General features: G+C 41.0%; 1 protein-coding gene, 3 long non-coding RNA genes, 1 other non-coding gene and 2 pseudogenes across 17 annotated transcripts; 4 read left to right on the top strand and 3 right to left on the bottom strand.

Annotated features, from left to right (window-relative positions):
* Positions 1 to 42,627: 42,627 nt before the first annotated feature.
* Positions 42,628 to 42,935, top strand: LOC147364301 (small ribosomal subunit protein uS14 pseudogene; annotated as a pseudogene).
* Positions 42,936 to 79,631: 36,696 nt separating this feature from the next.
* On the top strand, positions 79,632 to 166,930 carry LOC147364300 (uncharacterized). The gene is made up of 3 exons (XR_015134343.1): positions 79,632 to 82,681; positions 162,752 to 162,882; positions 166,441 to 166,930. It is a non-coding gene; the product is annotated as an uncharacterized LOC147364300 (long non-coding RNA).
* A 46,155-nt stretch (positions 166,931 to 213,085) lies between these two features.
* Positions 213,086 to 412,882, top strand: PELI2 (pellino E3 ubiquitin protein ligase family member 2). Of its 7 annotated transcripts, none has more exons than XM_086320541.1 (6): positions 213,086 to 213,636; positions 267,719 to 267,848; positions 386,063 to 386,164; positions 393,168 to 393,365; positions 394,928 to 395,116; positions 408,152 to 412,882. In XM_086320541.1, the coding sequence occupies exons 1-6, from the start codon at positions 213,560 to 213,562 to the stop codon at positions 408,716 to 408,718; spliced, it is 1,263 nt and encodes a 420-aa protein (XP_086176667.1). In that variant the 5' UTR covers positions 213,086 to 213,559; the 3' UTR covers positions 408,719 to 412,882. The 7 variants fall into 7 exon arrangements, with proteins under 7 accessions (XP_086176667.1, XP_086176671.1, XP_086176672.1 ...); XM_086320545.1 differs by having other exon boundaries at positions 213,236 to 213,294; XM_086320546.1 differs by lacking the exon at positions 408,152 to 412,882 and adding an exon at positions 407,592 to 407,927 and having other exon boundaries at positions 213,247 to 213,636.
* TRNAC-ACA (transfer RNA cysteine (anticodon ACA)) lies at positions 257,479 to 257,550 on the bottom strand. Its single transcript has one exon. It is a non-coding gene; the product is annotated as a tRNA-Cys (tRNA).
* LOC147364298 (ribosomal biogenesis factor pseudogene) lies at positions 395,125 to 406,910 on the top strand (annotated as a pseudogene). Its single transcript, XR_015134339.1, has one exon. The product of XR_015134339.1 is annotated as a ribosomal biogenesis factor pseudogene (transcript).
* On the bottom strand, positions 407,647 to 459,265 carry LOC147364296 (uncharacterized). 3 transcript variants are annotated; one of them, XR_015134342.1, is made up of 3 exons: positions 458,716 to 459,265; positions 457,824 to 458,116; positions 407,647 to 407,778 (listed from the first exon to the last, which is right to left on the bottom strand). It is a non-coding gene; the product is annotated as an uncharacterized LOC147364296 (long non-coding RNA). The 3 variants fall into 3 exon arrangements; XR_015134340.1 differs by lacking the exon at positions 407,647 to 407,778 and adding an exon at positions 410,390 to 410,480 and having other exon boundaries at positions 458,716 to 459,257; XR_015134341.1 differs by lacking the exon at positions 407,647 to 407,778 and adding an exon at positions 410,390 to 410,480 and having other exon boundaries at positions 457,824 to 458,077; positions 458,716 to 459,249.
* Positions 459,266 to 526,598: 67,333 nt separating this feature from the next.
* LOC147364295 (uncharacterized) lies at positions 526,599 to 541,638 on the bottom strand. 4 transcript variants are annotated; one of them, XR_015134334.1, is made up of 4 exons: positions 541,232 to 541,486; positions 533,808 to 533,939; positions 533,632 to 533,691; positions 527,090 to 529,353 (listed from the first exon to the last, which is right to left on the bottom strand). It is a non-coding gene; the product is annotated as an uncharacterized LOC147364295 (long non-coding RNA). The 4 variants fall into 4 exon arrangements; XR_015134336.1 differs by lacking the exons at positions 527,090 to 529,353; positions 533,632 to 533,691 and adding an exon at positions 526,599 to 526,957 and having other exon boundaries at positions 541,232 to 541,485; XR_015134335.1 differs by lacking the exon at positions 533,632 to 533,691 and having other exon boundaries at positions 527,090 to 529,380; positions 541,232 to 541,638.
* Between the last annotated feature and the right edge of the window lie 30,572 nt (positions 541,639 to 572,210).

Below are 572,210 nucleotides of genomic sequence, written 5' to 3'. Positions count from 1 at the left end.
GAATAAAGGGTGGACTGGATAGAATTCCCTCCTTGGGAGAGGCCTCGTACTGTTTGTGAGTGAGCCAGGCCTCTGTGGTTTCCTGGGGCGTGAGTTCTGCAGGGGACGCCTTGTGGCTGGAGGTAGCCTCTTGACTGTCCTGGAGGGTCACTTACCTGTCTGGAACCACTGCCGGTGTCCTCTAGGTTTTGCACAGCCTGTTCCTCACTCTGCTCATCTTTACTCAGAGCTGTTTACATTCCGGCTCGGGTGTCTCTACCCATCAGGACTGCCAGCCCCTTCCCGCAGGTGGAAGTGGGAGTTGAGGCCATTTGGCCTAGGAGAACAGACTTGGGGTCACAGGTGCCCACCTAGGAGGCGACCCCCAGGCTCAGGCCTCAAAGTACATGTCCTGGAGAGCAGGAGGAAGTGAGGAAGCTCTGGAAAATGTGCCCAGGGCCAGGGTAAACCCACTTGTTAAGGAGCATACTTTCTTGGAGGGCGCTGGGAAATCTCAGGCTGAGTAAGCAGAGGGAGCACGGGTGAAGGGGGCTGCATTCGAGCTGGAGCTGGACGTGGGCTGGGGCAGGCTACACCAGGCTGCCAAGAGACTGTTGATGCGTTCTGCCTGCCCCCAGCCTGCACTCCATAACAACCAATAGCTGACTCACCCCATCGCCCTCTCCTTTTGTACGCAGAAGCACCTCACAGGTTACAATCAGATGTTCCAAAAAATGCCCCCCAAAGCATAATCTCCCACAGCAAAAACAATCCCCACCTCAAGTCCTAGGCAGAAAACTTGCACTTCATTCTTTCCAAATAGACTTGCCCACTGTAGTGTTTTTCAGAATTTTCAGATTTCATCCCAGTGAATTCAGGATAACTACCTCCACACATCCTCTTCCCCCTCATGGGGACCTAAGTGCCCTGGCCCTACAGCATGTCAGGGATTGGGGATGTGATGATGGATGGGGTGCTGGTTTGGCCCTTGGCTGGTGTCTACTGGGTTCACTTCCTCTTGTCTGGTTTTTGATGGCTGGCCTCTGTCCCATCAGTGACTCCTGAATGTCACATCTCATTTGGTTTTGGTCAATAGGCTCTCGCAGGTCACTTGACTATTATAATCACTATTAAAAAAAAAAAAATATATATATATATTACATACATACATATATAGATCACTTAACTATTATGATGATGATTATTATTTTGGAGCTGTGAAAGAGAAATGGGAATTCAGAGATCCATTGCCTGTCTAGTTCCTATTTTTTAAAAAGCCTTCTTCCATTCTTTGCCTGGCCAACTCGTGCCCATTCTTCAAGCTTTACCTGAAATGTTATCTCCTTCAACCTAAACTAGATGTTTCCCCCCCTGAGAACCATGTGCTTTCCTTTCATAGTATTTATCAAAGTCTATAAACCTGTATGTACACACATCATTCTCTGTTTCAAGTCTCTTTCCACACCTCCAACCTGCTACATCAATCCCACCATAAAGGTAGGATTTCCTAAAAAATCTGTTCTGTTTGTTCCTGAGTTCTCAGCACCTTGACAAATACTTGGCATGTAGAAGTCACCAAAAAAAGAAAAAGAAAAAAATGAAACTGGGCTTGCCCATGATCCTATCGCGAATTAGTAGAACAGCTGCACTTGAACCCAAGCCTCTGGTGGCCCATAACAGGGCTCCTTCCAGTGTGCCATGCTGAGTGAGGTTGCTTTTGACAAAGTGTTAAAAATCCAGCTAATTCCTTTCAGATTCAAAAGCCTCTGTTTTTAATTAAGAAATGATAGAGTGTGAGGTTGTGGTGTGAAAAGGGTGCCCAGTGACTACTTGGAATCCCACTCTTGCCTAGCAGAGCTCCCCTAGAATTCTAAATATGGTCCCTGCTCTGGGACCTGCTGAGGTCAAGGAGCCAAAAGAAACAAATGGGGAAGTTCAGGCCTCTCTGCACGGACCTGGTGGAGAAGGCTTGTCCTGTCTGCACCCTTGGACAAGCGCTCTCAGTCTCCCTGGAGGAGGGCCAAAGTCAGAGGCAGCTGGGAGGGCTGATGCCAGGAGAGAGGGCTGTCTGAGTGAGGAAGTGACTGCCCTGAGCCCTGCTTGACCCAGTGGAAGTCAAGGCTGGGTGGAGGTGGGGGATGCAACCTCTGGCCTTGTCTTCCTATCATCCTGGGGATAGGGATGATTCTTGTCCTGGGGTTTGAGTGAGATGTGCATGGACATCTTGATGGGTTGGGAGGGGCAGAGAGGAACTTGTTTTCCTCACTAAATGAAGCTCCTCCCCTCTTCCAAGCTTGATCCTGGCTCTGAGTGGATTTGTCACCAGCTTCCTAAGAAGGCAAACTGGAGCCGGGTTGTTAACCGTGAGGGTTGTTTGCTTGATGCTAACTTGGGTCATGTAGCTTGAATCTGATCCTGTCTAGTCCACGTTGTGGAGCCTGAGGATCCTGGTGCTGAATTTAGGCCTGGAGCAAAGCAATTAAACAACAAGACCAAGAAGAACATCAGCTACTTGGGTATTTGAACTTCAGGTCATGCAATCAAACTTCAACCCAACATTTATCTGACATCTGCTGATGCCACTGCCTTGCATTTGTCAAGGCTAGAATAGTGTTGGGAATGGGAAGAGCTGATGTTTAGTTTATTAGCACACTCACGGAAACTATAGGTCTCTCTCAAGCTTTAACTGCTGATATGAATATTACAGTTAACTCCTGATCATTCGATATTATAGCTAACTCCTAATTATTTAACGTGTTGGCAAGGATTAGGTTTTGTCATAACAGAGACCTGAATACAGTAGCTTAAGTACATAGTGGCTTAGATTATTTCACTTAAAAGAAGTCTGGAAGAAAGCAGCCCAGTGTTCATATGGCAGCTTCATGAGGTAGTTAAAGAGACTTGCTCTTCCCTCATCAGCTCATAATTTTTATCACCAAGGTCTTCTTAGAAGAAAAAGGCTGCTGAACCTGTAGTCATCACGTCTGTGTCCCTGGCAGCAGGAAGGAGAGGCGGGTCAAAGGGCTGTTTTCCCAGCCCTCTCAGATAACTGTGCTCAGTCATCTTCGACTCTTTGCCACCCCTTGGACTGTAACAGCCCTCCAGACTCCTCTGTCCATAGAATTTTCCAGGCAATAATACTGGAGTGGGTTGCCATTTCCTTCCAGGTAACTTTAAATCCCTTTAAACAGCCTTCTTGGAAGTCCTATTAGATATTGCTAAATATGTCTTACTGCCTAGAACTTGGTCATGTGGCTGCAGCTAACTGCAAAGCAGGTTGGGAAATGTCTTTCAGCTGTGTGTACTGCTGGACCAAATAAAATCAAGGTTCTGTTACGAAGGAACAAGAGAAGAGTGGCTATACTGAAGGCATGTAACAGTTTCTGCCACATCCCATTTAGATTTCTTGAGGCTCTGTTTTTCTGTCTTCTTGCTTTGGGGACTTTTCAAGGAGAAAAAGAAAGACTGAAAGTCTTTTAACTGAAAGTCAAACTAAACCTTTTTTTTTTTTTTTTTTACTTACTATTAGATCTTTAAAAAAAAATCTGGGAAAGAGATCAGAACCCCCATTTCTATCTGCATTAGACTGTAGACTTTTCCATATATTCCTGTTATACATGTTCTTTCCCACTCACAGGTCTGGAGGGGATAGATGCTAAGTTAAGCTATGGCAGATAGACACGCGGTTCTAGAGCTGAAGGGAAGGGTAAAGACTGAATATGCAGACGGGGGTGGAAGGCCGAGCAGGCAATTGATGACTATGAAAAACAAGGAAAAGGAGGGCACTAAAGAACCCAGAGCAACTGCAACATATATTCCTTTCGATTATTTACCCCCCACTTTTAAAATGTTTTTGGTCATCCATCCCCATTGGAGAGTTTCTATGGCAACCATGGGGGAAAATGTCAATGACGTGTTTAAACTTGCCAGAAATCAGGCATTGGGCCAGCACCGAGTGTTGGTATGAACTTCTGGCCAAACTTCAAGAGATTCTCAGAGAGCACATGTTATTTTCCTTGAAATACTCATTTTTTCCATGAGTAATTTCATCTCTAATCCCTCAGCTTCACACATCAACAGATTTACTTGACAGTGTCCTGAAGAAAGAGGACAATCTTGACTTTCAAGTGAGAAGAGCTAATAACAATAGGTTTTATTTTGGTGAAAATCAGGGTTCCAGTGTGTGTGTGGAGTGATAAATTATGAAACCTTTTCTCAGCACTCCTGCCTCAATGCTTCTTCCCTCTACTTCATTAAATCTGCTATGAACTTGCATGAACTGAAGTCACTGGTAGCACAGCAGATTTTTAAATAAACATCAGTATCTCCCTACTCCTGCAGCCTCCTCCTCCAACTCTGTGCTCTCTCTTCCTGCCGGACAGCACCAACTTGAAATTTGTCTGCTTCAATGTCTGTTTGTCCCACTGGACTGTAAACTCTAATTTTGGCATCCTCAGCATCTAGGACAGTGCCTAGTAATTATTGGATAATTAAATATTTGTTAAATGAATGAACAATAATAATGAAAAAAAACCCCTCCAAACAGTTGTAAACACTGAAAACACTTCCAGTAACACACCAAGATTAACTGGCAAGATTTCATACAGGACTAGGTTGATGAGACATATTTTTTTTTAGAAAAAAATTTTTATTGCAGTATAGTTGAATTACAATGTTGTTTTAATTACTGTTTTACAGCAATGTGACTCAGTTATATATACATTAGTATATATACTTTTTTCATATTCTTTTCCATTATGGTTTATCACAGAATATTGAATATAGTTCCCTATGCTGTAAAGTAGGACCTTTTTGTTTATCCATTCTATACATACCAGCTTGCATCTCCTAATCCCAAACTCCCAATCCATCCCTCTCCTACCATCTCCCCCTTGGCATAATATTTTATTTGACTTCTGACATACTCCTGTGGTGAAGAATGCTAGGTATGGGTCAAGACACTTGGCCAAAAGGAAAAAAAAGGAAAAGCTTGTGGCTTCTTAGTTCTATGGATGTGGAAACCTAGGGATGCACTTTATCTGTTCACCTCCTTTGACACTCCCCACTTATCCTTTGTTAAATGATCTTTGTTAAAGAATCCTTGCCAAGCAGACCAGCCTTGCTAGCACCAAGCCCCATTTTCTTTAGATATAACTTTGGTCATCTGAGCTCTGTCTTAGCCATACTTGTTACCCAACCAAGTTTGTTTTGCCCTATGCACAGCAAGCCAAGATACTGAGACCCCAGAGGTTTAACAGAAAAGAGAGGGCTCAGTGACAAGGCAGCCAAGAGAGGAGACAAGACTCAGTTTAGCTTCCTCAAAGGCAATGGGCATGGGGTTTTTATGGATAAAGCAGCTGGGCCATTTGAAGCATGATGGTGTGGGAAGCGTGGGGAAAGGTGATTGGAAAAATGTGCAGTAATCACCGTTCTGTGCAGCTATAACTAACTACAGGCCTCTGCAGTTTAAAGGTGGAAGCATGCAATATAATCAGAGGGTGGTTTTCAGCCCTCTGACGTCAAAAGGTCATAGGGTACACGCGCATGCCCAGTTGGAGGGTCAGAGGTCTTATCCCGTCTTAACCAGCTCAGTTCCAATTAGACACAGCTGACTCCAAGTTCCTGGAAAATGACTCCGGCAAACATCTTACTGTTTAGCCTACGTGCTGGAGGACCTGTAAGTCTTCTATAACAATGATTAAAATAACCTTGATCGGTTAGGGCAGGTTACAGGTGTGATGGATCTAACTGATGGTTATTTGTGGTTTCATGAAAAGGCCAATCTGTGGAGTTCTTTCATGACCTTCCATTTGGTGGTATCTTTCTTCAGGTCACGGAGAAGGCAATGGCACCCCACTCCAGTACTCTTGCCTGGAAAATCCCATGGATGGAGGAGCCTGAAGGGCTGCAGTCCATGGGGTCGCTGAGGGTCGGACACGACTGAGCAAATTCCCTTTCACTTTTCACTTTCCTGCATTGGAGAAGGAAATGGCAACCCACTCCAGTGTTCTTGCCTGGAGAATCCCAGGGACGGGGGAGCCTGGTGGGCTGCTGTCTCTGGGGTCGCACAGAGTCGGACATGACTGAAGTGACTTAGCATAGCATAGCATAGCATTCTTCAGGTCATAATCATAGGTTCTTGCTTCAGACATCACTGGCATCAACTTTAGCTCATGCCTGACTCCTTAATGAGATAAAAAATTGGGTTTTGAAATGAGTAAGGATGGAGACTGTGAGAGAGGCCTTCATGGCTGCCTAGAACTTTCATGCAGGAGAGGCTTCCATTAGCAGTGTTTCTTGAAGTGGCTGAATCTTGTCTTGAAACTACATTCAAAGTAGTAAATGTACTGTTTGACTTAGAATGTGTGAAACTGAATAAGAGCCCAAACTGAAAACGAAATGTTTATCGACAGATGAACAAACCAATTGTGGTCCATCTGTACAATGGACATTGACTCAGCAATAAAAAGGAATAAACTAGTGATATGTGCAACCACAAGGATAAATTTCACAGACACTGTGATGAGCAGGAAGAGTCAGACACAGAAGAATTCACACTCCTTGATTGTATTTGTAAAAAAAAGTCCAGAAATACATTGTAGTCTCTCGCGACAGAAAGAAGATCCGTTATTGCTCCGGTCTGGGGATGTGGGGTGAGGACTGCCCGAGAAAGACCGTAGAAGGGAATTTTGGGGTTGATGGAAATGTTCTGTGCATATTTCTGAGAGAGGGTTGTAGTTTTCATCATATTTTCAAAGGCATTCTGGACCTACAAACCAGGTAGCTGAAGATTAAAATCCAAAATTCTAGGTAAGGACGGTCTGTGCCTTTGGCTGACCTGGAGAAAGGTCTTGGAAGAAAGGCCCAAATGGATGTTGGCATTTTGAAGGAGATATTTTAGGTACTAGACTCACTGTACTGCCTATGTGTAAGATGTACACATGAGGGACTTTCTTGCCAGTCCTCTGGTTAAGATTCCATGCTCCCAGTGCAGGAGGCGCAGCTTTGATCCCTGATCGGGGAACTAAGATCGCGCATTCTGCATGGTGCAGCCAAAAGACAGGCAAAACAAAACAAAAACAATGTACACATTTTTAAAAGAGAAACTAAAAGGGATTTCTTTTAAAAAATAAATTATAAATGTCAGTTCATATTTATTCATCTCTAAGGTAAAAGCATTTGTGGGAGATTTTTCTAGGCAAGATGCGTAAGCCTGATTCTTGACTCCAGCTTTAGAACTGAAAAAGACACACGGACCTGAACACAGGCAAGAACGTTGCCCAGAGGGAATTTCTGTGAGGAGCAGCAGCTGCTGAGATGACTGGTTTTGCAAGTGCAGGAATCAAGGTCTGAGATCTCTGCAGGTTCTGCGGCCCACATGGCCTGCTGAGGAGAGACCAAGTTACGCACCTTGCCTAGGCCTTTGCTGTTGCGAAGTATATGTCGTTACATACACTGCAAGCAAGCGTGTGCCTCCCTCCTGGCTTTGATTCATGTTGACAAGAGTTACTTGGTAAGCAGGTGAGTAAGAACCATTCTCCCAGCAGGAAAAGGTTGCCTCTGCTGCTTTCCGACCAGCTATCCTGTGATAACGAGCTTCATCCTGTGCCATGGCAAAAGCTGTTGTTGCCTTTGGAAGCAGCCATGTTAGAGAGCTAATGCATTCACAGTGAGCTCTGTAGGGATAAGGGGCAGGGGCGAGATGGTCTCTGTGTGTGTGTATACATTCAGAGCAGAGTCTGGTAGATCGTTATTAAAAGGTGATGCTACCCACTAATTAATCTAATTAATTTTGTCCTCTCTAATGACCACAGGTTTATTGCTGATGGTTTGAGTTTCATCTGGGGTCTAGTTTCCTCCTTTCCAAATAGAGAATGTTGCACAAATGTGATAATGTCACTTCTGCTTAATACCTCCATTAACTCCCCATTTCGTACAGCCACAGAACCCTGGGGTTTACATCCGGGCACTAGTAAGGTTTACAAGAAAGAAAGGGTCTTAGGCACGCCTCTCTCCAGTCAGGGCAGTTCTGCTTTTATCTATTTTATATATTGGCTTTTCATAAAATCTCATTTGATGGAAGGGTCCACTAAAAATGAAAAATATTTCAAAAAGTAGAGTATGAAAACTGTTGGTTCAAAAAAAAAAAAAAGAAAACTGTTGGTTCAGACACAAAGTGTGATAAAGGGTGGGCTAAAACCCAGGAGCTACCAAGGAGGTCCATCTCTGAGTTATTAAAATGGTGTCAAACAGCTCAGATTTCCACACTCAAGAGCTTACTAAGTCAGTTAAACATTAACTAATAGATAAGTCATAATTGTGGCAGGCTTTTAAAGATATGAATGTCTAGGTAGAATCGGGTAGTTTTCCTACTAATCATCTAAGTTCACTCTTTAGTATGTTACGTGTACAATAGAGAACACATAATGTGTGTATTTGTATATACAATTTTAATAAATATATGATTATAAGTAGGTTTATGAGATTTATAATAAAATTGACCTGTGTAATCACTCAGAATAAAAATTACTAGTATGATATCTGTAACTCTGTTTATCCCTACTTCTCTCTCTGTCCCATGAAGAACTTATCCTCTGCTGAGTTTTGGATTTATCCTTCTTTTGTTTTTGTTTTTACCACATTTGTATTCATCCTTTCAAATATATTATTTAGTGTTTTACTTTTACATAGCTGGAATTGTACTAAGTATATTCCTGTGTCCTGTTTATTTCATCCCAAGCTGTGTTGAAAAGTGTAGCTGTTGCTCACTCATTTTAACTCTAGAATAGCTTTCCATTTTATGGATTTTCCAAATTTATTCCTTTCTCTGATGATGGATATTTGATGTATTACCAGTTTTAGGCTATTATGAATTATGCTGCTATAAACTGGAGAAGGCAATGGCACCCCACTCCAGTACTCTTGCCTGGAAAATCCCACGGATGGAGGAGCCTGGTGGGCTGCAGTCCATGAGGTTGCGAAGAGTCAGACACGACTGAGCAACTTCACTTTCACTTTTCACTTTCATGCATTGGAGAAGGAAATGGCAACCCACTCCAGTGTTTTTGCCTGGAGAATCCCAGGGACGGTGGAGCCTGGTGGGCTGCCATCTATGGGGTCCCACAGAGTCGGACATGACTTAAGTGACTTAGCAGCAGCAGCAGCTGCTATAAACATTCTTGTTTCTATCTCTTTGTGTGAGCATTACCATCCCAGCTGTGTTCCAGAGAGTGGAAGGAGGACAGGGAAGAAAGAACTTGTGCCCTCCCTTCAGTGCACATATATTGCTTCTGCTTGTATCCTATTGGCCAACATGTAGTCAGGTGGCCACATCTACTTTCAGAGGAAGCTGGGAAGTGCAGTTCCTTATTTGGAATGGCCATATCCCCAGGAAAAAATTTCAGAAGAAAGAGAGAATGGTTATTGAGAGTCTTCTGCCTGTCTCTGCCTGTGTTCCATGTGTTTTTGGAAAAATGTGGAAAGAGTCTAATTGTTGAGTACTGTGTTCTGATTATCTTCATTAGGTCAAGCTTTTCACTGTTTAAATCTTCAAGTTTTTTGGTCTATACATTACTGAGAAAATATGACATTTTCCGCTATGATGGTGAACTAAGATATTTCTCTCAGTAGTTCTATCAAGTTGATTTACTTATTTTGAGGCTATCTGATTAGGAACACACAAGTATGTAATTGTATTTTCCTGCCAAATTGAACATTTATTCATATACAGTGACCCTCTTTGTCTCTAGTGATTACTTTTTTTTCCTGGAAATCTGTTTTGTCTATATGCATAGCTACTCCAGATTTTGTCATTACTTACCTTGAATATAATTCTTCATTTAAAAATTTTAAAAATTATTGTATTTTATTTTTTTGTATCTTCACATAGGTAGGTTTTATTCCAGTCTGACCATCTTTTTAATTTAAACTTAGGGAAGTTAGTCTGTATACAGTGAGTAAATTTAATGCTGTATTTGGATTAATTTTGACAATATTTTATGCTTCCTAGTTTCAACTTTTTCTGTGTATCTCCTTTTTTCTCTTTGTTGCCTTATTTTACTAAGGTTTATATCCCATTGATATTTTTTGTGTTTGCCCTAGAAATTTTAATATTCATACTAACTCAATAAAGTCTCAGTTATCAATGTTTTCCCCCTTCTCTAGAAAAAATGAGCGTGATAACTCCTATCACACTTTCCACCTTGTATGTAGCTTCCTGGTATATTTGGTCTCTTGTAAGTTACAAATTAGACGTTATTGTTAACAGAAATCTAAGTTGACAGTTAATTTTTCTCAGCCTTTGAATATATTATTCCATTTTTTTCTGTCTTCTTTGTTGTTTCTGAGAGCTCAGGTGTCAGATCAGTCTAACTATTGTTCTTTTATAAGTAATCTGCTGTTTTTCCTCAACTGATTAAAATACATCATGATATAAGAGCCTCTGTTTGACATGGGTGTTCTGAAGTTTAAGAACAATACATCTAGGTTTTTTTATTTTGTCTCTTAATTTACCTTGTTTGGGATTCACAGGGCTTCTTTAATATTGAGATATATATCATTTGTTATTTCTGAGCAATTCTTATCTTTTTTAAAAAAAATATCATCTCTTCCTTATTCTCCTTGTTATCTTCTTCAGGAACCCTCATTATACTTTTTCACTTTATCCTTCATCTGTCTGAACCTCTTCCTAAATTTTTCATCTCTTTATTTTACTGGGCTGATTCTTGTGTAATCTTTTTTCAGGTTTATATTGCAATTCCTAAATTCTCACTTTTACCGTGTCTAACCTGCTTTCAAAATCACCAAGTTTCTAATGTTAATTATGTTTCTTGTGTTTCTGGCAGCTGTATTTTTTTAATTTCACCTAATCAACTATAATAATCTTATTCCTAAGCATCATTTTGAATTATTTTTTCCAGCTTTAAACATTTTAAATGTATTTATTTTGCACTCTATATCTTACAATTTCTGTATCTGCTGTCTTTTTCATGTCTATATTTGCAGTTTCTGGGTTTGTTTGTTTCTGCAAACTCTAGCTCACACTGGCTTGTTTCCCTGTGTGTTCTGTGATTTTGTTTTGTTTATGATTACTGTGAGCACATTCAAGCTTTGTGGGAATTATTTGAAGCTTGAATTTAAATACATTCCTTCTGAAAGGATTAGGACAATTTCTACCAAAGGCTTGGAATAGCTATATCCCAAGATAATTTTAACCTAAATTTTCAACCTGAGATATTTTTGGAAGTGTAAATGCAAATTCTTGCCCCAAATCTTTGTGAGGGATGCTTGTGTGGTTAGGAATTCTCAGGGGAAAGCTCCCCCCACCTCCAGCCCCATATGTTTTTCTCTACTAATAGTCAAGGCCAAAACAAATAATCATGTCTATCATCTCCCTGTGAAAGATGATTCCTCCCTGCCAGTTTACTACTGAGGGTCTGGTCTTTTCAATGTTTTGGCTTTACTGGGTGGAGAAGGTGGGCTCCAATCCAACCTCCCACCATGCTGGGAGGATCCCTGCCCACACCCATTAAAACCCAAGTTTCAGGCCATTGGGCATTAACAGATGCCACAGACAAGTGCTTCAGTGCTCTCTTGCCTCTTAGAATTGTGTATTCTTATTTTGATTCAAATGTATGAGGATTTCTCTTGCACTTTTTTATAGGCTCAGCCATGACCTTAAAATAATTTTTCAGGTATTTATATACTATGTCTTAGATGTTCTGTACTGGATACCTTGTCTACCATATTGCTGAATATGCAAGTCTTCCATATTATTCTTTAGTTTGAATACTTAGAATTTAATTAGAATGCTCCTTTGTAACAAAACAAAAATTATTAGAGTTATAGTCTCCCAGGAATGGCTTAACATGACCTTCAAATGCTTTTAAGGGGTCTGGTTCAACTGGTCATTGCTTCCCCTTGTAGGTAATCTAACTGCCTAAATCAAGAAAGGTAAAACTGTGCTCTCTCTCTCCAGATAACTTTGAAATATTGGTGTTAGGGACAGTGTAAGGTAACCCTCTGCTGCTGCTGCTGCATCGCTTTAGTCGTGTCCGACTCCGTGCGACCCCATAGACAACAGCCCACCAGGCTTCCCCGTCCCTGGGATTCTCCAGGCAAGAACACCGGAGTGGGTTGCCATTTCCTTCTCCAATGCATGAAAGTGAAAAGTGAAAGTGAAGTCGCTCAGTCGTGTCCGACTCTTCGAAACCTCATGGACTGCAGCCCACCAGGCTCCTCTGTCCATGGGATTTTCTAGGCAAAAGTACTGGAGTGGGGTGCCATTGTCTTCTCCGAGGTAACCCTCATGTACCTTCAAATATCCACGTTGTGGTATTCCCATCTTTGTGTAATCCTCTTCTATTGAATGTGGACAGGATATATGACTTGCTTCTTACCAGCAGTATACAGCAGGTGACAAGCTGTACCCAGTTACATTAAACTGGAATGGCTGTTTTGGAAGACTCATTTCCTTGTTGGCTTTGAAGAAGCAAGCTGCCATGTTGTGAGCTGCCTAGGGAAAGGGCCGTGTGGCAGAAGTTGAGATAAGCATCTAGCCAACAACCAACCAGAAACAGAGGCTCTCAGCCTGGCATCTAGTTGGCCCTCAGCATCCTGGCAGGAATTAGATGCTGCCAACAACCACATGAGTGTAGAAGTAAATCCTCCTCCAGCCCTTGCTGAGATGAGATCCAGTCCTGGCTGACACTTGGATTGCAGCTCTGTGAAAGATCTTGAAACAGAGAATCCAGCTAAACCATGCTCAGAAGCCTGACCTTCAGAAACTGTGAGATAATGTGTTTTGTTTTGAACTGTGCAGTTTGTTCAAATTTGCTAGGCAGCAATAGATAACTAATAGAATTGGTGACGGAGAAGGCGATGGCACCCCACTCCAGTATTCTTGCCTGGAAAATCCCATGGACGGAGGAGCCTGGTAGGCTGCAGTCTATGAGGTCGCTAAGAGTCGGACTTTCACTTTTCACTTTCATGCATTGGAGAAGGAAATGGCAACCCACTCCAGTATTCTTGCCTGGAGAATCCAAGGGACAGAGGAGCCTAGTGGGCTGCCATCTATGGGGTCGCACAGAGTCGGACACGACTGAAGCAACTTAGCAGCAGCAGCAGAATTGGTGATGTGTGTGTTAAGTTGCATTAGTCATGTCCAACTCTATGCAACCCTACAGACTGTAGTCCGCCAGGCTCTTCTGTCCATGGGATTCTTCAGGCAAAAATACTGGAGTGGCTTGCCAGGCTCTCCTCCAGAGGATCTTCCCAACTCAGGGATCGAACCTGGGTCTCTTAACGTCTCCTGCATTGGCAGGCATATTCCTTACCACTGACACCACCTGGAAAGCCCAATTGGTAATGGCCATCTTGAAAAATATTCTAGAGCTGAGTTTAGTATTACCAGGAGAGAGTATATTAATCAATTGGTGATGTGGGCTGGGATGAAAAAAATCAAGAAGACAACATTTGTCAAGTTGGCCTAAGCTATTGAAGGTATATACAGAGTGATTTTAGTTTCCCTTCCAAGCAGTTCAGATCACCAGCACCTTGGGGATCCAACGTGGCCTACAGGCCACAATTCATTAGCCAGAATTTCCTAAAACTTCTTTAGCTAACACAAATCCAGTAGGGACCCCACTTGGCTGTGACAACCATAACTCTCACCAGATATCGTGTTAGCAGTAACCATAATTAAAGCTGAATGTAATTAATTATATCATTCTGACCTGATTTTAATTAATCTACATTGGGGCAAATAAAAGATGACAGACAAAAATAATTTGAAATAAAGACTCTGTGTAGATTTAATTAATATTTGAGCTACATCCAATATGCACATCAAATGAGGATCCTCTTGACTCATGATTGTTATTAGTTGAAAAAGCATTGAAACCCTCAAATGTGGACTTTTAAGCAGGAACATGTGAATTTTTAAAAGGTAGATGCACCTGACTTGAAGACCCATGGCATTATCTCTTTCTTACCACCTCTCTTTTGTGTATCAGTGGCAAAAAGAAAGAAACACAGTTTCCCCTTTGTTAAGAAGATAGCTTTTTCAAGACTGTATCCTCTCTAATCAGAAGATAGTGTTTTCTGAGGTACTCAGTCAGAGGGAGCTGTTGCTCATTAATAGTTATCAAGCTGAGAGCTGGTATTACCAAGATGTCTTTTGGTGACCTTTCTATGATTATTGCTCACCTGCAACTTTTATAAAATGCCTCTGCCACTTCTGGAAACTTTTTCAAAGTGAATATTTCTTAATGTGGGATATTTTAAAATAGGGCTTAAACAAAATACCAACTGCTTAGCACATAACAGGTGTTTAAAATGTTTAAAAACAATTATTGAGTGATGATGAAAGAAAGAACTTAAGTTAGTCTTGTACTGGCGATTGAGCACTTTCAGCATTTGGGGTACCATGTTAAGATACACACACAGACACATTTTTTCCCCCTTTACACGTTCACTTTATTCCTGCCAGCTATTTATTTTCCTCCTTATTATAAATGAATAAACAAGCTTAAGTAACTTGTCCTAATTTTGCAGCAGGGATATGAACTGAAATGATTTGACCATAAAACCTGTTCTATTTCCATTAAGGCACATTGTCCCCCAGAAATTAACCTAAAAAGTATTTTCATAACTCAAATGCTTTCAGTTATCTGCCTGCATCCTTGCTGACACATTAACATAGCTAATAAGGAATAGACTGTTCCTGCTAACTCTGACATTGATAAAGAACCTGCCTGCCAATGAAGGTTAGACGTCAGAGATGCCAGTTCAATCCCAGGATCAGGAAGATCCGCTGGAGGAGAGGATGGCAGCCCACTCTGGTATTCTAGCCCAGAGAAGCCCATGGACAGAGAAGATTGGCAGGCTGCATTCCAAGGGATCACAGAGCCTGACATGACTGAAGCAACTTAGCACCTGCTTACGCCAACTCTGACAGTAGATGACACAGGGCAGAAATACTTCTATCTCATATCTGTCCCTTTGGTCCTGGTCGCAACTTGGCCCTGATGGACATTCCTATTTGGAGCATCAGTTGCAGAGGGCCCAGTGCTTAGAAACCAGGCCTCCTTGCTTTTGCTCAAGAATACCAAATTACCTATGCCTGGAGATTTGCTCCCAGAAGTGGGGACTGGTCAGCTGTGTGATTGCCTTACTAGGTTGGCCCTTAACCTACAGTGATCAAAGGAAAGAAACCTGGTGCCACATCTGTAGAGCTTAGGAGATGAAACATACATACTACTTATTTCTTCATTCAATGGCTGTCTATTGAGTACCTATTAAATGCAAGGAACTGTGGTTAGGTGCTCAGGAGAGAAGAGATGAATAAAACAGAATGAATGAGAGTCTGTTTGAAGTCAGTTGTCTTCTAGGAAGAAGTCAGTTGAGCTGTGTGATGACTTGTAGACAGGAAAGGCCTGAAAGACCCTCCAGTGCCTGAGCCACACTCATCCAGGGCAAGTATGGTGGTCCTGTCGCTTGGGGTGAAGGTAAGAGAAGACGCCTAACAGCCAAGAGGCAGGGCAGTGAAGGTCTAGGAGCTGCATCCCAGTTTGCCACCATCTTGCCATATGATGCTGGACAAGTCCCCTCACCCATCTGGTCTCCAGTCCTTCTGCGTTCTCAGTGACAATCTACAGTCCTTTTCCCTTCTGTCTGGCAGAGATCCCAAATCTGGGGCCTACTTCTGGCCCTACTGGCCACTGGCCCAGCTTTTGTGCCCACTTCTGCATGCAGGGCTGGGCCAAATATAGGGGCGTGGCTGAATGTTTGGTCTAATGAAAAGCAGCTGATGGTGAGCAGAGCACTAAGACTGGCTCATTCCCTTTCAAGTCATGTCAAGTGAAAAAGCTCATGCTCAGGAAACTTCAGAGTAGTTTCATGGCATACCAAAGAGTGCTTGGAGATGGCTGAAGAAAGCTGGGGATAGCTTACCATGTCTGGCTGCCAGGTGCCAGCTGCCAAGACTAGAGTTTCACATCTGAGCTGGATTGCCTGAGCTTGGCTGTGGGTCCTGGTGTGGAAGACTGTCTCCGTGCCTAGGAGGAGCTGTGTACAAACAATGGATCAGTGTCATGGTAGTTGGCAGGAGGGAGCAGGGCCACCTCCAAGGAGAATACCAACAAGCTGGCACAAATGGGCCTAACCCACAGTCAAGAAAAGCTTTGAAAATCAGAGGGTTAAGAGATCAGAGAAGGGAACTTTGAATTGTGTCCCAGTTTCAACTTCCATTTAATTCAACAAATAGTTTTTGACAATCAGCTATATGCCAGAACTTTTACAGGCATGTGGGATTTGTCAGTAGAGAAAACAAAGATTCCTGCCCTGTGGAAGTTTACATTCCATAGGAAGAGATAAGTGACAATAAACATAATAAATAAAGAGCTTTTATAGTATATCAGAAGATAAGTACTTTAGAAATCAAGAAAGGTAAGTGTAGTTGCTAGCAGTATTATCCTTTCTTGACTTTCCTTTTGTAACCAGTGGTTACTTCCAAATGGTGTCTTTCAGGAAGCTTAAACACTTAAGACATGGAATTTGGAGTGGGACCCAGTACAGTGTGCAAATTTATGCAGGGCACATCCAGAACATTCAAAAAAATGTTGAGGATCACACCAAGGTAGAGGCTTGTCTTCAGTCAGTTCAGTTGCTCAGTTGTGTCCAACTCTTTGCGACATGGACTGCAGCATGCCAGGCTTGTCTTCAGAAATCTCCCCAAACGTATTTGCTGAAGCTTGATCCACCATTGCCTGCAAAGCTGGGTCTTAGCCACTGTACCAACACACCCCCTCCTAGGACTTGGGAGAACTGAGGGTGATGGTGATGGGTAACCACAATTGTCATGTGAGTCAGGGCTGTTTTAGAGACAGACTTCCAAATTTTCCTCATTCTTCTAGCTTTCTGAGTTAGGGAGCTATCTGCAGAGTTTTCTGTCTTGTGAACTGCAGGGAAGTAAACATGAAGCCATCCGTTTGATTACCTTCCTATGAGAAAAGGAGATGGAGATTTTTTAAACTGATAGTTCCTAAGACTGGTATTGCAAACACTTATTTGAAGAACATAAAACTCAAATTTGAAAGACAGTCTTAAATTCTAGTATTGAATTTGCACTTCAAATCTCAGATGCATTGCCCCTGGGGATGCCTCACAGAGTCCTACAGAAAAATCTTGAAGACGAAGATTTAAATAAAATAAATGGTTTATAATGGTGGGTTGGTGAGGGATGAGGGTGGGGAGATTCTTAGGCAGCAGACCTCCAGGCACAGAAAGGTCATTGTTCTGAAGGCCCCTCCCCAGCCTGCCCATCCTGTTGCGGTCCTGCTGTAGTGCTGCCTCACCGGTAGCCGAGTGCAGGGAACGATGGTAGTGATGTGGTGCCCGCCTTGTGGATGGTGAGGAAGATCCAGATCCTGCAGAAGAGGAATGATGGAGACGGTTGGGGGTGAAGTAGGAAGAAATGGAGGTCTCACTGTGGTGATGGCGATAGGAACCAGAGGTAGGAGCCATGCATCTCGTTTCTGTTAACCTGTTGATCCTTCAAAAAAGAAAAGAACCATGGATGTCTGAAAAGTTAGAAGCAAATCTTTCCTGAACAGAAAGAAAGAATAAAAACAGAATTGTAACATCAAGCAAAAAAAAGTCAACAACGTGGATGAGAGAGTGTCCGAGCCTAGCATGGCACAGATCTGTTAGTAGCCTGTGTCCAGCACTAAGAAGGTCTGGCTGCTGAGGACAAAAGCCTGGTCTTGAGAGAGAGGTGAAAAAGCATGGGGTCAGGGTCACAAAAGAGTCAGACATGACTTAGCCACAAAACGACCACCAAACAGGAAAGTCAGAGCCCTTTCTGCCATAGCTGGCACCTTCAGTCAGGGACGCTGAGCAAGAAAAGTCTGAAGTCAGAGTCTTAGAAAGCCAAGTCCCGGGGCCCGAAAACCAGCAGGCCCAGAAGCTTCTCACCGGAACCACACCCAGTATTCATCATGGAGGGTTTTCACTCACTCAAGTAGATGGAAAAGAATCCAGGCCCCTCCTCAATGTAACTACATCTACAGGACAGAGGGTTTAAGTGATGGGAAGGGCTTAGGTAGTCAGCCAGGCCCCAGGCTTGTCCCCTTGAGAGATTTGTTCTCAGCAGCTGCTCTAGTTTAGGTTTCTAGGAGAAGTCTTTATTTTTGATTAATGAAAAGGGAAACTCCTGGTCAAAAGAGTCTCGAGCCTCGTGTAGCAAGTCCCACTCTCCATCAGGGTTCTATGGGCGGTCACTGTTCCAAGGAGATGAAACAGCAGAATTTTGGCCCCGTCCTCCTGCAGCAGGAGTGGTGACAGCTGGGAGGAGGGCCATGGTGCTGGTAGGCTGAATGGTAGCCTGACAGATAACTTTATAGACAGTAGCCAGCTTTGGCTTGCGGTCTAGGGCAGAAAATTTGGACAGTGAGGCAGCCCAACCTGGCCACAAATGCTGGCTCTGTCGTTTCCTTGCTTTTCACTCCCACTTTTTTGTTTTCTTGTTGAAAGTATTTTGATTACCACTGAGGAGTTAGGAAGTTAAAGTTTTACCTGTACACCTGCTTCCCAGTGGAAAACACTACTGAAATTTGGTGTTTATCTTTTCCTATGGCAATGTCAGTTACTATGACTCCAGCTGTCTATACGGATTATGTAGATCATAATTTTGAGCTTTTACACACAAATGGAAGCTTTCTATGAAGACTGCCTGAGATTCTCTTTTGTTGTGTGTATCCCTCCATGCCCCTACGTATAGAAATATCTCCTTTGGAAAACTGTGTTGTGTTCCATGCTGAGTGCAGATCATAATACATTTGGTAAGATCTCTACTAATGGTTATTTTAGTATTTCCTTTTTCTCTTTTTGCTGTTAAACACCATGCTGCAAAAAATCCTTCTCTCTCTCTCTGTATATATGTATCTACATCTGCTGAGTATTTCTATAAGATACATTCCTAGAAGTAGACTTGCTGTGTTAATGATTACGCACACTTAAAATGATGATTATATTGGCAAATTTCTCTGAGTGAAAGTTGGACCAATTGGTATTGCCACTAATAAAGAACAAGTGGCCTTTGCCATACACCTTCCCCTGTATTTTACTGTAGCTATTCACGCTATGTGGCAAATATGCAGCCCACACTCGGTGCTGATTAGATATGAGCACTCGGTGTGCTCGTTACCCTTGGCACAGGAACTTCCTGTCACTTCAGCTCACTGTTGCAACAGCTTTAGATCCACAACCATCCAGAACATTCTGCCTCAATGGTAACCATTATGTGCAAAGCCTGAGGCTGCACTTTTTCACAGGACAGCTGCTATTGCATAATTTTACACCCCAATTTTATGCCAGAGAAAATATAGGCAATATAATTTTTCCTCATTATCTACGGTAATGCCTGATAACTATCTTGGAAACTTTTTCTTTTCTTGTTTGTCTCCAGGTGTGGCCAACATTGCAAGATCCTCTTTATAATGCAACAGTTAACATTTACATTTTTCTTGGACAAGACAGAAGGCTAGTGATTAGAGGCAAGAGTTTGCTAGCTCAGATCTCTCTGAGTTGCCCTCAGGAATGGGGCAAGGATTTAAGCAGAGGTTGCATGTGCCTACCATTTCTCTTTCATAATGAAGAAGGTTACAGGGGCCTCTCTCCCATCCCTAGGAATGAAAAGAAGACTAGCTGGACCTTTTCCATCTGAATGGATAAAGGAGAGCCCAGTGCCCCTCCCCCATCTCCTCTTCAACATATGCAGCATTCTTTTATCTATGATGTATTGGTTTACAATTAAGATTTACTTTTTCAGAAAATGTTCCAATGATTTAAGTTTTTTAAAAAAATGATTGGTGGAACATGAAAAAGAAGCCAGCCTTCAGCCTTGCTCCCTGTTTCAGCTCTAGCCCATCTTAGGTCTGGTCCGACATGACATTGGGGGCTTTGACTCCACCAGCTACTTTTCTCTGGAAATTATCTTCAGTGCTCACTACAGTAACCTGGCCATCGACCTGCCCTTCAGCCTTTCAGTGTTGCTCTCAGAAACTCCTATGGAGGCCTACTGGCCTACTCCTACATATCTGGAGGGTTCTCCTCCCCTGTTTGGCACCTCACTTCTCTGTCCAGCCTCCCTCTTTACTCTTAGCATGTCATGTCATTGTATGGCTTACTTAAACCCTGTCTTGGCAATTGATGCTACCACTAATTCTTCCCCTCTTTGGATCCTAGTTTGTGTCCCCAGAGTTCTGGGAGTTGCTCTGGGCCTTGAACCAGTCCAGTCTGTTGGCCCCATAGCCAGCTCACCTCTTTAACTTGACTGACATTTGAAGAATTCCATTCTCCCTACATGACAAGGCTGTCATTTTTACTAAGATATGAAGGGAAACCCCAGAAGTAAAGAAATGAATGAGCTTCCAGAAAACAAACTTCCGATTCTGTCTTTAATCCAGCCACAGACTAATTTAGCTAGCATAGCTTAAAAGGTATTCATACCCAGTGTCTAATTCAGGAAGGGCTTACATACATACATACATACATACATACATATATATATATATATGTATGTATCTCAAGAAATCTAAAGTGCTATGGTGGGTCACCAACAATTTCACTGAGAGTCTCAAGTTCTTAAAGTCAATGAGAACAGTATTTGTTTTTGTTTTTGGTAAATATTTAAAATGATTTCTGAGTGTGGAACAGACCAGACTACTTATAGTTATTTGGTTTTAAAATATTCAATTTGTTAAATTTGCAAAGTTAAAACAGATATCCTCCCCGCCGCCTCAGGTCTTTGAGTTCAGCCTACAAATCTTGTTATCTTGTTTTTAAATTTGGTAATAACAACCAGTTTCATTTTTTCTTTGATTAATGTTTGAAGAGCTCAAATTATACAAATTAAACTGCTTTACACAATTGATGCCATATACAAGTTCAGTTAATTAAATTATCTTAAACATTTAAACTCATTTGTACATTTTCTATGTTTGATTGTATTGGAAGCAGGATCTTTTAATGTATATACTAACAAACAGGAGCTTTCCAAGAATTTGAATACTTCTGGAAAATCTAATTGCCAAATTCTCTTAAATTTTCAATACTATTCACAAGCTTAATTTTCTTTTATGTTTAAACTTAAAATCACAAGCCTAAAATGTCAAGAACCTTTCAAACATTGCATGTTAAGTTACAGCACAGAGATTATTCCTAAACCAAATGATAGGTTTGATTTATCATTTTAATTTAATTTTAAACCCTGCTGGAGCATGTTTTCATTTCAGGCAGGCTGAGGTTACTAAGGCACTTGTGAATTTGCATAAATTTATAGCTGAAGGAATTTGTGGGCTACATGTGTCCAGGATGATTCTATTCAAGCCACGGACAACATGTTGGACCCATTTTATAGCTGCTGTATCAACAAAGGACTCAAAGTCCACACCTCTTACACGAGGATTTCCCTTGTGGCTCAGCTGGTAAAGAATCCGCCTGCAATGTGGGTACACCTGGGTTCAGTTCCTGGATTGGGAAGATCCCCTGGAGAAGGGAAAGGCTACCCACTCCAGTATTCTGGCCTGGAAAATTTCATGGACTGTATAGTCCATGGGATCACAAAAAGTTGGACACGACTGAGTGACTTTCACTTTCACTTACACTAAATTGGTTTCAAAACCAGCCTTCCATGGGCTCACGTTATAATCTTAACTAGTTCAGTCATAACCTCTTTGAACTTTTATCATCTAATTTAAATAGATGTTTTCTATACCTGGCTTATTCCCTGGTGGCTCAGAGGTTAAAACGTCTGCCTGAAATGCAGGAGACGTGGGTTCGATCCCTGGGTTGGGAAGATCCCCTGGAGAAGAAAATGGCAACCCATTCCAGTGTTCTTGCCTGGAGAATCCCATGGACAGAGGAGCCTGGCGGGCTACAGTCCACGGGGTCGCAAAGAGTCGGACACAACTGAGCGACTTCACTTCACTTCACTTCATACCTGGTCTCAGATTGCAATTAATTCTCTTGACTGTTGGATTGGATTCTGCATTCCTTCATATTGAATTTGCTTTGAATTCCTTCAATACTTTTGCCTGACTCTCTGGTTACAGCAGGTAAATAACATTTAGCTTGACTTACAGGGGCTTGCACACCCTGGCATCTCTTCACCTCTCTGAGCTCCTTCCATACCACTCACTTCACTGGCACCACACAGACATATCAACCTTCTTTTAGATTCTTGAATAGCCTCATTCAGTATTTTCACATATGTTGGCACCTCTACCTAGAGAAATTTCTATACCCTCTTCCCTTGTCTAACTCTTCCCATCCTCCCCTTCTCAGCTTCAACATGTCTTCCTTGGGAAAACCATCCTTGCCAAGACTAGGTCCTCCTTACTCCTCATTCCTAGCATCTAGTCTCAGGATAGCTTTGACTGAATCTTACCTGATGACCAAATCTGCCAAGCTTTGAAAATAGTTATTCACATGAGCGTTTCTCTGATGGCTAGCTCTCCTAGTTCTCTCTAAGAACCAGGAGGGCTGTTTGGTTCATCACTGACACCCAATAAAGTGCTTGGTACATAGTAAGCTCTTAATAAGTCAATAGTTTAATGAATGGCTGAGCCTAGGAATGAATGACTGGATTAATAAATGAGCTTTGGGGGGAAAAAACAAGGATGCTAATATTTGTCAGACACAGGGTCATAGAATTAAATTCTCAAATAAAAAGTGGGCAAGACACACCATAGTCTATCAGATATATTGAGGTATGTGGGATATATACTCAGAGAGGGAGAAGGAACACTGGTGAAAGTTTGCATGACTGTTGTTTATTAGGCTTTGTGTGGGGTCTTTACACGGGTGAGCTCCCTCTTTATGACAGATTTGTAAGATGTATATATAATGAAGAAACTGAGTTTCTGGAAGGCTAGGACAAACCACTTGTCCCTGGTTTCACTGCTAGTGAAGGAAAAAGGAGCTATTCAAATTAAGATTCATATGATGCTCTTTTCTCAATTATATATATATATATATATATATATATATATATATATACACCTTAATATTGGAATTAATTTGTTTCTTCAACTAACATCCAATATTTGTTTCATGTTAGGCCAGTGTTAGACATTGAAAGTGTATTTGCCTTTTTAGAAACTCACTTTTCCTAGGGAAAATTAATATAGAAATAATGAGTAACTATGTCATCACTCATTCACTCATTTATTCATTTATTCAATAAGATATTTATCCAGCATCTAGTTTAGGGTCAGACACTGGAGAAACAACCAAACAGACATGCTACCTGTCCTCATGGAACTTATGGGCTAATGGAAGAAACAGCTTCACCAGAAGTATTATAAGACCACAGTTGTGAAAGAGCTCTGAAGTTGGCATACATGATGTTTCATGAGCATATGGTGAGGGGATTTGCCCTAGTTAGGTATGTCAAGGAAAAGGGAATAACACCTGCGATAATCTGGTGAAAAGATGAAGGAAGAGATTCTAAGTAAGGTTTGCAAAAGGAGGTCTAGTGGTTAGGAATTGGAGCTTTCACTGCTGGGGCTCAGGTTCAACCCCTGGACAGAGAATTAATACCCCACAACCCACGCAGTGTGCCCCGCCCTCCCCCCCCCCAAAAAAAAAAAAAACACACACAAATGTCTGGAGTAGAAAGAAAAATAACAAATTCAAGAAACAGAAATGGCTAGAGCAGATAGTATGGAACCAGCAAGATAAGGTTGGACCTGTGGGTGGTAGCTTGACTATGGAGTCCTCACTGTCTTTTTCCTTAAGATGGGAAGCCATGGAAGCCATTGAAGCAGAAGGGTGACATGATTAGATCTGTGTTTTGAAAAAAATTACTCTGATAAATGGTATGGTAAGAGAGGGTGAGAGGGATTGAGCTAAGAATGGGATTACAGAAAGAGAAGTGAGAAGATAAGAAGTGAGGTTAGGTTGAACCAGGATGGTGGCTGTTGTTGTGATAAAGATGGAAATAAGGAAGCAAACTCAAGAAATATTTAAGACAACGCTACTAATGGGACTTGGTGATGGATCAGATACAGAGCATGAGTAAAATGAGATGTCAGTGATAACTCAGAGTTTGTAACTTGAGTCATTGCATGAAAAGTGATACCATTTCCTGAGTTAAGGAGTGCTGGAAGAGGTTGAAAGAGGAAAGATCATGAGTTTACCTTTGGACCTGTAGAGTTTGGGGTCTCTTTGAGATATGCCAGGGGCAAGGTCTGTTAGGCAATCAGATCAACATTCTGGAGCTCAGAGAAGTCTGGATTGGTGGTAAGATGTGGAAAGTACAATAAAGTAGGATTGTACAGGTATCATGAGAGGAAATCTTATTATGGGAGGACATCATGCATGCTCAGTGTGCAGACAAGGGGATTTTCATCATTTGTAGTATATCCCTTTATAATGATATAATGCTTTGTGATTTATCAGCCTTTTAAGATCAATGATATAATTGGAATATCATGACCCCTCACTGAGAACTGTTATCCACATCTTAAATTGAGGAAACTGATGCTCAGGCTCTCATGTTTGAGAGCCCATGTCTGAAGATACTTTATTTCTCACCAATTCATTCTTTCCTCTGTGCTACCCAAATGGCTATAGAAATTAAAAGTATATCTGAATATATATGCTATAATGCCACTTAACAAAATCCTATCCAAAAGATGTGAAGTTATAAAAGAGTATATTTGCCTTTTGAGTGAAACATGTTTGTATGGTACCTCTATGCTATGAAGATGTTTCCCCTTGGGGCAACATTATAGCACAGAAGACAGGACAGGGAAGATACCACTTAGGTTTATCTCACCCAATTGTTCTAATAGCTTGCATTATTTTTTCTACTATCTGAGTTTTTAAAGTCCTGAAACTGCTTGTTCTCACCCTATGTTGTATTTTCGGGTCCTGCAAAACCCAGGAGATGGCATATGATCATATAAAAGCTTTCCATGAGGATAAGGATATGGGGAGGGGGTAGTGCATCTTTATTTGTCAGAAAGTCCTTGCCAAGAAGTCCTTCAGAAGCTGAAGTTTCTCAAGTGATACTGACTCCAAAAGAGAGAGAAAAAAGAATTTTGTAAAGAGTAATTTCTATTTATAAAGGAAGGAAAAAAGTATAGAAACCAAGAAGCCAGTCACTTCTCCTTATCTAAAAGCAAAGGAGTAATGACCACAGCTAATGTGCTATATCCTCTCATCCATGATCTCTTCTATAACATCTGTATTTTAAAACTCAAGTTGTTGCTCCTCAGGCAGATAAAGTGACTTCCCTGTGATCCCAGGACTTGGTAATAACGGCATCAGAGCTGGACTGAGCGACTTCACTTTCACTTTTCACTTTCCTGCATTGGAGAAGGAAATGGCAACCCACTCCAGTGTTCTTGCCTGGAGAATCCCAAGGACAGGGGAGCCTGGTGCGCTGCCGTCTATGGGGTCGCACAGAGTCAGACGACTGAAGCGACTTAGCAGCAGCAGCAGCAGCATGAAACCTCACCATGTAGGTAGAAGCAGAATTTTCTGTGGCAACCTGGAGGGTTGTTTTGCATTTTGCTCTAGTCTTCAGAAAAGATGACATTTACATTTGTTCCTATGTATTAGCACCTATGGCTCAGAGGTTAAAGCGTCTGCCTCCAATGCGGGAGACCTGGGTTCGATCCCTGGGTTGGGAAGATCCCATGGCGAAGGAAATGCAAACCCACTCCAGTATTCTTGCCTGGAGAATTCCATGGACAGAGAAGCCTGGTAGGCTACAGTCCACGGGGTCGCAAAAAGTCGGACACGACTGAGCGACTTCACTATACTATACACTATTAGCATCTGTATAGTTTTGTTAACTATTTCTATTAAAATATCTAACAGGAAACTTTGTTCCTATTTAACCATCCCTAACCCCACTCCAGCACTCTTGCCTGGAAAATCCCATGGACGGAGGAGCCTGGTAGGCTGCAGTCCATGGGGTCGCTAAGAGTCGGACACGACTGAGTGACTTCACTTTCACTTTCCACTTTAATGCATTGGAGAAGGAAACGGCAACCCACTCCAGTGTTCTTGCCTGGAGAATCCCAGGGACGGGGGAGCCTGGTGGGCTGCGGTCTATGGGGTCGCACAGAGTCGGACACGACTGAAGCGACTTAGCAGCAGTAGCATATCCGGAGAAGGCAATGGCACCCCGCTCCAGTACTCTTGCCTGGAAACTCCCATGGACGGAGGAGCCTGGTAGGCTGCAGTCCATGGGGTCGCTAAGAGTCGAACATGACTGAGCGACTTCACTTTCACTTTTCACTTTCATGCATTGGAGAAGGACATGGCAACCCACTCCAGTGTTCTTGCCTGGAGAATCCCAGGGATGGGGGAGCCTGGTGGGCTGCCGTCTATGGGGTCGCACAGAGTTGAACACGACTGAAGTGACTTAGCAGCAGCAGCAGCAGCATATCCAGGAAAGTCCTTATATCCAGGGAACTGGCAGTATTCCTTTTCACTCTTCCAGATAAAGGAAGAGTGTCTTTTGAAATTAAACCTAGAAACTGGTAAAGCATAATGTTAACATAAAGTATCCAAATTGCATTTTCCCCAAGCAATTATTTTTATAACCATTCATAATCTAGTCAGTTTCTTCAAAACTGTACATTTTTGTACTATATCTGTGTCTATATTTAGATTTGTATTCCTATCCATCTCTGTATCTATGTAGTTGGATAGAATGATCTCTAGAAGAATAGATACCAATATGCTTCCCGGATGGCTCAGTGGTAAAGAATCCACCTGCCAGTGCAGAGACTTGGGAGACACGGGTTTGACTCCTAGGTCGGGAACATCCACTGGAGGAAGAAATGGAAACCCACTCCAGTAGTCTCACCTGGAAAATCTCATGGGCAGAAGAGCTTGGCAGACTACAGTCCGTAGGGTCACTAAGAGTCAGACATGACTGAGGGACTGAGCATCAACCTGCTAACAGCTACTGTTACTTGCAGGTGAAATTATGGGTAACTTTATTGTTTTCTATATTTTATATTTTTTCCACAATATAACAGTATTAGCTATATAATAAAAAGATTTTATAGTTTTTTCCAATCTACCAGTGTGGAGTATTAAGTAAATTTCAGGCCTGCATGAGAGATTATGGGAATAATCGTAGTCACGTGCTCAATAATCTTGTTTAGCTAAGGAAGTGAGCAAAAACTAGCAAGTAAGATGAAAATCAAGTACCAACTAATGCAGCACCAACCTAGTCATCTACCTTCTAAAACAAAGACCAAGAGGAATTTGCTGGGGAAGTTTCTTGAGGGGAGCTGTTTTCAGACATGGGCTGAAATGTAGGATTGATGTGATGGTCAAAGCGGAAGAAAGAGGATGCAAGGATGGCCAAGCATGGGGTCGCTGGTGAGATCCCAGTGCATCGTGGATAAAGGACAGCTAGTTGGCCGGCTTTGTGGAACAGAAGCTGAGCTGAGACTATGGCACTGATCATATGTACACAGGTTTACTCTTTAGGAAGGAGTCCACACGAACATTCTGTCATAAGTACAAGTATTGTATATTCATGTCCATACTTCTTATGGTTGCACATGGTTGACTAAAGCAGTCCCAGTTGGGTTAATATTGCTTGCTTGTGAAAGGTATATATATTCCTTCTTCTCTGTACAGAAAACTCACCAGTGAACATGACCCATGAAAGTGAACACAGGTCTGAAGTTAGACAATACTGTTCTCCTGGGACTTGTTTCAAGTCTCGTTTTACTAGATGTACGAAGTGGTGGCCAGTATGCAAGGTAAAGGAAACTAATCATAGTACCAAAGTTCTCATGCTTTTATCAAAATTCTTATGTTCTTATCAAAATTTTAATGTTTGTATCAGAACATAGAATGGCAGTGATAATGCCAATGTTCTTAAGATGTTTGATTGAGAGGGAATTGGATTCTGCCACTCCCGTCAGGCACCAAGATGCTATTGACCTTGTGCAAACTAGCATAGGAAAGTTCCACCTGCCTAAATGTGTGGGGAAATCTATTCATGAGCACTAGTTCCCAACTTCCCACCGGAACTTACTGGTTCTCATGGAACTTACAAAATACCTTTTAGGAGTTCAAAAAATTTTTAGCTCAAAATATGAACAATAAAATCTAGATACTATATCAAAATATTATAAAGCAGTTATGCTTATGTGCTAGCTAAGATGCTTTGGTCTTCTCCGACTCTTTGTGACCCTATGGACTGTAGTCTGCTAGGCTCCTCTGTCCATAGGATTCTCCAGGCAAGAATACTGGAGTGGGTAGCCACACCTTCCTCCAGGGGATCTTGGGTAGGTGCAAAATATTTATGGGAGTCAGAATAAACCAATTTAGTCAGAGTTTGCTTGTTCTGGAGAAAAGAAACATAAATTACTAGAAATTTACATGAGAATATTTATCAAATTGATTTGATAGTGATGAACCACAAGGGACAAAGCTTGTTAAACTACAGGAGATTGATTTATGTCAATATTTTCACAGAAAAGATATAGTTTAAATACACAGACATTAAATATTTATGTATTTTGTATATTTAATGGATACATAATACATTTCAATGGATATAATCAGAACAAACAGAACAAAAGAATCACAAAAGTTGTATATGTTCATCGAGAGTGTGTTTATAGACAATTTAGAGACATGTTAGTACACTGGTAACTTCTTAAAATTTTGCAACCATAATTAAAGGTTATGAGTGAAATTGTTATTAAAATCCCTTTGTGTTTAGTTTGAACAAACACTATGTGCATTTTTATGAACCTTCACTTAACAAATGTATGTTCTGATAGAGTTCTGCTTCCAGTATGGTAGATTAAGTTTCTAACCTAACATCCTGACTTTCTGACATAACAGTTATAGAGTCTGAACAATAACAAAAGAAGTCACTGTAGGGGCTCTGGAGATTGTAGCAAAGCAAAAAGAGAGTCAAAATTTAGAAGTGACTGCCAGTGACCTACACCAGTTTTACCCTACGGGCAATCATGGTGTTGGCAAAAGGGTTAGAAACTGCGGTAGAAAGCCTGTGCCTCTCTGGCAAGGGAATTTAGAAGGAGGAGCCTTGAGCAACCAGGACCACTGGAGGATGATGGGGGAGCCCTAGAAACAAGAGAAGCAGAGAAGGGAATGTTAAGATCTATATACATGCTTTGCCCAAGACCCTGGCAGACATTGACCCTTACATGCAGAATCACCACCAGGGCAGGCAGGCTTCCATTTTGCATTTTGAGTTAAAACAATTGAGGGCTTTCTAAAGAAAAAAAGAAGAGGATACTTTTTGAAGGAATATAGCAGAATTGAGAGTCTCCCATGGCATAGTGTTAGCATGCCAAAGACAGAACCCAAAATTATTTAACATATATAAAATCAGGAAAATATATCTAATGGAAAGAACAATCAACAGATGCCAACTTCTGGATAATATAGACATTGGGACTGTCAGAAAAGAACATGGAACTATTATAACTATGCTTAATCAGATAAAAGAAAACATTCTTGTAACAAATGAAAAAGTAGGCAATCATGGCAGAGAGTTAGAAAATCCTGATTTTTAGAAATTAGGGGAAGAGGTGAAGTTATAACAAGTGTGTGAAAAGTTTTGCATAATCCTTGATGTGCAATGGTGGTGTGATAGCCACCTGTCATGGGTGTTCTGAGTCACAAAGAAATGGGAACTGCTGTATTAAACAGTAAAAGACTACTGAGTTTTTTCTTGGTTGGTTGTTTGGTTTTGTTTTTAGGAAGAGATGGTCACATTCAAGACTGTGACTTAAAAAAAAAAGCATTCTAAAAGACACATAGATGATTGAAGAAAAGGTAGATCTAATGGAGTGCCAAAAAAAGAAAAGACAAGAAATGTTTATAGCAAATATAATAAAATTTTAATATTGTTAATATGTAAAGTACCATAAAATTGATATATAGCAAGATATCAAAGAATAATAGACAAACGACATAGACTTATATTTCCTTAGCAATTACTATTCTTTCCTTTAGGAATTATAGCCAAAAAGCTGGTCTTCCTGTTACTCAGATCAGATCAGATCAGTCGCTCAGTCGTGTCCGACTCTTTGCGACCCCATGAATCGCAGCACGCCAGGCCTCCCTGTCCATCACCAACTCCCGGAGTTCACTGAGACTCACGTCCATTGAGTCAGTGATGCCATCCAGCCATCTCATCCTCGGAAATGCAAATTGAAATAATGATATCACTTTGCCAATTAGGAAAACTTTGATGATAATATTTAGTTTGAGTTGAGGGCATAGGAAAGTTATATATTCATATATTATAAACAAAACTGTATATAAAATAGTATAACTGATTTGAAAAATAATTGACAATATATATCAAGAGCTATAAGAATTTTAATATAATTAGTTTTAGCAATACCAATTTTGGATACTTAGGAAATAGCCTCAAACTTCCAAAAGCACATAGATGAAGTTGTTCATTCATCAGCAAGTAAATTATAATAGCAAAAAATAAATAAAAAGGTAATTACACACTGCTATATAAAAAATAGATAATCAACAAGGACCTGTTGCATAGTACAGAACACTCTATTCAATACTCTGTAATAACCTATATGGGAGAAGAGTCTGAGAAAGAATGGATGTATGCATGTATATAACTGAATCACTTTGCTGTACACCTAAAATTAACACAATTGTAAATCAGTTATACTCCAATATAAGATAAAATTTAAATTAAAAATTTAAAATCAGTAATAATAAAGAAATTGTTACATAAATTAGGATACATGCATGGATGGAAAGTTGCACAGTCATTAAAATGTTATCATTATGAAGAGTAGGTAGCAAAATTGAAAAGTATTATGAGTGAAGAAAGCTGTCAGTGATATGTATAATAAAATAATTCTTTTAAAAAATACATTAAAATAAACCAAATTGAGTGTAATTGTGTGAGGGTAGTGGGGTTTTGGGGTTATAATTTTCTCCTCTAGTTTTCAACCATGTATGTGCTTAAAATTATAAGTTTAAAAGCAGTCTAGGCAAGGGTGTATAAGGCTTGGGAACTGGAATAGTGAGAATGGCATGGATTAAAAGGTGAGGAGGAGGTCAGATAGAGAGCTTTTGACACCTTGATTGTGTGTGGGCTGTGGGAGAAGGTGGTGTCAAAGGTATTCAGAGACATTAATCTTGAGTGATTAGGAGAAGCTGATTCCAGGGTCAAAAATAGGGAACACAAGAGCAAATACAAAAGGGAAAAGACTAGATCCTCTCTCAGGTGTGTTAAGTCTGAGGTTGGACATCTTAATCCATAGGCACTTGGAAATGGGAGAAGTCAAACAGAGAAGGCATGACACCTCAGTCTAGTTCAGTTGCTCAGTCATGTCTGACTCTTCGTGATCCCATGGACTGTAGCACTCCAGGCCTCGCTGTCCATCACCAACTCCCAGAGTTTACTCAAACTCATGTCCATTGAGTCAGTGATGCCATCCAACCATCTCATCCTCTGTCATCCCCTTCTCCTCCTGACTTCAATCTTTCCCATCATCAGGGTCTTTTCAAATGAGTCAGCTTTTCTCATCAGGTGGTCAAAGTATTGGAGTTTCAGCTTTAACATCAGTCCTTCCAATGAATATTCAGGACTGATTTCCTTTAGGACTGATTGGTTGGATCTCCTTGCAGTCCAAGGGACTCTCAAGAGTCTTCTCCAACACCACAGTTCAAAAGCATCAATTCTTCTGTGCTCAGCTTTCTTTATAGTCCAACTCTCACATACATACATGACTACTGGAAAAACCATAGCTTTGACTAGACAGACCTTTGTTGGCAAAGTAATGTCTCTGCTTTTTAATATGCTGTCTAGGCTGATCATAACCTTTCTTCCAAGGAGCAAGTGTCTTAATTTCATGGCTGCAGTCACCATCTGCAGTGATTTTGGAGCCCCCCAAAATGAAGTCTGTCACTGTTCCCATTGTTTCCCCATCTATTTGCCATGAAGTGATGGGACTGGATGCCATGATCTTGGATTTCTGAATGTTGAGTTTTAAGCCAACTTTTTCACTCTCCTCTTTCACTTTCATCAAAAGGCTCTTTAATCCTTCTTTGCTTTCTGCCGTAAGTGTGGCATGATACCTATCCCCATGGATTAAGCTGCTGAATTCCTGAAATGGGATGAGGTTACCAAAAAAGAGTTGTGAGAAAGAGGTAGAGGACAGAACCTGAGCTTGGGGTAAGAATAACAACAAGGAAGAACAGTAGAACAAAAACAAGATTCACTAAACTTAGGGTTAAAGAACCGGTCCAAGTCCCAGAGTCATCAGTGGGACAAGTGCAGTGGCTGGTTATATTTATGGTCCCTGATGAGTCTTGCTTCCCTTCCTCTAGAGCATGGTATGGATCTGTGACCTGCTCTAGTGAATGAAATATGGTGCAAGTAACATCGCACCAGTTTTGGACTGAAACCTTAAGAAGTCTTTTGCTCTTTGGAGAGCTCCCACCACCATGTAAGAAATCCAGTTACTCTTTTGAGAACCCATAGAGAGAATAGCCTTGAAACTACTTGGGGAATGAGGGACCCAGATATTTCAGCATTCCAGCTGAGGCCACCCTGCCCCCAGCCAGGTGCCAGACATGCAAGCGAGCCATCTAAGACATTCCATTCCCCATCTGATGCAGCTTCATAAGAAATCCCAGGAGAAGCCAAAGCAAAACAAAATTGTCCAGCTGAGCCCCTATCCACCCACATAACTGTTTGAAATAATAAATTGGTTGTTTCAAACCACCACATTTGAAGTGGTTTGATATGTGGCACTAAATAACTGAAACCACAAGTTAATCAAAACTCTTAGATTAACTTGGCTTTCTTATCTACGCTTGGCTTTCTTACCTGCAAAACCAGTTAATAACTCTTATCATTCTCATGATAAGTTTGCCATAATGATCAAAAGAGATAGTGTCTTCAGGTGGCCAAAGTATTGGAGCTTCAGCTTCAGCTTCAGCATCCATCAACCAACCTGTTGCTCCCCTGCATTCCACCAACCAACTCGGGTTTGATTCTTGCCTTTAGGAGTGTCAAGGAAACTTTTAAACTTTTCAGTTCAAAACTTTGCACCATCTTTCTGGAATTAGAAATATATTGCCTCCATCAGTATGTCTCTGATGGCAATAAGTAGGGCAGGTCAGATAAAACAAATAAGAGAGAGATGATCCTGTGTTGTGTTGGGTCCCTGCCCCTGAGCCTCTTGCCCCTGAGCAGGTGGTAGAAATTTCCAACATGAGGACAAGAGGAAGCCTGACCCAGCCTAGCATCTGCCCACTGTCAGGGCTCTGATTTGTCTGGGCATGACTGGCATCCTGCAAGATGACAAGGCAGCAACTTCTGTGCCTGTGAGCTAGGGAGCCCTCTTGGAGAGAATTTATCCAAAGGGAAGAGGGAGTCAGGCATGCTGAGCTGACCCAGTAACAGAGCTTTCGTCCTGGGGGAGTGCAGTGACTCTAAGTACTGTATTTATTGTCCATTGCTGGATTCTGATGCCCCTGGAACCTAAGCAAAGAGAGAATAGTTGGTAAGAACTGGAACTATTCTGTTAAACCTATAAATGCTCAGATATCAGGAAGTGCGGCTTTAGCAAATGTTACTAAAATGGGAGGGGAAATTGTCTACTTCAATTTGCCATAAACCACCCAAGAGTCCAACACTACAGTTCAAAAGTATGAATGTGTGTTGGAGAAGACTCTTGAGAGTCCCTTGGACTGCAGGGAGATCAAACCAGTCAATCCTAAAAGAAATCAATCCTGAATATTTATTGGAAAGACTGATGCTGAAGCTGAAACTCCAATACTTTGGCCACTTGATGGGAAGAGCCAATTCATTGGAAAAGACCCTGATGCTGGGAAAAGATTGAAGGCAGAAGGAGAAAGGGATGACAGAGGATAAGATGGTTGGATGGTATCATCAACTCAATGGACGTGAGTTTGAGCAAGCTCTGGGAGATGATGAAGGACAGGGAGGCCTGTGTGCTGCAGTCCATGAGATCATAAAGAGACATGACTGAGTGACTGAACAACAACAACAACCCAAGAGCCAGGCATCATGGTGGGTTGTGGTCCTGGTGCAGTGAATGGTGGCAGCAACAGACTCTGTGGAGTCCAGCTCTGAGCAGAGGAAGTGCAGGGCCAGCAGGAGGGAGCTCGTTAGTGAGCACAGAGCAGCCCATCCCCGGGGACTCTTAGCGGCACTTGGGGGCTCTCTGCAGGGGAGAATAGACTGTGACACGTGATACATCACTATTTCTATGACCCCAGCTCTACCCGGAGGTGCTTTCAGATGGGGTAGGTCAGGTCACATAGGACCCATTGCTTGCATCTGGTAATGGAGTCTTCTGTTACATAAAGCTTAGACTGCCAACCAAGGACCAGAGACATCAACTTGTTCATCATAATTCTTGTGCTCAAATACTTTGTCAATCCCATCGTCCTCTGTATTTGTAGATATGGTTCAGCTAAGTGCCACCCTGTCCTGGGTATACATTTACTATAAACTTGTTCTTTTTGACCATGGAAATTGAGTCACAGCCACTTCCACTTTATTCTGCAGGTTGACTACATTCTGGTGACTTTAAATGTTCCTGTATTGTTCTTCCAAGTTTCTTGCTTTTTATTAATATATTTGTAATAACAGAGTATTATAAACATATCATTGGGTATCACTCTGCTCTGTGAAAGCCAATGCATCAATGATGCTCCTATGAACTGCTATAACAAATATTGGCATTAAATGGCTTGATGCCAGCAGGTGAGTAGGCAGGCAGGGAAGGAAAAGGTATTATCACCATACGTAGAAAGAGCTCATCATACCTTTCAGCTTGGCATCTATGAAAAAGCATCAATTCTTTCCCCTTGTTGCAATGTATTCTCGCCTTACGTGTAAGAAATTATTCAAAGATGGCAACAGATTTCTCACATGACCTTTACAGCTGCTGGTTTGAAATGACTTTGGGCTGCTTGCTGGAAAAAAAAAGATTTCAGAGATGAATTGTCAGACATTAGCACCTCTTTGAAGCAGCTTTAGGAACATTCTGTACTTGATATATGTGAGTGTGTAATACTGAAGACGTACAGTGTGAATATGCAGGAAAAAGAAATACACTTTGCTGGCTGCCATAGCTCAAGGCTGCTCTCACTGGTCATAATGATCGGGGAGCAGTTTCCTAACCCCTCAGACTCAGAGATCACCCTGCAAAGAACACAACTGGGGAAGATTTTCTCTGATGATGTTTTTCCATAATAAGGAGTTACATGTTTCCCAGAAGGGCAGCACATCTGAAGACTTCCTGAAAGGGACCTATGGCTGCTCTCTCTTCTCTGAGCTCCTGGGAACTGGGGGCTCTACTGGGGAGCTAGTCCTCCTCTCATCCATCCAGGGACCTTGGCCCTTTGGTTCTAGAAGAGCAGGGCAGTGAGGGTAGAACAAAAACAGTGCTAAATGTTCACAGGAAAGAAGCTCTTTTGAGATAAGAGCTTTCAGGTTATTACAGATCGTGGGGGAGTAAAGGTATGGTGACCAGAAGCTACTGAATTCCAAGTACTTCATGAAGCCGGAACTTCCTCAGAGACTCAGACAAGCGTAAAACCTAAATAAGATAATGTGTTGTTTAGAATGGAAGGGCGTGATGACTTCTCCTAGCTCACACAGGAAAGGAGTCTATCACTACTGGGTCTTTTGTAAAAAGAGATCGTTCTAGAGAGAGAGTTCATAATTGGCCAGATTTTGGTGTTAAAAAAAAAAGAAGCCTGACAGTGACACTGATCCTGGTTTGCAGAGAAACCAGAAATTCTATCTGCATTCTTTTCAGTGAGAGAGGAAATGCTTAACTGCCTACATAACTCTCTTTCACAGGAAAATGTTAAAGTTGAGCAAATAAACAGTGATCTCTTTTATTATTATTTACAGAGGAGAATATGGCCACCAGGAAGCATGTCTGCTAATGGCTTTGGCCAAGTTCTCCATAGAGACAGTGATTAATGGAAGAAATGAGTGGAAAATTAGTATACACAAATAGCTGTTCAAAAATGAGAAATGCTAATGCAGTGACCTTTAAATCTTCATTTTTCTTTATTTCTCTGAATGCTAATTAATGGACGTGTTCGGCAACAGGAGGATTTTGCGTCCAAGTCCATATCCCTGCTAAGTGGCATTCTGAGAATTTCTGGAGCTGATTCTCGGAGAAGAGCCGACCCCGAGGAGGCTGCCCTCCCTGCTACCACATTGTGGCTTTTCCTCTGAGAGCAAAAAATACCATCGTCCAGCAGCTCATTAGCATGGTTGAACAGCCTCTGCAGTTAGCAAGGTAGTTAGTTCCAGAGGTAAGTGGAGGTTGGGGAGGTTGGCGGCACAGCATGTTTATTGACTGCTGTCCCTGGACAACAAAACCACTGCCTGCTTGTTAAGGAGGCCCGAATTACTGCCTACCCTGAGCGCTAGTTCCATAGGAAGAAACAATGTGGTAATTGGGGCCTTCCTTGAACCAAAGGGCAAAGGTAAATTTGTTATTCAGGCAATAACCTTTACAGTGATGCCAAGGGATGCTTTCTGGGAAACACCACTGTCGTGCAGGGAGGGCAATAGACTACAAGTGCATGCTGAGTTTGGGGTAGGAATTCCTACCATCTCGGAGGAAGAAGAAATAACTCAGACTGACTGAAAATGAACTGGAGTTGTTAGGGAGGAAAATCTTTGAGATGAACTTTTATAAAGTGAAGTGAAAGTGTTAGTCAGTCGTGTCTGACTTTGTGACCTCCTGGACTATAGCCCGCCAGGCTCTGCTGTCCATGGAATTCTCCAGGCAAGGATACTGGAGTGGGTTGCCATTCCCTTCTCCAGAGGATCTTCCCAACCCAGGGATTGAACCCAGGTCTCCTGCATTACAGGCAGATTCTTGACCATGTGAACCACCAGGGAAGTCTGGTGAACTTTTATAAGGAGAAGTTTAAATTCCTACAGGTGTAGCCTTTCCATGGTGGAACTGTCAGGTAATAGAAGATGAAGCAGTGGTTGGATGGTCATCTGTGCCTCTCTTTGTCATTAGTTTTCCTCATCTGTCACATTGAAGATTAAATAATATGATAAAACACATATTAAACTCTACCTAAGTCTTTGACATTATTATCACCATTACTACTTATCTATAAAGGAGATGCTAGAAGGTTTGGGTAGGGTATTGAACTAAATGACCTCAAGATACCCCCAGCTCGTGGGTCCTAGGACTCAGTGGTTTAGTAATAGAAGTATTTTATACCCCACATGTCGCTTAGGTGAGTGTTAATCTAGGCCACACTAATCTAATAGATGAGTCCCAGTGGGTGTCTTTAGAAGAGTGATGAACTTTCTATATGACTCTCTTGATCTATTTAGAGTGATATGTGCATATTTTGTATTCATTTATACCCTACTTTGTTCCTAAAAGATTTTAGGCAAGACATTCAAAGTAACTTTGAAAATGCTTTGGAAGATATACTGAACTTTCTAGACTTGTCTCTTGTTAAAGCATAGCTTTAAAAAAAGTATTTAAAACCATCAAGTAAATTGGTAGATTGTGAAGACTAAATCTAATATTTTTAAAAGCATACCATATGGATGCACTGGAGACAGAGAGTGGAATAGGAGAAGAGGGGAGTAGGAAGAGAAGGACACCAAAAATGTGACTTATGGTAGTTTCAAATTATAAAAGAAAACAAAGGTCAAAGGCAAGTGTCCAGTGGACACAGGTTACACAAGAGTCCAAATGTGCCATTTGATTATTTTGTGTCCAGGCATGGGTCTTCTGATCAGAGTCTTATTATTCTCCATTGGAGCCATCAAATGCTACCATATGGACGGCATTTAAAAGATGACAGAGCTCATGATGGAGAGGATGACAAAGAGAAGGCCTGCTGTGTGCCAGATGCTTTATAAACACCATCTATTTTAATCTTCACTGGAATCCTGATGAGAAAAGGAAGATTCATAAAGATAAAGCAACTTGCCCAAAATCTAATTCATAAGTGAAGGATTTGGAATCCCCTTCTAGGAATGCTTAACTTTAAAACCCATGTGCTTTCTAATACCCTTTTCCTCTGATATAGACCTGTGAACAACCAGGATCTAGTATTACTGAAACTTTGGAGACAGAATGCTCCTCCATGTCTGTAATACTTGAATTTGTGTACCACTTAATTTTTAACCCTCTCTCAACTCTCATATTAGAGAAGGAAATGGCAACCCACTCCAGTGTTCTTGCCTCGAGAATCCCAGGGACGGGGGAGCCTGGTGGGCTGCCGTCTCTGGGGTCGCACAGAGTCGGACACGACTGAAGCGACTTAAACAACAGCAACTCTCATATAATCCAGGACATTTAAGTAAACCTGATCATATAGTTTCCATCTCTGGATCCAGAAACCTGTTGTTGAGGGTGTTTTACATTTGAGAGGAAATTGCTTTAACTTGATATCAAAAACTGGGAATGGATCTTCTTTTCTGATAAGGAGATCTCCAAAAGTCAAACCCTTCATAGTCAAACCCTAAATCTTTAAGAAATAATTTTATCACTAATGCAAACCTTGTAGAAAACAATCTTTTTCTCAAAAAGCCTAGGATGGGATCTGGGATCACTTTGGAAATCAAGTTGCTAGCTAACATTACTAAGACTTTTTCTATCCAATGTACTACTAATTTCTAGTGTGACATCAATCTCTGAACTGAGTTATTTAAAACACATCTTGAGGAGTGAAAAACCTCGGATGCCAGCCTACTATTCCAAATACCCCAATGATACTAGGCTGTCAAAATTCTTCTGGTGTTAGGCCATTTTTCCTAATTTCTGCCTGATTCCAGAGGGAGATTTAATAGGACAGTAAGATTCTTTGACTATCCTTAGCAACAGTGATAAAGACAGATATAGATAATTAGTGAAGAACACTTTGCACTAGCCAAGCAGTGACTGTGGTGGCATCTGAAAGTGGGTGGTATTATTGTCAAACTCATGTCTGTACTCCACAGAAATTTCATTTACTTGTCCAGAAGACTCACCACCCACCCGCTGCCCTCCCCATCCCCCACCTTGATAAGCTATCCCTCTTCTCTGTTGATTGCTTCCTTCAGCATCTCATTCATCTACTTCCTGGAGTCATCAGATGATATTACCAGCACTAGCAGCACTGGAGACCAGCCCAGAAAGGGGCCTTCCAGATGGGTGCTTTGTGACAGCTCTCCCCAGTCAGATATAGAAGGGAAAGAAGTAAGCAATCCCTTATACCATCCCATATAACAACAAAGGGTCATTAGCCATTTGTCTCTGCCAGTTTCTACCAGAGATGATATTCTAGATTCCTTACAGATTTCACTTTGTTTTGTGTTTTGCCCTGACCTTTTCCTGATGCTTGAACTTTTTTTGTTCCAAAAGGAAGAAGTAAAGATATCTCTTTTACAGACAAATGATCATGTATATAGAAGCTTCTTAAAAACAGCTACTAGAATAATTAGAAAATTTAGGAAGGATATGAGATTGCAGAATGTGAGATTAACTCAAAAATACCCATGTATTTTTGGATACTGTCATTGAAAAAAGCTGAAAATGAAATTAAAGAAATAATTCCATTCAAAATAGCATCAGAAACAGAATAAATTTAGCAAAAGAATCCAAAAACTCCATAGCATTTACAATGTCCAGAATACCATCTAAATTTATTTGACATATAAAGTGTGGTCCAGTCTCAAGAAAAAAGACAATCAGTGGAAGATGGCTTAGATGTTGGAATTCTCAGTCAGGGAACTATTGTAGCTATACACTAAAAGGTAATGGAAAATTTACTTATAATAAATGAGACAGGAAAATTCAGCAAAGAGAAATATTTTTTTTAATGTTATTTTATTTTTAAACTTTACAATATTGTATTAGTTTTGCCAAATATCGAAATGGATCTGCCACAGGTATACATGTGTTCCCCATCCTGAACCCTCCTCCCCCCTCCCTTTAACAAGTGGTGCTGGGAAATCTGGTCAACCACTTGTAAAAGAATGAAACTAGAACACTTTCTAACACCATACACAAAAATAAACTCAAAATGGATTAAAGATCTAAACGTAAGACCAGAAACTATAAAACTCCTAGAGGAGAACATAGGCAAAACACTCTCCCACATACATCACAGCAGGATCCTCTATGACCCACCTCCCAGAATATTGGAAATAAAAGCAAAAACAAACAAATGGGACCTAATTAAACTTAAAAGCTTCTGCACATCAAAGGAAACTATTAGCAAGGTGAAAAGGCAGCCTTCAGAATGGGAGAAAATAATAGAGAAATATTTTTTAAAATAAAATTCTAGAATAATATGATAACTAAAACAAGCAAAAGAAATACTGGATGGATTTAAGAGCAGAATAGATACAATGGAAAAGGGTCAATTAATTTGAAAATAGATGAAGAGAGAGAAAAAAGATTGAAAGCACTAATAGAACCTTGGAAATGTGGATTAATAGCAAAGGGTCTAACATATGTGAAATTGGAGTTTCAGAAGGAGAGAGAAAAAACAAGGCAGAAAAAAATGTTTGACGAAATAATAGACAAAAACTTTTCAGAATTGGTTTAAAAAAAAAAAAACACCTAAATTTACAAGAAACTCAGTAATCCCCAAGCAAGATATGTTGTTTGTTGATGTTTACTTGCTAAATTGTGTCTGACTCTTTGCAACCTCATGGACTGTAGCCCACCAGGCTCTTCTGTCCATGGGATTTCCCAGGCAAGAATACTGGAGTGGGTTGCCATTTCCTTCTCCTAGGATATTCCCAGTGCAAGAATTGAACCCACATCTCCCTCTCAGCAGGTGAATCTTTTTACCACTGAGCCAACTGGGAAGACCCCCCCAAGGAGGATATAGATTAAAAAATCATGCTTAGATACATCTTAGTAAAACAAGGCAGCCAGGGAAAACTGATACATTATACATCAGTTCAGTTCAGTCGCTCAGTCCTGTCCTTGGGACTGTCCATGGGACTCTTTGAGACCCCATGAATCGCAACACACTAGGCCTCCCTGTCCATCACCAACTCCTGGAGTTTACTCAAACTCTTGTCCATCGAGTCGGTGATGCCATCCAGCCATCTCATCCTCTGTCGTCCCCTTTTCCTCCTGCCCCCAGTCCCTCCCAGCATCAGGGTCTTTTCCAATGAGTCAACTCTTTACATGAGGTGGCCAAAGTATTGGAGTTTCAGCTTTAGCATCAGTCCTTCCAATGAACACCTAGGACTGATCTCCTTTAGAATGGACTGGTTGGATCTCCTTGCAGTCCATGGGACTCTCAAGAGTCTTCTCCAACACCACAGTTCAAAAGCATCAATTCTTCAGTGCTCAGCTTTCTTCATACTCCAACTCTCATATATAGGAGATCAATAATTTAAATGACTGCATACTACCAAGATCAGAAGACTGCATAGCAACATCTTTACTATACTTAAAAAGCAAAAATTAAAACCTATCAACTCTGAATTTTACATCCAGCAAAAATAGTCTTCTAAAATAAATATACATTAAAGATTTTGGGGGATAAAAGAAAACTAAGAGAGTTCATCATAAGCAGTCCTGCACTACAAAAAATGATAAAGGAAGTTCTCCCTTGATAGAAGAAAATGATACTGGAGAGAAACTTGAAACCGGAGGGAACTTGAATCTGCAGGAAGCAATGAAGAATGCTTAAGACAGTAAATATATAGGTAGACAAAAAATACTAATTTGCCTTTTAATTTGTTTAAAGCAAAGAGAACTTTAAAAAAACATAATGTTTACTGTAGGGTATATGATATATGTAGATAGAAATCACATTACAATTATAGAATGAAAACAATAGAATATAGAAGAGAATGAAAAGGGATTAGGGGGGCTATGTTCCAAGATCTCCAGTTAGTTAAGTCACTCAGTCGTGTCCGACTCTTTGCGATCCCATGAACTGTAGCCCATCAGGCTCCTCCATCCATAGGATTCTCCAGGCAAGAATACTGGAATGGGTTGCCATTTCCTTCTCCAGGGGATCTTCCCGACCCAGGGATTGAACCCAGGTCTCCCACATTGCAGGCAGACGCTTTAACCTCTGAGCCACCAGGGAAGCCCAAATACACAAACAACCCAAATAAAAAAGTGGGCCAAAGGCCTTAACAGACACCACATCAAAGAAGACAAGCAGATGGGAAATAAGCATATGAAAAGATGTTCCGTGTCACATGTCATCAGGGAAAAAGACGCCTTTACACACCTATTAGAATGCCCCAATCTAAGAACATCAACAACATCAAATGCTAGTGAAGCAAGCAGAGCAAGAGCAAGAGATCTCCAGTGGGTGCCTGAAACTGAAGATTGTACCTTTGTATAACTATGTTTTGTATACTATGGAAAAAACTATGTTTATTCCTATCCAGACATCCCCATGATAAAGTTAAATATATAAATTAGGCATAGTAAAAGATTAACAACTAATAATAGAGAAATTATAACAATGAAAGTGAAAGTGAAGTCGCTCAGTCGTGTCCGACCCTTTGCGACCCTGTGGACTGTAGCCCACCAGGCTCCTCAGTCCGTGGGATTCTCCAGGCAAGAATACTGGAGTGGCCTTTTACCTCGTTGCAGCCGAGAAGGCAACATGGGTCACCAGCAGCTCTACTGGAGCCATCCGAGAAAATTCGGCCAGGGTTCTCGCTCTTGCCAGGTCTGCTTCAACCGGCACGGTCTGATCCGGAAATACAGCCTTAATATGTGCCGCCAGTGTTTCCGCCAGTATGCGAAGGACATCGGCTTCATTAAGTTGGACTAACCAAACTTCCTTAGATGGCTCATCCAGCACATCAACCTTAGGCGGAAACAATACTAGCTCTTTGTATATAAAATAAAAGTTTACAAAACTTGAAAAAAAAAAAAAAAGAATACTGGAGTGGGTTGCCATTTCCTTCTCCAGGGGATCTTCCCCATCCAGGGATTGAACCCAGGTCTCCCACATTGCAGGCAGATGCTTTAACCTCTGAGCCACCAGGGAAGCCAATATACTGTATAAAAATAATGTGAATGTGAGCTCTCTGTCTTTCAGAATATCTTATTTACTGTACTCTTGGGAGATGTGAGATGATACAATGTCTACCTGATGGATGAAATGAGGTGAATGACACAGGTACTATGACATAGCATTCGGTTATTCACCTTTTTGCTTAAAGAAAGCACTTTATGGCTTCTATTTGGCATATGTGAATTGCCAGCATCATTACTCTTATGCTTGGAGGCCATTGTTAAGTAAAACAGAGTTGGAAAGAAAGTGAAAGTGTTAGTCTCTCCGTAGTGTCTGACTCTTTGTGACCCCATGGGGTGTAATCCACCAGGTTCTCTGTCCATGGAATTCTCCAGGCAAGAATACTGGAGTGGGTAGCTATTCCCTTCTCCAGGGAAGCTGAACATCAGCAGTGCAATACCATGACAGTTGATCTGATAGCCGAGATAACTCTGTAGTGACTGTTGGACAGGTAGCACATAGAGCACGCATACGCTAGACAAAAAGATGACTCATGTCCCTGGTGGGACTGAGCAGGGTGGCACAAAATTTCAACACACTACTCGGAATGGTGTGTAATTTAAAACTTATGAATTGTTTAAAGGCATATCTCAGAGAACTGTGGATTTGGTTCCAGACCACCATAATAATCACAATCAAGTGAGTTACATGACATTTTTGATTTACCAGTGCTTATAAAATGTATGTTTGCACTATACTATAGTAAGTATGCAATAGCATTGCTATCATCTGAGCCTTTTAGCAAGTTGTAATCTCTTTTGCAATAGTGACATCAAAGATCACAGATTACTGTAACAAATATAAAAATAATGAAAAACTTTGAACTGTTGCAAGGATTGTCAAAATGTGAGACAGTGACATGAAAGAAGTGAAGGCTATTGTAAAAATGATGCCGATACACTTGCTCTATGTAGGGTTGCCACAAAGTTTCATTTTGTAAAATATGCAGTATTTGAGAAGTGCAGTAAATCAAAGCACAATAAAACGAGGTATGCCTGCATTTCTGGAATTTTCCATTTAATGGTTTTGAGCCATGATTGACCTTGGGTAATGGAAATAGTGGAAAGCAAAACCATGGATACTGATGGGGGGAGGGTGCAGCTACTGTAGTTAAATAAATAGAGCTACTAGAGTTGTATGATTCTTATGTTTTAGGTAAAGTGGTATAATAACAACTCTAACTAGAATGAAAAGTTAGAGATGGGTATTAGAATCACTACAGCAAACATTAATGAACAATGTAAAAGAGTACAGCTAAAGTACCAATAAATGGAATTCTAAAACATGTTAAGATAATTCCAAAGAAGTTAGGGGAGAGAGCACAGAAAAATGAGAACAACAGATGATGTAAACAAGAAACACATAATGAAAACAGTAAGCCTAAATCAAAACATATGTGTAACTATGTTACATATTAATGAATTAAACGGTCTATTTCCAAGGCAGAGGTTATCAATATGGATTTTAAAAAGCAAGATCATATTTTGAAAACATGGATTTATAAATGCTGTCTATAATAGTTGCACTTTAAAAGTAAGACATGTATAGGTTGAGAGTAAAATACTGGAAAACAAGATACACCATGCAAATAGGAAACACAGGAAGGCTGGAATGGCTACATTCATATCAGAAAAAGTAGATTAAAAGGGACATTTCCGAATGATAATAGGGTCAGATCATCAGGAAGACATAGCCATAAAAGTATACATGCCAAATAAGAGGGCTTCAAAATATGTGAAGCAAAAAAGGGGCAGAATTAACTGGATAAATGTCATTATATAGCATTACAGCATTATGTACATAGGTTTTGACTCCCTGATTACAATTCAGGTTAGAAAACATTTATATTAATGCTTACTGTATATTGGCTTTAGGGAACATAGAATAATATGACAGGGTCTGTATTTCAGTGAGTTTACAATCTTACTGGGACATGATATCTGTGCTTAGAATACAATGAAAGAATAGGAAGTTTTAGAAATAGGAAAATAAGACTTTGTCTTCTGTTCCCTTTGTATTGATACATGGCACAAAATAGCTACATCGATACATTGATAACAAATAGTCACTTTGATGAAGGTGACAACAATTACCAACAAAACACAGATCTAGGATCTGGATCTTACTAAAACTAAAACAGAGCATAATAGATATTGAGTTGACTGCCCAGTCAGTCATTCCTTTCCACTTCTAACGAAATGCCACTTTTTTGTCAGATGGCATTGACACCAACCCCAGTTTCAGAACACGGTGTGGTTTGTCGCTAAGTGTAACCTCATTGCCATTGCTACAGCAGTGGATTTGAGGTGACTACTGTTTGATGTGTGCTAAGTCACTTCAGTTCAGTTCAGTTCAGTTCAGTTCAGTCTCTCAGTCGCGTCCAACTTTTTGTGACCCCATGAACTGCAGCACGCCAGGCCTCCCTGTCCATCACCAACTCCTGGAATTCACTCAGACTCATGTCCATCGAGTCAGTGATGCCATCCAGCCATCTCATCCTCTGTCATCCCCTTCTCCTCCTGCTCCCAATCCCTCCCAGCATCAGAGTCTTTTCCAATGAGTCAACTCTTTGCATGAGGTGGCCAAAGTACTTGAGTTTCAGCTTTAGCATCTTTCCTTCCAAAGAAATCCCAGGGCTGATCTCCTTCAGAATGGACTGGTTGGATCTCCTTGCAGTCCAAGTGACTCTCAAGAGTCTTCTCCAACACCACAGTTCACTTCAGTCATGTCTAATTCTTTGCAACCCCATGAACTGTAGCCTGCCAGGCTTCTATGTCCATGGGATTCTCCAGGCAAGAATACTGGAGTAGGTTGCCATTTCTTCCTCCAAGGGATCTTCCCAACCCAGGGATGGAACCCACATTTCTTATGTCCTGTGCACTGGCAGACAGCTACTTTACTGCTAGAGCCGCCTGGGAAGCCACTGTTCGGTGGTGGCAGGGAAAAACTTTTATTTCCTGCTGCCTGTGGTCAAGGGATTGTGCAATTCTAATTGCTTTTAGTTTCCAGTTTACCTCTGAATGAAACCTAGTAAACACATTTAAAGCATTTCAAGCAGTTCCTAGTTTAAATAGTACAAAGTAAATGTTTAACACCTTATCTATTTATTACTGTTGCTGTGTGCATGTTAATTTTCATGGAAGACTGAACTGAGAGAAAAAAAATCACCAAATTCTGGTGACATGGTTGATTCTCTGGATTAAACCAGTCTTAAAACCCTTCCAAACTCTAACCAGTTAGAGGAAGGCTTGTTTTATTTATTTATAATTGGAGAATAGTTATTGACAATGTTGTGTTTCAGGTGTACAGCCAAGTGAATCAGTTATACATATATCCCCTCTTTTTTAGATTCTTTTTCCTAGAGTTAGGTTTCTTGATGTTTTTTTCCACTTGAGAGTTCCTGACTGTTACTTAGTCAGTGTGATTTAACTCCATGTGAAGGACAGTTTTAAAGGGATAATCCCCAGCATCCCCATGGTGATTGAATTTAGTCTCCACATAATTGTATATACAAAATGAAATTACAGGCTATACAGGATAGGTGACTTTCCCCAACTTCCACCATCCTTTATCTTTTGCTAATTGGTATTGCAATAGGCGCCTAACCAAATTCTCTGGCTCCAGGCTTGTCCTCTCCCTTCTAATCCATCCTTCACACAGCTGCCAGAGCTATCTTTAAAATACAAATCTGATCATTTTACACATTTACAGGCACTCACATCTATGCATTATCTGCTCAACGTCTTTCTGTAGTTCCTGAATACCTATTGGATTTTGTTCAGATATCTTAGCATGGTCCACATGGTCCAAAATTTTCAGCCTCCATTTTCAGCTTTATCTCCCAGGACTCTCTCTCATAAACTTAGTGGTCACTATATCATGAACACAGGATGCTCTTGAATGTCTTCAAGTCTTTGTATGTGCTATTTTCCATGCCTGCAAGGTCTTTTTCCTGCTCTTTTTATTGGAGAACTCTCCTTTATCTTTGAAGACCCTCAACTCAAATATCATCTGAGTAAGGATCATTTCTTGATACCCCTGACAGAACCATTAGAATATGATTTATCATGGAAATTTAGACTTTAAACAATGTGGAAGCCAGTTGATTGATGAAACAGCCTATGGGTGGTTTCACATCAGCCTTGGGTAGGCAGTTGGAACAGGAAGATAGGGAAGAAGGACAAGTTGGAACCTGAATGGGACCTATGAGGGTGAATGGGAACCTCTGTTGTTGGTCTTTTGCCACCTCGAGGCCTCCAACTTTGATGCTGTGAGTGTCCACCGCAAGTGAAGCCACTCCTCTTTATCGTGATTCTTGATACGTACTGAACAAGGAGCCAGAGATCCGAAGGAGGATACAGCAGGAGTTGGACCTGCTATGAGCCCAGCTGCTGCCTGTTCCCCATCCCTGACCAGGTAAACCAGCAAAATAAGCAGCCATATATGTGAGATAGGTCAGCACCCTTTGCCCTGCTCCAAAACTCTGAGTGTAATAAGAACATGGCTGTTTCATTTTTCTGTCTTCCAAATTTCCCATAAAACAGCTCTCAAGGTCCACACTAACCTGGAAGTCTAGAGTGAAGGGAATTCTGAGAAACATGTATCCAGCAAAACTTAGCTGACACAGTACAAATTCATTATACTCTCATATTTTCCTTTTATAAGAGTAATGGTTTTTTGCAGATCTATTTCTACTATCAACATCTAAATTAGTTTGAGCAAGGAACATGTCTTATTTATATTTGAATCTGAAGCTCCTACCTTAAATGGAAGGTACTTAATGTTCAGTAAAATAAGTAATAATAATGTATTCTTAAACATAACAACTTAATACTGAGTAAAATGCTTAGTTAATTAATATTATTTTTATGTATTTCTTCCACATTGGTTGAGAAACCAGTGTTTGGCATTTGTATAACCACCTGAGTAATGTTCTGGAAAAGGGAGATTTTTTAAATATCCATGCTGGAACTGAATTCTGGAGGGGAATAAACCTACTTCATTGGTAAATTTTGGTAGGGTGCTGACTGCTTCAAAGGATGTCAGAGTAAAAAGTATTCCCTTTGGAATGCATTGCCAAGTTTTCCAAACAGGTGGGAAAGGTTAATTATTTTAAGCATTTGGAACTTGGCAACAAGTAGGATGGAACAAACATACTGACTAGACATATGCTATAGAATATTCCATAAAGCTCCCTCTCATCTGTAGTGGTTTACACAGAGAGCAGAACGTATGGCAGGATTTGTTTGGCTTTTTCTCTGGAATTATCTGTCAGGACATGAGCTGCCACCTAATTACCCACTCACATTACACTCTGCTTTTCCATTTTTGGTCTGATTTCTCAAAGCCTTCAGACACTGATTTTTTCATTTTTTAAAAATTAATTTTATCTGACCTACTAAAGAGTTGTGTGCATTTCTGGGAGACATTTTTAGAGTTTCGAAATGTGGACTCCATCTCCTGGCTCTTTGACTCTACAGCCTATCAAGGCAACTGTATCTTAGAAATGTATGATTGATCACCCTACTAAAGGGCAAAGGGCTTGGAGGGAATGGTGGGAACTACTAGAATCAAACTTTTATGTTTTCTTGAGCACCTCCTGTGTGTAGGCATGTCTCTCAGTGAAGCAGTACTTCTCTAAGTTCTTAAGGGTGAGGTGAGAACCAATTCAAAAATTGGTTTTTGAAAGATACAAATCTTTCTTTGGGATCATATATGTAAGTAATGCATAAATTTATATTTTCATTTTTACTTACAACAAATGACCACTGTCTGGTATTCCATAAAACAAATTATTACGGCTTATTGAAAATTGATATTTATAAATTGACATATTAGGGAACCTGACTTGGCATAATAGATATTCTACTAAAATGTGTTGATTATTTTGAAAAGTTTTTATTGATCATATACCCTATAGATAATTAGAATTATTGAAAATTTTGAGAAAGAATACATCTTTATCAGTATAGAATGAATGTTGCTTTGGTAGAGTCATGGCTTTCCTTTGCTATTCTAGTAGTAATCAACTCACATCTATAACTCTTACTTCTGCTATAAGCTTATTTGTGTGTGTGTAAATATTGCACAATTAATTTTTTGGTTTCTATTTATCTTCTCTCCAATTCATGTGATCATTCAGTTCTTACTCTACTGAAAAGTAGGAATAGGCAGTGTTGGTGACCTGCACAGAGTTCTGTTCTGCTTAAGGAGATTTCACTCAGGTAAATTAGTTGTCTGCTGGTACAGAGAGACACCAACATTACAGAATAATCAAAGGATAGAGAGTGGAGACTTGGCACTTTCGTTTACTTTCACGGTAATCATCTGTGCTGATGCTTTCCCATCTAGTAATTACTTTTAAAACTAACATTGGTAATAAAATCAGCAGCATTCAGCATCCACACTCATGCTCTGAGGGAAGCAGGGAACGGACTGGCCTTCAGTGTCTTGTTTAACACCAGCAGCGAGAGCTGAGTGTATGGCCCAGAGTAATAAATGCTCTGTCACGCCTTGCTGCTTAAATTTTTTATAACTTTTAAGCTCTATTAAAGGAAGTGATGTCAAGAGTATTTAGTGGAGATAGCTTCTAGCAATGGCTTTTTATTAAGAAAGATGACACCAATCATGCAACTGATGATGGAGTGAGAAAAGATATTACCCTGCTGCAGATGGGCTTATTATCTCCATCCTGGAATGGTTGACTGCTGTTAGAAATGGTTGAGCAAAAGAGCGCAAAAGAATTGACTGGCATGACTCAATCAAAATGTTTGTGTCTGGATTTCCTTAGCGGAGAGGCATGAACTTAGGAAATGATCTGTGACTAATTCAGTTTTTATTTTAATAAATGCTCATCTTTGCCATGTATAAAGTGGATCCACTACTCAGAGAACAAAGTGCATTCTCTGCTCTCTCTCTCCAGCTATTTTGTGTACCAGCTAGGAGTGCGAAAGTCTTCATGATTTTTCAGTCTCCTTTCCATGATTGCATTCCATGCCTCCCATCCATCATATGCAGGACTGCCTTCTGGGCCCGTAAGACTTTTAGGGCCCAAGAAAATTTTTTCATTTCTTTTCATATCAGAAGGGAAAAAAATGAACTTTTGGGTCAAAGAAAATGTTTTAATGTATAATAATATATTCTTCTTTATACCAACACAGTTGTTAAGTATAATTTTTTAAATAATATTTAATGAAGGAGTAGACCCACAAAGACATAATGTTTGGGACTCCACCCATGCCCCACGAAAGTCACAAGGCAGTCCTAAGTGGGCATGCTGTAAATATACTAATTAATTGAAAAATAATGTTTGGATGCTCCACTGTATCTCTTTGAGGACTCAATTATGTTCATGCCACCTGTAGGAAGGTTGATGCAACAGAAGAGTACAGACAGTGATCCAGGAAATCTAAGTTTGAGACTTACCTCTACAACATCTGTTTTTTGTTTTATTTTTCACTTTACAATATTGTATTGGTTTTGCCATACATCAACATGAATCCGCCACAGGTTTACACGTGTTCCCCATCCTGAACCCCCTTCCCTCCTCCTCCCTGTACCATCCCTCTGGGTCATCCCAGAAAGTCACTTAGGAATTTGGACTCCTTTTCCTTACTTACCCTTAAAAAAGAGTTTGGATTCAATTTCTAGAATCTCTCTAGTTTAGAAGTTCTGTTATGCTAATCTAAAACAGGTTGCTAAAGTTCCTTCATGAAAAATTCTAGGCAGATGGTAAAAATCACATTTTCTGGTTATTTCCTGAGCTCATAGTAGGTGCTCAATAAACAGAGGTTGAATTAAAGACTTTGATGCTGCTGGGTTCCTACAAAAACATCTGCCCTCTCCATCTCTGACCACAGGGTAGATATGTAATTGTCTAGAAGAGATGTGGAAGATGATGATCAGGCCGTGCATTTTCTGATGCTCCTTTCCAAACCTGTCATTCTTTCTTGTTGAGGAAACTCAAGCTGGTATTTCCTGGCCAGGCTTAAAGATATCTCTAAAATGACAGCATGTGTCTTTGGATTCAGAACTGAATTGGCAACAGGATAGACTGTCCAAGAGCCCCCTGGTTCAGATTGGCCACCCACTGGTGACAATTTCCAAAGTATAGGTGCTCACCTGCTCATCTCACTCTCTCTTTGGCCACATTTGCTTGAAAACCTGAGTCCCAGTAAGCCTTTTGCTTCTGGGAGTTGTGGCCTGGGTAGGGCTGAAGTTCAGCTAATCCCCTGAAGACAAGACAGCTGCAGTGAGTGACAGATACTCCCCTACCCCCAACAGCCCCCTCACCGCCTTTGCCACCCACTGAAGCTGTAAAAGATGAGTGCCCTTCCTTCCACATTCCTAAAAATGAATCTTAAAGAACCGAAGAACAAGCAGTAGTTGTTAAATTATTAACTAGCAATGGTGAGTGAAATGGACATAGACCCTGCTCTCTAAGACCATAAAAAACCCAAAGGAAAACACCAACAAGGAAAGAAAGCTAATAAGCACTATTTTTTAAATATTGTTCTCATGTTGTCTTAGAAGAAAGTAACAGCATGGAAACTTTGGTTCTTCTTTAGAAAACATACTGCAGAGTTAACACTCATGTGGGCTAAGCCCCAAGGCATGCTGGAACCTCAAAGGGGAGAAAACAAGTAATGAACCTGTAAGTAGTGAACCTGGAATGGGGTGACCCCTGGGCTAAAGACAGATTCAAGAGCTTTTATCTCCAGGTAGGGTTGCCTAATTGTTTCAGTTCAGTTCAGTTGCTCAGTCGTGTCTGACTCTTTGTGACCCTATGAACTGCAGCATGACAGGCCTCCCTGTCCATCACCAACCCCTGGAGATTACCCAAACCCATGTCCATTGAGTCCATGATGCCATCCAACCATCTCATCCTCAGTTGTCCCCTTCTCGTCCTGCCCTCAATCTTTCCCAGCATCAGGGTCTTTTCAAATGAGGCAGCTCTTCATATAAGGTGATCAAAGTATTGGAGTTTCAGCTTCAACATCAGTCCTTGCAATGAAAGCACAGGACTGATCTCCTTCAGGATGGACTGGTTGGATCTCCTTGCAGTCCAAGGAACTCTCAAGAGTCTCCTCCAACAGCACAGTTCAAAAGCATCAATTTTAAAAAATATGCTCAGCTTTCTTTATACTCCAATTCTCACATCCATATATGACTACTGGAAAAACCATAGCCTTGACTAAATGGATCTTTGTTGTCAAAGTAATATGTCTGCTTTTTAATATGGTGTCCAGGTTGGTCATAATTTTGCTTCCAGGGAGTAAGCATCTTTTAATTTCATGGCTGCAGTCACTATCTGCAGTGATTTTGGAGCCCCCAAAAATCAAGTCAGCCACTGTTTCCCCATCATTTGCCATGAATGATGGGACTGGATACATTGATCTTAGTTTTCTGAATGTTGTGCTTTAAGCCAAGTTTCTCACTCTCCTCTTTCACTTTAATGAAGAGGCTCTTAGCTCTTCTTCACTTTCTGCCATAAGAGTGGTGTCATCTGCATATCTGAGGTTATTGATATTTTCCTGGCTATCTTGATTCCAGCTTGTGCTTCATCCAGCCCAGCATTTCTCATGATGTACTCTGCATATAAGTTAAATAAGCAGGATGACAATATATAGCCTTGACGTACTCCTTATCCTATTTGGAACCAGTCTATTGTTCCATATACAATTCTAACTGTTGCTTCCTGACCTGCATACAGATTTCTCAGGAGGCAGGTCAGGTGGTCTGGTATTCCCATCTCTTTCAGACTTTTCCACAGTTTATTGTGATCCACACACTCAAAGGCTTTGGCCTAGTCAATAAAGCAGAAATAGATGTTTTTCTTGAACTCTTGCTTTTTCCATGATCCAGCGGATGTTGGCAATTTGATCTCTGGTTCCTCTGCCTTTTCTAAAACAAGCTTGAACATCTGGAATTTCACGGTTCATGTATTGTTGAAGCCTGGCTTGGAGAATTTTGAGCATTACTTTACTAGTGTGTGAGATGAGTGCAATTGTGTGGTAGTTTGAGCATTCTTTGGCATTGCCTTTCTTTGGGATTGGAATGAAAACTGACCTTTTCCAGTCCTGTGGCCACTGCTGAGTTTTCCAAATTTGCTGGTATATTGAGTGCAGTACTTTCACAGCATCATCTTTCAGGATTTGAAATAGCTCAACTAGAATTCCATCACCTCCACTAGCTTTGTTCATAGTGATGCTTCCTAAGGCCCACTTGACTTTGCATTCCAGGATGTGGCTCTGGGTGAGTGATCACACCATCATGATTATTTGGGTCGTGAAGATCTTTTTTGTAGAGTTCTTCTGTGTATTCTTGCCACGTCTTCTTAATGTCGTCTGCTTTGTTAGGTCCCTACCATTTCTGTCCTTTATCGAGCCCATCTTTGCATGAAGTGTTCCCTTGGTATCTCTAAATTCTTGAAGAGATCTCTAGTCTTCCCATTCTATTGTTTTTCTTTATTTCTTTGCATTGATGGCTGAAGAAGGCTTTCTTATCTCTCCTTGCTATTCTTTGGAACGCTGCATTCAAATGGATATATCTTTCCTTTTCTCCTTTGCTTTTTGCTTCTCTTCTTTCCGCAGCTATTTGTACGGTCTCCTCAGACAGCCATTTTGCTTTTTTGCATTTCTTTTTCTTGGGGATGATCTTGATTCCTGTCTCCTGTACAATGTCATGAACCTCCGTCATAGTTCATCAGGCATTCTGTCTATCAGATCTAGTCCCTTAAATCTATTCCTCAAAAAAAAAAAAAAAAATCTATTTCTCACTTCCACTGTATAATCATAAGGGATTTGATTTAGGTCATACCTGAATGGTCTAGTGGTTTTCCCCACTTTCTTCAATTTAAGTCTGAATTTGGCAATAAGGAGTTCATGATCTGAACCACAAGTCAGCTCCTGGTCTTGTTTTTGCTGACTGTATAGAGCTTCTCCATCTTTGGCTGCAAAGAATATAATAAATCTGATTTTGGTATTGACCATTTGGTGATGTCCATGTGTAGAGTCTTCTCTTGTGTTGTTGGAAGAGGGTGTTTGCTATGACCAGTGTGTTCTCCTGGCAAAACTCTATTAGCCTTCGCCTTGCTTCATTCTGTACTCTAAGGCCAAATTTGCCTGTTACTCCAGGTGTTTCTTGACTTCCTACTTTTGCATTCCAGTTCTCTAAAATAAAAAGGACATCTTTTGGGGGTGTTAGTTATAAAAGGTCTTGTAGGTCTTCACAGAACTGTTCAACGTCAGCTTCTTCAACATTACTGGTCAGGGCATAGTCTTGGATTACCATGATATTGTTTCAGCAACTTTAAAACTATAGTTTATCTTTGAAAGCTACCATTTGTGTGAGAAGAATTCTGGACTATGGATTAGCTTGTATAATCCACATAATTAGACTGTATTCTCTTTATTTTATACAGTAAGGGTGGAGCTGAGGGTCAGACTTCAGTGCACAGAGCTCCAATCTGCTGCTTATAAGAGTGCCTATGTCCAGGTTCGATGCACGATGCTGGATGCTTGGGGCTGGTGCACTGGGATGGCCCAGAGGGAGGGTATGGGGAGGGAGGAGAGAGGAGGGTTCAGGATGGGGAGCACAGGTATACCTGTGGCGGATTCATTTCGATGTTGGGCAAAACTAATACAATGTTGTAAAGTTTAAAAAAAAAAAAAAAAAAGAGTGCCTATGGTCTTGCCTTCTGCTTTATTTATTTATTTTTTTTAATTTTTTTTAAATTTTATTTTATTTTTAAACTTTACATAATTGTATTAGTTTTGCCAAATATCAAAATGAATCCGCCACAGCCTTCTGCTTTAGTATTAGATCTATTTTGACAAGAGCAGATATAGACAAAGGTTGGTCCTCTAAGGAGGGAGATGCCTAGTTCCCAATTCTATACCTTGATTGATTACCCAGAGAAGATTCAGAAAATGCTAGAAGTAACTTGTTTTCCCATCTCAAGGTTGTTCTACATGGAAAATGAATTATCCTGCCTTTCAGAGCACAGAGAGGGAAAACTCATAAATGATGTGTCTGCTTTTCTTTCATGGTCATAATTCTTGTTTTTCTTTTGAGCTTTTTTTTTTAACACCTCTTAATATGGTATAATATAAACAAATGCTTTTGTGTGATCATCTGTTAACAGATATGTTTTTAATTATGTGATCCTGAAAATATAAAGCCGAATTGGAGATTAATGACAGGATGCTAAGCCTTTTTATCCTTGAAAGCAAATATTTTTTAAAATTACTCTTCATTTCTGAACCTTTGCATCTTTAAACTTCCCATTTTTAAACATCTTGCTGTTTCTTTTAAGTCCTGATTGAACACAATGGCTTTCTGACTTCTGAGGTTGTATTCAGTTCGTATTTTTTAATGTTTTCTACTTAATTATCTTCTGTTCTCATAAGATTCTTTAGCTAATGGACAGTTCAGCTTCTTACCAATGATTTCTGTCTGACCCTGATCAAAGCAGAGCTCTTGTTTACTGTTTGTGTTATAATATACAGATCTGCAGAGAGGGCAGAGTAAGAGGAAGCAAGGCATACATGTAACAGGAGATGAAAACAGACCACAGAATAAAATATTACAGCCTTAATAACAGCAACAGCCATACTGGAAATTTATATTATAAATGAGAATACCAAATGGATATGATATCCAAAAAGCATGAAACGTATAAATATTGTCTTATTGCTGTTTTTAGTTCTCCATTCCTCCTTGATCTTTAGTGAATAAGAACACTGGGAATGGGAAGGAGTCAGGATTTATTGATTAAGTGCCACATACTTGTACTGGGCACCTTACTTCCTATATTTTGTCCATTTTCATGATTACCTCAAGAGCCAGGGAGTTTTATTACCATTTTCCAGATATAAAAACAGATTCAGAGATATTAGCTGACTTATTATAGTCAGGTAATCAAGAATTTAAAGGCCTACTTTATCTTTTGCTGAGATTTAAATGATTTATTTTATGTCTTATAATTTATTTTTAATTAGAGGATAATTGCTTTACAATGTTGTGTTGGTTTCTGCCATACATCAACATGAATCAGCCTTCGATATATGCACATATCCCCTCCTTGAGCCTCCCTCCCACCTCCCACCCCATCCCACTCCTGAAGTTTGTCACAGAGCACCAAGCAGAGCTCCCTGCACTATCTGTTTTACACATGTTAATGTATATATTTCATTGCTACTCTCTCAATTCATTGAAAGGACCATTTAAGTTTAATTCAGAAGCCTGGGCTCATTCCCCTCTCTCTGCTGCTTTCAGGAGAGAAATGGGCCAAGATGAGGCCAAGGACAAAAATATGGCTATTCATTCAGTAATGAATGCATTGGCTTCCTGAATTAAAACATTAATACTATTATTATTGTAATTTTATTATAATATATTATGCATTGTGTCGAGTATGATATATTGTATAAATAACATAAATTATAATAATTTTGTTCTTCATTTCAGTTCAGTTCAGTCACTCAGTCTTGTCCGACTCTTTGCGACCCCATGAATTGCAGCACGCCAGGCCTCCCTGTCCATCACCAACTCCAACTCAAACTCATGTCCATCGAGTCGGTGACGCCATCCAGCCATCTCATCCTCTGTCGTCCCCTTCTCCTCCTGCCACTAATCCCTCCCAACATCAGAGTCTTTTCCAATAAGTCAACTCTTCACATGAGGTGGCCAAAGTATTGGAGTTTCAGCTTTAGCATCAGTCCTTCCAAAGAACATCCAGGACTGATCTCCTTTAGAATGGACTGGTTGGATCTCCTTGAAGTCCAAGGGACACTCAAGAGTCTTCTCCAACACCATAATTCAAAAGCATCAATTCTTCAGTGCTCAGCTTTCTTCACAGTCCAACTCTCACATCTGTACATGACCACTGGAAAAACCATAGCCTTGACTAGATGGACCTTTGTTGGCAAAGTAATGTCTCTGCTTTTTAATATGCTATCTAGGTTGGTTATAACTTTCCTTCCAAGGAATAAGTGTCTTTTAATTTCATGGCTGCAATCACCATCTGCAGTTATTTTGGACTTAAAAAACTGCAAATGATAATCTTGAATTAGATTTGTAAACCTCTTTTACTGCTTCACTCAGTTCAGTTCAGTTCAGATGCTCAGTCGTGTCTGACTCTTTGCTACCCCATGAATTGCAGCATGCCAGGCCTCCCTGTCCATCACCAACTCCCAGAGTTCACTCAGACTCACGTCCGTTGAGTCAGTGACGCCATCCAGCCATCTCATCCTCTGTCATCCACTTCTCCTCCTGCCCCCAATCACTCCCAGGATCAGAGTCTTTTCCAATGAGTCAACTCTTCACATGAGGTGACCAAAATACTGTAGTTTCAGCTTTAGCATCATTCCTTCCAAAGAACACCCAGGACTGATCTCCTTTAGAATGAACTGGTTGGATCTCCTTACAGTCCAAGGGATTCTCGAGTCTTCTCCAACACCACACTTCAAAAGCATCAATTCTTTGGCGCTCAGCTTTTTTTACAGTCCAACTCTCACATCCATACATGACCACTGGAAAAACCATAGCCATGACTAGGCGGACCTTTGTTGGCAAAGTAATGTCTCTGGTTTTTAATATGCTATCTAGGTTGGTCGTAACTTTCCTTCCAAGGAGCAAGTGTCTTTTAATTTCATGGCTGAAATCACCATCTGCAGTGATTTTGGAGCCCCCAAAAATAAAGTCTGACACTGTTTCCACTGTTTCCCCATCTATTTGCCATGAAGTGATGGGACCAGATGCCATGATCTTAGTTTTCTGAATGTTGAGCTTTAAGCCAACTTTTTCACTCTCCTCTTTCACTTTCATCAAGAGGCTTTTGAGTTCCTCTTCACTTTCTGCCTTAAGGGTGGTGTCATCTGCATATCTGAGGTTATTGATATTTCTCCCGGCAATCTTGATTCCAGCTTGTGCTTCTTCCAGCCCAGCGTTTCTCATGACAGAACTAGGTGCTAGCAGATGCTAATCTTGCTGAGACTCTTCCTGGACTTACAGGGCATTTCCTCAGTGCAAACGAACAGAGAGAAAACTGGTATCTTTTCTTCTTCATGTAAGGGCACTGATCCATCACAAGAGGAACCCCCCAATGACATAATCTAAACCTAGTCACTTCTCAAAGGCCCCACTTCCAAAAATGCCATCATATTGGGAGTTAGGGCTTTAACATATGAATTTAGAGATCTCTTCAAGAAAATTAGAGATATCAAGAACATTTCATGCAAAGATTGGCATAATAAAGGACAGAAATGGTAGGGACCTAACAGAAGCAGAAGATATTAAGAAGTGGAAAGAATATACAGAAGAACTATACAAAAAAGATCTTCATGACCCAGGCAATCATGATGGTGTGATCACTAACCTAGAGCCAGACATCCTGGAATGTGATGTCAGGTGGGCCTTAGGAAGCATCACTATTAACAAAGCTAGTGGAGGTGATGGAATTCCAGTTGAGCTATTTCAAATCCTGAAAGATGATGCTGTGAAAGTACTGCACTCAATATACCAGCAAATTTGGAAAACTCAGCAGTGGCCACAGGACTGAAAAAGATCAGTTTTCATTCCAATCCCAAAAAAGGCAATGTCAAAGAATGTTCAAACTACCGCACAATTGGACTCAACTCACATGCTAGCAAAGTAATGCTCAAAATTCTCCAAGCCAGGCTTCAACAATATGTGAACTGTGAACTTCAGAGGTTCAAGCTAGATTTAGAGAAGGCATAAGAACCAGAGAGAAAATTGCCAACATCCGTTGTATCATGAAAAAAGCAAGAGAGTTCCAGAAAAACATCTATTTTTGCTTTATTGACTATGCCAAAGCCTTTGACTGTGTGGATCACAACAAACTGTGGAAAATTCTGAAAGAGATGGGAATACCAGGCCACCTGACCTGCATCTTGAGAAATCTGCATGCAGGTCAGGAAGCAACAGTTAGAACTGGACATGGAACAACAGACTGGTTCTAAACAGGGAAAGGAGTATGTCAAGGCTGTAAATTGTCACCTTGCTTATTTAACTTCTATGCAGAGTACATCATGAGAAACTCTGGGCTGGAAGAAGCACAAGCTGGAGTCATGATTGCTGGAAGAAATATCAGTAACCTCAGATATGCAGATGACACCACCCTTATGGCAGAAAACGAAGAAGAACTAAAGAACCTCTTGATGAAAGTGAAAGAAGAGTGTGAGAAAGTTGGTTTAAAGCTCAACATTCAGAAAACGAAGATCATGGCATCTGGTCCCATCACTTCATGGGAAATAGATGAAACAGTGGAAACAGTGAGAGACCTGATTTTGGGGGGCTCCAAAATCACTGCAGATGGTGACTGCAGTCATGAGATTAAAAGACACTTGCTCCTTGGAAGAAAAGTTATGACCAACCTGGACAGCATATTAAAATGCAGAGACATTACTTTGCCAACAAAAGTCCATGTAGTTAAAGCTTTATTTTTTCCAGTGGTCATGTATGGATGTGAGAGTTGGACTATAAAGAAAGCTGAGCACAGAAGAATTGATGCTTTTGAACTGTGGTGTTGGAGAAGACTCTTGAGAGTCCCTTGGACTGCACAGAGATCCAGCCAGTCCATCCTAAAGGAAATCAGTCCTGAATATTCATTGGAAGGACTTATACTGAAGTTGAAACTCCAATACTTTAGGCACCTGATGCGAAGAACTGACTCATTAGAAAAAGCCCTGATGCTGGGAAAGGTTGAAGGTGGGAGGAGAAGGGAATGACAGAGGATGAGATGGTTGGATGGCATCACTGACTCAATGGACATGAGTTTGGGTACACTCTGGGAGTTGGTGATGGACAGGGAGGCCTGGCGTGCTGCAGTCCATGGGGTTGCAAAGAGCTGGACACAACTGAGCGACTGAACTGACTGACTGACTTGGGGAGGATGCAAAAATTAGGCCATGGATACATGTGGGTATTCCCTTAGGTTCCAGGAATACTGCATATGTCATTTCATCTAATTCTTAAAGGACTCTATTGGGTGGTATTGTTTGTTCCATAAGCACATAAGACAAAATTTCAAGCTGAACTGAACAGTTCATTCTCCCCTTGTCCATCCTGACCCTCACTTCCTGCATGTCTGTTCAGATAAATGACCTCATTGTCTATTCTCTTACCTACATCTGGCTCCTGCTCATAATTCTTAACTCTTCTCACTCTGCCCCCCAGCCTCATCAAGATCTGTGGATTATACCCTGTGAACATCTCTGGAACCCACCCAGGCAGACTCTGGCTGCCCCTGACTTGGTCCAGGCCATCACCATCTCTCAGGAACCATTTTAACCACCTAGTTGATCTTATTGCTTTCAGTCTTGCCCAACCCATCACCCCCTCCATCCTCAAGCAATCCATTCTTCACATAGCAGCCAGAGAGATCACTGTGAAATGCATATTTTGGTCACATTCTTTCCTTGACTAAAACCCTGTGAACGGTCTTCATTTTCCTTAGACAAAAGGATTCCTGAACAAAACGTAAGGAATCTTTATGATCTAACCTCTGTTTCCTTCTGCAGCCTCATCTTGGAATATTCTTCCATCCTACACATCCATCCTCCACTCACTCTGAAAGTCTTTCAGCTCCCTGTCCTGCATCTCCTTTTTGACTGCCCCTCTCACTTGACTTCACCAAGGTTGAACTCCCATCTTCAATTCCTCCCATAGGGTGGTCTCTAGAACAGAAAGGACCATGTCTGTGTCTACCAATAAATGTATTTCAAATGGAAAAATTGATCTCTAAATGCTGAGGCTCAATTACTTTCTCAGATTAAAATAGCTGGTTAATGGTAGGGTTAGGGATCTGAAAAAAAGCATTTGTATCCAAACCTAATGCTTTCTTACAGCGTCAAGGTATCTATCATAGGTGGGTGAGTGTGAGGCACTCAGTAACTCGTTTGGGTTGGATCATAGCACGTGCACAAGAGACAAAATGGGAAAAGAAGGCTTTTATCTTGTTGCATATGGCCTTGTGCCATTGGTCAAGGAATTAGGTTCTATTCTGCAGATTTTATTCTATGGGAAATCGTAGATGGGCACCAAAGTAACAAGAACAGAATATTTACATTTTCTTATGCCTTAAAAAAGTGAAAGTGAGGGCAGAGGAACACAAGAAGAATTGGGGGCTTTTTGCCACCATCTTCATGCATAAAATAATAGTATCTGCTTCCTATGACTTTTGTGAAAATGAAAATGAATAATACATGTAGAAATGCTGTGTATACCTCTTTATAAATGTTATTATGGTTTTTTTTTTCTCCTCTTCAAGTTGGTTCAAGGGGCTGTTCAGCTTTGTAGTTACGTCTAGAAAACTCCGAGTAAACTCTCTGAGGAGCCATTCTCTAAAGGTGGTGCTGAGACTGTAAATAAAGTTTTCAAGTTACTGGGAAGTTAGAGACCTATTCCAGGAGGCCGGAGAGGCCACTGACCACGGCAGCTGGAAATTTCTCAGGTGATAAACTGGGGTGGGGCTCAGGAAAGGTGGAAGGTACTGGTGCTGATGAGCGATCCCCCACCAGGAACAGCTGCCAGCACACTGCCAGAAACTCCTGTGAGGAGGAGCAGCTGGAAACCAGCATGGGGAGCAGCATGGGATGTCATAAAGAGGGGGCCTGACTGCTTGAAGGCCTCTGGCTGCGCTGTTTCCCCAGCTTGATTTACCACAAAGAGAGAGGGGAGTGTACTAAGTGAGTGCTCATTACTAAGAGTGCAACTGGAAGTAAGTATTTTGATATAAATGATAATATGACTATAATAATAATTAGTAGCACATTAATTGAAGAGAGAGAAAGACCAAAGTCAGAGTCCAGAAAGTCTGTTTAGGAAACTGCGCCTGGAAAGAGGACTGCTGCTAAGAACAGCTCGTCTGGCCCAGAGTATTGCGTTTGGCTGGTGGTTGTGAGAGTGGACTTGGGAACTGGCCTTCCGAGGAAGGCCCACTGACAGGATTTTTTTCAAGGACTCCTCCTTGGATCCACTGTTTGGAAAAAGGAAGAGTAGAATGGCCCTGGGTAGAAGTTGTTCTAGAAGCTCGAGTGGGCTGGGTTAAGCCTTGGACTTGAGAGAAAGACTTTTAGGATTTCTGTGACCTTGACTTGTTTCCTATTGGCCAACTAAATTGTGTGCCAATTTAGAGAAGCCAACTTCCAGGAACAGAAGATCAGTTTTCTTCTCCTGTATTTCCCTATCACAGGATCGCATTGTGCAAATAGCCGGTGAGCTGGCCAGACCCCCTAAACTGCTTTCTCTATGACTCAGCTCTTCACTGTAGGTCTTCCTGGCACATTAGGCAGGTGAGGTGGGAAGGCACCAGAGTACAAGTCAAATATTCTGAGTTCTATTCCCAGCTCTGCTAAGAATAAACTGACACGAACGATGTCTACGATCAACCGGTTTTCCAGATGGTACCCAGGGATTATTTTTCTAGCATCTTGGCAATGACTATGACTCATCATCTAGTCTAACAGGTCCTCAAGTAAAAGCTGAACATATAATTACGACCAAAACTCTTTTTTTACACAACTTTTAAAGAATGAAGTTTAAACACATTGTCTAAAAGAAAATGTTGTATGTGAGTGTCACAGGCAAGATTTCCCTATGCTGCTTATCAGACGCCAATGCAAATGGAGCTGATTCAAAATTAGTCCCATTAGCAAGTGTCCCAAACCAACATGGGCTTACATGATTACTCCTCTCAGTCAAATTTAACTTCTTTGCAAATACAACTGAGAAAACTGCCCTTTAATTTGAATCTAGTTTATTTAATGAAACCCCTTTCTCAGTTAATTGGACATAAGTTGTAAGAATGAAAAAAAGGGCTTCACATGCCACATAACAGCTTAACAGTGTCTGTGGCAAGCAGCAAAACCAGTCGACGTTCTTGAAGAGACGGATCAGTGGTCTGGTCTCAACCTCAGGCCTGGGAAAACCATTAACCAAACAACTTGAGTTTTATTTTTAATTTGATACACTGTGTTTGATGCAAAATGTATGGGCATTTTGAGAGGCGGTTTGCTCAATTGTGGGGAATGGCTGTAATCCCAGTGGGTTTATCTTGCAGGCTCGGGAGGCCGCTGTTATTTCCTGGTGGGTGTCTCAGGGAGTAGGCAGGAGAATGTGGAGAATCTGCACAAATGAAGCTTTCTGAAGCAGCTCTTTGATTAGGTTAGAACAGGCTTCTTTATCCCCGATGGAGGCTGTGAGTTGGGCTGTGGGTGAAGTGCCAAATAGGCGTCGGCTGCTTTGTGACTATGGGGTCACAGCAGGCCTCTAGGAATTTTAAAGAACAGAATTTTAAAGAACCCTGGCTGGAGGTGGTAAAGTTATGGAAATGCCCCCCTGAGGAAGGGAGAAGAACATAGGTTTTCTGAGGGAAACCCACCTCTTGATGCTCACATGGCCACTTCCATTTTCTTCCTTCATCCAGCAAACAATTCTTGAGTGCCTGCTCTGTACTGAGCGTATGGCTAAGATAAGGTCTCTGGCTTGGAAAAACTCATTTTTGACAGGCATGATTCCCATCCAGATAATTAAGGCACAAATTAAAAATGGTGATGCTTATGGTATGTAGAAAATTCAGTGAGCACATGAAGGACAGAGTGACTAAATAATTGGGAACGTCAATGTAACTCATTGTAGCAAACATATATGGCATGCTTGTGCCGTGCCATGCTCAATGGATTGACCTGGGTCCCAACGAAGGGCAAGACAGAAGCATCTTGTGTGCATGGAGTTTCGTCTAGAGTGTCAGGAAGGATTTTGAGAGATAACTTGGGAAGAAAGAGAGAAGGAGAGATGATATGTACAGACACAGAAAGCTGGAAAAGCGTGGAGTGCTGAGATACAAGAGTGTGTGGGGGGGAAGGGAGGAAAATAGATATTAGTGAGAAAGTTTCAAGAAAAAAGCAGAAATGTCAGGATGTTTGAAGCCATCTTTGAAGTCTCTTGCATGCCACGACATTGAGTTTGGTTTTTATCCTGTAGGCACTGGAAGGCAAAGAAAGATTTAAACAGGAAAGCTTGAGTACGTCCACATTCTAGAATAAGTCCTCCAGTAGTCAGAGAGAAAGGAAGAGGGATCTAACATAAGGCTGCTGTAGCCAGTGGAGGAGAGTGGCCAGGGAGGTGGTATTTCTCCTTGTGAATTGCCCCAGAGAGGTCAAGAAGGACAATGTCTGAAAACAGGCCACTGGATGTGGTCATTAAGAGGTCAGTGAGGACCTTCCACAAGAGTGCTCTGTGTGTAACTGGTTTAAAGAGTAATTTACAGGAAAGCAAAGCGGAGGCTCTAATTGTCCAGAGCACAGTCACTTTTTAGTGGTTGTCGTTCAGACCAGCAAGCGTGGTTTGCTTTGTAAGGAAAACAGCCCAAGGATAAATGAATGCCTGTGGGCTCCAGCAACCATGCCGGTCCCTGCGAGTTGTATCAGATGTGCAGTGGCATTGGTCTGACGTTTGTGCTGTCACTGTGAGGACCCAGGCTGACTCCAAGGCAGACTTTCTTCAGCCCAGCTTGGGTTGCCAGTTCTCTTGAATTTGCAGGGAGTTTCCTGATTTTAGAGTTTTCAGGATACCATTTGCAAATCATTCCTGGTCCCCAGTGACATTTCTCATCCTCGGAGGATGAAGTGGGGAACACCCTCCCTGAGTCCTAGCAGGGCAGGGGAGGGGTTCTAAAGCACTCACTGTACCAGATCCCCGATAATCCACTGGAAAGTCTGTAAAGGTGGAGTTACACCCCAGGGACCCCATCCTGTGATTGCTCCTCTGTTTCCCCACCCAGCGATAGAGCAGGCCTGTTTTTCTGACATTGTGACCCAGCTAGCTTTTTGCCATGATCAATGTTTCCATTCTTTTCCAAAATAAACATGTTGATGGTAATTTTCAAACAGAGAAATGAAAGTTTTCCATTCCTAGGTGCAGTGCATATATTTTTGGAAACAAAAGAATTTAGCAAAGGCTAAATCTAATCTCTGGTTACTTTGTAATTTTTCTGGGGCATTAGACCTTAGAAAGCAATTTTTTTTTCTTTTAGATTTAGTTAAATTCTCTCCCCCCCACCTCCCCACTCCTTCTGGTTTTGTTCAGAATTATCAAGCAGAATAGCTTGAAGAGAATAAGACCTTATTGTATCACATTTCACAAATGAGCCAGGAGGAAACAGGAGCCAAGCCTGGAAATGAGAAAGTCCTTGTAAATGACCAACAGAAAATAGGAGTTAAAATACGTAACTGTTGTTGTGCCAGAAAATTGTCTGCCCTCTCTGAATGAACTGGGAGTGCTGGTTTGCACTTACACAAGGTTTTAAAAATAAATAAATGCCATTCTCTCTGCTCAAATGAAATATAATTTCATAACTGCTTTGAAGATAAGCCTGCCTTTTTGTATCTATAGAAATGAACCGCTTAGTACCCTTGAAAGTCCCAGATATCGTACCTGTTTAATATAAACAAAGTTTGTTTAGTTTGGGTGATTAGTGATTTTTTTTCAGAAAGAAATGACTGATTAAGAGTTATGCAGATGTCATGATCAAACCTTACCTTATTCACTGGGGGTGTCAGAGACAGCCAAGCTGTTTATGTGTCTACTGGGCTAAATTAGTACCATTATCACTTCAGTAAGCCTAGATGTTACTGTGTTCTCTGCTAAAGAAACCAATTATAGTATCTGCTGGATGGTATATTAAATGACACCATTTAATTAAAGCCTAATCTCTCTCTGAATGAACAATATTTTAAATTATTGTACATTATTTCATTCAATTATTGCAAGCCTCTGTCCATTTTTAAGTGCAGAAAAAACTCATTTGGCACCCTGATTGCCGGGAAGAATAATTGCTGTTCTGTGCTGTGTCTGGTGCTCAGTGCCCAGTAACAGTCAATTCAGGACACACATCAGTTCAGAAACTCTTTTGGTTTCAAAATATTTCAGATTTGTTTCTCAGGCCTCCAGGCAGCAGAGAGCCCTATTCTACCATTGCCAGTGGTTCCCTCCAAGGATTGGGGGATAATGGAGACCTCGAGAAAGAATATGTTTAGAGGAATAAAGCCGTTAAAGAAATACAATTCCCATGTCAGGAGCAGAGCTATGTAACTGACAGGATAGCAATTCATTTTGAATGAATACCTCATAAGGGAATGCAAGAATTAAAATGGACTCAACAGTGAACTCAAGAGATAACCTTTAATAGAAAGAAAAATTCACTTGTTAGAAGGAGAGATGAGTTAAAAAGAGGTAACTGTTTTTAAAAATATGGGGCAAACCAAAGTGAATGGATTTTTATTCTGTATAGTCATTAACTATAGGGAAATGTTTGGCACACATTTGGGTAGCATAGATCAAGAGCTGCTAGCCAAGTATCAACAACAGGCTGTTTCTGTAGCTGTATAATGTCAAGGAATATGGTGCATGCATAGTGTATGTTTATCAGCTTACTGGGCCATCAGTAAGATCCCAGGGAAGGAGGATAGCAGTGATGCCTTTCCCCCCTCCAGGGAGATCTCCCAACCCAGGGATCGAACCCAAGTCTCCCACATTGCAGGCGGATTCTTTACCATCTGAGCCACAAGGGAAACCTAAGAATACTGAAGTGGGTAACCTGTTCCCTCTCCAACGGGTCTTCCTGACCCAGGAATTGAACCAGGGTCTCCTGCATAGCAGGCAGATTCTTTACCAACTGAGCTACCAGGGAAGCCAGATACTCTATGTGTGTGCTCCCAAATCCAGACTGTGGGTGGGAAAGTTGGAATTCACCCCAGGGCCTACCATCAGGTCTTGTTCACAGTAAATCCTTTACAGATTTAATTCCCTGAGGTCATAATCCTAATGTGTGAAATTAATGGTCCAAAGCCAAGCTGATCTATGACTTTTATCCACTCCTTGGTAAGCATGTCCTGTCTAAATCCAGATTTTGACCTGAGGAACGGTATTTGTCAAGAGTGATGATAAAGATGACCTGAGTTCAGTGCAGGTTTTCTCCAAGTGTGAATCACTTTGTTCTATTATAGTTTCCCTTGCTATTACTTTTGGTTTTTTAAGAGCAATTTTAAGTTCACAGTAAAACAGAGAGGAAAGTACAAAGATTTCCCATATGCCTCCTGCTCCCACACGTTGATAGGTTCCCCTGTTGTCAACATCCCTCAGCATGGTAGGACATTTGTTACAACTGATGAACCTATACTAACACGTTATTATCACCCAAGTCCATAGTTTACTTTAGGGTTCATTCTTGGTGTTGTACATTATGTGCGTTTGGACAAATGTATAACGACATGTGTCCATCACTATAGTACCATGAAAAGTGGTTTCACTGCTCTAAAAACCCTCTGTATTCTGCCTGTTGCTGCTTCATCTCTCCCCACCCCCAACCTTTGGTGACCACTGGTCTTTTTACTTGTCTGCACGGTTCAGCCTTCTCCAGAACATCATATATGCAGTTGGAACCATACAGCGTATAGCCTTTTCAGATTGACTTCTTCTGCTTGGTAATATGAGTAATATGTATTTAAATTCCTTCATATCTTTTCCTTTCCATGGCTTGATAGCTCGTTTCATTTTACTGAATAATATTCGATTGTCTAGACGTACCACAGTTTACCCATTCTGGTGTTACGTTTTTTTTTTTTTTTAAATGCCTTTAGGCAACTCTTAATTTCATGTAATTGTCAACTGTCTACATCTAGGGAACATATGTAATGTCCAAGGGCTTTGGGTTTATTATCGTGGCTGTAAATTGGTTCAGTATAACATAGTGGGTAAAGATTTGAGTTTTACAGTCCCTCGTTCATGCGCTTATTTACCAAGTATTTACTGATTCCTGATAATAGTCAAGGTAGAAAAGACACCTGACCTGGGAAAAATTGAATTCAAATTTGAGTTTGATCTCCAGCCCACCTTTGCTAACTATATAGTATTAAGCTTGCTACTTAACTTTCTTCACCTGTAATATGAGTCAATGATATACCCCTCATGGAATTTCTGTGAAAATTAAGAGTAATTTCAGTATCTACCATATGATAAATAGTAAATAAATATATAATGATATTGCTTTACATAAGTAGGGGCCACTTCTAAGGATTATAGATTGGCTCAGAGGCTGGAGATACATAAATATAGCAACAACAACTTATCAAAAGAAATACTTAGGAACCAGCAAGAGTTAATGCCAGTTTGTGTAGGACAGTATAGTACACCTTAACCTGTACACACACCCAAATATACAAATATATATATATATATATTTTGGAAAGCATACTTCTGTTGAGGATGGTTCATAATTGGAAATGGCAGTAGGAATGCTCTCTGCATTGGCAGAGTCTCCAGGAGCAGGCCTGGAGTTATTAGATATAATCATCAGGTTGAGTTACTCATACAAAGCCAGTTATTTGCCATCTGCCATTTGGAGAGGTGTCCTTAGGCCCTGCTTGGATGCCAGCCCATTGCTATGCAGCAGGGGAAACGTTTCTGTCCAAATAACTTATCTCTTGGTTTCAAATTCTAATGTGAGAAAGGACTGTCAAGTAGATGCTCTGTCTTAATGATAAAGGGGACAATGGGCATTCATTGTCCTCCTTATGAGCAGAAATAATGGATATGGCATGCATTTTAAGGATTTTAAGATAGTTGGAGAATAAAATATTAGAAAACTTAAACTTGGTTCAAAGACACATTCAGTAGATGCTTGGCCAGGTGGGAGAAGGCTTTCTTTTGAAGGCATGTTTTTGAAATGTTTCCACCCTGAGCCTAGGGTAGTCAGCAATGGGGAGTGTGTGGAGGTTGTAAATTATCGAACAACCTTAACATAATCTGTAAAGTGTGTTATGCAAAAGTCATATTGACTGTGGTCTGGTTGAAATAAACATGGGTGTCAATATGTGGAACCCTGGGCATGCTCCATGGAAAGACTGAGGAGCATTTGGGACTGGGTAGCTAATGGTTCAAAATCGTTTCCAGGCAATGGCATAACTCACAACGACTGATCAGGAAACTGCATGTCCCCATAGGTTATGCAAGAGAAGAGAGCCAACGGTGGACTCTACGCCATAGTCAGTGCCCCTTCTGCTGTCACTCAACTCCAGTGTATGAATCAGGAGACTGAGATCACGGTCCCTTGGCCAGCACATGGGGGAGCTGAAAGGTGTGGTTTTCTCCGATGCTCTATTGCTCTGACAGGTAAGTGGCATTAATCTCATTTTGTGTGCTCCTACTTCTAGGAGGTTGCCTCCCTAATCACGGTCTTTTCTCCCCTGACCCTGACGCAAACTCCCACCTGTTGTTTGAAGATTTCCACTTCATGTCTGTCCAGTGTCACATATGTGGCACGTCTAAGGCAGCTTATTTCCGGCTCCACTCTCCATGCTGCCCTGACTTCCCAGTCAGCGTTCCTTACTCCCACATGCTTACTTCCAATGGCAACCTTTCCTTAGTCTTCCAGCCTCAAAGCTTCATGGACAGTTTTCTTCCTTAACTCATTCCTCTCTGCCTTCTCCAACCAGGTCATCTCTGCTCGCATTTTCTTTTCAGTTCCGTGAATACCTCAGGTCTAGGATGTGTAACCTCATTCTATACAAATACTCCTGTAATGGACTCTAAGCTGGTCCCCACCTTCCCATCTTTTCCTGCTCTGACCCATCCATATGTATTGCTGAATGCCTCTTCCTAAACCACTGCCTTGACTTTGTCACTATCCTGGTTAAAAATCTTCAGTGGCTCCCTAGGGCCCCTGGACCTAAGCCTGGGAGCTTATATTTATCCTTGTTGAATTTCATCTTGTTCGATTTGACCATCATTTCAGTCTGCCTGGAACTGTTCATGTTATTGATCTCTCCCTTTATGAACTTGTACTCCTTATGAATGTACACAACCAGAATAGTTCTGTTACCCAACTAGATTATAAACTCCTTGAGGATAAAGATCTAGTCTCAGAGATGTCTAATTTTCCTCACAGAATAAAACACATACTTACTGATCCATTAGTTATTCAGTTAAGGGATGTGGATGCAATAGCAAGGAAATGTGGCAAAGGGATGAGGCAACTTGGATGGTGAGATTCAGAGATTTTCAGAAAACCCAGAAGACAGAAAGGCATCAGCAAGGAAACATACTAGAGGTTGGAGTTGGAAAGATTCACTATGGACATTGGTTGTTTTGGGCACATGATAGCCATCCTCCCTTCTGTTGGCAACAGAACTGGTCCCACCTGCTCCCCTAAACATTCTCCATCAGAAGCGGTTCTGGGGTCCAAGCCAATGAATGAGCATATTTCCTGCTCTTTTGCATGACTGGGTTCAGATATGAGCATGTCTCACCCTGATTTGGGCCAATAAGAGTCAATCCCAGGACTAAATACCTCTTAAGGAAAATTTTTCTCCTGTGGTCCTAAGATAGGAAGTAGATGGAGAGCTGCTGGCAGCCTTCTTGCCATCAGGAGGACAGGTCTGTCAGAAATGGAGGCAGCAGAGAAGGACCTGGAGCTGAGGGGTTCAGAGAAATGTAGTCCTGATGGCATCACCTTGCCGCTAGACCTAGCCACGGTTGAAGGTAATCTAGATGGGGATTTTTATTTCCATTTTTGAAGTTGATATATTCCCCCTTTCTGCTTAACCCAGTTCATGTTGGATATTCCATTACTTGTAACTGAAAGAGATTTAAGAAACTCAGTATCAAGTCCATTGATTTAAAACAAACAAAAAATAACAATAACAACCTGGTTGAGCTGCCGGGGCCTTGTCTCCTCTCTGGAATTCCCAGTCTCCACACTTTGACATTTTAGATATTCAGGTTTGAATTTAAGATTCCTTGGCTAAACCACCGCCCACCACACCCCGCTGTCAATACTCACTTATTTCAACCCCTTTATTTAACAGATGAGGGAACTCAAGTTCAGAAACATTAAGTGACTTTCTCAAGATCACACAAGTATCTAGTAGAGGAGCTAGGGCTGAAACCAAGTTCTCAAAATTTCTTAGTTCCATACTATTTCTTCTTCAAAACATTAATCTATAAAAGAGTGGATACATGTATATGTTTAAGTTATTCACTTTGCTGTGCACTTGAGACTAACACAACATTGTAAATCAACTATATTCCAGTAAAAATTAATTAATTAAAAAAGGTCCTATATTTGGTAAAACCAATACAATATTGTAAAGTTTAAAAATAAAATAAAATTAAAAAAATAAAAAAGGTCCTTTGCTATATCTTGAGAGCAGCACCCATTGGCCCTTAGACCCATCTCTTCAGGGTTAAGGTAGATGAGTGTACCCTATAGCCTCTGGATGAAGGGAGAAGGGGTCACTAAACACAGGAGGAATGTTCCTTTTTGTCTTGCAGTGTGATTCAGTTTTTCCCTCATTTTGTGTATTCACCTCGCTCAGAGACAAGATGATGCTTGTTGTTTCACAGTATGTTAAAAGGCTTTTGCTGTGGCAGATAACAGAGCACCTTTTTGTATTCTCAAGAAGCTGAATTTCTGAAGCTTTGATCCTTAAGCATTAATTCTAATAAGTTTCCCCAAGGAACTAGTGTAAACAGCTTTTATATCACAGGCCAGATATAAGATTTTGGTGACCTCCTATATGATTTAAAGGCATAATCCACACTGTTTGGGGATTCAGGCATCCCATTTTATTCAGTTTGATTTTATTGAATGCCTCTTCTAACTAAAAGTGATGGATGAAATACATTTGTTTCTTAAAAAATAAGTACATTGAAGTTAATCTGCTTAGACATTTCTGGAGAAAGTGTCCTCTGTCTCTTGAGAAATCTTGAGATAATATTAGACATCTCTCTGTTTCTCTCAGTTAGGATTGAGGGTGGATCCATCTCTAGAAATGTTGGGAGGACTAAATGAGAGAAGGTATTTAGCACAATGCCTCCTGTGTGGTGAGTGGCCAAGAAGTGTGATGATGATGATAATGATGAAAATGAATCAATAGTTTTCATGTAAAGCAAAATTTTCTTCCCTGGACTCCTAAAACAATTCTTATTTAATGTCATTTATGTAAAATTACCTATGAGGAAATCATTGGTCTCTGGTATTTTCTGTGTCCTACTGTGTTCTTATTGTAGTTAAATTATATTAAATTGGATTTCAGTTTCTCACAAAACCTTGGTTGCTGGAAATTTACCCAGTGGCTGAACATGATAGCAGCAAATGCTATGAGAATATCCCTACAGACTATCAGGCAGCAAGATCTCTTAATAAATCTTGAGCCTAGTCTGAAGTTTAATGACTTTGAAGGCAGCCACAGTTGGCCAGTCAACCAAAGACACATCAACTTTATTAATAAGATTTTGTGGAGTCTTATCTATTTATTCATCAGTGGGCATCCTAGCAACCGAACCCTTCTCTGTACTGCCCCTGAACATTTTCAGTTTCCGGTTTCTGTGATACTTTCCAAGTACAGATGGATTTGTGTCCTCACCTGCAGGTGAGCTAAGTGATTTTCATCACTTAGGACTGATATGACTTTCCTTATGAAAAAATAACATTAAATATACTTGACTTTAGACACCTAATAATGTCTTTTCTGGGAAGAAACCGTGAAGTCTTTGAAACAGTTTGATGTGTATCCTAAATTCACCAAATCCATAGCACTAATCTTAGCAACCCAGATGTCAGTGTGCTCTGCATACCTGTGAAAGCTACCTCTGATTCAGAGCAGGAGGCGTGGAGAAGGTGCAGGAGCCAGGGTCCCTCCTATAGTCTTGTACCCACAGCCAACACAGTTTCACACCCTCTGCCCATGAGCCTGTGAGCCCGCTTCACTCAATGCAAGTGCTCTAACTAAAGACCCAGCGATAGATAAATATAGACCTCTGAGTTGTTTCCAAAATCTCAGTTATTTACTTGGGTTAAGGAGAGTAATTTGGTGTTGGGGGAGATAGTTTTCTCAGCAGGTTCATGCAGTTACAAACCAAGAAGCTGCAGAGATTGGTTAAAACCATGGATTTAGGGTCATTAGGACACGAGTTAGTCCTATTAGGACCCTCACTACAACACCTAGCAAGCTACTGAGTCTCTGTGTTCCTAAATTGCTCTGTTTCTAAAGTAGGGTTAATGGTGACAAAGACGGTGATGGTAATTACACCTTGTGCTAAGCACTCACAGTGCTCTGGGAACTGCACTAAGTGCTTCCTGTATACCCCTTCGCTTATCTTCAGGACTCTTTGAGACATATCCCATCACAACAGATCGTCCTCTGTAAGCAGCAGTTACTGTAATGTCCATTACAGATGCCAACACCACTGTTACTCTAGAGAAAATCTTTCATTCCCATCCCCAGACACTGCTGCTAGGATGTGACAGATATTCTCACCTGCCTTCTTGAGGCACTGAAGGCTTTCCTTGTGTGTTCTAATGCTGCATATATCCAAGGTGCACTGTTACAAGGAGGTTCTGTTCCATCCTTCGTTTTTCTGAGAGTCATGTAGTACATGTAATTTCATCTTATGTTTTTTAGGGGTGTTGAGCTGCTCTAGTCCAGGGTTGCTTAATGAAAAGGCTAGATCGAGATTTTTTTCTATAAAGTCAGGCTAGTTTAAACTGATCAAAAACTTTAAAGACATAAACAAAAACAAAAGCATCAGTGATAAAAAGTAATCTTCCTACTAATTCTATGAAAGCCCCTCTGGCTCAGGTATTGAATTTTCTTTGACATTGTCAGGAGATAATGTAATTCAAGCTGTTCTTTATGCAGCAGCCCTTTGTGACTCTAGCTCTATTTTACCAGCACACTGGTCTATTAATGCAGTGCCTGAGGAGCAGCAGTCCTGATCAAGACAAGGCAGCCAGCCTCCAGGAAGGGAAAATTTCTACTGCCAAAGACATTTCTACCTCTGGCTGTAATTTATCGGTAGTGTTTGGGTGGTAATTTAACCCATAATGCATTGCTTCCAAATTACAGTGTGCTAAACATCTCATAAGCTATCTTCCACAATTAAACAGGCTGAAGAAACCCTGGAGTGCTCGTTACTGACAGAGAAGCATTTTATCACAGGTAGTGAGTGTCACGTACGGCATTGCACTCTGAACTCCTGAACCGATCCCGAAAAATGTCACAGACAGAGAATTACTCATCCTGTCCTTAAAGTGGCATATTTATTTTAGTTGAAAACTGTGATTTTCTACAACCTAAAGTTGAGACTTTTTTTTTAAATCAGGCATGGTTGCATGTAAACATATCCCATGCACAACTATGAGAATTTCCATAGAGAGGTGAGCAGAAAAGTAAGTAATCTAACTTCAGAAACTTCAGTGCTGTTAGAATACAGACTCAACTGCAGTATTGCTTGGTTCACGTGGGAGCTTTGGGGGAAGGGAGCTCGTTTGTTCACTTTAGTGAGATTTGGCTATGAGGCCTCCCCTGTTGAGGTCTGTGAGTGGGAAGCCTACTCAAGAGCTTTTCTCAAGGAGAATCTGGAATCTTCTCCTGTGCATTAAGACTAGGCAGAACTCTGAGAACTGATTTGTACCTGGGATTGGCCAGAGGCGGGGGACTGGCCTGCATGACCTTATGTTTCTTTTAGTTTTAATGAAGTCTCTCTGAGAGACTGTGACACCACCACTCACTCCAAAGCCAAGGTTGATAAAAAGAGTGCTGACGGGAGCCATGACTGCAGTATTTTCAGCTATCGCAGTAAAATGGTAACAAGATGATGTGGAAACCTCGTGTAAATCAGAATTATCTGATGCCCATGTTAAACAGTGTGGTGCCTTGGGTCCAGCCTGCAGAGATTTCATTCAGGAGTTTTTTCACAGGACCTGGACCTTGTATTTTTTTGTTTGTTTGGTCAACTTCATTGAGGTATGATTTACAAACAGTAAAGTGGACTCATTTTTAGTACAGTCAATTCTGATGAAAGCATACACCCCTGTAACTACCACCACAATCAAGCTAGAACATTTCCGTCACCCAAAAATGTTTCCTCATGCCCTTTGCACTCAATGCCCATACCCTCCAAACTGCTGGCCTCAGGCATCCTTTGGTCTGCTATCTGTCACTGTAATTACTACCTTTTCTAGAATTTCACAAAAATAGAATCATGCATTGTGTATTACTTTGAGTCTGGTTTATTTTTCTGAGCATGATATTTTGAGATATATCTATTTTGTTGCATATGTCTTTGAATCATTTCTTTTCACTGGTATATAGTATTCCATGTTGTGGCAATGCCACAATTTGTTTATCCATCTACTTTTTTTATAGATAATTGGGTTGTTACAGAGTTTTATTATTGAGAATAAAATTCTGTGAACAATCATGTAAAAGTCTGTGTGTGGAATTGCTGGTCAAATGACAATTTTATGTTTCACTTATAAGAAACTGCCAGATTGTTCTGCGAATGAAACTGTGGGTAGTTATTAGTCAAGTCCATTTTACTTGCCTTCCCTAATCAAGGTGGTTTTAAGACTTGCATGTCCTCCAAGAAGCAAGTCGGAGAAGGCGATGGCACCCCACTCCAGTACTCTTGCCTAGAAAATCCCATGGACAGAGGAGCCTGGTAGGCTGCAGTCCATGGGGTCGCTAGAGTCGGACACAACTGAGCGACTTCACTTTAACTTTTCACTTTTCACTTTCATGCATTGGAGAAGGAAATGGCAACCCACTCCAGTGTTCTTGCCTGGAGAATCCCAGGGACGGGGGAGCCTGGTGGGCTGCCGTCTATGGTGTCACACAGAGTTGGACACGACTGAAGCGACTTAGCAGCAGCAGCAGCAGCAAGAAGCAAGTAGCTTGAACAGTAAGATGTTTGCCTGGGTTGTTTTTAGGAACTTGGAGTCAGCTGTGTCTAGTTGGAGCTGAGTTGGTTAAAACTGGATAGGACCACTGACCCTGGGCATGCGTGAGTGACCTCTCTGTGACCTTTTGATGTCAGAGGGCTGAAAATTCCACCCAATCATGCTAAGCACCCGCAACGTTTGAGGGCAGAGGGCTGTAGCTTAGTTCCACCTGTGTAGAATGAAGATTGTCATTCCTGCATTATTTTCCAATCGCCTTTCCCCACACTGCCCGTGCCCTCCACACCTCAGACCACCCTACTGCTTTGTTCCTTAACCCATAAATACCCCAATACCCCTGCCTTGGGGAGACACATCTGGATTCTCGATTTGAGATTCTTTCCCCTCCCTCCATGCCTAACTTTCTTCACTGCCTTGTGAATATATCTTTACTGCAGACCTTAAGGTCTCAAGAGTTTTGGCTTGCTGTTCTTGGGGCAAAATGACTCTGATTTGATGAAAGCTGCACATTTTTAGACTCTCACCAGCACTGTTTGAGGGCTTCTCAGGTGGCTCAGTGGTAAAGAATCTGCCTGGCAATGCAGGAGATGTGGGTGTGACCCCTGAGTCAGGAAGACCCCTGGAGAAGGAAAAGGCAACCCACTCCAGTATTCTTGCCTGAAAATTTCCATAGACACAGGAGTCTGGTGGGCTACAATCCATGGGGTTGCAAAAGAGTTGAACACGAGGTACCGACTACACAACAGCACTGTTTGAGAGTTCTAGTTAGTCCACGTGCTCACCCATAATAAACAGGATCCTGGGTCTCAGTCTTTTCCATAGCCAGGCTTCCCACCTCTCTGCCACTATCGTCCACTGCCTCTCTAGGTACCACTGCCATGTACTGTCCTTATATCTGCTAGCTGTGTACCTAGTGACCCTGGAACTGAACTGTATTGAATGAGTAGATGTTGCAGGGAGGGGCGTGGTTCACATGGCAGGCAGAGGGACCAGCAAGAACAAAGGTTTGGAGGCATGAAATAGCCTGGCCCATTTGGAAAACTGAAGGTTGTTAAGTGTCCATAGAGGTGGCACTGAAAGGAGGTCTTAGGGAATGACGGTTAAACAAAAACCAGACCACACAGAGGTGTGATGCATGGCCAAGGGTTTGGACTTTTTATCTAGGAGAGGCTGAAACTTGGGGGCATGGAATACTCTCTTCTATGTTTCAGAAAAATTACCCTAGTATCTGCATAGAAAAGAAATTGGCAGGGAGGAAAAAGAAATAGGAACACTAGTTAGAAGACCAGGATTGTACTCCAGATGTGTCCTGGGGACCTGTCCAGTTCTAACTCATTGTAGGAGCCTCATTTTTAAATAAGAGAATGAAAAAAATGAGTCATTTTGCGTCACTCACATCTTTTCCCCTTTTCTCCTGCCCTGCTAAAGGTGGTGGAATATATTGGAGGAGAGGCCACCGGATCCTCCCAGATCTGATCACTCCACTAAGATAAACTCCTACTTTGCCAACCTCTGGGGCAACCCTGTCTTCATTCCAGTTTATTATGACTGTTTCCACCTAGTCCTCATTTGTTCCCCTACTGAATAGTCTTGGAGCATTTCTTACGAGCCAGGCATGAGCAAGGTGTACAGAGAGGAGAAAATACCATGCCTACCCTCAAGGATACTGTATCCTCCCCTCATCTTCAAGCCTTAGGCCAGGGGGTCTGCAAGTTTTTTCTATAAAAGGCCAGATGGTAAATAGTTTGGGTTTTGGAAGCCATGTGGTCTGTTCCAGCTATTCAACTCCTTCACTGTGATGCTAAAGCAGCCATCAGTTCAGTTCAGTTCAGTTCAGTCGCTCAGTCGTGTCCGACTCTTTGCTACCCCATGAATTGCAGCACACCAGGCCTCCCTGTCCATCACCAACTCTTGGAATTTACCCAAACTCATGTCCATCGAGTTGGTGATGCCATCCAGCCATCTTATCCTCTGTTGTCCCCTTCTCCTCCTGCCCCCAATCCCTCCCAGCATCAGGGTCTTTTCCAATGAGTCAACTCTTCACATGAGGTGGCCAAGGTATTGGAGTTTCAGCTTTAGCATCAGTCCTTCCAAAGAACACCCAGGACTGATCTCTAGAATGGACTGATTGGATCTCCTTGCAGTCCAAGGGACTCTCAAGAGTCTTCTCCAACACCACAGTTTAAAAGCATCAATTCTTCAGCGCTCAGCTTTCTTCACAGTCCAACTCTCACATCCATACATGACCACTGGAAAAACCATAGCCTTGACTAGACGGACCTTTGTTGGCAAAGTAATGTCTCTGCTTTTGAATGTGCTATCTAGGTTGGCCATAACTTTCCGTCCAAAGAGTAAGTGTCTTTTAATTTCATGGCTGCAGTCACCATCTGCAGTGATTTTGGAGCCCAAAAAAATAAAGTCTGCCACTGTTTCCACTGTTTCCCCATCTATTTCCCATGAAGGGATGGGACCAGATGCCATGATCTTCGTTTTCTGAATATTGAGTTTTAAGCCAACTTTTTCACTCTCCTCTTTCACTTTCATCAAGAGGCTTTTTAGTTCCTCTTCACTTTCTGCCATAAGGGTGGTGTCATCTGCATATCTGAGGTTGTTGATATTTCTCCCGGCAATCTTCATTCCAGCTTGTTCTTCTTCCAGCCCCGCGTTTCTCATGATGTACTCTGCATAGAAGTTAAATAAACAGCCATAGACATTAGCAAACAAATGGGTATGACTGTGCAACAATAAAACTTTATTTATGAACAAAATTTTAAAGTTCATGTAATTTTCATGGCCACTAAATATTATTCTTCTTTTGACTTTATTCAATCATTTTAAAAAGGTAAAGATTATTGTTAGCTTGAGGCTGAACAAAAATTAGGTAAGGGCCAGGATTTAGCCCACAGGCTATAGTTTGCACACCCTTACCTTAGGCTGTCTCCTCATAACGTATGGACAGAAGCTCTTCTTTAATATTAATTATGGTTACCACCACTTTCTCCTACCAACAATCCCTATTTCATGTTCCTCTTTCACCATGTACATACTCACCCAAGTCCTGCATTTCTGCTCTTTCATTGTAAATAGGATGGACTGAGCCCTCCCTCAGCTCAACACCCGCTGCAGGTGCTCCAGAGCCGTGCATCCCGGCCTCTGGGGCCTAGCTGTCTTGGCTTCTCTGGACCCCTCTTTGCTTTCCCTGTCAGTTTCCTCCCTTGCCTTTTCCCACCTCCAATAACTCGTGTTCCAGCCACTCCAAATCATTGACAATTGCTCTTTCCAGGCTGTGCTCCTTGGCCCATTGGATTTCCCCAGTTTGGAATTCTTAATTTCCTTTCTCACTGGCTAACTCCTGCTCGCTTTTGAGACTCAGCCTTTGCTTCACTTCCCAGTCTCCTTGAGCCACATGCCTGCAGGCAGAATTCACATGCCCCCTCCGGGTTCCCAGCCCTCCGCATGTCCTGGCAAACTTGAAGTACCTTAAGGGTTGTGTCTTGTTCTCTTTCAAGCGTGCACTGCAGTGTGGAGAACGTAGTAGATGCTTTGCGGATGTTTTCATGAATTCTCAAACATCAAGACCCCTTTTTATACATTTTATAAAACTATGGGCGATGTGTGTACACTTTTTACTGGTTTCCTTTTCCTAGTTTCATGTGTTATTGCTACTGTTAAATTTTAAGTTTGTAAGTGCAGACATAGAGTTTTTTTTCTGGAAGTAGACTTCCTTCTAAATATATAAAATAACATTCTGTGGCTCATGGCTTCTCTTCTGGGTAACCGTGGTGGGCTTTCACCAGAGTATCTCTAACCAACTTGCCTTGTAGGGACCACAGAATGTCACTGAGGCCCTGATAGGTATCTTTTTTTGACAGATAAGGAAACTACAAACTCAGAAAGATAAAGCAGCTGACCTGAGGATGCTGGTAAATAACAAAAACAGAACAAGGACTGGAAATCAGGCCTTGGTATCACCAGTATTTGAATTTTTGATGCAGTTTGCAAGGTTAAAGTGTTGAGCTCTGAATGTGGATTTACGATTTATAAGCAAGTAGGTGTGAGGTGGCTGGGGGGAAGAGGGTGTTCCTGGGGAGCTGGGCAGTGGTGACCTTTAGTGCCTTGCTTCTTCTGAATAGGATTCCTTGTTTGCTAGTCCTCACAGCCCCTGTCTTGCTCCTCCAGTGTATCAGTCAGTCATTCCTTTAAAACAGTGACACTCATTATGGCTGGCAAACAAATGGTTGGGAACTAGGCAACTCCAATTATTGAACTCAGCATGCGAAATCATTTAATCAGAGCTCACAGGACTAAGGGGCAGTATTAAAAAGAAATAGGCACCCTGTCTGGTCCCCAGAATGAACTCTTTTCAGAAGAGAAGAGAGCTTATATTATTTATTGTAGCAGAAAGAAGATATACTGTAGTGTATATTAAATGAGAAGAAGGCTAGATGCTCAGGGCTGGGAAACCAAGATGCCACTTGAACTCCATTCCTGATTTCTTTTTTTCAGTTTAATTTTGGAACAATTATTTAATTATTGTGTAACTCAATTTCACCACAATAAAATAGAATCACTGCTATTTGTATCTTTAAAGATCTCTTGTGATGCTGCCCTGTAACCTGGGACAGGGCTCTCTATGTCATCTTGTGCTCATCTAAGTGCTTGCAGTTACTGAAAGGCCAGTAGGACCTCGTTTTAAAGTGGCTTCAGCTGCAAGATGTGTGCCATGGTGCTGGTTGCACTGTGTACACAAATATATTTTTGAATGCTTAAAAGCCTAAGCAGACATTTAAAAAGCAGTTTGTGTTCACCACCATATGCCTTTTTTGTATAGTATAAGCAGCCTTTTGTTAAATGTGAGGTTATAGGGGATAGAACATGGTGCTGGGAAGTATAGTAACTGGAAAATACATTGAAGGCTGATCCAGACAGAGATGCTAAAGGGGCAATTATCCTTCCTTTATATCATTTCCAGCTTCTTTTGGTCACCACTTGGGAAGGAGCTTCCTAGGGCAAAGCAGCAAAGAAACAGGAGCTGCTAGGGGACAGTCAGCCTTCTCACCAACCATCACTTGGAACACATGTACACGTGGTGGATGCACGTGCCCTCTCCCAAGGCATGGAACTTTATCTGGAAAACACTCTCTCTGTTTCCCCTCAAGAATCTTTCATATTCTTTTCTGAGAAAAATTAACACTGTCCTCCTGACTGACAGAATTGAAAGAACAAATGCACAGTCATGGGAAGCAGGATTCTACTTCCAAAGGACCACGTGGAATATGCTTTCCTTGAAACATACAGAGGCATACATCAGGGTTCAGGATGGGGAACACATGTATACCTGTGGCGGATTCATTTTGATATTTGGCAAAACTAATACAATTATGTAAAGTTTAAAAAAAAAAAAAGTCCACAAACAGTAAATGCTGAAGAAGGTGTGGAAGAAACGGAACCCTCCTGCACTGTTGGTGGGAATGTAAATTGATGAAGCCACTGTGGAAAATAGTATGGAGGCTCCTTAAAAAACTAAAAATAGAGTTTTCATATGATCCTGCAATTCCACTCCTGGACATATATTCAGAGAAAACTGTAATCTGAAAAGATACATGCACCCCTGTGTTCATGGTTAATTCTTTATAATAGCCCAGATATGGAAAGAACCTAAATGTCCATCAACAGATGAATGGATAAAGATGTGGTGAAAGATGTCATTCAGTTGTGTCCGACTCTTTGCGACCCCATGGCCTATACAGTCCATGGAATTCTCCAGGCCAGAATACTGGAGGGGTAGCCTTTCCCTTCTCCAGGGGATCTTCCCAAACCCGCAATCGAACCCAGGTCTCCCACATTGCAAGCAGATTCTTTACCAGCTGAGCCACAAGGTACGTGTACACAGTAGAATACTACTCAACCAGAGAAAAGAATGAAATAATGCCATTTGCAGCAACATGGATGGGCCTAGAGAATATACTAAGTGATGTAAGTTGGAGAAAGACAATACTATATAGTATCGCCTATATGTGAAATCTAAAATATGATACAAAACAAACTTATTTACAAAATGGAAACAGACTCATGGACATAGAGAACAAACATGGTTACCAAAGAGGAAAGGGGCAGGGAGGGGAATAAATGAGAAGTTTCGGGATTAACAGGTACAACTACTATATATTAAATAGATAAACGACAAGGTGCTGCTGTATAGCACAGGGAACTATATTAAATATCTTATAATAACCTGTAATGAAAAAGAATACAAAAAGAATTTACATATGTGTATATATATGACTGAACCACCTTGCTGTACATTAGAAACTAACGTCATAAATCAACTATACTACAGCCCCCACCACCAAACCATAGAGAGGCATGGAGTAAAACTTAATAATCCATTAAATAGAATTAATTTCATTTAAACACTGCATATATACATATACCATATACAGATAGGTTTTTTATTGCATTTTTGGGTTTCAGTCCTTATTGTCTTTCAGAGCTGTCCTCCTATCTTAGGTAGCTTTGAGAGGCTACATTCTAGCTACATGTTGCATAGATAGCCAAATGAGTAGTTTGCAATGTGGTTGGTACAGGAATTAGTGGGGACTCAACATGCTTTTTTGGTTCATGCAGCCTTCATGTAGATTAGACTCTGTATCAGGTCTTTTAAATGGGCTTGTTGAGTATTTTACTCTCATTTTAATCTGTATCTCATTTTATTTGAATTGAACTCCCTGGGTTTGATGTCGGTGGAGGAAACTGGATTCATTTGCCCTAAGCAAAACGTCACATTCTTCCTGCTTGAATAGCAAGACCTGGAGGAAAAGGAGGACTCACAGGAGGCCAAGGGTAAGTAGTAAGCAGGCCCGCATTAATCATGTTAATTTGGTGGGTCGTAGAGACAGAATCCTGTCACATTTTTTTAAATCTTCATACACGTTTTTTCCTGATATTTTCTTTCTGTCTCTTTTGTTTTTCAATCTCTCTTTTTTCTTTATTTCCCCCCTAGAAGCAAACAAAATATTCAAAAGGCAGGTTTTGAGAACTCTAATCAAGAAAAGTCATTCCTAGGAGAAAGCATGCTGAACCACAACTTGGTTTGGGGCCTAATGCAGCCAGAAATGATCTTTTAAAATATTCTGATCAGGGGCTTAGAAAACAGAAGATTTAACATTTCAGCTCAGAAGAGTATGATTATCTTGGAGCGGATGCGGTAGTTTCAGCCACGTAATTTTAGACATTCTAATTGGCAGTTTAAAGATAGCAGAGTCCCAGCCTCCTCCCCTGGGCGCTTCCCTTTGTTTTATCCTTGACTGTGCTTTGTATTTGGGCGTCTTCTGATGGCTGGGGCCAGTTTGGGAACCACGCGTCCATGGGTCCTCAGGGACCATCTCCCAGGCCTGCCAGCCTCTGCCCTGAAATACCACGAAGGTAACAAAACTTATATTTTCTTAGGAATGCTCCCAGCTTCCAACTCACAGACATATTCTCCTTCCTTTTCTAATAACTATGTGCTTAAAGGATGTACTTCGGTGATGATATTAAATTAAATCCATCCCTGGGCACCTTAAGCTTCCAGCTGAATGGCATCATTTTCTTTCCAGGTAATAAGTACTTTAGGATGTGATCAAGGAAAGGAAAACACTGATTTCAAATAACCAATGATTTGCCAAATTCTGTGTGAGGCAGTGTCCATATGCTGAAACAAATGTTTGTTCTTTGCTTTGGCAGCGAGATAACACATCAGAGTAGATGCCCACAACAAGCTACATGTTTCCTTTTTGCATTTTCAAGGAGCCCTGAGTCCCCACTGGTTGGACGTGAAGTTGCTCATCCTCACCCAATTTCAGTCTCTGAGTTTCCTTTCTGGGAGACATTGGCTGCATCACAGAGGGAGGATAGGGCGGGGGTGGGGCGGCGGTAAGAATCGACTCGAGCTGTCTTATCCAGGCAGACGGTTTGGGGGGACCTGTGCTGGGAGATTCTCAAACCCTGAGGGAAGTGGTTTATTATCCTCGCTTAAAGTTTTATTAACAGGGAAATCTTGTACTTTCCCAACCAATGAGGCCACAAGAGCATAAACTATATTAAGTCCATAAATCCCAGAGTGCCAAATCTCTGGAGTAGCAAGCATCTGCTGTCTAACCCGCGGTGAGCAATAAATCTCCCTGTCCCTTTGCATGGCGGGCTTTCAGTATAGAGAACGCTGCTGCTCGCCGGGCACCCTTTCTTTCTGCTCTTTCCCCCAACAGGCCTTGAATTCATTGCTCTCTCACACCTTAAGCACTCTTATAATGCACTGTTCTTTAAAAATAGGGGGGGGAAACAAAGTTGTCTTTTCCTGGCTGTTTAGACACAGGAGGTGAAACCTGCTGATATGAGGCTTGTCTTTCATCCTAAACTCTTGGAAACAAATTAGGGACATTAACTGAGGTGTGTGGTATCTTGACACTGGTCAGTGTCTTCTCTAAGCCTTCTCCCGTGGAGCCTGTAAGGAGAGTAACTGTTTACATGAGAACAGAATCCAGCCTCTCTTTTCACTTTTGCCAGGAGTCTTGCTAAGAAAGGCAGCCTCAGTGCCTGGCAGGATGAGCCTGTGCTCTCCTGTCACAGGCCACCCTTCTGAATTTCAGGCATTGGTGAAATTTCACCCTTGTGAAATTCATCCAGGGGAACTTGCAGACACCTCTGGAGGAGAGAGATGGTCTGTACTCTACGAGGTGGTGATGCCTTCTCTCAACATGAAGGAAGGTTAAGAACATGCCCAAATGGTTCCCAGTGGGATGAGACTGGGTGGGGTGGATTAAACCACCAGATCCATTTTCCTTTTATGATATTCCTGGGGTAAAGGCCTAGAACACCAAAGGTCCTGCATCCCTGAAGAACAAAAGTTCAGTGAGGCCTGTTTGCCTGTGGACTCGTGGAACTGAGCCATCTTCTCCTGGTTCCTTATATAGCTACATAGTACAGTCTTCCTTTTGTGCTTTGAAAAGCATCCTTGTTACTCTTCTAGTCCAGTTTCTCTTGCTAACAAGGCCTTCTGCACATTCATAGGTATTAGGTTGTTAGCCATTTTTCCTCTAATTTTTAAAATTTGTAATTTACTTTTTTTTATTTACTAGATTCTATTTTAATTTATTTATTTATTTTAATTTTATTTAATTTAACTTTACAATATTGTATTGGTTTTGCCATATATCAAAATGAATCTGCCACAGGTATACATGTGTTCCCCATCCTGAACCCTCCTCCCTCCTCCCTCCCCATACCATCGCTCTGGGTCATCCCAGTGCACCAGCCCCAAGCATCCAGTATCGTGCATCGAACCTGGACTGGCGACTCATTTCATATATGATATTATACATATTTCAATGCCATTCTTCCAAATCATCCCACCCTCTCTGTCTCCCACAGAGTCCAAAAGACTGTTCTATACATCAGTGTCTCTTTTGCTGTCTCGTACACAGGGTTATTGTTACCATCTTTCTAAATTCCATATATATGAGTTAGTATACTGTATTGGTGTTTTTCTTTCTGGCTTACTTCACTCTGTATAATAGGCTCCAGTTTCATCCACCTCATTAGAACTGATTCAAATGTATTCTTTTTAATGGCTGAGTAATACTCCATTGTGTGTATGTACCACATTTTTAGAACATATTTTAGTTTATAGAAAAATGAGCAGATAGTACAGAGTTCCCATATACTCCCTCACTCCCCCAGTCCCCCCTATTATTACTACCTTTTACTTTTAATTAACATTATGAACAACAGTACCAGAGGACAATCATTTTTTGTGAAAAGGAAGGACTTTCACCTACATCATCTCACTTAACAGAGACTGTTCAGGAAGCCAGAGTGTCCCATGATGGCCGATTGTGGACATGGACCTCTGGGCATGAGTGAAGTGAAGTTAGTGAAGGGGGTGATGGTGCAACAGCTGGGAAACCACAGCTGGGAAACAGCTGGGTCTTGTTCTCAGTGACCTAACCCACATCTGGGGAGTGCATTCCAGGAGTGAGGATCAAGTTGGGGCTCCCAGGGCAGAAGAAGGAAATGAGACTGTTTCCTATGACTGCTACAAGAATCACCACAAACCTGGCAACTTAAAACAGGGGGCAAGTTCATTATCTTTTTGAATTTCTAAATGTCAGAAGTTTGAAGTGGGTCTGAATGAAAATTAAGGTGTCAACAGAGTTGTGTTCCTCCTAAAAGCTCTAAGGAAGACTGTGTGTCTTTGCTTTTTCTATTTCCTAGAGGCTGCCCTCACTCCTTGGCTCGTGCTCTCCCTTTCTGTCCGCAAAGCTGGCAGTGGCTGGTGGAGTCTTTCTCACACTGCATCTCTCTGATGCTGACTCTCCTCCATCTTTCATTGGTAAGGACTTTGGTAGCTACATAAGGCCCACCTGGATAAACCAGCATACTCTCTCCATTTCAAGATCAGCTGATTAGCAATCTCAATTTCCCTTTGCCAGGGAAAGTAACATATTCACAAGTTCTGGAGGTTGGGAAGTGGACATCTTCAGGGGTCATTATTTTGCCAACCACACAGGGTATTGTCCTGGAGAAGTAGAGCCTGGGATCAAAGTCACCAGTGAATCATGTTCTCATCCTTCTCAGGAGTAATTAGAAACAGGGCCCAACCTCCTCATTTAGCTCAAATGCCACTTTTTCCAGAAAGCCTTCTGTATCTGCTGACCGATACAGGAGATACTAGACCCACGTAACATCTAAAGAGTGACTAGTCTGAACTGAAATGTGTTCTGGGTATAAAACATGCACCAGATTTCAAAGACTTAGTGCAAAAAAAGAATGTAAAATATTTTTACAGTCATGATTTTAAAAATATCAGTTATCCTTTGAAATGATAATATTTTAGTACATTATGAAATTAATTTCTCCATATTTTTTACTTCATAAATTTGGCTTCAAGAATCTCTAAAATAGCATATCAGGCTTGAACGATATTTTTTTCTGGACAGTGTGACTCTGTAATAGCTCTAGACTGAGCCCAGTTCTTCCTCTGTGTGCACTTTCCCTTATTCGGACCTTAACATTTACCTACAGCATAATTATCAATACACGTGACTTTCTTTCTCCCACCACACAGTGAGTTGCTAAAGGATGGGGGCTGTGTGTTACCAATCACTGTATCTCTAGTGCTGGTATAGTGCCTGGAATGTCAGAAGAATAATCATTATCATAATCAGCACTTACATTGTACTAACTGTATGCATGCTCAGTTGCTAAGTCATGTCCAGCTGTTTTGTGACCCCATGGACTGTAGCCCGTCAGGTTTCTCTGTCCATGGGATTTTCCAGGCAAGAATACTGAAGTGGTTTGCCATTTCCTTCTCCAGGGGATCTTACTGACCCAGGGATCGAACCCAAGTCTCCTGTGTCTCCTGCATTGGCAGGTGGATTCTTTACCACTGTGCCAGCTGGGAGATTTGTTCCAAATGCCTTACACATTAGCTCAATCTATCCTTACAACACTCTCTAGGTGAATGAGTTTAGGGAAGTTACTTTTAACATTTTATATCTCAGTTTCTTCATAATATGGGGCTAGTTATAGTACCTATAGTACCTATCTCAAAGCTAGTAATTATGTGAGGATTAACTAGTTATTTTATATATACGTATTTTTGAGGCTTACCCAGTGGCTCAGCAGTGAAGAATCTGCCTGCAATGCAAGAGACACAGGAGACTCAGGTTAGATCCCTGAGTTGGGAAGATCCCCTGGGGGAAGGCATGGCAACCCACTCCAGTATTCTTGCCTGGAAAATGCCATGGACAGAGGAGCCTGGAGGGCTACAGTCCATAGGGCCGCAAAGAGGTGGACATGACTGAAGTGACTATGCATGCACACATACATATTGCTGGGGATAACTTTGACCTCAGGCAAAACCTCAAAGGTGGAGATTTCTTTGGCTTAAAGTCAGATGTACTCAGAGAACAGACTGCAACTGGCTACTGCTGGGAATGTTCTAAGCCACCTAGAGTACAGGCTGCAGACTTGGGTAAGAGGGGATTACTGCTCCTATTTCCGGGCCTTGAGTAGCCCTTGCTTAGGTAGAAGCTCCCCATTCACTCTGCTGTCCCTCACCTGATATACTGATTCTAGAAAATCAAGGATAATGGGGGCACCTGCAAAGCAGCCCAGGGTCTTCTGCACGTGACTTGCCAAGGGCACATAGAAGGATTTGGTGGTGAGACAGGGATTTTGCTAACCATTTCTCCCTGAACGTACCAGCTTTACACATCAAGTTACTCAGTTTCTGAAGCTTAGTCTATATGTTACAAATCAAGGCAAAGCATATATGTTACAAATCATTATTTTAAAAAGAAAAACTCATTTAAGATGACTTCAAATGACCATGACTCCATAACCAGGAGTCCACATAGTCACCTCGAGAAGTTTATCAGAGCCACCAAAATATTGCTCATTTGTAGCATCTGGTGTGAGGGTCTTCTCTAGATGCAGCTGGGTCTGTCCTGGAGACCTGCAGCCCTGATGAATCCTGCTTGCAGTCTCTCTGGTTCCTTTTCAAGCTATTAAAAAGTGGAGGTCGTGCTGCAAGGCTTGGCCTGTAAATTTCAAACTCCCAGCCTAAATGTGCACAAAGGATGTGAGTAGGTCTCCAGCAGGTTTCACTGCCGCAGGAGGTGAGGGAATCAAAGGCAGGGGCTTGGTCTCCAAAAGGCCTGGAGAAATTTATGACTCAATTTAAAACCACTTGTAGTTTATCAAAGCAAAGGAAATGGAATCTCGAGCTTCGGGGCAGGAGTAGATTTTCTGTAAGAGTGAAAGAGGAGCCTGTCCTTCTAGCCAGTCTGCCATGACAGCCGAATCTTTTCCCAAATCCCACAAATTTGGCAACAAACAATCTCTTTTTGACATGACCAGTGATATAACAGAATTTATAAATGTCAAGACTGCCTCTCTAATCCTTGACTAACTAGGGAGGCCAAAAGTCTCCTGGGCTGGCTCAGTGATGACACACAGCAGTAGAAATACAGAGCATAGGTGGACCTAAATCTGTGGGTTTGGTCTCAAACGTGACCATAGACCTGCGTGACCTTTGCCAAGACAACTAACTGCTTCGCCCGAGAGGACTGAAATGTAGAAGATCCCGCAGTCGAGTGTTCATTTGTTCTTTGATGTTGTTTAGGATTCCAGTTTGTCAGGCACACTTGTAAGTACGTTGAAGCGCATTGCCGATTTCTCTGTGTATAACCTAGGCCCTGGGAGATAGATGTTGCACATTTGCTATTAGGTGGTACCTGCTAGGAACAGAGACCTGGCTAAGGAGGCTTGCACGTGCAGTTGCCACGCAGAAAGTTATTTCTCCCATGTATTAAAAAGTCTGGAGGTAAGTAGAGACTGTCCTTAGTTCAATGGAACAAAGATATCAGATCTAAAGGCATCTCTAATTTGTTTGGCTACTGGAGCTCCAGCTATCACTTCTGATTCTCAGGCAATAGAAAGAGCAGAAGGAGAAACAAGGGCTTTATTGAAAGCCTCAACCAATACTGCTGACATCACACACTTAAATGTAAAGAAATTTCAAGTTTCTCCCCATAGTGAGCACTTTTTTGTTTCCATTTAAATAGGGAAGAGAGAGGGTAAGGGTAGATCTTGGGTAGGAAACTAGAAGTTACTTTCTAAATTTATAGCCAGTAAATCCGTAGTGCGGGAAGATAGGAATCCAGTCTCCAGGCTCATGTGAACTGAAGTTGTGTGTGGTCTGACCAAACTCTTCTCGGTGCACATGCATTTGTTACCTACTCCTCTTCTCTCTTTCTTTATATTATCTATTTATAAAGTGTTTTTGCTCTCCTTAAAAGGTCAGGGGTTAGAGTCAGGGTTGCTTTCTTATTTGGTCCAAGAGGTACTAAGAGAGATATTTATTGAGTTGGATTGTTTGATGAATAGGGTTTGAATTGGATGCTGGCAGGTAGAAATATTTACACAAATACTGTGTAAAACAATCTTTGATGTATTCAATAGTTTTAAGGCTGACAAAAAATTACTAGAGAAATATGTCTTCTGTTTTTTGTTCAAGGAGTTTAGATATTAAGAGTGAAAAGAAACATTTGAAGTTTTTTCCCCTCAACCTTCTTGAGAAATAATTGACAAGTATAATTGTACATATTTAAAGCATACAACATGATGATTTGATATACATCTACATTGTAGAATAATTACCAAGATCAAGATAATTAACACATGCATCATTTCATGTAGTTAACTGTTTGGTATGTGGTGAGAATGTTTAAGAGCTCCTCTTAGCAACTTTTAACTACATAATACCTTATTATTAATTATAGACACCAAGTTGTACACATCTCCCATTTCCTTCTCTTCCCAGCTTTTGGCAAGCACTGTTCAATTCCGTTTCTGTGAAACTGGATTTGTAAGAAAAATACTATATATAAATGCTACTATATACGTATATAAATGTATAAATAAATACGTAGTATTTGTCTTTCTGTCTGACTTATTTTGTTTAGCACAGTGCCCTCAAGATCCATCCATGTTGTTGCAAATGGCAAGATTTTCTTTTTTAAGGCTGAATGATATTCCATTATGTGTGTGTGTGTATACCACATTTTCTTTATCCATTCATCCATTGAAAGACCATTGAAAGAGTGTTCCATCCACTGAAAGATTGTTTCAGTATCTTGGCTATTGTGAATAATGCTGCAGTGAATATGGGCAGTGTAGATATTCCTATGAGATACTGATTTTGTTTCCTTCAGCTATTTACCCAGGAGTGGGATTGCTGGATTATATAGCAGTTCTACTTTTAATTTTTTGAGGAACCACCATACTGTTTTCCAAAATGGTTATACCTAGGAGTAATGTCTTCTTTAATACTTCCGCAAGATGTATTACCCATAGGACTGAGCTTGAATGGGGAATAAAACACCAGCTTCATAAGCATTCTTCCCTACCCATATGAATTCTCTATTATTTTTCTATAGAACTTCTCCTCCCTCTTTTATCTGAAAAGAGATTACTTGGTCAGTCAACAATAGCATCTACAACATACCATGCAAGTCAAGGAAAGGGATCTACCAGTGATTCTTCTGGCTGCAAATCAGAATTACCTGGGCAACTTTTAAAATCCAGATTCCCAGGGTTTCATCCAGAGATTCTGATTCAGAAAGTATGGGGTGGTGTTCCCAATCTGTAACTTTACAGGGTGCTCCAGATAATTCTGATGTGCCATGATGTGTAGAAATCGTGGGGGCAGAGCCCTTCCTTCTTTGTACCACTGCCGTGTCTTTCCTGGAGAGCATTTATAGGGTGCTACCACAGCTTGTTCATGTGTCTAATTCTGCACCAAACTCCTAAGGTGGGGACTATCTTTTCTCTTAGCATTCCTTCTGAGCTCTGTGTTTGAGTGTCTAAGTCATAGTTTTGTTTGTTTGTTTAGTCACTAAGTCATATCTGACTCTTTGAGACTCCATGGACTGTAGCCCACCAAGTTCCTCTGTCCAGGGGATTTCCCAGGCAAGAATACTGGAGTGGGTTGCCATTTCCTTCTCCCTTAGTGCATAGTACATGTTCCATAATCATCTGTTATATTGTTTAAGCAAACGGAACATGTAATAATTCACCTCCACAGAGTGCTGCTGAGAAAAGTGTTGGTCAGTCAGTTGTGTCTGACTCTTTGCAACTCCATGGACTATAACCCATCAGCCCCTCTGTCCATGGAATTCTTCAGGTCCGAATACTGGAGTGAGTAGCCATTCCCTTCTCCAGGGGATCTTTCCCATCCAGGAATCGAACCCAGGTCTCTCGCATTGCAGGCAGATTCTGTACCGTCTGAGCCACCAGAGCTCCTGAGAACACTAGCACAAAGAGGCTTGTCTTGTTACTGAGCAACCTGGCTTAACTTAACACTCAAGGACAGAACGAGCTATGGAAGAGGCCAAGAAGGGATTTCTAATGAACTGGGTGGTAAGTTACCTTGACAGTCTTGAGATTCTTGACTTTTAAAAAAAACAAAATATCATATTTACAAATAATTGTGGTGCCAGTGACCTATGGTGGATATCAAGTTTATTTGAAAGAATTCATGCAAAGTGCTTAGCACAGTGCCGAGAGCAAAATAATGAATGTTACATGATGATAATGAAACAACAATTATAATAGATAAGTCTTCTTAAAAACTTAGAACAGATTGCAAAACATAAGAACAAAACCAAAAATTTACTGTTAATCTTGCCAGCAGGATCAGTAGCCTTGTATTTACGATTTTTTTTTCAGTTTCTCTCCCAAGCATCTGTATTAACATGTACTTTAAAATATATAAAGTAAATGTTAAAAGTGTATATTATATGTTTTTGAATGGCCAGTAAGCACATGCAAAGAGAGGAAAGTTGACGAGGGAGAGGATATGTGTGTACATATAGCTAATTCACTTTATTATACATCAGAAACTGCAACTAACACATCATTGTAAAGCAATTATACTCCAAGCAATTACACGCCAATAAAATAAATAAAATTCAAGAAGAAAAGAGGTTCAACATCACTAATCATTAGGGAAATGTAAATCAAAATCACAATCAGTTACCACCTCACACACATTACTATGACTACTATCAAAAAACCAGAAAACCACAAGTGTTAATGAGGATATGGGGAAATTGGAATCTTTGTGTACTGTTGGTGGGGGTGGAAAGTGGTGGAAAACAGCATGGCAGTTCCTCAAAAAAAGTTGAAAATGCAATTACTATATAACCAGAAATCCTGCTTCTGGGAGTATACCCAAAATAATTGTAAGCAGGGTCTTTGAAATTAAAATAATTGAAAGAGGCGTTTGCATAGTGCTATGTACTAAATTATGTCACCTCAAAATTTATCTGCTGAAGCCCTAACCCCCTATAAGATGATATTTAGAGGTGAGACCTTTGGGAAATAATTAAGGTTTTTCTAAAAAAAAATTTCTATTGTAATATAATTGATTAGCAATGTTGTATTAGTTTCAGGTATACAGCAAAGTGATTCACTTATACATACACAGGCATCTGTTTTTTTTTTTTTTTTTGTCAAATTCTTTTCCCAGTTAGGTTATTCCAGAATATTGAGCAGAATTTCTTGTGCTGTACAGTAAGTTCTTGCTGGTTATCTGTTTATAGCAGTGTATATATGTTCATCCTAAACTCCCAATTTATCCTTCTGTCCCATTGTTCCCTCCTGGTAATCATAAGTTCTCTAAGTCTGTGAGTTTATTTCCATCTTATAAATAAGTTCATTTGCATCATTTTTAAAAAGATTTAACATGTAAGTGATTATGTGATATTTGTCTTTCTCTATCTGATACTAATAAGTATGATACTTATCACATACTTTGCTTAGTATGATAATTTCCAGGGAAATAATTAGGTTGAGATAAGGTTCTGAGAGCGGGGCCCTCATAATAGGTTCAGTGCTCTTGTAAGAAGAGACATCATTGTAAGAAGATACAACTTACATGAAGTAACTAGAGTAGTAGTCAACATCATAAAGACAGAAAGTAAAATGGTAGCTGCCCTGGGCTTGGCAGAAAGGGAAATACAGAGTTGTTATTTAGTGGGTACAGAGTTTTAGTTTGCAAGATGGAAAGGATTCTGGAGGTGGGTGGTGGTGACGGTTACGCAGCAATATAGATGTACTAATACTTCTTACCATTGAGCCGCACACTGAAAAATGGTTGCTGCTAAGTCACTTCAGTCGTGTCTGACTCTGTGCGACCCCAGAGACGGCAGCCCACCAAGCTCCCCCGTCCCTGGGATTCTTCAGGCAAGAACACTGGAGTGGGTTCCTGTTTCCTTCTCCAATGCAGAAAAGTGAAAAGTGAAAAGTGAAAGTGAAGTCGCTCAGTTGTGTCTGACTCTTCTCGACCCCATGGACTGCAGCCTGCCAGGCTCCTCCATCCATGGGATTTTCCAGGCAAGAGTACTGGAGTGGGGTGCCATTGCCTTCTCCATAAAAATGGTTAAGACAATAAATTTTATGTCAGGTGTATTTTAACATAATAAAACTTGTTGGAAAAGACCCTGATGCTGGGAAAGATTGAAGGCAAAAGGAGACGAGGGCGACAGAGGATGAGATGGTTAGATAGCATCACTGACTCAATGGACATGAACTTGAGCAAACTCTGGGAGATAGTGAAGGACAGGGAAGCCTGGTATGTTGCAGTCAGTGGGATTGCAAAGAGTCAGACACAACTTAGTGGCTGAACAACAACAGTGTGTTTTAATATATTTTAATATTTTATTTTAAACATATTAGTTTAAATGTATAAAATAATATCATTGAAATATATCTTATGTTAACATAATATAAATAAAAACTTAGAAATAAGCATTTCTAACTTTGAATCAAGTAGCACTGTTTCTTGAGAAAGCTCTTTTATGTCCCCACTTTGCACCTGCTTCATTGATCTGGGGTCCTTTGGCCACAATTCTCTGTTCCACTGTGTAGAGAACCTGGCCTGCTACTCTGCACAGGCCGGACTGGTGTGGCAAGCCTGAACTGCTCTCATAGGAATGGTAAATTGGTGTGACCAGCAGCCTGAACGCCTGATCCTCTCGTTGGGCTCTGCTGAGCTCTAGGTCACCATGTTGTCAACAAGGGGAGCTTTCTCCCCCTGAAGCTGTCAGCATGTTCATTATCAGCTCTCCCTTCTGCTGCCAATTGGAAAGATGACATGTGGCCGTCTCCTGGTTGCCACACGTTAAGCCTCCTCTCACAATGGGGACTTGGTTTGGAGCTATCCCGAACATTTGAAAGTGACATTGCTGTTTCCTACAAGCTGAGACCCATGAATCATTCCAGCCAAAGGTAAAAATTTACATTTCAATGATCAGCAAGTTTTAGTACATTTAAGAAACTGGCCAGAATTGCTCAGCCCCCATACACAGGTTTTGTTAATGAATTTGGCAGTGGGGAGTTGCATTCCTAGGCTAAAGTATTAGAACAAAAAGGATCTGTTTTCCCATGTAATGAATTGCTGAGAAATTATTCAAAATGTGACTTAAAAAGCCTCTTGCCAGCAAGCTCAATTCTCTTGAGTCATGAATTAGATAATGGGCTTTTATAAACCCACAGAGGGAAACCCTCTGAGGATTTATGTGGGTGAGGAGAGAATGTCTGTGCAGAGCTGCCACCTTCTCCCAAGTGCTCCTGCACAATGCAGAGGCCCAGGGACCTTGTCTTCAAATGCCAAGGCCAACTGGACCACTGTCAAGGGTGTAATCAGCAGTGCTCACCCTGAACACTTGCCCAGCTGGCAGCTGCCAGTCTCACTGGACACAGCAGAGTGCTGCCCTGGCCCTACTTCTGGAAACAGAGGTCGCCTGGGGAAGAATAGTTGGGTGGGCAAGGAAGGCCTCCTCCCCAGCTCCGTCACTTTCCCGAGGATGTGGTCCTGGATCCCAGCCCCAACCCATATTCAGTTAAGACCTGAGTCTCCCATGCAACTGAGACTTAACAGCCCCTCAGTGTATAAAGAGGGATCCTTTGAAGGTAATTCGTTAGAAACTAAACTCCACGTAACAGGAACATAGCACCTTTCACAAACAACCTCCAAGAATGAAGGAGATAATCTCCAATCAAGAGGGTCTCAGACTGTAACAATAAACTTCATGATGTCCTCTAACCAGGCTTTCCCTAAGGTCAAGGGCCCCTATGAGGACACAGAGCTATTCGGTGTATGTTTTAACCCGCTTTAAGGTTCTCTGCTATAAGGGACACAAAATATTTCTATCCCCAAGGCGAGGGAACCTTTCCTTGTGTAACTTTGATTACCTCTCAGGCTAGCTATCTGCCTTGACCTGAGTATAGGGCAGATTTGATCATGCCTCCTGTTCGTTGTCCACTGGGCTGTGTGTACCCTTGGACTACCAGCTTGGAGCTCTGGCCTGGCTCCCAGTCATGACCTGGGCATGAGGACCACCTGGATGAGACATCTGTCAGACCAATGATGGCCAAGATAATCTGGCAACACCTACTTTTTGTGATTCTTGAGAGGTTCCCAAGACTATTTAGCAGTCTCGTGTAACCAGTGGCCATAGAAGCCATGAAGAATTTTCTCTGTAACCTTTCCATGCTGTTTGAGAAGGATTTTCCTTATACTGGAACTGGAAAGATACAGTGGATGTATGTGTGCTAAGTTGCCTCAGTCGTGTCCAACTGTTTGCGACCCTATTGACTATAGCCTGCCAGGCTCCTCTGTCCATGGAATTCTTCAGGCTAGAGTACTGGAGTGTGTTGCCATGCCCTCCTCCAGGGGATCTTCCTGACCCAGGGATCAAACCTGTGTCTCTTATGAGTACTTTACCACTAGCACTAGAGTGAGAATGCCCTAGTGCATTCTCACTGGGCCTGAAAATGTCATTATTCCGGGGGTGACAACTCTCATTTCTGCTTCCCAGTGGCTTTCACTGCTCTCTCTCCAAAAACTTCAATGAACTGTAGACCTGGGAACTCACATCAACTCCTGGAGCTAAAAGGGCATGCTGATATGAATGAGTTTTGGTGGATTCTGGATGTTTATTGGCCTGTGTGGTTAGGACACTGCAGCAAGCAGACCACATTCACATAGCCTGGTGGCTTAGCCGGCATTCTTCCCATCTGTGGCTGTACCTGTCACCCTGAGTTCTATGTGTGGTCGTGGTCACACTGGGATGACAAGTGTGTGTTTTTGCCATTGCCCTTTTAATTCAGTAATTCAGCATTGAGTGCAATGCCCAGCATTGTAGTTAGTGCTTCAGGATACAGAAAGAAGTGTAATTATAAGTTAGTTGAGAATTTCCTCAAATTTGTCTTTTTTTCTCAGCTGATAACTCAGCCCTGAGTTCTCAGCCATTGTGATTTGAGTCAAACTATGTTAGCAGCTGTAGACCTTCTAGAGGTTATAATCTGGGATTTGTCTGTCAATGGCATGCCCCAGATCAAAGCCAGCACTCTGGTCTTCATGAGTGAGCTCTGATTGCCTTTGTTTTTGTTAATTAAGTTTAATTTTTTAAAAATTGGAGAATGTTGTGTTGGTTTCTGCTGTACAACATGAATCAGCCATATGTATACATATATCCCCCCACTTAGGCCTCCCTCCACACACCCGCATCCCGCCTCTCTAGATCATCACACAGCATGAAGCTGAGCTCCCTGTGCTGCATCACAGCTTCCCACTAGTATCCCTTTCACACACTAGTATCTAAAGTGTGTGTATGTCCATGCTACTCTGTTTGTCTCACCCTGTCCTTCCTGCCCTGTGTTGATAGATGAGTGAATAAAGAAGACATGGTAAATATATGCAGTGAAATATTACTCAGCCATAAAAAGGAATGGAACTGGGTCCTCTGTGGTGACGTGGGTGAACCTAGAGTCTGTCATACAGAGTGAAATAAGTCAGAAATAAAAAACAAATATTGTATATTAATGCATATATATGAAATCCAATTGCCTTTGTTTCTTGATTGATGCCTGAGGTTCCCATAGGATGGGAACTTTGCCAGTATGTGTTTTAGAGGGAGGAATATGGATTTGTCAGTAACCAGCATTGCTGTGTGGACCCCTGTACCACACTCAGGACTGTGAGGTGGTCACCCCTTGACTTGCATATTGTCTACTATCTAATACCACTTACCACACAAGGATCACATGGCTTTGATGCCATTTGGTCAAAGCCAGGGGCACCATTTGTTTCTGAAGAATGGTTAACAATCTTTTTCGATCTACCCTTGGTTCTATTATGTTCGGGCCTTCTCCTCCTGCTTGGCTTACACTGAGATCCTTGTATGAACTGGAGGTGAAATTCCTCAGATACAAAAACCTGTGATAGGTAAATTCTACCATCCCATTTATGCCAGTTGTCATGACTGTGCCTTTCCCATGTAGCTAGCACCCAGTACATTATCTCTCAAAGCACTTCCTAAATGAGTGGTACCTCATTACCTCTACCTCATTATCCCCCCAATTTCTTAAACCCAACAAGTTTAAAGTAAAGAATTTTAAGTTCCCATTTCTAAAGAGCCTTGGTCTTCTCAATTATGCACTTCTAGATGGAAAAGCCATAAGTTTAGAAGGGAAGTTAGAGGAGTGAGAATCCATATAAACAATAAGTATTAGCTGAGCTACAAGTGAATTAGTGGTAAAATATAATGAACTGTAAAATATAGTAAGGTGAAAAGCCTTTAAAGATGTTGAAAATAACATGTGATTTGTCCTTATTTTTAAAGTTCTTGAATTGCCCTTTGGTGGACATCTGCTGTCTTTTCTTGCTGTGTATGCTCTTTTCTGTGGATAAAAATCCCTCTCTCTCTCTTTTTTTTTTTTCCCGTTCCCTTCTCATGCAGTACCTCTGGCTGGGCAGCACAAGGGCAGCATGTAGGCCAGTCTTGATAATCAGAAAATGCCACCCTTAGCTATGGGATTTGGTCAGGGTGAGCACATATCTTAAGCCAGACAAATGACAGGCAGCCCATTTGGGGGCAGTAATGCTAATATTAAAGACCGGGGGTGGGGGGAAGGAAAAAAAAACCCTCTGGAAACCTTTAATTGCTAGGAATGATTTTGTTTACCATGTGGAGAAATCGTGCCACCACAGAAGAGATACAGGCCTTAGAAGGTAATGAAATAGATTGATGATACCATTTGACTAAGCCAAGCCAGAAGCCAGGAGACCTACGTCCCGTGGATTATTCAGCGGCATGAACAAATAAATGATGCTTTAATTATGTTAGCATGACTGAAATTTCTCTCATTTTAAATCAAAACATTTCTGACAAGTATCTGCCTTATCTTTAGGATGATGAGGATTTAGCCTGGGATACAGTGAAAATTGGAGTAGGCGATGGCACCCTACTCCAGTACTCTTGCCTGGAGAATCCCATGGACGGAGGAGCCTGGTAGGCTCCAGTCCATGGGGTCGCTAAGAGTCGGGCACAACTGAGTGACTTCACTTTCACGCATTGGAAAAGGAAATGGCAACCCACTCCAGTATTCTTGCCTGGAGAATCCCAGGGACAGAGGAGTCTAGTGGGCTGCCATCTGTGGGGTCGCACAGAGTCGGACACAATTGAAGCGACTTAGCAGCAGCAGCAGCACAGTGAAAATTAAGATGAACCAAGTGGTGGGTGTCAGTACAACTAATACATTGAGAACACACTTATAGAAAGGAACACCTAAGGCAATATCACAGCAATTAACAGGGGCTGACATTTAAAAAGCATTTCTTCTCTTTCATAGGGACTTTGACATTTGAAAATGAAGAGATTTATTTTACTGTAGAGGCCCAGATAGTTATGACATGAAAATCACAGTTTTCAAACATGTTGGCTAAGGTCATTGGAAAGCGCAGCATGATCAAGCAAACTTGAGGGAAACCCAACTGTTTTTCAAGTGTTTGGAGCTAGAGTGGAATGAATCAAATGACAAATCTCTTTGCCCTTTCACTTTGTCATAAAAATACTAAGTGCCGAGTCTTATCATCAAAATGAACGTGTCATGATACATAATTTATTTTGGCAATGGAATAATTTGCAACCTTTATGAATTGGTTACACAAGGCAGAAAAAGAAAAATAGCAGTGGCTTGAACAGGACAGGAGCTTATGTCTATTTCAAATGAATGACATCTAAGAGCAAAGAGACTGGAGGTGCTCTGGGGGCTCCACTAAGTTAGCAGAGACCCAGGTCCCTCTCAGCTCTCTGCTCTGCACCCCCCTCATGTTATGAAATGGCTTCTTGAGCTCTAAGCATCAAATCCTTGCTCCAGGCAGCCACATGAATGTAGGGACAGAACATTAAAGATATTCCCTTAAAGATACTGCCCAGAAGTCACATGGAACTCTATGGCCAAAATTTGGTCACATGGTCTCTCTGCACTACTTGTATAGTCTGGTAAATACAGTCTTTCAGTTGGGTGGCAATCTGCCCAGCTGCAGAGCAAGGATTATATTACTCAGAAAAGGGAGAGAATGGATATTTGGGAGGAGGGCACATGACAGGATAAGGTAGGAATTCAGAATCTAGGATAGGAATACTGAATTTTTTAAGATTAAAGGATGTCAAGGCTTCTTAAATTCAGTATATTTGAAAGGAAGCTATTGAATTGTTCATAAAGATCAATATTTGGGCTCTAACTTCTGTGAAAATTTTCATGTTCCAGTTTTATTTTGTCTTTCACAAAAATCAAGTCTCTAAAATACACACACAAACTAGACATTTCCATTACCCATGGCTTTTAATTCATTGCACAAGCTAGGCTATTCATATGTTTGCTCATAATGGGTATAAATCGAGATCTTAAGATAAAAATAAAATATGAATATGTTATTTCCTCCCTTACTCTGCATATTTTCTAGTTCTTCCCTCTTTGCCAAATGAAAACAAACCAATCATAGCTCTTAGACTCAATAAGATTTAATTTGGTTTAAACATTTGGATGATGGCAGAAAGAGGAATAATGCCATTTAGAGAAGGCAGACTTAATGTTTTGTCTCAATCATTCATTGTTTATCAACCTACCACCACCACCTCCCTCCCTCTCTATAGCTTTCTAAACTCTAAAAGGCACTTTATGGGAAGAAAAAGTCTCTGCCTGGAACTCTGAGATGATTCTGGTATTTGGCTGTTTGACTGGCTGACTGCTTGGTAAGAGAAAGAAAGATCAAAGACTTATAAAGACCTCCAGTCAAGATGTCAAAATAGGTTCATGCTTTGATGTATCCAAGTGTGAAATGTAGCAAAATGGCTTTATTAATATGAACCATATAAAATTGCTAATATGTGACCATTTGCCAACCAATTGGAAATTTCATATAATTCAGTCAAATATTATTAAAAGAGAGAGAGGAAAAAAAAAATCAAAATGGCATAAGCCAAGATCAAAAATAAGATAAACATGGGTTTTTTAAGACCAGATTTGGAAAAGAATTGCAGAGTAATGAAAGGGGCTGAAATCACTAGCCTCTTTGAGCTCCTGGATTCATACAGTGATGTATAGGAGTTTAGCTCTTGTAGGGTAATGAAGACTTAAGTGTTTCATGCATGATCCCTAAAGCATTCCTTGATCCTCAGAGGAATCTGAAAAAAGCTACTTTCAATTGCTGTTTAGGGCAACGGCTCTTGATAAGCTGTAGGTCTAGAAAGATGGGAAGACCCAGAGACAGTCTCCCAACCTGGAGCCAAACTAAGCCACTGACTAGCTAAGTAAATCTGCCCATTGTCAATATCATGTCAGGGCAGGAATACTGAATTGTTATCATATGACCAGATCTAGGATCTGAGTAATGATACCCACAAAACCACTGGACATGGAAAACTGAGCACAGAAAGAGAAAGAGAAAGACAATCACTGAAAATTGACTTGCAAAGTCAAATTCCAAAATACATAAAGAAATTTAATGCTAACAAAGATAGCCAACCTTAAAATCTTTAACGTGAAGTTATTTTAGAGGAAATTGATCTTTTAAATAAAAATTTGATCAAAGACTTCAAACCATAAAAGAAAGCCAAAGATAAGTATTATAAGAATGGGAAAAGAAAGAAAATTTCACAATTAAAAAATAGTCACTGAAATAAAAACTTAATAGATGCAGTTTACTATAGATTGGAAAGAATGAAGAAGAGACAATGTGTCGGCAATTTCATCTAGAACACAGAACTTAGAGACAGAAGTTGTGACAGAAAGTTAAAGGTTACAGGATAAACTAAAATTCTCCAACATATGTTTAATAGAAGTTTTTGAAAAAGAAAAGAGAAAGAATAATGGAGAGTACTTGTTTTAAAACATAGTAACTTTGACTTCCACTTAAAAATGACTATACTGCTGCTTCTTGTTAGGACTACCAAAATGATGACAAAGGCATTAAAAGGATGTAAATCTGCCAAGTTATAGATGGGAGAAAAGAAAAAGGCACAAAATTTCAGAAGTTCAAAAGTAAATAAATTAACAATAACATATTTGGCAGATGGAAGTTTATTAAATCTGATTTCAAAAGGGAGAAGTCAACAATAAGCTAATTTGCACCTCAGACTACAAGAATGGTTCATAAATTTGAAGATTGGTTAACTCTAAAAGGAGAATTAGTTGAAAGTCTCCATAAGAAGATCCCCCACTGAAAGGCCAAAAAATATCAAACAAACACAAAGATACACAAAAAAGAACAAAGATCCCTTCCCTTACCAGGTACAGCCAGGTTATCACCCCTCCTCACTCGCTAGAAAAAGACTGGCATTTTTCCTTTTGAAGACATTTACCAAGACATTCCAAATAGGAAAAGGAGTACGTCAAGGCTGTATATTGTCATCCTGCTTATTTAACTTATATGCAGAGTGCATCATGAGAAATGCTGGGCTGGAAGAAGCACAAGCTGGAATCAAGATTGCTGGGAGAAATATCACTATCCTCAGATATGCAGATGACACCACCCTTATGGCAGAAAGTGAAGAGGAACTAAAAAGCCTCTTGAGGAAAGTGAAAGAGGAGAGTGAAAAAGTTGGCTTAAAACTCAACATTCAGAAAACGAAGATCATGGCATCCAGTCCCATCACTTCATGAGAAATAGATGGGGAAACAGTGGAAACAGTGTCAGACTTTATTTTTTTGGGCTCCAAAATCACTGCAGATGGTGATTGCAGCCAAGAAATTAAAAGACGCTTACCCCTTGGAAGGAAAGTTATGGCCAACCTAGATAGCATATTGAAAAGCAGAGACATTACTTTGTCAACAAAGGTCCGTCTAGTCAAGGCTATGGTTTTTCCAGTGGTCATGTATGGATGTGAGAGTTGGACTGTGAAGAAAGCTGAGCGCCGAAGAATTGATGCTTTTGAACTGTGGTGTTGGAGAAGACTCTTGAGAGTCCTTGGACTGCAAGGAGATCCAATCAGTCCATTCTAAAGGAGATCAGCCCTGGGTGTTCTTTGGAAGGACTGATGCTGAGGCTGAAACTCCAATACTTTGGCCACCTCATGCAAAGAGTTGACTCATTGGAAAAGACTCTGATGCTGGGAGGGATTGGGGGCAGGAGGAGAAGGGGACGACAGAGGATAGATGGCTGGATGGCATCACCGACTCGATGGGCATGAGTTTGAGTGAACTCTGAGAGTTGGTGATGGACAGGGAGGCCTGGCATGCTGCGATTCATGCAGTGGCAAAGAATCGGACACAACCGAGTGACTGAACTGAACTGAACTGAACCAAGACATTCTGGAATTAGGGGAAAGTGATACTGATGAAATAGTTCAATTCCAAGTACTGAATAAAAATATTTCTAGATTGAAATAATCCACTAATTTCTACCTCCCCTCAAAAGATAAAGTCCCATGTCAATCTGTGTTACTTTGAAATTTCCAATGTAATCACACACTATTTTTTTTAAGTTGAAGTATAAAGTATTAGGAATAATAAGACTTCCCTGGTAGCTCAGATGGTAAAGCATCTGTCTACAATGTGGGAGACCTGGGTTCAATCCCTGGGTCAAGAAGATCTCCTGGAGAAGAAAATGGCAGCCCAGTCCAGTATTCTTGCCTGGAAAGTCCCATGGACGGAGGAGCCTGGTAGGCTACAGTCCATGGGGTTACAAAGACTCAGACATGACCAAGCGATTTCACTTCTTCATAAAATATTAGGAATAAGAAGCCTTAAACTGCTCAAAAGCAAATCCTAAGAAAATGATTTCCAGTCTAGAATTATATACCCAGCCAAACTATCAGCCAAGTATGAGAGTGGAATAAAGATCTTGCATTTAAAACATATATAGTCTCAAAAAATTTACTTCCTTGTACCATTCCTCAGAAAGATACTTGAGGATATGCTCCTTCAACATCAGAGCATAAACCAAAAAGGGAAGAAGCATAAGATCCAGGAAGCAGGAGATTCAATTAGAAAAGAGGAAAGGGGAATCCCCAGGATGAGTAGAGGAGATACCTGGATGACAGCTGCCAAACTGGGAAGCAACCAGTTCAGCCTAAAAGCATAGGTTGAAGTATTCTAGGAGAGGTATCTGTAAAAAATAAAGGAAACTACAGATTACCTGATGTATGTGATCATATTTAAAGATGCTTTACAGTAGAATAATTCTGCTGCTGCTGCTAAGTCGCTTCAGTCGTGTCTGACTCTGTGCGACCCCAGAGACGGCAGCCCACCAGGCTTCCCCGTCCCTGGGATTCTCCAGGAAAGAACACTGGAGTGGCTTGCCATTTCCTTCTCCAGTGCATGAAAGTGAAAAGTGAAAGTGAAGTCGCTCAGGTTGTCTACTTGAAAGTTACACAGACGTGTCCAACTCCTAGCGACCCCATAGAATAATTCTGCTGCTGCTGCTGCTAACTCGCTTCAGTCGTGTCTGACTCTGTGCAACCCCAGAGACGGCAGCCCACCAGGATCCCCAGTCCCTGGGATTCTCCAGGCAAGAACACTGGAGTGGGTTGCCATTTCCTTCTCCAATGCATGAAAGTGAAAAGTGAAAGTGAAGTCGCTCAGTCGTGTCCGACTCTTAGCAACCCCATGGACTACAGCCCACCAGGCCCTCTGTCCATGGGATTTTCCAGGCAAGAGTACTGGAGTGGGGTGCCATTGCCTTCTCCGAGAATAATTCTAGGTACATACAAATCTAAGTGAATAAAAGAACAAGGCAATACTCAAACAAGAAAAATAAAAACTTTTAAAATAAAAAGTATAATTATAGCATAACACATGGCTTAGTTCTGAATAAAATAAATACTCTGTGTGGTTCAACAATGAATATAATATAACTACAGTAGGTCTCCTACATGTGAACAAGTTCTATTTTGAGAATGCATTCGTAAATCCAATTTGTTCATAAGTCCAACAAATTTAGCCTCAGTATCCAACAAATACAATATAGTACTGTACTTTAATAGATTTATAAAACTTTTCACACAAATAATACATAAAAAACAAAAAATAAACATTTTTAATCTTACATTGCAGTACCTTGAAAAGTACAGTAGTACAGTACAACAGCTGGTATAGAGTGAACAGACAAGAAGAGTTACTGACTGGAGGAAAGAGAAAGGTGGGAGATGGTAAAGCTGAAGGGTCATCAGCAACAGGAGATAGAAAGCAAGCTGCAATTTCACTCATGTCTGAAACTGATGGCACAGATTGTATTTCCTTGCTGGATTCAATTCTTTTTTTTTTCCCCCTTTTTATGTACTTTTATTTCAAATGTTTTTTTTTTTTCTTTCTTCACTGAATACCAAAAACATTTCTCACTCCTTTTTTTTAAATATATAAATTTATTTATTTTAATTGGCGGGTAATTAATTTACAATATTGTATTGGTTTTGCCATACTCTACCCTCTTGAAAAAAAAGATCCGGGGACATCTGTAGTAGTAGCTCTTTTTTTCCCCATCATATTAATAGATGACATGGTAGCAATGAATTACATTCTGAGCAGCTGCTGCGACCTTCACATACCATTCTACGCCTTGTGCCTCGAAAACTAACAGTGCCTCTTCAAATAAAGAATATCCCCTTGCCATTCCCTATGTCACGAATCTCTTCAGTTACTTCTTCTTCATCTTATTTCTCTTAGTTTTTTTTTTTTTTTTTTTTTCTGATGGGCCTCCAATTCCATCAAGTCTTCATTAGTAAGCTCCTCATGTTGCACAGTAAGGAGTTCCATGAAGTCATCCTCTTGCAGATCTACACAAGAGCACAACCACTTGAGGATGAATGCATGTGACAATGTGCACTGGAAACATGAACTAACTTATGTGATTGGATATGTGAACACACGTTCTCATCTTTGAAAGTTTTCAACTTGAAGGTTCATATGTAGGGGATTTGTGGTATGCTGGAAAGAGAGAGATTGCAAAATAAGGGTGAGGGTTTAAGAGGGAAAAATCCTTTACCTTTCAAGTTAGAAAGTTAATAAATCTAAAACAAAGATCAATAAATCATTGTATATGAATGCTATTTTCAATAATAGAAGTAAATTCAAAAAGAAAAAGCTATATTACTCAGCTATTAAAAAGAACATATTTCAATCAGTTCTAATGAGGTGGATGAAACTGGAGCCTATTATACAGAGTGAAGTAAGTCAGAAAGAAAAACACTAATACAGTATATTAACACATATATATGGAATTGAGAAAGATGGTAATGATGACCATATATGCGAGACAGCAAAAGAGACACAGATATAAAGAACAGACTTTTGGACTCTGTGGGAGAAGGTGAGGGTGGGATGATTTGAGAGAATAGCATTGAAACATGTATATTACTATATGTGAAATAGATTGCCAGTCCAAGTTCAATGCATGAAACAGGACACTCAAAGCCAGTGCACTGGGACAACCCTGAGGGATGGGGTGGGGAGGGAGACGGGAGGGGGCTTCAGGGTGGGGTCACATGTACACCCATGGCTGATTCATGTCAATGTATGGCAGAAACCACTACAATACTGTAAAGCAATTAGCCTCCAATTAAAATAAATTCATTAATTAAAAAAAAGAAATGGCTAAAATATTTTAAAGTGGAAAGTGATTGCTTCCAAGGAGTAAAAATATCAGGATTGGAGAGGTATGAGGCAGGAAATTACAGAAAATACAGAAATATTTTGCTTTGAAAATTACGTATATGTATTTAAAATACATGTTTTTTTTTTTTTTTTTTGCTTAGATAAAAATTGAACTTAAGAAAACAAAGACAGTCTCTGAGAACAGTATTCAGTAGGATCAATAAAAATAGATCTATTCCTAGACATGTTACTGCAAAAGAGCAGAATCTCTGGGGTAAATAGGAAGTTACCAAACCAAAGAAATAAAAGTTAGACTAACAGAAGACGTGTCTTTAGGAACATTAAACTCTTCAGAAACAATAACCAGAACACTATGAAGCTATCATTTCAAAGTATTGAGGATGGAAAAGTACTATCAAAATATGTCTATCTAAACTATCATTAAGGAATAAGACTAAGATATCTTAAAGGCTAATGGGATATATCACCTACAGATACTCACTAAAAGAACAAGTAAAGGATATACTTCAACAAAAAGAAATGTGAACCCAGGGAGACAATTAAAAATTGATAATTGGAAATTGAAACAAATATTAGTTATTTATTTTTAAAAAATAGTTAATTTTTGTGCTTTAAAATAAGGTAAAACTAAAACTTCAGGAAAAAATAAGATGATGGTAGGGGAGTATTAATGGAAAGTTAAAACTTGCCAAATTCCTTGTCTTCAGAAGTGGAAGAGAAACATTAACATTGGTTTACGTTTACAAAATTCAAGACTATCCGGCAAAAGAATAGAAAGAGTAATGCTCGTTTTCTGCTGGATTGTTTAAACAACAACTTTATAAAGCAAGTTAGCAAGACTTGGAAACTGTACAAGCTCTATAACACAGCAATTCCACTTCTGGATGTAGATTTCAGAGAAACTCTCAAACACATGTGCAGGAGGCAAGTGGAAGAAGATTCATTGTCACATCATGTGAGAAGTGAAAAGCCACCTAAATCTCCATCAAAGAAGAATGGAACACAAACAGGGGCTCTATGACAATCTAGAAGGGTAGGATGGGGAGGAAGGGAGATGGGAGGGAGGTTCAGAAGGGAGTGGACATGTGTGTACCTATGGCTGATTCTTGTTGATGTTTGACAGAAAATAAATGCTGTAAAGTAATTATCCTTCAATTAAAAAATAAAGTGGCAAAAACATTTTAAAAAATGTCTTATTCCTGTGGTGGAATATTATATAGCAAAGAAAATGAATGGACTTAACTAAAATCACATGTATAAATCTCAAAAAAAAATTGAGTAAAAAAAACAAGTTGCAAGATATGTACAAAGACTATTTTTATCCATCTTGAAAAAACACAAATCAATACATCTTTAGGTTGTTTGTATGTAATAAAGGGAGGAAAGCATATGGAATTAAGGAGGGGTACTCAGGTGGCTTTGTTTATGTACATAATGTTTTCTTGTTTTGTTGCTTAGTATGAAGAAGTTTGAGCAAAATAGTAAGATTTGGTAAACTTGGATGGTAAGAAGACAAGTATACATTTTATTGTTCCTTATTTTACTCTGTTTGAGATATAACTTAAATCATTTTTAATGCTTTTTATACTCGTGGGAACTAGGCCCCAACTAAAAATAATGCACGAAAAGAAAGAGACCCAGCAGCCACAGAGAAGGAGTAGCAAGAAAAAAAATTCCACAGAATGAATTGACATCTCACTATTTCATAAAATCACTAATGTTTCTGTCTTGTTCATTGGGATGTTGATGTCCTCTCTAGTATATAGTTGGCACTTAATATATATTGATCAAATAGTAAATTACATGAGAATGTGCTAAGAGTGAGAAAACTAAAACACCCAGGGAGTGGAGAGGAGATGCCCACAGACTAGAGCAGTGGTCTTTGAACATTTTTGTTCACATAACACCAAAAATAATTTTGAAAAATGATGTAACTTCTTGCATATTTTTAGATTGACGTTAAAAAAATGTTGTAATAATTATAAACAATTGCAAAGGATATAATTCCAGGATATTGTAAATATTGACATTGAAAAATAAACCTTTGTATTGCTTTTAAAAAAAATATCCAAAGGAAAACCTTTGGAGATGATGAATGTGTTTATGACAGAGATGTTGTTTTGGAGATTGATATACCTATGGCTAAAATAAGTTAAGGTTCAGTATCAATTCTATTGCCATTAATGCTTTCATTTCTATAAGCTCAGAAGTAATACTATATTTAATATTACTATTATCTAATACTAATATATTACTATTACTATGTAATATATTAATATTACAACCATTGGAGAAGGTAATGACAACCCACTCCAGTATTCTTGCCTTGAAAATTCCATGGACAGAGGAGCCCGGCAGGCTACAGTCCATGGAGTCGCAAGAGTTAGGCACAACTTAGTGACCAAACCACCAGCATTATCTAGGCAGACTCTGGGGCCAGTCTACCTGAATTCAAGTCCCAATTCTGTCACTTATTAGCTCTATGACCTTGAACAAATAGTCAACATCTCTGGGCTTCCTTTTTCAAATGTAAATTAGGAATACTAGTAAAACTTACCTTACAGGGTCGTTTTAAGGTTTGAACAGGTTAATGCATTTAAGCTCATAAACCCATCCCTGGCATACAGTAACTTTCTCTTTAAGTATTTAAGCAAAGCACTAAATATGGTAGATGGAAAAGAAAGAAATTTGCTAGAGTGTAGTCCCCAGTTGTGTTCATTCCTTGGACCTGTTTTCTGCCCCCGCCCCCATCATGTGATGATCTACCATCAAAATTATTTTTAGTCATATATTAGGTGACAATTCCTCCTTTATTTCTGTTGAAAGCAAAGAATTGGAAGCCAGCTGACTTGAGGAAGGAATTGTTACCCAATCATCAAAATCATTTACTTTTTCAGTCCCTACACTAATGTCTCTAACTTTTCTTCGATTGGTGACCCTGAAGTTTTTATACCCCTAGAGCATCTTAGTAAAGCTCTAAATGAAAAAGTGATAAGGCTTCTCTTTGCTCCAGTGGCAAAGGCAGATTGTGAAAATTTGCGTATTAGCAAAAATGCTGCTGTTTGCTCCAGGGCTGGGGGCTTAGCCAAGTCCTGGGCTCCCAAGAAGGTCAGTTATAAGTAAGAGTTTACCTCAACGTCAAATATCTTCACATTGGCCCCAGAGAACTCCCTGGGTATGTGCCCTGGACAGTCTTATGACTCCCAGTGTCAGGCTGTCCTGTCAGAGGTCCGCTGGCAGCAGCAGCCAGGGACTCAGGTCAGTCTACCCCCAGGGAAATGGGAGTAACCTAATTTCTCAGTAGCCTTGAGAGTTTAGATACCAACAGTCTGATGCAAAGAACTGACTCATTGGAAAAAAAAGCCTGATACTGGGAAAGATTGAAGGCAGGAGGAGAAGGGGATGACAGAGAATGAGATGGTTGGATGGCATCACTGACTCAATGGACATGAGTTTGAGCAAGTTTCAGGAGTTGCTGATGGACAGGGAAGCCTGGCGTGCTGCCATCCATGGCGTCGCAAAGAATCGGACACGACTGAGAGACTGAACTGAACTGAATCTGGCCTGCAGTTGGGAGCAGGAGGAGCCAAAGCAAGAAGCCACTTTCTCCAGATCCAGGAAAATGGGATGCTTCTCAGAAAGAGGAGTCAGGTAGACTTGACTCCTATACCAGGTACAGTCAAACCCACCTCCCATCCCCCCAACCCCCACCCCCAACCCCTGCTGCTACCTGTAAGAGGATTTTTCCTCTGACTCTTCCTCTCACAGTAGGAAAGGAGCTTTGACATATTAGCAAAAATGCTGCTGTTTGCTCCAGGACTGGGAGCTTAGCCAAGTCCTGGGCTCACAGGATAAGCGCCCTAGGGTAGTTGACAAACTTCTGAATTTTGGAGAGCTAATCTGACATTGGCCAATGCTCTCCTGGTGGGACCCTCAGGTTCTGGGGTCACCCCCCGGAGCTGCATGAAACCCAGAAGGGAAATCCCGCTGTGGTGGAGGAGTCATTGGCCTGGACCAATTGGTGGGTTTGCATCAGAGATGTGGCTTTTCCCATTCACCTATTAAAGGAAAATTCTCAGAGACACAAACCTCCTTTTTGTATTGTCTGGAAACAGGATTTTATCCCTACACATATTTTTACACCTACAAGTGAACGCAGTTGAACAGCTAGATATTTTTTTAAATTATGAGTTACGTTTAAAATTCCATATCAGATCCTGCCAGAAAGTGCGTCTGTGCCTTCATGAGGTGTGGGTGGGTGTACACAGGATGTATGCACACATGGCCCATGCAGTCAGGTGCCCATTTGGGGGTCTTATTACCCAAGTAACACACCTAACCTGTTTCCAACCTCATGTCAGTAACGCACACCAAATACCCATTCTGAATCACCTGATACAGGGTGCTCTTAGGCTATTCAGTTATATGTTGCCCACTTGGAGGGAAGGGGGTTGGTGAGTGGGCAAGGAAGAAGTGCACACAGAATCAGGAAATATGTTGAAATTCGGTGTGGATGTAAGAGGATTTGTTTAAGCTCCACAGGCTTTAATTTTATAAAGGCATTCTGTAATCAAAAGCCAAGATTTAGAGAATGGCTAAAACTTTACCTTAGAAAGAACCAATGAGAAAAGATAAAAGAAAAGATATAAAGTTAGACTTCAAAAGGTCCTAGAAATTATAGAAACAGCACCAGACAATGAGAGCTGACAAAATTATTTTCTAATGTTAGAGGGGCTGGTATCAGGAGTGAACTTTCCATCTGATTAAAATTAATTATTGCTGGCATTAAATCCAGTTGGAATCACCCAGCACGATTTATCTTCTATCTCATGCTGCTACCCATATGCCCAGCATTGTAGAGCAGAAACATTCTCTTTCAATCTGATAAATAGTACTTTGTAAATATTTAGAGATGGGAGCTCTGGATCGCTGAACAATTCTGACAGGGAACATGTGGAAAGGAGCCGGTTATTCATGTTCCTGACAGAGACTCTGAGGTGTGGGGCTGCAAAGCATTTGTGAAGCCAGGTAGGTTTTTCCCAAAAGTCTTGTTCAGAATTAATGGCACTTGGAGGAGTGTGGCTGGGCGCTCCAGCATAAGCTGTGCTTTCCAGAAGTGCACACGCCGCTTTGGAGTAAGACATTTTGCTGTCTGGCTAGTGCTGTATACGTTTTGATAAACTGCCATGTTTATTAAGTCAGCTTTTTCTGGAACACTTGATTCATGAAAGAAACCATACCCAGTGTGACCTTATTCGGAGGGGGGTCTTTACAGAGGTAAACAAGTTAAAATGAGGTCATTAGGGTGGGTCCTCATCCAGTATGGATGGTGTCCTTATAAAGGGGAGAAATTTGGGTACAGAGACACGTGTAGAGGAAGTCAGTGTGAAGACATGGAGAGAAGAGAGCCATCTACATGCCAAGGAACAGCTCTCCCCTCACAGCCTCCAGACAGAACCAACCTTGCCAAAACCTTAATCTGAGACTCTGGTCGCCAGAACTGGGAGATGATACATTTTTGTTGTTTCTGCGCCCCACTCTGTGGTACTCTGTTTTACAAAAATCTTAGCAAACCAACAGAGAAGGAAACCATACCTAGTGCTCTTTGGGGGCTTCTGTTTGGGGAATCTGAGTCCCCTGAGAGAGACAGGCCTTCTACCTCCCTGTCCAGGTGGGAGCGCCATGGAAGAAGTCCTGTTCTTCCCTCCCTCCTGTGAGGGCAACTCATCAGATCACTGACTGTGCGTGGCCCAGCCACTTGTGTCTTGCTGTCTCTGAGACTGTCATGCCCTAAGACCCAGCCTCCTTTTTTGTCCACCCTGCTTCTTTGTAGCAAGTAGCCCAAGCCAGGCTGCACATTCCCCGAAGCGGAACTACCGCCTTCATCTGAGACTTTACTTGGGCTCCAGTCAAGGAGAGGAGTAAGAGGGCCAGGATCAGTCTCATGCTCAAGCTGGCTCTGTGTCCAGCATCTGCAAAGACAAAAGTCAGTAATTCGATGTCGGTTGTCTCCGTCCCGCGTGAGCATACTCTGTGGGCCAGGGCTCTGGGATTCTGCATAAATCCCTTAAAGTTTACTTGTTTAAATATTACTTTGTGGGGTTCTCTGACTTTTGGTGACTAGACCTGGGCTGTCTGCTCTCCCTGCTTGTTTCTATGCAATGTGCTCTCCCACCCTTCCCCCATCAACCCTGCAGGCTATGGAAACTTCTAGAGGAACATAAATTTTGGGGTGGCCAAAATGTTCATTCGGGTTTTCCTGTATGATGCAACAGAAAAACTGAACAAACATTTTGGCCAAACAATAGTTGTAATTGCAACATTCAGTTACCAGTTGGATGCAAGTTGGAGTTTTCTCTTCATGCAGAGTCAGACACACCGAGCAACTAAGCACACACACACGGACATTTGACATCGCTCCCCAAATGAGGAGACTTGCTAGATTAGTGTCCCCTCTGTAATTGTTGACGGTATTTCAAGACAAAGAAGAATCATTCTTTCACGATTTCTAGGTCATTTCTGATGGACTTTTTTTTTTTAATTAAGGAACACGCTGCCTGTCCTGTGGATATTCTGCCCCATTCTATAGTCTGTAGCTTTAAACTTAGCACCTGTCAGGAGCAAGGATGAACATCTTAGAACACTAATTGAGAGCTCACCTGATCATTGTTTAAAATTATTTCTGCATCTTCAATGTATCTCCCTATATGTTTATCATGTGTAATTTATTAGGGTGGAAGAGTTTCTACTCAGCCAAGTCAGGGATTAAATGAACTATGCTGAAAACAATGTCAATTGTCATTAGAAACAAAGAGCAAAGGGGAGAGATAACAGAGAAATGTAGGGCAAGGAAGCAAATTCATTTTTATTAAGGTGCCCAGAAAAGATGCTCTAAGGAGTTAGGGAGATTGCTTTGCTTGTTCCCTTGAAACTGTGGATCAGAGCCCAGACATGTAATCAGAGGATGCGGGAGTGAGGGGGGAGAAGGATGTTAGCAGACTTGGGAGACGGAGAGACAAAGAAGCAGAGGACATTAAGTGTCTGTATTTATTAATATTTTCTCCTGATTTAACATGCACAGATAAAACTAAATACCAGGACTTTTCCAAACAGTTACCAATTCCTATAGCTAACTACTAGACTTAATGGTATTTTAAAATAGCATTTATTTAGATTACAGGTCTGTGGCTCTTTATTCTCTATCAAGAATACATGGAAAAATTGGGGTTTTACCAGTTATGTACCCAGCTGATACAGCTTACGGAGAAGGCAATGGCACCCCACTCCAGTACTCTTGCTTGGAAAATCCATGGACGGAGGAGCCTGGTAGGCTGCAGTCCATGGGGTCTCTAAGAGTCAGACACAACTGAGCAACTTCACTTTCACTTTTCACTTTCATGCATTGGGGAAGGAAATGGCAACCCACTCCAGTATTCTTGCCTGGAGAATCCCAGGGACGGGGAAGCCTGGTGGGCTGCCCTCTACGGGGTCGCACAGTCGGACATGACTGAATCAACTTAGCAGTAGCAGCAGCAGCAGATACAGCTTAACAGCTTCCAAATGGAAACAATGGATGCTTTGGAAAAGAGCAGTTTCAGCTTTTTCCACTAACTGGTGAGAAGGAAACGTTGTTTACCTTTGAATAGCAAAAGAATCCATGCCTAAAGAAGGGATACAGTTCAGAGTTGTTATTAGAGGCTGGGTTCAGCTCAGTTCAGTTGCTCAGTCGTGTCCAACCCCATGGACTGCAGCACGCCAGGCTTCCCTGTCCATCACCAACTCCCAGAGCTTACTCAAACTCATGTCCATTGAATCGGTGATACCATCCAACCATTTCTGTTATCCCCTTCTCCTCCCGATTTTAATCTTTCCCAGCATCAGGGTATTTTCCAATGAGTCAGTTCTTCACATCAGGTGACCAAAGTATTGGAGCTTCAGTTTCTGCATCAGTCCATCCAATGAATATTCAGGACTGATTTCCTTTGGGATGGACTGGTTGGATCTCCTTGCAATCCATGGGACTCTCAAGAGTCTTCTCCAACACTACAGTTCAAAAGCATCAATTCTTCTGAGCTTACCTTTCTTTATAGTCCAACTCTCACATCCATACATGACTACTGGAAAAACCATAGCTTTGACAAGATGGAACTTTGTTGGCAAAATGATGTCTCTGCTTTTTAATATGCTGTCTAGATTGGTCATAGCTTTTCTTCCAAGGAGCAAGTGTCTTAATTTCATGGCTGCAATCACCATCTGCAGTGATTTGGGAGCCCCCCAAAACAAAATCTCTCACTGTTTCCCCATCTATTTGCCATGAAACGATGGGACTGGATGCCATGATCTTAGTTTTCTGAATGCTGAGTTTTAAGCCAACTTTTTCACTCTCCTCTTTCACCTTCATCAAGAGGCTCTTTAGTTCTTCTTCACTTTCTGCCATAAGGGTGGTGTCATCTGCATATCTAAGGTTATTGATATTTCTCCCCACAATCTTGATTCCAGCTTGTGCTTCATCCAGCCTGGCATTTTGCATGATGTATTCTGCATATAAGTTAAATAAGCAGGGTCACCATATACAGCCTTAACATACTCCTTTTCCTATTTGGAACCAGTCTGTTGTTCCATGTCCAGTTCTAACTGTTGCTTCTTGACCTGCATACAGATTTCTCAGGAAGCAGGTAAGGTGGTCTGGTATTCCCATCTCTTTTAGAATTTTCCACAGTTTGTTGTGATCCACACAAAGGCTTTGGCATAATCAGTAAAGCAGAAGTAGATGATTTTCTGGAACTCTCTTGCTTTTTTGATGATCCAATGGCTGCTGATCCAAGAGGCTGGGTGCACAATTCATTTCTGACGTGGGTATGCATTTTCTGGTTTTAACCATGGTGGCTGACAAGAGAGGCAGAGGGATACTGGACGAGCCTGTGCTCATCCTGACTCCTTCTGAAGAATATGGCAAGGTAAGGTGTGAAAACTGAGGAAGAGCGGCTGCTTTTTCCATCACTGGGACCTGAAGAGAACATCTCAGGGGGTGAGGGTTGATGCATGATGACAAGTTAAACCTGCTGTTCCAGTGTAAATGACACCAGTACCTGTTTAGAAGTATTGGAGGCCCTTGAGAAGCAGATACGAGCAGTTTTTGTTGAGAGCTTCAGCACCATCTCAAAGCTATGGCTGTTAACATCGTCTTCAGTGCTTTTTGAGAAGTGCCTAAAGGATCCCATCTCCCTAGGAGCGAAAGGTACGTCTCATCTTTACGATCTTGAACCATGGTTTATTGGAATGTTTTTCTCATTTTTATTGTCTCTAAGGGTTCTATTAAGTTTCATCTTTTTCCCCGTGAAATTTCTTGACACACCCAGGCAGTAATGATTTTGATGTAAAACTTAGTGCTTATATTACCCCTAGTTGGTACGAGTTTTGCTCCATTATGATACTGGATTGAAAACAAAACAAAACAAAACACTGATTAATGAATTCATCCACATTGCTGCAAATGTCAGCACTTCATTTTTTTTTTATGGCTGAGTAGTATTTCATTATATAAACCACATCTTCTTAATCCAATCATCTGTTGATGCACACTTGGGTTGTTTCCATGTCTTGGCTATTATAATTAGTGCTGCTAGGAATGCTGTGACGCATGTATCTTTTCAAATTAATGTTTTCATTTTTTTCATATATATACCCAGGAGTAGGGTTGCTGGATCATATTGTAACTCTCTTTTTAGTTTTAAGGAACCTCCATACTGCTTTCCACAGTGGCTGCACCAATTTACATTCCTGCCAACAGTGTAGGAGGGTTCCCTTTTCTCCACACTCTCCCCAGTGTTTATTGTTGGTAGAGTTTTTGATGGTGGCCATTCTAACTGGTGTGAGGTGATATCTCAGTATAGTTTTGATTTGCATTTCTCTAATAATTCATGATGTTGAACATCTCTTCGTATGCATGTTAGCCATCTGTATGTCTCTTGGAAAAATGCCTATTTAGATCTTCTTCCCATATTTTGATTGGTCATCACTTTATTTTTTATATTAAATCAAATAACTTGGAATCCCACTGGCCAGGATAACACACAAAAAGTCAACCCAGTTCTTACTGGAATTTTCCACCAGCGCCATTACTCAAAGGCCGCAGAAGTCCTACAAATCTAATATAATCTGTCTTTTGTCCTCACTGGGTAATGCTGAGGTGCTTCTTATCCAGACCCACATGGTCTTTTGATAACAATCAACCTGGAAAAGAAGGAGGCATAACTTTGTATCATGTCACTCCATTCAGTTGCTGGCAATTCCTAGAGAGTAACTGAGCTGTGAGACTTTGTCAGCCAACACTAGAAAATTGAAGAAATGAGTGTCCAAGATCCTGAAAATGGGATCCGGGTGACACACCACTGCATCCACTATGCCACACAAAAGTGACAACCATTCATACGACTTGATTTTTAGGAGATGGCGTAAACCCTGCTGATGTTCAGTTGCTGTCTATCTAACTCTTTGCGACCCCGTGGACTGCAGCACGCCAGGCTTCTCTGTCCTTTACCGTTTTCTAGAGTTTGCTCAAACTCATGTCCATTGTGTCAATGATGCCATCCAACCATCTCATCTTCTGTCTCTCCCTTCTCCTCCTGCCCTCAGTTTCTCCCAGCATCAGGGTCTTTCCCAATGAGTCAGTTATTTGCATCAGTCAGGGTTGATTTCCTTTAGGATTGACTGGTTTGATCTCCTTGAAGTCCAAAGGACTCTCAAGAGTCTTCTCCAGTGTCACAATTCAAGAGTATGAATTCTTTGGCTCTCAGCCTTCTTTATGGTCCAACTCTCTCTTCCATACATGACTACTGGAAAAACCAATGCTTTGACTATATAGACCTTTGTCCACAAAGTGATGTCTCTTCTTTTTAATACACTGTCTTGGTTTGTCACTGCTTTCCTTCCAGGGAGCAAACACTTTTTAATTTGATGGCTGTAGTCACCATCCACGGTAATTTTGGAGCCCAAGAAAATAAAAACTGTCACTGTTTCCACTTTTCCCCTCAACTATTTGCATGAAGTAATGGGACTGGATGCCATGATCTTAGTTTTTTGAATGTTGAGTTTTAAGCCAGCTTTTTCACTCTCCTCTTTCACCTTCATCAAGAGGCTCTTTAATTCATCTTCACTTTCTGCCATTATGCTGGTATTATCTGCATACCTGAGGCTGTTGATATGTCTCCCAGCAATCTTGATTCCAGCTTGAGATTCATCCATCCTGGCATTTCGCATAATGTACTCTGTATAGAAGTTAAATAATCAGGGTGATGATCTACAGCCTTGACAAGCTCCTTTCTCAATTTTAAACTAGATCATTGTTCTATGTCTGGTTCTGACTTTGCTTCTTGACCTGCATACAAGTTTCTCAGGAGACAGGTAAGGTGGCATTCCCATCTGGCATTCCCATCTCTAAGAATTTTCCACAGTTTATTGTGAACCACACAGTCAAATGCTTTAGCATAGTCAGTGAAGCAGAGTTAGATATTTTTCTGGAATTTCCTTGCTTTTTCTCTGATCCAATGGATATTGGCCATTTGATCTCTGGTTTCTCTGCCTTTTCTAAATCCAGCTTGTACATCTGAATGTTCTTGGTTCGCAGTTCACATACTGACTAGAAAAGAGTTACCTCAATCTGTTTTTAATAGAATATTCATGGACTACCCCTGTTAATTTAATTAAACAGGCTCCCAAACCTTTGTGGTCTCCCCACACTAGAGCCAAAGGAAGAGTTCACCTATCCCTTACTTACTGAATTTGCCTTGATTCTCCATGGATAAGAAAGGAGGGGTGGGTGGTGATGGTGTCAATTATGTGGACAATGAAACTCATGGGATATTCCTCTTTGCCATCAGATCTATACTCAAAATGAGAAAATGGAAGGGTTCTGCCTCTGTGCTGGGAACTTGTGCACATCTTACTCCCTCATGGTGTCATAATACAGTGCATTTGTTTCAAATCTGATGAAAATCCAGGAGTAAACAATGCATATTAATTGATCCGTGCATTTCAATGAACAATAAATTTGAGTCCTTAGATTGATTTTCCTGAGCAAGCCAATAAAGTGAGTAAACTTGGCATTATTTATCACTGGTCATCCACTGTATGTTTAAGTCAATAGAACTGGTGTGCTTTCCATGGGAAAGCAGCAGGCTTTTTTGGGAGAGATCAGAATACAGCATCAGATTTTTATTTTGATTCTTTCAAAACTTGACAGAAAGGCCATCCACAACTTTCTGTCTTCTTTCTTGTCAGGTGAGCACACGTGTGTACAAGGGAAGACAGTCCATCTGTAACCTTAGAAAGAATACAGTAGACCATGAAACAAAGTGTATTTTTACCAATTAGATGAGTCATTTTCCCCATGAGGTTAATTATCATTAATGACTTTAATTAAGGAGGCATGCGAAGTATTTATCTTGGAAAGTGTGGATCCATGTGGTTTGCACTATTGGATTTTTGCTCTCCGCTGTGACTGTGCTCTTTCAAAACACCCTATTAATGTTAAATCTCTTTGGTGCTATATGCTAAGTTGTGATGCCTGAGGGCATATTTTACAGTAACGTTGACCAGGTTTAGCCTGACATTTAACAAACTGTGGAGGTAGAATTATTCTTGTTCATTGGAGGCTTCCAAGTTGGAATTTGTAAGATAAATGAGTCAGTTGCATCTATTCTCTAGCAATTAACTGATAATTGGGGCATTTAATCAGAATACTGACTTGAAGGACTCTAGCCTGATTAGATGCTGTTGGCAGGAAAAAAAGATTCAACTACTTGTTCATCTCATTCGAGTACTACATTCACACCCTAAATCCAGATCAAGCCCAAATCTAGCCTATAAATATTTTACAGGAAAATGGATACTTTGCCAACAAAGGTCCATCTAGTCAAAGCTATGGATTTTTCAGTAGTCATGTATGGATGTGAGAGTTGGACTATAAAGAAAGCTGAGTGCCGAAGAATTGATGCTTTTGAACTATGGTGTTGGAGAAGATTCTTGAGAGTCCCTTGGCCTGCAGGGAGATCAAACCAGTCCATCCTAAAGGAAATCAGTCCTGAATATTCATTGGAAGGACTGATGCTGAAGCTGAAACTCCAATACTTTGGTCACCTGATGTGAAGAACTGACTCATTAGAAAAGACACTTATGCTGGGAAAGATTGAAGACAGGAGGAGAAGGGGACGACAGAGGATGAAATGGTTGGATGGCATCACCGACTCAGTGGACTAGTTTGAGTAAGCTCCGGGAGTTGGTGATGGACAGGGAAGCCTGGTGTGTGGGTAGTCCATGGGGTCGCAAAGAGTCGGACATGACTGAGCGACTGAACTGAACTGAGATGACAGATAGGCTGGTTTGGAGGACTTGAGATATCTTAATTAAGTTGCTTAAAACTAATGATAAAAAGAAAAATCTTAAAAGCAGCTAGAGCAAAAAAACATATCATTTTCAGAAAATCAAAGACTAAAAATTACAACAGATTTAATTATTAGAAACGGTGCAAGCCAGGAAACAATGGAGCATCATCTTTGAAGTACGAAAAATAAATACCGGACATCTAGAATTCTTTAGCCAACAAAAATATTTATCAAAAGTAAAGGTGAAGCAGAGACTTTCAAACATATAAAAGCTAAGAATTGTACCACAAGTCAGCATTTCTGGAAATGTTGAAGGAAGTCCTGCTGGCAGAAGAAAACCAAAACCAGATGGAAATCTGAATTTATACAAAGGTCTGAGGAACACCTGTAAATGCAACAAATTGTTTTCATTTTTAATTATTTTAAATGATATCCAACCATCTAAGACCTGAATCATAACAAATGTATTGTGAGATTTATAACATATATAGAAGTAAAATGTATGAGAACAAATAACACACAAAGGCCTGGAGCGGGAAATGGTAGTATGTTGGTGTAAGGTTCTTATGCTCTACATGAAGAGGTATGCCATCACTTGAAGTTGAACTGTGACTAATTACAGATATGTATTATAATCCCTAAAGGGACCACTAAAACAGCACAACAAAATAAGCCAACAAATCTAACTAAATAAATAAATAACATAAATAAAACCTGCAAAGGAAAAAGTAAAATTGCATTTGTAGACATCATGATTATGTATGGAGAAAAATCCACAAAATCATCAAACTACTAAGGTGAATAGTTAAAAATAATTATGCTTCTTCATATTAGCAATGCATAATTATGTATTGAAAATATTTATGACATTTTAAAAAATATGAAATACTTGGAAATAAATTTGACAAAAGATGCAAGACCTGTACATTGAAACTAAAAGAGAAAAATTACTGAAAGACACTAAAAAAGATCTAAATGTGAAAGAAAAATTCAATAGCCTAGACATCATCAAAATTAAAACTTCTGTTTTTTGAAAGACAACCTAAGACAATGCATGAACTGAGAGAAAATATTTGAAAATTGTATATTTGATATAAGACTTGTATCTAGAATATACATTAAAAATTTTTTTTAAAAACACTCAAAAGTAAGAACACCAGCAGCCCAATTTATACAATGGCCATAAGATTTGAATAGGCACGTCATCAGAGAAGACAAGATGAATGGTAAATAAGTACGTGAAAGGACCCAACATCATCAGTCAATAGGGAAATGAAAATGAAAACCACAGTGTGATACCACCATATACCTATTAGAATGGCTAAAACTAAAAAGACTTACTGCCAATTGTGGGCAAGAATATGGAATAGTTAAAATGCTCATCTATTGCTGGTGTAAATGTAAAATGATACAACCACTTTCAGAAAACACTTTGTAAATTTCTTAAAAGCATGTACTTACCACACAATCTAGCCATTCTATTCCTGCATATTTTACCTAAAGGAAATGAATGCATATGTCCACACAAAAACTTGTAGCAAATATTCATAGTGGGTTTATTTGTAATACAAATGTAAAAGAACCCAAATGTCCACCAACATACCATAGGTGAATGAATAAACAAATTTCTGGTATAATTAACGTAACAAATACTTTTCAGCATTAAAAACAAATAAGCGATTGATATATGAAACATCATGGATGAATCTTGAAATAAATATGCTGAGGAAAAGAAGTCATACAGAAAAAAATATATAGTATATATGATTCCAGTTACATAAAAGTCTGGAAATTAAAAACTATCTATAGTGACAGAAAGCAAATCAGTGGTGCCTGGAGTAGGGGGAGGAGCAGGAGGGAGAGATTACAGAAAGACATGAGAAAATTTGGGAGGTGACAGACATGTTCATTATCTTGACTACGGTGATGGTTTTACAAGAGTGTAAATATGTCAAAATACCAAATTGCGTACTTTTTGTACAACTTGATATATGTCAATTATACTTCAATAAAGCTGTAAAAAGAAGAAAAAAATCAAATGAGATATAATTTCACTCTCATCAGACTTGCAAAATTCAAAAAGATCTTAACAGTATCAAGTTTTGTCAAGGATCTGATTGTACACTGCAGAAGGCAGTATAAAATTTGCACAGCCTCTTTGGAAAGCAATTTGGCAATATCATGTTGAAAATGAACAGATGAACGTTCTTTCAACTTTGCGTTTCTACTTTCAAGTAATTACCCTGCAAAACTATTATGCATGTGCCCTTTAAGGCGCATAAGGATATTCATTGCAGCATTGTTTCTGATAAGAAAGAAATGAAACAACTTGAATGTCCATCAGTAGGGGAACAATAAACATATTTACACATGGCTTCCCTGGTGGCTCAGTCGGTAAAGAATCTGCTTGCAATGCAGGAGACCTGGGTTTAATCCCTGTGTCAGGAAGATCCCTTGGAAAGGGAAATGACCACCCACTCCAGTATTCTTGCCTGGAAAATCCCATGGACACCAAAGCCTAGAGAGCTACAGACCATGGGGTCACAAATGAGTCAAACACAACTTAGTGACTAAACACCACCAACACACCTATATTATGTTTGTTTATTATACAGTATAAGCAAGTTGTGGCATTGTCATATAATGAAAAATAGCAGTGTTTCTTTTTCTTCCTGAGTTCATGTGAAAACTACCTGGGGATCTTTAGATATGGGGTGAGGTTTGGGGTTCAGCCTTTTGAAGAAGTCCCCCAGTGATGTTACTACTTCTGAGTCATGGTATGTCGTGTTACGAAACAGTACTGCATGAATGAACTAGAGGTATATGTATCAACATGGATAAGTCTAAAAAAGTAGAGAGGATAAAAAGCAAATTGCCAAAAGATTTGCACAGTATGATAGCTATAGCGTAAAAAGTTTAAAAACTCAAAGCAGTATTATACATTGTCCATGGGTATGAATGTTCATAAGACATTATTTTAAAGATTTAAAACCATGGACGTGGAGGATAAGCAACAGGGAAAGCTGATTGCAGAAGAGAAGGATAGGCAACAAATAGTGCTGGAGAGGGAAAGGAGACCCTCCATTTAACCATCATGTTCTGTTTTGTTCCTTTAAAAAAAAACCTGGAGATAAAATCTAAAACAGTAACATTAGTTCCTTGCTGGATGTGTATACAAATGTTTAATAGGATTCTGAGAACTTTGACATATTTTGAGCTTAGAAAAATAAATACAAAAGGAAATCAATACCTATAAATTATTTCATAGTTCAACTTCCATGTTAATAGTGCTAGTAATTGACACTTTCAAAGCTGAAATGGTTATGTCACCACTGGGTGTTGAAGTCAGAGAGCCTCCCTGACACCTCACAGAAGGAGGGAGAATCTCCTTTGGGTTAAAAGTAGCATCTTGATAGCGACTTTGCACTCTCCCCTCTTAGTGGCCTTAGTCTCCCTGGGCAAATGTCACTTTGTAATATTTTCTTTCTTTGGACACCAGATTGTGCTCTAGTGTAGGAAGTTGATGGGATGCATATGGCTGATGAACTTGGTTATAATATGTATTTTGGACATCGGTGGTAATGCGTACTTGAAGTGTAAGCATGGGAATGGCTGTAGCATGATTGCAAAAGGTGAGTTATCTTCCTTCAGTCACATATGATGTGACAAGACCATCTAGACTCCATGACTGGCTGTTCTTCTTTAGAGACACACTGCATTTACTGGCCCCCTGAAAGGAAGGGCCCCAGAGCTGTGTGAGGAGTCAAGACAGTCACTCCGTCTGTCCCTACTGCTATCACAGCTTCTGAGACCTAAACACTTGGACAGCTTCTTCTCCCAAGTGAATTAAGAAGGACCCAACTTCCCAGGAACCCACAGGCCATCAGATCATCCTAGACTTCACTGTTAGATTGCACCCAGCCCTGCCTGTATTGGTGAAAAACCTTAGCCCTTTTATTTAATATGAACCTTCTTCTTTTTGATCACAGGAGGACAGCAGGTAGCATTAAATTGTGCTTGTTTTGGGTGTGTATTCTGAGTCTCTTCTTTTGAGTAGAGGAAAAAGATTGCGCAGTATGTCTGACTAGAAAATGGCACAGCAATGATGAGTGGGCCTCAGAGTGTGGTCCACTTTCCACCAGTATTCTTGCCTGGAGAATCCTATGGACAGAGGAGCCTGGCAGGCTAAGTCCATGGAGTCGCAAAGAGTCGGACACAACGCAGGGACCTTTCACTCTCTGACAGGTTACTGTCATCAGTGTCAAGGTGAACTGGGAATCTGCAGCCTGGGGCTCTGGCAGACCTACAGAAGTGTTTCCTTTAGGGGTAGAACTTGGCTTCTTTCCTGCTAGCCACCTGTGGAGGTGGGAATCCATTGCACTTATTGTCTGGGAAATTGGAATAATGCCACTGTACCCTGAGGCCAGAGATCTTGTCACCATTCTGGCAGAGAGAGGAAAATGCTCTTGTGTATTTAGCCCAGGCAGGGGACTGGGGAAACAGAAGAATTGTCAGCGAGGTTCACTGAGCCCCAGCATTCCACAGTGCTTAATACACAGCTCGTTCCATTTCACACAACTGAGTCCTTTTTCTACAATGACAAGTGCTGTCAACTGGACTAGGTCAGAAAGATTCTGGTATCAACTGTTGGGCCATTCCTGAAATAGCTTCTTCAGACTGGATCACTGAGCCAGATTCCCCCTTCCCTGTTATAACTTCTCTCTAAAGATGCTGTTGTCCTTCCTGACTCCTGTTGGGGCCAACTGCGTCCATCAGATATGGCCGTGTGGTCTGATTCCCAACAGTGAGCAGCGTTCATGTCTTTTTCTTTCCCCAGGATGCTCTCAGTCCTCCGGTAAATGAGTGGCCATAGAAGGAAATGTTTAGTTGGGGAACAGAGTCCAAATCTGCTTCCCAGGGGCCTCAGGGCTCAGTTCCTGTCAAATAGCGCCTCTGTATTATAACCATATTGACTTTTTAAAAATGTTCTTCAGTTTGATTATCATGAACTCTGAGCTGGATGGTATTATATCTAGATATTTCAAATGAGGCTCAGTGAAAAATAAGAGAAGCAGTGAGTTGAGTTCAGTCCCTCAGTTGTGTTTGACTTTGTGACCTTATGGACTGCAGCACGCCAGGCTTCCCCGTCCATCACAAACTCCTGGAACTTGTTCAAACTCATGTCCATCAAGTTGATGATGCCATCCAACCATCTTATCCTCTGTTGCCCCCTTCTCCTGCCCTCAATCTTTCCCAGCCTCAGGGTCTTTTTCAATGAGTCAGCTCTTCAAATCGTGTGGCCAAAATATTGGAGCTTCAGCATCAGTCCTTCCAATGAACATTCAGGACTGATCTCCTTTAGGACTAAGAAGCAGTTTAGGGGGAAAGGAAATTTGTTGGTGAAGGTAAGGTGACCAAGTTCTGAAAGAGAAGAATTTAAAATGTGACCATGAAAGGTGCACATTTTAGGTTGTGAGTCTTTGAGGAGAGACAGGCTTCCCTGGTGGCTTAGACAGTAAAGAATCTGCCTGCAATGCAGGAGACCTGGGTTCTATCCTTGGGTGGGGAAGATCCCGTGGAGAAGGAAATGGCAACCCAGTACAGTATTCTTGCCTGGAGAATTCCATGGACAGAGGAGCTTGGTGGGCTACAGTTCATGGAGTCACAGAGTCGGACATGACTGAGTGACTAACACTTAACACAGTAGCCCAAGCAAAGAACTCAAAAACAGTGTGGGCTTGGACACATGGGGAGAGAGCCAGGAGACTGGCTTTCTGGAACAGAGCTCATGTTGGGAGAGAATCCTAATAGGTGGGGTGAAGCCTGTCTCCAGGAGTCTTCAAAGTCAGGAGGTGCGGTAGGCCAGTGCGATTCAGTGTAGAATCTGCCTAGTGTAAAAAATGATGTGGAATTGATGACAGTGTTTGGAGAGTAGAGGAGAAAAAGACTGTGGGGAGAATATATTAGAAGTTACAATAGTAATTTAAGCAAGCAAAGTCTGGTTTAAGATGGGAATGGAGGAAAAAAGGACAAATCTTAGGCATTTCATAGTAACAGCTAGAGGATAATGAGGATGTGAAAGTCCAAACTGATGTGAACACTGGTAGAGATGGGACAGTTCAAAAGGAGTGCCAGCCACTTTGGAAGGAAAACAACTTCTCTTTGGGACATATTGAACTTAAGGTGACAGGAGAGTTTAAAATCCAACAAAAGATAAATTGTTAAAGACTCTATTAATTTTAAAGTTGAAGTTCAGCTTTTAAGAAGAGCAATTTAAGGTTGAATTCTTTATTTTACCCTAAAATGCCTGGGATTTCCATAGGTAGACATAAGTGAAATGGTCTCAATTAGAGACCAATGGAAATTAGAAATAAGAGGAGTAGTCACTGGCCTCTAGGATGATTATGTTAAATGTCATTAAGACCAGAAGACAGGGTTTTAACATGGAGAGAGGTAGCTTATTCATTTCTTATTCAGCCACATCACATTATACTCAGAAGTATGGATTCAACAGGGAAAAAGAGAAAAAAGTGTCTGAGGTCTCTAGGTGTTGAAGGCTTGGGGTGCAATTTTAGTAAAAGAATTTACTTTTCAAAATCCCCAATTTTTTTTTTCCATTCTAACGGGTATTCCATAGGTATAATTTTTTTTAATTTATCTATTTTTATTGAAGAATAATTGCTTTACAGAATTTTGCTGTTTTCTGTCAAACTTCAATATGAATCAACCATAGGTATACATATATCCCCTCCCTTTTGAAACTCCCTCCCATTTCCCTCCTCATCCCACCCCTCCAGGTTGGTACAGAGCCCCTGTTTGAGTTTCTTGAGCCATACAGCAAATTCCCATTGGCTATCTATTTTACATATGGTAATGTAAGTTTCCAGGTTACTCTTTCCATACATCTCACCCTCTCCTCCCCTTTCCCCATGTCCATAAGTCTATTCTCTATGTTTCTCCATTGCTGCCCTGTAAATAAATTCTTCAGTACCACTTTTTTAGATTCTGTATATATGTGTTATATATGGTATTTATTTTTCTCTTTCTAAGTCACTTCACTCGGTATGATAGGTTCTAAGTTCACCCACCTCATTAGAACTGACCCAAATGCGTTCCTTTTTATGGCTGAGTAATATTCCATTGTGTATATGTACCAAATTATCTATTTATCTGTTGATGGACATCTAGGTTGCTTCCATGTTCTAGCTATTGTAAATAGTGCTGCAATGAACAATGGGATACATGTGTCTCTTTCAATTTTGGTTTCCTCAGGGTATATGCCTAGGAGTGGGATTGTTGGGTCACATGGTGGTTTTATTCCTAGTTTTTAAAGAATCTCCATACCATCTTCCATTGTGGCTGTATCAATTTACATTCCCACCAACAGTGCAAGAGCTTTCCCTTTTTTCCACACCCTCTCCAGTTTTTATTGTTTGTAGACTTTTTGATGAGGGCCATTCTGACTGATGTGAGGTGATATCTCAGTGTAATTTTGATTTGCATTTCTCTAATAATGAGCAGTGTTGAGCATCTTTTCATGTGTTTGTTAGCCATCTGTATGTCTTCTTTGGAGAAATGTCTGTTTAGGTCTTTTCCCCACTTTTTGATTGGGTTGTTTGTTTTTCTGGCATTGAGTTGTATGAGCTGCTTGTATATTTTGGAAATTAATCCCTTGTCAGTTGTTTTGTATGCTATTATTTTCTCCCATTCTGAGGGTTCTCTTTTCACCTTTGCTGTGCAAAAGATTTTAAGTTTAATCAGGTCCCACTTGTTTACTTTTGTATTTATTTCCATTACTCTAGGAGGTGGGTCATTAGAGAAGGCAATGGCACCCCACTCCAGTACTCTTGCCTGGAAAATCCCATGGATGGAGGAGCCTGGTAGGCTGTAGTCCATGGGGTTGCACAGAGTGGGACACGACTGAAATGACTTAGCAGCAGCAGCAGCAGGAGGTGGGTCATAGAGGATCTTGCTTTGATTTATGTGATTGAGTGTTCTGCTTATGTTTTCCTCTAAGGTTTTATAGTTTCTGGTCTTACATTTAGGTCTTTAATCCATTTTGAGTTTATCTTTGTATGGTGTTGGGAAGTGTTCTAATTTCATTCTTTTACATGTAGCTGTCCCGTTTTCCCAGCACTATTTATTGAAGAGCCTGTCTTTACCCCATTGTATATTCTTGCCTCCTTTGTCAGAAATAAGGTACCCATAGGTGCATGGGTTTATCTCTGGGCTTTCTATTTTGTTCCATTGGTATATATTTCTTTTTTTGTACCATACTCTCTTGATGACTGTAGCTTTGTAGTGTAATCTGAAGTCAGGAAGACTGATTTCTTCAACTCCATTCTTTCTCAAGACTGTTTTGACTATTTGGGGTATTTTGTGTTTCCATATGACTTGTGATACTTTTTGTTCTAGTTCTGTGAAAAATGCCACTGGTAATTTGATAGGGATCACATTAAATCTGTAGATTGTGTTTGGTAGTATAGTCATTTTCACAATATTGATTTTTCCTACCCAGGAACATGGAATATCTCTCCATCTGTTTATGTCATCTTTGATTTCTTTCATTAGTGTCTTGTAATTTTCTGTGTATAGTTCTTTTGTCTCCTTAGGTAAGTTTATTCCAGATATTTAATTCTTTTTTGTTGCAATTGTGAATGGGATTGATTCCTTAATTTCTATTTCTGATTTTTAATTGTTAGTATATAGAAATGCAAGTAATTTCTGTGTATTGATTTTGTATCCTGCAACTTTGCTAAATTCACTGATTAGCTCTAGTAATTTTCTGATACTATCTTTAGGGTTTTCTATGTACAATATCATATCATCTGAAAACAGTGAGAGCTTTACTTCATCTTTTCTGATTTGGGTTCATTTTATTTCTTTTTCTTCTCCAATTGCTGTAGCTAGGACTTCCAGAACTATGTTGAATAATAGTGGTGAAAGTGGACACCCTTGTCTTGTTCCTGATCTTAGGGGGAATGCTTTCAGTTTTTCACCATTGAGAATAATGTTTGCTGTAGGCTTATCATATATGGCCTTTACTATGTTGAGGTAGGTTTCTTCTATCCCCATTTTTTAAGAGTTTTAATCATAAATGGGTGTTGAATTTTGTCAAAGGCTTTTTCTGCATCTATTGAGATTATCCTAACGTTTTTATCTTTCAATTTGTTAATATGGTGTATCACATTGATTGATTTGCATATGTATTGAAGAATCCTTGCATCCTTGGAATAAACCCAGCTTGATTGTGGTATATGAGCTTTTTGATGTGTTACTGAATTCTGTTTGCTAAAATTTTGTTGAGGATTTTTGCATCTATATTTTTCAGTGATATTGGCCTGTTGTTTTCTTTTTTTGTGTTGTTTTTGTCTGGTTTTGGTATCAGGGTGATGGTGGCCTCATAGAATGAATTTGAAAGTGTTCCTTCCTCTGCAATTTTTTGAAAGAGTTTTAGAAGGATAGGCATTAGCATTTCTCTAAATGCTTGATAGAATACTTCTGTGAAGCCATCTGGTCCTGGGCTTTTGTTTTTTGGGAGATTTTTGATCACAGCTTCAATTTCAGAGCTTGTAATTGGGTTGTTCATAATTTCTGTATCTTCCTGTTTCTGTCTTGGAAGATTGAACTTTTCTGAGAATCTGTCCATTTCTTACAGGTTATCTATTTTATTGCCATATAATTTTTCATAATAGTCTCTTATAATCCTTTGTATTTCTGCCTTGTCTGCTGTAACCTCTCCTTTTTCATTTCTAATTTTGTTGATTTGATTCTTCTCTCTTTTGTTCTGATGAGTCTGGCTAAATGTCTGTCAATTTTGTTTATCTTCTCAAAGAACCAGGTTTTAGTTTTGTTAACCTTTACTATTGTTTCTTTCATTTCTTTTTCATTTATTTCTGCTTGGATCATTATGATTTCTTTCCTTCTACTAATGTTGGGGGTTTTTTGTTCTTCTTTCTCCAGTTGTTTTAGGTGTAAAGTTAAGTTGTCTATTCAATGTTTTTCTTGTTTCTTGAGGTAGGATTGTATTGCTATAAAGTTCCCTCTTAGAACTGCTTTTGCTGCATTCCATAGGTTTTGAGTTGTGTTTTCATTGTCATTTGTTTCTAGAAATTTTTTGATTTCCCTTTTGATTTATTCAGTAACTTATTGGTTATTTAGAAATGTGCTGTTTAATCTCCGTGTGTTTGTGTTTCTTGCAGTTTTTTCTTGTAATTGATATCTAGTGTCATAGTGTTGTGGTCAGAGAAGATGCTTGATAGGATTTCTATTTTCTTTAATTTACTGAGGTTTGATTTGTGACCCAAGATGTGGTCTATCCTAGAGAATGTCCCATGTGCACTTGAGAAGGTATATTCTTCATCATTTGGATGGTATGTCCTGAAGATACCAATGAGATCCATCTCATTTAATGTATCATTTAAGACTTATGTTTCCTGATTGATTTTCTGCTTTGATGATCTGTCCATTGGTGTGAGTGGGATGTTAAAGTCTCTTACTATTACTGTGTTACTGTTAATTTCTCCTTTTATGTTTGTTAGTGTTTGTTTTATGTATTGAGGTGCTCCTATGTTGGATGAATAGATATTTGCAATTGTTATGTCTTCCTCTTGATTTGATCTCTTAATCATTATGTAGTGTCCTTCCTTATCTCTTGTAATCTTCTTTATTTTAAGGTCTATTTTGTCTGATACGAGGATTGCTACTCCAGCTTTCCTTTGCTTCCCATTTTCATGGAATATATTTTTCCATCCTCTCACTTTCAGTCTATGTGTGTCTTGAGGTCTGAAGTGGGTTTCTTGTAGACAGGGTAAATACGGGTCTTGTTTTTTTATCCATTCAGCCAGTCTGTGTCTTTTGGTTAAAATCCCAAAATTTTAATGGGAAACTTGGGCCAGAAGTTTGAGTTGTTTCAATAATGTAAAGAAGAGGAAAACTGTTATTACAGTCACAATTGTGTTCTGGAAAATTCTTCTGACTTGCTGGACAGCTTGTAGGTTTTAGTCATGCAAAGATTATTTTGGCGCTTTAGAAGTTCACATAGCTCTATTTTAGAGGGAGAAGAATCTAGAGTTTAGGACTTAGAGTCGGGAGCATCTGGATTGTGTGGGTTTGAGGAGCCAGGGTATTGTGTTAGTCTGAAGCATCTCTGCATGGAGAGGCCAGTGTGAAATCTTGGTGGAGGGGAGCCTGGAAGGAATGTCAAATGTTCAACTTAAAACTGCTTTAAATCTCATGTTAAAAATACCTCCTTTTTGGAGTAGACAAAGACGTTTAAGAAAGGGCTATAAATGCATGAACCACAAAGGAAAAAACATAAATTTGACTTTATCAAAATAGAGATTTGGACCTATATGAGACACAGATCAAGGGCACAAGCCAAACTTGTCTAGATCTCAAAAGAGTAGGGGGATCTCAACTACCATGTGAGTTATATCAGGCTTTACTTGGGCTGTTCTGATAGGGCTAGTTGGGTTTGGATAAGCATGTGACAACTTTGTATCAGAGCCTGAAGGATTTTTTTTTTTTAGTAAACTCTGGGTCTGTTATGTTGTATTCACCAACATCATCCAATGATAAGTCCACTCATTAAATTCTTTTTTTTCCCCATCCCTTTTTAGGGACTCATATAACCAATATAATCTCTGTCTGTCTGTCTTTCTCCTTCCCTTTCTTTTCTATCTCCTCTGTACATCCTTTCTCTTAGTTTCTACTTCTTCATGAATTTTCTATCTTTATTGGCTTCAGTATCATTTTATATAAAACATTTCTCCTCTTCCTCAAAGGGACACTAATAATGCAAGTTCATTTCAGTTCAGTCACTCAGTCGTGTCCGACTCTTTGCAACCCCATAAACTGCAGCATGCCAGGCCTCCCTGTCCATCACCAACTCTCAGAGTTCACCCAAACTCAAGTCCATTGAGTCAGTGATGCCATCTAACCATCTCATCTTCTGTTGTCCCCTTCTCCTCCTGCCCCCAATCCCTCCCAGCATCAGAGTCTTTTCCAATGAGTCAACTCTTTGCATGAGGTGGCCAAAGTACTGGAGTTTCAGCCTCAGCATCAGTCCTTCCACTGAACACCCAGGGCTGATTTCCTTTAGGATGGACTGGTTGGATCTCCTTGCAGTCCAAGGGACTCTCAAGAGTCTTCTCCAACACCACACTTCAAAAGCATCAATTCTTCAGTGCTCAGCTTTCTTCATAGTCCAACTCTCACATCCATACATGACTACTGGAAAAACCATAGCTTTGACTAGATGGACCTTTGTTGACAAAGTAAAGTCTCTGCTTTTGAATATGCTATCTAGGTTGGTCATAACTTTCCTTCCAAGGAGTAAGCGTCTTTTAATTTCATGGCTGCAGTCACCATCTTCAGTGATTTTGGAGCCTCAAAAAATAAAGTCAGCCACTGTTTCCACTGTTTCCCCATCTATTTGCCATGAAGTGGTGGGACTGGATACATTGATCTTAGTTTTATGAATATTGAGCTTTAAGCCAACTTTTTCACTCTCCTCTTTCACCTTCATCAAGAGGCTCTTTAGTTCTTCACTTTCTGCCATAAGGGTGGTGTCATCTGCATATCTGAGGTTAATGATATTTCTCCTGGCAATCTTGATTCCAGCTTGTGCTTCTTCCAGCCCTGTGTTTCTCATGATATACTCTGCATACAGTAGTTTGAGCAATAAAAGTTAAATTAAGTTTTGTTTTAAAATATTAAGCTTTTTTTTTTTTTTTTTACCCACCGCCCCCCCCCCTCAAAACAGTGAAATCCAGACTTCAGATAATTTGTTTAAGTGGTAGCACTAATGGGAACATTTACTGAGTTACCACCCGAAAAACAACAACAACAAAAAAACTAACCTAAAGGTCTAGCTAATTTATAGAGGAGAGCCTTGAATCAATTTGCCTAAACACAGCTGTCCTCACAGTATCCTCCCACTATTACTTTTAAGTTTGTAGCATTTCACAGAAAATGCCAACATGCAATGTGCTGTGTTACCTCAAGCAGGCACAAATGCGCTGAGCAGATTTGCTGATATGCACAGAAAGGATGATAAGTGTTATTTTTGTGGTTTTTTTTTTTGTTGAGAGGCTTTTTTAAAGTCTGAACTTGGTAATCCTAAAAACACGTAATCAATTTTGAGACAGAGGTAAAAATCTTCTGCAATTCTCTCTCTAGAGACAACAAAAATAGGCAGCTTCCAAAGCAAGAAATAACTGTGGTTACATGAAAACCTTTGACACTCAGTTTTCTCTTTGCACCCTTTCCAGGGCTCCAAGAGCAACTTACAATCACGGGGAGAAAACCTTTGAGAACTGGTTCTAAAGGAGGTTATTTTGAAGAAAGTGTAATTGGAAAAAAAAAAAAATCATGGCTGGCTGGTTTAGAATTTGCTCATGTAAAATGCATGTGTGTTTGCCTTCCACAATGCACAAAGGATTCCAGTTATAAACCTCCCTCCACCAGTGAGGAAAATTGGTCTACTGGCAAATATATCAAGGGATTTTTCAGCTTAAGTACTATTTGTCTGTGAAATCTTTTGCAGATGGGGAAATTGTTTTAGTCCACTCTGATGTCCTCCAGATTACTAAAAAAAAAAAAAAAAAAAATGGACTTACGAGTTGTCAACAATACCATGATCTAATTAGACACACTAGACATTTTGCAAGAAGCCATAATATCTAGCTGATACCAGCAATTCTTACATAGAAATAAAGAAAGATGTCCCAAATAATTCAGTGATTTCTGGCAGCAAACGGGCAAAGAGAAGAAGGGAAGGAAAGAAGGAAGGGAAGGAGAGAAGAAAGGAAGGAAGGAAGGTCTCTTTCACTTTGAAAAGAGAAATTTTGCTGCCAAATGAAATCCATTCATGTGTAGCCAGAAACATCCATTTTCAGCACATGGGCCACTGCTTCTGAACAGGATGCCAGCTGTGTGCCATGTATGTTCTTGACAAGGAAAGGCTCTGCTTTGAAACTTCAGGTTGGTGTCATATCACCAGGAAATCAACCAACCTGGAAGGCCAGGGGTGCCATTTGTCTTTAAAGACTAGATGAACCATGGAGGGAAAGGTGTCCTCCAGGTCCTAAATCATGTTAAGGAAAGCACTTGACCTCTGTTCCCACACTCTTGCCAGGCACTTGATGCTCACAGCATCCACAGTTGGTGAAACACTGGGATAACAGGGAGGTCAGCATGCAGCTGAGTGCTCTTTCCATTTCAGTGCAAGAAGCTTCTGGAGGGTAGAGCTCTTACCTTTGTCCCCGCAGGGGATAATAGCATAACTGCCATCTACGGGGTCGCACAGAGTCGGACACAACTGAAGCGACTTAGCAGCAGCAGCAGCAGAGTGCAAAGACAGAAACCCATGCTTTGAGAGGTTAAGTAATGTATCAAGGTCAGAAAAGGAGTTGAGGCAGAGTGGGATTTAAACCTGAATCATCTGACTGTGTTCTTAACCTCTATTAGGTATTACCTCCCACTGTCTGAGAGGAGGGCAGCATTAGGAATATTTGTCATTAACTGTTTCCAATTTCTAGAGTTTTTTCCCATGATTAATTAGTCAACTTCCCTTACTTTACCACTATCTTCAAATGGTAGTGCAGAGAAAGGCAAAGGTTTCCCCATGGATTAGACAAAGAAAAAGTAAATAAATGCTGGTCTCCCCAATACCAGCGGCTTTTTGCTGCAACAAAAGCGTGACTCTGAAGAGAGTTATGAGGATGGACTGGGAGGGGTAGGTAGAAAGAGCAGAAATGAAACCATCAGGATGCATTTTCCTGTTTACCAAGGAGTTTCTGATTTGGTTTTATTTGGGCAACTCTTCTGTGCTTCTTTTAATGTAAAGAAAGGAAGCTGTGAAGCAGAGAGCTGCAGCAAACTCCAGAGTGATTGGAAATAGCCAGGAGTCTAAGAGATTTCGGCTAACGGGAGAAAGGGAGAGAAGGTCATTATTTATGCTCCCCAAGCTCTTGCAGGGAGAATCTGCTCTGTGTGTCTGACTCCATATGGCTAGCTTTCCAGCCCACAAAGATGGATGAATACAGGGCTGTGTCTGAAGATGAGCCACTGTGGAATTAACTGAAAGAAGAAAAAAAAAATTCTTTCCTTTTTACTTCAGTATGTAGTTCTAACCTCAAGGGAGCATATCTGCTATGTAGTAGATATTCAAGAAGGTTAACAGATTGTTATAATGGGCTACAAAGCACAAAGGCTACAGGCCATCAACCATAAGGACTAAATACACTGACACAAGAAACCCAGTGGAAGGGAGTGGTAAGCTGTGAAAGGGCAGCAGCTGGGAGAGGATGTCCCTGGGGCAGGGACTCAGATGTGCCACCACCAGCCCTGAGTTGTTCAGTCTGCCAGTCTCCACCTACCTCTGTTTCCAGACTCCAGCCCCCACCCTCAGTCTCATTTTTATCAAGAGACATTTGCAGTTTTAACAGCTCACTGAAACCTGTCCACCCTGTGGACAGGTAATGGGCATAACAGCTCATGCTCACCCTTGTAGACTTGACTTTTCCTAATCATTTGCATCTAATCAGTTTGCTGATCTAAGTCTGCCTCATTCATCTGAAAAATGCCAGCAATAATTTGTTACGCAGGTATTTGATCAGAGTTTCTGCAGAGAAACATCCTGGATCAAATATCAATAAATCAGGGTAGCCAGTGCCTTAACCCTTGATCCAATGCATTACTTTTCCAGGAGACCAATTCTAGGCAAAAAATATCTTTGTGAGTATGGAATAAAAATCTTCTTTAATAGTATTATGCAAAATCATAAAAATTTGGAAAGAAAAGTTTTTAATACTTTATTTAATTACATATTCAAGTATGGTATTACATAGTAGCCCTGAGAATGATATTTTTTTAATAGCCTTCTTTGTCATGAAGTCAATTTCGGTTTTTGTTTTTTTTCTACAAGGTTTGTTTAAATATGAGAAACCCTAATAGGAAAAGTGGGATTAAGGGAAGGTTTTGAGGGAATTCCTTTATGTACTTCCTACCCATGTTATAAACTGGTAACAGAGTGTGGATGGCCAGAAAACCGCAAGTAAGGCTAAGCCTGTGTTTTCCAAATCAATCTGATGAGTGTCAGCCAGCATTTTTTCAAGTAAAAAAGAAAAAGGGAGAGAGAAAAGAATAGAAAACATCAGAGTTCATTGCATGAAGTATTTTTTTATGAAGCATTTGTTTCAATTGTGTCTGTGTGTATTGGTTCTTAAAATTTATTTGTTTCTATGGACCTCATAAAAATTTTTTTGGGAAAACTACTGGACAGACATGAGAGAAAATGGCAGTTTCTTTAGATTGAGAGGCTGAATTATTCCGAATGTTAATCACCAAGCTGAGGAGTTAGGCTTCATGTGGAATCCTTTGGACTTTCTTAGGCATGTAGAGTCCATTTTACCTTCCTGAGCGTGTATTAAGAAATGACATGATAAAGGTGAAGTTTTAAAAGCAGTTTGGCAGTGTATGAGTGATAGCTTGAGGGTAGGGGCAGATATAGAGACTGGACAATCGTTGAAGAGTCTCAGAATGGAGACTAATTCTTGCCATCTTAATTAAGCATGATAGGAATTTTTCAAGTGGATTATTGTATAACTCACCAAAATGCTGTGAAATTTAGGGAATCAGGATGAGGAACAGAGCAGAACTGAAGGGAGCTATGCAGCAAGAACCACTGTCTAACACCCCCACCAACCTGGTCAGGGGAGGACACTGTTAGCACAGGTGCTAAACACTGAGTACCATGGCTTGGCTGACTAAGCACACTAAGGGCTTCCGGATGGCCCTGAAGACACCCACTGCCACTGCAGAAAGGGATTTTTCAACTGTTTCCATTCCTGTGCATTATAGCCCCAGATTTAATGTCTGGGATGGATACCTCTGATTGGCCAAGCCCAGGTGCAGGCACCTCTGCTCTAGCTGCAAGAGAGGCTGAGAGACAACTCATCTACCCTTTTTGGTTTCTGTGGAAGGAAGTAGTCTCTGCCTATCATGATTCTGAACCCATTTCCAACAGGTAGGAGTGGGTCAGGGGACTGAGGAGTTCCCACACACCCCAAAGCAGTTCTTCAGACCAGCTGGGTGTCTACTGCATTCTGACACTATCTACCCCAAAGCACCAGATTGCACAGGTTAAGAGCTCAGTCCCACAAGACTGTCTTCCATTTGGATGCCAGTGCAAAGTCCCAGTTGTCACCTGTGCTTCTGACCAGCTGGCTATGGAGCAGAGGCTCCTATGAGAGCTTTCTTAGGTTCAGTTAATTTGCTAGAGTGGCTCACAGAACACAAAGAAATGTTTTACTTACTACAATACCAGTTTACTATGAAGGGGTATAACTCAGGAATAATCAGATGGAAGAGATGCATAGGGTAAGGCTCAGGGGAAGGGTGTGAAGCTTCCACACCCTCTCTGAGCTTTCTAACCTAGAAGCTCTCTGAACCCCCACCCTTTTGGGTATTTATGAAGGCTTCAGTACAGAGGCACAATTGATTAAATTGTTGGCCATTGACAATTGATTCAACCTCCAGCTTTTCCCCCTCTCCCTAGAGGTCAAAGGGGTTGGGGAGGGGTGGAGAAGTGGAGAGCAAGAGAGGAAATGGAAGTTCCCACCTCCTAAACACGTGGCTGGGTTCCCTAGCAACCTTTGGTTACCTAGGGGTTTTCCAAAAGTCACCTCATTAACATAACAAAAGACACCTTTATTTGCTCTCATCACTTAAGAAATTCCTTGGGTTTTAGAAGCTCTATGTTAGAAATGCGGACAAGGACCAAATATATTTCTTAGTATAAATCACATTATCACAGCCTCCCATTGAGATTCACACAATGAAGAACACTTTAAACACAGAAAAGGAGTTGGTTAGTCATAGACTAGCTAGATGATTGCAGTATTCCAGCTGAGGTGATGAGGGCATGAAGTTGTAAAGAACCTCACAGAACTAAAGCAAAAGATTAGTGGAAGGAAGAAACAAACAGACGTGGTGATGGATTGTGTACAGATGATTAATGATGGGGAATGGAAAAAGCTAACTCCAGGCTTCTGTGCTGGAGATGAGAGGCTGACAGATAGATATCTGCAGACATATTAATGTAAGGACTGAGACAAGAGAAAACTAAAGAACACTGGTGAAGTAGTATGCAATGGGCCATATGGCTTAATCATTTTGGAGTTAGTGACTGAGAATCTTGGAGTTACAGAATTCCTTCAGCTAGATTCATTCTATAAGATCATCTCTGTGGACTAATTGCATGATTACATCACTGTCTTTTGTGTGACTCATCTGTACATTGTCCCTGTGGTCTAATATTCTTATGGGTTCAGAATTTCCTAAACCAATGTTCCCATGTAGCCTATATCATACACAATTTCAAAATGTACTGTTACATGCATTTTGAACACTCGGACTAGAAAGATCCCTAAAGAATATCTTTTGCAACTGTAATAGTTAATACCCACATGAATCATAATACCCCATGGATATTTAGCTTGTCTTAAAAAATTCAAGATCCTATGTATAATGCAAACTCAGAAGCACAGAAAAATATGAGATAATAAATCCATATGGCCATAGACTGCCCATACTTCCCCCTCCCAAGACAAGAAGTTGTCAACTATCTGTCACAGCTCCAATTCCCTTTGTTCTCCCCATTTGGAATGACAAGTAGAACTCCATATCTATGGATCAAGTTGATGTGTAGACTCTCTCTTTTGTATCTGATGTCTCATTACAATTTCTAATTGCTCTAGACTGTGTAGTTTAGAATGTGCAATGGGTTGAGTTGTTAAGAGAAGATGGAAAGAGCAGACATGAGAGGCACTCAAATCGGTTTGCAGCAAGTTACAAATAGAAGAATGACTGAAAACCATTTTCAGTCCTTACAGCATTACTTCCCTGGTGCCCCCTTTCCTCATTACTCTTTCCCATCTCCTTCTATAAGCAGAGCTCGCTTATGTGGTTCAGATTTCCTTGCTTTTAAGAGGATGGTATGGGGAGGGAGGAAGGAGGAGGATTCAGGATAGGGAACACATGTATGCCTGTGGCGGATTTAGTTCGATATATAGCAGAACCAATACAATATTGTAAAGTTTAAAAATAAAATTAAATTAAAAAAAATAAGATGAAACCAAGATATTGAAGTCTTCCTAGTAATTGTAAAGCTCGTATTTCCCATCTGGCATCATGATCTCTATGCTTCCAGAGTTATACTCTTTTCCTTTTATTTCAGGAAAAAGAAAGTATAAGTAAGGAATTGAATTTAATGGGAATTAGGTGAAAATCGATTGAGAAACCTGTATGCAGGTCAGGAAGCAACAGTTAGAACTGGACATGGAACAACAGACTGGTTCCAAATAGGAAAAGGAGTACGTCAAGGCTGTATATTGTCACCCTGCTTATTTAACTTATATGCAGAGTACATCATGAGAAACGCTGGGCTGGATGAAGCACAAGCTGGAATCAAGATTGCCGGGAGAAATATCAGTATCCTCAGATATGCAGATGACACCACCCTTATGGCAGAAAGTAAAGAAGAACTAAAGAGCCTCTTGATGAAAGTGAAAGAGGAAAGTGAAAAAGTTGGCTTAAAGCCCAACATTCAGAAAACGAAGATTATGGCATCTGGTCCCATCCCTTCATGGCAAATAGATGGGAAAACAGTGGAAACAGTGGCTGACTTTGTTTTGGGGGGCTCCAAAATCACTGCAGATGGTGATTGCAGCCATGAAATTCAAAGACGCTTACTCCTTGGAAGGAAAGTTATGACCAACCTAGATAGCATATTCAAAAGCAGAGACATTACTTTGTCAACAAAGGTCCATCTAGTCAAGGCTATGGTTTTTCCAGTGGTCATGTATGGATGTGAGAGTTGGACTATGAAGAAAGCTGAGCACTGAAGAATTGATGCTTTGAACTGTGGTGTTGGAGAAGACTCTTGAGAGTCCCTTGGACTGCAAGGAGATCCAACCAGTCCATCCTAAAGGAGATCAGTCCTGGGTGTTCATTGGAAGGACTGATGTTGAAGCTGAAACTCCACTATTTTGGCCAGCTGAAGTGAAGAGCTGACTCATTTGAAAAGACCCTGATGTTGGGAAAGATTGAAGGCAGGAGGAGAAGGGGATGACAGAGGATGAGATGGTTAGATGGCTTCACTGACTCAATGGACATGAGTTTGGGTAAACTCCGGGAGTTGGTAATGGACAGGGAGACCTGGTGTGCTGTGGTTCATGGGGTCACAAAGAATCGGACATGACTGAGCGACTGAACTGAACTGAACTGAGGTGATAATCAAGAGACATGGAGTGAGGTGAATCTTTTTCACTTCTGAAAAAATATGAAAGACTGAAAACCAATGCTTTGATAAGTTTAGAATGTGTGTGTTAGTTGCTCAGTCGTGTTAAACTCTTTGTGACCCCATGGACTGTAGCCTTCCAGGCTCCTGTCCGTGAAATTGTCCAGGCAAGAATACTGGAGTGGGTTGCCATTCCTTTCTCCAGGGGATGTTCCTGACCCAGGGATTGAATGCAGATCTTCTGCATTGCAGGCAGATTCTTTACCATCTGAGACATCAGGGAAGCCCATATTATTAAATTTGATCTACCTAAATCAAAGGAAAGATTAAAAACAAGATGGCTAGGGGAAAAAAATGCATTTTTTACAATTCATTGGTCAAGAAGTACTAATATTCCTTAATTCTTGAGCAATATGCACGGATCCACTTATATACATTTTTTTCAATCAATATGAACTACAGCACTACAGGCTTTCCAGGTGGTACAAGTGGTAAAGAATCCACCCCCTCCCCTGTCAAAGCAGAAGACATAAGAGACGTGGGTTCAATCCCTGGGTCAGGAAGATCCCATGGAGGAAGGCACGGCAACCCACTCCAGTACTTTTGCCTGGTGAATCCCATGGAAAGAGAAGCCTGATGGGCTGCAGTCCTAGGGTTGCAAAGAGCTGGACATGACTGAAGTGACTTTAACAGACATGCACGCACACACAGCATTACACAGTCTAAAGTCAGCTTTATCCATGTTGGCTGTGGATCCTCAAATATGGAGGGCTGATTTTCGATTGTGCAGAGCAGGAATCTGTGCCCCATTCCCTCTTCCCCTCCTTCCCTCTACCCATACATTGTTCAACTGTATACTGGAAAACACTTAGGATCTTTGCATTTGTCGTCCCTTCCACCTGGAAACTTCTCCTCCTCCGCCAGGCCACACCTGTTCATCTTAGTAACTCCTACTCATCTGGCTCTTAGATTTCAGCTCAAATGCCATTTCAGTGGGGTAGTCATCCTTGACATCCCCATACCAGGACAAGTGCCCTGTTATTTTTTCATACCATTTGAGTTTATACTTGTAGATCTATTTTCCTACCACACATGAGGGCAGGTGTGTACCCTTTTGATTTGTTTGTTCTAGTATATTGCATAGTGCTTGGCATTTAGTAATTGTTTAATAACTATCTTATGTATGCATGCATGTGTTTATTTATAAGCAATCATGAATTGGGATCCTGGGTTCTAATTCCAGCCTTGCTTCTAACTGGAGAAATTTTCTTGTGAACTTGGAAGGATTTTCTTCATTTTGTTATGCTTGATTTCTTTACTAAAGTTAAGGTTTGGGGTTGGCTCTTATCTTAGGAATTTCTGCTCCAAATTTCATGTTTATGAAATGTTTTGTACAAATAGATTTTGTTGTAAGTAATACGAAGGTGTGCCTCTAATAAAAATTCTATAGCAAACTCTGAATAATCAGTGAAGGTAAGATGCCATCTCACCAGTTTAAGCATATTATCAGGATAGACAAACTGATTATTCTGAGCTGGGAGGGGCTGTTTCTTTTGAAATGTTTGAAGATTTCCTGATTTCCTTAGGTTATCAGGTTTGGGGAAATAAATTGCTGAGAACAGGGATGGGAAGGCATATATTAAGGAGAACCAAAAAGTCTGGTACAGCACTAACTGGTGGGGAAAGTAAGAAAAGAAAATATTTACATACGTACACTCACACACTTGCATTCTGCCCTGCCTGGGTGGATAATGAATCCTTCGGAAAAGTAAATATCTGCATACTGATGGATTTTGTAAATTCAGACTTTCATCTAATGAGATCCTGAAAGCCCTGTCCAACTACATTTTGATCTCTCTGCCTGCTTCTTTGTGTCAACTTCCTCATCCCATAACCTTAAAATCAGTTTTAGAAAAATGCTCTAGTTGAACATTAGATTCCACAAGAGGCCCTAAGTGGGAATGCATTTCTGCTTCTGATAATGACCAAAGAAAATATTCCCATGCTAATATTTGAAACTCAGACAAAGACTTTTGACATTTTTGCCAATGTCATTCATAAAATGTCTAAAAGGGAAACTGCTGCCCAACCATGTTGGAAATGTATCTCATTTTGCTCTAGGACGTTTATCATTCTCTGTTCCTTCCTCAGCTCTGCTTTGATCTCATGCGAGTTTTCATTAAAATCTGATCTGAAGAGCAGAAGCCATGTCAGTGTTATGAATGGAGACAGGTTTCTGATAGCATCTCCTGTCTGGGACAGGCTGAACTGGGATGCGGGGTGAAACGCAAACTCTAGCTGAGAAATAGTCCTGGAGGAGGAGGAGGTGGTGATCAGGTGCTGAGCTGGGATTGTACCCACACTGCTTGGGTTCACAGCTCTGCCCTGCAGTCCAGTGCTCAGTTAGAGGGATGAGAGAAGGCTTAGTGGGGCTGCTGCCCCCCAGAATCAATACCTAATGTACAGTATGCTCAGTAATACTAGATTGTTTATTTGAGAGTTGCTAAGAAAATAAAACTTAAAAATTCTCATTACAAGAAAAAAATGTGAAACTATATATACTGATGGATCATTTCCCAGTATTCACAAATATTGCATCATTATTTTGTATACCTGAAACTACTGTAAAGTTACACATCAATTATATCTCGATTAGTAAGAGTAATGCAGGTGATACTAGTGTTTCAGAAAGGTTTTCTATAGAACGCATTTTTACAGGCTAACAAATTTTCTAATGATTAACCATGTTAGAATTGTGTACTTTAAAAAATGTAATTCAGAGCTAACAAAATAGCCTTATTTTAAAATGACATGTGCACACTAGTGTATATATATTTTTTAAAGATTTATTATTTAATTTTTTTTTTGGCTGTGGTGGGTCTTTGTTGCTGCACACAAGCTTTCTCTAGTTGCAGTGAGTGGGGCTACTCTTTGTTGTATTGTGTGGGCTTCTCATTGCAGGGTGGCTTCTCTCGCTGCAGAGCACAGGCTCTAGGCATTCAGGCTTCAGTAGTTGCAGCAGATGGGCTCAGTAGTTGTGGCACATGGGCTTAATTGCTCCTTGGCATGTGGGATCTTCCTGGACTAGGGCTTGAACTGGGGTCCCCTACGTTTCAAGGCAGATTCTTTACCATTGGACAAAAATGGAAGCCCCACACTGCTATACTTAAAATGGATAACCAACAAGGACCTACTGTGTAGCACAGGGAACTCTGTTCAGAATTATGCAACAACCTACACGGGATAAGAATTTGAAAAAGAATAGCTACATGTATATGTATAACTGAATCACTTTGCTGTACACCTGAAACCAACACAACATTGTTGATCAACAATACTCCAATATAAAATAAAAAGTTAAGAAACAAAATGAATCAATGATATTCACTGCAAGAGGAAGAAGGCACCAACCCAGAACCCACTGCTCCAGGCTTTCTCTGGTGTGTTGCCCTTGGGTGTATCCCTGGGGTGCAGTGTAGCTTCTTCCTCTTAGCTACCGATAACCCTCGAGGTGAAGGCAGAGACTTCAGGTCAGGATACTCAAAGGCTGACAGTTCCTGGTCCCTCATCACTCAAATGTCTCCTCTCCTCTCCCAGCAGGATTCAAGTGAAGAGACAGACTCATACAACAAAACAATAATAACTAATTGTTGAGAGGTTTTGCACCAGCCAATATGCTAAGCTCGCTCTGTACATTACCTCTGTCATTTGCACAGCAACTTTAAAAATACTTTAATTTTTTAAAACTGAGGCACAGAGTGGTTAAATAGCTTACTCAAGGTCTCAGGTTGGTCAATAGTGGAACCAGGATTTGAACTCAGTAAATAGGACTTCCATGTCCACCGCATTATCCTATGACCAATCATCTAGACAAAGCATTGAACACTTATAGACTGATTAATGGTCATGTGACCCTCAATCAGGCCCCATGCTTGATAAAGATTAGACACAGTGGTTCCTGTCTTTATAGAATTTGCATTTCTATATCTTATCATAAGGATTCTCCCTTTATTTTTTAGAAAATACTGAATGCTAGGGCAATGTAAAGAAATAATTTGCTAAAGATCAAGGATCAATTAGACTTATGGATAAAATCATGCCTTATAAGAATCCTGTCTCTTATGAGATTCCAGCCACAGAAAAACCTTCATTATTTCTGTGGCTCATGTTTGAGGCAGAGAAGGCACTGGTGACCCACTCCAATACTCTTGCCTGGAAAATCCCATGGATGGAGGAGTCTGGTAGGCTGCAGTCCATGGGGTCGTGAAGAGTCGGACACAACTGAGTGACTTCACTTTCCCTTTTCCCTTTCATGCATTGGAGAAGGAAATGGCAACCCACTCCAGTGTTCTTGCCTGGAGAATCCCAGGGATGGGGGAGGCTGGTTGGCTGCCATCTGTGGGGTTGCACAGAGTCAGTCGGACATGACTGCAGCAACTTAGTAGGACCAGCATGTTTGAGGGCTTATGAAACAGGAGTGAGGAAGTCCTGAGGTCTGGAGCATGACTGTGAAGGCTCTGTGGTGTGAACATCGAAGAGACCTGAGTCTTCAACAAGTTCTGCCTTCACTCAGGTGCCCCGGAGCTTGGGTTTCTCTTCTGGAAAGTGAGGAGTTGTGACACCTTAGAGTGACACCTTAGAGTCACCTGGGAAGCTTCTAAAACTAGAAATGCCTTATTCCAACCCAGGAGATTTTGACTGAATTTGTTTGGGGTGGGGCCTAAAGAGTCATTGCTTTTTCAAGTTTCCCAGGTGATGCTAGTGTATAGTCAGGTTGAGAACCTGTATCAGATAATCTCTCATTTCTCTGATTGACCTAAAATCCTGAATCTGTGCTACAGAATCACTAGGCCTGGAAACAGGAAACTTCCTATGGAATTCTATGGGGTTTCAGTCTCAGAAGTACAGAAGGTTGAATTATATGATTGACCTAAAATCCTGAATCTGTGCTACAGAATCATTAGGCCTGGAAACAGGAAACTTCCTATGGAATTCTATGGGGTTTCAGTCTCAGAAGTACAGAAGGTTGAATTATATATATATATATATATAGGCATATGCTTATCTGTTCATATATATGTGAAGTAATGTCAATTTTAAGCACCAAATCTGATACAGTATGAGGACTGGGCAGTGCCTCTGCATGAGGCAGTCTTTTCATTCTCTTTAAACTGATATAAAAAAGTTAGCTAAAATCCCTAAAATACTCTAATTTGATTTAGCCTTTTTTGGCAAGCTATGAAGTGCACAGTTAAGAGCAGAAGTAAAGCCTGAAAGCATGTAACAGTGAAATCTGTGAAAGAGCCTAAACAAGAGAGTGGGAAGAAGTGTTTACTTTATAAATGTATAGCTCTTAAGTCTTTCTTGTTAGTCATTCCTTGAATTAAGCCTGGTCTAGAATTCTCTTAGAAAAGAGGGTGGGCAGGACAGGTGGGGAGTAATGTGAACACATTATGTCATCGGTGGTTATACTGGTAAAGGTTTAACAAATGGCTCTTAAGAAAAGAAGAAGGCCCTGATTTGAACTGCAGCATTTGCCAGTTCTTCTGGTATAAGTATTCCCACCATGGCTGCTTTCAAGCTACCAACCTGCTGTCACTGAACGCAGAATTAAAAAGAGATGCACACAATTGGCTCTTATAAACCATTGTAAACTGTTCCAGCACCCCACTCTTAGGTCCATAAACAGAGTAGTGGGGATTAAGCAATCAGATCAACTTTCTCTGTGACTGAGACATCTGAGCAGCCTGAAAGTTCAGGACTGACAACTGGGGGTAACCAAATGGATGGGGGAGGGCAGGATGAAATTAGTAAAGAAAGATGGGAGGTACAACCTGATCAGTTGTCAGTCATTCAATACATGTTTATAAGCAGCTGTTATTTGTGAGCTTCTTGTATATTGTCACCCTGTTTATTTAACTTATATGCAGAGTACATCATGAGAAACACTGGACTGGAAGAAACACAAGCTGGAATCAAGATTGCCGGGAGAAATATCAATAGCCTCAGATATGCAAATGACACCACCCTTATGGCAGAAAGTGAAGGGGAACTCAAAAGCCTCTTGATGAAAGTGAAAGTGGAGAGTGAAAAAGTTGGCTTAAAGCTCAACATTCAGAAAACAAAGATCATGGCATCCGGTCCCATCACTTCATGGGAAATAGATGGGGAAACAGTGGAAACAATGTCAGACTGTATTTTTCTGGGCTCCAAAATCACTGCAGATGGTGAGTGCAGCCATGAAATTAAAAGACGCTTACTCCTTGGAAGGAAAGTTATGACCAACCTAGATAGCATATTGAAAAGCAGAGACATTACTTTGCCAACAAAGGTCCATCTAGTCAAGGCTATGGTTTTTCCAGTGGTCATGTATGGATGTGAGAGTTGGACTGTGAAGAAGGCTGAGCACCGAAGAATTGATGCTTTTGAACTGTGGTGTTGGAGAAGACTCTTGAGAGTCCCCTGGACTGCAAGGAGATCCAACCAGTCCATTCTGAAGGAGATCAGCCCTGGGATTTCTTTGGAAGGAATGATGCTAAAGATGAAACTCCAGCACTTTGGCCACCTCATGCGAAGAGTTGACTCATTGGAAAAGACTCTGATGCTGGGAGGGATTGGGGGCAAGAGGAGAAGGGGACGCCAGAGGATGAGATGGCTGGATGGCATCACTGACTCGATGGACGTGAGTCTGAGTGAACTCCGGGAGTTGGTGATGGACCGGGAGGCCTGGCGTGCTGTGATTCATGGGGTTGCAAAGAGTCGGACATGACTGAGCAACTGATCTGATCTGATCTGGACATGTGTTTGGTTGTGGGTAGGTTAACTGTCCATACAGTTGGGAATAGAGTAGATCCTTTTCTTCAATTGGTTTGCAATCTGGTTTTGCCCAGAGCTGACTACTGAATCTTGGCCAGTGTTGATGGTGATGGAGGAGGATTACTGTCCACCTTTTTGCACTAATGAAGCACTAAATGGATCCTTTATAGCTGTATAAAGACTTGGTGGGCAGGGTTACTGTCTGGTCTGATGATCAGATAATCATTAACAAGTGATTGTCCTGCTGTTAGTGTTTATGGGAAAAGAGCAGCAATCAATACTGCCATCTTAAGAGGAAGAGGAAAAGGGAAACCTCCCAAATGTCAACCCCTGCCACTCATACAGAAGCATTCTGTGACCATATTGCAACTGTTCATTCTGTTTAATCTTTGTTGGGCCAACTAAACCTTATTTTGGGGGCATACGTACTTTTTCGGCCAGCTGTTCAAAATGATTTGAAGATGCTTGTTCTAAAACTCCTGTCTTGTAGCAGCAGAAAACCTAGCTGGTTAAATGATGATGCATTGTAATATCTGCTGCTTTCAAATAGGCAAGATGTCTTATTTCCAGGCAGTGCCAGATAACTGAGCTATATATTCATTCATTCATTTATTCATTCATTTACCAAATGTTTATTGAGGGTATTCTCAGTGCCAGCCCTGCAGTAGAAACTAGAGCTACAACAGAGAACTAGAGAGTTATTCACTCCCCTCATTATGTTTAAAATCAACTGGAAAGAATAAAGCAATAAAAAGGCAGTAAGCCAATGATTACCAACTGTGGAGGTATAAGAAGATAATAAACAAGGAGCTAGTCTTAGATAAGGTATCCAGGAAAGCCCTGAGTAGATTACATTTTAATTTCAGCATGAAGGAAGAGGAAACAGTCACACAAGGTTTGGAGTGAAGGGTGCAGGGAGCCCTGGAGAGCAGACCATGGAGACGTCCAGGCAGAGGAAATAGCATGTGCATGCACCTAATGCAGAAAAGAGCTTGGTGGATTCAAGAGCTAAAAAATAAGACCAGACACACCTATAAAGACAGAAAACAGGTTAGTGTTTCCTTGGTCTGAGAAGTTGGGGGGAAATGGGGAGTGACTTCTAATGGGCACAGGATTTGGGGGAGAGGTGATAAAATGTTCTGATATTGATTGTGGTGATGGTATATATTGAGAAACATTCAATTGTACATTTTAAATGGGTGAATTATATGATAGGTGAACTACAACTTGATTAAGCTGATTTTAAAAAACAACCACTTGAATGTTTGGAGACTAAGAAGCAAGAATGATGGAGAGTGAGATGAAATCAGAAATTCTCAGGCAGGCTTATAGCACTTGGGGTCTGTGGTAACAAAATTGGTTTTTACTTTGGGTTCAAAAGAAGTCATCACATGGGTCGCTGAGTGGATGTGAGGTGGGATGGGAAGGCAAGGGTGGAAAGAGAGAGCACTTGGGAAATATTGCAGTAATGTAGGTGAGAAATGCAGGCTAAGATTGGGTGATTGAAGTCAGTGTGGAGAGAAATAGGGATGCAGAATACGTTTGTGGGGTATCTGTAATTGATAGGAATTGAGGAAGATTTAAATGTGCAGGATGGGGAGAAATGATGTATCAAGAATCCCTTCTAACTTGTGTACTTTCCAAACTGCAGCTTCTAAATCCTGAAGCTGAAGACACAAAAATAAACAAGGCCTGTGGCCATCCAACCCAGACCTTCCTTCAAGAATTTCTGTCTTGTGTGTGTAGGAATTGTTAGTACTGTGAGAGAGTTAATAATCTTGGTGTGTGTTAGTCCCTCAGTTGTGTCCAGCTCTTTGCAACCCCATGGACTGTAGCCCACTAGGCTCCTCTGTCCATGGGGTTCTCCAGACAAGAATACTGGAGGGGGTAGCCATTCCCTTCTCCAGGGGATCTTCCCAACTCAGGAACAAATCCGGGTTTCTTGCATTGTAGGCAGATTCTTTACTGTCTGACCCACCAAGGAAGTCGATAACCTTGGTTGTTGTTCGGTTGCCCAGTCGTGTCTGACTCTTTGTGACCCCATAGACGGCAGCACACTAGGCCTCCCTGTCCCTCACCATCTCCCAGAGTTTGCCCAAGTTCATGTTCATTGCATTGGTGATAACATCCAGCCATCTCATCCTCTGATGTTCTCTTCTCCTCTGCCCCTGATCTTTCCCAGCATCAAGGACTTTCCAGTGAGTCATCTGTTTGTGTCAGGTGTCCAAAATACTAGAACTTCAGCTTCAGCATCAGTCCTTCCAATGAGTATTCTGGGCTGATCTACCTTAAGATTGACTGGTTTGATCTCCGTGCTGTCCAAGAGACTTTCAGGAGTCTCCTCCAGCACTATAGTTTGAAGGCATCAATTCCTTGGCATTTTGCCTTCTTTACCATCCAGTTCTCACAACAGTATATGACCACTGGGAAGACAGTGGACTTGACTATATGGACCTTTGTCGGCAGAGCAATGTCTTTGCTTTTCAACACACTGTCTAGGTTGGTCATCGCCTTCCTGCCAAGCAAGAACTGTCTTCTGATTTCATGGCTACAGTCACTGTTCCCAGTGATTTTGGAGCCCAAGAAGAGAAATCTGTCACTACTTCCACCTTTTCCCCTTCTATTTGCCATGCAGTAATAGGGCCAGATACCATGATATTAGATTTTTTTTAACATTTAGCCTTAAGCCAGCTTTTTCACTCTCCTCCTTTACCCTCATCAAGAGGCTCTTTTGATCCTCTTCACTTTCTGCCATTAGAATGATATCATCCACATATCTGAGGTTGTTGATGTTTCTTCCGCCTATCTTGATTCCAGCTTGTAACTCATCCAGCCCAGCATTTCTCATGATGTGCTCAGCGTATAGGTTAAACAAACAGGGTGACAGCAGACAGCCCTGTCATACTCCTTTCTTGATCTTGAACTAGTCAAGATTTCATACAGAGGTCTAACTGTTGCTTCTTGACCCGCATACAGGTTTCTCAGAAGACAGGTAAGACGGTCTGGTATTCTAGTTTTTCCAAGAGCTTTCCACAGTTTGTCATGATCTACACAGTCAAAGGCTTTAGCGCAGTCAATGAAACAGAGATAGATGTTTTTCTGAAATTCCCTTTCTTTTCTATAATCCAGCGACTGTTGGCAATTTGAACTCTAGTTCCTCTTCCTTTTATAAACCCACCTTGGACATCTGGAAATTCTTGCATAATGCTAAAGCCTAGCATGGAAGATTTTGAGCATGACCTTACTGGTATGCGAGATGAGTGCAATTGTCTGAGGTGTTAGCACATTTTTTAGTGTTACCCTTCTTGGGAATTGGGATGAGAATTGACCTTTTCCAGTCCTGTGGCCACTTCTGGGTCTTCCAGATTTGCTGACATAATGAATGCAAAGCCTTGATGGCTTCCTCCTTTAAGGATGTGAATAGTTCTGCTGGAATTTCATTGTATCCACTAACTTTATTCATATGAATCACTGCCTTGTCATGGTGGAGGGGCTTGTGTAACTCAATGAAGCTATGAGCCATGCTGTGCAGGGCCACCCAAGACGGAAAGGTCATAGCAGAGAGTTCTGACAAATTGTGATCCACTGAAGGAGGGAATGGCAAACCACCCCAGTATACTTGCCGTGAGAACCTCATGAACGGTATAAAAAAATAACCTTGGTACACACTGCCAAATAGTTTTCCAAATAGATATCACAACTTCTGTTTCCACCAACAGTGTATGAGACATTAGATGCCAGAGGGAAGAGGGAGAGCATCAAAATGCAATAAGTTAAACTGACAGTATGTTAGAAGATGGTAAGTGTTATAGAAAAATAAAACAGGGAAAGGAAGACAAATTTAAAGACCAAGTTCATTTATGTGTTCCTATTTATCTTCTTCTAAACATACTTCACACGCTAGTAAAGTAATGTTCAAAATTCTCCAAGCCAGGCTTCAGCAGTACGTGAACCGTGAACTTCCAGATATTCAAGCTGGTTTTAGAAAAGGCAGAGGAACCAGAGATCAAATTGCCAACATCCGCTGGATCATGGAAAAAGCAAGAGAGTTCCAGAAAAACATCTATTTCTGCTTTATTGACTATGCCAAAGCCTTTGACTGTGTGGATCACAATAAACTGTGGAAAATTCTGAAAGAGATGGGAATATCAGACCACCTGACCTGCCTCTTGAGAAACCTGTATGCAGGTCAGGAAGCAACAGTTAGAACTGGACATGGAACAACAGACTGGTTCCAAATAGGAAAAGGAGTACGTCAAGGCTGTATATTGTCACCCTGCTTATTTAACTTATATGCAGAGTACATCATGAGAAACGCTGGACTGGAAGAAGCACAAGCTGGAATCAAGATTGTTGGGAGAAATATCAATAACCTCAGATATGCAGATGACACCACCCTTATGGTAGAAATGGAATCAAGATTGTTGGGAGAAATATCAATAACCTCAGATATGCAGATGACACCATTTCTTATGGTAGAAAATGAAGAGGAACTAAAAAGCTTCTTGAGGAAAGTGAAAGAGGAGAGTGAAAAAGTTGGCTTAAAGCTCAACATTCAGAAAACGAAGATCATGGCATCTGGTCCCATCACTTCATGGGAAATAGATGGGGAAACAGTGCAAACAGTGTCAGACTGTATTTTTCTGGGCTCCAAAATCACTGCAGATGGTGAGTGCAGCCATGAAATTAAAAGACGCTTACTCCTTGGAAGAAAAGTTATGACCAACCTAGATAGCATATTGAAAAGCAGAGACATTACTTTGCCAACAAAGGTCCGTCTAGTCAAGGCTATGGTTTTTCCAGTAGTCATGTATGGATGTGAGAGTTGGACTGTGAAGAAGGCTGAGCACTGAAGAATTGATGCTTTTGAACTGTGGTGTTGGAGAAGACTCTTGAGAGTCCCCTGGACTGCAAGGAGATCCAACCAGTCCATTCTGAAGGAGATCAGCCCTGGGATTTCTTTGGAAGGAATGATGCTAAAACTGAAACTCCTATATTTTGGCCACCTCATGTGAAGAGTTGACTCATTGGAAAAGACCCTGATGCTGGGAGGGATTGGGGGCAGGAGGAGAAGGGGACGACAGAGGATGAGATGGCTGGATGGCATCACTGACTCGATGGACATGAGTCCGAGTGAATTCCGGGAGTTGGTGATGGACAGGGAAGCCTGGTGTGCTGCGGTTCATGGGGTCGCAAAGAGTCGGACACGACTGAGCAACTGAACTGAACTGAACTGAAACATATTTCTATTTAATCTATCCAGGGATGACTTAATCATCTTAAGGGGATTCATTGAGCATTTACTAGATATCCAGCACTATGTTAGAGATACAGAAGTACAAGGCAACGTCCCCAGTCAGAGAGAATCAACAATGTGGTTGGAAGTCACAGTGAGCACCGATCCAACCACTCACGAGAGCATGTGTTCAGTGTTGCCCTGGGATGGACTGTCAGTGTCAGGGAGAGAAAAGTGTCACCTCTAGTACATAAGGGACTACAGGTGGAAGAGAGGCTGGAGAGAGGTGGAAGCACAGGCCATGGTGTAATCTTATTTTTTCACATATTCCTCCCATTTAAAGGCCCTCCCATTTTGTATTCAAAAGGGCCTCATAATATTTTTGTGCAGCTGTAACCTGCCTTTTTTGGGAGGATTAACAAGTCATGCATTATTTCACATTTCAATAATGTTTGGTGCACTTGTTCTGTCAATGGACATCAAGCCTCAGCCTCATGCCAGACCAGATACCAAAGATACACAGGCACATCAAAACAATCTCTGCCCCCAATAAGTTTATGATCCAGTAGGAAAGATGAAGTAGATACACAAATAACTACAACAAAAGAGAAAGCAGATTGCAGCAATTCCACTTTGGGATATGTAGCTGAAGGAAATGAAGTCACTGTGTTAGAGAATTATCTACATCCCCCACGTTCACAGTATCCTTATTTATAGCAGCCAACACATGGAAACAAGCTAAGTGTTCATCAACAGGTAAACGGATAGAGAAAATGTGATAGATATACAATGGAATATTATCCAACCATTAAGAAGGAAATTCTGCCATTTGTAGCTATGTAGCGACATGAATGGATCTTGAGGATATCATGCTAAGTGAAGTAAAGAGAAAGACAAGTACTGTATGGTCTCACTTAAATGTGGAATCTGAAGAAAACAAACTCTGGAACAAAGAATAAATTGACAGTTTCCAGAGGTAGGAGTAGAAGGTGGAGGATGAAGGAGATGAGTGGCCAAAAGACACAAACTTCTACTCCTGGGGATGTAATGGCCCAGCATGGTGACAATACTCTTGTATATTTGAGAGCTGCTCAGAGATTACATCTTAAAATTCCCCACCACAAGAGAAAAAATTGAAACTGTGTGAGGTGATGGATGTTAATTCAACTTACTGGGGTGGTCATTTTGTAAGACTGTTGACCCTTAACGTGGGTTTGAACTGCATGAGTCCACTTATACATGGATTTTTTTTTCACTAAATATGTACTATCCATAGATGGGTGGATGCCAACCATGGAGAGAACCAAAAGTAAAGTTGCACGTGGGTTTTCAGTTGTCTGGGGGGTGGTACCCCAACCCCTGCATTGTTCAAATCAAATCATTATGTTGTGTACCTTAAACTAATACAATGTTATATCACAATTCTATCTTGATAAAATCAGGGAGAAAAGAGAAAGTAAAGTAAAATGTCATAAGAAAGGTGTTGGCAAAACATTTCAGGAGTTTGAATAATAGATGTTGAGAATGTGTATGCATGCTAAGTCGCTCAGTCGTGTCTGACTCTTTGTGACACTATAGACTATAGCCCACCAGGCTCCTTTGTCCAAGGGATTCTCCAGGCAAGAATACTGGAATGGGTTGCCATGCCCTCCTCTAGGGGATCTTCCCCACCCAGGGAGTGAACCCAGATCTCTTATGTCTCCTGCTTTGGCAGGCAGGGTCTTTACCACTCGTGCCACCTGGGAAGCCCAGATGTTGAGAGACCAAGCAGCTAAAATCTCACATAAACAACACACGTGTGTGCGTGCGCATGCACACACACACACACACACACACACACACACACCTGGTTAGCTGTTTCTGTGGCCAGTAGCAGAACCCCTACTTGGCTGAACAAACTGCATCTTTTCTCTCTTGTATCTTTCTCATACTCTGAGAGTTAATTCTAAAATTCTGCTTGGAAAAAGAGCTTTCATTTGTGAATCCTGCCATCTTCCTGTGGGATCAAGCAGCCCCCAGTGCCACCTCAGCAGCAGCAAACCCTTCAGCTCTGAGCTGGGCCTGCTGGGCCAATAGCAGTGTGAGAACGAGGGCAGGAAATAAATGCAGAAGGAGAACAAGGAGGTGGAGTGAACAAAGAAGAAGAAAAGCAATCCCTGAGAGGAGGGCTTCAGGCACTCATGCCTTGTCTAGAGTAGGCAGGGAGGGGTGTCTCAAGATTTCATATGTATCATGCTCTCATGGATGTGAGAGCTGGACCATAAAGAAGGCAGAGAACCCAAGGAATTGATGGTTTTGAATTGTGGTGTTGGAGAAGACTCTTGAGAATCCCTTGGACATCAAGGAGATCAAACCAGTCAATCATAAAGGAAATCGACCCTGAATATTCACTGGAAGGACTGATGCTAAAGCTGAAGCTCAAATACTTTGGCCATCTGATGCAAAGAGCCAATTCACTGAAAAAGACCCTGATTCTGGGAAAGACGGAAGGAAGAAGGAGAAGAGGGTGGCAGAGGATGAGATGGTTGGATGGCATCACCAATTCAATGGACACATTTCAGGAGATGGTGAAGGACAGGGAAGCCTGGCATGCTGCGGTCCGTGGGGTCATGAAGAGTTGGACACGATTTGGTGATTGAACAACAACAATCACACTCTCACACATAGAGAACACACACTCTCATATTGCAGACTCACTGTGTGTGACTTTCTCATGGAACACAGAGGCCAGTGGTTTAGGAAAAACATGCAAAGAGTGGAATCAAGTCTGCCTTCGTCCCTTTCTCCTCTAGCTTCTGAGGACAGGGGTGAGACGACTGCTGCTCTAGGCTCTGTCTTAGACCACCAGGGTGAAGCCATTCTCTCCACAGGGAGGAGCTGCATGGGAACACAGCTGCCAAATTAGCCCTGGAGTGTCTACCTCCAAAGTACTGCCCTTGCTTGTCTGAAACACTGTTATTTTGGGTATCTGTTATTCACAGTTAAGCCTAATTCTGAGACAGAATTTTTTCTGATACAGCATGGTTTCCTTAACAAATTAAAATTCAAAACCCAATTACCAGATGATTTCCATTACATATGATGAGAGCTGATGTGATCTTTCAATTATATTTTAAATCTCAAAGGCAATTTTGTACTTCAAACAATAAGGAGATATTTTAGGAAAGAGTGAAATTTCTCTTTGAAACGCTCATCTTCCTCCTCCTCCTCTACCAAATTCTACTGTCTCCAAAATAAGTACTGTTTAGTTCATGATCATCTTTTTAGGTCAGTCTTAGCTGGACATTTACGAACATATGTGAGCATTTTACAGAAACTTTTTAAAAAATGGCCCTACTATGTATATTATTTGGCAGGTTTTTTTCACTGTGGGAAATGTAGAGTGAATATCTGTTCATATGGGTGTATTTTTTTCAACCACTTTGAAGTACTCCATAAGTGTGGATGAACCTCATTAATTAACCCGTTGCCTCTTGATAGACTTTTAGTTTCTTTCTAATTTTCAGAATCATGAACCATGTGCATTCAGCAATCTGTGTGCATGAGTGAGATTCTGGTGGGACAGATTTGGAGAAGGGAATCTGCAGAGTTTTTACCTTCCAAAGTAGACTTCTACGTTCTTTAAAGATTGGAAGTCGCATGGCAGTTTTCCTTGTTTTGCCTCCCAAGAGCAGCTACCAGATGCAGAACTAGAGACTGAAGGAGGATGGCATGAAGATCAAGTGTCCATTTCATCCTCTTGTCCTTTTGAACTTTAGGAGACTGAGAAAGGACCTTGCTCATGACCAGAGCGAGGCTCGATGTCTCCAGTGAAAGAACAAGGCCTGTGGTCACATATGGCCTGTGGCTAGCTGAGCAGATATTCACCCAACTGCGCACGGTGTTCTTTATGGCCTATTGAACATTAGGATCGGGATTCAGGAAAGGAGAAGACCTTCCTAGGTATAGTTCTACACTTTGCTTGACATTCCTCTAGGCTGAACTGATTTTGAGACTATTCAAACTCTGCTGAGTGATGTTCATTTTAAGACTGTCTACATCATCACCTTGACTCATGGTTCTCATCTGCACAATTTCCTCAAGACCAAGAAATGAAACCAGCCCAGAGCACATTTTGAATGAGAGCTGGATCTATGAAGGCCAGCCACGTCAGGGAGAAGGCCAGGGTAAGCACGAACCTTGTTTCTTTTTGCAGTGAACTATTTCCTTTCAGTCCCAGTCTATTTAAGGAGCCCCAGGAATAGGTCATATCCTTCTCAGTGTAGCATTGCTCAGCAGAAATCCGGGAATTATTGACCAGTCCCAAAGGCTTCAAACTCTAGACTAGAGAGATTCTTGACCTTTCTTTGGTCCATGGATGTATTTGGCAGTCTGCCAAAGCCCATAAACTCCTTCCTCCATGTTTTTAAAATGCTTCACATAAAATACATGAGATTACAAATGAAATAAGTCATGTTGAAAGACAGTTATTAAAATTATGAAAAATACTCAGCCATAAAAAAGAACAAAATAATGCCATTTGCAGAAACATGGATGGATCTGAGTGAAGTAGGTCAGATGGAAAAAAACAAAAATCATATGATGTTGCTTATATGTGGAATCTAAAAAAAGGGTACAAGTGAATTTATTTCCAAAACAGAAGTAGAGACAGAGATGTAGAAAACAAATTTACGGTTACCAAGGGATAATGGGATGGAGAGGGATGAATTGGGAGATTGGGATTCACATATACACACTAATACATATATAATATAACTAAAAAGGACCTATTGTACAGCACAGGGAACTCTACTCAATACTCTGTAATGGGCTATATGGGAAAAGAATCTAAAAGAAGAGTAGAGAGATGTATATGTATAACCGATTAACATTGCTGTACACCTGAAACTAACATTGTAAATCAACTATACTCCAATAAAAATGTTAAAAAGTTATGAAAAATAAATGTTACATAATGTGTATGCGTGCTAAGTCGCTCAAGTCGAGTCCTACTCTATGCAATCCTATGGACGGTAGCTCACCAGGCTCTTCTGTCCATGGAATTCTCCAGGCAAGAATACTGGAGTGGGTTGCCATGCCCTTCGCCAGGGGGTCTTCCCAACCCAGGGGTCAAACCCGCATCTCTTACATCTCCTGCACTGGCAGGCAGATTCTTTATCACTAGTGCCACTTACGCTTTTTTGTTAATATTAAATAATCGTCTTTTCTAGCATATTGAGTAACTACTATCATTTTGAAGAAATAAATGTAAACAATATTTTAACATGTCTGCAGTAACTGCAAAATGGCATGAAACTGTGATTTCTATCTGTGACAGAGGCGGAGGTACTGCTGATGCCACTGCGGTTTGTTGCCTAGGCACATAAAGGAAATACAAAATTTGAGTTAGAGGTTAGTGACAATGAGTTGTAATTTTTTTCTGCTCAAGTTCACAGGCCTAAAGTCTTTTGTATAAGAACCCCTGCTCTAGACCCAAGTATCCTCTTGCTTGCTGGACTGCTCACCCTGGCATCCCCCAGACAATACCAGTTCAGAAAGTGGAGTGAACTGGTCCTCTTCCTCTCTGTCCCCATTGCCTCCCTCTCTCCACATTCACCACCCCTCACCCAAATCCAGACCTGGGAGTGACCCACTTCCTCCTCCTCTCACACTGTCCTGTGCGGCTCCTTTTCTCCCTGCCCCGTCCTCTTAGTGGAGTCTCAACTGGATGTGCCCTTGTGGTAGTCTGTCTGTCTTGACCCCCTGCCCTCCAGTCTGTCCCCTACACAGGTGAAGAGGTGACTGTTCCAGAACTCTTTGCAGTCTGCATATGCTTTAACCTTTGCCTGACTGTAGAGTCCGAGCTCCTTAGTGCAACACAGAAGACAGTCTGGCTTTCTGCAATCTGGCCCCGGCCACTTTTTCATCCCTGTCACTAATTCCTTCACCAACTCTCCAGGGCCCCACTTTATGAAAAGGCTTATACTCCTCTCTCTCATATCCTGGTTGCTTTGCACCTTCATGGAGTCCTCCTTGAAATGCCCTTTTCCACCCTGGCATCCTGGTTTATGCCAACTCATCTTGACATGTCTAATCAACCTGCAACACCCATCCCCCACCACTGCTGGCCACCCCTCCATTCGCACACATATACATACAATTGATACACTATTTTCACCTTGGTTTCTTCACTGCTTCCAGTAAATACTTCCATTAATAGCAGCTGCAAGATCTTATTTCTCTCTCTCTCTTTTTTTTAATCTATCATTTTCTGCCAGGTACGAAGAATATTTCAAGGGTTGATATCATGTTTTTGTCTGTTTTCTCTTTTGATTCTTTAACATTGAGCATGGTTTTCCAAGGAATCTTCTCGACCCTGGGATCGAACCTAGGTCTCCCACATGGCAGGCAGATTCTTTACTGTCTGAATCACCAGGGAAGCCCCAAGAATACTGGAGTAGGTTCCCATTCCCTTTTCTAGGGTATCTTCCCAACCCAGGGATTGAACCCAGGTCTCCTGCATTGCAGGCAGATTATTTACCATCTGAGCTACCAGGGAAGACATGTAGCATGTAGAATATGCTTAATAAATGTCTGTCTTTTTGAAAGCTAAATAACCAAAGAGCCAATGAATTAATTAGTGAGAAGAAAAAAATGCACTTGTAATTTCTTGTCTTTAAATAAGGCTTCAGTTGTAGCACTGACTCATGATAAAGAATACTGTGGGGCTAAAAACACAGAAACCCTGTTATCTCATTTCTTCTTCAGCCATTCTGTTGTGCATGCTCTTCAGAGATGAAGGAACTAAGAAATGGAGAGGGTCTTTTATTCTGCTTTGTATCTGAGGTTTGGTGGAGAGAATCCAGGACTCCATCTTTGGTAAAGCTGCTGATTTGCTAGGAAATATGGGCTAAGGACTATAGGCATTGCTGGTCCCAGGAACTTGTGTTTACTTGCCAACCAGGGAGTAGAAATTTCCAATTCCTATTTGAAATGAATTCCATGCTTGGAGGTCATTGAGTAAAAGTCTCAGGACCTCTCACAGAACAAAACCATACTTTCGGCTTTCTACTTTATTCAGTTCAGTTCAGTTCAGTCACTCAGTCGTGTCCGACTCTTTGCGACCCCATGAATTGCAGCATGCCAGGCCTCCCTGTCCTTCACCAACTCCCGGAGTTCACTCAGACTCACCTCCATTGAGTCAGTGATGCCATCCAGCCATCTCATCCTCTGTCGTTCCCTTCTCCTCCTGCCCCCAATCCCTCCCAGCATCAGAGTCTTTTCCAATGAGTCAACTCTTAGCATGAGGTGGCCAAAGTACTGGAGTTTCAGCTTTAGCATCATTCCTTCCAAAGAACACCCAGGACTGATCTTTAGAATGGACTGGTTGGATCTCCTAGCAGGCCAAGGGACTCTCAAGAGTCTTCTCCAACACCACAGTTCAAAAGCATCAATTCTTCTGTGCTCAGCTTTCTTCACAGTCCAACTCTCACATCTATACATGATCACTGGAAAAACCATAGCCTTGACTAGACGGACCTTTGTTGACAAAGTAATGTCTCTGCTTTTCAATATGCTATCTAGTTTCCTTCTAAGGAGTAAGCGTCTTTTATTTTCATGGCTGCAGTCACCATCTGCAGTGATTTTGGAGCCCCCCAAAATAAAGTCTGACACTATTTACACTGTTTCCCCATCTATTTCCCTTGAAGTGATGGGACCAGATGCCATGCTCTTAGTTTTCTGAATGTTGAGCTTTAGGCCAACTTTTTCACTCTCCTCTTTCACTTTCGTCAAGAGGATTTTTAGTTCCTCTTCATTTTCTGCCATAAGGATGGTGTCATCTGCATATCTGAGGTTATTGATATTTCTCCTGGCAATCTTGATTCCAGCTTGTGCTTCATCCAGCCCAGTGTTTCTCATGATATACTCTGCATCTAAGTTAAATAAGCAGAGTGACAATATACAGCCTTGATGTACTCCTTTTCCTATTTGGAACCAGTCTGTTGTTCCATGTCCAGTTCTAACTGTTGCTTCCTGACTTGCATATAGGTTTCTCAAGAGGCAGGTCAGGTGGTCTGGTATTCCCATCTCTTTCAGAATTTTCCACAGTTTATTGTGATCCACACAGTCAAAGGCTTTGGCATAGTCAATAAAGCAGAAATAGATGTTTTTCTGGAATTCTCTTGCCTTTTCAGTGATCCAGCAGATGTTGGCAATTTGATCTCTGCTTCCTCTGCCTTTTCTAAAACCAGCTTGAATATCTGGAAGTTCATGGTTCACGTACTGCTGAAGCCTGGCTTGGAGAATTTTGAGCATTACTTTACTAGCGTGTGAGATGAGTGCAATCGTGCGGTAGTTTGAGCATTCTTTGGCATTGCCTTTCTTTGGGATTGGAATGAAAACTGACCTTTTCCAGTCCTGTGGCCACTGCTGAGTTTTCCAAATTTGCTGGCATATTGAGTATAGCACTTTCACAGCATCATCTTTCAGGATTTGAAATAGCTCAACTGGAATTCTATCACCTCCACTAGCTTTGTTTGTAGTGATGCTTTATGGCCCACGTGACTTCACATTCCAGGATGTCTGGCTCTAGGTGAGTGATCTATGCTTATCACCTTCTGGGACCACTGCCTGACAGTCTTCCTTAATGGCCTGGTCCCTCACTCTTGAAACTTGTATTCCTTCTTAAAACTGTGTTGTTATTCCCCATCTACCATGTTAATTTGTAAATAGCCACTGGACAGCACTAACCTGTCCATGCGATTACCTACTGGTACTACAGAGCTTCTTCCCAAATGGTGTGCAGTAGGGATGGGTGGGGACAACTCCCGTTTCCTAGAATTCTTCTAAATGAGGAAGCAACCTTCTTGCTTTGTTCAGTTCTGCTGTGCTCGGTATATTATTATTCTTTGGGTTAATAAAGAAAAGAAGGTGTTTGTGAGTTTTTATAATCATTATTTAGAAACTGCTATTTTTGAAAGCATTACTGTGTTAATATGTTATTACTGTGTATCTCAAGCTAACAGGGTTCTCCTTGGCTCAAAATGTATGTGAGATAGGTGGACAGAAGCAGTGGCCTTCAACTCAGGCACCAGCGCGTTTGACTTTCTTGTTAGGAAGACCCTCATTATCACTAACTTGAGAATCACTGCCAGTTATAAGACAGATGTGGTGTTGCTACAGTTATTCATCAAACGGAGGGAGAGAGTGACCTTTGACATCTATTAGGATGAGATGGAAAGCTCTGGTATTGGCTCAGTTAAAATGGTGCACACGCCCATGCTGACCCCTTCAAGTCCAGAGTCAGGGCACTGCCTGGAGTCACTTGACTAAGCTCTCTGCTTCTGCACAGAGGAATCTTTACATAATTCAGTCTCTAGTTCCAAAAGACCAAAGCCTTTCATTGCCACCTGCCCTGGGACAGACTTCTCATTCAGTGCTCTCCATATTTTTAAGGACAGGAGACAGCTTTTGCTAAATGCTGATGGAATACATAGACATTTAGTTGCAGCTTAAAAAACAAAAACAAAAACAACTCCCACCAGAGCTAGCTATCTTTAGCGAGGTCTCCCCTTTTCCTTTTTTTGGAATCACAAAGCATACGTTTCTCCTGCTAATTAGTATTTCAAAAGCAAGCTCAGAGACAAGGCAAGGAATCCAGAAAGCTTTTAATTTGCAGAAATGTTTTGTTTTTGATGCAGCCAAGGCGGCTTAAACACATGCTTTGTTAGAAGCAGGAAGATGACGGGGAAATGAATCTGAGGTCTTAAAACTTCTTGGGCACACAGTCTGCAGAGCACCTAGAAATCCCCATAGGGACATGGTCTCAGGGGCTTTGGAGGCCAACTCAGTGAGGGATGTCACAGGAGTGGACCCTGGCAGCTCAGCTTCCTGTACCTCCACCTTCACTTTTGTCTACCTTACTCCCCTTCTGGCAGTACCCTCTCCATCCCACACAGGGTTGGTTGCCCTAGAGACAAAACTAGGACAAGAGAAAGTAAAATGCCAACTGGGCCAGGGTGTTGTGCACTCCGAAAGAAGCAAAAAGGGGGTGCTGGGCCATAGACTGAAGCTGTCAGGGCAAAGCCCCTGCCAGCCCCGGTGTCAGGGAGAGAGGGAGTTCCAGGTGCCAGGAGCCAGAGCCAGACACAGAGTCACCACCCACAAAGGAGGGAAGGAGAGGAGATCCCAGGTCACTAACTGCAAAATCCAGGGATATCAGACGTCCCAAAGAAAAGTTCAGAGGACAGCATATGGGCTAAGATGAAACTGGGGGGGAGCTTACTAATTTTTAAGCTGCACCTTGTATAAATTAAAGTAGTCTGGGCATTTCTAAGTAGAAACCAATCCTCTTTCCCATTATAAAGAGGCAACTCTCACCCTCCATTCAAACCTAAGGCCTCCATCAGAAAACTGTGTTCCCCATCTCTTCATCTTCACTACAGCTATGCTCTAAATTATTCTCTCTGGTATCCTCCGTCTTTCTCCACTGTCTCTTTTATATCAACTTTATAAGTCTATTCCAGTTTTTCCCATCATAGGAAAAACATGCTTCCCTAAGTTCTGGCTTCCCTATAGTGATAAAGAAAAAATGAAAGGAAGGAAGGAAGGAAGGGAGAGAAGGAAGGAAGGGAGATACCTTTGTGTTTAAGAATGTATACATTGTTTGTAAATCTGTTTTTCAAATCCAGGAAATGAATATTACAAAAGTCAAGATGGAATATTACAAAGGTCAAGAGGAAAGGACAAGAAGAGAACGGACAGTCTACCTTCTGGGGACCTGATAGTGTTCTATGTCTTGACCGGGACAGTGGTTATTCAGGTGTGTATTTTCTTATTATTTTGTTAACTGAATATATATATTGAATGGGATTTTCTATAAGTATGTCACCTTTTAAAATTTTAAGATTTTTTTTTAATTGAAAAAATGAAAGAGCAACAAACTCTGTGCTTAGGGTTCTGTCCCTTCATCTCTCATCCTACTTGGATTGAAGTCCTTCTAAGGGGGCTCTGATACACAGTAAGAACATTCAGCATGGGCACACTTCACAGTTTGCAATTCAGGATGAAAACAAACACCTCTTCTGAGACCTGTATATCAAGTCTGTGGGACAGTGTTCCTTGTTTTGCCCACATGCACCAGTGTGCCAGTAAGCTGACTTTTCACAGGGACAGCGGTAGGGCTTGATTTGCAATGTTTGCCAATTTCTGTGGTGTAAATATCTCCACTGAGGCTGACTTTAATGCCTGATATGATGCCACTTGTGAGCTGGAAGGACCTGGCTCCAACATATCACTGCCATGGTGCTGATCAAATCTCTGTGGCCAGGGTGATGTGAGGCATACTCTATTCATCTTGGGGCAGGAGGCAAGCAAGTGTGGACCAGACACCAGAAGTTTGCTTCACCAGTACTGCATAGAGTCGGGGAGGGTGGCTGGTTAAACGATAAATGAGGAGGTGGCACCAGAAAACTGGAATGAACACTCACACTTGAAAACAGCACATGCCTATTAGACTGTGTCTTTTCCTCTCTCCTTCCCTCTTCTGTGTGCTTCCTCTGTGACTCATCCATCCCCATGGCATCAATGCTGATGAAATAATGATCTCCAAAATCCACATCTTCAACCCTCACTTGACTTCTGAGCTCCCATCTTGCCTTTCATTTGTCAGTGGAGTATCTCCATCTGATTGACGCAGCAACCACAAACTGGGTGTGCCCACAATCACAGTCATTCTCTCTCTGGTTCACTAGTTAGAAACTTCAAAATCATCTGACTCTTTTCACTCTCCCTCACTCCCACCCACCCTCACCCCACATAGAGCTGGTCCGCAAAAGGTGTTAGTTGCTCAGTTGTATCCGACTCTTTGTCACCCCATCTTCCCAACCCAGGGATTGAACCCAGGTCTGCCTCATTGCAGGCAGATTCTTTACCATTTGAGCTCCCCGGGAAGTCAGCAAGCCAAAGTTCTTTTGATTTGTATCTCTAAAATATCAGATCAATCCACTTTTCTCCCTTCTAGTGTCATTGCCCTAAATCAAACCCACACTCTTACCCAATTTTTACCTTTGACTCTATATATGGTTTCCAAGCCTTCTCCCATTCATCCAAATTTCAAACAACATAATCTTTAAAAAATAAAATGCAATTATGTCCTTTCTCTCCGTCAAATTCATTTAAAGGCTCCGCATTGCCCATAGGATAAAGTCAATAAGCTCTATCTCCATCCCCAGGTCACATCAGTTCTCACACTTTGGGGCCTTCATATGCTGTTTTTTCTGCCTAGAATGCCTTCTTCACCTACCTGTCTGGTGAACACTTACCCATCCTTCAATGCCCAACATAAGCATGAGTTTCCCCTCCTTACTCCACCCCAAGCTCTAGAACTAACTGCTACATTATCTGTGTTCTCACAGCTTACGGTCAAAACCGTAATAATAATGCTTTATACTGTATTATTAACTGTTTATTCATAAATGTTTTTGAATGAATGATGCATTCTAGATGTATAGCGAACAGGAAAGACACATAATCACACCCACCAAGCTCTGTAGTCCTGGTTTTTTTTTCCGGTGATCCAAATATCTGTTTTGCCTTTCAGACAGTAAAAAGTTTTATTTCAATGTTAAAAAATAATAATAATAAGTCATCTAGGCAGAGTCTTGACAGTTAAGACCATAAGCTCATCTAACAATTGGCTGAAAGATGCTGATAGCTCAAGAACACATTTTCATTAAGAAAGAAATCTGTATTTACATCTCATATACAGATGAATGCATTTTTTTTTATTTCATTTGTAATCAAATATATTTTAATATTGAAGAATTATTTTTGAGACAATCTTCTGCTGCATCTGTGTGTTAGAAGGCACCGTGTTGCATGGTATAAGAATGAAATCTTTCTGTAGTAAACCTGGGATCAACAGGAGCATGGAGGTATCGTCAGCTTTTTGTAACTCAGGCTGTTAAAGTGCAGAGGCAGTAACTCATTGTCATTCATTTTGCCAAAAGACAAATTTAGGCACAAAAAAGTTGAGTTTTACTTAAAGGAAAAGAATTTGATTGATATACTGTATTATTTGCTCTAGTTTCTAGGACACACTTGCCCTCTTAAAGAGGATTAAATGGCTTCAAGTGGGAAATTAAGAGATTACTAAAGAAATCAGATTACTGATTACTAAAGAAATAAAGATCTTGTTGTTATATACATGGGAAGACTGGAGAAAAAAACACAAAAACAGGGACAGACTATGGAACAAAAACTGTATCAATTTTAAAACTATCATCTACTGGTTTTAAGTTCTATAAGACAACATGGTTTTAAAGTTTAAAATATTATTGTACTTGAAAATAATTCCCTTTCTTGATATTGGCATTAACATTTGAATATATGCAACATGAAAATGGAAATCACCAATAAGCCTCAACTAAATTTTAAAATCAAAGACCTGATGCTAGAATGAAGTTACCTGTGGCCCAGCCTTTACCTACTATGATAAACATCTATGGCAGGAAGGGGAAACATGGAATTTTTTCCTGGTTTTTCCCTTACTTTCATGCCCAAGGGCAACAGCACCATGGAATGACAGCACTTGTTATTATGATCCGTGTGCCAGTCTTCAGTGCAACATCACTGGGGAAAGCCATCAATAATCGACCACTGTGGACTCACACATGGTCAGCACGGATGGAACACTCAAACTGGTAACTTTGGGGATGTTTAATACAGGGATGCTTGCTCTGCTTTGCCACTCCCAGGCCTGAAGTACAATTGGTTTGAAGAATCCAGACAGAGTGGCCGTATGGAGAGGGCATTTGAAAGGACCTGTGGCCTTTGGTGGTGCAGCAGCCAAACCCTTGCAATCTGGCAGTGGGTGGGACCGGGAAATAAATACCTAGGCCTCCCTCTTCTCACCCCCTCAATCTCCTGCCAGTGTGCTCCATTAATCAGGCCCAGTTGGTACAGTCTGTACTGGGCAGCCCTTGTTGCATGGAGTGGAACAGAGCAGAGTGGAGAGTAGATCTAGATGGCACAATGGAATATTTCTGATTGAGGATAGATTGAAAACATGTCCTTTATAGCTACCCGATTGTGCTGTCTTCTGCAAGGGGTGCAAAGACAAAGTAAAATTGGATGGGCTGCTGACTCTAGGATACCACTGAATTTCATGTCTTCATTTTCCCACTGGTTAGGCAGGAGTGAGCCTGTAGCCTTCTGAGGTAGATGATGCAATTCTCTAAGTTTAACATTCTGAACCAATTGAGTTGTTGGCAAGAGAGTACCAGCCGATGTTGTTAGAAAGATGTGATAGACTATTTTGTTTCTGACGTGTCTCAAGCAAAGCACTCAAGGAAAATTCCTCCTTCTCATCTGTCTGCAGGTGGGATTCTTGTTTCTCTGGAGTCATCTGTGAGTGTTACTGATCCCCACTCTGAATCCCAAGCCAGTAGAGAAGCATGAGTTTTCAGGAGGGTTTATTCATATCCCGTCTATATATTTTTGATGGAAACCTGATATCTTGATTCCAGAGCCAAGTGTCTTGTGATCTGCCATCATCCAAATGTGTTTTTAAGACCTCATCTCAATGGTGTTTTCTTCTGCTGCAAATAGGGTGTTGTTGGTTTCTTTTCTGTTGTGGAAAATGTCTTGTATGCCAGTTTTCAAAAATAAAAATTCTAAAACTGTCCATGGAACATTCTAGGAGGACTCTCAAGAGTGGAGAAGTTCTTGTACAAGTAGTGTTTGTGTTAGCATCTGGCCTGTGTTTAAATGATCACATTAGGAAAGCAGCCTGTGGGATTTCAGCTTAATTACCTATAACATACACTATTCATGCAAAGAGGAATGGGGGGAAGTGAGGGAAACTAATATTAAAAATGAATGCAATGTAATGTATTGCTCCCCATCCCCCAACCTTTTGGTACAAAGACAAGTAAAGCAAAGAGGTGCAAATATATAATTATATATAATTTATCACTATTTCTCATCTGACCATTTAAAAATTTATTCAATACATGTTGATCGTCAATGTGGTCAGTGTATCTTATTTATGTTTCATCAGGAAAACTAAAGGAGAATCTTGTATATTTTCTCTTTGCATTTAAAGACATTTGTTCACTTTAATATTTAAAGAGTACATATGAAACAACAAAATCCTTTTCTTCATGTTTGATGATCATCCAAATCTTGATAAATAATAAGCTTCCAAGAACTGTTGTGAGATTTATTTTATTCTCCTTGGGCCTGGAATCTACATGAGAGAAAAAAAGGCTCAAAGCCATGGGACAGGACTGAGACTGCCCTCTCTCCTGTCACCTGCACTCCCATCTTCCTGCTGACTCTCTGGTTCACTGATTCCCTAAGCACTCCTGGCCACTCCTGCCCTTCTCCTCAACCCAGGTGCTGTAAGCCCCATCACCCCACCCTCGCACCATGTAGTTCATTTCTGTGCTCTCCTCCTTTGCTTTCTCTTTAACACTCATGCCTCCTGCCTTTCCTGAGCCATCCCATAACTTAGGGCTGACTTTGGAAGGTGCTTGAGTCTCTAAATACTCAGCAGACCCTACTTATCCTTCCTTGTCAGTTCAAATGGGTCCAGCCTACCCAGAGAGATATACCATGTTAGCAGGTAACAGGGTGAGTAAAATATAGTTCTTGACCTATGGAGCTTACAGTCTAATGAGAGAGTTAGAAATACACACACCCAACCAGAGTTCAAAGTAATAATGCATATAATAATAAGTTCAGAAATGGGAATCTTTTTAAAAGAGAAGCATCCAAGGAAGAGTTCAATTCTGACCAAGGATGGATGAGACTGGAAGGCTTTGTGGAGAAAGTGGCATTAAGGATGGGCCTCCACTAGAGGAGGGAGAGTGAGGAGGCCTCCAGCTAATCAGAACAGTGCAGGGGGTTAGAGATGTACCCATCACCCAAGGCAGAGGGAGGGCAGTGGGAGAGTCAGATTGCTGAGGGGAAGGACACAATAGGAGAAGGAAAAAGTGAAAGGCAGCATCTAGGAGACTGCTGATGGTTAAGAAAGGCCAGTGAGGGGGCTTAGAGAAAACCATCAGCGACTGAAGGAGAATCAAGAGCTCAGTGGCCGGGAAGCTAAGGGATGAAAGAATTTCTAAAAGAAGGGATGGCTAATAATAGTCACGAGGAGAATAACAACTAACATTTGTGGACTCTTTACCATGCGCCAGGAATTGTATGAAAACTCAAGTTAGGACTTGTATCCAGGTCCAACTGATGCCAATACTCTTAACTCTACAAATGCTGAATCGAATGGAGATATAAAGCACGCCGTTGACTGTGGTGATGGGGAAACTGCAGTAGAACAGTTGGGACAGGTTGCAATCGAAGAAAGTAAAGGTGTCAGATTTAGCATTTCTTCTCAAAAGTTTGGCAGTAAAACTTTAGAAATGGGGCAGTAACTTAAGAAAATGGGAAGGATTTTTTTTTTTTCTTTTAATGGGAGCTATTTAGAAATTACCTTGAATATGAGCTTGAAAATGTGAGAGGAGATTCCCAGGGAGATGGGAGGAAGTGGGATCAAGGACACATGGAAAAAGATTATTGTGGAAAGATTGCTTCCTGCCTCTGAGATAAGAGAAGGGAGGACAGGGTGAGCATTGAGCAGATCTGCTGCCCGGAGTGGGGCAACTGAGGAAGTTGGCTGAGAACGGCCTCCATCTTCCTACAGCGGTGCTGATGAAATGAGCCGGGAACTCTGCAAATAGAAAATAGCTTGGCCACTGTAGATCATGTGCTCGAAAAAGATGATCTGTAAAAAGTCACAAATGTCCCCTTGGAATGCCTAAGGAGTATATTTGGGACAGAGAATGCATAGCAGGCAAACACCACCACCATGGGGTTAGATGGAAAATGTTTTTGAAAGTAAGGAATCCCAAAGACAAAAAAAAAAAAAATCAGATTCACATTCCATTTGAGTGCCTAGACTTCTTCCCTTACTGGCTTTTTTGGCTATGCAAACAATAACCGAGTGGTTTGGGCATCTGTATACCAGAGGATGAATGGCAAATGAAAAGTTACCTTGGCAGAAGACAAGGTTCTGAATGCCAGTGTTGTAATAAAAGGTCCTTTGTAGCATAAGCTGCACAGTACGAAGGTTTGAAGTGGGAGTTTCTGAATTGCCTGGGGATCCAGCGAGGGACAGAGGAGAATCCTTTCTCATTGTCCTGACACAGCACTTGCCTTCCTAATTGACTGTGGAGTGAAGTAGAGTGAGAAGAGTGTGACCCCGAGCCCCGAGAGACCAGGATTAAAGTCTGAGTCCTCTCCTTACCAGTGCCTGGCTTTGGGCAAGTTACTTACTGTCTCTGAATCCCATCTATACACTGGAGATAACAACACCTGCCATACAGAGCTGTCAGGATGGGGTAAGGTCACCCATCCGTTTTCTGCTCCTTTTCCCACCTGCCTGGAAAATCTCAGATTCTAAGTAATGGAAAAGGATATATTGATTACATCCATCAGAGTTCTATCAGGCCCCCTCTCAGAGATTTAAGCATCTCTTTTTTTAATGGTAGAAAATATTTTTGTTAAGCAGAGGAAGAAATGATCAGGGCCAAGTCCATTGAAAACCTGGGGATTCCGTGGAGATGCAGGCACCTGCCTGGGATTCCCCTGGGATTTCTTTTTGGTCTGCTAATTACCACAGCCATCTCCAGAGCATGTTCTCCTGAACATCTGAAAGGAGATTGGACAGAGAGGGGGAGCCTCTTGGAGAAGAGAAAAGGCAGGCACTCATGAAATCAAGGTTTCGTGTCTCTTCCCCCAGGGAGTGACAGAATCGGGTGTGTGAGGCTTCCATGGAACCATCTGAGCCACTTGTCATGAATTTGTTTCCAGAAAAACAGGCCTAGTCTTAACATAGGAGAGCCTCTTCTTCGGAGTGTGAAAAGTTTGGCATAAACTAAGAAGAGAAGCACAACCTTTGTCAGATTTCCCAGCCACAAAATTCTCAACATTGACATTCCTGAGCTTTATAGAAATGTTGAGAAGTAACCTTTTTGCTAGAAGCACACACTACTTCAGCAGGAAAATGGAAAGGATCAGAGGAGACCTATCCCAAGGCACTACCTTACATCTGCCAACCCACCTGCCTTCCCTCCTGAGGCTGTGACAACGTGACTTTGCGCCTGCCTGTGGCCTGTGTCTCCACTGGGGCACTACATCATCCCTTCAGCCCCGTCTAAGGATGTCTTCTCCAGCAATTCCCCCATCCCCTACACCTTCAAATCTCCCCTCTCAACAGAATCATTCCCTCCAGTACACAAACATGTTGTTATGCTGAGCAACTTAAAAATAATCCACTTCCTCTTCTGGTTATACTCTATTTTTCTCTTTCCCTTTAGAGAAAAACCTCAGGGAAATAGGCATCTGCTGTTGCAACCTCCAGTTGCTTCTCTCTCCCTCTCTTCTGAACTCACTCAAGGCATTATTTGAGCCCCACTCCTCCCCTGACTTTGCTCAAGGCCACCATTGAGCTACAAGCTGGCAAACTCTAATGTAACCTCTTAGATCTCAGCTTGATTGACCTACAAGCAGCCTTTGACCAAGTCAGTCCCCCTTTCCTCCTGGAGACACTTTCTTCTTCTGGTGTCCAGATTCTCCTGGTGTTCCTCCTACCTCACTGGTCAAGGTCTTCTTCATTTCTCCAAATACTAAATGTTGGATGTCCCCAGAGCTCAACCCTTGGGTGTTTCACTTTTTAATTACATTCACTCTTTTGGTAAATGTTTCCAGTCTTAAGACGTTAAGTACCATCTTTGTGCTGATGACTTCCAAAATTGTATGTCCCATAGGAGTGGAGAATTTTCTGGAGTGTTTTTCACAATATTACCTCAGCTTTTGGAAAATAATAGCATCTACTGAAAGTTTGAATGAATGGATTTTACTAATTGAATGTATTTGAATAGCAAAAGAAATAGTGGTTAAATTTTTAAAAAGGTGTTTGGAGAAAAGGTGGCAGAAATCTAGTATTCTGGAGTATTTACACTCAGGCCAATGCTAACACCCCTAGTAGTTCAGATGGTAAAGAATCAGCCTGCAATGCAGGAGACCTGGGTTTGATCGCTGGGTCAGGAAGATCCCCTGGAGAAGGGAATGGCTACCAATTCTGGTAGTCAGGCCTGGAGAATTCCATGGTCAGAGGAGCCTGGCAGGCTACAGTCCATGGGGTCACAAAGCGTCAGACACAACTGAATGACTAACACTTCACTTCAGAAATATCACCCAGTATAAACCGAACCCATGGTCTTGGAGAGGGAGATAATCAGAGGTAACATTTTCTTAGCTGCATGCTGATGGCAGGACTCCCTCCAGAGAGCTTCTTCCTGCTGCCAGTGAAGAACTAGCTTTACGGCTTGAATATTAAGAATAAACCTGTGATGGTCACGTATACCAAGCGAGGACTCCTGGGCAGAGTGGCATCGTTCCTTCACGATTTATAATATCAAAGCAATGGAATAATATCTCTAGGCAGTGAGGAAAGGCACCACGTTACGATCTCAGTTATGGTTATAGATGTGGATGGGAAAATCTGTTCTGTCACGCTTGTGACCCAATCACATTTCCGGGGCTCAGAAACGTGAACTGAATTAGACTGAATGTTTCTTTTTGTATGAGAGAAGCATGGCCTCTTTTTTTTTTTTTTTTTTTTTTGAGGAAGAAAGTTATACTTTAAGCACCAGGTACAAGAGATTTATGGATAATAAATACGATGTAGTAGCTGAAGTTATAAAAAAATTCAAACTTTTTTCTTCAAAATATTCATTAAATGACTAGCTTGTGAAGTTAGGTAAGTTTCTTGACTTTTTGGAACTACAATGTCTGCATCCATAATACAGTATGGTCACTGAGATCAATTTCTATTCCTTGAACATGGTATCAACTAACCCTTTTTCCTGTAAAATAAGACAAAATTTGTCCTCTATGGTTCATCATTTGCTTAAGATGCTCAATGAGTTATTTCTGAAACTACTTGGTAAACTAAAACACTTTTTTCATGCAAAGCTTTGATTATTACTATTCCCCACAGCCTGGCGGGCTGCAGTCCACGGAGTCACAAAGAGTTGGACATGACTGAATGACTAACACATACACATTACTTTGATAAGCTGTGTTTAGAATGTTATTTTCCCCAAAATATTTTTAGGAAAAGAGAAAACTCTAGTGAAGAGCAAATTTGACTATGCTAATACATAAAGTACTTAGATAACTGTCCCTTGAGTGTTTTTAAAGGAAAGTAATTCTTAAAGCTATATTAGTTATGATTATTTTGCCTCTTGATAAGGGTGAAAGAGGAGAGGGAAAAAAACTGGCTTAAAATTCAACATTCAGAAAACTAAGATCATAGCATCCAGTTCCATCACTTCATGGCAAATAGAAGGGGAAAAAATAGAAGCAGTGACAGATTTTATTTTCTTGGCCTCCAAAATCACAGCAGATAGTGACTGTAGTCATGAAATTAAAAGACACTTGCTCCTTGGAAGGAAAGTTATGATAAATCTAGACAGCATATTAAAAAGCAAAGACATCACTTTGACAACAAACATCCATATAGTCAAAGGTATGGTTGTTCCAGTAGTCATGTACAGATATGAGAGTTGGACCATATGGAAGGCTGAGAGCCAAAGAATTGATGCTTTCAAATTGTGGTGCTGGAGAAGTTCTTGAGAGTCCCTTGGACAGCAAGGAGATCAAACCAGTCAATCCTAAAGAAAATTAATCCTGAATATTAATTGGAAGGGCTGATGCTGATGCTGAAGCTCTGATACTTGGCCACCTCATGCAAAGAGCTGACTCACTGGAAAAGACTCTGATGCTGGAAAAGATTGAAGGCAAAAGAAGAGGGGGGTAGTAGAGGATGAGATGGTTAGATAGCTTCACTGACTCAATGGATATGAATTTGAGCAAACTCTGGGAGATAGTGAAGGACAGAAAAGCCTGGTATACTGCAGTCCTTGGGGTTGCAAAGAGTCAGACACAACTTAGCGACTGATCAACAAAAATTTTTATTATGTATGATAGATGACATAACTCAAATCAGCCCATGTGAAAATGTGAATGAAAAGTAAAGTCTGAAAGGGCATGTACTTCAGGTGTGGCTTGATCAGGCTTACATGATGGCATTATATACTGATTACTGATATCAGCTTTCTCCATACCAGGTCTAATCTCAAGCCTTAAGTATTACAGTCATAAAGTCTCTTCCAGCAGTCCCCAAGGCTATATCCTTCCAAGTTTGAATTAAACAGAAAATAGCAAAGCTTTTATATATCCAGTGATTCACACCTAAACATCCTAAACCAATTTCTGTGATCAGGAGAAATACAGTATATTGATTGATTTAGGCCTAGATATATGCTCTATCCTGGGCTTCCCAGGTAAAGAACCCACCTGCCAATGCAGGGAATGTAAGAGACATGGGTTCAATCCCTGGATCAGGAAAATCCCCTGGAGGAGGACAGGGAAACCCACTCCAGCATTCTTGCCTGGAGAATCCCATGGACAGAGGAGCCTAGTGGGCTATAGTCCATGGGGTTGCAAACAGTTGGACACAACCCAAGTGACTTACCACACATGTACGCACACATAAGCTCTATCCTAGGACCTGGACTGAAACCCTGTTTAGCCCTTCTGGACTAGATATGAGTAGAAGTGGATCCCCTAACCAAAACTGGCCCGGTCTCAGCAAGAGAGGGGACTGGCCGAATGTAGACATTTCCTAAGAAAAATCGAGGCATCAGGTCTTGCCACTGCTGCTATTACCTCTCTAGCTGCCAAGAGAACAACACATCCTTCGTCTGAACCAATGAGCTGGCCATTGAGAGATGATGTTAACTTTTGTTAATAGAAAGCTCTGAGCCTGCAGAGGAGAGTCAAATCTCCCTCGAGAGCCTGTGCAGTCGTCAGTGTTTATCTTGTCCTGGCTTTCGGGTAGTGCTGCCTGGAACAGATCAGCCAGGCCACTAACAGCCGTGAAATGTGCTGTGTCTTTCACAAGCTTTGGTGTGGACCTTTTCTGGGGCTCTGCAGTGAGGCATCCTTCTCGCATGGCTCAAGGGGGAGAATTCAGTCTATCTTCCAAGAACAAATTAAACACAACTCTGTGGGTTTGGTGGTTAGCTGCCAACGAGAAGACTGATTCCTGAATTAATAGCTCATGACAGGATAACTCCGGAATTCTTGGCAGAAAGCAGGGTTTCCAATACTGATGCTCCTTATGGCAAGAAAAGCCATCTATGCTAAGTGGCCCATAGTCACTGGTAGTATTTGCATGAAGAATCAGCTCTATTATTTTATTCAACACCAAGAGTCCCAAGATGAAGGAGATGGTTGATACTCAGCGTGAATATGGTAATGTAGCTGAGCCCCTACAAGTCCTGTAAACAGTTTAACTGCAGAGGATGTACCATCAACGTGACAGGTTTTCACAAGAGATTCCACTCTCCTATGAATATGAATTTCCCTCTGTGACATATGAGAACAGAATCTTATAATGGAAGCTCGGCTACAAGGAGATTTGGTTAAGCTGTCAGATGGTTAAATAAATGGTCTCTTACAATTTGTTTATACCTTTACCGAGTGCATTTCAATAAAGAAGGAAAATTTTAACTGCCTGAAGGGAGATAGGAAAGAGATTTCTGAGTCTGTGTTGGTGGCCGACCTTTATCTCATTTCAGGAACTTAATTTTTCGGGACATTGAGGAGAAAACAGTAGCATAGTTGTTTTAAAGATTCAGGACGGGGGAACCCATACATCTGCTAAAATAGCTAAGTGAGCTCTTGTTAGCCAAATCAGCATCTTTCCCCCAATAATTTGTATTGGAAATAGAAATCAAAGTCTGTACTGTCAAAAAAGTCTTTATTTTTTTCCTGCCTTCATTGTGATGCTTCTGGATTTAAAATGACACAAAACCATCCTTTATGTGGAGATTAAAGAACAGAAAAGAATGAAAAATCCTAAGGTTAGAAGTTCACGTTATTTTCCTTGCAAACTGTTTGCCTGCTTTAAAATTTTGCCATTTTTGGTTTGTGAGATTGCTAAATTTTATCCCAGGATATTTACCACCAGAACCACCACAGAAAAGTTAGACTAACAATGAAGTCTCAGAAGCAACTGCTCCAGTTAATTCCAAAGTTTTCAACAACCAGAACCAGCTGCTCTCCAAAAGAGACTCATCTCTGGCCGTGTCTCTGTTCCTGTATACAGAACTCTTGGGAAGAGGTTGCCGAGGCATGCCAGTGTAGCCCTTTATTTATTCACAATGGGACTAGAAAATGCATCCAAAGCAAGCTTTTCCTTGAAAAGTTCCAGAGGTACAATTATTTGCATCTGTCAAAGATAGACAGGTGAGTGTTGTGGTTAAGTGTTCAGATGCCTATGTGACTTTATGCAAGTTACTAAGTCTCTCTGATCTCCAGTTTTATCATATCTAACATGATGGTAATATTAATCTCTAACACAGCATTGTCTTGAGAATTAAATAAGGTACTGGGCATAAAGATTTTAGCATAGCTTCAGACTCAATTGCTCAGTAAATGTTAACTATTATTACTCAATTTATCTTAAATATTTGCTTTTGCTCTTATGAGTTGAAAACTATAAAGACAGAAAAAAACTATAATAATGCTGGAAGATGCTTATCTTCATGTTTTCAGAGATGGAGATAACCAATCTTTCCTTTAAAATATCACATATTAGAAATCTAAGATTTTAATCCCAGAGGCTAGTTAGATGTAGTGTGGGATTTTTAATTTAAGAGATAACACATAATAATATAGGAGATAACATAAGGCTCATTCTAGGATTACCCTAATGGAACACAACAAGTTATTCACTTTTACTTTGAATATACTGTTGCAGGAAAAACTTCTAAATATTGGATACTGCTGTGAAGATAAAGTATAAGTGTAAAGTTTTCCTGATCATCACACACACATTCATATACAATCTGAAGGAGAATCAGATTTTATGACCAGAACAGTTACCCCTTTGTGGTACTTTTGGATTTGCTGAAATGTTTCTCTTGATGGTGGTACATCTGAAAAAGGGGTTTTAAAAGCATAGTTTTGTCTTCATGGACTTAACAAAGCCAGTAACATCTTGGGGTCACATGGAAGGGCCAAGGGCCTCTGTGGTCGAGATGAGCCTTGAAGGACCCAATTCCTAAGAATCCATCAAGCAGGATCCACAGCTGATGAAAAAGGAACGTCAGGCAGCTGCTGCCAGCCATGCAAGTCTATTTTGCCCACCTAAAGGGTTGACCAGATATCCTCTCCCCAAATAACCTAAAAGAAATTACAAATACATATATACACTTTGAAAATTATCATGTGGACACAGGAAAAAAAAAAAAAAAGAAGTTTCCCCTTTTCCTTATTTTAAGAGAAAAATATCCTTCCCATTTCTTTTTTGTGAGACAGATGCATCAGTAAATTCTAAGGAGAGAAAATAGGTAGTGAGACAAAACATACTTTTATTTCCTTGGCCGATGAGCTTTGAGAAATTGGAATTTGGGGGGGAAATGTTAAAATGGGAAATAAGTAAAAGGTAGAGCCTCCTCTGGTTTCCTTTGTTACCCTGCACATTCTCAGCCATTGACAGGGTAGCCCAGGCAGGACGATTGATGGGCAGAGATGGTGGAGTCCTGGTCTCAGGTGGCGAGTTGTGGGTCACCAAGGCTATGGCCTGCAAATGGAAGGCGCAGGCCATTTAACAGTGTGGGGCATTGCTAATTAGTGGCAAATTTGGCTGGTGTCTGTCGTGAGAAGCTTGAGCTGATTCTGGCCCCATCTGCTCTGAAAATAATGATGAACAAATTTTACGCAAAGGCTATTCTTTCACAGGGAACTCCTATTTGGTCTTTCATGGGAAAATGAACTACACAAATTTTTATTCTCATCGTTGCAATTATTTTGTTGTTGTCTTAATGTACAGAGGATGTTCCTCCATGATGTTTTTGTCTTGAGGCTGGTATTAAAAGCCTGCCAGTTTGAGTTGATTCTCCATTTCTTTTGTTAAGCTGATTCTCCCTCAAACCCTGAATCTGTGGAAAATACTTTAGAAAAGGAGATTTAAACTTAGCTCTGCAGGGTCAAGTAGTTTCCCTATATTCCATCTGCCTCTGTTCCTCTTTTACAGCTATACAGGAGCCATGCCTCCAAAAGCTGATTTATTGGAGACTGACTTTTCTTGGAGAAAATGCCAGGAGACTCTCTCTGTTCTTATAGCGGTTTCTGACCTGGGAAACTCATTTCCTCTTGTTTCTATGTTGTGTATTTACTTTTTTTAGTCAGGCAGCAATTGCTCACGTTTTCCTGTGTAATCACAGTTACCTGGGATTAAAAACCAGAAAAAAGTAAGCAAACAGAAAGATAAACACACTAAGAACAATAGCATGCAAATTTTCTCAGATCCTGTGTATAGATTCCAAAAAAATAAGTGAGTAAGCAAGGTAACAGATCTTTTTCATTAAAAAAAATTATTTTACTGAAGTACATATAGTTGATTAACAGTGTTTTGTTAATTTCTAGCATACAGCATGATCTTTTTAATTTTTCCTCCCTTTTCGTAAAGGACAGAGCAGAGAAGTATCTGATCCCTTTATGTATGTATGTATCCATGTATGTATGCATTTGTGTACTTATGTGTTTATTTTATTATTCTTGTGCCACCTAATCACTTTTTGGCTTTTCTTGGAGCTTTCATGTGTAACCCTCTTTAGCTGGAAGCTAATAATGCCCAGCAAGTCATTTCCAGCAACATTAAAAAAAAAAAAAAATCCAGTAAGAATGCAAGAGTCTGATGCTACTTGCAGCAAGTAACTATTTCTCTGTTAATTATGTTGTTCTAATCGTATTGCTATGAGAAGGATTTTGCTTGCATATCCATTCACTCTGTAGCCCAGCATAATGAAAATTCTGCAAGAACCTTTGCTGATAGGTGTACCTTTGAGTTTACAAAGATTAATGATTTAAAAATTGACTCTACAGACCACTAGTAATGAAATTGACCATATCCAATTTTGAAAGCCCTAAGACCTGAAAGAAACCGCAGATTAACAGTGAAATGGTAGCAGGTTCCTGGAGATGTGAAGCCCAAGCTGATATTGCTCCAGTGAAGTGTTGCAGAATGCTGCAGGTTAGGTTAATATTGTCACACTAGGTCAGAGACCAACAAAAGAATGAAATGTGTGGGCAGCCTTAGGAGACATTTGCAGTGAAGAACTTGAAATAGAGACAAGACAGTGACCATATGATTAGACTAGTTACGATGATTAGTTATTATACCCTACTGGCATGGGATATGAACGAAAAGAAGGAATTAGTTGAGGTTATTCTTTTGCTTCTATTGAAGTAATAATAATGGTGGCCACAATACTAGCTAATATTTACTGAGTGTTTACTATGTTCTAGGCATTTAATATTTGTTATTTTATTTAGTTCTCACCAAAACCCTGGGTAGTACATATTGTTATTATTGTTCACATTTTACAGCAGAAGAAACTAAAACTTAGGAAGGTTAAATAACTTGCTTGGCTTAACCAGTTGTCAAGCAGCAGATATAAGAGTTGAACCTCCATCTACTTGATTACAAAGTAAAAGTACTTAGCCTCTATCTTTTGCTGCCTCTTGATAGAACACTGCTGCTCTATTTTGTAAGAATAAAATTGACAGGAAGGGGTAGCCAAGATGGCTGCTATGGGCAAAGCTTTAGTCTTTTAAATAACATCTGCAGCTTTCTGTGAGAAATTTTCTTTGTTTAACAACCAACTTAAATTCCTTATGCTATCCTCTCAAACTCTTAGCTGTCATTTCCTTCCCCTGTGCAATTAGAAGCTCACACAATGGGATCCTCTTCCTTCTTCATAGAAAATAGATCCAAAGATAAGTTTTATGGCCTCTCTACTTCCTTAGTTAGCATCCCCAAGCTCCCAGCCAATTCTCAATGACACCCTTCCTGTTGTAACATTTGAGCATCTTCCTGGTTGAGGTATGTAACCTGGGCACTCAAAACGCCTGGCCCCTCAACCAAGTGACTGTAAATGCTAAGGTGCAAATCCCTGCCAAGTAATAAGATGCAAATCACTTACTATTCTGATCTAACTCAATTTCCCCTTCAAATATTACAACACAGGATTTGTAATTCAACTTGTAATTCAAGTGTTTTCTCAAGTACAGATTCCTCTAGTCATTAGTTAAAGGGGAAAATGCTATTTTGAATACTTTTGTGAGATCTAAAAGTTTTTATGCTCTCCTTTCTCTTCTCTCTCTACTCCCCATCCAGTGCTAAATGTAGCATTTCTCAATGGCTCTGTTCTTAGCAATACCACATGCAAGCTGAATACATGCTTTACAGTAACAAAAGCTAGAGTGGTGGGTGTACTGGATTGATTTTCAATTTCTTTTCAAGAAAAACTAAGAAAGCTTGGCTCAACATAAGGGCAATCAGAATACAGCATTCTGCCTATTTCTCTCTCAACACTCAGCGGTTGGTTTGGGTGCTTTATTTTATCCCTCTGTGAATCTTAAGACTTATTTTAGACTCTAGTCTCAACTGTACTACCTTTTGGACTGAACAGTCTCAGTTGTGACCGGTCTCCAGGTGAATTCTATTTATGGGAAATAAGATTAGGAAAAGAAAAATTGTATGTCATCTCAAGCACTAAAAAAGTGTGCCATGTCACCCTCCCTTTTCTATACTTCCCCCCCAGTCCATTAAGTTCCAGGAGAGTTAGAACACCCAGGACTAAGTGTTCACTATAAATGAAGCTCTATCAAGTCCAGAGAAAATAAAATGGAACGGATAGATGAGTTCTTCTGTCTTTACTTGACAGCTTTATCAGTTACAAGAGCCAAATGAAACTGCAGGTTTGCATTTCCATCACATGGAAGATAGCATAATTTTTTTGCAGCCACGTCACAGTTCATCTAAATTTGAATATGTGAGACATAAGACTCTCGAGTTAGGTTTTCTGGCCTATTTCTATAGCAACTGGAGTACAGTGCTATATACAGAGGAGCAACTCTTTAACTATGTGCCAACTTCAGCACCTCTCAGCGTTACAAGATGCCACAACATTTAGGAAGCTCCAGAGAGGTAGATGAGAATGATGAGCATGAGAAGGCAAAAGTGATGGGTTGTTGCTGATATCTTAGCTGCCTGGAGCCTCTATAAATTATGAGAGTGTGAGCTGATCCCAGCTACTGATTGCTATGGAAAATTTAAGGGGAATTCCAGTGAATCCACTAGAACAAGAACATTTCAGGGACGTATTGAAGTATGCAGCTGGAAGTATAATTACTATTGAAAATTAGGGGATGAGGAGCTGTGACCAAAATTTGATAATATCATTTAATATAAAAATATGCTTAAGCACAGATGATAATGATGGAAATAATAGCACTTCTAAAGTGGGGAAAGACTAGGCATCTCTTAAAGAAAATTAGAGATACCAAGGGAACATTTCATGTAAAGATGGGCACAATAAAGGACAGAAAGACATGGGCCCAACAGAAGAAGAAGATATTAAGAAGAGGTGGTAAGAATACACAGAAGAACTGAACAAAAAAGATCTTCATGACCTGGATAACCACGATGGTGTGATCACTCACCTAGAGACAGACATCCTGGAATGTGAAGTCAAGTGGGCCTTAGGAAGCATCACTATGAACAAAGCTAGTGGAGGTGATGGAATTCTAGCTGAGCTATTTCAAATCCTAAAAGATGATGTTGTGAAAGTGCTGCACTCAATATGCCAGTAAATGTGGAAAACTGAGCAGTGGCCACAGGACTGGAAAAGGTCAGTTTTCATGCCAATCTCAAAGAAGGTCAATGCCAAAGAATGTTGAAACCACCGCAACATTGCACTCATCTCACCCGCTAACAAGGTAATGCTCAAAATTCTTCAAGCTAGGCTTCAACAGTATGTGAACTGAGAACTTTCAGACGTTCCAGCTGCTTTTAGAAAAGGCAGAGGAACCAGAGAGCAGATTGCCAATATGCATGGGATCATAGAAAAAGCAAGAGAATTCCAGAAAAACATCTACTTCTGCTTCATTGACTATGCTAAAGCCCTTGACTGTGTGGATCACAACAAACTGGAAAATTCTTAAAGAGATGGGAATCCCAGACCACCTTACCCACCTCCTGCAAAACCTACATGCAGGTCAAGAAGAAACAGTTAGACTGGACATGGAACCACAGACTGGTTGCAAATTAGGAAAGGAGTTACGTATATTGTCACCCTGCTTATTTAACTTACATGCAAAGTACATCATGAGAAATGCTGAGCTGAAGGAACACAAGCTGGAATCAAATTTGCCTGGAGAAATATCAACAGCCTCAGATATGCAGATGACACCACTGTAAAGGCAGAAAGTGAAGAGGAACTAAAGAGCCTCTTGATGAAGTTGAAAGAGGAGAGTGAAAAAGCTGGCTTAAAACTCAACATGCAAAAAACTAAGATCATGGCATCTGGTCCCATCAATTCATGGCAAATCTATGGGGAAACAATAAACAGTGACAGATGTTATTTTCCTGGGCTCCAAAATCACTGTGACTGCGGCCATGAAATTAAAAGACGCTTGCTCCTTGGAAGAAAAGCTATGACAAAAGCCTAGATAGCATATTTAAAAGCAGAGACATTACTTTGTCAACAAAAGTCTGTATAGTCAAAGCTATGGTTTTTCCAATAGTCATGTATGGATGTGACAGTTGGATGATAAAAAAGGCTGAGTGCTGAAGAATTGATGCTTTTGACCTATGATGTTGGAGAAGACTCTTGAGAGTCCCTTGGACTGCAAGGAGATCAAACCAGTCCATTCTAAAGGAAATCAGTCCTGAATATTCATTGGAAGGACTGGTGTTGAAGGTCAAGCTCCAATACTTTGGCCACATGATGCAAAGTACCTGCTCATCAGAAAAGACCCTGGAGCTGGGAAAGATGGAAGGCAGGAGGAGAAGGGGATGACAGAGGATGAGATGGTTGGATGGCATCACTGACTCAGTGGACATGAGTTTCAGCAAGCTCTGGGAGATGATGGAGGACAGGGAAGCCTAGCATACTGCAGTCCATGGAGTCACAAAGAGTTGGACATGACTGAGCGACTGAACAATAACACAAGTCTTTGCTTACAAATTAAAGTAGTGCTGAGATTGGGTATCAGTTGACCCTGGACAAAGGAACATGGAAAGAAAAGTAGCAAAACCACACACACACAAAATATGGTTGAGTAGAAAGGCACAGAAGTAACTGCTTTAGTTCCAGCTTTGTGACCAGGGCAAGGAACTCAACCTTTCTGAGCTGCAGGCTCTTCATTAGTCAAGGTGACATCAGGCCTCTACTCTGAACTTCTTGGGAAGATTCACTGAAATGAGGGATAGGAAAGTACTTCATGCTCAGCAGGCTCCTAGGCTTGTGGTAGTTGGGGTTACTGGGTGGTCTCATTTCCTGGGGCTGCTGTAAAAACTAATCACAAACTGGTGGCCTCAAGTAACAGAAATTTAGTTTCTCTCAGTTCTGGAGGCCAGAAACCCCAAACTGAGGTGTCAGCAGGCCATGTTCCCTCTGAAGGCACTGGGGGAGAATCTCTCCTTGCTTCTCCAACAGCTCTAGGCATGAGGCTTGGCTGTGTTGCTCCAGTCTCTATCTTCACGTGTCATGCTCTTTTGTGTTTCTGACTTCTCCTCCTTCTGTCCTTCTGTCTTCTTATCAGGACACCATTGGATTCAGGGCTCACTCAGTTAATCCAGGGTGATGTCATCTCAAGATCCCTCACTTAATTATATCTACAAAGACCCTTTTTTGAAAGAAGGTCACATGCACTGGTCCCGGGGTTTAGGAGTTGGACAAATCTTTTGCTGTTGTTCAGTTGCTCAGTCATGTCCAACTCTTTGGGACCCCACAGACAGACTGCAGCCTGCCAGGCTTCTCTGTCCTTCACCATCTCCCAGAGCTTGCTGAAACTCATGTCCACTGAGTTGGTGATGCCATCCAACCATCTCATCCTCTGTCGTCCCCTTCTCCTCCTGCCTTCCATCTTTACCAGCACCAGGGTCTTTTTCAATGAATCAGCTCTTTGCATCAGATGGCCAAAGTATTGGAGCTTTGGCTTCAGCATCAGTCCTTCCAATGAATATTCAGGACTTATTTCCTTTAGAATTGACTGGTCTCATCACTTTGCAGTCCAAGGTTCTCAAACACCACAGTTTGAAGGCATCACTTCTTCGGCACTCAGCTTTCTTTATGGTCCAGCCCTCATATCCATAAATGACTGCTGGAAAAACCATAGCTTTGACTAGATGGACCTTTGTTGGCAAAGTAATGTCTCTGCTTTTTAATATGCTATCTAGGCTTTTGTCATAGCTTTTCTTCCAAGGAGCAAGCGTCTTTTAATTTCATGGCCGCAGTCACCATCCACAGTGATTTTGGATCACAAGAAAACAAAGTCTGCCATTGTTTCCATTGTTTCCCCATCAATTTGCCATGAAGCGATGTGACCAAATGCCATAATCTTAGTTTTTTGCATGTTGAGTTTTAAGCCAGCTTTTTCACTCTCCTCTTTCAACTTCATCAAGAGGCTCTTTAGTTCCTCTTCACTTTCTGCCTTTACAGTGGTGTCATCTGCATATCTGAGGCTGTTGATATTTCTCCAGGCAAACTTGATTCCAGCTTGTGTTCCTTCAGCTCAGCATTTCTCATGATGTACTTTGCATATAAGTTAAATAAGCAGGGTGACAATATACGTAACTCCTTTCCTAATTTGCAACCAGTCTGTGGTTCCATGTCCAGTCTAACTGTTTCTTCTTGACCTGCATGTAGGTTTTGCAGGAGGTGGGTAAGGTGGTCTGGGATTCCCATCTCTTTAAGAATTTTCCAGTTTGTTGTGATCCACACAGTCAAGGGCTTTAGCATAGTCAATGAAGCAGAAGTAGATGTTTTTCTGGAATTCTCTTGCTTTTTCTATGATCCCATGCATATTGGCAATCTGCTCTCTGGTTCCTCTGCCTTTTCTAAAAGCAGCTGGAACATCTGAAAGTTCTCAGTTCACATACTGTTGAAGCCTAGCTTGAAGAATTTTGAGCATTACCTTGTTAGCAGGTGAGATGAGTGCAATGTTGCGGTGGTTTCAACATTCTTTGGCATTGACCTTCTTTGAGATTGGCATGAAAACTGACCTTTTCCAGTCCTGTGGCCACTGCTCAGTTTTCCACATTTACTGGCATATTGAGTGCAGCACTTTTACAACATCATCTTTTAGGATTTGAAATAGCTCAGCTGGAATTCCATCACCTCCACTAGCTTTGTTCATAGTGATGCTTCCTAAGGCCCACTTGACTTCACATTCCAGGATGTCTGTCTCTAGGTGAGTGATCACACCATCGTGGTTATCCAGGTCATGAAGATCTTTTTTGTTCAGTTCTTCTGAATATCACCTGAATACCACCTCTTCTTAATATCTTCTTCTTCTGTTGGGTCCATGTCTTTCTGTCCTTTATTGTGCTCATCTTTGCATGAAATGGCATCCCTTTGCATGAAATGGCGTATCTTTTGGGGTATGAAAGGGCATACCTTTTGGGGAGACAAAGTTTAGCCCACTGCATTGGATGTCTGTCTGAAGATTTAGACCATTCATAGCTCACTGAGAATTAGGTGAATCAAATAACAACTGTATATAAAGAGGGATGAGAGTGTTGCTGTATTGAAAACCAAAGCAGAACCGTCTTGGCACTGGGGACATCTTGGTGAAGGGAAGAGGAGAGCAAACTCCCACTCGTGGTGCTGGTGATAAGAGCAGAGACAGCGTCTCCTGGCTTTGAGGGAGGGGCCTTAGTGGGAGCAAAGGGGATGAGACTTAAAGACAAATGTCACCCTCCTTATGGTCTTTCCCAGGGCTCTGGTGGTTGCTTCTGTGCTGCACTGAGACAGCTGCATACTTGAGTCTTAGGTCTGGCCTGTTACATAAACATGAAGTGAGCTACACTGGTCTCCCTAAAGAACAAGCATGACTTTGAATCAGGTAGCCAACCCCTGTGGCCAACCCCTGTGGAATGATTGTGCACATATACTATTAAATTCTCAGGGGAGTTCCTCATTGTGATGAAGAGGAAGCAAGGGTGGATATGGATTCTCCAGGCTGTTGGGTAGATGCTCTCTGTTAGCACCTCGCTGTCACTACCTAATCCTGCTGAGAGCTGCAGCGAACATATAGCATCTCTTAAACCAGTAGTTCCTTTTTTAAAGAAGTTATTGAAGCATAGTTGATTTACAATGGTGTATTCATTTCTGCTGGACAGCAGAGTGATTCAGTTATACTTACATGTGCATTCTTTTTCATATACTGTTCCATTATGCTTTATCACAGGATAACCTGTGCTCTACAGTAGGACCTTATTATTCATCCATCCTATTTATTATAGTCTGTATCTGCTAATCCCAAACTCCCAGTCCTTCCCTCCCTTCACTTCCTCTCTCCCTTGGCAACTGCAAGTCTGTTCTCTATGTCTGTGAGTTTGTTTCTGTTTCACAGATATATTCCCTTGTGCCGTATTTTATATTCCACATACAAGTGATATCATATGGTATTTGTCTTTTTCTGTCTGACTTAGTATGACAGTCTCTAGGCCCATCCTTGTTGCTGCAAATGACAGTATTTTATTCTTTTTTATCACTGAGGAGTATTCTACTGTGTGTGATATATTCAGTTCAGTTCATTTCAGTCACTCAGTCATGTCTGACTCTTTGTGACCCCATGGACTGCAGCACGCCAGGCTTCCCTGTCCATCACCAACTCCCGGAGTCTACTCAAACTCATGTCCATTGAGTCAGTGATGCATCCAGTCATCTCATCCCCTGTTGTCCCCTTCTCCTCCTGCCTTCAATCTTTCCCAGCATCAGGGTCTTTTCAAATGAGTCAGCTCTTCACATCAAGTGGCCAAAGTATTGGAGTTTCAGCTTCAAGTCTTTGCAATGAACATTCAGGACTGATTTCCTTTAGGTTGACTGGTTGGATCTCCTTGTAGTCCAAGGGACTGTCAAGAGTCTTCTCCAACACCACATACCACATCCTCTTTGTCCATTTATGTGTTGATGGGCATTTAGGTTGTTTTGATGCCCTGGCTATTATAAACAGTTCTTCTATGAATATAGAGGTACATGTATGTTTTTAATTTTAGTTTTGTCTTAAACCGGTAATTCTTCACCCCATTAGGGACCTTACCTTGGCAAAGTATGATAAGTCCTTACTTACTTGTCTTTAAGTCCCGTTTCTACCTCTCTGCCAGCAGAGCCTTAGGTGATCTCTGAGGGTATTTTTATTGACTTCAACAATCTGCCTCTTCCTAGCACTCCTGGAATAACTGAATTCCAGAGGCCAGCTTAGGAAGAGCAATCTGGACTCTGTAGCTCTTCCTTGTTCTAATACCTGTGATATACACTCATTTATTCTAAATCACAGCTAAGATGCAGTGAACATTCAGTTCCATCATAAGCACTCTTTCACATGCTTATGTTGCATTATTTTTCTTTAGTTCTGACAAGAATCGTGCAAGGTGGGTATATTATTGTCTCCACTTTCAAGGTTAAGAAACTGACAACCGGAGAATTTCATTAACTTGCCCGAAGTCATAAAGGTGGTAGGTGGAAGCTCTAGAAATCAAATCCAGATGCCTCTAACAGCAAACTATAACCCACAGCTCTAGGGGGTTCCTTGAGCAGCAGTTGGCACAGTAGAAGGAATCAGGGAGGCGTCCAGACAAAAAGAAGTTTCTCACAAGCAAGGAGGGCTCAAAGACCTAAGAAGTGAAGCTGAATTTTCAGACAATGTGGCAGGTTCAGTTCCGTCATGGCTCAGCACCCTGGCCTTGTGTGTCCCCCGCTGTCAGCGTACAGCCTCCCACAAACACCGGCGAGACAGAGCGGAGCTGCCTGCAAGAAGGCGGTGCGAGCTGACAGTATGGAAATGTTTCAGGTCAGCTCTTACTAGACTTTCAGCTTTGAAATCAGGATAGCCTGGAAAAAAAAAAAAAAAGCAGGACAGAAGACAGATGGTTGTTCTCAGGAAAGCTTCCTTGAAGAAATGGGATTCCATGTCCTTATTTAACACAGAGCATACCCTGTCTTCGGGTGTCTTGGGTCTTTCCCTGGCCACAAGTATTACAACTCTAGAATTGTAAGGCTGGAATCTTCATGGTCATGCTGGGAAGGGAGCAGCATAGCTGGCTAAGAGGAATTCAAATACATGATAAATGTGAGTTGATCGAGACCCTTCTACCACTTTTACAAGTCACTGAATAATTTTGAATCTGAGACCGCTTGCTATTTAAAATGCACAGTGATAATTGAATACAGCTGTTTGAACATTTCTAAATGACTTTTATTTCAGAGTTAGGAAACACCAGAGAGATTTTGCTGCTCCAATTAACAAAAAAAAAAAAAAAAAAAAAAAGAATTTCTTCTTGGAAACTCCAGTTCTAGAAAAATAATTGTATATGTATTGGAGGAGGAAGACCATGTGAACTTTTTTGGCATGTAATACATAAAGATGAGTCCCATGGCCTGCCCATCAACTCACAAAAGAAAAATAGAATTTTAAACGTACATTCTAGGTTACTCCCATGGCTTATTATAAAGAGGGCCATATTTTCTGTTAACCAAACAATTTTTTTCACATGTTAACTCCAGAAAAGTTTAAAATAATGGAAATTTCTCCTTGAAAGACAGTGTTCCATTTACTACTGCTGCTGCATAATAAATTGCATCAAAATATAGCAGCTTAAAATAACAGCCATTTTTAATATGCTTATGGGTTTTGTTGGTCAGGAGTTTGTATAGGGCACAAAAGGAATGTGTTAATTCTGGTCTACAAGGTTGGAGGTCTCAGCCAGGAAGTTTTAAAAGTTGGGGATGATTCAGAATTCTGGAGGCTGCTTCACTCCCATATCTGGCACCTGGACTAGGATGACTTGAAGAGCAGGACTGCTGACCAGAGCACCTACATGTGCTTGGCTTCCTCACAGCTTGGCAGCTCCAGGGCTCTATATGCAAGCATTCTGCTAGACAAGGCAGACACTAAATCACTTGTTCTAACCCATAGTGTCACTCCCACCACACTTCACTGGCTAAAGCAATCCAAAGCCCACCCAGATTCGAGGGGCAGTGGATACCACCTGTTGATGGAGAAGAACAGGTCACTTTGTACAGGAGCGTGTGAGATGGCAGCTATTGTTGTAGTTGTCTTTGGAAAGATAGAATCTTCCACAAGAAGAGAAAAATGCCAAAGTGATTCAAAATGTGCATTATTCATAACATGAGTTGACAACTGGCAGGAAAAACTTAGTTGAAATAAGCTCCTTATTTCAAGGAGGGATAAATATTTTATTCAGGTTACAGATAACAACAGTAGTGATAATGATAGTAATGAAATCTTATAGTGTTCACTATGTGCCAGACACTGTTCCAAGGTTCTGTATTAATTCAGTTCATCCTCCGTGGAAACTGGGTTACAAACAGGTTAAGTAATGAGCCCAAAGTTATAGAGTTAGCGATCAATAAAATCAGACTTTTAGCCCTGGCAATTTAGCTGCACTTGCTGTGTGCTTTAACCACTATTCTGGACTGCCGGTCCATTCCAATGGGAAAAATAGGTAAAGCACAATGAAAAGCAAACTGCAAATGGACATTCATTTCTAGGCTGTACTAGAGAATAGGGACTGATCTTTATTGATTATCCACTACATGCTAGCTATAATGCTCTGCATGTTACCTCTCTTAATTCTTACAATGACCCTATGAGGTAAGTGTTATTACTGCCATTTCTCAAAAGAGAGAATTGAGGTTCAGAGGTGTTCAATAACTTTCCCAAAGTCATAGAGCTGCCAAATAGTGGCCCTGGGATTCAAAACCAGATTAATCAATTTATTTGTTCAACTTTACCTGGTCTTTTCATTTTTCCATAGCTACAGTCTACCTATTCTTAGGGTTTTTGTGTAAGGATCCATTCAGAATAATTCACTGTGGAGTCTTTTGCTTCTCAGTAGCATGGCATTTGGGGAGCATAACTGAGTGATGCAGAGCAGCTAAAGTGCTTTGGTTTGACTAAGGAGCTTTGGGAACTAATATTGCAACATTTGAGCTTGACTTTGCAAATTCCTTCTGGACATGACCCATGACTTCTATCTGGGTAATAAGCCTAAATTCTAGAAGGTCTTTCCTCTCTAAGAAAATGACTTATTGAATACCTGACATTCTCAAGAATTTATCCTTTGTCCCATCAGACCATTAAGTGAGCAGTAACTGCTCTGAAAAGGTCTGTGCTTTCCTTGGTCCTCGGCTATAATTTGATAGGCACTCACCCGTAACATTATGATTATGAAGCACTAAGGGATGATGCTATCTGTAAGATGCTTTCTAAATATTTTCTCATCTTGTGCTTCTTCCTTTTAGTCTCCAATTCCAACTCTGCTCAGGCCCTCAGTTGATTCTAAGTGCGTTCCATGAGCTGTCATGGGAGAAAGGGGTTATTTGATTTTAGGATCCAGAGATATGTATACACTCCTCTGTATTCCATTAATGTGACCGACGGCTTCAGCCCTTGTGCCAGATTGCTCTTTTGACTTGTTTCCTGTGCCAACAACTGGTGTTTTAGCTCACTTGTGATGTGTGGATTCAGAGGGTTACGTTGTCAGCCTTTTCCTTCAACAACAAAAATGGTCCCAAATATATCATTGCTTGAATACTGACACCATGCTTAGTGGACTATGCTAGACTTAATTCACAAGGTGAGTTGAGGGCTTTCAGCTATTAATGCTCTTATCAAGTTGTATTGACATTATTTGGAATCATATCTGTTTTTAATGGGATAGAATTTAAACTAATGATAGGAGAAGAAGAACTCACAAAGGTCTTATAGTTACACAACCCACCAACACAACATCCAGGCATCAGTACAAAGAGGAATCTAGTGTATGGATGATATTTCTTATCAGGATATAAAAGTCGTTTGGATGTGTTTGGCTTAGATAACTTTATAGTACAAGAAGCTAAGCTCTTTTCATCTTAGTGTAAGTTTAGTGCCCAGCACATAGTACATTTTAAATAGAGGTCTACTCACTTGTTCTGGATTGTCTCAGAAACTTGCTCACAGGACTTTGTTTAAATTTGTAATCCCTTGTCAGAAAAACCCAAGCAAGAAAGGGCTGAATTTTTTTTTTTTTTTTACGTGCAGTTCAAACCCCTCAAGTCTCCAGGCCAGTGCTCTCCGTTCGAAATCATCCTCAGCTTTCAGTGGACTAAGGCATATTCTATAATAACTGTGACTTACTCATGGTCCCACTGGAAACTTTATTTATAGCTCACCTAATCTCCTTGAGGGCTCCAGGATTGTTCACAGTACTTAGCAGATAGAGTGGACACTGAATATAATATGTTGAAGGATTGCAATGCCTGATTCATCCATTTTATTAGGAAAAGCTTTTCTGTTAAGTTCCATTTCAGTCATAGAAGTTACTCATCAAGGTCCATCCTGGATGAAACAGCTGGTCTTTGCAAATACTTAAGATAAGTACACTTTGGTGTTTGCCTTCCACTTTCGTTAGGGAGCATCAGTAGTGGAGACCATCCCTTCTGTCCCTTCTGTCATTCGGGCATACTAACTGCAGTTTAAAATATGCACACAAGAAACAGAATTATCTTAATCTCATCACAAAGAAAAGGAATACTCAAGTTAGTTGAAATAAAGAGGAATTTATTGTAAGAGTCTGAGGAAATCCTATGAATCTAATGATACAACTGGTGGCTCATGAGAACTCTAACACCTTCAGGCAGATCATTTCTCGTTTGTCTCATAACATTGTCTTCTCTTCTCTTTGCATGTCAACTTCATTTTCCTGTGGAAACCAACTTCTATAGACACCTTAGGGTCCACTTCCCCATAACTTTCAGTTCAGTTCAGTTTAGTCGCTCAGTTGTGTCCGACTCTTTGCGACCCCATGAATCGCAGCATGCCAGGCCTCCCTGTCCATCACCAACTCCCGGAGTTCACTCAGACTCACCTCCATCGAGTCAGTGATGCCATCCAGCCATCTCGTCCTCTGTCGTCCCCTTCTCCTCCTGCCCCTAATCCCTCCCAGCATCAGAGTCTTTTCCAATGAGTCAACTCTTCACATGAGGTGGCCAAAGTACTGGAGTTTCAGCTTTAGCATCATTCCTTCCAAAGAAATCCCAGGGCTGATCTCCTTCAGAATGGACTGGTTGGATCTCCTTGCAGTCCAAGGGACTCTCAAGAGTCTTCTCCAACACCACACTTCAAAAGCATCAATTCTTCAGTGCTCAACTTTCTTCACAGTCCAACTCTCACATCCATACATGACCACAGGAAAAGCCATAACCTTGACTAGACAGACCTTTGCTGGCAAAGTAATGTCTCTGCTTTTCAATATGCTATCTAGGTTGGCCATAACTTTCCCTCCAAGGAGTAAGTGTCTTTTAATTTCATGGCTGCAGTCACCATCTGTAGTGATTTTGGAGCCCAAAAAAATAAAGTCTGACACTGTTTCCACTGTTTCCAAATCTATTTCCCATGAAGTGATGGGACCAGATGCCATGACTTTACCTGTATCTAAATTTGCATTTAGCTATGTTTTAATTTTGGCCATAAAGTCAATTCTATTACTAGTTTGGTATGACGTTATGGCTCTGGGGGGCTTCCTTGATGGTTCAGCAGTAAAGAATCCGCCTGCTGATGCAAGAGACTTGGGTTTGATCCCTGGGTCAGGAGGATCCCCTAGAGAGTTCAGTTCAGTTCAGTCGCTCAGTTGTGTCCAACTCTTTGCGACCCCATGAATCACAGCATGCCTGTCCATCACCAACTCCCAGAGTACCCAAACTCATGTCCATTGAGTCAGTGATACCATGCAGCCATCTCATCCTCTGTCATCCCCTTCTCCTCCTGCCCCCAATCCCTCCCAGCATCAGGGTCTTTTCCAATGAGCCAACTCTTCGCATGAGGTGGCCAAAGTATTGGAGTTTCAGCTTCAACATCAGTCCTTCCAATGAACACCCAGGACTGATCTCCTTTAGAATGGACTGGCTGGATCTCCTTGCAGTCCAAGGGACTCTCAAGAGTCTTCAACACCACACTTCAAAAGCATTAATTATTCGACGCTCAGCTTTCTTCACAGTCCAACTCTCACATCCATACATGACCACAGGAAAAACCATAGCCTTGACTAGACGGACGTTTCTTGGCAAAGTAATGTCTCTGCTTTTCAATATGCTATCTAGGTTGGTCATAACTTTCCTTCCAAGGAGTAAGCATCTTTTAATTTCATGGCTGCAGTCACCATCTGCAGTGATTTTGGAGCCCAAAAAAATAAAGTCTGACACTGTTTCCACTGTTTCCCCATCTATTTTCCATGAAGTGATGAGACCGGATGTCATGATCTTAGTTTTCTGAATGTTGAGCTTTAAGCCAACGTTTTCACTCTCCTCTTTCACTTTCCTCAAGAGGCTTTTTAGTTCCTCTTCACTTTCTGCCATAAGGGTGGTGTCATCTGCATATCTGAGGTGATTGATATTTCTCCCACCAATCTTGATTCCAGCTTGTGCTTCTTCCAGTCCAGCATTTCTCATGATGTACTCTGCATATAAGTTAAATAAGCAGGGTGACAATATACAGCCTTGACGAACTCCTTTTCCTATTTGGAACCAGTCTGTTGTTCCATGTCCAGTTCTAACTGTTACTTCCTGACCTGCATACAGGTTTCTCAAGAGGCAGGTCAGGTGGTCTGGTATTCCCATCTCTTTCAGAATTTTCCACAGTTTCTTGTGATCCACACACTCAAAGGCTTTGGCATAGTCAATAAAGCAGAAATAGATGTTTTTATGGAACTCTCTTTCTTTTTCCATGATCCAACAGATGTTAGCAATTTGATCTCTGGTTCCTCTGGCTTTTCTAAAACCAACTGAACATCTGGAAGTTCACAGTTCACGTATTGCTGAAGCCTGGCTTGGAGAATTTTGAGCATTACTTTACTAGCGTGTGAGATGAGTGCAATTGTGCGGTAGTTTTAGCATTCTTTGGCATTGCCTTTCTTTGGGATTGGAATGAAAACTGACCTTTTCCAGTCCTGTGGCCACTGCTGAGTTTTCCAAATTTGCTAGCATATTGATTACAGCACTTTCACAGCATCATCTTTCAGGATTTGAAATAGCTCAACTGGAATTCCATCACCTCCACTAGCTTTGTTCATAGTGATGCTTCCTAAGGCCCACTTGACTTCACATTCCAGGATGTCTGGCTCTAGGTCAGTGATCACACCATCGTGATTATATTGGTCATGAAGATCTTTTTTTGTACAGTTCTTCTGTGTATTTCTGCCACCTCTTCTTAATATCTTTTGCTTCTGTTAGGTCCATACCATTTCTGTCCTTTATCGAGCCCATCTTTACATGAAGTGTTCCCTTGGTATCTCTAATTTTCTTGAAGAGATCTCTAGTCTTTCCCATTCTGTTGTTTTCCTCTATTTCTTTGCATTGATCGCTGAGGAAGGCTTTCTGATCTCTTTGCTATTCTTTGGAACTCTGCATTCAGATGCTTATATCTTTCCTTTTCTCCTTTGCTTTTTGCTTATCTTCTTTTCAGAGCTATTTGTAAGGCCTCCTCAGACAGCTGAGGTCAGGGGCAGCGGACAAGAGGAGCAACCCCAGGTCCAAGGAGCAGCGGCTGCGCAGGCGCAGGACAGCTGAGAGGAGCTACTCCACATTCAAGGTCAGGAGGGGCGACTCAACCAAGGTAAGGAACTGTGACTGTGCTTTGCTAGAGCAGCGTGAAGAGATACCCCACGTCCAAGGTAAGAGAAACCCAAGTAAGACAGTAGGTGTTGTGAGAGGGCATCAGAGGGCAGACACACTGAAACCATAATCACAGAAAACCAAAAAAAAAATTAAAAAAAAAAAAGAAAACCAGCCAATCTGATCACATGGACCACAGGCTTAACTAACTCATTGAAACTAAGCCATGCCTTGTGGGGCCACCCAAGATCGACGGGTCATGGTGGAGAGGTCTGACAGAATGTGGTCCACTGGAGAAGGGAATGGCAAACCACTTCAGTAGTATTCTTGCCTTGAGAACCCCATGAACAGTATGAACAGGCAAAATGATAGGATACTGAAAGAGGAACTCCCCAGGTCGGTAAGTGCCCAATATGCAACTGGAGATCAGTGGAGAAATAACTCAAGAAAGAATGAAGGGATGGAGCCAAAGCAAAAACAATACCCAGTTGTGGATGTGACTGGTGATAGAGGCAAGGTCCGATGCTGTAAAGAGCAATATTGCATAGGAATCTGGAATGTTAGGTCCATGAATCAAGGCAAATTGGAAGTGGTAAAACAGGAGATGGCAAGAGTGAACATTGACACTCTAGGAATCAGTGGACTAAAATGGACTGGAATGGGTGAATTTAACTCAGATGACCATTATATCTACTACTGTGGGCAGGAATCCCTCAGAAGAAATGGAGTAGCCATCATGGTCAACAAAAGAGTTTGAAATGCAGTACTTGGATGCAATCTCAAAAATGACAGAATGGTCTCTGTTCATTTCCAAGGCAAACCATTCAATATCACGGTGATCCTAGCCTATGCCCCAACCAGTAACTCTGAAGAAGCTGAAGTTGAACAGTTCTATGAAGACCTACAAGACCTTCTAGAACTAACACCCAAAAAAGATGTCCTTTTCATTATAGGGGACTGGAATGCAAAAGTAGGAAGTCAAGAAACACCTGGAGTAAGAGGCAAATTTGGCCTTGGAGTATGGAATGAAGCAGGGCAAAGGCTAATAGAATTTTGCCAAGAGAATTCACTGGTCATAGCAAACACCCTCTTCCAATAACACAAGAGAAGACTCTACACATGGACATCACCAGATGGTCAACACCGAAATCAGATTGATTATTTGCAACCAAAGATGGAGAAGCTCTATACAGTCAGCAAAAACAAGACCAGGAGCTGACTGTGGCTCAGATCATGAACTCCTTATTGCCAAATTCAGACTTAAGTTGAAGAAAGTAGGGAAAACCACTAGACCATTCAGGTATGACCTAAATCAAATCCCTTATGACTATACAGTGGAAGTGAGAAATAGATTTAAGGGACTAGATCTGATAGACAGAGTGCCTAAAGAACTATGGATGGAGGTTCATGACATTGTACAGTAGTCAGGGATTAAGATCATCCCCTAGAGAAGGAAATGGTAATCTGCTCCAGTATTCTTGCCTGGAAAATCCCATGGCTAGAAAAGCCTGGCAGGCTACAGAGCATGGGGTCACAAAGAGTCAGACACGACTGAGCTACTATACAAAGATGGCTCTGGAGCCTAAAGTGTCATTTAATTTAGTCCCTGTCTTTCAATTTCCAAAGTTCCTAGAAGAATTTGAGTGGCCTTGCCTGAGTCAATTGCCCACTTTTGGTTTAGTTACCAAGGGGATGGATCATATGTTTTTAGGGCTGCTTAGCAAATATGTTCTCCAAAAATGTGGTGTGAGCAAGAGAGAATGATGGATATATCAAGAATGTGAAGTTTCTAAAAATCTGGTTTTGAAAGGAGAGACTTCTGTTTCAATTAACTGTCATGAGAACATATAAAATAAAAATGATAAAAATTCATTCTCATCCTTTGTACCTAATACTACTTCATTTTTTTATTGCTAAAATACGTCTTTATCTCTGAATGTGCTATTTCTCCACCACAAATTATCTTTAGAGGATAATTTTGTGAACCCTGACCTTGTAGGTCCTAAGTTGGAAGCCAAATAACAAAGATAAATTCTTCAAACATTTCTCATTGCTTCTGGTAGTTTCATTTGTAATGATCATTTGGCCTAAATTAAAATGAAGTTAAAGATAGTGGAAATTAAACTCCAGGGAAAAGATTGAAAAAGCTAAGGATACTTTTTGAAGCTTAAGAAGATGAAAGAGATCATAAGCAGTCTTGAACCTTTCTTTGATAATTTACTCATTTAAAAATCTGCTTTTTTCAAAAATAACACATGATTTTATTGAAGAATTAACTTTGGAAGTTGTGGATAATCTTACGTCTTAAAGATTAAAATAAAGACTGTCTAAAAATGACTATAAATTTGAACAATTAAAAAAAATCCTTAAATGGTGTTATTTTAATTTAATTGTAAAAAATGTATAATGTTAATAGCCTCTTACCAAGAGCTTGCTTCAGTTCAGCCCCAGATAGCCCATCTATGGCCTTCCCCGGTAGCTCAGCTGGTAAAAAATCTACCTGCAATGCAGGAGACTCTGGTTCAATTCCTGGGTCAGGAAGATCTGCTGGTGAAGAGATAAGCTACCCACTCCAGTATTCTTGGGTTTCCCTTGTGGCTCAGCTGGTAAAGAATCTCCCTGCAATGAGGGAGACCTGGGTTCAGTCCGTGGGTCTGGAAGATCCCCTGGAGAAGGGATAGGCTACCCACTCCAGTATTCTTTGGCTTCCCTGGTGGCTCAAGCAGTAAAGAATCCACCTGCAATACAGGAGACTTGGGTTCGATCCCTGGGACAAGAAGATCCCCTGGAGGAGGGCATGGCAACCCAGTCCTGTATTCTTGCCTGGAGAATCCCCATGGACAGAGGAGCCTGGTGGGCTACAGTCCATGGGGTCACAAAGTGTTGGATGTGATTGAGTAACTAAGTACTCAGTACAGCCCATCTACACTAGACATATTTAAAGTAGTTGCCAGCCCACAATAGCTTCTGGTGAAGCAACGTCTACTTGAAGGAGAGAAAGAAAGAGCCATTGGCTCGTTTTCCTACCATATGATTCATCCTCATCATCACAACTGAGTGGACCAGGGGAAAAGACCCAGCCTGAAACTGATCTGTGACTGAAGAGCCAATATTCAAAACACGTGTTGAGCTAATTGTATTCCTTCTCTTAGGAATGTGGACTAAAACATGCCAAGTGAAGGAATTCAGGAAGTATTAGGAGCAGAGGTTGAATCATTATAACATAGACTTCATTTCCAACATGCTCTGCAAAAGTCAGAGGGAAGAAAATATGACTCAGCTAAGAAAAACCACCTAGAGATAGCGAAAGAGGAGAACAGCAACACGTCAGGCATCTTCTGGGGGATGGAGAGCCCCTGGCCCCTAGATCTGCCCTACTGCCATTTAAAAAAAATACTTTAATTTTGTATTGGGGTATGGTCAGTTAACAGTGTTAGTTTCAGGTGAACAGTGAAGGGACTCAGCCATATGTATACATGTATCCATTCTCCCCCCAGTCCTCTCCCATCCAGGCTTCCACATAACATTGAGCAGAGTTCCCTGTGCTATATAGTAGGTCCTTTGTGGTTATTCATTTTAAATACAGCAGTGTGTACATTCCCACTGCGAATTTTAATCCATGTGGAGACTTGCAGAAAAATCTCCCTTCCCTAAAGTGTCATGAGTGGCTTTCTGTTTCTTGTAATTCAAAAGATCTCATGTCAACACTATCTTATCCTGGGTTCATATAAAATGGCCAAGGACAGCCAACTTACCTTAGACAATGAAACTTGATAATGATGTTCATGATACTGACATCGATCCTTTGAATAATGAAATTTGAGAAAATTTGGGGTTGGCAGCAAAGCCTTTGCAGGTTGGCCTGCTTTCCCAGAGCAGCGAGTTTGGACCTCCCCCTCCCCATCACAGGTTGATGTAGGCAAACTCAGCAGGTGACTTAGTGCTTAGGGATGGGTGACCCATCCACAAGACAGAGATGACACACTTGTGTTGCTCAGAGCTGTCTGGGCCCTTCCAGCCCAGGGGGATGGACGGGATGCCTTTCCAGTCCCTGAACAAGCAGGGTGGTTCCTGGGCAGAGCCATGAACGCCTGTTCATGGTGTGGGGCGTCAGATGGGTGCTGAAGTGAAACAAGCCACACCGTACTCTGTTAGCTTGTGTGTGGTAGTCACTCTGGTAGCTTGAGCAAAAGTGATCAAGTAAAGGTAAATGTGCCAGTCCCTCTTTAAAAATGAGGAGACCCTGAGTGACGGGTGTGCCTGTGTATGGTGCCGAGGCAGTAGGGCTGTAAGGAAGAATGAGATTTTAATCACTGGCATCCCCTAGGAGAGAGATGACTCAGGGAGCATTTGAAGTGCCTCAGATGGCCTCAAGACCTTTGGCCAGGACAGGTGATGGTTCCTCCACACAGCATATGGTGAATAGGCATCTCTGGTCCTGTAGTTTTAGTCACGGTGGGACAAGGAAGTACATCTGGTTAGTTAAATGGTCTTACATGCTGGATATGTATATATGACAAAAACTGCTATTGTGAATAGATGTGTTAAAGGACATTCAGCCAAAATTGCCAATAGGTGTAAATTAAAATTTTTTAATTTAAAAATGTGAAAGATTAAGAGACACAATAGCATGTATATGGACTCTGGACCCAGATATTTTGGATCTAAAGTCCAGTTCCACTACCTTTTTTTTTTTTTTTTTTAAGAAGTTGCTCAGTCATGTCCAACTCTTTGTGACCCCATGGACTATATAGTCCATGGAATTCTCCAGGCCAGAATACTGGAGTGGGTACCTTTCCTTTCTCCAGGGGATCTTCCCAACCCAGGAATTGAGCCCAGGTCTCCCACATTGCAGGCTTACTATCTGTTTAACCTTGGTCAGAGGACTTAAATTCTCTTTATGTCAATTTCTTCATCTATGTAGTGCGAATGATAATCATAGTATCTATCTCATTTGGTCATCATGAAGATTAAATGCTTACTTGTGTAAGGCCTATACAACAGTGCCTGGCACATAGTAAACATTCAGTCAACATTATTAAGCCATAGAGAGAGACTTACTGAAAGCCATATGATCAAAACAAAGTTCATGTATGACACTGGTTCTTTAACACTAACATAAAACCAAACTTTGCATTTGTCATGCCTCTGAAAAGAAGATATAGGGGTATCCATACTTTAACCTCAATTATAGATGAAGAAAACTAAAGAATAGTTTTAAAGGATGAAAAATGAAATTTTATTCTAAAGGTGATTCCCTCTCTATTTGCTTTTTAAAAAAATTGTTTTGTGACTGAGCAGTTCGACTTCGCTGTCATTCTCTCTATAATAACACACAGGAGTAGCTGCACAGGCAGCCCTCCAGCAGTGTATACACTTCAGATGCTCTAGAACCACATCATTAAAACAATCCCAGGGCTCAGCACAGAGGCTGGCACATAGCAGACGTTCACTTTCTATTCACTTTCTTTGCATGATTGAATGTCAATTTCAGTTCAGTTCAGTTCACTCGCTCAGTTGTGTCCGACTCTTTGTGATCCCATGAACCGCAGCACACTAGGCCTCCCTGTCCATCACCAATTCCCGGAGTCCACCCAAACCCATGTCCATCAAGTCGGTGATGCCATCCAACCATCTCATCCTCTGTTGTCCCCTTCTCCTCCTGCCCTCAATCTTTCTCAGCATCAGGGTCTTTTCAAATGAGTCAGCTCTTCTCATCAGGTGGCCAAAGTATTGGAGTTTCAGCTTCAACATCAGTTCCTCCAGTGAACACCCAGGACTGATCTTTACGATGGACTGGTTGGATCTCCTTGCAGTCCAAGGGACTCTCAAGAGTCTTCTCCAACACCACAGTTCAAAAGCATCAATTCTTCTGTGCTCAGCTTTCTTTATAGTCCAACTGTCATATCCATACATGACCACTGGAAAAACCATAGCCTTGACTAGACGGACCTTTGTTGGCAAAGTAATGTCTCTGCTTTTTAATACGTTGTCTAGGTTAGTCATAACTTTCCTTCCAAGGAGCAAGCATCTTTTAATTTCATGGCTGCAATCACCATCTGCAGTGACTTTGGAGCCCAGAAAATAAAGTCAGTTTCCCTCCTGACATTTTTGACCTGATCACCTGCCATCTCAAAATCTTCAGTAGGACTTCTCCTCTTCAGGTTTAAATTATTCATCCTATATTTCAAATCTTTCGGGGATCTCACCTCTTCCTTATCTCCTTTTATTTATTTACTGTTCCCTGCTTGCTTCAGTTAATGTGTCTTCTCTGGCTCTGCTCTACTTACTCATTCTTATCCCATACATAGTCTTAAAGATAACTCCTTCTACACTCTAACATTTTGTTTACCCTCAAAGTTTGCTGCTTTGTGGCCACCAGAATTATGGCTGTAGACAATTTAGAGGTGTTTTCCCAGCCCACCTGCTGTCTTCTCTAAAATTTGCTCCCATAGCAGCTATGCTTGAACTTCATGACCCTAACCCTTAACTGCCCAAGAGTGGTTTTTGTTTTAAGCCACTAAATTTTGGGGTATTTTGTTTTACAGTAAAAGACAGCTGATACATCATCTCAAAAGTCGCTTCATAAAATCTCTAATTGTGAGTTAAAAAAATATGCTTTAGGGCCACAGTCCTTTGAACTTAATAGTCATATGATTTTATTATAAAAAGATTATAGAGTGTAAGAAACTTCTCTGTTGAATATGATGTATCATATAAAACATATGGTAAGTCTGTGATAAATGCCAGAAAGATTATGATTTTTAAAATGCCTAGAGGAGGAGGGAGATGGCAAGGGATTTGATTTTTTAAGAATTTTCTTTTCTTGCTTTCAGCATCTGTTGTCTTGGTCATAGAAGAGTGTATAGATAACAAAACATTTAACATTTAATAAGATGTTTATAATTTCATAGAAGAAATTAATTTGGCTTGTTCAGTTAAGATTCTTTCCATTCCTTGTGTTTGATCAACTGTTCATCTTTCTGTCATATTGACTTTAGCCAATCATGACACAGGGACTGAGCTAAAGAGGGGGAAGACCCCTCATATAATTGACCAGTGAACAAGCAACGAGAAAGGTTAACAGGAACTTAAGTCGACCGGGCAGGTGAATGTTTTACAAATTAACAGTCTTTATTTTTGTGGATCTTAAAGTGTTTAATTCCCCCATTACTCTGATTAAGTTGCCACCATGTTTTAAAGTCTTGCAAAAGGGATGGAAAATGCTTTGCCTTATTATTTAGCTTAGTGGAGCAGTGATAACTTCTATTTGTTATCAGGTGCCCGTTCCCACTTCCGTGGTTGACTGTGGGAGTCAGCTCCATCTGTGCTAAGCTTGTCTATCAGCATGCCCTTGGAGTTTTTTGTGTGAACTGGCATGTGGTAATGGAGGCTAGGTCACTCTGCTTCACGTGCTGATTTTGCTGCTAAACACACCCAGTCACTGCACATGTGTGATTGTAATGACTGAAATTAAAAGATTTTGAAAAGGTAAGGAGAAAACAAATGCATTCAGAATAACATATGTTCAAATGGACATTCATAAGCAAGTTGGAGATGGATGAAACATCAGTTCAAAATGTTAGACTGAACTTCCTGATATCAGCTGATCTTTTAGCCCCCCTCATAATCATGCTGTTATATAGCACCTTACAGTTTGGAAAGCATTCTCATTTGGGTTCACTTCTTTATGTATTCCAATTTTCTAGCTGCTGCAACTGGAAATTTTCACAACCAGCAGGAAAGCTACAGATTGTGGAGACTCTGCCAACTGGAGTCCCACACCCTCCCTCACTGTCTCTCATCTGAGATAAGGATTTTACCTCCAAAGTATGAGCTCTTGGGACTCCCAGCTATATCTATCACAGTGCCTTAACATAATAGATCCTAAGTAAATATTTATCAAATTAACTTACTTACAGAGCTGCACAAAGCCAGTGCAGGAAGCTTTCAACACATATTTATTGATCCATTGTTATTTAATATTTCCATACCCCCATCCCACAATATTCTTCCTGCAGTTTTATTTAAAAATGACAGTGCTAAATGTGTTCTCATACTTTGCGGTACATTAGGTACTGTCATCTACATTATCTCATTGGATTTTCTCAAAAACCTTATGAGCTATATAGGCAGGAAATTATTTTTCCTAGTTCACAGATGGGCTAACTAGAAAGTGAAAGTGTTAGTCGCTCATCGGTGTCCAACTCTTTGCTACCCCATGGATTGTAGACTGCCAGGCTCCTCTGTCCATGGGATTCTCCAGGGAAGAACACTGGAGTGGGTTGTCATTCCCTTCTCCAAGGGATCTTCCCAACCCAGGGATTAAACCCAGGTCTTCTGCATTGCAGGTGGATTTTTTTTTCCCATATGAGCCACTAGGGAAGCCCAAACTAAAGACATTAAGTGATGTAGAACTGAGGTCCCTGTCTTGTAAACTAGCCTGTTTTCTACTCTTTGAGAATGACTTTCTCCTGCCTCAGTTCAACCTGTTTCCTGGAGTCCCTGTCTCAGTGGTGAATGAGGGCAGGGAGACCTTTTTCCAGCGCAATCTCATTGTTACAAGTGCCTTTCATTGTTTGCGATAACTCTGGTCCTAGGCTAAGAACATAAAACTGAATTCTTTATTCCAAAGTCATTTATCTGTATCTTCCAAAATGTGTATATTGATTTTGCATTTTTATGGTCTCGTGATGTCTATGTAGGTAAAATTGTTACAAGATTTTATTACTTATTGTTTCAACAATCCTGCTCAACTCTCCAGTGATTTCCAGTGTCAAAGAGAAACAGTCATTACCCCAATGCCTGTATGATCTGGCTCCTACCTACCTCTCCAGCTTTATCTTTTCTTTTCTTTTCTTTATTTATCTATCTATTTGTTTATTTTTGGCCGCACTGGGTCTTTGTTACTGTGTGCAGGCTTTCTCTAGTTGAGGAGAGTAGGGGATATTTATTCTCTAGTTGTGGTGTGTGGACTTCTCATTGTGGTGCCTTCTCTTGTGGCATACAGGCTCTAGGTGCAAGGGCCTCAGTAGGTATAGTTCATGAGCTTAGTTGTCCCACAGCATGTGGGATCTTCCAGGACCAGAGATTGAACCCATGTCCCCTGCCTTGGCAGGTGGATTCTTATCCACTGTACCTCCATGGAAGTCCCCAGCTTTATTTGACACCCCTCTCCAGCTCACACAGTGAGCTCTGCAACATGAAGTTCTTTCTCTTCCTCGTATGTGCCAAGCACAGTCCTACCTTAGGGCTTTTGCACTTATTGCAGTTTGTGGATGGAATATTGTTTCCTCAAATCTTGCACAGGTGACTCTGTTCTACTATTCAGTCAACTGCTCAAAGCCTCCTGAAAGAGGACTTTACCGGTCTCCTTGTTAAGTGAAAAAAGCTAGGTATATAATAGGACACATAGCGTGCTGCCATTTCTGTGTATTTTTGAAAGATTATACAAACACACACAGAGAATAGTGCTGGGAAGATACACACACACAAAAATGATAACTGGTTTCCACTAGGGAGGAGAACTGCAGGATAAAAGTAAGATTAAAACATTTTTTACTCTTTTCCATTATTTGAATTATTTACTATCTGTATCTGTTACTTTTTGAAATAATTAAAGCCTCTTTAAAAGAATGAGAAGAAGAGCCCAGTCGATTGTCTAAACCTAACGAATTGGAAATAAAACAGGAATAAATATTTAATATTTTACTTAATAATTCAAGTGTACAGGTCCTGGTGAGATGGATTCTGCTTAAAAGCAGTTTATCTTGACAAAGACCTAAGATTTTGTTGATCACAAGCTCAACAGGACCCAACCACAAGGCTGTTAAAGGACTGAATGCCATCACCCAACAGCGGCAGAATACAGATTCTTCTCAAGTGCACATGGAACATTCTCCAGTATAGATTACATATTAGAGCACCAAACATGTCTTAACAAATTAAAGGTGATTGAGTTTATATCTAGTATCTTTTCTGACCACAATGGGCTAAAACTAGAAATCAATAGCAAATACAGTTGGAAAGCTCACAAATATTTGGAAATTAAACAACACACTCTTGAACATCCAAGGAACAAAGAAGAAATCAAAAAGGAAATTAGAAAATATCTTGAGACAAATGAAAACAAAAATACAAATACTGGGACCTTCCTGGTGGTCCAGTGGTTAAGAATCTACCTGCCATTGTAACATGTATATTACCATATGTGAAATAGATCACCAGTCCAGCTTCGATGTGTGAGACACGGTGCCTGGGGCTGGTGCACTGGGATGACCCTGAGGGATGGGATGGGGAGGGAGGTGGGAGGGGGTTCAGGGTGGGGACACATGTATACCCATGGCTGATTCATGTCTATGTATGGGAAAACCACTACAATAGTATAAAGTAATTAGCCTCCAAGTAAAATAAATAAATTAATTAAAAAATAAATTAATTGGGGAAAATGGACATCTTTATGATACTCAATGTTCTAATCCAGGTTTGTCATCTGCTTCTTCCTTGATCTGCATTTTAACATTTTCCTCAGTTTTGTTTTACAATTTGCAGTGTAGCAATCTTCAAACATTTTCTCAAACTCATTTCTTAATAAAGTTTTTAAAGTATTTATGAAAAAAAGAAAGAATCTACCAGCCAATGCAGGAGACACAGGTTCAATTCCTGGTCAGGGAGGATCCCACATGTCAAGGGACAGCTAAGCCTGTGTGCCACGATTACTGAGCACACACGCCTAGAGCTCATGTTCTGCAACAAGAGAAGCCACTGCAGTGAGAAGCCTGTGTACCACAATGAAGAGTAGCCCCTGCTTGCCACACCTAGAGAAAGCCTGTGGGCAGCAACAAAGACCCAGTGTAGCCAAAAGTAAATAAACACATTTATTAAAAAAAAAATGCAAATACCAAAACTTATGGGATGCAGCAAAAGCAGTACTAAGGGGCAACTTTATAGTGATAAATGCCTATATTAAAAATTAAGTAGGATCTCAAATATGAAACCTATTGCTATATATCAAGGAATTAGTTAAAGAAGAACATAAGGCTGAAGTTAGCAGAGGGAAAGCAATAAACATTAGAAAAGAAACACAATAGAAAATAGAAAAACAGGAAAAATAATCAATGAAACTAAGAGTTGGCTTTTTGAAAAGATTGGCAAAATCAACAAGTCTTTAACAAGACTAAGAAAAAATAGAAAGACTCAAAAAATCAGAAATGAAAAAGGACCTTATTACCACTTTCACAGAAATAAAAAGATTACAAGAGTACTGTGAATAATTGTATACCAACAAATTGGATAACCTAAAAGAAATGGATAAATCCCTAGAAACATATAACATACCAAGATTGAATCATGGGAAAATAGAAAATCTGAAAAGGCCAATTACTTAGGAAGGAGATTGAATCAGTTATTAACCTCCCAACTAAGAAAATTCCAGGATCAGATGTCTTCACTGGTGAATTCTACTCAACATTTAAAGAAGAATTAATACCAATCCTTTTCAAACTCTTCCACAGAATTGAAGAAGATGAGTTTAGTATCACCCTGATTTCACAGCCAGAAGATATTGCAAGAAAAGAAAAGAAGATTACAAGTCATTGTTACTGATGAATATGGGTGAAAAAGTCCTCAACAAAATACTAGAAAAATGAATCCAGTAGCACATAAAAAGTCTCATATTCCATGAACAAATGGAATTTATCCCTGTGATGCAAGGATGGTTCAACATATGAAAACCAACCAATGTAAGACAGCATATTAAAAGAACAAAGGATAAAAATCTCATGATGATCTCAACAGATGCAAAAGAAGCAATAGATAAAACCCAGTACCCTTTCTTGACCAAAAAAAAAAAAAGACTTAACAAACTAGGAATAAAAGGAAATTATCTCACAATAATAATGGCCTTATACAAAAATCCCAAAGCTAACATCATACTCAACAAAAAACTGAAACATTTCTAAGAATACACAATGGGAAAGGAGGGTTTCTTCAGTACATGGTGTGGGGAAAACTGGATAGCCACATGCAAAAGAACGAAATTGGGCCCTTACCCTACACCATACACAAACATCAACTCACAATGGATTAAAGACTTAAGCAGAAAACATGAAACTGTAAACTCTTGGAAGAAAGCTAAGAAGGAAATCTTTGTGATATCAATTTTGGAAATGATTTCTTGGATATGATACCAAAAAGCATCAGCAACAAAAGCAAAAGTAGACAAGTGGAACTACATTAAGTAAAAGTAGGCACAGCACAGCAAAGGAAATAGGCAGGCTACAGAAAGGGAGAAAATATTTGCAAACCATATATCTGATAAAGGGTTAATATTCAAAACATATAGAAGACTCTTATAACTCAATAGCAAAAACACTAAATAACCCAATTTCAAAATGGGCAGAGGTAATGAACAGACAATGCAGATGTCCTCCTTGGCCTTGCAGATGTCCTCCCAGCACGGGGAGCACGCCAGCCTCCTTGCTTCCAAAGAAGATAAGCAAATACAACAGATATCTGAAAAGATATTGAACAGCATTTTCATCAGGGAAATGTAAATCAAAATCACAATGTGATACCACTTCACACTTGTTAAGATGTTCATTATCAAAAAAACAGAAAATAGCAAATGCTGACAAGGATGTAGAGACACTGGAACCCTTGTGTCCTGTTGATGTGAAATGGTGTTAGTAAATCAGAATGGCACTTCCTCAAAAAATTAAAAATAGAACTACCATACAGTCCAGCAATCCTACTTCTGGATATTTATTCAGATAGTTAGAATCAGGATCTCAAAGACAGTTGCATTCTCATGTTCATTGCAGCCTTATTCACAATAAGCAAGAGGTTAAATAACCTAAATATCCACTAATGAATGACTTGATTAAAAAAAAAAGTTATATATACATACAATGGAATATTATTCAGCCATAGAAAAGGAACACTGTCATATGTCACATATGAAACCTGAGGACAATTTGCTAAAAAATAAGCCAGTCACAGAAGGATAAATACTGAATGATTAAACATATATCTAAAGTTGTTAAACTTAAGCAAGTACAAAGTGCAATTTCTAGGAGAGGCAGGGAGGGAGAAATGGGAGTTGCTATTCAATGGGTATGAAGTTTCAGTCAGGCCAGGTAAAAAAGCTCTAGATATCTGTTGTACTGCATTGTGCTTATACTTAACAGTACTATCAGTTCAGTTCAGTTTAGTCCCTCAGTTGTGTCTAACAATTGGTGACCCCATGGACTGCAGCACACAAGGCCTCCCTGTCCATCACCAACTCTCGGAGTTTACTCAAACTCATGTCCATTGAGTCAGTGATGCCATCCAACCATCTCATCTGTTGTCCCCTTCTCCTCCCACCTTCAATCTTTCCCAGCATCAGGGTCTTTTCTAATGAGTCAGCTCTTCGCATCAGGTGGCCAAAGTATTGGAGTTTCAACTTCAGCATCAGTCCTTCCAATGAATATTCAGGACTGATTTCCTTTAGGATGGACTGATTGGATCTCCTTGCTGTTCAAGGGACTCTCAAGAGTCTTCTCCAACACCACCATTCAAAAGCATCAATTCTTTGGTGCTCAGCTTTCTTTATAGTCCAACTCTTAACATCCATACATGACTACTGGAAAAACCATAGCTTTGACTAGACAGACCTTTGTTGGTAAAGTTATGTCTCTGCTTTTTAATATGCTGTCTAGGTTGGTCATAACTTTTTCCCAAGGAGCAAATGTCTTAATTTCATGGCTGCAGTCACTGTCTGCAGTGATTTTGAAGCCCCCCAAAATAAAGTCTGTCACTGTTTCCATTGTTTCCCCATCTATTTGCCATGAAGTGATGGGACTAGATGCCATGATCTTAGTTTTCTGAATCTTGAGTTTTAAGCCAACTTTCTCACTCTCCTCTCACTTTCATTAAGAAGTTCTTTAGTTCTTCACTTTCTGCCATAAGTGTGGTATCATCTGCATACCTGAGCTTATTGATATTTCTCCCAGCAATTTTGATTCCAGCTTATGCTTTATCCAGTCTAGCATTTCTAGTGATATATTCGGCATATAAGTTAAATAAGCCAGATGACAATATACAGCCTTGACATACTCCTTTTCCAATTTGGAACCAGTCTGTGGTTCCATGTCCAGTTCTAACTGTTGCTTCTTGACCTGCATACAGATTTCTCAGGCGGCAGGTCAGGTAGTCTGGTATTCCCATCTCTTTCAGAATTTTCCACAGTTTGTTGTGATCCACATAGTCAAGGGCTTTGGCATAGTCAATAAAGCAGAAATAGATGTTTTTCTGGACTCTCATGCTTTTTTGATGATCCAACGGATATTTGGATCTCTGTTTGATCTCTGTTTCCTCTGCCTTTTCTAAATCCAGCTTGAACATCTGGAAGTTCATGGTTCACATACAACTGAAGCCTGACTTGAAGAATTTTGAGCATTACTTTACTAGTGTGTGAGATGAGTGCAATTGTGCGGTAGTTTGAGCATTCTTTGGCATTGCCTTTCTTTGGGATTGGAATGAAAACGGACCTTTTCTAGTCCTGTGGCCACTGGTGAGTTTTCCAAATTTGCTGGTGTATTGAGTGCAGCACTTTCACAGCATCATCTTTTAGGATTTGAAAGAGCTCAACTGGAATTCTATCACCTCCACTAGCTTTGTTCATAGTGATGCTTCCTAAGGCCCACTTGACTTCACATTCCAGGATGTCTGGCTCTAGGTGAGTGATCACACCATGGTGATTATCTGGGCTGTGAAGATCTTTTTTGTATAGTTCTTCTGTGTATTCTTGCCACCTCTTTTTAATAACTTCTGCTTCTGTTAGGTCCACACCATTTCTGTCCTTTATTGTATCCATCTTTGCACAAAAATTTCCTTGGTACCTCTAATTTTCTCAAGGAGATCTCTAGTCTTTTCCATTCTATTGTTTTCCTCTATTTCTTTGCACTGATTACTGAGGAAGGCTTTCCTATCTCTCCTTGCTATTCTTTGGAACTCTGCATTCAAATGGGTATATCTTTCCTTTTCTCCTTTACCTTTCGCTTTTCTCTTCATAGCTATTTGTAAGGCCTCCTCAGACAGCCATTTTGCCTGTTTGCATTTCTTTTTCTTGGGGATGGTCTTGATCACTGCCTCCTGTGGACTCTAAAAGTTTTGTTGAGGGTGGATCTCATTAAAAAATTGGTAGATCCCACGATACTGGATGCTTGGGGCTGGTGCACTGGTACGACTCAGAGGGATGGTATGGGGAGGGAGGAGGGAGGAGGGTTCAGGATGGGGAACACATGTATACCTGTGACGGATTCATTTCGATATTTGGCAAAACTAATACAATATTGTAAAGTTTAAAAATAAAATAAAATTAAAAAAAATTGGTAGATCCCAATTTTTTTAAAAAGTGAGTGTACCTCACACTAGCAATCAAAGACATGCATATAAAAATGATCACCTGTCATATTAGTGAGGGTTTAAAAATGCTAGTGAGAGTTCCCTGAGGTAGGCTCTCTCATTTACTGCTGGCTGCAGTATAACTTGGCAGGCATAATCATTTTGAAAAACGGTTTGGAAATATGCATCAAAGGGTCTTAAAAATGTTCATGCCCTTTGATGTAATAATTTTACTTGTAGGAAACTGTTCTCTTGCAGTAATAACTAATATAAATATGTTTATTATTTAGAAGACCAAAAGTTAGAAATCTTCCCAATGTTTCATAAGAGGAGGGAAGGGTAATAGATGTTGATACACAGGACAAAACAACAAAAATGAAGTTTTAGTGACAAGAAAAAACTGCTCACAATGTAATAAGTGGAAAAAAGAGGGTAAACTGTGTGAGAGGTGACTAGACACAGTATTATCACATCACATAAAAACTTAAAAAAGGTGAAGGAAATACATAAAAATGTTACCCAGGGTTGTTTCTGGGTAATTAGCTTATGGATAGTTTAAATAAAATAAGATACAAACATATCCCCTTTTTAATGCTTTCTAAATTTCTGACAAGGAGCTCAAGTTACTTTCCCAATCAGGGAAAAAACAAATGTATATATAAAATTTAAAAACAAAAATGTGATCTAAGTTTTCATGAAAAAAAAATGATATTTATCATAAAATATATTTTTGAATGTATCTTCTTACTCTTTAGTCTTTGGAAACATAAACATCTAAGGTAGAATGGAGAGTGACTAAAAATTAGACTATTCTAGAAATACTGGAAGTTATTGGATTGATTTTATTTAAGGTATGGTTAAGGCAAACATAAACTTCTTCAGTAAACCTTTCATTCTAACTTAAAAGAGATAGGTATAACTGAGGCAGGGGTAATGTAAGAGGAAGCGTAACATTTTTTATTTTGAAGTTAACATATGGCCTTAGGTACCCAAGAAGCAGAATCAGCCCCCTGTGGGACACTGTGGGTGGGTCATTCTCTTCAGGAGAGTGGTTTAGGAGAGACACAAATGGAATGGCAAGCAGGGAGGGGAGGGGTGGGGGTCTGCCCTGGCAGCCAGGTCAGTCAAGCCCACCCTGGCTTTCAGTGGGTTGGCAGATGGCACAGCCAGATTGTCCCACCAGCCTAGAGCTACTAACTAAAACAATTACATTCAGGAAGAGAAAAATTCATGCTACAATCAGATTCCTAATGTTAGCAGGGAATGGTGAGGGTAACGCTCTAATTGGTTTAAGTTGTGAACAGAAAACTGTAATGAGGAATAGACAGAGAAAGGTGCAAACTGGTTTTTATGGAGACACAAGCCACGGACACTGAAAAAAATCAAATTTATGCCCCACCACTCTGTTCCCCTCGCAGCCTTGCCATTTGATTCCCCTTGAGAGGTGTTTGTTTTTTTTTTTTTTTAAACTTTCACTTATATATTTTCTTTAAACCAGACAAAAGCAAATTTGGGGTACTTGGGCCCAATCTAGAAAACAGACATGGTTTTGGTGGGTCTGTGCTGTATTTAAAACCTAACAACAGAACTTGTATGAGTTGCCTACAAAAGTTAAAAGTTAGGAGATTTGGCATAAAACACAGGATTTGCACTTTTAAAAGAAAGTCAAATTTAGCGACTTTAATAAGTAAGCTGTTATTGTCACATGGCAACAAGTAACTGGAGAAGAATGACTGATGCCCCTCTGAGATGGCACCAATTTGCCACAGTCCTCACTCGGCCCTTTTGCTCATTTGGATTTCCTTTCCTCGTCCCTGTATGCATTCCTGAGGTTTTCCAGTGTATGATTCCCCGAACTGGTTTGCCAGCCCTGAGTTGCCTAGGATAAAAAGCTTCCACTGCTACAAAAACTAGATTCAAAGCAACATTTCCTTTAAGTAACTCTGATAAAGATAGACCTGATGAAGAACTCTTAAACAAGCTCAAAGAAATGCAGGGAGAGCAAAAAGACAGAGATGGCCTTCTGGAAGTCAGAGTCGCTCTATGGGAAACTCTCCGTTCTCGAAGACAGCTAGAATGGAGGTCCTGCAAAGACTGGGCACCCTATGGGAAACTCTCAGCCTAGTGTTTGAAGCTTAGTAGGAGGTTAATAAATGTTTGTTTCTGTCTTCCTAAGAGCAGATGCAGAGCACAGCAAGGAGGAAATGGAGCCAGAACAGTATAATGCAACGCACAAAAGCACAGCATGCCAAGAGAGAAGGAGAGAGGGGGTAATTGTAGCCTAGAGAGCAGTAGCAGCAACAGAACAAGCCTAGAGAAGTTAGAATGACAAAGCCAGGTACTATAATAACCGGGGACTTCATAACCACAGCATGATCCTGATAGATCTTTGCTAGTCACACATCTATATGGTAAGTAGGAGCATAGAGTGGATAGATGAAGACTACATTAATTAGGCAGAGAAATTCAGACAGAAATTCACACCAAGACACTAGTGATGAGAAAGCATTCAACCCTTTAGTGAAGGATTTTTGGTTAAAACTAGTAATACACACACACATGTTACAGAGGATATGTAAAATATGCAGGATAGCTGTGTGCAGTTGAAGAATTTTTATACTTAGGTGAAGTAAGTTGTTTAAAATTTTTTTGTGTGTTTTATTTACCAGTGGTGTGGCTTAAGTTACTTTGAGACAATTTAATTCTAAAGCCCCAATTAAAAAAAAAATTAGTCACTAACTGAAGTAAAATTTCCTGCAGATCATGTCACTGTAGCAATAACCTATCAGAGAATGTTAGACAAAGGGTACTGAATAGCGCAATGGAAGGTTATTTTAACTGTGATGAAATTTTTTTTTCCCTAGTCCTTTGCTTAGGGTCATAGCCAACCAGTCAGTGTTTATACATAGTGTTTGCAATATGTATTTAAATATTTAACAATCTTGAGAGGCAGTGACTGACAATAATATGCAGTGTCCAGTATGAGTGCTTAATAAATGGTAAAATACTGCATGATGAGAAACAGTAGTCAGTAAATCTATTATACTCTAAAATATTTCAAAGCCTAGTAACTATTTAGAAACGCATAAAAAAGCAAACATAATGTGTTGGCTAAATTATGATAATAAAGGAAACTTTATAGTCACTAAAAAGTTTACTCAAATACTTTTCTTTTAAATTGCTTAGGGGATTGAGAGAAGGTATGGGAAAGGGGAGAGAGTATGGATTAAAAAAAAAACCACACACACACAACTTTTTTTTGAACCACGTGGAAGTCTGCTGACGACAGACCGGGTTGCTACATCCTGCAGAATGGAGGGGTGCTCCAAGCGCCTTCAAAACTCCCTCTAATCCAGTACCAACTGGCAGAGCCTCCAAATTTCTAGACTTCTTCAAGCTTTAAAGGACTGGGTTTTGGAAGAGGAGGCTCCAGGTGCGCGTGTGGAACACCTCCGAATGTGTGCCGCAACACGGTGACACCGGGAAAGCAAATGCTCCCATATCCGGACAGCAGGTTCTTTATTTACAGCTAGCTCACCCGAGGAAACTAAGTTAGGCTTGGGAACCTAAACCGCCGTGCTTCCGGGGATCCTGCGCAGCCTTCGACCGCTGGAGAACTCGGCGACCAGGGCTGAGGTGCCCGCGCTGTTAAGTTTGGGGACGGAAGCGAGAGAGGAAAAAAAAAAAATAGAGCTGCTCCTTTAAGAACTTCCTTTCCCTTTTACTCTATGTTTACATAACACGGGGGCGAGCCGCCGCTGGGCCCGAGGGGGCGGGGAGGGGACCTGGGCGGCCCCACGCGCCAGGGGAGGGGGCGCCGGGTGGGCGGAGGGCCGCGGCCTTCTCGCGGAGGGCGGGGCGGCTCCCACCTGCCCGCGCGCGGGCGGGGCGGCTCTGCGGTCCGGCCCCCGCCCCTCCCCCGCCCGCTGCCCCCGCCCCTCCCTGGCTCGCTCGCTCCCTCCTTTCCTCCCTCCCTCGGGGCTTCGGCGGCGGCTGCGGCGGCGGCGGCTGCGGCGCTTCGCGCGGTGGGTCTCCCTGCTGCCCGGTCCCATTTGTTGCCGAGTGTCCAGCTCGGGGCAGCGGCGGCGCTCGGAGCTCTAGAGAGCCCGGCAGGGCAGCCACGCAGCCACGACGGAGCAGCCGCGGGACTGGCCGCCCCGCGCCCCCTTCGCCGCCGTGCCCTTCCCCGGCGCGCTCACTCCCTTCTCGGGATGGGATTGTAGCGGCGGCGCGGACTCAGCGGGGATCGCGGCGGAGGCGGCGGCGGCGGCGGCGGCCGAGCAGGGCTCCATGTTTTCCCCCGGCCCGGAGGAGCACTGTGCCCCCAATAAGGAGCCCGTGAAATACGGGGAGCTGGTGGTACTGGGGTGAGTCCGGGGATCCCCGATCAGGGGAGCTTGGGGGCGGACAGCAAGCGCTCCGGGCTGGGTGGCCGCCGCGCACCCACATCCCGGAGCAGGGCCATCGGGGTGTTTTGGGGGTTCTCTGGCCATCGGTAGGGCGCTTGGGCCGGTAGGAGCGTCTCGGAGGGCTGGGACGGCGGGGGTGGGGGTGGGATGCCCCCATTCGCGCGCGCGGGTCGCTGCGGCGAGCACAGGGATGCGCTATCCGCCCCGAGGACGGTGGCGAGGGAAGTGGCGGAGCGCGATCAGCCCGGGGCGAAGGCAGCGGCGGGGACTGGGGCGACCTCGGAGCCCCGCGGGGTGTAGCGTTCGGGGACTAAGTCCTTGGCATTACTGCGGGGGCAGAGGCTCGACTTCCCCGCGTGCCCCGGGCCGGGTGTCGGGGATAGGGACCAGGGTTGAAGCACAGCCGTCGTGGGCACCTCGCGGTGTCCGAGGACTACCCTGCCACCTTGGCGAAACTGAGAGGCCCCCAGGGTCCCTCTGCTCCCGCTTACTGTGAGCCCGGGGCCCGGAACTCCAGGCGCGGCACCGGCGGCTCGGCGCTGCGGGCAGTGGGATCCGAGCGAGGGGCGTCCGCGGGCAGCGCCTTGCATATTGTTATGGTGACCGCCGCGGCAGCCGCAGCCGGAGGGCAGTGAACTGTCTGCGACCCGGGCGGCCGGGCCGGCCCTCGGCTCTCTCCGCCGGGAGTGTCGTGGAGCGGGCACGAAAGCCGCTGCGCCCGCCCGGGCTCCGGGGCGCGCGGGGCTGCATCCTCTCTGTCCTTCGGTCCTGGGATTCGGCCTCGCAGATGTCCTCCCAGCGGCGGGGAGCTCGCCAGCCTCGCCTGCCTCTGCTCCCTCTCGGCTTGTGAAAACCACATTCTGAAGATAGTAATTATCTACAATCTTTAAACGGCAGCAATTAGGGACTTCATCTACTTCCTGAGTTTCCTTGTGACATTTCTATTGTTTACACTTAATAAGCCTAGAGAGAGGCTTCGCTGGGATTAAAGCAGGATAAAGTGGGCAGTGAAAGGGAAGCGGAATGGGGTGGGGGGAGTGCGGTAAATTCGGGAGAAGGAGCAACTTGGGTTTAGCCTTGGAGGAGAAAAGAGAAAGGATTATTTTTTCCTTTAGATCTGTCACTGTCGGAAACCCGCGCTTTTGTCCTCCTCTCTTGAAAGACTTGTGTTCTGAAAATTATGGGTGCTGAAACGTAGGCTTAGCACACATGTGAAGAGTCATGGGTATGGAAGAACTCAGGGCACTCTGAAAAATGTGTTTTGATAACTGAATACCTTGAAGTAAGTGCCGACTTAAAGATAATTTTAAAGCGACGAATTTTTAAGAGAAGCTTCCAGACGCAGCCCAGCTCAAAGTTGTCCAGTTTGGCGTAGTTTGTAGTTACATTGTTAGGTGGAGTATCATTGGAACGCTCATTTACCTATTTGGAAGCTGTTTCAGACAAGCATTTTTCTCACCTGCATCTAATTGCATTAAAAGACAAACATCAAGATTCAGTGGAAGGAGAGAGGACTGGCAGGCAAAAAGCTAGAGTTTAGCTTTGTCTTATGTAACCTCAGCCCAGCCTAATTTTGTGCAGTTTGGTTTTGTTTGTGTGGCTGGCTTCAAAGTATGTTTAACATTGTGAACCTGACACGAAAGATTAACTTAGGCCAGGACTTTATTTCATTATTTCCTTTTGAGGAAATAGTCGTTGAGATGTTTCATGAAAGCAGGGTGTGAGTGGGTCTGGAGAGGGTTTGTGTTCATAGCTGGAAGTGCAGGACATTCCAAAGCCCCGAAAAGGATTTTTACCCTGAATTGTCCTCCAATCAGGCTTATACTAAAGCAGGCTATGTAAATACGTTGCCAGTTGCATGTGCTCTGTTATTTACAAATGTTTTTCCAGGGGACACTTAGTATGATGGAATTAAGTGTTAGTTGCTCAGTCCTGCCGGACTCTTTGCAACCCCATGGACTGCAGCCCACCAGGCTCCTGTGTCCATGAGATTTTCCAGGCAAGGATACTGGAGTGGGTTGCCATTTCCTTCTCCAGCGGATCTTCCCAACCCAGGGATCAAACCCGGGTCTCCTGCACTGCAGGCAGATTCTTTACAAACTGAGCTACAAGGGAAGTCCATGACGGAATCACACTTCTGTTAATATTTTAGGCCACTCAGCAGTTGATGTGCACCTCCTGTGTGCCAGCACTGTTTAGGCATGGAGGATCCAGAAGAGCACAGGGAGCTATTTCACTGTGGTGTGGAGTGGCAGATATAAACAGAAGGAAACATGTAAACAAATGAATAATAAATGGCAGTTTCGGGTGCCACCAAGTTCTCAACAGAAACGGGTTAGCTTAGGAGACATCTGCAATAGGTAGGTCTTGCCTTCTTTAGCTGGGAAGGCAGGGAAGGTTTCTCTGAGGAGGTGAAAGGTGAGTTGAGACCAGGCTCTGAGAAGATGCTAAGTTTGGTTTTTCAATACTTAAGAAGAATTGGGGCCATTTTCTATTTTTGAGAGTAGTTCTCTGACTCTCTAACAATATTGAACACACTGAAGAATGTAGGGAAATAGTGAAAAGGTAGGTAGACTCTAAGGCAACCCGTATTAATCATTATCCTACCCTTAGGACTTGAGGTAGTGCCCTCCCTCTTAAATCACCAGTGATGATCAAATAAAAATTATTATCAGCGTTGCATGTCTGATCATCTATAACATAATGTCAGAATTTCTAGATTTTTTTATTGATGAAATTAATCTTGAAATCTAAAAATGCCCCATATTAGTATTCATAAAAAGCTTTTTGCTTATAAAATACAGTGCATTTTTCATTAAAAAAAAAAAAAACTGTTGTGTGATTGCTCTTTTTTTTTCTCTTCTAAATTTTGTAGTAAAATGTTGCTAAGAAATCCTGGAATGCAGATTGAGGAGCTATATATGTATATGTCTATATTCATATGCAAATACTTTGCGTCTTTTCATGTATTACACAATGTTAAGAGAATCCCAGTTAGGATTTTTGTAGGGTCATCATTTTCTTAGCAGCTTGGTAGAATTTAATTTTTTCATGATTCCAGCCAGTGAATGCATCAGAGCCACAACTTTTTGCTGTGTCCATTACGTAATGAAATGTAGAGAAATGATGATCTACCTCTCAGGTCTTTTTTGCTGTTCATTTTAAACCTGGCTAAAATGTTAAACTTGGGGAAGTGTGTCAGGATTTGAGAGGTAGTTCGATGTAGTTTGTTGGTAAGAGTATGAACCAGCATTCAGGAGACCTGGACTGAATTTCTCCTTTCTTGCCCACTGGCTTTGTGGTAGTGGCTTAGTCCTTCACTCTCTGGCTTCCCAGTTGGCCCAGTGGTAAAGAATCCTCCTGCCAATGCAGGAGATGCTGCAGAGGCTGTTTGCGTCAGGAAGATCCCCTGGAGTAGGAAACCTGCTCCAGTATTCTTACCCGGAAAGTTCCACGGACAGAGGAGCCTGGTGGGCTACACAAGGAATCGGACATGACCGAGTACATGCACCCAACCCTCACTTTCTTCCTGTTTCTTTAGCAATAATGAAATATGGTTGGATTGGGTAGTTGTCAAGAACCTTTCTGGTTTATACCCTGTAATGCTGGTCAGTGGCTCAAATGTGGGAAACATAGTTAACATAATCTCAGTAATTCAGCATGCATTGATTTTGTGTATTCCTTTCGGGGAGAAATATCAATAACCTCAGATATGCAGATGATACCACCCTTGTGGCAGAAAGTGAAGAGGAGCTAAAAAGCCTCTTGAGGAAAGTGAAAGAGGAGAATGAAAAAGTTGGCTTAAAGCTCAACATTCAGAAAACTAAGAGCATGGCATCTGGTCCCATCACTTCATGGGAAATAGAGGGGGAAACAGTGGAAACAGTGTCAGACTTCATTTTGGGGGGCTCCAAAATCACGGCAGATTGTGATTGCAGCCATGAAATTAAAAGACACTTGCTCCTTGGAAGGAAAGTTATGACCAACCTAGACAGCATATTGAAAAGCCGAGACATTACTTTGCCAAGAAAGGTCCATCTAGTCAAGGCTATGGTTTTTCCAGTGGTTGTATATGGATGCGAGAGTTGGACTGTGAAGAAAGCTGAGCGCCGAAGAATTGATGCTTTTAACTGTGGTGTTGGAGAAGGCTCTTGAGAGTCCCTTGGACTGCAAGGAGATCCAACCAGTCCATTCTAAAGGAGATCTGTCCTGGGTATTCATTGGAAAGACTGATGCTAAAGCTGAAACTCCAATACTTTGGCCACCTCATGCGAAGAGTTGACTCATTGGAAAAGACCCTGATGCTGGGAGGGATTGGGGGCAGGAGGAGAAGGGGACGACAGAGGATGAGATGGCTGGATGGCATCACTGACTCGATGGACGTGAGTCTGAGTGAACTCCAGGAGTTGGTGATGGACAGGGAGGCCTGGCATGCTGCAATTTGTGGGGTCGCAAAGAGTCGGACACGACTGAGCGACTGAACTGGTGGTGCTAGAATTTGAATGGGAACTGTGGTTTAATAGTGGAAAAGATAGATGCTGTGATTACTTTTTTGGAAGTTGGTGTGTGCAAAATAGCCATTTTTAAAAGTTGTAATGGTATACATATATCTGACACATTGGTGTTAGATTGTACATGAAGGTGTTCAAAATTTGATAAGACTTTCTGTTCCAGGTTTTAGGAGGGCAGTGATGTTTCAAAATTAAGCTCAGTAGGCTAAAATAACCAGCACAAGGAAGAGATAATCTGATGATGAAATTTGAGAACTGAAAGGGCCCTAAAAGGCCATGGTACATACTTCGCTCTTTAATTTTACCAATGAGGAACACGAGACTCCCAGAAGGAAGGAGGTTTGTTCAAGTTCATAGTTAAGCTGGATCACTGCACTGCCAGGTCACAGGTTCCCCACTTCAGGGCAGATTCCAGCAGTGCTATCAGTTCCCCAAAGCTGCAGGTTTTTTGTAACTTGCATGAGGGAAGTTGAATCTCTTTCTGGATTCAATTTGAAGCATGCAGCTCTCTCGCTGACTAATGGCCCATCATGATTTTTGGAAACATATTGCTTTACTCTTAGTTCCCCTCACCTCACTGCTGAATGGATAATGTCTTTTGCAAAGCTTTCTTTTTCATTTGATGCTTCACAAAATGTATTTTTATTGGATCTCTCAACCAAAGGTTTTTTGTTTTTTTTTTTTTAATTTAATTTAATTTTTTTAACCTAGAGTTCACAGATGGAATCCAGGGAGCCCTTGAACTAGGATGGTGGGAAAATATATCTTTGCTTTTACTGGATTCAAACTGAGATTTAATATGTTACTCCATTATGTGTATAGGCAATAAATAGACCTGCTGCTGGATTTGCTATTTAATGCATTAATCCAGAAATGCATATGTTATTGTATCACAACTTATCTTTGATAACCAAGTATGATTGACTTCATTTTTAAGCCTTTGTATTGTATTTTATACGTGTAAAATTATTTTTCTGCAAAGGGCTCAGTATACTTTAAAGACTGCCAGAAGGATCCTTTGCACACAAAAAAATGTTAAGAATTTCTGCAGATATGACTCAAAAATAACATGTTGTGGTTGAAACTGCTCGAGATCTACAAAAGGCTGAAGGTCAGGGGGTACATGTGGTTTTCCCTTTGGATTGTGCAGCATTTTATCAGGTAAGACAAAGAGGGCTGTTGCTGGGAGAGTTTATGGTCTTTATTTTTCGAAACAAGCAGCTCCAATTTCTAGATGCCAGTTTTGTCTTAACCTTGGCACTGTGCCTTGGCCCCCCCTCCTTGGTAGTAATAAGAAACCTTAAAATACATCCTAACACTTTTCCTTTTCTTGTCCTCCTCTCTAATTTGGGCCCAAACATCAAACACTAGTATCCTTTATAGACGGAAAGGTCTTTGAACTTAAAAACAAAGCAAAACAAAACAAACTCGTTGCTATCTCTCAGCATTTGGAGTGATCTGAAGAGCACAGATCTGTTTGTGTGGATGGAGTGTCTACTTCTGTAGGCTATAAAGGGTTGTGATGCGACTGGCTTTGGGTTGCTATATTTTCCTTTACTAACTTTAGCCTTGTTTGGAGTATGTGGCTGTCTGTGTGGTTTCTTGTCTGGGTCTCTCAGATTTATTTGTTTCTCTCTTTAACACACCAAGCCTGAAACCTTCATTAGGACTTTTCATTTTCAGTTGTATTTCATCAGGTGATCCATATTTGGGGATGCTTTAGGTAAACAAAAGCAAAACCAGCTTGCTTCAGGGTTTAGTAACTTTGCATGTATGCATGCTAAGTCGCTTCAGTCCTGTCTGATTCTGTGTGACCCTATGGACTGCAGCCTGCCAGACTCCTCTGTCTATGAGATTCTCCAGGCAAGAATACTGAAGTGAGTTGCCATGCCCCTTTCCAGGGAATCTTTCCAACCCAGGGATCAAACCCACATCTCTTAAGTCTCCTGCATTGGCAGTTGGATTCTTTACCACTAGCGTCACCTGGGAAGCCCTCCAGCAGCTTTACCAAAACATATCAGTAAAACTGGCAAAAGGATGAAACATGTATACAGAAAAGACCAAAAAACCGAAAACATGCTAGTTGCCATCTTTGAAGGATACCATCCTTGTCATGTTGAGGTAGTCGTTTTGTGTCTGCTATGCAGGAATCGGAGAAGGCAATGGCAACCCACTCCAGTACTCTTGCCTGGAAAATCCAGTGGACAGAGGAGCCTGGTAGTCGCTCAGTCGCTGCAGTCCATGGGGTCGCTAAGAGTCAGACACGACTGAGCAACTTCACTTTCACTTTTCACTTTCATGCATTGGAGAAGGAAATGGCAACCCACTCCAGTGTTCTTGCCTGGAGAATCCCAGGGACGGGGGAGCCTGGTGGGCTGCCGTCTGTGGGGTCGCACAGAATCGGATACGACTGAAGCTACTTAGCAGCAGCATGCAGGAATCAGCAACATGGAGACATGGATTGGCTTTGGAATGGAGACAATAGCCCTTGATGGAGCTCGTTGGTATGGGAGTAAAATAACTGAACAGGAATTTCTAACATCATCTGATTTAACTAAGGGTTTCTCCTAGGATGAGCAGAATCTATTTTATAAGAAGAAAATGGAAGGTAAGAATGATTCCGTTAACGGTTCTTATTGAGCTTACTGTTACCTTCATCTTCTGGAGAATAAAAATAAGGAGAGCAAAAAGTGCTTCATAGTTCTTCGCTTTGTCTAAATCAGCTGTTCTCAACCACTGTCTCAGCCACCTTACATGTGATGATCAGTTTTGAGGTATGTGGCCAGTAATTTATGACATGTAATAAAGTGTGGATCTTTCAAATGATTCCAAGATGTCTCGGTAATACTGTGACTTTACCCACTTGCATTCTGCTGTGTTCTCCCAAGTGGGAGAGAAAGAGGTGGGGTTACATCAGGCAAGCCAGGAATTTATTCATTCAACAAATATTTAATGGGATTGTACTCTTCCAGGCACGGGGGATATAGCTAGGCAAGGCAGACACGTGAGTTACTGTCTTATTCTTGTCACAACCCTTTAGGGAACGGCTATTACAAATATTCAGTTCATTTATTTATTCCACCAATATTTGAGCATCTGCTACATGTTGGATGCTGTCCTTGGCACTAAGGGATGCAGTGAACAAGACAGGTATCATCTCTGCTGCCATGGAGCCTACATAGAAAGCAGTGTAGAGCATAGGCTGTGATGGGGGAGCAGGATGGGTCACCTAACCCTGTGCTGGGACAAGAAGAGGCTAGCCAGGCGGAGGTTAGAGGGAACACTTGCTCTAGCAGGACGGCCCACGGTATTCTAAGATCCAAAGATGAGTGTACATGCTCCTTTGAGGAATGGAGAAAAGTCCCAGATGGCTGGAAGAAAGTGGTTGAAATGAATCATGTGGGCCAGGAGGGTGGGAGGGCAAGCCCGGCAGGATTTGGGACATTATCCTACGGGCCTGGGAGACTGTAGCTGAACTGTCAGCTCAGAAACTGGTAGCAGAGAAAGCACTTCCGCAGAGTGGGCTGCAGCAGTGGCGGGTGGAAGGAGAAGCTCAGGTCGAGGCGTGTGGGAGCCAGGATCTGATTCCTGTCCCTCAAGACGTCCAGTCACACCACTGTCCCGGGTTGTGAGTGGGCTGCCACTCGTTCACTGACTCAGAAATACTGACCGAGGAGCAGCACTGCCCTGGGCACTGGGCTGCATACAGTAGGAGTGAGGTAGACAGCCCTGCAGGGAGCTCACCTTTCAGTGCAAGAGGTGGGCGGTACAGACAAGCAGCACCTTGGTAGATACAGCTTTAATTCAGAGAGGGCCCCGGGAAATCTGACACAGGACACGGGGCAAGAGAGTGCTTGGGTGGCAGGGCAGGGGGGACTAGTTGGTCAAGTGGAAGGGATAAGGTAGTGGGGCCCTGGAAGATACAAAAATCAGGGGAAGCATTTCTCAGAAAGGAATTCTGTATCCTCTGAGAGCTCCCAACCTTTTCCAGTTTTTTCTTTACTTTCAATCCTGTCTAAGCCGCGCTGGGTGGGTTCCACTCTTATGGGCCATAGGATTCTGAGTAGTCTATAAGTGTCACATGCTCAGGGTGGTAATTGCATTCTCTAGGGCTCCTTGACGGAGAAGGCAATGGCACCCCACTCCAGTACTCTTGCCTGGAAAATCCCACGGGCAGAGGAGCCTGGTAGGCTGCAGTCCATGGGGTTGTGAAGAGTTGGACATGACTGAGCGACTTCACTTTCACTTTTCCCTTTCATGCATTGGAGAAGGAAATGGCAACCCACTCCAGTGTTCTTGCCTGGAGAATCCCAGGGACGGCGGAGCCTGGTGGGCTGCCCGTCTATGGGGTCGCACAGAGTCGGACACGACTGAAGCAACTTAGCAGCAGCAGCAGGGCTCCTTGAGAGGATTTACTCTTCCCTCCTAGAGGACAGGCTTCCTCCCTTAGGGTACGGGGTACACCTTTTCAGGTGCACAGGAGGTGGGATTTCTCCGGCACACTGCAGCGCCCTGCTCAACTCAGCCTCATCTCTGGGGCTCAGGGACTGTTTTCCTCGCTTGGGAAGGAACGCGGATTCCCGAACACAGCTGCAGTTTTGTAAACAGCCTTCCCCACCTGAAAGGTCCAAGTTAAAGGCTTCCTGCAATACTAAACATGTACTTTACTGACATCAGATACTCCTGTTTCAACTTTTGTTTGTTTTTCTTTTTGTCAGTCACCTAACAGTCATTTTGTCACCTGCAGAACGTTCTGCCTTGAAGGGAAGCAGGCCATCTGTTCCCGTTCCACCAGCTGCCGGAGCTGCACTGCGGTGCACAGGGGTGGTGCCGAAAGGCTGCGGTCATTATTGCTGGCTAACGATGGCTGGGGTGCAAGCCTCCTCCTGGATGACAGACCTAATAAGTATGCATTGGGGGTATTTTCAGCAGCAGATTTAAGACTACTGCAAGTCATTCTTGATTGAGGTTTTATGTCCAGCCATCTGCATAATGCTTTTCACTTGCAAACACTTAACTCCATTCATACCCGGCTTTTTTGCTTTGTGTTTAGGATAAGAATCTCTAGCCTTGTGCTTCCATTCTAATTAGTACTGGTTTAGCAGAATCCAACCCAATCGGGCGGTTGTGTATTTGGCTTCCAGGCTGTTGGTATGGAATGGCTGTTTACTATTTCCAAGCACCTTCCAGGCGCCTTCAAAGCCCGCCTCCCCCCACGTCCTTCAGTCTGTACCTGGCCTGCTTGTGCCTCCTGCTACAGGGTTGTGGGGCCTCTCTCTGTCTTCAGAACTTGTGATGGGTGACAAGGAGGGGTTTCTGGAGCGCTTGATTGATAAACTGATTACCTTGAGGAAATCTGGCCCTTTTTGCGCAAGGACCACAAACACAAAGAATTGTGCTTCTTGCCAGATCCCCAGAAACTTACAGACTGGGTCCTTGCTGTGGTATGTGAGACTGCATTAGAGTTTGGGTGCTTTTATTACAACATGCTCTCGGATAGAATGCAGAATGGAGGCTGTCGTTTTGCTCCATAGCTATTTGTCTAAGGTATGCAGGAGAGCTACTGGAGAGAACAGAGGACTGTACTGTGTATGCTTCTCAACAGGGTTTTTGCATTCTTGAACTATTTCCACATAATAAGCATTCAGTTGTTTGACTCTGTAAACCATTCAGTGAAAGAACTGTATTTAAAGGCTGTGTGTTGAGGTGGACATTACCAGACTCTCCCAGTAGGACTTGCAAACCCATGTTTTCCCCCAAGTATCTTCAAATCAGGCCTGCGTGCTGGACCTCTCTGAGGTGGTGACTCCCCTCCCCCTGCATCTGGGCTGGTTTTGTGATTTGCTTTGAACCATCTTTGTGATGGAGGTCTGTGACTTTTGGATGCTGGCTTAAGGGGTGTTCTATCTTCCGTTTTTGTTCTCTATACTAATTTGCCAGGCTGCTATATAATAAAACACCACAGGCTGGGTGGCTTAAACAGCAGAAGCTTGCTCATAGTTTTGCAAGCTGAAGTCCGAGATAAGGTGTCAGCAGGTTGGGTTTCTCCCGAGGCCTCCCTCCTTGGCTTGCAGATGACTGTCTCTTGCTGTGTCCTCATGTGACTTTTTCTTGTGTAGGTGCCCATTCTTGGTGGCCCTGCCCCTCATATAAGGACACCAGTCATGTTGGATTAGCGCCCACTATGTGACCTAACTTAACTTTGATTTTAATATCTTTAAAGGGGCTTCCCCAGTGCCTCAGTGGTAAAAAATCTGCTTGCAATGCAGGAGACATGGGTTCGATCCCTGGGTTGGGAAGATCCCCTGGAGAAGGGAATGGCAACCCATTCCAGTATTCTTGCCCAGAGAATCCCATGGACAGCAGAGCCTGGTGGACTCCAGTCCAGGGTCACAAAAAGTTGGACATGAGTGAAGCAACTTAGCACTCATGCACACACCTCTTTAAAGACCTTGTCTCCTAATACATTCATGTTCTGAAGTGTACTGAGGCTGAGGACTTCAACATATAAATTCAGTCTACAGCACCTTCTTAAAAGGCAGTTACCATGTAAAGAAGTCTTGACTGCCCTGCTGGAGAGGGTGGCTCTGGCAGGATTACAAAAGGAGAGAGGCCTGGCCAGCCCCCAGCCACTCCAACCACTCTGCTGAGGCAACTGACCTTGAGTAAAGCCATCTTGGCTCCTTGGGCCCATCAAGCTGCCCAGGCCACACCACATGGAGCAAAGATGAGCAATTTCCTTCTCATTCTGCCAAATCAATGAGTTTCAAGTGCTGGTTGTCCTTAGAAGCTGTTGTGTTTGGGGGTGGTTTGTTACATAGCAGTAGACAACTGAGACACCGCAGTATTACACTGGCGTGTGATTCAGTTGTCACATCTGACAGACTAATGGGAATTTATTCACTGAGTTTTTGTTTCTTTCAGGTTATTGATTATTTTAATAAGCACAATTTCAGCCTTTTAGATGAGTTATTCCAAACATTAAGTACCGTATAGCCTGAAAAGCTTAGCTAACAAAAGCATTTGTGGAATAAGTTTATTATGTGTAAGTCATCTGTGAGTCTCTCTGCGTTCATTAATCTCCGTAATCAATATTATCTCCTGAAATTCTTTGAGAGCAGGCAGTTGAAGAATGACCCAGCAGAGCTGAAAACCATGCTTCTGGAAGATTGGAGCATAAGCAGCTTTAACCCCAGGACAGCTAGTGGATGATGGACTTTTCAGCTTTTAAAAGCCACCCAAATGAAATAACAGAGCTAACAGAGATTTGAGGAGGTGGGAAGGTCATCTGTACTAGCATCCTACAGGTACAGGGCAATGAAGAGCTCATTTGTGTGAGTTGTACCTGTGACTGTCCGTGGTAGGAAAGAAGTATAGTTCCTGGGTCTCCTTTTCCCCATGGGTTGTGTGCTGGCTTGGGGGCAAGCAACGTCAGAAGGTGGCCTGGTATGGTGCAGTGTGGGCTGGGCTAGTGTTCTCCCTTCAGAAGCAGACAGTATGACAGCCGAACTGCTAGCCGTGAACACAGTCCTCAGGATGGAGAGAAAGAACTACAGACTCTGCAAGTGACTGCCTTCCAAGTGAGCAAGCAGCTTGACATAAAAAGAGGAAAAAGGATTCCTGTAGTAGCTGAAATGAATGGAATATCTTAAAATTCCCCCAAATTCTGTTTAAAAAGTTTTAACATTTGTCATTTGTAATCAGAAGTACTGATGCATATAAAATGAAAACTTTTGCATTTAAAATTTATCAACTAAGTGTAAAAGAAGTTTAAACAAATGCTCAAATGGTATATTATGTAGCTTTTATAATTTTGTAGATTGTAAAGCTTAAAACTACACTAAAGGGACTTCCCTAATGGTCCAGTGGTTAAGGATCTGCCCCATGTAGGGGCCATGGGTTCAATCCCTGGTAGGGGAACGAAGATCCCACATATAGCCAAGCAACTAAGCCTAAGCACCACAACTAGAGAATCTGTGGACTGCAACGAAAGAGTCTGCATGAAGCAAGGAAGACCCCTAATGCCACAGCTCGGACCTGACGCGGCCAAATAAATACTAAAAAAAGAAGAAAAAACTATACTAAAACTACACTAAAACCTATACAAATGTATAGGTAGGTATATTTTATTGCACATGTATGGATATATTTTATTGCACATGTATGGATATATTGGGAGAAGGCAATGGCAACCCACTCCAGTACTCTTGCCTGGGAAATCCCTGGACTGAGGAGCCCGGTAGGCTACAGTCCATGAGGTCGCTAAGAGTTGCACACGACTGAGCGACTTCACTTTCACTTTTCACTCTCATGCACTGGAGAAGGAAATAGCAACCCACTCCAGTGTTCTTGCCTGGAGAATCCCAGGGACAGGGGAGCCTGGTGGGCTGCCGTCTATGGGGTCGCACAGAGTCGGACACGACTGACGCGACTTAGCAGCAGCATGGATGTATTGAATTAAATGTGGAATTCACTGTACATACTAGAAATCGGGCAGTATCTAAGCGTATGCAGTAAACATTACCCACTCAGTTTGTGTGAGGTGATGCTGTTGTGGTTGCTGTTTTGGCGATGCTGATGATCTGATGTTTAGGAACCCACATAAGGGAATGCCCTCCAGGGGCCTACAATCTAAGGGCAAGACAGATAACTAAGCAACAAACTATCCATGGTGTCGGGGAGAGATGGATGGAGGGAGCTGTTATTTCAGATGTGCTGCGTGCCAGATTCTTTTGTTTTTCTTAATCAGTCCCAGGAGTTAGATTGTGTTATTTGGAAAGTGAGGCTTCTGTTCAGGTAACTCACCTTATCAGTGGCAGAGCATGACTGGAAGGTAGGTTTGTATTACTGTGAAGCCTGATTCTCTCCACAGGGTGAAGGTTAAAGGCATGTGAATTGCTGGGAAACTGGGGAAAAAATCCTGGAAAAGGCAGCTTTTGAGCAGGGTTTTGAAAGTTGGCCTGGATTTTTATAAAGCAGTAATAGTAACGGTGTGGGGTTTAGAAACCTTGAAGGATTTGGCTGGAGATTGAAGTCCTTGGGGAAGGAAATAGAGTTGGAGCATCATCAGTTGGTTGGCATCTTCTCACGCTGGGGATACAGCGGGTGATAACAGAGTGGTCCCTGCCTTCTTGGAGCTTATCATACATCAGGAAAGAGGGACTTTGAGCAAACGAAGCCTGGGCAGGTGAAATATCTCTTCTTTTGCCATTGTCTGTGATGACCTAGGCTCACGTGTGTTTTTTGTTTACAGCTTGGAAAGGGGGCTTCAAGCCCTTCTCCTCTCTGCATTTGCCTGGATTCTCACGTCCCTGTGTATTGATGTTTTTCCTTTTCTGTCTCTTGATCTTCCTGTTAGTATTGATTAAGGGGAAGACTGTCCCCACTCCCTCCATTGCCTCCCTGATGGTCCTCAGCACAACTTGTTACAGCAGCAGCACTGGTTTAGCTAATCTGAGAAGCACAGGGCCACGAGTAGGCCAGGAAAGGTGTGGTGCCTTTTAATTGCTTATTCTAAGTGTGTTAACTTTAGACCAGATGCCAATTAAGACTTTGATGAAACTATTGACTTAGACCCTTCTGGAAGCTGGTGTGGCTTTATGCTGTTCAGTTTCAACCTTCCTGTGAGGGCAGTTAAGCCTTTTCTGTTACAGATGTGAGGTGCACATGACCCAGGATTTCTAAAAAAAAAATATCCTTAACAAATAGACATCCTAAGATATCAGATGGTAAAATACTGAAGGACAAATATAGCCTCTTCATAAGCAATGTTAGATGTTGTATGGGTGAAAAGCAGACACTTGGACGCTCTGCAGGGAAGTAATTAAATCAGGAGGTTCTGATAATGTAATAAACTACAAAAGGGCGAAACTTGAGTGGTTTACACACTAGAATGCCCTTCGATTGAATTATTGTCTTACAATAGTTGTCTGCCCAGGTACTACTGTTTTAAATATTTAACAATAGCACAACTCATGTTTTCCCCAGAGGGGAGAGAAAAGACACAAATCTTCATCACCTTAATAATTTGTGTGCCCTCCTTCTACCCACCACCTTTACCTCCCATGACTGTCAAAGCTCCTGTTTTGGGTTTACGAGTTGAGAAATCGCATCCCTGAAGATTAAGCATACAGCTTCCATGTTGGATAAGAAATAGCACTGCTCCTCTGAGTATGCTGGGAAAGTGCAGCCAGGGTGGTGAGCCTGCTGGCTTCTTGAACTCCGAGGGGATCCTCTGGAGGAGGAGGAGTTCTCCCCTTCACCCTATCTTCAGGGGTGGCTGGGTGGAGTGGCTTTTCTTTCTGTAGGGAGCATGGGAGCCTGCCTTCTCTCAGCTGCTGTACCATCTACTGACTGCAGGAGGTAGCACTCCAGGTCCCTTGCACAGTGTGAGATGCCTGTTCAGTTCAGTTTCAGTTCAGTCGCGTCCGACTCTTTGCGACCCCATGATGCCTGTTAGGGAGCCCCAATCCCTGCCGCCAGCCAGGTGCTGAGTTTCCTGGGCCCTCAGAGGAGGTGATGTCACCACCTCCATTGGAGAAATGGGGAAGCAGAGATGCCTGGAGATTGAGCTTCACCTAGGATCCTGTACAGTTATTAACAGTAAAGGATTGGAAGCTCAGGAATTTGAATCTGGGTCTCAGATTGCCCATATTGGGCTTCTCAAAACCTGTACATCTTATGTCTTTAAATCTGAAGGGTGGAATGCTTCATGTTTGGCATTAGATTCTGAAGTTGTGATTATGACAGTAGAAAGGCGGGCGATTCCCCTCTGGACTAGCCAGGCTGGGGTACACAATGGTATGGGCAACAGCTCCGCAGGGAGCCGGCCCCTCCTCACAGAGTGACGGCTTGTCCTCTTATACTTCCCTTTGTGTTCCTCTCCTTCAGGGCCCTGAAAGGGTCAGAGGATGCCTGCCCCTGTTTTTCCTGTTGCCTCTGTTCAGATTAGATTCAGACAATAGAGCTTGCCCTCCCTCAGGAGATAGGTTCTCCTGTGGCCCTTTACTCTCAGCTGAAATGCATCTTTCTCTGATCTAATTGGGTTTTTAAAAAATCCGCTTGACTACTCACCATGTTAGTTTACCATAAATCACATACTCTTCGATTTTGCTTGTGTACTTATTTCACCCCAATTTCTCCCAGGGTTAAACCAGTTTTAAGTTTGTGTCCGATTCTTGTAACTTTTAGAGGTTAACACTAATCATTAATACTAATCATTTAGCTTTTCTCCACTGATAAATTCATAAATGGATTTTTTTTTTGAGGCAGACCATTTATATTCAGGTAATATGGAATTAGTTTTAAAAAGCTGTATGTTGAAAAGATGTATAGAGAATATTAATGACAGTTTTGGAAGAAGGAAGACAAATCATCCATGATGCTAATGTTATTTTCACTTTTTGCACATTCACTTGTAATATTGTCTCTGTACAAAAACATTTTATGTACTTCATTTTATACATGGTTTATGGGCTGTTTTTTGAAGTGTTAGTTAACTGACCCTGATTTTAAGAGAATTTAATTAATGTTAGACATTTAACGTAAGCCAAATGTATATACATTTTTAAAAACAATAGATATTGATTAATAGATTATCTAACACAAATTCTGCTTTTTGTTTTTTGAGGGGGGTTTGCAGAATCAGAATTGCCATGTGATTTCTAAGGTCTCTGTTCTAACAGGATATGTGGGAGGAGAATTATTCAGGGTTATTCTAGCCACTGTTTGAAGACTTTAAAAAAATCTCTGAAAAGTTAGTGTGTATGCTAAAGGCATGATTTCTGAAAATACATTTGTTAGGTTCTTAGAGAAAAGGACCCTTTGAAGAATACTGAATTCTACACGAGAAACATCCAGTCAAGCCCAAGATAACGTACTTCTTTGCCTTGCGGCCTACTCTCTGAGCCCCATTTTGGCCCCCCCGCCCCCGGCCCGCCCCGTTATGTGTTCATGGAGAAGGAAATGGCAGCCCACTCCAGTGTTCTTGCATGGAGAATTTCATGGACAGAGGAGCCTGGCGGGCTACAGTCCCATCGGATTGCAAAGTCAGACACAACTGAGTGACTAACACTAACTTCTAACTAACTATATGTTCATAGAAGTTTCTTTCTGCTCTTTTCTCAATTGCTTTCACACACATGGTTCTCTCTCCTTGCTGCATCCTGCTCACCTGCTAAGATTGAACTCAGCTGTTATCTCCAGCAAGAGGCCCTTCCTGACTCCTCCTCCCTTTTCCTGCAGGCTAGAGCAGTTATTTCTCTAGAGCTCTCTGTGCCTTGTAAACGTCCTTCCTTATGGATCCTGGACAGGGTAGGGCTGGGGCTGCCTTTTCTGCACTCCGTCCCAGCGTTGTGCTACAACCTGGCACTTGTGGATCAGTCAAGGGTATGGGTGAGAAAGTGTGGCTCTGGAAATGTGAGCTTTTAATGTGGATGGTCTCTTCCCCCATTTCTTCGCTCCCTGATCTGGCTTTTAAGAATGATTATTTACTTTTCAGTAGGTATTTCATGCATTTCTGTTTCTTTAATTAGCTTCCTTAAAGTATTCTCCTGTTTGCATCTTCCAAGGTAAATTGAAGAGTTCTTCAGTACATGAACATGGTGAACACTCGTTAGCAATTGTTTAGCCCTGAAATGATGGTGGATTTAAAATTTTCCTTTTACACTTAAAGATAAGGGGTTAAAGTGACTGAGGACAGAGATGTGGTCTGAAGCTGACAGGAATTTCAGCTTTCAGCTTTAAATGTAGTATTAAAAATCTCCTGAGAAAAGTCAACAGATCCAAACACATTTCGATGGTGATAAATCTTTTTTTTACTTAAAATTAGTTGCTCTGGTTTCTTATCTTTCCACTCTGAAGTCACAGATAAGTATTCTTTCCATTATTTCTTTACTGATATTTATCACAGCTGGTTTTTGTGTTTGCATGCTGGTTGGGTTTGTGTATTTTCTCAGTCTTTATCTGCTCCGTTCCAACTCCTTTCTTTTGATTTTTAGAGAGCTTTATACTTATAACATATGTATAGTGTTTGCTGTTCAGCCAATTTCCCAATGTGTTCTTTTTTTCATGTCCCTACAAACATCCTTGCTGTTTGTTGACTTTTCCTCCATTCTGCCACGTTGAGTACAGCTCGTTATATATTTGAAGCAAGACAGCTGGGGTGCTCTGGAAATCAACTTGAGTTTATTTTTTCATTCCTTTTCTTTGTTTATTTAAAAAAAAAATCATTATCACAAGGAACTGGCAATCTTGTCATTAAACTCTGTTTCTTTTGCTGGGGAGAGTTGTGTTTAGCAGGGGGTACAAGCCATCTTTCCTCCCTGGTTTTCTTTTATTCTGCCCCTGTCTCACTCCAGTTTCCCACCCTGCCTGCTGTTTAGAAGTTAGAATTCTCCAATGAATATTTGTTTCCTTTCACCATTCCAACTGCAGTTCTTAGCAGGACCATAATAGATAATGAAATGTCAAAAATTCAGGTTATTCATGAGATTTATAACAAATAAAAAGGGAAATGTGATATTTTTAAAAAATTACCTACCCATTGGAGAGCAGCTTGGTGGTATACATTATTATTATTATCTGTATTAAGAACCTCCTTTGTGGTACCTCTGCAACCCCTAAGCTATATTCTAAGTATCAAACATACACAAGCCAGGCTCTGTGAGCAGTGTGCTGACTCATGGCTTACCAGCAAGGAGAAAGGAAATGGTCTGCTGCTCAGCGTGTGCACAGATCTTTGGCAGTAAGCTGCAGTCCGTATGATTTGTGACTTGTGGTTCTATAAAGTGGCTTAATGAATTTGTTCATTTAGTTTTGATTGGGTTAGAACAAGAGACTGTATTATGGTATTTGGCTGATTATTTTTGCCTTGTTGATTTCCTTTCTGTTGTATTATTTGGCACCTGCTCTCAATAAAACTATGATCTAAAAATTGCACGTGTTTTCTCAGAATGAGAAATGATGTTTAGAGATGGTAGCTCGGTGGTTTTTGGTGAAATGCTGGTTGATGAGTCAGTTGATTACTGAAGATCTGTTTCAAGTGCAGTTTCTCCAAGAGTTGACATTTTTGGCTTTGTGTTATAAATATATTAGCTATACATGGTCACTATTATTAAGTTGAAAACAGCCTTTATTTTTCTGATAGGATATATTTCAAAAGCTGGAACTCTTGTCAGTTCTGTACCAGAAGTAACTGGGTTAAAAAACGACTAACAATATGCTGCATTTTCTGCTTATTAAGTAATTTTAACCGTGTAACCTCAGTCTTATACAGTACAGAGCTAGTGAAATAGAATGCTTCAGGAGTGGCATACTTAAGGACCACTGAAGTTTTGCATTAACTGATGATTAAGCAGAAGTCCCTGTAGAGGAAATTTTTAAAAAGTGATATCTAACTGACATGTATAACATAGTCGTTTCTGTTGTACAACAGGATGATTTAATATTTGTATATATTGTGAAATGATCACCATGGTAAATCTATATGTTCATCACTATACATAGTTACATTTTTTTTCTTGTGATGACATTTAAGATTTGTAGAAGATGAAAAAAAACACTCCAGTTCATGATGATGCTATTCCAAATCTAATATGAGTCTGCTTGAGTCTGTCTTTGATGAGTTAGGCTTGCCTTGTTGACCCTTCTTAACATTAGCAATCATTGAATACACTGTAAATTTAAAAGGCAGAAAACTGGAACTCAAGGGTATCCTCTGCAGTGCTTCTCAAACATTTTGTAAGTTAGATTTTTAAAATAAAAATAATGTTAAAGGTAACTGAGCTCTCTATAAGACCGACTATAGGGACGGCATTTCTCTTGGCCAAGGGCTTCATTGGTGCCCTTACGTTCTGCATATTTGGGTTTTCCAGCATCTCCCAGGAGGTGGGGTGGAGTGTTGAGGTCCTCAGCTTCTTTGATCAGAGCCCTTAGGTTCTGGATTTAGATCGTGTGGCAACAAAATAAACACATTTGCTTCTGTAGAGCATATAATTTAGAAGCATCACTGCTAACTGCCGGATTATATTTTTAACCTTTTACACTGGTGGTTTCACTTAATCTTTTGGGTTGTTGAAGATGAGATTAAATCTGGGTTTCAACTGAGGAGGACTGGGACCAGCAAGGAAAGCTCAAGCTATCATATGTGATAGATCATTCTCCAGGGCTGTTCAGTTAGAGGGATGCCTTTTGTTGAAACAAGAATAAAAATAATAATTGAGTACTCCAGCTCACTGACCTTGGTGATTGTGACATCCTCTGATGTAATTTATTGAGTGCCAAGTGTTTTTAATTGATGGATAAAGCATGGAATTTGTATGGGATGCCTGCCAGTGGTCTCACTCTGAAGTTGAATGTCTTTCTTGTACTCTTTCTTTTTCTCTTCCCTTTCCTCCCCTCCTCCCCCTCTTTTCATAGGTGTGCGCTCTGAGATCATTCCTTTCCAGGGAGACTTTGGCGGTTTGCCTTTGGCAGCTTCCTCTGGGAGTCTCCTGTGAAGAGCCCGCCGATGTAGTCAGTCTGTGTTCCAGCTCCCCCTTGAAAAGCCGTCTTGCGCTTCCCTACCCTGTGAATAAAGATGATGATGGTTTTGTGGGGCTGGTCCTACATCTGCTGGGAAGGTTTGGTTGGGTGATAACAAAGTGAATTTCCCCCACCTAGTGAAAACTAATTTTCATCTACTACTTACTGCAGAGGAGATGGGGGCATCAAGTTTACAGCCAGGAGCCTAAGATGGGGTCTGTAACCTCTTCCAGAAGGTGATTTATGGCTTTCATTAGCCTAAGAATCCCACCGTAACTTTTCTTTCCTTGGGAGAGGCTGTTGATTGTGCCTAATAAGATGGTTTTCTCAGATGAAATTTGAGAAATTTCTTTTTAGTCATTGGATTGAGTAATAAGAGAAAAAAGAGCAGTTTGAGCTGTGTAAACAAGTAATTGCTTTGTATCTGGATTAATGTGGAGGAAAAGAATGAAAACCTAAGCTGCCTGAAGCTTAGGGAACCATTGGATCCTGTTCTGTGGCCAAGATAGCACACTTTTCCCCAGGCCCCGTCTCCTTGTCACCTCCAGAATATTGTGATCTGAGCGTGTTAGGATTGATTCTTCCGCTGAAGATGATGTACATGTGTAGAAAAGATGGTTTTGTGCTTGTTTACCTTCTCGGGGTATTTAGCAGGATTGTTTGTGTGTGAGAAACCGCTACTAACCTTCCTGTGTGATCTTTAACTTTACCATCAGTTGTTTAAAAATCTCGGTTATCCGTGTGATCAGATTTGAGGCTGGTGGTTTGGGTTTAAGATCTTAAACTGTTCCAAGTTTAAGTTGCCAAGATGCTTTATTTAGGGAAGTAAACAGATTCATCTTTGTAGAAGAGTTCAGAAACCTGTTAGAGGGATGATTGGATTATTCTTGTAGCAATGTTACGCGATTGCAGACATTTCAATTTGAAGTGAGGGCCAGCTGATCTGCTCTGGGCTGCAGTTCCTCTCTGACCATCACTTCCTTACCTCTCTGGATTCTGGGGGGCCCCAGGATGTTTACTTCCTTTGGGCAGTGTCCGCTGGGGGAGGGTGCTCCCTGAGCTCTGCTCTATGCTCTCAAGGCTTCCAATGGATACCGCCTGCCACTGTCACCCAGCAGCCTGTGTGTGTTTTGTGCTCATCAGAGCATCACAATGCTCAGAAAACTGCTTTCTCCATGAACTGGCTGTTTTTGTTTAGAGTAGTCATTTTCATGAGTAGGTAAAAGTAAGTTCAGGAGCGTTCTTTGAAAATTGTACATGTAGTTAGCAAAAACTGCTGAAACCCCAAACAAACTGTATTTTACACAAAGCATCTTCTGTTCAGAGTTTTAGTTCTACCGTGGAATTAGCAAAGCATCTTTCAGAATTTGAACTTATCTTCTCTTTGAAATTCCCTAGAACTTTTAAATCAAATCAAAATACAGGTGGTTCTGAGGGTTTTTTTTGTTTGTTTGTTTTGCCTTTCAAAGATTGAAAAATATTCATGAATTATTGTCTACAGAAAAAGACGGAAACGGCAACTATTTTACAGAAATACTGTGTAATAGGGTGTTTACAAATTTGAATTTGTAAAGTTCTGACTTTGGAAACTTCATAAAATGATCTATTTGGCACATTTAAGAAAAAGTGGAGTCTTATTGTCAGAGATGTGTGAACAATGACGAAGTATTAAAGTTGTAAAGATTTGATCCATCAAGTTAAAACAGTATGCATTTTATTCCCAACTGTACTTGATTTGTGGCATAAAGAAAAGATACGGTGAGCAAATTGTTTTCAATATCTTGCCAATCTAGTAATGTCTATTGTACATGCACACAACTTGTTTGAAGTCTCAATAGCATGATTATGGAAATACTCAGTTCATGTTGAAACAGTTATTTCTCCTGTGTTGTTGGTGTGTTTGTTTTCTCAGGTGCCTTTTCCCAGCCTGGCTTTCTCTTCTTTCCTGCTGACAAAATTGATAAACATGTAGGGAGGCTGTGGGAAAGGATGGGGGTTACAAGGGATTCAAGCTGGTCCGGCCGAAGGGAGCTGAAGGGATTTTCAGGATGTAGGCAATACAGTTGCAGGGACAGCTGGGTGGAGGTGGACTCATTGGATAAGCCACGGAATCCTTAATTACCTAACTGTAGGCCTGGCTTCTCAGATACCCTGCATCATAGGGCATAACCTACCCAATCCTTGGCCTTGGTGTGGTGCTGGCCGGGGGAGGGGCAGAGAGCGAGGCAGGGCTGGTGAGGTTGAACAGAGTGGGATTGAAAAATACTGGGTTTTCTCTGTATTTGGTGGTTTCAAGATTTAATTGTCTTAGACTGGTTATGAAACTGTAATGAAAACTAGTAGTCTGTGTTTTGTGTATGCAGTTGCTTATTTACTAAGCAGAGTTTAAGCAGAGTAAACTCTAGTTTTTGGTTTATTGCTGTTTTATCATTTGTTGAACCGATTCCTCTTTCCTGCTCTGTTCCTCCTCTTCCCATTGTTTCCTTTCCTTTCCTTTGGGTTCCTTTGTATTTTGGTCTGTGTTTTAAATCTTAGATTGACTTCTGAGTCAAGTGCCCAAGGGCCTTTTTCACTTATGCCTGTTTTTGGGTTTCTGCTTGCCTTGTTGTCCTGGTTCTTCCATGTTGCAAGTTTTTTTTTTTTTTTTAAAGTTAAGTTTCTAAAAATATAATTCTGGTAACCAGGGAGACTCCCCTAGCACAGATGAAAAACAGAAAAGCTGGGGCCAGGAGAAGCCCTGACAATAATCACATCACACACTCCTCCCATTTGGTTAGTCAGCTTTCTAGTTGGTAAATCAAGCTCCTGTCTTTGGAGAGAGTGGTGCCCACCAGCTTCCCTATTAAAAAGGAGAGGTGGGATTTTAGTATTTGAAGCTTGTTATTGGTGAGGCATGTCACTGCTGCTTAAATTTGCTTTCATCAGAAATGAGTAATTGCCTGAAAAAGAATCTTTTCTTCCTCACCCCTTCTCTCATTTCTTCCTTGTTGAAATCTTAGTGCACATCTGTGAAACAAAGATGCAGCCCTGTTGGTTATGACTGAGTCGTGCTTCAAGCGTGTCGTTCAGAGCAGGTGTCTCTTCCACCTACAGATCTAAGTTGATTGTACTTACATTTGAAAAGTTTGTAATTTTACAGAACTGATGCATCTTTCCCATTAATATCTTCAGAATTTGTAAAGACTAGGTAATAACAACCTCTTCCCCCCAAATAAAAACAAACAAACAAACTCTTTCCAATCCTGGGTACCTGTTTTAAATGATTTAAAATGGTACTGCTGCTGCTGCTAAGTCACTTCAGTCGTGTCTGACTCTGTGCGACCCCATAGACGGCAGCCCACTAGGCTCCCCCGTCCCTGGGATTCTCCAGGCAAGAACACCGGAGCGGGTTGCCGTTTCCTCCTCCAATGCGTGAAAGTGAAAAGTGAAAGTGAAGTCGCTCAGTCATGTCCGACTCTTTGCAACCCCGTGGTACTAGTGGTTGCTTAAAATGAATCATTTGAATATATTCCTGTTAGGTGCAAACTAATCGAACTTTTTAAAAGTAGCAAAAGCCAGAGTCAATACAACAGTACTGGATCCTTAATTTGTATTTTGCTTTTACGGTGAAGGCTAAAAAGGAAAGGACATTAATTTTAAGCAAATCTTTAAAAATGACTCTTTCTTTGGGAAGAAGCTACTTTTGAAAGTTTCTGGGTAAAGGCAGCTGCTTTAAAGGGTTGTGTGCAGAGGCCACACAGCCCTCAGTGAGATCCCAACCTTCTTTGTTGTTGTCCAGTCACTAAATCGTGTCTGACTCTGTGTGACCCCTTGAACTGCAGGACACCAGGCTTCCCTGTCCTTCACCATCTTCCGGAGTCTGCTCAAACTGACTCCATTGAGTCAGTGATGTCATCCAACCATCTCATCCTCTGTCTCCCCCTTCTCCTCCTGTCTGCAATCTTTCCCAGCATCAGGGTCTTTTCCAATAAGTTTGCTCTTTGCATCAGGTGGCCAAAGTATTGGAGCTTTAGCATTAGTCCTTCCAATGAATATTCAGGGTTAATTTCCTTTAGGATTGACTGGTTTGATCTCCTTGCAGTCTAAGGGACTCTCAAGCGTCTTCTCCAACACAACAGTTCAAAAGCATCAATTCTTCAGTGCACAGCCTTCATAGTCCAACTCTCACATCTGTACATGACTACTGGAAAAACCAGTATAGCTTTGGCTATACAGACCTTTGTCAGCAAACTGATGTCTCTGCTTTTTAATATGCTCTCTAGGTTGGTCATAACTTTTTTCCCAAGAAGCAAATGTCTTTTAATTTCATGGCTGCAGTCACTGTCTGCAGTGATTTTGGATTCCAAGAAAATAGTCTGTCATTGTTTTCATTTTTTTCCCCATCTATTTGCCATGAAGTGATGGGACTGGATGCCCTGATCTTAGTTTTTTGAATGTTGAGTTTTAAGCCAGCTTTTTCACTCTCCTCTTTCACTTTGATCAAGAGGCTCTTTAGTTCCTCTTTGCTTTCTGCCATAAGGGTGGTGTCATCTGCATATCTGAGGTTGTTGATATTTCTCCCAGCAATCTTGATTCCAGCTTGGAATTCATTCAGCCCAGCATTTCGCATGATGTACTCTGCATATAATTTAAATAAGTAGGGTGACAATATACAGCCTTTATGTACTCCTTACCCATTTGGAACCAGTCTGTTGTTCTATGTCCGGTTCTGACTATAGCTTCTTGACCTGCATACAGTTTCTCAGGAGGCAGGCCAGGTGATCTGGTATTTCCCTCTCTTTAAGAATTTTCCACAATTTGTTGTGATCCACACAGTAAAAGACTTTTAGCTTAGTCAATGAAGCAGAAGTAAATGTTTTTTTCCTGGAACTCTATTGCTTTTTCTATGTTCCAACGAATGTTGGGAATTTGATCTCTGGTTCCTTTGCCTTTTCTAAACCTAGCTTGTACATCTGAAGTTCTTGGTTCACGTACTTCAAAAAGCCTAGCTTGAAGGGTTTTGAGCATTACCTTGCTGGCATGTGAAATGAGCACACAATTGTGTGGTAGTTTGAACACTCTTTGGCTTTGCCCTTCTTTGATATTGAAATGAAAACTGACCTTTTCCAGTCCCGATGCCACAGAGTTTTCCATATTTACTGGCATATTGAGTGCAGCACTTTAATGGCATCATCTTTTAGGATTTGAAATAGCTCATCTGGAATTCCATCACCTTTACTAGCTTTGTTAGTAGTGATGCTTCCTAAGGCCCACTTCACACTCCCGGATGCCAAGGACAGAGAAGCCAACCCTCTTTAGGAGGGTCTTTGTCAAGCCCTCCCCATGGAATGAGCAGGAAAAGAGAATGTTGAAGGCTTGAAATTATTTTTAGTTTTTAACTTTATGCCGAGGACTCAGTGTTTTCAGTTTGAAATTTTGGTTCAACCGTAAGACAGGGAAAAATTGATGATATGCACGAGCTAAAGCCGATAGGGTCTGTGGACGAGTTGCTGCTGCTAAGTCGCTTCAGTCATGTCCGACTCTGTGTGACCCCATAGACGGCAGCCCGCCAGGCTCCGCCATCCCTGGGATTCTCCAGGCAAGAACACTGGAGTGGGTTGCCATTTCCTTCTCCAAGTGGACGAATTAGGGGCTGACTTTTCAGGAGAGGCTGGTTTTTCCGTGGGTGAAGGAGGAAGGCCAGAAGAATGCGCAGATGCAGGGAGCTTGGAAGATTTCTGGCCAGAGCTTGTGGAAGTTGACACAGCAGCTGAGTGTTTATTTCTATCCTCATTACTCTTGTAAGTTTGTCTAGTTGTCCTGTCACCCAAAGAGAGTGTTCATTCAGTAATAAAAGAACAGTAGTCTTGTCTGGTTGGTCGGAACCCAAGAGGCTGGCGGCAAAGCTTGGACCGTTAGGCTGTGATGGCTGGTGCCTAGTTCTGAATTGTTTCCTTGTAAACCTGGGGTTCCCATGGATGAGATAAAAGTATAATTTGTTTTTTGCTTATTTTGTTTTCTTTTAGTTTTGAGATAGAGTTGGTATACAGCACTGGGTATGTTTAAGGTGTATAGCATAGTCCCTTGACTTGTATTCCTTGCAAAATGATTACTACAGTGAGTTTCAGTTCAGTTCAGTCACTCAGTCGTGTCCGACTCTTTGTGACCCCATGAATTGCAGCACGCCAGGCCTCCCTGTCCATCACCAACTCCCAGAGTTCACTCAGACTCATGTCCATCGAGTCGGTGATGCCATCCAGCCATCTCATCCTCTGTCGTCCCCTTCTCCTGCCCCCAATCCCTCCCAGCATCAGAGTCTTTTCCAATGAGTCAATTCTTTGCATGAGGTGGCCAAAGTACTGGAGTTTCAGCTTCAGCATTATTCCTTCCAAAGAACACCCAGGATTGATCTCCTTCAGAATGGACTGGTTGGATCTCCTTGCAGTCCAGGGGACTCTCAGGAGTCTTCTCCAACACCACAGTTCAAAAGCATCAATTCTTCAGTGCTCAGCTTTCTTCACAGTCCAACTCTCACATCCATACATGACCACAGGAAAAACCATAGCCTTGACTAGACGGACCTTTGTTAGCAAAGTAATGTCTCTGCTTTTGAATATGCTATCTAGGTTGGTCATAACTTTCCTTCCAAGAGTTTAGTTACCATCCATTGTTTGTATAAAAGTGTAACTTGTTTTAGTCAATTTAAGACAAAGTGATATGATTAAAAAACTAAAATGTTTAAAGCTCTTCAGGTGTTGTTATGTCTCCTGTGTGTCTAGATCTGGAAAATTAAATGTAGCATAGATGTTGTTAGACCAGAATCTCGCGTGAATCTTCAGGACCCTTGCATCGGGAGCTTCTGTGGAGGACGGGCTGGCAAATACACACCTACCCCTCTTTTGTCTGCCAAGATTTTTCTGAGGTGGAATTTGTCTCCCAGCTCTTAGGAGGTGATTTGTTTCATGGGCCATATTTATGGATTTGAGGTATTTTATTACAAGGAAAGTGCCTTGTAGCATTGTACAAAGGCACGGGCTTAAACAAATGAGCAATGTATTGTTTGCAGCCATTCAGTGCAGTATCAGCGTGTTCTGATCTTTTCCAGTTCTAGAGAGTTCTTTCATGAACAGTGATCTCTATTTACTGCGACTTGGACCCGCCCATCCCTCTTTAGTGACCTTTGAAATAAAACGTAGCTGTGAGCCCATGAGCAGAATTTCACATACTGACAGTGTTCAGCCTTTTACATTGTTGCTCATCCTCTTAAACTCAAGTTTTCTTGAAGTAAATAAACAATAAATATATTATCCATTTAAAAATCTGTGGTATAAAATTGGGACATGCCACATCTTGAATGTGATAACCTCTGATGGGTCTTTGTGTCCCCACTGAGCTTAGACCCTGTGGGGCTCACACTTGGAATCTGCTCCGCTGACCAATGACTGTCCTCCAGTGCTCACAGCCGGGTGTCAGAATTAGGGACTTTGTGCTTAGAAGTGAGAGCTTTCCCACTAACTCTTGGAGTCTGTTTCATTTAGAGCCATTTCTTCCCAAAATGGAAGAAATGCGAAAAGGAAATCATTTCCTGTCCTGTCATTTCCCTGAACGCTATTCTTGGAAGAAAGGGTTACTAGAGGAAATCTCAAGGTTACTAGCAATCTGCAGTCCCAGCAGTGACAAATTGACATAGCTTCTCATTTCTTTTTCTTTTTAACAAATAACTGCCTTTTCTTAAGGAAGCTGTCACATGTTTGTCATTGAAGATACAGAAAATACAGAAACATATGAAGGGGGACATCAAGTGCGCACAGGTCCCAGCACGGGAGGAGACAGCTGCTGCCGCCTCCCCTGGCCACCCACAGGTCCCACCTCCTCTGCCCGGCACACTCACTCAGCACACGCAGAACCAGCTAGAATCGGATCCTGTTCTGGGTCTGCCTACACTTCTCAGTGGCTCCCAAGGCCCTGGCGGTCTGGCTCATGCTCCTGTGTTCTCCTTTCCTCCCCCCTCAGTCTCTGTCACAGCATTTGTGTCCTTTATAGACCATCTTTATGGACCACTTCCTCTTTTGTATTTTGTTTGTTTATTTGGGTTTGGTCTGTGTCTCACAATGGAATGTGAGCTCTGCAAAGTACAAGGACATGTCACCATAGTATCCCTAGGGCTAGCAAGTGCCTGGAATATTGTGGGGGCTTAGAAGTTTAAGATGCAATAAGTGAATGAATGAATATACACAATTATATATACACATTTGTCCTTTACAAAATTCTGTTTGTTTTTTTTTACCCCCCATATTAGTAGTTTCTTTTCATTTTAAGTGAAGAACATGAGATTATAATGGCGTACTTTTTTTTTTTAAAGGCACTAAAGGTTAGTATTTTTAGTAAAAAAATAAGAGTATATAGTCTTTCTATTTTAAATTAAAAAGATCCAGACTACTGTACTATATTTAAAACTTAAAAGAAATTTAGGCTGGATTTAGATCTTTCTTTTTAACCTGTACTTCTTTTTTTCTTTTGAATAATTTTAATCTTACATAAAAATCACAAAAATAGCACAGAGTTCACGAATACTCTTTGCCCCACTTCCTCTAATGTTTATAAGCGTTTATAACCATGGAGCAACATTAAGATCAGGAAACTGACACCGGTACAGTACTAGAACCTGAACTACCAGCATTACGGACGTGCATTTCAGAGATGGTCCCCTGCTGACTGTTTCCCATTCTGGGACCCAGTCCAGGATCTCACATTGCATTCGCTGTCCTATCTCCTTAGTCCCCTCCAATCTGTGACAGTTCATCAGTGTTTCATGACCATCACTCTTCTGATGAGTACCGGTCAGCTGTTTGTAGATTGTCTCTCAGTGTGGGTTGGTCTAACGTGTCCTCATGAGTAGATGGAGGCTAAGCAGTTTTGTCAAGAAGTAACATGCCAGTGTTCTTGCCTGGAGAATCCCAGGGACGGGGGAGCCTGGTGGGCTGCCGTCTATGGGGTCACACACAGTTGGACATGAGTGAAGTGACTTAGCAGCAGCAGCAACATGCTCTACTCAGGATAGCCTGTCAGGAGTATGTGAAGGTGAAATGTCTTACCTTGAGCATTTGGCTAAGGTGATAGCTGCATAATTTTTCCTCTGTACTGATACTGTTTTTCCTTTGGATCAGTATCTTGTGGGGGAGACACTTTGAAACTGATTTTCGTGTTTTCTGTAAACATCCCGCATCCGTCTTGCCTGTAGCAATTTGCACTATGATGTCTGCCTGGTGGTGGTTTTGTGTTTTCTTCATTCTGCTTACATTTATTATTCGGAATTCTTCTGTGAAGAATTGTCCCTTCTTCTTTTATGTATTTATTATTCATATCAAGATGAAGTTATGGATATTGTATTTTATGGGTTATCTCTAAAAGTATTACTGTTCATTTTATTGCTCCAGTTGTTCATCTCCACTGGGAGCTCCTCCTTGTCCTTTTGTCGTATACCCCAACCTTTGTCAATGCTTCTTTGTTTTCTGGCACCATAAGATGTTTCGGGCTTATCTTGTATTTTTCCTGCCCCAGCCCTGGAATCAACCATTTTCCAAGGAGCCTTGGTTCCTTTTATTGAAGAATGATATTTCAAAACCAAGGTCTTAGTATTAAATGAGCTCATTGCTACCAGGGTATTATTGGTTCTTTGCTCTCTCAGTGGACAGAGCTAGGAAAACACACACACACACATATACATATTTATGTATATGCTATGTCACATGTCTGACCATGCGACCCTGTGGACTGTAGCCCACCAGGCTCCTCTGTCCATGGGATTCTCCAGGCAAGAATACTGGAGTGGTTTGCCATGCCCCTCTCCAGGGGATCTTCCTGACCTAGGGATCGAACTTGGGTCTCCTGCATCGGTAAATGGTTTCTTTACCAATAGCACTACTTGGGAAGCCCGTATATATATATATATATGTGTGTGTGTGTGTGTGTATACACACTAACCTGTGCTTCCATGTACATCTATATTCTTTCTGTATCTTTGTATCTGTAAAAATATATTTATTAAGAGCCATTGGTCTATACTGGTCCCTCTCATTCCAGTCCAACATCACACATTTCATTCTAGCCTTCTCTCTTACTTCTAACTTATTTCTTAGGCAAGGAGAAACCCGATTCTCATGATCTATAGTGTATTTAGTTTTTAGTTCAATCCTATTGTATCATTGAGGTTTCAGCTAGAGAAACAGAACTATTAGAAGATATATTAAAAGATTTATTGCAAGGAATTGTCTTACGTGATTGTGTGGGCTGGTTCGGCAAGGCTGAAATCAGAGCAGGCCATCAGAAAGGGCAGAATGGGACTCTTGGGTGTGAACTGAAGCTGTGTCCACAGGTGGGATTTTTTTAATTAATTATTTTTAATTGGAAGGTAATTACTTTGCAATATTGTGGTTTTTGCCATACATCAACATGAATCGGCCATAGGTATCCATGTGTCCCTCCCATCCTGAACCTCGCTCCCAATTCCCTCCCCACCCTATCCGTCTATGTTGTCACAGAGTACCAGCTTGCATGCCCTGCCTCATGCATTGAACTTACACTGGTCATCTATTTTACATATGATAATGTGTATGTTTCATGCTATTTTCTCAAATCATCTCACCCTCTCCTTCTCCCACTGAGTCCAAAAGTCTGTTCTTTATGTCACAAGCAGGATATCTAAGGAAGCCTTAGCTTTGCTGTTAAAGCCTCATTGAATCAGTCCCATGCAGATTATCTGGGATAACCATAATCAGCTGGTTATGGGCTTTAATTACATTTACAAGACACCTTCACAGCAACCCCTAGGTTAGTATTTTATTGAATAGGTGGAAACTGTAGTCTAACCACATTGGCTTATGATACTAACCATCACACTTTGCATGTGAACGAAATGGTGACAGAATTGCTAACCCATAACTCTGAGAAGCAGATACAGTAGTGCAGCTTGGTTTTTAAGCACTCCGTTTTCTGTGTAAAATTTATGGACACAATGGTGAATATAGAATGACGTTTGTCATAATCTCCAGTTACCCCAGCTGTTTGTAATCTTGTTTATTGTTTGTCTTCTCACTGAACCCCTATTAATTTTTGCCCTGTATCCCCAAGACTGGGTCTGGAGCCCTGCACAGTGACTGCGTGTTGAATGAGCAAAATGAGTAAGACCACCCATATCCTAATATTTCTTTTCTGCCAACTTTCTCCTTTCCCGGTGTTCAAGAGAGAATAGTGAAATAGAGGACGCAGTTTGGAAGGGGATTAAAAAGAGACTAAAAGATGGGTGTTAGGTTAATAAATCCTGGTTTCCAGGGAAGTGTTTTACACGTGTTCTCTACATTGGGATAGTTCACTAACAGGCGGAAGTCCATCCTGCCCCTCCCTGCTCCTCCCGCTCCTACCCCTACTCCCACCACGGTCAGTTTTCTGTCTGAGAAAAGAATCACTTCCATGGTTTAAAGCTTTAGAATAGATTAGTTGAGGGCATTACCAGACCGTAGCAATTCACATTTTTGCAGTTTAGGAGTAGTAGCATAATGTAGACTGTCATTTATTGAACCATATTTTATGAGTATTTCTCCTATGCTGTGCATTTGGGCTACAGAGAGGAAGAGATGCGGACTCTGCTATTAACATATATATATTTTAGTGCATTGTTTCTAACTTCAGTAATACATAGTTCTATTTCAAAGGGAAAAATGTATCTTGCATCCTCAGTGTTGACTTACGTTACTTTTGTAATGATGTTACTTAGGTATGTACAACCACGTTACTAGGAATGAACACATTATGCTTATATCTCTTTTACCACTAGAAACCAAAGCCAATTTGCAAGTCATGTAAATCCAAATTAACTGAAATTAATGTGACAGATGAAGTTGTTTTGCTAAATCAAAAGCAAAAATGTTTGTATTAAACATTTTTGATACAGAATTTTGCATTGACTCATAAGGATTGAAGGTTTTTAAATATAAATTTATTTATTTTAATTGAAGGCTAATTACTTTACAATATTGTATTGGTTTTGCCATACATCAACATGAATCTGCCACAGGTGTACACGTGATCCCCATCCTGAACCCCCCTTCCCCCTCCCTCCCCATACCATCCCTGTGGGTTGAAGTTTTAATGCTTCTATTTCTCACTATCAGTTCCCTTCGGGGACTGAAGTCTTTGTTCTTGTTCGGTGCAGTGTAATTTCACTGGGCTTTCTCTTGACCCCGATGCTTCATTGGCATAGTAGGTCTGCCTCCATTGGTTTCTTGTTAGAGCTAGATGATGAAAATGGGAATAGTTTGCATCATCTTGATTCTAAATGCAGAACAAACTGGGCCACTGAAAAAGAAGACAGAAAATATGCTTCTTGATATATTACAGAGCACCAAGAGTACGTCCACGAATCCCTCCTGGAGAAACATTTGTTCAGGATAGAGAGAGATGTGCAAACAGAGTTCCCACATGAACCCAGTGCTGAGCTGGAGTTACATGTAAGGTTCATTGGGGTGGTAGGCGAAAATGGTAGTGTTTGCAGGGGAAGCTTGAAGGATGAGAAGGAGGAGTTGGAGAACTAACAGCATGTAGAAGGTCGTGGGGCCTTGTAACACGGGGAGTTCAGTAGTGGTGTTGGAGTATACATACTACAAAGGAGAACTTTTGAAGTTGATGGTAGCATTCTAACATAGTCTCATTGTGAAATTCTGGTGTTTACATGCTGACAGATAAATTTTGCTTGTGTTATAACATTCATCTTAGAGTCTTCATATTTTTTTTTCTGTTGATGAGCAGTCTGTTTTTCTTTTTTACAGCTTTATTGATAAATAATTTATATACCATTCCATTTGCCTGTTTCAGCATGTATTTCAGTGGTTCAGTAATATATATATTCATTTATGCATTCATCACCCCAGTGCAGTTTTGGAACACTTTCATTAGCCCATAACGTTCCCTCATGCCAGTCTGTAGTGAATTCCTGTTCTTTCCCTTGGCTCTAAACAACCACTGATCTGCTTTCTGTCCCTATAATTTTGCCTTTTCTAGTGATATCATTGGATCATACCATATGTTGTCTTTTGTGTCTGGCTTACTTCATTCAGCATAATGTTTTTGAGCTTCATCCATGTTGTAGCATGTATCAGGACATCATTCCTTTTGATGACCACGTGATATCACATTATGTGGATGTACCACATCGTGTTTTTCATACCATTTGATGGACAGACCCCTTGGACTGTTTCCAGTTTTCGGCCATTGTGAATAATGCTGTTGTAGTCATTTGCTGATGGCAAGTCTTTGTGTGGACATATGTTTTAGTTTTTTTGGGGTTGTAGAATTACTGGTCTCATGATAAGTGTCTGTTTAACTTTTTAAGAAACTGCCAAACTTTTCTAAAGACTGTACCATCCCACTGAGTGTATAGTCTTATTGGCAACATGTCATATTGTATCTTGGGCAGAGGGAAGGAGAAGAGATCAAAGTCACTGTCGTGGGTTGAGTTACTTCTTTGACTCCCACCTGATGTCCTGAATTCCTACACCAGCACCAAATTGCACAGGATGGCATGCTGACGGCGTTGCTTTCTTTTTCTCTTTTATTGGAGTATAATTGCTTTACAGTGTTGTATATGTTTCTGCTGTACAGCAAAGCGAATCAGCTACGTGTATGCATTGGTATCTCCCTCTTAGGCCTCCCTCCCTCCCCCACCCCACCCTCCTAGGTCGTCACAGAGCACAGAGCAGTGAGCCGAGTGCCCCGTGCTATACAGCAGCCTCCCAGTAGTATTTGTTTTACACGTGGTATTGTATATATCTCAGTGCTACTCTCCCAATTCGTCCCTCCCACTCTTTCCATGCCGTGTCCACTTTCTGTTTGATGTTAATTACTTTTTCTCTTTATGAACTCTGGTTTTATGTGAACTATTTGTCAGACACTAGAATCTGCAAAAATACCCCAGCAGTAATCTCCAGTCTCCTCATAGCTGTCTTATCCTTTAATAAACTACTCTGGCCCAGCTTTTAGGAAGTAAGGGAAAAGCCAGGAATGTTGTAGGAGGATGAGCAAGTATTTTTAAGTGTGTGGTTTGGGTGTGTGTTGAGAAGGAACGCTGGAGTATCCTTAATGTCCTTACCCGTGCGGTTTGTTGACCACAGCGTCATCACTCTGGCATTGTCTCTGAGTCAGATTTGGTACAAGACTGATTATTCTGTTTGTAACTAGTCCAGGAATAGACTGGTTGAGGTTTAAAGTGTTACGAGCATCCGGTGGGAAGTACAGATGATGTCATACCTTTTGGTCATGATGTGAAGTCCAGCATCCAGATCGCTGTCTCTTCAGTCTGCCTCCTTTCCTGAAGTCCCTGTGTAATTGATACTGCGGGCTATGCAGACCGTACCTGGCAGTCAGCCTAGATCCTTCTTTCACGTCTCACATCAAGGTGTTTTAAAACATTTTCTTCCTTACATCCCACCTTCCTCCTCTTTCCCATCCCTGCCATGTCTGTTGCCTCCTGATTCTTTTTCATCTTCTCCCCCATTCTAGTTCACCCTTCACTGGTCTACTGGAGAGGTCTGTTATCAATGGAAAGCAATTTGTGTGACCCTGTTAGGATTTGTGTAAAAACATGTGTATGTGTGTGATTGACTACAGGATAAAGTGTAAACTTTGCGTGGGGTAGAGACCTTGACACGGGCAGCCTGCCCTCCTAGGCTACCTCCAGTCCAAGTGCACTGCTCACAGCCTCCTGCCCCTCTCTGGGGCTTCCAGCCTCTGCAGGTCCTACTCTGGTGTCTGGGAGACCCTGTCCTTCCCCACCCGTGTCCATTCTTAGCACATAACTTCAGCCTTCTGCGAGTTAGTGTAGGTGCCCAGGCTGCCTGAAACCTTCCCAGATGCCATACTCTGCCCTCTGGTTCTCTTGCCTTGCAGGGCTTTTCACAGACCCCTCTGTTTATTTGATCTTGTCCCAGAGTACTGTCACCCTGTGCTGCTCTGTCCCTCTCTGGGCTGTGTACCCCCTGGTGGAAATGCTTTTCTTATACGTTTGTGACCTTGGCGTCTAGTGCAGCGCGTGGTACCAAGTGTGCACTCAGTAAGGATGTGCAGGTGAGAGAGCCGAGGGGTCTGGGCTAAAGGTGGTGGGAGCAGCAACTGCTCGGTCACTGCATCTTCATGCAGCTTTAGATCCAAACCCACCCGCTGTTGAAAGGACTTCATGAGAAGTGCCTCCTCCTCATACTGTTTCAGTAATGAACACCCTCATGCTCAGAAAATGGAAACTTCTGTTTTACCCAGATCCTTTATACTAGGGCTTAAGCCTTCTTTTCTAGCCTTAGTATATCTGGATCCTTCTGTGAAAGTAAACAAAACATATAAGCCAGAATTGTAATAATTCATAGCACTGAAACAAGAGTTGGGAAGTTAGATGCCAAGATGTGTGAACTTATTAGATAGGCTTTAAACCATATATATCCCCAATTATTGAAAAGTGAGGGCTTTGTATACAATGTGCCTTTTTCTGTTTAACTTTCTCTTTATGCACAGTTTTGCTTTATTTAGGGTATATATTCTGGATGCAGCAGTTCATTCTTTATCCCTTTTTATTTCTACAACTTGCCCAGTGTAATGCCACGTAGAATTACACTTTATAAAATAGCGCCTGCCTGCAGGAGCTTGAGCCATCTGTGAGGACAGTGCTGTAAGGAAGGAAATGGAAAGAGAATCTATCCCATCACCAAGTATTTGGTTTCAATGGTTCCAGTTTCGTTGGAGGTGGGAGCCCACCTTTTACGTTTTTAGAAAACTATATTACAGTTGTGAAGGATCTTTTTAAGTCATTCTACTAAATTAATTTTTACCTGATCTTCAGGAGTTGTATTCTTAATTCATTTCCATATTTTATCACTTCTCATACCTTTGCAGCATGTGTGGGTAAGGTGTTCAGATCTCTATTTGAAATATTAGATGCTTTATTATTTTTGTTCTTGGTTTAAGAGCAGGTATCTTTTGGGGGTGGGGGTGGGGGAGGTTGCCTCCCAAGTGGCACTAGTGGTAAAGAATCCGCCTGCCAGTGCAGGAGGCACAAGAGACACGGGTTCAATCCCTGGGTCGGGAAGATCCCCTGGAGGAGGGGATGGCAACCCACTCCAGTATTCTTGCCTGGGGAATCTCATGGACAGAGGAACCTGGTGGGCTACAGTCCATGGGGTCGCAAAGAGTTGGAGGCAACTGAACACACACACACATCTTTCAGAGGATAATGCAGATATTTTGTGTTTTACTTTTATAATTTTTAAGGGAGATTTAATGTCCTTTATTGGAGAAGGAAATGGCAACCCACTCCAGTGTTCTTGCCTGGAGAATCCCATGGACGGAGAAGCCTGGTAGGCTGCAGTCCATGGGGTCGAAAAGAGTTGGACACGACTGAAGTGACTTAGCAGCAGCAGCAGCAATGTCCTTTATGTTCAGAGCATACATTTTTTTCCTTTTTTTGGTGAGGGGTTGGGGAGAGACTTAACAGCTCCTGCTTTCCTATAACTTTCTGTGCTGGCCCCAGCGACATTGTGGACAAGATTGATGGCTTTTTCTAGAAATCCATGGCATAGACATTACCGATATTGTTGAGAAGAAATTTTAGTAACTTAGACCTCTATAGTTATGCTTGGTACTTTCCTTCTCAAGGCAGGTGTAAGAATAAATAAGGTAAAGTGCTTTGATCTCCTCAAAAGCAAAACAGTTTGAGAAGGAATTATAATGGGGATTATGTCCCTGGCAACAAAAAGCACTGTGTAACTGTCAAGTATGTCTGATGGTTAACATTAAGACTCAAAAGAGACACTGATGTATAGAACAGTCTTATGGACTCTGTGGGAGAGGGAGAGGATGGGAAGATTTGGGAGAATGACATTGAAACATGTAAAATATCATGTAAGAAACGAGTTGCCAGTCCAGGTTTGATGAACGATACTGGATGCTTGGGGCTAGTGCACTGGGACGACCCAGAGGGGGATGGTATGGGGAGGGAGGAGGGAGGAGGGTTCAGGATGGGGAACACATGTATACCTGTGGCGGATTCATTTCGATATTTGGCAAAACTAATACAATTATGTAAAGTTTAAAAATAAAATAAAATTAAAAAAAAAAAGAAAAAGAAAAAAAAAAATCTTCATGGATCTTCAAAAAAAAAAACAAACATTAAGACTCAGTGTTGACTGCCAGAATGCCAACTTGAGGGAAACCGTTTCTCCACAGGTAGCCAAAGTAAAGAAACTCATTTGAACAGAGTTTAAGAATCAAGATGTATTTTAATAAATGCCGTGCGTGTTGATTGATCCAATATAACCTTGTCATTGATTCCATTATCTATTTCTCTTACGTTTAGTTTTTTTTTTTTTCTTTTACCATTTTGGTAAATACTTTTGAGTAGTCACAAAATTTTCAGGTTAGCCTGTAGATCTGACATAGTACTTAGTGGCGCAATATTTATTAATGAATTTTGGGAGTAGATACTTTACATAAATAAGTGTTTAAATATCTGTTTACATGTATTTTGAACTGTTTATAATACTTGGAAAATACCTTAGAATCTTTTATTCCTACAATTGTAAATATTTGAAAGCCTAGCTGGTAGAAAAGGGACAGGTTTAGTTGTGTTGCTTAAGACCTGATATGGAGAACTCGATAAAGAAACCAAATGTAATGTAACATAGAGAAGACTTGTATGGGCCCCAGCACAAGCTGGCTGTCCCATGGCTGTGTCCCAGTAGTGGGCGGCTGGGTGGCAGTCTGTCTCAGATACAGAAGAGTTGGCTGTTGGTGGCAGTGGGAAGGCTAGACCAAGGTTTCTTCAACCCTCAGTTTTGTGACCCTTTGGACTGCAGCACACCAGGCTTCCCTGTCCATCACCAACTCCTGAACTTATTCAAACTCATGTCCATCTAGTCGGTGATGCCATCCAACCATCTCATCTTCTGTCATCCCCTTCCTCCTCCCACCTTCAATCTTTCCCAGCATCAGGGTCTTTTCCAGTGAATCAGTTCTTCACATCAGGTGGCCAGCATATTGCAGTTTTAGCTTCAGCATCAGTTCTTCTAATGAATATTCACAACTGATTTCCTTTAGGGTGGACTGGTTTGATCTCCTTGCAGTCCAAGGGACTCTCAAGAGTCTTCTCCAACACCACAGTTCAAAAACATCAATTCTTCAACCCTAGATCCTGAGAAATCTGATAGAACTTTACAGATAAGACTGAAGTCTTAGGGAGATTAAATGATTTTGCCTTTTGGAGATTAAGAACTTAAGGAAACAAGACCTTCATGCACCTTTGTCATATTTACAGCCAAAGCTTAGAAAAAAATAAAAAATGAAAATGAGATTGAGGATAAATTGAGTGTGTGTTGCTGACCAGTGTCTGGCAGTGACATCTGCCCGCATCCACCCATGGTACCCTGTGTTACTCTGAAGCATCGTTGTTCACTCTAGGAGCAATTTTAGGGGTTTAATGCCACATAGCTGTTGCATATAGAGTCCCTTCTGCTTCTCCCTGTCCCCTGCCCCCTTCTCCCATCCATCTGGCGAATTTTTTAATCATTCTTTTTGTTTTTCTGAATTAAATTTTTTAAAATTAATTTTTATTGGAGTATAGTTGCTTTACATTGTTGTGTTAGAGAAGAAATCTGTGGAGTGATGCACAGATGGGAAGTAAAAATTCATCCGATTAATCAGCTATAAGTATGCATAGCATGTATAATATTACAGTATATTATGTTTCTCCCCTGTGGCCTCTCTCTCGACCCCTGTGTCTCTCTAGCCCATACTTGACTGACCCAGGCTTCCCTGGTAGCTCAGCTGGTAAAGAATCCGCCTGCAATGCAGGAGACCCTAGTTCAATTCCTGGATCAGAAAGTGATAGGCTACCCATTCCAGTATTCTTGGACCTCCCTGGTGGCTCAGATGGTAAAGAATCCACCCGCAGTGCGGGAGACGTGGGTTCAATCCCTGGATCGGGAAGATCCCCTGGAGAGGGGAACGGCTACCCACTGCCCTAACCCTAACCCCTAACCCTGCAGTGTTCTGGCCTGGAGAATTCCATGGACAGAGGGGCCTGGCAGGCTACAGGTCGTGGGGTCGAAAAGAGTCAGACACGACTGAGTGACTTTGACTCACTTCACTGACTGGCCCCGGTGCTCCATTCTTGGTGCTCCCTTTGGACTTCAACCAGATCCACTTTAGAACAACTGTGTTGTAGTGGTGTATGTTTCTCTGGGGACTGAACTTGCTAACTACGAATTTGATAATGCCTCAGCCATTGGAACATACCTGTTCTGCCGGGACTCAGTCAGAGTGTTTGGGTTTTCACTCCAGCTCTGTAATGTCAACTGATTGCTTCATGGTGCCTCAATTTATCATCTATTGGCTGAGGATATTAATAGCATCCCCCTCCACCCACTGCCATATAGGTTTGTTAAAAAAATAAAGGAGTTAATATGTGTGTTTAGAATAGTGTCAAGTAAGCATTTAATAAGTTGTAGTTATTATCTGGACCAAAACTGAGAACCAGGTTATTAAGAAATGCATTACTAAGTTTTGTGTTTTTTTTTTTAAAGAAAGCAAAGCATGTTCTGAGCTAAAACAAAAATGCAGCTATGTTTCTCTTAATAAAGCTACTCTCAAAATACACCAAAATAGTAGAGCTGAATTGTAGTAGATGTTCCCAGTCTCATGAAAAAGCCTAGCATGGAGCAATCCATCATTGCTACAGTCCATGGGGTCCTTCGAAAACCCATCTCCACTCATGTTATTACTCTCAGGGAGCTGGTCTCACAGAGTACAAGGGTCCTGTCTCCCATCCGTATTCCAGACCTCAGGGAAGAGGAAAGTCAGGAGAAGTGCTCTTAGCCTGAAGGAGAGGAGCCAGAAGTTGCCTATATCATTTATGGTCCTAGTCCTGTGTCCCCGACAGTCACATGACCACACTTACCTGCAGGGGAAACAGAGGGTTTCCCCCAGTTGGACTGGTTAGAGTGCCAGCTGTGCCACTGAACGGCTGTGAGACTTGGGGGAAGTTGCTTCACCTCTCTGTGCCTATTTTCTTGTTTCTAAAGTGGAGGTAAGTGAAGCATCTGAAAGTGAAATCTAGGCACTCAGTCATGTCCGACTCTTTGCGACCCCATGGACTGTAGCCCCCCAAGCTCCTCTGTTCACGGAATTCATCAGGCAGGAATACTGGAGTGGATTGCCATTTCCTTCTCCAAAGTGAAGTACCTACTGTGCTTCAATTAACTCAAAGCATGGAGTTACCGTGAGGATTCCATTAAGTTCATTAATACATAGGAATCATTCAGGACAGTGCCTGGCACAAAGGAGACATTATGTATGTATCAGTGACTATGATTATTTTACCAAAAGATAGAAAGGAATATGATTATTGGGGAACAGTGAACAGTCTCTGCCATTAGAGGACAACCAGAGACTGGGCTCCCAGCCTGCCTCATTAGCTGAGGTTTCTGGGTGGCTGCAACTTTGTTATAATCACTGCAGGTCCCAGGAACTTTTACACTCCTGTCTTGCACAGGTCTTGTTTAGGCCTCCCTTGGGTCAGTACGAGAAAGGTTTATGAGCTGTGTTTATGGTTTTGACCTCTTAGTTTCTCATTTCTAGCTCTTCCTTCACTGTGGCTTGTCATTAATATACCAAGGAAGTAAATTAAAGGAAACATTCTATTTACAACTATATTAGTTTATAACATTCATTCTTCATTATAGTAGTTACAGTAGTAAAAAGATGATTGTAAAGTGAAGTCCATTTCCAGTTGGTGTTAATCAGAAAATGTGTATAAATGGGAAATGGAATTGCAATATGCAATACAGCTGTTTCTAACTTCTGCTTTTTTTCCCCAAGACATTATCCCCCTGCGTTTGTAGTAACAGTGGGCTGCATGGTGTAAGTGCATTCTTCCCTTCGCAGTTCCCAAACTTGACTGCTTGGTCCAGGAAATTGTTGGCTCTGCACGTGCCATGAGAGTGGGCTGTTAGACCAAGTCAGTGGGAAATACTGTCTGCCATGTCTTCCGCTTGGTGATTCATGGGACATATTAGCATATTATGGATGTGAGCAGATAAACCTGCTTAATTTTCTTTAATTCACTTGACAGACTGGCTTCAAAATGAATTTTTTCGTTTATTGATTTGAGTAGTGATGCTATAACTATTTTTGGTGAAGAGGATTCTATATGTACTGGCTTGCTGCTGCTAAGTTGCTTCAGTCGTGTCCGACTCTGTGCGACCCCATAGACGGCAGCCCACCAGGCTCCCCCGTCCCTGGGATTCTCCAGGCAAGAACACTGGAGTGGGTTGCCATTCCTTCTCCAATGTATGAAAGTGAAAAGTGAAAGTGAAGTCACTCAGTCATGCCCAACTCTTAGTGACCCCATGGACTGCAGCCCACCAGGCTCCTCCATCCATGGGATTTTCCAGGCAAGAGTACTGGAGTGGGGTGCCATTGCTTTCTCCGTACTGGCTTGGACAGTATGAAAAATCCCAGTCTGCCTCCCAAGTTTAAGGCAGATCAGGCTGCTAATTGTGTGAGTTGCCTGCAGATCCTGATCTTAACTGCATTCGAGTCAAGGTGTGAACAGAAAGCCTAATACCATTTTCATCTGGAGGGAAACCACCAGAAAGACATGGAAGTTTGGCATTGCCTGATTAGTGGTGCAGAGAATTTTCTTCTTTTAGGAATTAATCTCTTCTTATAGGTAACAGGAATTTCAGACTTAAAATTTCAACAGTCTCTGTCTTTAGACCCGAGAAATCATTTTCCTACTCTGATGATAAATTACAGGGGTTAGAAGTTTGATTAGGATTGTACATAAAATAAATAAATATATCTGTGTCAAGAATATCTATAGTAGAAATGGAAAACTTGGGAATCTTTACAAGTTTTAAAAATTCAAGAATGATAGGTGCAAAGAGGTTTTTGTAGAGTAACAGCTTTCACAGCTGTGAAAAACCAAGTTCTTGTGTGCCTGAGAAAATCTATGCATGAATGGTCTTTTCAATGTGGCCATTTAACAACTTAGACACATTGTGGCCTTCTTTTGAGTATAAATTTAAATCTTCTTTCCGTCCTCAGGGTTGATTTTATTTCTAGGTCTTGTTTCAGATCTAAATTGATTAATACTGTATTCTTAGAAGTCCACCTTTATTTCGTGAAATATATGCTTTTAAAACATTTAATTCATTTGAAAAATACACTCAACATAGATGTTTTTAAAAGATACTGAAAATATAAGCACTAAATCATATAGTTTCTAACAATAATTGCTTAATATTTTAGTGTGTTTATTTCAGTCTTCCCTATTAAATAATTTGAACATGTTAGAGATGATACCATATGCATATTTTTTATTCTCTGGTTTTCAAAATCCTTTTTCATTGCTATTAAGAATTTGCAGTAAATATAATTTCATCATATAGAATTATAATTATCAAGTTAATCCATTATTATTGAACAATTTAGGTTATTTACAGTCTTTTGCCATTATAAATAATGACATAATTAACATTTTTGTGCATAAAACTCTACTTACATTTCAAAACTATATTGTGAGGATAGATTCCTTCAAATTAGAGTTACTAGCTCAAAGAACATAAGTACATTTATTAAGGCTGTTGATACATATTACTAATTATTTTACAGTGAGGTTGTGCCAATTCAGAGTCTTACCAGTGATATACTTGAATTCTGTGTCATTTCAACAGTTTGATAATTTTATTGGCAAATAACGATCTTGGTTTAATTTCATTTTCTGATTACTGATGAGATTGAACGTTAAAAAGAAATGTCCTTTAGCCATTGTTTCTTCTCTGTGAATGTTCTATTCATGTTCTTTGCTTATTTTTCTGTAGTATATCTGTGAGGATGTCTGTTTTTCCTTTTACTTGTAGTAGCATTTACCTATTAATGTTATTAAGCTTTTTCATATTATTACCAGTGGTTTTTCTAGTTTTGTTGGACATATAATTTTAGAGTTCCTGATATGCAAAAGTTTCACATTTTCACACATTTAAATGTACCAATATTTATGTTTGTAGGTTTTTTTTTTTTTTTAACTGTGTTTATGTTTAGAACATTATTATTGACTTAAGTAGGGCTTTCCAGGTGACACTAGTGGTAAAGAATCCACCTACCAGTGCAGGAGACACAAGAGATGCTGGTTTGATCCCTGGGTCAGGAAGATCCCCTGGAGTAGGAAATGGTGCCCCACTCCAGTATTCTTGCCTGGAGAATTCCATGGGCAGAGGAGCCTGTGGGCTACAGTCCATGGGGCCACAAAGAGTTGGACATGACTGAGCACTTATATGATACATAGTCAACTTTGGAATTTTTGTGTGCAGCTCTAAGAAATTTTTTTCTTTCAAAGTAGATGGTTGGTTTCTGTACACGATTGAATAATCCAATTTCTTTTGCATTGGCTAGTGGCCCTTACATCATCTTACATTACTTTATCTAGTCAAGGGTCTGTTTCTGGGGTGTTTCTTCTCCGTTGGCGTGTGGTTTTTGTTCTCAAGTAATTGACATTGACAAGTCGCTTAGTCATGTCCAACTCTTTGCGACCCTATGGACTGTAGCCTACCAGGCTCCTCTGTCCATGGGATTTTCCAGGCAAGAGTACTGGAGTAGGTTGCCATTTCCTTCTGCAAAAATACTTCTTTGAGCCCCTTTTTTTTGAGGGGGCAAGAATACTGGAGTGGGTTGCCATTCCCTTCCCCAGGAGATCTTCCCTACCCAGGGATTGAACCCGGGTCTCCTGCATTGTAGGCAGACGCTTTACCGTCTGAGCCACCAGGGAAGTCTTCCTACAGCAGTAATACTAGTTTTATATCTTCTTTTCCTTCAGTTAATACCTCTTATTTCTAACTCAGTGTTCTTGGTTAGACTAGGATTTATTTTAGAGTGGTGTTTAATAAAAATGGTAATGGTAAGCATCCTTGTTTTGTTCCTGATTTTTAATATAAATGCTTTTTAGTTTACTCTTTTACTGTTAAATAATTATGAGATAAAAATATTGTTTTATTCTCAGCTCTTAAAGACATTAATCTGAAACAGGTGAAGATATCTATCAAATGCATTTTCAGTGTCTGTATTAAGTGTGCATTTTTAAAAAATCCCATGTAATATAACCAGTCTTAGAAAGTTATGCATTTGGAATTATTTCCAATTATCTCTAATTTTAGACTTTTTCCTTTGTAGTGAAAGAGAATTCTTTATATAAAACTTTCATTTGGTATATATTTTATATTTTTGCTTTTTTAGCCCAAAGTTTTTAGATACTGAAGAAACTATGTTAATTGTTTTTGAAATTCATCTACTTTTTGCTGTATAATGCTGTGTAACAAATCATACCCAAACTCAGTGACTTGAAAGAAACAGTCATTCGTTCTCATGAGTGTGGGTTGGTTGAGATGGCTCTGCTCTAAGGTGTGATGGAGTGGCTCTACTTGTGCTGTGTTTATGGGATTTGGATCTCCTCCAAGTGTCACTTGTCCTCCTTGGCAGGCTGGCTGGGACATACTCTTCCTATGGCCATGACAGAGGTGACAGAGGATAATCCTAACTGCCAAGCTCAACTCAGACCCCTGCTTGCATCATACGTTAACATCCAGTTGGCTAAAGTAACTCACTTGGTCCAACCCAAAATCCAGGGCCAGGAGGTTAACTGGAAGTATAAAGTCATGTCAAAGGGCATGTTTTCAGGGAGGAGTGAAGAACTGGGACCAGTATTTCAGTCTACCGCATACAGTTTATGCACCTGTCTTAATTGAGGTGATGAGATTAAAATAAATATTGGAGTGATAATAAATGTGTGGGATTTAATTTGGTTTTCAAGATTATTAATTGGTAACCAGTGTGGAGTATAAGTTGGTAATAATTCTAGAGATTTCCATATTAAATGAAGAAAATCAGACAGATAAGTATATGATATATCACTTAAAAGAATATCTATATGTATATTTATATATAAACTGAATCACTTTGCTGTATACTTGAAACTAACACAGCATTGTAAATCAACTATACTTCAAGTGTTAAAAATGGTTAAAAAGAACACATGATTACTAATGGCAGAGATGTGACTCAGACTGCCCTCTCTCCCAAAAAAGATGGTGCAAATTCAAGAATAAGATAAAGTGATAAGTCTTTACCTGGTCTTGAATTGTACAAATCTTTTACTGTATTAAATTCATTTCTTGTTATACTTTAGTTTTTTCCCTTTGTGTGATATTTTCTCTTTTTGTTGTTGCTTTAGTCACTAAATTGTGTCCAACTCTGGCAACCCTGTGTACTGTAAGCCAGCAGGTTCCTCTGTCCATGGGATTTCCCAGGCAAGCGTACTGAAGTGGGTTTCCATTTCCTTCTCTAGGGGATCTTCCCAGCCCAGGGATCAAACCTCTGCATCCCCTGAATTGCAGGTGGTTTCTTTACCACAGATCCATGTGGCTTATTTTCTCTTCTAGGAATACAAAATTACTGCAGGGTAGTACTTAAACAATAATTTTCACCCCTAGGGTAAAAAAAAAATGTTCTTTGATATAAAGGACTAATCCAATGGCAGAATAAAAGATGTAGTCATCAGTATCTTAAAAATAATGTAAATAGCCTTCTCTATGCCTCATGCTTTGTGTACCTTCCGATATTCAGTGAAAAAAAACTCTATTGTTGGCCCTCCAGTGATGCTAAAAAATCAAAGATTCAATACTGTATAAAAACAAAAACAAAACCTTTATTTGGTGTTTTTTTAGTGGCAGTACTGGTTTAAAATGAAAAAGGGAGGAGAAAGACTTCAGATAATATGCACATGGCTAAGTATTAGATAATATTTTTCTTTTCGCGAATAGTTCTGTGGACTGGATTCGCTTTGCATGCTCTTTTCTTTCCTGTGACCTGGTTGAAAGAAGAAGCAGGTTGGGGCGTGCAGCCTTCTTTAGTCCCAGGAGTTGAATGAGTGTGGAGAGAACAGAGAGAACAGGGGTCAGTGAGGGGTGTGCTGCTGACGAGGCTGGAGTTAGGGCCTCTCTGGACAGCTTTACCCTCATCTCCCACCCCTAAACGGCTCCCGAATCCAAGCTGTAGGATGTTAGGCCTCTTCCTACTTTATGGGAGGGGAAGGTGAGGTTCTGAGATGTGCAGGGACTTGTGTGAATGTGGGACTCCATGCAGGGCCAGAGTGGGGCCTCCATTGCCTTCCTGCTGTACTTTTTGCTGCAGAGAGGCTGAGTGAGGGTGTGTGGGTGTATATATCCCAGAAGAAGGGCTGAAAATCTACTGTGTGTGGGAGCAGTTCTGTGTTCCTGATAACACAGAATGTTTTAATGTTTCGCCTTGGGAAATACTGCGGTACAGGGAAGCTGGAAAACCTCAAGACAAAAAGCAATGTGCGAGTGTATCAACAGCTACACCTCAGCTGCTGTGAAGACTTGAGGGGTCTTTGGACAGCCACAGCCTCACCCTTCTGAGACAGGATCCTGGTATTTGAGTTGGAGGAAATGCCTTGTCCATATCGAATTGAAATGTTTGAAAGAGGTTTGGGGATCTCTTTTTAATATTGAAATTGTAACTCTGTGTTGCTATCTTTGTAGCTGAGAAAACAGTCTCATCTTAGGTAAGTTCACAGCATGAGCTCGGAAAAGAATTGGAGCTAGAAATCCTCTCTTGATCCCTTAAACGATTATCATTATTTCCATACCAACATGGTGACTGTTTCATTGAGACTTTCCTTGGTTTTAAGGTACCATGTAGAGGTGAAGGGGAGGTACACAAAGACACAGGAACTCCTCAAAGAGCATCCAATCCAAATGTGTGTGTGCATAGTCTCTGTAGTCGTGTCTGACTCTTTGTGACCCCGTGGACTGTAGCCCACCAGGCTCCTCTGTCCATGGGGTTCTCCAGGCAAGAATACTGGAGTGGGTTGCCATGCCTTCCTCCAGGGGATCTTCCCAAGCCAGGGATCAAACCTGGGTCTCTTATGTCTCCCGCACTGGTGGCAGATTCTTTACCACTAGTGCCACCTAGGAAGCCAACAGATACATATGATAGCGCAAATAATGAGGCTGTAATGATGCTTTATTGACTATGCCAAAGCCTTTGACTGTGTGGATCACAAGAAACTGTGGAAAATTCTGAAAGAGATGGGAATACCAGACTACCTGACCTGCCTCTTGAGAAACCTATAAACAGGTCAGGAAGCAACAGTTAGAACTGGACATGCAACAACACACCGGTTCCAACTTGGGAAAGGAGTGCATTCAAGGCTGTATATTGTTACCCTGCTTATTTAACTAATATGCAGAGTACATCATGAGAAACGCTGGGCTGGAAGAAGCACAAGCTGAAATCAAGATTGCCGGGAGTAATATCAATAACCTCAGATATGAAGTTGACACCACCTTTATGGCAGAAGGTGAAGAAGAACTAAAGAGCTTCTTGATGCAAGTGAAAGAGGAGAGTGAAAAAATTGGCTTAAAGCTCAACATTCAGAAAACTAAGATCATGGCATCTGGTCCCATCACTTCATGGCAAATAGATGGGGAAACAGTGGCTGACTTTTATTTTTCTGGGCTCCAAAATCACTGCAGATGGTAACTGCAGCTGTGAAATTAAAAGACACTTACTTCTTGGAAGGAAAATTATGACCAACCTAGACAGCATATTAAAAAGCAGAGACATTACTTTGCCAAGAAAGGTCCATTTAGGCAAGACTGTGGTTTTCCCAGTGGTCATATATGGACGTGAGAATTTGGACTATAAAGAAAGCTGAGCACCAAAGAATTGATGCTTTTGAACTGTGGTGTTGGAGGAGACTCTTGAGAGTCCCTTGGTCTGCAAAGAGATCCAACCAGTCCATCCTAAAGGAGTTCAGTGCTGGGTGTTCACTGGAAGAACTGATGTTGAAGCTGAAACTCCAATACTTTGGCCATCTGATGCGAAAAGCTGACTCATTTGAAAAGACCCTGATGCTGGGAAAGATTGAAGGCAGGAGGAGAAGGTGATGACAGAGGATGACATGGTTGGATGGCATCACCGACTCAATGGACATGAGTTTGGGTAAGCCCCGGGAGTTGGTGATGGACAGGGAGACCTGGCGTACCGCGTTTCATGGGGTCGCAAAGAGTCAGGCAGGACTGAGCGATGGACTGAACTGAACTGAATGATGTAAAGCCAGTGTCAGGCACTTACTTACTGGCTTATGTGTACCTTCTTATGCACAGTTGGAGCAGTGTGTTAGTGTGTTCACTATTGTGGTGAATTGACATGCACGCCTGGACGTGGGGATCAAGGTATGGGGTTTCTCAGACTCCTCGCTTCGTTTACACATCTGTTCCCTCTGGTGTCCCAGGCCTGTTCATCCACAGTGTCTCAGTTACAGTAGTTGCTTGTGGTTTATCTGTGCTGGTGACAGAGATGTTGCTTTCGAGGGAGGGCAGCACCTTCAGTCTGTAACAGGAAGCGAGGCTGCCTCTGGAATGTGGCCTTTGGTGCTGACAGCGCCTCCTCTCCTGTAACTCACGTTCTCATTCCCGTCCACATAGGTGCTGCTCTGTGAGTTCAGGCTGGTTAAGATCCAGTGTGATGCCTCTGCAGTGTTCTGGAAGCCCTTGGCATGCCCTCTCTTGCTGTTATTTCCTATAGAAGAGTCTTTTTGACAAATGCATTTTTTAGGTGGCAGGTGTCTTCTCAAGAATGTATCTTTGTGTCATTTGCCAGGAGATGCCTTGAATTTAAAAGTTGTCAGTATTGGCTACTGGAAACAGTGCACAGTTTGGAGTCAGACAAAACTGGGTATAGATTTGCATGCTGCCTGCCGCCTCTCGGCTTCTCAGGTGATGCAGTGGTAAAGAAGCTGCCTGCCAATGCAGGAGACTCAAGAGATATGGATTCGATCTCTGGGTCAGAAAGATCCCCTGGAGTAGAAAATGGCAACCCATTCCAGTATTCTTACCTGGAAAATCCCATGGACAGAGGAGCTTGGAGGGCTACAGTTCACGGGGTCACAGAGTCGGACATGACTGAGTACATTTTATGTACTGCCCGTTTCCAGCCATGTGATTTATGTGTGGTTCAGTCATTTGAGCCTCTTACTGCCCTCTAGGAGCCTCCCTCACAACGTTTCTTGGCACATAGTAAGTGCACAGCAAATGCCATTAAAAAGAATTAATGTGTGAACTCTGGATTTTAAACCAAAAGAAACCATATATTACTTTGTGAGGTTTCTTACAAGTGTTCTTCATTGTCCTCTGCAGCTTCTAAATACCTTTACTAATTATTTGCCCTGCATATACGATGAGCTACGTTTTCATCACACGTTTATTCAATAAGTGGAATTTTTTTTAAGTCTCCAGATTTTTTTTTTTTAATGTGAAGCTTGAAAGGCCCTGTTTAGCAGCAGCAGCAGCAGCCGAAACAGATGTGCCCACAGCGCTTGGAAATCTTGTTTTTACAAAGTCGCTGGCTGAAAACCTTGCCAGGCCAGAGAACATTCTAACTTTCTTTCATAGGATAGTAACTTTTTGCCTTTATGAGCAGGATCTCATCTGTCTGTCTGGGTTCTGCTCTGCTGCACAAAAGACAGACCGTCTGTCATGTAGCTGGCTTGGCAGGTGTCAGTGCCTGTTGCGTGCCCAGGCACTAAGGCAGGTGCTAGAGATGGATTCACATTCTGGGGGTGGAAGGGTGGCGTGGGGAAGGGACCAGGCAGGGAGGTGAGAAGGGCATGGGGAAGATTTGGTGACAGTGCTTGCCTTGCATTAGATCAGAGGTCAAAGGGGAGGCTGTGAAACCAGGAGAGGGAGACCATGCTGAAGGGTGCGGCTTGTCACAGACGTCATCGTCTATGCCAGACCTAGGGGATGAACACATCCACCGTGGTACTTAACACATGATTCTCTTAGGCGAAGCACACTGACTGAAACCGCCCACCCTGGCCAGGCACCATAGTAACCATTTGCATGAGTTGTTTTATGACAAGAGGTCCTGGTAAGGACCACAGAACTAATAAGCTACCACCAACCAGAAGAATTCGGGAAAGGTCAAAAGGAGACACCGTGTGTCTGACCACCTCCCGGAATCCTTCTCGCTGGCATCCATCTCGTCTAAGCAATGCATGCACCACCAGGAAGGACTCTGAGTCAGAATGAATGGGCAGAGACAACCGGGAAACTAATCCCATCACCATAAAACCTGAGACCAAGCCAGGTGGCAGAGCAGTTCTCCTGTTCTGGAGAGGTAAGCTTCCCTTACCCTGCTGCTCTTCTCCTAGGTGCTCCTTCCCCATAAAAATCTCTTACTTTGTCAGCACGCGTGTCTCCTCGGACAGTTCATTTCCAAGTGTTAGACAGGAGCCCACTCTCGGACCCTGGAAGAGGTCCCCCTTCCTGCAACATTTCTGTGAGCCAGGAATCTGGGCAGTACTCAACCAGGCAATTCTTCTGTCCCGTGTGGGATCAACCTAGGTCAGCTGGTGTAGTCAGCTGATGGATGGGCTGGTCTGGAGGGGCCACGGCAGCTTCAGTCACACGTGTGCTAATTGAGCAGGCTGTCGGAAGGCTGGGCTCAGCTGGGACTGCTGACTGGAGCCACCTCCATGTAGCCTCCTTGGCATGGGAGGTCCCAGCTTCCTTACAAGGCAGCTCTGAGCTCCCAAGAGACAGAAGTTCTAAGGCTTTTACAAGACCTGGCTTTGCAAGTCTCAGCATGTCACTTCCTTCCCATCCTGTTGGCAAATAAGCCACTAAGGCCAGCCCAGGTGTGGGGAGATGGAGTTAGACTCATGGTCCCTGGGAGAAGTAATGGGAACTTCTGGCTGTTTTTAATTGACCATGTTGTGTACCTTGATAGGAGAGCCATTGAGAGACGTAAGGCGGCAAGTTGGATGATGGGTAGATGACATCATCAAATGTACTTTTCGATTTGGAGGCAGATGATGTGTGCTCAAGGTTGGAATTGGGGTGGTGCGGGTGGAGTCCTGTTTCAAGGTTCTCGGCTATGAGGAGAAGATTAGAAAGAGAGAGGAGGCGCTGAGTGAGGCTCCGTGTTGGAGAGGCTTGCTTGTGTTTACTTGGCTGGTTTGCTCTGAAGAAGGGTGAGGTCATCAAAGACCCATTCTTTTCCAAATCACACTGGCCTCTTAACTGATGACATGCCATTGAAAGTCTCTCTCCTCCTATCTTTGGCGATACAACTTTGTCTTGGTCCTGGTTCTGTGGCCTGTGACTAAGAGGGGTTTACTTATTTATTTGAAGGTATAAAAGGTATTTCTTGCCGTATTTGTGCGTCTCTGCTCCGCCGATTGAAATTAAAATGTTTCTGTATATGTTAAGTTGACATTCCTGGTTTTTGTGTTTTCATCTTTATATTAGATATGGCTTTTGGGTTGTAGGTAGAAGAAACCAATCTGAGTTAGCTAAAACCAGAAAGGATTTCATGAACAGGGGTCAGAGTACATCTGGGCCAAGAGACACCCTTAAGGATCCTCTTTGCATCTCTTTTCATTTCTTGTCCCTGTTCATCTGCTTTGCTCCTCACTTCTCTGCTGCTTCATCACAGAACAGACTCTGACATCCCCACAGCTCCGACGCCTACAGTTTGCAGCTCTGGCCATCCACACAGACTGGTGGGTTGTCTCTGGGTCCCGGCTTTGTGTTTTCTGACATGAGACTGTCATTGGCCAATTTGGACCAAACGTCTGTCACCAGCCACTCAGTGGGGAGGGTGCTGGCCTGGCCATTTCATTCAGATGTAGTACTGGGCTTACCTTAGGGTGTTCAGGGCTGGATTTCCTAGAAGGGATGTCATAGTGAGCAGATCTCTTAAAAAGCATCTGCCACATTCTTTGACTAGTTTCAGCAGTGTGTAGTTGAGAGAAAGGTGCAGCGGAGAGCTGGGCAAATGTAAGGGGCACAGGACACCTTGCCAGATCTTGTACCAGTTGTTCCAGGCCACAGTGATGAAAACGTCCCTTTAAATTGTTTAGACCCTGCCTTTAATTCACATATGTTTCTCTTGATACAGGGTGCTCATCCTGGTGTAAGTGATGTACAAATATATTAAGATACAGTTGATTTATAATGGTTGTTTAATCAGGGATATGTTTGTTAGAGTAGCGATCACAGGTATGTTTAAGAAAATCATGTCCATTATTCTGATCTTGGCTCTAAAAAAGGAGAGGAGTAAGACCTGAAACAAATGATTTCTGTACTCTGGAGACATTTTCTGTAGCTGACGTTCCTTTATGATGGAGATGGAAACAGTTAAAAACACAGCAGGAATAACTTCTGGTAATTTAAATCCATTATCATACTGCAGCTACAGAATAGTAAAACAAACACCACAAACCCTTGTTCGGACTTTTGCTGTTCCCCTTGGGCCTCGTGTCCCCTTTGCCACACTGCCCACCGTGCTCTCTGGGTAAGATGGGCGAGTGGCAAAGGCAGGACTTACAGGAGAGCGTGGAGCCGCCACCCACGTCACCTCCGACTTTGGTGCTTGGCGGGAGCCTCAGAGTTGTCATGTTTATCCACACAAATTTGCAACAATTCCTCTTTTGGTTCTGTTCAAAAGAACTTCTGCCAAGAGGGAGCTGGAGAATAAACAGGGCATGAGACAGAAGTCAGAATGTACAGACACCTGTAATCTAGATTAGAAAATACAGGTGAAATGGAAATGCTCTTGCACACCTGCATTCTTTTTAAACACTGGTATTGGCTTTCAGGCAGGGGTCCCCACCACCACCACCCCCCCCCAAAAAAAACGGGGGACTGCACAGCAGGAGGTGAGCAGGTGAAGCTTCATATGTATTTACAGCTGCTCCCCATTGCTCACATTACAGCCTGAGCTCCACCTCCTGTCAGATTTGAGATGGCATTAGATTCTTCCCTCATGGCTTAGACGGTAGAGCGTCTGCCTACAATGCGGGAGACCCGGGTTCAATCCCTGGGTCAGGAAGATCTCCTGGAGAAGGAAATGGCACCCCACTCCAGTATTCTCGCCTGGAAAATCCCATGGACAGAGGAACCTGGTAGGCTACAGTCCATGGGGTCACAGAGAGTCAGACACAACTGAGCGACTTCACTTTCTTAGATTCTCATAAGAGAGTGAGCCCTACTGCGAGCTGCTCGTGCCAGGGGTCTGGGTTGTGTTCTTCTTATGACAGTCACCCCCAAACCATCCCCCCAACCTACCCCCTGGTCTGTGGAGAAATTGTTTTCTACAAAATCTATCCCTGGTGCCAAAAAGGTTGGGGGTCACTGGCTTACGGTATTAATTTAGGGAAGTCTGCTTAAGGACAAGTACTATTTCCCAGGTGACTTTTTAAGATAGTTGATAGTTTGTGGACTAAAACTCTGCTTTTATATCTTTGGGCTTTTTAATGGGCAACCTTATAGAGGCATACTTTGTTTAATTTTTAAGGCTAGCTTTCACTAACTTGACAGTATAGGGTTCAAATAGCAATTGGAATGGAGGTAGAGAATTCGGAACTTTTAAGAATGCAAGCAACTAAATTTGATCTTACAAATAAAGATCCTGCAGACATTAAGATTTGAGAGTGAGAGATGAGGTTTAATTAGTACGCTCTTTTCTAACCAACTCATTTAAAAATATTTCTCCAGTGTTTCTCCAGGGTCCGTTAGGATGACGTTTGTTGAATTGAGCTGGCGCTAATAGAGCCTCTGCAGAATTCTCATTTGCTTATTTATACTTGGTCTCTTCTGCAAAGATTTGAAGAGTCTGACTTTATAGAATAAGGAACCTAAATTACTTGGTATATCACTCTTAAATTAAGTTTCTGGAAGTGATTTGAATTTCATTACAGCCGAAGTCTCTGTTTTGTATCCCTTTTGTGGGGTGGTTAGTGGACAAGTCTTTATGAGCATTCCTGTCTTTTCCCTTAATTCTATCAGACTTTTATTCTGAATGCCTTTAAAAATCTACAAATAAACGAACTCTTTCATCTCTGTTTATAGGTACAATGGTGCTTTACCTAATGGAGACAGAGGCCGGAGGAAAAGCAGATTTGCTCTCTATAAGCGGCCAAAGGCTAACGGAGTCAAACCCAGCACAGTCCATGTGATATCCACTCCACAGGCGTCCAAGGTAGGGGACTCCTTGGAATGGGGAGGGCCGACAGTGAATCGTGGGTGTCCTTGTCAGCTGCTCTTTCCTTTCAGCCTCATTTCTCTGTGGGCCAGTGTCTCAGCCATTTAAGCTGGATAATCTTGGTTGTGAAAGGCTGTCGTGTACACAGCCCATTGTGTGTTTCACAGCATCCCTGACCTCTACCCGCTAGAGGCCAGTAGCATATCAACCCGCATGTCCCCAACCGCTTTTGGGACAACCAAAACTGTCTCCCAAACTTGCCACGTGTCCTCTGGGGGCCAGGAGGGTGGACACACCTTTCCCTCTGTCCCCTACCCCCTCCCATATGAACCACTGCTTTAGGAGGTAGTGGCGTCAGCATATATCAATTGAGGATAGTTGTGGTTGAGAGAGAAACGATGTTCCTTTTCCTGAAGAGTGTTCTGTATTAAATTTTGGTATAAACCTCAATAAGATTTGCTGTTTTCCTCTGTTACTTGAGTAGTGGGTGTTTTCACACAATTTGCATGTACATGGAATTGAATTTGTGTAATTATTAGATTGGAAGTAAATAGAGCTAAGTGCAATAAGAAGTCTATGATACATACTTCTTCTTGTAAGTGAAGAAGTATGCATTCTATGCATTCCTTCATCTGCCTTCAACAAATGCCAGCATTATCCCATGGGCCCTACTTGAGTTTCTCTGAGGCAGCTACAGGTTGCCCCGTCAGATGAGTGTGGGGAGGTAAACGAGGTAACTGGACACATACTCATGAGTAACACCATCCAGCTGACTGTGGGGTACTGCTGCCATGTACCTGTGTCAAACCTGCACTTGACTCATAGAGCAATTTATTCTTGATGTATGCGATTGCACACTGTAATTAACAGAGCACACTAATAATTTGTATAAATTATATATATCAGATCTTGGGTATGGTTTTTACATTCTCCCATGGGGAACGTCTTCCTTCCCGACGTGGAATTGTACATTTAAATTTGGTACGGTGACCTTTGTGATACCACCAACAAGCGAGTTAAGAACCGAGTGAAAGGCCCATGGCTGATTCTACCATGCTCCCAGATTAATGTATATAGTTGATTGGAATGAGGTTTTATGAATATTCATGTTTTTTGAAGGCCTTTAATTTCTGTTCTGCATATTAGCTTTTAATGTGTGATTAAGAGAGAATACTTTGACACCTGTAAAAAATCAAAATACTACTTTTTAAGACATTTCACAAATATTCACTTACATTACAGGCTGAGGTATTTTATTCATATGTATATTTATACCAATAAAATGATTTTACAAGTGGAAAAAAAACATTTTTTTGAATATTTTGTATGAATATTTTTTCATTTTTTTATGAATATTTCATTTGTTTTCTGATCTGTAAGTGTAGAGGAAGCCTGAATTTCCATTCTGGTTTATATAGTCTACCTATTAGATTTTATAACAATTTTTATTTTAATTAAACATGTTACTTAATGTGTATAGTTTACTTTTTAGAAAATAATTATATCTATATGAAGTTATTTTATATGGGGCACTGGCTGTATATATTTATCATAATGGGTTTGAACCATCTGGAATAAATAAGAGACTTTCTTTCCTTCTTTTTTTTTGCTGAAAACCAGCGGTTCAAAGAGAAATGAACAGCTTCATGGAAGCATATGTGGTGTTTATACTCAGAAACAGGTCACCTCTGTTAACCTTTTTATTTAAAAGTTCTTGTTGTTTCTGAAGCAGTGCCATGGAAGAAGTTTGCGAGATTGTGCCAATTAAGAATCTTTTGTATTAGGGAGGGAATGGTTAGACCAGAATCTATCAAATACCAAGGAAACAGGAAAGAATAATACATAGTGGCCATATTTTTGGCTAGAGAAAGGGAAATAAGGTGCAAGTTTTAGGCAGGGAAGGACACTCGCTGGGGTAAACAGAGGAAATCAGCCTTACTGATTCTGAGAAAAGGAGGAAGTGAAATGGCAACAGAATCTTGGAAAGTCAAAGAATTATGAGAAATATTTTATAGTCCAAAAATATTTGGAGGGGAAGGATACCAAGCCAAATGTTTTTAAGCGTGTGATGAGTGCCAAAAATACTCTGCTGTTATAGACATGGTCTTTATAATTTTGTCTGTGGGTCGATATTTATCTTTTCTCCTTTTGGTTCTGTACCTTTTTATGTCTCCGTTTTTCAATCACAGATTTTATATTGATACAATGGCTTCAGATATTTAAAAAAATTATAGAAATCTTTGGTTTCTTAGGCTTCATGTTATGGTAGGATATGAAATATACCTTCCAATAGCTACTCTTAGAATATCATGGGTCTTCCTCACTCTTTACCCACCTCCATCTGCTCTAGTTTTAGCTTTTTCTATTTTACCTTTGTATCTGGATTTTATCTGATGATATTTAGATTATAAATCTTTTGGAAGCTGTCTAAATCTGTTTAAAAGTATCATTGAGAATACTAATAGTAGGGGAAATTGTGTTTTGGTGTTACCACCTGGAAAAAAATGCATTCTCAGGGCCTCAGTTTCTCATTTATAAAATGAGTTTGTGATGGGCAGGAGCCATGTGGATTCAGGGCAGGTATTTTGGTTACAAGCAGCAGAAATGATTCTGGCTATATCATGCCAAAAAAAGAAAATGTGAAGACATTATTAAAGGTTAGGATGCAGCTAGCTCTCTGAATTGGGGGAGATTTTGAGTAACCAGGTTTTGTGAGAGAAGTGAACCAGAGTGTTCACAGGAGTTAACGTAGATATTCTTTCCAGGGTGTTATAAAGTGGCTCCACTTTTTTAATTTTCAGGAAAGAGAATCCGATAGGTGTGCACAGGGTCCGTCAAGCATGACCAAGGGAGATGAGTGGACCTGACATTTTTATCGTGAGCTGATCACTTGCCCATACTGCCTTTCCCTTACTCATCTTGGGACCTGCATGTCCAGGGCCTCATGCACAGTACTTCATCCTACCTGAACTGGTACCTTAGTCACAAATCCCTGTTTTTCTGTTCCCTTTTGAACTCCCACCCCCAGTCGACATTGCCCGGCTGCTCCTGTTGCCACCTGCTCTGTTGGCCCTAGACAAAGTCTCATGTGTTAAACCTTTTCCTCAAATGCTGCTCCTCTACCTCACCTTAACTGAGTCCTAGTTTTTCCCCAGGATGCTCTTTTTCCATCTGTTTAGTTCATGACACTAGAAATGATTTCATTTTGCTTCCATTTCAGTCTCTTCTTTTGTAACCCTATGTTTTTCATCTAAGTTCCTTCCTCGCCTCCTCCTTCGGACCTCTCTGATCTATAGCCCACTCTTCTGCATATTTCCATGACCCAGGCCCAAGCTCAGTCTCCCTGACTCTTCAGGCCCCATTCAGCCATATAGGAGCATCCATGGTGTAACCTTTTTTTTTTAAAACACATCCATGGTATAAATTGAAAAATTGTAACTTTTCAGTTTCACAGACTGTCACTTCTGTTCCACTTTCCCTACTAATATGATGGACTTGAGAGCCCACTGTCACTTAACCTCTACTGTTACCATAACTTCGAGTTCATTCTCGTGTATGCATATACTTTGCTTATCTGATTTCATCAGGGTTTACAGTCTTTTAGCCTGTCCTTACTTGCCATGATTGTTAGTGTGTTTCAAGTCTTCCTTCCCACTCACTCTGTTTCCCATCAGAAGGCCTGGGTATGTGGTCATCTTGGCAAAAGCTGTTTGACCTGAACCAGCACATGCTTTGCTGTGGAATTTCTAATGCTGCAATATGGGTAATGAAAGGATCATCTTTGAGTGGAATTGTACAAGTGAGATCTATTAGGGTGGGGGTGGTTACTGTTCTTAGAACGTGAGGGCTTGGCCTCTTGACTAGGTTGTTTCTTCCCTCTGCCACAATCATTCCTTCTGCCCCACAGTCTGGGGAGAGACCAGGGAGACCTCTTTGCTGATGGTGGTGGCAGCTGGAAAATGGGCCCTCTTAATCTTCTATGCATCCCAGCATCCAAGCTAAGTCAGGTGAGGGTGGCAAGTGTGTGCCACTGTTGTGTAATTGCTATTTGTGTAATCACTATTTTTATAATCTTCATTTGTGTACATATTTGCTCTTGAAATAGTAATACTCAAAGATATTTCTCCTGTTATGTAACGTGTTTTAAAAAAACGAAACAAACCTGAAGCCCTGTTTTACTTTTAGCAGGTCTATTACATAGATATTGGGCATTTAGCAATTTATTTCCATTTGTGTTCAACGGATATTTATCTAGCCCTTTTCTGTGGCCAGGCATCATTCTAGGTATTGGATGTACTATAGGGACCAAAACATGCCTGCATGGAGCTCTTTGTCTTGTGAGTAGGCAAACAGTAAGTTATCATGTGGATACATTTTTAACTGCACATTTTGAAGAGCATGGTGCAGAAGAAGAATAAGGGGCTGTGAGAAGAGGAGATGCAGAATTTCGTCTGGGTGGTTGGGGAAGGATCTCTAAGGAAGTGTCCTGTGAGCTTCGAGCTGAAGAATAAAGAGGAGTTAGTCAGGCGAGCAGAGAGGTCTGGAACTCTTAGGGTTCTGGTTGGAAGAAAAAAATTTTTTTTTCCACAAGGAGAAACATTGAAGGGTGTTCAACAAAGAGCATGGCATAATATGACTTAGAATTTAGGTCGATTTATGCTTGTTCATTTACTTTTCAGTGATGGGGGTGGGCAACGATTTTACTCTTACTTAACCTGTAAATAGTAGATGGTTGTGGTGGGGTTGGTGATGATGCCTGATGGGTAAATATTTTGCTGGCAATGTGGTTTAAATTTAGCAGCATTACTGTGGAAAACTCTTCATCATGGTTTCCCCTCTTAGACTGTATTTTATTGAAATCTCCTTTTTTGGAAATTTTTGCTTTTAAAAAGAAATTGAATAGCACTGTGTTCCAGTTGGCATTATTTCAGAATGGAAAGTATCAGTGGTCCTAAGAGTGACAGTTTAGAGAAAAATTAGGGCTATTTAGTGTGACTGTCACAACCAGGACTGCTTTTAAGCTATTTACATTGGGATGGCTCTACTGGTTGATAAGATATTTAAACTCTTCATTATCAGTCAGTGAATGATGTAATAGTAAATGTGAGAAGTGGCAAAAGCTAATAATACACATTTCAGTGTGAACTCATTAGTTCAGCTGATTTTCTGGGCTTTAGTGGGGTCTGGTTTTGCAGCACTCATGATCTGTCCAGCCTGGGTCTTAGTGGCGTATCTCCACTGCACATTGCTTGTGAAGCTGGAGCCTTCTGTGCTTTCAAAGAATCATCTGTTTATCATTATCTTCAGATTTTTCAATTGCTACAGCTTTTTCAACAGTCGAGTTTTAAATAGTTTTCATTTTGGTTCCTTTCGTTGTTACTGCACTGTGATTCTTGACTTAGTAGTATCTGTGGTTTTGATATTTATAAATGCAAGAACTAATTTTATTATATTATTATAAATGAAGAGGCAGCAACATTTTATTGTCTTAGACATCATAAACATGAATATTCTGAATCTGTCAGAGGCGATAAAAAAGAAATAGTAGTAGTGAGCTGAAATCCAGAATATCTCTTGATACTCCACAGGAATACAAACCTAAAACAAATAATTTGTATGTCCAGGGTGAAACACAGTTTGATTATTTTAACAAAAAACATAAACACGAACAGCCTGTCTTTTTTAAAATTTATTTTTTATTGATGTATAGTTGAATTACACTGTTGTGTTAATCACTGCTGTACAGCAAACAACCGACCTATCTTTATTCCTCAAGGGACTAGCAAAAGAACAAACTTAAGCCCAAAATTAGTAGAAGGAAGGAAATAATAATAATAAAGGTAAGAGCAGAAATAAATGAATGAGCCCAAGGAGATTATAGAAAAGATTAGTGAAACTAAGAGCTGGGTTTTTTTCACTATAAACAAAAGAGACAGGTCTTTAGCTGGATTCAGCAAGAATAAAAGAGGACTCAAAATTCGAAATGAAAGAAATGTTACAACTATACTATAGAAGTCAAAAGATCATGGGAGACTGATATGAACAACTATATACCAACAAATTGGTTAACATAGAAGAAATAAATTCCTAAAAACGTAAACTCTACCAAGACTGAATCATGGAGAAATAGAATATCTGAACAGATTGATTACTAGCAAGGAGATTATATCAATAATCAAAAACCTCACTACAGACAAAAGTCCAGGCCCAGACTTTGGTGAATTCTACTGAATGTTTAATGAAGAATTAATACCAATATAATCCTTTTCAAACTCTTCCAAAAAGTTGAAGATGAAGGAACAGTTTTAAACTAATTTTTATAAGGCCAACGTTACCCTAATACCAAAACCAGACAAGGACACTACAAGAAAAGAAAAAATACATGCCAGTATTCCTGATGAACATAGAAGCAAAAATCCTCAGTAAAATTTTAACAAACTAAATTTAATAGTACATTAAAAGTGTACATCGTACACTTTGATCAAGAGGGATTTATTCCAGGGAAGCAAGAGTGATTCAACAACTGCAGATCAATCAGTGTGATATGCACATAACAATATGAAGGATAAAAACTGTGTGTTCATGTCACTAAGTGCAAAAAAGCATTTGACAAAAAAATCCATTTATGATTAAAAAAAGACCTCAGCACACTGAGCACAGAGGGAATGTACCTCAACATAATGAAGACCATATACGATAGCCCACAGCTAACATCATAATCAGCAGTGAAAAACCAAAAGCTTTTTCTTTAAGATCAGGAATAAGACAAGGATGCCCATTATGGCCACTTGTATTCAACGTAGTACTGAAGCCCTAGCCAAAGCAATTAGGCAAGGAAAGAACGAAAAAGTATCCAAATTGTAAGGGAAGAAGTAGGATTGTCTGTTTGCTGATAACTTGAAATTGCATATTGAAAACCCTAGAGATTCCACCAAAAAACTTTTAGAACTAATAAATTCATTAATGCTGTAGAGTACAGAATTCAGTAATGAATTATAAGAGTAATGAAAATAATCCCACTTACAGTTGTATCAAAAAGAATAAAATCGCTCAGAATAAATTTAATCAAGGAGGTGAAAGATCTGTACACTAAAAACAAAAGTCATTGATGAAAGAAATTGAAAAAGACACAAATAAATGGAGGGCTATCCTCTGTTCATGGATTAGAAGAATTAATACTATTAAAATGTCCATAGTACTCAAAGCAATCTACAGATTCAATGTAATCTCTATCAAAATTCCAGTACCATTTTTCACACAATGGAACCACACAAGACTCTAAATAGCCCAAGCAACCATAAGGATGAAGAACAAAGCTGGAGATACCATACTCCTGCCTTCATTCTGTATTTCAAAGTAATTGCATCATAATCAGAGCAATATGGTATTGGCACAAAAACAGATATATAGAGCAATGTAACAGAATAGAGAACCCAGAAATAAACCCACACATATATGGTCAATTTATGATGAAGCCAAGAATACTCAATGGGGAAAAGATAAATGCTGTTGGAAAAATCGGACATCCACATGCAAAAGAATGAAACTGGACCACTTACACAAAAATCAACTCAAAGTGGATTAGGATTTGAATATAAGGCTTGAAACCATACAATTCTTAGAAGAAAACATAGCTTTTTGACATTGGTCTTGGTGGTGATTTCTTGGATTTGTCACCAAAAGTAAAGGCAACAAAAGCAAAAATAAGCAAGTGTGTCTATACTAAACTAAAAGACTTTGGCACAGCAAAGGAAACTATCCACAAAACGAAGAGGCAACCTACTGAATGGGAGAAAACATTTGTAAATCTGTGTCTGATAGGGGTTAATATCCAAAATATATAAATAACTCATATAACTCAATAGCAAAGCAAAGAAACCATAATGATATGATTTAAAAATGGGCAAAAGATCTTAAAACACATTTTTTCCAAAGAAGGCATCCAGATGACCAACAGATACATGAAAAAGTGCTCAACGTTACTAATCATCAGTGAAATGCAAATTAGAACCAGAGTGATATCACCTCATGCCTATTAGAATAGGTGTAATCATAAAGACAAGAAATAAGCATTGGAGGGAACCCTTGTATACTGTTGGTGGGATTGCAAGTTGGTGTAGCCACTGTGAAAAACAGTTTGGAGATTTTTTCAAATAACTGAAACGACAATGACCACATGATCCAGCAATGTAACTCCTACACGTGGAAAGGAAATGAAAAAGAAAATCTTGAAGAGGTATCTGCTTGAATGAATATCCCATGTTCATTGCTATATTATTTGCATTAGCCAAGATATGGGAACAACCTGTGTTCATCAACAGTTGAGTGCATAAAGGTGTGACATATATTATATACAATGGAATATCGTTTAGCCATGAAAAAGAAGGACATCTTGCCATTTGCAACAGCATGGATGGACCTTAGGGGCATTGTATAAGTGAATTAAGTCAGGGAAAGACAGATAACTGTGTATCACATATACATGGAATCTGAAGAGGTGAATTTATTAGAAACAGATTAGAATGATGGTTACCAAGGGGTGGGGGAAATGTGGAGATGTTAGTCAGAATATAACCCCCCAGTTACAATTTGAATAAGTTCTGGGGATATACTGTTTTAAATATTTGAGAACTGCTAAGAGGGACTGCAGGGAGATCCAACCAGTCCATTCTGAAGGAGATCAGCCCTGGGATTTCTTTGGAAGGAATGATGCTAAAGCTGAAACTCCAGTACTTTGGCCACCTCATGCGAAGAGTTGACTCATTGGAAAAGACTCTGATGCTGGGAGGGATTGGGGGCAGGAGGAGAAGGGGACAACAGAGGATGAGATGGCTGGATGGCATCACTGACCCAATGGACGTGAGTCTGAGTGAACTCCGGGAGATGGTGATGGACAGGGAGGCCTGGCGTGCTGCGATTCATGGGATCGCAAAGAGTTGGACACGACTGAGCGACTGATCTGATCTGAAGAGTAAATCTCGAATGTTTTCACCATACGAAAGAAATAGTAATTTTGTGAGATGATGGAAGTGTCATGAAATATTTCATGAAAATATCAAATCAATCTTGACAACATATCTGACAATGCACCTTGACAACAAGGTATATGTTGTGTACTTTGACAACATATCTCATTATAGCTGGAAAAAATAAATAGAAGTCAGTTTTCAAAAAAATGAGAAAATAACTTCCCAAAATATTTTATCAAAGGGTATTTCTAAAGCAAAGGAAGAAGTATTTATGAAACACTGACACAACATACTATATAAAGTAACTTTCTGACTTGAAGTATTTATCAACACTTCAAAAAATAGTTCTTATATGAGTGTATCATGGCAGAGTTATAGTCTTGATTGTTGTAAAACACATCTATTGAGATAAGGGAACAACTTTTTGGAAAACTTAAGAATTAGGCAGTAAAATTTTGGTTATAGACAAAGCTCCCATCATTTCACATAGAAGTGGTTTAATAATTTACTTAAAATGCAATATTCAGGATTTGAAGATAGATGCTGGTTTTTGTTGACCTCACAGAGCTAAAAGGAATAGCATCTGAAATATATTAAACTTTATTGTCATACCCAAGAAAAATGGTCTTAATGAGAAATATTTACATGAAAACTTCATGAATTTTGTTCAGGTGGTGCAAGTATAGTGCTAGGGAGAAAAAAGTCTGAAATCATAGGAAAACTTCTAGATATTTTTATTTGATGTTGTTTACTTATTTCTGGATCATGGCATAAAAAGATAGAAGTCAAATAAACTTATGATTTATTTGATCTTGTGTTATTTAACTTCTGGTATTTGGTATACGTAAGAACTTGGAATTGAAATAAGTACAGTTGACCTTTGAACAACACAGGCTTGAACTGTGTGCGTCCACTTATACATGGATTTTCTTTTTTCAATAGTAAATGCTGCAGTACTGCATGATCTGCAGTTGATTGAATCCCTAGATGCGGAGGAACCATGTATATGAAGGGCTGACTAAGTTATACTAAGATTTTTGTACTGCATGGAGGGTGTTTGCCCAAAGCCTCCATGATATAAACTTCAAGGGTCAGTTGTAGTTGCCTTTGGATGGACTCTGTTTGGAAATCATATAAAGACGACGGCTTACTTTAGTAGATAGCATTTGGATAATTAGTTTTATTTGTTTTTAAAGATTTAACTTTATTATATGCTATTCTAACTAATCTTATTTCTTAATTTTAGAAGAAAGAAAATTGCTAACTATTAAAATGGATAGATTTCTTTGACAAATAATAGGTAATAGAACATATAAAACAAAATACAAGAAACTGATAGAAAAGCAGAGAATGTTAGAGAAACATTTCAAATGAAGTATTCCAAGAGAAAAATTATTAAATTATCCAACAAGTTACATGAAAATATACTTATTTGATGACAAATCTGAGGAATTGTTCAAAGAAGTTATATATATTTAATATATTGGTTCTTTTTAGTATATTGGTTCTTAGAATTTAGCTAGTTGATTTTTATCAAAGCGCCATAGATTGAAGGTAAACAGTATTTTATAAAAATAAGCTAGATAATTGAATATGACAGTTCAGTAAGTGATTTTCATAGTGGTGATAGAAATAGTGAATAATATTAAGGTTAGAAAAAAAGTTGAATTTAATTGACATTAGTTCACCATAAGATAGTATAGTATTTACCAAGAACAGTACTATGTTATGGAGAAAACCTGTATTATCAAGACTTAATTCACCTGTTGTCTTTCAGTAACTAGGGGGTATTACTGAAAGAGCTTGGTTTGTTGTACTGAATCATGTCTCAGACATTGCTTACTTGTGACAGACGCACATCAAATAAAGGCTCACACCAGGATTTTTAACAATTAACAGATGACTTGGAAATTATTAACATGATTTGATGAATGCTTGGTGTTCTAACTTGCAGTTTTAAACTGTGTGTAGTTCATACTTAGAGAATAAAATGGAAGGCTAAATTTTTTTTGATTTATATGCTTATTAATTTTCATTATAATTCTGATTGTTAAATATTGTCACTCCTGACATGAATAATTTCAATATATCTGAGATTAGGTGGTTATCTCATTTTTTGTTTTATGTAGCGTGAGTTTTAACATCAATAATTGGTTATTATTAACTAGTACATTTCAGTGAATTTTAACTCAGTACATTTATTGATGCTTTTCTGAAGTTTTTGATAGTTACTACAAATAGTGTTACATGTAGCAATTTGCAAGTTCTCTTCCCCTCCTACTGTTTTTGGTTTAGCTTTGACTTCTGTTCACAAAGTAAGCAACAGTAGGCTTGCTTGTTTAAGTACATTTTCTTTCAAATCACCAAAGTGAAGTGTTGAGAATTTTTACTGCTGTGTTCAAGTGAGGCAGCTTGACTTGTATTGGTACTTGTATTTGACTGGGATAGCATAATGAGCAGCATTTCCCCATTCAGATTTGTGTGAGAGCCTTTATGGTAGGTTTTAAGATTTGTATAGTACTTTTAAGATTAAAGTTTGAAATGTGATTCACTGCTTACTGAGAATAATTCCACAAAGTTGAGGACTATTCCATTTTTCTTAGTCTCTGCAATTAATACAGTTTGGCACTAACATTTTTGTCTCCTCTAGTCCTTCTTCCAGCATACATGGTTTCATCGTTTCAGGCACTAACGTCTAATTGTGAGGGGTTTTGTGTGTGTGTGTGTATATGTAGAATAATTGCTGCCTTCCTTTCTGTTCATTGATATTTAATCTGAACTTATGCTTTGCTGTGTGGTATGAGCAAAATTATTCATTGATTCCTAGCAAAAGAGACATTTTTGTCTTTTGTATTTAACATGTGGTTGGCAGACTAGTGCCCACCTGCCCCCTCCCCCCGCCCCCCCCAATCAAGATGCTCATGCCTGGTCCGTGGAACCTTGTGAGTATCTCGCATGGCAGAGAGGACTTTGCCAATGAAGGTCATGGAGCTTAAAATAGGGATTTTACCTTGGATTGTTGGGGTGGCCCAATGTAATTGCAGAAGTCCTTACAAGTGGAAGAGGGATGTGGAAGACTCAGATGTGAGGGAAGGAGCAGCAGGAGGGTTTGAAGCGTGAGCAGGACTCAACTTGCTGCTCCTGGATTTGAAGACAGAGGAAGGGGGCTATGGGCCTAGTAATGTGGGCAGCCTCTGGGAGCTGAGAACGACTGTGGCAGACAGCAGCAAGGTAACAGGGACCTCAGCCCTGCCAGCACAGGGAACTCAGTTCTGCCAGCAGCCTCAGTGTCTCTGGAAACAGATTCCTCCTAGAGCCTCATAAAGGCCCACAGCCTTCCTGACCCCTGGATTTCTGCCATGTGAGACTTGGGCAGAGAAACCAGTCAAGCCTACCAACATCAGACCTGTGCGATAGTAGAGGTGTCGTGTTTGTAGCTGCTAAGCTTGGTGGCAACTTTTTACAGCAGCAAGAGAAAACTTACATATAGTATTTCATGGGACATGAGGTACAAAGTACCTTGAATTCTGAGCAGTTCTTAAGTTTGAAAAGGATAGGGAAGCCATCAAAGAATTGGCAGGCAGGGAAGGTGGTTTTTGGTTCTTTTCTCTCGGATCCAGAGTATTGGAGCTGGAGAGCTTGACTCTAGCATGTAGTAAATCATCAGTGTAATTATCTGCATTACTGATATATAATAATTATATGATTTACTTGATTCATGTATTAATTGGAAAAATCATATTTAATTTGTGTTGTCCTGAAAGCACCATTTTATTAAAAAGTTGCTTTTAACATGTCAGTGTGGGTTAATATTTGTATTTATATTTATAATTAAGCCTTTGCCCAAACCTATTTGAATTATGACTGATTCAGTCACTTGAACCCATCCTGTCTTTTCATGGAGGAAGAGAATCTATTGCTATAACTTTCTTTAATAAAAACATGGAACATGAAAGTTGGAAGGAACTGTATTCAGACTGACTTTTCATTTTACACATGAGAGACCTTACGTGCAAAGAAGCCGTCTTTGCACTTCTCAAGTCACTGAGTAAGCAGTCTCAGGTCACTGAGCCATGCCCAGGACCTAGGAGTATCAGTCTTTTGGTGTAAGTGGAGAATCCCAGGGACGGGGGAGCCTGGTGGGCTGCCGTCTCTGGGATCGCACAGTCGGACACGACTGAAGCGACTTAGCAGCAGCAGCAGCAGCAGGTGGAAAGTGCCATGAAGGACAGGAACCAAGTTGGTTCTGCTCTTAGATTCTTACCTCCCAGAAGTGTGACTTGGAAAATCCATTTGTTTCCAAACTGGGAGTCCTGTGATGATGAAAGAGATGAATGTGGTATTTGTTAATAAAAATGGAAGTTACTTTGTGAACTTAAGGATCATTAGCATTGTTGGGATAAGTTGTCCAGTTGGAAATCAGGTGCTTGGCAGAGAGAGCCTTTGCTACCAAAGGAACAATGATGGAGACTTGGATTGAAGCAGCTGCGTTGTTTATGATGGTAGTCACAACAACAAGTGGTAACAGGTATAGTTCAGTTCAGTTGCTCAGCACGTCCAACTCTTTGTGACCCCATGGTCTGCAGCACATCAGGCTTCCCTGTCCTTCACCACCTCCCGGAGCTTGCTCAGACTCATGTCCATCAAGTCAGTGATGCCATCCAACCATCTCATCCTCTGTCATCCCCTTCTCCTGCCTTCAATCTTTCCGAGCATCAGGGTCCTTTCTAATGAATCAGTTCTTTGCATCAGGTGACCAAAGTATTGGAACTTCAGCATTAATCCTTCCAATGAATATTCAGGACTGATTTCCTTTAGAAGTGACTGGTTTGATTCCCTTGCAGAGTCTTTAAGAGTCTTCTCCAACACCACAGTTCAAACACATCAATTCATCAGTGCTCTGCTTTCTTTACGGTCCAACTCTCACATCCATACATGAATACTGGAAAAACCATAGCTTTGACTATGCGGACCTTTGTCAGTAAAGTGATATCTCTGCTTCTTAACATGCTGTCTAGGTTGGCCATAGTTTTTCTTCCAAGGTGCAAGCGTCTTTTAATTTTATGGCTGCAGTCACCATCTGCAGTGATACTGGAGCCTAAGAAAATGAAGTCTGTCACTGTTTCCACTGTTTCCCCATCTGTTTGCCATGAAGTGATGGGACCGGATGCCATGATCTTCGTTTTTTGAATGTTGAGTTTTAAGCCAGCTTTTTCACTCTCCTCTTTCACTTTCATCAAGAGGCTCTTTAGTTCTTCTTCGCTTTCTGCCAAAAGGGTGGTGTCATCTGCATATCTGAGGTTATTGATATTTCTCCTGGCAATCTTGATTCCAGCTTGTGCTTCATCCAGCCTGGCATTTCTTATGATGTACTCTGTATATAAGTTAAATAAGCAGGGTGACCATATACAGCCTTGACGTACTCCCTTCCCAGTTTTGAACCAGTCGTTGTTCCATGTCTGGTGCATGGTACCTCAAAGTGGATTTTGTGCGGCTGAACAGAAGTCACACCTCTGAGGGGTCATTCGTTGGCTGACTTGAACTTGCTGGGGCCTGTTCTGTTGCACCTCTGCCTTTCTCATTGTAGTACATGGTTGACCTTATCTTTTGTGAGAAAGTGCCTCAGCCTGTTCGAAGTCCTGTGCTGCAGACAGTTTCACAGGGATACCTACTTACAAGCTCTTTGTTAATCACACTCTTGTCACGGGTGAGTGTGAAAGAGTGGCTTCGGGAACCTCTGACTTTGTGCTACCAGAGGAGAGTTAACGGGAGCTTGGAGGAGCCTGGGCACAGGAGCTTCCAGGGGCATGATAGCTCCTGCTCATCTCTTATTCTGCCGCCAGGTGAGCCCTGCAGATCAGCCCTCTCACCTTTGTGTTTCAGCATGAGGTTCAAGTTAAATTCCCGAGGTGGCCATGTTTTCCCTCCCCTCCACCCCTTCCACTTTCTCATTTTTTAGGATGTCTTCCAGCCCTGTGCACTAACCTGAGCTCTCCCATCCTTTAAAACCCAGCCTAGATGTCACATCCCCCCAGGAACTCTGACACTCCACATTCCCCGCCTTAGAGAAGTCCTTCTGTGGACTCCTGAAGTTCAGAATACATGTGTAAATCTCTCTCAGTGCCCTGATGCTGTGTTAGAGTTACTGGTTTGCTGTCTAATCATGTGGGGCAGCAAGCTCCTTGAAGGCAGGAGCAGTCTTTTCTGTCTGTGTTCCCACTGCCCAGCACAGTTTGTGGGGTTAGTAACCAGATGACCTGCCTTGGGCATGTGCTGGGACAGCTGGTTGTTCTCATGGGTCAGTGACTGATGCCTTGGGATTCTGTAGACCCATAGGCACATGCACAGGTCAGTTGATATTTCAGGCATATTTGGTAAATTAAAATTGAAATAATCTTTTTCCTATTATTTCCCAGTTTCCTTCTTTTTTTTTTTTTTTTATAGTTATTTTAAAATTTTTGGCTGTGCTGGGTCTTTGTTGCTGCACAAGCTTTTCTGTAATTTCAGTGAGCAGGGACTTGTCTCTAAGTTGCGGTACATGGGTTTCTTTTGGCGGTGACTTCTTTTATTGCAGAGCACAGGCTCTAAGGCCCTCTGGCTTCAGTAGTTGTAGCACATAGGCTTTGCAGTAGCAGCTCTTGAGCTCTGGAGCACAGGCTCAATAGTTGTGGTCCGTGGGTTTAGTTGCTCCATGACATGTGGAATCTTCCTGAATCAGGGTTCGAACCCATGTCTCCTGCTCTGGCAGGCAGATTCTGTACCACTGAGCCACCAGGAAGGCCCCAAGTTTTCTTTATTATTTACTTATATTAATAAAAATATAATAGTTTATAATAAAGGTAAGCAGCTTTGTACAAAATCTTGTGTCCATCTCTCATCTCTTTTCCTTTTGATCTCAGAGAATCACATATTTGTTATTGAGAGTTTTAAGAAGTTATATTTATTTTGTAAAATATGAAGACGAGAATTGAATGATGAGTGTGGGGATTGGAGTTTTGACTTCCTGAATTCTTAGTTTCCTCTGTTTACTTGCTGTAGACTCTGGGGTAGAATACTTTTCAGGGGCTCGCATTCCACTTTCATACAACAGAGATTTGTCTCAGGCAGTACTGGCCTGTTTAACCTGAAGTAACAAGCACCTCCGAAATCTCAGGGGTTTTATAGCAACACAGCATGTTGATTACTCACACTTTGTCATGGATTAGCATGGAGACTGTATTCATCGCGGACATTCAGGATCCAGTTGGAAGGTGCACCTTGACTTAACAAATTTAAAAATCATGGAGGGAGGTAAGAGAGACAACACAGCTCTTAGAGGTTCTGCCTGGAAGTGATGTACTTGAATTTCACTGGCTAAAGCAAATGTCCTGGCTGCTGCCGCTACCGCTAAGTCACTTCAGTCATGTCTGACTCTGTGCGACCCCATAGACAGCAGCCCACCAGGCTCCCCCGTCCCTGGGATTCTGCAGGCAAGAACACTGGAGTGGGTTGCCATTTCCTTCTCCAATGCATGAAAGTGAAAAGTGAAAGTGAAGTCGCTCAGTCGTGTCCGACTCTTAGTGACCCCATGGACTGCAGCCTACCAGGCTCCTCCGTCCATGGGATTTTCCAGGCAAGAGTACTGGGGTAGGGTGCCATTGCCTTCTCCAATGTCCTGACTAACTTAGTTCAAAAGTTAGGGACACATATCCTTTTGTGGGAAAACATCAGATATTTGCAAATATTAGTGCAGTCTGCCTCCAGGTAGTGACTTATGAAGGAAAACACTTGGAACGTATCATGTGCCTAGTACGTGATAGTGATTGATTAATGGAAGCTAATATTATTAGTGTTTGGTTTCTCTGCAAAGTATTATATGTTATAAGAAGTTATAAATGGGCTCAGGATACAAAGAAACCTAGTATCCATAATGAATTATTGGCAGCTTGATTGTATTGGGTTAAAAAGTTGTATTTAAAATTCACTGATAGATTTAAAATTAAAACTGCAGCCTCATGGTTCTGATAGATTTAAAATTAAAACTGCGGCCTCATGGTTCTGATAGATTTAAAATTAAAACTGCAGCCTCATGGTTCTGATAGATTTAAAATTAAAACTGCAGCCTCATGGTTTGAAGATATGTTTCCTCTAGACGTTAGAATGTAAATTTATCATTTTCTTTAGAATCACAGCAATTAAGGTTTAATAATGAATAGTTTCTGAATTATTGAACCCAACTTGGAGATTCAGAGTATTGCCTCATTGGAAAAGGTACTTACCAATTATAACATTTTAGAAAGATATTCTTAGGTGAAAATGCTTCTGGCCTAAGTCATTTGGTTCTTCAGGTATTCCACAGAAGCTAACATTAGCTTCATTCCTTGCCTTTTGAACAAAGAAGTAGTTCTGTATTTTTTCAGTGCAGAATAAAACCTTTGTTTCACATGAAGAGTTAAGTCATAACAGTTTGTCTTTCCGTAGTGCCTAGTTGAAATAAACATGACTGTTAGTGATTTCTACCACCCCCAACCTGCATTTTAGGAAGTCATGTTTATTATTTTATTCTGCAACTTAGTCTCATAGATCCAAGAATATAATTTTTAAAATCTCTAAATCCCATTGATAGACATTTTATGAGCAAGATAGAATGAATGTTATGAAATTTAGTCCTTATATATGGCTGTGTCCCTTTGCTGGCCATCTTAAACTATCACAACATTGTCAATCAGCTACACTCCAGTACAAAATAAAAAGTTAAAAATAAATTAGGGTCCAAACAAGGTTAAAAAAAATGCTTAAAAATGAGAAATTGGGTCAAGAGATCTCACCTAGCATTTTAAAAATTTTAAGATATTCTTTAAAGTATACACATCATAGATGTAGAGTTTAGTGGATTTTCATAAAGTGAACATACCATTTAAGAAGTATCCGGGGCAAGAAACAACACTGCCAGTACCCTAGAAGACTCCCAGTCTCTTCCTTCTAGTCATTGCCCCCTAAGCCTAAGAAGGAACCAGGTAACCATCGTTGTGACCTACCGCCATAGACTAGTTGTCCTGTTTTTGTACTTTATATACATTGGGTCTGGTAAACACATTTTTAGGGCCTCTCTGGTGGCATTAGACAGTAGAGAATCTGCCTGCAATGCAGGAGACCTGGGTTTTATCCCTGGGTCAGGAAGATCCCCTGGAGAAGGGAATGGCTACCCGTTACAGTATTCTTGCCTGAAAAATCCCATGGACAGGGGAGCCTGGTGGGCTACAATCCATGGGGTCACAAAGAGTCAGACACAATTGAGCAGCTAACAGTTTCACTTCATTTTTCAAGCACATTAAAAAAAAAAATTATTGGAGGTTAGTTGCTTTACAGTATTGTACTGGTTTCTACCATACATCAACATGAATCAGCTACACACATGCATATGTCACCTCCCTCTTGAATCTGCCTCCCATCTCCCACCCCATTCCACCCCTCTAGGTTGTCACAAAGCACTAGATTGAGCTCCCTGTGCCACACAGCTATCTATTTTATCTATTTTCCCACTGGCTATCTATTTTACATACGGTAATTTATGTTTCCATGCTACTTCTCTCTCGATTTGTCCCAACCTCTCCTTCCCCCACTTTGTCTACAAGTCTGTTCTCTGTGAACAAGTCCATTTTTATTTCTGATCAAAATAAACAGAAGTCAGTCATAGCCAACGGCATTCACATGTATAGCCTGCAGCAGTTTAAAACCTTGCTACTTGTTGAACAAGTGAAAATGTTTCCTCGCTTAGAAAACTGGTGATTTTGCTAAAATAGCTATGATTCTACAGAATTGAATATCTGGGGGAAGAACTCTTAAGTTTATACAGAACCTTGAATTTTGTGGTGTCTTGTTTTCCTCTCCTGAAGAACGACCTGTGTGACAGCTCAGGGCCGGCATACCAAGTTTTTCTCACTTTTCACATTTGTGAAATAGGGATCCACACTGACGTAGGAGGCAGAAAGAACACAGACTTCCATGCAAAATGAACCTAACTGAGTCTTGGCCCTTGTCTTTGCAAGCCACGCAGCCAGGGCAAGCCACAGAGCTCCTCCAGGTGTAATAGCTGCTTTTAAAGTTGCTATTAAGTTTTGTAAAATATGAAGAAGAGCCTTGAATGACAAGTGTGTGCTTTGGAGTTTTGACTTCCTGAATTAGTTTTCTCCACTTACAGAATGGCAGTGCACCCACCTCCTGGCTAGGGTAGGCTCTTGGGAATTAGTAGCTGTTCTTTTAGTAACTTAGCACGGAAGTTGGGAACACGTGATGGAATCATATGGTCCTTTGAAAGCCACTCTGTGTGCCTCCAGTATAGGGCTTCCCAGGTGGATCAGTGATGAAGAATCTGCCTGCCAATGCAGGAGATGCGGGTTTGGTCCCTGGGGTAGGAAGATTCCCTGGAGGAGTAAATGACAACCTACTCCATTATTCTTATCTGGGAAATCCCATGGACAGAGGAGCCTAGTGGGCTATAGTCCGTGGGGTTATGAAAGAGTCAGACATGACACAACTTAGCAGCTAAACAACAACAACACAACAACCCCTCCAGTGTGGTGGTTTTTGTTCAGCCTGAGCTGGGCCAATTTTCTTAACATAATCTGTGACTTGAAAAGACTTCAGAGTGACTCCCTCCTCAAATGCCATAGCCGCTCCTTCTCATTGTGTAGTTGGAGTTCGAGTTTATGAATGTAAACACATCCTTCAAACTTAATTATTCACACACACCAAAAATAGCATCTTTAAAACTTTATTTTTTAATTAATTTTTAATTGAAGGATAATCGCTTTATAGAATTTTGTTGTTTTCTGTCAAACCTCAACATGAATCAACCATAGGTGTACATTAATCCTCTCCCTTTTGCATCTCCCTCCCCCCACCCATCTAGGTTAATACAGAGCCCCTGTTTGAGTTTCCTGAGCCATACAGCAAATTCCCAGTTGGCTCTCTATTTTACATATGGTAATGTAAGATAAAACTTTATGTTGAAGTTGAAAGTTTGACCATCCCCAGATGCTCCCTCCCTGTGAAACCTTGACAGTGCAAACCCTGCCTTGCATTAGACCTGCCCCAGCAAGTCTCTGCTCCCCGCAGACTGTAAGCTCCAGGGATCAGGCCCTACCTTTACAGACGGCCCCCGAGGAGAATGCGCAGTTGCTGATGAAATGCACAGGAGGCATCCATGGTTTTTAGAATCCATTGCTTCTCAGTTAATGTATGTGGTTTCATGAAAGTGCCAAGAAGTTTGGAAACTTTTGCCCAGAGACAGATGAAAGCTTTTCTCAGACAACACATGTTTTTAGCTTTACAGATAGTTGAACTGGTTGAAGCGTTTTCTTATTTCTTTACCTGACACCCAAATGGAATCCTCAAGGGGGAAAATGAAGTATGGCTGATTGGTAGCGATGAGTCATGTGGGAGGATCTTCCAGCAACAAAGGCCAAACTCCAGTAGAAGTGTTGACTGGGGTGGGCGTACAGTGAGGAAAGCAGCAGATGTCCTGAAACGCTACTGTCCAGATAGGTGGATGCAGTCCCTGGTGGAGGACCCTTACCTGCAGGGTGTCACTGGTACCCAGGAGGAGCCCCTTTCTGCTTTGTCCCCCTTCTGGGCCTGAGAGATTAGACAGAGACAACATGAGTTTCTCTAGTGGAGTCACTGCCACACTATAATCTTTAAAATTTGGCGACTGAAACTGTAATTTTGAGAACTTTTTTTTCACTTGAGCTGTGATACAAAATCAGTTTGTCCAAGAAGTCTGGACTCTGATTGCTACCTTTGTTTTGTTCTTCAGAATGGAACACTTTGAGTTTTTTTAATAGGAAGCTTTTGGGGGGTTTTGTTTTTTAATTGAATAAAGCTTTTAGCACCAATTTACTAACTTTTCTTCCGCTTAGTGTTTTAAATCACTAATGTGTTTCTAGTGTTGTGTGTTTCTTGTTTCTTATTCCCTGCACTGAGTCATATTGAACACGGTAGAAGAGGGAAGGATGATTAAGAAGTTTAGGAGTATTTAGACCAGAGTTTCTGAGCCTTGGCACTATTGACGGTTTGTCTGGATCAGTTTGAGGCAGTGCTGTACATTGTTGGATGTTTAGAAGCATCCCTGGGGTCTAGCTACTCAGTGCCAGGAGTTGCCCCCCATTGTGATAACTCATACTATCTCCAGACACTGCTGAATGTCCCCTCTGGGGGCAGAATGACCCTAGTTGAGGACCACTGATTAGACTCTGGTCAGTATGGAATGTGATTCAAAGTGTACACTTTGGAGTCACATTCCCCATGTTTAAGCCCCAACTGTTCTTTGGCCAAGTGATAACCATGCTGAACCTCAGTTTACTCATCTCTCAAGTGACAGAAAATACTAATACTTCTCAGCCCCTAGGTTGAAATATGTGAGTCAATACATATAAAGTTGTTAGCTTTTAGAGTGGCATCTGGGACATTATAAATGCTAGATAAATGTTAACCATGATTATTATTTCTGCTTATAAGAATATTGGGTATCATAGTACTTCTTTCCTTCCTTCCATTGCTGCTTATTTTTGCACCATGTCACAGAATAGAGACCTAAAGGGAAAGCATAATTGAGAAAGTTTTTCCGCACATTAATCTTCATTTTTAAAAGCTACATCACCTAGTGTTTTGGCAGGCGGTGTGGCAAAGTGAATTGATATCAGACTCTTCTTCAGTGATTTGTGGGCTGTGTAGCAGAAACCATTGCTCGAAATCAGGCTTTGTGGAGATAGACAGGGGATGTTTTACAAATTGACTTTGCCTCTGGGGTTAGTCTGGCTTTGGCCTGGATTGAGAAGGGATTCCGAATGGGAGTATGGGCTGGAAGGAACACTATTTTCCTCTATTACCCCGGTCAGTCGAAGCTCCCTCTTTCTTAAATTTCATCCATTATCTAATCTGACAAACACAAATACATTTTGCCAGAGCTTTGATTGTGGCTGTGGTTGCTGATTTCATAGACTAAAACAAGCAGTATTGGGGAAGGGGTGGGGTGTGTCAAGAGCTTGAATAGGGGACATGAAGAAGGGGCAGCAGAGATTTTTGTGAAGGGAATAAAGTTCTCTAAAATCTGAGAATGGAAACGGAAGAGGAGGAGTTAAGACAAGTGTGTAGTCATGTATATGAAAAGAGCCTTGAAATCATTTGTCAGAACAGTGTCTCCTCTGATGATTCATGTAATTGAATTGCACACATTTTATAGGTTAAAAAAATCCATATGAGTTAACTCCAAATATGTTCATGACAAATATGTTTAATGTTTAATTGGGTTTCTGACTCTTCAAACATACTATTGATAAAGAATAGAAATTTTCAGTTTGGAAAAATATTTAAGTAAACATGAGATTTTAAAAGGTAAGTCCGCTTCCTTTTTTGACAAAATAAAGGAATATAAAATTTGTCCCTGGTTATGATACCATTTTTCTGTAGTATTGCACTGGGAAGATTCTGGTTCCTCCTGGTCGCTTTTCCCAGGATGAAAACTGAAACCTAGAGTTACAGGACCTTTCTGGGATTGCTTCACGAGTTGAACTAAAGGCTTTATATTCGATTAGGTGTTTTGTTGTTAGATTTGGTTTTTGAGAAGTTGATAAAAGTCTTTTTACCACTTTGTTCTTTTTTATTAAAGTCGTCATTGTTGCTGAACTCCATAGATTCTTATGTAGTGAAAAGGACTACGGAAAACACAGCTGGGTGTAAGACATCTCTTATTGCAGGATGTGGAGCACACACCATAAGCTCCCAGCGTCTCTTCCCACAGTTCGGCAAGGGGCACCTCTGTTCCTGTCCTTGCATCTGCTCCAAAACCCACTTCTCTCCTTCTGACTCATCTGAACGTCCTGGTTTTGGTTCTAGTCCCATCACCACCTACCGCATAGTTTAAGTGTTTACATGGTCTCATGCTTAACCTTTCCTTTCCCTTAATAACCCCAGTACCACCCCCTACCAGTGAACCTCCAGATCCTGAAGAACTGATGTCTACACTGACCCTGAACTCCCCTCTCCCCATCTTCACTGGCCACCCCTGCTTTGCCATTTGCAGTGTTTCTTGAACGGAAAGATGGATGCAGTCCTGATAGTTTTCCTTTCTCCCCAGGCTGTAGTTGCTTTAGCATGTTAGGTGCCACTGAGGTGCTAAAATGCTTTTCAGGTCATGTGAAGCTCTCTCTCCACTTCATACCTCTGGGTCTGCTGAGGGACATCTCTTCACCCAGTTGAAACATTGAATCCTTCTCTGTCACACACAAGGTAAGTTCTCCCATGCAGAGAATGGCACTGGAGGTCTTTCAGAGAATGGCTCCCATGCCCTTTTGATCTCCTTTACTCTCTTCCATAATTCAGTTAGAGATCGTAAGGGGTTAGTACTTTTAAGATCTTGTTCTTTCAGTTCAGTTCAGTTCAGTTGTCGCTCAGTCGTGTCCAAGTCTTTGCAACCCCATGAATCGCAGCACGCCAGGCCTCCCTGTCCATCACCATCTCCTGGAGTTCACTCAAACTCACGTCCATCGAGTCAGTGATGCCATCCAGCCGTCTCATCCTCTGTCGTCCCCTTCTCCTCCTGCCCCCAATCCCTCCCAGCATCAGAGTCTTTTCCAGTGAGTCAACTCTTCACATGAGGTGGCCAAAGTACTGGAGTTTCAGCTTTAGCATCATTCCTTCCAAAGAAATCCCAGGACTGATCTCCTTTACCTATGTGAAAATAAGAACTGAATGTGGACCTGTTTGTTAGAGTTAAGGGCCAGCCATGTGTAATTCAGGTGTTCCTGTGCTCCCCGTGTATGGTGATGGCTTTCATGAACCCTGGAGCGTTCATGTCCCACTAATGAGAATTAAATATAAAGCTCTAAACTGGGTGCTGATTAATGTTTTTTCTTGACACATGTTTCTACAGCTTTGCATAAAAGCATTTTCAGGCTTTTATGCACTTGGAAGAATACATGCAAGTCAGAGGTAAACAGTCTAGAAATGAATGTAAGTCCTGTTTGGCAGTCCTTATAATCAGCCCTGTAAAAACCACCGCCCCCCAACCTCCCCATAAAAAGTGCTTTATTTCTAAATATCTCTTGTGGCTCAGCATTCACACTGTTTACTTATAATATTGTGTCTTTATATCTGCTTCTTACCATTTCACCATTGCCTGGTTTTCTTGGTAGGGTGCAGAGAGACAGACCCTGCCCATTCCCAGGACACAGAGCTGGGCTACACCCTCCCACACACAGCCCCTCCTGAGATGCCCTTGCTCTTTGTTTAGATGGCGCTCCAGTGGCATCGTCCATTCTCACCTCGCAGCTGGTTTGAGGCTGAAGCCATTTTCAACAGCATCTGTTCACTAAGGCAGTTCTGAAGCTGGTTGGGCATTTTAATGGCCATAAAACAGAATTACTGTGTGAGAGACCTTTCAGCAATTTAGCTAAAGGCTTTAGAGGCAGTGGAGATGTTTTCACTTATGAAAATTGGCACTAATGAAACATGTTGGGGATACCTTTCCTCTAAATGCCACCACGTTCTGTGTGAAAGTTATGCAGACCACCCATCAGAAGCAACTTCCCCGCCTTTGCTGTTGTAGGTTTTATTATTAAACAATTTTTTAGATTTTGGAGTGGTGCCGTGGAGATCTTTTGGTTATTTAAATGTTTGTTTCTTTTTTTGGCCACACAGCATATGGGATCTGAGTTCCTTGACCAGGGGTCAGACCCATGTGGAAACAATGGAAGTGTTTGTCAGTGGATGAGTCAGTAAAGAAGAGGGGGTGGGGTGGGGGGTGGAGTGTGTGTGTGAATATTATTCAGCCAGAAGGAAGAAGGATATCCTGCCATTTGCAACAACATGGATGGACCTCGAAAGCATTATTCTGATTGAAATAAGTCAGATACAGAAAGACAAATACTGCATATCACTTAAATGTGGAATCTATAAGAAAAAGCTGAACTCATAGAAAAGAATATAGGCGTATCTTGTTTTATTGCACCTTGCTTTATTGTGCTTTGCAGATACTGTGCTTTATTAATGGATTGAAGGTTTACGGCGACCCAGTAGCCAGAAGTTGTGTTGGTGTCCCTTTCCCAACAGCACCTGCGCGCTTCATGTCTCTGTCACACTTTTATCATTCTTGCAACATTTAAAAAATTTTCATTGTTACGTTTGTTATGGTGATCTGTAATCAGTGGTCTTTGATGTTACTACTGTGACTCCCTGAAGGCTTAGATAGTGGTTAGCATTTTTTTAGCAATAAAGTAGTTTGTAACTAAAGTATGTGTGAAAGTTGCTCAGTTGTATCCAACTCTTGGCGACCCCATGGACTGTAACAGTCGGTGGAATTCTCCAGGCCAGAATACAGGAGTGGGTAGCCTTTCCCTTCTCCAGAGGATCTTTCCAACCCAGGGATCAAACCCAGGTCTTCCGCATTGCAGGTGGATTCTTTACCAGCTGGGCCACAAGGGAAGCCCAAGCTATGCATACTATTTATTTAATATATCATACTATTACACTTGATAGACTACAGTATAGTATATGCACTAGGAAACAAAAAAATTGGGGTGACTTACTCTGTTGTGATACTCTCTTTATTGTGGAGGTCTGGAATGAACCTGTAGTACTTCACAGGTATGTCTGTGCTAGAATGGTAGTCACCGAGGGCTGGAGGGTGGAGGAAATCGGGAGATGTTGGTCAGAGGTACAGATTTTCAGTTATAAGTTCTGGGGATCCAGTGTGATTATAGGAAATAATACTGTATTATATTCTTGGAAGTTGCTAAGAGAGTAAATCTTAAATATTCTCACCACACACACACACATACACACACACACAAAACAGTGATTTGAACATGATGGAGGAGTTAGTGAAAACTGTGGTAATAAGCATTTTATCATATATGTGTATCAAATATACACATATCAACAAATCAACAGGTTGCACACCTTTAACTTACACAGTGTCAGTCATCTCTCAATAAAGCTGCGAAAAATGTGGATTGGTTGTCAAAAAGCTTAATGGGTTCAGCTGGCAGTTTTGGACACCATTCCTAGAGGCTGAGGGCTGCCGCAAGCTGCTGTTTGCACGTGTGGTTGACAGGCAGAATGTGAATGGTGCTCCGACAGCAGAGCGCTGTTTCTAAGAGTGTATTCCCAGTTGGCAGGCTGTATTTTTCATTCAGTTACAAGATGTTAATTTAGGAATACCACGGCAGGGATACGGGGAGATTCTGATAGAATTATGCATTTACTCATCTTAAGAGATGAGTAAAATAGAGTACAGAAATGCTTAAAATAGCAGCTGTAATTTTTAAATGCAATTTCCCAGATTGTGGGAGTTGTATTATATGAACAGAACTGATACCAAGTGAATCTGCAAGCTAGAGAGACGCAAGAGATTCCTGAGGAGTAATTTCCCTCCTTAAAAATAGCTGTATCTGTTTCTAAAGCTTTTTTCTTTTTTTTGTGAGGGGATGCATGTTGTGAATTTTGAAACTAATGTGTTTGGCATTCGTTTTTGAGGAAGGTTCTTCTGAGTCTGTATTTACTGAGGAATTCTAGCCACTGAAAAAAATCTAGTCCTTGATGTTTTGCTATCTGGTGAGGAGACTGTAATTATGCCCCTGTCTCATGGTTGGTGATCTTTGTTTTGCAAAATGAGTAATCCTCTACTTCAAACAAAGTCTGTGTGGATTCATCGCAGATGTAGCTGTAAGGAAGAAATCTTCAGCCCCTCCTTTCCCACATTCCTTTCTCTCTCTCAAGCTGTCTGGCTCACTGCACTGAGACTGTACGCAGCTGCCCACTTGAAAAGTGACCAAGACAACCATTTTTTAAATCATTATCTTCCATCTTTAACAAATGTTTTGTATTTTTATTTTTTAAATGTCAGTTAATTTTTGCCAATCTGATGGGCTAAGACTGGAATTTCTGCTAAGTTCCTGGTATTTTGTTCAAATTCCTTCCCTGTTTTTGAATTGTATCGTTTGACTTTTTTAAATGTGTAAGACCTGTTTGTTACATATATATACATATTGCATATACTTCAGTTGTCTTTTAACTTTGTACATGGCATCTAATCACATATTTGAGATTTTTAAACTTGGTGTAATCATATGTAGATTTTTTTTTTCACCAGTTACAATTTGTAAGTTTCTTGTTTTGCTTAAGAAATAGTCTATCTCAAAGCTTATATGTCTTTTTTCCCCAATTACTATTTTGATTTTGTTTTTTATATTTAGGTTTTTCTTCTGTTTGAAATTTTTGCAATTTTAAAACTAATTCTTGATATTAATATTTATTATTAATTCAATTAATTATTGCCAATTAATTATTGATTGAGCATCTCCTCTGTGCCAGGCCTGGGGCTCTGCAGTGAGAGTTAAACAAACATGGTCCCTCTACTAGTGGAGGCTGAAGTGGCAGAGACAGGCAGTAAATAAAGTAATCAGCAGATATGCAATTTTCATCCTGCTTGGTGCCATAAAGAAAACAGTGATGGAGAATACTGTGTGGTCCAGGGCCACAACCTACGTGATGCTGAGGAATACAGCGTGTCTATGGAGGAATCCATAGACATGAGCTTTGCATAAAGAGAGGGAGGTGGACTCTAACCAGCAGCAGATTCCAAGACCTTGAGGCAGATGTGAGGGTTGGTTAGTGGAGAGTTGAAGCTGGGGATGAGATGAAGGTCCAGAGGTGATGGATCCTTTGGGTCTTGGTGGAAAATTCTGAAAGAGATGGGAATACTAGACTATCTGACCTGCCTCTTGAGAAATCTGTATGCAGGTCAGGAAGCAACAGTTAGAACTGGACATGGAACAACAGACTGGTTCCAAATAGGAAAAGGAGTACGTCAAGGCTGTATATTGTCACCTGTTTATTTAACTTATATGCAGAGTACATCATGAGAAACGCTGGGCTGGAAGAAACACAAGCTGGAATCAAGATTGCCGGGAGAAATATCAGTAACCTCACATATGCAGATGACACCACCCTTATGGCAGAAAGTGAAGAGGAACTCAAAAGCCTCTTGATGAAAGTGCAAGTGGAGAGTGAAAAAGTTGGCTTAAAACTCAACATTCAGAAGACGAAGATCATGGCATCTGGTCCCATCACTTCATGGGGAAATAGATGGGGAAACAATGTCAGACTTTATTTTGGGGGGCTCCAAAATCACTGCAGATGGTGACTGCAGCCATGAAATTAAAAGACGCTTACTCCTTGGAAAGAAAGTTATGACCAACCTAGATAGCATATTGAAAAGCAGAGACATTACTTTGCCAACAAAGGTCCATCTAGTCAAGTCTATGGTTTTTCCTGTGGTCATGTATGGATGTGAGAGTTGGACTGTGAAGAAGGCTGAGTGCTGAGGAATTGATGCTTTTGAACTGTGGTGTTGGAGAAGACTCTTGAGAGTCCCTTGGACTGCAAGGAGATCCAACCAGTCCATTCTGAAGGAGATCAGCCCTGGGATTTCTTTGGAAGGAATGATGCTGAAGCTGAAACTCCAGTACTTTGGCCACCTCATGCGAAGAGTTGACTCATTGGAAAAGATTCTGATGCTGGGAGGGATTGGGGGCAGGAGGAGAAGGGGATGACAGAGAATGAGATGGCTGGATGGTATCACTGACTCAATGGACATGAGTCTGGGTGAACTCCGGGAATTGGTTATGGACAGGGAGGCCTGGTGTGCTGCGATTCATGGGGTCGCAAAGACTTGGACACGACTGAGTGACTGAACTGAACTGAACTGAACTGAAGGGGCCTTGGTTTTAATCTAGGTGTAGTAGGAAGCTCTTGGTGGGTTTAAAGAGAGAGATCCACGAAGGAAGAGGGTTTTTTGGCTTTAATATGGAGGGTGAAGATGGAAGCAAAGAGAACTTATGAGGCTACTGTAATAAGTTAGACCGGAGCTGCAGTGGCTTAGACTCAAGTGATGGTTAATTTTACGTGTTAAGTTGACTGAGCTACTGGGCCTAGATATGTGGTCAAACATTATTCTTGATGTTTATTTGAGGGTGTTTTTGGATGAGATTAAAATCTGAGCAGTGGAGTGTGAAGAACAGATTGTCCTTCATAATGCTAGTGGACCTCATCTAAATAGATTGAAAGCCTTAACAGAGCAAAGACTGTCCTCCCCAAGTAAGAGGGAATTCTGCAGGAGCCTTCAGACTTGAACTGTAGCATCAGCCTACCCTGCAGACTTTGTACTTGGCAGACTCTATAATCACATGAGTCAATTCTTTCAAATAAACAAACAAAAACACTCTGTACACACACAGACACACACACCCCCACAGAGATTCTGTTTTTCTGGACAATTCTAACTAATACAACAGAGGTAGTCACAGTGAAAATACAGAGAAGTGAACATACTTTGGAGGAAGAAACAGCAGGACTCACTAAAAAGAATAAATTGTAATTGAACAGACAGTGATGCCAGTCACTTAAGTGAAGGCAGTAGAGAGAAGCCAGTGTAGAGAAAAATTTAAGAGTTTTGTTTGGGACCTGCTTAGTTTGAGGTGCCAGTAAGGTATGAGTGGAAAGGCTGAGGGTACGAGTTGGTGATGTGATGCTAAAAGTCAGCAGTGTAGAGAGGGTGGAAGATTTAGGACTGAGCACTGGAGAACCCAGCGTTTAGAAAAAGACGAGGAGGAGAAACCAAGAGGGCTTCTTATGCTGGAAGATGAGAGCAGAGTGTCTCTCGAGCAGAAGGGAGGCTCTGACAACATCTTATGGTACTGAGTGGTATAGAAGATGAAGACCAAAGAAAAACAACTATTAAGATTTGACAGCTTGCGGATTGGTGGTTACACTGGCTAAAACATAGTTGATGGAGCAGTGGGAGCAAAGTGAAGGATGGAGTGGTCTGTGGAGTGAACGGGAGATGAGTGATGAGCACAACTGTGGCCGCTCTTTGGAGAAGTGCGGTGACGGGAAACAGCAAACCCAAGAGACCAGTAATTGAGGGTCTGCAGGGGTCAAGAAGGGTACCTCTTTTTTACTTTTTATTGATGGGTGATTGGAGAGCATGTTCACTTGCTGATGGAGATGATTCAGTAAAGTGGAAGTTTGATGAGGAGGAGAGAAGAGGGTGTGTAACTGAAGGAACAATTCTTGGGTAAAGGAAAGATGCGTCTCAGAGCACATGTAACTAACTGCCTGTGAACAGGAGTCTGGAGACAGAAGGGGAGGGAAGAACCTGGCTGCAGGCAGATGTGCATGTGGAGGGTGGGAGAGGGGTCGGGATGAGGGACTCCCATGGGTTTTCAAAGGGAATGGGATAGTAGGAAGGAAGCTTGAAGAAAGAGATGAAGAGGTAGATTGGGGAAGAAAGTTAATTCAAGAAACAGAATTGCTGGGTAGTGTTGAGAGCCTGCTTGAGGGGTTGAGACTGATTTAGAGTGACACTAATCTATCTGTGTTTTTCCAGTGTAAATATTTTGCTGCTTGGCTGTGGCTATGGAAAAAGAAGAAAATTGGGTTAGAGTCTGACAGGCAGGACAGAGAGAAAAATTCTTACAGGAGAGATTAAAGTGATGGATGGAATTTCAGTGTGATGAGAAGAGTACTCATGGGTAATTAGAAACATCTAGCAACTGTGGTGAGAGGTTTTATGTATATGGTGTGAGGTAAGAGGTCCAGTTGTATTATTTTCAGGAGAAGCAGTTGTGTCCCACTCCTTTATTGAACAGTCCCTCCTTTCTTCACTGACTTGACTTGCTACTGTTGCCATTGGAGAAGGAAATGGCGACCCACTCCAGTGTTCTTGCCTGGAGAATCCCAGGGATGGGGGAGCCTGGTGGCTGCCGTCTATGGGGTCGCACAGAGTCGGACACGACTGAAATGACTTAGCAGTAGCAGTTGCCATATATTAACTTTCCATATAATGCATGGAGCCCTCTTGGCCTGTCCCCATTCTGCTCCTGGATCTCTTTGCCTCGTGCTCTGTGGGCACATACTCTCTTACTCTGGGGCAGGCACATGTGAAATAGTTTTCCAGACCTACCACCTGGAATGGAGTTGCTTGGTAAGAGGTAAGTTCATCTTTTGCCATTGTGTGTTCAGTTGCTCCGTGGTGTCTGACTCTGCCACCCCATGGACTATAGCATGCCAGGCTTCTCTGTCCATGGGGTTTCCCAGGCAAGAATACTGGAGTGGGTTGCCATTCCCTTCTCCATGGGATCATTCCAACCCAGGGATGGAACCTGAGTCTCCTGCATTGCAGGCAAATTCTTTACCACTGAGCTATAGCTAATTTGTCTACAAGATGTTTGTAGCATTTTACACTCCTACCAGCAATATGCAAATTTCTGTTTCTCCGCATTTCTACAAATATGTGATATTCTCAGACTTGCATTTTGGGGAGCGGATTTTGCTGACCATCTCACTACATCATGCTGGAAGTCAGAAGGTTTTATATTTTAATGTAGTTGGATAAATCTGTTTCTTCTCCACTTTTTGTGGCTTTTGCTTTTGTGTCTCTTATTTAAGTCATCTTTCCCAGTGCTGATGCTATAGGCAGTTTATGATACTGTCTTTTAATATGTTTTAAGGTTTTCCTTTCCATAGTTAGGACTTTAAGCCATCTGGAATTTATTTTTGTGTAAGTTGTGAGCTAAGTAAGGATTGAATTTTGTTTTTCCGTGTTGACAACTAGTGTTCTCTGCACTTTCACGTGGACCCACATACATAGCTCTCTATTCTCTTCCATCGGTCTGTTTATCCCTGCACAAGCATACCCCAGAGATATTGTGGATTTGGTTCCAAACCGCAAAAGTAAGGCAAGTATTGAACTAAGGCAAGCCATACAGATTCATTGGTTTTCTAGTACATGTAAAAGTTATACTTACATTATAGTGTAGTCGTGAAGTCTGAAGTAGCATTATGTCTTAAAAAAAAAGGAAAAAAACCCAATACTTTAAAAATACTTTATTGCTAAAAAAAGAAATGCTTGTCATCATCTAAGCCTTCAGGGAATTGTAATCTTTGCAGTAGTAACATCAAAGATCATTCATCACAGATCACCATAACAGATACAATAACTTGAAAAAGTTTGAAATATTGCAGAAATTACCAAAATGTAACACAGAGACATGAAGTGAGCAAATGTTGTTGGGAAAATGACACCAATTGACTTGTTTAATGCAAGGCTGCCACAAACTTTCAATTTGTGAAAAAATGAACAAAAAATGCAGTTATCTGCAAAACGAAATAAAACAGGTATATACCAACATCATATTTTAATTACTGGACCTTTATGATAAATCCAAATGTTGATAAGTCCCACACACCTTGTTCTTTAGGAATGTATTGACTATTCTTGGCTTTTTCCTCTTCCAAATGAGTTCTAGAATCAAATTGCCAGGTCCTACCAAAAGAAATTTTGTTAGCATTTTGATAGGATATGCCTATAGTTTATGGGCTTCCCTGGTAGCTCAGCGGAGAAGGCAATGGCACCCCACTCCAGTAGAGTCGGACACGACTGAGCAACTTCACTTTCACTTTTCACTTTCATGCATTGGAGAAGGAAATGGCAACCCACTCCAGTATTCTTGCCTGGAGAATCCCAGGGATGGGGGAGCCTGGTGGGCTGCTGTCTATGGGGTTGCACAGAGTCGGACACGACTGAAGCGACTTAGCAGCAGCAGCAGCAGCTGGTAGCTCAGCTGGTAAAGAATCGCCTGCAATGCAGGAGACCCCAGTTCGATTCCTGGGTCAGGAGGATTCCCTGGAGAAAGGATAGGCTACCCATTCCAGTATTCAGGGGCTTCTCTACTGGCTCAGACTGTAAAGAATCTGCCTGCAATGTAGGAGACCTGGGTTTGATCCCTGAGTTGGGAAGATCCCCTGAAGAAGGGCATGGCAACCCACTCCAGTATTCTTGCCTGGAGAATCTCCTTGGACAGAGGAGCCTGGTGGGCTACAGTCCATGGGGCTGCAAAGAGTCAGGCATGAGCCACTAAGCATAGCTCACAACATGTAATTTATAGATCAATTTGGGGTAAAAGCTTTACAGTATTGAACATTCCTACCCATTAATATGATTTCTCTTTATTTAGGTTACTTTCTTATAACTTTTAATGAAGTTCATTTCCACAGGGATTTTTTCTTTTTAAAAATTTGGTCCTATATAACTTTTAGTTATAATTGCTATCATAAATAAATCTATTTTTAAAATTATGTTCATTTGTAAAATGGAGTGCTATTGATTTTTTATATATCCATGCATATAGTTTTTTGGGTCCCGTTTTCTGCCTATTTTTTTTTATCAATTTTATATTTTCTTTAAATATTACTCCTTTGCTCTGGATTTACGGACAAAGTTATCCATAATGTACACTTTGTATTTCTTTTAATCATTCACATCTGTAATAATACCCTTTTCTCTTACTCATGTTTTAGATTTTTATTTCTTTTTTCCTCTTTTTTTTTGCTGAAGTATTTTTTACTTCCATTTTTCAAATAGCCGTATTTTTCCTTCACTTATTTTTCTGCTGCTTTTTTCTTAAATTTCACTAGTTTTAGCTCATATCTTTCCCTTCTTACAGTGTAATTCTTTAAACAAAAACACTTTCTTTACTGTCATGTACGAGCCAGAAGTTTCCGTCTTACTGCTCAAGGCCTGTCTCACGAGAATGATCACATGACATTTCTGAATCATCTTTAGTGAGTGTTCTGGATGTCCCTGCATGGCCATGTTTGGAAGCGGAGTGTCTGAGCTCTGTGTGGGCTCAGGAGCCATTCCCTTCTCCTCCATTGGTGTGTTCCTTCTGCGTTTGGTCTGGGTCATTTCTCCTCATGTGTCGCTGCTGGGAATCTCATTAAAGAAATAAGAACTTTGAGAATGACAGGTCCAGCTGATCATCTAAGATGGCAGATTCCCAAATTTAACTTAAAAGCATGTCTTTATTATCAAGAATTAATATTCTTGATAATAGATTGGAAAATTCTGTTTTAAATAATACTCTAATTAATCTACCCAATGCTTCACGGTTCTATTGATTTCTCAGAGTGTGGTTAGCAATGACCCTAGGTTTATAACTGGCAGGTATGAGTGAAAAAGCCCTGTTCTAAGCAATTAGGTTTAATAATCGTTTATAACATTTTCATTGTATTTATTCTGATTAACTTCAAACCCTACTAGTTATATAGACAGAAAAAGTTATTTTGATAAAATATGTGAATATACATGATAAACCAATCTCTCAGCTTTTTGTCCAAACTATATTTATGTATAATTTGCACTCAGTTTCCTGGGACCCAGGATTGCATTCTGCTCCACTGCAGGTCTTGTATATGGTCATGCCATGTATACAGGTGGTGCTCCATAAAGGTTATGTTGATGGATTGTACCTGCAGTTTGCCTTCCCTGTAGAATCCACCTTACAGGTATGGCAACACTCGGTGTATTCACCTGGTAGATAGCAGGTCTGTATCAAGTCTGGATGTCTTAGCAGTCAGCAGCTTTAAGTGTTTACTGAAGAATTTATATAAAACAGGGAGCAGTGATTTAAAGGCAGAATTCAAGGCCTTAAAATAAATGTTTATACTCTTTGCAGTCTAGTTTATTATTCATTTTTCAAATATTTGTTGTTATTATATTTCTTACTGGAGGAAAACAGAATGTACTTCTAGGGTACTTTGCTTCGCTTCTGCCATAATCATAATCACAGTGAGAACTCAAGACTGCTTGCTTGTATGGCAGATACTGTGCTGAGAACTTTTCATATATTTCCCTTTTTTCCCTCTCAGTGGTCTTATGAGGTCAGACTTTATCATCTCCATTTTTAGAATGATGAATCTGAGGCACCGAGTAATTAAGTAACCTCCCCACTACAGCTTACTCTTACAGCAGCAGGTCTGCCTGATGCCCAAGCCTGCTTTCATTAACGACCACATTATGTTTTCTTATAGTTTAGGGTGCAGTCTGGAATGAAGGAAAGAAATCTTATTAAAAGATGGCAAAAAGAACCAATGTAACTATCATTCAACCAAAAATACAATCCTGTGTGTTGAAATCTTGGATATTAGGTTTTTGGAAAGTTGATGTAAGTGAGCATCCTCCAGTCCTGTTAGACTGCTTTTGAATATTGAAGCAGGCTTCAGCAGAAGAACTGTTGGCATTTTTATTATCTTACATTGACATTTCAAACATTCTGATTGTTTGACTCACAGATTTTGCCCTGTCTAGAGGCCAGCGTGTGCTCAGTTGCTCAGTTGTGTCCAGCTCTTTGCGACACTGTGGGCTGTAGCCTACGAGGCTCCTCTATCCGTGGGATTTCCCAGGCAGGAATACTGGAGTGGGTTGCCATATCCTACTCCAGGGATCTTCCCGACCCAGGGATGAAACTCCCATCTCTTGCGTCTCCTGCACTGGCAGGCAGATTCTTTACCACTGAGCCACCTGAGAAGCCCATAGAGGCCATTAGTGATCGTTATTAAGGAAACTGTCGAAGGATCTCACAAGTATGTTTGGATTTCACAGGCCACCATTTTTACATCAGAAAGGCACACAGAGTCATCTTTAATGTTAAAATACATGTGATCTGGACATAAAACATGACATAAAAGAATATCAGGCTTTGGTCTTTAAATGTATACCCCAGGCAGAGCACCGGCCTGTGCATTTGGAGCTCAGGAACTTTCTCTCTGCTAGGAACTCCAAAGAAATGATTTACTCTCTGAGCCTCAGTGAGGAAGCTGTAAAGTGACACTGTAAATAAGTCCTGTTTCCTGCACTTCTTCATGATTCATTATTCCATCAAAGTATGATTCTGGATTGGCTGGCTGTTTTTCCATAAGGATGTTACTTAGGAGAAATGTAGAAAACATAGAGAAAGATAAGCTGGAACCTACAACAGAGTTTTCTCCTTTTTTTTTAAGTAGGCTTGCAAGGTGCCTTCTACTTGGTATAAGATAGCCTTTCATCCTGGGGTTTTAGACAATAATGCATCCAGTGGTGACAGTTACCCAGGAATGGTTTCAGGAATTTAAAAAGTGTAATGGGGTACTCTGCTTCTCAGTTCATGTTCCTGTGCACATTGAATTTTATATGTATTCATTCAGCATTTACTAAGGGCCTACCATGTAGATGTTATTTTTCAAGAAAACTGTATTTCTCCCTGTATACTTTAGTTGAATTGTATTGTCAGACTCCACCTGAAACCATTCTGTTCTCATAGGCTCTCATCCATGTAAACTGCAGAGTAATATGAAGTGAAGTGATGCTTTTGAGATGCTGAACGTCTTTTTTGCTCTCTTTAGTGGGTGGTTCAGTTGCATTGTGGTTGTTACAATATAATATTCACTATGATTGGAAAAGTGTGTTGAACATTCATTATGTACCAAGTTATTCTGTGTTCTTGATGCATTAACTCCTCTTATTTTCACAACCCAGTGAAGTAAGTTCTGTTACCCCATTTCACAGATGAGGAAAGTGAAGCGTGGAGACAGACACACGTGGGGTGTCTTGCCAGTGCCACACAGCTGGTAGGTGACAGTGCCAGGTCGCCAAAGCCCACACTCTTAACCATCTGAAAATTGCCCAGCTGCAACCGTGTAAGGTATTTTTATAAAGAAATGCTCTCTTGTTGTCACCAAATAACAAGGAGGATGACAGTAAAAATGAAGTGTGTGTGTGTGTGTGTGCTCACTCACTGAGTCGTATTCAACTCTTTGCAATCCCATGGACTGTAGCCCGCCAGGCTCCTCTGTAAAGTAGATAGAAGATCATCCCTTTAGCAAAAAAATTATTTTAAGAAAGTTTGCCTGAAATGTAAAATCAGTCCTGCAGTTAGCAATTGCTTTTTGTCATCGTTGTTGCTTCGTTTTTGGTTTTTCTAGAATAGCTTCCTACTGCCTCTCTCCCAGAAGTGTCAGTCTCCCCTTAGAGCATCTGTCTCATCTCTTACCTGTCAGCTGTCTTTCTTAATGGAGATGTTCCTCCTGGACCCTCCACTCATTGACTTCACTCAGAACTTGTTGCTCTCCAGGCCGCCTTACTCCCTGCCAGCAGCCTGCTTGCTGTCTCTGAAGGTGTCCCTGAAATCTAACGGTACCCAATTGTCTGTTCTCATGTGAGGCTGGGGTCTGGGTGTGGAGAGGGGACAGGCTCCTGTGGGAGTGGACTGCACGGCAGAAGATGGAGTTGGGGCAGGGCCGTATCTTCTGGGGGTTGCGTCTCCAGATGTGATGCAGCAAGAACGCAGGGACCTGGGACATACTCTTGACATCTTTGACCTGCATCTGATCCTTGAGAAACAGCCAGACAAATCCAGATCAGGGGGCATTATTACAAGATACCTGGACTCTTCAAAAACATCTGTTGTGGAAGACCAAAAACTTTTTAAAAACAGACAGTGGAGCTGTTCCTTATTAGAGGAGATTACATAGGCAGGAAGCCACACACAGTGTGTGATCCTTCTTCCGGTCCTGGACTTGTAAAAAATGCTATTAAAGTGCAATTTTTAACTACTTGGGGGACTTTGAATATGAGATGAAATAGATAATCATTGTATGAAGGTTAGTTCCTTGGGTGTGGTAATGGTGTGATGAATATGTAGGAAATTGCTGAAATATCTAGGAGTGAGGTATGATGTTGCAACTTACTCTGAAGTAGTTCAGCCAGAAAAAAAAGTTTGTTTTTTAAAAGTTTATTTATTTGTGTTTCTCGCCACACAAAACATACACACTGTACCTGTAGCTCACTTTCTCTATAAAGATAGATACCACACCACCTGCCTACCTACCTGTTGGTTGAGAGAATGGGTGCACATGAACAAATGTGGCAAAAATGTTAACAATTTTGAATCCAGATAAAGACTATCTAAAGTTTTCTGTAGATTAGGATATGTCAGAATGAAGTTGGGGTGGAGACTTGACCTAGCATTTTTGTTATGGTGAGTCATATGGCTCTTCCCCTCAAGATCAATTCTGAGATTAAAACTGTTTCTAACTTGTGGTAACACACATTTATGAAGGAAGTCAAAGCACAACTTACTCTTTAAAGTGTAGAAGAGTTAGTGCTCGCTTTGGCAACAAATACATTAAAATGTAGAAGAATTAAAAGATGAGATACTGATTCTAAGAAATATATTTTCACATTTTAATAACTGAAATCAGAATATGATTTTACAAAATTTCACACCTAGTACTGTGTTGTAGTTTAATTAGCATTTCTTTTTTACTTGTGTTTTAGTGACACATTGAATTGTGATGTGTCTTATAATCAACAGTGTTCTTGGAATATAGTATTTAGCAGAAAACCTGATATGTGGACATAATAGAACTTAAAGATGGGAACATTGTATGTTTGGCTCTTCCCTTAATGGTGAATCCTGATAGCAGAGGCTGGTACCCAAAAGATGCTTGTGTGTGAAAGTGTTAGTCACTCAGTCATGTTTGACTCTTTGCAACCCCATGGACTGTAGCCCTCCAGGCTCCTCTGTCTGTGGAATTTTCCAGGCAAGAATACTGGAGTGGGTTGCCATTCCCTTTGCCAGAGATTGAACCTGGGTCTCCTGCATTGCAGGCAGATTATTTACTATCTGAGCCAAAAGTAAATGAATGGGGTGTGTTGATTTCAAATGTGTTATTTGATTTTTGCAACTTTTTACCATAAAATAATGAGTGACATTGTTGATTAATGATGATTTCCTGAGTATTGGACTTTGTCCAAATTTGTTGTGAAACTTATCATTAAGCTAAAATTGTTGGTTAAATTTCATTTTTTATATCCATTTGTAACTGATGGAGTCTTGTTGTTAAATTGAAACCTCTGGTATCCGTTTTTGATGTACATTTCAGTAGTTCTGGCTTTCCTGAGTTTTGGGTCATTCCAGTGAATAAATAATGTGATTTTCTAGATAATGAAATGGATACTAAAGGGAGTTCTGGCATCAAACTTAAGATCAAGGAAAAGATGAGTGCATTTTTTTTTTCTAATTGAGAGAAAATGGGCATGCTGAGAGGGTGTTGGATTGCTGATCATTAACACTTTGATGTGTATGTGTATAAATACCTATCTGTATACTTATATGTATTTGTATAGTGTGCGTGTGAGATGTATATATGTTGACATTCTCTATATCTGTGAACTTCTGGGGATTATTTTATTTACTCAAAAACATTAGTGTTTACTTGTCAGAGTTGGACAATGAAGGACAAAAAATGATTCAGAATTCAGTGAATCAGTTGAAACACGATGGTTATAGGGTCACTTTCTTTATAACCCCTATCTCATATATATATACAACAGGAGCTCCCACCTACCCTGAAGGGTAAAGAGAATCAGCTTCTACGGAAAGCAACTTTCTGCTGAGTTTTCTGAAGAAAGATGAAGAATTAACTATGGTAAATGGGGAACTGGATAGAAAGATGGAGAGAAAGTATAGGATGAAGGAAAAGCCAGAACAAAGGCCTTGTGGCTGGAAAAGATGATGAGGCTTCCTGCTTTTGCTCGGGGGGTGGTTGGGGACGGGGGGTGGGGTAGGTACAGAGACCCGAGTTGTAACCAGGGCCCAGCTCCCCAAAGGCTTGTCAGCCCCAGTATCAGGCAGGCATCACCGACTCGATGGACAAGAGTTTGGGTGAACTCCGGGAGTTGGTGATGGACAGGGAGGCCTGGCGTGCTACAATTCATGGGGTCACAAAGAGTCAGACACGACTGAGCAACTGAACTGAACTGATGAGGGCTTTCAGCAGGGAACCAAGGCATGAAAGTCCCATTCTACAACAGCCACAGTGGTGATCTCCTTAGCATTATAGACATGGGCAGGGATTTCAGAGGTTGGTGAATACCTGGAGGTCAGTTAGGAGCTGTTGCAGCAGCCCAGGTAGGAGGTTGTGATGTCGTAGACTGAGGCGGTGGCAATGGGAATAGAGAGAAGTAGGCACATTAGAGTGATGCAGAGAGTAGATGAACTGGATGCTTGACTCCATCCTTAGATTCGTTGAATGTGGCAGGTGAATACAGAACAAGAAGACTAGAATGACATCTGAGCTTCTGGCTTGAGGACGTGGAGGGATGGTGTGAATCCTGGAGAAGGGCTGAGGGGGTAGGAAGACATGATTTCTGTTTTGGATGTGCTGAATTTGAGAACTTTGTGAGACTTACAAGTGCTGATTTTCTAAAGGCTCTAAGATGAATGGGTCGGGGGCTCAGAAGTGAGACTGGGATATGGTGAGGGAGTTAGAAAGATAGCTTTAGAGAGAACATGTGGCCCTGGAGGGAGCTGGAGGAAGAAGGAAAGCTTGGGAGCATAGATCAAGATAATGACTCAATGGAAGATTAAAATGAATATTTAAAAAGTAAAGCCATTCATTGGTTTGGAAAGTAAACACAGTTTTGTAGCTTCAAATAGTATTCCTGTGGGGCCAAAGATACAGCAGATGCCCCTGTCAAGTACAGCAAGGACCTCTCATGGCTGATGGGGGACATGTGCCTGGGACAGCACCCCCCTTGTGCCGGGTGCTGGATCTTGGGGTTAGGAAGGAGCTGGGGAAGGAAAGGGAGTGGTTAATTAAATGCAGTTGAAATAAAAGGCTATTCCAGGCTGCTTCCATGTCCTGGGTATTGTAAACAGTGCTGCAGTGAACAGTAGGGTGCATATGTCTCTTCAAATTATAGTTTTCCCCGGTTATATTGGAGAAGGCAATGGCACCCCACTCCAGTGTTCTTGCCTGGAGAATCCCATAGACAGAGAAGCCTGGTAGGCTACAGTCCACGGGGTCGCAAAGAGTCGGACACGACTGAGCGACTTCACTCACTCACTCCGGTTATATGGGATTGCTGGATCACATGGTAGTTCTGGTTTTGGTTTTTCAAGGAACCTCCATGGTTTGCCACTGTTTGTGGTTGTGCCAGTTTACATTTCCACCAATAATGTAGCAGGGTTCCTTTTTCTCCACACCCGCTCCAGCATTTATTATTTGTAGACTTTGATGATGGCCATTTTGACCAGAGTGAAGTAATACCTCATGATGGTTTTTATTTGCATTTCTCTCATAGTTAGCAACGTTGAGCATTAGGAAGCAGCTTAAATGTCCATTGACAGAGGAGTGGATAAAGAAAATGTGAGATAGATATGTAATAGAACATTACTCGACCATAAAAAGGAATGAAATAATGCTGTTTGCAGAAACATAGATGGACCTAGAGATTAAGGGAAGTCAGGCAGAGAAAGACAAATACTATATAATATTGCTTATATGTGGAATTAAAAAGATACATATGAACTTTTTTATAAAACAGAAATAGACCCACAGACATAACAAAATAATTGTTACCAAAGGGGAAAGGGAGGGCAGAGGGATAAATTAGGAGATCCAGATTCATATATACACACTACTGTGTATAAAATAGGTAAGCAACAAGGGCCTACGGTACAGCGTGGGGAACTCCACTTAATATCTTGTAATAACCTATAAGGGAGAGAATCTGAAAAAGAATATATATGTGTGTATACACACTCATGCACACATATGTAGGTATGTGTAACTGAGTCACTGTGTTGCATATCTGAAACTAACATGACATTGTAAATCAACTATGCTTCAATTTTTTCTTTTAAAAGCTATTCTAAGTATCACAGGTGTTTAAGGAGGTAATTAGAGATTCAGACTTTTTTTTTTCTTGTGAAGTAGTCAGTAACCATTATTTTGATGCTAGAGAAGACCACAGATAATCCAGCAAGGCACAGTTAGCTTGTACGCAAGAGTTCCCCAGCAGGGAGCTTGACAGGCATTCAGAGGGCTTACTCTCTCTGGAAGAGGCTGAGGACTGACGTCGCGCACCTCATTTACCAGGGTGTTTGCACTAGGAAGGTGGCCTAATCAGAACAAATGGAAATGTCAAGAACTTTCTAGTCTTCTGGTTACAGGGTCAGTGCCTCAAATTACTTCTCTTTACTTGATTTGAAAGGGATTTGTTGTGACTTGTGACTAGAGTTAATCAGGGGAAAAAAGTGTTTATATTAAATGTGGGTTTGCATATCACCCTTCCATTTCCTTTCTAAGGAAAAGATTTTTTTAAGTTATTCTTGGTTGAAAAAAATCTCTCCTGCTTTGTCCTCATTTTACAACAGTCTCCTTCACAAAGTGGATTATACTTGGTAAACCTTTTAAGAGCTTCCTCGCAGCTGACGTCACTGTTCTGCTCGCAGCAGGTCCGCCAGTAAGTTGTCATCTCAGAGTTCAGTAAATGCCTTTCTTCATGTGCAAGCCTGGCCGTGATACTTCTATTTCCAGAATTCCATTAAAGGCCACTTGTTTTTCTGACGGCTCTACATTCCTAGAATACACAGAGTGGTTTCCCTTCAGATGTTTTAAAATAACATAAAAATCATGGATTTCACCACCAGCCCACGTCAGATTCTGTGACTTTTCCCATTCCTCCTTGAGCATTTTCTTTGTTTCCTGCTGTTCAGAGTTTTATCAGTCTAATAGCAATTTCCCTCTCGGTGTACGGCTCTCAGACACTGGCTGTTAACCTTTGATGCGGAACTTTGTCAAGTGTTTTCTGAATTCCGAGATCACTGCTGCTCCTTTTATTGAAGTTGTCGGTGCTCTCCTCAGCGGGGTTCACCACGTGCTCTGTGAGAATGGCTGGCCGTGCCCGAAAGCGGGCTGCCTATGTCGAATCAAGATGCATTCGACCAGTTATCAAATAAGGGCCCTGGTTTTCAGTGATTGCATGACTATTGGATTGTGAGTCTGCAGTGAAATCCTGGGAAGACAGAGGAAATTAATAACAGGAATTACCTACCACTCAAGAGCAGAGCGAACGTGGGGTTTTAAGATTCCAGAACTGCTTCGTTTCTCATGGCATTTAGACACATGCTAAGATGATGAGATCCGAATAAATAATATTCTTTGCACATTGCCAGCGAGGCCAGTAGAGCAAAAAATTACTGAATGGTATGTATAAACCCTAATATTGTTGTCACTGTCAACATATCACAGTCAGCACAGCTTTGCCCTGTTAGTTCCTGACTGTGTCCCGTCACTGCGTTAAGAACTTTCCACACGTTATGTTGTGTAATTGCCTCAGCAGATACATTTTGAGCATCTGCTATATTCCAGGTACTGTGGTAAGTCCTGGGGGTATTATAGGGCTTCCGTGGTAGCTCAGATGGTAATGAATCTGCCTGGGGATATTATGCTCCATGACCTCTAGGAATTTATAGTTTAGTTAGGAGGTCTGTGCAAGAAAATTAGAAGACCCACTAGAGCAGGATATGGCTGAGTTGCATTAGGCACAAGGACTGACTCCTCTAGCAGGTTCATTTTCCTCCACCAGACTGTATTTCCATAGAAACATAGTATCGCACAGAATGGATAAGGCACAATGAGGCTTTATTGTCACTTTGACCCAGTGGGAGGAAAGGGATAGGGGGACCGGTAGCCAAAGACGGCTGACAAAGGCTCGCATGGCATCGCTTCCGTGGGCTTTCACAGCAGCTGATGGCTGAAAGGGGCACAGCTTCCAGGACAATTGAGGCCTGTCTCACCTGGTCAGAGGTTGGACGGCACCTGCAGTGGCAGAGTCCTCTGGCACAGAGCAGTATTCTGCCCCGGCGTGGCCCCCATTGCCTTTGCTGTCCTGGGGAGATGGCCATCGTGCTTTTCTCCAGAAGGAGCCTGGATCCTTACCTAGATGACACATTGGATCTTCAGGAATTCAGGAATGAGGCTAACCAGGCAGACCTGAATCTCTCATCTTTTTCAGACTTGGAGGCGGTAGAAACCAGACACCTCGTGCGTGTCAGGCCTGGCCTTGGTGCCTACATGCAAAGTACTGTCTGTGTTATCAGGTTGCGTCAGCCAGCTTTATAGAGAGAGCTTTAATTTGGGGGTAAGAGTCAGCCTGATGAGCAAAGGAAAAATCACTCTTGAGTGTCTGCCAGGATGAAGGAGGGCGCCAGTGGGGAAGGGGTTCTCAGGAGCACCTTCCCAAACTCCCTGACTGTAGCAGACAGCCATCATGGGAGTGCCAAGCAGGGTAACCTGACCTGTTCTAAGCAACATGGCTCCAGACCTGAAAAATAAACCAGGGCGGAGACAGGGACTTGACAGCTGAGGTAGGCACAGCACAGCCTGCTCCAAGAATCAGAAGCATTTCCATTTGCCTAGAAGGAGAGGAGAGAGAGGAGACTGTTAGAAAGCTGTTGTATGTGTCTTTGTATTTGTCTTTCTCTCTGTGTTGACATGTGCACTTATAGGTCAGAAGCAATGGTGGGTTGGGACTTCCCTGGTGGTCCAGTGGTTAAGACCTCACCTTCCAATGCAGAGGATGTGGGAACCATCCTTGGTCTGAGAGCTAAGATCCCACATGCCTGTTGGCCAAAAAACCAAAACATAAAACAGTCAATATTGTAACAAGCTCAATAAAAGGACTAAAAATAGTCCAAAAAAAAAGCAGTGACGGGTAACACTCCTGGCACCTTAGCCTGAATCAAGGGACTGGCTCCAAAACAGTCATTTTATTCGCAGCCATAAAAGCACCTGCAGTTTTGTTTTGTTTTGTTTTAAATGTGCTTTCACTAGTTGAAGCCGTGAACGTGATTTTGATTAAATCTTGACCCTTCAGTATCGACTTTGTCTTACGCGTGAGGAAATGGAAAGTGCAGATGAAGAACTTGCCTCACCTACTGCAGGATGAGAGTCATCTTGAGAAAAAGCACTGGTGCAGTGTGGGTTTGCATCCTGGTCTCGCCACTCTAAGGGAACAGCATTTGCACTTAAAAGAATAGCATATACACGTGGTTACTCAGATTTGAGTATTTGCCACCTATATCCTAAACAAAAGCCATAGAGAGCTTTTGTTGCCTATGTTAAAATTCAAGCTTTCAAGTAAAAATTAGGATTCGAGAAAACTTGTATCTGCTATCAAGTCTTGATAGTTCCTAATACTTAAGACTTCTCTGATGCGTGGGGTGATATTAATAAATACAAATTTTGATACATAACAATGAGATGTGGAAGAACACATTTGGAAGAGCTGCATAACTCAGTCTTCTCAGGTGGCAGTAGTGATCAAGAACCCACCTGCCAATGCAGGAGACATAAGAGATGTAGGTTCAATCCCTGGATTGGGAAGAACCCCTAAAGGAGGGCATGGCAACCCACACCAGTATCCTTGCCTGGAGAATCCCATGGACAGAGGAGCCTGGCGGGCTACAGTCCATAGGGTTGCAAAGAGTCGGATGCGACTGAAACCACTTAGCGCACATACATATGTATGTACATAGTTTAAAGATCCATTCAAAGTATAGTTAAATCAATGAATTTTTATATGGTAATTCTATTTTTATTTTTTGAGGAATCAGTACATACACATACACAATGCCAACCATGATGTTTGTACCATTTTATATCCCCACCAACAGTGCATAGATGTTCCAATTTCTTTACATCCTTGACAAAATATATTTTCTTTTTTTTGATAATAAATATCCTACTGGTTGTGAGGTAGTATCTCACTGTCTTTTCGGTTTGCATTTCTCTAATGATTTATTATGTTGAACATCTTTTCATATGCTTATTGGTCATTTGTATGTCTTCCTTGAAGAAATGTCTATTCAAGTTTTTTGCTCATTTTTTTTTACCAGGTTGTCTGATTTTTATTGTTGCATGATAGGAATTTTTAATTATTCTGGACTTTAACCCCTTACCAGATATATGATATGCTAGTATTTTCTCCCATTACAAGGCTGCCTTTTTACTCTGTTGATTGTGTACTTGGATGCACAGAAGTTTTAAATTTCGATATGATCCGACTTATCTGTTTTTTTCTTTTGTTTCCTGTGTTTTTATTGTCATGTCCAAAAAAGTATTGCCAAATCCAGTGTCATGAAACGTCTCCCCTCTGTTTTCTTCTAAGAATTTTGTAGTTTTTACTCTTACATTTAGGTCGTTAATCCATTTTGACTGATTTTTTTGTGTGTCGTATAACATAAGGGTTCAGCTGCACTCTTTGCATATTGATAGCCAGTTGTTCAAACCATTGGTTGAAAAGACTTTTTTCCCCTCAAATAGGCCAGAAGATTTTAATGTGCCACAGTAAGAAAGGCTCAATGATGTGACTTCAGATTCCTCATTGCAACACATCTTTAAGAAAGGATGAGTTGTCCAGTTTTGGTATTGTATCATAGAGTGTGGTAATAGTATTGCAGTTACATAGAGCAAATGTCCCTCTTCATAAAAGGATTCTGAAGTAGATGGGGTGAAATGTCACATTTCAGATGGTTTAGCAGAAGAGAAATATGTATATGTAAAATGAGAGGGCAATGTGATATATTGTTCAGTTCAGTTCAGTCTCTCAGTCGTGTCTGACTCTTTGCGACCCCATGAATCACAGCATGCCAGGCCTCCCTGTCCATCACCAACTCCTGGAGTTTACCCAATCATTGGTAAATTTAGGTAAAGGGTATACATATAGAGAGACTCACTGTAATATTTTTAAAAACCTTGTTTTAAACATTTACTTTTTTTGAAGTTTTTTCAAAATAAAATGTTGATGAAAAATATAATAGCCAGGATAAAAATAAATCTATCAGAGGCTTGGAAAATAAAAATATCTCCTACAATGTAAAACAGAAAGATAATGATGGAAACTAAAAACAAAGTGAGGGAGGAAAAAAAGGCTCAATCTAGGAAGTCTAACATTGAGTAATTGTACATCTTAGAAAGCAAACTGGAAGAAAAAGAGTTATCAAAGGAAAAACAGAATAAAATGGGATAAAGTAACCCACAACTAACGAATCTCCAGACTGAAAATACGTACTAGGTGCACAACACAATGATGGAAGGAGAAAGCCACATCAAGGCACAGCATTGTGAAATTCACAAGAGTTGACTGGTTTTCTCCAGGATGGAAAGTCAATATTGAAGGAACGACAGGGCTGAGGATTCTGTTTTCATTTTAAACCTTACAGAAGGACTTGAGGTTTTTGGTTTTATTTTAGACTGTGTGTACATGTGTTTCTTAAACAAAAGCAGGAGTTTGTGGTAAAATTAGTTCAAATTTAGGATTTCCAGGCATAAAGAAATGGTAAGACCCAGAGAACGGCCTTCGGAGTGGTGAATGGAGTGAAATCTTCACAATTAATGAGGTCAGAGAATTGAAAGATTAAGGTTCCTTCTGACCCCCAGGTGTGTTGAAATCGCCCACAAAAATGACAGGATTTGAGGTGCCAGACAAATAGTGCCTGGGGTCACAGTCTTCAGTCTGGAGCCTCATGTTCAGTAAGTAGAGATGCTGGGACTCAGCTATTTCTGTCTGACCTGCAGCTGGATGTCTTGAGTTTTCCTTCACATAAATTAAAAATGAGTGTTTCTCTCTAAATAATTAAAAATAATTTGAATAGACTATTGTTACTTTTGGTGGTACCTATTGCTCATTTCCTTGGTCTTAAATAACCACTAAGAATGTTTGGTGCGGCCCATACAATCTGAGCATATTGTGTGTGCAGGATTTCTAAGCTGCTAGAAAAATGCTACATAAGCCTGTCTATAGTTCTTTATCCTGCAGCACAACTGAGAAGCCATCATAAGGGAAGATAAAGCTCTCAGGTCTTTGGGCATTTGCTCCCTCACCTTCTCATCTCCTTCCTAACGATGGTGGAGGTGGCTCCCAGCCCTGAAGGAAATCCTGTTGGTCACTGTGAGTGCTGCTGATTCCACAGTTGCTGGCTGACTCATTCTGGCCACCAGAAAGCTCATCACAGAGTCCTAAGGTGATTTTTTTTTTTTTGGTTGGTAGGTGGGCTTCTGAGTTGAGATATCACAGTTTTGCTGTGGTCACCTCCTGTGAAGTCTGTCCACCAGTCTCCACCCCTCCTGCCCTGGAATCCACAGGGTTAAATGCTGCAGTAGTATGCGTGCCTTCGTTGTTTGGTCGCTCAGTCGTGTCCGACTCTTTGCGACCCCGTGGACTGCAGCACGCCAGGCTTCCCTGTCCTTCACTGTCTCTTGGAGTTTGCTCACACTCATGTCCATTGTGTCAATGATGCCGTCCAACCATCTCATCCTCTGTCTGTCCCTTCTCCTCCTGCCCTCAATCTTTCCTAGCATTGGGGTCGGAAGAGCCGACTCACTGGAAAAGACACTGAAGCTGCATATTCATGTGCGCATCTTATAGAGCAGCTCTGTAAGTGTCTGTATTGTTTTTCAGCCTCGTTAGGGTAGAGAACACATTTTATTGATATCTATATCATCTGCTCTAATTAGAGTACTCAGCATCTAGTGAAAAATGCACATTTTTGGTTAGATGGATGGGTGAATATAAATAAGATAGGCATTTAACTTACATCAATGTTTTAGAGAAATTTTCCTATAGGAGTATTAAATATTATATTTGTTATTCCCAGCTGGTAAGTTTGCCAGACAGTTGAATTCCAAGTCAGAGGTGGTGTGGGGGATACTAGTTAAAGACTGTAGGTTTACTTTTGTCTTTTTTCGTACATATAGCTAAGTCACTTCTTTTCGTTTTTTTAAAGAGGGAAAAAAGATCCCTGGTTTCAAAACTCAAAATCCATATGAATGCATCCATGTTGGCTTTCCCTTGGTGGTACAGGTATAATTCTGTGGAACACTGAAATCAAAAACCCAAAGCCAAATAGCTGACTAGAACCTTCATTCAGTCAGGGAGCAGTGTATTCAGAAGAGCCTGTTACACTCAGAATAGCTATGGTGGTCATTGTTTGAGGCAAAAAAAAGAAAAGCAAAAACTAACACTCTGAGAACTAGTTGTAAAAAAAGAGCAAGGCGCTAAAACCAGCCAGAGGATAGAGACAGTTTCCTTGGATATTATGTGTCCAGAGCCAACTAGGGGCCCATACCTGAAGTCCCTGAAACAGTCCATTCTTTCACTTTGTCAGGGCCTGGGCAGAACTGCTTTTTTCAAATTTTACATAGCTCTGCCTTTCAGAGGTATTACTGTGCTGTATTTTATTTTTTTCACTGAAAAACTTTCACTCTTTCCCGCTCAACTCCTGCCAGGACTGACTTTCCGTAGGTTACAGACGTTGAGTCCCTGCTCCTGAAGAATCCTTGCTCTGGACCACTGCTTGTCCCTGGCAGACTGGTCCTGGATCCCCGGGTGAGGCTCTGTTCTGGGACCCTGACCCCCACAGGTTAGCTGAGCTCCTGCCAGGGAATTGGAAGACACGATATATGGGGTAAGGAAGGAAGGGGTGCTGGGCTGGACTTCCTGAGGACATCTGAAGTTCCTCTCTGCTGCCTTACAGATGCTTTTGGAGGAAGAAGATTGTGATTTGGGGTTCTATCACAGTCATGCAGGTGGAAGCTCCAAGGCCAGGCTCGTGTGGTCAATGTCTGAGGCTGTTACGGAGAGCAGTAAGTCTCACCATCACTCTGTCTTTCCTCAGCACCTCCTGCTTGCAAGTGTCCTGGAGACCAGATCAAGACAGGGACACACACATTCCAGGGGTCAGCCTGGGCGTGTACCCTCCAGGAGAAGGGGAGGCGTAAGCCATGGCTAAGAAATCAAACTGAGGCCGGTGGTCAGAGGCACCAGAGGTGCTGGGTGTGAAAGACAGGGGTCTGGAGGAGGGGGCTTGGCTGCACAGGCCACTTGTGCCCCTTTGGGAGCCCTGGCTCTGAAGGGAGTAGCCAGGGTCTCTTTCTAGACCTGCAGCCTGCCAGTCATTGCTCTTCACAAATCTTATGGCCTCTAAATTACCAAGTGACTGCACAGGCAGACTGCCTAGCCTATCAGATGAGAAAGAACACAGACTCTGGCCTTGGGAGACATCATTATCACTTCCTCAGGAATTAGAGACACCGCCTGGATAATGTTATCTATTCTCCTCCAACATGTGGGGATGAAGTTACAGTTTGTGTCATTATGAGTTTGCTTTTTATCTGCTTTGCATCCTGCCTTTTGGGCTCAAGCAGAAGTTTTGTACTGCAGAGGCAGGAGGAGATCCAGAAGAGAATTAACCCTTTAGAAGTCCAGGGGGCAGTGTACTTCAAGGGCATAGAAGGCATGGTCAGAGTTAGCAAGGGAGGGCAGGGGCAGACCCACTGTGCAGTTGAGTGCAGTTTCCAAAGTGCAAGAGGCATAAGTGGAAGATGATCTGGGATCAAAACCTTGGGTGGACTCTTGTCCCTGAGAGTTTGGTGGTTTGATGATGAAGGAAAGACTGGTGGTGGTTTTTGGACAGAGGGGGCAAAAAATGAATTTGTTAGTGAGGTTAATAAGCCAGTTTCGCAGGGTATTAACGTAGCATGAATGAGGCTCGGGGTGAACATTATTGATAATGGGTAGGAAGATGCCAGCAAAAAGCTTAGCTTTATTTATTTTGGTGGTTTTCTCCTGAGGGTTGTATCAGTCTTCTGAACAACAAATAGAGGCCTCATGCAGTGGTAGATTTTTAAGGACTCATTTATAAGGCTTGCTCTAATGTCATTATGATTAAAACTCATAGATTCCAAACTGAGATACACAGGGATGTCTATAGTCTTAAATTAATTGGGATGCAGAACCAGAAAATCTGTCTTGCACTCTCATCCAGGCTCCGGGACCAGGGAACCAGGGAAGCCAGCCGAACTGGGAGTCTGCTGCTGTGAGGCTTGGAACTTGGGTGGGAGGAGGGGGGCAGGGGTTGGGAGGAGAGTGGCTAGGGGGTTGTGAGCCCTGTGCTGTGACTTTGCCAGGTGCCAGCTGAGTTTGGGTTAGAAAATGATGCTATTTTTTCCTTGAATTCATTTTTGAATGTTAATGACACTCACTAGTTGGACTGGTTGGGCGTGGGAAGTATTTGGAATGTCCATAGATGATAACATGCCCATGGTCATTGCTCTTGTAGAATATCCTCATTCATAGTCTGTCTTCCTCTTCCCAGTCTTCCTCCTGAGTGTGTCCACTGAGGTGAATTTTGTCAAACAATTGCTTCTTGGTTTGTTCTCTTGGTAGGTAGAGGATTCAGATCTATATGTCCCAGAGGGAGCTGAACTTAGAGTCCAGCTGCGTCAAGGGCAGCCTTGGAGGGGGCCACCCCTGGAGTTTGGAGGATGGATATTCACCTTTTTTAAAAAGTGGAACATTTAATATGTATTTTGCATCTGTAAGATATTTTGATATTGAAGGACCCCAAAACAGCATTTTGAGGTACTATGCTTGGTCAGCAGGAGAGAAGGTTATTTGGAAGGGAAGACTTTGAAAGGAGACCTTGAGAATGTTTTGAATGTCACACAGAGGGTGTCCTTTCAGACACTGGCTCCCACCTGTGGAGTATCAGGTAGCTCTGCTCTATGCTGGGGATGGATGGGCTAAGACAGGTCTTACCCTCAGGGATTTCCCAGCCTGGGGAGAAATGGCCAAGGAGATAAACAGTGAAGCTCTGAGTTTATCTCCTCACTTTGATAGAGGAGCTCATGGATGGAGTTGACTGCATGGGGTCAGTAGTCTACCTAATTTTTTTTTTTTTTTACTTAGAAATGCTGGAGGTTTTATTAACTTCTTTCACTTGAAGTCGAATCTTGAAAATTTTGAAGTAATGGTCACACACACAGTTGATTAGTAACCTGAGAAAAGGAGCTATCAGTAATTAATATCTGCCTTTTGCTTAACTTTAAGATGCTGACACATCTCATTCATGAATCTCACGCTTGTGACTATCTATGGTATAGTCTCACGTGGTATTATATGCGATGTCAAGACAGCTCTGTATCAGTTTGATTTATGAAAACTCAGCGCTTGAAATTGTTCTCTTTCTCATCCTTAGAAGTTGCTGAATAGGAAATAATTCTGTAGACTATTAATAATGTGTCTTACAGGCTAAACCCTTTTCATGGAGCACCGAGGGCTTTGCGAGAGGGCATTCAGGGGTAGATATGCTCCCATACTGATGCTGAAGCAAAGCAACACACAGAGTAGCCAAATGAAGGGAAATGTTGCTGATTGCCTTGTGAGTGAATTTACTTTGGTGCTCTTTTCACACAGCTTTGGGTTCAAATAGCTGGGCAGAAGGAAGCAATACTTGTTTTCTAGATTTAAGACTCATTTAGAGCATTTAATGCTTTTTAAAAGCATCATTAGTGGGCTTCCCTGATGGTACAGTGGTTAACGATCCACCTGCCGGTACAGGGGACACAGGTTTAATCCTTGGTCTGGGAAGATCCCACATGCTGCAGAGCAGCTAAGCCCACGCAAGGCAACTACTGACGCCTGTGTGCCCGGAGCCCCTGCTCCACAGCAGGAGAGGCCCAAGCACCACAAGAAGAGCAGCCCCTGCTCGCCAGAACCAGAGAAAGCCTGTGGGCAGCAATGAAGACCCAGCGTAGCCAAAGATGGATGATGGGTGGATGGATGGATAGATAATTAAAAAAAAAAACATTAGTTCATGAATCAAGACTAAAGGATTTGATCAGAAAGAAAATAGATCAATTGTTGAAAGTTCACATTAGGTGTTAAACTATACTATTATTTGAAATGAAGTCTACATTTTGGTAGTAGAACACATGAATTAAGGAGCACTTTATTTTCAAAATCAACTGGATCTTAAAGAATCAGTCTTGAAATGTAGCCCAGTTTTACAAATACAGTTTGTAGTTGAATTCATGGCTCTTTAATTATACCTGTCAGGTCCGGTCACTGTCACTTGTGGTGTGGAATTTAGGTACCCGAGGTTACTGAGCTTCAGTAAGTGACTTAAGCCTGCAGAGTGTGACTGCGCGGTAATAGCATTGCAGTGGCTTATAGAAATCATGCGGTTTTGTTTTGTAGTCACGTTTCACGTTGTTATGATGCTGTGGAATACACGTCACATTTGTCCTAATGTTATAATTTTATTTTTTACATTTATTCTTAATTGAAGGACAGTTGCTTTACAGTATTGTGTTGTTTTCTGATAATTTTATTTTTACATGGGAAATACATGTCAACACTACTCAGGAACTTGCTTCATCTGGCTTATGTTTTGCAGAGGTGTCACCTCTCAACTTCCAAAGTAGCATTGAATTTTACACTTCCTGTTTAACAGCATTGTAGAAAAATTAAAACCAACCAAACAGAAACCTTGTATACAGTGGCTAGTGCATTTGTGTTTTATGTAGCCATGAAATCATTCATCTTTTATTTGGTTCAGACTATGTGTGTGGGTGTGGAGGGGTCAGTTCTTAACTGGTGGTGGGGTGCTGTGTGCTGTGTTTAGTCACTCAGTCATGTTCAGCTCTTTGTGACCTCACGGACTGTAGCCCGCCAGGCTCCTCTGTACATGGAGATTCTCAAGCCAAGAATACTGGAGTGGGTTGCCATGCCCTCCTCCAGGGTATCTTCCCAACCCAGAGATCGAACCCAGGTCTCCTGCATTGCAGGCGGATTCTTTACCATCTGAGCCACCAGGGAAGCCCCTGAACACTGGAATGGGTAGCCTATCCCTTCTCCAGGGAATTTTCCCGACCCAGAAATCAAACTGGGATCTCCTGCATTGCTGGCGGATTCTTACCAGCTGAGCTACCAGGGAAGCCCTGGTGGTACAGCGGGGGCTGTTCAAAGTCTTGGAGTCATACTGGATTGCTTTTGTTTGTTGTGGTGTTATTTGTTAAAGTTCTTTTCTGTTTTATTTCCTGCTTTATAAGGCAGTTATGGAGTTACCCTGTGCTCAATCTTCTTCTCTTGATTCATTCCCAAGTTTATTATAACAGTATATTAAACTACTTGTTCAGCAGAGGATGAACTCGCATAGTTGAATATTCAGGCAGGACTGTTAATTGTAAAATACACATAATCATACCCAAAAAGGCATAGGCTGTTTCATGCCACAAAGCATAGTAGCTTCTAAATGTGGATATTTCATGTGATTTGTAAAATTTTTGTCAAATGTTTAATTCTCTGTCTTAGCTGCAGTGCCTGAGTCTGCATACATTTGATGCTAGTTTTTCAATGAATACTGTTAGGCAGTTATAAACCAATTGTAAATTGCATTCATTTTCATCTCATTCAGAGGGAAGAAAGGAATAAAACTCTGCAGGGAGGGGCCATGTTCAGACTCCACTGTGCTCAGAATTCATGACATCGGGGCTCAGTGTTGTGGCTCCTCTGAAAAGCTAATTCAGTTTCTTTAGGCATCGACTTACCCAGCAGACAGTTGGCTCCCTGCCATAAGCTGTTGACAGTTATTGCTTCTCCTGAGGCTGATTAGCATGCAGTGTTACAATGTCCCGAAGAATCATTTTGCTTACCTATATAATAATTTAAGGGTTTAATCATTTCCAAACATGTCCTAAGTTATTCAGTCCTTTGTCAGCATCTCATTTCAGCTCTAGAAGTTGTTTGTTTTTTTTTTTTTAAGCATCTGCTGTAGGTGTAATAGCGTGTTAATACATTAAGAAAAGTGTTCCAAATAGGTGGTTATTTCTAGTAATAGAATTCTTTCCATTCTTTTGCTGCTTTATAGTTTCACATACACCTCACTTGATGGCGATAACGAAATCTAAGCAGTGTATCTTCTTCCCTTTTTGCAGATGAGGCAAATGAGGCCTGGAGAGGGTGATGGGTTTGATCAGATCCACAGAGCATGTATGTGCTGTAGGTCAGCCTGTGACCCAGCAAGTCCTTCCACACCAGTAAACTGACCAGATTCAATTGGTGCTGTGTCGTTATGGGAAGAGGAGGATATTCCTGGCTTTGGAGAGAATGTGTCTAGCCTGGCCAGGGCTCCTCTGGCTGCTGCCACTCTGAGTGACAGCTGAGGCCCGGATCATTCCTCCTTGCCCCACCCCCCAGCCCTGCTGCCTCAGGAAAGCCTTTCACACGTGCCATTTCTGACATTTGTATTAAAGGAAACACTTGATAATCTTTGATTCTGCTCCACGCTGAAAGCTAGACATATATTTCACTACAGGAAAAACAAAATGAAAAGCATGTAATAGAAAAAAGGCAATTTATACATTTTATCATCGCCTAACCTTTGAGGCTTGAACATTCTGGCAGCCATCTCTCTGTTCTCCTTTATTGTCGCTGTTCTGGTCTAATGTGGAGGCATTTCCTCTTGGTAGGCTTCCCTCCCTCCCTTCGGCATGCCCTTTACATCCCCGTCTTGCATGTCTTTCAGGGAGCACTATTGGTGTTCTCAAGCCCTTGCTCAGCTAGCTAATAAAGGGCTCCTGCTTATTAAGGGTCATTTGTCCGGCAAGCACTTGGCTAAGCAGGTCTCAGAGGGCATCTCATATAATTCCTTCTAGCCACCACATCACTTGGTGTTCTAATGCATCCCCATTTTGTATTCCCACCCCCCTCCAAAAAAAGAGTGTTGTGAAGAAACCTGCTCAGTATCACACAGCTAGTAAGTGACAAAGCTGGGATTCACCTGTTCTGTCTGCCACCAGAGCCGGTGGTCTGATAACATAGACTGACGGTGTCCCTGCCTGTGGCCGGTTCAGCAGCTGTGTGCTCTTATTATTTTGTGGGACATCTCCTTTCACAGAATGTAATCTGGGCTGTTTGTTTTAATAGCTAGGTGATTTTGCATTTGAGTTTTTTGTTGTTGCTGGCTTAATAGCTACCTGATTTTGCACTTAAAGATTTTCTCCTATTCTGATTGTCAAAATTAGTCTAGTGTTTAAAACATAAGCCAAGAATTTCATTTTCTTCTTATTTATACCTTTATGGTTGCAGAGCAGAGAAGTTTGCTTAGGTGGATCTTGTGTAACAAAAATGATTGGTTGTTGGAACCCACATTGCTGCTTTCTTAATTATTGCCCATTTGGACATATTTGAGGACTGCATAGAAACCTTCTGTTGAATAGAAGTTTGTGTTTTGTGACAAATTTTAAGGCTAATTTACTGCTGCCTACTCTTGTACCTCCTAGAAGTTTTCCTTTATTTTTTCCCCAGAGATGGAAATCAGATGTGTGTGTGTTTGTTGGTTTGTGTATGTGTGACAGAGAGAGAGAGAGGGAAGAGAGGGCAGGGAGAGAAAAGAAGAAAGAGGAGGAGGAAGAAGAAGGAGAAGAGAAAGGGGAAGAAGAGTTAGGGGGAGAGGGAGGTAGATAGGATTTGATTTGCCAGGAAGATTATAGACTCAGCTACCAAAAGCTGTTGGTCTGAAGCCGTATCTGTAGTATACAGTATGATTCACACACAGAAAATGTGGTCACAATTAAATGTGATGAGAGTTTAGTTCTCAAGGATGACATATATGAAGAGGGTGGTTATGTCATGCTGTGAGCGTATAAAGCAGCTGACAACATTCTTGTGCTGCTTTTGCCTGGACTTTATAGGATGCCTGGTCCTTAACACTTTCTTGAGCATGACTAGGTTGATGATCCTCTTTTCCCTTTACCTTCTTTACTAATAGTAATCAGATTCCTAAGAAGTGAAAGTATCTTCAGACACAAGCCATTTGGTGTATCCTTGTCTCTTAATTCTTCATAGATTTTTTTCATTAATGTTAACTTTGCCCAAAGTTAAAAACTGTTTTCAACTCGAGTTCAACATTCTAGCTGTTTCCAGTGTCCAGGCCCCTTTTGTCATCCTTTTCCTCCCCCAATAGCTACTAGATGATCTGTTTTGCCCCTTAGTGCCCAGCTCCCACAGCTGTCTCTCACCTTCTGCAGCCACCTCTCCATCATCTGGAAGCAGCCTGCAGCAGTCAGGATCGGCAAGGAAGCCACTCAGGGGTCTGGGAGCTGCCAGATGCTACAAGGGGATCCTTAGCCCTACTCGCAGGGCTCATTTGTTGTTTTTAGACTCTTCTGAGCTGACTGATTATTCCAATAGATGGGAGAAATTATACTGCGATTGGCAAACTAAAGAGTGACCCGACTCAACTTCGTTTAATCCAGCTTCATTCATTTGTCTATTTCTGTGTCCTAGTACCCTGCCCTCTTCCTCTTCAGGTGTGAGACCACTGACATCCTCACAGAAAGTGCCACTTGTTGTGTCTTTAAGGGACAGAGGCTCTTTAAAAAAGCTTGGGTTGAAAAGCCTGCTGCGTAAAAGATCACTTAAGGGTTCTGCTAATGCTTTTCATTGCTCTGTCAATGCTCTATCAATCGGGAATCCGATTGTAAGCAGTCCAGGTAAACGGTGAACCAGCGCAGACACGGAGAACTTGTCTATTTCACCAAACATGTTTCTGACCTGCAGGCTGCAGACACTCAGCCGCAGCCTGTTCCTTGCATCTGATCTCTTCATAAGGCAGCGGATGAAGGGTACCTGCAGATGTGTTCCTGATGCTGGACGTCTGTGATGGAGCAGCGTCACCAGCGCTGGGGCAACGGCGGTGGGCCACGCGTCTGCAATGATGGTTTCATTCTCTGCAGCTCGGAAGGCAGATTAATTTCATTTGTGCACAGGCACACAGGCAGGGAAGTGTTCTACCGTTTGACACACAGATGACAGTCTGGCTGGAAGCTAGCAACTGGGGGGGAAATAGCTGAAAACAAAATGATAGTTTTGAAGGCAACATAGTTACAAGACCCAGTATGTACCTATCATTTTCTTCTGAAAATCAAAATTTTCACCATGGAAAAAGCCCCCAGAAACCAAGCAGTGCCCTCCCTGTGTTTTAGCACTTATGTAACAGTTTGTATAGAAGGACACTGTTGTATGTATGGTTGGTTAATTTTGCCAAAAACCATGAGATGAAACAATTAGTATGTTTGCTCTTTTTGATTTGAAAATGTTAAGAGGATCTCAGTGTAAAGTAGGGGTGGGGGAGGGTGAAACCTGCAGAAGGGGGCAGTCACAGCTTGGTGGGAGCATCACTTGAAAATCCAGCTCTCTGCATGAATAATTGGTAGAGAGCCACCACCAAGCTCTGGAGGAGCTAACAGAGGGGCATGAAGTGGGAACTAGGAAGGAGAAGACATCCCCAAGTAGTGCCAACCTCAGGGACTGAAACCCAGAACCCTATAAGGACAAACAGCTGTGCAGTTGAACTTAACACAGATATTACACTTACAGTTTTCAGAAATTCGTAAGTGCTGTGAAGGTGATGAGAGACACATCACCTGGTTGATGAGATGGACAAACAGCTAAGCCCCGTGCACCATCAGGGCAGACAGACACAGCTACCCTCACTCTGGGAGCTGAGCTGTTTGGCAGACTGCACCTGAGACTGTCTGCCCCTAAAGCAAACACACACCATGTGGGAGACTTCATTTAGGCAGCTGAGGAGGAAGGCGGTTTAAGGAGCTCAGCCTCTCTCAGATTCTGAAAGGAATGGCTCAGGTGACTAGTTGAAGGAGTGACGAGCAGGTGGAGGTGAGGTGACCAGAGAGGGTCACATGAAGGATATGGAGAGGTGGGTTCCTGGCCCCAACCCTGAGGTGTTGGCAGCAGGTGCTAAAGGTTTGCCTGGTAACTGTTGAAGCGAAAATCAGAAATAAGCACACTTTTCTCCAGTGTCCCAGCCTCCACCTAACCACGATGCTCAGGGATAATCATTTCATTTTATAAAACAAACCATAGAAGCCTCCTGTTTGCCTAACCTGGGATCTAAAAGTGTCTGTAGCTGCCAGGATAGCAGGGTCTTACACCTTCAGTGACACTGAAGTGCAAACCCAGGGGTGCCAGAGACACTGGCATTGAGAAGTCTCCCGCCTTTTTCTCTTCTGTAGATGAGCAAAGGAAAATGTTACGCAAGGACACCTTCAGCTGTTCAAACATCAGTGATGAGTGATTCTGTACAGATGAGTTTTATAAGTAGTTGGTGGTGTAAGATTCCCATTTTATTTAATCTTTTGGGTTATTATGTTCTCCCTCAACACATTGTTCATATTTGTTGTGCTTACTTCCCTTTTATGAAAGAGGGGTGACCGTGCCCAGCAAATAGAATTGTGACAAGCTCAGCGAACACATCCCAGTAGTGCGTGGCTGCCAGAGGAAGAACACGGTGAAGTTTAACTCTGCCTCTTCCCTCCCACAAAGAGAACACAGAGCCCTTGGGGCTGACTGCAGTAACAGTTATTTGTGTTAGGGTATATTCCCTCTAGGCATAATGGGCATAGGCCACTGTCCTTTTCTAGTTTAGGACTGCTTTTGAATTTTTCTGCCTCAAGTTTTTTAAAAAATAAAAGTTAACTGAGCTCCTGCTGTATTATGCTAGGAGCTTTTATCTGTGTCAACTCATTTAATTTTCATGTAAAAGTATCCCCCTTCATTGGTTTTCATATGTATGGCTTAAAATTAAATACATTTTGTAGCTGCGATACATTTTTCCAGTTCCCGCAGTCGTTTTGCCTGATAAAGATCGGAGACAGCAAAGATTTAGTTCTCTTAATTCCTCTAAGGTAGATCTCTCTCATGTCATTATTGAAAGTATTGGAAATGCTAGGTAACGCCAGCATTGAATGGCACTTTAGAAGGTAAGAGTAACAACATCTCATATATTTAGTAGGTGGTTACCACGTGCCAGGCACTGTTCAAAACTCATTATTTATTTGTTTATTTCAATTAAAACAGCTCTATTTGACTTAAAGATGAACTCTGTCTACAAGAAAAGATGTGCTAATGTCATACTACGCCTTAAAATGAAAAATATTTTTTATCAAAGAATGTAAAAAGATTTTGTTTTGAGGGAAGACCACTCTTTTTAGTTCATAATGCTGACATAAAGGGGCAGGGAACAGAGCTAGCTTTAGTCCTGTGGAGGGTAAAGTGGGGTGCTCTCTGGGCAGATGCTGTCCCTGGGCTGCCAGGCGTGGTTACAGGATGGTGCTTTGGTGCAAAGTAGGAAAAGGCCTCCTTTTCTCACAGTCCATCACCAGGGTGTGAGGCCAGAGAACCAAGCTGACTTTCAACCAGGCTGACTTTGAACCTCTTGTGTGTGAGACACAGCTTGGCTTTACTCTACAGGGCAGCTCTGGGGGATGGGTGTGTGTATAGAGAATGGACGGTGGGCGAGGGAAGGAGTGGATGGCATGCGGGGAGGAGGCTGCAAAGATGTCCATGGAGAAGGGGCAGGGAGTGAATCCAGGACAAAATAGGCAAATGATACATTGTTTGCTGGTTCTGGGTCTAAGGACTTTGAGAATGGGAGCAGGGAAGAATAGCTGCGCCTACTTCTGCTCAGGGCATGTAAGGCAGTTTTGTCCCTGAAGTGACCCTTGATGCCATGACCTCATTCGTCTCCAGAGGCTATGGGCAGAACCCACCAGGGGGACTCTGCAAACTCCAGGAAAGTTAGGCTGCTCTTAACCACCTCCTGCCTCCAGAACAGTTTTTCTTTCTTTAGCTTAACTTCCTTCCCTGGTCATTTTTTTTAATGGCAGCGTTTAAACACAGAGTTTAGTCCGAAGGGGCAGAGCTTATTCCTCAACTCCCAAGGCTTTCAGGGAGCATGGAAATAAGAGACATTGGAGGGCTGGGATGAAATGTGGTGGCTCTTTGACATTCTCCCCCTTGGTCATAGGTGGGTTCTCTTGAACAAACTGATTCCCTGCTACTGAATTTTCCTCAGCCCAGAGGTCGTGAGAGCTGTCCTTGGCCTTTGAAGAACAGCCGGGTCTATCCCTGCAAGAACCCCGCATATTACTCTCTTCCCACTGTGGATTGCAGATGTTCGGAGAAAGGCCACAGCTGTGGGTTGGATGCAGTCCTAATAATAGGAAAGCAAAATACGGAAGCAAATACGGGTTGGATGCGGAGAAAGGAAAATCTAGTTGTAAAAGAGCCGATGTGTAAAAGGATACACATCTTGATTATTTCTTTTCATACTAGAAAATACTCGATCATTTATTCTTAGCTTCATTGAGAGCCAGATGCAGATTTTAATACCACATGTAGTAACTTTCTAAAATTACAGAAGGGTGCCAGAAATCACAGGAGTTTTTTTTCTTTTTTCATTTTTCACGTTCAGAAATAAACTCAAATTTCACCAGTCTGTTTGCTGCAGTTCTAGAAGATTAATTTGTGTGTGTATCACATAATACCTGTTTTCCTCCTCCCAACTCCCGTTTTGGCAAATGGACATGTGTAAGGATGCTGAGATCAACATACTTCACAGCGCGTTTCTGAAGGAAAATAAATGACTTCGTGGTCTGAAAAGTAATGGGGCAATACAAATTGGTCTTATGTGGAAATACGAATGAACATGGCTTTTAAAAGGAGAGAAGAATTCCGAGGAGGTTCTGGTTTAGAACGCATGCCAGGTTCAGAAGTATCCGAAATAATACCTGGATGGTTTGGTTATCCATTCGAATTGGCTGGTTTCACGCAGAGGGCTCCATGTTTGGTTGTAGGAATAGTACTTGGCTTTGGTAAAATGATTTAATATTGCTCTCAGACATGGAGACTTGTGAGTTAGACTCAGGGAAAAACACGGTCTTTGCTTGGGCCCCCATTTACTTAATCTATCCCAAATCTCATATCCCAGCAAGGGGTGACCGTGGCTGGTGTGCTCTGCAGTATTTGTTAAGTTCGGGTTTCCTTACTAGGCAAGTCCACTGCTATCTTGCCCTCTAGTGGCTTTTTAAAAGCTCCTTAATAGTTCACTCTGAAACTTAGCTGGTAAAATTGTGGCTCTTGAGAAAAGGGTCATCTGTTCAAAGTTCATTAAGGACAGAATTCCTACAATGGAGTATGATATGTTTTCTATCTTTCCTTTTAGAAACTGAGCTCGTGGATGAGTTCCACTCACTCTGCTGCTGCTAAGTCACTTCAGTTGTGTCCAACTCTGTGTGACCCCATAGACGGCAGCCCACCAGGCTCCCCCGTCCCTGGGATTCTCCAGGCAAGAACACTGGAGTGGGTTGCCATTTCCTTCTCCAGTGCATGAAAGTGAAAAGTGAAAGTGAAGTCGCTCAGTCGTGTCCGACCCTCAGCGACCCCATGGACTGCAGCCTACCAGGCTCCTCCGTCCATGGGATTTTCCAGGCAGGAGTACTGGAGTGGGGTGCTATTGCCTTCTCCGTCCACTCACTCTAGTTCATCAGAATTTTGTTTTCATTGTTAAACCGTGAACACAAGTCAAAACCTTCGTGGTATATTTTATGTGTAACAGAGAAGGTTTTGCTACCTTTGTGCAGAGTTTCTCATCTTCTGTTTTGAGAAGGTAAGCTTTTCTTCACTGGACTTGGGAGACTTGGAAAACATCAACATGTAAAGCTATAGTTGGATCAAAATGTAAAGACCTGGTTGCATGTCTTTTCCTCTGTCTGCTCCTCTGGGTCCCCTCATGTTCTGTACACAGTCCTGTCCCAGAGGATTTGTGGTGCCCATCCATTGATTGTTTCTCCCTTGGTGCTCTGCATAATTTGGAGGTCTCAGGCTGTGAGATACCTGTGTGTCTTTGGTGTATGTGTCCCCAGAGCCTACCGTAATGCAGGGTGCTTTGTACACAGAAAGTGGGTAAGCACATGGACCCACATGTGTGTGATCAGTCCTTGGTAAAGACGACCAGAGAGAACAGAGTCTGACCTGGGAAACGGGGAAAGGGTTCCGGCAGCTATATGAAATTGAGCTCTGGAGAGCCAGGCTGAGTTGGGCATCGGGCCAGTGTTAGGAGAGCAGTTTTGAAGCAAGGCAGAGGGGCTGGTTTCTCCAGAAATCTGGGTATCTGAGAATTCCAACTGAGCACTGAGCGAGAGAGGAAGGTAAAAGAAAAAAAAAGAAGAAAAAGTGACAGTGACCCCAAGGCTCTTAAGAGCTAGAGGAGCAAGTGCAGATTAGAAAGAACCCCCACAGGAGGCCTCTGTGTGCTGAGCCCTTCCTGGAATTCCATGGATGGGGGAGGGTGCCACCGTTGACCTGGACTGGACGTGCTTTCAGATGGGGGCCTGTGCTGGTATATAAGGCATCATGTCCTGGGCTGTGCTCCTGTGGATGTGCAGGGGAGCTGCAGTGAAGGAAGACAGGGGCCTTGGGCCCGGCCAGCAGTATTCCGTCTGCAGGAGAACCCTAGTCTACTGTGGGTCTTCTCCATTCTATTTTTCTTGTCCTAGAGGAGCATGGGGGGAAATCTGGCCAGAAAAGCCTTCTGACTTGGGGCAGCCCCCAAAACTGCTTCCCCACAACTGCCCTTCCATGGTTGCCGACTTCCCCAGGGTGAGGAGAGGGGGGACTCCTTACTCTACTGATCCCCATTCTGGTGTTTAGGATCCATTATCATGTGGAAATACAGCCCAGGATTGCTGCTCTCCATCTATGTGATGGGACCCCTCTGTCCACAAGACTCTTTGGATTCCAGTTATCAGGGGTAAAGAGGTGCCCTGTTAATTCCTCATTGTGCTTTTTTCCCTAAGCCACTTGGATGGATTTTGAGGCTTTCCTGGTGGCTCAGATGGTAAAGAATCTGCCTGCAGTGCTGGAGATCCAAGTTCGATCCCTGGGTCGGGAAGATCCCCTGGAGAAGGGAATGGCAACCCACTTCAGTATTCTTGCCTGGAGAATTCATGGACAGAGGAGCCTGGCGGGCTACAGTCCGTGGCGTCACAAGAGGCAGACATAACTGAAGTGACTAACACTGGATGGATTTCAGACCAAATTTCTAAATAAATACACAGAGAATTAAATATCCCTACAATTCTGTTGATTTCACATGCTTGTACCCAAATTACTTGAATTCCTGGCTTACTCCTCCTTCCAGACATAGATGTATTGACACTTGGGTTAAGGTGACAGTTATTTGTGAGCTATTAAAACTTCCTGAATGGACCTTTTCATTCATTTTATTGGAGAAAAAAATCACACTTTGGGGCTTCTATGTTACAAAGGAATGGTGTTCTGTTTTATTTGCTTAGGCATAAGTTATAAAATTCTAGGGTACATTGACTAGTATTTAGTGAACTTTATATCTTTAAACAGCACTTAAATGACCATGTTTTGTGAAAATCAACTTTTGCAGAACAGACACTTTAGGAGGGATTATTCACACTACAAAACGACTTTTTGCTATTAGTTATTATGAAATAACTTGCCATAGTGTTATTTTAAGTAGAAGGCCCCCAGGACTCTAAAATGAATTTTCTGTATAAAAACTTAAATGTCTGTGGAAATTTTCAGGTCTGTGACTGTTAAATAACGAAAATGTACCACTTGTCATTAGTTATATTTTATTTTTTTTAATTTGTCTTGCAGAGATTTCAGAGATGTACCAATCTGGCATTTTTCTTATACCTTTCTTCTTCTATATTAAAATTATTACCAAATTCTTCTTTCTACTTCCTCAGCAGTGGGACCAGGCAAGGTAGCTGTTTGTGTGGGAAAGAAGTGGGTGTAGACCATGGTGATGCAGCTGGGGTGAAGAGTGTGTCATCTTAGGAGGGCAGCCCAGCACTTCTGTCAGAGCCTGAGGGAGGCAGCCGCATGGGAGGAGGGGGCACGGCTGCGACCTAAGGAGGGCAGCCTGGTGTGGGGTGTTGGATCCTAGGGGTGAGATGGGACCGGGGTGGTGTGGCGTATGGCAGTATTAACCTGTTTGATGCCCAGATAGAATGAGGAGTGTTCCCCACCGGGATCAGTGTCAGCAGTGAGATGAAATACATGTAAGAAGTTGGACCAAATACGTTAAGTTCATCCGGGAAAATGGAAGCCAGATTTTTTACTTCTGAGAAGGGAAAATTATGGGAAGGGAGAAAACTAGAATAAATGCTGTGGTGCCAGGTTGAAATTGGATGGATTTCTATAAACTTGGACGTACAGAAATGCAGAGGACAGGCCTCTCGTTTCAGTGCAGTCCCCAGGGATGTTCACTGACAGCCCGAGGGAAGCAGCACTCCAGTGGCACTGAGCACTCCTAGGCTAGAGATCTTAGTCGCTAAATCCCATTCTTCTCTGAAAGGAACCAGGACTCCTTGGGGAAATGGTCCAAGCCCAGGGCCTGAGGAGGGCAGGTACAAGGTGAGCCCCAATGCTATGTTGTGTGAAAAAGTAAGGAAGGGCTCAAAACATGGTGAAGACATGTCAGAGGGACTCGGGAGTCACTCCTTTCGTATCGCCTCTTGACAGAAAGTTGATGCTGTAGCAAATGAGTTGTTAACTGCTCCAGAAGTAGTTAATAAGACCACAATGTTAAGAAAAAATAGTAACCATGACAAATATAGTGTCAGAACATCTCTCTCCACATTCGGACACTTTTGACCAAAATCTTTAAAAACACATGTTTTTCTTAGAGGGAGACAGAAATCTTATTGTGATCTCGCAGAGTACGTGGTCCGCTCTTCTCGGCAGTGCTGTGGTAACTTTGATAGGACCTTACCGCTTTAGGATTTGTTACACAGTCGTCGCCTGTTCTAAGGGGACTTTTCCCAAAATAAACCATCCTATATGAGCTGAGAGATAACGTGGATGTTTGCTTTTGTTTCCCAGCCGTGGATCATTTCCTGTGTTCACTGAATGAAATACTAGAGAGTTCTTAAATGTTTGTTCTGACCTTCCTGTCTCCTTTCTTGTACAGAATCCTCTGAACAGCATCAGTACACCCGTTGATGATTATCTTGGCCTTTGTGGTGGCCAAAAACAGGTCAAGATTGCAGGGATGGTTGCTGTGTTGTGGTTGGGACTTTTCTGATGCCAGAAGAAACATCCTAGGGCTTCCTAGGTGGCTCAGTGATGTGGACTTGATCGCCGGGTCAGGAAGATCCCCTGGAGAAGGGCAGGGCAACCCACTACAGTATTCTTTCTTGGAGAATCCCATGGACAGAGGAGCCTGGCGGGCTAAAGTCCACAGGGTCACAAAGAGTTGGACATGACTGAAGCGACTGAGGTCGCAAGAAACATCCTAGAACTAGGTCAGGTGGGGTTGACTGGGGACAAGGAGCTGTAAAGTCACCACTGAGAATTCTTGGGGGAGTTTAGGGCAGCTGGGCCTCTCCTGTTCTTGCTTATTGTCTTTGTGAATCTACTCTGGTCTCCTTTCTCCCTCCATCTCTCTGCCATGTAGGTTCTCTGGTCTCCTTTCTCCCTCCATCTCTCTGCCATGTAGGTTCTCTGGTCTCCTTTCTCCCTCTATCTCTCTGCTGTGTAGGTTCTCCACTCTTGTGCCTTCAGCCTGGAGCTGGTCCCTGTTGTCTTCTGAAACCCCGCTTCACCTTGCCAGCTCTCATCTTCTCTCTGTGCTGAGGGGCGGCGTGTCTGTGTGTCACTTCGATGCCTTTTCAGAGCCAGGCCTAGAGCCACTGGGCAACCTGTGAACTGACTGCTCCAGACTCAGGCTGCCGGCCCTGCCGTGGTCACTCGTGTACAGGGCCTGGCCGTGTCAGAATCGTGCAGCCTGAGCCTCCCCACTCGGCATGCAGTGAGATAAGCAGGACCTGTTCATGGAGAGTCATGGCAGATCTAAATCTTGCAGTGTTATGAAAGGGTGGAGGATGAATGTTTTCATTTCTAATGCATGAACATCTCCCCTGCAGAAGAGAGCTATCTGCACAGTTTTCTAGTTGGCTCATCCCATCCTGCTTTTAAACCACAGAGGAGACACTGAAGGGAGAGGCATTTATGCATACTTTCAGGTGAAAGGCATATCCTGTTTCTGGATGCTGGGGTTAGGTCTCTGTGTGCGCATGTGTGTGTGTGCGCTGCTTTTACTTCACATGGATTAGTTTTATGACTATAGGAATCAAATTCTGGAAGTAGTTTAACTTCTGGAATTTGCTTTTGCATTTGTTTTGGTGCTAGTGGGACTCTACTCCCTCATGCCTCTTTGTCTGCATTTTCCTAGATATTTGGTGGGATATTGGAAGAGGTTGCATTAGGAGCTTCTAGCTGCATAACCTTGTTTTAACTTGACTGAACATTTGACAGGTTCAAAGCTCCAGTTTAGCATCTGTTCCCAGGTGTATTGCATCAGTCTAATAAACCTACTTCTATTCATCCCTCTGACTCATCACCATCCACTTTTGAGGGTTAGTAGTGTTTGGACCGTGGCAAACCTTCCCAAAGAAGGAACCATATGAGGCACCGCCAGGGTCCTGAACTTCCAGCAGCACCAGGTATCTTTTTATGGGGTCATTGAAACCAGTGGAACGAGAATGCTGCTGTCCTTGGATGACTTTACCTGACACACGTTCTATAGATGCACATTAGCATTAAAGTCGAGAGCGAAGGAAAGAGCATTGGGTAATGGAGAGTCCACTTTAAACTTGAGTTAACCTCTCTGTTTTATAGTGAAATTTCCCAGTGTTTGGTTTTGTTTTAGTTCCACATTCCATTAGCTGAAGACTCTGACTTGGAACCCATACCAGTGACCATTTCCCACTTTTTCCTCGATTGCCTTTGACAGTAAAAGTGGCAAATGAGTTTAGCGTGAGGATGAGAATTTCCAAGTGGCAGCAGCTGCTGCAGAATTCAGGTATCACTCTAACATGTTTTGTATTTGTTGTAATTTTTTCTTAACTCTTTTGTCAGTTTTTATAGAATCAGTTTCTAAGTTTGACCACTTCTGCCTATGCTGGGATGTTTCAGAATAAGCATACTTGTTGATTTAAAATACACGTTCAGGACTTCACTGGTGGTCCAGTGACTGAGACCTTGCCTTCCAATGCAGGGGGTGGGGGTTCGATCCTTGGTCAGGGAGCTAAGAGCCTACATGCCTTGTGGCTGAAAAAAACCAAACCCTAAAACAGAAGCAATATTGTAACAAATTCAATAAAGACTAAAACTGGTCCACTTAAAAAAGGTAAAACACGTGTATACAGGCCTGTATAGACAAGAACTTGCACAGCCTTGTTCTAGCAACTCTTTGTATAGAAATAAGCTAGTCTAATGATTACCAGGAAGAGACTTTGATGCTCAGGTTTTGATTATGCTGTAAGTATTAACTTTTACAGCAGTTCTAATAGATGCTTTTGAAGAATGAATGAGACTCAGCCTATGCAGAATCCTGGCCAGCTTAGAGTATCGTGTATATGGTGGTACATGTTTATACATGTCTTCTGCTTCAATTCTGTTTTTGACAAATGCAGTAGCTAAAGCTTTTGTAATTCTGATTCTCTGTTGTCTTTGCTAGCTCTTAACTCATGGTGTCTTTGTGTGTTGTTGGAGTTTTTTTGTTTTGTTTTGTTTTTTTGAGTTTTCACTGTGAGTTCATAATCCTTGGATTCTCTCTGTGGGAATTTTCTGCCATCAGAGTTGAGGGTGAATTTCCCAAGAGAGCAATTGCCTTTGCTTCTCCCAGATGAATGGAGTCCTCTCCAACCCTCAGAATTCCTAGAAACTCAGCTCTCAGCTTGAGGTGTTTTGGAGCTCAAGTTATTTCTGCCACAAATTTGTATAAAGCCTGATTTGTGGTTCTGAATTCTTGGAGGTACAGGAATCTCCTCTCTTCACTGAGCACCAAGATTTGAGGCAGGCAATTGTCTTTGTAGTTCTGAAGTATCAGTTTACTTCTAGCAAACACTGAGGGTGTGCTCCTCTGGTTTGTCCCAAAAGATGTTCCTTCTGGGAGGTTTTTGTTTTGTTTTTCCCTGCCTCTAGCACCACTGTGAGACTGTGAAAGCAAAAGCGGAAGTCCACCCAGACCAGCATTTGCGCCCAAGATAGAAACCACTTCTAGTCTCTTCCTTGTGCGTGTGTGTGTGCTCAGATGCTTAGTCGAGTCCAAATCTTTGCAGCCCGTGGAATTTTCCAGGCAAGAGTACTGGAGTGGAGTGTCATTTCCTATTCCAAGAGATCTTTCTGACTCAGGGATCGAACAGGCGACGCTTGAGTCTCCTGCTTTCACTTAATCTTTGGCTTCCAATATGCCTTACTAACCAATCAGGTCATATCTAGCTATTTTTTAATGCTTTCCCCAGTATTTTGGGGTTTCAGTGTGAAAATCACTCAGAGCAATGACTTGGACAAACCGCTGGAAATGGATAAAGCTCTCAGTTGTTTCTTAATACTGCTTTGAACCTTTCTCAGTTTCACCGGTGTATTTGCCACTGGGGGACCTGACATCCGTTTTATAGAATCTTGTCAGACAGGCATCCAGACCCCACTTTAACATTCATCGCTCACCGCTTGTTTAGAATCCCATTCCATTCAGACAGGTCTGATGTTTAGATCCTTTTTTCTTCCACAAAACTAAATTCTAGCTCTCTTTAATTCTCCCGTTGCTTAATATTCTGCTCCTTGAAGCAAGACAAGGTAAATCTCCCTTTTTCATGTGGCATGCTCTGAGATCTGCATCCCCAAACATCAGGATTGTTGATATCTCTACTTGGGATCTAGTTTGTCAGCTCCTCAGGCATTGCGTATTCAGAACTGTATCAGATATTCTCAGGATTGCCTGATCATGGGTGGACTCCTAGCCACTCTCTGTGGCTTTCTTTAGTACCTCTATCACCAGATTCATTCCGATTCACTCAGCTAATGATCAGTTCTTCCCTCCCCACTCTCGCTTCCTCCTGCTCCTCACCCTGATCTTTTTCATGCAAACTGTTTTCAGCCAGATCTTATTTATCCTGAAAGATTGGATAATGTGCACTTTAAAAAGGTAATTCCTTTTGGAATGGGCATAGTAAATAAACCCTGATATTATTTTATTTATCTTAAGAATAATTTCCTTGAATGGAAAATAATCTAGGAATCAAAAATTCTTCAGTTGTTGGTTTAAAACCCTAGCACATTGACTTGATATGTCGCCAGTCAATTCTGTCTGTAGAAGTTATTCACTTATAATTAATAACTAAATCTACTGAATTAATAATATGCCTCTTGCAGTTACAGTGACTCTTAAAAAATATTTTACAGAGGAGTTTCATTTACTATCCTTAATTTAAAGGAAGAGATTAAAGTTCTTAAAATTTCATTTTATCCAATGTATGATGTCAATTACTATTTTATAGTGACTGCATTAATTAGATTTCTGCTGATTTTGGCCTTCTAGTACATAATATAACAAAAAATCTATTACTTATAATTTAGGTTCTTGTCATAAATATTTTTAGAACACTGTGCCAGCAGGGGTGGTAGCCGTTAAAGATGTTCCAGTTTTTAATCCATCTCTACAGTTATTTTGCTCTTCTCGAAATAAAACCTTGATCCATCTTTTTTCTGTTGTGATTTCCTGACTTTTGACTGTGAGGCTTGTTAGTTTTGTGTAGATTGACCGTGGTTAAATGTCTGACAAGATACCTTCTAAATTTCAGACAATCAATTTGGGGTCTAATTAATCAGTTATTAAGCTGATTCATGAAACTAATTATACAGGGACATGCAGCATGTGTCTGAAAGCCAACCATGGCAGTTTCAGTGCCTGGGAACATGTTTGACAAAGATGTTAACCAGGAGGATTTGTGGGTTACAGTTATTTTAAGGAAATACCTTTGCTAGGAAAGGATTTGTTCGGTGAACTAGGAAGAGAAAATCCTTGCCTAGAGATGAGAGATTAGAAAAGCAACTATTTAGGAAGGTAGCTGAAAGCTTCCTTCCAAGTGATTAAAGCAACTCAAGCAATAAATTAAGCGTGCTTCATTGTTAATGGTGAAAAATGTTTTCTCATTGATTTTGGTTGGAAGCATGAATTAACGCTAAATCGTATCACCTATTTTTTGAAGAGGACTTTTTATGCTATCATGTGTTAGTCACCTGGGGATTTTATCTTAAAGTAGAAAATCCTCTTAATAAAAGGGCTAAAATAATGAAAACTTGGCAATGTTATTAAACCGCAAGTGATAGTTACTGCTCACCGTGGTCTGTATAGTTTCAGAATTGCACAACAGTTGCCTTAATCAGTTTTAGATAATCTAGAAAAGAAGCAATATTCATATGTTCTTTCTTTGGAATTGAGAATAGGGAAATAGTCTTCAAGAAGAGAGTATCTTAGAATAGCTGCCATTTTAGAATTCTTGATCACCTTACAGGAGAAAGCCTGACTTAGGTCTTACTCCTATGTGACAGGTGAGAACTGACTTTTTAAAGAGCAAACAGGAATGTGGTAATGCCCTCTTTGGTTAAGCATGCTCTAGACTTTTACTTTTAAACCTGCCTTTGTTATACTAATAGCATATGTGTCGAGTCCTTTCCTGTTTCTCTTCTCCCTTGATTTCCACAAGAGCTCTGAGAGGCAGAATAAGCATTACATTTACCCTGTGTGTACACACACACACATGCACACGTGACTGTATTGCAGCTCCTTTTAACAAATGAAGAAACCAAGATTCAGCCAAGTGAAAGACTTGAGTAGTTGTACAGAGTTTGTAGACTGGAGTCCAGGTCTTCTGAGTTCAGTGCTCCGTAGATGGGGCCCCCACGCCCCCACTGTCCCCCTCCCCCAACTCTGTATGTACCGCCCAACTCTGTACGTACCTGTGGAGAGAAACTACCCTGGTTTGCACCTGTGATTTGGGAAGCCCTACAGAAGGGCAAATGGAGCACAGAGCTCAGGGTGAGCCACGCTGGGCCCCTGAGGAAATGGATGACATTGAGCAAGTCCCCAACTCCACATTTCTTTATCTGTCATCAACTCTTGGTCCCATTTCTTAATAGAAATGACAAGGAGGATGGATCGTGTGGAATAGACAATGCAAGAACTAATCCACCAGGAGCAGAATGAGGTGGGGTTTAGAGATGAAGACCTAGATTCAGACTCTAGTCCTAGGGCTGGGGAACTGGCAGTGGCAGCAAGTCTCCTGACCCCTCTGAATGACCAATTTCTCATTCTTACCATTGGGCCAGATCGTGAAGGCTTTATATAAGCTATGATAATGATTTGGAAAATTATTTCAAGGGCAGTGAGATGCCACAAAAGTAGTTTAAGCAGGGATGTGATGTCAAATTTGCATTTTAGGAATGTCATTCTAGGTGCTGTGCAGAGGGCAAGACTTGAACTGGGGAGGTCTGTTAGAGTAATCCAGTGGTGAAATAATGGAGAGAAGTGGATGGGTCACAGAGATGTAAAGGAGGTGAAATTGACCAGCTCAGTAATTGTCCAGGTATGTTAGGGTAAGGGGGAGATTGGAGACAAGGATGGTGCTGAAAGTGTGGACAAGGTTGTTACTGGTATTAGCAAGAAGAGTTTCATTGGCATTATGGGAGTGGGTGCCACATTTTAGAGAACTGATGAGTGAGGGGTTAATGAAGTCTTAGAATGCAAGAAGATTACTCTTTGTGGTTGCCTTCAAGATCTTAGTATAGAGTGATAAGCAGATGGAGATGAGGGTCAAGATAAAGTTAAGACAGGCAAGTCCTAAGCATGAGTTTGAATGCCAACTCAAGAAGGCAGCCAAGGAGAAAGGGAGAAGCTGCAGATTGGGGCGTGCCGGGCAAATTTTCATTACTGACCTTTGTGGTTGGGAACTGTGCCCTCTTTGGGCTTCCTATGGATGATCTCTCTGAACATGTGTAGTAGCATCATTTATACTATGCATCTGTCCTATGAAATTCTTCTCTAGATTATAACATACCCTACTTGCCAGATGGTTTTGTAGTTCTTTTCTCTATTTTAAGCTCTCTTTATTTTTTGGTCATGCCATGCAGCTTGTGGGATCTTAGTTCCCCAACCAGGGATCAAACCTGAGTCCCTGACAGTGAAAGTGTGGAGTCCTAACCACTGGACTGCAAGAAGACTACTGAAGTCCCTGTAGTTATTTTGCTTAAAACCATGTATTTATAGTTTAAATTTTTTTAAAAAGTAATGTAAAACATGTGCCTGTTCTGTAGCAGCAGGAAAAATCTCTTTATTCCAGGACAGAGCAGGGCACAAGGACAGGGTGGTAAGAAGTCTTCCATCCCACAGCACAGGAGCCATTTCTGGGCACAAGATTTGGGCTGTGGGATGTGTACAGTCAGGGGCATCTCAGAGTGTCTGGTGAAGCTGAGTAGTCAACCTTTTTTTTAGGGAGGAAATACTGGTATTTGGAGTTTAAGAGTTGCTGGAGAAGGATTGCTTGTAGAGAGTCTAGAGGCCTCTTCGGAGAAGAGGGACTAAGTCCATCCTTTGCCCCCTGACACTCAAAGTCACAGAAGTATGTCAGGATGTGATGGTGACCACAGCCCGTCATCAGGGTCCACTTGGGTAGTGATCATGGCCCCTAATCATTATGGGGAGGAATGTATCCGGCTAGAGGAAAGGCCCCTGGTCTTTTTGGAAGTGTTTGCTAAGAGCAGGAAAATGGTACCTTATTGAAAATTGGGGATCAAGTGAATGCTTACATGCTGAATAGTAAGATCTTCTGTTGTCTTCCTTCTCTCGGTTTCTAAAACAGTAGAAGTGAGACCAGTAACATCAGCCAGGAAATCTGAGGATTCTTCTCTGAGGAAACCTACCAGACCTAGAGAAAAAGACCTACCAGCTGCCAAGTTTCAGAATTCTGTCCCCTTCAACAAAACAGATGAGACTCTTGATTACTCAGAGCTGGGCCTATAAGAAGGAAAGAACTAATAACTAAGTATTTGGTAACCAGAGGCTAAAGCAGCTTTCAGTGATAGTAAGATCAAGGTGAAGGTAGAACAGTGAGGAGGAAAAGAAAAAACACTTGGGAACCAATCAGTCAACTTATGAGTCCAACCCTTAACTAACGTGAGTTCCAGAAAACAGTAGTGGGGAGAAAACTACAAAGAAATGATTCAGGAAAATGCATGTGCCTCCAGATTAAACGGGCCCAGCAGGCACAGACAAACCTTGTTCTTTCGTTCCAGTTGAGCAACTGCTCTATGACAGAAATATGGAAGAAAAGAAATATATTCATTGTATATATATATATATGAAGTCTATAAATATTTATACTCATATACTATAGACCCAGCTGTGGATATTATGTAGATAGTCATAACCATGACAGTGAATATTTAATAAAAAATTACTTTATATTAGCAAGATGAACGAGGGAAATCTGGCTGAGAAAGTTAAAGGCTCATCTTGCAAAATAGGAAGTCAAAACTAACATGTAACTGAAAACCGAGAGAGAGTACCTCGGTAGGTCATGTCACACTGAACCAACTTGCCGAGAAAGCCTGTGGAATTTCCACCCTGGTGTGACTTGAGACAGGATGGAAAGCAATCTTTCAAGCCTTTGCTGATGACTTCTATGACTGGATTTTGTCTCTGGGGTAGGTGGGGCGGCTTTATGTAGTGAGATTCCTCAAGGAGCTATGCAAGCTTCTTAGGGCAGGCTTGTTTAACATACCCTTTCTAAGGAATACTCTTGGGTTACAAGGACTGCATCAGTGCATTCATCTTATTCTGACAAGCCCTGATCTCTGCAAGTTTCTTTTCTCCTATTTGAGAAGGAACATATTATGGGGAAAATACAGGCTCTGGAGTTGGACTGCCTGGTCCCACATCCTGGTTCTTTGTGACCTTGGGCAAGTGAAGACACACCCAAGTTTCCCCATCTATAAAACAGTGATGATAATACTGCCTCCTTCCTAAAGTGATTGTGAAGAGTGAATCAGTTAATATATTAAATAGGTAAAATCTTTCAACTAGTGTATGGCACATAGCATACAGTTGTATGTTATTTTATATTAATAGTTTTTTATTTAGTTAACTTTTTTATTTTCTGCTATTACACTGTTGTCTTCTTTATTCAGTTCACAAAAATGGACCAGTAATTTAGAAGCAATTCATTGAAAAATGAAAGGAGTGACAGAAATAGGAATGAAATACCACAGCTCAGAATAACATCATAAACATCAATAGCGACCAGAAACCCAGTGTAATTATAGAATGTGAATCTGCCAGGTTGATAGTTTTACTCAAATGACAGAAAAAGAAAAATTGTGAGCAGAAAGGAGCACAATGACTGTCTGAAAATTGAATTTTACTTGGCAGATCATTTTTTTGTCCACAGTCTCCAGTGCTTTCTCTGTTATGAAACTTTGTCAAATAGTGACATGAAACGCTCAACACTTTTGAGTCATTTTCAGGCAAAGTACAGTGGCCTTTCCTAGTAAGCCAGTTGTGTCTTCCCAGATCAAGTATACAATACTGTTTTCAGGGTGAAATTGATGAATGTTGTCACTAAGGGCCCAGAATAGAATACCTCGGAGGCATGGTTCAGAATTCCATTCGTCGTAGCCAAGGCAGATTTGCTGAGGAGTCTGCAACATCAGCCTCAAAGCTGATGGCAAATATACTCGAGAAAGAGGGACAAGCTTTTGGCGAAATCACTATATCAATTGCTGCTGTTGCCTGTCACATAACGTCAGTGGTACGGGAAAGTCATCTTGTGTGTGGGGGTGAATATTTTACTTTATAGCTTGTTGAAATCACTGATATACAGGGTACAAGTCAGTCCTTAGCATATATCTGATAACATATATCAGGGAGAAGGGTTCAGGAGTTTTTAGAGAGTTTTTTAGATGCTTATTTTGTGAGCTCTGATGTCAGTCAGGGGGTCCCTTAACATTCCTAATGGCAGAGCACCAGCTGAGTAAGCAGCTGGGAAGATGTGGCTATGTGGATGCTGGCCCTCATTTCCCTTTTCCACCAAAAGAGTGATGAAAGCTTCATCACTGAATGTGTCTTTCCTACTGGGCTCTACAAAGAAACATTCAGCAATATCTCAGCTTTTTTATGTTGAATTTTGCTAGCTGTTGCTAGCTTATCTTTTATGAGATAAGATATGAAATAAAGTCTTTGTTCATAATCCTATTGTGAGCAAACACCATTTCTATGACTTCATTTGGATGAGGTGGCATATCATACAAGTATTTTTTCTTTTCTAATTTAGTCTCTCTTCCTGATCAATGACAGAAATAAGATACTGACGATTTTAGAAACTGGATGATGGCCTTGACAATTTGATCAGCAGGAATTTGACTCTTTACTAGCATATGCTGATTTTCGTCAAAAAAGCCAGGAAAACTTGTGGTTCAGTCACTAAGTCATGTCCGACTCTTTGTGACCGTCTTGGACTGCAGCACTCCAGTCTTCCCTGGAGTCCTTCCATGGCCTCCATTATCTCTCGGAATTTGCTCAAATTCATGTCCTTTGAGCCAGTGATGTTATCTAACCTCTCATCCTCTGCTGTCCCCTTCTCTGCTCAGTCTTTCCAGCTCAGTCTTTCTCAGCATCAAGGTCTTTTCCAGTGAGTTGACTCTTCACTCAGGTGGCCAAAGTATTGGAGCTTCATCATCAGTCCTTCCAGTGAATATTCAGGGTTGATTTCCTTTAAGATTGAATGGTTTGATCTCCTTAGGGTCCAAGAGACTCTCAATTTGAAAGCATCAATTCTTCGGTGGTCAGCCTACTTTATGGTCTAACTTTCATATCTGTACATGAATACTAGAAAAACCATAGCTTTGACTATATAGATCTTTTCCTTCCAAAGAGCAAGCATCTTTTCATTTTATAGCTGCAGTCACCATCTGCAGTGGTTTTGGAGCCCAAGAAAATAAAGTCTGTCACTGTTTCCACTTTTTCCCCTTCTATTTGCCATGAAGTGATAGGACTGGATGCCATGATTTAGTTTTTTGAATGTTGAGTTTTAAGCCAGCTTTTTTTCACTCTCTTCTTTCATGCTCATGAACAGGCTCTTTAGTTCCTCTTCACTTTCTGCCATTAGGGTGGTATCATCTGCATATCTGAGATTGTTGATATGTGTAGCCCATTAATTATTTAAAGTCAACTACTACTCTTCCAATATACAGCCTTGATGTACTCCTTTTCCTATTTGGAACCAATCTGTTGTTCCATGTCCAGTTCTATCTGTTGCTTCCTGACCTGCATACAGATTTTCTCAAGGTCTGGTATTCCCATCTCTTTCAGAATTTTCCACAGTTGATTGTGATCCACACAGTCAAAGGCTTTGGCATAGTCAATAAAGCAGAAATAGATGTTTTTCTGGAACTCTCTTGCTTTTTCCATGATCCAGCGGATGTTGGCAATTTGATCTCTGGTTCCTCTGCCTTTTCTAAAACCAGCTTGAACATCAGGAAGTTCACGGTTCACATATTGCTGAAGCCTGGCTTGGAGAATTTTGAGCATTACTTTACTAGCGTGTGAGATGAGAGCAATTGTGCGGTAGTTTGAGCATTCTTTGGCATTGCCTTTCTTTGGGATTGGAATGAAAACTGACCTTTTCCAGTCCTGTGGCCACTGCTGAGTTTTCCAAATTTGCTGGCCTATTGAGTGCAGCACTTTCACAGCATCATCTTTTAGGATTTGGAATAGCTCAACTGGAATTCCATCACCTCCACTAGCTTTGTTCGTAGCGATGCTTTCTAGACCCACTTGACTTCACATTCCAGGATGTCTGGCTCTAGGTCAGTGATCACACCATCATGATTATCTGGGTCGTGAAGATCTTTTTTGTACAGTTCTTCTGTGTATTCTTGCCACCTCTTCTTAATATCTTCTGCTTCTATTAGGTCCATACCATTCTGTCCTTTATCGAGCCCATCTTTGCATGAAATGTTCCTTTGGTATCTCTGATTTTCTTGAAGAGATCTCTAGTCTTTCCCATTCTGTTGTTTTCCTCTATTTCTTTGCATTGATCACTGAGGAAGGCTTTCTTATCTCTTCTTGCTATTCTTTGGAACTCTGCATTCAGATGCTTATATCTTTCCTTTTCTCCTTTGCTTTTCGCTTCTCTTCTTTTCACAGCTATTTGTAAGGCCTCCCCAGACAGCCATTTTGCTTTTTTGCATTTCTTTTTCTTGGGGATGGTCTTGATCCCTGTCTCCTGTACAGTGTCACAAACCTCATTCCATAGTTCATCAGGCACTCTATCTATCAGATCTAGGCCCTTAAATCTATTTCTCACATCCACTGTATAATCATAAGGGATTTGATTTAGGTCATACCTGAATGGTCTAGTGGTTTTCCCTACTTTCTTCAATTTAAGTCTGAATTTGGTAATAAGGAGTTAATGATCTGAGCCACAGTCAGCTCCTGGTCTTATTTTTGTTGACTGTATAGAGCTTCTCCATCTTTGGCTGCAAAGAATATAATCAGTCTGATTTTGGTGTTGACCATCTGGTGATGTCCATGTGTAGAATCTTCTCTTGTGTTGTTGGAAGAGGGTGTTTGCTATGACCAGTGCATTTTCTTGGCAAAACTCTGTTAGTCTTTGCCCTGCTTCATTCCATATTCCAAGGCCAAATTTGCCTGTTACTCCAGGTGTTTCTTGACTTCCTACTTTTGCATTCCAGTCCCCTATAATGAAAAGGACATCTTTTTTGGGTGTTAGTTCTAAAAGATCTTGTAGGTCTTCATAGAACCATTCAACTTCAGCTTCTTCAGCGTTACTGGTTGGGGCATAGACTTGGATTACTGTGATATTGAATGGTTTGCCTTGGAAACAAACAGAGATCATTCTGTCATTTTTGAGATTGCATCCAAGTACTGCATTTCAGACTCTTTTGTTGACCATGATGACTTCTCCATTTCTTCTGAGGGATTCCTGCCCGCAGTAGTAGATATAATGGTCATCTGAGTTCACCCTGGGATTTCTTTAGAAGGAATGATGCTAAAGCTGAAACTCCAGTACTTTGCGAAGAGTTGACTCATTGGAAAAGACTCTGATGCTGGGAGGGATTGGGGACAGGAGGAGAAGGGGACGACAGAGGATGAGATGGCTGGATGGCATCACTGACTCGATGGATGTGAGTCTGAGTGAACTCTGGGAGTTGGTGATGGACAGGGAGGCCTGGTGTGCTGTGATTCATGGGGTCGCAAAGAGTCGGACACGACTGAGCGACTGAACAGAACTGACTGACTACTCTTCCACTAAGACATCACTTCTAGGGCTGGTTGCTCCAGTCCTTGGAATTCTTTCTGTCTGCTTCCCATTACCTTCTGTGTCTTTGCATTTGAATGTTCTTCAGGACAGTTGTGGTCCACCTGCATTGTTTAGAATAGTTACTGTGTTATGTAAGAAGCAGTGTTTACTGAGGGAGGTCAACTGCATGCCAGGAAATGTGGGCTTGGCATGGTCCTGTTATTTAACCCATAGAACTTTGCAAGTAGGCTTGATTATCAACAGCAGACTGATAAGAAACAGACCAGATGTTAAGTAAGTTACTCAAGGTAACTTCCCCAGGAAGTAGCAAAGATGCATGTCCTGTTTCTTTTTATTATTTCATTGCACCATTAACTTACATTAACAACCTCTCTTATACTTACTGCCTCAGCCACATGCCGCCTTGTGAATTAAAGAAGTACTACTTCCTTTCTGAAAACATTTAAGCATTAAAACATTAACATTAAATGTTTGAATCTTTCCCCACCCCAAGAATTCTGCTGATAGTGTGAAATGTGATTGCCTTTTTACATTGTTGATCTACTGCTTAACTTTAGTACCTAAATATGACTATGTACCTGTTCCATTATAAGGATTGAACAAGACAATATATATAAAGGACATATAGAATAGTGTCTGGAATATAGTAAGAGCTCAAGTGTTAGTTGCTCTTATATAGACAAAGACAAATACAAGCAAATTCTTATATATGAAAATAAACATATATAACGTATGTACAGTCAACTAATGTTTGACAAGAAAGTCAAGAGTACTTAACTGAGAGAAGATAAAAAAAATGGATAGCCACATGCAGGAATAAAAGAGAAAAACTAGACTCAATCATAACCCATAAAACTTATCTCAAATAGATTAAAGACTTAAACATAAGACTGAAACCATAAAACTCCTAGGAGAAGACATAAGGGAAAACCTCCTTATCTTGTCTTGGCAACAATTTTTGAAAATGATACCAAAAGCCCAAGCAACAAGAGCAAACACATGGGACTGTATCAAACTAAAAAGTTTGTGCAAGGCAAGAGAAACAGTCAACAGAATGAAGAGGCAGTCTACAAAATGGGGGAGAATATTTGCAAACCATGTATCAGAGAAGGGGTTAATCTCCAAAATATATAAGGAATTCATACAACTCAAAAGCGGGAAGACTAATACCCCAATGAATAGATAGGCAGAGGACCTGAATGGACATTTTTCCAAAGACGGACACTTGGCCAATGGGTAGATGAAAAGATGCTCAACATCACTAATCATCAGGGAAATGCAAGTCAAAACCACAATGAGATATCACTTCACACCTGTTTGAATGACTGTTGTCAAAAAGACAAGAGGTAACCAGTGTGGGCAAGGTTGAAGAGAAAGGACCCCTTGTGTACTGTTGGTGGAGATGTGAACTGGTGCAGCCCCTATGGGAAGCAGTATGGAAGATGCTCAAAAAATTAAATGTTTAAGTAACATATGACTTAACAATCCTAGCTTCTGGGTATGTATCGAAAGGTAAAGAAGTCACTTTTCTGAAGAGAAATCTACACCCCCATGTTCACTCAGCATAATTTCCAATAACCAGAACATGGAAACAGCCTCGGTGTCCACTGATAGAATGGGTAAAGAAAGTATGGTGTGTGTGTGTGTGTGTGTGTGAATATGCAAGGAAATACTCGACTATAAAAAAAGAAATATGCACCAACAATCTGTGTATAATATCCTCAACCTGTTTTTTTCACACCCAGATTTATCCATACATTCTTCCATATCATTATATTTAGGCTTCCTATAGTTTTTTTCTTCTTAGAGCTGCTGCTGCTAAGTCACTTCAGTCGTGTCCGACTCTGTGTGACCCCATAGACGGCAGCCCACCAGGCTCCCCTGTCCCTGGGATTCTCCAGGCAAGAACACTGGAGTGGGTTGCCATTTCCTTCTCCAATGCATGAAAGTGAAAAGTGAAAGTGAAGTCGCTCAGTCGTGTCTGACTCTGTGCGACCCCATGGACTGCCGCCTACCAGGCTCCTCCGTCCATGGGATTTTCCAGGCAAGAGTACTGGAGTGGGGTGCCATTGCCTTCTCCATCTTAGAGCTGCACAGTATACTCTATTCAGTTAATATGTTTAACCATTCGCTTGTTGATGAATATTTATGTTGTCTTCTTGCTATTACAAATAACAGTGTGGAGGGCAGTGGTATACATACCCTTATTCATGAGACTTGATTGTCTGAACCTACACATAGAAATTTACATTTGTCTTTTTCAGAATATTTTATCTTGTTAGATTTGACCTGTTTTTATAATGTCTTGTTATTGGATAGATTTTGACGCTTTCAGTGGCTTCACTGACTTTCATTTTGCTTCATTTTTGTTATTGTAGTCAACCACCTCTCCATTACATCTTGAAAATTTTGGATTAAAAAAAAAAAGATTGAATTCAGCAAAGATTAGGACAGAATTCTATAGTTGCCACCAGAGGGCTTCTGTTAGGTCGAAACTGATCTTCTAAGCATAGTCACTCACCCAGTTATATTTTCTAACATTTCTCCACTGTATGCATAAAAATGTCATTACAGACCTTATCAGATGCCTTTATGAAATCCTGTTAAGAAAGTAGTCATTTAGTGAGTCATCTTTGCTACCCAGTCTGGAAGGATGCTACTTTACTCTCTATTTGGGGAAACTTGAAATATAAACAACAGATGTCTATAATTTGGGAAATGTCTGAAAAACATCTAAAAATGCCCACAGTTTCATTGCACACACACAGCAAGTATGAATGCTATTTTGATTCACTTAGGCTAGCTGCCACAGAACTGACATCAGTGTTGATGCTCCATTTGGAAACTTTGCAAGATCAAATTTAATATAATCGGTTAAGATGTATTTTCAGAATATTGGGTTGATTTAGACCATTAAAAGCAGTTGCATGAATGTGAAATAGAGTACAAAAATAATTTTGAGTCTCTTCTATGCTATTAGTATGCAGCAAACATGGCATATGAGCCAACTAAAAATGAGGCTGCACTGAACATAGTAAACAATGAGAACATGAAGTTCTGTGTACATTTTTATTCATCCTTCAGCTCTTTAAGACTTTAGAGGTTAGAACCACATACAGAACCTCATTTGAACCTTTCAAAAGCTCTGAAGTGACAGAATACAGATCATTCTTCCCATTTTCTCTAGTCGAAGGAAGTGAAGCACAGAGAAATAAAATAACTGCCCAGCAGAAGGAGCAGTTCATTCTGATCATCAAGAGAGACTTGGAAAGCTTCACACAAGAGATGGCCTTTAACCAGGGCTTATTCTGTTAAGGGGTGATTTGTGCAAAGGGGTGTCCAGGCCGAGCAGCCAAGGTGAGGAGGTGTGGAAGAAGCCCAGACCCCAGGATGGTCTGGAAAATAGAGGGAAGGCCGGTGACTGGCACATACCAGGAGGTTGGCCTGAAAGGGTGATGCAAGGTCAAACCCTGGACCATCCTGAATGCCTGGCTCAGGAATTTGGAGCTGTGTCCATCACAGTGGAAGCTGACTGAAAGGATGAGAGGACTAGGAACAGAGTGGAGACCCGAGAGAGCTGTTGCTGCTACCTATTATTCTGAGGCTTAGTTGTTTGAAACTCACAACAGTTGGTTAGGTGCCCACAGGAGAGCTGGTCACTGCTAGTGGTCTGTGATCACAGGACCAGTTTGTAAGAGAGTCTTCCTCTAAGCAAATACCTCCTAAGCGTGGCTAATTGCCAATTCAAAAATGAAATGCTCACTTTTCTCTCCCAGCTGTTGCCTTGAGTTCAGTGTCCATGCTTTACAGGGCCGTTCATGGGAAGGCTTGAGTACTTTTATCAGTTCATCCCTCTGGTTATTCTGTGACGTGGCCATGAGAGATGGATTACTTGATGCTCAAAAGTGTTTCCTGGTTTCAGAAGATTGATATGGGCATCTTTGACTTGCCAGAAATTCCTATATGAGAAGTCTAAGCTTAAGAAATCGACATCTTTAAAAAAAAAAATCAACATCTACTAGAATCCAAACAATAGGGAGCATTTACTCTGTCCCAGGCCCCGGGGGTGTGGGAAGAAAGAAAAGTTCACAACCCTGGCAAGTTCATTGTCTCCATTTGTTAATATCATTTACTTAGGTTATTACACATTTGTCTATGGCAGTGCTTGCTTTTACTTGTTTGCAAGTCTTCTATGTGTGCCTTCCCCTCCCCCAACATACCTTTTTCCCTCATTCTGTCTACATCCTGCCGTGTCAGCATCCCACTCAGGGACCACTTCCTCCCAGAATCCTCATCCAGCTCTTTCCAGCCCACAGTGAATTTAATTCAACACATTCTTTCGGAGCAATCTATTAGGTGCATGGTCCTATGTGAGTAACACAGGAACAAGAACTGTGTCTAACTCAGTTTTTATAACCTCGGCACTAATTTTGGTGCTAGACATATAATCAGGGCTCCAGGGTTGTCTTGCAAGGAAGTAAGGGGCCCCTGTTCCCTTGAGGAGGCAATATGTAGACACACACCCAAAACCACACAGGGGGATTTGCGGCACGCGCATGGCCTGTGTTCAGTTCTGTGGGAATTCAGAGGGTCGAGACTGGAAAGAGGGCGGAGAGCGTGTTCCCACTGCTCTGTCCATTAGTGTGTGTGCAGTGACTCATTCAGTCACAGGTCGCTGAGTGCCCGCTGTGGTCACCAGCTGTTCTGGGCCATGTAGATATGTGAACCTTGATGTCATGCTTTTGGGGTGGGTGAAGCATTTCTGGGAGATTTGTTTGACTCCTGTGAACAGACTAGATTAGAGGGATGTTTTACACAGGGGAGTGGGGTAGGTCTCATGTTCTCCAGGGAACAGAAGGCCCCTTCACTTGCAGGACTTGGAGCAGCCTGTCTTCCTTTCCGAGGATGCTCTAAGTAGGGTTTATCCCACCCCAGCTGTAGTACTATGTGCTCTGCCCAGACCTCGGCTTCTGACTTGTTTCCAGTGGCCACCACCCTTGGCTGGACTTGGGGAGTGCTGTCTGTTGTGCTGTGGGCTTTAAGGAAAGCCTGGGCCATCCTGGAAGCATTGCTAACACACTGCCAGACAAGTCAATCCTGGAAGTTATTAGTGGTCTCTAGATTAGGTTCTTTAAATGCAAAGCCTGGATAATGGTTTTTCGAGGAATTGCTGTCAGAAGAAAAGATAAGGAAGCCAGGGGAGCGGGAGAGCCAGAAAAGAACCTGAGAAAAGGTGCTGTTATCCAAGGTCTAGCCTCAGCCTGGTCCCTGCAGAGCCCTGAAGGATGGGTCCACAGTCACCAGCTTTTCTGTTAGTCACGGGCTGCAGGCTGCTCTTGGAGAAAGAGCATCCTCTTCCAGGCATTTCTGAACTAGGTGGTCAAAAAGGGACCTTCCCCAGAAAAGGGTTCAGTTGGGAACCATCAGTGGCCCACACTCAGCTGTCCACAGTCCCCATGGGGGCGGAGAGGGAGGTAGTGTGCTGGCCCTGCGAAGTCACTGACAGGCTCGCTTCTTAGGCAGAAGTTGACACGTGTACTTCTTAACCTTTCTGTGCCTCTTAGCATCACACTTGGAATTACCCTCCTAGCAAGACAGTGGCATAATCTTTGTACAGAGCTTTGAAATAAAAAAGTCAAGTTTATTTTCTTACTTTGCGTTATCCTGGTAAGTAGGATAGTTATTGATGGCTTTACAGTTGAGAGCATTGTAATTTGGTAGTGACTTAAGGTCAAGTCCTGGCTCAGATGGTAAAGCGTCTGTCTACAATACGGGAGACCCGGGTTCAATCCCTGGATCGGGAAGATTCCCTGGAGAAAGAAATGGCAACCCACTCCAGTACTCTTGCCTAGAAAATCCAATGGACAGAGGAGCCTGGTGCAGGCTACTGTCCATGGGGGTTGCAAAGAGTTGGACACAACTGAGCAACTTCACTTCCTAAGGTTGAGTAGCAGTATTTTCACAGGGTACTGTTTCAGCCTTGCAGGAATTCTCTAAAGTGGCTGTTGTTGTCCCCAGGAGTTGCGACACAGGGAGGTTGTGTGATGTATTCTCGGCTGCTGTGCAGTGGACTGTCCTGTGTGAGTGAGTTGAGTTCAGTCACTCATCAGGCCTCCCTGTCCATCACCAGTTCCCAGAGTTCACTCAAACTCATGTCCATTGAGTCAGTGATGCCATCCAACCGTCTCATCTCTGTTGTCCCCTTCTCCTCCTGCCTTCAATCTTTCCCAGCATCAGGGTCTTTTCCAACGAGTCAGTTCTTCATATCAGGTGGCCACAGTATTGGAGTTTCAGCTTCAGCATCAGTCCTTCCAGTGAATAGTTAGGACTGATTTCCTTCAGGATGGTCTGGTTGGATCACCTTGCTGTCCAAGGAACTCTCAAGAGTTTTCTCCGACACCACAATTCAAAAGCATCAGTTCTTCGGCACTCGGCTTTCTTTATAGTCCAACTCTCACATCCATACATGACTATTGGAAAAACCATAGCTTTGACTAGACAGACCTTTGTAGGCAAAACAATGTCTCTGCTTTTTAATATCCTGTTTGGGTTGGTCATAGCTTTTCTTCCAAGGAGCAAGAGTCTTAATTTCATGGCTGCAGTCACCATCTGCAGTGGTTTTGGAGCCCCCCAAAATAAAATTTATCACTGTTTCCATTGTTTTTCCATCTATTTGCCATGAAGTGATGCAAACAGATGCCATGATCTTAGTTTTCTGAATGCTGAGTTTTAAGCCAACTTTTTCACTCTCCTCTTTCACTTTCATCAAGAGGCTCTTTAGTTCTTCTTTGCTTTCTGCCATAACCGTGGTGTCATCTGCATATCTGAGGTTATTGATATTTCTCCCGGCAATCTTGATTCCAGCTTGTGCTTCCTCCAGCCCAGAGTTTCTCATGATGTTCTCTGTGCATAAGTTAAATAAGCAGGGTGACAATATACAGCCTTGATGTACTCCTTTCCCAAGTTAGAACCAGTCTGTTTTTCCATGTCCAGTTCTAACTGTTGCTTCTTGACCTGCATACAGATTTCTCAGGAGGCAGGCAGGTGGTCTGGTAGTCCCATCTCTTTCAGAATTTTCCACATTTTGTTGTGATCTCTCCTGTGTAGACCACCGGTTTTGACTCCACACCCTGCTTCAGTCCCATCATACCCTGCAGCCTCTGCTATTTAGGCAAAACCAAGTCCAAGACCTAAGTTTTTGACACCTACAGTTCCTGAAAAGAGGTCTCTAAGCATAAATGAAGGGAACTATTGGATGTGACATTCTAAGTGTTAATTGTTTAAAGCTAGCATTGAGTAGTATCAGGATAGCCTGACAAAGCTCTGGAGTTGCCACAGCTAGAGTATCTGCGGACATGATACTTCAGCTGTTTGGTTTATATTCATCTTGTGCTCCTGCCTAGATGGACATGATGGCCTGAGCTTCCACTCATTGTGTGCCGTAATTCTCTTGGTTTTGTTCATAGTGAGGCATACATGTGTGAGGAGGTAGAACTTCCAGATTTGTTAATTAAATTTAAGAATAACACAGGGAAATAATGTCTCAGGCGTCTAGAATGCTTGAGAGGTTTGGGTATTCTGGTTCAAGAATTGACTCATTTGGCAAAGACCGAGCACTCTCTGTGCCAGACATCATGTAACTAAACAGTAAGGAGCTGACACTTTATAGACAAGTCAGTCATCACCCTAGCACAGGGGGGAGTCAAGTAGCCAGACTTGAAAAAATGATGGTTTGGCCTTTAAAATTAGTTTCATAGTGAATGGGTTGCATACCACTGTTTTAAAGTAAGATTTCCCAGAGCAAAAATGTTCCTACACCATGTTCATTAATACAGCCAAGTCTTTACTGGAACATCTGTTGGACCTAAATTTCTATAATGCAGTCCCTTCACTTGCCAAGTCAACAGGCTTTGAAAGAGGTCTTAGAAAACAGGATGGTAATGCTTTTCATGTGATAACACATCTAGCTTGTAACATATTATGTGTATTGGTGGTCATGATGAAGTCACCTGGGGTTACACGAAACAAAAAGTATCATTCACTTCAGAATAAAACTAATCAGAAATTCAAAAGCAGGTTGATTCTGGAGAAAGGGGGTATCCAGAAAATATTGATTGAGATCTGATTGAAAATACATGTAAACTTCAAGTTGTCTCTGTATCTTTTAGCAAAGACTTTATTTTGAGGCTGACTTTTTGTTTTAATTTAACACAAATTGTAGTTAGAAAGCAAAAACTTTAAAACTTCTTGGGCAGTAACTAATACATAGACTTAATGAAATCACTCTTTAACCTTGTCTGTAAATTCTTAAATAACAAAAAGATTTTATCACAGGTAGGTTTTAGATAGGTCTCACCTCCTTAATTTCATATGCTCTGATTAATATAGGTCATACCTGTTAAAGTACAGATTTCAAGTATATGTAGCTTTCATCCTTATGTTCATAATAGTGCATACTGCTAGAAGGTGCCAGGTGCCTGAATATTTCTATAGGATGCTCTGTGTTCTTAAATACTGTTTACTTTGGCAAGCATTAGAATATATAGTGTTGTTTTTTCTTTCAGAATATGAATTTGAGCATTTCTTTCTTAATAATTGCTTGGATATACATAGCTGCTGCTGCTGCTAAGTCACTTCAGTCGTGTCTGACTCTGTGTGACCCCAGAGACAGCAGCCCACCAGGCTCCCCCATCCCTGGGATTCTCCAGGCAAGAACACCGGAGTGGGTTGCCATTTCCTTCTGCAATGCATGAAAGTGAAAAGTGAAAGTGAAGTCACTTAGTCGTGTCTGACTCCTAGAGACCCCGTGGACTGCAGCCTACTAGGCTCCTCTGTCCATGGGATTTTCCAGGCAAGAGTACTGGAGTAGGGTGCCAGTGCCTTCTCCAGGATATACGTAAAGCTCTATTTTAATATTATCTGGTGAACATCAAGGGCAAATAGGATATGATTTAACCAAAATTAACTATATAACAAATATGTGTGTTTTCTTCTTTTATAGGAGAGATACCTACCATATTAATGAATAGATGTATACATTGTCTTATAAAGTAGCTGTGTCCTTTGTATCCCAGGAAAACACACAATTCACAGCTACTTTATAAGATGATGTGTACTTATAAGTTATTTGCTCTTTATTTTATTTTTTTAATTTAATTTTATTTTTTTTAAACTTTACATAATTGTATTAGTTTTGCCAAATATCGAAATGAATCTGCCACAGGTATACATGTGTTCCCCATCCCGAACCCCCCCTCCCTCCTCCCTCCCCATACCATCCCCCTGGGTCGTCCCAGTGCACCAGCCCCAAGCATCCAGTATCGTTCATCGAACCTGGACTGGCAACTCATTTCTTACATGATATTTTACATGTTTCAATGTCATTCTCCCAAATCTTCCCACCCTCTCTCTCTCCCACAGAGTCCATAAGACTCTTCTGTACATCAGTGTCTCTTTTGCTGTCTCATACACCGGGTTATTGTTACCATCTTTCTAAATTCCATATATATGCGTTAGTATACTGTATTTATGTTTTTCCTTCTGGCTTACTTCACTCTGTATAATAGGCTCCAGTTTCATCCACCTCATTAGAACTGATTCAAATGTATTCTTTTTAATGGCTGAGTAATACTCCATTGTGTATATGTACCACAGCTTTCTTATCCATTCATCTGCTGATGGACATCTAGGTTGCTTCCATGTCCTGGCTATTATAAACAGTGCTGTGATGAACATTGGGGTACACGTGTCTATTTCCCTTCTGGTTTCCTCAGTGTGTATGCCCAGCAGTAGGATTGCTGGATCATAAGGCAGTTCTATTTCCAGTTTTTTAAGGAATCTCCACACTGTTCTCCATAGTGGCTGTACTAGTTTGCATTCCCACCAACAGTGTAACAGGGTTCCCTTTTCTCCACACCCTCTCCAGCATTTATTATTTGTAGACTTTTGGATCGCAGCCATTCTGACTGGTGTGAAATGGTACCTCATAGTGGTTTTGATTTGCATTTCTCTGATAATGAGTGATGTTGAGCATCTTTTCATGTGTTTGTTAGCCATCTGTATGTCTTCTTTGGAGAAATGTCTATTTAGTTCTTTGGCCCATTTTTTGATTGGGTCGTTTATTTTTCTGGAGTTGAGCTGTAGGAGTTGCTTGTATATTTTTGAGATTAGTTGTTTGTCAGTTGCTTCATTTGCTATTATTTTCTCCCATTCTTAAGGCTGTCTTTTCACCTTGCTAATAGTTTCCTTTGATGTGCAGAAGCTTTTAAGGTTAATTAGGTCCCATTTGTTTATTTTTGATTTTATTTCCAATATTCTGGGAGGTGGGTCATAGAGGATCCTGCTGTGATGTATGTCGAAGAGTGTTTTGCCTATGTTCTCCTCTAGGAGTTTTATAGTTTCTGGTCTTACATTTAGATCTTTAATCCATTTTGAGTTTATTTTTGTGTATGGTGTTAGAAAGTGGTCTAGTTTCATTCTTTTACAAGTGGTTGACCAGATTTCCCAGCACCACTTGTTAAAGAGATTGTCTTTAATCCATTGTATATTCTTGCCTCCTTTGTCAAAGATAAGGTGTCCATATGTGTGTGGATTTATCTCTGGGCTTTCTATTTTGTTCCATTGATCTATATTTCTGTCTTTGTGCCAGTACCATACTGTCTTGATAACTGTGGCTTTGTAGTAGAGCCTGAAGTCAGGTAGGTTGATTCCTCCAGTTCCATTCTTCTTTCTCAAGATCGCTTTGGCTATTCAAGGTTTTTTGTATTTCCATACAAATTGTGAAATTATTTGTTCTAGCTCTGTGAAGAATATTGTTGGTAGCTTGACAGGGATTGCGTTGAATCTATAAATTGCTTTGGGTAGTATACTCATTTTCACTATATTGATTCTTCCAATCCATGAACATGGTATATTTCTCCATCTATTAGTGTCCTCTTTGATTTCTTTCACCAGTGTTTTATAGTTTTCTATATATAGGTCTTTAGTTTCTTTAGGTAGATATATTCCTAAGTATTTTATTCTTTCCGTTGCAATGGTGAATGGAATTGTTTCCTTAATTTCTCTTTCTGTTTTCTCATTATTAGTGTATAGGAATGCAAGGGATTTCTGTGTGTTGATTTTATATCCTGCAACTTTACTATAGTCATTGATTATTTCTAGTAATTTTCTGGTGGAATCTTTAGGGTTTTCTATGTAGAGGATCATGTCATCTGCAAATAGTGAGAGTTTGACTTCTTCTTTTCCAATTTGGATTCCTTTTATTTCTTTTTCTGCTCTGATTGCTGTGGCCAAAACTTCCAAAACTATATTGAATAGTAATGGTGAAAGTGGGCACCCTTGTCTTGTTCCTGACTTTAGAGGAAATGCTTTCAATTTTTCACCATTGAGGATAATGTTTGCTGTGGGTTTGTCATATATAGCTTTTATTATGTTGAGGTATGTTCCTTCTATTCCTGCTTTCTGGAGAGTTTTTATCATAAATGGATGTTGAATTTTGTCAAAGGCTTTCTCTGCATCTATTGAGATAATCATATGGTTTTTATTTTTCAATTTGTTAATGTGGTGTATTACATTGATTGATTTGCGGATATTGAAGAATCCTTGCATCCCTGGGATAAAGCCCACTTGATCATGGTGTATGATCTTTTTAATGTGTTGTTGGATTCTGATTGCTAGAATTTTGTTAAGGATTTTTGCATCTATGTTCATCAGTGATATTGGCCTGTAGTTTTCTTTTTTTGTGGGATCTTTGTCAGGTTTTGGTATTAGGGTGATGGTGGCCTCATAGAATGAGTTTGGAAGTTTACCTTCCTCTGCAATTTTTTGGAAGAGTTTGAGCAGGATAGGTGTTAGCTCTTCTCTAAATTTTTGGTAGAATTCAGCTGTGAAGCCGTCTGGACCGGGGCTTTTGTTTGCTGGAAGATTTTTGATTACAGTTTCAATTTCCGTGCTTGTGATAGGTCTGTTAAGATTTTCTATTTCTTCCTGTTCCAGTTTTGGAAAGTTGTACTTTTCTAAGAATTTGTCCATTTCTTCCATGTTGTCCATTTTATTGGCATATAATTGTTGATAGTAGTCTCTTATGATCCTTTGTATTTCTGTGTTGTCTGTTGTGATCTCTCCATTTTCGTTTCTAACTTTGTTGATTTGATTTTTCTCCCTTTGTTTCTTGATGAGTCTGGCTAATGGTTTGTCAATTTTATTTATCCTTTCAAAGAACCAGCTTTTGGTTTTGTTGATTTTTGCTATGGTCTCTTTTGTTTCTTTTGCATTTATTTCTGCTCTAATTTTTAAGATTTCTTTCCTTCTACTAACCCTGGGGTTCTTCATTTCTTCCTTTTCTAGTTGCTTTAGGTGTAGAGTTAGGTTATTTATTTGACTTTTTTCTTGTTTCTTGAGGTGTGCCTGTATTGCTATGAACTTTCCCCTTAGGACTGCTTTTACCGTGTCCCATAGGTTTTGGGTTGTTGTGTTTTCATTTTCATTCGTTTCTATGCAAATTTTGATTTCTTTTTTGATTTCTTCTGTGATTTGTTGGTTATTCAGCAGCGTGTTGTTCAGCCTCCATATGTTGGAATTTTTAATAGTTTTTCTCTTGTAATTGAGATCTAATCTTACTGCATTGTGGTCAGAAAAAATGCTTGGAATGATTTCTATTTTTTTGAATTTACCAAGGCTAGCTTTATGGCCCAGGATGTGGTCTACCCTGGAGAAGGTTCCATGTGCGCTTGAGAAAAAGGTGAAATTCATTGTTTTGGGATGAAATGTCCTATAGATATCAATTAGGTCTAACTGGTCTATTGTATCATTTAAAGTTTGTGTTTCCTTGTTAATTTTCTGTTCAGTTGATCTATCCATAGGTGTGAGTGGGGTATTAAAGTCTCCCACTATTATTGTGTTATTGTTAATTTCTCCTTTCATACTTGTTAGCATTTGTCTTACGTACTGTGGTGCTCCCGTGTTGGGTGCATATATATTTATAATTGTTATATCTTCTTCTTGGATTGATCCTTTGATCATTATGTAGTGACCTTCTTTGTCTCTCTTCACAGCCTTTGTTTTAAAGTCTATTTTATCTGATATGAGTATTGCTACTCCTGCTTTCTTTTGGTCCCTATTTGCATGGAAAATCTTTTTCCAGCCCTTCACTTTCAGTCTGTATGTGTCCCCTGTTTTGAGGTGGGTCTCTTGTAGACAACATATGTAGGGGTCTTGTTTTTGTATCCATTCAGCCAGTCTTTGTCTTTTGGTTGGGGCATTCAACCCATTTACGTTTAAGGTAATTACTGATAAGTATGATCCCATTGCCATTTACTTTATTGTTTTGGGTTCGAGTTTATACACTGTTTTTGTGTTTCCTGTCTAGAGAATATCCTTTAGTATTTGTTGGAGAGCTGGTTTGGTGGTGCAGAATTCTCTCAGCTTTTGCTTGTCTGAAAAGCTTTTGATTTCTCCTTCATACTTGAAACTTATAAGTTATTTGTGTACTCTAGGTACTAGAGATAAATCAATGAACAGCATAGAAAAAGTTCTTACCTTTTAGAAATTACTTTGTGATATGAGCTAGGAGGAAGACAGTATACAAATAAAATAAATATCAACTATTGAGTGTTCAAAAAAAATAAGATTTTCAGGAACTGAATTGGAGTACAACTCATATTTAATGTTACTAGGAGTATTATAATTCAAGAAAATGAATTGCTTAAGTTTAAAATTGTCATCACTTCAAGTATACAGATTCTACCCCTGGCCCCCAGATTTCTAACTGTATACAAAAAAGAGTTTTGTTTCTACCCGTCAAGAATTATCTCCTACAGAAACTTTCTCTCTGCCCTTGTTGTAGACAATGAAACATTGGGCAGAATATATTAAATAACTGTTTGCAAACATTGGACCATAGGCAGCTCAGTGCTGTGATCTCTAAAAGAAGGGAAATGAATGAGATAACCCCCACTCCCATCCTGATGGCCTGAAGGCAGTTTCCAGGCCCAATCACAGAGATGAAGAACCGCACAGCTCTGTGAGCTTACTGAGTTGAAGAACCAGGTATTACAGGTGAGGCAGCTAGATTTGGGGAAGGAGAATCCAGAGATGGGGGCTTCCTAGGGAGGAAGAGCTCCTGATAGCTACAGAGGATGAAGCCCATGAGCCCCCAGGGAAGCACTGCTTTGCTCACCTGTGGGGTAAAAGTCCACAGGGTGGGAAAAAAGCCACTGGAAATCAGTGGGTTAAACCACTTCTGTAGCTCACAAAGGTCTGGAGATTAGTTCATGTTCCCACTTGCAGAGTAGAGAGATTTCATAATACAGGGGAAATAGGATAGAGTCTATAGCAGAATAGGAGATAATGAGGCTAAATGATCCCTAGGTCAAAGTCTGCCCTGAACTTGCGCTAACAAAGCTTACAAGCAAGCCCTGAGAGAGAAAACTGATCCAAAGTTAGCATAACTGCTTGCCAGAACAAGTTCAGCACCTTTTAACAAAATTCAGTACCCCAGAACATGAAAATAACAGTGTCTGGCATCCAATCCAAAATGATCAGAAAGGCAGAAAAGTAGCAAAATTATGACGTTTACTGAGACAAGAGTGGTGAGAATCAACCAACAGAAACAAATCCAGAAATTATAGACAGAATTAACAGATAAGAATGGTAAAACAACTGCAATAGTTCTATTTCCTGTGATCAAGAGTGTAGAGGAAAACAAAGACGTTGAGAAGAGGAATGGAAGTACAAAAAAGGACCCAACTGAAACTTATAAAGTGAAAAATGAAGTGTTTAAAGTGAAATACACACTGGTTGAGGTCAACAGCATTTTAGAAACTGAAGAAAAGGTCACTGAGCTGGAAAACATAGCAATATAAAATATTCAATAGAAGGAAAACAGCTGAAAAAACAATGAAGAGAGCCACAGCTAAAATGTAGAAAAATACCAAGTGGACTTAAATATGCTTAATTGGTGTTTTAGAAATATAAGAGGAGAGAAAGAAAGAAAAAAATGATCAGACACACTACTATACATAAAAATAGATTAAGGAGCTGCTGTATAGCATAGGGAACTCTACTCCATGCTCTGTAATAGCATATATGGGAAAAGAATGTGAAAAAGAGTGAATATATGTATATATATTCACTGTGCTGTATATTTGAAACTAACATAACATCATAAATCAACTATACTTCAATAAAGTTTTTAAATGGTCATTTTCCCCCCAAATTTAATGAAAATGAAAAACCCAAGATCCAAAATGTTCAGTGAACCCCAAAGAGAAGAAACACAAGGAATACTACAGTAAGACTTATCACAGGCAAATTGCTGAAGACTGATATAATAAAATCTTGAAGGCACCCAGAGAAAGAGGAGGCAATATGTTAAGGGGAACAAAAATAAGAATGGAAAAACAAAACAAGAAAATTTACCAGAAATGTTGCGAAACCAAAAGACAGTGGGTTGACATCTTCAAACTACTGGAAAGGAAGGAGGAGGAGGGAAAGAAAAAAAAGAGACTCTCAACCTAGAATTCTATACCTAGCACAAATATCTTCCAAAAATGAAAAGACCCATTTCAAACAAACAGAACTAAAATAGTTATCAATAGCACAACAATAAATGTTAGATTTTTAGGCTGCAAAAAAGTTACCAGAGGGAAATTTGGATTTGCACAGAGTACTCTGAACACAGTAAAAATAAGGATAAATATAAAAGACATTTTTATAGTCTCTTCAGAAAATAATTAACAGGTTAAAGCAGAATTAATAATAATACACAGGGTTTATAAGGCTTCTTTGCTGGCTCAGTGATAAAGAATTCATCTGCCAGTGCAGAAGATATGGGTTTAATCCCTGGGTCAGGAAGATCCCCTGGAGAAGGAAATGGCAATCTACTCCTTCTAGCTCAGCTGGTAAAGAATCCACCAGCAATGTGGGAGACCTGGGTTCCATCCCTGGGTTGGGAAAATCCCCTGGAGAAGGGAAAGGTTGTGCACTCCAGTATTCTGACCTGGAGAGTTCCATGGACTGTATAGTCCATGGGGTCACAAAGAGTCAGACACGACTGAGCAACTTTCACTTTCCTCCCCAAACACTTTTATTCTTGCCTGGGAAGTCCCATGAACAGAGGAGCCTGGCGTACTGCAGTCCATGAGGTTGCAAAAGAGTCAGACACAACTTAGTAACTGAGAAAAACAACAATAACAGGGCTTATAATATATGGAGAAGTCAGATATATGACAGTGACATCAAGGGCAGGAGGGAGGAATTGTAAGATTTCTGAATTGTTTATCCCAGGATTTCAGGGTTGGTTTGTTATTCAAAAATTAATGTATTTCTTTATGTCTCCTGCCATATTCATGAATTGGAAGGTATTATTGACATATCAGTTTTCCCCAAAAAATTGATCTAAAGATTCAACACAATTTCAGTCGAAATTTCAGATTGTTTTTTTTTTGTGGAAAAAAAATTAAAATGCAAACTTACCATATGTAAAATAAGAAATACATGTTATTCTCTGCCCCCCAGTTCCTGCTAATTATTTTATCTTGACCTCATTTTCTGATATAGTGCTCCTGAGCAATAGTGTTTGCTACAGAGTTTGTATTGTAAATCCCTTGGAATGTCCTGGGTGATAAGAGTATCATTTGTTCTGGCAAAGCAAAGGCAACTCTTGGTGGGCTCCTGGATGCAGGGTGGTTGCCAGAGTGACCAAGCCATGATGAGAAATTTGGAACTTTCAACCCCAAATCCCCATTCTCCAGAGAAGTGAGAGGAGCTGGAAACTGGGTTAATAATCAGTCACGCCTACATGATGAAGCCGTCATAAAAAGTGTGAGGTTTGGAGAGTTTCTGGGTTGGTGAACACATCTATGTATTGGGAGGATGGCACACCCTAGCTCCATGGGGACAGACCTCCTGTGTGTGTAACCCGTCCAGACCTCTCCCTGTGTGTGTTCATCTGGCTGTTCATTTGTATCCTTTAAAACATCCTTTGTAATAAATCAGCAGTAGTGAGTAAATTCTTCTTGGGTTCCATGAGCCACTCCAGCAAATTATCAAATCCAAGACAAAGGTCATGCAAACCTCAATTTATAGCCAAATTGGACAGAACGTGTGAGGAACCTGGAGGCTTACTATTTGTAATATCTAAAGTGGGGAGCACTCTTATGGAACTGAGCCCTTAACCTCTCGGGTCCATGCTAACTCCAGACAGTTAGTGTCAAAATTGCATGGTGTAGAAAATTCACACTTTTGGTATCGGGCATGTTGTGAGAAGAATAAGAAAAATAGCAGAAAACAGTTTTCCCCCCGCTCGTCTTCTGGTCCAGCAGTCCTTTCCTAGGTATTTACCTAGGAGAAATGAAAACAATATCCACAGCCTTGTTTGTGATAGCCAAAAACTGTAAATAATGTGAATACCCACTAACTGACGAATGGATAAGCAAATCATTGTCTACCCATACTGTGGAATATCACTAATAAAAACGAACAGGCTACTTGTACACATAATGTAGACAGATATCAAAAAGCCTTTGGTAATTTAAAGAAGTAGGTTGTTGGTCTAGGGGTGTGATTCTCACTTTGGGTGCGACGGGTTCTGGCTTCAGATCCCAGCCGAGCCCAGAGGTTTGGGCTTCCCAGGTACCACTAGTGGCAGGGAACCCTCCTGCCAGGGCAGGAGGTGCAAGAGATGCGGTTTCTATCCCTGGAATTAAGCCAGATACAAAGGACTACAGATTAAGTGAAAACACATTGTTTTCATTTATATGATACTTTAGAAAAGACGTAACTATCATGACAGAAAGCAGATCAGCGCTTATTGGGGCAGGGGAAAAGAGAATTGGCTACAAAGAGTGATGAGGGAACTATTTGGCTTGCTAGAACTGTTCTGTATCTTGATTGAAGAGATGGTTACATGACTGTATTTATTTGTCAAAACGCATCAAATTGTGCACTTAAAATTGGTAAACTTTTTAAAATGTAAATTATACTCAGAGCTGATTTTTAAAAGTATGTGAAACAGATTTTCATAAACAAAATTTGAGGGTTTGATGATACTCCTAGTGTGAGTAAATAGTATGATGAGTACCTCAAGAAGCCAACACAGTCTTATGCTGAAGCTGTACAAGCAGGGTTGCCTGCTTGCTCTCATCAGCCCATATGTAGATTGTTATGTTCTGTTACGGATATTTCAAAATGAATGTAAAGAGACAGGTCTGTGTTCAAATTAGGATAGCCAGGAGAGGAAAGGGATTTGAAGTCATGTGTTTTGAAGGAAAAACAGAAGTAATGAAAGATGTTTCACCAAGTGAAGGAATACTGAAGGTGAGGTACAAACTGCCTGTCTCTACATATTTGAGGGTCTCTTGTATGGGGACTGGAGACTTTTGTTTGTTTGTTTTTTACCTGAATGTTCTGACTACAGGGAAATAGATTTCTATACACCACAAAGCTTTCCAAACTATTCAAGTTCAACACTTATTTGGACTAGATGGTATTGATAAGAGTGGTATGCTGTCAAGGAGATTCTAGAAACTTCTGAACAATATGCCTTTCTTTCAACTTGTGTTAATAATTGTAACCTATAACCCTGTGATTGCACAGATGATTTATATGCATTGTCCTCCCTGATTTCTGCTTCTTAATCTCTCTGCCCCAGTTTTGATCATCTCTTGTTTTTGTAACTCATTCTTAACATTTTATTTGCATGATGCCATACTTTTCTGGTTCTCATTGTCACTTATGGTTCTTTGTTCCTAATAATGGAAAGATTTGATAGGTCACTGAACTGCACTGCTTTCGAAGTGATTTGCCAGACTATGATCTCATAAATCATATATGATTATGAAAGTTGATATAAATGCCCTCCCCCAAAGTTGGAAATTGTTTTTCTATAAAGCAATGAAGTGTAATGAAGAGAGTTTGCAGTACAGTGTAGGCTCACTCATTTCACTAAGGAAATAACTTACTCTCCCCAAGTCAGTTTTCTTATTTCACAAAATGGGGACAGTTATGTTTACATTGTAGTGGCTGTGTGTGCCAGATGATCAAGTAAAATAATATGCACAAGAATGCTCTACCTTGAAAAAGCACTGTATATGCAGAAATCATTACTAGGTTGGTTATTAAGGTGCAGATGTTTCTTATTTTACAAATCTATTTTGAATTTCTTTTTTTAGAGTTGTACTCAAGCAGAGAATTTTATGCATGTTGATTGCTAACCTAATTGAATTTAACATATAAATATATGGCTGAAGGGTGTTGACTTTCCTAGTACCATAAATGAGACTTGCTCTGGTCACATAGGTTATTCTTGAGAAGTTGCTTTGATAGGTAGCATCTGTAGGGTTGGGTTTCCCAGGTGGCTCTGTGGTAGACTCTCTTGGCTCAGAATCTGTCTGCCTAGCAGGAGACTTGGGTTTGATCTCCGTCGGGAGGATCCCCTGGAGAACGAAATGGCAACCCACTCCCATATTCTTGTCTGGGAAATCCCATGGACAGAGGAGTCTGGCAGGCTTCAGTCCATGGAGTCACAAAGAGTCAGGTACAGCTTAGTGACTAAACGACGACAGTCTGTAGGGTTTCCCCCTCAGCATAGGCTTCATCTACTAGATAGCAACACATTTGTTTGTTGAATATATTTATATTCTGTCTCTTCCCCAAAAGTATTAGAGACAGGGCTGTGTTTTGTTTTTTTTAATTAGAGTGTAGTTGTTTTACAATGTTGTGTTAATTTCTGCTGTACAGCAAGGTGAATCAGTTATACATATACATAAATCTGCTCTTTTTTAGATTTCTTTCCCATTTATGTCACCACAGATCATTGAATAAAAGCTGGTTTATTTTAAGCAGCAGTCTGCAGGCAAAGTCCTTAGGCAGATCTGTCCCTTCATCTGTCTTCCTTTAGCTGGACAGCGAGTGTAATAACACAGCATTGACCCTGCTCATTTTTAGCTGCAGTTCTCAGAGTTTCCTTCCACAGCATCACCCAAGGAATACACATTGTGTTGTCTACTGCATGGATAGATCAGTGGTAGTAATCTTATTGACTTAATAATCAAATAAGATCTGATTCCCCAATGCATTCAATATCAAGCCATTTTACTTTCCCATTGATTTCTTATGTAAAAATGGAGTATCTATAGATTTTTCACATCAAACTGTTTTCTCCGTGATGTCCCTTACCCCCATTCTTGTCCTTTAGCCCTTAATTTCTGAAGGAATGTAAACAGTTTTAATAATAGCTGAGGTTGGGTAGAGGATGGTAATGATACTTCTCCCTGTTATTATTGTTTTTCAGTCACTGAGTCATCTGACTCTTTGCCAGCACACCAGGCTCCCCCTCCACTATCTCCTGGAGTTTGCTGAAATTCATATTCATTGACTCGATGATGCCATCCAACTATCTCATCCTTTGTTGTCCTCTTCTCCTCTTGCCCTCAAATCTTTCCCAGCATCAGGGTCTTTTCCAGTATGTCAGCTCTTTGCATCAGGTGGCCAAAGTATTGGAGGTTCAGCATCAGTCCTTCCAATGAATATTTAGGGTTGATTTCCTTTAGGACTGACTGGTTTGATCTCCTTGCTGTCCAAGGGACTCTGAAGAGTCTTCTCCAGAACTACAATTCAAAAGCATCAATTTTTCAGCACTCAGCCTTCTTTATGGTCCAACTCTTATGTCTGTACATGACTACATGGAATGTGTCCTTAGAATGGAAAGTGGCATGCTGTGCCACTGCTTTCCTGTTTTACCAGATTTGTAAGGTTTTTGTAATATGCAGAAGGACTCCATTAGTTAGTGTTGGGGCTGACCGTCAAACTGACTTGCTCCTGACCTGACATTCTTTCCACTGTCACATTACGTCCCAGTGCTGTCATCCCCATTTGATTCTTCTATTATATAATATCCCTTATTTCTTTGGATGATATTCTTACCAAATATAGCCAGATTGTAAAAGTCTTAAGATAGAATATGCACAGAGGAAAACATTTTCGTGTACAAGATCTTTTATCCATTTTTATCCGTGACACATTTCATCTGGGGGTTGTCTGAAAGGTTATTGCACTATGCTAGATGCTTAGATTCTTTTGCCCAAGGGCTTCATCATCTAGTGACCCAAGATTTCTTTACTTCCTCCAAATTTATTTTATACAAATATTGTTAAACATGCTTGAACTCAAGATGTAGAATTTTTATAACCCCTCACTGAAGAAATTACTAGAAGACAAATTTCAGCCAAATAGGAGGTGAGTGGAGAATTGTTGGCAAAGAGACTAACACCTAAATGTTGAATTAAATACTTTCTGTAGGACTCAGTTCAGTTCAGTCGCTCAGTTGTGTCTGACTCTCTGTGACCCCATGAATTGCAGCACGCCAGGCCTCCCTCTCCATCACCTACTCCCAGAGTTCACTCAAACTCATGTCCATCTAGAATAAAGTAAAAGTGCCTTGTCACAGAACAGAATGTAAATGTTATAAATTCTACAATGTAGAAATAACAAATAATAAAAGATGAGAGAGGCAGAGGAGAAAAGGTGGAAAGTGTATGCATGCTAATATCCTCAGATTTTATAGCTGGGAGATAAAAACTATCATTTAAAACAGAAAGATATAAGTATATTCAATGTTTTTTTCAAAAGCAAACAGCAGTAAACATTGTAAAATCAATTAAAAGTGTGTATGGGAGGATGGTAGAGAGGAAATGAAAATATTCTCATTTATCATTGCCCTTATTAGAGAGTTAATGAGTGCAATCATATTTATATAGTTATATACATAAAAGTAACACAAGGAAAGAAATACAACCCTTCTAAGCAATCATATAAAATACAGAACATAAGGCAAAGAAAGCACAGGCCATAATCTGCAAGATTTTTTTAAGACACTACAGAAGCTCAGAAGTTGAATTTTTAAAAAAAATACCACTTACAATAGCATCAAAAATGGAAAATACAGTTGACCTTCATTATTTGCAGGTGCCATATTTGCACATTCACTTACTAGAATTTATTGGTAATCCCAAACCAATACTTATGGCACATTCACAGCCATTTGTAGGCATGTGCAGCATATGGTGAAAAATTTGAGTTGCCACTTGAGGTTGAACAAGGTGACACTCTGCATGTTGGACAATGAATTATTTGTGAGAAGTATATATTAAACCAGGCACCTTTAAACAGAAACCCATATAAAACAAGGTTATATGTTGATCAACTGACAAAAATGTTGTGACCCAAGACTCACAGGGGCCTTATCCTGCATTTCTCCTAGGTATTCACAAATTCCGTGTTTGTCACAACTTTATAGAATATAACTCTGGTGAATAACAGGAATGAACTGTACTTAAGGATGAAGCTAACAAAAGATGTGCAAGACTTGCACACTAAAGACTACAAAACATTGCTATGAACCACATCTCCAAATATATGAAGGGAAAGTCTGTGTGTTCGTAGATCAGAAAATTCAGTGTTGATTTCAGTTCTTCCCAACTTGATTTGTAAATTCAACACACTCCTTATCAAGATTCCAACAGACTTTTAAAAAAAAGAAACTAATATTTACTTGAAAATGCAAAAACCTAAAAATACCAAATGTTTTGAATAAGAAGAACAGAATTGGAATACTCACCCTAAGTGACTTCAAGACTTTTTTTGGCCATGCCACACGGCATGTGGGATCTTGGTTCCCCAACCAGGGATCATATCCACTCTTAACCACTGGACTGCCAGGGGAGTCCCTTTCAAGACTTTTTTTAAGCTATAATAATTAAGATAGTGTGGTATTAATATAAAGATATATAAATAGATCAACAGAATAGGGTCCAAAAATAGGCCTGCACGTATATGGACAACTGATTCTCAATACAGGTGCAAAGGCAACTTAATTGAAAAAGATACCCTTTTATACAGGTGATTCTGGACCATATGCAGAAATACAAACTTCGATCCATTCCTTTTATCATGTAAAAAAATTAGCTTAGGATGAATCATAGACCTAAATATAAAACTTCTAAAAGGTGAACCGTGAACCTCCAGATGTTCAAGCTGGTTTTAGAAAAGGCAGAGGAACCAGAGATCAAATTGCCAACATCCGCTGGATCATGGAAAAAGCAAGAGAGTTCCAGAAAAACATCTATTTCTGCTTTATTGCCTATGCCTAAGCCTTTGACTGTGTGGATCACAATAAACTGTGGAAAATTCCGAAAGAGATGGGAATAGCAGACCACGTGATCTGCCTCTTTAGAAACCTGTATGCAGGTCAGGAAGCAACAGTTAGAACTGAACATGGAACAACAGACTGGTTCCAAATTGGGAAAGGAGTATGTCAAGGCTGTATATTGTCACCCTGTTTATTTAACTTATATGCAGAGTACATCATGAGAAACGCTGGGCTGGATGAAGCGCAAGCTGGAATCAAGACTGCCGGGAGAAATATCAGTAACCTCAGATATGCAGATGACACCACCCTTATGGCAGAAAGTGAAGAGGAAATAAAAAGCCTCTTGATGAAAGTGAAAGAGGAGAGTGAAAAAGTTGGCTTAAAACTCAACATTCAGAAAACTAAGATCATGGCATCTGGTCCCATCACATTATGGGAAATAGATGGGGAAACAGTGGAAACAGTGGCTGACTTTATTTTATGGGGCTCCAAAATCAATGTAGATGGTGATTGCAGCCATGAAATTAAAAGACACTTACTCCTTGGAAGAAAAGTTATGGCCAACCTAGACAGCATATTAAAATGCAGAGACATTACTTTGCCAACAAAGGTCCATCTAGTCAAGGCTATGGTTTTTCCAGTGGTCATGTATGGATGTGAGAGTTGGACTATAAAGAAAGCTGAGTGCAGAAGAATTGATACTTTTGAACTGTGGTGTTGGTGAAGACTCTTGAGAGTCCCTTGGACTACAAGGAGATCCAACCAATTCATCCTAAAGGAGATCAGTCCTGGGTGTTCACTGGAAGGACTGATGTTGAAGCTGAAACTCCAGTAACTTAGTCCACCTGATGCGAAGAGCTGACTCATTTAAAAAGACCCTGATGCTGGGAAAGATTGAGGGCAGGAGGAGAAGGTTTGACAGAGGATGCTATGGTTGGATGGCATCACCGACTCGATGGACATGAGTTTGAGTGAACTCAGGGAGTTGGTGATGGACAGGGAGGCCTGGCGCGCTATGGCTCATGGGGTTGCAAAGAGTCAGACACGACTGAGCAACTGAACTGAACTGAAAAGGACACATAGAGAAAAAACTGTTTGTAATTTTGGATTAGGCAAAGATTTCTTAGACCAAACTAGATTTGTAAAAGAACAAATTGATAAAGATTGAAAACTTCTGCTCTTTGAAAGAAATTGTTCATAAAATGAAAAGGATACACCAGACAGAAAAATTTGCAAATCATACTTATGATAAAGGATTTGTATTCAGAATATATTATATAGAGTTACAGAATTCTATATTAAGAAAATAACCTGATTTTTTAATAGGCAAAAGATTGAACATTTTACCAAAAAAAGATAAAATATAGATGGCAAATTAACACATGAAAAGATTCTCAGTGTCATTACTCATTAGAGAAAAGCACAATGAGATACCACTTTGCACTCATCGAGAAAAGCACAATGAGATACCACTTTGCACTCATAGGGACAACTGAAATGAAAAGATGACAATACCAAGGGTTGGCAGAATGTGGAACAATTCCTTGCTGATGGGAATACAAAACGGACAACCAATTTGGAAAACAGTTTGGCAGTTTATTTAAAAGTTTAACAACACCTACCATATGTCCAGCTATTCCACTTCTAGATATTTGACCAAGAGAAATGAAAGGATATGTTTATACAAACACTTGGACATAAATATTCATAACAGCTTTATTTGCAGTAGCCAGAAACTAGTAACCTGGTATCCATCAACGGATGAATGGATGAACAAAATTATAGTATATTCCTATAAGAGAGTACTGCTCAGCAAAGAAGTAATGAACTGTTGATACATGCAACAACACAGATCAATCTAAAAAGGATGATGCTAAATAAAAGAAGCCAGATTTAAAAAATAGTACATAATGTAAGATTTCAGTTCTATAGAATGATAGAAAATGCAATCTAATGTCTGTAGTGATAGAAAACAAATCCTTGGCTGCCTGGGCATGAGGAAGTGGTTGGAAAGGAAAGATGAATTGCAGAGGTGCATGGTGAGGAAGTTTCGGTAGGTTATTGATAGGTGCATGATTTTGATGATGATGATGGTTTTATCATGTAGAGAAATGACTCATTGAAAAAGACCCTGAGGGTGAGAAAGACTGAAGGCAGTAGGATAAGGGGAACAACAGATGACAAGGTGGTTGGATGGCATCACTGACTCAATGGATGTAAGTTTGAGCAAGCTCTGGGAGATGGTGAAGGACAGGGAAGCCTGGTGTGCTGCGGTCCATGGAGTCGCAAAGAGTTGGACACGATTGAGCAACTGAACAACAAAATGTGTCAAAACTTATCGATTTGTGCATTTATTTATTATGGCTGAACTGGATCTCCGTTGCACCTGGGCTCCTCATTGGGGTACATGGGCTTTCTCTAGTTGCAGCACGTGGGCTTCTCTAGTTGTGGAGCACAGGCTCTAGAATGAGTGGGCTCACTCGTTGCAGTGTGCCAAGTTCTCTGGTTGTGGCACACAGGCTCTCTAGCTGTGGCAAATGGGCTTAGTTGCCCCGCAGCATGGGGAATCTTAGTTTCCTGACCAGGGATCAGACTTGTATCCCCTGCATTGGAAGGCAGATTCTCCACCACTGGACCACCGGGGAAGTCCCTGTACATTTTAAATAGATGCAATTTACTGTCTTAATTAGACCTTAGTAAAACTGTTTCTGTAATAAAAGGCAACAACAGTAATACAAGCAGAGTAAAGATATATCTTGTATCTATCGATAAATGTAAATATTCTAAACTTACATATTAACAGAATTGGATCACATAGAAAAATGTGATCCAGTTATAGGCTATATATAAAACACATCTAAAACAAAATTATTTAGATTTGTGGTAAGATTATGGAGCATATCAAAGAAATGCAAACAAAAAGAATTGAAGTTGCATCTTAATATTAAAAAGGATTGAATTTAGAGTAAAAAAAAATGTATTAACTCAAAGAAAGTTTCTGTATAATGAAAAGGGATGTAACCCAATGAAGGCCTAAGAGTTGTGATCATTATGTAGCAAATAACAGAATCACTTTCTCTAAACAAAATGTGCAGAAAATACAAGGAAAAAAACATTTTGCATGGTATGCACGTATTATGACTTTTATGTGCTAAAAATAGAAAACTTATCTTTACAACCACTTACTACTGTTCAAATAAGTGTTCAAGTAATATTTTTAATCATAAGTAAAATCATAAATGTACTAAAAAATGGAAAATTGTTCACTTTATTTGGGATTGAGGAAAGCCTTACTAATTATGAGGTAAAAATTTGGAAACCATTAAAAAAATAGATGTATCACTTGATAAACTTCTAAAAAGCATGTTGTTCGGTTAGTCACTTAGATGTGTCTGACTCTTTGTGACCCCATGGGGTGTGGCCTGCTAGGCTCCTCTGTCCATGGAATTATCCAGGCAAGAATACTGAAATGGGTTGCCATTTCCTTCTCCAGAGATCTTCCCAACCCAGAGATTGAACCCGGGTCTCCTGCGTTGCAAGCAGATTCTTTACAGTCTGAGCCCCCAGGGAAGTTCATTAAAGTCAGAATCCAATTGAGTGGGGTAATTGGCAACTCTTATCACAGACAATGGGGATAATAATGTAAACAGTACCTATAAATCAAAAAGAAAAAGACCAGTAACCCAAAAGAATAATGGACAGAAGATATAAACAGTTCATAGTAAAGAAAGAGGGATGACTTTTAAGCACTTTAAAACATGTTCAGCTTCAGTAATGATAACAGAAATGCTTAAAGGCCACTTTTCACATATCCTACAATACAGACACATGCACTTAAACTCTCTGTGTTGGTGAGGGTGGGGAAAATACACTCTCAAATACATCTGATGAGAATTTAAATTGGTATAACTTCTAGGCAAAGTAGTTTGACAGTAACTATCAATATTAAAAGTGCACATTTGATCCAGCAATTTTCTCTAGGAATTTATCTTTTAGATATGTTTCCCTGTATGCAAATTGAATGCATGGATATTCATTGCAACATTGCTTGTAAAATAGAAAAATGTTTAAATGAACTTTAAAAATTGATAAATCGGGCTACATCTGGACATCAAAAAGAATGATGTAGCACTAATAGCCAGGGGATACAGATCACTGTACAAGTTGTTAAGTGAGAGAAGCAGGGTACAGAGCACTGTGGACAGTGTGCTGTCATCTCTGACATCTATGCTGTGTTAGCTTAGACATAGATTTTCCCTAAAAGGATATACATGAAACTAGGACTGGAGGTGCTCTCTCTGGAGGGCTGCGTCGGAAGGAGCATGTTGTTCACTAGTAACATTTGGTACTCTGCATGCATATTAGCTTTGGGACCTCCCAGGTAGTGCTAGTGGTAAAGAACCCACCTGCCAATGCAGGAGCCGTAAGAGATGTGGGTTTGATCTCTGGGTTGGGAAGATCCCCTAGAGGACAGCATGGCAACTCACTCCAGTATTCTTGCCTGGAGAATCCCATGGACAGAGGAGCCTGGTAGGCTACAGTCCGTGGGGTCACAGAGTCGAACATGACTGAAGCAACTTAACACACACACACATTAGGCAACAACATGTAACAATATTCTCTGCTTTCCCAAACAATCAGGAATCTGGAGCACCCTATATAATTAAGTATTAAATTATCTGATAGATATCTGTTTTAATCATAAAAATAACTGACTAGAATAATAATTATTATTTATTGGGAACTAAATTCTGTGCCCTTTAAAAACATCATTCGAGGTTTTCCAACAACTCTTCAATGCAGGTATTGTACTTTACAGGTTAAGAAGTAGATTCAGAATATGGCCCAAGGACACGTAGATAACAGAGGCCCTTCTAAGAAGTCCAGTTGATTGAGGCTTGAGGAGGAACATCCAAAGCATGTATGAATGGCTTGCGTGGGGGCAGGTATACATGTTAGGTACATGTATGTTTCCGTGTACTTCAGTCATTGTCTTACTCAAAGTTTTGTGTAATAGGATTGCAACCTGCATCATTCCAGCAGGCTGAACATCTTGAAAATACCAGCTGCCAAGATAAATGTTGTCTTTTGAGAGTAAATATTTTCATATTTCTACATAACTGTGATGTGGCCTTATTCAACTGGTTTTATTCTGTGAAGAAAATGAGATTCTTCAGCAGATGGACAAATTTTAAGGCCAAATTTTCAAGGCCAAGCCTTAAAAATAAAATCCCAAGTAAAATGAAGGAAAAAATAGAACTCCCCCACCCCCCGCAACTTTTCATTTTTTTTAAAATGTCTTTTAAATGAGAGCTTTTGCTTTTTTCACTATAGGTAATCAATAGAGTTTTATATTTTATTTTGAGGCAAGGGTAAATTTTAGTCTTTTTATTCTTCAGTACTCAAAGGATCGTTTTGACAACTGATAAACTGGCCTACATATTAAAATAATTGTATGGTGGGTCTTTGAATATCTTAGTATAAAATCAATTTATGTCATATTCAATTTATAGCACTGGGAAGTTTGCCTGCTTATGGCAACAAATTAGACCTTGCATTTACTGGTGGCTCCCTGTAACACATAGTTTATGGTAGATACCTGTGTATCTTTGGAAACAAGATATACTTTGTTTTACCCAGTAAATGCATTATTTATGAAAAGTATATAAATGGAATTATTGAACAATGAATTTCACTTTTTCAGCCTAGTCATTTTGCAAGATACTGTTATTTATAATTCATATTTATTAGGGTTCATTCTTTGAATTAGCTTTGTCTCCTGTGACAGGTAGCTCTTATGTATGCAGATACTTTAATGTTCAGATAAGTAAATTAGATGTTGCAATAGACAAATTCACACCCATCTTTTAACACATTGTCCATTGACTGACTAAATATGTCTCCATAAAGTTTACCACCTCCTGTTATAAGAGACCACGGTTAGGTTTCTCTCTTCTAGTCTTAAGGTGTACAACAAAGAGGTATCTCATCGTTGTTTTCATTTTCACTGAAATACATGGCATTTAAAATACATTGCATCTTCATCTTTTCTTCCTATATTCCTTCTTTCTCACATCTCACGTTCCAGAGAAAACAAATGGCTGTTCTGGTGAATGTATTTGTTAGAAGTCAGTTTCTCTGTCTCCTACCAGATGAGTGTGACCCCCACCCTCTCCATCCTTCTCCAGGGACCACGGTGGTCGTCACTACCTAGGTAGTCAGCGGCTCTGACATCTGCTGTGTGGGCCTTGAGAGGGGGGAAGCTCCAGAGTTCTGCCTTGTGCTATCAGGACTTTACCCCTCCCTTGTCCTCTCCTGTTTCGTGGGCGCTGCCATGCAGCCAGTGTGGGGTGATGTCTTTGAAAAGTCTGCCTTTTCAAAGTCACCATTAGAAATTGACCGTCACTAATGGTGACTAGCGCACACATGTGGTTGGTAATGTAACCGGTTCATGTGTCTAGATGTGTGTCCTCTGTGGGAAAATTGCACATCATCCTTATTTTCCAAAAGACAGGAGACAAAAGTAATGGAAACCGGGGATTGCACATTAGGATAGCCTAAGAGGTTTATACAGACTCGGATCTGAACCTGTCCGTCGTTCAGCACTTGGTGGTAAACTGGGAGGATATAAAAGTCGCTAAAGCATCTTTGCCCTGAGATAGCTCTAACCTTCCTGGACCGAGGACCAGCACTTGTAAGATGACAAAACTGAGGCACGGAGCATTTAAGTAACCTGCGTAGAGTCCCACAGCTGGTCATCAGTGAAGTAGGAAACCCACCTGATCTGTACTTTTAGCCACGCAGTATTCTGCCTGAATCGAAGACTGATTCAAAAAGACAGGAGTTCCTGCCCTCAAGGAGCTTTTCTTTCCATCAGTGTAAGCGATGTACGAGTTCCTGGGAACAGATCGCTCCAAGGCACATCAGCGTGTTCCTGCCCAGCTCTCCAACCACAGCCCTCAGTGTGTCATACTCTGAACTGTATCAAGTGATCTCCTGTGATTGGTACCATGACCAAATCCAGCTTCAGTGTAATTAGGAGTGACTCCAAGTTAGAAACACGTTTCTGCTCAGACATCCTCTCTGGCATCTGTGTTTGCTGGATTGATTGACCGCGTCTACTCCAGCCCTGTGCACGCACTGGGTTCTCTGCCAAGGTTTGTGGAATAGCTCAGTGAGCCAATCCCAGACGGGCGTGGGTGTGGCCCACTGCCAAGTTCAACGCCATCGCCTCTAACAAATAGGCTTATCATTTTGATTTATTTATTTTATGAAACACTGTTGATTCTGATGAAATCCAAGTAGGCATTTTGTGACTTTCTAATTGTAGCCGTGGTTTGGGCACTCATTTGAAATATGGCTCCTTGAAAAGATAGAATATTTTAAAGAGTATATTAATGCAAAAATAAATTATGAATTCCCTTTAGCCACCTCCTCTCTTTAGAAATAGTACTCATGCATATTTTATACATAAATTGACAAGGATGGCAGAGATCTCATCTTCCCTGTAGCAATCTGAACCAGACTGATTGACGATTTATTGCCTAATTATACTTGTCAGCTTGACATAAAAGTCATTAGTTCTGGAAAAACATGTTTTTCAAACCAGGATTATCTCTAATTAATACAATCAATGTCCAACACATATTTAAAGCTAAACGGAACAGTAATCTCTAAAGCTTTTGTTATGGACTACAGGAAAGTGCTGGCTCCAAGCACAGGTTTGTATTTGAGGAGAGACAGTGTCATGTTGTACACCATTCCCTCTGCTTTGAATACAGTGTTGTGAATGCTACTGACATTGACCCATTCTGTTGATAAATTATAAAGGTAATAACTTCTGTGAAATGGTTACAGTGGGTGAGTGACAAAACGAGGATCTAGGTCTGGGGCCGAGAGTGCGGCTTTTTCCTCAACATCAGAATCCACTGGCCACTGATCTCTGCAGTGTCCACACGTGGTCTTATTCTCCTTTCCTAAAGACTCCCTAGAGAAGGAAATGGCCACCCGCTCCACTGTTCTTACCTAGAAAATCCCATGGACAGAGGAGCCTGATGGGCTACAGTCCATGGGGTTGTGTTGCAAAGAGTTGGACATGACTGAGAGACTAACGCTTTCACTTTTCAAAGTACATGTAAACTTGGAAGCTCAGCAGGATAAACCAAGTAGTCATATTGAGACAGCCATCTGGCGTAAATATTCCCTTTTGCCCCGTGTTCAGACATGTGCTGGATTACCAGTGGATGTTGCAATGAGGCAAAGCAATGCCAGAGACCTATAGGGCAGCTACACTGTGCCCATATGTGCTGGTACCCTCTAGTACCCACCCCCCACCTATACGGCCCCAGCATCCCACAGTGGACACGGTGCTCTGGGTAGTAAAGCCATTCATCAGTTATTTCCAATATGCTACAGAGTTCACAGCAGACTCATTCATCTGCTCATAAATGTGCACTTTTCTGCTCTAAATATCAGAAGGTGTTTTTGAACAAAGAAGGTTACATTCATTGGCCCAGTTCAGTCCTACCCCATAACAGATTCCATTATTAAGTTTTTCCATGTCAATTAAAATGTTGTTTCTATAGCAGTCCATCCTATCACAGAAGGTTTGTATTTATAACCAGAATGGCTGGGAAAGGTCAATGTAGTTATTTTCCATTTTATCAGTTCATTTCAGCAATAATAGTTTTGCATAGTTATGTATTTGAATTGTACAATGGGCTGAAATATTAACTTACAAATTAGAATGAACAGTTAAAGTAGCTTAAAATAAACTTGCCTAAAACATGGCTGGGGAGCCTGTACTTAATCTACTGTGCCTTATTAAAGAGTGCCAAGTTGTGGACATCATCTAGAAGGCTGTAGAGAATACAAGCTCATGTTATGTTTCTTGGTGGGACCCAAAAGACGAATGGGTCTCTGGCTCCATGAGTAGACTGTTCAGGACATTTTTAGGCTTGTCCCCATCTGATGGGTTGTTAGAGCATCTCTAACTTCTTTGTGAGATGTTTCCTTAGAAACTGAAAGACGGGGTGTGGTGAACAGCATCACAGAATGGCACCAAGTTCGGACACATGGTGCAGAGCTCTTCAGAGCAGCTCTGTGAAAACTTGAGATTTATCTGGAAAAGGTTCCTTTAATGCCTAAGCCTGGAGAAGGCAATGGCATCCCACTCCAGTACTCTTGCCTGGAAAATCCCATGGACGGAGGAGCCTGGAAGGCTGCAGTCCGTGGGGTCGCTAAGAGTCAGACACGACTGAGTGACTTCACTTTCACTTTCCACTTTCAAGCATTGGAGAAGGAAACGGCAACCCACTCCAGTGTTCTTGCCTGGAGAATCCCAGGGACAGGGGAGCCTGGTGGGCTGCTGTCTATGGGGTCACACAAAGTTGGACATGACTGAAGTAACTTAGCAGCAGCAGCAGCAATGCCTAAGCCACACCTGGTGTCTGGCCCTCTGCTTTGGCAGGCAAAAACATTATTATCTATCTATTCACAAGAAGAGAAACTATAGAGGCTGCTGCTGCTTTCAAAAACTCACTCACTTGATTTAGTCTGACGCTGTGTGGCAAAAGAGCAGTAATCAGTTCTGTCGTAGTCGGCATCCTGGACGCCTCAACAAGGGATTGTTGAACCCTTGGGTCGTTTGGTTCTGAGATACAGCAATACAAGTATGCTGTGGATTTGAAGAAAGAGAATTTCATTTCACTGGAAACCCAGATTCACACACACACACATCACATCCCCTTGAATAAGGCTGACTCTAGTTGAGGAAGGCATGCCCCATTGTGTACATAATACGTGTGATTTGCCAGAGTTGGACATCGTAGCTTCCCCAGTGACACCCGCAGACATCTGGGTGATGGTGTTGTGTGCAGTGTGACTCTCACTTTCTTTTAACCTGATAACTGATGATTATCACAGTAAAAACAGATATTTGTTATAGCCACAAACAACCTCTTAATATGTACTCAGGAGCCTTTGAAGGTGCCATCAGAAACCCAACCCCTGTTCTCTGTAAAGGCACTGTGCTTATCTATACCTGTCCCATGCCCTGGGACACACAAATCACCTTGATGCCTTATGTGATAAGTCACATAAGACAGAAAAGATGCTCTTGCCCCAGCAGGCCATGAAAACAGATTGGCTCAGCTGCCATTAGTTGTATAGCTAACTACTGCAACACTTGGCTTAGCGAAAACCATTTGATTTTGTTCATAATTTTGTGGGTCAGGAATTTAGGAAGGGCTCACGTGAGCAGTGTCTGATCAAGGCAAGTGCTGGGTCAACTGGAACTAGAGGGTCCGTTTCCAGGGTGGTTGCTTCACTCACATGTCTGGGTCTTGCTTCTCCATGGCCTCTCCCCCATTATATGGCATTTCAGTCTCCAGGACTCTCCTCGTAGCTTGCACTTCCTCTGGTGTGGTGGCCTCCAGGGAGTTGGGTGTCTTCTGTGGTGGCTTAGAATGCCAAGAGCAAGTGTTTGAGGGCAACAAGGGGAAGCTACAAGCCTCCAAGTGTCATCTGTCATTTCTGCTGCATTACATTGGTCAAGTAAGTGACTACGGGCAGCCCAGCTTCAAGAGAAAATGGATTAGATTATACCACCAATCTCCAAAGCAGAAAGTTATGGGCTATAGAGGAGCTGGTTGTAAAACTCCTTTGGGGAATAAATCAGTTTTGCAATTACTGGTTGCCCAACAGCTACTTTGTATTGGAGAAGAAAAAGTGAAATGTTGCACATTGTTTGTTCTGTTTTGTATTTTTTCTGTGCCTTCATGCAGTAAAATCAGTGAGCTTGCCTTTGACTCACGGTTAAATTTTAAGTATGAGGGTAATTTGTTATTGTTTAGTCGCTAAGTCGTGTCCGACTCTTTGTGACCCTGTGGACTGTAGCCTGCCAGGCTCCTCTGTCCATGGGATTTCCCAGGCAAGAGCACTGGAGTGGGTTGCCATTTCCTCCTCCAGCGACACTAATAATTAACTGTATATGGACAACAGAGGCAAGAGAGGGCTGAGAGATGACATAAAAAGCTTTTTTTTTTTTAACATTTGATTGCATTGAGTCTTAGGTGCAACACCCAGGATCTTTCATTGTGGTACAGGGACTCTTGTGGCACATGGGCTTAATTGTTCCACAGCACAGGGGATCTTAGTTCCCCAGCCAGAGATCGAAACTGCATTCCCTGCATTGCAAGGCAGATTCTTAACTACTGAACCACTAGGGAAGGCCCAACATGAAGGTTTTAAGTATGATTGGTTGGAATATGGTTACTCTCTTGACTGAATTAGGAAACCCAGGAAGAGACAAAGTTTGGGCTAAACAATATGATGCTTTACACTGCAAGTAACAAAATACCCAACCGAAAGCACCCTAAAGCCCTTCATTTTTCTCACAGCTAGTCTGGGGCAGATACGTTTCAGATTTGGCTCAGCTCAAAGATGTCAGGGCTCAGCTTGCTTCTCTGAGTCTTTTGGACTTCCTTTCATGTTGAGTGATGGCCATCTCAGCTCCAGCCATCCCTTAATCATTGTTCATTTCTTCTATTACCAGAAAAAGGAAAGAATTCTCTCTTGACATCTCCCAACCCAGGAACTCCACAGCAGATTTCTCACAAGTCCCATTGGTCAGCATTGGGTCACCTTTCCATGTGCTAGCTTTAGAGGAGACTGGAGGAGCTAGTCTTTTCATTTTCAGGCTTTTATGTAAGCAGCCAGCTCAGCTAGCAGGGTGAAAGGCATTAGGTAGGTAACCAACAATGTTTGCCTCCGTGATGAATATCATTTTCTCTCCCTACACAGTTGATAAAGTCTCACTTAGAAGCCATATAAAGCTTGAATTAAATGGGCTAAATTGTAACTCTAATAAATTAGTATTTTCTAGAAACCAGTTAGTTTCTCTTTGGGCTTTCTCCCTTTTACTTTGTGATTGAACACCAATCCCACTGCTTCTTAATAAAAGATTAGATTATTTCCCTTATACTTTAAAAAATTGATTGAAAGCTTTTAAGCTTTCATGAATACATGAATCCATCTTGTTAGGCATCTTGGAGAATTGCCTTTCTGATATCATTACATATTACATATCTTTATTCAGTTCAGTTCAGTCACTCAGTCATGTCCAATTCTTCGCAACCCCATGGACTACAGCACTCCAGGCCTCCCTGTCTATCACCAACTCGCGGAGTCTACTCAAATTCATCTCCATTGAGTCCATGATACCATGCAAGCATCTCATCCTCTGTCATCCCCTTCTCCTCCTGCCCTCAATCTTTCCCAGCATCAGAGTCTTTTCCAATGAGTCACTGCTTCGCATCAGGTAGCCAAAATATTGGAGTTTCAGTTTCAACATCAGTCCTTCCAGTGAACACTCAGGACTGATCTCCTTTAGGATGGACTGGTTGGATCTCCTTGTAGTCCAAGGGACTCTCAAGAGTCTTCTTCAACATCACGTATCTTTATAAGTGACTTACAAAGGCTTGTATATAGGGCTTCCCTGGTAGCTCAGTCAGTAAAGAAACTGCCTGCAGTGCAGGAGACCTGGGTTCAGTCCATCAGTCAAGAAGATCCCCTGGAGAAGGAAATGGCAACCTACTCCAGTATTCTTGCCTGGAGAACCCCATGGACAGAGGAGCCTGGCAGGCTACAGTCCATGGGGTCGCAAGAGTCAGACATGACTTAGTGACTAAACCACCATATATGTATATAGGGGCTTATAAGAGGAAGACAATTCTGTAGATATTGTGAGCCTTGTTGTTGTTGTTGTTGTTGTTTAAAAAAAAAAAAAACTTTTTTGTAAAGTCTGGAGGCTTGGAGGACTCTGTCATTTAGTTGGAGTTGAACCAGGAAAACCAACTGTAGCTGTTGCCTGGATGTCAGCGGATAACTCAGCTGAGCCAAGCCTGGGACACAAGTAGAGTAAACCCGAGAAGTAAAGGTCTTCAGCTGGGAAGAAAGAGTTCTGACTCAGAAAGGGCCATGGTTTGGGCATCTGAGCACTGCTTAACTTCCTAAGCTGGATAAAGTTGGAATCCTTTATTCTCTGGATCTGTAATCGTCTAATATTTAATTGTCAAATTGTGATATTTTTTAACCTGAAAAAAATTCTCACGTAATAAATTTGAGCTGAGTGTGTCAGTGTTAGTACCTTTGCTAGTGAAAGGTAAAGGAGAGGTGGAGAAGACACAAGGAAAGACACTGCAAGTGTCATCTTAAATCTGCAGCAGTTCATTCACTCATCTGACCTCCCTTGAATGCCTGCCATGCTCTCAGTGCTGGGGGTGGAGACCACAGAAGACCAGACCTGTCTTTGAGGCACTGATAGTAAGCTGACACGGTGTCAGCCACCTTGCTTCCCCGTCACAATAGAAAAGTGAATATGGCAGATCAGTATTGTCTGCCAGGCAGGTTGGTTAGGCTGGTTCCCCTTACCATTTTAAAGATCTTGGTCTCTGTGTTTGAATGAGTGTAGTGAAATCACTTTATAGTACAGTAACTGTATTTGTACTGAATTCTGTTGAGTGCCAAGAGAAGGCCAGCCTAACCTACTCTCCTTTCTGATATTTCAAAAATAGATCTCAAAGCAACTCGGTGTCTTGGGGAAAATGTTTATTTCCAAACTACCTGAAATGATTGATTCAAGTCAGTGAATCTGTAACTTTCTAGAAACTCTGAGAGCCATATCTTAAATATTAAAATTACTGCTGAGAAATTGGTACTTTTCTAACCCCAGAAAAGTTTAATGCTTCATATGCAGAGAGAAAGCAAAAACTAATGCCAGGTTTATTAAACTCCTCTGTTAACCTTCTCTTAAACCCCCAAGTCTGGCCCAACTCTAGACTCGAATGCACAGACAAAATCATGTGAGCCCTGATTCATGGCATCAAAGGCAAGTGGACGCTCTCCATTATTTCTGGGGGGCCCACTGGTGGCCAGAGGTGGCCTGGTTTTTGACTGCCCCCTTTTGCTCCAAACCTCAGTCCTGGCTTAAATCTCCAACTTATTTCTCCAGGACTTAAGTCCTGGCCAACTTATCTCCATGCTTCTCCCCACTATAGGTACAGCCTATTGGGTGGGGCTTTTTGCAGGAAGGCCTCCCCTCCCCACTTAGCACTCACCGAAGGAGACCCCTGCCAGACAGGAAGTGATTTAGGTAGGTCACAGGGATCTGAAGTTCCTCAGCCATCTCCACCACAGTGGGGAGTTCATCACTTTCTAGGACTTGTTCCTCCTTGGAGGATCTCTTTTTCCATTTCTCCATCTTCCCTAAATCCAGAGACTTCCAAAACGGAGCTCTTGTTTAAAACTTTCTTAATTAAATAGTCTCAGAAAATGTGTTTTCCTTTGCTCAAAGCATTCACTTTTCCTAAGACTGGTGATCCACATTGATAGCCACACTTGGGAAACTGGAGGAAGTCTGAAGTTGTAGTTTGTCTTTAAATGGACTCATCATTCAAGGTGTCCTGAATCAGCATTTAATGCCTTGGGGTCCCCTCGGGCAGGGGCTGGTCTAGATCTTTGGTTCCCCTGGTTTTGGTCTGTTTCCAGGAGTGGCACTGGGCTCATGCTCCCTATAAATAGCCTTATTCTCTCTTATGATACTCTGGGTCACAGGAGTAGTTTTAGAATAAAACACTCTAGAAGAACTGGGTCCAGAAGCAACTTAGGGCCTGTAAAATGCCTATTTCCAGGACTTCCCAGAGTGGCCCAGAAGCTGCACTAGGTCATGGGGTGAGCACAGCAGGTCTTCCTGGGCATTGATTTCCCAGCAAACTTGTAAAAAATGTTTAAATGTTAAAACTACAGCACGTTAAGGAATAGAATACAAACTTCAGACCGATTTCAAGGTAAGACGTTTCAAGCATGAGAAGCTTCACTTGCAGGCTACTCGTACAAAAATGTCCAACTTTTTAAAAGGCGTTCTGTTCTGGCGTTTGTAAACTCCTTCTTTTGCAGATAATTTGCAAACTACAGTTATTTTGTGTAGCATATGTGCCAAAAAAGTTGAGTTGGTGTACTTATAAATGGAAAACTTAAACGCAATAGATACTTTTTAAGGAATCCTAAAATAAGTTAGTGTATAAATAATTACTCCCCGGTTATCAATTTTGTAACTCTAAGCATAGTAAAATATTTTAAGTGGGTTTTTTCAATTAACTATAAACATCCACTTATCTTAATTGGAAATAGTTATTAATTTGATTTTGAAAAAATGTCACATATCAATAACTACTGATTTCATGTGACTTTGAGCAATGAAAATTTAAGATTTATTACTGGAGTTGAGTAATCTAAAAAGTATTTTTTTAGATCCCTAATATATTAAATGTATAAATTATTATTTCTAATACTTGCATTATCTTCATGATGCATGTACAACAAAGCATCAATTCAATGATGACGTTCTTGAGAGCAGCTGATTAAATAACCATGAGGTTAACCAGGCTAACTTCAAAGCTGATTTGTAATCTTATACTATTTATTACTATAAGCAATTGTATTAGTTAAATGTAAATGTTCAGAGTATATTTTCATTAATGTGCTATATATATGTCTAGCTACTTCCAAATGTTTAGTCTTTCTTGGCCTTCATACAGTGTGATCATTCAATAAATGTTTAATAGATAGGCTTGTTAAAGTTTTGTTTATTGTATTTAAAACATTAGAAATGAAGATAAATTAGGGTAAAGTGGAATGGACAGTATAATTGAAATAATCTGGAGTAGAATTTAAATAAACTTCTTTTGTTAATTTGGAAATTTAAAACTATGTGACCACAACTTAGGATATAGTAAAATATATCATTATGGAGGAAAAAAGAACAATATTGTATTATTGGTTTCTAGATTCACTGAACCAAAGACTATATTATGTTTAGTCTAGTCTAAAAAGAGGTGATGAAACTTAGATGAAACTAACTTAGCTACATTTTTTATTAACTCAAAAACTATCTGGATTAAGCAACTGTTTATACAAGATTTAAATAAGATGTAGATCAGAGTATAATTATCATTGGCTAAAATAGTACATTATTATATGGAAGTTTTAATAGAATATTTACTTTTTTCCAATGATTGTTTTACTCTCATTATAATCCCTATCATGTAGGAAAAATACCATTACAAAATGTTATTGAGTTACCTGTTTCATTGTGAAATAAATTAAGAAATTTTAAATCATGTTAGTCTGAAAAATTCTATTACTGAGTTAAGGTAACATGGAGAAAGTATATATATATTTTTTAGGGCTATGATTAAATCAGGGCTTAGAAACTAGTAAATTAACTTTGATTTGACTTAAGTAAAATATTGTTCCTATTAGGGATGAATATTTGGTAAATCCAGTCTTGTCAATATGGACTCTTCTGTAATTCAGGGCATAGCAGGATCAGACTCTGGTCTTTAGGAAACCACTAGCTTGTGCTGGGTTTTGCTGATAGAGTGATGTCTCAACTCTAAGCAGAGTTGTGATAAGTTGCTGAAATGTTAATGAATTTTTATATATTTTTCTTTCGCTATCAGGCTATCAGCTGCAAAGGTCAACACAGTATATCGTACACTCTGTCAAGGAATCAGACTGTGGTGGTTGAGTACACACATGATAAAGATACGGATATGTTTCAGGTAACATCTTTCTTTTTTCATGGAAATCTTTACCACATTTTTCCTTCGATTCTTCATTTTGAAACATAGTCAGAACTCCTGGCACAGTAGTGTTTGGTGATGTCCAAGGGGAAAAGGTGAAGATAATATTAAAATTATTCCTCGTTGGTTTTCAAAAGACTAAGAAAACAGTTCTAAAATTGCAAAAAGAAATTGTAAAGACTACATTCTCAGATCTCAGTGCAGTAAAAAGAGACTCTAAAAACAAGAACAGAGACTTTTAGAACCAGCTGTATTGAATTATAGCCAATTAACAATGTTGTGATAGTTTCATGTGGACAGCAAAGGGACTCAATCGTACATATACATATACATGGGCTCCCTGGTGGCTCAGATGGTAAAGAATCCACCTGCAATGCAGGAAACCTGGGTTTGATTCCTGGGTTGGGAAGATCCCCTGGAGGAGGGCATGGCAACCCACTCCAGTATTCTTTCCTGGAGAATCCCCATGGACAGAGGAGCCTGGCAGACTACAGTCCACGGGGTTGCAAAGAGTCAGACGGAGTTGAGCAACTAAGCCCATTCGTGTATATATACATCTTTTCTCCCCCAAATTCCCCTCCCATCCAAGCTGCCTCATAACATTGAAGACAGTTCCCGGTGCTATACAGTGGGTCCTTGTTGCTTATCCATTTTAAATACAGCAGTGTGTACATGCTGATCCAAAACTTGTTAACTATCCATTCCCCTCCCGTCCTTCCCTCTTAGTAACCATGAGTTTGTTCTTTAAGTCTTATTTGTAAACAAGTTCATTTGTATCATTTTTTTAGATTCCACATATAACTGATAGCATGCTATATTTTTATGTCTCTGCCTGACTTCACTCAGTATGACAGTCTCTAGGTCCGTCTATGTTGCTCAAATGGCATTATTTCATTCTTAATGGCTGAGCAATATTCCATTGTATATATGTACTACATCTTCTTTATCCAATTCCTTGTTGCTAGGCATTTAAGTTCCTTCCATATCTGTTGTAACCAGTGCTGCAGTGAACACTGGGGTGCATGTATCCTTTCAGACCATGTTTTTCTCTGGATATACACCCAGGAGTGAGACTGCAGGGTCATATAATAGCTCTATTTTTAGTTTTTTAAGGAACCCCCATACTCTTCTCCATAGTGGCTGTACAATTTGCATTCCCACCAACAATATTGGAGGTTTCGCTTTTTTCCATACCCTCTCCAGCATTTATTGTTTGTGGATTTTTTGATGATAGCTATTTTGACTGGCGTGAGATATCTCAGTGTAGATAAATGATTTACACTTACCTAATCATTAGCAATGTTGAACATCTTTTCATGTGCCTCTTGGCCATCTGTATGACTTCTTTGGAGACATGTCTACTTAGGTTTCTGCCTGCTTTTTGAGTGGATTGTTTGTTGATTCCTACTAAAGCACATCATTGCTTTGTCACCAAAAGAGCAAATGTCAGCATCTTCATATTATTATAAAACCAATTTTGGCTTCAAGGACCTGGGCCCATTGAAAAGGTCTTGAAGACCCTCAGAGGTTCATGGACCAACTGAGAAATACCGAATTTTACTATGCTAACCTCTTAATTTTATAACTGAGAAATTTGTGTCTTTGAAAAGAAAGAACTTAACCTGAATTGGGCAAAAACAGCATTGGTGGCAGAACCCAGATTTAAGTCTCCTCAGTTCTCCAGTCTCTACGTAATACCTACTCAACTGCTGTAAATAAGGCATGGTAATTCAGCAAAAATTTATAGATTTATTAAGAAAACATAACTCATTTATTTTTACTGAAATAATTTCATTCCTTTTGCAGACTAACTGGACATACTGGAGATTAATGTCAGATTAATCTGAGTAGAATTAAGCAGCTCTTAGAAGGCCCTAAAAAAATCAAGCTTGTTTTAATGTTTTCCTCCTTTTAACAAGTTTATGTGTCTAAATTCTACCACTGAAAGAAATCACTGAGCAAAAGCACTGCTGCTGCTGCTGCTAAGTCACTTCAGTCGTGTCCGACTCTGTGCGACCCCATAGACGGCAGCCCAACAGGCTCCCCCGTCCCTGGGATTCTCCAGGCAAGAACACTGGAGTGGGTTGCCATTTCCTTCTCCAGTGCAGAAAAGTGAAGTTGCTTAGTCGTGTCTGACTCTTCGCGACCCCATGGACTGCAGCCTACCAGGCTTCTCCACCCATGGGATTTTCCAGGCAAGAGTGCTGGAGTGGGTTGCCATTGCCTTCATATTTCTCAAGTATGGACCTTGTTGCTGAGGGCTGTTGATTTTAGCCACTACCCATTGAAATGATTTGTAGGTTAACTAAGCATTTAAAAGCAGAACATCAGAATGAATCAAGAAAGGGCCTTTTGCTGCATTTCCAATAGTGGAATCAGATAATAGGCTCAGAAGTCAGAAATATTATTGTCTGAAAAAGTCAAACCTAGCTCTAAATTTAAGAAATTAGTTAAGACTGATAAAATATGTTAATATAGTCAGAATAAGATCTTAGTCATTATTTTCTAGAATAAGAGTAAATAAAGGGAACAAGAAATGAGCATAGGTATTGAGAAAGTAGAATATAAAGAAGAATACAGTTTAGAAAAGGAATCAAAGGCAGTGATGAAGTGTTTTACAGAGCCCCTAAAAGGGAAAGCAGTGATGCCATATTCATTCTGATCGTGGGGGTAAGGAAACTGGCCAGGTCCTGAAACCAGTGTTAGTGGTCATTTCCCCCTCTGGTTCCTAAGTTTTATATGCTTCACACCAAAGTGCTGCAATGCCTTGTGTTTTGATGGGGTTTTTTATTTGTTTTTTAGTTGGTTTATAGTAGTTCTAGATGGTAACATTTCATTAGCATCTATGTAGTTGAAAAAAATGTTGGGACTGTTTTAAAATTATCTCCTAAAACATTGGACATGTGTGTGCATGTTTGTGTATGTGGCTCACCAGGTTCAAGGTCATAACCTTCCATTGATGAGTTTTGTTTCTTGAGCACCTACTGTGTGTCAGATCCTCATCTAGTCACTGGAGGTAGACAGCTAAGGCTCCCCTCTCATGGAACCTACATCCTGGAGTAGACAGAGAGGCACCGAGGAGCAAGCACTACAGCAGTGCCAAGGCCCCACAGCAGAGCGGAGGACGAAGAAAGTGGTGTGAGATGAACTCAGAGAGGTAGGCGGAGGCCAAGACGGTAAGGGGCTTTTAGGCCAAGTAAAGAATTTGGGTTTTATTCTAGGAGTTTCGGGGAAACTGTTGGAGGATTTTTTAACAAGAAAGAGATAAAATTCTACTTCTATTTGATTAAGATATCTCCAAGGACTGTCCAGAGAAGAATGTAGGAGGCAAGTGTGAAAACAGGGAGAAAGATTGGAGGCTGAGGTGATGCAAACCAAGAACGAGCTGATGGCAACTAGAGCTAGGGTGGGGAATGTGGAAGGACTGATGCTGTGTTTGGAGGAAGAGCTGACAGAATTTACACGAGGTTAAACATGAGTGTGGAGAAACTGAAGAATCAAGGGTGACTCGTGGGTATTGATTTTTACCTTGAGCAAACTGGGTGCCAGTCACTGACATGGGGAACCTAGGGCTTGAAGAGGACCCAGGTTCTGCTGGAAACATGTCATATTTGAGATGCTTATTAGACATCCACATGGAGATTGTATGTGCTAGTCTGAAGCAAAGAGAGATACCATGACTTTGGGGCTAATAAATGGGATTTGATGAGATAACCTGGGGAGAGAACAGAAAGAGAAAGGGGCTGTTTACCAGCTAGCCTGGAAGGGTTTCATCAACCTAATACTAGGTACAGATATACCAGGACATGCTGAGTGTAAGTCCTGGAAACGTCAGCAAGCAGGGTTTCAGTGGAGCCAGGCCTGCTGAGAGCATGATGATGGAGAGGCTCAGGAATGGGTTACAGGATGAGGAAGGAAACAGAGGTAGTAACTAGTGACAAGTTTTTCAGGAAGTATTACCAGTAGAATGAATCAGAGAAATGGAGCTCTAGTTTAAAAATGCTTTCCTTTGTTGGAAAGCAATTCTTAAAGATGAGAGACTAGTCTAGAACAGTGCTATTCAGGCTGCTTAGCCAAGCAGCAAACGTCCAGGATGAGGTAAGTGAAGAAGTTGAGAGGGAATGCATTTGGAAACTTGTAATAGTGGTTTGACATTCCTGAAACATCGAAGCGGATGATCATTTTTCTAATACTGATTTTTGTTATATTTTGAAAAGATATTAAGTGACAGGTTGAAATGTTAAAAGCAAACCAAAAAGCTAGTCCTTTGCCTCACAGTCCCATAATTTGAGAAGCTCTGGAATGTTTGATGGCTGACTGGATAGGAGCAGCAATAGCTCATCCTAGTAATAGGAGGGAAGTGAGAAAATAAGGTTACAGATGCAGGGGCACAGGTAGGATTGATTTGTCTAGAGAAGATGAAGGAGGCCCTTTCAGGTGTTTCTATACCATTTTACCTGTACTGACTTTGATTGACAACCAGGCAAACCCAAACTTTTCTCATATGTGTACACAATTGAAGTGCCATATGATGCTGTGTGTGTCTATCAGTCAGCAGCAGGGACAAAAATTCTCCTTGTGCCTACTATATGAATATCAGATGGAGTTCAAATACATCATGGCTGGTCCACATGACTAACCTTAATGTAGAATTGATCCAACAGGCAGAGAAAGGACAGGCTCCAAGTCTTCCTCATTGGGTGAGTTTTCATTAGGAAAGTGGCCTCATCCCCCCGCCTCTGGCAACATGAGGTTTGTGTCCTAAAGTATAGAAATATACTAACACTCTACAAGTTAGATTTAAGTGGAAGGGAACTGATAAACAAATATTAAATGACCACTTGGGTAAGTATCCCAACTTGAAATAATTGATCCTAGCAGTATGTTCCAGTTGGAATAAAATGTCATGTTTTACAGGCAATTTCAGTTAATTCATCAAGACATTAATTTAATACATGGGGGATGGCCTTTCTTGAAGAGAGTAATCTCTGTAGACAAGGAACAGTTGTGTGACATTCTGCTGGAGTGTGGTTTTAGCTTTGAGCTTTTAACAGAGCGTGAGAAATCTTTGCCCTCTTCCACGGAGGTGACAGAAATTAGGTCATGGCCTGTGTCTTTGTGAGAGCTCGGGGGTTTGTGTGATGACCTGCCAATTTTAGAACTCTTCACATTTTACTCCTGAGCGTCAATGGAATAGAGGTTCAGGACAGATTTGTTCCTGAGTTTGGCATAGTCTCCTGTGTACTTTCCTATATTTGTAAAATATGTTGCAGTGTATCTGTTACTTTTCTAATTAAAAAAACTAAAGTGAAATCAAACAGCAAGACAAATGTTGTATAATATCACTTATATGTAAAATATGAAAATAATTCAGAATCATAAAAGTGGAAATTAGAATGGTAGTTACAGGGGGGTGCAGGATTGGGAGATGCTGGTCAGACACTGCAGGCTTCCAGCTGTGAGATGAGTAAGTTCTGGGTATGTAATAATACAGCATGGTAATCATAGTTAATAATACTGTATTATATACTTGAAAGTAGCTAAGGAGGGTAGTTTAAAAAAAAAAAAGCCTGAAAAAATCAGAGCAGTCTGAATCAGTAGAGCTTCTGAGTTACACATCCAGCTTTTCAGTGAACCTAGCAGAGGGAAGATTCTGCAGCTTTAGAAAGATATAATCTAAATTTTATGTTGCACTTTGTAAAAAGGTGTATGTTTCCTAAACCTGAAATCCATATGTTTAGGATAAATGCATCTGTTTAAGTTTCAGTGAACCTGGTGTTTTAGTTTATTCCAGGAACATTTTAATAGGATAAGAAATTAAGCATTGTTAAAAAAAAAAAGAGAGAAAATAGATGTCTGTTGTCTGTTCTTCACAATGCTTATGCTTTAGGTAGAATTTTTAGATCAGGATAAACATACCTAGGAAATTGAATTTGGGGGCCTTATATATATATGTGCCTTGGAGCTCTGTGTGTTCCTTCCACTGACAGCTTCAGAATCAGTCACTGCTGTTAGGAGAGAACATTAATATCATGTTTAACAAGATATTGTTTACATAGAAATTATTTTAAGACATATCTTTGGCATATAGAACATTTATTACTGTTTCCTAGTTAGAGAGTCATAGAACATCATTACATAGACAATTTAATATTTTGTCATGAGGAATTCCTTACCTGTAAAAAATACTTCCCAGGACACAGCAGTACCTGTCTTATTTGGATTTAGTGAATATGAAAAAGCTTTGTTGGAACTCTTAAGATCATGCTAATGAAGTATATTCTTTCTGGCAGCATTTAAACTTACCAAGGAAGTAAGCCAATAAAATATTATTGTCAGCTTTTTACACTTTGCCAGGATCATTCTTTAAAAATTCAAAATTGAACTGTTTGACCAGCATTTTTAAATCCTTCATATGACTGTATCTCAAGCTTTGGGCTGACTTGTATAGCATTTTACACCATTCTTACTTACATTGAGGAAGGGAAATATGCAGTGGGTCTCTCAAGTCTGGGGTAGGGCTGTGTGCTGTGCCATGAGTCACAGGTGGATTCACTTAGTGTAAAAAACCAGGCCCTGGAGTCTGGAGCCTGGCAAGAGGAGGGGAAATAGGGCTTTAGTTTGCTGGCTGCCTTTAGAATCTTTTTTTTTTTTTTTCACTTGGAAATACAAGAGGGGAAAAAGGAATGATTTTCTATGACAGTAATAAATTTTCTACCTGATCATACATCTGTTTGGGGTGAGATGTATTTTCTTCCAGAATAGAAAATGGAGTTTTTTTTCTTAACATTTAAAATCTGATGGTTGGTTACCATAACATCTCCCTTAAACAAGAGAAGGAGCAGACTTAAGATTTTTTTATTCTAACCTTCCTAGTAGAGATAATGAATATTAAAGGATCCTGAACACTTATTTCATGTGATGAATATGGTGATATATTTTTGGATATGAGTGGATCATGAATATAATTTTATTTATTTAGGTGGGCAGATCAACAGAAAGCCCTATCGACTTCGTCGTTACAGACACAATTTCTGGCAGTCAGAACAATGATGAAGCGCAGATTACACAGAGCACCATATCTAGGTTTGCCTGCAGGATAGTCTGTGACAGGAACGAACCTTACACAGCACGAATATTCGCAGCTGGATTTGACTCTTCCAAAAACATATTTCTTGGAGTAAGTACTATTAATCAGTACATTGTGTCTAGAAAAACACCCATTATCATCATATATGTAATCTTTAATTGTGGCCAGAATATTTGCTTTGCAAAATGCTTCTGGTTTTAGATTTTTGAAATTTTCGTTTTCATGAAAAACTTATTAAAAATCTGAAAATAATATGGCAAATACAACAAGTAATGACCATTAACTATAAAATGTAGAGTGACTTCTTAAAAGTATGTATATTACCACATATAATGTATTTATGGTAGATTTAAGGGGATTTATTTCAGAAGGAAAAACAAATGATCAGATCTAGATAATTGGGGTTCAAAAGAAAATGTTCATTTATTCATTCAAAAATTTGTTAGTGTTTACTTTGTTCCATATTGGCAGTTACAGACGTGATATCACAAAGAACAAAACTAAAACAAAGACTAAAAATATCTCTTTTCATAGACTGTCCATGTAAATAAAAAACCCACAGTTGTAGTGTATATCCTGTTTTAATATAGTCCCTTTTTGAATCAAGGTATTTTTGCAAGGGAAAAAAAGCTCTCTTAAGATGGCCTAAATGGTAATAAAAAAGGGTCATCCCATATTACAAGAAATGCCCAGGAAGGCCAGCTGCAAGATTGGTTGATCCAGTGATTCTGTACTGTCAGGGGAGCCAGATTTATTCCATCTTGCCCTCTGGGCACACCAGTTTCCTCAGATGAGGTCCTGGTGTGAGTGAGATGGCTCCTGTACTTCCACACCCTCCCCACTCCCCGCAGCTTGACAACTTGCTGAAGAAGGGCAGCAAGGGCCGTATTTCTTCCTGGTCTCTTTTTAAAGAGCGACAAAATCTTTACAGGAAGCTTCCCAGAAGACTCACTTAGGTCTCACTGGTCAGAACTCAGTCACATGCCCACCCCTAAACCAGTCATAAGTGGCTTACCTTAATCAGATTTACCCAAGTCCTGTGAACAGTATCTGGCTCTGTCCCCAAGAAAGAATGGCCAGGTGTCCAGTCTGCCGTTACATCCAGTCGCTTGTGCCTTCCACCTTTGATGATTTAAACACTGATCCGTATGAAAACAAAACACAGTGGCCGCAACCTGTTGGCCTAATGTATTTTGAAATTTTGTTTGTTGAATGAAAAATTTTCACTTCCTTCTAGTACTTACCTGATAATGAGTTCATACAAAACATTTTTAGATAATAGGATGAAAGCACCGCACAAATAGAATTGAATACGTACTGGATTCCTGAAATCACCTGGGGTTGGTGGGGTTGTGGGGGTGGGGGGAATGTGGTTTGAAAAAGAATCTCTGAGGTAGAGGCCCAGACATCAGGTTTTCTTTTGTAAAAGCCCAAAATAAATATAATCTGTCTCCAGTGATAAATCATTCATCTATTCTTACACTTCTTTCATTTTCTCAGACTAATTGCATATTTTAGCCTTCTGATTATTAGCTTTAAATAGAGAATGAAAATTGCTCACTTTCCTCCCCCTCTGCCCTTACCCAGTATTTTGGAGAGATTCTAGAACCTTTTTGTGTTGAACATCATCTTTTCTGTGGTATGCTTTCCAGGAAAAGGCAGCAAAGTGGAAAAACCCCGACGGCCACATGGATGGGCTCACGACCAATGGCGTCCTGGTGATGCATCCAAGAGGCGGCTTCACGGAGGAGTCCCAGCCCGGGGTCTGGCGTGAGATCTCCGTCTGTGGGGATGTGTATACCTTGAGAGAGACCAGGTCTGCGCAGCAAAGGGGAAAGCTGGTAAGTGGACTTCACACAAGAAAAATGCTTGAAACTAGAAACACATAACTGGAACACTGTCATTTTTCTCCCCTGAAATTCAAAACCTTTGTCTAGGTCTTAGGGTTGTGTTCCACTGACCCAGGAGAATAGGAATTTTCTCCGAAAATAAGAAGGAAATGGCCTTATTCACTGTCATGATTAAGCTTTTCCAATGGCGGAAGAAAATTACCTTTTGTTCCTAACTACATTAAAAGCATAATTCTATCGCTATACTTCACCGTAAAATTCTGTTTAAATTCACTTTAAGAAAAATGAACTTATTTTAGTGTAAAACTTTACTAATTTGGAAAAGTCCTGAGCAGTCTAAAACTAATTAGTGAAAATTATGAATTACAGAATTATTTACTAGACTTTCTGGGGACAAAAAAGATAATTAAGTTAGCTTTTTTTTTCTTGTTCATAATAAGAAATTATAGTTCCCTATATAATTCAAAGTTACAGTTTTACTTGAAATAGTTCATATACTACATTGACTTGGCATGTTAATATTTTTCCTATAAATATTACTGCTTATCCAAAATGCCCTGAAGCTGTTGGGTTTTTAACACTTTCTTCTATGGAGAATCATTTTAATATCTTAAATACTAAGTTTTGGGTTTCTCATACTGCCATGGCTGTGTGGCACAGCACTAAAAGGTTCTCAGTAAATTTTCCACTCCAGTACTTTTAATTAATTGTTGGGTAGAAACTAGAACAAGAGAGAACAAGTGTTTTCTTTCAAACTACCAGGGAAATAATAATATAAATAATAGAGGATGTGATCTAGTTCACAGAGAAAGATAATATTTCTACGATAGAAAAAAGAAGATGGGGGATTTTACAAAGCTGGTTTGCTATTCTCTACTGGATGTTTGTTTTTAGGGGATAATTATTTTTATTACTTGCTTACACCATTATTCAGCTGCAGGTATAGCTTCTGCCTTTTGTGATAAAATCCCAATCTTGGAGCATTATGATTAAAAATGAAAAGCACTTTCTATGAAAGCCAAACAAATTCAATAAACTTTGTAAATAGGAAAGAGGATGTAAAATCTGTTTTTCAAAAAAAGTTTTGATCATAGGATAATTCTACACAAAACTGGGTTAGGATGGTCAAATGAGTTATTGATCATTATTAACAGCAACAGTAAGCAATCAGTGTGTGTTTGCTGGGTGCAGACATTGCATTAAATGAGCTAATGTCTTAGAAATGTTAATCTGCACACCAGCCTTGTCAGGGAAGTGGAATTATCCCCATTTTATGGATGAGGAAGGTATAGCATAGAGAGGTTGAATATTGCCCAGTCACAGAGTTAGAAGGTGGCAGCAAATGGGATTTTAAATCAGGAGGACCTGAGTTTAAATTTGAACTCCTGGCTTCTACTCAGTACCATCTTGTAGGGAATCACACTTGGTTGGCACATAACAGGATAAGTTTCTGGCCAACTCTCATTCATGTATTTTGTTCAAAGATAGAAAGAACATGTAAAAATAACAACTAAGAGGGAAAACATGCTGCTGTTTGAGCAGTTACTGCATATTAATAGTTCTGAAGTCAAGCCATAGTTCCAGGTCCTGATCTACCACTTAGCTCTACAGTTGTGAAGTGGTGACTTGACCTCATATCCATGTAACTGGAATAATACTAGTACATACCCTTTAGAATTACTGTGAGAACTGAGTAAGAATGGAGCAGTGCTATACCCAGTCCCTAATTGGTTGCCATGACTAAGAAGGAGCTAAGGGCTGGGAATCTGATAATGACCAGGATGCCCAGGGCTCTGCCCTCAAATTGTGGCGTCTGGAAAACTTACAGGTGAGGCCACAAATCATTAGAATATTTGTGATCAGCACAGTCATAAGAAAGTACTGGAAGGCACAGGAGTCTCTCAGAGGGACACCTATCCTAGATATAGGAGTAAAAAATATGTGGAAAATAAGAGACCATAGACTCAAAAGTTACGTTATTTACCAAGAACTTTCTTGCAGGAAGGAAAAAGGTTGTTCCACCTGGCTAAGGGGGCAGAGACAAGATGATAGAATATGAGCTCACCTCTTTGTACGAAAAGTGAAAATCACAATGAACTATTAAACAGTCATCAACAACAACAACAACAAAATAAAACCCCCCAGAACCTACCACAAAAGATATCCTACATCCAGTGAAAAGGGAAGCCCCAGTGGAGTGGTAGAAGGGGCACAGTAGTAATAAAATCAAATCCAATACCCACTGGGTGGCTGTCCCACAAACTAGAAAATAATTATATTTGGTTCTCCCACAAGAGTGAGACTTCTGAGCCACACAGTAGGCTCCCCAGCCTGGGGTTCTGGCAACAGGAGGAGGAGTCCCCACAGCATCTGGCTTTCAAGGCCAGTGGGCTTTGATCACAGGACTTCCACAGGACTGGGGGAAACAGAATCTCCATTCTTGGAGGGCATACACAAGGTCTTGTGCATATCAGAACCCGGGAGGCATTTGGGGGAGGGAGGAATGGGAAACAATGACCACTTAGGGGCCTGACTAGACCTACCTGCTGGTATCAAAAGAGTTCCTGTGTAGGGAGCAACTGTGGCTCACTGTGGGGACAGAGACACTGGCAGTGGTAGTTCTGAGGAGTACTCATTGGCATGAGCCCTCCTGAAGGCCGCCATTTTTTCATGAAAACCTAGCCCTACCCAACAGCCTGTAGGCTCCATTGCTGGGATGCCAAACAACCAACAGGGTGGGATCACAGCCCTCCTCAGTAGGAGACAGGCTGCTTAAAGTCTCCTGAACACATAGCTGCCTGCTCAACATATCCCTTGACATGACCCTGTGTACCAGAGGGATAAAACCCAGCTCCACCCAGCAGTGGCCAGGAAGCAGTCCCTCCCACTAGGAAGCCTGCACAAGCCTCTTAAGACCAGCCTTATTCACCAGGGGGTAGATAGCAGAAACAAGAACTACAACCTTGCATCTTTCAGAATACACACTGCAATCACAGAAAGCTACACAAAATGAGATGTCAGAGGGAGGAATATACCCCAGACAGAGGAACAGATACAACCCCAGAAGAACAACTAAGCGAAGTGGAGATCTACCCAAAACAATTCAGAGTAATGATAGTAAAGATGACCCAGGGATCTCAGAAAAAGAATGGAAGCACACACTAAGAAGATAAAAGAAATGTTTGACAAAGACCTAAAACAGAAGAACAATACAATAATTGAAATGAACAATACAATAGAAGGAATCAGTAGAATAACTGAGGCAGAAGAATGGTAGAAATCACTGCTGTGGGACAGAATAAAAGAATAAAAAGAAATGAGGACAATCTAAGAGACCTCCAGGACAAAATTAAATGCACCAACATTCACATTATAGGGGTCCCAGATGGAGAAGAGAAAGGACTTGAGAAAATATTTGAAGAGATAGTAGCTGAAAACTTCCCTATCATGGGAAAGAAACAGTCGCCTAAGTCCAGGAAGCACGGGAGTCCCAGGTAGAATAAACCCAGAGAGACATGCCAAGATACATAGTAATCAAATTGACAAAAATTAAAGACAAAATATTGATATTTACCTTGAATATAAATGGATTTAAATGTATGTAACCAAAAAACACAGACTGGCTGAATGGGTACAAAAACAAGACCTGTATATATGTTATGTTGTCTACAAGAAACCCACTTCAGACCTAGGACACATACAGACTTAAAGTGAAGAGATAGAAAAAGAAAGCTGGAGCAATACTCAACAGATAAAATAGACTTTAAAATAATGACTTTATAAGAACAAGGAAGATCACTACATAATAATCAAGGGATCGATCTAAGAAGATATAACAAATTATAAATATTTATATACCCAATATAGAAGCACCACGATACATAAAGCAAATGCTAACAACCATAAAAGGGTAAATCAACAGTAACCCAATAATAGTAGGGGACATCAACACCATATTTATACAATGGACAGATCTAGACAGAAAATAAGGAAATAAAACTTTAAATGACACAGTAGTCCACACTAGATTGATATTTATAGGAAATTCCACCTAAAAGCAGAATAGACTTTCTTCTCAAGCAATAGAATTAACATGGAACATTCTCCAAGAGAGATCCCACCTTTAATCACAAATCAAGCCTCGGTAAATGTAAGAAAATTGAAATCATATCAGGCATCTTTTCCAGTCACAGTGCTATGAGATTAGAAATCAATCACAAGAAAAAGAAAACTGTAAAAAACACAAACACGTGGAGGTTAAACACTACTAAATAACCAAGAAATCACTGAAGAAATAAAAGAGGAAATTAAAAAATACATAGAAACAAATCACAATGGAAGCACAACAATCCTAACTCTGTATATTACTGTGTTAGTTGCTCAGTCATGTTCAACTGTTTGCAACCCCATGGACTGTAGCCTACCAGGTATCTCTGTCCATGGGATCATCCAAGAAAGAATACTGGAGTGGGCAGCCATTCCCTTCTCCAGGGCATCTTCCCAACCGAGGGATCAAACCTAGGTCTCCTGCACTGCTGGAAGATTCTTTACTATCTGGGCCAACAGCAAAAAGCAATCCTAAGAAGGAAGTTAACAACAATTTAGTCTCACCTCAATAAACAGGAAAAATCTCAAACAAACAATCTAACCTTACACCTAAAGCAACTGGAGAAAGAAGAACAAAAGCAAACCCCAAAGTTACTAGAAGGAAAGAAATCATAAAGATCAGAGCAGAAATAAATGAAATAGAGAAAAAGAAAATAATATCAAAGATAAATAAAACTAAAATTTGGTTCTTTGAGGAGATAAAATTTATAAACCTTTAGCCAGAATCATCAAGAAAAAAGGAGAGAATTCAAATCAGTGAAATTAGAAATGAAAAAGAAGAAATTACAACTGACACTGCAGAAATGCAAAGATCTTAAGCGACTATATTGGATAACCTGGAAGAACTGTACAAAACAACTTTCCCAGACAGAACTAGAAAGAAATAGAAAATATAAACAGACCAATCACAAGTAATGAAATTGAAAGTGTAATTTAAAATCTTCCAACAAACAAAAGTCCAGGACCAGATGGCTTCACAGAGAAATTCTATCAAGCATTTAAAAAAGAGCTAACACATCCTGCTCAAACTCTTCCAATAAACTGCAGAGGAAACAACATCCCAAACTCATTCTACAAGGTGACCATCACCCTGATACTAAAACCAGACAAAGATATCACAAAAAAGAAAATTACAGACCAATATCACTGACATAGACACAGAAATTTGCAACAAAATACTAGCTAACAGAATATAACAACAAATTAAAAGGATCACATCATGATCAAGTGGGATTTATCCCAAGGATGCAAGGATTCTTCAATATATGCAAATCAACCAATGTGATACGACATATTAACAATTAAAGAATAAAAACCATACGCTTATCTCAATAAATGTATAAAAAGCTTTTGACAAAATTCAACACCCATTTATGATTTAAAAAAAAAGAAAACTCTCCAGAAAGTGGGCATAAGGAGAACCTATCTCAACATACTGCAGCCATGAAATTAAAAGATGCTTGCTTCTTAGAAGGAAAGCTATGACAAAACCTAGACAGTGTATTAAAAAGCAGAGACATCACTTTGCCAGCAAAGGTTCATATAGTCAAAGCTATGGTTTTTCCAGTAGTCATATACAGATGTGAGAGTTAGAACATAAGGAAGGCTGAGCACTGAAGAACTGATACTTTTGAATTGTGGTTCCGGAGAAGACTCTTGAGAGTCTCTTGGAGAGCAAGGAGATCAAACCAATCAGTCCTAAAGGAAATCAACCCTGAATATTCATTGCAAGGACTGATGCTAAAACTCTGATATTTTGGCCACCTGACATGAGAAGCCGGCTCACTGGAAAAGACTGATGCTGGGAAAGATTGAAGACAAAAGAAAAAGAGGGCAGCAGAGCATGAGATGTAGATAGCATCACTGATTCAATGGACATGAGCATACTACAGTCCATGGCGTCATAAAGAGTTGGACATGACTTAGCGGCTGAACAACAACAAACCTCAACATAATAAACCCCATATACAACAAACCCGCAGCAAACATCATTCTCAATGGTGAAAAATGAAACCATTTCCTCTAAGTTCTGGAACAAGACAAGGTGTCCACTCTCACCACTGTTATTCCATATAGTTTTGGAAGTCCTAGCCACAGCAATCAGAGAAGAAATAGAAGTAAAAGGAATACAAATTGGGAAAGAAGTAAAACTGTCACTGTTTGCAAATGACATGGTAACTGTACACAGAAAATCTTAATGATGCATCTGAAAACTGCTTGAGCTCATCAATGAATTTGGTAAAGCTGCAGGGCACAAAATTAATACATAGAAACTTATTGCATTCCTATACATTAACAATGAAAGATAACAAGAATTTAAGGAGACAATGCCATAACCACTGCACCAAAAAGAATAAAATACCTAGAAATAAACCTACCTAAGAAGGCAAAAGACTGTACTCAAACAATAAAGCACTGATGAAAGAAACCAAAGATGACACAGATGGGGAGGGATACACCATGTTCTTGGATAAAAGAATCAATATTGTGAAAATGACTATATCACCCAAAGCAATCTACAGATTCAATGCAATCCCTATTAAGTTACCAATGGCATTTTTAACAGAATTAGAACCCCCAAAATTTACAATTGGTATAGAAACTCAAAAGACCCCGAATAGCCAAAGCAATCTTGAGAAAGAAAAGTGGAACTGGGAAAATCAAGCTCCCTGACTTCAGACTATACTGTAAAGCTACAGTAATCAAGACAATATGATACTGGCACAAAAACAGAAATATAGATCAATGGTACAAGATAGAAACCCAAAGATAAACTCACAAACTTGTGTTACCCAATCTGTGACAAAGGAGGTAAGAATATACAATGGAGAATAATTTCTTCAATAAATTAGTCCTGGGGAAAACCAGGCGGCTACATGTAAAAGAATGAAATTAGAACATTCTTTTAACACCATATTCAAAAATAAACTCAAAGTGAATTAAAGACCTAAATGTTAGATTAGATACTATAAAACACACAGAGGAAAATATAGGAAAAACACTCTTTGATATAAATCACAGAAAGATCTTTTTTGACCTACCTACTATAATAAAAATTAAAAGTAAACAAATAGGACCTAATTAAACTTAAAAGCTTGTGGACAGCAAAGGAAATGATAAACAAGATGAAAAGATAACCCTCAGAATGGGAGAAGATATTTGCAAATGAAGCAACTGACAAAGACAGTTGCTTTGGAGGATTAGTCTCCAAAATAAGCAGCTCATGCAGTTTAATATCAAAACAAAAAACAACCCAATCAAAAAACGGGAAGACCTAGATAGACATTTCCTCAAAAATGACATACAAATGGGCAAGAGGCTCGTGGAAAGATGCTCAACATCACTAATTATTAGAGAAATGCAAATCAAAACTACAATGAAGTATCACCTCACACTGGTCAGAATAGCCATCATCAAAAAAAATCTACAAACAATAAATGCTAGAGAGGATGTGGAGAAAAGAGAACGTTCTTGCAGTGTTGGTAGGAATGTAAATTGAACAGCCATTATGGAGAACAATATGGAGGTTCCTTAAAAAACTAAAAATAGTTTGTCATATGATCCAGCAATCCCACTACTGGGCATTCACCCTGAGAAAACCATAATTCAAAAAGATATAAGTACCCTAGTGTTCATTGCAGCACTGCTTACAATAGCCAGGACATAGAAGCAACCTAAATGTCCATCAACAGATGAATGGATAAAGAAAACATGGTATATATATGCAATGGATTATTAGCCATAAAAAGGAATGAAGTTGGGTCATTTGTAGGGATGTGGATGGACCTAGAGTCTGTTATACAGAGTGAAGTCAGAAAAACAAATATTGTATAGTAATACATATGTGTGGAATTTAGAAAAATGGTACAGGTGAACCTATTAGCAGGGCAGGAATGGAGGCACAGACATAGAGAACACACATGTGGATGCGGGGGGGTGAAGGGGAGGGTTTGACGAATTCGGAGATTAGTAATGACGTATATACACTACCATGTGTAGAACAGATGGCTAGTGGGAAGCTGCTGTATATCACAGGGAGCTCAGCTTGTTGCTCTGTGATGACATAGATGGGTGAGATAAGGGAGTGGGAGGAAGGTCCAAGAGGGAGGGGATATATATATATCACATGATTCACGTCCTTGTACAACAGAAACTAACACAATATTGTAGAGCAATTGTAGACGATTAAAAAAAGGAGAAAAAGGGGAGAGGGCCCAAATTATTACAATCACAAATGAAAACGGAGAAATTACAACCACACCACAGAAAGACAAAGGATCAAAAGAGACTACTATATGCAACTATATGCCAGCAAAATGGATAATCTAGAAGAATTGGACAAATTCCTTAAAAGGTACACTCTCCCAAAACTAAACCAAGGAAAAATAGAAAAAAATGAACAGACCAATTACCAGTGCAGAAATTGAGTCAGTAATTTTAAAACTTCCAAGAAGCAAAAGACCAGGACCAGATGGCTTCACAGGTGAATTCTACCATTTAGAGATGAGTTAATACTTATCCTTTTGAAACTACTCCAAAAAATTGCAGAGGAAGGAACACTTCTGAATTCATCCTCTGAGGCCACCGTTACCCTTATTCCAAAACCAGATAGATATCATACATGCAAAAAGAAAACCACAGGCAAATATAATCAATACAGAGGCAAAAATCCTGAACAAAACACTAGCAAACCTACTCCAACAATACAGAAAAGGATCATACACTATGATCAAGTGGGATTTATATCAGGGATGCAAGAATTTTTCAATATCAGCAAATCAGTCAGTGTGATATACCACATCAACAAACTGAAGAATATAAATCATATGATCATCTCAAAAGATGCAGAAAAAGCTTTTGATAATAGTCAACATCCATTTTGGATAAAAACGCTTCAGAGAGTGACCACAGAAGGAACATATCGCAACATAATAAAGGTGATGATATATGACAAACCCACAGCTAACATCACACTCAACAATGAAAAGCTGAAAGTATTTCCTCTAAGATCAGGAATAAGACAAGGAGGTCCACTCTCACCACTTCTATTCAGCATAATTTTGGAAGTCCTAGCCACAGCAATCAGAATAAATAAAGAATGGAATCCAAACTGTAAAAAAAGTAAAACTGTCAGTGTTTGAAGAGGACATGATTCTGTACATAGCAAATCCTTAGCATCCTAAGATGCTACTAGAAAACTACTAGAGCTCATCAGTGAATATGTAAAGTTGCAGGATACAAAATTAATGCATAGAAATCTGTTGCATTTCTATACACTAACAACAAAAGATTAGAAACAGAAATTAAAGAAACAATTCCATTTATCATCACATCAAAAAGAATAAAATACATAAGAATAAATCTACCTAAGGAAGCAAAAACCTATATTCTAAAAACCATAAGACACTGATGAAAGAAAACAAAGATGATGCAGACAGATGGAAAAGTATATCATGTTCTTGGATTAAAAGAATCAATATTATGAAAATGGCCATACTAGCCAAGGCAATCTACAGATTTAATGCAATCTCTATCAAATTACCTATGGCATTTTTCATAGAACTAGAAATCTTTATGGAAACACAAAAGACTGTAAATAGTCAAAGCAATCTTGAGAAAGTAGTACAGAGCCAGAGGAATCAGTTTCCCCATCTTTAGACTATACTACAAAAGTACAGTCATAAGAACAGTATGGTACTGGTGCAAAAACAGAAATATACATCAATGAAACAAGATAGAAGATCCAGAAACAATCTTAGGTACCTATGGTCAATTAATCTATATCAAAGGAGACAAAACTATATGATGGAGGAAAAATATTCTTTTATAAGGAGAACTGAACAGCTACATGTAAAATAATGAAATTAGAACATTCTTTAATACCATACACAAAATAAACTCAAAATGGGTTAAAGACCTAAAAGTACAAAACTCTTGCAGGAAAATATAGGCAGAACACTGACAAAAATCATAGCAATATTTTCTTTCAGCACTGTCTCCTAGAATAACAAAAATAAAAACAAAAATAAACAAATGGTACCTAACTAAACTCAAAAACTTTTGCACAGCAAAGAAAACCATAAACAAAATGACACAATCCATAGAATGGGAGAAAATATTTGTAAATGATGCACCCCACAAGGAATTAATCTCCAAAATTTACAAACAGCTCATGAAACTCAATATCAAAAAAATATATATATCAAAAACTGAGAAGACATTTCTCCAAAGAAGACAGACCAATGGCAAACAGGTACATGAAAAGATGTTTACCATCACTAATTATTAGAGAAATGAAGATCAAAATGACATATCACCTGAGACCAGTCTGAATGGCCATCAAAAAATCTACAAACAATACATGCTGGAGAGGATGTAGAGGAAAGGGAAGGAACTCTCCTACAGTGTTGATAATGTGAAAACAAAAGTGTTAGTCCCTTAGTCATGTCTGACTCTCTGCGACCATGAACTGTAGCCTGCCAGGCTCCTCCATCCATGGGATTCTCCAGGTAAAAATCTAAAAGAGTTACCATGTGATTCAACAGTTCTACTTCTGGGCATACATCTAGAGAAATTCATGATTTGGAAGGACACATATACCCCAGTGTTCACTGCAGCACTGTTTACAATAGCCAAGACATGGAAACAATCTAAATGTCAACAGATGAATGGATAAAGAAGCTGTGGTTTGAGATAGTGTCACCTGGAACTTGAGCCAACTGCAGAAGGGTATTGGAGGTCTGGTGAGAGACCATGGCCAAGAACAAACTACTAGGGCAGAAGTCTAGGAATGTATTCCACACAGCCAGCCAAAAAAGCTTTAAGGTTAAAAATAAAGCAAAACCAGTTGCCACTAATCATAAGAAGATAAACATTGCAAATGATGAAAAAGTTACCAGAGTGAATAAAGCTTTTGTAGATAAAGAAAAGAAAGTTGCAAACTTCTCAAAAGGCCTTTCCCTTGAACCTCTGCAGAAACAGCTGATTTGTTAGCAGTGTCATGAAAACAGCAGTTAATGTTGATGAAGCTACAAGATTAATGGCTCAGTTGTAATACACTGGTGATGCATCAGATTTCCCCAAAAGACCAATAAATTAAACATTTTATATAAAAAAAAGAGATGTACATATATACAGTGGAATATTACTTAGTTCTTAAAAAGAATGAAATAACCTCATTTCAAGGTTATTGCAAGATGTATAGACTTGGAGATTATCATACTAACTGAAGTAAGTAAGAAGAGAAAGACAAATATCCTGATATTCTATTACATGAGGAATCTTTTAAAAAGTGATACAAATGCCCTTACTTACGAGACGAACAAACTCACAGAAGTAGAAAACACACCTGTGGTTACCAAATGGGAAAGGTAGGGGGAGGGACAAATTGGGAATTTGGGATTGACATAAACACACTACTATATTTAAAATAGATTAACCAACAAGGACCTACTGTATACCACAGGGAACTCTGCTCAATATTCTGTAATAACCTAAATGGGAAAAGAATTTTGGGAGGGATGTTCAAGAGGGAGGGGACATAAATATACCTATGGCTGATTAATGTTGATGTTTGGTGGAAACCAATACAAATTGTAAATCAATTATCCTTTAATTAAAAATAATTTTTAGAAGAATAGATATATATATATGTATGTATCACTGATATAAACAAAAAGCAATGAATAAAAAGTAATCATAAGGGGGGAAAAAAAATGTGACCCAAACTCCAATTTATTACCCCAGCAGTGTTCTTCTTACCCAGTTTCATGCAGAGATGAAACCTCCCCTGAGAATTATCTGTTGTCAAGGGACAAGGGAGACTCCTGACATCTAGCAAGAAGGGAGGAGATCAGGAGGTGTTCAGGGGGGCGGTGGAGTGAGGAGAGAGATTCAGCAACTTAAAGGCTATTGAAAACCTGTCTCTGTGTTTTTCCTGTAAAATATTAAGATCTATCATTTTGTTGGGATTTTACCTTTTTCTAACAGTATTTGATACTTTATTAGGGAAGGACTGCTTTCATTATTAAAGGACAACTTCTAGGCAAAGTGCCATCCAAGTAAGCCTTGAATGATGAGTGGGAGTTTGCCAGGCCCTGGGGTAGACTAGGATGGGGTGAGCCCGGACAGAGAATTCTAGGCAGAGGGGACTCATGCACGTGCCAGAGGGCAGTTCACCTGAGTGCATCCATAGAGCGCAGGTGGCACACGGAGGCAGGGATGAGGTTTCTGTGGACCATGTCTAACTGTGCTGCGTGTCAGCTGTTAATCAGTCCTGTGAGCACTTGGTATGTAGCACTGCCAGTCTTTTAAATGATGTTCTGAAGCTCACAGTAAATGTTTCTGCTTCAAACCTTAGGAATGCAGGCTGAATGATAGATCGTGTGAAGCTAAAGGTCACCAGGAGTCACTGGCAGCAGTGCAGTGTTTATTGCAAGGCCCACCAAGGGTCTTCTGAATTGACTGTGGTCGAAATCAGCATAAGTCTTCACCAGATGAACTGGTTGGACATCTCCTATGCCTTATGAGACCAAGGAGGTGGTGTGCTATTGAGGAGGAAAAATAAAAATCGAAGGAGACTTGTGAAGTTTGTTAAAATAACCACTACAGTTACAACCATAGTAATTATCCTCCAATTAAAATGATTTTTTAAAAGAAAAATAAACCACTCCATTAATTGAACATGTAAAAGTAAGTGTATTCAAGCTTGTGCCTTTATTATGTATCACATATATGATTTATATCCAATGTTCAGATGAGGAAAGGGAGGCTCAGAGGGGCTAGTTACCCTCCTAGTTTTCAAGGAGGCTGTGGGATAAACTGCCTCGTTTTTATTTCATAGCTGATCTTTAAGAGGAAAGAACACTGGCAAGATTTGCCAATTTTTGCTTTAAAAAGACATGTCTGTCAAACTTGTAGGTGGAAACTGAGACCAACGTCCTGCAGGATGGCTCCCTCATCGACCTGTGCGGGGCCACCCTGCTCTGGAGAACGGCAGATGGCCTCTTTCACACCCCAACCCAGAAGCACATCGAAGCCCTGCGGCAGGAGATCAATGCGGCGCGGCCGCAGTGTCCAGTGGGGCTCAACACCTTAGCCTTCCCCAGCATCAACAGAAAAGAGGTGGTGGAGGAGAAGCAGCCCTGGGCGTACCTCAGCTGCGGCCACGTGCACGGCTACCACAACTGGGGCCATCGCAGCGACACGGAGGCCAACGAGAGGGAGTGTCCCATGTGCAGGACTGTGGGCCCCTACGTGCCGCTCTGGCTCGGCTGCGAGGCGGGCTTCTACGTAGACGCGGGACCGCCCACTCATGCTTTCACCCCTTGTGGACACGTGTGCTCAGAGAAGTCTGCGAAATATTGGTCTCAGATCCCGCTGCCTCACGGAACTCACGCCTTTCATGCCGCCTGCCCTTTCTGTGCCACACAGCTGCTTGGGGAACAGAACTGCATCAAATTGATTTTCCAAGGTCCAGTTGATTGATGCCCTCAAGAGCCATCAACGACTTTATTAACAAGTTACTGTGAAGATTTTGCCACTAACTCTAGATTTTACCTTTTTATAATGCCGTTTATTTGGGGGAGGGGGGGGGTCCTGAAGCTAGGAAGAAAGAGGGGCACGGTGATGAAACATGCCAGGCATTGACCATAAAAGTGGTGTGTTGCATGCTCAAAACAGCGGCATCATCATTGAAGTGTGCTTGATTAAACCGTAATACCTTTGTAACAATTGGATTTAAAATGCCATGCTTTCATTTCAACCTTGGGGTTTCTTTGGTAAACTGGGACTGGAGTTTAAATCCTATTTTAAAACTCCAGAAGAAATGTATTCAAAAGTTGTTGGCTCTTAATTGCAACCTTCGGTGCTGCGTGGTATAGGTTGTAGTCATGCCACGTCTGGAAATACTTAATACAGATTAGAATCTGACTAGATGCCAAAAGAGTGGCTCTGTAAGATGATGTTGGGGACAGAAGACCTTAAGTACAGGTGGTTGTTTTGAAATCTGGGGCTTTTTAAATTTTTCTTTTGAGGGGAAGGAATATGTTGTCATTATTATTATTTCTTTTAACTTCAGTGGAATTTAATTACTTTATACACACATTCATCAAATCCCTTGGCATTTCAAACAAAGAATTTTCTATAACTTTTTGGTCTGCCTTTTGATCTGCCATGGTCTGTGTCCCTGACACTCATCTTGCATGGGTAGAACTATTTGGTTGATTAAAATGTAACAACTCTTATTAAACATTCATTAAATGAAGGTGATTATTGCAGCAGGAAACATGGCCCAGGTTATATAATATCAAGTTCATTTGCTTACCGAGTAATTGAAGAGTGATTAGAAATAAGGTTTTACTCTTTAAAACCACTTGTTGGGGTTTCCTAAGTTTTTCTTCAGAAAACCAAAATTCTGTGAACTTAAAAGCAACATGTTACAACGATGCAGTCAGTTTTGTTCGCTCCCCTTCTGCCATCTGTCGCCTTCCACTGCAGCTTACAGAGCCCTGTAAGTTTTGAAAATGTTTGCAAATCAAACTAAATTTAAATGTAATCATTAGATACACAACACCAAGTGGTACATCTGCAGAGAGCATTTGAAATTCCTGATTTCGAGAGAGCAAATGAGTGTTTACTGAGGAATAATTAAATCAGAATTTCATATGAGCTCCACCAGCCCTCTCTGTTAGTTTCATTTCATTTTTGAATAATAATTCTTGGATGTTCGTTCTCTGTGCTCGGTACCAGTGTATCACCATTCCCATGATGCAAAGATCCTTCAGGACATGCCCCTGCCAGAGCTGGCTGGGATGAAAGCTTCCTGCCACATGGAGCAACTGTTTAAATTAACATCCTCTTAAATTGACCATTGCAGATTCGTGCCGCATTTTTTTAACCTTTGTAAAGATATATAATTTATATGATTCTAATATACTGTATTCCTGTTCTAATTGGATTTTTCCATGGTTTGCCTGCTGGCAAATATTTTGCCTATTTTCACTTGTTCTAACCCATTTTGAAAGCCCTTTTCCTTAACATGATAAGATCTATTCATCTTGATTGCTGCTGCTTAAGTTGATTTAATATATAAAAAGTTCAGCCTCTAAGTTTTCAAATAGCTTTACTTCTTAGTGGAGATTATTGTTTATGATGAGGTGGTTTTGTTTTGGTAATTTTTAAGTGCTGTGAAAATCCAACAACAGTCCTCTTATTGATAGCTTACTGTATTCTGTATAGCTTGCTCAACCTGCAGATAGAGAATGAAACAAAAAAATGAAATTGCCCAGAATATCGAATGCCTTTTGACATACCCAGAGTCTCCCATGGTTAGCTTTTACCAATGCAATCTGTGCCGCTTTAGGCTCCACAAAATGATGCAGGAAGCACACAGTCCCTTTTCTTGCCATATGAAGAAGGTGATTTGAGGAGTCTTGATACCTTAAAAAGCATCTTGTAAGATAAATAGGTAATATCTTAGCCTTTCTAGATGCAAGACTATCAAAAACTTTTTTTTTTCCAAAAAGTCACCATCTGATATAATTTTCTATTTCAAGGACTATAGTAGTTAAAGTGTAGTACTTCTACATCAGCCTATGCTGATGCCCCAAAATAGTTATGTTCCAACTTGAAAGCTTTGAATTTTAGTAAACTTGGGTAAAAGATTCCAAGCTCTTGGAAGGGGTAACAGTGACCCACCCTCTGTTAGTGCCACCCACATCTTTTCTTCTGACTTCCAAGTGAGGTTCCCTTTCCCCTGCCTGGGGAACCACAGCTAGGTCACACCTCTGTAGAAGGAAGCCAGGCTCATCTTGGCCACTTCCAGTAAGATCTGCTAACGTTGATTAATGAGACTCCCCCTACTCCCCATATTTGAGAGCAATTTCATTTGTGAGAATAAAGAACTCTAGCTCAGAGTAGAGTCATATAGTTCAGAAAAGGTAACTTCTCAGAGGTCATGCCTGTTGTTATGTCTTGCTTGACATCACATTCAAGGACAAATCCCACTTCCCAGGTGTATACATAGGAAATTGCAGACTAATTATCCTGATCTCAGCCTGACCAAAATGCCTTTTGTGACTACATTTCCAGAAAAACCCCAGTGATGTATTCCCATAGTTTTCCACCCACCGCCCCCCACCCCCAGTTGTTTATGCCAGTTTATTGCCAAAAAAGAAGAAGAAAAAGAAAAAAAAAGGTTCAGAGTTAATGGGATACAACTCTGAATATTTTTCTAGCCTGGAATTTTTTTTTATTATCACTAATCGGTGCTGCCAGGTCATGCATGCTGCAACTCTACATTTTCCTTATTTGGTTTCACTTTTTGCAAGAAGGGCTACAGTTCACATGGCAGAGTAAGTATTATGCTTTCTGGTTTTTTTTTCTAACTGTAGCCCAAAAGAATTAAAGTCTTTTAATATAAATAGCATATTTATCATTCCTCGATAGTTAATTATAGAGTTTGGTACCTTTGTGCCTCAGGGAAGCCACGTGACATAACTGGTTATAGAATTTCAGGGTTAGGGTTTAAAGAAAGGAGAAAGCCATTGGAAAAATGATGGGCTCCATTAAGGAGACTAATGAATCTGGATGCAGAAATATGCCAAGAACTGGCATACACATGATTGTAGTAGAATTTATTTCCAGGATCAGTAGGGAAATTACTTTTAAGTTATTACATCTACTATATTATCAAAGTTGAGGAGAACTCTTTTCTTCATAAAGCTTCAGTGCTTTATTTTTGCTTACATTAAAAAAAATTTTTTTCAACCCCTGCTGTTTGGGAGCTCAGTATTGTTATTTGGGCACTTTTTGAGAGTTTAAAAAGGAGCATGTTTTCTCCTTAATTTAAGTGTAACATAGGTTACAGAGTTGTTACCTGCAGTTCTATGATTTTGATCAATGTTCCTTTTTAAATCCATTCTGTTCTTTGGATTGAAAGGATATATGATCACAATGTTGTTAATGCTGGCTAAAAAACACTTGTCAGCTTCATGCAATCCTGCCTTTTAACAGTGGAATTTCTGATAGACAAACAACAGAATCTTGATTTTAAGCCGGATCCAGCTCTGTTCTTTTGGCTGTAGCTCTTACATCTCCACAGTTTAGCCTTCATGGGCAGAGGGTATGAAGTTCCTCCTTGAGTGCTAGAAGGAGAGCATGGCTCTGTTATCATTTCTTTATGACCCAGTCAAAGACCAGTAAGACAACTCCAGAACCTTTTTAAAAGAATGTAAGCATTATTGAAGCAGTAAAACAGAAGGTTCAGTATTTCTTTTTAGTAAAACTAATATCCTCTCAAGTTTTCACCCTTATGCAGAATCCCTAGAGGAAGATAGGGAAAAGCAAATATTTTTCCAGTTCTACTTAACTATTTCTAAACAAACAAAAACTCGATAAAAGGGAAGTTGTTTCTTTTTAGCTGAGATGACAGATTGTTTCTCTGTATTAAATAGTCTAGAAGCTAAGAGGGTGGTCATATTTACCATGTATAGTGTTATGAGCAGTTAAATTTTATGGATATATTTGTAAAACTGTTCTTTTATATTTCATGTCAAATTGAAAAGTTTATTTCCTCACTATTGTATCTGTGGAAATACAAGCCATTTTACAGGAAAAAAATCTTCAAAAACTATTAAATGGATCTCGGTATCTTTGTGAGTCATTGTCTTTATCAGACCGTTCAATAGGAAGTAGATATAAAAGTAGACTTGACTTCTGCATTTTTCAAACTTTCAGGTTGATCCCAAACAGTTGAGCTGATCATTGTTTTATATTCTGCACAATACCTATTTAAATCTAGATTTATGAGAACAATTTAGTGGGGAAAGAAGAGTATTTAACAGATGGAGCTGGGATACCTAGATATTCACATGCAAAAGAATGAAGTTGGACCCCTTCCGCACACAGTATACAAAAATTAACTCAAAATGGACAGAGCAAAAACTGTAGAAGAATAAACCTTTGTGACCTTAGTCATTGAGTTCTTAAACATCAAAAACACAAGCAACAAAAGAAAATAAATTGGACTTCAAAACTAAAATATTTTGTGTTTCAAAGGACACTGTCCTTTACACTTTGTCAAAAGTATAGTAATGGTGAAAGTGGGCACCCTTGTTTTGTTCCTGACTTTAGAGGAAATGCTTTCAATTTTTCACCATTGAGGATAATGTTTGCTGTGGGTTTGTCATATATAGCTTTTATTATGTTGAGGTATGTTCCTTCTATTCCTGCTTTCTGGAGAGTTTTTATCATAAATGGGTGTTGAATTTTGTCAAAGGCTTTCTCTGCATCTATTGAGATAATCATATGGTTTTTGCTTTTCAATTTGTTAATGTGGTGTATTACATTGATTGATTTGCGGATATTGAAGAATCCTTGCATCCCTGGGATAAAGCCCACTTGGTCATGGTGTATGATCTTTTTAATGTGTTGTTGGATTCTGATTGCTAGAATTTTGTTTAGGATTTTTGCATCTATGTTCATCAGTGATATTGGCCTATAGTTTTCTTTTTTTGTGGCATCTTTGTCAGGTTTTGGTATTAGGGTGATGGTGGCCTCATAGAATGAGTTTGGAAGTTTACCTTCCTCTGCAATTTTCTGGAAGAGTTTGAGCAGGATAGGTGTTAGCTCTTCTCTAAATTTTTGGTAGAATTCAGCTGTGAAGCCGTCTGGACCTGGGCTTTTGTTTGCTGGAAGATTTTTGATTACAGTTTCAATTTCCATGCTTGTGATGGGTCTGTTAAGGTTTTCTATTTCTTCCTGGTCGAGTTTTGGAAAGTTGTACTTTTCTAAGAATTTGTCCATTTCTTCCTCATTGTCCATTTTATTGGCATATAATTGTTGATAATAGTCTCTTATGATCCTTTGTATTTCTATGTTGTCTGTTGTGATCTCTCCACTGTCATTTCTAATTTTATTGATTTGATTTTTCTCCCTTTGTTTCTTGATGAGTCTGGCTAATGGTTTGTCAATTTTATTTATCCTTTCAAAGAACCAGCTTTTGGCTTTGTTGATTTTTGCTATGGTCTCTTTTGTTTCTTTTGCATTTATTTCTGCTCTAATTTTTAAGATTTCTTTCCTTCTACTAACCCTGGGGTTCTTCATTTCTTCCTTTTCTAGTTGTTTGAGGTGTAGAGTTAGGTTATTTATTTGACTTTTTTCTTGTTTCTTGAGGTGTGCCTGTATTGCTATGAACTTTCCCCTTAGGACTGCTTTTACTGTGTCCCACAGGTTTTGGGTTGTTGTGTTTTCATTTTCATTCGTTTCTATGCAAATTTTGATTTCTTTTTTGACTTCTTCTGTGATTTGTTGGTTATTCAGCAGCGTGTTGTTCAGCCTCCATATGTTGGAATTTTTAATAGTTTTTCTCCTGTAATTGAGATCTAATCTTACTGCATTGTGGTCAGAAAAGATGCTTGGAATGATTTCAATTTTTCTGAATTTACCAAGGCTAGCTTTATGGCCCAGGATGTGATCTATCCTGGAGAAGGTTCCATGTGCGCTTGAGAAAAAGGTGAAATTCATTGTTTTGGGATGAAATGTCCTATAGATATCAATTAGGTCTAACTGGTCTATTGTATCGTTTAAAGTTTGTGTTTCCTTATTAATTTTCTGTTTAGTTGATCTATCCATAGGTGTGAGTGGGGTATTAAAGTCTCCCACTATTATTGTGTTATTGTTAATTTCTCCTTTCATACTTGTTAGCATTTGTCTTACATACTGCGGTGCTCCCGTGTTGGGTGCATATATATTTATAATTGTTATATCTTCTTCTTGGATTGATCCTTTGATCATTATGTAGTGACCTTCTTTGTCTCTCTTCACAGCCTTTGTTTTAAAGTCTATTTTATCTGATATGAGTATTGCTACTCCTGCTTTCTTTTGGTCCCTATTTGCATGGAAAATCTTTTTCCAGCCCTTCACTTTCAGTCTGTATGTGTCCCCTGTTTTGAGGTGGGTCTCCTGTAGACAACATATGTAGGGGTCTTGTTTTTGTATCCATTCAGCCAGTCTTTGTCTTTTGGTTGGGGCATTCAACCCATTTACGTTTAAGGTAATTACTGATAAGTATGATCCCGTTGCCATTTACTTTATTGTTTGGGGTTCGAATTTATACACCATTTTTGTGTTTCCTGTCTAGAGAATATCCTTTAGTATTTGTTGTAGAGCTGGTTTGGTGGTGCAGAATTCTCTCAGCTTTTGCTTATCTGAGAAGCTTTTGATTTCTCCTTCATACTTGAATGAAATCCTTGCTGGGTACAATAATCTGGGCTGTAGGTTATTTTCTTTCATCATTTTAAGTATGTCTTGCCATTCCCTCCTGGCTTGAAGAGTTTCTATTGAAAGATCAGCTGTTATCCTTACGGGAATTCCCTTGTGTGTTATTTGTTGTTTTTCCCTTGCTGCTTTTAATATTTGTTCTTTGTGTTTGATCTTTGTTAATTTGAGTAATATGTGTCTTGGGGTGTTTCGCCTTGGGTTTATCCTGTTTGGGATTCTCTGGGTTTCTTGGACTTGGGTGATTATTTCCTTCCCCAGTTTAGGGAAGTTTTCCACTATTATCTCCTCAAGTATTTTCTCATGGTCTTTCTTTTTGTCTTCTTCTTCTGGAACCCCTATGATTCGAATGTTGTAGCGTTTAATATTGTCCTGGAGGTCTCTGAGATTGTCCTCATTTCTTTTAATTCGTTTTTCTTTTATCGTCTCTGATTCATTTATTTCTACCATTCTATCTTCTAATTCACTAATCCTGTCTTCTGCCTCTGTTATTCTACTATTTGTTGCCTCCAGAGTGTTTTTAATTTCATTTATTGCATTATTCATTGTATATTGACTCTTTTTTATTTCTTCTAGGTCCTTGTTAAACCTTTCTTGCATCTTCTCAATCCTTGTCTCCAAGCTATTTATCTGTGATTCCATTTTAATTTCTAGATTTTGGATCAATTTCACTATCATTATTCGGAATTCTTTATCAGGTAGATTCCCTATCTCTTCCTCTTTTGTTTGGTTTGGTGGGCATTTATCCTGTTCCTTTATCTGCTGGCTATTCCTCTGTCTCTTCATCTTGTTTAAATTGCTGAGTATGGGGTGTCCTTTCTGTATTCTGGCAGTTTGTGGAGTTCTCTTTATTGTGGCTATTCCTCACTGTGTGTGGGTTTGTACAGGTGGCTTGTCAAGGTTTCCTGGTTAGGGAAGCTTGTGTCAGTGTTCTGATGGGTGGAACTGTATTTCTTCTCTTTGTTCAGTCGCGCTGTGGGGAGGGAGGGAGGGATGCAGCAAGCAAATAACACTGGCGTGCGCTCGCAGTGCCTCAGCCACACTGGGTCTGCCCCCGCTCACTGCGCGTGTAGCCTCCCTGCCCACACTGCTCGGGCTCTAGGTTGTTCCGCCGGGAACAATCCAAGGCTGGCCCTGGGTTGCATGTACCTCCCAGGTCCAAGCCGCTCAGATTCAGGCACTCGGGTAGTCCTCAGAGGCGCAGACTCAGTTGGGCCTGAGTATTGTGCTCTTCCCAGGTCCGAGCAGCTCAAGTGATGAGGTGTTTGGCGAGCGCCAATGCTGCGACTTATCGCCTCCCCGCCACTCGGTTATCTGGGCGCAAAACCGGCGCACCTTCTTAGGCAGATGTTAACCGTCCAGACCCCCAAGAAGTTTTAGTTAGCAAAGAAGCCTGCTTACAGTTTTATAGATAATGTCTCTCTGGGGCTGCGATTGCCCCCTTCCGGCTCTGGCTGCCTATCACCGGAGGGGGAAGGTCTGCAGCCGGCTATCTCTGTTCAATTCTTTGTTCCGTGCACGGGCCTGGCGGTCTTAGGTTGGGGCTGGCTTTTCGCGTAGTAGATATCCCACAGTCTGGTTTGCTAGCCCAAATTATTTCGCTCAGATAGCGCTCAGGGTATTCAGGCCAGATTCTTACTCTAAGCGATGCAGCCCGCGCTGCGCCTCCCTGCCCAGCCCCCGCTTGTTAATGGCACCTGCAGGCGTCTGCGCTGCTTCTCCACTGGGGGAGTTACCGTAGGACTCGCAATCTTCGAGTTTTAGTTGTTTGTTTATTTTTTCTTCCTGTTATGTTGCCCTCTGTGCTTCCAAAGCTCGGCACAGATTCGGCAGTGAGAAGGTTTCCTGGTGTTTGGAAACTTCTCTCTTTTTAAGACTCCCTTCCCGGGACGGAGCTCCGTCCCTCCCTCTTTTGTCTCTTTTTTTGTCTTTTATATTTTTTCCTACCTCCTTTCGAAGAGTTGGATTGCTTTTCTGGGTGCCTGATGTCCTCTGCCGGCATTCAGAAGTTGTTTTGTGGAATTTACTCGACGTTTAAATGCTCTTTTGATGAATTTGTGGGGGAGAAAGTGTTCTCCCTGTCCTACTCCTCTGCCATCTTGGCTCCTCCTCCCCACTTTGTCAAAAGTAAAAAGACAACCCATACAATGGCAGAAAATATTTGGAAATCATATCTAATAAGGAAATAGTATCCAGAACACCTGGAGATCTCAAAACTCATCAAAAAAGGACAGATGGCCCAGTTTAAAAACAGTCAAAAGATCTGAATAGGTATTTTTCCAAAAAAGATACACAAATGACCAATAAGCATGTACAGATAACCAGGAATATTAGGTATCAGAGAAACGCAAGTGAAAAACCAGAAAAATACCACTTCATACCCACTGTGAGAGTAGCAAGGGAAGAACAGAATCTGACTCCTTGTTGGATTTGTTTTACTTTAGCCTTTGCTCTCCATTGCTTTTTTTTACTATAATCACTGAAAGGATGCTGCCTGTAAGCTGTAAGCATACATAATGGCCTGCCTCTCTGCCTGAAATGGGAAACCCGCCCCTCTGTCTCAAAGTTTAACTAAGGTGCCTTTGTTCAGCTCACAGGGAGACATTTTGACCCTGCCCACTTGTGAAAGGTTGCAGGAAAAAAAAGTTATCCCGGCCCCTCCCCACTGCTGGTTAATCCAGGAGATATTCTGCAAGGCTAGTGGCATTTTTTACTTCCTCACCTTGTCCCTCTCTCTGTTCTACAAAAGATACTAGCATCCAGACCCTGATAAGACTAGAAACACTTGTCTGCCATCTTCTCAGATGCCCGGCTTTTCAAATAAAGTCACTGTTCCGTTCTATTCCTTGTCTCAATACCTCATCTCCTGATTATTTGCCTGTCATGCGGCAAACAGACCAAGCTTGGATTTGGTAACAATAGCTAAAATCAGAAAGACAGTTACAAGTGTTCAGAGTGTGTTGAAAAATTGGAATTTTCATGCACTGTTGGTAGAATTATAAAATGGGGGGGGAGGAGCCAAGATGGCGGAGGAGTAGGACGGGGAGAACAATTTCTCCCCCCACAAATTCATCAAAAGAGCATTTAAACGTCGAGTAAATTCCACAAAACAACTTCTGAATGCCGGCAGAGGACATCAGGCACCCAGAAAAGCAACCCAACTCTTCGAAAGGAGGTAGGAAAAAATATTAAAGACAAAAAAAAGAGACAAAAGAGGGAGGGACGGAGTTCTGTCCCGGGAAGGGAATCTTAAAAAGAGAGAAGTTTCCAAACACCGGGAAACCTTCTCACTGCCGAATCTGTGCCGAGCTTTGGAAGCACAGAGGGCAACATAACAGGGAGAAAAAATAAATAAACAATTAAAACTTGCAGATTGCGAGCCCTACGGTAACTCCCCCAGCGGAGAAGCAGCGCAGATGCCTGCATCCGCCATTAGCAAGCGGGGGCTGGGCAGGGAGGCGCGGCGCGGGCTGCATCGCTGAGAGTAAGAATCTGGCCTGAATACCCTGAGCGCTATCTGAGCGAAATAATTTGGGCTAGCAAACCAGACTGGGATATCTACCACGCGAAAAGCCAGCCCTAACCTAAGACCGCCAGGCCCACGCACGGAACAAAGGACTGAACAGAGATAGCCGGCTGCAGACCTTCCCCCTCCGGTGACAGGCAGCCAGAGCCGGAAGGGGGCAATCGCAGCCCCAGAGAGACATTATCTATAAAACTGTAAGCAGGCTTCTTTGCTAACTAAAACTTCTTGGGGGTCTGGACGATCAACATCTGCCTGAGAAGGTGCGCCGGTTTTACACCCAGATAACCGAGTGGCGGGGAGGCGATAAGTCGCAGCATTGGCGCTCGCCGAACACCTCATCACCTGAGCTGCTCGGACCTGGGAAGAGCACAAAACGCAGGCCCAACTGAGTCTGCGCCTCTGAGGACTACCCGAGTGCCTGAATCTGAGCGGCTTGGACCTGGGAGGTGCATGCAACCCAGGGCCGGCCTCGGATTGTTCCCGGCGGAACAACCTAGAGCCCGAACAGTGTGGGCAGGGTGGCTACACGTGCCGTGAGCGGGGGCAGACCCAGGGTGGCTGAGGCACTGCGAGCCCACGCCAGTGTTATTTGTTTGCAGCATCCCTCCCTCCCTCCCTCCCCACAGCGCGACTGAACAAGTAAGCCTAAAAAAAAAAAAAAAAGTGTCCTCCACCGTCCCCTTTGTGTCAGGGCGGAAACCAGATACTGAAGAGACTAGCAAACAGAAGAAGATATAACAGAGGGAAACGCCTTGGAAGCTACAGGCAATAGATCAAAACCCTGTGGTTACTACGGACTACATAGGAAGGGGCCTATAGATCTTGAGAAATATAAGTCGGACCAAGGAACTAGCCAAAAATGAACTGAACCCACAACACCCACAACAAAACCAAGAAAGTCCTAGATATATTTTTATTATTTTTACAATCATTCTTTTTTTTTAATTAAAAAAAAAATTAAGTCCTCTATTGTTCCTTTAATTTTCACTTTTATAACCTATTACTTTGGAAAAAAAAAAGACCCTATTTTTTTCTTCTTCAGCAAACTTCATATATATATATTTTATAATTTTTTGACCTTGTGTCTTTTTTTTGTTTGTTTTTTTCTTCTTTTCTTTAACATTGTATTTTTGAAATTCCAAACTCTACTCTAGATTTTTAATTTTCGCTTTTTTGGTATATGTTATCGATTTTGTACCTATAGTTTTTTTTTATATAATTTCTGTGACTTTTTTTTTTATTCTTCTTCTCTGTTTCTTTCTCTTCTTCTTTTATATAACATTGTATATCTGAAATTCCAAACTCTACTCTAGATTTTTAATTTATGCTTTTTGGTATTTGATATCAATTTTGTACCTGTATTTTCTTTATAATTGTTGTGACATTATTTGTTTTTGTTTGTTTTCTCTTTATTTTTCTTCTTTTTTTTTTTAACATTGTATTTTTGAAATTCCAAACTCTACTCTAGATTTTTAATTTTTGCTTTTTGGTATTAGTTATCAATTTTGTACCTGTACTTTCTTTATAATTTTCGTGACCTTGTTTGTTTTTGTTTGTTTTTTCTCTCTTTTCCTTCTTCTTTTCTTTAACATCGTATTTTTGAAATTCCAAACTCTACTCTAGATTTTTAATTTTTGCTTTTATGTATTTGTTGCCAATTTTGTACCTTTAAGAACCCAATCTTCAGGACCCATTTTTCACTAGGGAGCGAGATTACTGGCTTGACTGCTCTCTCTCCCTTTGGACTCTCCTTTTTCTCCACCAGGTCGCCTGTGTCTCCTCCCTAACCCCTCTCTACTCTACCCAACTCTGTGAATTTCTGTGTGTTCCAGACGGTGGAGAACACTTAGGGAACTGATTACTGGCTGGATCTGTCTCCCTCCTTTTCATTCCCCCCTTTTATCCTTCTGGCCACCTCTGTCACCTTCCTCCTTCTTCTCTTCTCTGTATAACTCTGTGAACATCTCTGAGTGGTCCAGTTGTGGAGTGCACATAAGGAAGTGACTACTGGCTAGCCCACTCTCTCCACTATTGATTCATCTCATCTCATTTGGGTCACCTCTAACTCCCTCCTCCCTCTTCTCTTCTCCATGTAACCCCGTGAACCTCTCTGAGTGACCCTCACCGTAGAGAAACTTTTCATCTTTAATGTAGATGTTTTATCAATGGTGCTGTATAGAAGGAGAAGTTTTCAAACTACTGTAAAAATAAGACCGATAACCAGAAGCAGGAGACTTAAGTCCAAACCCTGACTCCAGGGAACTCCTGACTCCAAGGAACATTAATTGACAGGAGCTCATCAAATGCCTCCATACCGACACTGAAACCAAGCACCACACAAGGGCCAATAAGTTCCAGGGCAAGACATACCAAGCAAATTCTCCAGCAACAAAGGAACACAGCCCTGAGCTTCAAGATACAGGCTGCCCAAAGTCACCCCAAAACTATAGACATCTCATAACTCATTACTGGACATTTCATTGCACTCCAGAGAGAAGAAATACAGCTCCACCCACCAGAACACCGACACAAGCTTCCCTAACCAGGAAACCTTGACAAGCCACCTGTACAAACCCACACACAGTGAGGAAACGCCACAATAAAGAGAACTCCACAAACTGCCAGAATACAGAAAGGACACCCCAAACTCAGCAATTTAAACAAGATGAAGAGACAGAGGAATACTCAGCAGATAAAGGAACAGGATAAATGCCCACCAAACCAAACCAAAGAGGAAGAGATAGGGAATCTACCTGATAAAGAATTCCGAATAATGATAGTGAAATTGATCCAAAATCTTGAAACTAAAATGGAATCACAGATAAATAGCCTGGAGACAAGGATTGAGAAGATGCAAGAAAGGTTTAACAAGGACCTAGAAGAAATAAAAAAGAGTCAATATACAATGAATAATGCAATAAATGAAATTAAAAACACTCTGGAGGCAACAAATAGTAGAATAACAGAGGCAGAAGACAGGATTAGTGAATTAGAAGATAGAATGGTAGAAATAAATGAATCAGAGACGATAAAAGAAAAACGAATTAAAAGAAATGAGGACAATCTCAGAGACCTCCAGGACAATATTAAACGCTACAACATTCGAATCATAGGGGTTCCAGAAGAAGAAGACAAAAAGAAAGACCATGAGAAAATACTTGAGGAGATAATAGTGGAAAACTTCCCTAAAATGGGGAAGGAAATAATCACCCAAGTCCAAGAAACCCAGAGAGTCCCAAACAGGATAAACCCAAGGAGAAACACCCCAAGACACATATTAATCAAATTAACAAAGATCAAACACAAAGAACAAATATTAAAAGCAGCAAGGGAAAAACAACAAATAACACACAAGGGAATTCCCATAAGGATAACAGCTGATCTTTCAATAGAAACTCTTCAAGCCAGGAGGGAATGGCAAGACATACTTAAAATGATGAAAGAAAATAACCTACAGCCCAGATTATTGTACCCAGCAAGGATCTCATTCAAGTATGAAGGAGAAATCAAAAGCTTTTCAGACAAGCAAAAGCTGAGAGAATTCTGCACCACCAAACCAGCTCTCCAACAAATACTAAAGGATATTCTCTAGACAGGAAACACAAAAACAGTGTATAAACTCGAACCCAAAACAATAAAGTAAATGGCAACGGGAACATACTTATCAGTAATTACCTTAAACGTAAATGGGTTGAATGCCCCAACCAAAAGACAAAGACTGGCTGAATGGATACAAAAACAAGACCCCTACATATGTTGTCTACAAGAGACCCACCTCAAAACAGGGGACACATACAGACTGAAAGTGAAGGGCTGGAAAAAGATTTTTCATGCAAATAGGGACCAAAAGAAAGCAGGAGTAGCAATACTCATATCAGATAAAATAGACTTTAAAACAAAGGCTGTGAAAAGAGACAAAGAAGGTCACTACATAATGATCAAAGGATCAATCCAAGAAGAAGATATAACAATTATAAATATATGCACCCAACACAGGAGCACCGCAGTATGTAAGACAAATAATAACAAGTACGAAAGGAGAAATTAACAATAACACAATAATAGTGTTATTATATAACACTATATAACAATAACACAACACTCACACCTATGGATAGATCAACTAAACAGAAAATTAACAAGGAAACACAAACTTTAAATGATACAATAGACCAGTTAGACCTGATTGATATCTATAGGACATTTCATCCCAAAACAATGAATTTCACTTTTTTCTCAAGCGCACATAGAGCCTTCTCCAGGATAGATCACATCCTGGGCCATAAAGCTAGCCTTGGTAAATTCAAAAAAATAGAAATCATTCCAAGCATTTTTTCTGACCACAATGCAGTAAGATTAGATCTCAATTACAGGAGAAAAACTATTAAAAATTCCAACATATGGAGGCTGAACAACACGCTGCTGAATAACCAACAAATCACAGAAGAAATCAAAAAAGAAATCAAAATTTGCATAGAAACGAATGAAAATGAAAACACAACAACCCAAAACCTATGGGACACGGTAAAAGCAGTCCTAAGGGGAAAGTTCATAGCAATACAGGCACACCTCAAGAAACAAGAAAAAAGTCAAATAAATAACCTAACTCTACACCTAAAGCAACTAGAAAAGGAAGAAAGGAAGAACCCCAGGGTGAGTAGAGGAAAGAAATCTTAAAAATTAGAGCAGAAATGAATGCAAAAGAAACAAAAGAGACCATAGCAAAAATCAACAAAACCAAAAGCTGGTTCTTTGAAAGGATAAATAAAATTGACAAACCATTAGCCAGACTCATCAAGAAACAAAGGGAGAAAAATCAAATCAACAAAATTAGAAACGAAAATGGAGAGACCACAACAGACAACACAGAAATACAAAGGATCGTAAGAGACTACTATCAACAATTATATGCCAATAAAATGGACAACATGGAAGAAATGGACAAATTCTTAGAAAAGTACAACTTTCCAAAACTCTACCAGGAAGAAATAGAAAATCTTAACAGACCCATCACAAGCACGGAAATTGAAACTGTAATAAAAAATCTTCCAGCAAACAAAAGCCCAGGTCCAGACGGCTTCACAGCTGAATTCTACCAAAAATTTAGAGAAGAGCTAACACCTATCCTGCTCAAACTCTTCCAAAAAATTGCAGAGGAAGGTAAACTTCCAAACTCATTCTATGAGACCACCATCACCCTAATACCAAAACCTGACAAAGATCCCACAAAAAAAGAAAACTACAGGCCAATATCACTGATGAACATAGATGCAAAAATCCTTAACAAAATTCTAGCAATCAGAATCCAACAACACATTAAAAAGATCATACACCATGATCAAGTGGGCTTTATCCCAGGGATGCAAGGATTCTTCAATATCCGCAAATCAATCAATGTAATACACCACATTAACAAATTGAAAAATAAAAACCATATGATTCTCTCAATAGATGCAGAGAAAGCCTTTGACAAAATTCAACATCCATTTATGATAAAAACTCTCCAGAAAGCAGGAATAGAAGGAACATACCTCAACATAATAAAAGCTATATATGACAAACCCACAGCAAACATTATCCTCAATGGTGAAAAATTGAAAGCATTTCCTCTAAAGTCAGGAACAAGACAAGGGTGCCCACTTTCACCATTACTATTCAACATAGTTTTGGAAGTTTTGGCCACAGCAATCAGAGCAGAAAAAGAAATAAAAGGAATCCAAATTGGAAAAGAAGAAGTAAAACTCTCACTATTTGCAGATGACATGATCCTCTACATAGAAAACCCTAAAGACTCCACCAGAAAATTACTAGAACTAATCATGACTATAGTAAAGTTGCAGGATATAAAATCAACACACAGAAATCCCTTGCATTCCTATACACTAATAATGAGAAAACAGAAAGAGAAATTAAGGAAACAATTCCATTCACCATTGCAATGGAAAGAATAAAATACTTAGGAATATATCTACCTAAAGAAACTAAAGACCTATATATAGAAAACTATAAAACACTGGTGAAAGAAATCAAAGAGGACACTAATAGATGGAGAAATATACCATGTTCATAGATTGGAAGAATCAATATAGTGAAAATGAGTATACTACCCAAAGCAATTTATAGATTCAACGCAATCCCTATCAAGCTACCAACAGTATTCTTCACAGAGCTAGAACAAATAATTTCACAATTTGTATGGAAATACAAAAAACCTCGAATAGCCAAAGCGATCTTGAGAAAGAAGAATGGAACTGGAGGAATCAACCTACCTGACTTCAGGCTCTACTACAAAGCCACAGTTATCAAGACAGTATGGTACTGGCACAAAGACAGAAATATAGATCAATGGAACAAAATAGAAAGCCCAGAGATAAATCCACGCACATATGGACACCTTATCTTTGACAAAGGAGGCAAGAATATACAATGGATTAAAGACAATCTCTTTAACAAGTGGTGCTGAGAAAACTGGTCAACCACTTGTAAAAGAATGAAACTAGACCACTTTCTAACACCATACACAAAAATAAACTCAAAATGGATTAAAGATCTAAACGTAAGACCAGAAACTATAAAACTTCTAGAGGAGAACATAGGCAAAACACTCTCTGACATACATCACAGCAGGATCCTCTATGACCCACCTCCCAGAATATTGGAAATAAAATCAAAAATAAACAAATGGGACCTAATTAACCTTAAAAGCTTCTGCACATCAAAGGAAACTATTAGCAAGGTGAAAAGACAGCCTTCAGAATGGGAGAAAATAATAGCAAATGAAGCAACTGACAAACAACTAATCTCAAAAATATACAAGCAACTCCTACAGCTCAACTCCAGAAAAATAAACGACCCAATCAAAAAATGGGCCAAAGAACTAAATAGACATTTCTCCAGAGAAGACATACAGATGGCTAACAAACACATGAAAAGATGCTCAACATCACTCATTATCAGAGAAATGCAAATCAAAACCACTATGAGGTACCATTTCACACCAGTCAGAATGGCTGCGATCCAAAAGTCTACAAATAATAAATGCTGGAGAGGGTGTGGACAAAAGGGAACCCTGTTACACTGTTGGTGGGAATGCAAACTAGTACAGCCACTATGGAGAACAGTGTGGAGATTCCTTAAAAAACTGGAAATAGAACTGCCTTATGATCCAGCAATCCCACTGCTGGGCATACACACTGAGGAAACCAGAAGGGAAAGAGACACGTGTACCCCAATGTTCATCGCAGCACTGTTTATAATAGCCAGGACATGGAAGCAACCTAGAAGTCCATCAGCAGATGAATGGATAAGAAAGCTGTGGTACATATACACAATGGAGTATTACTCAGCCATTAAAAAGAATACATTTGAATCAGTTCTAATGAGGTGGATGAAACTGGAGCCTATTATACAGAGTGAAGTAAGCCAGAAGGAAAAACATAGATACAGTATACTAACGCATATATATGGAATTTAGAAAGATGGTAACAATAACCCGGTGTATGAGACAGCAAAAGAGACACTGATGTATAGAACAGTCTTATGGACTCTGTGGGAGAGGGAGAGGGTGGGAAGATTTGGGAGAATGACATTGAAACATGTAAAATATCATGTAAGAAACGAGTTGCCAGTCCAGGTTCGATGCACGATACTGGATGCTTGGGGCTGGTGCACTGGGACGACCCAGAGGGATGGTATGGGGAGGGAGGAGGGAGGAGGGTTCAGGATGGGGAACACATGTATACCTGTGGCGGATTCATTTTGATATTTGGCAAAACTAATACAATTATGTAAAGTTTAAAAATAAAATAAAATTAAAAAAAAAAAAAGGAAAAAATAAGAAAAATAAAATGGTACCTGGTGGCTCAGATGGTAAAGAATCCGCCTGCAATGCGGGAGACTAGGGTTCGATTCCTGGATTGGAAAGATCTCCTGGGGAAGGGAATGGCCACCCACTCCAGTGTTCCAGCCTAGAGAATTCCATGAACAAAGGAGTCTGGCAGGCTATCGTCCATGGTTTTGCAAAGAGTTGAACATGACTGAGCGACTTAAGCGCTCACACAGCAGCCATTTTGGAGCTAACAGTTTACAGCTCCTCAAAATGTAAAATAGTTACCCTGTGACCCAGTATTTTCACTCCTGAAAAGTGAAAGTGACTCAGTTGTGTCCAGCTCTTTGTGACTCCATGGACTATACAGTCCATGGAATACTCCAGGCCAGAATACTGGAGTGGGTAGCCTTACCCTTCTCCCGGGGATCTTCCCAACCCAGGGATCACACCCAGGTTCCCTGCATTGCAGGTGGATTCTTTACCAGCTGAAATACAAGGGAAGCCCAAGAATACTGGAGTGGGTAGCCTGTCCCTTCTCCAGTGGATCTTCCCAACCCAGGAATCAAACTGGGGTCTCCTGCATTGCAGGAGGGTTCTTTCTCAACTGAGCTATCAGGGAAGCCCTATTTTCATTCCTAGTGTGTACCAAAGAGAATTGTGAAACCAAGCCAGGACCCTGTGGGCTCTCCGGGGTATAGATCTTTCTTTTCATGTCCCCAGTTTATAGTTTGTAGGAAAGAGGCTTTGTTCAGCGTGCCCTGAGTTCCAAAGGGTGGATTCAGACAGTTGCTAATCAGAAAAGGGAGGGGATGCAGAAACAAAGAAGGAGCAGTCAAGAATTGCAAAGAGTTGAACATGACTGAGCGACTTAAGCACTCACACAGCAGCCATTTTGGAGCTAACAGTTTACAGCTCCTCAAAATGTAAAATAGTTACCCTGTGACCCAGTATTTTCACTCCTGAAAAGTGAAAGTGACTCAGTCGTGTCCAGCTCTTTGTGACTCCATGGACTATACAGTCCATGGAATACTCCAGGCCAGAATACTGGTTCCTGGAGTAACATGGCAGGGTCCTGGTTCCTCCTCAAGGAATAGACACAACAATATATCTTTGAGTTCTTCTGCAGGAACTAAGGCCCCCACTAGTCAGTCGGGGACTAAGGGAACTATCCTCTATCCCCCACCTGGATAGAGGACGGTAACTTACGGCTGAGCCAAGATTCCTGGAGTACCACCTTGTTACCTCACTACCAAAAAATCACACCCCGTAGCACTCACCTGAAATTATGCCTATAAAATCTTGTCCCCAGAAACCACCAGAGAACTCAGGAGTTTTATTCTCTTTTATCATGAGCCATCCTGTCCTCCTTGCATGGTCGTGCAGCAGAACTGTCTCTGCTCCGGATTCTGATGGTTTGGTTTTTTTGGCTCACTGTGCATCATGCACACAAACGTGTGTGTGGTAACAGTAGTGACCACAGTTGCACAACTCTGAATATACAAAAAGCAACTGAGTTTTATATTTTTAAGGGGTGACTTATGATATGTTAATTATATATCAAAACTAATTTTTAAAAGATATATACTGAATTCAGAGATGTTACAAAAATGTGATTCCTAGAATTGACTATAGTAGCATATAGCAAAGGAAACCATAAATAAAAGGTGAAGACAACCTGCAGACTGGGAGAAAACATTTGCAAAGAATGCAATGACAAGGGTTTGATTTCCAAAATATACAAATAGTTCCTACAACTCAGCAACAACAACAACAACAAACCCAATCAAAAAATGGGCAGAAGACCTAAATAGACAATTCTCCAAAGACATGCACATCCAAAAGGCACATGTTCGGAATTACTAATTATTAGAGAAATGGAAGTCATTGAGATACCACCTCACATCAGTCAAAATAACCATAATTTTAAATGTACAAATAAATGCTGGGGAGGCTCTGGAGGAAAGGGAACCCTCCTGCACTACTGGTAGGAGCGTACATTGGTGCAGCCACTATGGAAAACAGTATAGAGGTTTCTCAAAACACTATAGAGTTGCCATATAATCCAGTAATCGCACTCCTGGACATATATCCAGACCAAACTCTAATTCAAAAAGACACATGCACCCCTATGTCCCTAGAAGCACAATAACCACAACAGCCAAGACATGAAAGCAAACTAAATGTTCATCAACAGAGGAATGGATAAAGAAGATATGCTATATATATGCATATATATACACACAATGGAATGCCATTTGGCCATAAAAACAATGAAATAATGCCATTTGTAGCAACAAGGATGGACTTAGATTTTATCATACTAAGTGAGGTGAGTCAGAAAGACAAATATCATATGGTATTACTCCTATGTGGAATCTAAACTATGACGCAGATGAACTTATCTGTGAAACAAAAACAGACTCACAGACATAGAGAACAGACTCATGGTTGCCAAGGGGGAGGGATGGATTGGGAGTTTGTGATTAGCAGATGCACACTATTATATATAGAGATTGGATAAGCAACACGGTCCTACTGTGTGTGTGTGTGTGTGTGTGTGTATAACAACCATTTTGCTGTACAGCAGTAATTAACACACTATAAGTCAACTATACGTCAATAAAATTAAAATATAGTACCACATACTTTCTTAGTCATTGAGATAAAAATATTCAAGATCCTCAAATTTTTGCCTATCTTGAGATGTTTTCCAAAGTCTTACAACATAGATCATTTCTTTCTATCTTGCTTCCACTGGTCATTAGCTAAAGAGAATATACACATAAGCCTACTTAAAAGATTACAAGACAGCATCATATTCTTAAAGACCGTCTATTTTTGCTATCAGGATGAAAAAATAAAGCACTATTTCTGAATGAATAGAATCTATTCTAAGACCTCAAAATCGACTTTCTTTGAAAGCAAAAACTTTTATAACCAAAATAAAAGCCAACAGAGGTCAATTTCCATGTCTTGACTACTGTGAATAATGCTGCAGTGAATATGGAAATTCAGACATCTGGTCTTACTCTTAGTTATTTGATTACAAGAATTTTTTAATGTAAATTAAGAAATGTGGTTTTGGGAACAGAGGGAAACATGATGACTTATATGTTCTGTAGTGGGTTTCTCAGTAAACAGCTCCAGAAGAAAGTTCTCCTTCCCAGAAACACAAAATGTGCCCAAGACTGGCAAAATAAGACCACAATGGTTATGGCTGCCAAAGCTGTAAGCCTGAGAAAGCTATGTTCAAACTGTTGTGGCCCCCTGAACACCCATTGCCAATTGCGGGACTTGCACTGGAATGCCCAAACAGGCTATTCTTAAGCATTGCTTACTTCTTTTCTCTTTTAAACAGGTTCTAGTTGAATATCAAGGCTATTCTTATTAAAAAGGTATAATGGACTTTCTTTTTTTGCCTAATTCCATGTTTAAATTTAAGCTTACATCAGAGTGCCAAGAAATGTTGCTTATAATGCAGATTCCTTAGTCCCATCAACAGAGGCTGATATTCTAGGTCTCAGTCTCTCCAGGAATTTACATTTGACAACCTAGGTGACTAAGAATACTCTGCAGGTAATCCATGTTCCATGCTTTGAGAAATTCTTCAGCTAAATGATTGTGTTGATTGTATGCCTCTGTGGTCAAACTAACTAATTCCACTCTGTGGTTTTGGTTCTCCCAACAAGGTTTCCTAGGAACTTGAAGTGTATGGACCCACATAGAGATGGGAATGAATGACCTGACCAGTCAAGTGTTCTTCCTACCCTGTGATTCTAACTTCCATTTTCTATCACATGACTGGACCTTACTCAACTTCACTGCTGCTTTTCTAAACTTTTGTTCCTTCTCCTTTAGGACTGATTTAATACACACTTTAACCATTTATATTGTACAAGGAAAACAATCTCCAAAAATTCTCAAATTAGTTTGAGGGAGTTAAGAGTTAAAAATAATTTTGGGAACTTGCTGAGTTTTCAAAATTGTTATTTAACATGATGAAACTTGCCTGGATCAGTAAACTGGATATCGTCACAGCACATTTCACAGATTTATGGTTCCTATCACTTAGTGATATATTTCTAATAAAACTTGGAAGGGAACCTTTTTTAATCCCAGAGTTTGACTTCTGCATATATTCTGTAAATGTTCTGCTGTTTAGATCCATTGCATTAAACAGACAGGTATTTCCTCATCTATAAAACAGAAGTGGTAATAGGCTTCAACTCCGTGGAGATGTAAAGGTAACATGGTATAGGCACCATGGTACGTAACTGCTCAGTAAACAATAGTGATTTACAATATATTGCTCCCTTGCGAGTGAAACCTGACAGGACCCTATGGTACCCTCCCAGATATGAATACTTTTCATGTCCCCGGTTTATATTTTGTAGGAAACAAGCTTCATTCCTTTCATTGACTTTCCCTGGGTTCCAAAGGGCAGGTTCCCACTGTTGCTAATCAGGGAAGCAAGAGAATGCAGAAACAAAGGAGTAAAAATCAAGAAACAGTAATGCAGGGATGGACCTGAAGATTATCCATAAATATCACTTATATGTTGAATCTAAAATATGATACAAATGAACTTATTTATGAAACAGATACTGACTCACAGACATAGAAAACAGACTTGTGGTTGCCAAGGGGGTGGGGGTGGGAAGACTGGGAATTTGCGATTAGCAGATGAAGATGCAAGCTATTGCATTTCTGCCGCTACTGCTAAGTCGCTTCAGTCGTGTCCGACTCTGCGACCCCACAGACGGCAGCCCAGCAGGCTCCGCCGTCCCTGGGATTCTCCAGGCAAGAATACTGGAGTGGGTTGCCATTTCCTTCTCCAATGCATGAAAGTGAAAAGTGAAAGTGAAGTCACTCAGTCGTGTCCAACTCTCAGCGATCTCATGGACTGCAGCCCACCAGCCTCTTCCATCCATGGGATTTTCCAGGCAAGAGTACTGGAGTGGGGTGCCATTGCCTTCTCCATTTCTAAGAACATTTCTAAGATTTCTAAGGTTTCTAAGAACATTTCTAAGAATGTTTCTAAGAACATGGAAAAACAACAAGATACTACTGTATTGTACAGTTCAGTTCAGTTCAATCACTCAGTCGTGTCCGACTCTTTGAGACCCCATGGACTGCAGTACACGAGGCCTCCCTGTCCATCACCAACTCCCGAAGTTTACTGAAACTCATGTCCATTGAGTCAGTGATGCCATCCAACCATCTCATCCTCTGTTATCCCCTTCTCCTCCTGCCTTCAATCTTTCTCAGCATCAGGGTCTATACATAATAATATCTTCGAGTTCTCCTGTAGGAACTAAGCTTCCCACCCCACCCCCGGCAACCAGGTGGAGGTTGATAACTTCAGGCTGAGCACAAGATTCTTTGAACATTGCTCTGTTATGTCACCACCAGTTGGTTAAGAAGAAAATCTGCACACGGTGGGAGATGATAAAGACTGATGCCTTCCCCCAAATGGTTAACGAAAATTAACTTTCCCTTTCTTCTAAGACTGTCATCACTTGTACTGCAAGGAGATCCAACCAGTCCATTCTGAAGGAGATCAGCCCTGGGATTTCTTTGGAAGGAATGATGCTAAAGCTGAAACTCCAGTACTTTGGCCAACTCATGCGAAGAGTTGACTCATTGGAAAGGACTCTGATGCTGAGAGGGATTGGGGGCAGGAGGAGAAGGGGACAACAGAGGATGAGATGGCTGGATGGCATCACTGACTCGATGGACATGAGTCTGAGTGAACTCCGGGAGTTGGTGATGGACAGGGAGGCCTGGCTTGCTGCGATTCATGGGGTCGCAAAGAGTCAGACACGACTGAGCGACTGAACTGAAGACTGTTATGGTCAAGCAGAATCTTTGAAACTGGTTTTTGGACACAAGTCCACTTTCTTCACAAGCTGCCAACCTCCTACATAAAGCAACCTTTCCTTTCCAACTAACACTGGTTTCTCAAGCACTGGCTTTCAAGCAGTGAGCAGCTAAACCTCATTTGTTTATATTTCTCAATGTGTCATCTTTAGAACTTAAAAGTCTTAGAAATTGTTCTCCAAAGAAGTCTTTATAACCTTGACAAACAGTCTAGTACATTCCATATTTAACAGACCTCCATTTTTTTTCTTATATAATGTATTTTAAATTCTTGAGGAAAGCTTTAATTGTTAGGCTTTAGCCATTATGGACCCATTATCACACATTCTCAAGATAACTTATTTTAAATGAAACAAGTGAGCATGAGCCCAACACTGGCCATTATTATTCATGTGGTTCTAAACCCTAATCTTTAAATAAATACACTATTGTTGCTTATGCACTGCTCTGACTTAAATATTTTAATAGTTTTTATGCTGGTGACCACACAATGATATTACTTTATGAAAAGAACTATTTAGCAAATATGTTTGTGACTATATATTTACTTGTGTATATTTACTATATATATATATACTTGTGACTATTGACAATTATGTAGCACTCTTTGGTAGATGTTTCCTAACTTTAAATACATTTATATTTGATAGTCTCAGAGTCTCAGTCTGTTTATTAGAATTAGTTTATTCACTTGGAATAGTGTACCTCATGGACTGAATGGACAGCAAGATGGATCACCACTCTGTGTTGCATTAGGATCTTTGATTTGTTCTCCTGTTAGTTTCTTGTAGAGTAAGAACATTTAAAACACGACTAACTATACGATTAAATCCAATAAACTAGCAAAATTTCAAGTCCCTCCAGCCCACCAACATTTCCACTGAATGAGAACTCATTTCTCTGAACCAACTGATAGCAGTTAGATTCTTAAAATGTATTTCACAGTCTGCTTATATTTCTAAATTTGTAGGATGAAGTTTGCTTTAGAAAATGAAGGTTTCAGTGATTAATTGAGTCTAATCAACACAACTGAAAAAAAAAAGCCAATGTGGTCAGTGGGAAGAGCACTGAGTTAGGTATTACTTCCTGGTAATGGTGTGACATCTAATTAATTGTGTAATCTCAGGCAAGTGACTTAATCTCTGCCTGTTTTTCATATGAGAGATGATGAAATTAAAATAAAAATCGATCACATGTCAGATCACAAAACAAGTTTCAACAAATTTAAGAGACTGATAATTAAACAAAGTATCTTTTCCTGCCATAATGGAATAAAACTAGGAAATAACAACAATGGGAACCAGTAACAATTCCCAACAACAATGGGAAACAGTAAACTTCACCAAAAAAAAAAAAAAAAGTGGGAATGCAACAGCACACATTTGAGCAACCAGTGAGTCAAAGGGGAAATTAGAAAAGAAATTGGACAATACCTTGGAGCAAATGAAAATGAAATGTCAACATATCAAAATTTACATATTATAAAATTCATAACAGTAAGTGCATACATTAAAAGAAAGATTTCAAACAAACAACCTAATGTTATACCTCAAAGAATCAGAGAACAAATTGAGCTCAAAATTAGGAAGTAAAGAGCAGAAATAAAATTTTAAAAAATTTTAAATAGGAAACCAGTTGGCTTTTTGAAAAGACAAATCAATTTACAAACTCTTATGCTGGACTAAAGTAAAAAATAAAATCAGAAATGAAAGAAGAGATATAACAGAAATAAAAAGGACAAGAGACTACTATGAACAATTATCCACTAACAAACTGGATAAATTAGAAGAAATGAATAAATTCATAGTATACAGGACCTTACCTGTCTCCTGAGAAACCTGTATGTGGGTCAGGGAGCAATGGTTAGAACTGGACATGGAACAACTGACTGGTTCAAAATTGGGAAAGGAGTATGACAAGGCTGTATATTGTTGCCCTGTTTATTCAACATATGCAGAGTACATCATGTGAAATGCCAGTCTGGATGAACCAATCACAAGCTGGAATCAAGATTGCCAGGAGAAATATCAACAAACCTCAGATATGAAGATAATACCACTTTAATGGCAGGAAGTGAAGAGGAACTCAAGAGCCTCTTGATGAAGGTGAAAGAGGAGAGTGAAAAAGCTAGCTTGAAACTCAGCATTCAAAAAACTAAGATCATGGTATCCAGTCCCATTAATCACTTCATGGTAAATAGAAAGGAAAAATGGAAACAATGACAGATTTTATTTTCTTGGGTTCCAAAATCATTGTAGACGATGATAGAAGCCATGAAATTAAAAGATGAAAGCTATGACAAGCCTAGACAGCATATTAAAAAGCAGAGACGTCACTTTGCCCACAAATGTTCATTTAGTCAAAGTTGTGGTTTTTCCAGCAGCCCTGTACAGATATAAGAGCTGGACCATAAAGAAGGCTGAGCACCAAAGAAGTGATGCTTTTGAATGTAATGCTGGAGAAGACTCTTGAGAGTCCCTTGGACTGCAAGGAGCTTAAACCACTCAATCCTAAAGGAAACCAACCCTGAATATTCATTGGAAGCACTGATGCTTAAGCTGAAGCTCCAATACTTTGGCCACCTGATGCAGAGAACCTACTTATTGGGAAAAACTCTGATGCTGGGCAAGACTGAAGGCAAAATAAGAAGGGGAGGCAGAGGATGAGATGGTTAGACAGCATCCCCAACTCAATGGACATGAATTTGAAAAAACTCCAGGAGATACTGGAGGACAGAGGAGCTAGTGTGCTGCAGTCGATGGGGTTGCAAAGAGTCAGACAAGACTCAGCAACTGAACAGCAGCAGCAATACGGGTCCTAGCAAAACCAAATCATGAAGAAATAGAAACCAACAGACCCATAACCACTATGGAGATTTACTCAGTAATAGAAAACCTTCCAAAGAAAACTCAGGATCAAACAGCTTCCCTGGTAAATTCTATCAAACATGTGAAGAAAAATAGTGCCAATCGTCTCAAACTGCACTCAAGGTTGGAAAGGAGGGAAGGAACCCTTTCAAATTCATTTTTTGAAGTCAGCATTACTTTAATAACAAAGTTAGATGAAGACTTTACAAGAAACAAAAACTATAAGCCAATATCTCTAATGAATATAGATGCAAAAATTCTCAATACTAGCAAAGGATCTTATGCCATAACCAAGTGGGATTTATCCCTGGGTTGCAAGGATGACTCAAAATATGAAAATTTATTAATGTGATATACCACATTATGAGAATAAAGGATAAAAATTGCATGATTGGAAATGGCCAAGATGGCAGAGTAGAGCCCTAAGCTTACCTCCTCTAATGAACAAATCAAAATAACAATCTGCAGAACAACAATCATTGAGAAACACTGAAACCTACCAGAAAAGATCATCTACAACTAAACAAATTAAGAAAGAACCACAAGACTGGTAGGAGAGGCAGACTTGTGATATAATCAAATCCCATACCCTCAGGGTGTGCAAACCACCAACTAGAGGATAGTTGTATTACAGAGATTCTACCACAGTGGTGAGAGTACTGAACCCCACGTTAGGCTCCCTAGCCTACAGTCCTGGCACCTGGAAAAGGAGACCCCAGAGCATTTGGCTTCAAAAGCCAGTGGGCTTCATTAAAAGAGGCCACAGGAGTGGGGGAAATAGAGGCTTCACTCTTAAATGGTGCACACAAAATCTCATGCACCCTGATGAAAAACAAAAGCAAAAATTTGATAGGGAGCTGGGTTAGACATATCTGCTGGTCTTGGAGGGTCTCCTGGGGAGGTGAGGAGCAGGTGTCACACTGGGGATATAGACATTGGTGGCAGATATATCATTAAGCATTCATCTATATGAGCTCTCATGGAGGTGACAATTTGGCACTAAGACCTTACCGCACCTAATGGCTTTTGGACTGCACTACTGGGATGCCTTGGGCCAAAAAGCAAACTAAGGATGGACAGAGGCCCATCCATCATCAGACAGGCTGTCTAACGATTTCCTGAGCCCACAGCCACCTCTAGACATGGCCCTGCTAACCAAAGGCCCAACAGCCAGCTCTAACCTCCAACAGGCAGGCACTGACACCTCCCATCAGAAAGCCAGCACAAACCTCTAGACCAGCCTCACCCACCAGGGGGCCGGTACCAACAATAAGACAACTACAGAAAACTAACCAAAATGATAACATGGATCACAGCCCTGTGTAACTCAAACTATGAGCCATGCCGTGCAGTGCCACCCAAGATGGACAGGTCACAGTGGAGAGTTCTGACAAAATGTGGTCTACTGGAGTAGGGAATGGCAAACCACTTCAGCATTATTGCCTTGAGAACCCCACAAAGAGTATGAAGAGGCAAAAAAATTCTACACAAAAGATGAGCTTCCCAGGTCAGTAGGTGTCCAATATGCTATTGGTGAAGAGTGGAGAAACAGCTCCAGAAAGAATGAAGAGGCTAAGCCAAAGCAGAAACGATGCCCAGTTGTGGATATGTCTGGTGGTGAAATTAAAATCCAGTGCTGTAAAGAACAATATTACATGGGAACCTGGAATGTTAGGTCCATGAACCAGGCTAAATTGGATGTGGTCAAACAGGAGATGGCAAGAGTGAACATTGACATTTTAGAGATCAGTGAACTAAAATGGACTCAAATGGGCAAATTTAATTCAGAAGACCATTATATTTACTACAGTGGGCAAGATCCCTTTGAAGAAATGAAGTAGCCCTCATAGGCAACAAAAGAGTCCGAAATAGAGTACATAGGTGCAATATCAAAAACGACAGAATGGTCTCTGTTCATTTCCAAGGCAAACCATTCAACATGACAGTAATCCAAGTCTATGCCCCAACCACTAATGCTGAAGAAGCTGAAGTTGAATATCTATGAAGACTTGCAAGACCTCTAGAACTAACACTCCAAAAGATACACTTTTCATCATAGGGAACTGAAATGCAAAAGTAGGAAGTCAAGAGATACCTGGAATGACAGGCAAGTTTAGCCCTGGAGTACAAAATAAAGTGGGGCAAAGGCTAACAGTTTTGCCAAGACAATGCGTTGGTCATAGCAAACACCCTCTTCCAACAACATGAGACAACTCTACACATGGACATCACCAGACAGTCAAATGCAAAAAAGCAAAATGGTTGTCCAAGGAGGCCTTACAAAAGCTGAGAAAAAAAGAGAAGCAAAAGGCGAACAAGAAAAGGAAAGATAAACCCATTTGCATGAAGAGTTCCAAAGAGAGATAAGGAAAGAGTTGCAAGGAGAGATAAGAAAGCCTTCCTCAGTGATCAGTGCAAAGAAATAGAGGAAAACAATAGAATGGAAAAGACTAGAGATCTCTTCAAGAAAATTAGTGCTATCAAGGGAACATTTCATGCAAAGATGGGCACAATAAAGACAGAAACTGTATGGACCTAACAGAAACAGAAGATATTAAGAAGAAGTGGCAAGAATACACAGAAGAACTGTACAAAAAAGATCTTAATAACCTGGATAATCATAATGGTATGATCACTCACCTAGAGCCAGACATCCTGGAATGTGAAGTCAAGTGGGCCTCAGGAAGCGTCACTATGAACAAAGCTAGGGGAGATGATGGAATTCCAGCTGAGCTATTTCAAATCCTAAAAGATGATGCTGTTAAAGTGCTACATTCAACATGCCAACAAATTTGGAAAATTCAGCAGTAGCCACAGGACTGGAAAAGGTCAGTTTTCATTTCAATGCCAAAGAAGGGAAATGCCAAAGAATGTTCAAACTACCGCACAATTCCACTCATTTCACAAGCTAGCAAATTCATGCTTAAAATCCTCCAAGCTAGGCTACAACAGTATGTGAACTGAGAACTTCCAGATGTACAAGCTGGTTTTAGAAAAGACAGAGGAACCAGAGATCAAATTGCCAACATCCATTGGATCATCAAAAAAGCAAGAGAATTCCAGAACAACATCTACTTCTATTTCCATTGACTATACTAAAGGCTTTGACTGTGTGGATCACAATAAACTGTGGAAAATTCTTCAAGAGATAGGAATACCAGACCACCTGTCCTGCTTCCAAGAAAACTCGTATGCAGATCAAGAAGCAACAGTTAGAACTGAAGATGGAAGAACAGACTGGTTCCAAATAGGAAAAGGAGTACATCAAGGGTGTGTATTGTCACCTTGCTTATTTAACTTATATGCAGAGTACATCATGCAAAATGCCAGGCTAGATGAAGCACAAGCTGGAATCAAGATTACTTGGAGGAATATCAATAATATCAGATATGCAGATGACACCATCCTAATTGCAGAAAGCAAAGAGAAACTAAGAGCCTCTTGATGAAGTTGAAAGTTCAGTTCAGTTCAGTCGCTCAGTCATGTCCGACTCTGTGACCCCATGAATCGCAGCACGCCAGGCCTCCCTGCCCATCACCAACTTCTGGAGTTCACTCAGACTCACGTCCATCGAGTCAGTGATGCCATCCAGCCATCTCATCCTCTGTCGTCCCCTTCTCCTCCTGCCCCCAATCCCTCCCAGCATCAGAGTCCTTTTCAATGAGTCAACTCTTCGCATGAGGTGGCCAAAGTACTGGAGTTTCAGCTTTAGCATCACTCCTTCCAAAGAAATCCCAGGGCTGATCTCCTTCAGAATGGACTGGTTGGATCTCCTTGCAGTCCAAGGGACTCTCAAGAGTCTTCTCCAACACCACAGTTCAAAAGCATCAATTCTTCGGCGCTCAGCTTTCTTCACAGTCCAACTCTCACATCCATACATGACCACTGGAAAAACCATAGCCTTGACTAGATGGACCTTTGTTGGCAAAGTAATGTCTCTGCTTTTGAATATGCTATCTAGGTTGGTCATAACTTTCCTTCCAAGGAGTAAGCATCTTTTAATTTCATGGCTGCAGTCACCGTCTGCAGTGATTTTGGAGCCCAAAAAAATAAAGTCTGACACTGTTTCCCCATCAATTTGCCATGAAGTGATGGGACCAGATGCCATGATCTTCGTTTTCTGAATGTTGAGCTTTAAGCCAACTTTTTCACTCTCCTTTTTCACTTGCATCAAGAGGCTTTTTTAGTTCCTCTTCACTTTCTGCCAAAAGGGTGGTGTCATCTGCATATCTGAGGTGATTGATATTTCTCCCGGCAATCTTGATTCCAGCTTGTGCTTCTTCCAGCCCAGCATTTCGCATGATGTACTCTGCATAGAAGTTAAATAAGCAGGGTGACAACATACAGCCTTGACATACTCCTTTTCCTATTTGGAACCAATCTGTTATTCCATGTCCAGTTCTAACTGTTGCTTCCTGACCTGCATACAGGTTTCTCAAGAGGCAGGTCAAGTGCTCTGGTATTCCCATCTCTTTCAGAATTTTCCACAGTTTATTGTGATCCACACAGTCAAAGGCTTTGGCATAGTCAATAAAGCAGAAATAGATGTTTTTCTGGAACTCTCTTGCTTTTTCCATGATCCAGCAGATGTTGGCAATTTGATCTCTGGTTCCTCTGCCTTTTCTAAAACCAGCTTGAACATCAGGAAGTTCACGGTTCATGTATTGCTGAAGCCTGGCTTGGAGAATTTTGAGCATTACTTTACTAGCGTGTGAGATGAATACAATTGTGCGGTAGTTTGAGCATTCTTTGGCATTGCCTTTCTTTGGGATTGGAATGAAAACGGACCTTTTCCAGTCCTGTGGCCACTGCTGAGTTTTCCAAATTTGCTGGCATATTGAATGCAGCACTTTCACAGCATTATCTTTCAGGATTTGAAATAGCTCAAGTGGCATTCCATCACCTCCACTAGCTTTGTTCATAGTGATGCTTTCTAAGGCCCACTTGACTTCACATTCCAGGATGTCTGGCTCTAGGTCAGTGATCACACCATCGTAATTATCTTGGTGGTGAAGATCTTTTTTGTACAGTTCTTCTGTGTATTCCTGCCACCTCTTCTTAATATCTACTGCTTCTGTTAGGTCCATACCATCTGTCCTTTATCGAGCCCATCTTTGCATGAAATGTTCCCTTGGTATCTCTCATTTTCTTGAAGAGATCTCTAGTCTTTCCCATTCTGTTGTTTTCCTCTATTTCTTTGCATTGGTCACTGAGGAAGGCTTTATCTCTTCTTGCTGTTCTTTAGAACTCTGCATTCAGATGCTTATATCTTTCCTTTTCTCCTTTGCTTTTCACTTCTAAGAGGATAGTGAAAAGCTTGGCTTAAAACTCAGCATTCCAAAAGCTAAGATCATGGCATCTGGTCCCATCACTTCATGGAAAATGGATGGGGAACAATGGAAACAATGACAGACTTTATTTTGGGGGGCTCCAAAATCACTGTAGATGGTGACCGTAGCCATGAAATTAACAGACACTTGCTGCTTTCAAGAAAAACTATGACCAACTTAGACAACATATTAAAAAGCAGACATCGCTTTGCTGACAAAGGTCCATATAGTGAAAGCTAGTTTTTCCAGTAGTCATGTGCCTATTGACAGTTTGACCATAAAGAAAGCTGAGGACTGAAGAATTGATGCTTTTGAACTGTGTTACTGGAGAGACTCTTGAGAATCCCTTGGACTGCAAGAAGATTGAACCAGTCAGTCCCAAAGGAAATCAACCCTGAATATTCATTGGAAGGACTGATTCTGAAGTTCCAATATTTTAGCCACCTGATGCAAAGAGCCAACTCATTGGTAAAGACCCTGATGCTGGGAAAGATTAAGGGCAGAAGGAGAAGGGGGAGACAGAGAATGAGATGTTTGGATGGTATTACTGACTCAATGGACATAAGTTTGAGCAAACTCATGTCCATTGAGATGGTGAAGGACAGGGAATACTTGTGTGCTGCTGTCCATGAGTTGCAAAGAGTTGTACATGACTGAACAACTGGAAAAGAAGAGCAGCTCCTCAGCCTACAGATCAAGTCTGCAAATACAGGCCAGACACCACCCTGGGACCAGCTGGCCCCTAACCCTTGGATAACAAGTGGGGAGTACACTGCTGGGATGCATAGGATAGCTCCTACTGAGGGCCACTGCTCCTAAGTTGAGAAACATAACCAATATACCACATACATAAAACGACAAATAGCAATTTAGACAAAATGAGGTGACAGAGGACTATGTCTCAGATGAAGGAACAAGATAAAACCCCAGAGGAAGAACTAAGTGATGTGGAGATAGGCAATCTACCCAAGAAAGAATTTAGGGTAATGATTGGAAAGATGATCAAAGAATAAAGGAGGAAAATAGGTGACAGAGTTAGAAATTATAACTTTTTATCAAAGAAATAGAAAATATAAAGAAAAACCATACAAAGAATACAATAACTGAAAAGAAAAATACATTAGAAAGAATAGTGGAATAAATGAGGCAGAAGAAAGGATCATGAGCTGGAAGATACAGCAGTGGACATCACGCTGCCAAACAGGAAAAAAAAAAAAAAAACAGGATGAAAGAATGAAAATAAATGAGGGGAGTTTAAGAAACTACTGAGACATTGTTTATGCTAATACAATTGAGTATTGCATTAGAGGGATCCCAAAAGGAGAAGAGAGAGAGAAAACGGGCCTGAGAAGATATTTGAAGAGATAATAGCTGAAAACTTCCCTAACCTGGGGAAGGAAAATAGTCACCCAAGTCCAGGAAGCACAGACAGTCCTATACAGGAATACACTACAACACATTGTAATCAAAATGCCAAGTTAAAAGTTGTGGAGCAAAAGAAACCCTCCTACATTGCTGGTGGGAATAATAAATTAATACAACTATTGTACTATGGAGAACAGTATGGAGGTTCCTCAAAAAACTAAAAATAGAGTTACCATGTGATCCAACAATCCCACTCCTGGCCATATGTCCAGAAAAGATGAAAACTCTAATTAGAAAAGACACACGAGATCCAGTGTTCATTGGAGCAGCATTTACAATAGTCAAGATGTGGAAGCAACCTAAATGTCCATCAACAGGTGAATGAATAGAGAAGATATGGAATACCACTCAGTCATTAAAAAGAACAAAATAAAGCCATTTGCAGCAACATGGATGGACATGGAGTTTAAATGAAATAAGTCTGAGAAAGACAAATATCATATGATATCACTTGTATGTAGAAACTAATACAAATGATACAGATGAACTTATTTACAAACCAGAAATGGACTCACAGATCTCAAAATCAAACTTACAGTTCCCAAAGGAGAAACATGGGGTGAAGTGATAAATTAAGAGTTTGGAATTAACTTATACACACTAAGGAATAGGGAACTTTCCTCGGTATTCTGTAATAACTGATATGGGAAGAGAATCTGAAAAAGAATTAGAGGCTACATATATTACATATATATAATCTGATTCACTTTGCTGTAAACCTGAAAGCCAACATTGTAAGTCAAGTACACGCCAATAAAAATTTTTTTTAAATAAAGAGAATATTAAATGCAACAAGGGGAAGGCAACAAATAGCCTACAAAGGAATTCCCATAAGTCCATCAGCTGAGTTTTCAGCAGAAACTTTGCAGACCAGAAGGGAATAGCATGATATACTTAAAATGATGAAAGAGAAAAACCTACAACCAAGAATACTCTACCCAGAAGGCTCTCATTTAGATTTTATGGAGAAATCAAAAGCTTTACAGACAAGTAAAAGCTAAAAGATTTCAGGACCACCAAACCAGCTTTACAACAAAGGCTAAGATAACTTCTTTAGGTGGAAAAGGAAAAACCACAACTGGAAATGAGAAAATAACAAAATGGAAAAGCTCATCGGTAAAGGCAAACATACAGTAAAGGTGGGAAATCATCCAGGCACAGCAAGGAGGGAGTTAAAAGACAAAAAGTAGTAAAATCATTTGTAGTCACAATAAGCAGTTAAGAGACATATAAAACAATTAGATGTAAAACACAGTATCAAAAACAGAATGGTGGGGGGATATACAAATGCAGCATATCTAAAATATACTTGAAATGAAGAGATAAGCAACTGAAGGGCTTCCCTGGTGGCACAGTGGATAAGAATCCTCCTTCCAGTGCAGGGGACACTGGTTTGATCTTTGATCTGGGAAGATTCCACATGCTATGGAGCAACTAAGCTTGTGTGCCCATAACTACTGAGCCTAAGCTCTAGAGCCTGTGAGCAGCAACTACAGAGTCCATGTGCTATAACTGCTAAAACTCTCATGCTCAAGGGCCCGTGAGCTGCAACCACTAAGCCTGTGTGCTGCAATGACTGAAGCCCACGTGCCCTAGAGCCGTGTTCTGCAACGAGAAGCCACCGCAATAAGGAGCCTGTGCACTGCAATGTAGAGCAGCCCCTGCTCACCACAACTAGAGAAAGTCTGCTCAAAGCAACAAAGACCCAGCACAGCCGAAAAAGAGAGAGAGATAAGCAACTGAAACCAAGCACAAATAAATGGTGACTCCTATACAAAAGTGTCACAGTAACCATAAAACAAAAATCTCTAATGAACTAAAAAGAAAGAAGAATCCAGATATAACACTAAAGATAGTCACCAAATCTCAAGAGGATAAAGGAAGAAAAAGGAAAGAGAGATCTATAAAAACAAATTCAAAAGGGAGAGAGTGGAGACAAGATGGAGGAGTATAAGGACAGCCACCTCTTCTCATGAAAACAACAAGATCACAACTAACTGCTGAACAACCATGGACCCAAAAAATACTAGAACTGAAACAGGAGAGAAGGGGGAAGGGCACAACTTTCGAAAGAATGACATAATCTAAGGATACAACATAAACCGATTAGAATCAAATGCGTCCAAGATGGCAGACAAGTCAACTTCGACTAGACCTTGATCCTCAATCAGTAAGCTAAAAGACACACCCAGAGGCACCATGACAGTCCCTGCTGCTACTGCTGCTAAGTCGCTTCAGTCGTGTCCGACTCTGTGCAACCCCATAGACAGTAGCCCACCAGGCTCCCCCATTCCTGGGATTCTAGGTACCATCAAAAGACCAAAAAGTGTCTGGTGACCCAACTCCTGGAAATCTCTACCCTTTCCCCAAAATAGTTGGAATAATCTTCCCATTCATTAGCCTATGAATTACCCAACCCATAAAAGCTAGAGTGAGAGTGAAGTCGCTCAGTCATGTCCAACTCTTTGCAACCCCATGGACTGTAGCCTACCAGGCCCCTCTGTCCATGGGATTTTCCAGGCAACAGTACTGGAGTGGATTACCATTTCCTTCTCCAGGGGATCTTCCCAACCCAGGGATTGAACCTGGGTCTCCCGCATTGTAGACAGACGCTTTACCGTCTGAGCCACCAGGGAAAGCTAACCATGCTGCATTTTCAAGGTCCCTGAACTCACCCACCGGGATGGCCCACACTCTGTCTATGGAGTGTGTTTCTCTCTGAATCTGAATACATCTACTTCTTACCTATCAGTTTGTCTCTCACTGAATCGTTTCTACGATGAGACATCAAGAGCCTGAGCTTAATTCCACCCTGAAACCAGGTACTGTAGGTTTTAGCTTGGTTCATGTCCCAACCATGTTTGTTTAGAATCATAAACTGGGTTTTGGCTGGGTTTGAGTCCCAACCATGTGGGTTTAGAATCATAAACTGGGTTTTGGTTGGGTTCGAGTCCTGGCCATGTGGGTTTGAGTTCCAAACTGGGTTTTGAGTCCAAGCCACGTGGATTCAAGACCTAAGTAGGGTTTTGGCCAGGTTCAAGTCCTGGTTATGTGGGTTTGAGTCCCAAACAGGATTTTGGCTGGGTTTGAGTCCCAATCTGAGGTAAACAATTTCAGAACCTACCAAAAAAGATATCCTACCATCCAAAGAAGACAAAGAAGCCACAATGATATGGTAGGAGGGTTGCAATAGCAATAAAATCAAATCCCATACCTGCCAGATGGGCAACTCACAAACTGAAAATATTTATACAACAGAAGTGAACATTCTAAGCCCCACATCAGGCTCCCCAGCCTAGGGGTGCGGTAATGGGCGGGGCACCCAGAACATCTGGTTTTGAAGGTTTGATCTCAGGAATTCCACAGCACTGCGGGAAACAGAAATTCCACTGTCAGAGGACGCATACATGGTCTTGTACACTTCAGGACTCAGGGGAGGAAGCAGTGACCTCATAGAGGAGACTGCACCAGACTAAACTGTTGGTATTAGAGAGTCTCCTACAGATGTGGGGGGTGGTGTGGCTCACTGCATGGACAAAGACACTGGGGGTGGTAGTTCTGGGGAGTACTCATTGGTGTGAGTCCTCCTGGATGACACCAAGACCTAGCCCCACCCAACAGCCTGTAGGCTCCAGTGCTGGGATGCCTCAGGCCAAACAACCAACAAGGAGGGAACACAACCCCACCCAGCAGCAGCTAGGAACCCTGAAGTCTTTCTGAGCCCACAGTTTCCTACTAAACACACCCTTTGACACAGTCCTACCCTGCAGAGGTACAAGACCCATCTCGACACATGAATGGGCAGGAATAAGTCTCTCCCACCAGGAAGCCTGTGCAAGCTTTTTAGATTAGCCTCATTCACCAGGGGGCAGAGAGCAGAAGCAAGAAAAACTACAACCTTGCAGCCTGCAGAATGGAAACTGCAATCACAAAAAAATTACACAAAATGAGATGCCAAAAGAATATGTCCCAGACAAAGGAACATGATAAACCCCCAGAAGAACAACTAAGTAAAGTAGAATTAGGCAAGCTACCCAAAAAAAGTATTCAGAATAATAATAGCAAAGATGATCCAAGACCTCAGAAAAAGAATGGAGGCACACACTGAAAAGATTCAAGAAATGTTTAACCCAGAAGAACTGAAGAACAACAAAAAGAGGTGAACGATATAATATCCAGAATGAAAAATATACTAGAATGAATCAATTGCAGAATAAATGAGAGAGAAGAATGTATAAGCTACCTGGAAGACAGAATGGTGGAAATAATTGTCATGGAACAGAATATTTTAAAAAAGAATGAAAAGAAATGAGGACAGTCTAAGAGACATCTGGGACAAAAGTAAATACCCCAACATTCTCATTATAGGGGTCTCAGATGGAGAAGAGTTATGACCAATCTAGACAGCATATTAAAAAGCCGAGACATTACTTTGCCAACAAAGGTCTGTCTAGTCAAGGCTATGGTTTTTCCAGTAGTCATGTATGGATGTGAGAGTTGGACTATAAAGAAAGCTGAGCACCAAAGAATTGATGCTTTTGAACTGTGGTGTTGGAAAAGACTCTTGAGAATCCCTTGGACAGCAAGGAGATCCAACCAGTCCATCCTAAAGGAAATCAGTCTTACATATTCATTAGAAGGGCTGATGCTGAAGCTGAAAATCCAATATTTTGGCCACCTGATGCAAAGAGCTGACTCATTGGAAGAGACCCTGATGCTGGGAAAGACTGAAGGTGGGGGGAGAAGGGGACGACAGAGGATGGTGGTTGGATGGCATCACTGACTCAATGGACATGAGTTTGAGTAAGCTCCAGGAGTTGATGATGAACAGGGAGGCCTGGCATGCTGCAGTCCATGGGGTTGCAAAGAGTCAGACATGACTGAGCAACTAAACCAACTGACTGATGGAAAAGAGAGAAAAGACTCGAGAAAATATTTGAAGAAATAGCAGCTGAAAACTTCTCTAACGATGGAAAGGAAACAATCACCTAAGTTAAGGAGGAACAGAGAGTCCAGGCATGATAAACCTAAGGAGGAAAGTGCCTAGACACATCATAATCAAACTGACAAAAATTTTTTAAAAAGAGAAAATATTAAAAGCAACAGGGAAAAAAAATAAAAATAAAAAAATAAAAGCAACAGGCAAAGACAACAAATAACACACAAGGAGTCTTCCATAAGGTTATCATTTGATTTTCCAGCAGAAACTCTGCAGACTATAATGGTCTGCATGATATATTTAAACTGATGAAAGGGAGAAACCTAAAACAGAGAATAATCTACCCAGCAAGGCTCTCATTCAGATTCAATGGAGAAACCAAAGGCTTTACAGACAAGCAAAAGCTCAGCAAATTCACCATCACCAGACCAGCTTTGCAACAAATACTAAAGGTGGGAAGAAAAAGGCTACAACTATACAAGAAATTTATGAATGTAAAAGCTCACTGTTAAAGGCAAACAAAGTAAAGGTAGGACATCATCCACATACAAATATGATATCAAACCCAGCAACTGTGAGTACAGGACAGTGCAAATGTGGGGTACTAGAAGTGCATTTTACATTAAAAGACCAGCAACAAGTAGTCTTGTTGATATACAAACTGCAATATCAAAACCTCATGGTGACCACAAACTGAAAATTCACACATACAAAAAAGAAAAAGGAAACCAAACACAAAAGTAAAATTAGTTATCAAATCACAAGAGAAGAGAACAAGAGTGGAAGGGAAGAAAAGCGTACAAAAATAAATCCAAAACAATTAACAAAATGACAATCAGATCAGATCAGATCAGTCGCTCAGTCGTGTCCGACTCTTTGGGACCCCATGAATCACAGCACGCCAGGCCTCCCTGTCCATCACCAACTCCCAGAGTTCACTCAGACTCACGTCCATCGAGTCAGTGATGCCATCCAGCCATGTCATCCTCTGTCGTCCCCTTCTCCTTCTGCCCCCAATCCCTCCCAGCATCAGAGTCTTTTCCAATGAGTCAACTCTTCGCATGAGGTGGCCAAAGTACTGGAGCTTCAGCTTGAGCGTCATTCCTTCCAAAGAAATCCCAGGGCTGATCTCCTTCAGAATGGACTGGTTGGATCTCCTTGCAGTCCAAGGGACTCTCAAGAGTCTTCTCCAACACCACAGTTCAAAAGTGTCAGAACATAGATATTGATAATTACCTTAAACATAAATGGAATAAATGCTTCAACCTAAACACACAGATTGCCTGAATGGATACAAAAACAAGATCCATATATATAGACCTACCTCAGATATAGGGATATATACAGACTGAAAGTGAAGTGATGGAAAAAGATATTCCATGCAAATGGAAATCAAAAGAAAACTGGAGTACCAATACTTACATAAGACAAGATAGACTTTAAAGCAAAGGCTGTTAAAGGAGACAAAGAAGCACACTACATAATGATCAAGGGCTCAATCTAAGAAGAAGATATAACAATTGTAAATACATATGTACCCAACATAGGAGCACCTCAATATATTAATATAAGGCAAATACTAACAACCATAAAAAGAAGTTGAGAGTAACACCATTAATATTGGAGAGCTTTAACACCTTACTTTCACCAAGATCATCCAGACAGAAAATCAGTCAGGAAACACTAGCTTTAAATAATAGATTAAACTAGATGGACTAAATAGACATTAATAGAGTGTTCTATCCAAAGGCAGCAAGATGCACACTCTTTTAAGTGCGCATGAAACACTGCCCAGGACTGACCACATTCTGGGCCAAAAAGTGAACCTCAATTAACAAAACCAAAATGATGTCAAGCACCTTTTCTGACCACAACACCAACAAGATTAGAAATCAACTACCAGGAAAAAAAAAGGCTGTAAAAAACACATACATGTGGAGGTTAAACAATATGCTACTAAACAGCCAAAGAATCGCTGAAGTAATCAAAGAGGAAATTAAGAAATACCTAGACACAAATGACAACAAAAGCATGATGATCCAAAAACCGTGGGATACAGCAAAAGCAGTTCTAAGATGGAAGTTTATAGCAATGAAATCTTACTTCAGGAAAAAATGAAAAAACTCAAATAACCAACTTAACTTTACATCTAAAGCAAGTAGAGAAAAATAAAATAAAATCCAAAGTCACTAGAAGGAAAGTTCTCTTGTAGCTCAGTCAGTAAAGAATCTGCCTGCAATGCAGAAGACTCAGGTTTGATTCCTGGGTCAGGAAGATCCACTGGAGAAGGAAATGGCAACCCACTCCAATATTCCCGCCTGCAGAATCACAAGGACAGAGGAGCCTGGCTACAGTCCATGGGGTCTCAAGTGCCAGACATGACTTAGCAACAAAACCACTACAATTATAAAGATCAGAGCAGAAAGAAAATAAATAGAGAAAAAGAAAATAATAGAAAATATCAATAAAACTAAAAACTGGTCCTTTGAAAAGATAAACAAAATTGATACACCTTTAGCCAGACTCATCAAAAAGAAAAAAGGGAGAGGGCCCAAGTCAATACAATTAGAAATGAAAAAGGAGAAGCTACAACTGACACCACAGAAATAAAAAGAATCATAAGAGACAGCTGCTGCTGCTGCTAAATCGCTTCAGTCGTGTCCGACTCTGTGCGACCCCACAGATGGCAGCCCACCAGGCCCCGCCGTCCCTGGGATTCTCCAGGCAAGAACACCGGAGTGGGTTGCCATTTCCTTCTCCAATGCATGAAAGTGAAAAGTGAAAGTGAAGTCGCTCAGTCGTGTCTGACCCTCAGCAACCCCATGGACTTCAGCCTTCCAGGCTCCTCCGTCCAAGGGATTTTCCAGGCAAGAGTACTGGAGTGGGTTGCCATTGCCTTCTCCGCATAAGAGACTACAAGTACCTATATGCCAACAAAATGGACAACTTAGAAGAAATGGACATATTCTTAGAAATGTACACTCTCCCAAGACTGAACAAGAAAGAAATAGAGAAAATGAACAGACCAATTTCCAGTGCAGAAAACAAGTCAGTAATTTAAAAACTTCCAACAAGCAAAAATCCATGAACAGATGTCTTCACTGGTGAATTCTACCAAACAAGAGCTGATACCTATCCTTCTAAAACTATTCCAAAAATTGCAGAGGAAAAAACTTCTGAACTCATTCTCTGAGGCCACCATCACCCTGATACAAAACCAAAGATATCACACACACACACAAAGAAAATTACAGGCCAATATCATTCATGAATATAGATGCAAAAATTCAGAACAAAACACTAGTAAATCTACTCCAACAATAAATTAAAAGGATCATTGACTATGATCAAGTGGAATTTATCCCAGAGATGCAAGGATTTTTCAATATTTTCAAGTCAGTCAGTGTGATGTATCACATCAACAAATTGAAGAATAAAAAAGCCTTATGATCATCACAGAAGATACAGAAAAATCTTTTGATAAAGTTCAACTTCCATTTTTGCTAAAAATTCTTCAGAGAGTGAACATAGTAGGAACATACCTCAACATAATTTAGATGATATATAGTAAACAAAAGCTAACATCACACTCAACAGTGGAAAGCTGAAAGCATTTCCTCTAAGATCAGGAAGAGGACAGGGATGTCTACTTTGGCCACTTCTATTCAACATAGTTTTGGCAGTCCTAGTCATGGCAATCAGAGAAGAAAAAGAAAAAAATCAAATTGGAAAGAAGTAAAACCATCATTGCTGATGAAATGATTCTCTACATAGAAAATCCTAAAGATGTTACCAGAAAACTACTAGAGCTCATTGATTAATTTTGCCAAATTGTTGTATATAAAATTAGAATACAGAAATCTTTTGTATTTCTATACACTAACAATGAAAGATCAGAAAGATAAATTTAAGGAACAATCCCATTTACCATCATCAAAATGAATAAAATACCTAGCAATGAATATACCCAAGATGGCAAAAGACCTATACTCCAAAAATTGCAAGACACTGGTGAAAGAAATGGAAGATGACACAAATAGATGGAATGATATACCACATACTTGGAGTGGAAGAATCAATATTGTTAAAATGACCACACTACCCAAAACAATCTACAGATTCAGAGCAATCCCTATCAGATTACCAATGGCATTTTTCACAGAAGTAGCACAACATTTTTAATATCTGCATTGAAACACACACACAAAAAAACATGAACAAGTAAAACAATCTTGAGAAAGATGATTGAAGCTGCAGCAATCATGCTCCCTGACTTTGGATCATGTTACAAATAGAGTAATCAAAACATTATGGTACTGGCACAAAGGCACACAAATAGATCAATTGAATAGGATGGAAAACCCAGAAATAAACTCACCCACTCATGGTCAATTAATCTATGACAAGGAGTTAAGAATATACAGTGGAGAAAAGACAGTTTCTTTAATAAGTGGTGCCGAGAAAACTGAACAGCTAAATGTAAAGAAGGAAATAAAAACATTCTCTAACACCACACACATAAACACAAACAACCTCAAAATGGATTAAAGACCTAAAAATAAGATGGGATACTATAAAACTCCTAGAAGAAAACAGGCAGAAAACCTTTTGACATAAATTGTAGCAGTTTTTCTGCTTCTTTGGGATCTGTTCCTAGAATAATGGATATTTAAAAAATAAACAAATGGGGCTTCACTAAGCTCAAAAGCTTTGGCACAGCAGAAGAAATCATAAATAAAATGAAAAGACAATGCACAGAGTGGGTGAAAATAATTGCAAACAATTGCAAACAAACACACCAAGTGATTAATGTTCAAAATATACAAACTACTCACACAGCTTTAATATCAAAACAAACAAACATGACTAGAGAAATGAAATCAATACTACAATGAGGTTTCACCTCAGAACAGCAATCATTTAAAAGTCTACAAACAATAAATGCTGGACAGGGTGTGAAGAAAAAGGAAACCTCCTATACTGTTGGTAGGAATGTAAATTGATGCAGCCACTATGGTAAACAGTATGGAGGCACCTTAAAAAACTAAAAGTAGAGTTTTTCATATAGTGCAACAATCCCACTCTTGGGCATATATACAAAACTATAGTTCAAAAAGATACATGCAGCCCAATGTTCATAGCAGGACTATTTGCAGTAATAAAGACATACTGCTACTGCTAAATCACTTCAGTCGTGTCCGACTCTGTGCGACCCCATAGACGGCAGCCCACCATGCTTCCCCATCCCTGGGATTCTCCAGGCAAGAACACTGGAGTAGGCTGCCATTTCCTTCTCCAATGCATGAAAGTGAAAAGTTAAAGTGAAGTCGCTCAGTCATGTCCGACTAGTAGCAACCTAAATGTCCATTGACAGATGAGTGAATAAAGATGTGATATATATATATATATATACACACACACACACACAATACAACCAACCATTAAAAAAGTATGAAATAATGCTATTTACAGCAACATGAATAAACCTACAGATTACCATATTAAGTAAGAGAGAAAGACAAATATATGATATCACTTATTATGGAATCTAAAAAATAATACAAATCAACTTACAAAATAGAAATGGAAACATAGAACGTAGACATAGAACAGAACATAGAACATAAACATAGAAAACATAGAACATAGACATAGAACCATAGAAACCATAGAACATAGAACCATAGAAACCATAGAACATAGAACCATAAAAAAAGTATGAAATAATGCTATTTACAACAACATGAATAAACCTACATGGAACCATAGAACCACAGAACCATAGAAACCATAGAACATAGACATAGAAAACATAGAACATAGACATAGAACCATAGAAACCATAGAACATATGTTCTATAGACATAGAACCATAGAAACCATATAGAACATATGTTCTATAGACATAGAACCATAGAAACCATAGAACATAGACATAGAAAACACAGAACATAGAACATAGACATAGAACCATAGAAACCATAGAAACCATAGAACATAGAACCATAAAAAAAGTATGAAATAATGCTATTTACAGCAACATGAATAAACCTAAAGATTACCATATTAAGTAAGAGAGAAAGACAAATATATGATATCACTTATTATGGAATCTAAAAAATAATACAAATCAACTTACAAAATAGAAATGGAAACATAGAACATAGACATAGAACATAGAACATAAACATAGAAAACAAACTTATGGTAACCCAAGTGGATGAAGGGTAGATAAATTAGGAGTTTAAGATTAACATACACATTCTACTATAATAAAATACGTAAACCACAAGGGCCTACTGTATAGCAGAGGGAATTCAATATCTTATAATAACTTATAATGGAAAAGAATCTGAAAAAGTATATATATGTATATATGCCATATATAACAGAATCACTTTGCTGTAACCTTATTTGAAAGACAACATTGTAAATTATACTTCAATTAAAAAATGTTAAATTGCATGATTGTCTCAATAGATGCAAAAAAACCTGATGTGATCAAATTTAACATTCATTCACAATAAAAACTCTCAATAAATTAGGAATGAAAGGTAAATATCTCAACATTATAAAGGCTGTAAATGAAAAGCACACAGCTAACATTCCATGGTGTATAACTGCAAGTTTCCTCTAACAGTCAGAACACGTCCACTCACCATTTCTATTTAACATGGTACTGGAAGTTCCACCCAGAGTAATTAGACAAGAAATAAAAAGCATCCAAATTGGAAACAAAGAAGTAAAATCATCCCTGTTTATACACAATGTGGTCTTGTATATAGAAAACACCAAGATTCCATTGAAAATAATTATAATCAATGAAATCAGTAAATTTGCAGGATACAAAAGTCAACATACAAAAATCAGTTGCATTTCTGTACACTAACAGTGAATTATCTGAAAAGGAAATTGCAAAAACAATGCCATTCACAGTAGCACTAAAACAAAGAAAATACTTAGGGATAAACTGAGGTGAAATATTTATATACTGAAAATTAAAATACCGATGACAGAAATTTAGAAATAAACAAATGGAAAAACTTCCCATTTTCATCAATTGGAAGACTTAATATTGTTAAAATGTTCATTCCATCCAAAGCAATAGACAGATTCAACAAAAGCCCTACCAAAATTCTAAAGAATTTTAACAGAATAGAAAAAGCAATTCTACAATTCATTTGAAACCACAAAGAATCACAAATATCCAAATCAATTCTAAAAAGAACAAAACTAGAAGGTATCACAACTTTGATTTCAAGACATTTTATAAAGATACAGTAATCAAAACAATACGGCACAATCAACAATACTGCGATTTTTAAAAAGTGTGGTACTGGCATAAACAGACATATAAACCAAATAGAACAGAATAGAGAGTCCACAAATAAATCTTGTATGATCAACCAATTTCAACAAGAGTGCCAAGAATATACGATAGGGAAAGAAGAATCTCTCCAACTATTTGGTATTGGGAAAAGGGGATATCCACATATTACAGAATGAAGTTGGATCTGTATTTTACACCATCTATAAAAATCAACTCTAAATGAGTTAAAGATAAGAAATCTGAAAATGTAATAGTCCTAGAAGAACACATAGGGGAAATCTTTATGCCATTGGTATTGGTAATGATTTCATGGATATGACAGACACCAAAAGCCCATGGAACAAAAACGAAAATAAACAAGTGAGACTACATCAAACTAAAAAGCTTCTGCATAGCAAAAGAAACTATTAACAGTGGGAAAAGGCAACGTGTGGAATGAGAGAAAATATTTGTAAATGATATATCTGACGAGGTGTTAATCTCCAAAGTATATAAATGACTCATACAACTCAACAAACAAAAAAACCTAATAACCCAATCTTTTAAAATGGAATGAAGCCTTAGATACATCTTCAAAGAAGATACACAAATGACCAACAAGTATATGAAAAAAAATGCTCTTCATCACTTATCATCGAGGAAATTCAAATAAAAACCACAATAAGATATCACCTCATACTTGTTAGAATGGCTTTAAAAAAAAAAACCCACAAAGACAAGTGTTAGCACGGATGTGTAGAAGCCCTGCACACTGTTAGTGGGAATGCAAAATGGTATAGCCTCCATGGAAAGCAGCAGGAAAGTTGCTCAAAAAAAGTTAAAAATAGAACTTCTTTATTATTCAGCAATCCCACTTCTCAATATATATCCAAAGAATTGAAATCAGGATCTTGAAGAGATCAGATCAGATCAGATCAGTCGCTCAGTCGTGTCTGACTCTTTGCGACCCCATGAATCACAGCACGCCAGGCCTCCCTGTCCATCACCAACTCCCGGAGTTCACTCAGACACGTCCATTGAGTCAGTGATGCCATCCAGCCATCTCATCCTCTGTCGTCCCCTTCTCCTCCTGCCCCCAATCCCTCCCAGCATCAGAGTCTTTTCCAATGAGTCAACTCTTCGCATGAGGTGGCCAAAGTACTGGAGTTTCAGCTTGAGCATCATTCCTTCCAAAGAAATCCCAGGGCTGATCTCCTTCAGAATGGACTGGTTGGACCTCCTTGAAGTCCAAGGGACTCTCAAGAGTCTTCTCCAATACCACAGTTCAAAAGCATCAATTCTTCGGCGCTCAGCCTTCTTCACAGTCCAACTCTCACATCCATACATGACCACAGGAAAAACCATAGCCTTGACTAGACGGACCTTTGTTGGCAAAGTAATGTCTCTGCTTTTGAATATGCTATCTAGGTTGGTCATAACTTTCCTTCCAAGGAGTAAGCGTCTTTTAATTTCATGGCTGCACTCACCATCTGTAGTGATTTTGGAGCCCAGTAAAATAAAGTCTGACACTGTTTCCACTGTTTCCCCATCTATTTCCCATGAAGTGGTGGGACCGGATGCCATGATCTTTGTTTTCTGAATGTGAAGAGATATTAGCCCTTTAATCTTCATTGCAGCACTATTCACAATAGCTAAGTGAGGAAACAACCCAAACGTCTGTTGACAGATGATTGGATAAAAAAATGTGGTATATACATACAATGAAATATTATTCAGCCTTAAAATAGAAGGAAATTCTGAAATTTGAAACAGAAGGAAATTCTACTATTTACCCTACCAAATTTTTATGACTAAGTAGTACTCCATTGTGTATATATACCACATCATTTTTATCCATTCATCTGTTGATGGGCATTTAGTTTACTTCTGTGTCTTGGCTATTGTACATACTGCTGCTATGAACATCAGGGTGCATGTATCTTTTCAAAATGGAGATTCTTTTTTCAAATATATGCCCAGGAATGGGACTGGGGGATCATATGATAACTCTTTTAGTTTAGGAAACCTCCATAATGTTTTCCATAGTGGCTGCACCAATTTATATTCCCACCAACCATGTAGGAGGGTTCCTTTTTCTCCACACCCTTTTCAGCATTTGGTATTGGAGACTTTTTAATGTTGGCCATTCTGACCAGTGTGGGGTGATATCTCATTGATTTGCATTTCTCTAATTAAAGAATCCACCTGCCAATACAGGAATGTGAGTTGGGAAGATCACCTGGAGAAGGAAATGGCAACCCACTCCAGTATTCTTGCCTGGGAAATCCCATGGACAGAGGAGCCTGGTGGGCTACAGTCCATGAGGTTGCAAAAAAGTCAATCATGACTCATCAACTAAATAACAATAATTACAGATGTTGAGGGTTTTTAATATGCCTGTTGGTCATCTGTGTGTCTTCTTTGGAGACATGTCTATTTAGGTCTTCTGCCCATTTTTTTATTACATTTTTTGTTCATGGTGTTATTGAGTTGTATGACTTGTTTGTATATTTTGGAAATTAAGCCCTTGTCAGTTGCATCATTTGCAGATATTTCCTCCCAGCCTGTACGCTATCTTTTCATTTTGTGTATGGCTTCCTTTGCTGTGGAAAAACTCGTAAGCTTGATGAGATCCCATTTGCTTATTTTTGCTTTTATTTCTATTGCCTTGGGAGACTGACCTAAGAAAACATTGGCATGATTTATGTTGGAGATTTATGTTTTGCCTATGTTCTCTTCTAGAAGTTTTACAGTGTCCTGTCTTATATTTAAGACTTTAAGTCATTTTCAGGGTGAGTGTGTGCAAGGAGTGAGAGTGTGTTCTAACTTCACCGAGTTACACGAGGCTGTCCAACTTCTCCCAACACTACTTGCTGAAGAGTCTCCAGGAAAAAGAAATATTTTAGGTATACATTTTGTTTGCTTACATTGGCAAAATTACTCCAATAAGAAAAAATTTGAAATCTAGCATTATCAAAAATAGTTATAATCTTATATCAGCCTTATCAGTTACTCTGTGTTGGGTTGGGGAAAAAAAGTCACAACACACCTTCAATCTTAATACTAGTCAATACAAAGCAGGAGCTTGAAACAGAAATACAAAATCTTTTCAAAGTTAAATCACTGACAACGATATCTATTCTTATAAATATTCATGTCAGACAAAAATCACCTTTTAGAGTAATACAAAAACATTTATAGTATGGTACCTTGCATGATGGGGCTTCCCAGGTGGCTCAGTGGTAAAGAATCCTCCTGCCAATGTAGGAATGTGAGTTGGGAAGATCACCTGGAGAAGGAAATGGCAACCCACTCCAGTGTTCTTGCCTGGAGAATCCCAGGGACGGGGGAGCCTGGTGGGCTGCCATCTCTGGGGTCGCACAGAGTCCGACACGACTGAAGCGACTTAGCAGCGGCAGCCAATGCAGGACACGTGGGTTCAGTCCCTGGGTTGGGAAGATCCCTTGAAGAAGGAAATGGCAACCCACTTCAGTATTCTTGCCTGGAAAATCCCATGAACAGAAGAGCCTGGTGGGCTACAGTCCATGAGGTCACAGAGTCAGCCACGACTTAACAACGAAACAGCCTTGCACAATATCCAAGTGGACAGGCCTGAGCTGCATTCTTGTCACAGGTCTGAATTTAAAAGAATTCCACTCCCATATTCATGTGAATATTGGTGGCATTCTGTGCATATCATACACACATTATTAACTCCATTCTTCATAAACCTGAGTCTGAAAGTGGTCTAACGTGCCACATAGTACAGTACAACTTGCAATGCATTAATTTGGAGCTTCCAATAATCCAATCAGGATCAGATTTTGCCTATCAAGCCATTTCTTTTCTTCCTAAACTCGTGAATGAAGACAGTAGAGGAAAACTTTAAACTTCAGAAAGCCTGTTTTGAGCACAACAGAAACATCATTTATGTTAAACATATTAATTAAAAGAAATTATGACTATGAATATATTACATGCATCCTATATAACTATCCTATGTTACTATGGATATATTACATGTATATATTATAGTACATGTACTGGTGATACCTATATATATTTCATTTTCATTCTTTGGGGAAAAAGTTTAATCAATACCTGATGGTAGTGTGACTGGACCGGATTCGTTCTGCCCGATGCCCGAAGTCAGAAGCTGAGAAGCTGAGGTTTGCAGCAAAAAGAAGGTTTTAATTTGCAAGGCAACCAAGCATGAAGACAGAACAAGCTTCCGGCCCACCTTCCTGAAGGCCAGGGTTCTGAGAATTTGGGGGAAAGAGCAACAGAACGTTCTGAGCCCTGTAAGCAGGAGTTGTGAGAGGGGCTGTCGGGGGCGTGAGTGGTGTGGGGAAAGGTGGTTGGAAGGTTTGTAATTGTGCTTCTGCGTAGGCGTAACTAACTACACGCCTATGTAGCTTCAAACGTGGAGGCACTTGGCGTGATCTGGGGGTGCGGTTTTTCGGCCCTCTGAAGTCAAAAGGTCATCAAGTGGACGCTCACGCATGTCCAGTGGGAGGGTTGGTGGTCCTATCCAGTCTTAACCAGCTGAATCCAAACTAGATACAGCTGAGTCCAAGTTCCTGGAAAACTCGTGCAACTATCTTATTGTTTAGGCTACAGGCAGCTTGGAAGACATCCAAGTCTTAAAACCTTGATTAGTGAAGTCAGGTGAAATGGATTTGACTAATGATCAGCCACATTTTCACAAGTTTAACTTGTCTAATTGTTGAAGTATCACTTATTTTAATTCTCTGGAATACTCCCCCTTTAGCTAACAAAAGCTGTTCCTTATCCTGAACAACTCTTTCTTAAAAAGCTCTTATCTAACCTTCTTACAGGATGGACCACTATTCTCCATTCCTTCTATAAAACACAGTGAAAGGTGCCCATAGCATGCTTATGCTTGCAGCTACTTCCTACCCTCTGTTAACATTCTTTCTGACCCTGCAAGACTATTAAGAGTTCAGCTGTTTTCTCCACCTCCAGTAGCAGTTCTCTGTCCAAAGATCATATTCTCAGGCTTTTACTCTATATCCAAAATCTGAGAGGTCCCAGATTAACGGAAGCTGCCAATCAACAGCTCTCCTATCTGTGATTCTACCCTTCTCAAAGTGTTATTGTTGCTTAGTTGCTAGGTCATGTCTGACTCTTTTGTTCTCCATGAACCATAGCCTGCCAGGAGCCTCTGTCCATGGGATTTTCCAGGCAGGAATACTGGAGTGGGTAGCCATTCCCTTCTCTAGGGGATCTTCCCAACCCAGGGATCTGATCTCCTGTATTGGCAGGTGGATTCTCATAACACTGAGCCACCAGGGAGAGAGAGAGAGAGAGTTAGTTGCTCAGTTGTGTCTGACTATTTGCGGCTCTATGGACTGTAGCCTGCCAGGCTCCTCCGTCCATGGGATTCTCCAGGCAAGAATACTGGAGTGGGTTGCCATTCCCTTTTCCAAGGGAAGTCCCACCAAAATACAGACCCGTCTAGTTGTGATGCATGGGCATCAGCAGCCCTATTAGGTAGTTTAAGACAAATTTTAAATCAGTTATATTTTATGTGGCATTTCTAGTCATCCTCAGTTAGAGCACAGCAGCTTACACAGGGGAAGTTCCACACCTGGATGTGAAACTGCAGGGCAGGAGCCGAGGTCAATCATGTAGCTTTTGTGTATCCAGTTTCTGTTTCAGGGCTCTGAAAGTTCTTCTCTGCTCAGAAAGTTAGTGCTCCTCAAGATTTGACCAACACAACCCAAGTAAACCATTTTTTTCTCCTTTTACCATTTCTTCCAAAAATGTTAGCACATAACTTTAAATGATTCTACTTTAAATATGCCATTCAGCGATGATCTGTTAAGTCAGCTTTATTTTAATGGAGTGTGTCGTCTCACTTGAAGTTGACCAGAATTCATTTGGTGGAGAGAACCATCCTCTCCCTGTCTTCTGAAGGAGCCATTATGCGTAGAAACAGAGAGATGGTCTGTCTTTGATGCTCAGAGCAGGAGAGATGCAGTTTCACTGTAGGTGCTTCAGCTGGTTTCTTTGGAATAAACAGCCAGTGAGCCCAGCTGTGGGCCATGTCAAGATCCAAACATCTGTCTCTGCAGAAGCCATCTTATTGTACTTAGTGAACCTTTTCAGCAATTGGCCTTCCTCTAAGCCTGTGGCCGCACAAAGTTAGACAAAACCAGGCAAACATGGAGAATGTGGGTGGGGGGGGTGCTCAGTTGCTCAGTAATGTCTAACTCTTTGTGATCCATGGCCCGCCAGGCTCCTCTGTCCATGTAGACTAGCTTTCCCCAAGTCAAAAGCCAGATTGAGTTGAGGACTTGTAAAGATGTCCATGGGCTTGCTCCTTGACTAAAGTTAATTGGATCTAGACCTTAAGGACACCGGAGTGGATGCTGATTTCCATTAAGAAAAGTGAAGAGAAATGCTTACAGAAACGGTACCACCTCCCTCCAAATCCATATCCCCCTCCCTCCCTGCCCTCCAGCTCCTCTATTCACCTAGCAATCACCTGAAAGGAAGAGCTTCCTGAGCTGACAGGGTCCTTTAGAGAGAAGGTAATTGTCCTCTAAGATTACCCCTCTATTTGAAAAGAAATGCCACTGTCACCCCTCTGCAGAGTCATGCCACTATTTTTAGTGTGTCCTTGTGCTTTTGGGTGATGAGTCAGGACTCTCTTTTTTAAAATATTAAATACTTGGCATTCCGCAGAAAAAGATAGACACATTTAATGTTGCTACTGTTCCAATCACCAAGTAAAGATTTGCTCCTTTTCTTAGCTGCCTTGAGCCCCACAGAGCTGTTTGGGCTGCATCCCCACCACCCCCCATGCCACTGCTCATTTCAAAAGCAACAGCCAAAGCAGATGAAAGGGAGATGCACTGGTGCTCATAAATTCAAGGAGCTAAAATAGCAACAGCTGTGGCAATTGCAGGATTTCAGCAGGTAATCAACTAAGAGCCAAAAGAGGGATTTGACAATTCTACTGGGGACTGGGACAGAGGGCAGCGAGAATTTGAGCTTCAAGGAGAACCTTCCCTACTCATCAACGAAAATGAAAACTTCGTGACTTTACCCACTGAAGCACAGCAGACTTTCCTGCTTTTGATTCCAATCCCTGAGCAGTAGGATTATCTTTTCTCATCTCATAATATTTGGCTTTCTTAGATATATTTATCCTATATTGTATACTGTGGTTCACCTGTGTATTTTGAGTTTAATCCATCATTGGTTTAATACCATCTTTCAATAGATTTATATACTTATGATAAGATGGGCATTTTTTAAGGAGAAGTATTGTGTCAATTTAGACTGAAGCTCATGAGTAGCATTTCTTCTGAAATGTTCTTTTCCAGTCTAAAGGGCAGTGATTCTCAGATTCTCATATAAAGAGTAACTAGGGTTTCTTGTTCACCTTTGAAGGTTAGAACAGCACTCAGGGACCAGGGAAGCATATGAGACATAGAAAGGAGGTAAGAACTGTGCCTCGTTCTCTTCTGTTACGAAAAAACTTTCCCAGTGAGAGGACAGATCCAGGCTCTAAGTATCAGTGCGGTGGCTAAAAAACACAGACTAGAGCCAGTCTGCCTGGTTCAAATCCCAGCTCTTCCACTTCTAGGCTCAGTAATTTTCAACAAGTTTCTGGACTATTCGGGGCCCCAGTTTCTGTCTCTGTGTAATAATGCTAGCAATACCCACCTCAAAGGATTTTATGAGAATTAAATGATTCACTAAGTGGAAAGTGCACATCTCACACATAGTAAGCTCAGTAAAAGTTATACAAATCATATATCTCTTCACTATTAAGCAATTGTTCAACAGTTGGAACACTACAAAATAGCACTATCAAGTAAAAATATCTTTTTGACATTTTAAAGACATTTTTTGTATTAATTAGAGTGCTGTTGGTTGCAAGTTCAACTTAAACTAGCCTAAGGGGACAAAAAATTAATTTATTGGCTCTTACCTTGGAAGTTTAAACAGTATACCTGGCATCCCAACAGCAACCTCAGAAACAGCTAGATTCAAGGTTTCTGTCTCTCTCCACCTCTAGGCTGAGCTTACAAGGTGTCTTCCACATGACAGGAAGTTGACCACCACCAGCCCCTTACTTATACCCTCCTGGCCTATCAACTCCAGCAGACAGTCTCCCCTGATGCTAAAGCATGAGTCTCAGGAAGCACTGTGATTGGTTCAGCCTACAACCAGTCACTATATAAGCCAGGATGGTGGTATCCAGCCAGAACCAAGTGCCTTCCCCTATAAAGCTAGGGGAAAAGCATAGGGAGGTTGAGGTTGAAGAACAACAGAGGGTAAAACTGGCTGCTGCAGTGCCAGCCAAACCTTACCACACACAGGGAATCGATTCCCTGTGGAAGAGAGTTGTCCTGATATCAAAGCCAAGTAATAGATGCCCACCTAAAGCCACCTGGGAAATGGGCTAAGTTAACATTGCACATTTCCTAAGATAAAGATCCATTATAAATACATAAAGATCAAATTAATCTTTAACTTTTAAATCCATAAACAATAATTTATTGATTATCTTTCAATCAACAATTCTAAGATTTAATTGTAACTCTACATAGAGACAAGATCTTCATTCTTTCATATAGAGATGGCAAATAGATTAGATATGCATTATATCTCATATAACCTAGGAAAATAAGTTATGAATTCCTAGAATGCTATCTTGAGAGATTCCAAGGTTGCAACCTTGCTCAGACAAAACATGGAGAAGGCACTGGCGACCCACTCCAGTACTCTTGCCTGGAAAATCCCATGGATGGAGGAGCCTGGTAGGCTGCAGTCCATGGGGTCGCTAAGAGTCAGACACAACTGAGCGACTTCACTTTCATTTCTCACTTCCACGCTTTGGAGAAGGAAATGGCAACCCACTTCAGTGTTCTTGCCTGGAGAATCCCAGGGACGGAGGAACCTGGTGGGCTGCCGTCTATGGGGTCGCACAGAGTCGGACACAACTGAAGAGACTTTGCAGCAGCAGCAGACAAAACAATACCACTCATGGGTATGGTCTAGAGAATAGTGGCCCATACGCCAGGTGATAACTGCCTCTATGATGCCACTCTAAGAACACTTATCCACAAACCAAGGACATTATAGATGGAGAGATTTTCAATTAGAGCCATGTGTCAGAACTGAGCTCCCAAACAATGCTAGAATTAATTCAAATGACCAGCATGGCGGGTTAGGCACTTAAGTGAGAAGCTTTACAACACCACAGATGAGTGTTGAGAGGCTGACTCATCTGTGTTAAGAAGGAAGAAAATGCTGATTTACCTCTTTCAAAGCCCCCCCGGAGCAGACTCACAAACCTGGCGCTGAGATACTTCACTACAATACAACAAATAAATAAGAGCAGGAAGGTAACTTAATCTTTTCTTCCTCATTTTAGCATTCTTAGTTGAATACTTCAAATGACAGTGTATGTAGTATTTCACTAATTGCTAGACATAGTAAGCTTTCATCAGTGATAGCTATTTTCATGATTATTTTCACTAATTTTCTTCTTTATAATGCATGTATTTTATCACTAAGTAAAAAGTGAGAGATCTGTGTGGCCAAACTTATTTATTTTGAAGGTTTTCTTGGAGGATTTCAGAGAAGATCCCCCTGTGTTGCCATGTTTTTCATTGTCTATATTTTATGATGTTGTGACATCTTGGGGGCCTTGAGAACCTGGAGAGAGACCACCGTTCCAGAGCTAGCTAATTCTTTGAGATAAAAAACACCTTGTCTGTGAGCACAACTTTCATATACAAATCAACCAATCCAAAGTGCACGTCCCCAACCACCTCCTTTATCAAATGCTCACACAGCAAGCCAATATTTTCCCTGCCTCATATCACCCTGGGGCCTGGGAATGGACACCTAAAGACCATCCTCATAGCCCACAGCCCATCCAATCCTAAGCCTGCTCAACCTTGCCAATCCTGCCTCTGCCATCCCTTGCTGCAGAGACCACAATAGAGGCCTGGGCTGTGCTTTTCCATTACTCCTGCTTCCCGAATGACTTGGGGGCTTCCCCTGGTGGTCACAGCATTCCCTTTCCTCTTGGGAACTGTAATAAACTCTTCTTTCAAGTCAATTGTCTCTGTGTCTGTCATCTTTTTATACCTGATTAAAACAAATCCCAGGGACATTTTAGGACATTCCCATAACCACAAACAATAGGACTGAGGAATAGCATGTGAAGAAGGAAAAAATACTCTCAAAATCGAAGTAAAAATGTGGGAAGAGGAAAACCTTTGAACATAGTAGGTTGATATACTTTATTACTCGTTTTATTTCTCTAGTTGCATTTGAAAAGAAGTTACCTAAATCTAAGTATGGGCTTCCCAGGTGGCTCAGTGGTAAAGAATCTGACTTCCAAGCAGGAGACATGGGTCCAATCCCTGGGTTGATCCCCTGGGAATGGCAACCCATTCCAGTATTTTTGCCTCAGAAATCCCATGGACAGAGGAGCCTGGTGGGCTACAGTCTGTGGGGTTGCAAAAGAGTCAGACATGACTTAGTGACTAAACAACAACAAAATCTAAGTGTATATATATATATATATATATGTATAAGAACTATGGAATTCTATGGAAATAAATATCCATTTGCTGTAGGATACTTGGCAGAGTTTTAAAATTGTGGACAGAATTAATTTTAGCAGAAATAATCTCCAATGTAATCTTTCACAATTCAACAGTTAATCTCACCAAAACATGTTCAAACTTGGACCAATTTTTTTTTTGTATTTTCTTTTATTTTCGAGAGCTTTTAAGTAGTTTTTCTTGATTTTACTGACAAATTTTCAAACACCAGCCCTTGGGTTAGAGGTCACATGCCCATGTGTAAAATTAAGCATCAAAAGAAAAGCCTAATTATAATGGCTCTTTGGAATAAAGAATGAAGAGGGCAGCCATGGTGAGGAAAAGCTGGACCTGTGAGAAACTGCAGGGCACACACACAAGGAAACAGCATCAGCAGTGAACATTCCAAGGACAGGATGGAAAACGCAGCCACCAGAGTGTATCCTGCACAGAGATGCTGTATACTGAAAGGAGGAGGAAACAATTTATAGACCAAGAAAGCCCTGGACAGAATTATCCATTTTGGGAGGAATCATTTTTGCTGAAGCAATGAAGACTTTCTAGAGAGCTATTTGAGGAGGCAGATGTTTAGATAATATATTGCTGCTTTGCATTTCTATAACACCTTTCATCTAAGAGCTGCAGAGTGTAACACAAACATTAACTAATAAATTAAGCCTCGTGGCACCTCTGCATGATCCATAGACATAACAGTCATTTTCACAGCATCCGGAAAGGCAGTGCCCTGCTCAAAGGTGCTGAAGTCATTTGCCAAGGTCACGAAGGGGAGAAAACAGCAAACTCCTTCACAATGAGTGTCAGTTCATCTGCACCCTCCCCACAGGGCACTTTTTCTCACTTGGCAGGTCAACAACTTCAAGAGCATGTTTTCTTCTCTGGGACACTTAGTGGTAACGAAAGGAGCACAAGGTCTACCCCGGTTTCCAGTGATTCCCTTCAGGAGATGGCTCTTTAATTGAACTGGGAGATGATTTGAAAATCCTACGTCTTGGATCAAAGCCTTAACTCCTTTCTCTCTGGTTTACCCAGGAATTAATTTGTGTGCTTATGCTGGTCCCTTTCCTGGAATGACACTAGCTTTTAGCTCTGGAGTTAATTTTCATGTGATCTAATCCGATTACCCAAAGGACTTAAACTATTACAAGAATATCAAACAACCCCAACACATCTATTTTGGCATTCATATAATTATTGATATTTTTCCTGTTATTTTAATTTCTGAAAAGCCCATAAAATTGTCATTGAAAACTAAGATGTGACATTGTGACAGAAGACAGTTTCAACTCTAACCAGAATCTAACTGGCTTGTCAGTAAAATTTGTTTTACTTTGGTCAGGCATCACTGTATCTTCCTAAATGCTAGTCCTTTCCTTTGGCTCATCAACAACATATTCCACAGTGGTATTACATTTTTCCTCTTTCTCTCTGATAGCCCACATAATTTCTCCAGTAGAATAATCAGGTAGAGAGAAAATAAAGCAAGGAAACCAGTTATAACACCCTGATGCTCAGAATCTTTCCAAAAGGAAAGAAAACCACCACCCTGTTATACACAGACATGATTATTTCTACCTTGGTACATATTTTTAAACTTCTCAGAAAGTAACAGGCTCACCTCTAAGTCATTCACATTCCTGATTTCCATTTGTTTTCTCTTTTCTATTCCCTAGTGGCTCAGTTAGTTAAGAATCCCCCTGTAATGCAGGAGATCATCTGCAATGCAGGAGACCTGGGTTTGATCCCTGGGTCAGGAAGATCCTCTGGAGAAGGAAGTGGCAACCCACTCCAGTATTCTTGCCGAGGAAATCCCATGGACAGAGGAGCCTGGCAGGCTGCAGCCCACAGGATCACAAAGACCTGGACACAACTGAACACACGTGCACAACTGCAACCTCTGAGGCACCTAACAAAAACCCAGAGCACATGAAATCCATCCTACCAGTCTTCCAGGGAATTTGTGCTTTGTGACAGAATAGAAAAACTGTTTCTTAATCATCTGAACCCCTGCTTGACTGAAAATTGGCAGGGTGGAATGGTTTTGTGACAACAGAAGACTTGTGGCCATAGATTTAGCTAAAATTCTCACCTGAAACCATCAACAAAATGAAAAGGCAACTTACAGAATTGGAAAATTTATTTGAAAATCATATATCTGATAAGGAGTTAATATCCAAAATATAGAGAGAATGCGTACAACTCAAAAGTCAAAACCCAAACAATCTAATTTGAAAATGGGCTGAGGACCTGAATAGACTTTTTCCCAAGAAGACTTACAGGTAGCCAATAGACACATAAAAAGATGCTCAACATCATTAATCAAAGAGAAATGCAAATCAAAATCACAATGAGATATCACCTTACACCTGTTAAAAATGGCTGTTATCAAAAAGACAATAAATACCAAGTGTTAATGAGAATGCGGAGAAAAGGAAATCTTTATGCACTATTGTTGGGAATGTAAATTGATGTAGCCACTGTGGAAAACAGTATGAAAATTCCTAAAAAATTTAAAATAGAACTATTATATGACCCAGCAATTTCATTTCTTGGCATATATCAGAAACAACTGAAGTCAGGATCTAGAAGAGATACCTGCATTTCCATATTCACTGCAGCATTATTCACAGTAGTCAAGACATGGAAGTAACAGAAGTGTCTATCAACAGATGCATGGATAAAGATGTGATATATCTATGTCTCTCTCTCTGTATATTTATGTATGCGTACATGCGTGCTAAGTTGCTTTAGTTGTGTCTGACTCTTTGTGACCCTGTGGCCTATAGGCCCCCAGGCTCTTCTGTCCATGGGATTCTCCAGGCAAAAATACTGGAATGGGTTGCCATGCCCTCCTCCAGATGATCTTCCCTACCCAGTGATTGAACACGCATCCCCTATGTGTCCTGCATTGGCAGACTGGTTCTTTAGTACTGGTGCCACCTGGGAAGCCCATATTTATGTGTAGGTATATCTATATCTATCTAGCCACACTGGAAAAGGTCAGTTTTCATTCTAATCCCAAAGAAGAACAATGCTGAAGAATGCTCAAACTACTGTACATTTATGCTCATTTCACATTCTAGTAAGGTTATGGTCAAAATCCTTCAAGCTAGCCCTCAGCACTAAGTGAACCAAGAACTTCCAGATGTACCAACTGGGTTTAGAATAAGTAGAGGAACCAGAGATCAAATTGCCAATATTCATTGGATCATAGAGAAAGCAAGAGAATTCCAGAAAAACATCTACTTCTGCTTCATTGACTACACTAAAGTCTGTGGTTGTGTGGATCACAACAAACTGTAAAAAATTCTTCAAGAGATGGGAATACCAGACCACCTTACCTATCTCCTGAGAAACCTGTATGCAAGTCAAGAAGCAACAATTAGAACCAGACATGCAACTGACTGGTTCAAAATTGGGAAAAGACTACAACAAGGCTCATTATTGTCACCTTGCTTAACTTTTATGCAGAATATGTCATGCAAAATGCTGGGCTGGATGAATCACAAGCTAGAATCAAGATTTTCAGGAGAAATATCAACAACCTCAGATGTGCAGATGATACCACTCTAATAGCAGAAAATGAAGAGGAACTAGAGAGTCTCTTGATAAGGGTGAAAGAGGAGAGTGAAAAAGCTTCTTAAAACTCAACATTCAAAAAACAAAGATCATGGCATCCAGTCCCATCACTTCATGGCAAATAGAAGGGGAAAAAGTGGAAGGAGTGACAGATTTTATTTTCTTGGGATCCAGACTCACTGTGGACAGTGACTATAGCCATGAAATCAAAAGACACTTGCTCCTTGGAAGAAAAGCTATGACAAGCCTGTGAAAGTGAAAGTGAAGTCACTCAGTCGTGTCTGACTCCTTGCGACCCCATGGACTGTAGCCTACCAGACTCCTCCGTCCATGGGATTTACCAGGCAAGAATACTGGAGTGGGTTGCCATTTCCTTCTCCAGAGATGACAAGCCTAGACAGCATATTAAAAGCAGAGACATCACTTTGCTGACAAAGGTCCATATAGTCAAAGCTGTGGTTTTTTCAGTAGTCATGTACAGATGTAAGAGCTGGATGATAAAGAAGGCTGAGCACCAAAGAATTGACATTTTTGAATTACGGTACTGGAGAAGACTCTAGAGAGTCCACTGGACTGCAAGGAGATTAAACCAGTCAATCCTAAAGGAAATCAACTCTGAATATTCATTGGAAGGATTGATGCTGAAGCTGAAGTTCCAATACTTTGGCCACCTGATGCAAGGAGATCACTCATTAGAAAAGACCCTGATGCTGAGAAAGATTGAGGGAAGGAGGAGTAGGGGGTGCCAGATGATGAGATGGTTAGATAGTATCAGTGACTTAATGGACATGAATTTGAGCAAACTCTGGGAGATAGTGAAGGACTGGGAAGCCTGGTGTGCTGCAGTCCATCAGATCACAAAGAGTCAGACACAAGGACACAACTTAGGGACTGAACAACAACAAATCCCTAACACACACCCCCACATATATATAATTGAATATTACTCAGCCTTGACAAAAATGAATCCTGCCACGTGTGACAACATCTATGAACTTTCATAGCATGGTACTAAGTGAAATAAGAGAAGGACAAATACTACATGGTATTGCTTATGTGTGCAATCTGAAAAATACAAAGTCCAACTTATAAAAACAGAGTGCAAGAGTGGTTGTCAGAGGCTGGGACTGGGGGAATAGGGAGAGATACAAGGGTATAGACTTTCAGCTATAAGATGAATAAGGTCTGAGGATCTAATGTAAAATATAGTTGATAATACTATTGTGCCACTGAAACTTGCTAAGAGATGAGAACTTTCTCACCAAAAAATATAAAAATACAAAGATAAATATTTGAAGTATGGATGTGTTAATTAACCTTATGAGGGGAATCCTTTCAACAATAGAATATGTGTATCAAATGACTCTGATGGATATACACTTTAAATATCTCACAATTTTTATATCATTTATATTTCAATAGCTGAAATAAAATTAAATTTAAAAAAGATTCTCAGTTAAAAAAATTGAATTCTCATTTGACTTTAACTTCAACTATTACTTTAGAATATGAAAGAAATGGAATTTTTTCTTTTTGTCTTATCACTAAAAATTGCAAACTACAGAAATTAACACAGGGTAACTTAAGCAGAAAAGGAATTTACTAGAAGGATTTTAGTGCAGAATTAACAGGAGGGCTGGAGAAACCAGGAAAAGGGGCAGGAACTAAAGGAGACAAGACACAATCGAGCGGTTCTCAGTTGGTTTAGGATGCAGCACTGGCAGTGCCACCCTGTAACTCACCAGCCCTCCACTCAGCCCCATGGCAGATCTGGCAGAACCAGGTCTGGAGAATCCTATGGACAGAGGAGCCTGGCAGGCGGTGGTCTGTAGGGTTGCAGAGAGTCAGACACAACTGAAGCGACTTAGCATGCATGAGGGACCATCATTAGGTCCCTCCCTCAAGCCTTAAAGTTCTGGGTGTGAACATGCTACTGGATAGTTTCCACTTGTTCTATTCCTTGACCACTAGAGACCAGGTGGGGAGAACCTTTGCCAGCCTTCATCTTCCATCTTGAGATCCCTCCAGAGCAGAGGAGATTTCATTGCTGAAGCCAAACACCGCAAATGCTACCCACATTCATGTCTGCTTAGGAAATTCTACCACCATACTACATAACTCATTCTCTCTCTCATACACACATACATACATATATATCTTATGCAGTATATATACACACACACATATATATATACACACGCAGATATATATGCACACACACACACATATATATGTATGTGTGTGTGTGCTAAGTCACTTCAGTTGTGTCCGACTCTTTGCAACCCTATGGACTGTAGCCCACCAGGCTCCTCTGTCCATAGGATTCTCCAGACAGGAATACTGGAGCGGGTTACCATGCTCTCCTCCAGAGGATCTTTCCAACCCAGGGATCGAACCTGCATCTCTTATGTCCCCTGCATTGGCAGACTAGCTCTTTACTACTATATAAAGCCATTTTTAAGTGTGAAATTTAGTGGCATTAAGCACATTCACAAAGTTGTATAGCCATCACACATTATGAGGCTAATTTCAGTCAAGTGTTTTCCTCTGGTGAATGCAGTCGAGAGGGGACTAGAGGTAGCTCTGTGGAAACCAGGATGCCAAGGGGTCCCTTACAAGCAAAGAAGCCTGGGTGTCCTCTTCATGCAACATTATAGCAGCTGACAAAGGCCATTTATACAACAGCACAGCTTTTACCACTGTGGTTCATTAGCACATGGCAGCTGGTTTGTATTGATAAGCAGACTGTCCCAAACCCCTGGACTCAAGTGTGGCCGGCTAACTTAGCAGTGAGGTCCCTCCCCAGGCCCCATTAGTTGTTTCATAAACAACGTCCCAGTACAAAGTTAAGATGTGAATGAATGAATTCTTGTGATTCAGCTCCTAATAAGTGACATTGTCTCCAGTGTAACTCCAAGGAGAATTGGAATTGTCTTGGTAACTAAGAAACCATTTACTTTATTCACCAATATATTATCTGTAACTGCATTCTAGACACACACTTCACACTTAGCATCATCTAAGAAGAGAATGCTTCTTTGGCCCCTACTCTTGTCCCAGTTCTAAAGTCACTGACTTCGGGAAACAGCCCCTTCCCCGATGTCCCCAGAGAGGGGAGGAGTTGCCTCTACTGCAACAGGACCAGCACTATTGACTACAGTTACGCAATTGATTCCACTGTTACTAACCTTTTGGAGTTTTAAAAGCGAAGTACTTTACATACCCTGCCATTGGTAGTGTCCTCGAAGTTATTGTGGTTATTGTTTACATTTCCTGTCCACATCAGGCAAGTTATTTGCCCAGTAAGTAGATTTTTTAATCCATCAGTTTTCATTTTAAATAGAGAAATTGGGACTGATGTGGTGGTGGGGCTGGGGAGAGACTGTCTCAGAGAAGCTGTTTTAGTGGAGTTTGACTAAAGCAAGAGAGAAAGTGAAGAATTATATAAAAAGACTACAAAGTTTTCATTGATTATGCCCTGCTTTACAAAAGGCAGGGGGATGAGAGTCGATAGTCAGCCCTATGACCTACAATATATGATCAGCTACCCTGGAGGATTGTAAGAACTTAGTGCCTGATAAATGCCAGTCCTCCATGATTGGGAAGGGAGGTATACATGCAGATTGTGGGTTTGGTGCCTGTGACTTCTGTGTTGTTCTAGCTTGGTAATTGGCCCTTAACGCTGAGTGGAGGGTGGGTTCTAACGCCCGGATTAGATAGAATCCTTTCCCTGAGGGAAGCACCTCCTTCCTGCCTTTCGGAAGCAGTGATTCCACTTTCTCCTTCAAGCTCATCATTTTATGACACCATTATCTCCCTGCGTTCTCTTCCCCCTTCCTACTCTGCCCAGAATAGGAAATGGCAATTTTAGGGAGGGGAATAGAGTAAAATTGGCAATTATAGGGAGCTTGGAAATATGATCTTTAATGCCTCTTACTATCCATTTCCCCCCCACATGGTGAATTGCTGGCAAACACAATTACAGAGGATTTAAGTCACAGATTAACTTGATTTTTGGTGCTAGTGTCTCCCGCAAATTGTTTGTCTTCTCCTTTCTAGTTCTTTGCCCTGGAAGGTACATAATTACAACTTCCTGCATTACCATGCCAACCCCTATACGTTATGTTAAAGTTTCCAGACTCACAGAGTCTAATTTGATTATAGGGATTTTGATTAATGACTTGTATGTTTTGTATAATAGCACATTTTAAAAATTAATGAATTATAAACAGAAAATGGTAGTTAAATTAGTTTTGATTAAAAGACAGTTTATTTACTTAGCTAATGCTGCTTCAATTTATGTTGCTCAGAAGACTGGGTCTTATTTCAACCAGAATCTTTACAACAAAAAGACTGGTACCCACTTCTGTAACAGTCTGAAATACCAGGTACCTCTGATGGGAAACTCATCATTAGGAAAATCTAGTAAAGTTGGTCTTGTCATATTGGTGTCTGCTTGCTTGTCATCTAAGGATGCTATCAATACTTAGTGAATAATGAAGTGTATCAAGGAAGAAGACCATTTAAACTTTAGTATGAGTTTTGAGGGAAACATTAGGAATTTTCTTCTTCTGTTTGGACTTGATCAGCAAACATTTGCTCGTTAAATGAGTTATTACACGGAAAGAACTTAGGATAGTACCTGTTACTTTGTAAGCACTCAATGAATTCTCATCATCATTGGTTACATCTTTACGATGATTCTGGTATAAAAGGATTGAGCATCCTGGCCTCCTTACCATGCTGGGCTTGTGTGTTCTCATCACACTCTTACATCTTACTTTGAACTTTCTCTGCTGTGAGCTCTTTTTAGAAAAACATTATTTATTTAGTCTTGGCTGTTCTGGGTCTTCACTGCTGCACTCAGGCTTTCTCTAGTTGCAGTGTATGGGCTTCTCATTGCAGTGGCTTCTCTTATTGCAGAGCATGGGCTCTACAGCTTGAGGGCTTTAGTAGTTGCAGTATGCGGGCTCAGTAGTTGGGGTGCACAGGCAGTTGCCCCTCAATATCTGGGATCTTCCCAGACCAGGGATTGAACCCATGTCTCCTGCATTGGCAGGCAGATTCTTAACCACTGGACTACCAGGGAAGTCCTCTACTGTGAGCTCTTGATTCAAGTTTTCCACATGCCTTCGCACCTTTCAGTTTGGATGGTTTTATAAGATTTTTATTTCAAAGAAATTTAAGAAGAATTTCATAACATTTCGGGTTGCCATGTTATTTGCTGGTTAAGGTGAATACGTTTTTGGTCACATAAGTCACTATTACAAGAATCTTCACTACTCTGCAGAAACAATAAAGAAGTTGCATCATCATGTCTCTACTTTCTGGACATTTTATCCCAGGGGCCTCTCGGATGCGGGTACATGTTTCACTGTCTCCATCCAAAAATAGGTTGGGGTGGTAATAACTGGGAGGTAGAGATGCTTTGGTGAAGGAGACACAGCCAACAATGGCAACTCACTTAGCTGTCCTCTTGTGGCACAAATGAGAAGAACCACCCAAACAAAGACCCTCATGACTCTTGTTTCTCGAGGTAGAGTCCCTCACTCCTCTCTGCTCTTTGGTCCTAACACCTCCTCCAACCCTGATATCACCCCTCCAAGCAGCCTATCCTCTTCCCCGAGAAACCTATGCCCCTCCTCTGAAAGAGGAGTAGGTTTTCAACACCTTCCTCTGACTTGCAGCTTGAGTCAATGCCTTGGCATCTCAACAGTCTTTGATGGTGCTTCCTCTTCTTGGGTTTTGCAAGCTCTGGAGGAAAATAGCGATGAGTCCAAAACATCGATGTAATGGGGCACTCTAATCCTAGACCAGCTTTCCACCTAAGGGAGTTGCAGCTAAGGAAAACAGATGAACATTAATTTTTTTCTTAAAGTGAGCAGCCTAATTTCATCTCAAAGAAAGTTTCCTCCATGGCCGTGAATGTGGTCTTTCCCTCCTGATAGAATAGGCCCCACCACATGACCCTTTTTTGACTCCAAGCTCTGATGTCTCTTTCAGTTCACGAAACCGTGAATCGTAAACTTCCAGATGTCCAAGCTGGATTTAGAAAAGGCAGGGGAACCAGAGATCAAATTGCCAACATCTGTTGGATTATCAAAAAGCAAGAGAGTTCCAGAAAAACATCTATTTCTGCTTCATTGACTATGCCAAAGCCTTTGACTGTATGGACCACAACAAACTGGAAAATTCTTCAATAGATGGGAATACCAGACCATCTGACCTGCCTCTTGAGAAATCTGTATGCAGGTCAGGAAGCAACAGTTAGAACTGGACATGGAACAACAGACTGCTTCCACATCAGGAAAGGAGTATGTCAAAGCTGTATATTGTCACCCTGCTTATTTAACTTATATGCAGAGTACATCATGCAAAATGCTGGGCTGGAAGAAGCACAAGCTGGAATCAAGATTGCTGGGAGAAATATCAATAACCTCAGATATGCAGATGACACCGTTCTTATGGCAGAAAGCAAAGAAGAATTAAAGAGCCTCTTTAGTTGGCTGGTTCCATCTCAGCAAGGAGATCCAACCAGTCCATTCTAAAGGAAATTAGTCCTGAGTATTCATTGGAAGGACTGATGTTGAAGCTGAAACTCCAATACTTTGGCTACCTAATGCGAAGAACTGACTCATTTGAAAAGACCCTGATGCTGGGAAAGATTGAAGGCGGGAGGAGAAGGGGACGACAGAGGATGAGATGGTTGGATGGCATCACCGACTCAATGGACATGAGTTTGAGTAAACTCTGGGAGTTGGTGATGAACAGAGAGGCCTGGCATGCTGCAGTCCATGGGCTTGCAAAGAGTTGGACATGACTGAGCGGCTGAACTGAACTGAACTGCTCTCTTTAGAGAAATCAGTTAGTTGTCCATGGTTGTTTTTCTGTCTATCCATTCCTGGGTGAATGGAGCTTCTTCTATGTACCTCTTGAGAAGAAACTGTTGTATGCCTTTGGAGTAGTCATGGTGGAGTGGGCAGTGGAAGGATGTAAGAAGGTGATTGTCAATTCATCCCATCATCAGGGCTAGAAGGAAAAATAACTCTATTGGCCTCCAGTGTCAGGAAGGAGGCCATGTTTGTGACCAAGAGGCACTATGGTTAGAGAACTATGGCCACAACACAACAGGTGCTTGATGAATCTTCCCTCTCTAAGTTTAACTATCTTCCTAGCATTTGATTGCTTTTAGCACATCCAGAAAGTGGAATAGGAAAAACAAAAAGAAGGATAACATGATTTTCACTGGCTTTGAAACACAATGGATATTTACTTTATCAGAGACTTTTGATACACATTAATGGTTTAATCACAGAAATGATCATAATGCATTTAGAATTTTTTTCTATTCTTGTGTTCATCTTCATCTTTGGGTTGCATCAGTTGACAGAATGATTGTCACCACCATTAGGGAACATAAGCCCATAGAAAAGTGACAAATGTGTCACTTTCTCATAAGTAAAGACTGGATGCATGAGAAGCATCACATTTTGTAGCATATGTTCAATCTATGTTATGATCTATGTCTCAGAAGTTATCAGAAAGGGTTTATACATCATGTCTGATTTTTGGCCCTCAGAAATGTACCAAAGAGAAACTTAGCCCAAACGGCACTCAAATCTTGCAAGCAGAGCTGACAGTATTGGTGGCCAAGCTGCATCCTATATGGAGTTAATGCTACAGCAAATTATGCAGAACAAAGCAAGACAATGGCAAAGGGAGTTCAAAATGCCCCCTCCTCCCCAGCTCTGCCTCTCTGCTCAGCCCTGTTCACTCTTGCTAATGGACTGCCTCTACAGACTCCAGTCCAGCCTGGTCCTGACCCCCAACCTTACCCACATACATGTGGGAGAAGGCAATCCCGTGCATCCCCATCCAAACCTACATGTGATGGAGAATTAGCCAGATGAGAAGCTGCAATTCAGCCTGCCAGAACTTCCTCCTCAAGATCTGCTCTACGTGGAAACTGACTGGAGCCAGACTCATTCGCTTTCTAACTCCATATCAACTCAGAGCCAAGCAGAAAAAGGCCTGGTAGCCTGACAGAGACGCTGTGGTAGATGAGTCATTTTGTCCTTTAACTAACATAACATCTGCAAGCAGTCTCTCCCCGTCCCCATAATCTTACCAACAACATTGGCAGGTTCTATGTGTTTGTTGGCTATGTGTACTGTGTGTTTCAAATAATTGATAACATACAGGATTTTTGTGCCCAGACATAGAGCATGATTAATTCTGCATATTCATTAAAAAAGAATTTTTAAAACTTTGTATATGTCAGATTCAAAATCATCTTCTGGTATTGAACTATATCCATGAATTTTTATTTGTTTTTATCATCATGTCATGATCAAAAAGATTCATGGAAAGTTTGGAACATGGTGGTGTTGAATTTTTCTGATTTTTGCCTGATTTGTTTACTTTTAGAAAGCAAGCTGTAAATATTAGTAGTAATGATGTGTTGAGTGGAACTACATTCCTACATCAACCTCAGAAGGATTATAGTAATCCAGAGGCCAGAAATCAGCTGAATTTCTAACTGTCCTATCCCTGGCTGAAGTTTTGAAGGAATATTTTTAAGGGTAGTTTGTGGCTGAAATTGCATATTTCCTCTGAAGTTTTATTCTAAGTATTTGAAAATACAAAAGAATATATATGATACATGTAACATCATCAGTTATATCATACATAATATATAGAATGAAGATAACTATAAAGCAGTTCACCAAATTGTACCTGACATGTAATTCATATTAAATAAATATCTGATAAATGAATAAACTAAAGAAAATATGCAGTACCTAATAGGGTCATATCTGATTCCTGTAACCAAGTGAAAAAACCCCACAAAATGTGGCCAGATACACTCTGGGAAAGCAGATAACCAGATTGGGCAGCATTCCACAAAATAGAAAGGACCTCTTGATGAGTGTGAAAGAGGAGCGTGAAAGAGCTGGTTTAAAACTCAACATTCAAAAAACAATGATCATGGCATCCAGTCCCATCACTTCATGGCAAGTAGATGGGGAAAAAGTGGAATCAGTGACAGATTTTATTTTCTTGGGCTCCAAAATAACTGCAGATGGTGACTACAGCCATGAAATTAAAAGATGCTTGCTCCTTGGAAGAAAAGCAATGACAAACCTAGACAGTGTATTAAAAAGCAGAGACATCATTTTGCCAACAAAGGTCCATATGGTCAAAGCTATGGTTTTTCCAGTAGTCATATACGGATAGATGTGAGAGTTGGATCATAGATAAGACTGGGCACCGAAGAAATGATGCTTTAGAATTGTGGTACTGGAAAAGACTCTTGAAAATCTCTTAGACTGCAAGGAGATCTAACCAGTCAATCCTAAAGAAAATCAACCCTGAATATTCACAGGAAGGACTGATGCTGAAGCTGAAGCTCCAAGGCTTTAGCCACCTGATGCAAAGAGCTGACTCATTGGAAAAGATCCTGATGCTGGGAAAAATTAAGGGCAAGAGGATAATGGGGTGGCAGAGGATGAGATGGTTAGATAGCATCACTGACTCAATGGACATGAGTTTGAATAAACTCTGGAAGATAGTGAAGGACAGGGAAACCTGATGTGCTGCAGTTCATGGGGTAGCAAAGAGTCAGACACAACTTAGCAACAGAACAACGACTGCAGCATGGTGAAAATATGTTTTATTCATTTGAGAAAGTCTTATAAATCAAGCAAAGTCAGTCAAATAAGCATTTCTTGTGTAAATTTTAGCTTTTCTTCTCTAAATTCAAAGTGGGCCAGGACTCGGTTCACTCAGGACATTCCCTTGATGACTGGGTATAGCCAGAGAGGTTGCCTGGCTGTTGTTGAACTTGGTCAAAAGAGCCTCTCAAGCATCCTTCTCCAACCTAAATGTCAGGGAGGCAGAAACAGACACACTGAGTCCAGTGCCCAGAAGGCATTATAGAAGGTGCCAGGAAGGTGGAAAAGGAGTTTTGAATCACTTATGGCAGGCTCCAAACATTTAAAGATGAGGGAGAGGAGAGGAGCCTGTGGGGTGGTGGGACCCCAAGGTTATATCCCTTGCAAGGAGCCATGTAGGGCAATTGTTGTTGTTGTTTTTTAGTCACTAAGTCATGTTGAACTCTTTTGCAACTCCATGGACTATAGCCTGCCAGGCTCCTCTATCCATGGGATTTCCCAGGCAACAATGCTTGAGTAAGTTTCCATTTCCTTCTCCAGGGGATCTTCCCCATCCAGGGACTGAACCCATGTCTCCTGCATTGCAGGCAGATTCTTTACCACTGAGCCACCAGGGAAGACCATAGGACAATTAAAGGAGTATTAATAATAATGATGATCATCCATGGAACTCTTGCCAAGTGCCAAACACTGGATGACCTCATAATCCTCATAAAAAAGGGAGAGGTAGATATTACTATACCTTCATTCTGCCTTCATTTCACACAGAATGATAGAATAACCTGTCCGGGAGATACTATTAGTAGGGTTTCAAGTCCAGATGGTTGGATGCCAAAACTGAGCTATTAATGCTTTGGTCAAGTGCCTTTGCTTGACCAAATGAGGTGATAGGAAAGTAGTGCTGAAGATTTTACCATGATTGCATGACCACAGATTGCACAGACCACCCAGGCATTTATGAACTATTCTCTAGCACAGGGTCTGCAGCACGTCAAGAAAACCCTAGACCCTCAGAAATCCAGAGCAGCTACTCCATGGTACCCACTGTCCCTGTATGAATCATTGCAACTGAGGGAACTGTGTCCCTCTCAGTTCCCTTGTGTTTGCCTCATGCCCTTGGATATACCCTGGTGCCCCTTCCTTCCAGGATGGCCTCTTCCCTGCTCTTCACCCATCAGATCACCCCTCCCTTAAGACCCGTGAGGTTTTCGTTGGCCGGTCCAGTGCCAGGGGTGACTTCTGCTTTTTCACTGTACACATCTGTCCACTCAGTCAGAAGATAACTATTAGTATGCTTTCAGAATACAGTTACAGGAAATCCATCTGAAACTGGATTTAGCAACAATAGAATGGTTGGTTCACATTCCTGGAAGTCCACAGGGAGAGCCAATATGTGGGTTGCTTAGCCCAGAAGATCTAGCTATGTTTTTATGTGATTCTCTTAACGCTGCCCTGCTTTGCACATGGGCTTCATCCTTATTCTTGCAGAAAGATGAAACAGAGAGAGTCACTTATGGAAGCAGGAGACAGAACTTTTCCAGAAGCCCCTAGAAACCTTCTTATTGATCTGATTTGAGTGGCATACCTAGCCTGAACCATTCACCACCAAGGAGGACAGAATTACCCTTAATCACAGAAGTTGTGAATAAGGTGGCATATAATGTTGCATCTCCGCTGCTCACATGCATGCTCCACTTCCCACTGTCCCATCAGACTTCACTTACAAGTCACAGATTCAAATGTACAACTACTAAGAATGTGAAGATGGTGATAGCAGAGCATGTAACCAAGCATGTAGCCCTCTGAGCATGAAGCCCTGTGTGACTGCACAGGTCACATCCATGAAGCTGGCCCTGGATAGGAAGCTACCTACAAAAAATCAAGGAGGCGGTGGAAATTGAATTCGCAGTCAGCACTAACCCCCATTGGCATTATCTTCATTTTGTAAATAAGGAATTGGGTACTCCAAGGTGTCAGCATGTAGTTGTTTCAAAGCTGATGTTCAAACCCAGATCAGCCTGCAACACCACAGCACTTCCACTCTGGCCCTCCCGTTCTCATACTGATAACCTGTGTCTGGGGATTGCTTTCTGCCTCCTGATACTTATGTTCCAGTGGATCATCACTGCCTAGAAGCCAGTGCCCCTGGGTCCTCCACAGAGACTAATTGGAATTCTGCATAAACACAGACATTCCCTAATGGTCTCCAGGAAGAACTATTTAGTGTGGGTTTATTTATTCAATTTGTTATCACTGCCCCTATTGCTAGGAGGTATGCATTAAAGAAAGATAGATTCAGATATTACATTAAGAGAAGTCAGTAAAAGCCCCACTGAAGGGGAGTCAGATACCAACTGTTCCAATTGCTTAGTCTCATTTTTGAAACATGCTCACTTTTAAAATGCTTGGGCCTTCACTCTGGAGATCTGCCTCCCCTTCTCTGTGATCACAGATTTCATGGGGCTCTGCTGTAGGGATGAATTCCCAGAATGACACTCAGGTATTAGGAAGGAAATGATGAATGGGCAGACATTATTTGGGCAATGTGGTTTTCAGACAGGGGCTGCAGGAGAATATATTTTCAGGTGCTTCTGTTGGTGTTTAACTTGGAGACTGTATGTACAGTAAATCAGGAAGGCCAATAAAACAGTGCAGAGGGCATGTTTTATGTATGGTTCTGACAGCCTACAATGGCTACCTTGGTGGAGGGGGGTTGTGGATTTATGGTCCCACACCTGCAGGTGGTGGCAGCTAATATGTAGCACAGCTCTCTGTCTATACCTGGGAGTATTTATTTTTTGGTTCATCTGGAGGTAAAGGAAAAGTATAAGACAAACTGTGGACTTATTGACACAGAAATGCAGCCTGGGCAGCGACTGCATAACTTTTAAAGAATGGAGAAATTGCTTAGACATAACACACTTGTCCACAGATCTCTCCAAGGTCATTTCTTGACGGCAGCATCTTCCAGTGAAGGGAGGTTTTGATTTCCCAATGGCTCATTCATTTTATCCATGGAGAAGAACTGAGTTATCCAACAGGGACTAAGTGTTGGGGGCTCCTAAAGGTTTTAGGCCAAGATAAATGTTTCAATTATAATTTCTTTTAAAATATGAAGCAAATGAATATAGTTGGAAGGAGTAAAGAATGATGGATCCAGCATAGATTATAATTGTCTTTACACCACTGAAGTTGTCAAATATTTTTTTAAAGATTTTTTGGTGTGGATATTTTTTTAAGAGTCTTTATTGAATTTGTTACAACACTGCTTCTGTGGTATGTTTTTATTTTTTTGGCCATGATGCATGTGGTATTTTAACTCCTTGGCCAGGGATTGAACCTATACCCCTTGTGTTGGAGAGTGAAGTCTTAACCACTGGACTGCCAGGGAAGTCCCTGACGTTGACAAATATTTTATCCTTTTTTTTTTTTTTTAATGGAGGAAGGAGCTCATGATAACCAAAGTGCCAAAGGCCCATGAAAGTCATAAAGTATCCCTACGGTGGCGATAACATTGTGCTTAATTAAAATCTAACATCTTCCATCCCCACAGGCAGGTAGGGCCTGTGGCATCTGGCGAGGGTGAGTTAGTCCTAGCCTAGAACTGTCTCCAGAGAACCTCAGGGAAGGACTGGGGCTGTCTGTGAACCACACCTGTAGCCTGTTCAGGCAGTGCTCCCATAACCCTGACTCCAAGAGCACCCACCTGACCCATTAATGGGGTTTGCAGTAGCTTTCAGATGACTCCTTCAGCTCTCTCTCTAGCTTAGTAGTTTCCTAGGGCTGCCATAACAAGTCCTTCTTTCCGCACAGTCCTGGAGGCTAGAAGTCCAAATCCAGCTGTGGGCACAGTTGGCTCCTCCTCAGGGCTATGAGGACAACTCCGTGCCAGGCCTCTCTCCTAGTTTCTTGTGGTTTGCTGGTGATCTTTGGTCCCTGACTTGTAGCAGCCTCATCCTGATCTCTACTGTCATTGTCACATGGTGATCTAAGAGCTCATCTGTGTCCAAATTTCCCCTTTTCATAGGTCGTGCTGCGTGTTGCTGCCTGCTCAGTAGCTCAGTTGTGTCCGACTCTTTGCGATCCTGTGGACTGTCCTCCTCTGTCCATTGGATTTCCCAGGCAAGAATACTGGAGTGGGTTGCCATTTCCTTCTCCAGGGGATCTTTCTGACCCAAGAATTGAACCTGTGTCTCCTACATTGGCAGGCAGATTCTTTACCCCTGAACCACCTGGGACTAGTCATCAAATTAGGCTATTCTTGTATGATCTCTTCTTAACTAGTTACATCTGTGATGACCCTGTATCCAAATAAGGTCGCATTCTGAGGTCCTGGGGGTTAGGCCTTCATGAATTTTGAGAGGACACAATTCAGCCCCTAATGGCAGTTCACACTGAGCCTGTGACCTTAACATGGGCCTTCAGTGAGAGCCTCTTATGCCTGAAGTTCCAGAAAGCAACTCAGTGTGAGTCATCTGCCTATCTCTCATTTCACCTTCTCCTATCTTTCATCCGGTGATTGGTCTATGTATTCTCACTTCAGTGAGTGTAATCAGGGATCTGTGTTCCCAATGCCAGCTAGGGATTAAGGAGAAATGAGAGGAGGGGCTCTCTATCATGCTCCTTTGCTACCACAAAGCCTACTCTTCAAAAAAAAAGAGAGAAAAGAGTGGGCTGCCGAGATATAGGTGAGACAGAAGGTCACCAGACGTGAGAACAGAGAGGGAGGTGATAGGTAGGACCAGAGCCAGCAGGCTTGATCTGATTATCTCTATGTCAACTACACAGAACTCTTCTCATTAGCAGGATGGAGAATCCCTTGCAGGCCAGGGTCAGGAGCAGAGATGCTGAGTCTGAAATGCAGGTGTGGGTGTGGGGAGATGGAGGGAGATTTTTAGGGCTGGCATTGAGCCTAGGATGTGTGGGAAGACTGAAAGTTCAGCAGAGCAACTGTGGGCATTAACCAGTTTACTTACTCAGCAACACCAGCCCCCCCTGGACTCGTCAGCCTTGTGTACATATCACAATGCACAGGATTGGGTGCAGTGAAAAAAGAATAAATGGAATTATACAGAACTGAATTTAAATTCCAAATTCTGAGTCCACTGGCTTTAGGCAAATCACTTTATCTTTCTGGCCACAAGTTCCAACATCTGTAAAATGGGACATATAGTAAGAACAACAACACTATCCCGTAAGATTGTTGGGAACACGAGATATGTGAAGTGCTGATAGAATCTTGGCGCGTAGTAGGTAATGAATAAATGGCAGCTAGTAAAGGTGATGCGAGAGTCTTGAACCAACTAAATGCTGTCTTTGTTCAAAGTGTGTGAAGCTGAAACTAAGGCTAAATTTCCAGGATTTTTCTTTAATTCTGAGTTTAAAATGTACACACAAAGTCTTAGCTATTACCTCTGGGTTAAAATTCTTGTAAAACAACTTGATTCAAGATGAAGGTCCCAGGGTTGCCCTGGATAGTTTGCCCTTTACTATTATTGATGTGGCGGCTGCCCGGTTAGTGACCTGGCACTTTGATCTCTGCTCTGCTCTCCTTCAAATGTGAGTGGAAAAGTAATGATAATAATGAACACTGACATGATGTTTACCATGTGCCCAGTCCTGTTCTCTATATAATCCCCACAACAACTCTAGGGAGTTAAGCGCTAGTAATATGCCCTCATGTTTATGGATGAAAATGTTTCACGTCCACAAACACAAGGACAAAGTCTGACTGCAGAGGACTCACTCATAGTCATGACACTCTGCTGCCTTGCATGCTGTGCTCTCTATACTGTGGCTTCCCTGAAGTGGGTCGTGTCTGTGTCAGGGTGTCAGAGAGCACCAAACCCTCACCTCCCAGCCACTGTGCAGAAGGCAGGGGTGAGTTGCTTCATTTCCGCTGTTCTCTCTACTTTTTGTAGAACTTGTCCGTTGAAGGATCTTAATACAGGAAATGAATAAAGAAGGGTTTCGAAACAAAATTGAGACCAAGACAGCTCTCGTCTTCTGCATGTCTGATAAATAAACCCTCCCAGTAAATAAGCTTTTTGATATGAAACTTCTGTCCCTGGAATATTAATGCTGTAGAACGCTATAAATAACGGTGGTGTAGTTCATTTCCCGAACTATGTCATGGCCATCTGCTCAAACATCTCCCTTCCTTTTCCTGTGTTATGAGGAAAGAACAACTCTTTGGACTATTACGTCACCATTAAAAATGGTAACTTTTAAACTTTTAAAGTTAAAATGTGTAACAATGAAAAAAATATTTATAATATGAGTGAAACAGTTGCATAGATACATGTAAAACATGTGTGCAAGGAGATGAGACCTGAAGGACTTGGAAAAGAAAAATCATTTCCCACAATGTGGACTTCTTTTTAAAAGTTTTGCAGTTAATTTTTTTAAAAATGGGAATAAAGCAAGGTATTTACCTGTGCCATCAATTACAAACATAACACATACCCGAAGACTCATGGTTTTGGGGAGCTGGGGAAGGCCTCTAAGATGAACAAAAATTAGCTATTAAAATGACAGAGATTATACTGGATGTTGGAAAACTTATTACTGGATAAGTAATGTGCTTTCCTTATCCTGTCTGAAATTCCTAAGTGATTGAACAACGTAAGAAGAGGGAGAAGATGAAGACAATCATGTCGGCTTTTCCTTTACAACGTTATCTTACACCAGGTAAGGAGGGGGAAAAAAAGGCAGACCAAATCCTTTGGGGAAGGAAGCGGGACATAAATAACAAATAAAATACGAGCTAAATGAAATATTACTTCAGAAATCTTCCTAGATGCATTTTTCAATGAACCTGAAACCTATTAGATATTTTTCAGGTCTTCATTTTCTTCACTAACTCCAAGTCTTGTTTGCCTGTGTTGCTTTGTTCTACCTTTAGTTTACCCACTGAATCATTTGTTCTCAGCTTTGGGCACTTGAGGTTTGCTAGAGTGAAATGAATCTTTTATACTTCAGCTCTGCGTCTTAACAGATATTTTTAAAGGTAGATGTGCACATAAAAAGAGTATTTTTTAAGTGCAGTGCCATGCCATCTGTGCTTCATTTGCTCTGTTGGTCTGGGTCAGCTAAGAAGCCAATACATCTTTAGTATTGATGCATCAAAGGACTTAGAGAAATTAATCAACTGCATTCCAGAATGGAGCCTTCATTCCAGAGGAAGTGTGGGTCATTAATAAAAGCTAATTTTCCCCATTTCAAAATTCTGTAACATAGAAATGAAAATGAAATGACTTGGAGTAAGTCCAGCCCAAAACTAATTTCCATTCAAAGTAAACTCTTAGGTTAGGTTGAAAAAAAAAGTTGAAAGTGTTAGTAGCTCAGTCACATCCAACTCTTTGCGACCCCGTGGACTGTAGCCCGCTAGGCTCCTCTGTCTTTGGGATTCTCCAGGCAAGAATATTGGAGTGGGTAGTCCCTTCTCCAGGGGATCTTCCTGATCTAGGAATCAAACCTGGACCTCTTGCATTGCGGGCAGATTCTTTACTGTCTGAGCCACCAGGGAAGCCCCTAGTTTAGGTTGGAACTAGACAAAATTGATTTGTCTTCTGACCCTAGGAGGTCAAATCAGACATATTTGTGATCATTCCTGTTACCAGAGTCCCTGGAACAATCATGTTTCCTGATTCTGCTTAAAGATGTTGATTCTAAGGAGATCCCTTGAGAAATCAGTGCAAATGATGTGTGATACTAAGTTCTAAGCAACAAACTTATAGCACACAAGCTTGCTAAGAATGTCCAAAAGGGCCTATTGTTCCTAAATAAAAAGATTCTGGAAGATTATGATCAAGGAGTAGGTAGCAGTGGAGAAGAAGAAGAATCAGAGTTTGGAAATGTGTTAAATTTCCATCAGTATGGCAGAAATGAGACTTGCCTCCAGTTGAGATGTGCTGCTGCTCAAGGTGTGGCCTTTGGGAGAGTGTCAATCTCAGCATCATCTGCAGGCCTGTTACAAACACAGATCCACCAAGAGCAGCTTTCTGTCTGTCTGTTCCCTTGCTCCCCTTGTGTGTTTAACAGTGTCTAGCACACATAATTTCTGGATGAATTCATTTCTTCAGCCCAATCCAAAACCATTAAATAAAAATCTCTGAAGCCAAGTCCCTAGAATCTGCATTTTAAACAGGATCTCTAGGTGGTCCTTCAATTCAGTAAGTCAGTTCAGTCGCTCAGTCGTGTCCGACTCTTTGCGACCACATGAATCGCAGCACACCAGGCCTCCCTGTCTATCACCAACTCCCGGAGTTCACCCAGACTCATGTCCATTGAGTTGGTGATGCCATCTTGCCATCTCATCCTCTGTCGTCCCCTTCCCCTCCTTCCCCCAATCCCTCCCAGCATCAGAGTCTTTTCCAATGAGTCAACTCTTCACATAAGGTGGCCAAAGTACTGGAGTTTCAGCTTTAGCATCATTCCTTCCAAAGAACACCCAGGACTGATCTCCTTTAGAATGGACTGGTTGGATCTCCTTGCAGTCCAAGGGACTCTCAAGAGTCTTCTCCAACACCACAGTTCAAAAGCATCAATTCTTCGGCACTCAGCTTTCTTCACAGTCCAACTTTCACATCCGTACATGACCACTGGAAAAACCATAGCCTTGACTAGATGGACCTTTGTTGGCAAAGTAATGTCTATGCTTTTGAATGTGCTTAGACATAGTTAAATGTGAGGACTCTTGCCCTGCTGGGCACAAATGCTGACCAATACCTTATTAGGCCTAAATGGTTCCCCTGAATGCACTACAAGATCTAGGTGCTTAAAGATAAAGGAACAGCCATACCTTGGTTTCTACTGGAGCAACAATGACTGTCCCCTGACTATGTAAGACATTTACTCCATTACCTCTGGGTGTTGGGGAGGCAGTTTTCCTTATCCATGTTTTACAAGTAGAGAAACTTAGACATAGGCAAGGTCAACTAATGAACAAAATAGGAATCAAAACCTACCCCACTAGACAGAGGTTAGGAAATTCTTTTAGGTCCTTGGACAAAAGGCACCGCGTAAATCCCCAGCATTAGTATTCCTGACATTTGGCACAGTGTTAGATCACTTTCCTCTAATCACTCCATTCTCTTTTATGAGACTTGAGGTTTAATTGGAGGTTCCAATAAGAGATTTTATGTGCTTAATGGATTTTGGTGTAATAATCAGAGTCTGAAATGCTAGTCAGAAGGCCAGCTGACTTCTAACGAAGCTGAGCTTGGGGGAATAGGTTTTTAAAAAGACATTACATGTCTCCACTATAGAAGTAGAAATGCAAATATTTAGGGGAAACAATATGTATAAGGCGTATGGTTACTTCTGAAACCTTGGATATGGACAGACATGTATATTAGAACACGCACTGTTACAATAGCGTCAATCATGATAGAAATTTAAACTGTGGAGTGCCCAGCACAGTTGAAGGCCCCTGAGGGAATATCATGGAGATGCTTTGTCAGTTTCTCCCGTTAGTCACTCCTGGAGCCTCCCTGGGACAGGCTTACCTTCCTGACTCCTCTTCCTCTCACACCCTCTGCAGAATGGAAGGCGGATCTCGCAGCTTCCCTAATTCTACCCCTTCCTTGCTGTTCCCGAAAAATGCCATTGTTGACCTCTTTTTAATTACGTAAGAGGTTTTTCAACTAGACATTACAAGAATAATGGAATTAACACAAAGAATGAGAAATGAAGAAATTAATCTTATGGGAAATCTTATATTTAGAGCTATATCAGAGCAAATTCCCCAGGACATTTTATGGTATATTGCTGGCTAGACAATTTCTTCCATTCTCAGCATTGTTGGCAATATTTTAAATACCAGACAAGCACTCTTACCACAAAGCTATATTAAGTTGAATATACTTAAGAGTACTGTACAATACATCTCAAACTTTAAGTGCATGGCCTACACATGGAAACCAACAATTCATAAGTGACCTCACCGGCAGCCGATGATCCTTTGTGCTTCCCAAGGTGGGAACGTGAAACAAGGATCCATTTTGCTATTCCACCCAGGTCACACAACCTTAGATCCTAGAACTTTACTGGTTTCTCCCTGCCTTTTACTAAAATGTAACTGATGCTAACCAGACTTTTTATACTCATTTTTATAGACTAGGGGATCAGTGGTTCTTAAACTTGAATGTGCACAAGAGACACCCAAAATACTTATTAAGAATTTAGATTCTTGGTCCCCAATTCCACAAATCAATTCAGCAGACCGGGTGGGGCCCAGGAATGGGAAACTGCACTGGTTTAATGAAAGCTCCAAGGTGATTCTGAGGACTCCTCTTTGAGCAATTGACTTCTGGATCCTGCCTGGAGAAACACAGTGTGTGGCCCTATCTGGATGGGACAACTTGGACCATAGCTCTTGCCTGAGAAACACGAGTGAGTCTCTGGGTCACTCGTGGGGCCCTCACTCATCCCAAAGCTGCTCAAGCTTTCTTGGGTGGAGCTTTGGGTTGGTGGATGAAGAATTCTTCCCTGTGTGTGATCTCCAAAGTTTCCACCTTCCGTGGGCTGCGGGGCATCCTATATTAATAAAAAACATTAACTAAGCTCCTGCACCTAACCTGGAGGGCCTTGATTGTTTCCTAGTAACTTATTAGTTGTTTAATTTGACAACAACATTGGTTTGTGATTTCAGACTATAGGGCTCAATTTCTTCTTAGCCCATTTTGCTGCTCAGTCTCTCAGTTGTGTCTGACTCTGTGCGACCCCATGGACTATAGCCTGCCTGGCTCCTCTGTCCATGGGATTTCCCAGGCAAGAACACTGGTGTGGGTTGCCATTTCCTCCTCCAGGGGAGTTTCCTCCAGGAGCCCATTATGCTAGTGGTTCTCAGACTTGGGTAGGCATCCAAACCACCTGCACAGCTTCTTAAACCTAGGGTGCCAGGCTCACCTCAGACCTAGAGCCACATCCCTGGTGTCTGTGCCATCAACTCTGTGATTCTGTATTTGATGAGCTCCACTGGGGGTCCAGGTGCCACCAAACACTGAGAATCTTTGTATAAGGAGTTCTTCTCACTTGTCAGGGGTACTGGAATTACCCAGAGAACCCGCTTAACCAAGTCACTGGGACCTACCGCCCAAGTGTCTGATTCAGTAGATCTGAGTGAGGCCTGAGAATTGGAACTTCTGTCAAGTTCCCTAGTGATTCCGATGTTATGATATAGGGTCCACACTTAGAGAGCCACTAGGCAAATATCTGAGTTGAGTCACACTTACAGCTATTAATAATTGTTGTTGTTTAGTTGCTAAGTTATGTCTGACTCTTAGAAACCCCATGTACTATAGCCTGCCAGGCTCCTCTGTCCGTGGGATTTTCTAGGCAAGAATACTGGAGTGGTTTGCCATTTCCTTCTCCAGGGGACTTTCCCACCTCAGGGATCGAACCCGTGCCTCCTGCACTGCACATGGATTCTTTACCACTGAGCCACCAGAGAAGCCCTTAGAGCTAATAAACTGTCTTAATAAAGACAAACGCTTTCTATGAAACGTTGCTTTAAGCCTGAGAGGGTCTTCTGCTCTCAGATCACTGGCAGAGTAGCAGAGGTGGCTGAGAGAGGTCATTTCTCCTCTTTGTGATGTCTCTCATCTGACAGTGTCCATGTCACCTGAAAATTACTTTGGCCATTGGCCACTGCAACAAGGGACCCCAGTGGCATCCCTCATCCTTTGTTAATTGTATTTTTCTGTCCAGCTCAGGCTTAGCCTGTTTGGTGGTTTATTATTCATAGGTACTTTCTCAAAGACTGAGCCCTTCTGCAGATTCCACTCCTCCATCTTCAATAAAACTGCAAAGGCATTATTTGGTAATGTTGATTTTACAGGTGTTTCATGTCAAGATGGAAAAGAGATTACATCACATACAGCACAGCAAAACTTCATCAAAATCTCCACCTTAGTCATCTCCTTCTCTCCCCTGTTCTCCCACCCCTCCACCGGTTTTTGTTAGTCTCTTCCTTCCTATTATTGTGTAGAATAATTTAGGGGCCCTCCCTTACCAATTAGCATTCTCCCACCTGAATCAACCCAATGCCCCATCTTAGCAACAAGAAATTCTCTTTAGGATAATTCCTCTTTAGCAGGAGGGAGGTGTAAAAATGTATCACTTCTTCAACCACTACCTCACCCTGATATAGACTCCAGTAGAGGTTCTCTTTAGAAGAGGATGCTTGCCTTTGGGGAGAGTGTGGTCCATTCTTTTGGGAGTTCCTTCCTCTCCACATCATTAGTTCGGGCACAGATGTGAGATGGAGAGTTACCTTCTTCTCTTTCTGAGCTCTAACAGGTAGATCACAGAGGGGCTCTGGGTGCCACCACTGTCACTCTGAAGCAATGTGGACACCTGGAGCTTTGGGGAGGGAGGGGAGGAGATGCAATATAAACGTGTGGAGCCTTTTCTTGGGGAGTGTGGCGAGGTGCACTTGAAGATACAGTATGCAGACTTGGAATCTTTTCTGGGGAGGAGGATGCACTTGGAGATGGAATATGGACACGTGGAGCCTTTCTCGACCAGGAGAAGGCAGGGGCTGCAGTTCACAGCCCTCAAACACTTCAAGAGGCTGAAGTCCACTCTTAGCTACATCACCCTCAGATCTGGACTAGCCCTGTGAACAGACAATAGATTTCCCCCCACCACCACTCCTACTGTGGTTTTTGGGTGTGACGGCCTGCCCCTAGATGAAGTAACCTGCCAGCCAGCCACAAAGGACTTAGAGCTACATTTTAGTCTCCTGCTGCAGCACAGAGTTCCATGACACAGCATGGAATGAATCAGCAAAGTCAAATAAGGACAGTGAAGACAAAGGGAATGATAATCCTTTTGGTTAGAGCAATGAACAAAGGTCATCATTAGCGAATACCCACAAAGCACAAATTGCCACGGACTGCAGTTCCACCTGCCGGCTGGGGGCCATTTAGTATTATTCTTGCATTGGCTCCATTCTAGAAGCTGTTCTCTGGGCCAAGATTTCAAACAAAGGAGGCTGTTCAGGTAAGCTGTCTCCCTGAACTAGATTTCAGAAGAGGTTGTTTTGTGAGTCTCTCTCATGCCCTTATGGAACTTCTCTTTATCCTTGAGGAACTTTGGTGATCTAAAACTCAGTAAGGTCTAAAACTGTTCAGAGATGTTGAAGGTGTTGGAAAAAAAGGAAGAAAATATACGAAACCTAGCTGCTAAAATATGTCTCTTTGATGTTTTTCATGTGCTTAAAAATCTTCAAGGCACAATAAAATGATCACCAATCAAACTGTTCATGTAACTGTGTAAATGGCCACCGTCCTTCCCTAATTGTTAAAGGCATCCAGCTGCAGTCTAGCTCCTCAGTGGATGAGTCTGTGCAAATGGAATTACATCTCCTCTATCTGCTCTGCCCCATAGTTATAGACACAAATATTCTTTAAGTTTGTTAATGAAGATGGATCCATATTTCAGTGATATCACCATTGCTGGCTGATTATTTATCAATGTGTTTCAAGCAGGGATTGATTCCAGGATCATAAAAGAAGCAGAAATACAGACATCTGTTTGAGATTTGTCTTTAAATTCTAATACCTGTGACTAAAGATTTTACTGCCATATCCGTTTCTCTGCCAGGTTAATGAAATACTTTTCTATGGGCATAAGATTAACTTTCTTCTTTCTCATCTCCTGGAAGTGTTAGCCAGCTGGACCTCTGTTTAACAACCTCTGTGAAGCATTGTGCTCTGACAACTTGCTTGATGGATGGAGCTGTCAGCACATCTTCAGTCCAGAGATGAGGAGGGCATTGGCTTACCTATCAACTCCACAAATCAAATGAATAAAATTAGCAACAAAACAAACCTAGGGATCCGTTCTCATTTTGGTGTTCTTCATAGATCATAATCTTTGGAATGTGTTCCAGGAAAAATAATGACTTTAATGTTGCTTAGCTTTAAAGAATTAGGAATGATTTACTCTATGAAAGCACTGCTTATAAGCAAGACATCTGGAAAAATCTGTATTATATGCACAAACCTGTCTTCTGTGCCTGGAATAGTATCTTTAAGGGATATTGGAGGGTCTGATCTGAAGTGCAATGAGAAGATGTAAAAAGAAATAGCAGTACCAAAGGGGACCTGGGCAGAGGAGGCAGGGCAGAGAGGAGAGGGCAAAATGAGACAACTCAGGTGCCCAAGAGAGAGGAAAGCCTTTCCTGGCCCGCAACTCCCAGGATATTTCTTTACAAATCTGCCTACTTGTTTCCATGTTAGCTCCCCCTTACAGACTCTGAATCCCTTGATGGCAGGAACTAAGATTCATTTATCTGTGTCCCCACGTTCCCAGGCCTGTGCCTCGTAGTAGGAACTTGGTATAATATCAATGAATTAATGAGGTTCTGGTATTTTAGCAAAATAATTATAGTAATTCTAGATGGGGGGAAAAAAAACACAAACCCTTCCATATCCTGGCAGAAATGTGTAGAAAATATTACCCAGATTATTAATATGTAAAAAAGGAATTATGGGCAGTGTGTGTATGTTAGTCGCTCAGTCGTGTCTGACTCTTTGTGACCCTGCCAGGCTATAGCCTGCCAGGCTCTTCTGTACATAGGATTCTCCAGGCAAGAATAGTAGAGTGGTTTACCATTCCCTTCTCCAGGGGATCTTCCAGACCCAGGGATTGAACCCAGGTCTCCTGCATTGTAGGCAGATTCTTTTCCATCTGAGCCACCAGGAAAACCCTTATGGGGAGTAACCTGCGCCAACAAACATAGGCTCTCATGCTTTATTTTTAGCTGAGAAAACACAATTTGTGCAGATGATGCTATGAGCATTATATATATATATATGTCAAGTTTTTCCACTGGGGAAGAAAGCATCCATTAAGCTCTATATTTTTCTAGGTCACCACATATACGACTTTGTCCTGCCCCAAGTTGGCATTCATTGAATTGATGTGCTTTCCTGTTTCCCTGTTGGCCACTGTCTCTCCCTTGGGACTTGGGGTGGTTATAAGTCACCTGTGATGCAGCTTCTGGCTCTGCCTGGCCCCACTCTGTTCACCTGCTTTGAGCTTTAGGGTCTCAGCATCTCTGTCTGTAAAATGTAAATGACAAGACTTGTGCCTTGGCTGCAAAGCAAGACTTGGCTAAAAAATAAGATGTTGTCTGGGAAGTCTGGAAGGCCTGTGCCTGGCACAGGGTAAAAACAGCCAAAAGGCAGATAAATGCAACAAATATTTTGTCATTTGCTTTGCCTTAAAATTTTTCATTACTCTTCATGAAAATGGAAAGATGTCCTTTTACAGGGTGGCAGCTGCTGTTGGTTGCAAGAAGCTGCTGTTTGCTACTGATAAACAAATGACAACTTCCCCTGAATGGGTCCATGTATTGCCTGAAGCAGATTTGTGATTAATTTTTTTGCTGGCTCTTTTTTTTTTTTTTTGACCACTGTAAAAGATTTGGCTGGAGTGGGTATATTTCCCTCTTGACCTAATCCTCTTGGTGTTTTGAAAACTTTCCAAGTGAGAAAATGAACACTTTTACCCAGCTTGAGTCAGATGCTCAAAACACAAAATAAAAATAGCTGCTTGGGGAGCTGCTGTGCTGTTTGCTCTGCCCCCAGGGTGTTAACCCCTGAGAGGGCGTTCAGTGCGTTGAGTTATCTCCCCTGGCTTTTGCTAGAGTTGGTATTTCTCAATTTTGATTTGGGTTGTCCTTGTTATGAGCCATGCAAAGTCACTGTGATTATGGAAAGGAAAGTTGGGTGTGATCCAAATGACAAAGTGCTCTTTCCAAACCATCTGCATTGAGGTGCTTTCCTCCTTGAAGGGATCAATTTTTGGATTTAACTCTCCCTCTTTCTAATAGGAGCTTATGCATTCACTTCTCTCTCCTGGGTGATTTAGTCAATCTGATTAATCAGTATGTCACTTGTAATAACAACAAAAATAACATTTTGATATTGAGAGCTGACATTCAGTTTGAATATATGCCAGCTACTTTATATGCATACAAAAACATCATTCCATTTAATCCTCATTTAAAAAATTTATGAAATAGATGCTATTACTAACCTCTATTTTACAGATGGGGAAAAGGAGGCTCATGGAAGCTAGGTGATTCACCCCAAATCTTACAGCTTAAAAATAGGAGGCAAGAATTTAACTCAAGCCTGCCTGCCCAGAGTCTAAGCCCTTAGCTAGCATGCCCTGCTGAGCAAAGGGCATTGGGTGTAGCATCCTCCCAGCCATCAGTATTGCAGCTCTGGGTCTCAGTCTCTTCCAACATAACCCTCTACATTTTGATTTAAAAAAAGATTATTTGGGGCTTCTCTGGTGGTCCAGTGGTTAAGAATCTGCCTGACCATGCAGGGGACACCAGTTCAGTCCTTGGTCCAGGAAGATTCCACATGCTGTGGAGCAACTAAGCCAGTGCACAACTGCTGAGCCCACACAGAGTCCACGAGTTACAACTGAACCCTGAGCACCTAGAGCCTGTGCGCCACAAGAAGAGAAGCACCACAATGAGAAGCACCAGCACTGCACTGAAGACTCAGCATAGCCAAATATATTAAATTTTAAAAAAAAGATTATTCAAGGCTGAGACCTGAAAGAATGTGATGCATTAACTGCAGGTGGCAGTAAGTATGAGATTCAGATGGCTGAAAAGCCAGCATGTTGGCTTCCTCAAGTGCCAAAACTCCTTACTGGCCTTGTGAAGTGACAGCCATTAAGAAGAATGTGGGCCTGGGAGTCAGCATTGCTGGACTGGCTTTATTTATATGTTTGGAAATTTGTTCCCCATTTTGGATACTCATTCAGCATCTCTGGGGCTTAATTTATTTTTGTAGTTGGGGGTTGGGAGTAGGTAAGGATTAATTAAGCAACCTAGTTGGCAGGAAATTTACAACTCAGTAGAGAGATTAGAATGCCTGAATCCTGTGATGGAACAGAGGTTCCGAATCAGCTGGGATGCGGGGTGCTTTTTCTCAGCTATCTCGCAGTCTAAACCCTGAAATACTTCTCTGAAGGGACACAGTAAAGCCAAAAGGATAAAGTGAGATTTGGAAGATCTAGAGAGATTTGGAATTGATTACAGGTTAGGTCACCCAACGTTGAAGGCAAGAGCTGGTTTCACTTAGATTTAGGTAAATAGGTACAGATCTGAAGGGGACCCTTCCTCCAACTAGAAAAAGAAGTAAACCACAGAGCAGGCACAGATGATTGGTGTGTAAACTGTGGAGGTGACATCAGCCTTTGGGAAGCGTCCTTTAAGTCAATAGTATCCCTGAGAAAGGCAGGTGTTTTTTAGGGTCTCAGGAATAAAACTCACAGCATTGGGTGTATCTAAAGTGTCTTATTTAAGTTTGAGTTTAAAAGGAAAAATATAAAACCTGTATTTGAGGTGATCACAGAAATAACAGCATTATAAAATCACAAGACCCTGAAGGTTACAATATGGGTATCCGACAACATTCGTGTCATCCTCTCTCTGTCTCAGTCGGTCCAAGCTGGCAGTGTTTCTGATGGAATAAAATTCTCCAAAACCTTCAACTTTGGAAAATGTTCTTGTATTATTTTCAAAAATAATTATCTCCCTATTTTTCTATTATATACTTCTTAGAACTCTTATGAATAGAAAGTTGGAGCTCCTAGATTAATCTGCCATGTTTTTTATTTTCTCTCATATTTTACATTTCTTTGTGTATTTGGAAGGTGATATCCTTCCAAACTTTCTAATAAATCATATTATTTTAGTAATAATGTTTCATTTCTAAAAATATCTTTGTTCTATCATTGTTCCTTTCTCATAGCAGCATGTTCTTGTTTAGTATCTGTGTCTGTTTTCTCCAGAATAGGTCTTTGTTTCCCCTTCCCCTTCCTCTCCTTCCTTATTTCCTTTTCCACTTCCTTCTTTTTATTTTTTTAACTTTAATATTTCCTCTTAATCCATGCTGATGGTTTTTGTCTAATGTCTGATGACCTTTGAAGGGCCATGTTAGTATACAGGGATCCTTTGTATGACTGTCTGGTCTCTGGCTTCTCATGCTGTGGTTGTGCTGACTATGGATTCCATGAAAATGGAGAGGTTGTGTGAACAAATCACTTCCATTTAGGAAGCATGGATAGAGAACATCTCCACAATTACCAAGACAAAGTAGACTTTATACTTGTGCTGGAGATGTGAGAAGTTCTATGTGTTTCCCTCTAGACAGAGCTTTCATCTCTTTCTTCCTGTGTGTTGTAGAGATCTAGAGTACCCTCAGGGTCCCTCTGCCTCTTGCCATGTCTCTTTCCAAGAAGACCTCCCATTACTTCCTGCAGGTCTCTGTTCTGGCCAAGAGGAGAGAAGGGAGGAGGCAGATGCCAAGGCCTGACTCTGCCAAAAAGAAACAAACACAAAACAACAGCTCCCTACTCTCCCGGAACAACTTTCCAACCGTCCTCCCTGGCAGGCCTTCTTCTGTACAGATCCCAGATTTCATTTCTACTGCTCCAATCTATCTGTCCACACAATCCTCATTGATTTTCTCTTCAGGAAATTTATTTTAAAAATTTCTGATCTGCTAATGATGGACTGTGAAGAAAGCTGAGCGCCGAAGAATTGATGCTTTTGAACTGTGGTGTTGGAGAAGACTCTTGAGAGTCCCTTGGACTGCAAGGAGATCCAACCAGTCCATTCTGAGGGAGATCAGCCCTGGGATTTCTTTGGAAGGAATGATGCTAAAGCTGAAACTCCAGTACTTTGGCCACCTCATGCGAAGAGTTGACTCATTGGAAAAGACTCTGATGCTGGGAGGGATTGGGGGCAGGAGGAGAAGGGAATGACGGAGGATGAGATGGCTGGATGGCATCACCGACTTGATGGACGTGAGTCTGGGTGAACTCCAGGTGTTGGTGATGGACAGGGAAGCCTGGCGTGCTGCGATTCATGGGGTCGCAAAGAGTCGGACATGACTGAGCAACTGAAATGAACTGAATGATACTCTTACTGTTTTTAGTACCATCATAGTTTTATTTTTGTTCACTTTTGTCATGCCAATCAAATCATGAGCGAGCAAGAAGGAAATCATATATGAACAATTTACCATCTTGAATTGGGATATATCATCTGAACTCGTATGATCTCAGGGCCTTACAATCTTAAGAGAGAAAAATATGGTTAAAATTCTGATTTTGAAACCTTGGAAATACTTAACAATTTGAGGTTTGTCAGGATGCTACATTTCTGCCTTCTTCAATACAGATAAGTAACTATTTTATTTTTCTCCCTCTGCTTTTCTGCATTAGATAGATGGAAAGTGAATATTTCCCCTTACCCTGAAAATGTTTGAAGATTGGAAGGAATGATGCTAAAGCTGAAACTCCAGTACTTTGGCCACTTCATGTGAAGAGTTGACTCACTGGAAAAGACTCTGATGCTGGGAGGGATTGGGGGCAGGAGGAGAAGGGGACGACAGAGGATGAGATGGCTAGATGGCATCACTGACTCGATGGATGTGAATCTGAGTGAACTCCGGGAGTTGGTGATGGACAGGAGGCCTGACGTGCTGCGATTCATGGGGTTGCAAAGAGTCAGACACAACTGAGCGACTGAACTGAACTGAACCAAACCAGAAGAAAGAAGGATCACTTTTCATTTGTTTCTCTGGTTGGTGGCTAATAATTTGAACTCCACTGGTAAAAAACAGGAGAATACCTGTTCAGGTGAGGGTATGTTGAGGGATAAAGATAGGGTAAAACTGGGAATTGGGGAAAGCCTGAGGAAGCTTGGGGCCAGGAGAGAATGAGAAAAATTTGAGACAGACCCTTGGACACCTATGAACTGAGCTGGAAAATTGTCCCTGCTTTTAGGGAAGAACTGTGTAGTAAGGGGCATTCAATGCCCAGCTTGTATCTCAATTTCAACAATAAAATAACCACATAAATATAAACAGCCATATAAGTATTGTATACTCTTTATAGTCCAGACACTGTCCTAAGTGTCTCACCTATATGGTCTCATGTGATCTTGGTAACAACCTGAGGAGGTCGGTGTCCTACATCAGGATGTGGTCTGTTGCCATTTAGCATCATTAACATTTCTTTCTAGGTACCTTCCTGTATTGCTGGTTCAGTTCAGTCAGTTCAGTTCAGTCACTCAGTTGTGTCCAACTCTTTTCGACCCCATGGACTGTGGCACGCCAGGCCTCCCTGTCCATCGCCGACTCCCAGAGTTTACTCAAAATCATGCACTGAGATTCCATCCATTGAATGCATCCAAGTACTGCATTTCAGATGCTTTTGTTGACTATGATGCCTACTCCGTTTGGGAGATCTAAAAACTACTTTCCTAGACTCCCTTGAAGCTAGGGTTCTTTCTGGATGCAAGAACCTGTGAGAGGCAATGGCCCCAGATTTGGAAGGTGAAAGTGAAGTGGTGACTATTTGCTTGCTATTGTTAATGCTAGTCAAGTAAAGTTGGATGCTGTGAGTGTTTGCCCCAGAGAATTCCACAGTTCAATGTCTGATCACTAGTTTTGTTGGGGTGAGATGCAGCGGTGGCCCCAGCAACAGCAACTTTGTGGCCTCTAGAACTCAGCAATGGTGATGCTCTCAAAGTCTATGGCCCATTTGTGGCTCCTGTGATTCCACTGCTCCAGTCCATCCTACAATTTTGTAGGCACTATTTCTCTGTATTAGATCCATTTCTTCTTCAAATACCCAGAGTGTTCTTTCTGCATTAAACTCATGTATACTATTTATAATCTTCATTTTATAGGTGAAGCAAATAACGAGTTTAAGTATCAAAGCGATCAATGGTCACTCAACATTGAATGGAAGAGCTGGATCTGAACCTTGGTGTATCAGAATCTAAGGCCTTAGACTTAACCACCACATTTTTATATTTCTTGTTGTCGACCTGAGATCGGATCATACTAATATAGACTATTCAGTCCTTAATATTCAAGGGTAGTCCTAAGACTAGTCCGTCAATGAAAGAAAATATGCTTTCAGAATCAGTGAGTCAGGACTATGCCTATTGGTTCTACTGAGGTCAAACTTTTCATTAACCAAGATGCTCTGAATGAGGTAACTCAAACCTCCCAAAATCGCTCTACCAGATCTGAGTTTTCTATAGATCTTAAAAAGTAAATTCAATGAACTTTGTATGATATATGTAGACAGGTGAGTAATCTGAAAATTCTTTTTGAAATTGAAATAATGAGAGTACTCCTGATCCTGAAGACAGGATACTTTTGTTCTTTTCATATTTCCATAACCCATCCCCACTGATACTTCATTAAAATATGAGTAAAAGCAAAATATCCTAGAGGCAAGCAAATGATACAAAAGATATGCTTTGAGAATTCTTATTTTCCCAGGTCAGAAACAGTTTGTTGCCATAACGATATTTGTCCTTTTAAGAAAAAGAACTTGTGAATGGGGCTATTATACATCAGTTTGACTCAAATATTAATAGCAGCTAGTTGTTGTTGTTTAGTCACTAAGTTGTGTCTGACTTTGCAACCCCCATGGACTGTTTAGCCCACCATGCTCTCTGTCTGTGGAATTTTGCAAGCAAGAATATTGGAATGGGTTGCCATTTTCTACTCCAGGGAATCTTTACGACCCAGGGATCAAAGCTACATCTCTTGCATCTCCTGCATTGGCAGGCAGATTCTTTACCACTGTGCCAACTGGGAATAGCAGCTAGATTTCACCATAATTTCACCATAATTAAAAGGAATTTGGAGGGAGGGGATACATAAAATAAACAAGAACCTACTGTATAGCACAGGGAACTATATTCAATATCTGTAATAATCTATGATAGAAAAGAATCTGAAAAATATATAATGTGGTATGCTTAGTCACTCAATCATGTCCGACTCCTTGTGACCCCATGGACTGTAGCCTGCCAGGCTCCCCTGTCCATGGGGATTCTCCAGGCAAGAATACTGGAATGGGTTGCCATGCCCTCCTCCAGGGCATCTTCCCAATCCAGGGATCAAATCCAGGTCTCCCACATTGCAGGCAGATTCTTTACCATCTGAGGCACCAGGGAAGCCCGAAAAATATATATGTGTATGTATATATATAACTAATCACTTTGCTATACACCCAAAACATTTTAAATCAACTATACTTCGATTAAAAATGTCATTAAAAAAAGGGGGATATTGGTATTATTAAAATCAGCTGAGCTTCCTCCTGTGCTCTCTCCAGTCTCACGGAGAAGTAAGAGTGCTATGAGGATGTGTAATGGGCATCTCATTTTAGAGGGAAATACTTCATTTCTGCAGTAATGTGGTCGGGATTCTGTGTGCATTTGAACTGCTGAGCTCAGAAAAGCCTTGGGATTACCTATCCGGTGCTCTTAAGCCAGACATCCATTGTTCCATGCACACGCGAAAGTCATAGACACTCCACTTCAGACTGCAAGAAACAAGGTCAGCCTATTGTAATTGGGATGATCACTGCAGTCTGATGAAGCAGACATCACTAGTGGATATTATGGGGAGGACGAAGACTTCTGGTTATTTCCAAGCACTTAAACTATTTATCCAGTTTGGATGAATGGAGGGCACCCAAGATCTAATTGAAAGTGTTTGGGATTGAGGACATTATGTGATAATGACGCTGGGGACCTAGGCTGATTCATACATTGGAGGAAGGAGAGAATGAGGGTGAGATTCATACAGGCCAAGAGGGCTAGACTAGTACACTTCAATCTGGTACTTCATAAAAATCAATTTCACAGGCCTACCCTAACTATATCTGAGCATCACTCCAGCTGGGTCCGGAAAATTCTCTTTAATCAGAAAAGCATTCAAGAGTATTAAATGCTCATACGACTGCCAGGTATTTGTATGTGAAAGAGTTCTAAATATAGTTACTGTAAACTTCCATTTGTCAGGGGTCTTAGTATGTACAATGAATTTATTAAGATCTCAGGAAGATAAATATGTCTTTTTAAAAAGGGTAATTTATAATCTGAGTTTGGGTTTCAGTATGATGGTGTGATAGAGGTTCATTGTGAATTTAAGAAGAGCGGTATTCACTTTCCGTGGGAATAAGTCATATTTTTCCTAAAAAGAGTTAATGGAAACCTCCAACTCAAGTACACTCCAAGGATACATTTTTATCTTGTGTTTCTGAACAATCACTTTTTTGGCAGACTCTCTCACTCATGTGAAACAGAGTTAAGAAATTGATGGGTAACAAAAAAAGACCTCTTAGCAGTAAAATAATGTTCACAAAGTCCAGATGCTCAAGGTCATGCACTTTACCTACAAAAGAATCTCTTAGGCACTCAGCAGAGCCTCTCCACTCTTATTTTGTCCACAAATCAATGAGTTTGATTATCTGGTTGTAAAACAGATTGGAAGCAGCAATTAGAAGGGATTAGAAAGTAGCTACTACAGACACATGTGAAAACACAAAAACAGAAATAAATGCTATAAAATGTAGAAATAAGAATCCAAAGAGCCCAGGGGACTGAGCTCATACCACATATTGGAAAACAGCCAGCACCTATATTCCTGTGCATATATTATTTCCTAGCATGATCATGTTCCTAATGACAGCCCTAAGGTATCAAGGAGGTATTTGGAATTTTCTTTTCAAGATGCAAGAAATGATGAAGCATATTTTAGAAAGGTTACTGTTCAGAAAGACAAAAACTAAAACTGGCAACTGAAGAGATAAAATCTTGATTTGTTTTGAACTCTTCATGTATCCAGATGAATTTATCCTGTGAGTGTCCCATAGCCAGTGTTTTACTATGAGAGCTTTTAGTTCAGAGAGAGAAAAACGAGAAGTTTTGTTATCTATTCATTGCTTCAAGGTATGTGTATATATGAACATATGTTAGTAAATTTTGTCAACATATGTGTGTACATATATAAGCACATAACATTGTCATACTGTTTAAAGTGAGTACATATGGGTATGTATACACGCTCAAGCTAAATCTTTCTGTGACAAGGAAGTTTTTAAAAATATGGGAAGGTTTAGATCTTACAATCTGATTAGACATTCAGTTTTGCCATTGCTTAATGATTCAAGCTAGGTATTACATCACCTGTCTGTCATGGCTTCTCTTTGCCCATTTAGGAAATTGTGTTTTCCTCGTTTGTCTGAAGTCCTTCAAATATTCCAGACACAAGCTTTGGCAAATAAAGTATACAGTTTTTGAAGTTTATTTTGATAATGGATTTACCAGACTTAAGGATCTGGAGCTGAGAGATAGGGCAACAGTCATAATATTAATACCTAATGTTTAACAACTTGGCCATTTACAAAGCATTTTCACCCATATGTTCCATTTGGTTGACATGGTCTTAATCCATTTTAAATCTATAACAGTTAACCCTTGGGTTTTTGTTTGTTTGTCTTTATTGTCTATTTAAGGAACTGGGTCATTCACCCTGTGGTAGAACCCCACAATCTAGATCCGATGAGTCCACATGATATCATTTAACATTTTCCTCTCCTCCCCGTAATTTTGTAAACTGGTGTTTACAACAAAAGGTTTGATTAGATTCAGGTTCAATTTTCTTAAAGGACACCACATAGGTGGGGCTATGAACTTCCCACTAAATAGCATCAGAAGGCTGATAATGTCTGGCTGTCTTTCCATTATTGCCTTTAAGATTGATCAGTCAAATCAGGTATTGTCAACTTGATCCATCCATTATAAAACTCTTCGTCAAAATTTTACTTAATGCTTTCAGTGAACATTGATCATTGCCTAGAAGAAACCCATTGTTTCACAGGGTGTTTCAAAGCATAATTTCTAATTCCACTATTCCTTATGTAATTATTAGCTGGAACTCTATAAAGAAACACTTGGCCTTGTCAACTAGTTAGAAGCCCTAAAATACACTCAATACAGGAAAGGCTGGATAACTGTAAAGTCCATGCTTTCACTGCTATGCTGTCCTGGAAGGATACTGCTTTCCTATGGGTGTGATCTGACAGATGAAGCCTAGCATCAGAAGGTTCTGGCCATGGAGGTCCTTATCCTTAGACCCTAACATATCCAGTCTATCCAGATTGCGCAGGATTCCTGATGGAAGATGGAATGAGAAGATGGTTGCCAGCTCTGGAGAGAGAAGGCTAGCAAAATTTAGGCAGATTTTCTGGTCCCAACCTGGATGGGAAATGCAGGCATAGAACTGAAGTATGATAGGAATAGAACTGAGACCCAGGAATATGGACCAGGCATACTGGATGTGGTAAAAGAGGGAGGAGGAAGACATCAGTAGTCCTGAGAGTGTTTATGGTCTCGACCCAAGCCAGAAGGAAACTGAGCTCACATGTGGCTGGGCTTCTTGAAGTGGACAGGGAATGAAGGGTGGGTACAGGACTGAGCTCTGGAGTGAGTGTTCTAAAAGGCATTTGAAGGGCCTGGGTTTGGGTGGCTGAAGGATTGTGCTGTCTCCCTGGGTCTGGAGATGACCATGCCCTAGTTGGTTTGGCACCCGCCACTCCACATAAACCCTGATTGGAAACTCCGTAACCTTCTGTGACAGAACCAAAAGAGCCTGATTTCCAAAGGAAATCAGAGAAAACGGAGCCAATACTGGCTTTGTATGGCTCATACATTCATCACTAGTTCAAACAGTGGTACCTGGTCAGTGAATCCTCCATCATCTTTTTGCTCACATCTGATCCTGTTCTCATCACAATCATATAAATTCTCAAAAACAGTGGAACTGGAGGACTTGTGATTACAGAGCCATGCGCTCTGGGCCAGATTGACTAAGATGTACAAACGCAAAGAACTGCTGAGGCCTCTGCTCATCCTCTCAGCACCTGACCTTCTCTTCATCTGGGGGCTTTCAGAGAATCATGCCCACCATTATATTTAGGAATTGACTGCTAAAAATTGAACTGCTCAATCCAATTAAATTAAAATTTCTTTTCTTCCTGCCATGTTACTTACACACAAGAGCACTGAGAATTATTTTTAGATGTAAAAAATAGCAGTTTGCTGGTGCTTGCCATCTAATTTGTAACAGATTTCCAGAGATTAACACTCACAAGGTTTTTGGCCACGTTTAATCACAAAAGTAATTCTGTATTCTGTCAATACGCTCAGCTCGGGGGATAAAAATAGCAGTGCAATCTGGTTGGGTGAGTCTCGGCCACAGGGCTTTGCTCCCAGTTTCTGTTTTAATGTTGTTACGGAGTTTTTGTCCTCCTTAAGGACAAACCAACGTAGGAGGATGGTAGAGTTTATGATGTGCTGTTAGGCTCAGTGAGGCCCTCAGCATGCTGGAAACAAGATCTTTTCACACAGCCAATGAAGAGAGTAATTCTGTCTGATTATCTGGCCAGGTTTTCCAACTGAGAAACTACATAAAACATGCTTTTTAAAAACTTACATTTGATAAGAAGTTATTTCAATAAGTGAAAACTAACTCTGGGACAGACATCTGGAAACTGGCTTATCTTTCCTTGTGGCGTCGCCTCAGGGAAAGGGAAAGAAACACCAGTAGGAAGTGCATCGAGCAGCACATGTCAACGTCCACCCTGATTTGGTTCTGTTTCCTTGCATATTTCCCATTCTTTAGATCTTCCAATACGAAGCTCTGATGTACCGCAGGGAATAAGTCACTGTAATCCACTTACGTCAGTCATCCTGTGAAGGTTTGATTCTGGACCTAGAAATTCCAGTGTTCCCAAGTCTCCCATATTCCTGCAGTGAATTTTCAAAGAATGAAGAAAGCTGCCACAGAGAGAAGGTAAGGGAATTCAAGTTTCTCTTTTTTTTAAAAAAAAAAAAAAGAAGAAGAAGAACTTTCAACCCTCTGTGTTCTGCAGCATCTGAAATGTCTTGTTCATTGCTCACCTGGGGATGAAGGTCTTGGTGGCAAAATTCCCAAGCCTTTAAGATATATATAAGATACAGTCCTCCTTTACCTGATAGCCACTGTCCAAGGAAAAGCTCTGGGATTAACAACAACAACAAATTGCACAAGCACATTCTGGCCTCTGCAAAGACAAGTGAATTCAGCTTCTCTGGGAGAATAATTGACTTGCCAGAATCCCCTGTAGCCCTCCCTGCCTACCTTTCCTTCCAAGCCCTCTTCTCTGCCAGCTTCATGAAGCCCAACTACAAACTCAAGCAACACCAATCCCTAACTTTTCTGACCTCTCGGAAAATACATTCTCTTAACAGATCAATTACATGATGGCCTACATCGATGGACATGATTTTTCAATAAATTAAGGCCTTTTAGAGCTGAGGGGAAAAAAAAAACAACTTACTGAACATCTAGCTCAGGATTTACCCAAAGTATAAACTAAGAAAGCCTATTCAGAAGACAGATCTTCTGTAGAAAGGATTCCACAACTGTATTAGGTTTTAGAGCTACAAAACACCATAGACTGGGTGCCCTAAAGAATAAACATTTATTTTTATTGCTAGAGGCTAGACATTCAGCACTAAGGTATCAGCGGGATTGGTTTCTTGTGTCAAGGAGATCTCTCTCCTTGACTTTTGGACACCCATCTTCACCCCTTGTCTTTCACATCATCTTCTCTCTGTGTGTCTGTATCCTAACTGCCTCTTCTTTTTCTTCTTCCGTTTTTTTCCAGTTTAATTGCGATATAATTGACTTATACTGTACAAGTTTAAGGTGCACAGCATAATGATCTGACTTATATACATCATGAAATGATTATCACAGTACATTTAGTAAACTTCTATCATCTCATACAGATACAAAATTAAAGGAAAAGAAAGCAATTTCCTTATGACAACTCTTAGTATTTACTTTCTTAACAACTTTCATATATAAGGTACAACAGTGTTAATTACATTTATCACGTTGTACATTGCATCCCTAGTATAATACTTCCTTATTTTATAACTGGAAGCTTGTACCTTTTGACCACTTTCATCCAATTTCCTCTCCCTACCACCCTCATCTCTGGTAACCACAGGTTGGAGCTCTTTGTCTATGGGTTTGTTTGTTTCTGCAGTATAATTGACCCTCAAAAGTATGTCAGTTCCTGTTACATGAAACAGCAATTCGATTTTTCTCTACGTTTCAAAATGATCACCACAACAAGTCAAGTTACAATCTCTTACCATATAAAGCTATTACGTATTTATTGACTGCATTGTCCACACTGTACATTTCACGCCCATGATTCATTTATTTTGCAACTGGAAGTTTCTACCTCTTAATCTCCCCTCATCTATTTCTTTCCTTCCCCACAGCCGCCCCACCCTCTGACAACCACCGGTTTGCTCTCTGTATCTACAACTCTGTTTCTGTTTGTTGTTTGTTCACTGTTTTATTTTTTAGATTCCACACATAAGTGAAATCATACAGAGGAAGACAAACACTAATTGCCTCTTCTTTTAAACATATCAGACAAACTGGAGTAGGGCCCACCCTAATGACCTCATTTTAACCTAAACTCTTTAAGGAACTTATCTCAAAATACAGTCACATTCTGAGGTACTGGGGGTTAGGATTTCAACACATAAATTTGAAGAAAGACACAATTTAGCCCATAACAACAATCAGACAACTTTGGGAAACACTAAAGTGAAATTCCCAAGTTACACTGGCTAAATTTCAAAGACCCTCAGGAGCCCTTGAGATAACAAGCTGGTCTAAATATGTTTAACTCATTGTTTCCAAAATATGTTTGACTTGCGATACTTTTTCCTGGATATTTTTAATTAAGTTCCTACTGCTGCTGTTACTGCTAAGTCACTTCAGCCGTGTCCGACTCTGTGCGACCCCATAGACGGCAGCCCACCAGGCTCCCCCGTCCCTGGGATTCTCCAGGCATGAACACTGGAGTGGGTTGCCATTTCCTTCTCCAATGCATGAAAGTGAAAAGTGAAAGTGAAGTCGCTCAGTCGTGTTCGACCCTCAGCGACCCTGCAGCCTTCCAGGCTCCTCCGTCCATGGGATTTTCCAGGCAGAAGTACTGGAGTGGGGTGCCATTGCCTTCTCCAAATTAAGTTCCTACAGAATGTAATTTAGAAACACTGGTCCTATCTATCCTTCCCTATTTACAGATGAGGAAACCAAGGCCCAAAGATGCAAGTAGCTAAGATTAGTTCTAACTCTCTGGGCTTTTCCTATTACTTCTGATCCAATATCAAAAATGGCCAGATTTGGCTGACAAAGATAAATGCTCCTCAAAGGTAAGAGTGAATAGAGGGAAATTGGAATAACAACGGCAGGCTTCTTTGGGGCTGACTGTAGAAGATAGGAATATAAAGCCTCTCCTCCCTGACTTACAGCCTTTCTGCCCTTCTCTGTACAAGTCTCTTAACCCTGTGTGTTGTCAAGACAGCCTCAGTGCTCCTTTTTAACAGATCCCATAGGGATAGAAATACTGGGGGAAGAGGCAGTTCTCTGGCCTCTACTCGTTGAGGACTGACCCTGGCTCTCAAATTGCACACCTGGTAATTCCATTCACTCTCAGTCTATAGCACAGAAAGGATGTGATTATTTATGCTCACATACCTTTCTGAAGCAGAAACCTCAAAAATGTCAATGATGGGGACAATTAACCTAGGTAAGAGTGGATAGAATATTTATTCAACTCAAGCCCTAAACATGCTCTTTAAAGCTCTCTTCTATTACCCAAGCTCATTTACTTGACATATTTTTATTTCAGAGCTGTATCAGGGAGACTAGAAGTATAAAGTTAAATATGACAACTTCTGAATGAGAGTAGCCATTGCAGTCTTCTCTGGAACACTATCTGTGCTTAGTATCCAGTTCAGGGCCTTTTGTACATAATTTTTAAAGTCTCCTTCCAGAATATGGGGCTTTTAAATCAGCAGGACTCACTCCCACTGAGCTGAATATGGTAAGAAAGATATTAGGGACACTAGCCCTGAACCCTAGGATTCCTGCTTCCATTTTCCCTCCTCTCCTGCTCCACCACAGTGATTACCCAGTAACTCTCGACCTTTTACCCTTTCTCCTGTTCCTGGCCCTAAACATGGCCCCTGGATCTGAAGGCAGAGCTGACCTCCCCTTTTCTCCTTTGACAAGTCCCTCAAACCTGGTTTGTGCTTATTCTCTGCCCTGATCTGCTTCCAGCCCTTCTTGTCACCACCTTGCATCAAAAAAATGGACATCTCTAGACTTTGGAGCTCAGAAATAATCTCACTTTGCCCAGTGCCAGAGAATTTTCCTCTGAACTTGTAGGTGCTGTGTACTCAGTTATTTCAGTCATGTCCGACTCTTTGCTATCCCATTTGCTATAGCCCACCAGGTTCCTCTGTCCAAGGGATTCTATAGGCAAGAATACTGGAGTCAGTTGCCAGGCCCTCTGCCAGGGGATCTTCCCAACCCAGGGATCGAAGCTGGGTCTCCTGCATCTCCTACATTGCAGGCAGATTCTTTACCCACTGAGCCACCTGGGAAGCCCTTGGACTTGTAGGAGGTAGCCCCAAAGCCGTTGTGCTACTTCTCATGATGTCTGGGTTGATGATTGTGAAGGGCTTTGGACATAAAGTGCTCTCAAGGAAAGGACCCAGGCTCTCAGGATGGCATGCTGCCTGTTCAGGACTGATGAGAAATCTGCACGTGACGTTATCGTGTAAAGGTGTCCAATGGGATGATTCTGCAGCACAAGAATTTCTTCTCTTTCCATTTTATATGCATTGTTTGATACAAAACATCAGACATACTAAATAATTCTGAGAACATTAAATGAAAGAGAAAATCTGCCATTAGAAACCTCAGCATTAAAAACAAAACAAAACCCTACAGCAGCATACATTCTTCTTTCCAAAAGAGCCAGTCTTTGCATGATTCTTATCTCCAGCAATTTTTATTGGAGACATTTCTGATTTGTTACTTTAATAGGCTTTCTGAAATCAGACATGATGCTCATTATTCTTGCATGGTTGCTTTATTCTTGCATTTTTCAAACAAACAAGGGAGCCAAGGGACCTGGGGATGCTAATCATTCTATAACCCTCACACTGTGACAACAGGGCTTTCAACTCCAATATGGAAGTGGTAGCAAAAATACAGCAGTGAGGCCTGATTGAGAGTCCTCTTGGTCATTGGATAAATGCTGAAACAAAGTTGGCCTACATTTAGATCAATTTTGCAGCAACAGATTGTGTCTTTGGCCAATGTGCATAATGGGGTTCCAATGCAGAAACGGGTTAGCAGAGACAGCACAGATGTGAAAAACAACAGAGCCAGATGTCCAGAGGATTGTCTTTCCTTTTGTTCCCCTTCTTAATTCAATAATTTTCATTTATTAGCTGTACGTGTACCACCCAGCTTGGGGCTGGGAGTGTGGTTCTAAGGGAAATAATGTATGATCTCCAATGTATTGACTCCCCAGCCCCATCTTTCACAGATTTATCAATACCTTTATCCCTGGGATCACATGTGCACCATCCCCTCCTGACTTGGCCAGCCATGGTAGGAGGAATTTCTAATTGAATGAGACAAGGATCCAACATCTGACTGTGGTGCTGGCACTCCAACTGTGGTGTTGGAAAAGACTTGAGAGTACCTTGGACTGCAAGGAGATCAAACCAGTCAATCCTAAAGGAAATCAACCCTGAATATTCATTGGAAGGACTGAAGCTGAAGCTGAAGCTCCGATACTGCTGCCACCTGATGCGAAGAACTGACTCGTTGGAAAAGATCCTGATGCTGGGAAAGATTGAAGGCAGGAGGAGAAGGGGACAACAGAGGATGAGATGGTTGGATGGCATCACCAACTCAACGGACATGAGTTTGAGCAAACTCCAGAGGATGGTGAAGGACAAGGGAATCTGGCATGCTGCACTCCCTGGGGTAGCAAAGAGTTGGACATGACTGAGACTGAACAGCAACCAACATCTAAAGAAGCATCTGGAGACTGAAACAGCTCTTGGTGAGTTGGTATAAACCATCCATGACAGAGGACTTCCCAGGTAGCTCAGCAATAAAGAATCTGCCTGCAAGGCAGGAGATGAGGGTTTGAGCCTGGGTCAGGAAGACCCTATGGGGAAGAAACTGGCAAGCCCCTCCAATATTCTTGCCTAGGAAATCCTAAGGACAGAGGCGCCTGGTGGGCCACAGTCCATGGGGGTCACAAGAGTCAGACACGACTTGGTGACTAACACCACCATCACCACCCATGACCAAAGGCCTCTGTACTGAATGAGGCAGTAGGAAAACAGTTTCAATTAAAAAGGAAATCAAAGAATGCTGGTTGGTTTTGTAAACAGTTACTTCCTGGTTCTCAATACTGTCATCCCATCCTCTCTTTCTTCTTACTCCTTTCTTCTTACTCTCTTACTTCTGTCTTTCTGCCACAAGCACCACCCCCATTTCCCATTGTCCTTATTCTATTCCACTTCACTAAATATTGGGGTGTCTGTCTATACCTCTGAAGCACGGCTCATTCATGTAGCTAAACTCATAAATACCTTATTCACCCACAATGGAGAAGAGAGAACAGAAAAAAGGATGAAAGAAAGAGGATTGCTCCTAAATTGTGAAGCCATGATTCCAACAGTCAAAGAGACTCAGACTCGAATCCCTGTCCTACCTTTTTACTAGCTGAGTGATTCTGGGAAACCTGCTAAACATCTCTGAGCCTCGGTTCCTTGGTTGTCAAAGGGGCATAAGGACACTTACATTTCAGAGTTGTTGGGATTAGAGGTTGTGTGTAGGTTACTACCACATAGTAGATTTGAGGAGATAGTTGCTATGAATACTTTATATAGATAGAGTTATATTATATATACAATCTGATACCTGCTGTTCCCATTTAACACCATAATATGAGCATCTTCTCACGTTCTTCAAAACTTTTTGTAAACATCATTTTTAAATGCTAGGAAGTAGTCAGTCATATGTTTGTACTGTAATTATATAATTGTTCCTTTATTTGGGGACCCTTAAATTTGATTTTGTTGGTCTTTCTTTATTCTGTTTTAAAGGGTACTACAGTGAAAATCTTTGAGCATAATACTTTATCTGTACTTAGGCACACTTTCCATGGGCTTTGTTCATAGAAATGGAATTACTATGCCCAACTGTAAGGACACTTTTAAGAGTCTTGGTATATAGTGCCAAATTTCTTTCCACGGCTCCTATGAGCCATGTATGTGGCCTGTCTCCTCGGCAGGCAGAGAAGACACCATGAGTTGTCTGCCCAAGGACCACTACTTTCCCTTTTTCCCTGTTGATAGAGCCTTAGTTGGTCGAAGTGTTCATGCTTCCTCGGGGGATAAATCTGGATTAGTCTGGACTAATATTGGTCATTTCCTTTCTCTTGCCAGTGGTTGGGCCAGAGGTGGGCATATGATCCAGTCCTGGCTAAAGAGATGGGAGGTGAGGTTTACTGGGTATTTTTCATCCTTATTTGGAACAACATGGATGGACCTAGACATTATTATGCGAAGTGAAGTAAGTCAGACAGAGAAAGACAAATGTCACATGATATCATTTATATGTGGAATCCCAAAAAAAGTGATACAAATAAACTTATTTATAGAACAGAAATAGACTCACAGACATAGAAAACCAACTGTGGTTACCAAAGGAGAAAGGCAGGGTGGGGAGGATACATTCAGAGTCTGGGATTAACAGATACACAGTATTAGGTATAAAATAGAGAAACAAGGACCTACAGTATAGCACAGGGAATTACACTCAGTATTGTATAATAAACTATAATGGAAATGAATCCAAAAAATATATATAATACATATAACTGAATTACTCTGTTGTATACCTGAACTACCACTACATTGTAAATCAACTATATTTCAATAATTAAAAAAAAACAGTATCCTTAGCTACACAGAGGGTTGCCTGAAAATAATTCATCTTCTTCATTTCTTCTTAAATAAAATTATCAAAAAAGAGAGAGAGAGAGACAATGGGTAAACAGTTTGCTTTCTTTCACTGGACATTGGCATGTCTGCATGTAACCATGCCAGCCTAGGGACAAAACCTATGAAGGAGTGGGGCTTGAGGATTCTATGGAAACCCTGAATTAATCAACTGAGGAGCCACACTGCTTTGGGACTTATTTTCACTTGAAATCATATATTATACATGTTATTTAAGAAGTTTGATTTGGTTGTTTTGTTATTATTGCCTAAAAGCATTTTAATGGGAACACCAGCATTATAATTACTAAAAAACCTTTTGCAAATTAATTCACACACAAAAATAGCATCTTAATTTTGTTGGAATTTGCTGTTCTTTAATTACTGATGAGATCACATGTTTATTATTCATAAGGTTGTTAATAATTTGCATGTTTTTTTTCCTAAATTATCTGGAAAGATTTTTCAGAGATCAGTGAGTCATTTGCAGGCTGGACTGAGCAGGGCAAGGTGTCTAGGGAACAGTTAAGGTCATGCTGGGAAGGAGACCTGCCACTCCATTTCATACAAATATTCCTCCATCTTGCAAAGTGTCTTGGGCTCAAAGAGATGGGCTCCTATCCAATATATGGTAATTATAGAAGTCAATTTTTCAGGACTGTTTGTATAGAAAACTAGACCTTGGGGAGGACTGTCTCTTAACATGGAGACAGGAAGTCTGGTGGCCAAAAGGAAAATAAGACTTGTAAAGGTGAAGGTTGACAGAGGACAGAAATGAGCTAAAGACTTGGTGTACATCAGCGCAGCTAACATTTCTCCCTGCTTGCTCCTGGCTTCTGAAATTTCAAGCCACTCTGGTCCCTGCCCCGTTACCCCATTAGGCTTACCCATGTGTCTGCTCTAGCTTAAGAACATTTGCATTAGATTTTCTGTACAGAGAATGTTTTTAATTACTTGAGTTTTGAAATAAACTTTGAACAAAAACATTGGAGCAAGAGTCTCTGATTCATCTCTCAGAAAAAGAAACATATGAAAATAATTCACAATCTCTTTTTATTAGCACATTAGAGAGTGACAGAGTCCTGAGTCATCAGTATGAAGGCAATGTCTAATGGTCAGTTAATCAGAAATTTAAATGGTTTGGGTTTAATAGTAGATTTTCAATATTATGAATAGTCAGTAAATCCAAGCCTGATTGAGAAATGCCCCAGATGAAGTCTTGCCAATGAGCACATGTATAATACATGGCTAAGGTTGTTTTATAAAAGACTTATTGACTTTCTAGTCAAGGGTCTAGTAGCCTCCATCAAAGTCTTGTTCTAAACCATCATAAATTAACAGATCAATCGTTAATGGAACTGCTAGGCAAGTTTAAAGCCAAATAACTCAGATCCCAAGACAACTCGATTTTACTCATTTGTAATTCAGAGGCATTTTTGTAGACAAATTGTTGTTTGTTTAGCCAATTTGTACATCCCAAGGTCCTCAGCCTGAACCTCCGTGCCTTCGGTCCACAGAGACTGTCAGCAGTGCGGCTCACTAATCGGCAGCTGCTTCTCTTTTGTTTGTGTTGAGATCTTTCATTACCCAAGTTTCTGCATTAGCAGCATCTCATAGGATTAAATCTGATCATTTGTGGTAGCTAGAATCCCCAAGATCCTGACCAAATCAAAAAGTAGAGTCTTTATCAAAACTGGGTGCAAGAGAACATGACAATGTATGTGTAGGGGGAAAAAAGGAGGGTATTTTTAAAAGCAATATAGGGCAGTTTGAGGGTGTGTGGTGTAATGGGCACATGCCACATGGCCTGTATTGGTGGGGGTGTTTATGCCGCTTCATACAATATTGCTCCAGCTATAATGTGAATTCTGTTGGAGGAAGAGAATAGAGGAAAAAATAGATCATTTGTGTTTCTGGCTGTCTACTCTTTATATGCAAAATTATCAAATAAACAAGATCCAAAAATAGTACTTTCTTTGCTCACCCAGAGATCTTCTACTCAGCTCTGAATTATAAAAGCCTCTGGTTTAAATGATCTAGATAATGAATTGGGCTCACATGGGAAGCATATAGGAAGAGGCAAGACTAAGTTTAATGAAGGGCTCAGATTTAGCTGCGTTTGCTGATGTTTGTCAAGGGAGGGTGATTTCCCAGTTTCGGGGATGATGACTGCAAATGTAGCCCCCACACCTGTGGCCATGAGGTTTTCTTTTCCTTCCCTGATAAAGCTCTGGGTGGACAATATCACTGCAGCTTCCCACTTAACTACAAAAGTATTCATTCATTCTTCTTCTTTACATTTATATATTTTTTAATTGAGGTATAATTGAGTTACCATATTATACAAGTTTCAGGTGTACAACATAGTGATTCACAATTTTTAAAGGTTATATACTCCATTTATACTTATTCTAAGATGTTGGCTATCTTCCCTGTGTGCACAATATATCCTTATAGCTTATTTATTTTATATACAGTAGCTTGTACCTCTTAATCCCCTACCACTATCTCGCCCCCCTCCTTCCCTCTCCCCACTGTTTACAGCCCACTTGTTCTCTAAATATGTGGGTCTTTTTTTTTTTTTTTTTCTTTTACACAGACAATGTTGTCTCAGCCCTGACCAAAGCCTGGCTGCCAGGTAGGGCATTACCATGGCATTATCGGCTAGTAAGGCCTGAGGTTTCAAAAGCCTCTTCTCTCTCCTCCAGCCCCAAACCATAGGAATCTGCATTCGGCATCCAGTCTACAGGCAGCATAGCTCCTGCATCAGACCCAGGTTCCCGGGCCTACTGAAGATGAACTGTGTCACACTCTCGGCATGCAGTGTCCAGGAATGTGACTGTTTACATGGGCTCCGGTGATTCTTGGGCTTCACTTGTGGCTCAGCAGGTAAAGAATCTGCCTGCAATGTGGGAGACCTGGGTTCGATCCCTGGGTTGGGAAGATCCCCTGGAGAAGGAAAAGGCTACCCACTCCACTATTCTGGCCTAGAGAATTCCATGGACTGTATAGGCCATGGGGTTGCAAAGAGTCGAACACGACTAAGCGATTTTCACTTTCACTTTCTGATGATTCTTATGCTCACCCAGACTTTTATGCTCAAAGTTTGAGCTACAATCTCAGTTTCTTTTTCCTTTTTCTTTACATGTCTAGCAGGGTCATCTTTGTGTTTAAAAAACAAAACAAGCAAAACACACAAAAAAACTACGTCATTAAGAGTGTTTTTACCAGATTCTAGAAGCATTGATTATTTAGTGACAAGTAGTCATGTATGGATGGGAGAGTTGGACTGTGAAGAAAGCTGAGCACCGAAGAATTGATGCTTTTGAACTGTGGTGTTGGAGAAGACTCTTGAGAGTCCCTTGGACTGCAAGGAGATCCAACCAGTCCATTCTAAAGGAGATCAGTCCTGGGTGTTCTTTGGAAGGAATGATGCTAAAGCTGAAACTCCAGTACTTTGGCCACTTCATGCAAAGAGTTGACTCATTGGAAAAGACTCTGATGCTGGGAGGGATTGGGGGCAGGAGGAGAAGGGGACGACAGAAGACGAGATGGCTGGATGGCATCACCAACTTGATGGACGTGAGTCTGAGTGAACTCCAGGAGTTGGTGATGGACAGGGAGGCCTGGCGTGCTGCAATTCATGGGGTCACAAAGAGTCGGACACGACTGAGCTACTGAACTGAACTGAACTGAACTGAGTCTCTACTTCATCATCTGACTATGACTCTATTTGAATCTTGGCTAATCCAAATCAGTTTCCCCAACAGTCTTCCCAGTCAGTTCCACAATTCCATGGTTGCAGGCTGAGTGTACCAAGTACATCTTATTCTGCTCCTCAAAAGATGTGCCATTCAGCCAAGAAAAGAAATGATGCCACAAAACAAGCTCCCCAATACTGATCAAGTCTCTGTTTTTAATAAAACTATGAAAAATTCTTTAATGGTTTTAATAGTATTAATTTCCTTTGTATATTCTGTATTGAGCCCTTAACCTGAAAGATAATGAACTTAACACACAGAAAATCAGTTATGATTCACTTTGTGGATTTTCTAAAGTTTTTATTCCAAGCTGAAAGTCTCCATTGCTCAGGGCCCTGCCAGATTGCCACCTCCCAATTAGTTAAGGTTAAATATGACTAGAAAGGTATCGTTTAGTTCAGTTCCATTGCTCAACCGTGTCCCATTCTTTGCGACCCCATGGACTACAGCACACCAGGCTTCCCTGTCCATCACCAACCCCCAGAGCTTGCTCAAACTCATACTCATTGAGTCGGTAATACTATCAAACCATCTCATCCTCTGTCATCCTGTTCTCCTTCTGCTTTCAATCTTTCCAGCATCAGGGTCTTTTCCAATAAATCAGTTCTTTGCATCAGGTGGCCAAAGTACTGGAGCTTCAGGTTCAGCATCAGTCCTTTCAATGAATATTCAGCATCAACTGGTCCAATCTCCTTGCAGTCCATGGGACTCTCAAGAGTCTTCTCCAACACCACAGTTCAAAAGAGGAGAGTGAGAAAACTGGCTTAAAACTCAACATTCAAAAAACAAAGATCACTTCATCCAACGCTCAGCTTTCTTTATGGTCCAACTCTCACATTCATATATGACTACTGGAAAAACCGTAGCTTTGACTAGACAGACCTTTGTTGGTAAATTAATGTCTCTGCTTTTTAATATGCTGTCTAGGTTGGTCATAGCTTTTGTTCCAAGGAGCAAGCATCTTTTAATTTCACGGCTGCAGTCACCATCTGCAGTGATTTTGGAGCCCAAGAAAATAAAGTCTGTCACTGTTTCCATTGTTTCCCCATCTATTTGCCATGAAGTGATGGGGCCAGATGCCATGATCTTAGTTTTTTGAATGTTGAGTTTTAAGTTAGCGCTTTCACTCTCTCCTTTCACTTTCGTCAAAAGGTTCTTCACTTTCTGCCATAAGGGTGGTGTCATCTGCATATCTGAGGTTACTGATACTTCCCCCGGCAATCTTGATTACAGCTTGTGCTTCATCCAGTCCAGCATTTCACATGATGTACTCTGCATATAAGTTAAATAAGCAAGGTGACAATATACACTCTTGATGTACTCCTTTCCCAATTTGGAACCAGTTCATTGTTCCACATCCAGTTCTAACTGTTGCTTCTTGACCTGCATACAGATTTCTCAGGAGGCAGGTCAGGTGGTCTGGTATTCCCATCTCTTGAAGAATTTTCCAGTTTGTTGTGATCCACACAAAGGCTTTTGCGTAATCAATGAAGCAGATGTTTTTCTGGAACTCTCTTGCTTTTTCTATGATCCAATGGATGTTGGCAATTTGATCTCTGATTCCTCTGCCTTTTCTAAATCCAGCTTGAACACCTGGAAGTTCACGGTTCATGTACTGTTGAAGCCTGGCTTGGAGAATTTTGAGCATTACTTTGCTAGCGTGTGAGATGAGTGCAATTGTGCAGTGGTTTGAACATTCTTTGGCATGGCCCTTCTTTAGGATTGGAATGAAAACTGACCTTTTCCAGTCCTGTGGCCACTGCAGCATTTTCCAAAATTGCTGGCATATTGAGTGCAGCACTTTGGCGGCATCATCTTTTAGGATTTGAAACAGCTCAACTGGAATTTTATCACCTCCACTAGCTTTGTTCATAGTGATGCTTCTTAAGGCCCACTTGACTTCACATTCCAGGATGTTTGGCTCTAGGTAGGTGATCACACCATTGTGGTTATTGGGGTCATTAGGATCTCTTTTGTATAGTTTTCTGTGTATTCTTGCCACATCTTCTTAATATCTTCTGCTTCTGTTAGGTCCATACCATTTCTGTCCTTTATTGTGCCCATCTTTGCATAAAATGTTCCCTTGGTATCTCTATTTTTCTTGAAGAGGTCTCTGGTCTTCCCCATTCTATTATTTTCCTCTATTTCTTTGCATTGATCACTGAGGAAGGCTTTCTTATCTCTCCTTGCTATTCTTTGAAACTCTGCATTCAGATGGATATATCTTCCCTTTTCTCCTTTGCAACCCCATGGACTGTAGCCTGCCATCCTCTATCCAGCTACCCACTGGAGTGGGTAGCTCTTCCCTTATCTACGGGATCTTCCCAACTCAGGGATTGAACCCAGATGTCCCACATAGCAGGTGAATTCTTTATTGTCTGAGCCACCAGGAAAGCCTTTGAAAAGGTACACCAGCTATCGAAGTCAGGATTCCAGATTTTGCTATAATTTGGGTTCAAATCTATGCTTTTCAGCTAAGGTATTGATTGTAATCATTGTTCACAAGTGTTAATGAAAGTTTCAGTTTTTAAAATATATAATTTTATTTTCCCCATTTTTAGTGTATGTGCTGCTGAAGTAAGCACATGTTTTTGTTATTATTCTCCCTCTTTCATAAAAATAATAACATACCATGATTAGAAAGTGGTTCTTACTCCAGGAATTATTTAAACTACATAAAGTAGCTTCTATGGAAGACATGTCTTAAACAAGACACGTGTTTTCATGAAAGACAATTTCTCAAAGTCTACCCAACAGAGAAGAGGGGGCTCTTTTTAAGAGCAAAGCAGAACTCCCTGGTGATCCAGTGCTTAAGAATCTACCTGTGTGGATCACAACAAAGTGTGGAAAATTCTTAAAGAGATGGGAATACCAGACCACTTGACCTGCCTCCTGAGAAATCTGTATGCAGGTCAGGAACCAACAGTTAGAACCGGACATGGAACAACAGACTGTTTCCAATTTGGGAAAGTAGTACATCAAGGCTGTATATTGTCACCCTGCTTATTTAACTTATATGCAGAGAACATCATGTGAAATGCTGGGCTGGATGAAGCACAAGCTGGAATCAAGATTACTGGGAGAAATATCAATAACCTCAGATATGCAGATGACACCACCCTTGTGGCAGAAAGCAAAGAAGAACTAAAGAGCCTCTTTAGTTGGCTGGTTCGATCTCAGCAAAGAGATCCAACCAGTCCATCCTAAAGGAAATCAGTCCTGAATATTCATTGGAAGGACTGATGTTGAAGCTGAAACTCCAATACTTTGGCCACCTGATGCAAAGAACAGACTCATTTGAAAAACCCCTGATGCTGGGAAAGATTGAAGGTGGGAGGAGAAGGGGACAACAGAGGATGAGATGACTGGATGGCATCACCAACTCAATGGACATAAGTGTGAGTAAACTCCAGGAGTTGGTGATGGACAGGAAGGCCTGGCATGCTGCAGTCCATGGGGTTGCAAAAAGTTGGACATGACTGAGAGACTGAAGTGAACTGAACTGCCAATGCAGGGGATGTGAGTTAGATCCCTGGTCCGGGAAGATCCCACATGCCCCAGGGCAACTAAGTCCATGTGCGACAACTACTGAGCCCTCGTTCCACAGCCACTGAAGTCTGTGCACTTACAGCTTAGCTCTGCACAGGAGAAGCCACCGCAATGAGAAGCCTGCATACCACAACTAGAGAGCAGCCCCTTCTCGACCCAGTTACAGAAAGTCTGCACGCAGCAACGAAGACCCAGCGCAGCCAAAAGTACATAAATACAAATTTTAAAATAATAATATAAAATATTTTTTTTTAAAAAGAGCAGGGCAAAGCCTGATTTAAATTTCCCCTCACTACCAACTGGAAAGACACGGTTCATTGGCCAGCATCTCTCTTGAGCTCCTTGTTTCTGCTCCAGCTTTCTCCCTGCATGACCTGCCATTTGTTAAGGTTTTAGACTGGAAGATACTCCAACATTCTGTTCTTTTGCCTCTACTCCAACTCACCCCCCAAAAAACTCCCAGCTAGATCCACGTGCCTCAGAGCAGGACTCCAAGGCCCAGCCTGCTGCCATTGACCCTCCCACTTCAACATCATAACCAAGGTTTCCCAGTTCTGACTTAACCTTCTGGATTCTGCTGGGACTTAACCCAGGCTTCTCTTGACCCTCTCAGTTTGTATATTACTAGTTCTATGGGGACTCTTTTGGTACACCCTAAATTGTATATTTGTATTCATTTAAATCCTCATTGCATTTGAACAGTTCTTCTCTGTGGAGGTCAAATGTTTTTGAGAATGAGCTGGTCTCTAATAACTAGAGCAGCCATATAATTCATCATTCATATCTGAACATGATTGAAGGTAAAGGGAGATGCTATCTGGATAAGATGCTGGGGCCACAGATTCAAGCAAGACACACAGTCATTCTAGTAATGAGGCAAAGAGTCGCCTCCTGCATGGATTCTGGAATCACATCCTCTGGACTTGCCACTGGGGAGAGAGGATGGTAAGAGCAGAGTGGACTGAGAAAAGCGGAGGTGGGAAGAAAAAAAGGAAAGAGGAGGAAGCAAAGTGGGAGGAGAGGAGAGAAAGGCTGAATTCACTATTGCATGACTTCTGGTTGATAAAGTCACAGTCTCTAAGATATACTAACTAGAGCCTCTGCAAGAAGACTGGAGAGTGAACTGAAGAATCTAAGGTAAGCTCACCTAAGCAGAGCCCACAGTTAATCCAGCTTCTAGGTCTTTACACCATATTGTCTGATTTTTTTCAACATTCTCTATGGGTTGTGACTAATCTTAGATCTGGGCTGGGGAAACAAAGTAGTTATATGCGTGGCTAGATTATAGAACTACAGAAAGTCCTCCCTATCCATGAGTTCCATATATGTAAATTCAACCAGCTGGGCATCAAAAATATTTGGAAAAAAAATTCCAGAAAGTTCCAAAAAGCAACACTTGAATTTTCTGTATGCTGGCAACTATTTGTGTAGCATTTACATTATATTAGGTATTTATAAGTGTCTTGGAGATGACAGAGTAAATGGGAAGATGTGCACAGGCTATATGCAAATACTACATAAGGGCCATTTTATATAAGGTCCTATAGATTTTAGTATCTGCAGGAGTCCTGAAACCAGTCCTCGTTTAATATCAAGTGATGCTATACAAAGCTTTTCACTTTTCCTTTAACGTTGTAATCCTTCTGCCAATGAATTAGCATCACTGCCACAAGCAAGGAATGACTCTGCATAAAGCAAATGCCACAAAAGGAGTCAATTATTAGCTTTTAGGTTTTTAACATCTTGGCCTCAAGAGAACAGAAAGAATTAAAGCATGTACAATAGATGTGGGAAAAGAAGTGATGAGTAATAATAAAGAAGCTTTCCCACCCATGCTGCTCCCCATCCTCCAGGCTAAGTTTTCCCCTCACCCCTTCCACCAGCCAGGAAAAGAGAGAGTAGACTAACTAGATGGCATCCCAGGTGGCTCAGTGGTAAAGAACCTGCCTGCCAACGCAGGAGACACAGGAGATGGGGGTTCTACCCTTGGGTCGGGAAGATCCCCTGGAAAAGGCAATGGTAACCCTCTGCAGTATTCTAGCCTGGAAAATCCCATGGACAGAGGAGCCTGGTGGGCTACAGTCCATGGGGTCACAAAGAACTGGACACAAATGAGTGACTGAGCATGTATGCATGCAGACTAACCAGAGGTGATGAGTCCTTGATGAAAAAGGTCTGTACTCTGATCCTTTTCTAGGATGAAGTAGAAAAAATGTTCCATAGCAGAAACTCCAGATACATTTGGGAATAGTAGTACAGAGGAAAACTTTACTTTCCCAAGGAGACCCTTCAGTTCAGTTCAGTTGCTCAGTCGTGTCTGACTCTTTGCAACCCCATGAATTGCATGCAGCACGCCAGGCCTCCCTGTCCATCACCAACTCCTGGAGTTCACTCAGACTCACCTCCATCGAGTCAGTGATGCCATCCAGCCATCTCATCCTCTGTCGTCCCCTTCTCCTCCTGCCCCCAATCCCTCTCAGCATCAGAGTCTTTTCCAATGAGTCAACTCTTCGCACGAGGTGGCCAAAGTACTGGAGTTTCAGCTTTAGCACCATTCCTTCCAAAGAAATCCCAGGGCTGATCTCCTTCAGAATGGACTGGTTGGATCTCCTTGCAGTCCAAGGGACTCTCAAGAGTCTGAAGGCAAAAACCAGGGAAATATGACTGTCTACTCTGTCCTGGCAGATGAGTTTGAAAAATTCTCAGGGTAGAGCTATGAATGGAAGGGGTTGGGGGTAGTGCTGGGGAGCTGGAATGATTCTTGTGTACTCAAGAGTGCCATGGAAGTGACAAATGGCTGTGAATTGGCCCTACCAGGTGTAGTGCTAGAAAAACATGGAACTGTCAAGATTGTCTTGTGTGCCCAGGAGGGTCCCCAGTTAGCTGACCCAGTGAAAGTGAGTGTTAGTTTCTTAGTCATGTCCAACTCTTTGCGACCCCATGGACTATAGCCTGCAAGACTCCTCTCCATGAGCCAGACCCAAAGTTGCTGTACTATAGCCCACACACTGCTGGTCAGCAGTAAACAGTACATGTCCACATTCCATCTAAGTAGCTGCGCTAGTCAAGAGTGATGGCAGTTTAGGTGAGATGCTTCCCCTACCCTAACCTTCATTCATGGGCATGATAAAAGCCTCAAAGTTAAAAGCTGTCTTTCATAAAGAAAGCCAGAACTCTTAAATGACTGAAGTTAAGTTTCTACTGTCTGGAATAGAGAGAGTTTATTATAAGTATTCCCAGGTGGCACTAGTGGTAAAGAATCCATCTGCCAATGCAGGAGACTCAGGAAACATGGGTTCAATTCTTGGGTTAGGAAGATCCCCTGGAGAAGGAAATGGCAACTCACTCCAGTATTATTGCCTGGGAAATCCTGTGGACAGAGGAGACTGGTGGGCTACAGTCCATGGGGCTGCAGAGAGTCGGACACAACTGAGCAACTAAACACAGCACAATATAAGTATTAACTTCATTTACAGAAAAATAAGCTTACTTTGTCCATAACTGGGTCTACAATCCGAGATTTGTGCATATGATATGCACCCCATCCCATGTCCTTTCTCTTCCAAGTCCAGGTAGGATGCCTCATCAGGGCGTGGGTATCTCTTATTTCCCCCTAATGCTTCTCAACATTGCACCAGTCCTGGGAACTAGTTGCTTTGTGCTGATTTTATAGCCACGACTGCTGTGGAGAATTTCTCTCTCAAGTATTTCATTGTTTGTGTGTTTTATGCACCATTTCCCTCCAGAAAACAGCCATCTGCTCTGAAGTCAGTATAATTGCATCACTTCTCTGTTCTTTTCATTCGAGGCTTGACCTTAGATGATGTGGACTTCTAAACACATGAGGCTAAAGAAAAAGTTCTTATCTAATTAGGCATGACCCAACACATTGTAAAAACTACTTGAAATAAGATAACCTGGGGGTGAAGGGTAGGGGCCTTCCCTGGTTGGAATACACACATATACACATACATACATACAAACAGACCCAGAATGAAAAAAGAAGGTTCTACTAACCTTCAAGAGAACTCTATTGCCTTTTATACTCTGAAATTAGACATAAAATTAACCTCCTAATTGTAAGTTTAATATATTAGCATTGTATTTAGCTTCACAATTATGTAACAGGTAAAATTTCTGAAACTCAAGTTATCAAGTATGCTAAAACGTAACTCACTTTATTTGATAATTTTACAGACCTAAGTTAATCAAGGTCCATGTCTCCCTTTCTCCACAGACATTCTAAGCTGGGGGTAGGCTGAGGCCAGTAACCAGTGGGAAGGAGTGGCTTGGTGTTCACTGATCACTGAGATGTAGCTTGTACCATCTGGTCTTTGGACATTACACCAGATGGCCTCTGGTTATAGCCAAGTGTCCTCAGTCACTCTCTGGCATCAGATTACCATGTGCACACACTCCAGCCCTCATCCCAGTTAGAAGCCCCTTGGGATCCGCTGACCTTCACTCCATCACCCCTTAGCGCTCCCAGGAACAAGGCAAACTTCTTCCTGTACGTGTGCAGGAGAGTCAGGGAGCTGTGAAAAATCCTCTTTTGTTCCTATTTTTCCTCCTGTATTGTTCCTGCACCATGCCACCTGGACCATGTTTGAGTACTACATTCTTAATTTATGTTTAATATATATCTCTGCCAGGACCTTAACTCTGAGTCACTGAAGCCAAGATTTCAAACCTCTAGTCTCTGATAGAAATTTAGAACATATTTTTAGGAATTCAAAAGCAGAGAGTCAACATCTGCATTTCCCCCCATTCTTTCCCTCCTCCAGGGCCAATGAATGGCACTCCTGATCCAAATGAATGCAGCTGACAAAGGAGACAGGAGAGAGGGGAAGTCACTGCAATTAGAAGCAGAACGAGGGGACTTGGGTTAGTTTGACAAAAACACTATTCCACTCCAGTCTCTTGGGTGGGATGCTTTGTTTACACACTTGAATCATTTCCTCTGCTCCCCCAGTTCCCATATTGCTGAGGGTTACTTTCCTCACAGGCCTCACATCTAACCTCTTGTTCTTTGGCAATTTCTTGCTCTGCATCCCTTTGACCTGCCCTTCTTTACAATCTTGCCTCTCTTCCTGATGCTATGCTGGCTGGCAGATGCTGCCTGGTGAAAAAGGAAACAGTCAATAGTGCTATATTTGGGCATTCCTCCTCCCTCGCCTCTGCCTCCTTTTTTCTCTCCCTTCCTTCCTGACTCAAGGTGTCAACTGTCACACAGGTAGCTGCTGCCAGAAGTGAGGATGGCAAATCCAGCAGGAGTCCGGGGAAGGAGGCTGGCAGAGGCTGTAAACCTTTATGCCTCCTCCTCGACAAACATTACAGAACCCTATTTTCTGTAGGGTAATTGCCTTGTTGACTATAGTCAATTCTCTTCTTTAAATTTTTGGGGGTGAAATTTGTTTTTTAAATGTTTTCTGCACTTGAAGCATAGCTTTTATTCATGCTTTGAGGGGAAAGCTATCTCTGTAACAGCACAGCTCTAAAGAGGAAACATGATTAACACAGAGTTCACTCCTATCAAGGCCTTTTGGAATGTTCTTTTTCACAAAGGGAAGGTCATTCTGACCGTGTTTTCAAAAAGCTTAGGGTAGTCCTAAGAGGTGCCTTCCAGATAGACGATTCAAGACAGTATTTGTCTCCGCCATAAGGAATATCCTTTTATTATTAAACTCCCTCAGTATTAAGTACACACCTGACTAGTATTCATCTTAAGAAAAGACTTATACTATGAAGACTCTTTAGAGTCCCTGGGACTGCAAGGAGATTCAACCAGTCCATTCTGAAGGAGATCAGCCCTGGGATTTCTTTGGAAGGAATGATGCTCAAGCTGAAACTCCAGTACTTCGGCTACCTCATGCGAAGAGTTGACTCATTGGAAAGGACTCTGATGCTGGGAGGGATTGGGGGCAGGAGGAGAAGGGGACGACAGAGGATGAGATGGCTGGATGGCATCACTGACTCGATGGAGGTGAGTCTGAGTGAACTCCAGGAGATGGTGATGGACAGGGAGGCCTGGCGTGCTGTGATTCATGGGGTCGCAAAGAGTCGGACACGACTGAGCGACTGAACTGATGGACTCGGAAATTCTGTGTGCGTGCATCTGTGTGTCTTGTGTTATCTTACTGTTGTGTTCCCCATCACATGTGCTGCCTCACACGTTCAGCTGGAGTAATTTCTCAGACAGAGCAATTTCAACTGATAATCGCATGACTTTAAAGAAATTTGCATACCTTGCATTTTGGTTTTATTTATCCAGAATCCCAAAGTGAATTATAAGTGGTTCCTATAACCAGTTCACTTCTGAGTTGAGCATCTCTCCTGGGTGAGAAGAACGATGTTAGGCCCAGAGAAGAGATAAAGATGACTAAGAGCTTCCTTGTCTGTGAGAAGTTAGTAACCAAGTGAGCAACTTCAGTTCAGTTCAGTTCAGTCTCTCAGTCATGTCCAACTCTTTGCGACCCCATGAACCACAGCACCCCAGGCTCCCTATCCATCACCAACTCCCAGAGTTTACTCAAACTCATGTTTGAGTCGATGATGCTATCCAACCATCTCATCCTCTGTCGTCCCCTTCTCCTGACCTCAATCTTTCCCAGCATCAGGGTCTTTTCCAATGAGTCAGCTCTTCACATAGGGGGCCAAAGTACTGGGGTTTCAGCTTCAACATCAGTCCTTCCAATGAATACCTAGGACTGATCTCCTTTAGGATGGACTGGTTGGATCTCCTTGCAGTCCAAGGGACTCTTAAGAGTCTTTTCCAACACCACAGTTCAAAAGCATAAATTCTTCTGCACTCAGCTTTCTTTATAGTCCAACTCTCACATCCATACATGACCACTGGAAAAACCATAGCCTTGACTAGACGGACCTTTGTTGACAAAGTAATGTCTCTACTTTTTAATATGCTGTCTAGGTTGGTCATAACTTTCCTTCCAAGGAGTAAGCGTCTTTTAATTTCATGGCTGCAGTCACCATCTGCAGTGATTTTGGAGCCCCCAAAAATAAAGTCTGACACTGTTTCTACTGTTTCCCCATCTATTTGCCAAGAAGTGATGGAACCGAATGCCATGATCTTAGTTTTCCGAATGTTGAGTTTTAAGCCAACTTTTTCACTCTCCTCTTTCACTTTCATCAAGAGGCTCTTTAGTTCTTCTTCAATTTCCGCCATAAGGGTGATGTCATCTGCATATCTGAGGTTACTGACACTTCTCGTGGAAATCTTGATTCCAGCTTGGGCTTCTTCCAGCCCAGCAAGACAAGCATTCAAACAAAGCCCCAGCATACAGGGCAGAATGGAATACATGTACAAAGGAGGTAACAGCCAACTTGGGCCAAGGGTACCTGAGAAGGAAGGATAAATTATAGGAGTCAGGAAACTTTCTGGAGAAGGAGACCTTGATACATAAGGATATTTGATTTGGAGAACAAGAGAAAGGATCTCCAGCATGAGGGAAAGCAGAGAGCATCTCTAATTTATAATTTTACCACATTAATTAAAGAAAAATAATTTTATCAGTTCAGTTCAGTTCAGTCACTTAGTCGCATCCAATTCTTTCTGGACCCCATGGACTACAGCACACCAGGCTTCCCTGTCCATCACCAACTCCCGGAGCTGGCTCAAACTCATGTCCATCAAGCCATTCAACCATCTCATCCTTTATCGTCCCCTTCTCCTCTTGCCTTCAGTCTTTTTCAGCATCAGGGTCTTTTCCAATGAGTCAGTTCTTTGCGTCAGGTGGCCAAACTATTGGAGTTTCAGCTTTAGCATCAGTCCTTCCAATGAATATTCAAGACTGATTTCCTTTAGGATTGACTGGTTTGATCTCCTTGAAGTCCAAGGGACTCTCAAGAGTCTTCTCCAACACCACAGTTCAAAAGCATCAATTCTTTGGTGCTCAGTTTTCTTTATAGTCCAACTCTCACTTCCATACATGACTGGAAAGACCATAGCTTTGACTAGATGGACCTTTGTCAGCAAAATAATGTCTCAGCTTTTTAATAGGCTGTCTAGGTTGGTCATAGCTTTTCTTCCAAGCAGCGAGCATCTTTTAATTTCATGGCCGCAGTCACCATCTGCAGTGATTTTAGAGCCCAAGAAAATACAGACTCTCACTGTTTCCATTGTTTCCCCATTTGTTTGCCATGAAGTGATGGGACCAGATGCCATGATCTTTGTTTTTTGAATGTTGAGTTTTAAATCAGCTTTTTCACTCTCCTCTTTCACTTTCATCAAGAGGCTCTTTAGTTCCTCTTCGCTTTCTGCTGTAAGGGTGGTGTCATCTGCATATCTGAGGTTATTGATGTTTCTCCTGGCAATCCTGATCCCAGCTTGTGCTTCTTCCAGCCCAGCATTTCGCATGATGTACACTGTATATAAGTTAAATAATCAGGGAGACAATATACAGCCTTGACGCACTCCTTTCCCAATTTGGAACCAGTCTGTTTTTCCATGACTAGTCCTAACTGTTGCTTCTTGACCTGCATACAGATTTCTCAGGAGGCAGGTCAGGTGATCTGGTATTCCCATCTCTTGAAGAATTTTCCAGTTTGTTGTGATCTACACAATCAAAGGCTTTGGCATAATCAATAAAGCAGAAGTAGATGTTTTTCTGGAACTCTCTTGCTTTTTCTATGATCCAACAGATGTTGGCAATTTGGTCTCTGGTTCCTCTGCCTTTTCTAAATCCAGCTTGAACATCTGGAATTTCACAGTTCATGCACTGTTGAAGCCTGGCTTGGAGAATTTTGAGCATTACTTTGCTAGCGTGTAGGATGAGTGCAATTGTGCAGTGGTTTGAACATTCTTTGGCATTGCCCTTCTTTAGGATTGGAATGAAAACTGACCTTTTCCAGTCCTGTGGGCACTGCTACATTTTCCAAAATTGCTGGCATATTGAGTGCAGCACTTTGGCAGCAGCATCTTTTAGGATTTGAAATAGCTCAAATGGAATTCCATCACCTCCACTAAATTTGTTCATAGTGATGTTTTCTAAGGCCTATTTGACTTCACATTCCAGGATGTCTGGCTCTAGATGAGTGATCACACCATTGTGGTTATCTGGGTCATGAAGATTTGTATTTGTGTATTCCTGCCACATCTTAATATCTTCTGTTTCTGTTAGCTCCATACCATTTCTGTCCTTTATTGAGCCCATCTTTGCATGAAATGTTCCCTTGATATCTCTAATTTTCTCAAAGAGATCTCTCGTCTTTCCCATTCTATTGTTTTCCTCTATTTCTTTGCATTGATCACTGAGGAAGGCGTTCTTATCTGTTCTTGCTATTCTTTGGAACTCTGCATTGAAATAGGTATATCTTTCCTTTTCTCCTTTGCCTTTAGCTTCTCTTCTTTTCTCAGCTATATGTTTAAATATTCCTTTTTTTTTTTTTGCTTCTAGAAACTTCTGTTTGTAAGTCTTCCTGTTTATCTCCCCAAAGTATATCTTAAAAGCATATCACATTTCTACTCAAAAACTGTCCAGAGAACCTCATGCCCTGGATGCATGGATTCCAAACTCCTCACTGGACATTCAAGACATTTCTTACCCAGACCCAAACCTTCACTCCTGCTTTGAGCTAACTGATCTTCTGCATCAGACATCACACAGTGAAAGACTATGAACTAGGCATACATCCACAATGTTTGAATTTGTAGTCTACATTTGAAAGCCAACATATTTATTCTCCAGTGGGGGAAAAAAAACCAGAGCTCCCTGAAGATGTGGTTGATTCCAGACCTGGAGCAAAAAAAATACAAGATGGGCCTGGAAGATTATATAGTATCAGAAAATAAGGACGTGCTCACAAAAAGATGGGAGCAAGTCAAAAAGATATAGGAATTAATGTTGACAAGATCCCAGTGGCCAAATCTAGGCAGTTTGAGCAACAAAATGATAATGATAGCATTGATTATACTTTATACCATGAAATAAAATCATATACATTAGTCCATACTAATAGAAATGAAATAATTAAGTAAATAATTAAATGGGGGAATAGGGAGCACTTTTCCTGACAGAATTCTAACCAGTAAAAGTAGAATGAATGAGGGAAACACAAAATCACCACTAGTGACTACATCACTGTAATCATTGCTATAGGCAAGATCCACTGGTGGGTGTTAAAATCAGTGGACAAAGGTTTGAGAAGGTATGAGGCATTTATAGAGCCCCCAGAATATCTCCCAAATATTTATCACTGACAATGGAAAAGATGGTTATTTTTCAATGGAAAAACACGGCAGATATTGCCTTTACCAAATGATCAAAGTGGACATCATCAGTACTAAGACATATTGACATCACGTACCCTTGATATGATGCACTGAAAAAAGACACAGTGTTGCTTCTGTAGCATTTTGCCAAAAATTCATCATCTCACCTTAACCATGAGAAAAGATCAAACACATTGAAAGAAACTTTATGAAATAACTGAACAGTAATCATTCAAAGTGTCAAGATCATGAAAGATAAGCAAAGATTGAAGAACTGTCCCAGATTAGAGGAGACCAAAGAAACACAACTACTGGAAATCAGATCCTGGAACAGAAAAAAGGCCATTGGAGAAAAACGAAATTTTGAATAAGCACTACAGTTTCAATAGTACTCTAATAGCAATCTTAATTTTGTAGTTTTTAATCATTATACTATGAGTCTATAAGTCATTAACATTAGTGAAAGCTGGGTAAAGCTTGTACCTGAACTCCATATTAATTTTTTGGTTTTTCTATAAGTCTAGAATTATTTTTAAATGAAAAGTTAAAGAAATACTTCACACCTCTGAATTTCCATACTATCTGGGAAAATTGAAAAGTCCAATAGCCACCTTCCTTTAAATAGGGTGTATTTTCCAGCTTGCCACAGTCCTTTCTCCTCTGCATGTGGCCATGTTTTATTTATTTCTTATGCTATAAACCTGATTCCAATAAATATTTGAACTTGGGATTTTTCACTTAATGAAACTCCTGAGCGCCAGGCCCAATAGTCTACCTGCTGTTCTCTAGACAAGCTTTGTCTTCAGCTTTTCTCTACCTGTACTTCTGCTCAAGCTGTTCCTTCTGTTGAGAATGGTTTCCCACCTCTATCCCCAATCCTACTTATTTCATTTAGTCTTTCTAACATGCAGACTACCTCCTCTATGAAGCTTCCATCCATTAGTTGAGTACAACTGTCTCTCCTTTTAACAAATAGAATTTGGTATTCCTTGGAAAATAGCACCCTGCATCAATTGCTTAATAAACTGTAGTTATGTGTCAGGCACGTTTTCCTAAGTGCTGGGGACACCCAGATGAGCAATATGTCATCTTTTCTCATCAACGATCTTTTAGACCTAGAAAGCCACCAATTAGAATTTATGCAAGAAGTGTTGTGAGAGAGTTACAAATATCCAGAGTCTCAGAGAAGGGGCCTTTTTGAGAGGTGAGGCAATTCAGTTGAGTCTTGAAGGAAAATGAGGAATTGGGTAGAGTGATGAAGACAAGAGTAGGGAAGAGCCTCCAGATGAGGGAAAAACTTGATCAACAGCCTGAACACCTGAAAGAGCAACTATCAGCAGCTTAGGTGCATGTGTTTGGCAGGTAAAGTTGGGCACATGGCCTTGTGCAGCAGCCAGGTAGCCAGGTCTATATGTACTTGATCCCTCTCACTCAATTAGTAACTCCTTGAGGATAGAGGAACTTAGGGGCCAGAAGGAAAAAACATTAAACTTGACCATGTAGAACATTCAGACACTACGATCACCAACCAACCAGCACAGATGCTGGGCCAATGGGAATAGACACTGACTACAAAAACCTGTAAGTGCAAGCCAGGGTGTGCTAGCTGATCTGCTATGGTTGTGAGGAACAGTGACCTAATTTTTGTAAACTGCCAGGCATAGTACTTGGGATAAGCAATTAATAAGGATTAGTGATGAACTAAGATTGCCGGGAGAAATATCAATCACCTCAGATATGCAGATGACACCACCCTTCTGGCAGAGAGTGAAGAGGAACTCAAAAGCCTCTTGATGAAAGTGAAAGAGGAGAGCGAAAAAGTTGACTTAAAGCCCAACATTCAGAAGACGAAGATCATGGCATCTGGTCCCATCACTTCATGGCAAATTGATGGGGAAACAGTTGAAACAGTGTCAGACTTTATTTTTCTGGGCTCCAAAATCACTGCAGATGGTGACTGCAGCCATGAAATTAAAAGATGCTTACTCCTTGGAAGGAAAGTTATGACTAACCTAGATAGCATATTCAAAAGCAGAGACATTACTTGCCAACAAAGGTCCGTCTAGTCAAGACTATGGTTTTTCCTGTGGTCATGTATGGATGTGAGAGTTGGACTGTGAAGAAAGCTGAGCCCCAAAGAATTGATGCTTTTGAACTGTGGTGTTGGAAAAGACTCTTGAGAGTCCCTTGGACTGCAAGGAGATCCAACCAGTCCATTCTAAAGGAGATCAGCCCTGGGTGTTCTTTGGAAGGAATGATGCTAAAGCTGAAACTCCAGTACTTTGGCCACCTCATGCGAAGAGTTGACTCATTGGAAAGGACTCTGATGCTGGGAGGGATTGGGGGCAAGAGGAGAAGGGGACGATAGAGGATGAGATGGCTGGATGGCATCACCGACTTGATGGACATGAGTCTGAGTGAACTCCAGGAGTTGGTGATGGACAGGGAGGCCTGGCGTGCTGCGATTCATGGGGTTGCAAAGAGTCAGACACGACTAAGTGACTGAACTGAACTGAACTGAAGAGTTAGTTACTAGAACCATGTCTCGGGCACTGGTATGTTTTCTATCTCATTTAATTCCTTTAACAACTCTGTGAGACAGATATTATTCTTTCTACATTTAACAATGGAAGAAAATAAAATTGAGCAAGGTTAAGAAACTCATCCAAGATCACAAAGCTAAGAAGGATCAAAGCTGAGATCTGAAATCCCAAGTATTCAGTTCAGTTTGGTTTAGACTTCAGTACCAGCTACATAATTTGCAGAGCCAAGTACAAAATTGTGGTCCCTTCATCAAAAATTATTAGGAGTTTCAAGGCAGTGTCAGAAGAACATTAACCAAGTGCAGGGCCCTTCCAAGTGTGGGGTCCTTCTAAATGTGAGGTCCTTCTAAGCACAGAGACCTGTGTGATGGCACAAGCTGTATTTCTGAGAAGCTGGTCCTGACTGTGTTGTTGCCAAAATACCAGAGTGTTCTGGAAAGTGAACTGGCATGAAGGAAAGCCTGAGCATAAGCCTTAAGAATGAAAAGAGTGAATATGGGACAAATCTCTACCCTCTTGATGCTTCATAAATGCCATTGTAATGTGTTAACAACAGCTTCTAATGAGTACAGAGGTCATTAGTAAAATAAAGAATTTAAGAAGCAGAGAAAAGAAAAGCCCACCCTGGATCTGCTGGAATATGGAATGCCAGTGGACTTTACACCACAATACGAGTTTATTGAACTGTTCTAGTTTGTCTGTGTTCAAGGGAATCTCATCATGGTCTGGGTTAAAGACCACTAAAGACCTTTATATATCACACTTACTTCAGTTTGAACCCAGCCACTTCTTGATTTTGTGAGATTTAACATGGACACATGTATCCCAATTACAGACCATGTTAACCTAATACTTTGGAAAAACCTTCTCAGCAAGGAAAGTTAATTTTAACTTTGCTCAAGTAAGAAGAGAGAGAAAATATGTAGGGAAGAGGATATCTGTTTCTGACTTCCTTTGTATATTGGTTATTAACGCATGTGTATAGAATCTAGAATGATGGTACTGATGACCCTATTTGCAGGGGAGCAATGGAGATGCTGACATAGAGAACAGACTTGTGGCCACAGTAAGGGAAGTAAAGGGTGAGACGAATTGAGAAAATAGCATGGAAATGTGTACATTACTATACGTAAAATAGATAGCAAGTGGGAATTTGCTGTGTGACACAGGGAGCTCAACCTGGTGTTCTCTGACAACTTAGAGGGGTGGGACGGGGTGGGAGATGGGGGGTGCCTCAGGAGGGAGGGACATACGTATACCTGTGGCCGATTCATGTTGATGGATGGCAGAGGCCCACACAATGTTGTAGAGCAATTATCCTCCAATTAAAAACAAAAAAGGATATTTGTTGAGTCACAAGCTTGTCCCTCTCTTTGGTTTGCCTTCTCTTTGCTCTTTCCCTGAATAGTCATAAGACATTTGATTTAGGTCATACCTGAATGGTCTAGTGGTTTTCTCCACTTTCTTCAATTTCAGTCTGAATTTGGCAATAAGGAGTTCATGATCTGAGCCACACTCAGCTCCAGGTCTTGTTTTTGCTGACTGTATAGAGCTTCTCCATCTTTGGCTGCAAAGAATACAATCAATCTGATTTCAGTGTCAACCGTCTGGTGATGTTCCTATGTAGAGTCTTCTCTTGTGTTATTGGAAGAGGGTGTTTGCTATGACCAGTGCGTTCTCTTGGCAGAACTCTATTAGCCTTTGCCCTGCTTCATTCTGTACTCCAAGGCCAAATTTGCCTGTTACTCCAGATGTTTCTTGACTTCCTATCCCCTATAATTGGAAAAGACCCTGATGCTGGGAAAGATTGAGGGCAGGAGGAGAAGGGGACGACAGAGGATGAGATGGTTGGATGGCATCACCGACTCAATGGACATGGCTTTGGGTGGAGTCTGGGAGTTGGTGATGGACAGGGAGGCCTGCTGTCCTGTGGTTCATGGGGTCACAAAGAGTCGGACACAACTGAGCAACTGAACTGAACTGAACTGCTCTTTCCCGTTTGCTAAAGAAAGCCTCCCCCATGTTGTAGAGAGGCCTGCCTAAGGAGAAAAGGCTTTTCTCTCAACTCCTGCCACTTTCAGATACCCAGATGCTAAACCCATTTCCTCTGTATTAGCATTTATCTGAAGATGCTCCAACACTTCAAAAATAACATCATCATATACCAAATGGGAAAGCTGAGGAAGCTTGGTGATACCCACTAGGCCACCCTGTACTGTGGTTTTTAAGCACAATTTCATGTCTTTTTAGGCTAAATTTTCATCAATTCTATGATGAGATGACTCAAGAGATCAACAAGCTTTCATTTGACACCTATTAAATTTCCTTTTGAGCTTCCCTTGTGGCTCAGCTGGTAAAGAATCTGCCTGCAATGCAGGAGACCTGGGTTCAGGAGGAGACCTGCCTCCTGAGAAATCTGTGAGTGAAACTGAAAATCACTCTGTTGTGTCCAACTCTTTGCAACCCCATGGACTATACAGTGCATGAAATTCTCTAGGCCAGAATACTGGAGTGGGTAGCCTATCCCTTCTCCAGTGGAAGCCTATCCCTTCTCCAGTGGATCTTTCTGACCCAGGAATTGAACCAGGGTCTCCTGCATTGCAGGCAGATTCTTGACATACTGAGCTATCAGGGAAGCCCTGAGAAATATGAATGCGGGTCAAGAAGCAACAGTTAGAACCAGACACGGAACAACAGACTGGTTCCAATTTGGGAAAGGAGTATATCAAGGCTGTATATTGTCATCCTGCTTGTTTAGCTTATATGCAGAGTACATCATGCAAAATGTTGGGCTGGATGAAGCACAAGCTGAAATCAGGATTGCTGGGGAAAATATCAAAAACCTCACATATGCAGAAAGTGGCACCACCCTTATGGCAGAAAGTGAAGAGGAACTAAAGAGCCTCTTGATGAAAATGAAAGAGGAGAGTGAAAAAGCTGACTTAAAATTCAACATTCAAAAAACAAAGATCATGACATCTGGTCCCATCACTTCATGGCAAATAAATGGGGAAACAATGGAAACAGTGAGAGACTGTATTTTCTTGGGCTCCAAAATCACTGAAGATGGTGACTGCAGCCATGAAATTAAAAGATGCTTGCTGCTTGGAAGAAAAGCTATGACCAACCTAGACAGACTATTAAAAAGCAGAGACATTACTTTGCTGACAAAGGTCCATCTAGTCAAAGCTATGGTCTTTTCAGTAGTCATGTATGGATGTGAGAGTTGGACTATAAAGAAAGCTGAGCACCAAAGAATTGATGCTTTTGAACTGTGGTGTTGGAGAAGACTCTTGAGAGTCCCTTGGACTTCAAGGAGATCCAACCAGTCAATCCAAAAGGAAATTAGTCTTGAATATTCATTGGAAGGACTGATGCTGAAGCTGAAACTCCAATACTTTGGCCACCTGATGCAAAGAACTGACTCATTGGAACAGACCCTGATGCTGGGAATGATTGAAGGCAAGAGGAGAAGGGGACAACGGAGGATGAGATGGTTGGATGGCATCACTGACTCAATGGACATAAGTTTGAGCAAGTTCTGGAAGTTAGTGATGGACAGGGAAGCCTGGCGTGCTGCAGTCCATGGGGTCCCAGAGAGACGGATACAACTCAGCAACTGAACTGAACTGAAATTTCCTTTTATGAGTGTATCAATGATTACAGAAGGACCCACCACTGGAAATAAGAGATTTTGGATCTTCCTATAATGAGAACCCTCAGGCCCTAGGGATAATGTGATGGTGAAGGCCCTTGTCTTTTTTGGTTAAGCTGGAGGTCCTCCCAACCCTTATGGAATATTAAAGAACTCACTTTCTGGTGGAAGATCATTGACGGTGTGGGGTGTGGGATGGCGAGAAATGGAGAATTTGACATCAGTTACCTGTGGGCATGTGGTTGAAACCCTTAGAAACTTGGAGTAATTTTACATAGGCAGGAAGTTAGTAATAGGCTAAAGGAGATGTCATACTAGATTTGGTCATATCTTTTTCATTTTGAATAAAAAGAAATCTATCTCAGAAAATTAAACTCAGTGCTAAGTGAGTTGCCATGGAGTGGATTAGGGCCTTCTGGGAAATGGCCAGATTTGCTAACAATGTGGCATAGTCCCCCAGCCCTGCAAAAGCATATACTGGAGAAGTTCTGCCTGGTTCTGCACACATGAAGGCTATCAGAGAGCATAACATGGCTAGGATGGAACATGTGGCAGAGTGTGACAACTGTCCACAGATACCCATCTTGTCTTCTTCCTTTAGTCGCAGAACTAGGAATATGGTAGTCCAGTTAGAGACATTTCCCATGCTCACCTTTTTTCCCCTTTATCCTTTAAAGGAGCTTTTTTTTCTTTTCTTAATTAACAACTTTACTAAATATAATTAACATACCATACAAGTCACTCATTTATAATATATAATTCAGAGCACTGAGATATCCATAAATTATACAACCAATAATATAATCACTTTTAAAACATTTTCATCACTTGAAAAAGAAATCCTGTACCATTAGCAGGCACTTCCCAGTTTCCTCCATACTTACCCCACCTCTAGCCTCTGGCAACCACAAGTTTACATTCTTTCTCTACAGATTTGGGCTTCCCTGATAGCTCAGTTTGTACAGAATCTGCCTGCAACACAGGAGACCACGGATTGATTCCTGGGTTGGGAAGATCCGCTGGAAAAGGGATAGGCCACCCACCCCGGTAACCTTGGGCTTCCCTTGTGGCTCAGCGGGTAAAGAATCTGCCTTCAGTGCGGGAGACCTGGGTTGGATCCCTCGGTTGGGAAATCCCCTAGAGAAGGGAAAGTCTACCCACTCCAGTATTCTGGCCTGGAGAATTCCATGGACTGTATAGTCCATGGGGTCCTAAAGAGTTGGACACGACTGAGCGATGTGCACTTTCATTGCACTTTCTATATAGATTTGCTGATTCTGGTCATTCCATATAAATGGAATCATATAATATGTAGTCTTTTGTGACTGACTTCTTTCACTTGGGTTTATGTTTTCAAAGTTCATCCATGTTATGGCATCCATGTTCATCTTTTTCTAAGGCTGAATTATATTCTACTATATGGCTATGCTGCTGCTGCTGCTAAGTCACTTCAGTCGTGTCCGACTCTGTGTGACCCCATAGACAGCAGCCCACCAGGCTCCCCCGTCCCTGGGATTCTCCAGGCAAGAACACTGGAGTGGGCTGCCACTTCCTCCTCCAATGCGTGAAAGTGAAGTCACTCAGTTGTGTCCGACTCCTAGCGACCCCATGGACTGCAGCCCACCAGGCTCCTCCGTCCACGGGATTTTCTAGGCAAGAGTACTGGACTGGGGTGCCATTGCCTTCTCTGACTGTATGGCTATACCACATTTAAAAATGTATCCATTCATTTAGCTGATGGACACTTGAGGTGTTTCTCATTTGGGGCTACTATGAATAATGCTGCTATAAAAATTAATTTATAAAATTTTACATGAATACATATTTTGATTTCTCTTGGGCATGTATATATATATATCTAGGAGTAGATTGCAGGGTCATAAAGTAACTCAAGGTTTAATCATTTGAGAAACTACCTATTTGTTTTCCAGAGTGTCTACAGCTATTTTATATTTCCAATTTATCCACATCCTTACCAACATTTTCTATCTTTTTTTATTATACACATCCTAGTGGATATGAAGGTCTTCTCACAGCTTTCTGGCTTCCATAGTTTCTAATAATTAGTTGTTAATCTTAGATAATTAGCTGTTAACCTTATTCTGGGTCCCTTGTATGAGTCATTTTTCTCTTGCTGCTTTCAAATCCTCTCTCTGTCTTTAACCTTTGACAGGTTGATGTATCTGTTTGTGAATCTCTCTGTGCTTACTCTTCTTGAAGATCATTTAGTTTCTTGGATGTATTGATCAATATTTTTCAACAAATTTGAGAAATTTTAAGCCATTATTTCTTTAAATATTTTTTTCTGTTTCTCTTCTTGTCTCCTTCTGGGACTTTGATTATGCAAGTGTTGGTAGACTTGGTGCCTACCCACAGGTATCTTAGACTGTTCATTTTTCTTAATTTTTTTCTTTTCTTCCTCAAAGTGGATAATCTCAATCAACTGACCTATCTTCAAGTTCACAGATTCTCCTGACAGTTTGTCTTTTGAGCTCTTTTAGTGAATTTTTCATTTCAAGTAATATACTTTGCAACTCCAGAATTTCTGTTTGACTCTTGTTTTATAATTTCTACCTCTTTATTGATATTCTCTATTTGCTGAGATGTTATTTTCACACTTTCCTTTAAGTCTTTGGAAATCAATTTTCTAAGATCCTTGAATATAGGTGTAACAGCTGATTCAAAGTTTTGATACAATAAGTCTAATATCCTATTAGGGACAAGAACAATTACAGACAACTTATTATTTTTATGTATGGCCCATCTTTTCCTGCTTCTCTGCACACCATGCAGTTTTTTTGTTAAAAACTGGACATCTTAATATAGCATGGCAACTCTGGAAGTCAGATTCCCATTCCTAGTCTCCACCTCCACTGCCATCCTCTCCAGAGTTTGTTGTTGTTGGTCGTTTTGTTGTTGTTGCTGCTGCTGCTGCTGCTGCTGCTACTCTTTGCTTGTTGAGTAGTTTTCCTGGACTAATCTGTTGTGTATAGCCAATGATGTCTCTGCTCAGTTAGCTTGTGTGTGTGTGTGTGTTAAGTTGCTCAGTTGTGTCCAACTGTTTGTGACCCCAAGGACTCTAGCCCACCAGGTTCCTCTGTCCATGGAATTCTCCAGGCAAGAATACTGGAGAGGGTTGCCATTCCCTTCCCCAGGGGAGATTATCGACCCAGGGACAAACCTGGGTCTCCTGCATTATAGGTAGATTCTTTACCATCTGAGCCACCAGGGAAGCCCATGCCCAGTTAGCTTAATGATCAACTAATGATTAGACAAGAGATTTTCTTAAATGGCTTGAAAAATAAAGCTCTCAACTTTGCTCATGTGTGTGTTGGGGCACACAGTCAGTGCCCTAGCAGTTTAAAACTCTGCCTTAGCCTTCATTACCTGCTTATGCAGAACCTGAAGATTAGCCAGAGCTGACATTAGAACCTTCTCATGTCTTTCTTGGGTGTGTGCACACCCCTGCACATACATGTCGGCTCCTAGGAATATGTTGAAGCTTTCTAAGCTCATTATGAGCATCTCATCCCCCAGTTTAAAATTTTGGGGGTCAGTTTTCACCAACTTGCATTCCTACCTAAAGCAGCTGGATATTAAACAATTGCTGCTAATTATTTCCAACAAATACCTTGGGGACAGGGCTATTTGCACTGAGCAAGCTCTGGGTCAGGTCAAATAAATAAAAGCCCTGAGAATAAGGCTTTTCCAGAGAACTACCAAACAGGTTGGATAGTAATAATTCTCTGGGGATGGAGCTTTTGGGGAAGCTCCAAATCCATTCTTCCCCCTCTAGTAGCTATTAGGCTGCTTGTTTTTCACAGCTGTGATGGTTTTAAGACAACTCATTTTCAATGCTGCTGAGGAACTGGGAGAATGGGAGAAGGACAAGCTAAAACACCAAAACTCATTGTTCTTTCCAAGATTCAGCTGTTTTTCTTGAATAAATACTCCTCAAATTTTCATGTAACTCTGGTTAATTTCCAAGTTTCTGAAAAAGTTGATTTTGATAATCCTTACCAGTATTTTCATTGCTTTTATGGAAGAGTCTATTTTTGGAGGTCCTTCCTCTACCAATCCAGAAATGTTCCCCTAGAATCTGCACATTTACAAGATCTCCAGGTATTTGTAGGCACATAGAAGTTTGAGAAACTCTGGTTTATAGGACATCATTGGTCCCTAAACTTTCCAGATACCCTCATTTGAAGTTATCAGGTGGCTGTGGAACTTTCCAGCTGGTTTGTATCTTAATCATATGTTGATAATACCTAATATGAAAAGTTTGTACTGCCAGATCCTATGATGATAAGAAACTCAGGCTCTTTCTAACTTAGTGCTTACATCTGGAAATGTTTGTATGAGCTTTGATGCTCATGTCTGCTTGCCCTTCATTAATCAGTATAAAAGTTTTCACTTGCTATAATATTTTGGCATCTTCTTTGGAAATGTGAGTTCTGGCTGTCCTAACTGAATTCAAAATACCGAATCTGTTGACCTGAGGGCAGTCAAGATGAACAAAAGAGTATCTCTCTTGGCTTTTGTTTTCTGAAAAAACTGTAGTGTTTCTAGCAGAAGAGCAAGAAGGGAAGGGAGTTTACTTCCTTGGGGTCCCATTGTCCTCTGGCTGATTTGGGGTTATAACGCGAGTAAAGGTTGTGTTCTGAAAAGAAACATGGCTTGATTTTCCTCTCCTTCATCTGGGGTTCACCCCCTCCCCATTTCTAATCATCTTATTTCTTATCTTTTCTTTCTTTGTCCTTCTTTCTTCCTACACCCTCCCCATTTGTCTTCTTCAGCAAGAACTCATTCATTAGCCAGCTTTCTGTGTTTCAGGGAAATTTTGGACATAAATGTAGTTTTCTTTCTTGATTGTGTTGCCCTGTGTTCTTTCTGGATCTTCCCCCTTTCCCCAACCTGAGCCATCTCCCTTTAGCCTCATTTTATCCCAACATCCCTAAATCAAACATTATTATATGTAAAATACAGCTGCCCTTTTTGGACGTGGATGCACAACTCATCAAAGTAATTGCTTGCATCCATTTTTAATATCCTAAAACCTGGCGATTTTGCCATTAGGGAGAAGCAACTTTTTTCATCAGATATGAAGGAGAAATTATGCTTCAAATAAGAAAAATGCTTCACCACCTTAATGGTTAATTCTGCTAAAGACCTCAATAGAAACAAAATTAAATGTAAATCATTACCTGCATGAGGAGGAAAGGGACCGAAAATCAAGCTGTCCTGGACAAGGATGCTGGGGGATCTTGCTGGAACTGAAACACACTGGCTTGGATTTAATGTTATCGATTAAGCACAGCTCAGTGCTTTCAGCTGGTAAGAATCAAAGTGTGAGGCTAAACACTAAATTAGCTGTGTGCTGTACCTCACAGCAGAGCCAAAGTGAGGCAGCATTTTTTATCCCTGCACCTCCCGTTGCCTGCCAAAAGGAATTCAAAGCAAGGGAAAATATGCCTCCTGTTGTTTGGGGGAGGTACAAGATACATTTAAAAATTGATTTATGCTTTAATCGCTCTTGAAGCTTCATTATTCCAAGTATTAGTCCGAAAGGCTGTCTGATCCAGCAGACTTATTTGTTAATGCACCAACGGTAGCAACAGATGTGCTGTTTTTCATCTCCGACCTGATCCACTAGCTGATTCATCTGCTTCCGTTTTCATTTTCCTGTCATTGATTTATTAATGATGTCTTACTTATCTGTGGTTCTTTGATGGGGTGGGCTTTCTCCGGCATGGTCTCAATAGAGATGTTCTGTACCTTCCCCAAACATCAAAAACCCAGCCCCCCCTTTCTGGCGTTCTTTATCACCGCTCCAGAGATTAGACACTTTAATCATTTAGTAACTGAAATAACCTCTGTGGCTTGCAGAGTTTATAGCCAATTTGTCTTCAGTGCACAGAATTCAACTGCTTTTCCTTGCTAAGGAATGGGCCGTGCTTGTTACACTGCTTCTTTGGATGTGGGGGAGAGGGAAGGGAGGGGCAGTCGGTGTGCTGTGCAGACACAATGCAAATAGAGGATGACTCTGGGGAGCTCAAGACCGCAAGGCATGGCTCAGCATGGCCCTGGGAACACAGGTGTATATTCCATGAGGCTGTTAACCTTCTGAGTTGCTTAGACAGTGGGTGTGGCTTTTAGCTTCAAGCAGCAAAGAAAAGAAAGTACAAAACAGGATTGAAATTCTATTAATAGAACCAGTGGCAGAACCATCAATGGAGTTGTCTACTCCAAATGCCAAATGGACTTCTTTTGTTGTCTGTGTTAAAAAGAAAGAAAGATCTTGGTTTGTTTTGAAACTTTGGACTCCTGGAAAACCTAAGTCCTGTGTAATTAATTGACAAAGGCATATTTCACCACTAAGGTTCACCTGAGGATCTGAAAGTCACTACTTAAGCTGTAGTTATGGTTTCTAAAACTTTGTATTTGTTAGTAGGTAGGCTGGTGTGGTGAATGTCATGATTCTCACTCAGATCTCCTTGGAGGACTCAAACACTTGTTCCCCTCTCTATTGTCCATGCCAGAGACTGACTGCTCTCAGCTAAGTCCTTTGCTGAGACTTGCTCTGGGCTGAAGACTTTGCTCAAGGTCACCTTGCTTCCTTCCCAGGGACAGCCCCTACTGGGTGACTGTTTGATGCAGGGCCTAAAGGCCTGGGCTTTCATCCCGGTTTGGAACCACCCTGCAGGGCCACCCCAGGCCTGGAGCTCCCCATGGGGTCAGCTGAGGTATTTGCTGTGACCCCATCTCTGTGCATCTTCTCCCTCTGTGCAATTCTGTTTCCTTTCTTCCCCCAGACAAAGGCTGATCCTGAGAGCTCTTCCACATTTTTATTTCCATGGGAAAATCTCTGTCTTGGACTTGGCTTCCCTGGGAACCAGACCTGTAACAGTTGGTACTTAGAGTGAAAAATCATGAACTCAAGTGTGAAAGCCAGAGGGCCTCTGGGACAGCTTATAAAGAAACTCTTCTGCAGTTGGAGAGCAGAAAAGCTAAGGAACAGACTCAGGGCTTAGGTATAAAAGGAACAGAGTTCCAGAGAAGGTTGTGTTCTTGGCCCCAACAGGTTGGCTGTGCTAATGCCTTGAGATACATAATAGGTATATCTAGAAAATGTGGATTCCCAGATTCTTCTGAACCCTCTGGGTTCACAGATGTGGCCCATTCCTCCCTGTTAAAGGCTAGTTGCACCTCCCCTACCTGAAGAGGTTGCAGAGCTCTCCTGCTGTGCAAGACAACACACTCCTTCTCCCCAAACACCACTCACAGCTCTCCTCCTAACCAACAGACCATTGATGAGTGTTGAGTCCCACCATAATTGGGTTGGGGAAATGCTGGATCTGCTAATAAAGTAAAGGGCTACACTCTGGGGGAGCTGAATGACCTAGCTAACATGGACTGGAACAGAGTTAGGATAGGACTGGCTCTGAGATGCTGGATCAATGGGGGCAGAAAATGAACTTGGATAACTGAGAGGTTATGGGAATACTGACAGTGGGTACAGAATGTAATACCTTGACAAGGACTCCAGGGAAATCATCTAACGTACTCCTAGGGTGGCCCTTGGAACTTGGAGAAATTGATGGCTCACACTCTATGAAAAAAATACCAAAAGTGCCATGGAAGGTGGCAGAAGGCAAGACCGTAAGACTCAGAGAAGCAGACACGTGGAGTGGATATACTAGGTAAGGCCAGAAAGTTCTTGGAATATGCTGCCTATAGAGCTTGGGTATTCACACTGGGCAAAAAGGAAGACTCCAGCATTTCAGACACTGTTTGGACACAGGGTCTGAGCTGATCTGGATGTCCTAGGGAATGGAGGTGTCTTCTAGGCCCCCTGTTTGAGAGCAGACCTGGAGTCTGGGTGATAAATGATGTTCTGGTTAGGTCTAATTCTCAGTGAGTCCACTGGGTGCACAGACCCAGTAGGTGGTCTCTTCCCCAGATCTGGAATATGTAATTGGAAGAGAAATAATCAGTAGTTGGCAGAACATTAAAGGTCAGCTTCTTAGCTGTGGGGTAAGAGCAATCATTGGGAAGAAGACCAAATAGAAACTGTCCCCTTTACCCACCGGCCAAGATAGTAAATACAAAACAGCTTCACAACCAAGGAGGAATGATAAAGATTAGTGCCATGCTTAAAGGCCTAAAGGGCACAGGGACAGAGGGTGTCCCCATCATATTCCCATTAATCAACTAGTCTGTCCCCTACAAAAGCCAGACAGATCTTGAAGAAATGAGAGTGAATTGCTGCAAACTAACAAAACAGTAGCCCCAGTTTCAGATATTGCGCCACACATAGCATCCTAGCTACAACAAATTAACATGGCCTTGTAACTGGCCTGTAGCTATTGTTATGAACACGTGTTTTTAAAATCCTGATCAGAAAGGAAGATCAGAAATAGTTCAGTCACTTTGGACTGACCGGAAAATGCTGGGTCTTTCCCCAGAGCCATGTGAACTCTTCCATTCTCTGCCATAAAAAAGGTGGGAGTAGTGTATTTGGAGGGCTTGCCTGGTGGTTCAGTGGTAAAGAATCTGCCTGCCAATGCAGGAAATGGGGATTTGATCCCTGGATTGGAAAGATCCCCAAATAAAATGGCAACCCACTCCAGAATTCTTGTCTGGGAAATCCCATGGATAGAGGCACTTGGCAGGCTACAGTCCATGGGGTTGCAAAAGAGTCAGACACAACTGACTCAGTGACTAAACAACAATAACAGCAACAGTACATTTGGAAATGGGTACAAAGAGGATGAGAAGGCATGAGTCAGCTCATAAAGAAGTAGTAGCCCAAGTCCCTGCATCATCCACTCATATACGGGAGCTTCTCCCCAAGTTCCATGGCCACCTGACCATGGAGGGTAAAAGTCAAGCTTGCTTCATGGACTCATCAGCTCAATATGTAGGCTTAAAATAGAAATCCTCACAAGGGGCAGAGCTTTGCAAGATTCATCTGCTTATCCACTTTGGGAAGAAAGAAAAGTGATTTGAGGTTAGAATACGTGAAGACTCAGACAGTGGTGAATGCTTGACTGGTCAGGGGCTCAAAAGGAGAAAAATAAAGAAGACTGAGGACAAGGGCATCTGAGGAAAAGGGGTCAGCTGGGGGAGAGGGTACTCAGTGAGGATGGGGAGCCATTCTCCAGGAAGCTGTGTATACCTCGAGTCTACAACCATTAAAATGGCAATGCGGAAGTACCAGAGTCTGGCCTGCTCACCTCATTTCAGGGCAATTCTGCAGGACCATCCAGCCCCAAAGTCACAGTGGTATTAGCTGAGGCTTTTTTGATGACTGCACTGCCAAACTCCTTCCACTTCCCAATCCTGTCCCCTTTACTCCACCATGGAAAGCACTTCCCAGTAAATGACCTGCATTCAGTCTCCATTTCAAATCCTGTTTCCTGGAGACCCCACCTGAGACAATTGCCAGATACGTTTTCATAACTGGCATTTTCATTTACAAAGCTCCATACCACTTTTAGTCTGACAAGCAGGCTAATGTAAGCTAAGCCAGTAGGGAACCTGAAGAAAAGAAAGGAACTATTATTCAGCCTGTCACCTAATAATTCAGAGGCCAAGTCTTGTGTGAGGCACGGGACCCGTCTAGACTTGAAGTTCACGATCAGCGTTTACCCAAGGGTGCCCCAAGGGTTGCCTGCAGTCCGACAAGAGGATCATCAAGCCTTCTCTGCACCCACCTTCCCCTTTCTCCTGCCCCACCCCCTATCCCTTGCATGTCAGATTTGTATTAAAGGTGATGAGAAGAAAGAGAAAGAGAACTGAATAAACAGGCAGCAATCCAAGGTTAACAAGAAGACTGCTAATCAGCCATATCAGCTATGAAATCTATTCAGGCTTCGTGCAAATGTTCTTCTGCTCTCCTTCCATGAGCCCACACAGTATGGGACTTCTGGGGAAATCCTGGTGAAGACTTCCACTCCACTGAAGTGTATGATTAGCCACCCATGTGTTGGGAAGATGTAGGTCTAAAACCTAAAAGGCCGCACTTGTGAACCAAAACCTTTTCTCTCCACTCTCGTAACACCCAGTATTGACTGCTTCACACTTGACCCCTGCTTCTGCCTCTTTGTCTGCCCAAGCACGTGCTGTTTCCCGGGGAGCTTGGCTGCCTGATGTCCCAGAAGAGTTGGGGTATTTAACAACTTTGGGTTGCTACTGGCCCTTTTTGGGTGCTGGGTTTCCTTTAGGCGTCTTCAGAGAGCCCTGAACAGCACCACTCCATCCTCCCTGTTGTACTTTTTTTTAAACTCCTGTGCTTTGTTTGACTCATTCACTCTGATTCAGTTCAAAGAGTTCACTTCACTCCCTCCTTTCCTTGCTCCCATCCTGTGAGCTCCCATCCCTCTAGAGCTGCCTGACTCTGCTTTTGAGCTAAGCAAATGCAGGACTACACCTGGGGATTAAATAAGGCAGTCACTTGTTTTAACTTTTTCCATTTTAATTTCTGGCTCACTTAATTGAATTGTAAAAGGTCCATGTAACGGGAACTCAGGGGCTTTAAGACTGGAGAAGGGATATGACATTCAAATTCCTGCAGCTCCTTATTGAAAAAATGTAATGATCCACTCCGATGAAGTCAACATTATCAGAAAGGTCCCTCCCACCCCACCCCCAGCTTGGCCCAGCTGCGAGGATTTTCAACAGGAAGGTTTAGCCAGAACAATTTCCTAAGCCAATCTGAACAAGCTAAGAAATTTATTCCGAGTCCACACCCATCACACATGAGATTTAGAATTAAGTTCTTAAAAACTTGGTAGTTGCTGCTCAAGGAGTTACAGTTTTCTTAAATAACTCCCTTTGCATGTGTTCCATGTAGCAGGGAGCCTTTGTCCTGCTTCGTGAACTCCTCTTTCCTCCGTAGTCCAGAGCTGCCATGAACCCAGTCCCTTAGTTCACTCCACGGCCATGTGCTGAATGCTTCCTCCCTGCATAGCTGCATATACTGTTTTTACACCCACCCACCTCCATTCCACCTCAGCTTGAAGCTGTTCTGCTTCCAGCCACAGGGACTCCATCACTTATTAGAAGGTGCTGCTATTATCCATGTGCCACAGAATATTCTCTCCATTCAGAGACACTGTCCACCGGTTAGAATATTTGAATAGTAATACAACCCTGCGGGGGGGGGGGGGGGGGGGGGTGGGGGGGGCAGGGGAGTGAGGTATCAAACTCTCATGTCCCTAACTCATTATGTTTAGGGGACTGGTCCTCTTCCTGAGAAGCACGGCCTATAGCTGGATCATTCCTCTGGTCCTGACCCCTATCAATTCCAACTCATTTTTACTACCCCAACCATTGCAGGGCACCACTGGGGGCCTGGGATTACTTGCAGCTGACCCACATGGACTTGCAAAGAAATTAGAACAGGGATAGAACTTGGAAAACGTGCTCCTGTGCAGTCCAACTCAGGCCTGTATATTCTTCCTATTCAGTTGTCCACCAGATTGGTCTGTTACCAATTGGTTACCAATTGTTACCAATTGGTCTGTTATGTCAAGAAGCCAATGATAGGCACATTGTTTCCCCACCCCAAGCCTTTTGAAATCAGAGATCATTTCCCAGGAAATACACACCTGACCCCATAAAGGCCACTGAAATGCACCTTGACACATAATATCTTAGGCTGAACTATTCAAGTAAGAGATATATTTTTCCTTTTCCTCTTGTGAGGAAGGCTATAATTTTGGAGAAGTTTCACACCTTCATCTTCTGCCAATAAAATTCTGGCTCTTAACTGATGTGCTAACCACTTCTGAAGGCTGAATCTCTAATGTATTTCAGAATCTAGGGGGAGGGAAAATAAGAGAGTTTTATCAATACATTTGTTTATTTCCCAAACTAGTAAGGCACAGGAGTTCTCATGGCAGTGACTTTTGTGAAACCTAAGGATCCATTTCTGTCCATAGTCTAGTTTTCTTTTTTTTTTTCTTTTCAATTAATTTTTTTTTGAAGGATAACTGCTTTACAGAATTTTGTTGTTTTCTGTAAAACCTCGACATGAATCAGCCATCAGTATACACATATCCCCGCCCTTTTCAACCTCCCTCCCATCTTCCTCCCCATTCCACCCCTCAAACAGAGCCCCTGTTTGAGTTTCCTGAGCCACACAGCAAATTCCCTTTGGCTATCTATTTTACATATGGTAATGTAAGTTTCCATGTTACTTTTTCCATACATCTCACCCTCTCCTTCCCTCTTCCCATGTCCATAAGTCTATTCTCTATGTCTGTTTCTCAACTGCTGCCCTGAAAATAAATTCTTCAGTACCATTTTTCTAGATTGTGTATATGGGCGTTAAAATATGATACTTATCTTTCTTTTTCTGACTGACTTCACTCTGTATAATAGGTTCTAGGTTAATTTACCTCATCAGACAGACTCAAATGTGTTCCTTTTTATGGCTGAGTAATATTCCATTGTGTATATGTACCACAACTTCATTATCCATTCATCTGTTGATGGACATCTAGGTTGCCTCCATGTTCTAACTATTGTAAATAGTGCTGCAATGAACAATGGGATACAGGTGTCTTTTTCAATTTTGGTTTCCTCAGGAGTGGGATTGCCTAGGAGTGGGATTTCTGGGTCATGCTGCTGCTGCTGCTAAGTCACTGCAGTTGTGTCCAACCCCATGCGACCCCATAGATGGCAGCCCACCAGGCTCCCTCGTCCCTGGGATTCTCCAGGCAAGAACACTGGAGTGGGTCATATGATGGTTTTACTCCTAGTTTTTTAAGGGATCTCCATACTGTCTTCCATTCTAAAGAAGATCAGTCCTAGGTGTTCTTTGGAAGGAATGATGCTAAAGCTGAAACTCCAGTACTTTGGCCACCTCATGCGAAGAGTTGACTCATTGGAAAAGACTCTGATACTGGGAGGGATTGGGGGCACGAGGAAAAAGGGACGACAGATGATGAGATGGCTGGATGGCATCACCGACTCGATGGACGTGGGTTTGAGTGAACTCCGGGAGTTGGTGATGGACAGGGAGGCCTGACGTGCTGCAGTTCATGGGGTCGCAAAGAGTCGGACACGACTGAGAGACTGAACTGAACTGAACTGATACTGTCTTCCATAGTGGCTATATCAATTTACATTCCCACCAACAGTGCAAGAGTGTGTGTTCCCTTTTCTCCACACCATCTCCAGCATTTATTGTTTGTAGACTTTTTGATGATGGCTGCTCTGACTGGTGTAAGGTGACATCTCATTGTGGTTTTGATTTGCATTTCTCTAATAATGAACGTTGTTGATCGTCTTTTCACGTGTTTGTTAGCCATCTGTATGTGTTCTTTGGAGATATGTCTGCTTAGGTCTTTTCCCCACTGTTTGTCTGGGTTGTTTGTTTTTCTGGCATTGAGTTGTATGAGCTGCTTATATATTTTGGAAATTAATTCTTTGTCAGTTGTTACCTTTGCTATTATTTTCTCCCATTCTGAGGGTTGTCTTTTCACCTTGCTTATAGTTTCCTTTGCCGTGCAAAAGCTTTTAAGTTTAATCAGGTCCCACTTGTTTACTTTTGTTTTTATTTTCATTACTCTAGGAGGTGGGTCATAGAGGATCTTGCTGTGATTTATGTCAGAGAGTGTTCTGCCTATGTTTTCCTCTAAGAGTTTTATAGTTTCTGGCCTTACCTTTAGGTCATTAATCCATTTTGAGTTTATCTTTGTGTATGGTGTTAGGAGGTGTTCTAATTTCATTCTTTTACACATAGCTGTCCAGTTTTCCCCAGCACCATTTATTGAAGAGGCTGTCTTTGCCCCATTGTATATTCTTGCCTCCTTTGTCAAAATGGGCTTCCCTGGTGGCTCAGACGGTAAAGCGTCTGCCCGCAATGTGGGAGACCTGGGTTCGTTTCCTGGGTCAGGAAGAATCCCCTGGAGAAGGAAATAGCAATCCACTCCAGCACTCTTGCCTGGAAAATCCCATAGACGGAGGAGCCTGATAGGCTACAATCCATGGGGTCACAAAGAGTCAGACACGACTGAGCGACTTCACTTTACTTTGTCAAAATAAACATAGATCAAAAATAAACATTTGTCAAAAAAACCCATAGGTGCATGGGTTTATTTCTGGGCCTTCTATCTTGTTCTATTGGTCTATATTTCTGTTTTTGTGCCAGTAGCATACTGTCTTGATGACTGTAGCTTTGTAGTGTAATCTGAAGTCAGGAAGGTTGATTCCTCTAGCTCCATTCTTCTTTCTCAAGACTTCTTTGGCTATTTGGGGTCTTTTGTGTTTCCATATGAATTGTGAAATTTTTTGTTCTGTTCTGTGAAAAATGCCATTGGTAATTTGATAGGGATTGCATTGAATCTGTAGACTGCATTTGGTAGTACAGTCATTTTCACAATATTGATTCTTCCTACCCAGGAACATGGAATACCTTCCCATCTGTTTATGTTGTCTTTGATTTCTTTCCTCAGTGTCTTATAATTTTCTGTGTACAGTTCTTTTGCCTCTTTTGGTAAGTTTATTCCTAGATATTTAATTATTTTCATTACAGTGGTAAAGGGGATGATTCCTTAATTTCTCTTTCTGATTTTTCATTGTTAGTATATAGAAATTCAAGTGATTTCTGTGTATTGATTTTGTATCCTGCAGCTTTGCTAAATTCACTGATTAGCTCTAGTAATTTTCTGATACTATCTTTAGGGTTTTCTATGTACAGTATCATGCCATCTGCAAACAGCGAGTGCTTTATTTCTTCTTTCCTGATCTGGATTCCTTTTATTTCTTTTTCTCCTCTGATTGCTGTAGCTAGGACTTCCAGAACTATGTTGAATAATAGTGGTGAAAGCGGACACCCTTGTCTTATTCCTGATCTTAGGGGGAATACTTTCAGTTTTTCACCATTGAGAATAATATTTGCTGTAGGCTTATCATATATGGCTTTTACTATGTTGAGGTAGGTTCCTTCTATGCCCATTTTTTGAAGAGTTTTAATCATAAATGGGTGTTGAATTTTGTTGAAGGCTTTTTCTGCATCTATTGAGATTATCATATGGTTTTTATCTTTCAATGTGTTAATATGGTGTATCACTTTGATTGATTTGTGTATACTGAAGAATCCTTGCATCCCTGGAATAAACCCAACTTGATCTTTTCGATGTATTGCTGAATTCTGTTTGTTAAAATTTTGCTAAGGATTTTTGCATCTATATTCATCAGTGATATTGACCTGTAGTTTTCTTTTTTTGTGTTGTCTTTGTCTAGTTTTGGTATCAGGGTGATGGTGACCTCGTAGAATGAGTTTGGAAGTGTTCCTTCCTCTGAAATTTTTTGAAAGAGTTTTAGAAGGATAGGCATTAGCTCTTCTCTAAATGTTTCATTGAATTCTCCTGTGAAGCCATCTGGTCCTGGGCTTTTGTTTTTTGGGAGAATTTTTTTATCACAACTTTAATTTCGGTGCTTGTAATTGAGTTGTTCACAATTTCTATTTCTTCCCGGTTCAGTCTTGGAAGATCGAACTTATCTAAGAATCTGTCCATTTCTTCCAGGTTATCCATTTTATTGACATATAGTTGTTCATAATAGTCTCTTATAATCCTTTGTATTTCTGCATTGTCTGTTGTAACCTCTCCTTTTTCATTTCTAATTTTGTTGGTTTTATTCTTCTCTCTTTTGTTCTTGATGAGTCTGGCTAAGTTTTGTCAATTTTGTTTATCTTTTCAAAGAACAAGCTTTTAGTTTTATTAATCTTTACTATTGTTTCTTTCATTTCTTTTTATTTCTGTTCAGATCTTTATGATTTCTTTCCTTCTACTAACTTTGGGGGTTTTTTTGTTCTTTTTCCATTTGTTTTAGTTGAAAAGTTAGGTTGTCTATTCAGTGTTTTTCTTGTTTCTTGAGATAGGATTGTATTGCTATAAATTTCCCTTTTAGAATTGCTTTTGCCACATCCCATAGGTTTTGAGTTGTCATGTTTTCATTGTCACTTGTTTCTAGAAATTTTTTATTTCCATTTTGATTTCTTCAGTAACCTGCTGGTTATTTAGAAACATGCTGTTTAATCTCCATGTGTTTGTGTTTCTTACAGTTTTTTTCTTGTAATTGATATCTAGTCTCATAGAGTTGTGGTCAGAAAAGATGCTTGATACAATTTCAATTTTCTTAAATTTACTGAGGTTTGATTTGTGATCCAAGATGTGGTCTATCCTGGAGAATGTTCCATATGCCCTTGAGAAGAAGGTGTATTCTTCTGCATTTAGATGGAATGTCCTGAAGATACCAATGAGACCCATCTCATCTAATGTATCATTTAAGATTTGTGTTTCCTTATTAATTTTCTGTTTTGGTGATTTGCCATTGATGTGAGTGGGGCGTTAAAGTCTCCTACTATTATTGTGTTACTGTCAATTTCTCCTTTTATATCTGTTAGTGTTTGTCTTATGTATTGAGGTGCTCCTATGTTGGGTGCATAGATATTTACAATTGTTATGTCTTCCTCTTGGATTGATCCCTTGATCATTATGTAGTGTCCTTCCTTATCTCTTGTAATCTTCTTTATTTTAAGGTCTATTTTGTCTGATATGAGGATTGCTACTCCAGCTTTCTTTTGCTTCCCATTTGCATGGAATATATTTTTCCATCCTCTCACTTTCAGTCTATATGTGTCTTCAGGTCTGAAGTGGGTTTCTTGTAGACAGAATATATATGGGTCTTGTTTTCGAATCCATTCAGCCAGTCTGTATCTTTTGGTTGGAGCATTTAATCCACTTACATTTAAAGTAATTATTGATATATATGTTCCTTTTGACATTTTCTTAATTGTTTGGGGTTGATTTTGTAGAATCTTCTTTCTTCTCTTGTATTTCTTGACTATATAAGTCCCTTTAACATTTGTTGTAAAGCTGGTTTGGTGGTACTGAATTCTTTTAACTTTTGCTTGTCTGAAAAGCTTTTTATTTATCCATCAATTTTGAATGAGATCCTTTCTGGGTACAGTAATCTTGGTTGTAGATTTTTTCCCTTTCAGTACTTTAAATATATCCTGCCATTCCCTTCTGGCCTGCAGAGTTTCTGCTGAAAGATCAGCTGTTAAGCATATGGGGTTTCCCTTGTATCCCTTGTATGTTACTTGTTGCTTCTCCCTTGCTGCTTTTAATGTTCTTTCTTTGTGTTTAGTCTTTATTAGTTTGATTAGTATGTGTCTTGGCATGTTTCTCCTTGGGTTTATCCTGTATGGGACTCTTTGTGCCTCTTGGACTTGATTGACTATTTCCTTTTCCATGTTGGGGAAATTTTCATCTATAATCTCTTCAAAAATTTTCTCATACCCTTTCATTTTCTCTTCTTCTCCTGGGACCCCTATAATTCGAATGTTGGTGCATTTGATATTGTCCCAGAGGTCTCTGAGACTATCCTCAGTTCTTTTCATTCTTTTTAGTTTATTCTGCTCTTTAGAAGTTATTTCCACCATTTTATCTTCCAGCTCACTGATTTGTTCTTCTGCCTCAGATATTCTGCTATTGATCCCTTCTAGCCTATTTTTAATTTCAGTAATTGTGTTGTTTGTCTCTGTATGTTTATTCTTTAATTCTTCTAAGTCTTTGTTAATTTATTCTTTCATTTTCTCCATTTTGTTTTCAAGGTTTTTGATCATCTTTACTAAGCAGAGATATTACTTTGCCAACAAAGGTCCATCTAGTCAAGGCTATGGTTTTTCCTGTGGTCATGTATGGATGTGAGAGTTGGACTGTGAAGAAGGCTGAGCGCCAAAGAATTGATGCTTTTGAACTGTGGTGTTGGAGAAGACTCTTGAGAGTCCCTTGGACTGCAAGGAGATCCAACCAGTCCATCCTGAAGGAGATCAGTCCTGGACGTTCATTGGAAGGACTGATGCTGAAGCTGAAACTCCAATAACTTGGCCACCTCATGAGAAGAGTTGACCTATTGGAAAAGATTCTGATGCTGGCAGGGATTTGGGGGTAGGAGGAGAAGGGGACAACAGAGGATGAGATGGCTGGATGGCATCACCAACTCGATGGACATGAGTTTGAGTGAACTCTGGGAGTTGGTGATGGACATGGAGGCCTGGCGTGCTGTGATTCATGGGGTCACAAAGAGTCAGACATGACTGAGCAACTGAACTGAACTGAACTGACTATCGCTATTCTGAACTCTTTTTCAGGTAGTTCACCTATTTCCTCTTCATTTATTTGGACCTCTGTGGGAAGGAACAAAAGTTTGTTCCTTCATTTGTGTAGTATTTCTCTGCCTTTTCATTATTATTTTTTTTTAACTTACTGTGTTTGAGGTCTCCTTTCCCAGCCTTCAAGGTTGAATTCTTTCTTCCTTTTTGTTTCTGCCTTCCTAAGTTTGGTCCAGTGGCTTGCGTAAGCTTTTTGTATAGCGTGGGATTTGTGCTGAGTGTTTGTTTGTTTTTCCTCTGATGGGCAAGGCTGAGTGAGGTGGTAATCCTGTTTGCATGACTGGGTTTGTATTTTTATTTTGTTTGTTGTTTAGATGAGGCATCCTGCACAGGGTGCTACTGGTGGTTGGATGATGCTGGGTCAACAACTGTATTCAAGTTGTTTCCTTTATATGAGTTCTTACTACTTGGTACTCCCTAGGGTTAGTTCTCTCGTAGTCTAGGGTCTTGGAGTCAGTGCTCCCACTTCAAAGCTCAGGGCTTGATCTCTGGTCAGGAACAAAGGTTCCACAAGTGGTTTGTTATGGCATTGCTGCTGCTGCTGCTGCTGCTAAGTCACTTCAGTCGTGCCCGACTCTGTGTGACCCCATAGACAGCAGCCCACCAGGCTCCCCTGTCCCTGGGATTCTCCAGGCAAGAACACTGGAGTGGGTTGCCATTCCTTCTCCAATGCATGAAAGTGAAAAGTGAAAGGGAAGTCGCTCAGTCGTGTTCGACTCTTCACGATCCCATGGACTGCACCCTTCCAGGCTCCTCCGTCCATGAGACTTGCCAGGCAAGATATGGCATTAAATGAGATTAAAACAAATATCCAAAAACGAGAAACCAAAGATGAACCCCGACAAATGGCAGTTACAAAATCAGGCAAATAATAGTTAAAATAATGAATATATACATATACATCCATGAGCAAAGTCAAAAGAGTCCAACAAAAATTAAGTACAATAGATTGACCTGGTGAACAAAGGAAATCAAAATTTATATTTACCAGTTAAGAACAAAACTAACTAAAGCACAAACTGGAAAACAAAACTAAAGCAAGGTGCCAAGTGGGGAATAAAGCAATGAACACTAATATGTTGAGAGGAAAGGAAAGAAAGAAAGGAAAGAAAGAATAGATATGCAAAGTTAAATGGAGGTCAATGAAGAAGATTTATATACATTAAAGATAAACTGCAAGGGGAAAGAACAGTAGGAAAGGCAAACAAAGGAATAAATGTAGAAAAAAATAATAGGTTTTAAAAAATTGAAAGTTAACATTACAAAAAAGAGAAACGAAAAAAAAAATGGAAGACAGAAAAAAGGGAAAAGGAAAACTCCACAGAATTGCAAACACCCAACATAAATGCAGAGCTTTATAACAAAAATAAAAATTGTGACTGCATATACACATATATATATACACCAATAAGCAAAATCAAAACAATCCAACAAAGATAAAGTACAATAGATTGACCCAGTGAACAAAGGAAACTCAAAGTGATATCTACCAGAGCAAAAATAACTAAAGCACAAAGTGGAAAACAAAATTAAAGCAAGGTGCCAATTGGGGAATAAAGCAATGAAAATAAAACTAACAAATATGTTGAGAGGAAAGGAAAGAAAGAATAGATATGCAAAGTTAAATAGAGGCAGATGAAGATTTATATACGTTAAAGATTAACTGCAAGTGGAAAAGAACGGTAGGAAAAGCAAACAAAGGAATAAATGTAGAAAAAATAATAATAGGTTTAAAATTTTTTTTAAAAAGCTCAAAAGCTTAGTTAGATTTCATAGTTCCAATAAAATCGACAACTACAACAGATGAGGATAAAAAGGGAAAAAAAGAAAAAATTCAAAATAATCTACAGAACAAGTCAAAACATAAGAATAATAAATGTTTTTCTTGAGTCACTGCTGTGATTTTCCCTCACTGGGAGTCTCAGTCCACCTCACCTCCCTAGGATGCCCTCCAACACTTTGCTGATCTCTGAATCTGTTGTGAGGGCAGCTCAGATTCTAATCTGGTCCTACTCCTGTGCGTCTTCTTGCCTCCAGTGTTCACAGATATCAGAACTAGTGCATTTTCTTTTGTGGGAGCTCTCAGTGAGAGCTTTTATATATTCCATAGATACAGAGTCTGCCTAGTTGATCATGTGGATTTAATCTGCAGCTTGTACAACTGGTAGGAAGGTTTTAGATCTTCTTCTTTAGCCACACTGCCCCTGGGTTTCAATTGTGGTTTTATTTCCACCTCTGCATGTGGATTACCCACTGGGTTTGCTCCTGAGGCTGCCCTGGAGGACTTGGGTTTGTCCCTGTGAGGGCCAGGTGTGGAGGTGGTGCAGCTACTTCAGTCACAGAGGTTCTGGCAGCACCAGGTACTCAGGGGAATTGGGGGCTAGGGTAGCAGGAAATATAGCACTCTAGAAGGGTATGGCGACCAGTATTGGCCAATATGCTCGAGTATTCTTGCCTGGAGAAACCCCTCCCTGACAGAAAGCCTGGCAGGCCACAGTCTACAGGGTTGCAAAGAGTTGGACACTACTGAAGCGATCCTGTGCACATAGGCGCAAGACTTTTTTGCCTATGGCAGCTCTGCCCCAGTGAGAGTTGAGTGCGAAGGTGGCGCAGCTGCTTGGCTTGCAGGGGCTCTGGTGGCGCCAAGTGTGCAGGGACACAGACTGCCTCTGCTGCAGGAGTTAGGCCCTATCAGAGTCTTTTTTCGAGCCTCTTGTAGCTGGCGATCAGAAGGCCTCTTTGGCCAGTCTTTGTCCGTAGCTCCACCCATCCAGGCACTTAGAGGGGTCCTTCTCTATTGTTCCACACGTCAGGCACATAGAGGGGCCCCTCTGACTGAAGTCCTACTCTGTAGTTTGGCGCACCAGTCACTTAAAGGAGCACCCTGGGTGGGGTCCTACTCTGTAGTTCAGTGTGTCAGGCATTTGATGGGCCAGCCTCTCTATTGTTCAGCTGCCAATGCTGGCGTGTGAGGGGAGAGAGGCTTTAGTGATGGCTCCACCCCTTACACGTGACTCAGCAGTATCGCCTTGCTTCCATGGCTGCCCGGCTTTCCTCCACAGGCATTTCCCACTACAGTCTCCTCCCTCACATCCCCTCGATCCGTCTCTCCACTGTCAACAGCAGCCCTCGCCCTGAGATTGCTCCACAACCCCTAAACTCCAGCTCCCAGCCGCTGCACCTTCCAGGGGATCTAGGTCCCTATCTGGGGTGTGTATGGCTGTGGCAAGGACTGTCTGATTCTCATTCCATTTAGGCTGCCACAGATCAGCTGTTTCACTCTCAGCCTTAAATGTTTCTCCTCCAACTCAGACAATTGCCCCAATGTGGGGATCGGACCCCTGCTTTAGTTCCCCCACCCACCGAGGGCAGGTCCAGTCCTACTAACACTCCTGTTTCCCCCCCTAGTTCCTTCATCCTACCGAGTTTTGCATGGGTCTATATATTCTTTTCCACTGGTCAGGTACTCCTGTCTGCTCTCAGCTGGTGTTCTGCATGCACTTCTGTGTCCGAAGGTGTATTCCTGATGTATCCGTGGAGAGAGATGTACTCCACGTCCACCTACTCCTCTGCCATCTTGTTCTCTGTGGTCCACTTTTTGTGTGCCTTAGGTTTTGGGAAAATCCCTTGTTCCATATTACCCAACTATAGAAAGTAATTAAAGTTTGATACTCACCTCCTGTTGAGAAGAGGAACTAAGAAGATAGCATCTTATGAAAGTTGAGATATTTCATATATATTTGTTTAGTAACTAAATATTGTCAGAGGATCTATTCAATAGACTGTCTTTCATTCTAAATGAAATACAGATATTTTTAGCTCTCCTCTAACGTTAGTTGGTTGTGATTGTATTAGATTCTTATTACTGCTCTAACACATGACCACAAGCTTAGTGGTTTAAAAAAATAAACACTTATTACTATTTCATTATTATTATTTATAACACATTTATTATCTTTCACTCCCACTGGGCTAAAGTAAGGCTATGTTCCATTTTGGAGACTCTAAAAGAGAATCTGCTTTCTTGCATTTTCCAGACTCTAGAACTTGCCTGCATTCCTTGGCTCATGGACCCTTTCCATTTTTAAAGCCAGTAATGGCCAGTCCAGTCTTTCCCACATCCTATCACTGACATTGACTGTCCCCTCTTTCTCATGTATGAGCACCTTGTGATTACATCAGGCCCATGCAGATAATCCAGGATTATATTCCCATTTTGAGATTCCTAATCACCAAGTCCCTGTGCAAACATGTGCACAGGTTCTGGGACGTGGACATTTGGTGGTGGTAGGGCATTGTACTTTGGCCACCTAATGCAAAAAGCCAACTCATTGGGAAAGACCCTGTTGCTGAGAAAGATTGAGGGAAAGAAGAAATGGGGATGACAGAGTATGAGATGGTTGGATGGCATCACTGACTCATTGGACATGAGTTTGAACAAACTCTGGGAGACAGTGAAAGACAGGGAAGCCTGGCATGCTGCAGTTCACGGGGTCACAGAGAGTCGGAAATGATTGAGTGACTGAACAACAACACAGGCATTATTCTTGTGCCACAAGCTATTGAAGCATAAATCATTTCCCATATTCTTTGTTAAATAATTTCATCCACTTTGTATTAGAAATTAACTCCCCAGGAAGTTCTCAAGATTGGCTAAGATTATTCTAGACAACCCTCCACCACTCCATTGCTTAGTCACGACTTGTCTAATTTCTTGAGGAAAGAGTAATGTGTTTTTGGATGTGAGACACAGAGATGACTACATACATTTGTCGCCTTCCCTTTGCCAATTCTCCATTTTATTTAATTCTGTAGAGACCTGGTATATTGCCCTTGGAAACTGGCCACTCCCTAAAATACTGCCAATTTGGGCTTAGAGAAGAAAGATTATGAGATGGTTGCTTGAAATAGTGTATTACAACACTATTGTGAAGATGTATTACAACATTAGCAGTAAATAATAAGAAAAAGGAAAATTTTAAAAAATCATTTGTGTTGGGGTTTAGTTTAAAATAAGGTTTAACCCTCCCTGCATTGCTCTAGCATGGTGATTCTTCATTTTGGTCATTGTTGCAGTGTTTCCATCCATCTGCAGCACTCTGCTGGTACCAGCTGTTGTGATGTGGCCAGCAGGTGCCCCCCTGTGTTTGAAATGTCCTGTGGCTCCCGAGGAGAATCAGGACTTAACTCATTTACCCTGGCTCCTCCATGCCTTTCTCTGCCAACACAGCTGCAATTCAGCTCCTCCATCTAGAAACCTGGCAGCTGTCCCAGCCTGGTGCTACCTGCCAACACTTTTCTGAAGACCAGCCAGAGGAGGGAGGAACAGGGGGGCAGGGGGCTGAGGAGGGAAGGAAGAGAAGATGCAAATCTAATTGCATTGGCCTGCAGCCGCCTTAGATCTCCATGCTCCCAGAGGTGATGACATACTTGTACTCAGGCCCTCACTGATCTTGCTTTGTAAAAGTCCTATTTAGATGTGGGCACACTTTCCTGAGATTTGAGTTTCTGGAATTACCCTAAGCTTCCTCTTGATTCTGCGATTATAGAGAACGAAGAAGACCCCACCGGCTAGAATAGTGACCTCCCACGCAGAAGAGTGGTGATTTGGTGTTCTTATGTCTCTTTGCTAATATGCTGATCATTAACTTCGCTACCTTCCTCTCATCTCCATAATGAGCTGCAAGAACACTGTTCACCTTTTAAGGATGAGAATCTCTTGTTAATGTCAACTTTTATAGCCTTCCCACTGGATCGTACTGTAGTTGTACTTTAACGGTTGCTTTTTAAAATATGTCACCAAAAGCATTTGAGTGCAATAAGTTTTGGATAAATTTGTGTTTTATTAATCACAACAGTCTCTAATAACATTTAAAAACCAGCCAGAACAGAGTCTGCTGCAGTACCGGGTACAAAGTATGTGCTCTTTAAGATTAATGGAAAGAATAAAGGCAGTGTTTGTTGTGAATATGGATTCCTGGGCCCTTGACAAGAACTTGACACCCTAGAGAAAGGGTGGCTCCTAGGAGGGGCCCCACTGGAAGGAAATGGGCCCAGACTTGCCTGGTTTGTGTGTGCATAGGCCAGGTCTGCGAGTAGCCCAATCAGCTCTCTGCAAGGATGGGGATGCCCTTGGGGAGCAGGGAAGGGGGTGGTTGGCAAGATCACAGTTCAGAGCAGGCCCACCCACAGGAAACCACATTGTTGAGATTCCCCCTTTTCATGGTTCGGAATCCTTCAAAACAAATAAAGCTACCCTGTAGGCTTGGACTCCAGTTACACCCTTTTGGTTTATATTACAAATCTTACCAGGAAAAGTGACCTCCACAGCAGCTGGAGCTAAGTGGGAAAAATATCCAAGTAGAAGTGACAGCAGCCAGGGCGGCCAGCTCTAGTCCACAAAGGGACATCACCAGGGGACAGTGATTGCAGGTTCTCTGTGTTATCCTGCAAACAAGTTGGGAACCAAAGACAGGCTAATGAAGAGAGAACTGGTTAGAAACCAGAATGATGGAATATTTAGAAACCAGTAAGACCCTAATGCTGGGAAAGATTGAGGGGAGAAGAAGGGGTCAACAGAGGATGAGATGGTTGGATGGCATCACCAACTTAAAGGACATGAGTTTGAGCAAGCTCCGAGAGATGGTGAAGGACAGGGAAGCCTGGCATGCATCAGTCCCTAGGGTCGCAAAGAGGCAGACAGGACTTAGCAACTAAACAACAGTACATGGTAAGGGCTTCCCTGGTGACTGAGAGGTAAAGAATCCGCCTGCAATGCAGAAGACCAGGTTTGATCCCTGGGTTGGGAAAATCCCCTGGAGAGTATTCTTGCCTGGAGAATTCTGTGAACAGAGGAGCCTATTGGGCTACAGTCTATGGGGTCACAGAGTCAGATATGACTGAGTGATTAACACTTTCAGTTTCTGGACATGGTGATAATTCCCGTGTATCGAAATGGACAATTAACCTGAGTTCTAAAGAAGCTTCTGAAGCAGCGCGCTCTCACCTCCCACCCTAATGACTAGGCATTAACCCTTTGGATGCTGGATTGAGGGAAGGTTAGGCTTTCAAGGTGGTTGGGATGTAATGCAGAGACTTGATTCAGAGGCAACCTAGCAACTGGTATGAAAGGATTTCCATATTTAACACCTAAAAAGCTGTACCCCTGCATATTGGTCGCTTAAGTCAGTAATCAAAAACTCCCATAAGGGTTTTGAAGCCATGGAGAGAATAGATAGAATCCATAGGTAGAATAGAAGCCATAGATAGAATCCCATTCCTTCATTTTCTCTCACTGTCCCTATAGTGACTTCAAACCTAGACTCATTCTTCTAAATAAAAACATTTTTTTTTCTGAGGTGGAAGGGGAAATTACTCTGTGTTGAGTGTCTGCTATGTTCCAGTCCCTAGGCTTGGAGCTTTTCATCAATGGTGTTACTTTCCCTCACAACCATCACCCAGGTAGGGGTTTTTATTTCCATTTATAGTTGAGGAGCTTGGCACCCAAGGTCACACATCTAGTGAAAAGTTGATCCAAATTCCACCCAAATCAGCTTGACTCCTGAGCTGATGCACTTCCTACCCACCACATCACACTACAGTTCTGAAGGTTTTCTTGTAAACTTTTTGGGGATACAGTTCTCCAGGTGGGCATGAGGGCTGTATAGTTTATCAAATAGGTCCATTATATTCTTTTTAACCACCCCCAACCAATTCTTCATATATGACCATATTCATTTTATTTCCATTGATTGACTCAACCAGTAACTCATTAATCAATCTAACCACATTGAAGTTATCACTTTCAATGGAGCCAAAGCTGCATTTAGCTTATTTGGGATATGTGCTTACTGTATATAACAAAGCCTTATTTACTTAAACCTCCTTATCCTTATTATCAAAAGCAAGAAACAGTTAAGTTAAAAAACACATACATAGTTACATATGTACAGACACTCCCCAAAAGATAAAAGTTGCAGTGACTTTGAAAGGATACCTTGGGTTTTCAGCTATAGTATTTTCCACGGAAATTGATTTCATGGACTTGCTAATATGAGCCAGTGCCTCCTGACAGAGATTCCATCTTTTCATGAACACTTTCCAACCCCCATTACTCCTCAGCCTTTTTATCTTCTACTGCTTGTTGATAAGGCAGTATTATAAATACCTATCAAATACAAAAATTTAAAACATTGCTGGCCTTAGATGGGGATGTATCTTATCTGAACTTCTTATTAGACACAATTCTTTACTCCACCTCAGATTCCTTAAGCTTTCTGAGGTTCAAAAAATATTCCTACTTCTTGCTTCAATGCCTTCTTTTCTTAATGTAATTTTACCTTTTTAATGTATTCTACAATATTTAAGACATTTTGAAAAAGAGGATGAGGAAAAATATAAGAAATACCCATGTATCCTCTGGTCAGCTCAAGAGATAAAACTTTGGAAACACAGTTAAATCCATTGTATGCTCCATGGCTTTTTGATAGAGTCTGTTACTGCCTAAGAGGTTATTTCCCAGGGGACCTGGATGCTTGGCTCTGCCCACCTTTGCAAGGTCTAGAAATGGTTTTTGTGTCTCTGGCTTTTGTGTTAAGAGTCAGAGATGACGATGTGATTTTTCCAGGCTGTGGGTTAGCCATGGAATGTCTGGACCTTGGCTGTGACTTTTGGGCACCTTTCCTCTGACCTTGTTGTCAGATGGAGGTGCCCACAGCTTTCCATGACCACTTCTTCCTGAGTGTACAGTGAGAGGGCCCAGAACCCTTGCCCACAGCTCTGCATTATGGGTGGCCAGAAAGGCCAAGGTAACTGATTAAGCTCTCTGAACTTGAGGTAGACAATGAGGTGGACTTGACTCATTGAAGAGGAGGGGTGTCACTGCCTCTGAAACCTCAGCACTATAGTGACAACTCTGTGACAGCAGGATGGCATTGGTTTGGGCTGGCACCGAGGATGGGGCAGGTCCAGCTGCCCCTCCATGTGGTGTCTTCTCTCTTGGCCATGGGGCTGTCCTGGCTGGAAAGCCCTGGACCAGTGCTTTCTCAGACCTTCACCATTTTTGGTGAAGAGTGAACGCAGAATATTGACTGTCTTTTATATTATTCTGTGGACATTAGTCTTAGGTAAATGCTTTAAGGCCCAGTGGTCTTAAAAATAAAGAATACATAAAGCTTGAGGAGTCATTTGCCTGTTGCTCTTGTATATTGCAGACAAATGAACACGTTCCCATGTACTTATTTATGTTGCAGACCAGTCATTTTTCCTTACACAGGAATCTTATTAAAACAATAAGTCAATGTTAACCTGGGTTTTAAATTGGCCCAATATGTTTGGAGAATTTGCTGGTTTAATTCTCCTATTTTTCATTTTCAGTTAACTAATTTACTTTTCCCAGCTGGGATGCCACAGCCTTAAGATGTGGGTTTATCTTGAAACCAGCTAGTCCCAACATATTGCTACCAGAACAAGAGAAGAAAAGCCAACATTTTGTCTTGTAATGAAACAGCAGAGAAGCTCAGGTCCAGAAGCCACCCACCCATCCTGAGCACTGCCAAGTACCAAGCCTGGACCCTGGGAAGTGGTACCAACTGCCTGCAAATTCTCTTGTATATTCTGTTCTGCATTTTCTCCACATCTCCTTGGCCTGAAAACCTCCAGTACATCTCTGTTATGGACTGAATGTTTCTGTCTTGCTCCAAATTTGTAGGTTGAAGCCCTAACATGATTGTATTTGGAAATAATTTATGTAAGTAATTAAAGTTAAATGAGGTCATAAGATCCAATAGGATTAATGTCCTTGTAAAAAAATATACCATCATAGAACACTCTCCCTAGTTCTCCCACCCGACCTACACATCCCTCCCCACCATGCACACACATCCCCACCCCTTACAGGCAAGAAGAGACCATACAGGCATCTGTCCAGTGAGATGGGGCCACCTACAAGCCAAGAAAAGAAGCCTCAGAATGAAACTTACTTTGCTGGCACCTTGATCTTGGACTTTCAGCCTCCAAAACTGTGAGAAAATAAATCTCTGTTTCTTAGGCCTTGTGGTCTATGGTATTTTGTTATGGTAGCCCAAGCAGACAGAGACAAACCGATAGAGACAGTCTCCTGGCAGTGTTTTCCCAGGAACACTGTGATGATTGCTGGTGCCCCCATTTCCCCAAAGCACTTGGGGTCCCAGCAAGATCTCATCTGGCACCTTTAAGGGTGCTGCACCACCGCAGCTTGGGTAGGTTGCAACACAGCACAAGGTCACAGAGTATGATTGGGGACCAGATACCAAGGGAAACCTTTCCAGCCACCAACCCCCAGAGAAATATGTGCATGTGAGCATGTACCTGTTGAAGAGGGGTGACTCTGTCAATGGGCCAGAATAGATGTGGCCTTAAGCCCAGAATGGACATGTACTCTGAAAAGAGCTACTGGGTGTGAGTATCAGCCGTAAGAAAATGGTGGCTCAGCAAGTGCTGTCTTTTTGGGGAAAATAGCACTGTGTAGTGTAATGGAAATGTCATTGGCTTTGGAGTCAGTCAAAACTGATTCAAATTCCAGCTTTTTACTGCACTAATCAAAATAGTATAAGCAAGGGCTCCACTGGTCACATAACTGAAAAGTCTAGGGAGATGTTCGGCTTTCAGATATAGTAACATCCAAGCACTCAAAGATGTCATTGGAAATCTGTCTCTTTCTCTCTTTCTGCTCTGATTATCTTTCTGCTGGCCTCACTCTAAGGAGAATCTTCCTCAGCAACTCTAGAATTGTATGATCCTTAGCACAAGGATGGGTGGAAGACAGAGAATGTCTTTGCCAAGGGGTTCAACAAGTCTGGGTGAGGTTGCTGATTGGCTGGTTCTGAGTCACATGTACACCCCTGGGGTTGGTCCTATTTGAACCCAGGAGAGACAGTGTTGTTGCTTAAGAAGGAGGAAGGGAGGGTCAAATTAGCATTTGTCCACATAGACACTGAAGGGCTCTATGACTCCAGGCAAGTTATTGAACCTCTCTGATCCTTGAGTTTCCCCATTTAGAATGTCTGTACTAGTACCTACCACCAGCAAACTGATGAATACTGAAGAGTGCTTCTAGCATAGCTCCAGGCACAGAATGTAGGTGTAACAACTGTTAACTCCCTTCTTCCTCCCTTTCCCCGCCCCTGGCCCTCTCCTGAAAACCTGAGGGAAGTCCATGGAACATCTGCGGATATTGAAGATGTCATGCTGTTTCCAGCTGAGTCTCCTGTGCCAGGGGTTGGTTCTAGTTGGTGATGGTGGCCTTGGGGACACAGTGAGACTCTGAGGATTCCCTAGTTGGGTTCTGCCCTGGGACATCCAGGTAAGCTGGTGGAGCCTTCCAAAAGACAACTGATGTCTGCAGTTTCCTGGACTGGAGAGGTCAGAGGAGCCAGCAGATCACTTCCTGGTTCTCTCTAGAAACCAAGCATCCCACTATAAACATTACTTTTCCAAATAAATTAGGTCCTGGATGAGATATACAGTCCCTCTCAGACCCATGGGGATTCTCTCACCCAAATAACCACTCACTACTTGAATTGATCTTTGTGAACTCTAAAGAATCCTAATGTAAATTTACCTGTCAACAGTACATGAACTGTGAACTTCCAGATGTTTAAGCTGGATTTAGAAAAGGCAGAGGAACCAGAGACCAAACTGCCAACATCCGTTGAATCATCAAACAAGTAAGAGAATACCGGAAAAACATCAACTTCTGCTTTATTGATTACACCAAAGCCTTTGATTGTGTAGATCACAACAAACTGTGGAAAATTCTTAAAGAGATGGGAATACCAGACCACCGTCCCTGCCTCATGAGAAATCTGTATGTAGGTCAGGAAGCAACAGTTAGAACTGGACATGGGACAACAGACTGGTTCCAAATAGGAAAAGGAGCACATCAAGGCTGTATATGGTCACTCTGCTTCTTTAACTTACATGCAGAGTACATCATGTGAAATGCTGGACTGGGTGAAGAACAAGCTGGAATCAAGATTGCCGGGAGAAATATCAATAACCTCAGATATGCAGATGACACCACCCTTACAGCAGAAAGTGAAGAAGAACTAAAGAGCCTCTTGATGAAAGTGAAAGAGGAGAGTGGAAAAAGTTGGCTTAAAACTCAACATTCAGAAAATGAAGATCATAGCATCTGGTTCCATCACTTCAAGGCAAATAGATGAGGAAACAATGGAAACAGTGACAGACTTTGTTTTGGGGGCTCCAAAATCACTGCAGATGGTGACTATAGCCATGAAATTAGAAGACACTTGCTCCTTGGAAGAAAAGCTATGACCAACCCAAACAGCATATTAAAAAACTGAGACATTACTTTGCCAACAAAGGTCCGTCTAGTCAAAGCTGTGGTTTTTCCAGTAGTCATATACGAATGTGAGAGTTGGACTATAAAGAAAGCTGAGCACCAAAGAATTGATGCTTTTGAACTGTGGTGTTGGAGAAAACTCTTGAGAGTCCCTTGGACTTCAAGGAGATCAAACCAGTCAATCCTAAAGGAAATCAGTCCTGAATATTCCTTGGAAAGACTGATGCTGAAGCTTAAACTCCAATACTTTGGCCACCTGATGCGAAAAACTGACTTGTTACAAAAGACCCTGATGCTGGGAAAGATTGAAGGCAGGAGGAGAAGGGGACGACAGAGGAGGGGATGGTTGGGTGGCATCACCAACTTGATGGACATGAGTTTAAGCAAGCTCCGGGAGATGGTGAAGGACAGGGAAACCTGGCATGCTGCAGTCCATGGGGTTGCAAAGAGTCAGACACGACTGAGCAACTGAACTGAAGATACCTAAAAGAACCTACTGCATCACGCTAGAATCAGGTACCTGTTGAACTGGCAGCAGGATAGAAACTGCCAAATTCGTCCTTCCCACTTCTTCTACTTCTTCCCTAACCATCCTCACAACACTTCCTTATCCTTTTATCAAAGGTTAAAAGAGTCCTGGCACTTGTCCCCTCCAGTGGGTCAGACTGAGGCACGAGACTGTCTGCCAACACACTCATGCCCACTGGAAGGAGGTCTGGCATCTCAGTGGCCCCCCCTTTCCCCTGACTCTGCAGTTTTAAATGTCACTCACAGATTCAGAGGAAATCAAACTAAAAAAAGAACCATCATTTAATGGATTTCTTTCAAGTTTTGTTACCTAGTTTCCTTGGATCCACCTTAATTTATCCTGGGACCTTGGCCCAGGATCTCATTTTCATAGCTGCTGCAGAGGAAAACAAGATAATCTCTCCCTATATCTCCACGAAGCTTCAACAATACCTTTCCTGGTCCTGGCAAGACCATGTGACCATAAATGAGGTAAGTGAAAAGAAGTGAAAGTGTTAGTCACTCAGTCATGTCTGACTCTTTGTGACCCTAAGGACTGTACCCTGCCAGGTTCCTCTGGCCATGGAATTCTTCAGGCAAGAACACTGGAGTAGGTTGCCATTCCCTTCTCCAGGGGATCTTTCTGACCCAAGGATCGAGCCTGGGTCGCCTGCATTGGCAGGCAGATTCTTTACAGTTTGAGCTACCAGGGAAGCCAACTTTAGGCAGTGTAGTAATAACAAGTCTCATTTTAATTACATAAATGTCTATTTTATTTATCCTATTCTAAATAACCATCCATATATAAATGAGGTAACATATATTTAAATGTTATGAACACTTTGATGGAGAAAGTCTACATAATCTGAAGGCAGCATTATTATCAATGGCAGTGAGGGTGGTCATTGTCTCCTTGGGCAGTCAGTGGCTCAGTTAGAGCAGAGCAGATTCAGGGGCGATGGAGAATGATTCTGGTAATAACTTGGGGGTAGGGAACAAGTTCCAGCTTCAGAATGGAAGAATGTGCTAGAAAACTGTTTCAGGGTGAGTACTTAAGAGGTGTTGGGACAGTCACCTCATTCAGAGATAGTGATTTATGGGTAAAATTGCAGAACTGGTGTGATTCCCAAAGATCCTAGAGTAAATGGAGACAAATAACGTTATCATAAAGACAGACTCAGTGACTTCCCTGGTGGTCCAGGGGTTAAGACTTGGCCTGCCAATGCAAGGGGGCGCAGGTTTGATTTCTGGTCAGGGAGTTAAGATCCCACATGCCTCTTGGCCAAAAAAACAAAACATAAAACAGAAGCAATATTGTAACAAACTCGGTAAAGACTTTAAAATTAAAAAAATAAATAAAGAGAGGCTCATGTCAATGGACCCCATTTGACCCCTTCAAGGGGTCCTGACAGTTTCCAATTTGTGTAATTTGGATCTTTCATTTAGAAATCCATTTCCTGAGGATGTTTTTATTTTGTATAGTATGTGTGGGATTGCTAATCCGTAAAGAGCATCTTTTGAGGGACTGAAGAAAGGCCCTTCTGCATGCTGTTAGCAGGAATGTGAAATGGGAAAACTAGAGTTTGGAAAGCTTTTGGGAATATCTAGCCAAGTTAAAAATGCAAAAATCCTATGACATGGCAATTCCATTTTAGGAGTAGATCCTGTGCATGTACAAACGTATATGCACAAATGGCTATGTGTACATCCTACCTGGTGATGAGTTCAGCCTCAGGCCTCTTCAGCAGAGCACTGGCGAAATAACCTGTGGCAGAGCCTTCACAGGACACCGTGCAGATATTAAGAAGACTGAGATACATCCTATGTGAAGATCATACAGTATGTCAGCTGGGAAAAAACCAAGGGACACAACAGTGTGCATAATATGCTTTCATTTATGTCCAAAATTGATTTGTATGTGTGTGCCGAAGAAATTATTAGAAGCATATACCAGAAATTATTAGCAGGTGTGGAAAGACAGGAGAGCTGGACTGAGACGCTTACTTTTCATCAGTTCATCTCATACTATTTGAATCTTATTTGACCCTGTTCATGCACTTCTTTCTCAACTAGGGAAAACATTAGAAATCAAACAAATAGGCCCTTTTCCAAGGGAACTCCCATTTCCAAGGCAATACTGCTGCCAGGAATGAACAACACTGGTTCTATAAAAGAGAGAAGCTTTTATGAGTCCAGCTAGCTCATCACATTTTAAAGACCAGCCGTGTCCATTCATTGGAAAAGATCCTGATGCTGGGAAAGACTGAGGGCAGGAGGAGAAGAGGGAGACAGAGGATGAGATGGTTGAATGGTATCATCAACTCAATGGACACGAGTTTGCATGAACTCCAAGAGATAGTGAAGGACAGGGAAGCCTGGCGTGCTGCAGTTCATGGGGTCACTAAGAGTCGGACACAACTGAGTGAGCTACAACCAATGTCCACTGATAGAACAGACATTGAACTTGGGGTTCTATTAGAATTTGAAGGAAGACTCATGGAGACATTTCCCCTTCATGCTCTTGTTGATATGTGCTGTTAGCCATCTTGCCCCGCCTGTCTCCCTGTGTGGTCCTGCTATTGTAGAGGGTGTCCAGATATGTGGGCCCAAGGGTATGAGTGGCTGCTCAGAAGGTGGCAGGAACCAGAGCACAGCCTCAATTCTGGAACCTCCTAAGTGTGAGAAATTGAAGTGGGCTCATGGTGCTTCCAATGTATAACAGCCACTTAAGTCATATGTACTTTCATTTAATAATTTATTAATTTATGTGCCTAAGCTTAAAGAAAGCCTAAGAAACTCAAGAAAGCTTAAGAAAGTACTATGCTATTTTTTTTCTTACTGCTTTATTTATTTATGTTTATTATTTATGTACTGTAGTCTACCAGGCTCCTTTGTCCTTAGAATTCTCCAGGCAAGAATATTGGAGTAGGTAGCCATTCCCTTCTCTAGCTGATCTTCCCTATCCAGAGATTGAACCTGGGTGTCCCACAATGCAGGCAGATTCTTTACTATCTGAGCCCCCAGGGAAGCTTTATTATTTGATGATTTATTATTAGTGAATCCTTACATATCCTTTTATCTTATATAGCAATAAATCCAAATGTGAGAAATTTAAATAAGACATGTTTATCTGATTGGTAAAGCTTTAAATTTGAGGAGAAGTTACTCAGTTTTCCTGGGTCTCTCCTGTTTATACACGTAATTAAACTTTTGGTTGATTTTCTCCTGCTAATCTGTGTATGTCATTTTAATCTTAGGCTAGCCAGAAGAACCTAGATGGGTAGAAGAAATTTCTTCCTCCCTGACAGCTGGCAACAGGACATGATGCAACTTTACTGGCTGGACACTCCTCGCCCCAAAGCTGTTGCAGTTAAGAGACCCTGGGACAACCTGAAAAAAGCCAGCAGGAGGTGAGAATCCTTACTATATATATCAGGCTGTCTGCAGAGCCTATTGAAAAGAGTTTTTCTCTTTTCTAAAAAAATTTGATTTAGCAGAAAAATTTATATCTATATTGATATTTTTAGAGCTACTTTCTTAAGACTTGGTGACTCAGTTTCAAGTTTGTCAGAGTGCTCTTAATTTGTGGATCTGTTTCCTCCCAGAGATGGTCTCTGTTTCTCTTTGTCTCTGTCTTTTGTGTCACTTGTCATAAGGAGGAAAACCATTGGTCTGATTAGGTTTTCCTTTCATCTTGTTCAATGTTGTAAGAGCTTGGCTTGTTGGTTGATGAGAAAACTCTAATTTCTGTCATCCTGAAGGTACCCAAAGTAGTGTGCACTTGGAAACCAAACGGATAGACTGGGATTCTAAGCATCTCTTTATCAGCTCTCAGAAGAGTTTGTCATAAGAGGTCCGAGTCCCTACGGGGTCTTTGTCATATCAATATTTATTGTTTTGTTAATGATGCAATAAAGGTATTTGTTTTATCAGGCTATTTTGGGGAGTGGCCTTTCTGGATCTGGTGAGGGCTGCATCATTTGCACTCTCTTGTAGGAATGCCTCGCATATCTTCTTGGTTTGAGTCACTATTAAGCTCACTCATCAATGGCCAGGTGATGTATCTTTTGAATTAGGAAAAAATTGCATTGCAATTGGATATTCAACCACAACATTTTTTGTCATTTGAAGACAGTTATTGTTTTAATCTAATTCTTTTACAAAAACGCTTCATCTTCAAGATTTGTAGAAAAGACTTTTTGGCAAATATAGGTTTCTGATAATGTTCAGATTGTATCACTGAACTAGATAAGAAATAACAGAACTTAATGGGAAACCTGATGGCTTCATAAAACTGCTAAGAGAAGATCAGGTTCAACAAGAATTAGTTACATAGAACTTAATGAACTGATGAATATGATTATAAATTTTATAACATTTTGTCTGAAATATTGCTATCTTTTAAAAATCTTTGTTTTCTAGATATAAGGAAACTTTTACTCTTCTACTTTTCCTCTTCTACTATGATTTACAACAATTTGTTTAACTATACCTTTGTAAGCAGAACTGAAACATTTTTTCCCTATATAATCCCTCCAGAATTTAGAAACTCTTAGTTAAGTACTCTTATTTTCATGCCAATATAGTTATTTGCATACGTTTACTAAGAATCTGTTCTCAGTGCAACAGGACACAATTGGAAACATTGATTATAAACATTACCATGGCTTTGACAGGAATGTCATATTTGAGAATATATACATAATCAGATATGACCAAATGGCCTTATGGAACTAGATTGACTTTATGGAACCATAAAGCCCCTTGGAAAAAGAGCATGGTGTCTTGCAGGCAAGCCTGATGGCAAGTTCTTGGCTTGGTTTCCTGGCCTTGAGAGGCATTTAAAAAGTTCAATCTGGAAATTCCATATGAAAAATTCCAGTAAAGCAGATTCAAAAGAGCTTATTTGGTCAATTGCTATTCTTGCTGGACTTATGTAAATAATCAAGCCAAGTTTAATGAGACTAAACTTATTTTGCAAGTAAATTAGTCTTAATTTGTCTTTGGTAGAAATGAGGGTGATTCTAAAGAGAAAAAAAAAATTGCTTCAGCAGAAACTTAATATACAGTTGTGGATGTTGTTGCTGCTGTTGTTCAGTCGCTCAGTCGTGTCCAACTGACTCTTTGCGACCCCATGGAC

This window comes from Bos grunniens, chromosome 10 (genome assembly GCF_055505025.1).
Source record: "Bos grunniens cultivar Pamir isolate PY7600 chromosome 10, Bosgru_T2T1.0, whole genome shotgun sequence".
NCBI lineage: Eukaryota > Metazoa > Chordata > Mammalia > Artiodactyla > Bovidae > Bos > Bos grunniens.
This window is presented reverse-complemented; position numbering and strand designations above follow the sequence as displayed.

What these genes read in the sequence shown, in the direction of transcription:
- PELI2 (XM_086320541.1), top strand. Translation starts at nt 213,560, where the DNA reads ATGTTTTCCCCCGGCCCGGAGGAGCACTGTGCCCCCAATAAGGAGCCC. An exon ending in GGGGAGCTGGTGGTACTGGG is followed by an intron (nt 213,637 to 267,718) that starts GTGAGTCCGGGG and finishes CTCTGTTTATAG; the next exon opens with GTACAATGGTGCTTTACCTA. An exon ending in CCAAAAACATATTTCTTGGA is followed by an intron (nt 393,366 to 394,927) that starts GTAAGTACTATT and finishes TATGCTTTCCAG; the next exon opens with GAAAAGGCAGCAAAGTGGAA.